General features: G+C 44.2%; 1 protein-coding gene across 13 annotated transcripts; it reads left to right on the top strand.

Moving 5' to 3' along the window:
- Positions 1-148,582: 148,582 nt before the first annotated feature.
- On the top strand, positions 148,583-533,546 carry UNC13A (unc-13 homolog A). Of its 13 annotated transcripts, XM_068233870.1 has the most exons (43): positions 148,583-148,781; positions 161,445-161,474; positions 200,284-200,383; positions 200,471-200,588; positions 219,097-219,220; positions 220,857-220,930; positions 228,007-228,061; positions 232,353-232,388; positions 244,168-244,212; positions 265,805-266,015; positions 328,442-328,912; positions 336,333-336,417; positions 339,824-339,876; positions 362,816-362,894; positions 370,037-370,108; positions 370,186-370,405; positions 370,966-371,193; positions 374,344-374,485; positions 376,344-376,513; positions 378,295-378,410; positions 378,540-378,703; positions 379,986-380,136; positions 381,201-381,269; positions 388,564-388,653; positions 393,099-393,233; positions 394,843-394,976; positions 396,467-396,552; positions 407,033-407,159; positions 409,391-409,487; positions 411,860-412,003; positions 413,250-413,339; positions 416,380-416,457; positions 418,137-418,225; positions 425,273-425,425; positions 440,674-440,797; positions 460,151-460,180; positions 476,418-476,474; positions 490,929-491,009; positions 492,910-493,057; positions 507,603-507,659; positions 509,597-509,689; positions 511,829-511,988; positions 532,095-533,546. In XM_068233870.1, the coding sequence occupies exons 1-43, from the start codon at positions 148,760-148,762 to the stop codon at positions 532,378-532,380; spliced, it is 5,094 nt and encodes a 1,697-aa protein (XP_068089971.1). In that variant the 5' UTR covers positions 148,583-148,759; the 3' UTR covers positions 532,381-533,546. The 13 variants fall into 13 exon arrangements, with proteins under 13 accessions (XP_068089971.1, XP_068089973.1, XP_068089972.1 ...); XM_068233872.1 differs by lacking the exon at positions 244,168-244,212; XM_068233871.1 differs by lacking the exon at positions 460,151-460,180.
- The last annotated feature ends 43,170 nt before the right edge of the window (positions 533,547-576,716 follow it).

The following is a 576,716-nucleotide window of genomic DNA, read 5'->3' as shown; positions in this document are numbered from 1 at the left end:
ATTTTGGATGTCAGATTTTGCCTGTGTCTTTATGCTGATGTTTATTAATAAACTTTGTTTGAATAATTTAAAAAAACCTGAAATAATTACCCCCCTCCCAAACTTAAAAGCCTGCTACTGATGTCTTGCTAAGATGGTCATTTCCCCCACCCCACAGGTACGCTGTCTTGGTGATTCCTAAGCGCCATCTCTAGGATCAGCCACTTCCACCTTTCACTTTTTTTTTAAATATGCCCCATCTCCAGAAACCACCAATTTTCAGATACAATGTCTCATTATCTCTTGACTACTGCAAGACCCTCATATCTGGTATTCCTCTAACTACTAGATTTTTGGCTCGAAAGGATTCCTCAGCCCTTATTCAATTCACTTTTTTTCATACGTTTTCTCCAAGGAGACACTTATTAATCTGTTTAAAACAACTTTTCAGCTCTTTGTAATTGAAAGAATACCTAAAAGTAAGTGAACAACTACTGTCAAAATTATTTAGCGTAATTTCTTGCTTGCTTTAGGCTTAAAAGGAATCCTGAACAGTATATAAAAATAAAATCGGTACTTACCTATGGCTTCCTCCAGCCCACCGTAGGCTGAGGGGCATCCTCCTGGCTCCTTTCCCGGTCCCGCTGTGCGTCTCCGGTCAGGCCCAACACTTCCTGACCGGTAACGCACCGCGTCATCTCGTCGGCCACTACGCGTCATCACAGAGGCTGGCGTGACAATCCTGCACATGTGTGGTTTTCTAGCTCTGAACCACACATGCACAGGACTGTCACGAGATAATGTGTAGCGGCTGGCGTGATGACGCGGAGCGTCACTGGTCAGGAAGTGTTGCCCCAGGTGTCACCGGTAATGAAGTCACCAGCGGGACCGGGAGAGGAGCTAGGAGGACCCTGGGGGACCTAGCAGCCTACGGTGGGCTGGAGGAAGCCCCAGGTAAGTACCGATTTCATTTTCATCTACTGCTCTGGGTCCCTTTAACCACTTAAGGACTGCAGTCATAAAACCCCTTAAGGACCAGAGCCTTTTTTTCCATTCAGACCACTGCAGCTTTAACGGTTTATTGCTCGGTCATACAGCCTACCACCTAAATGAATTTTACCTCCTTTTCTTGTCACTAATACAGCTTTCTTTTGGTGCTATTTGATTGCTGCTGTGATTTTTAGTCTTTATTATATTCATCAAAAAAAGACATGAATTTTGTCAAAAAAATGATTTTTTTAACTTTCTGTGATAAAATTTGTCAAATAAAGTAAAATTTCTGTATACATCTTTGTCCAAATTTATTGTGCTACATGTCTTTGATAAAAAAAAACAAACAAAAAAAACATTCAGTGTATATTTATTGGTTTGGGTAAAAGTTATAGCGTTTACAAACTATGGTGCAAAAAGTGAATTTTCCCATTTTGAAGCATCTCCGACTTTTCTGAGCACCTGTCATGTTTCATGATGTGCTAAAATTCCAGGATAGTATAAATACCCCCCAAATGACCCCATTTTGGAAAGAAGACATCCCAAAGTATTCACTGAGCGGCATGGTGAGTTCATAGATTTTATTTTCTGTCACAAGTTAGCGAAAAATGACACTTTGAGACAAAAAAAAAAGTTTCCATTTCTGCTAACTTGTGACAAGCAAAAATTAAATCTGCCACGGACTCACTATGCTCCTCTCTGAATACCTTGAAGTGTCTACTTTCCAAAATGGGGTCATTTGTGGGGTGTGTTTACTGTCTTGGCATTTTGGGGGGTGCTAAATTGTAAACACCCCTGTAAATCCTAAAGGTGCTCATTGGACTTTGGGCCCCTTAGCGCAGTTAGGCTGCAAAAAAGTGCTACACATGTGGTATTGCCGTACTCAGGAGAAGTAGTATAATGTGTTTTGGGGTGTATTTTTACACATACCCATGCTGGGTGGGAGAAAATGTAACTATGGAAAGTTGAATATCATTTTAAAGCTCTCTTTCTCCTCTTTCTGACGACCCCTAAATCGTCGCCCTACACATTTTAGTTTTCTCTATTTTCGCGATCGAAATCGCGGCCGCGGCAATTTCAATTGCGAAAATAGCGAAAACTAAAAGGCGTAGGGTGGCGGTTTATATATCATTGGAAAGAGGAGAAAGAGAGCTTTAAAATGATATGCATCTTTCCATAGTTTCTGCACTGCTCGGTGTCCCTGTAAAATGTCATATTGTAAAGTTAAATTGATACAGTAGATAAATAAACAAAAACCTGGGCTTGAGAAAATTAGGTTTCAAATAACAACCCCCCCCCCCCCCCCCCCCCAAAAAAAGGTCATACATTTAGACCAATGCAACTATATTTATGTCATTGTAAATACACACACAAACTCACTACTCCAGCATTAATTCCTGATAATGCCACGTCAGTGCCAGCCCAAAGGAGGGGGTGGCACTAGTCAGTTTCACCTTTGCTCTGTTCATGTCACTGAATAAAGAAAAGATGCTTTCCATTTGAACGTCCTCTTATTAGACTGCCTTTGGCTGGTTTTACGCTGAAGCTAGTCAGTCTGAGTCACTGGGCAGGAATGTTGGCAACGTTTATTAGGCTGCCTAGGACTAGGAGTTGAAAGTACTCTTAACATACTCAGCACAACAACACTGCTCATGCCAAGCTATGAAATGGCCTACATTGTACTGTATTGTACACACAAATTAACACTAAGTTTATGAACTTCAGGGTTCAGGTTCAAAATTAAATATGAATAAAGTTGCTGCAGCCTTGAAATTACTTTACATGAGCAGAACCTCAGTTCAGGTTTGCTTTAAAGGAAACCTGAAATGATTGAAGTACAAGTATTTATAGTTAACTGGGGCTTCCTAAAGCCCCCTGTAGGCCACGGGTTCCCTCGCAAGTCTCTCGAGCCGCTCTGTTCTTCTATAGTCAGTTTCAGTAGATGCTGACTACTGCGCATGTGTGGCCCGGGACTACTGCGCATGCGTGGCCCGGGACCACTGCACATGCGTGGCCCGCGTGAGCGTGACTGGGAAATTTATTGGAGAAAACTGCAACAACTGAAGAACAAAGCGTCCCGGAAGGACAGCGAGGGAGCTCATGGCCTACAAAGGGCTGGAGGAAGCCTCAGGTAAGTATAAATACCTATACTTCTATCATCTGGGGCACACTTTAAGGCTGGATTCACACTGTGCACGTTGCATAATGGGCTTAATATCATGTGTGTGTGTGCTGCAATGGACTCTACGTGTGTTATTTCAAAACATAAAACTTACTGCAAGTAACAAGTTAGAACAACCTGATCTGTTACAGCGCAGATATGTGAGCATGCCTTGTAGAATTGTATGGACTGTGAGTTCACGTACAGAATTATCCGCTATGCAACAGATACAGTGTGAATGCATGCTTACTGTATGCAGGGAGTTAGATTAAGCCATCCATTACAATCCAGAGACGTGAACATGCCCATAGAAGTTTATGGGCAGTGAGTTCATATGCAGAATTATTCTGCAGTACACCCGGTATAGCATTAATGCACCCTAAAGCAAATGAAATAAACAAGTGCCCAAGTTTACTAAACTTTTACCTGAGTTTTCTTTCAATTAAACATATTGGTTCATCTGGTTGAACTCGATGGCCGTAAGTCTTTTTTCAACCCAAATAACTATGTAACTATGTATATTTTCATCCCCCAGCATGCAAAAATGGCCTCAAAATAGATTTTCCAAAAGTTTGATACAGTATTACTTTCCTTACTTTCTTTTTTAAAACCTTTCCACTTGCTAAGTACTGAGACGTTATTTTGTACATGAGAAAATGCATACATGAAAAGTGGACACCCGGAATTTGGAAACTCAGAAAAGCCAATAGCAGCATATTGGTAAATTTAGCGATATTCTACTCTTAGGACTTGATTCACAAAAGCGTGATAACTCAGTTAACACGCCTAAAAACTCATTTATCACGCCTAAAAGCTTTGCACATGCAAACTAGGGTGCTAAGTAGTTTGCACACTAGTTTGCACCCTAGTTTGCACAAGAAAACTAGAGTGCAAACTACTTAGCACCGTAGTTTGCACGTGCAAAGCTTTTAGGTGTGATAACTTAGTTATCACCTTTTTGTGAATCAAGCCCTTAGAGTGCAAATGACATTAGTAAAATATTGGTAATAAATACCCATACTTTAAACAGCTAAACATAACCTTATTCTCTCAATGTGCCCTCCCACTAATGATGATGGCTAACCTTAATCACCGGCCCCTACACACGGCTAAACTTAATTCCCCCACAGCTAACCTTAATCCAGCCCCTTCCCCCCCCACACACACACGGCTAATCCTTAAAGTGGAATATAACCCAGTATTTCTTCTTTGCTCTAAAAGATTATTTACAGCATATAATATACTCATATAATATACTAACACAATGTGTTTTTTTTTAGTAAAACAGCATTTAAAGGGTTACATCACAGGACTGACTTTTTCTCCTGCAGGGGCTGCTGCATCCGAACTGGTGATTAGCTTATCTTCTGTATACATTCTTTACTTGATACAATTAAGTAAACATTCTCCGGCTGTGCAGAAACTTATGCTAATGAGCCTGGAGTGAAACACAGGTCAGAAAGCAATGATGGCTGCATTTAAAACAGAATTACAACAGTTATGAATAAAATGCACCAGCAGCGTTCAAAGTAAATAAACTGAACTTTGGGAAGTTATAATTTATAAATGAATTATAATACTTGTGCACAAAAGCAAATATGATAATTGTATGGGTTATAAAAAGTAGGAAAACACATTTTTGTTGAATATTTTGTCAGAGTTTTAAACCGCTTTAACCATCCGTCATCCCACTGCCAATCTGTGGATTATTTTTTTGTGCGCCGCCATAGGTGTCCATAGAAATAACAGCAATGAGGGGAAATTTGGGTATACTCCCCTAATGACCATTGAAATATCGGCAATGAGGGGAAATTTGCATCGCTGCATTTTGCTTTGCGGGCTGCCTAAATTTGCCCTCATTGCTAATATTTCAGTGGGCAATGGGGACAATCAACCTGCTATTTGTAGCTGTGTTTTGAATTGTGGGTGGAGACAGAATTTCCCCCCATTGCCGATATTTCAACGGGCGGCTGTGGCAGAGCCCAAACTTCCGCTGCCAACAGGTACACAAATTTACTGTTTCCTGAAAAAAATCTTCTGTGAGAAATCTCAAAGCTTATGGAATCAGAACCCTTACCAAAATCAATGATCCCTCACGGCTGTCACACCCACAGCCTGCCACACTGCTTCTTGTTTTCTGCTACCCCTGCATAAAGCTTGGCCAGTCAAAGGTTGCCAGCAGGGTCATTTGGGCTAAGATTAGACATGAACAAATTCTCAAAATAAGACATGGTAGTGCAAGGTATTGGTTGTCCCCCCAAGTGGTTAGATCTTTTACTTGTTTAAAGATTCCTTTAACCACTTCACAACTGAGGGGTTTTACTCCTTGAGCACCAGAGCAACTTTCACTTTTCAGCGCTCCTTCCATTCATTCGCCTATAACTTTATCACTACTTATCACAATGAAATGAACTATATCTTGTTTTTTTTCGCCACCAATTAGGTTTTCTTTGGGTGGTACATTATGACAATAATTATTTTATTTTTAAATGTTTAATAATGGGAAAATAAGAAAAAAAATTGAAAAAAATTATTATTTTTCAGTTTACGGCCATTATAGTTTTTAAATAATTCATGCTGCCGCAATTAAAATCCATGTAATTTATTTGCCCATTTGTCCCGGTTATTACACCTTTTACATTTTGTCCCTATCACAATGTATGACGCCAATATTTTATTCGGAAATAAAGGTGCATTTTTTTCTATTTTACAATTTTAAAAATAACAGTTATGTACCCTCTTGACATACATATTTAAAAAGTTTAGTCCCTAAGATAACTGTTTATGTATTTTTTTTTGTCAATTTTTTTTTAATTATAAAGACATTTTTTTTATTATCTTGGGGAGAGTGGGGGGGGGGGGGAGGCAATAGTTAATTTTAAATAAAAAAAATGCTTGTAATTAAAAAAAAAAAAAGTGTATTGGTGTAATTTTACTATTTGGCCACAAGATGGCGTAAGTCATTTTGGTTAAAGCATCTTTTAAGCGTCCATCAGTGGTCCTCAAACTAAGGCCCGCAGGCCGAATGCGGCCCCCTGAGGCTTTTTTACCTGCACCCCGCACACAGAATGTATTACTTATAGATGCGGTCCGCTGCATCTATAAGTGTTGGTGGCCCACATATAGAATAGCAGTTCTGGTACCACCCTTCCAAGTGGAAGCCAGAAAGCAGTCATTCGCTGGCTTCTGGGTTACTAGGTGGAGGAGATAACTTGTAGTAAGCATAATCACATATATTTTGGTTAGTGCTATGCAGGAATGTTATGGTTCCTTTGAGAAGGGGAAATTGAGGGCTGTACTGCTTATGTTTCTACAGAGATCCTGTGTGTGTATGGGTGAGATTGTGCTGCAGGCTTTTGCAGGACATTGGGTGACATCATGGCTCACATATGACTTGCTATGTTAGGGTCACGATATCTGCACTGTATTGGTGGCATAATAGCTGCACATGCTATGTTGGAGGGCATACTACCTGCACATGTTGTGTTGGGGGGCATACTATCTGCACATGCTGTGTTGGGGGGCATACTTTCTGCACTTGCTGTGTTGGGGGGCATACTATCTGCACTTGCTGAGTTGGGGGCATACTATCTGCACATGCTGAGTTGAGGGGCATACTATTTGCACTTGCTGAGTGGGGGGGGGGGGGGCATACTATCTGCACTTGCTGAGTTTGGGGGCATACTATCTGCACATGCTGAGTTGGGGGGCATACTTGGGGAACAGACAGCGGCGGTACGTGTATCTACACTCCGGGCGGGGAACTAAAGTTAAAAGGGGCGTAGATATACTGTACCTGGGCGGGGAACTGATTAAAGTCTCTCTCCATGCATTTACGTTGCTCCTTATTGCTTTATAGCCAAGGAACTTGAGGCTGGGTGCACACATAACAAGAGTGTGAAAGGTTGCATTTTCTTTCATGTGCGTTTTTTTTATCTGCGTTTTTAGTGCGTTTGCGGTTCGCATATATAAAACGCAAATAAGTTTTGTATGCGTTTTTCAATTACGTTTTATGCAAATCACTGGGAAGACAACAGGAAGCGGAAATACATCAGAAAACAATTCTTTAAAAAAAAAAAGCATATAAAAACACATGAAAAACGCATACCATTGACTTTCATTATGTGCGTTTTTGATGCGTTTTTGAAAATTATGCAACAAAACCAGCACTTTTAAAAATGCATGTTTCAAAACGCATAAAAACCGCATATGCGGTTTTTGATGTGGCTCATTGACTTGCGGCAAAAATGCAGCGTTTTCCGCAAGCGTTTCTGCTATGTGTGTTCCTAGCCTAAGTGTTATAGTTTTAAGAAAGGGACAATTACATTAAATTAAGTCTTTATTTGTTCAGTTACATGCCTCACACTGGAATGCAGGTCTGACCCCTTTCTCTGTTACAGGACCATTGTCGCGAAAATCTTAAAATTTAAAATATACAGGTCCTTCTCAAAAAATTAGCATATTGTGATAAAGTTCATTATTTTCTGTAATGTACTGATAAATATTAGACTTTCATATATTTTAGATTCATTACACACAACTGAAGTAGTTCAAGCCTTTTATTGTTTTAACCACTTAAGGACTGCAGTCATAAAACCCCTTAAGGACCAGAGCCTTTTTTTCCATTCAGACCACTGCAGCTTTAACGGTTTATTGCTCGGTCATACACCCTACCACCTAAATGAATTTTACCTCCTTTTCTTGTCACTAATACAGCTTTCTTTTGGTGCTATTTGATTGCTGCTGCGAGTTTTACTTTTTATTATATTCATCAAAAAAGACATGAATTTTGTCAAAAAAATGACTTTTTTTACTTTCTGTGCTGACATTTTTCAAATAAAGTAAAATTTCCTATACATTTGAGCGCAAACGTTATTCTGCTACATGTCTTTGATTAAAAAAAAAACATTCAGTGTATATTTATTGGTTTGGGTAAAAGTTATAGCGTTTACAAACTATGGTGCAAAAAGTGAATTTTCCCATTTTGAAGCATTTCCGACTTTTCTGAGCACCTGTCATGTTTCATGAGGTGCTAAAATTCCAGGATAGCATAAATACCCCCCAAATGACACCATTTTGGAAAGAAGACATCCCAAAGTATTCACTGAGAGGCATGGTGAGTTCATAGAAGATTTTATTTTTTGTCACAAGTTAACGGAAAATGACACTTTGTGACAAAAAAAAAGGAAAAAAAAAGTTTCCATTTCTTCTAACTTGCGACAAAAAAAAAAATGAAATCTGCCACGGACTCACTATGCTCCTCTCTGAATACCTTGAAGTGTCTACTTTCCAAAATGGGGTCATTTATGGGGTGTGTCTACTATCCTGGCATTTTGGGGGGTGCTAAATTGTAAGCACCCCTGTAAAGCCTAAAGGTGCTCATTGGACTTAGGGCCCCTTAGCGCAGTTAGGCTGCAAAAAAGTGCCACACATGTGGTATTGCCGTACTCAGGAGAAGTAGTATAATGTGTTTTGGGGTGTATTTTTACACATACCCATGCTGGGTGGGAGAAATATCTCTGTAAATGACAATTTTTTGATTTTTTTTACACACAATTGTCCATTTACAGAGATATTTCTCCCACTCAGCATGGGTATGTGTAAAAATACACCCCAAAACACATTATACTATTTCTCCTGAGTACGACGATACCACATGTGTGGCACTTTTTTGCACCCTAACTGCGCTAAGGGGCCCAAAGTCCAATGAGTACCTTTAGGATTTCAAAGGTCATTTTGCGACATTTGGTTTCAAGACTACTCCTCACGGTTTAGGGCCCCTAAAATGCCAGGGCAGGATAGGAACTCCACAAATGACCCCATTTTAGAAAGAAGACACCCCAAGGTATTCCGTTAGGAGTATGGTGAGTTCATAGAAGATTTTATTTTTTGTCACAAGTAAGCGCTAATTGATTTTAATAGTTTTTTTTCACAAAGTGTCATTTTCCGCTAACTTGTGACAAAAAATTAAATCTTCTATGAACTCACCATACTCCTAACGGAATACTTTGGGGTGCCTTATTTCTAAAATGGGGTCATTTGTGGGGTTCCTATACTGCCCTGGCATTTTAGGGGCCCTAAACCGTGAGGAGTAGTCTTGAAACCAAATGTCGCAAAATGACCTGTGAAATCCTAAAGGTACTCATTGGACTTTGGGCCCCTTAGCGCAGTTAGGGTGCAAAAAAGTGCCACACATGTGGTATCGCCGTACTCAGGAGAAGTAGTATAATGTGTTTTGGGGTGTATTTTTACACATACCCATGCTGAGTGGGAGAAATATCTCTGTAAATGGACAATTGTGTGTAAAAAAAATCAAAAAATTGTCATTTACAGAGATACTTCTCCCACCCAGCATGGGTATGTGTAAAAATACACCCCAAAACACATTATACTACTTCTCCTGAGTACGGCAATACCACATGTGTGGCACTTTTTTGCAACCTAGGTGCGCTAAGGGGCCTAACGTCCTATTCACAGGTCATTTTGAGGCATTTGGATTCTAGACTACTCCTCACGGTTTAGGGCCCCTAAAATGCCAGGGCAGTATAGGAACCCCACAAGTGACCCCATTTTAGAAAGAACACACCCCACGGTATTTTGTTAGGAGTATGGTGAGTTCATAGAAGATTTTTTTTTTGTCACAAGTTAGCGGAAATTGACACTTTGTGAAAAAAAAAAACAATACAAATCAATTTCCGCTAACTTGTGACAAAAAATAAAATCTTCTATGAACTCATCATACACCTAACAGAATACCTTGGGGTGTCTTCTTTCTAAAATGGGGTCACTTGTGGGGTTCCTATACTGCCCTGGCATTTTAGGGGCCCTAAACCATGAGGAGTAGTCTTGAACCCAAATGTCGCAAAATGACCTGTGAAATTCTAACGGTATTCATTGTACTTTGGGCCCTTTAGCGCAGTTAGGCTGCAAAAAAGTGCTACACATGTGGTACTGCCATGCTCAGAAGAAGTAGTATAATGTGTTTTGTGGTGTATTTTTACATATACCCATGCTGGGTGGGAGAAATATCTCTGTAAATGACATATATTAGATTTTTTTTACACACAATTGTCCATTTACAGAGACATTTCTCCCACCCAGCATGGGTATGTGTAACAATACACCCCAAAACACATTATACTACTTCTCCTGAGTACGGCGATATGACATGTGTGACACTTTTTTGCAGCCTAGGTGCGCTAAGGGGCCCAACGTCCTATTCACAGGTCATTTTGAGGCATTTGTTTTCTAGACTACTCCTCATGGTTTAGGGCCCCTAAAATGCCAGGGCAGTATAGGAACGCCACAAGTGACCCCATTTTAGAAAGAAGACACCCCAAGGTATTCCGTTAGGTGTATGGTGAGTTCATAGAAGATCTTATTTTTTGTCACAAGTTAGTGAAAAATGAAACTTTGTGAAAAAACAATAAAAATCAATTTCCGCTAACTTTTGACAAAAAATAAAATCTTCTATGAACGCTTCATACACCTAACAGGATACCTTGGGGTGTCTTTTTTCTAAAAAGGGGTCACTTGTGGAGTTCCTATACTGCCCTGGCATTTTACGGGCCCAAAACCGTGAGTAGTCTGGAAACCGAATATCTCAAAATGACTGTTCAGGGGTATAAGCATCTGCAAATTTTGATGGCAGGTGGTCTATGAGGGGGCGAATTTTGTGGAACCGGTCATAAGTAGGGTGGCCTCTTACATGACAGGTTGTATTGGGCCTGATCTGATGGATAGGAGTGCTAGGGGGGTGACAGGAGGTGATTGATGGGTGTCTCAGGGGGTGGTTAGAGGGGAAAATAGATGCAATCAATGCACTGGGGAGGTGATCGGAAGGGGGTCTGAGGGGGATCTGAGGGTTTGGCCGAGTGATCAGGAGCCCACACGGGGCAAATTAGGGCCTGATTTGATGGGTAGGTGTGTTAGGGGGTGACAGGTGGTGACAGGAGGTGATTGATGGGTGTCTCAAGGTGTGATTAGTGGGGGGAATAGATGCAAGCAATGCACTGGCGAGGTGATCAGGGCTGGGGTCTGAGGGCGTTCTGAGGGTGTGGGCGGGTGATTGGGTGCCCTAGGGGCAGATAGGGGTCTAATCTGATGGGTAGCAGTGACAGGTGGTGATAGGGGGTGATTGATGGGTAATTAGTGGGTGTTTAGAGGAGAGAAGAGATGTAAACACTGCACTTGGGAGGTGATCTGATGTCGGACCTGCGGGCGATCTATTGGTGTGGGTGGGTGATCAGATTGCCCGCACGGGGCAGGTTAGGGGCTGATTGATGGGTGGCAGTGACAGGGGGTGATTGATGGGTGGCAGTGACAGGGGGTGATTGATAGGTGATTGACAGGTGATCAGTGGGTTATTACAGGGAAAAACAGATGTAAATGATGCACTGGCGAATTGATAAGGGGGGTCTGAGGGCAATCTGAGCGTGTGGGCGTGTGATTGTGTGCCCTAGGGGCAGATAGGGGTCTAATCTGATGGGTAGCAGTGACAGGTGGTGACAGGGGGTGATTGATGGGTAATTAGTGGGTGTTTAGAGGAGAGAACAGATGAAAACACTGCACTTGGGAGGTGATCTGATGTCGGATCTGCGGGCGATCTATTGGTTTGGGTGGGTGATCAGATTGCCCGCAAGGGGCAGGTTAGGGGCTGATTGATGGGTGGCACTGACAGGGGGTGATTGATGGGTGGCAGTAACAGGGGGTGATTGATGGGTGATTGATAGGTGATTGACAGGTGATCAGTGGGTTATTACAGGGAAGAACAGATGTAAATAATGCACTGGCGAATTGATAAGGGGGGTCTGAGGGCAATCTGAGCGTGTGGGCAGGTGATTGGGTGCCCGCAAGGGGCAGATAGGGGTCTAATCTGATGCGTAGCAGTGACAGGGGGTGATTGATGGGTAACTAGTGGGTGTTTACAGGAGAGAACAGATGTAAACACTGCACTTGGGAGGTGATCTGACGTTGGATCTGCGGGCGATCTATTGGTGTGGGTGGGTGATCAGATTGCCCGCAAGGGGCAGGATAGGGGCTGATTGATGGGTGGCAGTGACAGGGGGTGATTGATGGGTGATTGACAGGTGATTGACAGGTGATCAGGGGGGATAGATGCATACAGTACACAGGAGGGGGTCTGGGGGGGGGGGGTCTGGGGAGAATCTGAGGGGTGGGGGGGTGATCAGGAGTACCCAGGGGGCAGTTTAGGGACTAAAAAAAAATACCGTTGACAGATAGTGACAGGGAGTGATTGATGGATGATTAGGGGGGTGATTGTGTGCAAACAGTGGTCTGGGGGGTGGGCAGGGGGGGTCTGAGGGGTGCTGTCGGCGATCAGGGGGCGGAGGGGCAGATCAGTGTGTTTGGGTGCAGACTAGGGTGGCTGCAGCCTGCCCTGGTGGTCCCTCGGACACTGGGACCACCAGGGCAGGAGGCAGCCTGTATAATACACTTTGTAAACATTACAAAGCTTATTATATGCTTCCTATCCGGCGATCGTCGGGTTAACAACCCACCGGCGCTTCCGACTGGCCGGCGGATTGACGTCGCGGGTGGGCGAAGCCTATTGCCGGTGGATGCGCGCGCATCCCAGCGCGCGATCCCCGGCAAAACAGTGCCCCAGGACCTGACGCCATTCTGCGTTACGTGGTCCTGGGGCTGCCACTTTCCCACCGCCAATATGAAGTAGGTGGTCGGCAAGTGGTTAATATTGATGATTTTGGCATACAGCTCATGAAAACCCAAATTTCCTATCTCAAAAAATTTGCATATCATGAAAAGGTTCTCTAAACGAGCTATTAACCTGATCATCTGAATCAACTAATTAACTCTAAACACCTGCAAAAGATTCCTGAGGCTTTTAAAAACTCCCAGCCTGGTTCATTACTCAAAACCGCAATCATGGGTAAGACTGCCGACCTGACTGCTGTCCAGAAGGCCATCATTGACACCCTCAAGCAAGAGGATAAGACACAAAAATAAATTTCTGAACGAATAGGCTGTTCCCAGAGTGCTATATCAAGGCACCTCAGTGGGACGTCTGTGGGAAGGAAAAAGTGTGGCAGAAAACGCTGCACAACGAGAAGAGGTGACCGGATCCTGAGGAAGATTGTGGAGAAGGACCGATTCCAGACCTTGGGGGACCTGTGGAAGCAGTGGACTGAGTCTGGAGTAGAAACATCCAGAGCCACCGTGTACAGGCGTGTGCAGAAAATGGGTTACAGGTGCCGCATTCCCTAGGTCAAGCCACTTTTTAACCAGAAACAGTGGCAGAAGCGCCTGACCTGGGCTACAGAGAAGCAGCACTGGACTGTTGCTCAGTGGTCGCAAGTACTTTTTTCTGATGAAAGCAACTTTTGCATGTCATTTGGAAATCAATGGGCCAGAGTCTGGAGGAAGACTGGGGAGAGGAAAATGCCCAAATGCCTGAAGTCCAGTGTCAAGTACCCACAGTCAGTGATGGTTTGGGGTGCCATGTCAGCTTCTGGTGTTGGTCCACTGTGTTTTATCAAGAGCAGGGTCAATGCAGCTAGCTATCAGGAGATTTTGGAGCACTGTATGCTTCCATCTGCTGAAAAGCTTTATGGAGATGAAGATTTCATTTTTCAGCACAACCTGGCACCTGCTCACAGTGCCAAAACCAGTGGTAAATGGTTTACTGACCATGGTATTACTGTGCTCAATTGGCCTGCCAACTCTCCTGACCTGAACCCCATAGAGAATCTGTGGGATATTGTGAAGAGAAAGTTGAGAGACGCAAGACCCAACACTCTGGATGAGCTTAAAGAGAATCTGTATTGTTAAAATCGCACAAAAGTAAACATACCAGTGCATTAGGGGACATCTCCTATTACCCTCTGTCACAATTTCGCCGCTCCTCGCCGCATTAAAAGTGGTTAAAAACAGTTTTAAAAAGTTTGTTTGTAAACAAACAAAATGGCCACCAAAACAGGAAGTAGGTTGATGTACAGTATGTCCACACATAGAAAAATACATCCATACACAAGCAGGCTGTATACAGCATTCCTTTTGAATCTCAAGAGATCATTTGTGTGTTTCTTTCCCCCATGCACTGAAGTTTCAGGCTGCTCTTTTCTTCCTGCAAACAGCTTTGCCCTTGTTTGTAATTCCTCAATACGTGAAAGCCCAGCCAGCTCAGAGGACGATTTATCCAGCTTGTAAAAGATAAGAGAGAAGAGAGAAGCTGTCCTAATCTAAATAATACACAGGCAGTGTGCAGAGAGGGGCCTGGAGGGGGAGATGCATCACAGAACCACAACACTGAAGAACTTGGCAGCCTTCCAGACACAGGCTGACAAGTCTGACAAGAGAGAGATAAGTTGATTTATTACAGAGATGGTGATAGTAGAACGTGCTGCAGTAAGGCAGAACACATTAGAATAGCTTTTAGAACTTGTAGGATGATAAAAAAACAGGATGTAATTTTTGTTACGGAGTCTCTTTAAGGCTGCTATCGAAGCATCCTGGGCCTCCATAACACCTGAGCAGTGCCACAGGCTGATTGCCTCCATGCCACGCCGCATTGAAGCAGTCATTTCTGCAAAAGGATTCTCGACCAAGTATTGAGTGCATAACTGAACATAATTATTTGAAGGTTGACTTTTTTTGTTTTAAAAACACTTTTCTTTTATTGGTCGGATGAAACATGCTAATTTTTTGAGATAGGAGTTTTGGGTTTTCATGAGCTGTTGTAATAGATAGCGGAGATGCCGCCGCAGCGGTGAGCGGCATGGCGGCTGTCTCCGCGTCTCAGCCGGCGGCCTCCACCGTGCAGTTACATGATGGAGTTTTGCCTGGTCCTTCAGTTGCACATAGACTAAGGGCTACGCACGCGCGCCAGGACCTTTATGCGAATAGAAGGGGAGTCAGCTGATCGGCCGGTCAGCTGACTCCAGCAGTGCTCCTGATTGGCTGAGTGACTGGGGCGGCGCTGTGGGCGTTCTCAGTATATATAGGACTTGCCTGACAGTAGCTCCTCGTCTGCTGTTGCAAATGCTACGTGTTAGCACTCAGACCTTAGTCAGATCCCAAAGTGTGCTAGAACCAGCAGGATTCTGTTGATAGCTAAAGTACTAATTGAATTGTATTATTTGTTATGACCTTCTGCTAGCCTTGACTACTCTTCTGCTTACTGATTCTGTGCTTCTGCCTATCTGATCCTGTTGCCGACTCAGCCTGAACACTACTCTGATTTAAGCCTTCTGTCTTTGTACCGAATCTGTCCGTTTGTTGCCGAATTTGCTTGTCTGACTCTCCTGCCCTCACCAGTGAGCCTAGTCCCTGGTGAGGGATTCTCTGTACAGCTTAATCACCTGCTCCTCAGGTGACCAGTAGCTGCAGTACAGTCTTAATCACCTGCTCTCAGGTGACCAGTAGCTGCAGTACAGTCTTAATCACCTGCTCCTCAGGTGACTAGTAAACTACGGTACTGTCCTCATCACCTGCTCCTCAGGTGATTAGGAGCTGCAGTACAGTCTTGATCTCCTGCCCCTCAGGTGATCACCTGCTGCAGTACAGTCTGAATCACCCGCTCCACGGGTGATCAGTATACGTTGTCTTACTGTGCACCACCCGCTCCTCGGGTGAACTGATTACTAGTTCATCTGCATCTCCAGCTTGCTGGAATGCTGATCCCTGTGTTCTATAGAGATATCTCCCTCTACCAGCTCCTCTGGGGGAGTTGGTATCTCTATCTGTATTACTGTTGCACCAAACACCTATCTTTACATCTGGTTGTCCTGTGTCTCGCTGTACTCGCATTATTGGTGATTCTGCAGATCACTACATAATCAGGTATAGTATCTGTATTATTGGTGATACTGCAGATCACCAATAATCAGAAAATCTGTTCTTGCTGACACCAATCGTTACAGTTGTATGCCAAAATCATCAATATTAAAACAATAAACGGCTTGAACTACTTCAGTTGTGTGTAATGAATCTAAAATATATGAAAGTCTAATGTTTATCAGTACATTATAGAAAATAATGAACTTTATCACAATATGCTAATTTTTTTAAGAAGGACCTGTATGTTTATCTAACTGTACACAGTGCCTAGACTACATATATGTATTGCCATTCAGACCTTTTTTTGGCTGGAGGTGGTCTTTAACCACTTGAGGACCGCAGTGTTAAACCCCCCTAAAGACCAAGCCATTTTTCATTAAATTGGCCACTGCAGCTTTAAAGCCAAGCTGCAGGACCACATGACACAGCACACAAGTGATTCCTCCCCCCCCCCTTTTCTTCCCACCAACTGAGCTCTCTGTTGGTGGGGTCTGATTGCCCCCCAGATGTTTGTTTGTTTGTTTATTTATTTTTGTTTGTGTGTGTTTTTTAAATAAAAAATGTGTTTTTTTAATAACTATTATACACCCCCCTCCCTCCCTCCCCCCCTCAGCCTATCCCTGTGATCAGCTGTAATAGGCTTCAGCCTATGACAGCCGATTACCTCTGTGCCTCCGGAGGGGACAGCCATGTCACACGGCTGTCCCCAGTACAGCGCTGCTGTAGATCGGAGCGCTGTACGGGTAATTAGACAGCGGTTTCGCCGTCTAACAGTCTCCCGAGCGTGTATGTATAATTTTATAAACACTTGCCCCCCACTGAATATAATTTATAGAAAACCACTAAATGTTGTTTATAGCAGGGCTGCCCGCTGTCTATTGGGTGCCTTTGGCGCTCACATTTCCTGTTATAAACATACAAATATCTGTATAGGCGCCCATGGCGTGGCTCTCCGGTGTCCAAATTTCCTGCTTCCGTGGTGGCGTACAGATTTCAGAATAGTTAATATTGTTTTAATGTTTTATACTTTAAATTACACTAACAGCCTGTTGTATACCAAAAATTAGTTGTTGCTGCCATTTTCTGCATATGACTGCAGTAGCACAAATAACTCACCAAACCTTCAATAATCAACACATATTTCCCATTATCAGGAGGGGGGGGGGGAGGCTACAATTATGCCATGTAGCAACAAACATTTTTTTTAATTCAGTTATGTATGTGTCTTGTAGTGTTTCTCACTGTTATTCAGCTCAGAATTGCCTAAGCAATTAATCCCCTACATACATATAAATATTGCATATATTTTTTCGAAACTCAAGTTCCTAATTTGAATTGGAATCCTCTAGTAACTCACAGGGATTACTAAATTCACACACAGCTTTAATCTTTTTCTTTTTATCTGATTAGGGAGTTTTTAGTATTGTTATTTATATAGTGCTAACATCTTCCACAGCACTTTGCAGAGTCCATAGTCACGTCTAAATGTTTTTGTTTTTTTTATTCAATTCGAGCATTCTGATTCGATTTTACAATCGAACTGAGGTTTCGATCAGAATCTTCGAGGAACCACACACATATTTTTGAGATTGCCGTAATTTCTGGAAAAAAAATTGTAAACTCCCCTAAAATTGTTTGGTTAGGAAAATCAAGAGAAAAAGTGAATTAAGTTTGGTGTGTACTGAATAGTTACATACATTTTTTTCTGGTTGAATACAATTTTACAATCCATCACACACCATACAATTGTTGATAAAATTGGTCTGAATTTCCCAACATGCCCAATCTCGAAAAATAAAAAAAAACAGGAAATTTGATCGGATTTCTTGATCGAAAACATAAAAGAGTTTGATTGGACAACCAATCGTATTTATTGAATTGGTGTAAAATTGGATCTTTTAATTGTATGGTGTGTGGCCACCTTAAGGCTTGGTTCACATTGAGCTGGATAACAAACGGTTTTTCACAGTGAACAGTGCAGTGTCCACTCCGATGGTGTTTTGTGGTGATTGGAGTCCGGAGCAGATGCATTGCCACCATGTTCTGTGGGAAACACATCCCTTGACCTAAAATATCATGCAGGTTGGATTTCTGCATTATGGACTGATAAATGGATCCTATTAATAAATAAGATGCATTAGACTGTCCATTTTTGCGTTACACTACATACACTACAGACCAATTCCCGGTCAATTTCATTCTAAAATCAACCAGGAATCGGCCTATTGATACCACATCCGTCTCCTTGCCAACACAGCGCTGTCCCTCCCAATGTTTAAAGTGCCTAGTGCACTAAAGATTACCTGTCCGCGGCCACCACTGGCTCTGGACTCCCTCCACCGTCCATACACGTGCCCCATGTGGTTGCTTAGTAATGGCTGGCCCATGTATGACGTCACTCACGCGCCCACGTCACTAGACAACCATGTGGGGCACGTGTATGAACGGTGGAGGGACCACAGAGCAAGCAGTGGTCGCAGAAAGGTAATGTATAGCGTTCAATGGGCAGTGGGGGGAACATTAAACATTAGGGGGGGGGCAGCGTTGGGGGTTTTGTTGATAGTTCCGATATTGTTCGCTATTACCGCCTTGCACCTGATTGAGTAAGTTGGTCTTACATCTTGCAGCATGTCTGACTGATGATACATCGGCTGCTAAGTTACCTGATGTATGGCCACCTTAAATGTCCCTCAGTAATCTCTACCGTACTCATAGTCTAGTGTCCCTACCATACTTTTATTGCTTCAGTAAATTCCCTGTGAACTATTGTAAAAACAGAAGAGTCTGCAACTTTATATGTCTGCTCGATAGATTTTTCATTTTCTTGAATATTTATTGAGTCTAAAGAGAGTCAGTTTATAAATCCCGAATGATGGCTGGGGAACTGCAAGGCCACAAAATATACAAACATTTGCACACACACAAAAAAAAAAAGAGTTCATGCTTGTTTAATTCACCAGGTTTACAGATTTGATTATTCCAGTAGATGTTGTGTTGTAAATGATGAAGGGACAGACCAAGAGAGTGAGCATGGAGAGAAAGCAAAACAGAACAAGAAACTCTTTACTGTTATTTTACTTCATTTTGACACAGCATTGTAGCCATTTTTGTTAGCCTGCTGCCACCTGATGGTGAAAGTAGTATATGCAGTGTTTCAATACGCTGTACTGTATATGTTAGAGCAAATTTGTTAAAATAAATATACTACACACTCACACAAGGCCTCTTGGCGTCCTCTGGGTCCCCTCCATGATCCCACTGGCGTCCCTGTTAGTCTGGCAACTTCGGGTGAAGTTGTGCTCAACCATGCATGCGCAACTTGTCCGCACACCCAGCTCGATCATGTGTCCGCCACCATAAGCGTCCTATGCATGCGCTGTTCTCGAAAGACTGAATCGCGCAGGACGCTTGTAGCGATGGCACATGATCGAGCTAGGTGCGTTGACAGGCTACCCATGCACAGTTGCGCATGACTTAGCCCGAAGTTGTCAGCTAACGGGGCCGCGAGCAGGACCAGGGAGAAGACCAAGAGGATCCAGAGGGAACTCGCAGGATGCGGTGGCTGTAGGAAGCCCAAGGTAAGTGCAGATTTTCATTTTATCGGTCTCCTCAGGGTACCTTTAGACTATATGTCGAAATCCAGAGTTGTCCATAAACATTTATCCACTTTTCCCTATGTATGTAACAGGACTCAACTTACATACAAATTCAACTTACAACCAGGTAGATTCGCTAAAGGTAGCGTGCACAAGCAGCACGTGATAAAATTAGTGTGCGTACACTATGCTCGGTCCTGGCAGCATATAGCATGCACTTTAAGTTACATGCGATCCTTGCAAGTGCCGTGCAATGTCCTGTAGTATGACCGCGATACTTCACTAGCACGGCTACTACTATGTTAATTAGCGTAGTAGCGACCGCGCTAGTGAAATATGGCGGTTACGCTACAGGACATCACGTGGTACTGGTAAGAATCCTGCATAACTTAAGAGCTCAGACTACGCTGTTAGGACCTTGCGTAGTGCGTGCGCACTAATTTTATCCCACGCTGCTTGTGTGCGCTACTTTTAGTGATTCTACCTGAAACTCCCGGAACAGAACCAGTTTGTAAGCAGGAAAATGACTGCACTAGCGATTTTGGATTGTTTGTATTTTAATATAACATTTTAACCATTTCAGCCTGCGGGGATTTTTCACCTTATGCATCAGAGCAATTTTCACCTCCTATTCATTTGCTAATAACTTTATCACTTTATCAATTTATTGATCAATATCTTGTTTTTTCCGCCACTAATTAGGCTTTCTTTGGGTGGTACATTTTGCTAAGAATTATTTTTTTATAAATGCATTTTAACAGGATTAATAAGAAAAAAATTGAAAAAATTAATTTTCTCAGTTTTCGGCCATAATAGCTTTAAAATAATACATGCTACCATAATTAAAACCTATGTATTTTATTTGCCCGTTTGTCTCAGTTATAACACCATTTACATTTTGTCCCTATCACAATGTATGGCGCCAATATTTTATTTGGAAATACAGGTGCATTTTTTCCGATTTGCGCCCATCACGATTTACAAGCTTATCATTTAAAAAATGTTCGTAGTATACCCCCTTCAAATGCATATTTAAAAAGTTCAGACCCTTAGGTAACTATTTGTCTTTTTTTTTTATTGTAGTTTTTTTTTCCATTAAAAAATGTATTTGGGTAATATTTTGGTGTGGGAAATAAATAGTTAATTTTTAATGTTATTATATGTGTAAATTGTAATGTAAAAATGTGTAGATGTAGTTTTACTATTTGGCCACAAGATGGCCACCTTGATTTTTTTTTTCTCCTTGTGCTTCTCACTGACCGATAGCACAAAGATGACGTGGAAAATTTTACGTGCAGAAAGACTGAAGCCTCTTGTATTCTCTGCTGGGGACACGGATCGGTGATCGGGAACCATGTTCCTGTTCACTGATCCCAGGGCTACCAGGGGACAGCACGGGAGCGCGCCCGCGAGAGCGGGCCAAAGCGCGGCACCGCAGCAGAGCAGCCGCCCGGACGTGAGCTTCAGGTCCGGGCGGCAGAAATGGTTAGCAGCAATATAATATTATTAGGCACAACAAACATTTAAGATGAGAAATACCCTGGCTCAACTCACACAAAGCTAGCTTATACAAATAACACCTCCAAGAACAGGGTAAGTTCTAATCACAACAGTATCCTGGCTGGACTTGATGGGTGGATGTCTTTTTTCAGTCAAATTAATGGGGCAGAATTAACTTGCCTCCCTTCGCTTAAGTGGTATTATGGGCTTCTTTGTCATTGCCTATCCCCCCCCCCCATGGCCCCCCAAAGCATATGTATTGTCCCATTATTGTTTGGTTGGATGCAGGGTGAGCAAAAAATAGCTCACCCTGCCCACACTGAAACTCTGGGGCCGCATAATAACCTACTCTCCTTCCAAGTTGTAGCAACATGGGGGAGACACATAATTCGGGGTCCGGCTATTACAGTGGGGAGAAATCTTTCTGCTCCTCTGCAGAGTCTTCATCAGTTAGCCATTCACTTGCCCTGGCCAGCTGCTTGAGACTGGGGCTCAATGCATTGCCAGCTTCATCCTCACGGAGCGTCTCTCCTCAGTGACCCAGTGGTTTATTATGTAATAACATGTACCGGGTCATAAAGGCGAGGCAGCCCTGTGCCACGGACCAATGTAGCAGTGCGCCAGCTGTGACCGGTGCATGGGCGTCCACACGTCAGGAAATCAGGGCACCTGACCCCCTTGGCCGCCAGCTGCCTGCCCCAGCCGCCCCCCGCTGCCTAGTGACAGCAGGAAGCCTAGTGTCAGACCTCCGATCAGCCGGCGACCAGTGGGTGCGGGAGCTAGGACCTCGCGGACACCACACTGATATGGGGAAATGACATCACTTACGCGTATGCAGCGTGTTGTTCACGGAGTACCGCGCGCCCGCTCTCACTGGCTGACTGGTCGCCGGCTGATTCTGAGGTCTGACACTGGGCTCTGGCTGCTGCTGTCACTAAGGTGAGGGGGGCACCTGTCACTACATAAACTGGGGAGCACCTGTCACTACCTAAACTAGGGGCACCTGTCACTACATACACTGTGGGGTCCCTGTCACTACCTGAACTTGGGGGCACCTGTCACTACATACACTGGGGGGCACCTGTCACTACCTAAACTGGGGGCTCCTGTCACTACATACACTGGGGGGTCCCTGTCACTACCTGAACTGGGGGGCACCTGTCACTACATACACTGGGGGGCCTCCTGTCACTACCTAAACTGGGGCCTCCTGTCACTACATACACTGGTGGGTCCCTGTCACTACCTGAACTGGGACCCCTGTCACTAACTAAACTGGGGGGCTCCTGTCACTACCTAAACTGGGGGTCCCTGTCACTACCTAAACTGGGGGGCTCCTGTCACTACCTAAACTGGGGGCTCCTGTCAGTACCTAAACTGGGGGCTCCTGTCACTACATACACTGAGGGGTCCATCACTACCTGAACTGGGGGGCACCTGTCACTATGTACACTGGAGGCTCCTGTCACTACCTAAACTGGGGGTTCCCTGTCACTACCTGAACTGGGAGGAACCTGTCACTACCTAAACTGGGGGTCCCTGTCACTACCTAAATTGGGGGGCTCCTGTCACTACCTAAACTGGGGGTCACTATCACTACCTAAACTGGGGGTCCCTGTCACTATCTGAACTGGGGGTCCCTGTCACTACCTGAACTGGGGGTCCCTGTCACTACCTAAACTGGGGGTCCCTGGCACTACCTGAACTGGGGGTTCCTGTCACTACCTGAACTGAAGAGCACCTGTCACACCTAAACTGGGAGGAACCTGTCACTACCTGAACTGGGGGGCACCTATGTCGGAGGCGCTCGGAATCTAATTCTTACTATAATCCTAGTCTAATGTCCCACCATTGCTAAGTTCATGTAAATTTGGCTCCACCCGTGTCCACACCCACATCTGGGTCTATGGCCACACCCATTTTTGGCGAGGCATGCTGCGCGCGCCACATACCTCCACCCCCCTTTTTTGCCCCCCCAGGAAAATTTTCTGCGGACATCCGACAGACACTACACTGCTTAAGACTCTATAGGAGCCCAGGGTTGAAAATTAAGTTGGGGGGATGATCTGGGGGCCCAGCAGCCAGCTTGGGGCCCTGGGGCAATTTCCATGTCAAAGAACAAAGACTGTTGATTGTACATATCCATACATGTGAAGGCATGACTCTGAGCCATGATAAGGCTCATCTTAAGCCTGGTACACAAATTCAATTTTGATTGGACAATAATTGGCCAATGTTACCACTTCCATGTAGTATGAGAGCTTTACGTACGCAATCTGTTCAAAGTATTAAAAATCTGCTGGCGCTCATGCTACATGGATGTGGTATAATTGGCCAGTGATTGGCCAATCAAAACTGGATGTGTGTACCAGGCTTTATTCTTGGGGAACCTAAGTTTGCAGTGGATAATAACACATTCTAAACAAACAATGAGTGACTTCACAATGGGGCACATATCTGGATGTAGCAAAACCAAAATTGGTTTAAAAGGATAGGTTTCACTTAGAATAGGCCTTGCCATGGTCGACCAAAGAAGTTGAGGGCACATGCTCAGCATCATATCCAGAGGTTTTCAAAAAAGTTGAGGGCATATGTTTAGCATCATATCCAGAGGTTGTCTTCTTCAAATAGAATATGAGTGATAGCAACGTTACTGCTGAGGTTGGGGGGGTCAGCCTGTCAGTGATCAGACCATATGCCATGCACTGCATCAAACTAATTTGATTTATATAGTGTCAAACATGTGTGATCTTCAACCAGGTGAAGAGTACAAAAACAAGTGTTTTGCCTACAGTCAAGCATGGTGTTGGGAGTGTTATGGTTTGGGGCCGCATGAGTGCTGCTGGCACTGGGAAGCTACAGTTCATTGAAGTATCCATGAATGCCAATATGTACTGTGACATACTGAAGGAGAGCATGGTCCACTCCCTTTGGCATCTGGGTCGCAGGGCAATATTCCAACATGATAATGACCTCAAACGCTTCCCTGCTAAACAAAAAAAAAACAAAAAAAACCAACCCTGAGGTTAAAGGTACTAAACTGGCCAAGGATGTCTATAGTCTAGACCTATACACTGTTGGGTATTTGTGGTGCATCCTCAAACAGAAGATGGAGGAGCATAAGGTCACCATACCGTATAGTATAAACATTTTTCCACAGTCTCTGTCTACCACTCTGTCTGAAATAACAAGAAAAACAAAAGTTTGCTTTCTTAAAACAGAAAGAATTTGTGATAATTCAGGTTGGAGTGAGCTTGAGATGTCTCCCAGTGCATCACTGCTGAAATATGCAAATTAACCATTGTTACCCTTGTAAACTAAACACACCTCCAGGAGGTGTATTTAGCTTCCAAGGGTAACAATGGTTGGTTAATTTGCATATATTCAGCAATGATGCACTGGGAGACATCTCAAGCTCACTCCAACCTGAATTATCGCAAATTCTTTCTGTTTTAAGAAAGCAAACTTTTTCTTAGCATTTTAGTAAGGGGGCTTTTTGGACCATTGAATCCGCTCACACACGCCAATGAGTTCTGGTTCCCCATGAGCTTGCTGGTTAGTCTGTACCACTGAAATAACAATAAATGTTAACAACACTCCCATAACTTCAGATCCCAAAGCACGGTGCTTGGGGGTAATATTTGACTCCTCTCTCTCTTTTATTCCTCATGTTCACTCCCTATCAAGCTCCTGTCAGCTCCAACTCAAAAACATATATCGCATCCGACCTTTTCTCACTCAAGACACAACTAAATTGTTAATGCATGCTCTTGTAATACAGTGGGTTGCAAAAGTATTCGGCCCCCTTGAAGTTTTCCACATTTTGTCACATTGCAGCCACAAACATGCATCAATTTTATTGATATTCCACGTGAAAGACCAATACAAAGTGTTGTATACACGTGAGAAGTGGATTGAAAATCATACATCATTCCAAACATTTTTTACAAATAAATAACTGCAAAGTGGGGTGTGCATAATTATTCGGCCCCCTGAGACAATACTTTGTAGAACCACCTTTTGCTGCAATTACAGCTGCCAGTCTTTTAGGGTATGTCTCTACCAGCTTTGCACATCTAGAGACTGAAATCCTTGGCCATTCTTCTTTGCAAAACAGCTCCAGCTCAGTCAGATTAGATGGACAGCATTTGTGAACAGCAGTTTTCAGATCTTGCCACAGATTCTCGATTGGATTTAGATCTGGACTTTGACTGGGCCATTCTAACACATAGATATGTTTTGTTTTAAACCATTCCATTGTTGCCCTGGCTTTATGTTTAGGGTCATTGTCCTGTTGGAAGGTGAACCTCCGCCCCAAGTCTTTTGCAGTCTCCAAGAGGTTTTCTTCCAAGTTTGCCCTGTATTTGGCTCCATCCATCTTCCCATAAACTCTGACCAGCTTCCCTGTCCCTGCTGAAGAGATGCACCCCCCGAGCATGATGCTGCCACCACCATATTTGACAGTGGGGATGGTGTGTTTAGAGTGATATGCAGTGTTAGTTTTCCGCCACACATAGCGTTTTGCATTTGACCAGAGCACCTTCTTCCACATGGTTGCTGTGTTCCCCACATGGCTTGTAGCAAACTGCAAACGGGACTTCTTATGCTTGATAAGTGCATAGATTAGCCTTGCTACCCCACCAAACTAAAAAACCCCACCCCTTAGTACTATGAATAAAGACAGGACTGCTTCTTAACGAATGGATTTTATTAAGGCCAAAGCAGCCCATCAATTCCTAATAACAATAAATCTGTATAACAATATAACTAATAACAGGAAACTGTAAACCTGCTAGGGGAAGAGCTCCGGGGTATTATAAAACAGAATCCACAACCTTCTTTGCAATGCAGCCTGCAATCTGCCGGCCCCCGCCGCATGGACCGGCTCAGGGACAGCTGCATGCACAATCCTTAAATTTCTCTAAGTAGACACCCTTCGCAAACCTTCAAACCCGAAGTGGGAGATTTTACTTTCCCCCGCCATCATTAATTGTGCCCAATTTCCGGAGCCCTACACCCTGCCAAACCACACAGGCGTGAAACCTTACGCCTGTGAGGCCCCCAAATAAAGCGCCCTCTGTATGCCATCTGACAAAGCTAAAGCCCATAGGTCCATCCCTATTTCCGTGAGGTGAACCCCATCTCTACCCAAAAAAGACTCTGTGTCGGTCTCCAGGTCTATATGTCGCACTGCCACCCCCCCGTTCCTAGTTACAAAACGGGACCCTCCCAATTTCTTTCTGGCCCTATTAACCCGATCCACCAATCTAGCCAACCTCCAGCTATTCCTAGCAATCACCTTTGACCATATAATAACCATGGCCGGAAATTCCAATCGGATCGCCATATAGTCTGTCTTTATGTCTTTTATGATTTGCCTCGTGGTCCGAGCGGCCAAATCATTTCCCCCCGCATGGAGGACTAAGACATCTGGGGCCCGATCCCAAACCACGAACCGACGGAACTCCGGCAGCACTCTAGACCACATCATTCCCGGCACACCAATCCATCTTATGTTAGCCTGGGACCGAGGAAATCCCAGCTGTCGACCTTCCGCTCTGACCCGTGCCCTCCTGGCACCCTGGGCCACGTATGAGTGCCCTAAGATCCACACCAGATGCGGAGATTCATCTATAAAACAAAGCAAAAAGAGAAAAGACACCCACACACAAACAACCACCAAAATAATAGACACAGTCAAGGATTGACCCACACTCAAACCAGGTGTGGTCGTACATATGAAAGGAATCTTGCCGATTCCCACCGCCCAATCCTCTTTATGGTTCTGTCATCCAAGCCCCAACGCGCCACCTCTGTAGCGGCCCCAATTCGGAAGGAATGGGAAGCGTATTCCAAAGGCGGGGCCCCCACCCGCCCGAGGCCTTTCTGGAGAATTGCCACGAATTGATATTTGGTCAACGGGGCCCCGTTCAAATGGCAAAGAAAAGACCCGCAGCCCATGGGGCGCGCCTTCGTAAACCTACTCAAGACCTCCACCGGACACAAAGGGGAACCCTGTATGCGCTGCAGCGCAATGACCCGACCCTTACCGTGCTGGTCCGTTTTGGATCGGCGCAGAAAAATCTCCACCGATTCACCTGACAACACAACCTCCCCTTCCCTAATACCTGACGCTGTCAGCTTGTTGGGGCTCACTAGCTCACTTACTCGAAACGTTCCGAAAAAGGCTAGGACGAAAGCCGCCGTGAACAGCAAAGCTTCAAAACCCGAACTGCAAATTTCCGGTAGCACCAATACGAGGGATGACAGAAGCTCGAACGTAATTGGGCGACTCCCATCCTTCTTCACTGGTTTTGATTTGAAACCTCGTAACGCTAATTTAACCCGAAAGTCCTTCGTAATGTCTACTTCGCCTCGTAATTTGAATAAAAAGGCCAAAGCCGACACCTTTTTGGACATAGCCGAGGGTGACACCCCCGCAGCGCCATTTAACACAAGAAAATGAAAAAACTGACACAACCTATCCAACGATGAGCTTCCCATTTCAGAGGACAGCGTATCCCATTGGTCCCAGACGGACGAATATGATGACCAAGTTCCGTCTGTCAAAGAATGAGCCATCCATCCTTCTATTTCCCGAACGGGACTTCCCACAAATCCTGGGGGCAAGGAATTCCGGATTGTGCTGCACCAGGGACGAGGCCTCTGAATCTTTGCCACTGAAATCGAGAAAGCGCATCCGCTACATCATTCTCGGTTCCAGGCAGATGCACCGCATATAAAAACATGTTAAGTCGCAGGCAGGTCAAAACCAAGTGTCGCAGTAGCCGAATGACCGGAGGGGAAGATGCGGAGACTTTGTTAATGGCCGTTACAACCCCCAAATTATCACAGTTGAATTTGATTCTTTTGTTAGATAACTGGGCACCCCAAATTTCCACTGACATCACTATAGAGAACAGCTCTAGGAGCAACAAATTTTTTGTGAAGCCGGCCCATCTCCATTCCTCCGGCCATTCCGCTGCGCTCCACTCTCCTGCGAAAAAGGCCCCATAACCATGGGCGCCCGACGCATCAGTGAAAAGCTCCAGATCAATGTTCTGAACGCTCTCCTCTAACCACACCGAGCGCCCATTGAATTCAGAGAGGAAAACCTGCCAAATTCTCAAATCTACTTTGTGTTCACTATTCAAACGCACATAATGGTTAGGCGAGGAGATTCCTGCGGTCGCCATCGCCAATTTTCTGCAGAGGATTCGCCCCATGGGGATAATCCTGCACGCAAAATTTAGTTTACCTAGTAATGACTGGAGCATGCGCAGAGTGACCTTCTTTTGCGTCAACGCCTCGCCTATAACCTTCTGTAAATCCACAATCTTATCCTCTGGTAAGCGGCATTCCATTGCCATTGAATCTATGGTGATACCAAGGAATTTGATCACAGTCTGGGGCCCTTCTGTTTTGTCCTCGGCTAGGGGGATCCCAAAGCTAGCACAAATCTGACGCATGGTCGCCAAAAGGTAAGCACACGTGGGAGAGTCGCTCTTGCCCATGAATAAAAAATCGTTCAGGTAGTGTATAACCGAACCTACCCCGGACTCCTCCTTAACCACCCACTCCACAAAGGAGCTAAATTTTTCGAAATATGAGCAAGATATAGAGCAACCCATTGGTAGGCAGCAATCGATGTAATAGCTGCCTTCCCAAAAGCAACCCAAAAGATGGAAACTTTCCCTGTGAGCAACCGAAAGGCCGATTCTACGTCAGTTTTGGCAAGCAAGGTGCAGCACCCCAAACGCCTGACCCACCGCACTGCCACATCGAAAGATGTGTAGGCTACCGTCACATCCCCTGGATCAATTCCATCATTAACGGATCTTCCCCTGGGATGTGACAGATGGTGGATAAGGCGAAAAGCGCCTGGTTCTTTTTTGGGGACGATTCCTAACGGGGAAACAATCAAATTATCCAAAGGAGGGGAAGCAAAAGGCCCCGCCATCCGACCCAGCCTGACCTCTTTTTGTAATTTAGCTGCCACTACTTCCAGAAAGCCCGCAACTGATTTTAGGTTTCGGAAAGGGGTAAAGGAGCTAGATGCTCCCGTACTGGGGATACGGAAACCTTCCGTAAAACCTTGGCGTAGGAATTCAGCCGCGTCGGTATCCGGGTACCTACTTAGGTGCCGTTCCATCTTTTTGAGAATCACTGGGGTCCTCCCTCTTACCGGAAGACTCGCCGCCCCTATTTTTACTCTGTTTGTAGCAACGGGAACCTGGATGGCCGCCCCCGCAATTTCCGCATTCATGCTTGAAGCGGCATGAACTCCCGAATTTGCATGCGTTGTCATTGTACTTCCAACACACCCCTGGACGTTTGTTGGCCAGCTGCCCTGAACTGCTGGAGCTGCTGGCCCCCCCTTGAAAGAACTGTGATCCTTTGCTTGTGGGGATCATAAGCTTCATCCAGAGAATGACATCTTTATGATCCCAGTGAATCTCGGGGCGCACCGCCTTACGTTGACGAAACTCTTCATCATAGCGAAGCCATGCATTGCCTCCGTATGACCTAAACGCTTCCCCAATGCTGTCCTGGTACCCGAACAGCGCTGCGCAACACTCGGGCTGTTTCTCCCCGATCACGCTAGCCAATATGGCGAAATCTTGTGACCAGTTTTGGTAGGTTCGCGGGATGAGCCTGTAACGCCTGCGCTCCTCCTCCTCCTTCTTGCTTTCGTCCGGCTTACCCTTATCCAGGTTAAATTTGGAAAGCTGCAGCAAAGAAAAAATTTCGATGTATTCCCCTCTCCAAATTTTTTCTTTTACTTCCTTTTTAAGATGCGTACCTAAGGGGGCCTCAAGACACAGACAAAACAGACACAGGTAAAGCTCGCTCTTCGCTGAATCTGACAACCTCACCGAATCGACCTCTTTGCCGGCCGCAGCAATGGGCTCAATATGTGACGGCGTGGCCGACGCCACCGGGGCTGCCACCACTGTTGCCGGAACCGAGGGAAGGATCGGTGTGGAAGGTGCCACTGGGGGTCCCACTAGCGGGGCCGGGGTAATCCAAGCGGACGTGGGAGGGGCTACGCTGGGCCCACCACCCACCTGCAAAGCCTCCCGAATCCCACACAATAACGTATTTACAAAGGGCAGGGCCAGAGACATGGTGCTATCCCTTGGCAACAGCGTCGCTACCATTCCGACTTGGTCGGTTGGTACCAGACCCCTTGTACTCCCCACATCCTGAGCAATAGGAAAAGCTTGAATTAAATTAATCTCACCTGGCTGCACCGGACGCCCGTCCCGACCAGCCGATTCCCTGGATCGATCCGTAGACTCCTCCTCCTCCGATTGCGAAGAAGCCTTTTCGTCTGGCGGTGTGTTTCCGGGCCCACTGGCAGGATTGGCGGTGACCGATCCCCTGTGGCCACTGGACGAGCTGCTGCCGGCTGGGGACTGTTGGCTCCGCGCTCCCGAGTTGCGCGAGCTGCTGCTCCCCATGCTGCTTGAACTACGGCCCGGCTGTTGGCCCGTGTTGCGCTTCTGGGGCGGCTTCCCTCTTTTGTTCGTCGCCTTGGTTTGCTGAGCAGGGCGTTTGGACTGAGCCTGAGATGGCCCAGCCGCGACCCCGAGGTCAGCCCTGCGCCTGGAAGAGTGATGGGGCCCCTGCTGCCCATCCTTCCTCCTGGACTGGGTTTCTCTTTTGGGGCCTGCTGGCGCGGGCTGTTGCGGATCCCCCAGCGCCCCGCCGTGGTGTTCACTGCCCCCCTGCTCGCTGGAAGTGCTTGGCTGCTCTGAGTCCCCTGCGCCTCCTGCCTCCGCTTCGCTGGGCCGTCCCTTGCTCTGCTTGGCTGGCCGTTTGGAGGATGGAGCTGGCAGCGTGGATATGGGGCTGCCTGTGCGCCTGCTCTGCCGCGGGGATGCAGCAGGGCTCAGCCTGTCCGGCGGGCGGGTGACCCGCGCACTAGAACGAGGCGCCGGGCCTGCTCCCATAGCAGACATATGAATGGCCACCCACTGAGGGGCCACGAGATTCTGCCTCGCTCCTTACCCTTTGAAGCAGCTCTTCGATGTCCGCCATGACGCACCTTCTTCTTCCGAGCAGAGGAGCGGAGAAACGCGTCTTACTGCCTCGGTGTCCCCTGCGCGTCTGCCTCCGCCGACGTCACTTCCTGCCTATACTTCCGCCGCTCCTTCCCCTCTAACACCACGCTCTTACGTGCGGCAACCCGGACAGCGCTAGCCCCGCCCCCTCCCCTCTTCTTCTATTAACCCCTTAGCCTGCAATCTAGCCCTATCATGGAGCCCAGCACTCCACTTGCTGCGCTGCTCGCTATGGGCCTTCTTTCTGTTAACAATGCCTTTCTTCTTGCCACTCTTCCATAAAGGCCAACTTTGTACAGTGCATGACTAATAGTTGTCCTATGGACAGAGTCTCCCACCTGAGCTGTAGATCTCTGCAGCTCGTCCAGAGTCACCATGGGCCTCTTGACTGCATTTCTGATCAGCACTCTCCTTGTTCGGCCTGTGAGCTTAGGTGGATGGTCTTGTCTTGGTAGGTTTACAGTTGTGCCATACTCCTTCCTTTTCTGAATGATCACTTGAACAGTGCTCCGTGAGATATTCAAGGCTTTGGAAATCCTTTTGTAGCCTAAGCCTGCTTTAAATTTCTCAATAACTTGATCCCTGACCTGTCTTGTGTGTTCTTTGGACTTCACGGTGTTGTTGCTCCCAATAATCTCTTAGACAACCTCTGAGGCCCTCACAGAGCAGCTGTATTTGTACTGACATAAGGGTACACACAGGTGCACTCTATTTAGTCATTAGCACTCATCAGGCAATGTGTATAGGCAACTGACTGCACTCAGATCAAAGGGGGCCGAATAATTATGCACACACCCCTTTGCAGTTATTTATTTGTAAAAAATGTTTGGAATGATGTATGATTTTCGATCCACTTCTCACATGTACACCACTTTGTGTTGGTCTTTCATGTGAAATTCCAATAAAATTGATTCATGTTTGTGGCAGTAATATGACAAAATGTGGAAAACTTCAAGGGGGCCAAATACTTTTGCAACCCACTGTATCTTGTCTGGACTACAGGATCTTCTCAAAAAATTAGCATATTGTGATAAAGTTCATTATTTTCTGTAATGTACTGATAAACATTAGACTTTCATATATTTTAGATTCAAATACACACAACTGAAGTAGTTCAAGCCTTTTATTGTTTTAATATTGATGATTATGGCATACAGCTCATGAAAACCCAAATTTCCTATCTCAAAAAATTAGCATATTTCATCCGACCAATAAAAGAAAAGTGTTTTTAAAACAAAAAAAGTCAACCTTCAAATAATTATGTTCAGTTATGCACTCAATACTTGGTCGGGAATACTTTTGCAGAAATGACTGCTTCAATGCGGCGTGGCATGGAGGCATTTAGCCTGTGGCACTGCTCAGGTGTTATGGAGGCTCCCTTAAGGAGAGTTGGCAGGCCAATTGAGCACAGTAATACCGTGGTCAGTAAACCATTTACCAGTGGTTTTGGCACTGTGAGCAGATGCCAGGTCGTGCTTAAAAATGAAATCTTCATCTCCATAAAGCTTTTCAGCAGATGGAAGCATGAAGTGCTCCAAAATCTCCTGATAGCTAGCTGCATTGACCCTACCCTAGATAAAACACCATGGACCAACACCAGCAGCTGACATGGCACCCCAGACTATCACTGACTGTGGGTACTTGACACTGGACTTCAGGCATTTTGGCATTTCCCTCTCCCCAGTCTTCCTCCAGACTCTGGCACCTTGATTTCCGAATGACATGTAAAAGTTGCTTTTATCCGAAAAAAGTACTTTGGACCACTGAGCAACAGTCCAGTGCTGCTTCTCTGTAGCCCAGGTCAGGCACTTCTGCCGCTGTTTCTGGTTCAAAAGTGGGTTCATGCTTCCATCTGCTGAAAAGCTTTATGGAGATTTCATTTTTCAGCACGACCTGGCACCTGCTCACAGTGCCAAAACCACTGGTAAATGGTTTACTGACCACGGTATTACTGTGCTCAATTGGCCTGCCAACTCTCCTGACCTGAACCCCATAGAGAATCTGTGGGATATTGTGAAGAGAAAGTTGAGAGACACAAGACCCAACACTCTGGATGAGCTTAAGGACGCTATCGAAGCATCCTGGGCCTCCATAACACCTGAGCAGTGCCACAGGCTGATTGGATCCATGCCACGCCGCATTGAAGCAGTCATTTCTGCAAAAGTATTCCCGACCAAGTATTGAGTGCATAACTAAACATAATTATTTGAAGGTTGACTTTTTTTGTTTTAAAAACACTTTTCTTTTATTGGTCGGATGAAATATGCTAATTTTTTGAGATAGGAAATTTGGGTTTTCATGAGCTGTATGCCAAAATTATCAATATTAAAACAATAAAAGGCTTGAACTACTTCAGTTGTGTGTATTTGAATCTAGAATATATGAAAGTCTAATGTTTATCAGTACATTACAGAAAATAATGAACTTTATAACAATATGCTAATTTTTTGAGAAGATCCTGTATTGTAACATACTATTTTGTGGAATACCAACTAACAGACTGGCCCTTCTCCAATCTGTACTGAATACAACTGCTCCTCTTATTCAGCTTTCTTCTTGTTCTTCCTCTGCTGCCCCTCTCTGTCAAGCTTTTCACAATCTCTATCCCTGTACATCTCCTCACTAGTTTCCAGATACCGACCCAATTGTAATCTCAGATTTGCACATGCCCTGCTGTTGTCATCCTCTAGAATTACCTACTCGCATTCACATATACAAGATTTTGATTGGGCTTTACCCCCCCCCCCCACACACACACACACACACATCTGGAATGCTTCCTTCGTTCTCCAACTTTTACCTTTAAACATTGTCTCAAAATTCACTTCCAGTTCCGACAACAATACGCTCAAGTTCTGGCTTGTAGCAGCGTAGTGTCTTTCAGGAGATTTGGTTTGGATGTCTGAATAGCTCTCAAACCACCTATTTTTATACTCACTGGTTCCAATATGGCTGCCTAATTTGGAATTTCCCTCAATCGCTGGTTCTGATTGGCTGAAATTTCTGTGCATCGATCTTTTTGCTTTTAAGATCTTTCTACGAAAATACACCAGAATTTTTGTGTTTTTGCCCAAATATCAATTTCTGAAAACAACTCATCTCTAAGGAAGATAGTGACATATTGCAACAGGATCTGGATAGGATGCCTATATGGGCACATAAATGGCAGATGAAATACAATGTTGAAAAATGTAAAGTCATGCATTTTGGTCGTACCAATGGTCTAGCACCATACAAAATAAATGGGATACTGTTGGGGACATCAAACTTGGAGAAGGACTTAGGAGTACTCATCGACAACAAGTTAAATAATTGTATTCAATGCCAAGCCGCTGCAGCTAAAGCTAATAAAATTTTGGGATGGATTAAAATAAAAATAAAAACTCGAGATGCTAGCATAATATCACCCCTGTTTAACTCTCTAGTAAGGCCACATCTGGAATATGGAATTCAGATCTGGGCATCACATTACAGGAAAGATATTGCAGTTTTAGAGCACGTGCAGAGACGAGCAACAAAATTGATACGAGGGATGGAAGGTCTCACTTACCAAGAAAGGTTAGATAAACTGTGTTTATTTAGTCTAGAGAAAAGACGCATTAGAGGGAATCTAATTAACATATTTAAATACATCAGAGGGCAATATAAAAGCTTGGCGAATGAGGTTTTTGTCCCTAGGTCTTCTCAAAGTACTAAAGGACATGATCTGCGCATGGAGGAAAAAACGTGTTAGCCATTTATTTAGGAAAGGGTTCTTTACAGTAAGAGTGATTAAAATGTGGAATGCATTGCCACAGGAAGTAGTTATGGCAAATTCTATACCTGCATTTAAAGGGGGCTTAGATGATTTCCTTGCGTTGAAAGACATCCATGGCTACAATTACTAGGTAATGCCCAGTGATGTTGATCCAGGGATTGTATCTGATTGCCATCTGGAGTCGGGAAGGAATTTTTTCCATTTTGGGGCTAAATGGACCATGCCTTGTAAGGGTTTTTCACCTTCCTCTGGATCAACAAGGATATGTGAGGGAGCAGGCTAGAGTTGTACTTTGTTCTCTGGTTGAACTCGATGGACGTATGTCTTTTTTCAACCCAAATAACTATGTAACTATGCACCTGCAATATTCGAAATGTGCTTTTAGCGAAAATTAATAGGTAATTTCTTCTCTCCCCATATTAGGCCTTCCATGATTCCATGCAGCACTATTGACCTAGAAAACAGCTAATTAACAACCAATCAGACAGCCCCCTAGGTACAAAACTAGCTCACTGACACAACCTCCTCTGTTGGGAACAGTTAAGGTAGCCATACACCTATCAATGATAGGCATATTCGACCAAGAGACAAATCTCTCTCTAATTGAATCTGATTAGAAATCTGTTGGCTGTCCGTAGACCACAGGCCAACTCTCGACCGATTTCAACATGAAAAGCTCTCCGGAATCGGTCAAGCCTCGCTGCTGTACCCCTAATATATAAATGTGCATTTATACATTACCTGTCCTGTGTAGCGGTGCCCATCTGTCTTCTGCCACTCTTCTATTAGCTGCATATATGATGCCAACGTGGCAGTGTGTGACACAACATGCGAGCAGCGTGTATGCGGCTAATAGAAGAGCGGCGGAAGACAGACGGACACCGCGACACAGGACAGGTGATATATAAATGCACACTTACAGCACATTTGTACATCCTGGGAACAGCGCTGGGGGTTTTGTCGTGTTCATCGCTCATCCCAATATCGTCAGCATCATGCAAGTTGGCCCTACATTTTGCAGCATGTCTGACCGATCAATGTGACCAATTTCGCCCTGAAATTGATTGCATGTCAATTGGGCAAGCACTTAGCTGCACCGATTTTCAACAGATTCCGACTACATTAATCAAATCGGATGGTCAATCAGCCGTCAAATCGTCTGATTATGGCCAACTTAAAGAGGAACTCCAGTGAAAATAATGTAATAAAAAAAAAGTGCTTAATTTTTACAATAAGTATGTATAAATGATTTAGTCAGTGTTTGTCCATTGTAAAATCTTTTAAATCCCTTATTTACATTCTGACATTTATTACATGGTGATATTTTTACTGTTGGCAGGGGATGTAGCTGCTGCATGCTTTTTTGGCAGTTGGAAACAGCTGTAAACAGCTATTTCCCACAATGCAGCAAGGTTCCAAGACAAGAAACTGCCAGGAGTACGTACTTGTGAGAGAACGCGGAAAAGCCGCCGCGTGTGCTGACAGCAAGGCGGCTAATTCCGCGTCCAGCGCGGCGGTTTGCACACAGAAGCATGCGTCTGGTACTGTGAGAGAACGCGGAAAGGCCGGCGCGTGTACTGATAGCAAGGCGGCTGGTTCCGCGTCCAGTGCGGTGGTTTGTGCGCAGCAGCATGCGTCTGGTGTGGCTGGGTCTGTTAGTTCACACAGATTCAGGAATACGCGCGCGCGCGCAGAGAGGCAGAACTTTTATGACGGCCAAGGGGGATCAGCTGACCAGGCTGGTCAGCTGACCTCAGAGCAAGTGGCTATTGGTCTATCACTTAGGGGTGGCGCCAGAGAGCGCTACTCTATATATAGTTACTGCTGGACAGTCGCAAGTTGTCTGCCGTTGCGAACACTACGTGGAAGCACTCAGACCTTAGTCAGATCCAACAGTGTGTTTGAACCAGGAGGACCTGGAAATTCACACTGAGCCAGATTACTACTGTGTTATTATTGTGTTATATTTCAGACTAGTTCCAGGGTGTAGAGACCACGGACCTCACACCCAAGATTAGGGAACTTGTGTATCATTCTGTTATACTTCAGACTAGTTCCAGGGTGTAGAGACCACGGACCTCACATCCAAGATTAGGGAACTTGTGTATCATTCTGTTATACTTCAGACTAGTTCCAGGGTGTAGAGACCACGGACCTCACACCCAAGATTAGGGAACTTGTGTATCATTCCGTTATACATCAGACTAGTTCCAGGGTGTCGAGACCACGGACCTCACACCTAAGACTAGGCATTGTTTGATATCTGTTATGACCTATTGCTTTCCTGACTACCTCTCCGCTCGCTGATTCGGTACCACGCATATCTGATCATCCGTTGCCAACCCTGCCTGCCTTGGATACCGAATCGGCCTTCTGTCTTTGTACTTTGTCTGCCTGTGTGTTGCCGACCTGGCTTGCCCGACCTCGAGAGCTATCTCTCTCCTTTAGGAGATAGTCTCCAGATCAGCTAGTGACATCCACCTTCAGGTGTCACTCACTCACTGGTCCTTCCTACCTTCAGCCTGAGACTCCACCCCTCGGAAGATCTCAGGCTGCTGGAAGGTTCTCGTGCTTCTCAAAAGAGCAGTGTTGCCCACACTGCCAAGGACCCCCTGCTCATCAGGTGGATTACTCAAAGTAAATACTGTTGCACCAAACACTCACGATATATACAGGTGTCCAGAGGTTAGTACTATATCTGTATTATTGGTGATTCTGCAGATCATCAATAATCAGGTATATATCTGTATTCTTGGTGAAACTGCAGATCACCAATAATCAGATTCTCTCTGTGTGCTGACACCAATCGTTACAGTACTCAAGAATTTCTTGTGGGAGGGGTTTCACCACAATATCAGTCATACAGCGCCCCCTGATGGTCTGTTTGTGAAAAGGAATAGATTTCTCATGTAAAAGGGGGTATCAGCTACCGATTGGGATAAAGTTTAATTCTTAGTCGGAGTTTCTCTTTAAGTTTCAGCTTCATGTGCTTTTATGTTATCGTCATTGTTTGGATCCAACCATGATCTGTTATGACCACGCCCATGCACATGGGGCCCACTTCATTTATTCTGCACAGGGGCCCATCCTTGGCTTTGTCCACCACTGGCTCTACCTTAGACCACTTCCACTTTGTCCTAAGGCCAAGTTGCACTTATACTAGATATCCTAAAGCACTGTTGTAAAATTATAAAATTGGGGAATTGCTATTGGTAATAATGGACAATACCAGCTGGCTTTAATTTCAACAGGTTGAGCTGAATTATCACATTTTGCAGTGCCGGGCTGTCTTTTGATACACCGTGTGTTCTGTGCCATCCTAATAGATTATATGTTTGAGTTTTTGCACTTTACAATAAATGCAGTGTTCATATTACACCATTTTTGCATTCTAATGTTTTGTATTCCTGTACATGTATGTGCAATTTCCAATAAAATAAAATTGTTTAAAAACAAACAAACGTATGGTCTAGCTTAGAGACAGCTAACATCCATATGTGATGAATGATACCGAAATCGAGAGGATTAGCGATTCTGTATCGTTCAGGCACAGCAGAACAGAATGACATTTTTGTGTTCGTTTTAAAACAGATGTATTTCCCTCCCTTCCCAATGAAAGCAAAAATCCCTCACCCACTTCCCCCAGTGTCCTGATAGTATACAGAGGAATGTCACACGTGGCTGACCCTCCTGCTGAGACCAGTTGCTGGCACAGCATTCCCAAAGAAACCAGATCCAACCAGTAGAGATAGAGCTTCCCTCCAAAATCGTAGAATCGAACAAAGAGAACTTTAATGTATTTGTAATTCAAAATCGGCTTGTCACAGAAAGACAAAATATAAATTTTCTGATACGCATAAACCAGTTCTATCATCCAACCGAATTACAATTTCCCATCTGTCAGGGGTCAGTCGGGAAACTGCTTTATTCAGCATGCACAGACCATACGTGATAGAATAGGCATGTGTAGCCTCATTTGATACAGGGTCACAGGCCGCTTATGAATATAGTCTCGCCAATCTGGGGCGGAGTCACACAGATGATTAATAAATGTTACATTTTCTGCTCTGAGTTCTGGGGGTGGCAACCTTGCTGATTAGGAGGTAACCCCGCCTGAAACACACCTACTTTCCAGGTAAAGACAGCCCAAAACTCAGTTCCGCTAAAAGTTGGGGCAGGAAGAAACCCCCCCAGTTCTCCAAATTCCATCGACCAGGACTGTCCATGCATGCGTTCAAGAAGCACCGAACGCATGCTGTGTTCCAAGGACTCTTAACATTAATGCCTACTTTAAACCGAACTCTGTTTCTTCATTCTCTGTTTCTCTGTTTCTGCTCAGCCGTAACTAAAGTAAGAACTTTCTGATTTTATCCCTTTTATTTTTAAGCTTTGTGTGTATATGTTAATTAGTGTATATAAATGTATGTAATGCATTTTTGCTATTAAACGTTTAAAAAATCATTTAGCGGTTATGACCTGTTGCTGAACATACACAATCGTACCTATTCTCCTGAAACCGCTACCCTGTGTTTAGTAGAAGTGTACATTTATAACCCGTATGCGCGAACCAGGCTCAGATATTCAGATCTGACCCAGATTCCTGCATACTGCAAAGAGTTAACAGAGCGTTCTCGAAGTATTAGCATAATTACAGTAGCGGGCTGTGTAACCCGCTTGGTGGCAGATCTTTGAATTGTATGTGTCTGGTGAATCCTTTGGTGTCCGAACGCCCCTCCGCTAGTCAGTTCATCAACTTGCGAAATCAGGTTATGCTTCGTGATGAGCAAAATGACAGTGTGAGAGGATTTCTGACGCCGATCGATTGACCCCGATCGCGGACCGGCCCGTGCGGTCTGTGACACCATAAGATGACCCTGAACTATAGACGCATCTAAGTTTAGGTTTTACCTCTAAACTTAGGTGTGTCTTATATGCTGGAGCGTCTAGTATTCCAAAAAATAATCACTATTGCATGCTGTCCTGTACTTACAGTGTAACAGTGAATGTGAGTAATTATGACATTTCTATACTGACCTTTCTGCTATACTGACCTTATTTGGAGGATCAGTTACTCTTTGTACTTTTAGGGTAAACAGTCTATTTCTTTATATTCATATAATTCTTTCACGTTAATACTATGATATTTAGTACCAGCACTGAATCACTTTATAGGCCCTCATAGTAGTTTGGTGTCCATGCCCTTTCATTATATTAATTGTTTCTGTCCTTTTTTCCAGAGTTATTCTAGTTAGTTGCAGTACAGTTCCCTAGCCATTTTGCTATGTTTTAAATAAACTAAAAAGGACACACAAAGCAATTAAAGTGGACCTGAACTCTTGCACAGGACAGAAGGAAAACAGAGTGAAATGCACCCTTTATGTATTTACAGAGTTTAGCCTGTCTGATTCCCCCTCATTTGTGTCTAATCACAAGTTGTAATTTGATCTCTACCCTGTGTCACATGACTGCCATGGCAGAGAAGACAGATAAGCTCATTTGAAAGCACAGGATAATAACAATATGTCTGCTTCCATGAATCAGGAAGTAGAAACCGTGCAGATTTATTTAAGGATTTGTGTCAGATTTAATAAAGAAATGTTTTTTGTTTGTTTGTTTAAAGGTTATTATGCTGGTGTGTATCTTTTAGAGCAGAGAGGATGTTCTGAGTTCAGACTGAACATGGCCTACAAATCGGTGCACAGGTCCTGTCTGACCGATATCTTTGATCTTGTCCACAGGCATATATCGGCCTGCCTTCTCCAATCCTCCAACGACCTGCGCCTGTTCGCGCCACGCACTTCTCATTCCCACTCGAGACTGCAGGACTTCAATTGGACTGGCCCCACCCTCTGTAACCCACGTGCCATTAGACCCCTCCCCCACATCAGTACCATGATATAACAGATGCACCTATTGTGTCTCTTCCCTGCCCCTCTTAGATTGTAGGCCTCTGGTAGGGCCCTCCACCCTAGTGATTCCAGTTCGATGATGCATCCTCACTGTCGGACACCCCTTTCACGAAGGGACTTGATCTATGTTTACCAAAGACATTGAATTACTGTTACAAAGACCTTAAACCCTGCATGATCCTGCTTGTAGTACTTGTTCTGTGCTCCTCGTATGTTATACTTTTTACGTTAACCCCGTCTATCTATTGTACAGTGCTACGTAATATGTTGCCACTTTATAAATACAATAATTAATAATCAATTATTCAATGTATTTAATGATACATATTTATAGTGTGTGTGCGTGTGTATATACACACACAGACAGACACACACACAGACACACACAGATATTATGGTTAACTACCTTCTTTTATTACACATGCATGAATATTACTCCTCACGAAAATATAAATTAGGCCAACCCTTGTATTTCTTCATGTAGCACTGATATATGCTATATCATTTTTTCAACAAAAGTTAACTTTCCTTTTAAAGCATAGACATTCAAATATAAAAAGAGAAATCCATTATTTAGGTCACAGTTAGAAGCTGAGGATTGTGGGAGGACTGTGGATACAGGCAGCTTCAATCAACTGACAAAGGAGATGAGGATCACATGTGTCCTTTCAGGGGGAGGCTCAGCATGTTCTTCATAAAAGCGGAAGGCTTGAAGTTAGATACAATTTATTACCCAACTCAGATTGAAAATGTAGGATTTGTATTCCTATTTGCACTGAGGGTGTATCATTTAACTGTACCATATGTTTAAAGCTGGGGTGCCCATTGCATCAATAACTTATACTGGGGGCACCTATGCCTGGCTACCTATACTGGGGTACCTATACCTGGATAGCTATACTGAGGGTAACTGTACCTGGCTAACCTATACTGGGACACCGATGCCTGGCTACCTATACTGGGAGCAACTATGCCTGGCTAAGCTATACTGGGAAAACCTATGCTTGGCTAACCTATACTGCCTGGCTACCTATACTGGGAGTACCTATTCCTGGCTACCTATACTGGGAGAACCTGGCCTGGCTACCTATACTGGGAGCAACTATGCCTGGCTAGGCTATACTGAGAAAACCTATGCTTAGCTAACCTATACTGCCTGACTACCTATACTGGGGGCACCTATGCCTGGCTATCTATATTGGGGGCACCTATACTTGGCTATTTTAAATGTTGGTAGATCTCTCGAGCTCTGAACTTTTCAAAGTAGCTCGCGAGTCAAAAAAGTGTGGGCAGCCCTGGTTTATAGTTAACTTGTGCCGATTTATTAGCAAGAAATGGGATACTTACCTTGGGAGAGGGAAGCCGCTGCATTCTCCAGAGGCTTCCCATGTCCTTCTTCCCCAGGCCATTCCAGCACTGAGACCCTGAAGCCCACGGCCGAACAGTGCCTGAGCAGTAGCACGGACCTGATCTTAGGTGAAAAAGTGCTATCAAAATTATGTTGAGTATTTGTCTTCCTGCTGATGATTTAAAAGGCATTTTATTGGTGAGTTTTAAAATATCACCTATGCATATGGGCCAAGGTATTAGCAATTAGTGCATCACTGCTGTATATGCAAATCATTCCTTTGCTCCTGTAAGCTAAACACATCTCCAGAACCATTGGAATGCAGTTAATTGTATAATCTTGTTAATTGTATTAACATACAGACTTGTTTCAGACTGGTGGGTCCTCATCGGTGGAAGGGCATGGATTAATGTGGCTCTATGAGCCAGGACTTGAAACAACATGAGTTACAGATTGTATTGCCCAAAACTGTATCTTAAAATTACTCTGAATTCCATACACTAGGTCATTAACCACTTTGCCCCTAGGCCTGGGGTTTTCCTCTAACAGACTAGAGCAGTTTGACATTTTAGCTATGTACCTATTTAAAGCGGTTTAAAACTCTGACAAAATATTCAACAAAAATGTGTTTTCCTACTTTTTATAACCCATACAATTATCATATTTGCTTTTGTGCACAAGTATTATAATTCATTTATAAATTATAACTTCCCAAAGTTCAGTTTATTTACTTTGAAAGCTGCTGGTGCATTTTATTCATAACTGTTGTAATTCTGTTTTAAATGCAGCCATCAGTGATTTATGACCTGTGTTTCACTCCAGGACTCATTAGCATAAGTTTCTGCACAGCCAGAGAATGTTTACTTAATTGTATCAAGTAAAGAATGTATACAGAAGATAAGCTAATCACCAGTTCCGATGAGGCAGCCCCTACAGAAGAAAAAGTCAGTCCTGTGATGTAACCCTTTAAATGCTGTTTTACTTAAAAAAAACATTCTGTTAACATATTATATGCTGTAAATAATCTTTTAGAGCAAAGAAGAAATACTGGGTTATATTCTACTTTAATCAGTAATAATGTTATCACTACTTATGTTTCCCTTGCTTTTTTTTTTTTAGGACAAACTAGACATTCTTTGGGTGCTTTTTTCCCTAGGAATTATTTTCTGTTTCAATATAATTTTATTGAAAAGTGTATTAGAAAAACAAGAACATCCTGTGTATTTGGCCACAAGACCTCTATTATACAATATATCCAGAACATATAACCTAGTTGTAGCTACAACATCACATTTTATCCTTCCACAAATCACAGGCATAGCTTCAAAAGTTATTTTCTACATTAAATCGCCCAACAGGAACAAGCAACCGTTAGCTTCAAATAGTACTAGCTTTCCACTATAATTAGTTACTCATGCATCCTTATCCTGCAGACCCAGCTGGTAAAGACCAGCTACCTTCTGAGATGGATCTCATATAAAAAAGAGAGAGAAAAAGGAAGGAAGGGGGTAGAAAGAAAAGTCCTCCAAAGTCTAAAAGGATAAAGGTTCCAGAAGAAATCAACACCGGTTCCATCTAATCACCCAGAAAAACAAATTATTTCATAACCTGAGAGTATTCATCAGTTGACTGGTACCACATTTGAATCATAGGAAGCTTTGTAGATTTCCACAAAGCTGCAATCAACGATCTTGCGGCGTTGATCATGTGCAGTAATATGCATTTTTTTGTAAGGTGTTGGAGACATTGCAGAATTGTGCAGCAGAAACACATCAGGCGAAAAAGCTAAGGGTAGTCCAGAGACCTGTTTTATGATTTTATGCAATGCAGTCCAGAGTAGCTGCAACAAGAGAGAACTCCAAGCTACTGTATATAAGGGGAGAGAGTGGGCACCCCTGCCTGGTACCGTTTGATATACTAAAGGGTGAGGAAAGGACACCATTAGCTCTGACACAAGCTGAAGGGTTCAAATATAACACGCCTATCCATATAACACGCCTATCCATGCTTGCAAGGAAGGCCCTAAACCCAAAACTGCCTGTAATGCTGGGGGGTCATACTTTCTGACCACCCAGCACAACAAGGCTAAGAGCTGGATAATGGAAGAGGTTACACAGGCTGCCCAGAGCAACTGCAGCTCTAGGCTTCCGATATCGCTACAAATAAAGCACAGTGGCAGCGCAGTGCGATGTTGCGCTGCCTTAGTTCGCACTGTGCTGCCTTAGCGATAGCAAGCATTCAGACAGGTACAAGACAGGACTAAAGATTAGAGCGTAACTAGTAGCAACCGCTGCTCACAGTCACGTCCATAGAAGCAGAGTAAGCAGGCTAACAACAGTCACCAGCAAGCATCTACCCAGGCAAGACTACAGGATAGAACGTAACTAATAGCAACTGCAGCCTATAGTTACGTTCCCAGAAACTAGAGTAGCAGGAATACTACCAGTCACTAATGTGTTGATGGCAGAATCCAAGCTATCTGGATAATGGACTTCACTGATCCACCGTGGATGCAGCGAACGTCCATCAGGCATGGAACTAGGCAATACACAATAATAAGAAAAATAACAAACGGCTCAACTAACGGATAAATATATATTAGCAAGTCTGCATATATATTTATCAAGAACTAGCTAAAGCACAAGTAATAAGGTCACATAGAACTACAATAACAGAACTATACAGAGTAACAAGGTGCCCACTAGATCAGCGTACTGACCACTATGACGGGCGGGGTATGAAATGGGAGGCAGACTTTTATGCTGGCATCAGCCAATGGATGCAGGTATGCAAATCTCCACACATCTGAATGGTATTCACTCAATCCTGAGCTGGCTTGATTACCATTTGCTAGCTGGCTGTGAATGCAAAGGACCTCCATAAGAAATGCATGCAGTATTATGTAACAACATGCATGCAGGAAATCCAGGGCTATCTGGCTTCAGCTCAGCTGCAACAAGCAATTGGTGGAATGATGACAGCATCCTGAGCTGCCCAGAAAAGCAGAGCGATTGCAAATGACAATGAGACCCATTGCAAATGCACAACCGTATGCAAGCAGATAAGCCAGTACTGTCCGTTTGCAGCTCCACTGCAATGGGCATAATACGCTACAGGACGGATCCTTTCACTGCCTCAATGTAGTCCCACGCCACCTAGTCAAATGCATTCTCTGCATTTCATGGAGAGGAAAAAACCCGCCACAGAACGCAGAGAAAGACAGTTATATACACCTATAGACTTCATGATGTTGTCCCTCCCCTCCCTCCCGTGAACAAAATCCTCCTGGTTCGGATGAACAATCTATGGAAGAAGCAGAGAAAGCATGTTCGCCAAGATTTTTGTGAAGATTTTTACATTATTATTCAGTAATGATATGGAGCAATAGCTCGTGCAGGCAGTGGGGTCTTTCCACTCCTTATAAATGATCATAATATACGCTTCTTAAAATTGCCTCGACAGGGAGGTCATAGAAGTGATGCCATTAAACGCTTTGACAAAGCAGGGTGCTAATTTCATAGCGCAAGATTTATAATACAGCGAGTCAGTCCATCTGGACCAGTTTTCAAATGTTTAACAGTGGATAGAAATTCTGAGTAGCGATAAGGAGCTCAAACTCCTGGACTACTGAAGGATCCAAAGGAGTCAGCCCATATTTAAGCAGAAGGCATTGGATCAGGTCCCCTCAACTCAGTGTACTTTGTGAGGTGTTGTTTTAAAAATAAATAAATTATAAAGCTCCGAATAATAGTTACGGAACGCCTCAGCTATTGCTTGATTAGTAGACTGTATCTGCCCTCTATGGTCCTTGATAGCATTAATTTGTTGCCTGGCCCTCCGTTTTTTAAGCCTTCTGGCTAGGTGTGTTCTGATTAATTTATTCCATTCATAAAACACTGCCTCCATTTGTAGCAGAATGCTCTGAGCTTTCCTGTTCAGCAAGACTTTTAACTCATCCCTTAGTTTCCTCAACTCTATTTGAGTCTCCTCTTTTAAGAAGAGTTTGTGTGAGGTTTCCAGATCCAAGATTTTCTGCAGAACTGTATCTGTCTGAAAAAATCTAGCTTTCGTCTTATGCGCTCCAATCCTTATCAGTTTCCCCCACATCACCGGCTTATAACTGGCCATACACTGGCCCGATTTACCGCCATTTCGACAGCAGATTCGATCACTGGGATCGAATCTGCTGCCAATCGTTCGCGCTACACGCCGAATTTCGATACATTTCGTCCGATCCCGTTGATCGCGCCGTGCGGAAAATTACCGTCGATCGCCCGCGGGTAAAGAGCGCATCGCTAGCGGCGTTCAAGTGCCCGACGACCGACACAATAGAGCCCGCATACATTACCTGCTCCGCCGGCGCAACTGCCCCCGCTCGTCTCCGCTCTTCTCCGCTCTGGTCTCCGGCATGCCTTCACTTATTCCTGCCCGTCAGGAAGTTTAAACAGTAGAGGGCGCTCTACTGTTTAAACTTCCTGCCGGGCAGGAAGAAGTGAAGCATGCTGGAGCCGGAGACCAGAGCGGAGAAGAAGAGCGGAGAGAGACCCAGGAGTCGCGCCGGCGGAGCAGGTAATGTATGCGGCGGGGGGGGGGAGCGGCGGCAGCAGAACCACCACCACAACAGATTGTGAACGGTTTCAGGCTGAAATCGTTTCACAATCTGTTTGCAGTAAAGGTAGCCATACGATCCCTCTCTGATCAGATTCGATCAGATAGGGATCTGTCTGTTGGTCGAATCTGATGGCAAATCGACCAGTGTATGGCCACCTTATGGGCTTCCCAAACAGTAAAAGGCTGGGCGTCTGAGGTAAAATTGTGTGAAATGTACTCAGTTAAGGTTTTCATCACCTGCTGCACTACCTTTGGGTCCTCCCCTAACTCAGGGTTAAGTCTCCAATTAAATTGACTAGGTCTGTGCTTAGGAAAGGACAATCTGAAATGCACTATAGCATGATCTGAAAAGCCTTTTGTGTCTACAGTATACCTGCTTCTATGACATGGTGCAGGTCAGAGTGTGTTATAAACTTGTGGTCAATGCGTGTATACTTTTTGTGCGGATTGAATTGAAAGGGAAATCTCTATATCGTGGATGGAGCACTCTCCAAACGTCTATCAAGCAGAGATCATTAAAGGGAACCTTAACTGAGGGGGATATGGATATCAGGGGCGCCTCTTGCCATTTTATCACTCCAGGCGAGAAAACCTGTTGCGCCCACGCCCTCCCTCCACCGTGACACGCCGTCCCCCCCCCCCATGAAAATAATCGTAATGCGACAGTGTTTCACCAAAAAACAATCATAATGCGGCAGTGTTTCACCAGAAAATACACGTATTGCGGAAGCGTTTCATCAGAAAATAATCGTATTGCAGCAGCGTTTCACCAGAAAATAATTGTAATGCGGCAGCGTTTCACCAGAAATTACACTTATTGTGGCAGCGTTTCACCAGAAAATACACAATTCGGGCAACATTTCATCAGATAATACACAATGCGGCAGTGTTTCACCAGAAAATACACAATGTGGGCAGCATTTCACCAGAAAATACACAATGTGGCAGGGTTTCACCAGAAAATACACAATGCGGCACCGGTTCACTAGAAAATACACATAGGCAGGGCTCCACTTTCATGAGGCACAAAGTGGGACAGAAGGAGGCACAGGAGGACTGAATAAGGCACACAGGGCAACATAGGGAGGTACAGGGTGACAGAAGGAGGCATGAGCGTCAGAAGAAGTCACAAAGGAGGACAGAAGGAGACACAAGGGAACAGAAGGAGGCACACAGGGGCACAAGGAGGCACATTGGGCAACAAAAGGAGGCACAATGGGGGACAGAATGGGGCACAAAGGAGGACACAAGGAGGCACAGGAGGACAGAAGGAGTCACACGGGGGGACAGAAGGAGTCACACGGGGGACAGAAGGAGGCATAATAGGGGACAGAATGAGACACAAAGGAGGACAGAAGGAGGTCCACAGAGGGGCAGCGGGCGGTACAGGGGGACAGAAGAAGGCATGAGGGCCAGAAGGAGGCACAAAAAAGGACAGTGGGATGCACAAGGGGACTGAAGGAGGCACAAAGTAGGGCAGAAGGAGGCACAAAGTAGGGCAGAAGGAGGCACAAAGGCGGACAGATTGAGGCGCAAAGGGGGACAAAATGAGGCACAGGAGGAAAGAATGAGGAACAGGGGGCTGAAGGAGGCACACAGGGGACAGGAGGAGGCACACAGGGGACAGAAGGAGGCACGATGGGGGACAAAAGGATGCACAAAGGGGAACAGAATGAGCCACAAAAGGGTAACAGAAGAAGGCAGAGGGGGATGTAAGGAGGCACAGGGAGACAGAAGGAGGCAGAGAGGGACATAAAGAGTCACAGGGAGACAGAAGAAGGCACAAAGGGGCACAGAAGGAGGCACAGAGGGACAGAGGAAGGCGCAAGGGACAGAGGTGTCACATGGGGACTGAAGAGGCACATGGAGACAGAAGGAGGCAGAGTGGGACTGAAGGAGGAATAGGGGGGCAGAGGTAGCACAGGGGAACCAAGAAAGGCACAAGGGGACATAAGGAGGCACAGGGAAACAGAAAGACGCAGAGGTGGCACAGGGGGACTGAAGGAGGCACATGGAGACAGAAGGCAGCACAAAGGGAGACAGGAGGCATAAAAGAAGACAGAAGGATAAACAGGGGGTCAGACATGGCACAGGGGACTGAAGGAGGCAAAAGGAGACAGAAGGAGGCCCAAAAGGGACAGAAAGAGGCACAAGGGGGAAGGATGTACAAGGCACAGAGGGACACAGTGGCAGCTGCCTGCAACTTACGCTAAGCAGATGCATAAAAAGCAAGTAATAGAACACCCGTGGAATTGGGGCTTAGTCAAAGGGTGTGGCATTGTCCAGGGAGCATGGCTTAATCCAGCAACATGGCGCCCCCGAGAACCAATGGCACTCCAGGCAATGGCCTGTACTGCCTATGCCTAGAGGCTCCCCTGATGGATATTGATGTTTCCTTTTAAAGAGAATCTGTACTAGGCCTGAACAATAAATCAAATTTAAACCAAAATCGCGATCACCAAGATCACAATTTCGGAATCATCAAAGTGACGAGTATCGCGATGACGTCATTTCTGCATAGCGGAAGTTTGAAGAAGCGGCTCCAAGCTGCCCCCCCCAAGTACTGTCGAGTGCGGCCCGCAGCATCTACAGTGTTGGACATACCTTCTGCACAAGCCCAGTGCTGTCCGGTCTCTATCGCCGTCTGCCGACTTTTGTGCATGGGATACTTCCTGGTTCCTGTATGTCACAAGACATGCAGGAAGTATGCCGTGCATTATATCCTGCAGAGAAGAAGTGGATAGACGGGCATCATTGGACTTGTGCTGGAAGGTATGTCCAGCACTGCCGCAGCTTGGGGGACAGAGGAGACAGAGAGAGAGACACAGAGCAGGTACAAAGAAAGACACAGAGCGGCCACAGAGAGAGACACAGAGCAGGCACACAGAGAGACACAGCGGGGACACAAAGGGGGCACAAAGAGAGACAGGGACAGAGAGACAGAGGGGGAATAAAGCTTGATTTAAAGGAAATTGTGAATCAAATCGAAATCGTGATTTTGGACAGCAATCACTCTATTAAATTTTTTCTCAAAATCGTTCAGGCCTAATCTGTACTGTCCGATTTGTACAATAAAAAACATACCAATTGAGTCACTGTGATCTCCTGGAACCCTCTTTGCCATTTCCGAAGCTCCCTGCCACGATCCTCGCTTTTAATCGCCAGTTTAAGGCAGTGTCTACAAGCAAAAAACATGGCAGCTAACTAGGAAGTGATGTTTGTATAATGTTACAGTAGGTTTTTATTACATAGTGAATTCTCTGCACTCCAGTCAGGGATTCTCACAGTTTCTCAGCATGGGCAGCTCCCTCCCCCCTTAGACAAGCTGAAATTGAGACCAGAGACGCTGTCTGTGACTAATACACAAACACACACACAGAGCCTGCAGGGGGCATGCATAACTTCTCCCTATCACAGCAGAGGCAGTGCATTCCTCTCTGGGTCGACAAAGCTTGACAAAGAAAAGAAGATCAGATATATTACAGAGACAGTGCAACTAGAAAGTGCTGCAGTAATCTAGAGCACATTAGAACAGGTATAGGAACTTCTAGGATAGAAGAAATAAGGCTGAAAATGTTGAGTCTCTTTAAACAATACTGGTTGCTTGCAGCTTAGCAAGAAGCTATTCCAATCTGACTTCAGTCAGATCACTGAATCTGCATGCTTGTTGAGGGCCTGTGGCTATAAAAGTATTAGTATTAGTATTAGCAGGATAGTCAGGCAATTATTTTAAAAGGAAAAATCCATATCCTTCTCAGTTTAGGTTTCCTTTAAGGTGGACCTTAATTGTGCGCTGCCACGGGGGAGTAGAAAAGACATACTGCGCATGCCCAGCACAATATATCCGGAATATAAGACAGGAGAGTCATCTGACTTGAGGGGAAGACCAGGGAGGATTAAAGGAGAACGGCGGCTGACTGAGTGGAAGTATTAGCTCTTACTCCCCTGCCCACTGCATATTAGGTTTTTAGGTTTTTAAAAAAGTTTTAGACATCTGGTATCCTTTAAATGGTAAAGATGCCTTTCCTTTGGATGTATCAAGCAAGGGATTTAAAGGAATACTTAAGTCAAAAATAAAAAATGATTTTTACTCACCCGGGGCATCCCTCAGCCCCCTGAAGCTGTATGGTGCCCTCGCAGCCTCGCTCCGATCCTCCTGTCTCCGCCGGCGGCTACTTCCGGGTCCGGCGACAGCCGCCGACAGGCTGGGAACGCGAGTGATTCTCCGCGTTCCCAGCCGCTATATCACCCTCTATGCTGCTATAGCGTATATGTTATACCCGGAAGTAGCCGCCGGCGGGGACAGGAGGATCGGAGAGAGGCTGCAAGGGCACCATACAGCTTCAGGGGGCTGAGGGATGCCCCAGGTGAGTAAAAATCATTTTTTATTTTTGACTTAAGTATCCCTTTAAGGGAACATTGCTGTCTCCCCCAAATAATCATCCCCTTAGCAAAATTCAAAATCAAAAATTAAAGCAAAATTACCATAGCCATATGCAAACACATGCAAAGTGCCACGTGCAAAGTGCCAAGTGCAAAGTGCCACGAGCAAACACGTGCAAAGTGCCACGTGCAAACACATGCAAAGTGCCACGTGCAAACACGTGCAAAGTGCTACGTCATGTGCAAAGTGCCACGTGCAAAGTGCCACGTGCAAAGTGCAAAGTGCCACGTTATGTGCAAAGTGCTACATGCAAAGTGCCATGTCACGTGCAAAGTGCAAAGTGCCACGTGCAAAGTCACGTGCAAAGTGCCACGGCACGTGCAAAGTGCCACGTGCAAAGTGCCATGTGCAAAGTCATGTGCAAAGTGCCACGTGCAAAGTGCCACGTCACGTGCAAAGTGCCATGTGCAAAGTGCCATGTGCCACTTTGCACTTTACACGTGACCTGGCACTTTGCACGTGACTTTGTACTTTGCACGTGGCACTTTGCACGTCACTTTGCACGTGACGTGGCACTTTGCACGTGGCACTTTTCACTTTGCATGTGACTTTGCACTTTGCATGTGACTTTACACTTTGCACGTGGCACTTTGCACGTGACATGGCACTTTGTACGTGACTTTGCACTTTGCACGTGGCACTTTGCACGTGGCATTTTGCACTTTGCACGTGGCATTTTGCACTTTGCACGTGGCATTTTGCACGTGGCATTTTGCACTTTGCACGTGGCATTTTGCACTTTGCACGTGGCATTTTGCACTTTGCACGTGGCACTTTGCACATGGCACTTTGCACGTGTCAGGTGGCACTTGCAAAGTGCCAAATGCAAAGTGCCACGTGCTAAGTGCCATGTGCCAAATGCCACGTGCCAAGTGCCACATGCCAAGTGCCACGTCCGGGCATGCTCCTGGCAGATGTTACACCTGCTGCTGCTGCTGCATTGCCCTGCTCCTGCTGCTTTTGCTGCTCCCACCGCCAGGGTGCCACAGGCCACTGCTGCTGTGCTGATACCACCTATATTTAACCCAAAACACAATTGCTGCGTAATTGTTTGGAGGTGTCTGGGCTGAAAATTGCCATGTCCCAGCTGTGCGGTTGGACTTTGGACACAATGTGGGCTGCACGACCGCTGTCTGGAACCTAGGCCTGATGTTAATTGACAGCCATTTTTTTTTGGGGGGGGGGGGGGGGATTTAAAGTCCCCACGTCATCAATTAGTGTTCCCCTTTACAAAATAATGATGCTACATGCTCATTTACCCTAAAAAACTTTTTAAAGCAATTTAAAGGCCACTTCCGGTTTTTCTATCCAGATATCCGAATCCGGCCGGATACCCCGGATACTAGGGTCGGATATCCAATTCGGATCCGGATTGGAAAATTTTGAACTCGGATATCCGACCTGAATAGGATATCTGGGTATCCGGATCCAATCCGGATTTTGAAAAGGGGTATCCGAGCAGCACTGCTCCTGACACCCAATGCATAAATAATTATTGTTTTTTAAAGAGAGTCTGAAGCTAATTAAATTACCTCTTTTTCTTGTACAGTTAACTGAAGCATTAAGGGCCCGTTTCCACTAACAAGTGATGCGAGTCTGGCTACCTAGCCGCATCGCATCACTTCCGCTGGTGACCCTGTCACTTCTGCATCTTCCGATGCGGAAGTGTATCGAGGGGACGGCGGGCGGATGCGTGCGGATGCAGCTGTGCGAAAATCTGCAGCATGCTGAAGATTCTTGGATCGCTCCGCACGCAATGAAAACTGTTCCATTGCCATGCATTGGATTTAGGACACTCGTGGTGTGATGCGGCTATGTAGGCATATCAAACTGCTTCTAGCGGAAACCCTAAGATCAAAGTTGATTCGACGCATTTCCATGGCAGAACAAGGTATTTATCCCCCCCGAAGTCACGGGGGGAAAATTCTGCTATTGCTTCCTGGAAGAGGCAGAGCTTTGCGCAGTAGCTCTGCCTCTGCTCCAGTCAATTTCCACCAATCTCTGCCTCTCCCCACCCCTCTCAGTCTTTTTTCACTGAGAGGAAAGGGGAGAGGTGGAGATCGGCAGAGATTGACTGGACTGGAGGCAGAGCTAGTGGGCAAAGCTCTTCCTCCCCTGGGCAGCAAAATCTATGACCTGAAAAGTAGTGGAATTTTGCCCCACAATTTTGGGGGGATAAATACCTTGTTCTGCCGCGGGGATGCGGCGAATCAACTTTGATTGTAACGCTTAAGTTAACTGTACAAGAAAGAGAGCTAATTTAGTTGGCTTCAGACTCTCTTTAAACAGCATCCACATTTCCACCATGTTCATCTTGCTCTTTTCCATGTTCTGCCTTACACCTGTAAGCAGCATAGCTACATGTATCCTCCCAGTGAAGCACAAGCCACACTCATTTCATCCTCCTTGCTCTCCCCACCTTTCAGAGTAAGGTGAAGAGGTCATAATTGGGGAAAAGCAGCTTGTTTTGCTGTGTGAGGGGTCTGACAGTGAGTGAGGAGGCAGGAGAGCAGCAGTGTTTCATTTGACTTGCACAGCAGAAGGGAGGAGGTAATACTGCTGTCCTGACCGAGGAGGAATGGAGTGGCTGAGGGTGAGCCGTTTGTTTGTCACAGACTCACAGCCAGCCAGTGTGCTATTGTGTTGAGCTGCAGCATGTCATGTGAGAACATTAAATGAAGCAGAGTAAATAGTTTGATGACATGCAATCATTCCAAATGGGGGGGGGGGGGGGGGGGTTAAATTCACAAGAGCAAAAAGTCTAGAACTGGCCCTGTGGAGGTGTAGGCATCATTCTTTCCCTGCACTGTTCATTTTGCCCCTACCTCCTGCCCTTGCCTTCCTTTTGCTTCTCATTTTCGAAGTCCACTCAATCCAAGTCTATTCCCCCTTTCACTTTTGCATTGCTGTAATCTATTCAGTTCCAGACAATGTTCTCTTAGACCATTTCTTTGCATGACTTGATCTCTTTCTATCCAATGACATTGCCTCAGTCATAATTGGTGACGTCAACATCCCCATGGACATGAACACCTCCTGTGTTCCTGTCACTTACCACCTCCCTTTGGCTCTATACTTCAACCCATGCTGACAGCCACAAAACTCAACCTAATCTTCACTAGATGCTGTACCCTATCCAACCTCATTGACTCTTCCCTCCCACTGTTTGAACATAACTTACTCAAATTCCAAATCCTTCCATCCAGTCCCTACAAATCCTCACGGCAGTCTTCTATACACAAATTCAGAAGCATTTGCAATCTCAACCTCCAAACACTATCAGCCTTGTCTGCATCCTCTACTTACTTTATCCTTCTTTACAGAACCTGAACTGGCAGTTGCTCACACTTTTACTTCAGCCTTTGAGGCCTCTTGCACACTACATGCGATCCAGATTTTTTTTTTATACCATCCGACTGCATGCTGCTACATTTTTTAATCTGAATCAAAAATCGGATCATATAAAAAATCAGAATCACGTACAGTGTGCAAGAGGCCTGACTCTGTGGCTCCCTTCTCCATGGGCTACTGTCGCCGGGCCCATCGACAACCTTGATTTAACAAAGATACCAAACTACTGAAACGCCGCTCCCGAATAGCTGATCAGCGCTGGTGAAGAAATGATTTGCCTGAGCTCTTCCGTAGTTACAAAGAGGCTCTTCACATACAGGCCCTCCCCTTATTCAAGAAGGGAAAAACAGAGCAAGGAAATAGACCTGTAAGCTAACATCAGTTGTGTGTAAATTGTTTAACCTGCTGGGCGGTCTGGACGAGCTCAGCTCGTCCAGTACCGCCGGAGCCTGCCGCTCAGGCCCTGCTGGGCCGATTTGGCTGAAATAAAAAGCAGCACACGCAGCCGGCACTTTGCCAGCCGCGTGTGCTGCCTGATCGCCGCCGCTCTGCGGCGATCCGCCGCGAGCAGCGGCGAAAGAGGGTCCCCCCAGCCGCCTGAGCCCAGCGTAGCCGGAACAAAAAGTTCCGGCCAGCGCTAAGGGCTGGATCGGAGGCGGCTGACGTCAGGACGTCGGCTGACGTCGATGACGTCACTCCGCTCGTCGCTATGGCGACGATGTAAGCAAAACAAGGAAGGCCGCTCATTGCGGCCTTCCTTGTTTATTCTGGGCGCCGGAGGCGATCGGAAGAACGCCTCCGGAGCGCCCTCTAGTGGGCTTTCATGCAGCCAACTTTCAGTTGGCTGCATGAAATAGTTTTTTTTTTATTAAAAAAAAACCCTCCCGCAGCCTGCCTGGGGATCTTAATAGAACGCCAGGCAGGTTAAAGGTATCCTAAGAGATGCTATACAAAATTATGTAGCACAGAATAATCTTATTTCAGTTCCACAGCATGGTTTTACTAAAGGCAGGTCCTGTGTCACCAGCATGCTCAGCTTGTATGATTTGATGAATAAAAATTTAGATCTTGGGGAAGCTAAAGATGAGATGTAGTGTACTTCGACTTTGCAAAGGCTTTTTACATTGTTCCCCACAATAGCCTGGTGCAGAAGCAGGTGGATACAGGGACTAGGAGACGATTTGAGTATGTGGATAGAGAACTGGTTAAGGGATAGAAGGCAAAGGTCGGTGGTAAAGGGAACATACTCAAAATGAAACTGGGGTACTGCTGGGGTCAGTATTTGGTCCAATTCTTTTCAATTTATTTATTAATGATTTAGTAGCCATCTTTGCAGATAATACAACATTATGCAGAACTATCAACTCTAAGGACTCGATTCACTAAAGGGTGCTAAGTGTTAGCACGTCAGCAGGGCCGGTTTAAGCAACAATGGGGCCCCAGGGCAAAATAAACCTGGGGGTCCCCCCCCCCCCCCCAACAGATACCCTGGAACAAAAATCGGCATTAAGGGACCTTTTTTGCAGCTGGTATAGTCAGGGTGTGAAGCCCCAATCGGTCGGAGCTCCACATTCTGGCTACCCCAGCCTGCGTGGGGGACAAGGGGTTAAAAAGTTTCAGGAGGGGGGACCCCACATAATTTTTTAAAACATTCCCACACTCTAAACATAAAAAAAATTGGGAAAATAGGAAAAAAAATGCCAGGGATCTTCATACAGCCATATTGCGGCTGTATAGCGATCCCTGGCCAAAGCGCTGCGGCTGCGTATGGACCCCCTGGAAACCCCGTCAGGAAATTTATTGCTTTTTCTTTTGATGCATGTAAAATTACACTACCGTTAGGTTTGCTACTAAAAATGACATTTACCGCATTTAGAAGTATACTTTTTTCCTTCAAAACTTTAAAATCGATTTTCTCAAAAACTATAAGGTCTTTTTGAAAAAAAAAAATGTTTCCTCTTGTTCCCAATGATCTCCTTAACATATCCTGCAACTTTGGGGTTTCTAGCGTTTAAGGTGGGTTTGCTATTAACCATTAAAGTCGGCGGGTTTTTAAATGTGTATTTTTTTTTTCCTTTGAAACTTTAAAATCGATTTTCTCAAAAACTATAAGGTCGATTTGATTTTTTTTCCTCTTGTAGCCACTGGGGGCCCCTACAAGCTCTGGGGCCCTGGGGCAATTGCCCCCTTTGCCTCTATGGTAGCGCCGGCCCTGCACGCCAGTGAAGAGGCACTTAGGACGCAAAGACAGCCGCTTCACGCGGTAATATGCGCACAAGCGTTCGCGCGCAAAGGTTAAGCTCTGCACGGTGTGCTGATAACGTCGCACCGGTGCGTGCAAAACATTGCACGTTTCACGTGCACTGGTGCAACGTTATCGGTGCACCGTGCAGAGCTAAACTTTGCAAGCGATCAGTAAGAGCTTTAGACGTGCAAACTACTTAGCACCCTAATTTGCACGTCCAAAGCTTTTAGACGTGCTAACTAGGTTAGCACCCTTTGTTAATCGAGGCCTAATTGGGATAGTGACATAATACAACAGGATCTTGACAACATGGCCATATGGCCAGGCACATGAAATTTAATGTTGATAAATGAAAATACTATTCACTTGTGAGGCCACATCTGGAATATGGGATACAGTTTTGGTTACCACACTATAGAAAGGATATTGACCTTCTAGTACGGGTACAAATACGTGCAGTCGGGGTCTTCTGGGGATGCGCGGACCACCCGCACATGCACAGAAGACCCAGACTGACGCAACTGAGCCAGTTACCGGGGTTGATTGAAGCTGAATGGAGGACGGTGAGGGTTAAGTAAAAAATATTTGTATAGCAACGTCTAACGACACTTTAACGAGACTCTGAAGTCTCTTAAAAATCCTTTTTTTATGATAAAATATTGTTTAACATATTAGCCCTAACTAAACCGCTGCATCCCGCCGCTTTACACTAACTAAATCCCCCCTAACTCCCCGGGGGGCAATCCGGGCAGCACTTTCATGAGAGGCAGAGCTATGAACCGCAGCTCTGCCTCTCAGCGCATCTGTCAGCCCGGATCACCGCCTCTCCTCCGTCCCTCTCAGTCTTCCTTCGCTGAGAGGGGCGGGGGAGAGGCGGAGATCCGCCGCTGACAGACGCGTGGGAGGCAGGGCTGCAGCTCATAGCTCTGCCTCACACGGAAGAGTAGAGGGCAGCAAAATCCACGATTAAGAAAGTCGTGGATTTTGCAGGGGAGAGGGAGGGCGAGATTGGGGGAATTGGGGCGGTTTAGTTAGGGCTAATATGGTAAACAATATTTTGTCATAAAAAAGGATTTTTAAGAGACTTCAGTGTCTCTTTAAGGGGTAAAAACTAGGGGTGGTAAGGCGAATCCGGCGAATCTACGAATCCCTTGAATATTGAGAAATATTCGAGATTCGTGGATTCGAATCCCGACGCCATTTCCCTCTTAACGAATCCGCCGAATCCCGACGCTGCATCCCCGCGCAACCGCCGATCCCCCGCTCGTCCTCATCCGACCTCTCCGCGCCTCCTCCGCTCACCCCTTGCATGGATAAAAGCATTGGCTCACCTAACAAGGGAATTCAGGGCAGAGCGCAGAGCCGCAGACCTCTCGTTTCCTCCTCTATTTCCTCTAGTAACCGCCCGGCGCTTCAGTGATGACGCGTTTGCAAAAGCCAATCACTAGGGGGAACAGAGGAGGAAGCAAGAGGTCTGCAGCTCTGCGCTCTGCGCTGGATTCCCTTGTTAGGTGAGCCGATGCTTTTTTTTTTCTATGTAGGGGGTGAGCAACAGAAGGAGGGGTACCCTGGCTAGCTATACTCAAGGCGCCTATACCTAACTAGCTATACTGAATGCCCTTATACCTAGCTAGCTATACTGAATGCCCCTATATCTAACTAGCTATACTGAGGGCCCCTATACCTAACTAGCTATACTGAGGGCCCCTATACCTAACTAGCTATACTGAGGGTCCCTATACCTAACTAGCTATACTGAATGCCCTTATACCTAGCTATACTGAGGGCCCCTATACCTAACTAGCTATACTGAGGGCCCCTATACCTAACTAGCTATACTGAATGCCCTTATACCTAGCTATACTGAATGCCCCTATACCTAACTAGCTATACTGAGGGCCCCTATACCTAACTAGCTATACGGAATGCCCTTATACCTAGCTATAATGAATGCCCCTATACCTAACTAGCTATACTGAGGGCCCCTATACCTAACTAGCTATACTGCATGCCCTTATACCTAGCTATACTGAATGCTAGTGATGCTCATCCGGAATCCGGATATCCGGGTTAACCCGGATATCCGACCATTTTTACACTATCCGGATCAGATTCCGGATCCCGGATAGCTATAGAAATCCGCATAGCTATCTGCGGATAGTTTGATGCATGACCCGGATATCCGCGGATATCCGAATCCGAAATACTGTAACTAAGGTGATGACGTCCTGGAGCCAATCAGAGGGCTCCCAGCAGAAGCCTAGCAACCAATCACAGAGAGGAACACTGGCCAGCCCCACTGTATAATAAGGAGGGCTGCCATGATGAGACAGATCGTTCTGGCTTGCTGAATGCTTCCTGAGAGACATGCTGCAGTGCTGGTGGCCTAGCGAGGGCTGCCTGTATACAGTTATAAACCTAAATCTGTTAATTGATTAACCCCCTCACTACTGTATAGTAATCGTTATTTAGCTTGATTGATTATCTCATAGTGTGACAGTTAGAGTGTGTGCTGCACAGCTGCAGTGCTGTTGCTGGGCCAAGGGCTTTACACAGTGATAAGCTCAGGGATTAACCCCTTCACTATCGCTACACTATTGTTAATTCATTAATGTGTTAGTGTGCACTAGTGTCTTCTCCTCTGCTGTCTGACTGTCACTTGGCACGTGTCTCTTCGCACGTGGCACGTGTCACTTGGCACGTGGCACGTGGCACTTGGCACATGGCACGTGGCACGTGACACGTGCCACTTGGAAAGTGCCACGTGACACGTGCCAAGTGACAAGTGCCACGTGACACTTGGCAAGTGACACGTGACAAGTGCCACGTGACAATTGGCAAGTGCCACGTGACACGTGCCAAGTGCCACGTGCCACGTCCGGCAGGCTCCTGGCATACGTTACACCTGCTGCTGCTGCATTGCCCTGCTCCTGCTGCCTGTGCAGCTCCCACCGCCAGGCCAGGGTGCCACAGGCCACTGATACCACCTATATTTAATCCAAAACACAATTGCTGCATAATTTTTCGGAGGTGTCTTGGCTGAAAACTGTCATGTCCCAGTTGTGCGGTTGGACTTTGGACACAATGTGGGCTGCACGACCGCTGACTGGAACCTAGGCCTGATGTTAATTGACAGCCATTTTTTTTTAAGTCCCCACATCATCAATTAGTGTTCCCCTTTGCAAAATAATGATGATACATGCCTCATTTACCCTAAAAACACCTTTCAAAGCTATTTAAAGGGCACTTCCGGTTTTTCTATCCAGATATCCGAATAGCCCGGATATCCGCGGATAATGCAACCGGATATCCGCGTTCACGCGGATATCTAAAAGGCTGGATTTGGATATCTGAACCGGATCCGGATATCTAGGTATCCGGATCCGGATCAATTCGGATTTTAAAAAGCACTATCCGAGCAACACTGCTCATTGAATGCCCCTATACCTAACTAGCTATACTGAGGGCCCCTATACCAACCTAACTAGCTATACTGAATGCCCTTATACCTAGCTATACTGAATGCCCCTGTACCTAACTAGCTATACTGAAGGCCCTAATACATGGCTATACTGAATGCCCTTATACCTAGCTATACTGAATGCCCCTATACCTAACTAGCTATACTGAGGGCCCCTATACCAACCTAACTAGCTATACTGAATGCCCTTATACCTAGCTATACTGAATGCCCCTATACCTAACTAGCTATACTGAGGGCCCCTATACCTTGCTAGCTATACTAAAGGCATCTATACCTAACTAGCTATACTGAAGGCACCTATACCTAACAAGCTATACTGAAGGCACCTATACCTAGCTGGCTATACTAAAGGCACCTACGCCTAGCTAGCTATACTGAAGGCACCTAAGCCTAGCTAGCTATACTGAAGGCACCTATGCCTAGCTAGCTATACTGAAGGCACCTATACCTAACTAGCTATACTGAAGGCACCTATACCTAACTAGCTATACTGAAGGCACCTATACCTAACTAGCTATACTGAAGGCACCTATGCCTAGCTAGCTATACTGAAGGCACCTATACCTAACTAGCTATACTGAAGGCACCTATGCCTAGCTAGCTATACTGAAGGCACCTATACCTAACTAGCTATACTGAAGGCACCTATACCTAACTAGCTATACTGAAGGCACCTATGCCTAGCTAGCTATACTGCAGGCACCTATACCTAGCTAGCTATACTGCAGGCACCTATACCTAGCTAGCTATACTGAAGGCACCTATGCCTAGCTAGCTATACTGCAGGCACCTATACCTACAGTGATGTGAAAAACTATTGCCCCCTTCCTGATTTCTTATTCTTTTGCATGTTTATCATACTTAAATGTTTCTGCTCATCAAAAACCGTTAACTGGGGCGTGGCCAGCCGGCAATGTGAGCGGACGTGCCTCACAGAGCTCCCGTACTGATCCGTCCAAACTGATCCTGTGAGAGGGATAGACCCCTCGTTTTGACCTCGGTAGTCGCCCGCTGAAGGGGAGAGAACTCTGGGAGCCCGCAGACGTGATTTCAGCTCCGTTTGAAGCTGCCATGGGGGTGAAAAAAGGCAAGGAGGAGAAAGGCCCTGCAGAGACACCACGCAGGCAAGATGGCGCTGACGCGCTGCTGACCCGCGCGCAGCGTCAGGAGATGAGAGCCAGTGAAGCGGCTGCCAAGTTGGAGAAGTTTGCCCACACGGGCAGCAGGAAGGAGCAGGATATCTTGGAGCCTGAGGTAACGAAAGCTGATCGGGGTTGCAATTGAACGGGCGCACAGGGTCCCGTCTCGCCCTCCTCCTCCAGGCGCGGCTCCTAGGCCCATACTTGCTAAATTACTGCACTATCGTGACTGTGAGACCATTTTGAAGATAGCGCAACTGAAAGGCAGTATCCAGTATGGCGAACACAAGATATCATTCCATCCGGACTTCTCGGCGGAAGTTCAAAAACAAAGAGCCAAGTTCATTGAAGTCAAGAAGCGGCTTCAGAAGCTTCAGCTACAGTATGCGATGTTATATCCTGCTAAACTTAAAATCATTGCTGATAATGAGGCTCAATTTTTTACCTCACCACGTGATGTTATGGTCTGGCTTGACCACAACGAGCAGCATCTAAAGACCAAATCTACCACAGCGGATACTGAGGATTGAAAAGGCCCTTGACGCCTTCAAGCACAACCTTATGCTTTAAGCGCTATAATGCTCCTCTTGACATTTGCAGGGGGAGGGGAGGATGTTTAAACCTCTTTGGCCCCTTTTCTCCGGTTACCTAGGTTAAAGGGGAACTGAAGAGAGAGGTATATGGAGGCTGTCATGTTTATTTTCTTTTAGACAATACCAGTTGCCTGGCAGCCCTGCTGATCCTCTGCCTCTAATACTATTAGCCATAGCCCCTGAACAAGCATGCAGCAGACCAGGTGTTTCAGTGGTTCAGACTTATAAGTCTGATCTGACAAGACTAGCTGCATGCTTGTTTCTGGTTTTAATCAGATACTACTGCAGAGAAATAGACCAGCAGGGCTGCCAGGCAACTGGTATTGATTAAAAGGAAATAAACATGACAGCCTCCATATACCTCTCTCTTCAGTTCCCATTTAAATAATGTTTGGGCAATTTCTTTCTTTTTCCCCTGTATTATAGGGGCTCTAAGGTTGATCAAAGCTTTTTGGGTTTTATACATGCTTATTATAGTAAGGGTTAATAGACTATTTTTGCTATTCTCTCTATTAACGAGGGGTCACCCCCCCAGAGCGGGGTCTTGGGTTCTACTTATATGCTTTTATCGCTGTGTGGGAGCAGAGGTGTTTTTTCCCCTTTCTGACAAATCTCCATCACTTCTCCCACATAGTACTTTGGGACTGTGCGGACTTCGGGCTATAGAGACTTGCTTAAGTAAGAACAGTCGGATAGTTCCTGGGGTTAAGTTATCAGTAAGCCAGCATCTATTTCAGTAAGGAGTTTCTTGGGCAAATCTCCTTAACACTGCTACTGCCTACTGAGTGCGCTCTAGTGGCTGCCTCGCAAGCGCTTTGAGTCCGACAGGAGAAAGGCGCTATACAAATACTGCAATTATTAAGATACAGACTAATATGTTCGGTGGGCGGTGGGTAAACTTGGGGTGTGATACTCTTTGTTCTTTCTGTGTTAAACTCGGTACAGCAGCAGCAATACTATGTTTCTTAAAAGGTGACCTGTCAATACTATGTTTTCACTTTAAACATTTGAAATGGAAGATATATCTATACTAAGCTGGAATGTGAGGGGGCTCTCTGATCCCACAAAGCGCCACTCAATCCTCTCTTTCCTGCAGAAAATGAAACCAGCCATTTATTGTTTGCAGGAAACTCATCTGACACCCTACTCTCTGAACTTTTTTAAAAAAAAGTGGATCTCCCATTCTTTTCACTGTACATACTCCTCGTACTCTAGAGGGGTGTCTGTATTGATCCATAATCAGGTGCAGTTCACGGTTGTTGCATCCACAGTGGACCCTGATGGTAGATTTGTAATAGTCCATGGTCGATTTAACAATCTGGAATGCATTTTGGTTGCTATATATCCCCCCCCCCCCCCCAGCCTCCTTATCCAATCTACAGCCTGTCATAGAAGTAATAAAAGATAAAATGCATATCCCTTTATTATGGATAGGAGACTTTAATATGTTTTTAGATTATAGACTGGATAGGTTCAGATCTCGCTCACAACCGAGCCAGCTAACTCCGCTGGGTAGGTTCCTTGGGGAATTGGGTCTCATGGATGTTTGGCGGTCTATGCACCCTCACGAATCCCAGTACTCATGCTTTAATAAGACCTATATGTCTTTATCCAGGATAGACCTAGCCATTTGTAATTCATCAATGAAGGTATTGATCGAGAGTGCTGAATACTTGGTCAGATCTCTCTCGGACCACACCCCATTGAAAGTGGTAATCTCTCACTCCAAAACACATAAGAGACCTAGGACACATTGGAAGCTTAATCCATTCTGGCTTACCCTAATTAATTCACATTCATACATCATTAATGAAATTAAGGTTTTCTTCTCTGTAAACAATGACCCTCATAATAAATTGTGGTCCTGGGAGGCACTCAAGGCTTTTCTAAGAGGAACCTTCTCTAGAGAAATTAACAAAATTTGCTCTAAAACTAAGGATCTAGAAGATACTCTGGCTAGGAATGTCAGAGCTACAGAAGCTCAGTTTATTGATGACCCCTCAGATTCTAACAGGTCGGCTTGGCTACTTGCTCAGGAAAACTTTAATGATCATTTGCTATCCAAGGCTAACCATAAGCGCTTCATTTTGAAGCAGGCATTCTTTGAGCAGGGCGACCAAACAGGCCATTTGCTTTCGGTGATCACTAAAGCTCAATCTGCCTCAAATATTATTGCCGCTCTGTCAACCTCGAGAGGGGAATTAGTCACTGACTCTAATAGCATACTTTCAGAACTACAAAAATTCTATACCAGCTTATACACGTCTAGAGTAGCATATAACTCTCAGGACCTTAATAACTATCTTTTATCTATTCCCTTGCTGGGTTTGAGTGATTCTGATGCAGCCTTGCTGGAGGTACCTATTATGTTAGACGAGTTAGAGATTGCAGTGGCTTCATCTCCTAATAATAAAGCCCCAGGTTGCGATGGCCTCCCATCAGAAATTTATAAAATATACCCTGAGCTATTACTCCCCAGCCGGTAGACCCGGCGAAACATGTCAGGGCTGCCGGCGTGGTGACAGCACCTTTCTGCCTTGCAGCCTGCCGCCCTTCCATTGCCTGCATCCATCCCCTGCTGACCTGTGATACCTCTGGGGCTACACTGCGAACTGTCATTTTAGTCCCCTGTCTGCTTGGGACTTTGCACTGATCTCCACAGCCTGCCTTACCAGGACACTGGACTGGATTTCCTTGCTCGACGGAAGGTCACTCCCCCAGCCTTGAGCTTCAGTACATGGGGTTGAGGGACCTGGCAGCCTTCAGGAGCTAACTGGACTCCGCACTACTTTATCAGGACTGGGTATAGTATGGCTCATGATCTGTGCTATATACTTGAACTGTGCTTGCTGCAACTTGCATTTGATCCATCTATGCTTGCTACACTGTCTCATTGAATTGCTTATCTGCTGATGCTACACCAGCTTCCTGGCTTTTTCTGGACCTACTGATCCATCATATTCCAGCTATCTCTGCCGGCTTGCTTATTGTGACAATCCCATTGTGTCCCTTATGGCAGGGGTCCCCAACCTTTTTAAGCCCGGGGCCCACTATCCCGACCAAACTTTTCTCTGGGGCCCCCCGGGGGGAGGGGGGGGCGTGGTTAGTGGCGGCGGCAGCCCCCCCTCTTTTCCCTGATTTTGAGTGTAGTATATAGGTAACTAGGTATCTAGGTATAGTTGCCCCCAGTATAGCTAGCTAACACAGTTGCCCCTGTATAAGGACTATAGTTGCCTCAGTATAGTTAGTTAGGTAGTATAGTTACCCCAATATAGTTAGTATAGTTACCCCAGTATAGTTAGTACAGTTACCCCAGTATAGCAAGTACAGTTACCACAGTATAGCAAGTACAGTTACCACAGTATAGCTAGTACAGTTACCACAGTATAGCTAGTACAGTTACCACAGTATAGCTAGTACAGTTACCACAGTATAGCAAGTACAGTTAGCCCAGTATAGCAAGTACAGTTAGCCCAGTATAGCAAGTACAGTTACCACAGTATAGCTAGTACAGTTACCACAGTATAGCTAGTACAGTTACCACAGTATAGCTAGTACAGTTACCACAGTATAGCAAGTACAGTTACCACAGTATAGCCAGTACAGTTACCACAGTATAGCAAGTACAGCTGCCACAGTATAGCAAGTACAGTTACCACAGTATAGCAAGTACAGTTACCACAGTATAGCAAGTACAGTTACCACAGTATAGCTAGTACAGTTACCACAGTATAGCTAGTACAGTTACCACAGTATAGCTAGTACAGTTACCACAGTATAGCTAGTACAGTTACCACAGTATAGCAAGTACAGTTAGCCCAGTATAGCAAGTACAGTTAGCCCAGTATAGCAAGTACAGTTACCACAGTATAGCTAGTACAGTTACCACAGTATAGCTAGTACAGTTACCACAGTATAGCTAGTACAGTTACCACAGTATAGCAAGTACAGTTACCACAGTATAGCAAGTACAGTTACCACAGTATAGCTAGTACAGTTACCACAGTATAGCTAGTACAGTTACCACAGTATAGCTAGTACAGTTACCACAGTATAGCAAGTACAGTTACCACAGTATAGCAAGTACAGTTACCACAGTATAGCAAGTACAGTTACCACAGTATAGCTAGTACAGTTACCACAGTATAGCTAGTACAGTTACCACAGTATAGCTAGTACAGTTACCACAGTATAGCAAGTACAGTTAGCCCAGTATAGCAAGTACAGTTAGCCCAGTATAGCAAGTACAGTTACCACAGTATAGCTAGTACAGTTACCACAGTATAGCTAGTACAGTTACCACAGTATAGCTAGTACAGTTACCACAGTATAGCAAGTACAGTTACCACAGTATAGCCAGTACAGTTACCACAGTATAGCAAGTACAGTTGCCACAGTATAGCAAGTACAGTTACCACAGTATAGCAAGTACAGTTACCACAGTATAGCAAGTACAGTTACCACAGTATAGCTAGTACAGTTACCACAGTATAGCTAGTACAGTTACCACAGTATAGCTAGTACAGTTACCACAGTATAGCTAGTACAGTTACCACAGTATAGCAAGTACAGTTAGCCCAGTATAGCAAGTACAGTTAGCCCAGTATAGCAAGTACAGTTACCACAGTATAGCTAGTACAGTTACCACAGTATAGCTAGTACAGTTACCACAGTATAGCTAGTACAGTTACCACAGTATAGCAAGTACAGTTACCACAGTATAGCAAGTACAGTTACCACAGTATAGCTAGTACAGTTACCACAGTATAGCTAGTACAGTTACCACAGTATAGCTAGTACAGTTACCACAGTATAGCAAGTACAGTTACCACAGTATAGCAAGTACAGTTACCACAGTATAGCAAGTACAGTTAGCCCAGTATAGCAAGTACAGTTAGCCCAGTATACCTAGTACAGTTAGTCCAGTGCAGCCAGTACAGTTAGCCCAGTAGTTACCCCAGTATAGCTGCCCCAGTGTAGCTAGCAGAGGTGCCCTCTCCCCCCCACGGGCCGCCGCTCCTGTTACCTTATGAGCGGGCGTCCGCTTCCTTCCTTATATTCCTCCAGCCTCGGCTCTCCTCTTCGCAGCATGTCGTATTACAGCAGCGCTTCCTGCACGGCTGCTGTAAGGAGGGAAGGAGGTGGGGTAGCGGCTTCCTGTAGCAGCGATACGCATCACCGTTACTATGGGAACCGCTGTCCCGGCTCCCTTGGCTCCTTACAGCAGCCGTGCAGGAAGCGCTGCTGTAATACGACATGCTGCGAAGAGGAGAGCCGCGGCTGAAGGAATATAAGGAAGGAAGCGGCCGCCCGCTCATAAGGTAACAGGAGCGGCGGCCGCGGGGGGAGAGGGAAAAGCCAGAAATCTGCCCAAGGACCCCCAGGGGGCCACGGCCCCCAGGTTGGGGACCCATGCCTTATGGTATACCATGTTTGCCTAGGCTCAATACATATTTGCACGATATAAAACATTTTTTGGGGGATTCCTGATCACATTAGGTAGTCTTAGGTAGCGGTGTGTTTGGATGTTTGGCTGGTGCTGAGTGAGGTCTCATGGCAGGTTACATTGGTGCTTTTTAATATGTCTAATTATAACATTAATAAATTTTGTACTTTTGCACTTTACTTTTTGATTTTTGTGATATGTGACATATGCCCCCCAGACCCCCTTTTTCCTTTACTTTTACGTCCTATTACTCCCCAAGCTATTAGAAGTGTTTAATGCATCATTCGAATTGGGCTCTTTACCTACTTCTATGACTGAGGCTGTAGTCATCCTTATCCCCAAGCCAGGCAAGGATACCCTTAAGGCAGAATCCTACAGGCCCATATCACTCTTAACATCAGATGTAAAAATCCTTGCAAAGGTCTTGGCAAATCGACTGGCTAAGGTGGTTGCCTCAGTGGTTAAATCCGATCAATCAGGGTTTATCCCATCTAAATCGACAGCGATCAACATTAGAAGAGCCTTTTTGAATATGCAACTTCCAGCCGATAACACTGGGGAGCGAGCCATCTTGTCCCTTGATATTGCCAAGGCCTTTGATAGTGTTGAGTGGCAATACCTATATAAGGTCCTTGAACGGATGAAGTTCGGACCCAATTTTTGTAAATGGGTAAAGATCCTCTATAACAACCCCGAGGCTTGCCTCAGAGTCAATAACTTAAATTCAACGTTTTTTAGTCTGGGTAGAGGCACCAAGCAAGGGTGTCCTCTATCCCCCCTTTTGTTTGCCTTGGCCATAGAACCTCTCGCTGAGATGGTTAGGTGTAACAACTCATGTAAGGGCTTTAAATTTGGGGATATAGAGGAAAAAATTGCATTATATGCTGACAATACTCTATTGTTTCTGCAGGATACCGATAATTCTTTAAAACATGTGATGTCAGCCCTCTCTGACTTTGGGAAGTTCTCAGGCCTTACCGTCAACTGGGACAAATCCTCTCTATTGGCATTAGACAGGTGTGACCCACCCCTTCCCCAGTGCTGCAGTCAGATACAAAAAGTAACCTCATTTAAATACCTTGGGATTGTTTTATCTCCAGATATCTCTCTATATGAATCCCTTAATTTGTCCCCATTGCTGTTTAAAATCCGACAGAAACTCAAGGATTGGTCAAAATTACCCCTATCTCCAGTAGCTCGGGTCAACCTATTGAAAATGGTCACGATGCCTCAGCTGCTCTATGTTTTGCATAACTCTCCGGTGTGGCTCCATCTGAAAGTCTTCAAAACAATTGACAAAATCTTTAGGGATTTTATCTGGGGTAGCGGAAGGGTTAAAATCAAACTGCAATATCTACAATACTCTAAGGAGGGAGGGGGCCTTGCAGTTCCAAATGCATGGGTTTACTTTCTTGCTTCCCAGGCCCAACACCTTGTGGGATAGGAATCAGAGGAGCTCGCTGATTCTCTTAGGCAGATACTTAATTTTAAATTGAGCTACTCTTCTATCTATGCAGCACTGGAGGCAGGGGCCTGTGGATCCTCCAGGGGTGGAAATTGTATACTATGACTCTGATGCAAAAAGTGTGGGACAGATTACGTTCCATGCAGAACATAGAGGGAATCACTTCATATACACCAACAATTCAAAATTCTCGCTTAGGTGAGCTACGAGATCTCCCATTTCTTCAACAATGGGTCAAAAAAGGTATCTCTTACATAGCGCAAACATTGAACGGTACGGAGGTCATTCCCCCTACAACCCTGGCACAGCTATTGAAAATCCCTCTTTCACCGCTAGTTAGCTTCCAGTACCTTCAATATGTTCATGCAATTCGTAAACAGCAAAAATCCTCCTCACTTCTAGTGCAACCTTCACCTATATTTAATTTGGTGGCCCAGGCTACCTTTAAAACTGGATTTATCTCACAATGTTATGCCATGCTTCTAGATCTTTATTTAAAGAGATTTCCCCTTAAGTGTTATGACAAATGGGTGGAGGAGCTGGGCGATCTTTCAGCAGAGGAGTGGGCTGAGATTTTACAAAGTATCCCGTCAGTTTCTACTAACGCCACTCATAAATTATCCCAGCTAAATATCCTTCATAGAACCTTATTAACACAAAAAAGATTACAGAGCGGATCCTATTTATGCCCGCTGTAGCAGGGATCATGGGGATCTTATCCACATGCTATGGCACTGCCCCAAGCTTCATCGATACTGGAAGGACATCTTAGATATAATTGATTCTCTCCTCAATATTCATGTGCCAAGAACTTTCCAGTTCTGTATATTAGGGTTATTTGCTGGGGCCAGTATCCCCGAACCAGCTCAAATTATGTTACATAGAATGTTGTTTCAGGCCAGGAAACTCATCCTCTCTGTCTGGATCAGCCCAGCCCCTCCATCTGTATCATTATGGATAGCGCAATTAAACTCATACTTGAAACTGGAAAAGTTGGTCTATCAGCACAGAGGAGCACCAAATAAATTTGAGAAAATTTGGGCTCCCTGGCTACACTCTCCTGGTCTTCCTGACTGCGCACTCATAATCGATAGATTATTCAGGGTAGTCAGCTGAGTGGCTGTTGGGTAACCTATTGATCTTAAGGGTATTCCTCATGGTTTCCCCTCGCATCTTAAAGATTTCTATGTAATATCTGAGTTAATGTGATTCTGCTCTGCTTCACATGCCTTATGTCAGGTCACCTCCACTACTCTTACTCTTATTAATGATTAACCGCTGCTGCTGTACACCCTTGTTACTCTGTATAAAAATGTTGTTTTATACATTTGCTGTTTAGTTTTAATAAAGGCTGATTTTAAAAAAAAAAACGTTAACTATTAGTCAAAGATAACATAATTGAACACAAAATGCAGTTTTAAATGATGTATTTTATTGTTTAGTGAGGAAAAAAACTCAAAACCTACATGGCCCTGTGTGAAAAAGAAATTGTCCCCTGAACCTAATAACTGGTTGGGCCACCCTTAGCAGCAATAACTGCAATCAAGCGTTTGCGATAACTTGCAATGAGTCTTTTACAGAGCTCTGGAGGAATTTTGGCCCACTCATCTTTGCAGAATTGTTGTAATTCAGCTTTATTTGAGGGTTTTCTAGCATGAACCGCCTTTTTAAGGTCATGCCACAACATCTCAATAGGATTCAGGTCAGGACTTTGACTAGGCCACTCCAAAGTCTTCATTTTGTTTTTCTTCAGCCATTCAGAGGTGGATTTGCTGGTGTGTTTTGGTTCATTGTCCTGCTGCAGCACCCAAGATCGCTTCAGCTTGAGTTGACGAACAGATGGCCGGACATTCTCCTTCAGGATTTTTTGGTAGACAGTAGAATTCATGGTTCCATCTATCACAGCAAGCCTTCCAGGTCCTGAAGCAGCAAAACAACCCCAGACCATCACACTACCACCACCATATCTTACTGTTGGTATGATGTTCTTTTGCTGAAATGCTGTGTTACTTCTACGCCAGATGTAACGGGACACGCACCTTCCAAAAGGTTAAACTTTTTTCTCGTTGGTCCACAAGGTATTTTCCCAAAAGTCTTGGCAAACATTGAGATGTTTTTTTTAGCAAAATTTAAATGAGCCTTAATGATCTTTTTGCTTAAAAGTGGTTTGCGCCTTGGATATCTACCATGCAGGCTGTTTTTGCCCAGTCTCTTTCTTATGGTGGAGTCGTGAACACTGACCTTAATTGAGGCAAGTGAGGCCTGCAGTTCTTTAGATGTTGTCCTGGGGTCTTTTGTGGCCTCTTTTCTATGCGTTCTTGGGGTAATTTTGGTCGGCCGGCTACTCCTGGGAAGGTTCATCACTGTTCCATGTTTTTGCCATTTGTGGATAATGGCTCTCACTGCGGTTCGCTGGAGTGTCAAAGCTTTAGAAATGGCTTTATAACCTTTACCAGACTGATAGATCTCAATTACTTTTGTTCTCATTTGTTCCTGAATTTCTTTGGATCTTGGCATGATGTCTAGCTTTTGAGGTGCTTTCGGTCTACTTCTCTGTGTCAGATAGCTCCTATTTAAGTGATTTCTTGTTTGAAACAGGTGTGGCAGTAATCATGCCTGGGAGTGACTACAGAAATTGAACTCAGGTGCAGTGGCGTAGCTAAGGAGCTGTGGGCCCCGGTGCAAGTTTTACAATGGGGCCCCCCAAGCACTCTATACATAACAATTTATGCGGCGCACCAAAACCTGCCAATGGCAGCTACAGTGTCAGAGGTGCAAGAAGGGGATGGGGAACAGTTTGTTAATGATTACCACTATTCAAAGTATCTGTAGAAGTGATTATTATGAGCACAGGACCAATAGAGAGCTAATACTGTGTTTGAGGGAGGACCCTTTGGGGCCCCTCTGGCCCAAGGGCCCCGATGCGGTCGCAACCTCTGCAACCCCTATTGCTACGCCCCTGCTCAGGTGTGATAAACCACAGTTAAGTTATTTTTTAACAAGTGGGGGGGGGGGGGCAATCACTTTTTCACATAGGGCCATGTAGATTTGGAGTTTTTTTTTCTCACTAAATAATAAAAACCATTATTTAAAACTGCATTTTGTGTTCAATTATGTTATTTTTGACTAATAGTTAACGGTTTTTGATGAGCAGAAACATTTAACATCGCAAAAGAATAAGAAATCAGGAAGGGGGCAAATAGTTTTTCACATCACTGTAGCTAGCTATACTGCAGGCACCTATACCTAGCTAGCTATACTGCAGGCACCTATACCTAGCTAGCTATACTGCAGGCACCTATACCTAGCTAGCTATACTGAAGGCACCTTTACCTAGCTACCTATACTGTGAGCACCTAGCCTGACTACCTATACTTTGGGCAACTATTCCACGGATTGCACAATTCTTATGTGCAGGATTCGTTAGATTCGGGAATCAAAAAGTTCGAGATATTCGAGAACCTTTTTAGATTCGGATTCAAAGAAATTGTGGATTCGTCCCATCCCTATTAAAAACCATGGAATGGGAACTAGTTAAAGAATACCAGAGCTGACACAAATTTTGAAAACGGCATGTATGTAAGGCAGTACACCCTGGTGAAGTTTGCAACGAGGCGGACATAACATGTAGGTGGGCAGAGTTTCTGTCCGCAAGGACTGCTGGCAATAGGTTGCTCTGGCTGTATAACAAATTGTCTAGTGGCCAAGTGTCTGCTCCCGGCGTGTTGGTGTGCTGTTAATGCACGGGTAGAGCGAGACATTATAATCCAGTGTACACTGAAGATATGGGCAACAACGGTGGATTTCCCGAGAAGGAGCGGGTGAGAGCCACATAGCCTGATTCCGTATCAAGGACTGGTGAGATAATTTGGGCTGCAAACCTTTGAAAAGCCCCATCTCCTTCATCTACCTGCTTGAATACATAGCCTCTCTCCTCCTCTAACAATAAGCTGGCCTATGGTACCGGTACTTGAATGGGGTATAAGTGAGAGCAATATGTATGGGTGATAAATGGGAGCACTCCAAAAAGCAGGCATTTTAAGTGATTTTAAACTGGTTGGTCTGTTTTTTTCTATATGAACTACAATAAAGGTGAACTTATACTTTGCTAATGCTTGTGACAGCCTTTCATTATTTATTCCTTCATGTATGTAAAGCAGTCCTCATGCCCATTCTCCTCCACCCCCCCTCCACTCTAACCTTAAAGAGACTCCGTAACAAAAATTGCATCCTGTTTTTCATCATCCTACAAGTTCAAAAAGCTATTCTAATGTGTTCTGGCTTACTGCAGCACGTTCTACTATCACCATCTCTGTAATAAATCAACTTATCTCTCTCTTGTCAGACTTGTCAGCCTGTGTCTGGAAGGCTGCCAAGTTCTTCAGTGTTGTGGTTCTGTGATGCATCTCCCCCCTCCAGGCCCCTCTCTGCACACTGCCTGTGTATTATTTAGATTAGGGCAGCTTCTCTCTTCTCTCTTATCTTTTACAAGCTGGATAAATCCTCCTCTGAGCTGGCAGGGCTTTCACATACTGAGGAATTACATACAGGCAGAGCTGTCTGCACTCTGCAGGAAGAAACAGCCTGACACTTCAGTGGAAGATAGCTGCAGGGGGAAAGAAACACACAAATGATCTCTTGAGATTCAAAAGGACGGGTGTATACAGCCTGCTTGTGTATGAATGTATTTTCTATGTGTGGACATACTGTACATCAACCTACTTCCTGTTTTGGTGGCCATTTTGTTTGTTTATAAACAAACTTTTTAAAACTGTTTTTAACCACTTTTAATGCGGCGAGGAGCGGCGAAATTGTGACAGAGGGTAATAAGAGATGTCCCCTAACACACTGGTATGTTTACTTTTGTGCGATTTTAACAATACAGATTCTCTTTAAAGCCCACCTTAGCATCTTCTGTGTGGGGCAGTAGTGTGCTACTCGCTGGCCTAGCGGCATGCATCCTTGATTGACGTTGTGCCCATACATGGGGCACTCCTGGCCGCGGGCATGCAATCAAGGACGCTCCCCTGTTTTTTAAATTTGTGTCAGCTCTGGTCTCCTTTAAGCATATATTTGAAAGTATCACAGACAGTACTCCAAAAAATTGCTGATCAGTCACTCTCTCTTCTAGTAGTGCTGCAGCCTTCTAACGACTGCATCGCTTTCTGTATTTGCTGAAACAACAATTAGGAAACTATAATTTTAGATTTACTTCACTGAATATTGACATAGGGCTTGATTCACAAAAGCGTGATAACCGATAGCACGGCTGTGCTATGCAGTTACCACGTAAAGGATTATGCCCGCGTGCTAAACGAAGGTTTGTGCAAATGTCTGTGTAATCGCACGCAAACCTTCGTTAACACGCGGGCATAAGCCTTTACGTGCGCAAACCTTCGTGCGCGTCCTTTTGTGAATCAAGCCCAAAGTGTGATATTTGGATATCAGCTTTGTGCATGAATCCAGTGCCCATATTTAAGAAGCATGCACCATTTAATAACCATTCCCATTACATCCTGCTGTTTTATCTGGTTTGTCAAGCATACACCAACGTGTGTCACAGACAGTACTCTCAAAATAATATTGATCAGTTACAATCCCTACTAGTGATGTGGCCTTCTAGTACTTTATCACTCTCTGTAGTTGTAAAAAAAAAAATGTTTTTGCTTTATTTCACTGAATTATCACTAAAGCACTGTATATTTGACCATTTAGTTAGCTTATCAGTAGTAGTTGTCCCTCCACCACCACTGGCCATCTGTTATAGTTTGCTTTGCTGTCCTCAGACAGGGCATGAACCTTTCTACTTCAAATAACAAAAGTGACAATAATCTGCAAAAAAATTAAAAAGAGTGAGCCCCAAGGTGAAATGTGGCGCAGGTCGAGCTGACCGGTTCCCAAAGCTGCAGGCAGCAGAGAACGGCGGCATGAGAGCAATCAGAGCGGATAGGGCTGGAGGAATCCTCAGGTATGTATAAAATCTTTTTAATGTTTCAGCTATAGTACACTTTAAGCACTAAATAAGCCTGTATTTTGCTCAGAACTTAAAGGGACACTTAAGTAAAAAAAAATAAATGAGTTTTACTCACCTGGGGCTTCCAATAGCCCCCTGCAGCTGTTCGGTGCCCTCGCCGTCTCCCTCCGATCCTCCTGGCCCTGCCGGCAGCCACTTCCTGTTTCGGTGACAGGAGCTGACAGGCTGGGGATGCGAGTGATTCTTCGCGTTCCTGGCCACAATAGCGCCATCTATGCTGCTATAGCATATATCATATACTATATAGCAGCATAGAGGGTGCTAATGTGACTGGGAACGCGAAGAATCACTCGCATCCCCAGCCTGTCAGCTCCTGTCACCGGAACAGGAAGTGGCTGCCGGCGGGGCCAGGAGGATCGGAGAGAGACGGCGCGGGCACCGGACAGCTGCAGGGGGCTATTGGAAGCCCTAGGTGAGTAAAACTCATTTTTTTTGGTTTGACTTAAGTGTCCCTTTAAAGCAGAACTGAAAGATGTTAAAAAAATAAGAGTTTCCCTTACCTGGGGTTTCTGCCTGCCCCTTCAGCCAACCTGTGCCTATGCCATGACATACCGATCCTCCGTTCCCCCGCCGTGGCTCACTTTTTTTCTCATAGTGGAAGCCAACTTCTAAGTCGACTTCCACTGCACCCTGGCCACGCGTATTCTAGTAAGCATTTCTGTAGCCAGGATCGTCCTGAGCAGTCGCAGTACCAGAAAATCTCTACTGAGCCTGCGAAGTACGCGCCCAGCACAGGTCGGCTGCAGGGGGCTGGCAGATCCCCAGTTAAATGAAACTTATTTTTTTAACAGCTTTGAGTTCCGCTTTAATCACCAAATAAGCATGCAGCAGTGGTTGCTTACAATGAGTTTAGCTGAAATGAAGATGAGGATAATGATGATGATGGCAGTACAACCTGGTAACCACAGTCTACTAGAAGCAGAGCTGGATTAAGGCCAAATGGGGCCCTAAACCAAATATCAGATATGGGCCCCTCTCCCTCAAGTCACCTCTTGTCTCCCTTTGTTCCCCCTGTACCACCCTGTTCCCCCTAAGCCACCTTGTGCCCCCTCTGTAGCCCCTGTGCCACCTTGCAGTCCTCCATGTCCCTCTATTCCCCCTGTGCCCCACCTCCATGGCCCTCTTCTGCCATAACTCACATGGCCCCATTCCAGGGCTGAATCTCGCTGATCTCCTGCAGGCCGCTTGGCTCTGATCACCGGGGGCCCCTTAGACTCTGATTGGGCCCCAATCAGGTGCTTGGAATGCTTAGTAGGATAATCTGGCCCTCCCTAGTAGGACCAGTAGTAGCAGCAGCAGAGACTGAGGGCCCTTTCACACTGATGCAGTGCGTGACAAACCGCAAGGCAATGAAAATCTATGGGTGCTTTCATATTACCTGTGGTATGGTGCAAGTGCTCAATCTGACGCGCTTCCAAAACTACATTAGCGAGCGTATCTGTGTCAACGTGGGGCGGACCAGAAGTCGTGTAAGTCTATGGCGACACAGGGATTTTAAATATGTTGATGGCGGCGATGTGACGCACATGCGTGGAAGCGTATTTTTACAATACTGTTCCATGCACTTCCTTATTTCCAAAACAGGAAGTGACCGCAAGCATCACTTCCTGTTTGGCCAGATTCCAGAAGCGGAATACCGCATAGTAACGCGGTATTTCCTGAAGACCTGGTTTTGGCTGTGCGGTGGGTGCGCCGCATCGCAATGCTAACGCCAATACACAGTGTGAAAGTGGATGCTAACCCAGTTCAAAGGTGCCAACCTAAAGGGACAGAGGTGGTTGTGTACAGGCAGGCAGGGTGCTTAACGCGACACTTGAAGACATGGAGGAGGAGGTTGCAGGACAACAGTAGAGATAAAAAGGAAGTGTGATTGTACAGAGCTCTCCAATATGGGTCTTCTTTATTTTACAAGAAAATTGGTGTGTGGTATTGTGCACCCTTTGCTGACGATCAGTTCAGAGAGCACAGCATAGACTCCATTTAGGAACAACCTCAATGGCATAATGAATAAGACGCTTTCTGAACTGATGCAAATTTTGTTTCAAATTGCATGCAGCTTGGAAATGAGCCAATTAAATCCAGTAGCTCCTAATGGCCCAACTGTAGGCTGCAGGCAGTTTGCAGCAAAACAATTGCATAAACTCAAACCAGGGCATTTTCTAGCCTAAATTGCTCCCAGGATGGTAGTTTAAACACCCACCCCTCCAAACTCTCTCAAGCCCACTGATGCATGCCAAGCAACCTCCTAAATGGACCCATGGACACGGTGGACGCAGCAAAAGGGATGGTATTTCATAGGATGTCAAAAACTTTGTTAGCCACATGCAGCCCCCCCCCCCCCAAATCTGCACCCGGATCCATCTGAAAATGGCGCCTGCGAATAATGGAGCACGGTGTTGCCGCTAATTCGTTTGCCGCTTATCGCTATTTAACGTTAAAGCCTTATTGTTATTTAACGTTAAAGCATTATTGGTATTTAGCGTTAAAGCCTTATTGTTATTTAGCGTTAACACACAGAACCCTCTCTGTACCTATCCCTAACCCTAAGACCCCCCTGGTGGTGCCTAACCCTAACCACCCCCCTGGCGGTGCCTAACCCTAAGACCCCCCTGATGGTGCCTAACCCTAAGACCCCCCTGATGGTGCCTAAACCTAACCTTGACAATGTTACATTAAATCCATTCACCGTTTTGCAGTTAAATAACGTCTGCAGTTTGGCTTATGTAGGGCGCTATTGATAAATAACGTTACTGTGGGCAATAACGTGTGCTGTTTGGCAAATGAACGGCACTATTGATAAATAACGTTAGTGGGTGCCACTATTGATAAATAACGTTAGTGTGTGCCGTTTTTCTTCTTTTTTCCCTATGCGCCATTATTATGCAGTACTAACGATAAATAGCGATAAGCGTATCTTTTTAATGCTGCGCCATTTATATGCATAGGCGCTGTGCGCCATTATTCACTGATCCGCTGCACCCAGTATAGGTGTATAATTCTCCCCCCCCCCCCCATGTTGGTGGCCAGATTTCTGCACAGTGTAGGTAGCCAAATGCCCCCTTAGAGTAGCCCCTCCTTTCCCCAGATTTTTCCCAGGAATAGCTGATTGGGAGGGGGGCCCAACTCCTCCGACCCTCTCCACGGGCCCCTCATCTATGCTCACCCCCCTTGCAGAACAGAACATCTGAGCACAGTACAGGATGAGGGAGCAGCGGATACACACAGCGGGAAAAAAGGGGAGGGGGCCCAAACTCCTCCTACCCTCTCTTTGAGCCTTTTGTACTCACCATAGCAGAAAAGAACTTCAGGGCAGAAGGCAGGAAACACACAGTTATTACTTACGTCCTCTGGTCTTCATGCAGTAGAGCTCAATGTCCCGCCAGGCTTCTCTGTCTGAAGCGCCGACTTCCTGTTTCTAGTGCAGGAGCAGCACTTCAACCACTTCTCACAATACTATCTCTAAAATAGTTAGTGAAAGAGCTGATAAACCCACACTCCTTGAAAGGTCTGCCACCCCAGCTTAGAATTTGACATCATGGCCCATATGCAATTATTTCTCCGGGTTTTCTCCTGGGTGTTATTTTTACACTTTGTCAATATATAATATTTTGAGACTACCTTTTCACCTACTTTTTGAATTACAAAGTTCTGAAAAATTATTTTAAACAGAAGATGAAAAATTATCTCCTAGGAGAAAACTTTAGGAGACTCCTAGGAGAAAAAGTTAATTGCATATGGACCCATGTTCCTAAAATACAACCCCTATGTGAAACCTGCCTATGACATCAATGCCTTACGCATCAGACATCTTACACACTATGGTTTGGTAGTTTCATAAAGGAATTGTTAGAAGAAGAATCATAGGCTTGATTGAAATTGGATCAAATCTCAGTCTGCAAAAGATAAACATGTAATAATTTTGGACCTTAAAAAACTGCCAAAAAGCGATTAAAAAAGTCCTTTCTAAAACAGGATATTGTAAATGCTGCCAACAAATCAGCCTAGTTATTCGGCTCAGTTGAAAATCTCTGCATCCTATTTTACTAAAGCTCTAATATTCCATCTCCAAGGGAACTATAGGGTTGATTATTGAACTCCACCACTCCAAGCATGCTGGTATCCATGGCTCCAGCTGGCATCTCTCAATTTGTGACTCGTCAGTAGGTGTCGATGAGAGACGCCTGCTGCAGCCATGAACTGATCTCTAGGGAAGCTGGAGTTGCCAGGAGCATGAAGAGGTGGTGGTGGTGGGGGGGGGGGGGGGGTGCTGACTACCTATACTTGAGGGATTCTGGATACCTATACTTCGGTGGGGGGGGGGGGGGCTCTGTCTACCTATACTTAGGGGGGACTCTGGCTACTTATTCTTGGGGAGAACTCTGGCTACCTATACTTGAGGGGACTCTGTCTACCTATAGTTGGGGGGTCTCTGGCTACCTATATTTGGGGGGGCTATGGCTACCAATACTTTTGGGGGCTTTTATGTAACCTATACTGTGGGCACTCTGGCTAGCTATATGGGGGGAGGCACTCTGGCTACTTATACTTTAACTAGGGCAGTGCTCGGGAGGGGCCTCCGGCTACCAATACTAGGGGCGGAATCTGGCTTAACCTATACTGGGGGTGCTCTGGCTACCTATACTAGGGGGCACTCTGGCTACCTATACTTAGGGTTGACTTAAAGAGTCTCAGAAATGAGTCATGTGGCCGTTTTTTTTACTTACCCAGGGCTTCCTCCAGCCCCATAAGCATGGATATGTCCCTCTCCGTCCTCCTTAGTGCCTTTATTAAGCTGCAATCTCCTCCGGTAAACGGTTTAGTGACGTCAGTGGGAGGCCTTCTGTGCATGCATGGACCTTCTGCGCAAGTGCAGAAGACTCCAGCTGACGTCACTCAGCCAGACTGAGCCTGAGTGAGCCGTGTAACGGGTATTGATTACAGCTGAACAGAGGATTCCGCGAGGACTGCTGAAGGACGGCGAGGGACACATCTATGCTTATGGGGCTGGAGGAAGCCCCAGGTAAGTAAAAAAATGGCCACATGACTCATCTCTTTAAACTACCTATACTTAGGGGCATTCTGGCTACCTATATGTGAGGAAAACTCTGGCTACCTATGCTTGGGGGGACTCTGGCTACCTATACATAGGTGGGACTATACTTTTTTTTTTTTTGTATAACATTTTATTGAGTTTTTCAAGTACATACAGAAAAATAAAACATTTGAACCCCCCACCCCCCCAGTTACCCCAGAGAGCCTGGATCCCTCCCCCCCCCCCCCCCAGAGGATGAAACAAGTCGCGAACTCACAGTGGTAACATTATTGAGAGTAGGCATTAACCACCCTGGCGTTCTATTAAGATCGCCAGGGCGGCTGCGGGAGGGTTTTTTTTAAATTTAAAAAAAACTATTTCATGCAGCCAACTGAAAGTTGGCTGCATGAAAGCCCACTAGAGGGCGCTCCGGAGGCGTTCTTCCGATCGCCTCCGGCGCCCAGAATAAACAAGGAAGGCCGCAATGAGCGGCCTTCCTTGTTTTGTTTAGATCGTCGCCATAGCGACGAGCGGAGTGACGTCATGGACGTCAGCCGACGTCCTGACGTCAGCCGCCTCCGATCCAGCCCTTAGCGCTGGCCGGAACTTTTTGTTCCGGCTACGCTGGGCTCAGGCGGCTGGGGGGACCCTCTTTCGCCGCTGCTCGCGGCGAATCGCCGCAGAGCGGCGGCGATCGGGCAGCACACGCGGCTGGCAAAGTGCCGGCTGCGTGTGCTGCTCTTTATTTGAACAAAATCGGCCCAGCAGGGCCTGAGCGGCAGCCATCGGCGGTGATGGACGAGCTGAGCTCGTCCATACCGCTAAGATGGTTAAATGTCAATTTTGAAAAATGACAGCCAGCATTTCCAAGTCTTGTAGAATTTTTTAGGTGAACCTCTGTTTTCATAGATGGACTTATAGATAGGCAAGTCAACGTTTACTCCAGACTTGAATTCAGAGATCGTTAGTGGAGCAGCCTTCTTCCACTGTAAGGAGATGGTTCTCCTGGCGTATACCAAAAGTAGGCGAGCCAAGAAGGCCCCTCTCTCTGAGAGGGAGGCATTCCCAAAGGTGCCCAAAAGCAGAGCTGTGGCCGTGTATGGAACTTTCCCCTCAAAGAGGGATGAAAGTAAGTCATGCACATCTTCCCAAAAGGGTTGAATATGGGTACATGACCAAAAGATGTGGAATGAGTCAGCATCGTTTGCATGGCAGCGCCAACATATCCCCTCCCCTTCCTACTCATTTTAGAGAGACGGTGTGGGGTGAGATATACCCGATATAGAAATTTAAGGGAGATTAACTTGTGTTTAGCTGCAATGGGAGTGGAGATGAAATGGGCCAGAGTTTCCGTCCACTCCTCCTCAGAAAGACTGGGTATGTCCTTTCGCCAAGTCTCAAGGAGTCTGACAGCCGTACCTGCCACGTGGTTTATCAAAAGTGTATAAATTTGTGATACCAGCCCCGTCAAACCAGAGTGGGATAGTAGATTTTCCAAGGGGTGGGATTGCACTCTCAGGTCAGCTGATCTGAACTGTACTGTAAAAGCATGTCTCAGTTGCAGGTATCGAAAGAGCATATGGTTAGGTAGTGAATATTGGGCTTTCAGGTCGCTGAATTGCCTAATTGTGTTGCCTTCTGTTATGTCCCGCAGCTTGACTATTCCCCTGTCTGCCCATATCACTGGGTCCGGAACGCTTAAAAATTCTTTTAATTTAGCATTGTTCCACAAGGGGGTGTGTGGAGACCACTGTCCCGGCTGAGACAGAAAGGAGCCTGCGGATTCCCATACCTTAACTGCTGTGACCATGGGCATAGTTAGGGAGGTAAGGGCTTTGGGTCCCCTGAAAGGCAGGCTGGAAAGGGCTAGGGGCGAACCCAGAATAGCTCCCTCCAGAACCGTAGCTGGGTTGTCTGGAGCCTGGGTGAACCACCAGTAGATTGAGACTAAAACAGCTGACCAGTAATAAAGTTTAAGGTTAGGAAGTGCAATCCCACCCCTATCGACAGGAAGCTGTAGACTCCCCAAGGCAACGCGTGGCGAAGAGGGAGACCAGAGAAAGGAGGTTATAAGTTTATCCATTTCCTGGAAGAAACGAGCCGGGAGGGCCATTGGTGTATTTCGGAATATATAAAAAAACGTAGGCAGGACACACATTTTGAACAGGTTGCTGCGACCCAGGAGGGATATCGGAAGGGATTTCCACGCACGCAATTTCTCCCTAACCAGGTCCACAGTGGGGACCACGTTGAGATCATAAAAATCCTGAGGGTTAGAAGAGATAATAATGCCAAGATACTTTAGTTTGGGTACCACTTTCAAGGGATGTGCGGGGGGGTCTATGGCAGGATAAGGATCTAGTGGCAATAGAAGGGATTTGCTCCAGTTGATAACCAGTCCAGAGTAAGTGCCAAACTCCGAGATCAATTGAAGAGCCATATCAAGTGATCTACGGGGGTTAGCCAGATATAAGAGTAGATTGTCCGCGTATAGGGAGACCTTTTCCTCAATGCTCCCCAGACGTAGGCCCTCAATTTCATTAGATGATCGGAGCAGCGCCGCCAGGGGCTCCATCGCCAGCGCAAAAAGCGCCGGGGAGAGAGGACATCCCTGGCGAGTGCCCCGTGCCAGGGGGAAGAAAGACGATACCCTGGCACCAGTCCTGACCTTTGCTTTAGGGGAGGAGTATAAAGCTTGCACATATGTTAGGAAATTGGGGCCAAAGTTGAATTTTTAAGTACTTCCCACAGATATATCCACTCGACACTATCAAAAGCTTTTTCAGCATCAAAGGATGCTATAACCGTTGATCCGCAATTGGAGATTCGAGTGGATAGGTTCGTCATGAGTCTGCGTAAATTTATGTCGCACCCCTTGCCAGGTATAAAACCTGATTGGTCAGGGTGTACCAGAGAAGTAATCACTTCATTGAGGCGCCTGGCCATAATTTTCGCCAGAATTTTGCTATCAACATTTAAGAGTGAGATTGGTCGGTACGAGGAGCATGACGTGGGATCCTTGTCTTTCTTAAAGGGACACTTAAGTCAAAAACAGAAAAAATTAGTTTTACTCGCCTAGGGCTTCCAATAGCCCCCTGCAGCTGTCCGGTGCCCTCACCGTCTCCCTCCGATCCTCCTGGCCCCGCCGGCAGCCACTTCCTGTTTCGGTGACAGGAGCTGACAGGCTGGGGACACGAGTGATTCTTCGCGTTCCCAGACACATTAGCACCCTCTATGCTGCTATATGGTATATGATATATGCTATAGCAGCATAGATGGCGCTATTGTGGCCAGGAACGCGAAGAATCACTCGTGTCCCCAGCCTGTCAGCTCCTGTCACCGAAACAGGAAGTGGCTGCCGGCGGGGCCAGGAGGATCGGAGTGAGAAGGCGAGGGCACCGGTCAGCTGCAGCGGGCTATTGGAAGCCCCAGGTGAGTAAAACTCAATTTTTTTGTTTGACTTAAGTGTCCCTTTAAGGATAAGCGTAATTAGTGCCTCTGACATACCGTATTTCGCGCCGTATAAGACGCTCCGGAATATAAGACGCACCCAGGTTTAGAGGGCAAAAACCAGGGGAAAAAAAATACTAAACCTGGTGCGTCCATATTCCAGGAGCGTCTTGTACATGTACTTCTGTGTGTCCTCGTGTGCTCCTGTGCCCCCCATATCCTCATGTGTCCTTCTGTGTGTCCTCCTGTGCCCCCCATGTGTCCTCCTGTGCCCCCATGTGTCCTCCTGTGCCTCCCATGTGTCCTCCTGTGTGTCCTAATAAGCCCCCCATGTGTTCTTCTGTGCCCCCCATGTGTCCTGTGTCCTCATGTGCCCCCCCCCACGTGTCCTTCTGTGCCCCCATGTGTCCTCCTGTGTGTTCTCATGTGCCCCCCGTGTCCTCATGTGCCCCCCATGTGTACTTCTGTGCCCCCCCATGTGTCCTCCTGTGTGCTCCTGTGCCCCTATATGTCCTCCTGTGCCCCCCATGTGTCCTGTGTGCCCCCATATGTGTGCTGTGCCGCCCATATGTCCTCCTGTGCCCCCATATGTCCTTCAGTGCCCCCCATATGTCCTCCAGTGCCCCCCATATGTCCTCTTCCCCCCCCCCCAGCCTTCCTCCCTCCCACCTGCCTGCGTCTCCTGCCCCCCCCCCCCCCCGGATAGAAGTGTCAATAGCGGCTGCAACTTACCTTTGGCAGGCTCCTGCGCTGATCCTAGATGATTGCACTTCCCCCCGCTAGCCTCCTCTGCCTCCCCGCTGCTTTTCTGGCCCCCCCGGGTGAAGGAATAAGTAGCGGTAGCTTACCTCCGCAGTGCGCCCGCGATGACTGCAGACGTCCGTCTTCCAGGCACTTCTCGCTCTAGTGGCCGGCTTGAACTGATGACGCGCAGTTCAAAGCCGGTGTAATGTCAGATATTGCAGCCCGAAAGCAGCCTTCCTCACTGAGTATTGCGCATGCTCAGTGGGAAGTTAGACATTATTTACCTGAAATATCTCCGCTTCCGCACCACGTACACTCCCGAAATTTTCAGGGGAGGGAGGGGACCCCCAGATCTAGCTCTGTGTCGAATTGCAGCCCCCTAGCCCCGCTAGTTCCCGAGATAGGTTTGCTGCAATCAGTCTCGGGAACCAGCGGGGCTCGGGGGCTGCAATTCGGCACAGAGCTAGATCTGGGGGTCCCCTCGCTCCCCTGAAAATTTCGGGGGTGTACGTGGTGCGGAAGCGGAGATATTTATAATGTTTTACGTGGCTGCACAATTTAATGGGACGCAGGCTCCAACTGCGCATGCAGGGCTGCAAAACGTGCAGGGCTGCAATTACTGACATTACACCGGTCACTAGAGCGAGAAGTGCCTGGAAGACGGACGTCTGCAGTCATCGCGGGCGCACTGCGGAGGTAAGCTACCGCTACTTATTCCTTCACCCGGGGGGGCCAGAAAAGCAGGGGGGAGGCAGAGGAGGCTAGCGGGGGGCAGCACAATCATCTAGGATCAGCGCAGGAGCCTGCCAAAGGTAAGTTGCCGCCGCTATTGACACTTCCATCCGGGAGGGGCCAGGAGACTCGGGCAGGCATGGGGAAGGCAGGCAGGGAATCCCCAACATGGCGGCGGGTCGGCGGTTCGGAACGGCGGGCGTTATTAAGTTGGGGATTCCCTGCCTTTGCCGTATAAGACGCAGGGACTTTTTCTCCCCATTTTTGGGGGAGAAAAAGTGCGTCTTATACGGCGACAAATACGGTAGTTTGAGAAACCATGCCCGTGGCACGTATTTCCTTAAAGACCTTAAGAAGTTGAGGGGCTAATTGTTTTTTGTATTTGGCATATAGTTCTGCTGGAAGTCCGTCAAGCCCAGGGGATTTCCTAGTTTTGAGTGAGGAGATTGCTTGGCAGACCTCCTGGAGGGTGATTTCGGCCTCTAATGCTTCAAGATTGTCATGTGAGAGTTGGGGCAGGGGAATATGTGCAAGGAAGGTCTGAATTTCAAGGGGGGATTTAGAAACTGTAGCGGAGTACAGTTTAACATAGTATTTTTTGAATTCAGCATTAATATCTCCCGGGTGTGTTAATTCCACAGAATTGTCTCCTATTAGCCTTGCTATCTGAGTGATGGCCTTCTTCTGATTCACTAATTGTGCCAAAAGCCTGCCAGTCTTGTCTCCGTGCTCAAAGATTTTAGTAGCTTTGGCTTGAATGCCTTGCTTAGTGTAATCCAGTTGCTTGGTGGAGAGAGCCAGGAGAGTAGACTGCCATAAGTCATATGAGGAGTCGGATTTGTCCGCTATGTAGTGCTGTTCTGCCTCCACTGCTCTCTGCTCTAAATTTGTCAGGATGATCTGTGACTGTCTCTTTTCTTCAGCTATACTAGATATATATGCCCCCCGTGTGACTGCTTTGTGGGCGTCCCATTGAATCAGGGGAGGTACAGGTTCGTGAGAGAGTTGCCAATACTCCTTCATTTTGTCCATGACAGAATAACGGACCCTAGGGATCTCTAACCAGTGAGGAGCAAGCCTCCAAACATAATCTGAACATGTCTGACCCAGGTCCAGCGTAAGTTCTATTGGGCAGTGGTCCGATATCCCTCTGGGCAGCATAGCAATATTGTGTACCAATGCCTGTCCTGCCGAAGTTGTGAACGCCAAATCAATCCTGGACAGGGTCCGGTATGAGGAGGAGTGGCACGTATACCCGGGGGTATCTGGATGCTTCCAGCGCCAGATATCGCATAGTAAAAAAGCTGAGGACCAGTCTCGTAGATGTGGAGGTTCGGAGGTTCTGGGTGTCAGCCTGTCATCAGAGGCAGACGGGACCATATTGAAATCGCCCATGTAGAATTTATATGGGGTAGGGAAGGTTAATGTTTTCTGAGCGATTTCGTGTAGGAGGTCGGGAGTGCCTGGAGGCGGGTTATAAATCCCGGCGATGACCAAAGTCACTTCATAGATTTTTGCATGAATAATTACATATCTGCCTGAAGCATCCAGATCCAGGTGTAACAGCTGGAAAGGTAACCCTTTTTTAACCAGTATACTGACACCCCTAGAGTAGGAAGAATATGATGAGTTATATGAACTACCTATCCAAGGTTTCTTGAGCGCCAGGAGCTTGCTACCGCTGAATTTAACCCCCTGACGTTCCATAAGGTGATTTTAAGTTGTTCAGTTCTCTTAGCCATAGTCATAGTAAGGGAGACATATGCATACAAGCAATACATAAAACATTGGAGCAGAGTGAGAGACCCAGACTCTAAGTTCCCCCCTCAATACTAAAGTGCCCCCCCTCCCTTCCCACCCCCACCCAGACCTAATACTCACGGTCCCACCCCGCAGCTTCAACCCAATCTCGAAGGTGCATGAACCCCAACCCGCGAAACTGTAGAGAGTAACCATACACAGGTGCCGGCCAAGGGGCCCCAGGTGCAAAAAGAAAACATATAAATGCAACAGTCCCGAATCCCCCCTCCTCCCCCCCCCCCCCCCGGTGTCTCAGTCGTATTAATTAGGGCTTGTGCAAGTAGCAGACATAAATCATTCCCCCCCACAAAATGCAATTTGAGAATAGTTATAACCCAGCCTATAACCTGTAGTGTAAAAATATAGATAGGCAAACATTTTGTATAAACATCAGATTTTACGATAGATAACAGGACCAATGTCTATTGGGCTAGATTGAGAGTCCGCCATAACAGGATTGAGGCCTGCATGGCAGCAGAGGAAGGTAGCGTTCTCCTGAGGTGGAGCCTTACTACTTGGTTTGCGTTAACGGTCACGTATTCCGTAAACATAACTGTCCTTGAAGTAGATAGCCTCAATCAAAAGTGGGGAAGTAGCAGAGCTGATGTTGGCTCTAAAATCAGATCTTGAGCAATCAGAGTCTATTCCCAATGGAGGCAGTACAGTCCATATGATCCCCTCCAGCGGTACCAGCCAGGCAGGAAAGGCAGAGGGATAGCATGCTGAGAGCCAGCAAAGGACTGCACAGAAATATAATGCTCAAAAAGAGAGGTAGAACTCAAAAAAGGGGAAAAAAAGCAAAAATAAAGCATGTTAACACAGATGTTAGTTGAGTCAGCATGGTCTTACCACCTCCTGTCAGTCTTTAAGCGTGTCTATCCAGTCCGAGGCCTCCTGAGCCGTGGTGAAGAAATGGGCCTTGTCTTGATGCTGCACACGCAACTTAGCAGGGAATAACATTGCGTATTTCAGCCCTTTCTTCCGGAGCCGAGAGCGGACATTGTCAAAGAGCTTCCTTTTGCGCTGTGTTTCGGTCGCCAGGTCAGGGAAAAACATCAAGATAGCATTCTCATGGCGGACTTCCTCCATCTTGCGGGCCTCTCTTAAAATGGCGTTGCGGTCCTGATAATTCATCAGCTTAAAGATGAAGGGTCTAGGGACCCCGCCCGGCAGCTTGGTGCGTGTTTGCAGGCGATGAGCTCTCTCTATCACAAAGCAAGTGGAGAAGTTTGCATCTGGAAACAAGCGGCGGAGCATCGTTGTGGTGAAGGCCACAGGATCTTCTCCCTCCACTCCCTCGGGGAGTCCCAGCAGGCGGAGGTTGTTGCGGCGGTTCCGGTTTTCGCTATCCTCCGCTCTCTCCTCAAGGCGCTGTATCCTAGATTGATAATCATCAGAGGACTTGCGGAGTGTGGTTATAGCGTCTTCAGCCTCCCCCAGTCGGCGCTCCGCCTCTCCGGTGCTATCTCGGATATTCACGAGGTCGTGTCTGAGTATAGTGACCTGTGACTCCACGTGATCAATTTTGGTAGCTAGAGAGTCTCTGGTGGAGGCTATGAGGTCTTTACAGCTGGTAATGGCTGCAAGAAGCATGGCCATGTCGGGCTGTTCCGCATCCTCCTTCGTTGGCATAGTCTGGGTTGCCTTTGGTTTCCTCCGTACAGCAGGTAAGATGGCGGCGGGGCCTACTTCCGTGAGGTTGGTGGAGCCTTTTGCAGTAGCCGATCCGCGCTTGCCCCTCTTGCTAAGCGACATCCAGGGGACACAGGGGAGTGTGGGTCATCCAACTACAGCCTTAGCGGCGGTTAGAACCCGGTGAAAAGCAGGATAAGGGCTGTTGATTAGAGCCGCACCCGAGCTCCAGGAGAACACGTCCGCTCAGCACTCGCGCATGGCCACGCCTCTCAGGTGGGACTATACTTAAGGGGGACTCTAGCTACTTATACTTAAGGTAGAACTCTACCTATTCTTCTTGAGGGGACTCAGGCTATTTATACTTTTGGGGGACTCCGGCTACCTATACTTGGGAAGGGGGCTCTGGCTACCTATACTGGGGAGGGAGGGGGGGGGGGCTCTGGCTACCTATACTTAGGGGGAACTCTGGATACCTATCCTTGGGGGAGGGGGCACTCTTGCTACTTATACTTAGGGGGAGACTCTAGCTTCCTATACTTTGGGGGGGGGGGGGACTCCGGCTACCTATAATTTGGGGAGGACTCTGTCTACCTATACTTTGAGGGGACTCTGACTACTTAAACTTGGGGGGGGGGCACTGGCTACCTATACTTGAGAGGGGGGCTCTGACTACCTATCCTGGGGCAGGGGGACGCTGGTTACTTATACTGGAGGGGGATCTGGCTACTTTTACTTGGGGGGAGGATGCTCTGATTACCTATACTCAAGGGGGACTCTGGATACCTACATTATGCTTCAAGGGAACTCTTGATACCTACACTTGATAGAGGGGCTCTGGCTACCTATACTTAGGGGGGACTCTGGCTACTTAAACTTGGGGGGCTCTGGCTACCTATACTTGTGAGAGGGCTCTGGCTACCTATACAGGGGAAGGGCTCTGGATACCTATACCTAGGTGTAGGGGGACTCTGGCTACTTATACTTAGGAGGTGGGCACTTGCTACCTATACTGGGGGTGGGGCTTAGTCCAGTTCACCCCTATACTTAGGGGTGTACTGTGTCTACTTATATTGGGGGGGGGGGGGCTCTGGCTACCCATACTGAGGGGGAACTCTGGATACCTACATTATGCCTAGAGGGAACTCTTGCTACCTATACTTGATGGAGGAGCTCTGGCTGCCTATACTGGGGGGAGGGGAACTCTGACTACCTATACTTTTTTGGAGAGAGGGGGATTTGGCTACCTATACTTAGGGTCAGAGCGGGGCCAAGGCAGAGGCTGGATCAGCTCCAGTCTCTGTGCGAATGGCTGTCAGGGCGCAGGGAAGGGGTGTCGACATCTCCTCCCTTCCTTTCCTCGTGCCCCCTCCTGTCACTGTACCTCCCCCCACCCTTCTCCCCCACAGAGTATGGAGCGCAGCAGGCAAGCGGCAAGGATTACAGCATCAACTTGACTCACCTCCTCCTCCAAGAGGAGAAGAGATACAGGTCAGGTTTACCATAATTTCTGCCTGCGCATAGATTCAACCTACATTCATCGGCAAGGAGCACCGGAGCCTATCTGTCTCCTATTAGAGATGGCCCGAACGGTTCGCTGGCGAATGGTTCCCGGCAAACTTCCGGGGGTTCGTGATCACGGAGAACCACGAACATTTCCGGAAGTTCGGTTCGCCCCCATAATGCACCATTAGGGTCAACTTTGACACTCTACATCACAGTCAGCAGGCACATTGTAGCCAATCAGGCTACACTCCCTCCTGGTGCCACTCCCCCCTTATAAAAGGCAGGCATCGACGGCCATTTTACTCACTCGTGTGCCTGCAGTAAATAAGACGGGACAGCTGCTGCTACAGCTGCAGACTCTCATAGGGAAAGATTAGTTAGGCTCTTGTAGGTTTGTTAGCTTGCTCCTTGCTGATTCTTATTGCTAAAATAGCACCCCACAACAGCTCTTTTGAGAGCTAATCTTGTTCTTGTAATCTATTTTTTTTTCTGTGTGTCCCACTGACACTTGTGTTGCATAGACAGCCTTAAAAATTCATACTGTGTGTGTGCCACTGCCAGGCCCAGCACATTCAGTGACTACCTGTGTGTGACAGGTGCACATTGTATTACCCAGTACTGCATATGCCTACCTACCTGTTGTTCACATTGCACCCACCTACCTACGTGAGCTGAACGTACACAGTGTCACTGTGCCTGTCCGCTACCTGTCTGTGTGTGACAGGTGCACATTGTAATACCCACTGCATATACTTACTATCTGTTGTTCACAGTGCACCCACCTACCTACGTGAGTTGAGCGCACGCAGTGTCACTGTGCCTGTCCGCTACCTGTCTGTGTGTGACAGGTGCACATTGTAATACCCATCACTGCATATACCTACCTGTTGTTCACTTCAGTGCACCCACCCACCTACGTGAGCGCACGCAGTGTCACTGTGCCTGTCCGCTACCTGTCTGTGTGTGACAGGTGCACATTGTAATACCCATCACTGCATATACCTACCTGTTGTGTTCAGTGCACCCACCTCATCACTGCATATACCTACCTGTTGTGTTCAGTGCACCCACCTACCTACGTGAGTGCACGCAGTGTGATATACCACTCCATGCATACCTGTTAACTGCACCTGTGTGACTGCACATTGTATTAGTCAAGTCAGTGCATACCTTTCACTTCATACCCCCCCATGGACACAACGGACAAAACAGGCAGAGAAAGAGGCAGACCCAGAGGAAGGCCACCCCGCAGGTCTGTGCGAGGTCGTGTTGATGTGATTTAGTGCTGCCCTGGCCGAAAGTACAGTGCTAAGAAAAAGGCACGTCCCATCAACTCCCAAGATTGTCAGGACGTGGTTGACTATTTAACACAGAACACCTCATCTTCCGCAGCCACCAGCGCTACTACAAGCACCACATCCGTTGCATTTGACACTTCGCAGGAGTTAAAATACAACAAATAAGGTTTGGCTCTTCTGGAGGGCCTCTTAACACTTCAATATGCGGTGCGCACTCAAACAACCTAATGATTCTAGATCAGTCCACACGACATTTATACCAATGAGCAGCGCTCAGAGCCTCTAATCAGAAAACAGTACTGTGTAACCTGGTGTAGATTGACAAGCAGTCCCAAGTCCACTTTTATCAATGGTGCAAATGTCCAGGTTCCTTTGTCAGTTGTTCACATTGGAAAGCGCGTTATTATACAGTTGGGTCTCGGGTGACCTCTGTACAGCTGCAGCTTTAAGATCCCTGCGTCCTCCTCGTGATAAGTTCCACACCAGCAGCGTCCGGCGTAGCTCCGCGCTTTCCCAAGTCTCCTTTTGTGAGTGGATCTGATGATTTTAAATTTTCTTTATTAAATGGTTTTATGCTATGAGGTGTTGTTTTAGTTATAGAGTGGTGCTGCTGATCTGACATGTAGTGGATTTGCTGTTCCCCCATACGATTAATCCTGCCTCCGAAGATTATTGGAGGATTGCGGGGTGAGTGCGGACATTGGCCTCAATTCACAGAGCTTTATCAAACACTTTATCAAACGTTTGATAATTTTCCTCATGGGTAAAATCTAATTTTGAATTCACTAAGGTGTTATAGATTTATCGAATGTTTTATCGATGAAATGATAAATTAATCTATAACACCTTAGTGAATTCAAAATTAGATTTTACCCATGAGGTAAATTATCAAACGTTTGATAAAGCTCCGTGAATTGAGGTCATTGTGTGGGAGTGCCAGGGTGCTCACCAGAGGTGCAATCGTAATTTTAATCCCACGGTCGATCGGCCATAAGTATATACCAAGGTGGTGGATTCTATAGATTGACGGAGTTACACTATTGGTCTTTTTATTTTTCTCTTTACATGTAATGCATTGGCCCTATGTGAACAACTGACAAAGGAACCTGGACATTTGCACCATTGATAAAAGTGGATTTGGGACTGCTTGTCAATCTACACCAGGTTACACAGTACTGTTTTCTGAGGCTCTGAGCGCTGCTCATTGGTATAAATGTACTTCGCAGGAGTTATTTGGTGGGGAATTAACTGATTCACAGTTATTGTTACAACCAGATGAAGGCGCTAAGCAAGTTACACCAACTCATATGGCTGAGTTAGGTGGCGACACTATGGACGTAACATGTGAGGAGGAGGATGATGAAGTACCTGCTGTTGGTGCAGTTTTGGAGGTGTCTGAGGCAAGCAAAGCTGGGAAGGATGATTATGATGATTATGATGATACGGATCCCACATTGCTTCCTAATAGACAAGATGACCAAGGGGACAGTTCAGAGGGGGAGTCAGAGAGGAGTAGGAGGAGATGAGTTCCTGAAAGAAGCAGGGGGAGCTCGTCGTCAAAAACAGCTGGTGGCAGTGTCCGGCTCCATGTATCGCCACCTATGTACAGCCAGTCAACATGCCCTTCAACGTCAGCTGCTGATGCCACCATAGTGCCATCACCCCAGGGGGGCTCAGTGGTTTGGAAATTTTTTAATGTGTCTGCCTCAGATCGGAGCAATGCCATCTGTTCTCTCTGCCTCAAAAAATTGAGCCGAGAAAAGGCCAACACTTACGTAGGGACAAGTGCCTTACGAAGGCACATGGAGAAAAGGCACAAACTGCAATGGGAAGAGCACCTGAGCAAAAGTAGCACACAAAAGAAAAGCCACCCTCCTTCTCCTCTTCCTCCTTCAGGTGCAGCATCTTCAGCCGCTTTCTCCCTTGCACCTTCACAGCCACCCTCCTCCACTCCGCCTCTGACCTTGAGCGGTCCCTGCTCCTCTGCCCACAAGCAGCCAGGTGTCAGTGAAGGAAATCTTTGAGTGGAAGAAGACATTGGGCTCGATTCACAAAGCGGTGATAACTCAGTTATCACGCCTAAAAGACTTTAGGCGTGATAACCTTTGCACCAGCGCGCGCAAAGTTCCATAGGGCTTAATGGGCACTTCGCGCGAAGCAAAACTTTGCGAATTCCTTCAGATCACGCCTAAACTAAGTTTAGGCGTGATAAAGGGCTTTTCACAGGCGTGCAAAGTGTTTGCACCGCTTTGTGAATCAGGCCCAATGTCTGCCAGTCACCCCCTTGCCCGGCGTCTGACAGCTGGCAGGGCGGAACTGTTAGCTCGCCAGCTGTTACCATACAAGCTGGTGGACTCTGAGGCCTTCCGTAAATTTGTGGCCATCGGGACACCGCAGTGGAAGATACCATGCGATACCAGGCTAAAAAGGCGATACCCAAACTGTACCGTGAAGTTGAGAGGCAAGTGGTGTCATCTCTGGCACACAGCGTTGGTTCAAGGGTCCACCTGACCATGGATGCCTGGTCTGCCAAGCACAGTCAGAGCAGGTACATAACTTACACAGCCCATTAAGTCAACCTGGTGACCGATGGCAAGCAGGGAGTACATGGCTGTGCAGCGGACCAACTTGTGACACGTCCACGGCTTGCAGGCAGGCCTCCTGCCACCTCCTCTCCGCCTGCTACATCCTCTTCACTGTCGTCGTCCTCCTCCTCCTTGGCTGAGTGGCAGTTCAACTCTACTGGTGCTGCAATCTCCTCTCCAGCTACACAGCCCCATCTCCCCAGGGCCTATGCTGCATGCCAGGTACGACGGTGTCGCGCCATATTAGACATGTCTTGCCTCAAAGCGGAGTGTCACATTGGACCACCTCTCCTGGCTGCTCTTAACAAACAGGTGGATCAGTGGCTGACCCTGCACCAGCTGGAGATCGGCAACGTGGTGTGTGACAACGGCAGCAATCTCATTTCCGCTTTAAATTTGGGAAAGCTGACACATGTACCCTGCATGGCACATGTGCTGAATCTAGTCATTTAAAGATTTGTGTCAAAGCACTCAGGCTTATAGGACGTCCTGAAGCAGGCCAGGAAGTTGTGTGGGCATTTCAGGCAGTCTTACACGGCCATGGCACGCTTTGCGGACATTCAGCGGAGAAACAACTTGCCGGTGAGACGCTTGATATGTGATAGCCCGACTCGCTGGAATTCGACCCTGGTCATGTTCTCTCGCCTGCTAGAACAGGAGAAAGCCGTCACCCTGTACCTGTTCAATTACAGTAAAAGGACACAATCTGGGGAGATGGGGATGTTCTGGCCCAACAACTGGACACTGATGCGAAATGCATGCAGGCTCATGCGGCCGTTTGAGGAGGTGACCAACCTGGTAAGTCGCAGTGAAGGCACCATAAGTGACTTGATCCTGTACGCTTACTTTCTGGAGCGTGCCGTGGGTAGAGTAGTGGATCAAGCTGTGGAGGAGAAGCTGTGAAGAGGAACAGTTATGGCAGGAACAGTTGTGGGAGCAATTTACATCAGAATCAGATGTTTCCTCAACACCTGCGGCAGCACAGAGGGGGGAGGAGGAGGAAGAGTCGTGTGGGGAAGAGGAGTCAGACTGGGTTGATGAGGAAGGTGTTTCTTTGGAGGAGGAGGCGGCAGAAGAACAACCACAGCAGGCGTCGCAGGGGAAGACGTCACTGAGGAAGAGCAAGAGGAAATGGATAGTACGTCTGCATCCAACTTTGTGCAGATGGCGTCTTTCATGCTGTCCAGCCTGTTGTGGGACCCCCGTATAAAAACACTCAAGGGGAATGAGCTGTACTGGGTGGCCACGCTACTAGACCCTCGGTATAGGCACAAAGTGGCAGACATGTTACCAACTCACCAGAAGGCAGAAAGGATGCAGCACATGCAGAACAAGCTGGCAACTATGCTTTGCAATGCGTTTAAGGGTGATGTCACAGCGCAACGCAATAAAGGTACCACTGCCAGTAATCCTTCTCCCATGTCCACGCAGGCAAAGACAGGACGCTCCAGCAATCTCATGGTGATGTCAGACATGCAGACATTCTTTAGTCCAACGCCTCGCCTTAGCGCTTCCGGATCCACCCTCCACTAATGCCTGGACCGGCAGGTAGCTGACTACCTGGCCTTAAGTGTGGATGTAGACACTGTGAGCAGCGATGAATCCTTGGACTACTGAGTGCGCAGGCTTGACCTGTGGCCAGAGCTGTCCCAATTTGTCATCCAAGTTCTGTCTTGCCCTGCCTCAAGCGTCCTGTCAGAAAGGACCTTTAGTGCAGCTGGAGGCATTGTCACTGAGAAGAGAAGTCGCCTAAGTCACAAAAGTGTTCCGTACTTCACCTTTATCAAAATGAATGAGGCATGGATCCCGGAGGGCTACTGCCCGCCCGAAAGACTAAGTCAGTCCCCACACACAGCATCTCTGCCTGCACGCTGTGTGACTGGCTGCCTGCCCTAAGACTAAGTCGCTCCCCACACAGCATCTCTGCCCGCAGGCCGCTTGACTGCCTTCTCCGCCACCACCAACATGGTCCAGGACTCCAGGCGGATTCCTGAATTTTTAAGGTCGCTGCTAGCAGCGGCCGCTATAATCATTTTTCTGGTGCGTGTACATGTCTGCCTAATTTTTCTGGCTGCAGTGCAGCTGCAACAACAAAACAAAAGGCATGTACATGTGCTCATTCCCCTTCGTGATCATTACCTTGCTGCGGTGAAGCGGCTTGCGTATCACAATGAAACAATGACGGCCGGCTATATGAGCGATAATAAGGTCGTTGCTTCATTGTGGACAGACCAAATTTGATCAGCTGGACAGTCACGGTTGTTCTATCATTGAGCTACCACAGCCCGGCGACCATATGGGATTGAAAAGCGCTATGGCCTGCACTCTGGCCATGGTGCGCACCAGTCCAGCATGGCCGTCACTATGCAAACAGCTGTTTGCAGTGCGTTACACAGTGAGTTTGGTGTGTCAGTGTTAATCAGTACTCTAATTCAGTGGTTCCCAACCTTTTCCGGCCCGTGGAAAACTGCGCAGCAGGCTATGGGGGGGGGGGGGGGGGCTGGTGGGGTGCGGCTGCATAGCTAGCATAGTTGCCCCAGTGTAGGGAGTTTAGTTGCCTCAGTATAGCTAGTATAGTGCCCCAGTATAGTGCCCCAGTATAGCCAGTATAGTGCCCCAGTATAGCCAGAATAGTGCCCCAGTATAGCTAGTATAGTGCCCCAGTATAGCCAGCATAGTGCCCCAGTATAGCCAGTATAGTGCCCCAGTATAGTGCCCCAGTATAGCCCCCCAGTATAGCTAGTATAGTGCCCCAGTATAGCCAGTATAGTGCCCCAGTATAGCCAGTATAGTGCCCCAGTATAGCCAGTATAGTGCCCCAGTATAGTGCCCCAGTATAGCCAGAATAGTGCCCCAGTATAGCCAGTATAGTGCCCCAGTATAGCCAGTATAGTGCCCCAGTATAGTGCCCCAGTATAGCCAGTATAGTGCCCCAGTATAGTGCCCCAGTATAGCCCCCAGTATAGCTAGTATAGTGCCCCAGTATAGCCAGTATAGTGCCCCAGTATAGTGCCCCAGTATAGCCCCCCAGTATAGCTAGTAAAGTGCCCCAGTATAGCCAGTATAGTGCCCCAGTATAGTGCCCCAGTATAGCCCCCCAGTATAGCTAGTATAGTGCCCCAGTATAGCCGGTATAGTGCCCCAGTATAGCCCCCCAGTATAGCTAGTATAGTGCCCCAGTATAGCCAGTATAGTGCCCCAGTATAGTGCCCCAGTAAAGCCCCCAGTATAGCTAGTATAGTGCCCCAGTATAGCCAGTATAGTGCCCCAGTATAGCCAGAATAGTGCCCCAGTATAGCTAGTATAGTGCCCCAGAATAGTGCCCCAGTATAGCCAGTATAGTGCCCCAGTATAGCCAGTTTAGTGCCCCAGTATAGCGCCCCAGGATAGCCAGTATAGTGCCCCGGTATAGTGCCCTCCCGCCCGTCCCCGCGGCCGCCGCTGTTATTACCTTAACAGCTGCCGCTCTCCCCTCTCCGGCGCGTGTATATTCAAGCAGCGTATCTCCGGCTGCTCTGTGTGATGTGGAAGGAAGCAGGGAAGCAGCTTCCTGTAACGGCGATATGTATCGCCGTTACTATGGTAACCGAGCCCTGCCTCCTGCGCATCACATACAGAGCAGCCGGGAGATACGCTGCTAGAATAAACACATGCGCTGGAGAGGGGAGAGCGGCCGCTGCTAAGGTAATAACAGCGGCGGCCGCGGGGACGGGCGGGAGGGGGAGAAGAGGCCGGCACACCAGGCAACGTTCCGCGGCACACTGGAACACTGGTTGAAAAACACTGCTCTAATTACACTCCCTGATTGATGTACACATGCAAGATGTTTTGAAGCACTTTAGGCCTGCAATTTAGCATTCAATGTGATTTCTGCCCTTAAAACACTGCTTTGCATCCAATTCAGATTTTTCCCGGAGACTTTTGGCGTGTATCCCACTCCGCCATGCCCCCCTCCAGGTTTTAGACCCCTTGAAACATCTTTTCCACCACTTTTGTGGCAAGCATACATTTTCTAGTTTTCAAAGTTCGCCTCCCCATTGAAGTCTATTGCAGTTCGCAAAAGTTCGCGCGAACCGATCTTTCGCTGTAGGTTCGCGAACCTGGTTTGCGAACCTAAAATCGGAGGGTCGGGCCATCTCTATCTCCTATGCCCTGTACTTCCTAAGTATAGTGGCAGAGGACACAGACAGGCTCCAGAATTCTATCACTGGGAAGTGAGTGAAATTGCTGCCGTAATCTGCAGGAGGGGCTTGTATACTGCAGTGAACCACAGTATACAAGCGATCAGAGGCAATACCAACAACAAAGTGCTTGTGCCATGCATTGCAGTGTTGTTTTTAGTGAGAAGTGCATATTTATGTCTACAACACGACTGCCTATGGATTGACACAGGATAACAGAAATTTTACTGTTCTAATCTACCATCTGCTCAGAGTTTACCTTAGAGAGGGGAAACTAATCTATAAGTCTTTATATATTATATATAATAATAATAATTTCAGTACATATGATAGCCAGATCTGATCTGCAGGTCCTGTGAGATTCTATTGTGGAGTGCTACCTTATTCTGGGGCAGGTCTGGCTATTACTGGGGTGGAGCGGGAAGGTCACCTTTCTCTGGAAGCATATCTGGCTTTCAATGGGGGAAGGGAGGCTATTTTATTTTGTCGGCATGTCTGGCTATGGGGGGGGGGGGGGGGCTATCTTATTGTGGGGCAAGCCTGGCTATTATAAGGAGGGGGGGGGGGCTACATTATTCTGGGAGCATATCTGGATATTACTTAGTTGGGGGGGGGGTCTTTATTCTGTAATCATGACTGGCTTTTACTGGTCGTGTGTGGGGGGTCTACCTTATTCTGGGGGCACATCTGGCTATTACTGGGGGGGAGGCTAGGGTTAGGGGCTCTTCCTAATACTGGGGGCAAATTTGCTATCTGTACTGGGGTGGGCACAAATCGGGGGGACAACTTGGAATCTCTGCCTCTAGTGCTGTAGAAACTTGTTGCAGCACTGCTTAGGGTGGGGGACTGCCTATACTTAGGGTGGGGGGCTCTAGCTACCTATAATTAGGGGGGCTCTCTAACTACCAAATCCAAATCAAGAGGACAAAATACATTTGGCATTGCCAAAGCAAAACATTAGCATTGGAATGGGAGGGTGTGATTGTGGGATTAAGGTGTGGAGGATACAAGGGACAGTATAGGGGGCTGGGATATATAGTCCATAGAGGTGAGGAGGGTAGGGGTCAGAATAAGGGGTATACAGTCAGTAGGGCATCATGTACCTCTCATTTTGGTTCCAGGTAACGACATATTGGGCTGCTATTTGCACACTTGTTTCCTCATCCCCCAGTGGATGTAGAGTTTCCTTTCCTAATCTGTGGGATGTGGGGGGAGATTCCTGGGAGTGGGCAGACCTCACTGGTACATATTTGCTGCAGTGTAGCAAGAAGTGGGTCTCATCATCCAGGCCCCCCTGGTCACACTGCCTGCATAGTCTCTCCTCCTGGGACTTCCATGTCAGTCTGGGCCACCCTGTCTTTATATCCATGCTGTGGGTGCACACACGGTACAGGCTGAGGGTCTGTCTGTCTTTGGAGTGGTGTAGCCTCTTCAGATACGGGCCATTTTGTACTCCCTCTGCAGTGACTGGTAGACGGTGAGTTTCTGGGAGTTATTTGTCAGTCCTCCATTCCTCTTGGTATTGTTCTATGGAGCTTTCTATAGTCCTTTTTATTTGGGTTTTAGTCAGGCTGTGTTGGTGGTCCTGGCTGGGCAGGCTGCTGACATTTTGCTTCAGAACACATGGTATGGCCTCTGTCCCTTGGCTTAGTGAGGCTTTATGGTGGTAAGTGCTGGGGCTGCTGCACTGTACGTGTGCCCAGTATGAGAGTAACCATTGCTGGATTGTCAGCCATAGTGGGAATCTGCCCTGCTCTGTCCAGCAGGCTGAGTTCGAAGTGCTGTGATGGACTTGGAGAAGATACTTACAGAACTCTAGATGAAAGACTTATTTTTGGCTGGAGACCCATTTTGATTGGTCAGGGTAGGTGATTGGGCCCCATACCTCACTGCCATAGAGAATTGGGGTGATGATGCTGTTGAATATTTTTACCCAGACTGTCACTGGTGGCTTTAGGTGGTATAGTTGCCTTTTTTTCAAACTCTTTTTATTGTTTTCAAACAAACAAAACATCAGTCAATAGACAGTGCAAAAAAAAAACCAAAACAGTATTAGAATAAGTAGAAGCATTGTCACAAAATAATATCTTCAGGGAGAGCAAATACCAATATACAGTATACAGGCTGACATCACAAAAAATCAATAAAATTTGGGGTCACGTCCAGATTAGCAATAACAGATTCAGTATTATTTAACCATATCCCCCACACCTTAGAAAATTTTGAACCAGACCCTATAGCCAACCAGGTTATTTGATACAGGGATAACGTTGAATTTATCAGTTGCTTCCAGAGAGAAAAGGTTCAGAAGATTTTTTTCCATTCTAATGAGATTTTAGATTTTTTTTAGTGTAAGAGAACAGTAGTCTAACCAACAACCTTTTATTACTACCTAGAGGCAAATTGTCCAGTAACCCCATCAGGCAATGTTTATATGAGGATACCACATGAAGACCTAATTCAGTGTCCATAAATTGTAAAATTTTATTTCAAAATGACTGTATCAATGGACAATACCAAGCCATATGCTTGAACGTACCTGGACTATGCCCCCATCTCCAACAAGCATCACTAACATCTTTAGAAAATGTAGAAATCCTTTGGGGCGTATAGTAAATCTGATGAAACCAGCGTAATTGTATGAGCTTGTCTCTGGAACTGATCACGGTCTTCATGTAGGACTCCTCCAACTCCAACCATTCAAAAGCAAAAATTCCCTCTCCCCAATTCTCCCAATCAGTTCTAGCTTTGACCAACCTTGACCCATATTTATACTCCAAGAGATTAGAATAAAATTTAGAGATAAGCTTGTCTGGATCTTTATTCAACAGCCATGCTTCAACAATGCCCCAGCGCAAGGCAACCACTAGGCTCTCAAACTGCAAATTACCTCATCGGAGCGGAAAATATCTAAAACAAGCATGAGCAGGGAGACGGTATTCCATAACCATTTGCAGCCAGGTTTTAATTACTTCCCGACCGCTCCACACCAATTGGCGTGAGCATGGCGGCAGCCCCAGGACCGCTCCACGCCGATTGGCGTGAACGGCCTTCTATGGGGCTAGCATGGGACCTTCTATGAGGCACTGCTCCACCTTCAGTCTCCCAGCAGTGATCGCCGCTCGGAGACTGTTAGACCGCCATCTAATTACCTTGTACAGCGTTGTGACCTGCAGCAGCGCCACGGGCGTAACAATAGGGGATGCAGCCCATGCTCTCGCGGGGGAGCCCGGGCCCCCGGTCATTGAGAAAAAGGTGATTAACATATTTCACTCCCCTCTGAACTCAGAATTCCACATCCTCTAAAGACAGAAATTCAGGTAGTTTCGGATTACTCTAGAGGGGAGCACTCGGCAAACAATTGGATCTATCCTCACCCACTAATTTCTGACAGTTATGGTAAATGTTAAGGTAGTATTTAAGAATTTCAATCCCTGCAGATGCAAACACTACCCCCCTATTAATAAGACTACATAAAGTTTTGTATGAGTAAGTCATGTCTGCCTCGACGTTCAGAGAAGCATCATCCCTAATGCGATGAAGCCATCGATACACATAAGTTAGTTGAGCTGCATAGTAATATAATTGAAAGTGAGGGAGTGCAAACCACCCTTAAGCCTTGTTTATACTTATACTTAATTATTTATACTCTTTACAAACTGTCACGGTCTGTGGAAAAATCCAAAGTTCTATACCATTCTAAATAGTCCAAGTTGTTCTAAAGTATCCTAATTACCCTAATTAATTGGGAACAGCTGTTTTAATCAACGCAACAGGTGAAAAACAGCAGCTTTCTGCAGTTGGTTTGTGGACGGACAAAGGAGCTAAGTGAAGAAGACCTGCGGCTGTGCATTGTGGCTGCTCATAAGTCAGGAAAGGTCTAAAAGACCATTTCTAATTGTTTTCAACTTCCAGTGGCTACAGTGCAAAGCATTATTAAAAAATACAAGATGTTTCGCACTGTGGAAATTCTCAGAGGACGTGGTCGGAAGCCAAAAGTGACACCTGTGCTGGCCAGGAGGATAGTGAGATAGGTGAAAAAAAAATCAAGGATCACCAAGGCCATCCTAGTGAATTTGGGCTCTGCTGATGGCAATATCTCAAATCAGACAATACAGCAGACACTGCACACAGCTGGGTTCCACGGATGCAGACCAAGAAGGATGTCACCTCTCCAGATAAGGCACATAAAAGCTTGCTTGGCTTTTGCAAATGCTCATCTGGACAAAGAAGAAGACTTCTGGTCTTCTGTGTTATGGTCAGATGAAACAAAAATTGAATTGTTTGATCACAAAATATTTTCTTTCATTTGGCATAAAAAAGGAGAAGCATTCAGCCCAAAGAACACCATCCCCACTGTGAAACATGGTGGTGGGAACCTAATGCTTTGGGGGTGTTTTTCAACCTATGGACCAGGGAACTTCTCTGAGCGACAAGCTTTTACTGCACTTGAGAGTAATAATGACATTGTTATACGCTCTGCAGACAAAAGGGGTTTGGTCGTTGTCCAGGATTGGACTATCGAGCGGAGGCCCTTAGACAGTTGGGCGATGTGGATGTGTATCGGCCCTTGCTCCGGGACCCCACACAGGCTTTTCTTCAGGATCTTTGGGTGTTGCTGGACCTCGGGCACAGCACGGGTGTTTTAACTAAACGGATGTCTGAGTACTTATGTCCACTGCACCCGGTTGTGCCCGTCTTCCATCATCTCCCGAAGATCCATAAACCTGACGTTCCCCCGCGGGGCCGGCCAATTGTGGCTGGGATTGGCTCCGTGGGTGAGCGTCTGGGAGAGTGGGTCGATGCACATCTACACCCACTTGTCACTAGACTTCCGGGTTACTTGCAGGATACCCGCCATGTTCTTTCAAGTTTCAATGGTTTTGTGGGTTTATGTGGATGACCATGGATGTCACATCACTTTATTCTTCCATTCCACACAATCTAGCTTTGGAAGCCATGGATTTTCACCTTCGCAAATATTCTTCTTTTGATGCGCCTTTACAGGCTTTCCTCGGGTGGGCTGTGGAGTACCTCCTCACACACAATTATTTTGTGTTTGATTCGGGGTTTTATCTCCAGAGATGCGGAGCTTCTATGGGGGCAAAATTTTCCCCCTCCCTCGCAAACCTCTATATGGGGTGGTGGGAGGAGCTCCACATCTTTGGGGATGATAACCCCTTTGCCTCCCATATAGTTTGGTATGGGAGGTTTATAGATGATTTACTTTTGGTGTGGGGGGGTCCTCCTGCTCTCCTGGGGGAATTTCTGGTCTATGTTGACAACAATGATTTAAATTTAAAATTTACTATGAGTTCAGACCCTTTTAAAATTGATTATTTATAGAGGACTCTTCATCACACTCAGTTTCCACACGTACCTTTCTGGAACCTACAGCGTGCAATTCGATTCTACTCACCAACTCGTGCCATCCCAGACACACCATAAATGCTATCCCTACAGGGGAATTCACTAGGGCCACACGTAACTGTTCGGATTAAGTTGATCTTGAACAGGAGTGCAATTTGGTGGAGACTAGACTCAGAGAAAGAGGCTATACTAAGAGACAGTTGTCTGTGGGACGCCGGAAGGGCACCAGGAGACCACGCTCAGATTTACTGAGAGGTAGGGTGTGGAGTGAGGCCAAAGATGAGCGGGTTACTTTTGTCACCGGCTACAGCCTCGAGTTTAAAAAGATTACAAACATTGTCAAAAAATATATTCCTGTGCTGTACCCGGATACAAAACTTAAAACTATTTTGGATAGAGGGTGTCGTTTTTCTGCTAGAAGGGCCCGCACTTTGGAGTCCATTCTTTCACCCAGTCTTTTTCGGTCTCCTTTTCCTTCCCGCACCCCCACTTGGTTGGCCACAGCGGGCTCCTACCCGTGTGGGTTCACAACATGTAAATATTGTCAGTGTCACAAAAAAAGCAATTCGAAATTTTCTTTTGCACAAAATAAAAGTTTTCCCATCAAGCAATATGTGAACTGCAACACTAAATGTACTATTTATGTCATTTCTTGTATGACATGTTTTGTACAGTATGTGGGGTGCACCACTCGCCACCTTAGAGCCCGCATAGCGGAACACTATTGTGGCACTAATTGGAACACGTTTCGTAAATCTGCTGTCTTGAAACACTTTGAAACTATGCAACGTTGCCTGGTGTGCCGTCCTCTTATCCCCCCTCCCGCACGTCCCCGCGGCCGCCGCTGCTTATTACCTTAGCAGCGGCCGCTCTCCCCTCTCCAGCGCATGTTTTTATTCTAGCAGCATATCTCCCGGCTGCTCTGTGTGTGATGCGCAGGAGGCAGGGCTCGGTTTCCATAGTAACGGCAATACATATCGCCGTTACAGGAAGCCGCTGCCCTGCCTCCTTCCGCATCACACAGAGCACTTGGAGATACGCTGCTTGAAATATACACGCGCCGGAGAGGGGAGGGGTGGCAGCTGTTAAGGTAATAACAGCGGCGGGGACGGGCGGGGGGAACTATCCTGGGGCACTATACTGACTATACTGGGGCACTATTCTGGCTATACTGGGGCACTATTCTGGCTATACTGGGGCACTATACTAGCTATACTGGGGGGCTATACTGGGGCACTATACTAGCTATACTGGGGCACTATACTGGGGCACTATACTGGCTATACTGGGGCACTATTCTGGGGCACTATACTAGCTATACTGGGGCACTATACTGGGGCACTATTCTGGCTATACTGGGGCACTATACTGGCTATACTGGGGCACTATTCTGGTGCACTATACTAGCTATACTGGGGCACTATACTGGGGCACTATTCTGGCTATACTGGGGCACTATACTGGCTATACTGGGGCACTATACTGGGGCACTATACTGGGGCGCTATACTGGGGCACTATACTGGCTATACTGGGGCACTATACTAGCTATACTGGGGGGCTATACTGGGGCACTATACTGGGGCACTATACTGGCTATACTGGGGCACTATACTAGCTATACTGGGGCACTATACTGGGGCACTATTCTGGCTACACTGGGGCACTATACTGGCTATACTGGGGCACTATACTAGCTATACTGGGGGGGCTATACTGGGGCACTATACCGGGGGACTATACTGGCTTTACTGGGGCGCTATACTGGGGCACTATACTGGCTATACTGGGGCACTATACTAGCTATACTGGGGGGCTATACTGGGGCACTATACTAGCTATACTGGGGGGCTATACTGGGGCACTATACTGTCTATACTGGGGCACTATACTAGCTATACTGGGGCACTATACTGGGGCACTATACTAGCTATACTGGGGCACTATACTGGCTATACTGGGGCACTATACTGGGGCACTATACTAGCTACACTGAGGCAACTAAACTCCCTACACTGGGCCAACTATGCTAGCTATGCAGCCGCACCCCAGGCCCCCCCCCCCCAGCACGGCACGGCACTGTCCACTAGGTCGCGCAAACAACCGGGGGCCGCACCCCCCCCCCCCCCCGCGCGCGCCGTTCCCCGGAGAAAAATTTTGTCAGACAGTGTTCCCTGGGCCGGAAAAGGTTGGGAACCACTGATCTAAGAGAATATTGGGAGCAACAACACCACGAAGTCCAAAGAACATACCAAATAGGTCAGGGATAAAGTTATTAAGAAATTTATAGCAGGCTTAGGCTACAAAAAGATTTCCAAAGCCTTGAACATCCCACGAAGCACTGTTCAAGTGATCATTCAGAAATGGAATGAGTATGACAAAACTGTAAACCTACCAAGATAAGGCAGTCCACCTGAACTCACAGGCCGAACAAGGAAAGCGCTGATCAGAAATGCAGTCAAGAGGCCCATGGTGACTCTGGACGAGCTGCAGAGATCTACAGCTCAGGTGGGGGAATCTGTCCATAGGACAACTATTAGTCATGCACTGCACAAAGTTGGCCTTTATGGAAGAGTGGCAAGAAGAAAGCCATTGTTAACAGAAAAGCATAAGAAGTCCCGTTTGCAGTTTGCCACAAGCCATGTGGGGGACACAGCAAACATGTGGAAGAATGTGCTCTGGTCATATCAGACCAAAATGTAACTTTTTGGCCAAAATGCATAATGCTATGTGTGCCAGAAAACTAACACTGCACATCACTCTGAACACACCATCCCCACTGTCAAATATGGTGGTGGCAGCATCATGCTCTGGGGGTGCTTCTCTTCAGCAGGGACAGGGAAGCTGGTCAGAGTTGATGGGAAGATGGATGGGGCCAAATACAGGGCAATCTTGGAAGAAAACCTCTTGGAGTCTGCAAAAGACTTGAGACCGGGGCGGAGGTTCACCTTCCAGCAGGACAATGACCCTAAACATAAAGCCAGGGTAACAATGGAATTGTTTAAAACAAAACATATCCATGTGTTAGAATGGCCCAGTCAAAGTCCAAATCTAAATCCAATGGAGAATCTGTGGCAAGATCTGAAAACTGCTGTTCACAAACGCTGTCCATCTAATCTGACTGAGCTGGAGCTGTTTTGCAAAGAAGAATGGGCATGGATTTCATTCTCTAGATGTGCAAAGCTGGTGGAGACATACCCTAAAAGACTGGCAGCTGTAATTGCAGCAAAAGGTGATTCTACAAAGTATTGACTCAGGGGGCTGAACAATTACACACACCCCACTTTACAGTTATTTATTTGTAAAAAATGTTTGGAATCATGTATGATTTTTGTTCCACTTCTCACATGTACACCACTTTGTATTGGTCTTTCACGTGGAATTCCAATAAAATTGATTCATGTTTGTGGCAGTAACGTGACAAAATGTGGAAAACTTTAAGGGGGCCGAATGCTTTTTGTATATCACCAAAAGGAGCACATAAAGCTGGGATCTAATGCAGATAAAAGTTTCATTATTTTTAGTAAATAAAAATCACAACAGCAACTCTTTCATCGAGGAGACTGGCGAGGTCGTGGACGATCAGACCCCATGTGCTCAAACAGGTCATAGCTTCACGTGGGGATGTAATGAAAAGTGTCTTATCTTCATGTATTACCTGCAGCTTAGCTGGAAACATTATGCTATATTGCAATTGCTTCTCTCGCAGCAATTTTTTAACATCAGAGAAAGCTTTGTTTTTGAATATCAACCGAAAAATCTTGTTAAATATGTATCTTTGAATCATTAAACTTCAACGGGCCCTGAAGTTGTCTGACAGATTTCTTAATATCAGTTTTATCCCTATAATTGAGGTATTTAGCAATCGGGACGCAAAGGTAGTCCAGGCATAGGAGGCCCTCTAGGGATCCTACTGTATGTGCACGTTCAATTGAAAACATCCTAGATGGCTGAAAGTCAGGCAATACAGACATAATCCACTTTTTAAGAAAATCTTCAGCAGATGACCCTTCAGTTTTTTTAGGGAAACAAACAAATCTTAACCACTTGAGGACCCACCCTTTACCCCCCTTAAGGACCAGTGCTGTTTTAGCTGATCTGTGCTGTGTGGGCTGTGCAGCCCCCAGCACAGATCAAACACCAGGCAGAGCGACCAGATCGCCCCCCTTTTTTCCCCACTAGGGGGATGATGTGCTGGGGGGTCTGATCGCTCCTGCCTGCCTGGGTGTTGCGGGGGGGGGGCACCTCAAAGCCCCCCTCCGCGGCGAAATTCCCCCCTCCCTCTCCTCCCTCCCTTCCCCGGAGATCCGAGGCTGCACAGGAACAAATCTGTCCTGTGCAGCCTCTAACAGGCTCCTGCCTGTCATGTGACAGCGATCCCCGGCCGCTGATCGGCCGGGGATCGCTGATCTGGTACAACGCTGCTACTGTTAGCAGCGTTGTACAAATGTAAACAAAGCGCATTATTTCCGCTTGTGTTTACATTTAGCCTGCGAGCCGCGATCGGCGCCCCGCAGGCTATTCACGGAGCCCCCCGCCGTGAACTGACAGGAAGCAACCGCTCGCGCGAGCGGCTGCTTCCTGATTAATTAGCCTGCAGCCGGCGACGCAGAACTGCGTCGCTGGTCCTGCAGCTGCCACTTTGCCGACGCACGTTATGAGTGCGCGGTCGGCAAGTGGTTAAATTGTTGTCCTAGATCTATTTTCCAAGTCAGTGAGCTTAGATGAATGTGCATCTGAAAGCTTGCTATGATAAGAAAGCTCAGTGTGCATAGGCCTCATTTCATCTTCTAAATCTCTAATCCTCTTCTCTGCCTCACTTGTACGCTCCCTCATTTTCTTTAGGTCCACTTTAACAAAGGACAGTCTTGTTTGCACAGTATCAAATTTGCCTGTAATAAAAATGTTGAGCTCAGAAATGGCTTACAGTAGTTGAAGCCGAGAAGGTTCTTTAACTGCGTCAGAGGAGGAATTAGTAATGGCTGCGAAGACTCCCACATTCCCCTCAGTCCACGAGTGGGACTTATACTCACTGCAATCCTCTTTAGGAGAGCTGGGGCATGGTGAGAGGCAGTTTTCCCCATCCAGAGGCAGGGTGTCATCCAGAGCATCCTGTCACTGTCCTGTGGCATCGGGAAAGGAGACGCCACCATCTTGCGCAGCTCCATGTGCGAACTGAGCCAGCCGCTCAGAGATTGCCCAGGGTTTGTGTGCAGAGGATTTCTGCATATTCACAAAGTACCTCTGTGCAGGGTATCAGAACTAGGTACCGGGAGGAAAAAGTGCCAGTAGCTGAGGCAGGATTTAGTCAGGATGCAGGGAGTTCTGAGGAGCTAGGAGCCGTGCATCCTCACAGTGCCATAGCCAGGCCACGCCCTGTAAAGTTGCCTCCTGAAGGCATAAAAAGGTTCTGAAGGCTCTTTCTTTCAGGGCCTCTAGCGCTGGCTTAAAGCTCCCTGATTGGTTGATCTCCAACTCCAGGTAGGTGTAACGGTTGGTGGTCACCAGTGTGGAGCTATTTAAAGTAAATGCGGAGGTGGAGGTTTTATTTAGATTCTTCCTCTGGAACATCATAACTTTTGTCTTCTTTGGGTTGATGGGCAGTGCCCATGTGGTGCAGAAACTCTCCAATACGGCCAGGCTATCCTGTAGGCCCCTCTCTGTTGGGGAGAGCAGCAGGAGGTCATCTGCATACAGCAGCAACTCCACCTTGCAGTCATGCAGGGTGAGGCCTGTTGCTGGGGAGGATTCAAGAGGTACATTCAGTTGGTTAATGTATATGTTAAATAGTGTTGGGCTTAGATAAATACAGGAAACAATTGGTGATTGAAGTTCTTTATAGAGCCTGTAAACAACTTACTAAAAACTATATATATTTTATATTTATATAATAGGAGCCATCCACTGTGGAGTGGAGAATGGACAAAAAATGTCCATTCCTCTGCTTAAAGAAAACCTGTACTGAAAAAAAGTTCCCCTGGGGGGTACTCACCTCAGTAGGGGGAAGCCTCTGGACCCTATCGAGGCTTCCCCGTCCTCCTGTGTCCCACGGCGGTCTCGCTGCAGCCCCCGGAATGCACAGATGACAAATCCAACAGCCTGTGCAATATTTACCTTTGCTGGCATTTGTGGCTCTTCTGATGGAGATAGGCGAAAATAGCCGATCTCCGTCGGGGCCGCTCTACTGCGCAGGCGACTTGCGCCTGAGCAGTAGAGCAGCCCGACGGAGATCGGCTATTTTCTCCTATCTTCGTGGGAAGAGCGGATACTGCGCTGGAGCCAAAAGGTAAATATTTACATCACCGCCGCTCCGGGAGTATTTTCTCTGCCGCAGTGGGACCGAGGAGGACGGGGGAAGCCTCAATAGGATCCGGAGGCTTCCCCCACCAGAGGTGAGTACCCCCAGAGGAGTTCTTTTCATTACAGATTTTCTTTAAGTGGGAACAAAGTCAAAGGCTGTGAATGCTGTTCTGCCCTTTAGAAAAGCTATTTATCAACATAGAGGAGCCCCTACCAAATTTAAAAAAAAATCTGGTCCTGCTGGACCACCTCCAGGTATACTCAAGCTAGATAAGTAATTCAGGTTTCAAGATACTGAGTGCTTTGAGCTGCCAGACCCTTCCCTCATTTGGTGGGAGAATCGTATTGGGGCATATCCCCCAGACTCGTTTTATCTGCAGTGTTGTTAGTATGTGTATGCTTATTACCATGTGCCCATTTTTTACTTTCTTATCCTGCATATATTCTGTACTGTTTAACATGCCAAGTATGCCTGCTATGTATTCTTTGTCCTCCTTATTCTCCATCATTGCTGAGCACCTATACAACGTATCCTTGTAAGTGAGCCATTGGCAATTACTGTATACTGTTATTCAGGGTGCTCACATCAGTCCCTTATCTATTGTGGCATGTTTGTACTGCTTCTTTTTATTCCAATAAACTTGGTGTGTATATATATATATATATATATATATATATATATATATATATAATGCTCATCATAAATGAGTACACCCCACTACATTTGTCAGAAAACCTTTAGTTTCCTTGCAGTATCAACATTTTTTTTGAGATACTGTACTACAAAATACTCCCACAAATATGGACCATTGATTGCAAACAAGATTTGTTAATTTGCACACACAAAAAAGTGATTTTCCTAACAAATTCATTCAAACCCATGATGCAAGAATGAGTACACCCCAATTATAGTCTTATAAGTCTAAATGCCACACGTAAGACTACAAAATTCTAATTAACAGGCATTCAACCACATGTGAGTCTAATGATTCATTTAAGAGGTATCCGGCAGACAGGTAACTATAAAAGGCCATTACTTAAAGGGAACCTAAACTGAAAAGGATATGGATTTTTTCTTTTAAACTAATACCAGTTGCCTGACTCTCCTGCTGATACCATGTTTCTAATACTTTAATAGCCACAGCCCTTCAACAAGCATGCAGATCAAGTGCTCTGACTGAAGTCAGACTGGATTAGCTGCATGCTTGTTTCAGGTGTGTGATTCAGCCACTATTGCAGCAAAAGAGATCAACAGGATTGCCAAGCAACTGGTATTGTTTTAAAGGAAACATCCATATCCATATATTAAGGTTCCCTTTAAAGAGGAATATAACCCAGCATTTCAACTTTGTGCTAAAACATTATTTACAGCATATTATATGCAACCAGCATTTTTTTTTTACTAGACCAGCATTGGAAGGGTTACACACAGAGCTTTAAAGTTCTGTAAAGAGAAGTGCAGACGCAACCGAAGTTTAGATAGATACATTTAAGTAAACACAATGTAACAAGTGAGGAATGTGACTCACTCTCTCTCTGTGTCCAGGAGCTCAGTCAGAGTGTGTGTCACATTCCACACTTGTTACATTGTGTTTACTTAAATGTATTTACCTAATCTTCGGATGCCTCTGCATTTCTCTCCACGAAACTTTAAAGCTCTGTGTTTAACCCTTCCAATGCTGATCTAGTAAAAAAAAATGCTGGTTGCATATAATGTGCTGTAAATAATGTTTTAGAGCAAAGTTGAAGTGCTGGGTTATATTCCGCTTTAACAAGGAAAAGCCCTTCCCATTTCATTCTGTAAGCAATGGCTCCACATGAAAGAGAAATGTTAAAACATCTGAGAAAGGAAATCATTACGTTACCCAAAAAAAGGTGAGGGCTACAAGAAGATCAGCAAAGCTTTGCATATCAATCAAAATACTGTAGCAAAAGTGATCCAAACATTTAAAAAAGATGGAAGTGCAACCATCTTACAGAGACGTCCAGGCCATCCACGGAAGTTAACATCTTGACAGGAGCATCTTCTTACATAGTTACATAGTTACATAGTTATTTTGGTTGAAAAAAGACATACGTCCATCGAGTTCAACCAGTACAAAGTACAACTCCAGCCCGTCCCCCACATACCCCTGTTGATCCAGAGGAAGGCGAAAAAAACCCCACATGGCATGGTCCAATTTGCCCCAAAAGGGAAAAATTCCTTCCTGATTCCAGATGGCAATCAGATAAAATCCCTGGATCAACATCATTAGGCATAACCTAGTAATTGTAGCCATGGATGTCTTTCAACGCAAGGAAAGCATCTAAGCCTCCTTTAAGTGCAGGTATAGAGTTTGCCATAACGACTTCTTGTGGCAATGCATTCCACATCTTAATCACTCTTACTGTAAAGAACCCTTTCCTAAATAAATGGCTAAAACGTTTTTCCTCCATGCGCAGATCATGTCCTTTGAGAAGGCCTGGGGACAAAAAGCTCATCCGCCAAGCTATTATATTGCCCTCTGATGTATTTATACATGTTAATTAGATCCCCTCTAAGGCGTCTTTTCTCTAGACTAAATAAACCCAGTTTATCTAACCTTTCTTGGTAAGCGAGACCTTCCATCCCACGTATCAATTTTGTAGCTCGTCTCTGCACCTGCTCTAAAACTGCAATGGCTTCAATTCATCAAAGGGTGTTCGATAACAAAACCCCAGTCCTTAAAATACCGCATTCGGTATTTTACACTTCACTGTGCTAATTCATCAATATTTTCCCATGTGTGGTAGAGGTTCGTTAAGTTACCGAAGTACTACTGCTTCAGTTCATCAAAGGCTGTTCGATAACAGCAGAGTGGTGCAGAGCAGCTTGGAATGTCCCTGTGTTGTTACAAGCTGATAACAATAGAAGGCATCCAGACATCCCTTTAGATGTAAAGGTGTTATAGTTACTGTTATTTATACTGCCTCTGCTGCTCTGAATCTGTCGATCAGTCTTTCTTAACATTTTATTTATTTGCCACAACGTAGATGAACTTCCTGGAGACATTACAAATGCCATGCTTGGTGATTTCACCACCAGCATCTTTGCATTATCAAACAGGGCCTGAAAGGGTTACACCACCGAAGGGAATCTGGGGATATCTTTTGTCCCGTTCTCTCTGCTCACTGCCTGGGGGGTCTGAAAGCTTGTGTGGAGAAGCCTGTGTGACCTATCAGCAGCACTTGCAGGAAAACAGGGGCTGTTTCTATTGGCTGCCTGCTCCTGCTAATCATGAAAACATTCACACAGAAGGCTTTCGAAGCCTGTAAGGACAGGGGAGAGCTTGAGATAAACACCGAATGTGTTAGCGAATGTGGGAACCTTGATGAATTAACATTTGTTGAGCACATGTCGGTAATTTATCTCATTGCTGTGTCATTTCAGCTTCTCATTCGGTAACAGCTTTGATGAATTAACATTTTCTAAAGTGCTCCGTTAAGTCAGCTGTTTTCAGCATTACCGAATGCGGTAATGCTTGATGAATTGAAGTCAATATGTTTTTTGTAATGTGGTGCCCAGAACTGAATTCCATATTCCAGATGTGGCCTTACTAGAGAGTTAAACAGGGGCAATATTATGCTAGCATCTCGAGATTTTATTTCCCTTTTAATGCATCCCAAAATTTTGTTCGCTTTAGCTGCAGCGGCTTGGCATTGAGTACGATTATTTAACTTGTTGTCGATGAGTACTCCTAAGTCCTTCTCCAAGTTTGATGTCCCCAACTGTATCCCATTTATTTTGTATGGTGCTGGACCATTGGTACGACCAAAATGCATGACTTTACATTTGTCAACATTGAACTTCATCTGCCATGTATGTGCCCATATAGCCATCCTATCCAGATCCTGTTGCAATATGACACTATCTTCCTGAGAGTTGATGATTCTGCACAATTTTGTATCATCTGCAAAAATAGCAACATTGCTCACTACTGCATCTACTAGGTCATTAATAAATAAATTGAAGAGCACTGGACCCAGTACAGACCCCTGTGGGACCCCACTGCTAACAGTCTCCCATTTTGAGTACGATCCATTGACCACAACTCTTTGTTTTCTGTCCATTAGCCAGTTCCCTATCCATGCACACAAACTCTTCCCCAGTCCTTGCATCCTCAACTTTTTCACCAGACTTCTGTGGGGAACAGTGTCGAAGGCCTTTGAAAAGTCCAAGTATATCACATCTACAGCATTCCCAATATCCATATTAGCATTCACTACCTCATAAAAGCTGAGCATGTTAGTCAAACAGGACCTGTCTTTAGTAAACCCATGTTAATGCTGAGAAATAAGATTATTTTCTACTATGAAGTCATGTATAGTATCTCTTAGTAACCCCTCAAATAGTTTGCATACAACTGATGTTAAGCTTACAGGTCTATAATTCCCTGGATCAGATTTTTTGCCCTTCTTAGGCCTTTTGCACACTGCATGCGATTCCGATTCAGATTCCGCTTTTTAATCAGTTTTTACATCAGATTCCGATTTGCAGTGTGCAGGGAGCAAACTGCAAATCTGAATCGGAGTCGGAAGTAAAAACAGATTAAAAAGCGGAATCTGAATCTGAATCTCTTGCCGTGTGCAAGAGGCCTTAAATAACGAGAAAATGTGGGCTGTACGCCAATCCACTGGGACTCTGCCAGTTGCAAGAGAGTCACAAAAGATAAGATAAAGGGGCTTAGCTATAACTGAACTTAATTTCCTTAGGACCCGAGGATGCATGCCATCCGGGCCAGGTGCCTTGTTTATTTTTAATTTAATTAGTCTTGCCTTTACTTCTTCCTGCGTTAAGTATTTAATATTACAGTTAGAAGATTGAGACTCTTCTGCCTCTGTAATTTGCAACAGTGCTGTTTCCTTTGTGAAGACAGAAGCAAAGAAAGCATTTAATAACTCTGCCTTACCTTGGTCATCCACCATTGAGTTCCCACCCTCATCCTTTAGGAGTCCTATACAGTCAACCTTTCTTTTTTTATGAGAAGGGTTGAAGAAAATCGCCATGCAAGTTCACTGCAGTTGGCTAAAGCAGTAGAAAGCCAAAATGGAGTGATTGTTTCCCGTGACACCAAATGGTGCACACTGCAGAGGAATGGCATGCATGGGTATCTGTGATAAAACGCGGAAAAGCCGACGCGTGTACTGGTGGCAAGGCGGCTGATTCCGCATCCAGCGTGGCGGTTTGTCCGCAGCAGCGTGCGTCTGGTGTGGCTGGGTCTGTTAGTTCACACAGGTTGAGGAAAACGCACGCGCTGAGAGGCAGAACCTTTATGACAAACGAGGAGGGATCAGCTGACCAGGTTGGTCAGCTGACCTCAAAGCAAGTGACTATTGGTTGATCACTGATGGGTGGCGCCAGAGAGCGCTGCGCTATATATAGTCACTGCTGGTCACTTTCAGGTTGTCTGCCGCTGCGAACACTTATGTGGAAGCACTCAGACCTTAGTCAGATCCAACCGTGCGTTTGAACCAGGAGGACCTAGGAATTCACACTGAGCCAGATTACCTCTGTTATTATTCTGTTATACTTCAGACTAGTTCCAGGGTGTCGAGATCACGGACCTCACACCCAAGACTAGGGAATCTGTGTTATCATTCTGTTATACTCCAGACTAGTTCCAGGGTGTCGAGACCACGGACCTCACACTCAAGTCTAGGAATACTTTGTACCATCATATTATACTCCAAACTAGTTCCAGGGTGTCGAGACCACAGACCTCACACCCAAGACTAGGCATTGTTGATATCTGTTATGACCTATTGCATTCCTGACTATCCCTCTGCTTTCTGCTTCGGTACCTACGTATGTCTGATTACCTGTTGCCAGACCCTGCTTGCCTTGGATACCGAATCAGTCTTCTGTCTTTGTACCTTGTCTGTCTGTGTGTTGCCGACCTGGCTTGCCCGACCCAGAGAGCTATCTCCCTCCTTCAGAGATAGTCTCCAGACCTGCTAGTGACGTCCACCTGTCAGGTATCACTCACTCTCAGGTCCTTCCTACCTTCACCCTGGGACTCCACCCCTTTGGAGGTCTCAGGCTGCTGGAAGGTTTCTGTTTTTCCCCAAAAGCAGTATCGCCCGTACTGCCAAAGACCACCTGCGCTTCGGGTGATCTTACTCAAAGTTATTACTGTTGCACCAAGCAATCACACTAAATAGGTGTCCAGAGGTTAGTTATACTTGGATTATCAGTGATTCTGCAGATCATCAATAATCAGGTATAATCTGTATTCTTGGTGATACAGCAGATCACCAATAATCAGATTCTTTCTGTGTGCTGACACCGATCGTTACAGAACGGCAGACCAAAACCAAATGGACGCACTTACCAGCCGTCTTGAGGCACTCACCACCTTGGTGGAAGATTTCATCCAAGTGCTGGACAGTCATCAGACCCAGATCAACGCTTTGTCTGGGCCTGCACAAGTCCTTCAGACGGCTGTGAACATAGTGCGATCTCCTCCAGGTACAGACTTACGTATGCCTGTGCCCGAAAAGTTTTCTGGTCACAGATCTGACTTTCAGAATTTTAGAAATCGAGTGTTATCATACTTTGAGTTGAGACCTAATTCGTCGGGAACCGTGGCACAGAGAATTACGTTCATTAAGACTCTGCTGTCAGGGGATTCCCAGACCTGGGCATATGGTCTTCAGACAGGGAATGAGGCCCTAGCAACGGTTGAGGAATTTTTTAAAGCTATGGCTATAATTTATGATGATCCGGACATCGCCTCTACCGCTGAGCGGAAGCTCAAGACTTTGCGACAGGGCAGGGATCCGGTTGAAGTTTACGCAGCTGAGTTCAGAAAATGGGCAGTGTCAGCTAGATGGGATTCATTTGCACTTCTGGACTGTTTCTTATCAGGGTTGTCCGACGCAGTAACTGATCTAATTCTGAGTCATCCTGAGCCAAAGTCTATTGATGAGGCCATTTCGTTAGCAATCAGGGTTGATCGTCGTCTACGTTACCGGAAACAGACTCGGGGTAGGAACAATGTGAGATATGTTTCCTACGCCTCTTCTCCACCCATTTCACCTCCACCGGAACCAATGCAGATTGGTCGGTCGAAATTGTCCCGGGTGGAGCAGAATCGCAGAAAAGCGGAACAGCTCTGTTTATACTGTGCAGAGGAGGGTCACCGAGTGCAGAATTGTCCCAAAAAGTCGGGAAACGCTGCCGCCTAGGTGTAGTCGGAGGTAATACCCTAGGCGCGCAGTCTTTACCTCTAGATGATAAACGTTTGCTCCTCCCTTGTACTATATCTTGGGGAGATCAAACAGTGGCCACTGAGGCCTTCCTGGATTCTGGCTCAGCAGCCAATTTTATGGATTACGAATTTGCTAAGAAATTGGGGATTCCTATTTCTCCTTTGAATCAACAGATTCTGGTCACTGCAGTGGATGACTCTCCTCTGCAGAGTGACTACCCTCTGTCTCAGACCCCAGAGTTAAGGGTTATGGTGGGGGTGTTACACAAAGAGAGTCTGCAATTTCTGGTTTTGCGAATGACAACTTCCACGATCATTCTTGGCATGCCATGGTTAAAACTTCACTCTCCTCAGATCGATTGGGCTTCAGGTCAGCTAACGAGCTGGTCTACCCATTGTCAGCATCATTGTTTAGCGAAGGTAACCTTGGGTAACACCAAGATTCAAGTGGAGGGTTTGCCAAGCCAGTATTCAGAATTTGCGAACGTGTTTAGCCCCAAATCAGCAGATAAACTCCCTCCTCACCGCCTTTTTGATTGTCCCATTGATCTCAGGTCTGGTTGTATGCCCCCTAGAGGTCATCTCTATAATCTGTCTGGGCCAGAGAAATTGGCCATGCAAGAATATATCCGAGAAAATTTAGCTAAAGGTTTTATTCGTCCCTTCCGGTCACCAGCAGGGGCAGGGTTCTTTTTCGTGAAAAAGAAGGATGGAGGCCTCCGTCCATGCATCGATTATCGGGGCTTGAATAAGATTACGGTAAAAAATCATTACCCTTTGCCTTTAATTGACTATTTGTTTACCCAGGTCACCAATGCTAAGATTTTCTCGAAGCTGGATTTGAGGGGTGCATACAACCTTGTACGTATCAGGGACGGTGATGAATGGAAGACGGCCTTTAACACACCCGACGGGCATTACGAGTACCTGGTGATGCCCTTCGGGTTGTGTAACGCTCCGGCCGTTTTCCAAGAGCTCATTAACGAGGTGTTCAGAGAGGTGTTGGGCAAATTCGTCTTGGTATACTTAGACGATATACTGATTTTTTCTTCCAACCTCTCAGAACACAGGAAACATGTTGGGTTTGTGCTACGGAAGTTAAGACAGAATATGCTGCATGCTAAACTGGAAAAATGCGTTTTCGAAGTGACTTCTGTCGCCTTTCTGGGATACATAATCTCGACCTCTGGCCTCTCTATGGACCCTGGAAAGGTTTCTGCTGTCTTGGAGTGGCCTCAGCCTGTGGGACTGAAGGCACTCCAGAGGTTCCTGGGGTTCGCCAACTACTACAGGAGGTTCATAAAGGGGTACTCTACGGTGATCTCGCCTCTCACCAGTCTCACCAAGAAAGGGGCAGACACTCACCACTGGTCCCCAGAGGCCCATGCTGCTTTCTCCACTCTGAAGAAATTGTTCTGTTCTGCACCCATATTGAGACATGTAGATGTCACCTTTTACCTTTATCGTGGAGGTTGATGCCTCAGAAGTAGGGGTAGGGGCTGTGCTGTCTCAGCGTTCTGGTTTGCAGGGGAAACTTCACCCCTGTGCCTATTTTTCATGTAGATTTTCACCCGCAGAGAAAAACTACGATATAGGCAACCGGGAACTTCTAGCCATCAAGTTGGCCTTCGAGGAATGGCGTCATTGGCTAGAAGGGGCAGAACATACCATTACAGTTTACACTGACCACAAAAATTTGGAGTACATTGAGGGCGCTAAGAGACTTAGCCCCCGATAGGCCCGGTGGTCGTTATTCTTTTCGAGATTCAGATTTGTAATCACTTATACCCCTGGTAGTAAGAACATCAAGGCTGATGCCTTATCCAGGTGTTTCGAGCCCGAGACAGCACAGCCCTAAGCCCCTGAGACCATTATATCGCAAAAAATGGTCCTGGCAGCCACTGAAACCTGGATGTTCCTGAAGGGAAGCCTGAAGCAGTTTTGTTTGTACCCTTGCCTTTTCGCCTACAAATGTTGCAGCTGTTCCATTCCCACAAGAATGATGGGCATCCTGGGGCCACCAGAACCCAGGATCTACTTGCTAGATGTGCTTGGTGGCCATCATTGGCAACAGACTGTAAGGAGTTTGTGAGAGAATGTGCAGTGTGTGCTAGAAGCAAACCTTCTCGTCAGGCACCTGTTGGAACATTGCAGCCTTTAGCAGTTCCGAGTGAACCTTGGACCCATTTGTCCATGGATTTTGTGGGCGAACTCCCCAGGTCTGAGGGCATGACGGTCATTTGGGTGGTAGTCGATCGATTCAGTAAGATGGCCCATTTTGTCCCTCTGAAAGGACTCCCCTCGGCCCAGGAATTGGCTGATCTCTTCGTTCAGCACATTTTCCGGCTGCATGGCATTCCGGAAAATGTAGTGTCAGATCGGGGAGTCCAATTTGTATCAAAATTTTGGAGGGCATTTTGCCATCAGCTAGACATTTTCATCAGGCTACCACCCACAGACCAATGGCCAGACCGAGAGAGTCAATCAATCCCTGGAACAGTTTCTAAGACGTTATGTTGCAGATGCACAAACCGACTGGGTCAAATGTTTGCCGTTTGCAGAATTTGCACACAACAAGCTGAAAAGCTCCTCTTCAGGATTTTCCCCATTTCAGGTGGTGACAGGAAGGTCACCTAAGTTTGCCCCATTGCCAGTGGCTTCTACTCCATTTCCAGCCCTGGAGAATTGGCGGAGGTCCTTGAAGTAAATTTGGGGAATAGTTAAGACAAATTTGGAGAGGGCTTTTCAGAATCAGAAGAAACAGGCTGACAAGAGACGTTCCATAGAGTGGGAATTCTCTCCAGGGGACTTGGTCTGGGTATCCACACGACATTTGGCTCCTAAACAACTGTCACCCAAACTAGGCCCTAGATTTGTGGGTCCTTTTCCAGTGACTAGAAAGATCAATAATGTCACTTATGCCATTGATCTCCCTACCAGCATGCGTGGTATGAGATCATTTCATGTGTCCTTGCTCAAGCCGGCGGTGCACGTGGATTACTCCCCCCCCCCCATGTTGATTGATGATCTACCTGAGTATGAGATTGAAAAGATTCTGGACTCACGGCTTGTGCAGAACTCCGTGCAGTATCTGGCTCACTGGAAGGGATATGGCATAGAGGAGAGAACTTGGGTGCCAGACTGTCGTATGCACGCAGAGGAATTAAAGAAGGAATTCCACGATCTGCATCCTGGAAAGCCTGGTGGGAAGTGTCCGGAGTCCACTCCTCAGGGTGGGGTACTGTGATAAAACGCGGAAAAGCCACCGCGTGTAAGGCGGCTGATTCCGCGTCCAGCGCGGCGATTTGTCCGCAGCAGCGTGCGTTTGGTGTGGCTGGGTCTGTTAGTTCACACAGGTTGAGGAATACGCGCGGATGCGCTGAGAGGCAGAACCTTTATGACAAACGAGGAGGGATCAGCTGACCAGGTTGGTCAGCTGACCTCAAGGCAAGTGACTATTGGTTGATTACTGATGGGTGGCGCCAGAGAGCGCTGCGCTATATATAGTCACTGCTGGTCACTTTCAGGTTGTCTGCCGTTGCGAACACTTACGTGGAAGCACTCAGACCTTAGTCAGATACAACAGTGTGTTAGAACCAGGAGGACCTGGGAATTCACACTGAGCCAGATTACCTCTGTTATTATTCTGTTATACTTCAGACTAGTTTCAGGGTGTCGAGATCACGGACCTCACACTCAAGACTAGGGAATCTGTGTTATCATTCTGTTATACGTCAGACTAGTTCCAGGGTGTCGAGACCACGGACCTCACACCCAAGACTAGGGAATCTGTGTTATCATTCTGTTATACTTCAGACTAGTTCTAGGGTGTCGCGACCACGGACCTCACACCCAAGACTAGGAACTCTGTGTTATCATTCTGTTATACTCCAGATTAGTTCCAGGGTGTCGAGACCACGGACCTCACACCCATGACAAGGCATTGTTGATATCTGTTATGACCTATTGCATTCCTGACTATCCCTCTTCTTTCTGATTCGGTACCTACGTATATCTGATTACCTGTTGCCAGACCCTGCTTGCCTTGGATACCGAATCAGTCTTCTGTCTTTATACCTTGTCTGTCTGTGTGTTGCCGACCTGGCTTGCCCGATCCAGAGAGCTATCTCCCTCCTTCAGAGATAGTCTCCAGACCTGCTAGTGACGTCCACCTGTCAGGTGTCACTCACTCTCAGGTCCTTCCTACCTTCACCCTGGGACTCCACCCCTTTGGAGGTCTCAGGCTGCTGGAAGGTTTCTGTGTTTCCCAAAAGGCAGTATCGCCCGTACCGCCAAAGACCACCTGCGCCTCGGGTGGTCTTACTCAAAGTTATTACTGTTGCACCAAGCACTCACACTATATAGGTGTCCAGAGGTTAGTTATACTTGGATTATCAGTGATTCTGCAGATCATCAATAATCAGGTATAATCTGTATTCTTGGTGATACTGCAGATCACCAATAATCAGATTCTCTCTGTGTGCTGACACCGTCACCGATCGTTACAGTATCGTCCACGAAGGAAGCCTCTCCTAAAGCCCATGCACAAAAAAGCACACCTAGAATTTTCTAGGGCCCATGCTGAAAAAGATGAAGATGAAGACTACTGGGATTCTATACTCTGGAGTGATGAGACAAAGATCACTGTTTTTGGAACAAATGGTTTCAAAACTGTATGGCGTCGTAAAGGTGAGGATTTCAAAGAAAAGTGCATGATGCCTACAGTGAAACAGGATGGTGGCAGTGTCCTTTTGTGAGGATGCATGAATGCTGCTGGTGTTGGGGAGCTGCATTTCATTGATGGTAGCATGAACTCAACAATGCACTGCTCTATACTGAAGGAGAAGATGCTGCCATCACTCCATACACTTGGCCATCATGCACTTTTCCAACACGACAATGACCAGAACACATATATTAACCTCCTTAGCGGTAACCCCGTGTGTGACACGGGGTAAGCCGCCGGAGGTTGCCGCTTAGGCCCTGCTGGGCCGATTTTAATAATTTTTTTTTTGCTGGCTGTGCCAGCACCCCGATCGCCGCCGCCGCGCGCCCGATCGCCGCTATCCGGTGCGGCGCGCGCCCCCCCCCAGACCCCTGCGCTGCCTGGCCAATCAGTGCCAGGCAGCGCCAAGGGGTGGATCGGGTCTCCCAATGACGTCCCGACGTCGCTGACGTCGGTGACGTCATCCCGCCGCGACGGGGGAAGCCCTCCAGGAAATCCCGTTCTTTGAACGGGATTTCCTCATCGGAGATCGCCGAAGGGGGTTAAGCCAAGGGGGTTAAGCTACTGTTGCATTTCTGAAGAAGAACAGGATGAAGGTGATTGAATGGATCTGAACCTAATCGAACACCTGTGGAGAATTCTGAAGTGACAAGTTGAATCTCACTCACCATCCAGCATCCAGGCTCTAAAAGAGGTTATTCTTGAAGAATGGAAAAGATAGATGTTGCAATATGTCGCCAACTTGTTCATTCCATGCCTAGAAGACTTGGTGCTGTTCTTAAAAATCACGGTGGTCATACAAAATGCTAGATGTAGTAGTTTTTGTTGTGTGGTGTATTCATCTTTGCTTCAACCAATGTGAGCAAAACTGAAGATTTTGTGATCTAAGTTATATTATTAACCTTAATTTCATGTTATGGAGCTAAACAAGTGTTCAATAAAACTGTTGAGCTACTGATTAAATTTTTACCTTTTAAAGGGGGTGTACTCATTTATGCTGAGCACTGTATATATATATATAAAACAAAAAAAGTCAACCTTTAAATAATTATGTTCAGTTATGCACTCAATACTTGGTCGGGAATCCTTTTGTAGAAATGACTGGTTCAATGCGGCGTGGCATGGAGGCAATCAGCCTGCGGCACTGCTCAGGTGTTATGGAGGCCCAGGATGCTTCAATAGCGGCCTTAAGCTCATCCAGAGTGTTGGGTCTTGCATCTCTTAACTTTCTCTTCACAATATCCCACAGATTCTCTATGGGGTTCAGGTCAGGAGAGTTGGCAGGCCAATTGAGCACAGTAATACTATGGTCAGTAAACCATTTACCATGTGGTTTTGGCACTGTGAACAGGTGCCAGGTCATGCTGAAAAATGAAATCTTCATCTCCATAAAGCTTTTCAGCAGATGGAAGCATGAAGTGCTCCAAAACCTCCTGATAGCTAGCTGCATTGACCCTGCCCTTTATAAAACACAGTGGACCAACACCAGCAGCTGACATGGCACCCCAGACCATCACTGACTGTGGGTACTTGACACTGGACTTCAGGCATTTTGGCATTTCCCTCTCCCCAGTCTTCCTCCAGACTCTGGCACCTTGATTTCCGAATGACATGCAAAAGTTGCTTTCATCCGAAAAAAGTACTTTGGACCACTGAGCAACAGTCCAGTGCTGCTTCTCTGTAGCCCAGGGCAGGCACTTCTGCCGCTGTTTCTGGTTGAAAAGTGGCTTGACCTGGGGAATGCGGCACCTGTAGCCCATTTCCTGCACACGCCTGTACACGGTGGCTCTGGATGTTTCTACTCCAGACTCAGTCCACTGCTTCCGCAGGTCCCCCAAGGTCTGGAATCTGTCCTTCTCCACAATCTTCCTCAGGGTCCGGTCACCTCTTCTCGTTGTGCAGCGTTTTCTGCCACACTTTTTCCTTCCCAAAGACTTCCCACTGAGGTGCCTTGATACAGCACTCTGGGAACAGCCTATTCGTTCAGAAATTTCTTTCTGTGTCTTACCTCTTGCTTGAGGGTGTCAATGATGGCCTTCTGGACAGCAGTCAGGTCGGCAGTCTTACCCATGATTGCGGTTTTGAGTAATGAACCAGGCTGGGAGTTTTAAAAAGCCTCAGGAATTAGTTGATTCAGATGATTAGGTTAATAGCTCATTTAGAGAACCTTTTCATGATATGCTAATTTTTTGAGATAGGAATTTTGGGTTTTCATGAGCTGTATGCCAAAATCATCAATATTAAAACAATAAAAGGCTTGAACTACTTCAGTTGTGTGTAATGAATCTAAAATATATGAAAGTCTAATGTTTATCAGTACATTACAGAAAATAATGAACTTTATCACAATATGCTGTTTTTTTAGAAGGACCTGTATATATATATATATATATATATATATATATATATATATATATATATATATATATATATATACAGTCCTGGCCAAAAGTTTTGAGCCTGTCAAAAATATTAATTTTCACAAAGTTTGCTGTTAAACTGCTTTTAGATATTCGTTTCAGTTGTTTATGTGATGTACTGAAATATAATTATAAGCACTTCATACATTTCAAAGGTTTTTATTGACAATTACATGAAATGTATGCAAAGAGTCAGTATTCGCAGTGTTGGCCCTTTTTTTTCAGGACCTCTGCAATTCGACTGGGCATGCTCTCAATCAACTTCTGGGCCAAATCCTGACTGATAGCAACCCATTCTTTCGTAATCACTTATTTGAGTTTCTCAGAATTAGTTCGTTTTTGTTTGTCCACCCGCCTCTTGAGGAATAACCACAAGTTCTCAATGGGATTAAGATCTGGGGAGTTTCCAGGCCATGGACCCAAAATTTCAAAGTTTTGGTCACGGAGCCAATTAGTTATCACTTTTGCCTTATGATACGGTGCTCCATTGTGCTTGAAAATGCATTGTTATTCACCAAACTGTTGTTGTATTGTTGGAAGAAGTTGCTGTTGCAGGATGTTCTGGTACCATTCTTTATTCATGGCTGTGTTTTTTGGAAAAATTGTGAGTGAGCCCACTCCCTTGGATGAGAAGCAACCCCACACATGAATGGTCTCAGGATGCTTTACTGTTGGCATGACACAGGACTGATGGTAACGCTCACCTTTTCTTCTCCTGACAAGCCTTTTTCCAGATGCCCCAAACAATCGGAAAGGGGCTTCATCGGAGAATATGACTTTGCCCCAGTTCTTAGCAGTCCATTCACCATATTTTCTGCAGAAGATCAATCTGTCCCTGATGTTTTTTGAGGAGTGAAGTGGCTTCTTTGCTGCCCTTCTTGACACCAGGCAGTCTTCCAAAAGTCTTCACCTCACTGTGCGTGCAGATGCACTCACACCTGCCTGCTGCCATTCCTGAGCAACCTCTGCACTGGTTGCACTCTGATCCTGCAGCTGAATCCTCTATAGGAGACGATCCTGGTGCTTGCTGGTCTTTCTTGGACGCCCTGAAGGCTTCTTAAGGGAATTATCAGGGAAAATGTTCAAAATGAGCTTTACTCACCAGGGGCTTTCTCCAGCATCTTGCAGCCGACTGTCCCACGCTGACCACTCTGCTCTGAGCCACCGTCCCGGTCTCTGTGCACGGTGCGGAGGCCGACCCCAAGGTCATCCTCACTGCTCCTGTGCTAACCGCCGCTGTCACTCAAGCCCACGTTGGACTACTGCGTAGTAAGCTGCGTACAACGTGGGCTGACAGCGGTGGTTAGCGCAGGCGCAGTAAGGATGACCTCGAGGTCGGCCTCTGCAACATGCACGGAGACCAAGAAGGCGGCGCAGAGCGGAGCGATCGGCGTAGGACAGTCAGCTGCAAGGAGCTGGAGAAAGCCCCAGGTGAGTAAAGCTCATTTTGAACATTTTCCCTGATAACTCCTTTAACAAGAATTGAACCTCTTTCCTTGAAGTTCTTGATGATCCTATAAATTGTTGATTTAAGTGCAATCTTAGTAGCCACAATATCCTTGCCTGTGAAGCCATTTTTATGCAACGCAGTGATGGCTGCATGCGTTTCTTTGCTGGTCACCATGGTTAACAATGGAAAATCAATGATTTCAAGCATCACCCTCCTTTTAACATGTCAAGTCTACCATTCTAACCCAATCAGCCTGACATAATGATCTCCAGCCTTGTGCTCATCAACATTCTCACCTGAGTTAACAAGACGATTACTGAAATAATCTCAGCAGGTTCTTTAATGACAGCAATGAAATGCAGGGGAAAGGTTTTTTGGGGGTTTCAGTTAATTTTCATGGCAAAGAAGGACTATTCAATTCATCTGAATGCTCTTCATAACATTCTGGAGTATATGCAAATTGCTATTATAAAAAGTTAAGCACCAACTTTTCTAATTTCCAATATTTTTGACAGTCTCAAAACTTTTGGCCAGGACTGTATATGCATTGGGCTTGCACTGCAGCCCTGCCTGACTCCTCGACCCTGCTTGAAGAATGGGCTTCTCTTCCCATCCACTTTCACACTGCATTGGTTCCCGGTATATGAACTCTCGATGACATCATAGGTTCTCCCTCCTAGTCCATTCTCTAGGAGTTTTAGGAAAAGGCCCGTTTGCCACACCGAGTCAAATACCTTTCTAAAATCCACAAAGCAAGCATATATTTTGCCGCTTAAGCTGTGGACATGGGCCTGGATGAGGTTGTGCAGTGTGTAGGTGTGGTCTGTGGTGTGGCGGTTTGGCATGAATGTGACTTGACTTTTGCCGAGTCCTGCTGTGTGAAGGAGAGGATGCTTTTATTGGTGATGCTGATATCGGTCCCCATTATTTTGAATGGGTGTCACTACAGGCCTGGGTGAAATGAGCCCACGCTCAGAATAAGGTTGAATAGTCTTGTGAGTGCCTCATGTTTGTTGGGGGGCTGTATTTGAAGGATGCCATCGGTGCCACTAGCCTTCTTACATTTTATCAGTTTTATTCTTTCTCTTATTTCCGGCACTGTGATTGGTGTATCCAGAGGGTTTTGGAAGCGCTTAATTTTCTCCTCCATGTCCTTTAGTTTTGTGGCTATTTGTATCTGTTCCAGGGTTTAGGCATTTTCTGGGATGTCTTTGTAGAGGTCTCTGAAGTAGTGGAGCCAGATATGTATATTTTGGATATGAAGAGGGCCTTTCTTATGGTTCCAGGTCTCCCAGAATGAGTTGTCCTGGAGGGAGTCCTCCAGCTGTTGGAATTTGTGGGAGATGTAGCCCTGTTTTTTCCATCTGAGGACGTCTTTGTATTGACTCTGTAGGTGGTCGAGGGTGTTGTGGGAGGTCGGCTCTGGTTACCTATACTTATGGGGGACTCTGGCTACCTATACTTTAAAAGAACTCTGGCTATCTATACTGGGGGGGGGGCTCTAGTTACCTATACTTATGGGGGGGACTCTGTCCACCTATACTTAGGGGAGACCCTTGCTAGCTATAATTGAGGGAGTGGGGTTCTCTGGCTGCCTAAACTGGGGGGGGGCTCTGGCTACTTATACTTTTATTTGGGGAGGGGGGAATTTGGCCTACCTATATTGAGGGACTCTGGCTATCTATACTTGGGGGGACTACAGATACCTATACTAAGGTTTGGAATCTGGATACCTATACTAAGTGGGGACTTTTGCTACTTATACTTCAGGGGGAGCTTTGGCTGCCTATACTGGGGGGGCTCTGGCTACTTATACTTGTTTGTAGGGGGGAAAATCTGGCTACCTATATTTAGGAGCAGACTTGCTTCCTATAGTTAGGGTGGACTCTGGCTACCTATACTAACGGTAGACCGTTACCTATACTTGAGTGGGGGGGGGGGCTCTGGCTACTTACACTTTTATTTGGGGGGGGGGGAATCTGTCTACTTATACTAAGAGGGAACTCTGAAAGCCTATACTAGGGTAGGACTCAGGCTACCTATACTTAGGGGGGGGGGGGGTCTATGGCTACATATACTTAAGGTGGACTCTTGTTACCTAAAATTGCCATGTGCAGTCTATGTAAAGTTTTATGAATACTTCTCTATGCAAGTAATTTGTACTCTTCTTCTCAGTCTCTTCTGTCTGGTCTTATATTCATTTCAAGCATCTAAATCCAAAGCAGTGCCAGATAGTGAATACAAGAACAACCAAACACCATGGTCTGACTTTAATGAAATTGGTGGAGAAGACTTTGTCTACACAGCAGAACCAGATCAAATACAAACTGTAATATGAAAGGGGTAGTTAATGTGATCTTATATACCAAAGCACACGCGCGCTGGCACCAGATGTGCCTTGCAGATTGAACAATACCAATATTAACCACTCTATATCCTTATTTGGCACAGCCTCCCCCTGTTCGCCTCCTCCTTTATCAAAATTTGTAATGCAAAGAGGTGGCGCCACTAAGGATCAGCTGTACACCTCAATGTCCTTCTCCCAGTTAGAACAGGTAATGTGGGCTTAACATCAGTCTCTCAGTATACTGATAGCTAATAACATATCCTATATCAGTCCCTTCAGGCTATAAATGGAAATAAAACAGTTTCTTAAAGTGACTTGATCGCCTATCTTCAAAAATCCTTCAATTTTGTCCTCGATGGTAATAGGTATCCTCCACCACACCCTTTGTGCCAAACTCACCGTCCACCTAGACCCTCAGACAGGTCTAGTTACGCCTTGGGACTATTACCAGGTTGTCCCCCACCTCTCTGGCACGGATAATGATGAATCACCATTGTCCCTCTCTTCACTGATCAGCGTCTTCTTAATATATTACTGGACTCCCAAAACCTCAATAAAAAGGACCTCTCATAGCGTAATACTGTATAGCATTTATTACTTTAAAACATAGATTGCACTCACGTTTTCCAAGTTAAAATCAAAGCACAGAGTTTTTCTTGAGGCGGGCTCTCCCCCGCTATTGTTGGCCGCAGGCAGGCTGGTTGCTGTAGTCCCTCCGTGTGCTACACCGTTGGTGTGCGCTCCCCTCCGGCTACACTCCACGTGAGACGCCTGCCGCTCGGTAATCGCTTCCTGCTTGCGTGGTTAGGCTCCGCCCGACATGTTTCGTCATCAAATGACTCATCAGGGACACGGGCCAACCACGCAGCAGGCTCTACAAATACGTACGTAATCTCCCTCCCCTTCCCATCCGTACCGCCCATCTTTCAGCCTCCAATGGGAGCTCTTACCACCCCACACACACTATTCCCACTCGTAGCATCCAGCCTACTGTGCACGGGGGAAATCCAAGGGCGGATTTCCCCCGTGCACAGTAGGCTGGATGCTACAAATCATATATACATATTTATACATTTATATCCAGATTCTTGCGACCCTAAAAAGAACCTTCCCTAACCTGATGGTGAATCTCTCCCTCCTCATCTAACCTATCCATCCAAATCTCTATTTATACTTGCCATAACCATATTTATAATAAAATTGAGCTATACTCCCTATTTTCACAATTAAAATGCTAAAATTACTGGTAAGAGTAAAAAATAAAAATAAATTCCCTAATACTAATCAATTGTCCCCTAATTTCCATACTGCCTAAAAACGAATATTTGCGCTATGTTCCTAATCCTTTGATCTCTATCATCCCCACCCCCCATATTCCGTTTTTCAATCACCCAAAAAACATTTTATATCCACATCTATATTCAACCCTCCTGGTCTCAGTGTACCCATAGTGTATATCCACCTGGTCTCCTCTTGGGAGACCATCCGGGTCATATCACATCCTCGCCAGGAGGGGATGATTTTTTTGATAGCACAAAAGGACAAAAGTTTGGGATCACAGTTATGATCTTCCCCAAAATGGGCTGATAGGCTATGACTAGGGAAGCCTTTACGTATATTTCTTACATGCTCCCCCATCCTTTCTTTCAGGGTTCGAGTAGTTCTGCCAATATATTGCCATCCACACACGCACCAAGCCATATAAACCACATATCTGTCGTTGCATGTCACAAATTGTTTAATCCTATATTCTTTTCCATTACTAAATGAGGTAATAGAAGTGGTTTTCACCCCCCTAGCCTCCCTGCAAGCCACACAGGCCCTGCATGGGAAGAAACCGGGTGTCTGCCACCCCTGCATTCTAGGTGGTTTAACCGGGTTCACACAACTGGGCGCAAGGATTTGCTTGAGGTTCTGTGCCTTCCTATATATAAATTTTGGTCTAGGTGGAATGATGGTCCCCAGCACCCGATCCGTTCCCAGTACATCCCAATGTTTATGAATAATTCGCTCTAGATCTCTGTACTGTGTACTGAAGCCTGTAATAAATGCCAGATCATACTTACCTTGATCCCCATCATTAGTCCGGTTTGTAAGGAGCTCCTCCCTTTTCCTTTGCCTAACTGTCTCAATTTCCATTTGCAACTGGTTCTCCTCATAACCCTTCTCAAGGAATCTATTTTTCAATAGTCCTGCCTGTTCATCATAATCATCCAGATCCGTACAATTTCTACGCATACGCAGAAACTGTCCCTTCGGAATCCCCTTTATCCAGGATGGGTGATGGGAACTTTCTACAGATATATACCCATTCCTGTCTGTTGTTTTGAAATAACTCTTGGTTCTAACCCTTCCTTCATGCCTCATGATCTCCAGATCCAAAAAATGGATTTTCTCCTCACTGGATTCAGCTGTTAGGGATATACCCACATTGTTGCTATTCAGTTCAGTGATGAATTCCCTCAGTCCCATTTCCCCCCCTCCCCATACAAAAAATAGGTCATCTATAAAACGCCCCCATGCCTTAACCTGTGTGGCCTCCCCCAATATCCCCTCCTCCCACTTACCCATAAATAAATTCGCCAGGCTGGGAGCATAACTAGCCCCCATCGCACATCCTTTGTGCTGCCTGTAAAAACTCCCATTGTGCCAAAAGTAATTACGTTCTAAAGCGAACCTTAGCAACTTGAGGATATATCCCTTCTGTTCCTCTCTCATGGAGTCATCCCTATCCATATAATATTTTACTGCCTCCAAACCTAGGTCATGACTAATGTTCGTATATAGGGAGGCGACATCAGCTGTCACCATAATGTCGCCCTCTCCTATTACCAAGGTATCAAGCTTCTGTAGCATGTGCGTAGTATCCCTAAGCACATTAGGCAATTGTCCCACCAGAGGTTGCAAGAATTCGTCGAGGTACTGTCCTAACCTATGAGTTACTGATCCTATGCCACTGACTATGGGCCTTCCTGGGGGATTTTCTCTGCTCTTATGAATTTTAGGCACTTGGTATATAATTGGAATTTTTGGGACATCAGGGATGAGGTACCTAAATTCCCCATCACTAATGTATCCCCTATCCAGGCCCTCCTTTAATATTGTCCTTAATTCCTGCATATACGTCCTTGTGGGATCACCCCTCAAAACTGTATAGGCTTCTCTATCCTGGACCAATCTGTCCAGTTCTGTACTATACTGCTGTTTGCTTAGGACCACCACTCCACCCCCCTTATCAGCGGGACGAATTACAAGATTTTTCCCCTCTAGCATCTCCCTGGCTATGTTTTTCTCCATACGACCTCCATTATCAGGCATTCGATTAATATCCTTGATAACCAAATCCTTAAACACCTCTATGGCATTGTAGCTACTATCCTGGGGAAAAAAAGTGGACTTATTTCTTAAGGTTGTATGTCTATATTCATTATGAGTATACTCGGGGAGGGGAGGGAGATTACGTACGTATTTGTAGAGCCTGCTGCGTGGTTGGCCCGTGTCCCTGATGAGTCATTTGATGACGAAACATGTCGGGCGGAGCCTAACCACGCAAGCAGGAAGCGATTACCGAGCGGCAGGCGTCTCACGTGGAGTGTAGCCGGGGGGGAGCGCGCACCAACGGTGTAGCACACGGAGGGACTACAGCAACCAGCCTGCCTGCGGCCAACAATAGCGGGGGAGAGCCCGCCTCCAGAAAAACTCTGTGCTTTGATTTTAACTTGGAAAACGTGAGTGCAATCTATGTTTTAAAGTAATAAATGCTATACAGTATTACGCTATGAGAGGTCCTTTTTATTGAGGTTTTGGGAGTCCAGTAATATATTAAGAAGACGCTGATCGGTGAAGAGAGGGACAAGGGTGATTCATCATTATCCGTGCCAGAGAGGTGGGGGACAACCTGGTAATAGTCCCAAGGCGTAACTAGACCTGTCTGAGGGTCTAGGTGGACGGTGAGTTTGGCACAAAGGGTGTGGTGGAGGATACCTATTACCATCGAGGAGAAAATTGAAGGATTTTTGAAGATAGGCGATCAAGTCACTTTAAGAAACTGTTTTATTTCCATTTATAGCCTGAAGGGACTGATATAGGATATGTTATTAGCTATCAGTATACTGAGAGACTGATGTTAAGCCCACATTACCTGTTCTAACTGGGAGAAGGACATTGAGGTGTACAGCTGATACTTAGTGGCGCCACCTCTTTGCATTACAAATGTGATCTTATGCACAACATACTCCAAGCAGTGTGTGGTTTCAGTTCCCTCCCCTCATAATTTGAATTGCAGAACAGTTTTGTGCTGCCCTGCATCACAAGGACAAAACCCCCTTAGCGTCTCAGAACACTTAAAAATTCAGACAGCGGAAGGGGTGAAATGGGGGTAGAAGGGGGAAATGGGTGGCTTTGCTTAACCTGCCTGGCGTTCTATTAAGATCGCCAGGCAGGCTGCGGGAGGGGTTTTTTTTAATAAAAAAAAAAACTATTTCATGCAGCCAACTGAAAGTTGGCTGCATGAAAGCCCACTAGAGGGCGCTCCGGAGGCGTTCTTCCGATCGCCTCCGGCGCCCAGAATAAACAAGGAAGGCCGCAATGAGCGGCCTTCCTTGTTTTGCTTACATCGTCGCCATAGCGACGAGCGGAGTGACGTCATCGACGTCAGCCGACGTCCTGACGTCAGCCGCCTCCGATCCAGCCCTTAGCGCTGGCCGGAACTTTTTGTTCCGGCTACGCTGGGCTCAGGCGGCTGGGGGGACCCTCTTTCGCCGCTGCTCGCGGCGGATCGCCGCAGAGCGGCGGCGATCGGGCAGCACACGCGGCTGGCAAAGTGCCGGCTGCGTGTGCTGCTTTTTATTTCAGCCAAATCGGCCCAGCAGGGCCTGAGCGGCAGGCTCCGGCGGTACTGGACGAGCTGAGCTCGTCCAGACCGCCCAGCAGGTTAAAGGACAACTGAAGAGAGAGGTATATGGAAGCTGCCATGTTTATTTCCTTTTAAGCAATACCAGGTGCCTGGCAGTCCTGCTGACCCTCTCTAATGCAGAGTTACATAGTTATTTGGTTTGAAAAAAGTTGTACGTCCATCAAGTTCAACCAGAAAATAAAGTACAACACCGGCCTGTTCCCTCACATACCGTATCCCTGTTGATCCAGAGGAAGGCGAAACATGCTTACAAGGTATGGTCCAATTAGCCCCAAAAGGGAAAAAAATCCTTCCTGATTACAGATGGCAATCAGATACAATCTCTGGATCAACACCACTGGGCATTACCTGATAACTATAGCCATGGATGTCTTTCAACGCAAGAAAAGCATCTAAGCCCCTTTAAATGCAGATATAGAATTTGCCATAACTACGTCCTGTGGCAATGCATTCCACATCTTAATTACTATTACTGTAAAGAACCCTTTCCTAAATAAGTAGTAGTGTAGCAGGTAGAAAGAGGGGGGATCTATTTATTTTTATTTTTATATTATTACCTGGTCAGCAGCTTTAAATAGAGGTGCTGCTGACACAGGTTTGTTAAGTAAGGGCATTTTTTCCCTTAGTTGTAATGTGTAATGTGTGGGTAGGCAGAGCTGATGGCTGAGGGAAGGTTGCTAAGCAACCAGACACACAAGCAGGGGAGCCGTTAGGGAAGATATAACAGCTCTCTGAGGGGTTGAGTTGGCAGTTGGAGCAGACAGGAGAAGGGGAAAGATGCAGCAGGCACAGCTGAGTAGAAGCAGGCCAGACGATGCGATAGCTGACATTTTGGGAGAAAATTACTGAGCCATGATGATTCTTCCATCCTCCACAGACAGCCATCAGTCCTGTAAAGCTGATAAGTAGTGGGAAAGCCAGGAGAGAGATTTCAGACAGAGGAAAGAGAGCCAGACAGATGATAGCCAGTGATTCTTGACACTGAAGTGCTGGAAAAGAAATCGTTCAAGATGACACGTATGAAATGTGATCAATGTGTTGATAAATCGGAGCTAGTCTACTTTAGGGGACCCACCGTAAATCCCCATAGAGAATTTGAGCTGGGCTGAAAACAGAACGAATCTCCGCTTTCAGCTCTTTTAAACCCCCACAAGCCATTTATCTATGGAAAGCTGAGAATCTGCTCTACCAAATGATGTTACTTTCGGTGAGCAATAAGTGAAACTCACCGTGTACGAGCCGCCGAACGGCCGCGATCGCGGCTCCGTCGGCCATCTTACATCTCTACTGCTCCTATTTTTCTCCCTCCTCATTGGAGGGATTGTTAGCTGGGGGGCGTGCCAGAAACTGCTGTCCCTTCTCCCCGGACAAGGCTCAAACCCACAAGTAGCTACTGACTGTACTTTCCCTCCCTGGAAATATCAGCAACTTCTGAATAAGACTGAATAAGTGCTAGGCATTGCTAGGATTAGAAGACTCACAAGTTACCACCTCTACCGGCCTTCAGGGCTGAGAAAATAATAGTTTGGCCGACTGAAATTAAACTGTACCGAACAGAAGAAGTTTACATTTCACGTTTTTTTTTCTCTGGCACGCCCCCAGCTAACAATCCCTCCAATGAGGAGGGAGAAAAATAGTAGCAGCAGAGATGTAAGATGGCCGACGGAGCCGCGATCGGCGGCTCGTACACGGTGAGTTTCACTTTTTACTCACCGAAAGTAACATCATTTGGTAGAGCAGATTCTCAGCTTTCCATAGATATATGGCTTGTGGGGGTTTAAAAGAGCTGAAAGCGGAGATTCGTTCCGTTTTCAGTACAGTTTAAATTCTCTATGGGGATTTACGGTGGGTCCCCTAAAGTAGACTAGCTCCGATAAATCAGCATGCCACAAGAAAGATTTTTAAACATTTTTAATTACAGTAAATTTGGCTCTGGTAATATCCCCCACTTCTGAAGTGTAGTGTTAGGAGGCTGAGAATTCAGAATTATCCTCCCTACTGTGATGAATATAATCTCACTTGTATTTTATTTTGATTTTTATAAGTAGCCTGAATGGTTGCTGTAATGGGAAAACAGTTGTGTTATGGAAGACAGAAACTGCATATTACCCATATACTAGGCCTGAGACTAAGAGATAGTGAGATTGAGAGGAAAGTGAATCTGCTTAAGGAAATGAACTACTGTCCTGTCCGCTAGAGGCCTATCTTAACCTCTTATAGCTTACTGACTTTACCAAAGTAATAAATGCAAGAAACCATTTTGTTTTGGTTATTTTATGTGTGGTGCACAAGATAGTGCGAAGTTATATTGGAAGAAATATTTACCTATGGGAAGAGTCGTTCGGCTGGATTCCTGTGAAAGAAAGGAGAAATGATTAATATGTCCATTTACCAGTAGTGTTGAAAGATTTAGAAGAAGTACCTGTTAATAGACTGTTTTTCTGGCAATAGACTGATCCTCCAAAAGAACAGAAGAGATTACATACAGGAGCGGCAGAAGGTGAGATTTATAAAGAAACTGTTGTGCTTTTATTTTTCTGCTGTTTTTTGGGCAAGCATATTGAGTAGTTTTGCTCATAGGAACAAGTGACGGAGTTATTTTCTTCTTCTTATTTAATTCTAGTAACCTTATTAATTTACTAAGAATTTAGTAATTCACTAACCAATTTTATTTCTTTTATTATTTATTATTGACTTATTAACCAACCAATTTATTAACTCCTAACCATCTAACTTATACATTGATTATTCTGGCTTTTCCTAAGAAACGGCTGAACTATTGAACAAGAAAAATAGCCAGAATAATTGATCAGACTGAGAACAAAAAAAAAAAACAAGAGTACTCTATTTAGTATTGAGTTAGGAAAGATTTTGCTGATCAGCAAACTTAGAGGTTAAAGTACTATATAATGGTTTTGTCAGGGAAGCATTAAACTGAAATTACTTTAGTACTCAGGGTTTAGGAAATCCAAATAAGGTCCATTTTTCATTAAAGTGGGTGGGAACGCTGAGAAAATACTTACCGGGTGGGAAGGTTATGTGTTATTGTTAACCAGTTGTTTTCCTCCTAGCTTCCGGAAGTGTTCTATAGAAAGAAGACCAGAAGATAATAAGAAGACTGTGATATTAGATTGTGTTGTTTGTAATTCTCATTGGTTACATGGAGTAGAAAGTGTATTTTTTTAATAAACTTTTTGGAATTTTACAACCTGCATTGGTGTTTGTGGAGTTCTCCTTCAGTTGGCGGTTTGAAACAGTTTACAGTAGCAGTAGGGTATCTACAGTCCTCCTATGGCTAAGGCCCAAATCAGGAAAGCCAGCATCATCCCCAGGACTGAACTCCTGAAATATAAGCAAAACCAGAAAGAGGACCGTGTCCCGTTGGTTGTCACATACAACAACCCACACCTGGAAATCTTAAGGAGGATTGCTAAGGAACTTCAACCCATTTTACACAAGGATCACAGACTGAGAAAGATATTCCCTAAACCTCCCCTCTTGTCATACCGGCAACCACACAATCTAAAACAGATGATTGTCAGGAGTTCTTTGAATAGGCCTCAACAAAACGGAACATCACCCTGCCGACAAAAAAGATGTGGGACCTGCAGACACATTTACTCCACTGACAGGGTAACGATACCAGGTTCACAACAGGAGTACAGAGTACAAGGCACATTTTCCTGCGGTTCCACCAATCTGGTATATCTGATCATGTGTGCTAAATGCCCCAATGTTATGTACGTGGGAGAAACTGGACAAACTCTGCGCAAACATATGAATGGACACCGGCACACTATTAACGATACCGATTCTGAACTTCCAGTTGCTACACAATTTCGTTCCAATGGACACAGCATGTATGATCTTTGTGTCACTGCCCTGAAGGGTGGCTTCAAAACGTTAAATGATCGATTAATAGCAAAAACAAAATTAATAAATTGGTTCAAAGCTGTGGACAAGGGCTTGAATAAGGACAAAAACTTTTTATATTGATATGAGGCTGACAATATTTAAACTCTTTCTCATCCTATATGTAACAAACGCTGGAGAGGCAGCCGCGGTGAACAGCGCTACCACCGCAGCTGCCTCCTGCTCCCTGTTTAGCAATGTATCCGTGCCTCAGGCGTCTAGCACGCCGAGGACGGGGCTGTCAGTTGCACATAGGGTTGCTTTGTCACGTGCGCGCGCGCACAGACAGGACCTTTATGCGGGGAGGAGGCGCGTAAGCTGACCAGCCGGTCGGCTGAGGTAGGAGGAGACGCTCGCCGCTCCTCATTGGTTGATAGGAGGGGGGCGTGCCTGAAGGGTCTCCTCTGCTTCAAAAGCCTAGCTGAATCACTTGCAACTTGTCTGCTGTTGCAAATACTCTGTGTTAGCGCTCAGACCCTTAGATAGTTTTGTTGTGCTTTGATCCGGGAGGAAACCGGGGATTTCACACAAGATAGGAATTATTTGATTACCTTAAAGATTTACATTACTGTGTTATTATTTGTGCATGACTCTGGCTCGTTCTGACTACTCTTCTGCTCAGTGACTTTGTACCTCTGCTCATCTGATCTTGCTGCCGACTCTGCTTGCCTAAACCTTTCTGTCTCTGCCTCCTGATTTTGTACTGCCTCTGTCTGTCTCTTGCCGAACCCGATCTGTCTGACCACTCTACTCTCACCAGAGGGCCCTTGACTCTGGTAAGGGGCACTGTACTGTTAGTACCCACCAGCTCCTCTGGTGAGGTGTCGCCAAAGCTATCAGTACTACTGTTGCAACAATCACTCATTGCTATTTGTTGTCACATAAGCTTCCTATATACAAGTATTATAGGTGATTCTGCAGATCACCATATAATCAGGTATATATCTGCATTATAGGTGATACTGCAGATCACCTAATAATCAGAATTCTGTTCTTTGCTGACACAAATCATTACACTATATAGCTGAACTTGTGAACTCAGAATTTACGATACCTCTGTGTCAGTTCAACTCCCAGGTCTGTGAGCATGGAGTAAACAAGGATCCTTATCTCAGCTCACAACCTCCAACCCCATTAAGATGTTCTGTTTTACATAAGGCATCTCAATGACATGTATTTATGCTTGAAAAAAATCTGTTTTCCCTTTTGATGTTGCATGTATAAAGCTGTCTGTACCATCAGCCTGCAAACTAACAGGATGTAAACCCGACGAAGGCTGCAAGGCCGAAAGCTTGTTTATTCTTATTCATTTGTAGTTAGCCAATAAATGGTATCATCCTGATTTAAAACTTCTTGCTTTTTCTAAATAAATGTCTAAAACATTTTTCCTCCATTCGCAGATCATGCCCTCTAGTCCTTTGTGAAAGCCTAGGGACAAAACGCTCATCCACCAAGCTTTTATATTGCACTCTGATGTATTTATACATGTTAATTAGATCCCCTCTAAGGCGTCTTTTCTCCAAACTAAATAAACCCAGTTTATCCAAACTTTTCTGGTGAGTGAGACCCTCCATCCCTCGTATCAGTTTTGTTGCTCGTCTCTGCACCTGCTATAAAACTGCAATATCTTTCCTGTAATGTGGTGCCCAGAACTGAATTCCATATTCCAGATGTGGCCTTACTAAAGAGTTAAGGGGCAATATTATGCTAGCATCTCGAGTTTTTATTTCCCTTTTAATGCATCCCAAAATGTTATTAGCTTTAGCTGCAGCGGCTTGGCATTAAATACGATTATTTAACTTGTTGTCGATGAGTACTCTTAAGTCCTTCTCCAAGTTTGCTGTCCCCATCTGTATCCCGTTTATTTTGTATGGTGCTAGACCAGTGTTTCTCAACTTTTTCGACTTAAGTACCCACTATCGCAATTCAGTTCCAGCCAAGTACCCCCCACGTGTATGTATGTGTATACTGTATATATATATATATATATATATATATATATATATATATATATATATATATATATATATATTCCCCACCGCAGGTTTAGGTGCCCCCAGTATAGATAGATAGCCAGGTATAGGCGCCTGCCCCCAGTATAGATGCCCTCAGTATAGCTAGGTATAGGTGCCCCCAATATAGCCGGGCATGGGTGCGCACAGTATATCTAGGTATAGGTGTCCTCAGTATAGCTAGAGATGAGTGCCCCCAGTATAGCCAGGCATGGGTGCCCCCAGTAAAGCAAGACATGAGTGCCCCCAGTATAGCTAGGTATAGGTGCCCCCAGTATAGCTAGGCATGGGTGCCCCCTAGTATAGCCAGGAATGGGTTCCCTCAGTATAGCCTGGCATGGGTGCTCCCAGTATAGCTAGATATAGGTGCCCCCAGTATAGCTATGTATAGGTGCCTGCCCCCAGTATAGGTGTCCTCAGTATAGCTAGGTATAGGTGCCCCTAGTATAGCCAGGCATGGGTGCCCACAGTATATCTAGGCATAGGTGTCCTCAGTATAGCTAGGCATGGGTACCCCCAGTATAGCCAGGCATGGGTGCCCCCAGTATAGCCAGGCATGGGTGCAACCAGTATAGCTAGGTATAGGTGCCCCCAGTATAGCTAGGTATAGGTGCCCCCAGTATAGCTAGGTATAGGTGCCCCCAGTATAGCCAGGACTGGGTGCCCACAGTTTAGTCATGCATGGGTGCCCTCAGTATAGCAGGGCATGGGTGCCCGCAGTAGAGCCAGGAGGGGGACGCAGTGCGAACCGGGGGAGCATGCTCAAACATATCGGCGGGGAGGAGGGTCTACTCCCCCCCCTCACCTTGGGCTCCCCCTGTCAGCGATTCCCCCACCGACATTCATTAATAGCAGCAGTGGCAGCGGCATGGTGAAAGGAATGTACACTTACTTCTGTGTTCCACGCCGGAGGTCCGATCTTCTCTGAGCCTGACGCTACATTTTGATAAACAGGAAGTAGCATCACCGCTGACAGAGAAGGACCTTTGGCGTGGAACGCTGACGTAAGTCTGCGTTCCTTTTACCATGCCGCCGCCGCAGCTGCTGCTATTAATGAGTGTCGGAGGGGGAAGCGCTGATGGGGGAGCGCAAGGTGAGAGGGGGGAGTGGACCCCCCTTCCCGCTGCTATGTGTGGGCATGCTCTCCCATTTTGCGCTGCGTCCCCTCCTGGCTGCGTACCTTGTTCTGTGGTCTTGCGTACCCCCTTGGGTACGCAAACCGCGAGTTAAGAAATACTGTGCTAGACCATTGGTTTGATCAAAATGCATAACTTTACATTCTGTCATTTATGTGCCCATATAGCCATCCTATCCAGATCCTGTTGCAATACGTATAATATAATATAATATGCAACAAGGAAGGAAAAAGTTCCGCACAAACTCCTGTGTGTAATCGAGTCCCAATGTATTAATGCAGGTAAAACGCCATACAGTCAAGGAGCTGACATGTTTCGGACTCGCAGGTCCTTAATCATAGCATGATTAAGGACCTGCGAGTCCGAAACATGTCAGCTCCTTGACTGTATGGCGTTTTACCTGCATTAATAAATTGGGACTCGATTACACACAGGAGTTTGTGCGGAACTTTTTCCTTCCTTGTTGCATATTTGGGTCAAGTCGCCTGGTTCCAGCACTGCCCTGGTGTCCGAGGTGTAGCGGAATTCACCTACCAGATAATAGTAACAGTAGGGTATTGTACCGTGTTAGCCATCAGTAAAAGCAAGATGTTTTAAATCAGGATGATACCATTTATTGGCTAACTACAAATGAATAAGAATAAACAAGCTTTCGGCCTTGCAGCCTTCGTCAGGTTTACATCCTGTTAGTTTGCAAGCTGGTGGTACAGACAGCTTATATACATGCAACATCAAAAGGGAAAACAGATATTTTTTTCAAGCATAATTAAGTCATTAAGATGCCTTAATACAAACAGACCATCTAAATGGGGTAAGATAAGGATCCTTGTTTACTCCATTGCTCACAGACCTGGTATTAGGATTGACCCAGAGGTATCGTAAATTCTTAGTTCACAAGTTCAGCTAGAGTGGCTGAGACAGTTCATATATCATCAATCTCATACCAATATAGAAAGTTGTTGTCCTTATTCAAACCCTTCTGCACAGCTTTGAACCAATTTATAAATTTTGTTTCTACTATTAATCGGTCATTTGATGTTTTGAAGCCGCCCTTCAGGGCAGTGACACGAAGATCATCCATGCTGTGTCCATTGGACCGAAAGTGTGTAGCAACTGGGAGTCCAGATTTGGTATCATTAATTTAAAACTTCTTGCTTCTACCAGATAATATAATATAATATCTTCCTGAGAGTTGATAATTCTGCACAATTTTATATCATCTGCAAAAATAACAATAAATACTTTTTAGACATAGACCCTGAACAAGCAAGCAGCAGATCAGGTGTTTCTGACATTATTGTCAGATCTAAATAAATAAATAATAAATTCCTGTTGTCTGAATGCTATGCATGTATGCATGGAGTGGGTATGAATGTGGGGGCATGCTGTACTACCTCTGAAGCTCTAGCAGTGTTTTAATGGTTTTATTATAGTGATTTTGTACATATCCATGGTTGGTTGTTCACAATAAAGTTTTTTGATACTGGCAAGTGAGGCCTGGTCTAACTTTTTGGTGGAGTATTTGCAGATTATTGTCAGATCTGACAGATTAGCTGCATGCTTGTTTCTGGTGTTATTCAGGCACTTCTGCAGCCAAACAGACCAGCAGGGCTGCCAGGCAACTGGTATTATTTAAAAGGAAATAAACATAGCAGCCTCCATAGTCTTCTCACTTCATTTGTCCTTTAACTGGGAGTTTAAAAAGTGTCTCACCAGTTAAAGTTTTGCACTAATTCTGATGGTTTTATTTAACTTTATCTTGAAATAAGTTGAACACTGTTGATAGTTTTTTTTTGTTTGGAATCTGCATATTACAAGTAAATTTAGTCAAAATGATGCAAGCAATGAAGAAATAGAGGGGAGCAAAAGGTGGGGTAGTATACAATATGTAAACCTAGAAGCAGTGTGTTTTTACGTTATCTAGTAAGTAGTACAACTTGGTCAAGTGTTAAGAGTACAACTTAAGAAGGGTTAAAGAGGAGCTGTCAGCCATACTATCTCAGGGAAAAAAAACCAAATATATAAGTAGATAAATACGTGCTCTGCCAATCAGAGAGGAACAGAGGTGTGGGAGGGGAAAACAGGAGGGAAAGAGGCTTCAGCCAATCAGGCTGCATTAGTTAAGTCTGAGGGGAAGTAGAGAAGCAAAAAAAGACAACCCAGCATGCCCTGCAACTTCTCTTCTGTGTACCAAATTTTCTGTGTACCAAGTAAGAGTCAGGTAAACTGGGGAATGATAATTTTTCAACAAGAAAAGTAATAGTGATTTTAACTTTTGGATTCCCGGATTAGCATCCTTACTACTTGTTTACCAGATAAAAATAAAGAATTGATTTTTGATTTTATGCCCGACAGTTACTCTTTAAGAGTGTATGCCTTTTGGAAAAAGTGTGTTTTGAGGGAGTGCTTAAAGAGAATCTGTATTGTTAAAATCGCACAAAAGTAAACATACCAGTGCGTTAGGGGACATCTCCTATTACCCTCTGACACAATTTCGCCGCTCCTCGCCGCATTAAAAGTGGTTAAAAACAGTTTTAAAAAGTTTGTTTCTAAGCAAACAAAATGGCCACCAAAACAGGAAGTAGGTTGATGTACAGTATGTCCACACATAGAAAATACATCCATACTCAAGCAGGCTGTATACAGCCTTCCTTTTGAATCTCAAGAGATCACTTGTGTGTTTCTTTCCCCCTGTTCTCATGCACTGAAGTTTCAGGCTGCTTGTTTCTTCCTGCAAACAGCTTTGCCCTTGTCTGTAATTCTTCAGTATGTGAAAGCCCAGCCAGCTCAGAGGACGATTTATCCAGCTTGTAAAATATAAGAGAGAAGCTGCTCTAATCCTAAATAACACACAGGCAGTGTGCAGAGAGGGGCCTGGAAGGGGGAGTTCATAGCAGAACCACAACACTGAAGAACTTGGCAGCCTTCCAGACACAGGCCGACAAGTCTGACAGGGGAAAGATACATTGATTTATTACAGAGACAGTGATAGTATAAAGTGCTGCAGTAAGCCAGAACACATTAGAATAGCTTTTTGAACTTGTAGGATGATAAAAAACAGGACGCAATTTTTGTTACGGAGTCTCTTTAAAGATTTTGAAGGTTAGAGAGTGACAGATGTGTATTTTGAGGTATTTCAGAGGAAGGGTGAGGCAGGTGAGAAATCTTATATACGTAAATGCAAAAAGGTAATTCTAGTGGAGGACAAAAGAACGTTGTGTACAGATCTCAGACTGCGGTTGGGTGTGCATCTGGAAAATAGTAAGGAGATGTACAGGCGAGAGAGATTATGGAGACCTTTGTAGATTAGGGTTTGAAATGGATCCTCTGGTAAATTGGCAGCAAAAAAAGAGCTTGATAGAGAGGAGCAGCAGAGGAAGAGGGAGAGGAAAGATGAATGTGTGTAGCAACCGAGTTTAGCACACATTGGAGCGGTGCAAGTCTGTTAGTTGGTAGTCCACAAAGTAGTTCATTACAATAGTACAAATGAGATATAACTAGGGATGGTTGGAAATACCCATTTCCCATTCCAACGGAAATTCCAATTTTCCCAAATGCCAATTTCCGTTTTTTTTTTTCAAGGAGTTTTCTATTTGTCATTTTTTTTCATCAGAGAAAGCAAAAAATGACAAAAAAAAAACGGAAATCTGAAAAACGGAATCTTGTGATTGGGCTAATAGTATTGCTGTAATCTGATTTTTGCGGAAAAATGTTGCATTCTCTGATTGGTCTAATGCTTCCAAGTTCTGTGATTGGGCTAAATTTACCAAGTTGCGGTAAATCGTTTTTCTGAGGAATTCCGATTGGAAATGCCAATTTCCAATCGGAAAATTTAAATTCTGCAGAATCTGAATGAGCATCCCTAATTATAACAGCATGTACTAACATTTTAGTAAAGTCCTTAGTGAGAAAAGATCGGATACGTGCTATGTTTTTGAGTTGGAGATGAAAGGAGCTGGTTAGGTAGTGAATGTGAGGAATGAGAGTGAGAAGAGTCAAATATTACCCCTAAGCATTGTGCTTTGGGAACAGAAGTTCTATGAGTATTAGTAAAGTGAACCTTAGGTGAGAGGAACATGGAGGCTAATTTATTTCCTTGTAAACAATGCCAGTTCACTAGCAGCCCTGTTGATCTTCTGGCATAAGTAGTGTCTGAGACAAAAACTTGGAACAAGCATATGGCTAATCCAGTAAAACCTGATTCAGAGTACTTGATCTGCTGCATGCTTGTTCAGGGTCAATGGCTAAAAGTATTAGAGACACAGGATCAGCAGGACAGCCAAGCAACTGGTATTGTTTAAAAGGAAATATATATCACAGCCTCCATATCCCTCTAACCTCGGGTTCCTTTTAACATTTAGGGCTTGATTCAGTAAGCAGTGCTAACTGTTAGCACGCTTCTGAAAAGGCCATTATCACGCCTAAACTCAGTTTGGCCGTGTTAAACTCAGATCACGCGCAAAGACAAGTTTTGCGTGCGCACAGCGCGGTGTGCGCGAAGTGCCCATTCACATATATGCGACGTTTCGCACGCACCGGACTTTGCGTGCAATCTGATTTTAGAAATGGTGCTAACCTACTTAGCACCCTGGTTAACACGCCTAAAGTCTTTAGGCGTGCTAAGTAGGTTAGCACCGTTTACTGAATCAAGCCCTTAGTGTTATATCAGGCAGAGAGGTGGACAGAGACTGTGGGAAAATGATTAGTTCTGTATTACTCATATTAATAAATTTTAGGAAGCAAGAGGTCATTAAAGTGAACCCGTGGTGAGAGTGATATGGAGGCTGTCATATATGTTTCCTTTTAAACAATACCAGGTGCCTGGCAGCCCTGCTGATCTATTTGGCTGCAGTAGTGTATAAAGTACACCAGAAACAAGCATGCAGCTATTCTTGGCATAATGTAAAAAAGGTAGCTGGAAAAAGGGCGCAGGGATTTGCCGCTACCGTTAGTAGAATCTAGCTAAACTTAGCGATATTCTACTGTTGAATTCTGATAATATTGACTGATATTTTACTATGGCTAAAACTCACACAGAACCCTTCCTCTATTGGTGCCTAACCCTAAGACCCATCCCTGGTGGTGCCTTACCCTAACTCCAAAGAAGGATACAGAAAAATAAAGGTATAACACACCACGACTATTTACGTCCAGGTCCAAGACACATATTTATTGCACAAATAACTGGACACATGCGTATTAGAAATATGCAAGAGTCAAACGGAATGCACACATTTAAAAACATTCTACGCTAGGGCTGGCTTTACGAGGGGCAAGAGGGGGAAGCGCCCCCTCAAATAAATGCCTTGCCCCCTCAAATAATGGCAGGAAAACTCTGCTCTTCACAGTGTCACATCGCTGCCCATTCAGCCGCCAGCTGCCGGTTTTCTGGTCCTGGAACGCAGACGAACAAGAGACGTCACTGAGCAGCAGTCATGTGTCCCACAGACGGATTCCTCCTTGTTGTATTGCCACGTGCCACGGTTTCCACTGCCGTGGGTAAAGCGCCACCCACTTACTCCCACTGTCATCGTCCTCTGGGACACCAACTTATGTGCCTAGCTACCTACTACTGGGGCATCAACCTACTTTGTCTAGCTACCTGTTACTGGGTCACCTATCTATGCCTAGCAACCAATTGGGGCACCTACCTATGCCTAGCTACCTATACTGGGGCACCTACCTATGTCTAGCTACCTACTGGGGCCGCTACCTATGCCTAGCTACCTATACTGGGACACCTACCTATATCTAGCTACCTACTGGGGCACCTGCCTATGCCTAGCTACCTATACTGGGACACCTACCTATGTCTAGCTACCTACTGAAGCACCTACCTATGCTATGCCTAGCTACCTATACTGGGACACTTACCTATTATCCATCCCCCCAACTAGTGTCTGTCAACCACCTCCCGACCCAGTCAGTGTTGCCCTCCTCCCCACCTAATGTCATCCTCCTCCCCTTCCAGTCAATGTCACCCTCCTTCAGCCCAGTGTCACCCTCACAGCCGCATCCAGTGTCACTCTCCCACCCTATTCAGCAGCTCCATCCCACCAGCACCCAGTGGGCCAAAACATTTCATTAAATTATGTCTGAGGTAACATTTGCTGCATTTTATATGTGTATGTGCATTTTTCATGTGTGGGGGGTAATGTTTACTGAAATTTAACATGCTTGGGAGGTAATATTTGCCTCATTTCCCATTTGCTGCATTTCATATGTCAAAAGTGATGATTGCCTCATTGCATGTGTTGTGGAAATCATTTGTTGCATTTCATTTGTTGGAAGTAGGGTTGTTGCATATCATATGTCGGAAGTAGGGGTTGTTGCATTTCATGTGTCAGAGGTAATGGTTCTTGCATTTCATGCATTGGAGGTAAAAATTCTTGAATTTCATGTATTGGAGGTAATGGTTCTTGCATTTTATGTGTTGGAGGTAATGGTTCTTGCACTTCATGTGTCGGAAGTATTGGTTCTTGCAATGCCGCCTCACTGTTACGCGCTACATTAGTTAGCCCCGCCCACATGACCACACCCATTTATTTGCCTTACTGAAAAAAAAAATGTGCTCAAACATGATGCCCCCTTCACATTTCTGACTGCCCCCTCATATGTGCCTTTCTGGAACCGGCCCTGTTCTGCGCAGACACATAATTAAAACTTTGAGGTTACCGTCCTCCACATTTTCACTTTTACCAGCCTATATAATTGCAGATTGATATAGGCCATGGCTGCCCAATACGTTTGATGTTAGATTGCGGCCGCATGGCCGCGTCCCGTCAAATTTTTCAGCCGGCAGCTATAGATCCCGTCCATTTGGCCGCATCCCATCAGATTCTGCTGCCGGTGTTGTTTGCAGCTATTCAGGGAAGGGATGGGGAGGGGAGATGTGCGGCTAAAGGGGAGGACGTCTCCCTTAAGCCATGCATCTCCCCTCCCCATCCCTTCTGATTGGCCGCGAGCGACGACGGCAGCAGAATGTGATGGGACGCAGACGCATTTGCCGCCCGCCAGAAGGAACGCCAGCTGTCTTGTCTGCCCTCCGTGAAGAAGGATCCACGGCTGAAAGAGGGGAGACAGGGATGCAGACACCAAAGCTGGAACTGGAGGGAGGTAAGTGATTACTGAACTTGGCTACCTATACTGGGCATGGGCACCTATAATTAGCTACTACCTATACTGAGCATGGTCACCTATAATTAGCTACCTATACTGGGCACCTATAATTAGCTATCTACACTAGGAACCTATAATTAGCAACCTATACTGGGTACCTATACTTAGCTACCTATACTGGTAGATCTCTTGGTTGCGACAAATTTCAAAGTAGCTCAGGAGCCGAAAAAGTGTGGGCACCCCTGATATAGGCTATTCAACTCTGCATACTAGTTGAACTCCCTCTAGTGATCTAAGCAAGCACTGACGACGCGCACACATCATGCATACAGCAGCTGCTTCCTACACCTGGGGATACGTTTGCAAGTCCATTTGCATGCAAATATATTCATATCTATATCTATATCTATATCTATATCTATATATATATATATATATATATATATATATATATATATATGTACTGTACAGCGCTGCGTAAGATGTCGGCGCTATAGAAATACTAAATAATAATAACTTATGCTGGTATGGTATCATATTTACTCTGAGTGTATAAAGCAATCTTCTTTTAATTACCCTTTGCAAAGTAAGTTCACTTTAATCGCCCTTTTTAGACGCTAGCAACTTTCATACTTTTGGATAAGAAAGTTTTCGCTTTGCAGCGGCTGCTGAGTGATTATATGATCCTCCACTGATGTTACAGGGTGACTCGCTGGCTTACTAGTGTACGCTGCGCATGTTTTCAGCGACTACATGTCTTTTACTCAGTTGTGCTACACAATTTACCTCTACCCGAAAAGCAATGCAGCAATATGTAATCTGGAATTGCAGCAATATGCCCCTCTCGAAGTCCATACTAGTGCTTTTTCACTTTTTCTTCCACGCAAATCAGGTGCGTTCACTCTTCGCCCCCTCCCTTCTCTACTAGTGTTGTCCGGATCATGAACGATTCGGATCTTTGATCCGAATCTATTTAATGAGTCGATCATCCGAATCATCAAAATGAACGATTCGGATCGCAAAAGGGGCGGGGCCAGGTGCGACACGCCCCCTCTCAGCGGGCAGCGGGGTCCTGGAAGCAGAGCAGAGATGGAGCGCTCTGTTGGAGGGGACTCAGGGGAGGCAGCCTTGCAGGGAGATGAGAGAGAGGGGACATCGGTGCCACTGCCAGATATGTGTAGAGCACACATATGCTGCTCATTATAGGCTGCCTGTTCCGTAGTTGTGCACAGTGATCACATTGGAAGCTTTGGCTCAGCACAGCTTAGTAACTTTGCAGGCACTGTGATTGCAGGGCAAAATGATCCTCCTCCACTCGGCACTAAACAGCTGCACTTATCTTCTGGGAATGCTTTCTTTCACTGTGCGACCTTTTCTTTCAAAGTGTACAGATGAACATATAGGTGAAATATATGTAAAGCATATGATTGCAGCATGTGGGTATTACGTGCAAACATTTCTGCTCTCTGCTCGTCCCTCCTCCCTTCTCTGTCCACTCCCTGCCCTCTGTCCATCTTCTCCCCTTCTCTCTGTGTGTCCACTCCCTCCCCTTCTCCTGTCCACAGCAGGGAACGACCTGTCCTGCTAGTCATCTCACCCCGAATGCTTCGGTAGTAAAATGATCCGAGATTCGGATCAAAGATCCGGATCTTTTCAATGATCCGATTCGAATCATCCGGATCATTGAAAAGATCCGAACTTCCCATCTCTATTCTCTACTCGCTTCTCTTCTCCCACCCTCTCCTCCTGACGTCAAACGGAGCTCTCCACAGTCTTTGGTGCTGATGCATAAAGATGGCAGACAGAGTCAGCGCCAGCGAAAGTCATTATGACCAGATGTAGCCGGAGGAGGGCACTTACCAGCTAACGCTGCCAGAAGAAGTGGAGGGCATCTTTGCCTACACGAAGCTTGGTACCAGAGCAAACACCATGTCCCTGCTGTGCGTGGGAGGTAAGACTCGTGATGGGGATTCCACACCGTTTGGGTGTTGGCTGCAAGATCATTTTTTCTGTTGACTTCTGGGTCGTGTATATGATGGAAAAGTAATGTCTACAGCAGTAAGGATGCTTATGTATCATGAGGATTGTATGTGTGCTTGTTTGCAAATGCGCCGGTACATCCCATGTAACATATCTACACACACATGCATACGCACACCCATATGTGCTCACACATGCCGCAGGGAAAGACGACAATGTTAAATTTTAACGATCCGTTACTAAGTCTGAGGATAATGTATGTTTGGTAATTTTGGAAAATGTTATATTCATTCATTTTGATATATTTCATTATTCATATATATATTTAACTAATTTAGTGTTAAGCCTTACACCACAGAAATGTGGCATTTACTTTGGTGCACTTTTATGTATATTATTATCTCTATCTATCTATCTATCTATCTATCTATCTATCTATCTATCTATCTATCTATCTATCTATCTATCTATCTATCTATCTATCTATCTATCTTCATCACATGCAGAATCTCTCAGTTCCCATTCTCTCCTACACATTGTCACTCTTCCCTTCATATTGTTAGTTGCCTACCCACAGTCAGTCTGTGCCTACATTCTGTGTCATATGGTTTCACCAGGGTAACTGATTTTTTTTTGTACATGGTAGGTGCCTCTGCTCAGCCTTCCTTTCCCAACCCCCATCCATACACATTCACTGTCCCTCTGTGGAGCTGATTCTGCTTTTTTTCACTGAGTGAGGAATTTATGAATAGAAAACAGCAGAGGTGACGTGAGCCGACTGCACACAGTGGGTGGGTGGTGGGGGATTCTATATGGCGCATAGGCTAGATCTGTCATGCCAACTATCTTTCTGTCCATCTTCATTTTCATTCTAAAACCAAATGAGATGTGGGCATGTATGTTTTGGCATACATTTATTTTGATACTGTTCTCTGTGCATGGTAGTAGTAGCAATACAGTATATACAGTGCATTGTAATTGTGGGTATTGGATGAAGTCATCATGCATCACAGTATTGAAATCAATTTAATGAATATTTTTATTTACCTTAATAACAGGTGGGCAGCAATTCATATCTCTCTAACAGTGTGTGTGTGTGTGTGTGTGCGTGTGCGTGTGTGTGTGTGTGTGTGTGTGTGTGTGTGTGTGTGTGTGTGTGTGTATATATATATATATATATTATGCTTGTCTGGAGTATCTTCATGTATGTGTACTCCAGAAACATGAAGCTATAAAAAGCACTGCAAGGAAGACAAGCATGATTTCCTACCTACATCATACTATGATAGCAACACAGCCTGGTGTGTTCAATCACAAGACGTGTGGATGGTACACTTGTGTCTGACTTTTACAATTTACATACATTACATGCCTACATTACTCATGCAACAAACTAAAAATGGAGCCTTATTTAGCTCATTAAACAGTACAAGCAGAATCTGACCATGAAAGCTATACATTTTATAATAAGAATATATATTTTCTCTGTTTTGAAAATTATGGGTTACACAGGGGGATTTATCATTTTCTAAGACATGAATATATGAATGATTTTTATGATTTTACATATTATAGTTACTGTCATTAATCAAATCTCTCTTAATTAGGCTAGAACATAGCTATTAAAATGGGCTCTTTTATTTAGAGCCTGCAGGAACTATGGCTATGGTATTTATATGTTCTGTCTTTTTTTTATCTAAAAGCTTGTATTTCCATAAATATCTAAGCGTATGGCTAAAACTGAGTAATATATCCTACATGGACTCATACACTGGTGTGAATTTGTCAGCTGCCGCCTTTGCTTCCTTCTTCCTGATTTCCCATTCATTTTTTCTTCCAGCTTTTTTCCTTCCGCTGGAAACATTGATTTCCTGTAGAGAGCTTGGTTTGGTTTAAATAATTAGAGGCAGACTGACTACCCACTTAAGCATAAGCACACACACTCTTCTTCCTTCCTTCCCTCCCTCATTCTCGCTGTCTCCCTAGGGTTCTAAAGCATCATCTGAGTCGTGAAATAAAACAATTGTTCACATAATTTCTTAAAAGAGATGAAATACCAGAGGACCAACCACAGACAGAACATGGACCAGTTGTGTACATAAAAGTAGTGTATAGATATAATGCAGAACAGCGTTGAGCATATTTCCTATGTTAAACACACGTCTGAAGAATTAACATGCAAGATGCAACTGCTGTTTTGTATATATTTCAAAATTAAAAACACTTTGTGAGAACTATGGGAAGTATGAGCTCACAAAGTGTTACATAAATGCAGACATCAAACCAACAAACGTTGATTCCGGTGATACCTTTAATGACTAAGGCCCTGTTTACACTTAATCAGTTGCTCCCAGTTATAACTGAAAGGACAACTAATTTTCAAAGTTATGCTGGGCATACATGGTTAGATCCGGCGGCTCGATTAGCCGTTGGATCGACTTTTGCCGCGTCCCTGCGCGTTCCCGGGGCCGCCCAGATCGATTCCCGCGGGCGCTTCCTTATCTTCCGTTAGATTTACGCTATTGTCTGCCCGCGGGTATCGAGCGGGGAATCGATCCGCGCGGTGATCGGACATGTCGGAAATTATCAATCGGGCCATCAGGGGCTCGATTGATAAGAGAAAATCTAACCATGTATGCCCAGCATAATGTCCATGTTTTTCTATGGCACAGTTCACACTTAACGTGTTTTAACTTAAATCTTTTTCACAATGCACTGCTATGGAGAAGAAAAAAAAAACGCGTACCAACTGTTTAAGTGTAAACGGGGCCTTACTGTACATGGTTTATTGCAAGCTTTTCGAAATGTAAAGGAGGAAGTGTCGGGAAAATCTTAAAATTTAAAACACATACAAATAAGAAGTACGTTTCTTCCAGAGTAAAATGAGCCATAAATGACTTCTCTCCTATGTTGCTGGCATTTACAGTAAGTAGTAGAAATCTGACATTACCAACAGGTTTTGGGCTAGACCATCTCTCCATGGGGATTCTCAGCATGACCTTTATTCTTTATAAAGACATTCCCTGAAAAAGATTTATGCAAAGATGCTGACCAGCCTCCCTGCTCACCTCACACTTTTTTGGCATTTGGACGGAGCAACTGCCATTCACTAAATCCATTTTGAAAATAAAGAAATCCCTGTGAACCCCGCATGAGGAGATGGGGTAGTCTATAACCTGTCGGTTCTGTCAGATTTCTACTACCTACTGTAAGTGACTGCAACATAGGAGAAAAGTAATTTATGGCTCATTTTACTCTGGAAGAAATGTACTTCTTAATTGTATTTGCTTACATATATTTTAAATTTTAAGATTTTCGCAACAGAGGTCCTTTAAGGTTCTTCTTCAGGCATTATACAGAACTGTATCAGAACCATACAATAAGTAGTAAGGTATCACCGGAATCAATGTTTGCTGATTTAATGTCTGCATTTTTGCTCCTTGATTAACACCAGACCACACTTCTCTTGATTCACCAAAGTGTTACATAAAAATATGAACAGAAACTAACATGAATAAAATCATTGGCATTGTGATGCAAAACTCATGCTTGGTTCCCATCTCCACTTGTTCACTAAGTCTCTGTTGTATCTGTTGCATTGGACATATCATACATAGCATGCTATGTGTGACATGTCCAGAGTTCTTGTACTGCACAATGGTGCATTCTGCTCACCACAACGGAGACAATGGATCCATTCACAAGGGACATGTATGAACGGATCCTGTACTTAACATGAGATTCAACATGTCCCTTGGTCTATCTTGCCATTTATGCAATGAGTGTGACATCACCAGAGCTGCATCCAGTAGTATGCAAAGAGGAATGTTGAGGCCTGAGCTTTGCTTAGGGTGGAAGGGGAAGGGATTCCAGCTGACAGAGACAGTGGTGCATGGGGTCAAGTTGAGGATAAACTTTTTGCCAGTTGGTCCCTCCAGATAATGAGTTTGTAAAACAAATGTGTGTACATAAAATAAAACAGACAGCAAATGTAAATCATTTATAAAACTACCACTTTATGTGTGCTTAAAATAATTCTAACTGAGGTTCTGTTTGATCATGTAGTACTCTCTTATTTGGGGCTTGGCCCTCTTTTCTCACACCATGGAAGACTTTCTCACACCATGGAAGACTTTCTCACACCATGGAAGCACATGGAAGTGCCCTGAAGAATCAGATTAGTCATCTGACCTGTGCTACAACCATTGCTTTTAAGTTTTCCATGCGTATTTGTGTTGTACAAGGTGGTGATGGAGTATGATGTGTCTAGATGTGTCTAACTTGTGAGTGTGTGGTGGTATTCTCTTTCTCTGCATTTATGTAGCTAGTGTCCCTGGCAAGAGTGCTAACTAGAGTTCATAATCTGAATCAGAATAGCTTTATTCACCAAGTACGAAGATTGTCATGCTTGGAATTATTTGTGGTTCACGTGGTATTGGCAGTAGTACATATGACAGACATTGCATTGACAAACATTGGAGATATACATTAAGACAAGCAAAAAATACATTGAGACAAACAAAAATAATGAGAGGCATATATTTAGAGCATGGTAGACTTGCATTGAGAAAAGGGTAAATGTGAAGTGCCGTACAGGGAAGAATGGAAAGTGAGTGAGCGGCTAGGGAATTTTGCTGTCTAAGGGAATACAGAACGACAGGAGGGCAGACCTGATTTGGGGGAATGGAGTTCAGTAGGAGGGCTGCTTGAGGGAAGAAGGTGCTCCTGTGCCTGGTGATTATGGAGGAGATGGTTCTGTAGCAGCGGCCTGATGGAAGAAGCTTGAAGCCTTGACTGCCGGCTGGTGGGGGGCCTGTGAAATCCTGGTGGCCCTCATCTTTATTCTAGAATTGTGGAGGAGTTTTAGTGGTGGGAGGGGCGATCTGATTATCTTTTCCACTGTGCTAATTACTCTTTGGAGTTTATACTTATCGCTAGCACCTTGCACCTGCGTACCAGATCATTACAGAGAGCAGAGGTTGTATTTAACCATTTCAGCCTGCGGGGATTTTTCACCTTATGCATCAGAGCAATTTTCACCTCCCATTCATTCGCTGATAACTTTATCACTACTTATCACAATTTATTAATCTTTATCTTGTTTTTTTCCGCCACTAATTAGGCTTTCTTTGGGTGGTACATTTTGCTAAGAATTATATTTTTATAAATGCATTTTAACAGGATTAATAAGAAAAAAATGGAAAAAATTCATTATTTCTCAGTTTTGAGCCATTATAGCTTTAAAATAATCCATGCTACCATAATTAAAACATATGTATGTTATTTGCCCGTTTGTCTCGGTTATGAAACCATTTAAATTTTGTCCCTATCACAAGGTATGGCGCCAATATTTATATAGTCCATTACTATTTACAAGCTTATAATTTAAAAAATGTTCGTTGTATACCCCCTTCAAATGCATATTTAAAAAGTTCAGACCCTTAGGCAACTATTTATGTCTTTTTTTTTTTTTATTGTAATTTTTTTTTCCATTAAAAATTTTATTTGGGTAATATTTTGGTGTGGGAAATAAACAGTTAATTTTTAATGTTATTATATGTGTAAATTGTAATGTAAAAAATATGTAGATGTAGTTTTACTATTTGACCACAAGATGGCCACCTTCAGTTTTTTTTTCTCCTTGTGCTTCTCGCTAACCGGAAGCACAAGGATGACGCGGAAAGTTTTACGTGCAGAAAAACTGAAGCCTCTTGAAAGAGCGCTTCGGTTTTCCTGCTGGGGACACGGATCGGGGATCGGGAACCATGTTCCCGTTCACTGATCCCAGGGCTACCGGGGGACAGCACGGGGGCATGCCTGCGATCGCACACGGGAGCGCACCGAAGCGTGGCACCGCAGCAGAGCAGCTGCCTGGAAGTGAGCTTCACGTCCGGGCGCCAGAAATGGTTAATGGTAGTGGTGTAAAAGCTGGTCAGCAGCTCACGTGGCATATCCAATTTTTTCAGTTGGCACAGGAAGAACAACCGCTGCTGTGCCTTCTTCTGAAGTTTGGGGGTATTTTGTCCCCATCTTAGGCCATTAGTTATGGTTGTGCCAAGGAACTGGATGCATGGTACCCTGGAGACTTCTGTCTTTCCAATGAGGACCAGGTAGAGTGTGGAGCGATGTTTCCTGAAGTCCACAATCAGTTCAACAGTTTTTGCTGCGCTGAGGATGAACTTATTGTCCTTGCACCAGTTGCATATTCTCTCAGCCTCCCTGCAGTAAGCATGCACTTTATTGCTGTCAATGAGGCAGATGATGTTTGTGTCATCTGCAAATTTGATGGCGTTGACAGAGTCAGTGGATGAGGTACAGTTGTCAGGGAGAAACGAAGCAGGGATAATACACAAACCTGTATGCTCCTACGTACACAACCTCATAGTGCTCCTGTATTGGTAGTTCTCTCACTGGAGGAATGGCTACCAAGCTTAACCAATTGCCTTCTGTTGGAGAGGAAGTCCTTGACCCATGCACATAGAGTGGAGTCAACTCTGAGTTGCCCAGTGTTGTCGACCAGGTCTAAAGTTATAATGCTCTGTGTTTCCCAGCTTCTTAAGAACTGGAATAATTGCGGACCTTTTAAGGCAGGAGAGAACTTTGCCTTCTGTAAGGGTCCTGTTGTATATGGAGGTGAGGATGGGAGCTAGCTGCTGCACACAGGTTCTCAGGCAGATCAATGACACACCATTCAGGCCTGAGGCTTTCCTGGGGTTGAGCTGTTGGAGGTGTCGTAGCATGTCCTCCTCTTAGACTGCAACCTTGTTCATCATCAAGGTTAACTTTACCAATCATATCAATCACTGTATCATATCAAGGTATTATCTTCCTACAGCTAGCAGTCATAACTGTGGATATCCTGCAAAGTAAAAAAAAGCATCCAACCCCAAACCTTGTTACTGTGGTAAGATATTCCACATTTTAACAACTCTTAGGCCTTGCTCACATCTAAAATAGAAAATCGCAAACGCAAGCTTTTTTGAGATTTTGTGCACCATTTTTTTAGCACCTCTAGGCGCTTGCCTGTGTGCTGCGGTTTTTTAGAGAGCTTTTCTAAAGCGCTTTTGCAGACCGATGTTTTAATTCACTCCCTGACGCAAGTCAGGAAGTGAACGCTTTGACCCGGAAAAGAATAAATACAAGGGGCTTGATTCACAAAAGGGTGATAACTCAGTTATCACGCCTAAAAGCTTTGCACGTGCAAACTAGGGTGCTAAGTAGTTTGCACTGCAAAGCTGTTACTGTTCTGTAACGATTGGTGTCAGCACGCAGAGAGAATCTGATTATTGGTGATCTGCAGTATCACCAAGAATGCAGATATATACCTGATTATTGATGATCTGCAGTATCACCGATAATCAGATATATTGCTAACCTCTGGACACCTAAGGATAAGTGAGTGTTTGGTGTAACAGTAATACTTTGAGTAATGTACCTGCTGAGCAGGTGGTATACAATATAGAGATACAGCTCTGGGAGAATAGGAACCTTCCAGCAGCCTGAGGCTCTCCGGGGGGAGGAGTCAGGCTGGAGACGGGAAGGACCTAGGAGTGAATGACACCTAAGATGGATGTCACTAACTGATCTGGAGACTATCTCTTTTAAGGGGAGAGATAGCTCTCGAGGTCGGGCATGCCGGGTCGGCAACACACTAGTCTGAAGTATAACACAGATGATAACACAGTTCCCTAAGCTGGGTGTGAGGTCCTTGGTATCTACACCCTGGAACTAGCTTAAGCATAAACAGAATACAATTCAAATAATCTGGCTAAGTGTGTATTCCCAGGTCCACCTGGTTCAAACACACTGAGGATCTGACTAGGTCTGAGTGCTTCCACGTAGTGATCGCAACGGCAGACAACTTGCAAGTGACCAGCAGGAACTATATATGGAGTAGTGCTCTCCAGCACCACCCCTAATTGCTCAACCAATAGTATCCCGCTCAGGAGTCAGCTGATCGGCGTGGTCAGCTGACTCTTCCTGCTTAGTATAAGAATTCTGCCTCTCAGCGCGCGCGTATTCCTAAGTCTATGTGCACTAACAGACTCAGCCACACCAGACACACGCTGCCACGTGCAAACCGCCGCGCTGGACGCGGAACCAGCCGCCTTACTGTTGTTGCATGCGGCGGATTTTCCGCGTTCTGCCCTGCTACCAAAGACACGCTTCCGCGTGCAAACCGCCGCACTGGACGCGGAATCAGCCGCCTGCTCAGTAGCACATGTGGTGGCTTTTCCGCGATCTCTCACATGTTCGCGTGCTATTTTAGCATGCGTAAAAGTTTACACGCGTAAAGTTTTGTGCGCACCGCTTCGCGTGCAAAATATGCTTATCACGTCACTTAGCACACGAAGTGGCTGATTTTGCACGTGAATCGGTGTGCGCACAACTTTTACGCGCATATTAGCGCATGCAAAGCATGTTAGCACGTGTAAAGTGGCTTTTCACTGGCGTGCTAACCCTAAAAAAAAAACCCTAAAAAACACTATCCCTCTGTCTCATCTTGACAGTTAATAGATATGGGTATGTACTAAAGTCTGTAATATGGACATTGGAGAGCCCCCCCCCCCCAGATAGATAGCCAGAGAGCCACTCCCCCCCCCTGTATAGGTAGCCAGAGAGCCTCCTCCTCTCTCATGGTATAGGTAGACAGGGTGCCCCCCTCCAACAGTATAGGTGGCCAAAGTACCTCCTCCCCACCCCCAGTATAAGTAGCCAGAGTGCAATCTCCCCTCGCACAGTATAGGTGGCCAGAGTGCCCCCTCCCACAGTATATAAGTAGCAAGGTGTGCCCCTTCCCACAATATGTAGGTAGCCAGGTTGCCCAATCCCACAGTGTATAAGTAGCCAGAGTGCCCCCTCCCCTACCACAGTATATAGGTAGCCAGAGAACTCCCACCCTCCCATGGGAAGTAACGCACCTCTCTGGGATCCACATGCTGCCTCTATTGTCTTCCTCCTAGGCGTTCTAATCATTAGTAACAGTGCCTCACTGATGACATAGGTGTCATGTCATGGTAGGGGGGCGCTGTTACCAATGTGACAGACGCCTAGGAGGAAGACGATAGAGACAGCATGTGGATCCCAGAGAGGTGAGTTACAGCTCCCTGCATGTGTCCTCGCTGAAAAGTAATTGGATAGCTAGTTTAAATCATGTTCAGCGCTTTATTGAGGTAGCAAAGGCTGTTTTTTTTTTCTAGTAGTGCTGGCATTCTAGCTGGGTTGCAGTGTTTTCATTATTCTGTCTGTGACTTCACCTTGTGCTGTATTTTCCTTATCTGCCTGTCTTATGGCTCTTTTATACAGGAGGCTGAAAGCAGTGAATTCATAGCCTGTCAGCTGCTCCTGTGCTCTGGCCAGGTGCTTGCTGGCTCTCTGTTCAAGTAGTGTAGAGGTGACCACATTCAGTCATATCTGAGCATGGCCATGGCTGCACCATGATGCTTTTTTGCTGCCTAGTAACCTTATCGCTTGTCAAAGGCTGATACGCATGGGGTTACAGAGTAACCAAGCAGCTTAGGGTGACCCAAACTACTAGAAATGGGGTTACAAATGCTTTCTTTTGGCTGCATTAAATTGGAGCTAAAAGGCGCTTTCAGTTTATGAGAACCCCGAAATCTAAATCTCAGTCTATTAGAATATTGTGAACATGTTCAATATTTTAGGCTCAAAGTGTCTGACTCTAATCAGCTAATTAATCCAAGATACCTGCTAAGGGTTCCTATTTCATATATAAATTTCACCTTTTAAGTTGAATTTCTGGAATAAATGGACACACAATATTCAAATTTTTCAAGTTTCACCTGTACAAGCTATACACTGCCTACATTATATCAAAGTGTCATATCTTCAGTGTTGTCTAGTTTCACCTGTATAATGGTGTACATCTTCTGTCCAAATATATCAAAATAACTCAACATACAGCCATTGATGTCTAAACCTCTGGCAACAAAAGTGAGTACACCTGTAAATGAAGAATCTAAAAATTGTGCAGAAAGTGTCAATATTTTGTGTGCCCACTGTTATTTCCCAGCACTGCTGTAAAGGATACCAGAGCTGAAGTAAATAGGAGAAAGAAACAGGGGGGCAGACATATATGAGCAGCCGTCCTGGTGCCCACCGCTCCCCCAGTTCTTCTTTCTGCCCCACCTATCCTCCTAATTGCCCTCCGGCGACCTGAAAGGAGGCGTCACTGAGTATTCGCTGGCCCTGCTGCCCGTGTCCTACAGCGCTCAACTGCGGTCGGGAGCCCTTTGCAAATGACGAAATTGTGAAGTCATGCGCTTGCACTGAGCGCTACCAGCCGCGGTTGTGTGCTGTAGGACAATTGCAGCCAGGCCAGTGCAAGCACAGTGAAGTCCAACTCCAGCGACCCGGTAAGGGGTGCAGGAGGGCAATTAGCAGGATCAGAGGGGCAGAAAGGGGGGATGCGGTGAGCATAAGGATGGCTTCCCATACATGCCTGCTCCCCTCATTTCTCCTATTTACTTTGGCTCTGGTATCCTTTAATTCCATTGGGTATGGAGTTCACTAGAACTTTACAGGTTGACTCTGGAATCCTCTTCCATGATGAAGCTGGTGGAGACCTCATCCTCCTGCAGCTTTCATTTGAGGATGCCCCACAGATGCCCAATAGGGATTAGGGCTAGAGATATGCTTGGCCAGTCCAGCAATTTTACCCTCAGTTTCGTTAGCAATACAGTGGCCGTCTTGGAGGTGTGTTTAAGGTCGTTATGATGTTGGAATATGTCCCTGTGGCCCAGATTTTAAAAAGGAGGGGATCATGCTCTGCTTCAATATGTCACAATACATTTCGGCATTCATGGTGGATACTTCAATGAACTGTAGCTTCCCAGTGCCATGCAGCCTCAAACCATGATATTCCTACAACCATGTTTGACTGTAGGAAAGACACACTTGTCTTTGTACTCCTCACCTTGTTGCCGCCACACATGCTTGACAACATCTCAACTAAATAAGTTTATCTTGGTTACATGAGACCACAGGACATGGTTCCAGTAATCCATTTCCTTAGTCTGCTTGTCTGCAAACTGTTAGCAGGCTTTCTTGTGCATCATCTTTGGAAAAGGCTTGCTTCTGGAACCACAGCTATGCAAACCAGTTTGATACAGTGTGCAGCATATGGTCTTAGCACTGACAGGCTGACCCCCACCCCTTTCAACCTTGGTTGCAATGCTTCTGGTAATCATGTATCTATTTTCAAATGACAACCTCCAGATATAACACCTAATCCTGCTGCCGCACTCCTCTCCCCCTCGCCCCAGCCGCTGTATTTGTGTTCCTCTTTTCCGCGATCCTCTTGTAGCTGCCGATCATTGCGGCCACTGCCATTGCTGTACACTTCCGGGTCCTCCATTCCTTGTAGCCTCTTCCACACCTCGGTGCCCTGGCACATGCACCGATCCTCATGCGAGACCCCAGCACGCAAGAGCCAAACTTGGTACCAGCTGATTTTTTTGATTTTTTTTAAAGAGTACCCTCTGGACACCCGAGTGGAGTCAGGTTTGTGAATCTCCACCTGCTTTAACCACTTCAGCCTACAGTGTCGAAAATCGTATGCATCCGAGCAATGTTCACCTCCAATTCATTCGCCAATAACTTTATCGCTACTTATCACAATTAATTGATCTATATCTTGTTTTTTTCCACCACTAATTAGGCTTTCTTTGGGTAGTACATTTTTCTAAGAATTGTTTCTAAATCCATTTTAACAGGAAGATTAAGAAAGAAATGGAAAAAAATCATTATTTCTCAGTTTTTGGCCATTATAGTTTAAAATCAATACATCCTACCATAATTAAAACTCATGTATTTTATTTGCCCATTTGTCCTGGTTATTACACCATTTAAATTATGGCGCCAATATTTTATTTCGAAATAAAGGTGCATTTTTTCAATTTGCGTCCATCACTATTTAATTTACAAGCTTAAAATCTTAAAAAATATAATAAGATACTCTCTTGACATGTATATTTAAAAAGTTCAGACCCTTAGGTAACTATTTATGTTTTTTTTTGAATTGTGATTTTTTTATTTATTTATTTTATTAAAAAATGTATTTGGGTAATTTTTGGTGTGGGAGGGAAACAGATAATTTTAAATGTAAAATAATGAAATACTTAAAAAAAAAAATTGTATGTGGGTGTAGTTTACTATTTAGCCGCAAGATGGCCACAGTCAAAAAAGTCCTGGAAGCATACGCTCACGCTTCCAGGAACTACAAAGAGGACGGGAAACTTTTTTTTTGCAGAAATACCGCGGTCTCTGATAAGACACCGTCGGCTTTTTGCAGGGGACTTAGATCAGTGAATGGGAATTATATTCCCATTCACTGATCGGGGGGTGGTAACGGCAGGCAGCGGGAGCGCGTGCGATCGCGCGCCTCAGGCAGCGGCAGCAGCACTGAAGTGGTTAAAGAGACACTGAAGCGAAAAAAAAATTATGATATAATAAATTGGTTGTGTAGTACAGATAATTACTAGAACATTAGTAGCAAATAAAATATTCTCATATTTTTATTTGCTGACCTTAATTTTTACATAACATATTCTTAATTTAAATCAACATATGTTCTTGTCTACATTAGTTCATTTTACTTTCGTTTTCTTTACAGTGAAAAAGGCTAAGTTTGATGGCCCTCAAGGTAAGAAGTACATATATCCTTTAACATGTTTTCTGTGTTGAATGCATGCTTCAGTTGTGTGAATACATTAGCTATGCTTTACTGTACAGGTAGTCCCCAGTTAAAGGGAACCTACACTGAGAAGGATATGGATTTTTCCTTTTAAAATAATACCAGTTGCCTGACTCTCCTGCTTCTCCTGTGTCTCTAATACTTTTAGCCACAGCCCCTCAACAAGCATGCAGATCAGGTGCTCTGACTAAAGTCAGACTGGATTAGCTGCATGCTTGTTTCAGGTGTTTGATTCAGCCACTGCTGGAGCCAAAGAGATCAGCAGGACTGCTGGGCAACTGGTATTGTTTAGGTTCCCTTTAACAAACAAGTTGGGGACTGTAGGTTCGTTCTTAACCTGAATCTGTTCTTAAAGAGGAACTTACCGTATATACTCGCAAGCAAGCCGACCCGCATGTAAGCCGACCCCCCAACTTTTATCTGGAAAACCAGGAAAAAATGATTGGCCCCCATATAAGCCGGGGGTAGGAAATGCTGGCCGCGTGATTCCCCCCCCCCCCCCCCCAGTGTGTCCCAGTATAGCTAGTATAGTGCCCAGTATAGCTAGTAAAGTGCCCAGTATGGGTAGGTAGTCCCCCAGTATAGCTAGTATAGTGCCCAGTTTAGCTAGTATAGTGTCCCAGTATAGCTAGTATATTGCCCAGTATGGCTAGTATAGTGCCCAGTATGGCTAGCATAGTGCCCCAGTATGGCTAGCATAGTGCCCCAGTATGGCTAGCATAGTGCCCCAGTATGGCTAGCATAGTGCCCCAGTATGGCTAGCATAGTGCCCCAGTATGGCTAGCATAGTGCCCCAGTATAGCTAGCATAGTGCCCCAGTATAGCTAGCATAGTGCCCCAGTATAGCTAGCATAGTGCCCCAGTATAGCTAGCATTGTGCCCAGTATAGTCCCAGTATGGGTAGGTGGGTGGGTAGGTTATTGGTGCCCCTCCCCGCTCCCCCGCGGCCGCCGCTGCTATTACCTTAGGCGGCGCCGCTTCCTCTATCCCCGTCATGCTCCGGTAACTGACTCACAGCAGCGCGCCCCTCGGCGGCTGCTGCTGAGATGACGGAGGAAACCATAGAGAGCGGCTTCCTGTAGCGGCGATGCCGTTACTATGGGAACCGCTCTCTATGGCTTCCTCCGTCATCACAGCAGCCGCCGAGGGGCGCGCTGTTGTGAGTCAGTTACCGGAGCATGACGGGGATAAAGGAAGCGGCGACGCCTAAGGTAATGGCGGCGGCGACGGCCGCGGGGGGAGCGGGGAGGGGTACTACCACGCCCACCCACCTACCCATGCTGGCCTGGCACATCACTCGCAAGCAAGCCGACCCCCCAACTTTTGGGCCACTTTTGGGGGGTGAAAAATTCGGCTTGCTTGCGAGTATATACGGTATTTGAAAATAATGTAATAAAAAAGTGCTTCATTTTTACAATAATTATGTATAAATGATTTAGTCAGTGTTTGCCCATTGCAAAATCTTTTAAATCCCTGATTTACATTCTGACATTTATTACATAGTGACATTTTTAATGTTGGCAGGTGATGTAGCTGCTGCATGCTTTTTTGGCAGTTGGAAACAGCTGTAAACAGCTATTTTCCACTAGGTTCACAGACAGGAAACTGCCAAGAGTACGTACTTTTCTTGTTTCTTGTGGGAGGGGTTTCACCACAATATCAGCCATACAGCGCCCCCTGATGGTCTGTTCGTGAAAAGGAATAGATTTGTCATGTAAAAGGGGGTAACAGCTACTGATTGGGATAAAGTTAAATTTTGGTTGGAATTTTTCTTTAAGTCAGAACATTGTGCCATCTCTGTCCCCTGTACCTCCTCTGTGCCCCCCTGTGCCTCCAGTGTCCCCCTCTGTGTCACCTCTGCCCTTTGTACCTGTTTATACAAGTTTAAAAGCCATTATTTCTTACATTTTTTTTAAAATCGATTTTCTCAAAAACTACAAGTCCAATTTGAAAACATTTTTTTACTTGTTCCCATGGAAACAGAGAATCCATGCCGTTTCTTATTGGCTGGTCGTTCGTTCGATTTTCAGTTCGTGAACCGGGTTTGCGAACTTCCGCAAAAGTTCGGTTCGCGCAAACTTTCGCGAACCGCAATAGACTTCAATGGGGAGGTGAACTTTGAAAACTAGAAACACTTATGCTGGCCACAAAAGTGATGGAAAAGTTGTTTCAAGGAGTCTAACATCAGCGTTTTTGCATGGAGGAGTGGGATAGACTGCAAAAGTCCCGGGGGAAAATCTGGATTTGATGCAAAGCAGCATTTTAAGGGCAGAAATCACATTGAATGCTAAATTGCAGGCTTAAAGTGCTTTAAAACATCTTGCATTAGAGTACTGCTTCACACTGACTCTCCAAACTCACTGTGTAATGCACTGTAAACAGCTAAATAGCGGTTTTCAAGCCCATATGATCGCCAGGCTAAGGTAGCTCAACGACAGAACAACAATGACTGTCCAGCTGATCAAATTTGGTCTGTCCACAATGAAGCAACAACCTTATTATCTTGGGTGTGCCCCCCCCCCCCTCCCCGAGACACTCATATAGCCGGTGGTCATTCGGGAATCCACCTGGAGTCCTGGACCCTGTTGGTGGTGGCGGAGAAGGCAGTCAAGCAGCCTGCGGGCAGAGGTGCTGTGTGGGGAGCGACTTAGTCTTGGGGCAGGCAGTCACATGGCGTGCTGCCAGAGATGTTGTGTGTGGGGACTGACTTAGTCTTGGGGCGGGCAGTAGCCCTCCGGGATCCATGCCTCATTCATTTTGATAAAGGTGAGGTACGGAACACTTTTGTGACTTAGGCGACTTCTCTTCTCAGTGAAAATGCCTCCAGCTGCGCTGAAGGTCCTTTCTGACAGAACGCTTGAGGCAGGGCAAGACAGAAGTTTGATGGCAAATTGGGACAGCTCTGGCCACAGGTCAAGCCTGCGCACCCAGTAGTCCAAGAGTTAATCGCTGCTCACAGTGTCCACATCCACACCTAAGGCCAGGTAGTCGGCTACCTGCCAGTCCAGGCGTTGGTGGAGGGTGGATCTGGAAGGGCTAAGGCGAGGTGTTTGACTAAAGAATGTCCGCATGTCCTACATCACCATGAGATCGCTGGAGCGTCCTGTCCTTGCCTGCATGGACATGGGAGAAGGATTACTGGCAGTGGCAGTGGTACCTTTATTGCATTGTGCTGTGACATCACCCTTAACCACTTGAGGACCCAGCCTTTAAGGACCAGCGCTGTTTTTTATGATCTGTGCTGGGTGGGCTCTGCAGCCCACAGCACAGATCAGGTGGCATGCTGAGCGATCAGATGTCCCCCCTTTTTTCCCCCCTATGGGGATAATGTGCAGGGGGGGTCTGATCGCTCCGGTCGGCAGGCATGTTGCGGGGGGGGGCACCTCAAAGCCCCCCTCCGCGGCGAAATTCCCCCCCTCCCTCTCCTACCTGTCCCCCCTGGTGATCGGGGCTGCACAGGACTAGAGATGTCGCGAACCTCCGATTTTCGGTTCGCGAACCGGGTTCGCGAACTTCCGCAGAAGGTTCGGTTCGCGGAAAAATTCGCGAACCGCAATAGACTTCAATGGGGAGGCGAACTTTGAAAAATAGAAAAAATTATGCTGGCCACAAAAGTGATGGAAAAGATGTTTCAAGGGGTCTAACACCTGGAGGGGGGCATGGCGGAGTGGGATACATGCCAAAAGTCCCGGTGAAAAATCTGGATGTGACTCAAAGCAGCGTTTTAAGGGCAGAAATCACATTGAATGCTAAATTGCAGGCCTAACGTGCTTTCAAACATCTTGCATGTGTATACATCAAACAGGGAGTGTAATTAGAGTACTGCTTCACACTGACACACCAAACTCACTGTGTAACGCACCGCAAACAGCTGTTTGTGTAGTGACGGCCATGCTGGACTACTGCGCAACATGGCGTGATTGCTCTTCCTCACTCAGTGATGTCAGGTAATGTGTGACTTCCTTCTCAACTTTCCATGGCATTGTTAAAAAGCTTACGTTTTGTTTTTAATTTACATTTTCTACTTGCTGTGTACTTGTTCAGTACCGCTACAATGAGAATCCTGTGGAGGCGGGCAAGTCTGCCATTGTGACCCCGGGTAATGGCCGGGGAATGAGAGGTTTGAATCCGGTGTGGAGCCTGAGCAACGGCTACCACTACACATCCAAGAAGGGCAGCGGGCAGGCATGCACGCCCGCCCGCCCCGAGGTAGTGACCAAAAATAACAATACAGGAGGAGGACTTTCGAGGCCCTGCTGTGTATTTGAAATGAATGTACTTTAAATCCTTTACATAGTTACATAGTGTTACATAGTTATTTTGGCTGAAAAAAGACATACGTCCATCGAGTTCAACCAGTACAAAGTACAACTCCAGCCCGTCCCCCACATACCCCTGTTGATCCAGAGGAAGGCGAAAAAAACCCCACCAGGCATGGTCCAATTAGCCCCAAATGGGAAAAATTCCTTCCTGACTCCAGATGGCAATCAGATAAAATCCCTGGATCAACATCATTAGGCATAACCTAGTAATTGTAGCCATGGATGTCTTTCAACGCAAGGAAAGCATCTAAGCCCCCTTTAAATGCAGGTATAGAGTTTGCCATAACGACTTCCTGTGGCAATGCATTCCACATCTTAACCACTCTTACTGTAAAGAACCCTTTCCTAAATAAATGGCTAAAACGTTTTTCCTCCATGCGCAGCTCATGTCCTCTAGTCCTTTGAGAAGGCCTAGGGACAAAAAGCTCATCCGCCAAGCTATTATATTGCCCTCTAATGTATTTATACATGTTAATTAGATCTCCTCTAAGGCGTCTTTTCTCTAGACTAAATAAACCCAGTTTATCTAACCTTTCTTGGTAAGCGAGACCTTCCATCCCACGTATCAATTTTGTAGCTCGTCTCTGCACCTGCTCTAAAACTGCAATATCTTTTTTGTAATGTGGTGCCCAGAACTGAATTCCATATTCCAGGTGTGGCCTTACTAGAGAGTTAAACAGGGGCAATATTATGCTAGCATCTCGAGTTTTTATTTCCCTTTTAATGCATCCCAAAATTTTGTTAGCTTTAGCTGCAGCGGCTTGGCATTGAGTACGATTATTTAACTTGTTGTCGATGAGTACTCCTAAGTCCTTCTCCAAGTTTGATGTTCCCAACTGTATCCCATTTATTTTGTATGGTGCTAGACCATTGGTACGACCAAAATGCATGACTTTACATTTGTCAACATTGAATTTCATCTGCCATGTATGTGCCCATATAGCCATCCTATCCAGATCCTGTTGCAATATGACACTATCTTCCTGAGAGTTGATGATTCTGCACAATTTTGTATCATCTGCAAAAATAGCAACATTGCTCACTACTGCATCTACTAGGTCATTAATAAATAAATTGAAGAGCACTGGACCCAGTACAGACCCCTGTGGGACCCCACTGCTAACAGTCTCCCATTTTGAGTACGATCCATTGACCACAACTCTTTGTTTTCTGTCCATTAGCCAGTTCCCTATCCATGCACACAAACTCTTCCCCAGTCCTTGCATCCTCAACTTTTGCACCAGACTTCTGTGGGGAACAGTGTCGAAGGCCTTTGCAAAGTCCAAGTATATCACATCTACAGCATTCCCAATATCCATATTAGCATTCACTACCTCATAAAAGCTGAGCATGTTAGTCAAACAGGACCTGTCTTTAGTAAACCCATGTTGATGCTGAGAAATAAGATTATTTTCTACTATGAAGTCATGTATAGTATCTCTTAGTAACCCCTCAAATAGTTTGCATACAACTGATGTTAAGCTTACAGGTCTATAATTTCCTGGATTAGATTTTTTGCCCTTCTTAAATAATGGGAAAACGTGGGCTGTACGCCAATCCACTGGGACTCTGCTAGTTGCAAGAGAGTCACAAAAGATAAGATAAAGGGGCTTAGCTATAACTGAACTTAATTCTCTTAGGACCCGAGGATGCATGCCATCCGGGCCAGGTGCCTTGTCTATTTTTAATTTATTTAGTCTTGCCTTTACTTCTTCCTGCGTTAAGTATTTAATATTACAGTTAGAAGATTGAGACTCTTCTGCCTCTGTAATTTGCAACAGTGCTGTTTCCTTTGTGAAGACAGAAGCAAAGAAAGCATTTAATAACTCTGCCTTACCTTGGTCGTCCACCATTGAGTTCCCACCCTCATCCTTTAGGATTCCTATACAGTCAACCTTTCTTTTTTTAGAGTTGATGTACTTGTAAAACTTTTTTGGGTTAGATTTGATATCCCTAGCGATTTGATTTTCAGCTTCGATCTTTGCCAGCCTAATTTCTTTTTTACAATTTTTATTGCACTCCTTATAATTGCTTAGTGCAGCCTCAGTCCCCTCCTGTTTTAGGACCTTATAGGCATTCTTTTTCCTCTTCATTTTATCCCTAACCTTTCTATTCATCCATAGAGGCCTTTTTTTATTCCTAGACATTTTGTTTCCATATGGGATATACATGCTACAATATTGATTGAGAATACGTTTAAAAGCTTGCCATTTCCCTTCAGTGTCGTCCCCTTGTAGTACATTATCCCAGTTCACCAAACTTAGTGCCTGCCTAATTTGATTGAACTTTGCTTTTCTAAAATTCATAGTTTTAGTGGTCCCGCTGCCCCGTGGCCTATCAGTCACCAGATCAAACGTTATCATGTTGTGATCACTATTTCCCAAATGTTCTTGAACCTGCACATTTGATACATTATCTGGTCTATTAGAAATGATCAGATCCAGTAACGCATTCCCCCTAGTTGGTTCCGTTACCATTTGAGTCAAGTAATTGTCCTGTAGTGCTGCAAGAAATCTGCTGCTTTTACCAGAATGGGTAGCCTCAATACCCCAGTCAATGTCTGGAAAGTTGAAGTCGCCCATAATTATGACCACGTTTTTACTTGCAGCTTTTTCAATCTGCTGTAGTAATCGCAGTTCTGCAGCTTCATTAATAAGAGGTGGTCTGTAGCATACCCCAATAAGCAATTGGCAACTTTTATTTCCACCATGAATATTTACCCAAACGGACTCCACATCTTCGCAATCTTCCTCCATCTCATCGTTGAGGACAGCTGTAAAAGAATTCTTAACAAAGAGACAAACCCCTCCACCTTTTTTCCCTGTTCTATCCCTCCTAAACACTATGGCTTCAATTCATCAAAGGGTGTTCGATAACAAAACCCCAGTCCTTAAAATACCGCATTCGGTATTTTACACTTCACTGTGCTAATTCATCAATATTTTCCCATGTGTGGTAGAGGTTCGTTAAGTTACCGAACTACTAGGCTTCAATTCATCAAAGGCTGTTCGATAACTGCAGAGTGGTGCAGAGCAGCTTGGAATGTCCGTGTGTTGTTACAAGCTGATAACAATAGAAGGCATCCAGACATCCCTTTGTGATGTAAAGGTGTTATAGTTACTGTTATTTATACTGCCTCTGCTGCTCTGAATCTGTCCATCAGTCTTTCTTAACATTTTATTTATTTGCCACAACGTAGATGAACTTCCTGGAGACATTACAAATGCCATGCTTGGTGATTTCACCACCAGCATCTTTGCATTATCAAACAGGGCCTGAAAGGGTTACACCACCGAAGGGAATCTGGGGATATATTTTGACCCGTTCTCTCTGCTCACTGCTTGGGGGGTCTGAAAGCTTGTGTGGAGAAGCCTGTGTGACCTATCAGCGGCACTTGCAGGAGAACAGGGGCTGTTTCTATTGGCTGCCTGCTCCTGCTAATCATGAAAACATTCACACAGAAGGCTTTCGAAGCCTGTAACGACAGGGGAGAGCTTGAGATAAACACTGAATGTGTTAGCGAATGTGGGAACCTTGATGAATTAACATTTGTTGAGCACATGTCGGTAATTTATCTCATTGCTGTGTCATTTCAGCTTCTCATTCGGTAACAGCTTTGATGAATTAACATTTTCTAAAGTGCTTCGTTAAGTCAGCTGTTTTCAGCATTACCGAATGCGGTAATGCTTGATGAATTGAAGCCATTGTATCCTTTTAAATTAGCTATCCAGTCATGGCTTTCATCCATCCATGTCTCGGTTATTCCCACAATGTCATAGCCTTTGTCATTCAGAATGAACTCTAGTTCGTCTATTTTATTTGCAAGGCTCCGAGCATTGGTTACCATCCACTTTATATTTTTACCAACACATTTGCTAATTTTGTTTACACGAAATGGGCTACTTGAAGTTTTACCAACCTCCTTAATCTTTACACTGTCTCCACCCCCCTCTCCACCCCCCATAATGTTAGGCTCCCACTGTCTTTTTACCTTATCTTGTCTACATATTGAGACTTTATCCTCCCGCCTCCCCCCAGATCCTAGTTTAAAATCTCCTCCAACCATTTAGCCATCTTCTCCCCCAATGCAGCTGCACCCTCCCCATTAAGGTGCAGCTTTAACGAGAACCAGTTATGGCGGGCAAAGATGACACCACATTCCTTTCACGAGAATCATATGGAGGCGGGCAAGTCTGTCATTTGTGACCCCGGGTAATGGCCGGGGAATGAGGGATGGAATCCGGTGTGGAGCCTGAGAAACGGCTACCACCACACATCCAAGGAGGGCAGCAGGTAGGCATGCACGCCCGCCCCGAGGAAGTGACCAAAAATAACAATACAGGAGGCGGACTTTCGAGGCCCTGCTGTGTATTTGAAATGAATGTACTTTAAATCCTTTAACGAGAACCAGTTATGGCGGGCAAAGATGACACCACATTCCTTTCACGAGAATGATATGGAGGCGGGCAAGTCTGTCATTTGTGACCCCGGGTAATGGCCGGGAAATGAGGGATGGAATCCGGTGTGGAGCCTGAGAAACGGCTACCACTACACATCCAAGGAGGGCAGCAGGTAGGCATGCACGCCCGCCCCGAGGTAGTGATCAAAAATAACAATACAGGAGGCGGACTTTCGAGGCCCTGCTGTGTATTTGAAATGAATTAACTTTAAATCCTTTAACGGGAATCCGTTATGGAGGGCAAGTCTGCCATTGTCACCGCGGGGAATGAAGGTTGGATTGCGGCCCGAAGTGGGAGCCTGCTGAGACCCATGCTGTAGCTGCCCTGACCGTGCTTTGCAGACCAGGCATCTGTGGTCAGATGGACCCTTGAGCCAGCGGAAGACAAGCATTTGCCAAGAATGTTTTACGGAGGGCAAGTTTTTTTGCCCTTTTTTTTTAATTTTTTGAAAATGATAGATGGTTGTATTTTTAAATTGTTTGAAAGTTTAGATGGTTGTATAATTGTTTGAAAGTTTAGATGGTTGTATTTTTAAATTGTTTAAAAAGTGTATCCATTCTTCCTCCCCCCCAGCCACGAACAATACCATGGGAACGTGGAGCAGCAGAAGCCCCCTGTGACGGCTGCCACGGTTGTTCTCCGCTGCTTGTCTTTTGAGGGGTGCTTCTTTTCCTCAGGTGTTCTTGCCATAGCTGTTTGTGCCTTCTCTCCAGGTGCCTTCGTAAAGCACTTGTCCCTACGTGACAGTTGGCCTTTCCATGGCTCAATTTTTGCTGGCAGAGACAACAGATGGCTTTGCTCCGATCTGAGACACACACGTGAAAAAATTTCCAAACCGCTGAGCAGTGGCGTAGCTAAGGAGCTGTGGGCCCCGATGCAAGTTTTACAATGGGGCCCCCCCTAGCACTCTATACATAACAATTGATACAGTGCACCAAAACCTGCCAATGGCAACTACAGTGTCAGAGGTGCAAGAAGGGGATGGGGAACAGTGTGTTAATGATTACCACTAATAAAAGTATCTATAGAAGTGATTATTATGAGCACAGGACTAATAGAGAGCTAATACTGTAATTGAGGGAGGGCCCTTCGGGGCCCCTCTGGCCCAAGGGCCCCGATGCGGCCGCTACCTCTGCACCCCCTATTGCTACGCCCCTGCCGCTGAGCCCCCCTGGGCTGATAGCGCTACGGTGGCATCAGCAGCTGACGTTGAAGGGCATGTTGGCTGTCTGGCCATAGCTGGCGATACATGGCGCCGGACACTAGGCCTGAACGATAAATCGTTTGGGGATCGAAATCGCGATCACGGAAACGGCGATTCCGTGATCGTCATAGTGGCGATTTCATCCCCCTCTGCAGGCAGTCACCTCTCGCGCTATGCACAGCTCGCAGCTCCGAGCAGCGGCGGCTCAGCGGTCATTTGCGGTGATGGAGGCGGCTCACACTCTCCCCAACTTGTACACTGACTGCAGTGGCGCAGCCTATCAAATGAGCGGCCAGCAGACTCCACCCACATGCTCTCACTCTTGCGGCGGCTCACTCCTCCCAGCGCTTCCATGGCATTGGCTAGCGGATGGCAGACTCCGCCCACGGGCTCTCAATCACCTCCTGAGTCCCCATCGCTAGCTGGGTGGGCAAAGTCTCCCCTGTCCATCAATAGTAGTATCACGGACTGCAGACTCCACCTGTTAGCCTGTCACTCAACTGTTTCTGCACAGCCTCCACCTCCTTTGCACACAATGCACAGCGTGTCAGCGTGATAATGCTGATGGCTGTGCTGTGACCGACTATTCTGCAAAGCTGCTGTCTGCAGTGGGGCACTGTGAATTTTTGCAAAGGCATAATTGTGTTTGCAGGACAGGCTAAGCTTGAAAACTGGCCAAAGCAAAGCACGATTGACAGGCCTGCAGAGACTCTCAGAAAGCGAAGGAAGGACTCTGCTCACACAAAAATGTGTGCCATGGCTTTTGCTCATAATTGCATTTTAGATTAATAGATACATTCACATAATGCAGTAACATTTACAAACATGACAGAAAATGACATCATACTATCAGTTTAATAGTATAATGTCATTTTCTGTCAGTGCATGTTTGCACATGTTACTGTGCACATTGTAAAATTAAGGGATAATTTGCATATTTAGTAGGTGTGCATTGTGGGTAACCACAAATGTTCATTTATAACTGAATTATTGCAAATTTCCTTCTGTTTTAAGAAGGCAATTACACCAAGTTTTGCTTTTTTAGTAGGAGGGCTTTTTGGTTCCTTTCATCCCCCTATACATTCCTAGTAGTTTGGGTCACCCTAAGCTGCTTGGTTACTCTGTTGTACTCGACCAAGCCCTACTTCATACAGCCTTATCAATCCCTGCCATGTACTGATGAGGACCATAAGTCCGAAACAGGCTGTCTACATGTGGGTTTAGTATGGCTGTGTAAAACTTAAAGCTATAGGCTTGCTATAAACCAGCGGTTCTGGATGCTTGCTTGGCTTAACAAGGGCGGAAAGGGATAATTTGCATATTTCATAGGTGTGCATTGTGGGTAACCACGAATGTTCATTTATAACTGAATTATTGCAAATTTCCTTCTGTTTTAAGAAGGCAATTACACCAAGCTTTGCTTTTTTAGTAGGAGGGCTTTTTGGTTCCTTTCATCCCCCTATACATTCCTAGTAGTTTGGGTCACCCTAAGCTGCTTGGTTACTCTATTGTAAAATTAGTGATGAAGCTTAATTTGAAGAAAATCGTGGATTGAATCGAAATCGCAATTTCTGACAGAAATCGTGTGATTCAATCTTTTCCTAAAATCGTTCAGGCCTACCGGACACTGCCCCCAGCTGATTCTGAGGACGAGCTCCCTCTTGTATTGCGTTCCGGAGTTGGAGCCTGATCAACGTCTACCACCACACATCCAGGCAAGGAGGGAAGCAGGCAGGCATGCACGCCCGCCCCGAGGTAGTGACCAAAAATAACAATACAGGACTCAGGAGGACCTTTTGCGGCCCTAATTGAAATGAACTAACTTTAAATCCTTTAACGGGAATCCGTTATGGAGGGCAAGTCTGCCATTGTCACTGCGGGGAATGAAGGTTGGATTCCGGCCAGAAGTGGGAGCCTGCTGAGACCCATGCTGTAGCTGCCCTGACCGTGCTTTGCCGACCAGGCATCTGTGGTCAGATGGACCCTTGAGCCAGCGGAAGACAAACCAAGTCGAAAGCATTTGCCAGGAATGTTTTACGGAGGGCAAGTTTTTTTGCCCTTTTTTTAAATTTTTTGAAAATGATAGATGGTTGTATTTTTAAATTGTTTGAAAGTTTAGATGGTTGTATTTTTAAATTGTTTGAAAGTTTAGATGGTTGTATTTTTAAATTGTTTGAAAGTGTATCCATTCAAGTGCAAGTTATGCACTGACTGCCAGGTATAATGTGCAGTCACAGATGCAGTGAAAGGTATGCAGTGACTGCAAACAGCCGTTTGTGTAGTGACGGCCGTGCTGGACTGGTGCGCACCGTGACGAGAGTGCAGGTGATGGTGGCTTTTCAGCCCATATGCTTGCCCGGCTGATGTAGCTGAATGACAGAACAGTGACTTTCCAGCTGATCAAATTTGGTCTGACCACAATGAAGCAACGACCTTAATATCTTTTGTGTGCCACCCCCACCCGAGACACTCAAATAGCCGGCGGTCATTGCTTCATTGTGATGCGCAAGCCCCTTCACCGCGGCAAGGTAATGATCACGAAGGGGGATGGGCACATGTACACGCACCAGAAAAATTAGTGTAGCGGCCGCTGCTAGCAGCGGCCTTAAAAATTCAGGAATCCGCCTAGAGTCCTGGACCCTGTTGGTAGTGGCGGAGAAGGCAGTCAAGCGGCCTGCAGGCAGAGATGCTGTGTGTGGGGAGTGGACTGACTTAGTCTTCGGTTGTGCAGTAGCCCTCCGTGATCCATTCCTCATTCATTTTGATAAAGGTCAGGTACTGAACACTGTCGTGACTTAGGCGACTTCTCTTCTCAGTAACTATGCCTCCAGCTGCACTGAAGGTCCTTTCTGACAGGACGCTTGCGGCAGGGCAAGAGAGGAGTTGTATGGCAAATTGGGACAGCTCTGGCCACAGGTCAAGCCTGCGCAACCAGTAGTCCAAGGGTTCATCGTCGCTTTTCGCAGAGTCTACATCCACACTCAAGGCCAGGTAGTCGGCTACCTGCCGGTCCAGGCGTTGGTGGAGGGTGGATCCGGAAGGACTATGGCGAGGAGTTGGACTAAAGAACGTCCGCATGTCCGACATCACCCTGAGATCGCTGGAGCGTCCTGTTCTTGCCTGCATGGACTTGGGAGGAGGAGGGTTACTGCCAGTGGTACCTTGATTGCGTTGTGCAGCCACATCACCCTTAAACGCATTGTAAAGCATCATCGACAGCTTGTTCTGCAAGTGCTGCATCCTTTCCGCCTTTTGTTGAGTTGGTAAGAGGTCCGCCACTTTGTGCCTGTACCGAGGGTCTAGTAGCGTGGCCACCCAGTACAGGTCATTCGTCTTGAGTTTTTTGATACGGGGGGTCCCTCAACAGGCTGGACAACATGAAAGAGGACATCTGCACAAAGCTGGATGCAGAGGTACTCTCCATCTCCTCATGCTCTTCCTCAGTGACGGGACGCAACTCCTCTTCCTCCCCCCAGCCACGAACAATACCACGGGAACGTGGAGCAGCAGAAGCCCCCTGTGATGGCTGCCGCGGTTGTTCTCCTTCCGCCGCCTCTTCCTCCTCCACAGAAACACCTTCCTCATCATCACCATCATTAGAGTCTGACTCCTCTCCTTCCCCACACGACTCCTCTTCTTCCTCCTCCTCCCCCCTCTGTGCTGCCGCCGGTGTTGTGGAAACATCGGGTTCGTGTGTAAATGGCTCCAATGAATCCTGCTGCCCTAACTCTTCTTGTTCACGCTCCTCCACAGCTGTATCTACCACTCTACGCACGGCACGCTCCAGGAAGTAGGCGTAGGGGATCAAGTCGCTGATGGTGCCCTCATCGCGACTCACCAGTTTGGTCACCTCCTCAAAGGGCTCCATGACCCTGCATGCATTTCGCATCAGTGTCCAGTTGTTGGGCCACAACATCCCCATCCTCCCAGATTGTGTCCTTGTACTGTAATGATACAGGTAGTGGGTGACGGCTTTCTCCTGGTCTAGCAGGCGAGAAAACATCAGCAGGGTGGAATTCCAGCGAGTCGGGCTATCGCAAATCAGGCGTCTCACCGGCAAGTTGTTTCTACGCTGAATCTCTGCAAAGCGTGCCATGGCCTTGTAAGAGCGCCTGAAATGCCCACACAACTTCCTGGCCTGCTTCAGGACGTCCTCTAAGCCTGGGTACTTGGACACAAATCTTTGCACGACCAGATTAAGCACATGTGCCATGCAGGGTATGTGTGTCAGCTTTCCCAAATTCAACGCAGCAATGAGATTGCTGCCGTTGTCACACACCACGTTGCCGATCTCAAGCTTGTGCGGGGTCAGCCATTGCTCCACCTGTTTGTTAAGAGCAGCCAGGAGAGCTGCTCCAGTGTGACTCTCCGCTTTCAGGCAAGACATGTCTAACACTGCATGACACCGTCGCACCTGGCATGCAGCATAGGCCCTGGGGTGCTGGGGCTGTGTAGCTGGGGAGGAGATGGCGGCACCAGCCAAGGAGGAGGAGGATGACGACAGCGAAGCCGTGATAGCAGGTGGAGAGGAGGTGGCTGGAGGCCTGCCTGCAAGCCGTGGAGGTGTGACAAGTCGGTCCTCTGCGCAGCCACGTACTCCCTGCTTGCTGCCATCGGTCACCAGGTTGACCCAATGGGCTGTGTATGTAATGTAGTGGCCCTGCCCGTGCTTGGCAGACCAGGCATCCGTGGTCAGGTGGACCCTTGACCCAACGCTGTGTGCCAGAGATGACACCACTTGCCTCTCAACTGCACGGTACAGTTTGGGTATGGCCTTTTGAGAAAAATAATTGCGGCCTGGTATCTTCCACTGCGGTGTACCAATGGCCACAAACTTACGGAAAGCCTCCGACTCCACCAGCTTGTATGGTAATAGCTGGCGAGCTAATAGTTCCGCCACGCCAGCTGTCAGACGCCGGGCAAGAGGGTGACTGGCAGACATTTGCTTCTTCCGCTCAAATACTTCCTTCACGGACAGCTGGGTACTGCTGTGGGCAGAGGAGAAGGAACCGCTCAAGGGAAGAGGCGGTGTGGAGGAGGGTGGCTGTGAAGGTGCAAGGGAGAAAGTGGATGAAGACGATGCACCTGAAGGAGGAAGAGGAGAAGGAGTTTGACTTGTCTTTTGAGGAGTGCTGCTTTTACTCAGGTGTTCTTGCCATAGCTGTTTGTGCCTTCTCTCCAGGTGCCTTCGTAAGGCACTTGTCCCTACGTGAGAGTTGGCCTTTCCACGGCTCAATTTTTGCTGGCAGAGACAACAGATGGCTTTGCTCCGATCTGAGACACACACGTGAAAAAATTTCCAAACCGCTGAGGCCCCCTGGGGTGATGGCGCTACGGTGGCATCAGCAGCAGCTGACGTTGAAGGGCATGTGTGCTCCCTGGCCATAGCTGGCGATACATGGCACCGGACACTGCCCCCAGCTGTTTCTGAGGACGAGCTCCCTCTGCTTCTATCATGGAGTCGTCTCCTCGTACTCCTCTCTGACTCCTCCTCTGAACTGTCCCCCTGGTCATCTCCTCTACCGGGAACATATGTGGTATCCGTATAATCGTCATCATAATCCTCCTGGCCAGCTGCGCTTTCCTCAGACACCTCCTCAAGTGCACCAACTTCAGGTGGTCCACCATCATCCCCATCCACACACGTTACGTCCATACTATCGCCACCTAACTCAGACGTATGAGGTGGTGTACCTGCGCCTTCTTGTTGTTGTTGCAGTAGTGGCTGGGAATCAGTGATTTCACCACCACCACCAAATAACTCCTGCGAAGTGTCAAATGCAGCAGATGTGGTGCTTGTTGTAGCGCTGGTGGCTGCGGGAGATGAGGTGTTCTGTGTTAAATACTCAATCACCTCCTCACGATTTTGGGAAGTGATGGCACGTGCCTTCTTCTGAGCACTGTATTTTGGGGCAGGTCCGCATGAAATCACAGCAACACCACCTCGCACAGCCACAGACCTGCCAGTGCCTGGTGGCCTTCCTCTGGGTCTGCCTCTACCTCTTCCTCTACCTGGTTTGTCCATTTTGTCCATCTCGGGGGTATGCTAGCTATATGCAGTGAGGTGGGTTCTCACTCAACACAACAGGTAGTTAGATGCAGTGAGCTGGGTTCACTCAACAGTAAAGGTACTTAAGATGCAGTGAGGTGGGTTCTCACTCAACACAACAGGTAGTTAGATGCAGTGAGGTGGCCAGGTGGGTTCACACTCAACACAACAGGTAATTAGATGCAGTGAGCTGGGTTCACTCAACACAAGGCTAGGTATATGCAGTGATGAGGTGGGTTAAGTAAACACAACAGGTACTGGGTAGTTAGATGCAGTGAGCTGGGTTCACTGAACAGTATACAGTAAAGGTACTTAAGATGCAGTGAGGTGGGTTCTCACTCAACACAACAGGTAGTTAGACTTAGATGCAGTGAGCTGGGTTCACTCAACACAACGCTAGGTATATGCAGTGATGAGGTGGGTTAAGTAAACACAACAGGTACTGGGTAGTTAGATGCAGTGAGCTAGGTTCACTCAACAGTAAAGGTACTTAAGATGCAGTGAGGTGGGTTCACTCAACACAAGGCTAGGTATATGCAGTGATGAGGTGGGTTAAGTAAACACAACAGGTACTGGGTAGTTAGATGCAGTGAGCTAGGTTCACTCAACAGTAAAGGTACTTAAGATGCAGTGAGGTGGGTTCTCACTCAACACAACAGGTAGTTAGATGCAGTGAGGTGGCCAGGTGGGTTCACACTCAACACAACAGGTAGTTAGATGCAGTGAGCTGGGTTCACTCAACAGTAAAGGTACTTAAGATGCAGTGAGGTGGGTTCTCACTCAACACAACAGGTAGTTAGATGCAGTGAGGTGGCCAGGTGGGTTCACACTCAACACAACAGGTAGTTAGATGCAGTGAGCTGGGTTCACTCAACACCACACTAGGTATATGCAGTGATGATGTGGGTTAAGTAAACACAACAGGTACTGGGTAGTTAGATGCAGTGAGCTGGGTTCACTGAACAGTATACAGTAAAGGTACTTAAGATGCAGTGAGGTGGGTTCTCACTCAACACAACAGGTAGTTAGACTTAGATGCAGTGAGCTGGGTTCACTCAACACAACGCTAGGTATATGCAGTGATGAGGTGGGTTAAGTAAACACAACAGGTACTGGGTAGTTAGATGCAGTGAGCTGGGTTCACTCAACAGTAAAGGTACTTAAGATGCAGTGAGGTGGGTTCACTCAACACAAGGCTAGGTATATGCAGTGATGAGGTGGGTTAAGTAAACACAACAGGTACTGGGTAGTTAGATGCAGTGAGCTGGGTTCACTCAACAGTTAAGGTACTTAAGATGCAGTGAGGTGGGTTCTCACTCAACACAACAGGTAGTTAGATGCAGTGAGGTGGCCAGGTGGGTTCACACTCAACACAACAGGTAGTTAGATGCAGTGAGCTGGGTTCACTCAACAGTAAAGGTACTTAAGATGCAGTGAGGTGGGTTCTCACTCAACACAACAGGTAGTTAGATGCAGTGAGGTGGCCAGGTGGGTTCACACTCAACACAACAGGTAGTTAGATGCAGTGAGCTGGGTTCACTCAACACCACGCTAGGTGTATGCAGTGATGATGTGGGTTAAGTAAACACAACAGGTACTGGGTAGTTAGATGCAGTGAGCTGGGTTCACTGAACAGTATACAGTAAAGGTACTTAAGATGCAGTGAGGTGGGTTCTCACTCAACACAACAGGTAGTTAGACTTAGATGCAGTGAGCTGGGTTCACTCAACACAACGCTAGGTATATGCAGTGATGAGGTGGGTTAAGTAAACACAACAGGTACTGGGTAGTTAGATGCAGTGAGCTGGGTTCACTCAACAGTAAAGGTACTTAAGATGCAGTGAGGTGGGTTCACTCAACACAAGGCTAGGTATATGCAGTGATGAGGTGGGTTAAGTAAACACAACAGGTACTGGGTAGTTAGATGCAGTGAGCTGGGTTCACTCAACAGTAAAGGTACTTAAGATGCAGTGAGGTGGGTTCTCACTCAACACAACAGGTAGTTAGATGCAGTGAGGTGGCCAGGTGGGTTCACACTCAACACAACAGGTAGTTAGATGCAGTGAGCTGGGTTCACTCAACACCACGCTAGGTATATGCAGTGATGATGTGGGTTAAGTAAACACAACAGGTACTGGGTAGTTAGATGCAGTGAGCTGGGTTCACTGAACAGTATACAGTAAAGGTACTTAAGATGCAGTGAGCTGGGTTCACTCAACACAAAGCTAGGTATATGCAGTGATGAGGTGGGTTAAGTAAACACAACAGGTACTGGGGTATATGCAGTACTGGGTAGTACAATGTGCAGCTCCCTGTCACACACACAGGCAGTCAGTCACTGAATGTGCTGGGCTGCTGGCAGTGGCACACACACTATCAATTAGCAAGGCTGTGCATGCAACAAAAGTGTCAGAAAAAAAAATGTACAGGTTGAGCTCTGAAAAGAGCTGTTGCTGGGTGCTTTAAAAGCAATATTAATCAGTCAGGAACAAGCAAAGCAGCCTAGAACCTAACTAATCTGTCCCTAAGAGAAAAAGTCTGCAGCAGCTGTCCCTTTCCTCTCTCTAGCAGGCACACGAGTGACTGTAATGGCCGCCGGAGGCTGCCTTATATAAGGGGGGGTGGGGCTCCAGGGCTTACTGTAGCCTGAATGGCTACAATGTGCCTGCTGACTGTGATGCAGAGGGTCAAAGTTGACCCTCATAGTGCATTATGGGGCGAATCGAACTTCCGGAAAAGTTCGCCTGGCGCAGGCGAACGCGAACCCCCAATGTTCGCCTGGAACCGTTCGCCGGCGAACCGTTCGGTACACCTCTACACAGGACGCTATCCGTCCTGTGCAGCCTGTGACAGGATGTCCTTTGTCACATGGCGGCTATCCCCGGCCACTGATTGGCCGGGGATCGCCGATCTGCCTTACGGCGCTGCTGCGCAGCAGCGCCGTTCAATGTAAACAAAGGAGACATACGTCTCCTGCGTTTACATTTAGATCGCGGCTCGCAGGCTATTCACGGAGACCTGCTCCGTGATCTAACAGGAAACGGCCGCTCGCGTGAGCGGCCTTTCCTGATTAATTAGGGAGGCACCTGGCGACGCAGATCTGCGTCGCTGGTCCTCCAGCTACCGCTTTGCCGCCGCACGATATGAGTGTGCGGTCGGCAAGTGGTTAAACGCATTGTAAAGCATAGTTGCCAGCTTGTTCTGCAAGTGCAGCATCCTTTCTGCCTTCAGGTGAGTTGGTAACATGTCTGCCACTTTGTGCCTATACCGAGGGTCTAGTAGCGTGGCCACCCAGTAATTGTCATTCCCCTTGAGTTTTTTTATACGGGGGTCCCTCAACAGGCTGGACAGCATGAAAGATGCCATCTGCACAAAGTTGGATCCAGACGTACTATCCATTTCTTCTTGCTCTTTCTCAGTGACATCAGGTAAGTCCTCCTCCTCCCCCCAGCCACAAACAATACCACGGGAACGTTGAGCAGCACAAACCCCGTGCGACGCCTGCTGCGGTTGTTCTTCTGCCGCCGCCGCCTCCTCCTCCTCTTCCAAAGAAACACCTTCCTCATCATCCAAGTCATACTCCTCCTCCCCACACGACTCTTCCTCCTCCTCCTCCCCCCTCTGTGCTGCCGCAGGTGTTGCGGACACATCTGGTTCTGATGAGAATTGATCCCACAATGCTTCCTCCAGTAACTGTTCCTGTTCACGCTCCTCCACAGCTTGATCCACCACTCTACGCATGGCACGCTCTAGGAAGTAAGCGTACGGGATCAAGTCACTGATGGTGCCTTCACTGCGACTCACCAGGTTGGTCACCTCCTCAAACGGCCGCATGAGCCTGCATGCATCTTGCAAGAGTGTCCACTTGGTGGGCCAGAACATCCCCATCTCCCCAGACTGTGTCCTTCTACTGTAGTTGTAGAGGTACTGGGTGACGGCTTTCTCCTGTTCTAGCAGGTGAGAGAACATAAACAGGATCGAATTCCAGCGAGTTGGGCTATCGCAAATCAGGCGTCTCACCGGCAAGTTTTTTCTCCGCTAAATATCGGCAAAGCGTGCCATGGCCGTGTAAGACCACCTGAAATGCCCACACAACTTCCTGGCCTGCTTCAGGATGTCCTCTAAGCCTGGGTACTTTGACACAAATCTTTGATTGACTAGATTCAGCACATGTGCCATGCAGGGTACATGTTTCAGCTTTCTCAAATTCAAAGCGGAAATGAGATTGCCTCCGTTGTCACACACCACGTTGCCAATCTCCAGCTGGTGCGGGGTCAGCCACTGATCCACCTGTCTGTTAAGAGCAGCCAGGAGAGCTGGTCCAGTGGTACTCTCCGCTTTGAGGCAAGACATGTCTAAGATGGCGTGACACTCTCGTACCTGGCATGTAGCATAGGCCCTGGGGAGATGGGGCTGTGTAGATGGAGAGGAGATCGCAGCACCAGTAAAGTTGAACTGCCACTCAGCCAAGGAGGAGGAGGATGATGACAGCGAAGAAGATGTAGCAGGAGGAGAGGAGGTGGCAGGAGGCCTGCCTGCATACCGTGGAGGTGTCTCAAGTTGGTCCGCTGCACAGCCACGTACTCCCTGCTTGCCATCGGTCACCAGGTTGACCCAATGTTCTGTGTAAGTAATGTACCTGCCCTGACCGTGCTTGGCAGACCAGGCATCCGTGGTCAGGTGGACCCTTGACCCAGCGCTGTGTGCCAGAGATGACACCACTTGCCTCTCAACTTCACGGTACAGTTTGGGTATCGCCTTTTTAGAAAAATAATTGCGGCCTGGTATCTTCCACTGCGGTGTCCCAATGGCCACAAATTTACGGAAGGCCTCACCAACTGGTATGGTAACAGCTGGCGAGCTAACAGTTCCATCAAGCCAGCTGTCAGATGCCGGGCAAGGGGGTGACTGGCAGAAATTGGCTTCTTTCACTCAAAGAATTCCTTCACAGACACCTGGCTGCTGTGGGCAGAGGAGCAGGAACCGCTCAAGGTCAGAGGCGGAGTGGAGGAGGGTGGCTGTGATTGTGGAGGTGCAAGGGAGAAAGAGGCTGAAGATGCTGCACCTGAAGGAGGAAGAGGAGAAGGAGGGTGGCTTTTCTTTTGTGTGCTGCATTTCCTCTGGTTCTCTTCCCATTGTAGATTGTGCCTTTTCTCCATGTGCCTTCGTAAGGCAGTTGTCCCTACATGGGTGTTGGCCTTTCCACGGATCAATTTTTGAAGGCAGAGAGAACAGATGGCATTGCTCTTATCTACGGCAGACACATTAAACAATTTCCAAACTGCTGAGCCCCCCTGGGGTGATGGCACTATGGTGGCATCAGCAGCTGACGTTGAAGGGTATGTTGGCTGACTGTCCATAGGGGGCAATACATGGTGCCGGACACTGCCACCAGCTGTTTCTGATGACGAGCTCCCCCTGCTTCTTTCAGGAACTCGTCTCCTCCTACTCCTCTCTGACTCACCCTCTGAACTGTCCCCCTGTTCATCTCCTCTATTGGGACCATACATGGCATCTGTATCATCGTCATCATCATAATCATCCTGCCCAGTTTCGCTTGCCTCAGACACCTCCAAAACTGCACCAACAGCAGGTACTTCATCATCCTCCTCCTCACACATTACATCCATAGTGTCGCCTAACTCAGACATATGAGGTGGTGTAACTTGCTTAGTGCCTTCATCTGGTTGTAACAATAATGGCTGTGCATCAGTGATTTCCCCACCAAATAACTCCTGCAAACTGTCAAATGCAGCGGATGTGGTGCTTGTAGTAGCGCTGGTGGCTGCGGAAGATGAGGTGTTCTGTGTTAAATAGTCAACCACGTCCTGACAATCTTGGGAGTTGATGGGACGTGCCTTCTTCTGAGCACTGTACTTTGGTCTAGGGTCACACGAAATCATGTCAGCACGACCTCGAACAGACCTGCCGGGTGGCCTGCCTCTGGGTCTGCCTCTGCCTGTTGTTTTGTCCATATCGGGGGGGATGAAGTGAAAGGTATGCACTGACTTGACTAACACAATGTGCAGTCACACAGGTGCAGTTAACAGGTATGCACAGAGTAGTATATTACATTGCGTGCACTCACGTAAGTAGGTGGGTGCACCGAAGTGAACAACAGGTAGGCATATGCAGTGATGGGTATTACAATGTGCACCTGTCACACACAGACAGGTACCGTTCAGGCACAGTGACACTGCATCCGCTCACATAGGTAGGTGGGTGCACTGAAGTGAACAACAGGTAGTAGGTATATGCAGTGATGGGTATTACAATGTGCACCTGTCACACACAGACAGGTACCGGATAGGCACAGTGACACTGCTTGCGCTCACGTGGGTAGGTGGGTGCACTGAAGTGAACAACAGGTAGTAGGTATATGCAGTGATGGGTATTACAATGTGCACCTGTCACACACAGACAGGTACCGGACAGGCACAGTGACACTGCGTCCGCTCACGTAGGTAGGTGGGTGCACTGAAGTGAACAACAGGTAGTAGGTATATGCAGTGATGGGTATTACAATGTGCACCTGTCATACACAGACAGGTACCGGACAGGCACAGTGACACTGAGTGCGCTCACATAGGTAGGTGGGTGCACTGTGAACAACAGGTAGGTATATGCAGTGATGGGTATTAGGGCTGCACGTTTTTTCGGTTTAAAACCGAAACCGCGGTTTGAGGCAAGACGATCTGCTGATCGTCAGTACCTTCAGTTTTTCGGTCCGCTGTCTGTAACATCTTGTTTCTGGCCCCGCTGTGCGCGGATTGGCCAGAAGCAGTGAATATGTATAAGTGTTAATGAGTGGGGGGCAGATCCACTAGAGCGAGCGGCCGGGCACATCATACAGCATTACCGATCACTGGCTAGCGATGGAATGACGGCAGTGGTAGGTGGAGATGTACAGAGCATACAGCTCCGCCTACCGCTGCCATCATTCCATCGCTAGCCAGTGATAGGTAATGCTGTATGATGTGCCCGGCCGCTCGCTCTAGTGGATCCGCCCCCGCTCATTAACACTTATACATATTCACTGCTTCTGGCCAATCTGCACACAGCGGGGCCAGAAGCAAGATATTACAGACAGCGGACCAGGCAGTGCAGACCGTGAGCCAAACCCAAGCGCCCCCCCGCCCAAAGTGCGAAAAGCAGGAATTTAAAAAAATCGGGGAAGAATCGAAATTGCAATTTCTGAGAGAAAAATTGCAATTTCGATTTTTCCCTAAAATCGTGCAGCCCTATTCCAGCCCCTTAAATTGTTCTTGTCACTTGTAGTCATTCCGCACTGCTTTTTTCCTCTCTGAACACTGCATGTGCAGCCACATGTTACTCGCCTCCCCTATCACATTCTCGTGACCAGTAGCATTTTGCACTTGCGCGGTAACTAATAATTGCTACTGTGCATGGGCAAAGCACTCCTGGCCACTGTAGCATGATCGAGGAGGTGCGGAGCTAAGGAACAGAGGAGAGTGGAATGGCGGTGAGGGAGCAGGAGGACTTTAGGGGGCTAGAAGAAGCCCCAGGTAAGTAACTAGCCTAATTTTTCCTTTAAGAGATTCCAGTACAAAAAAAATTGTGAAAAAATCGAAATCGCAATTTTTGAGAGAAAAATCGCAATTTCAATTTTTAACTAAAATCGTGCAGCCCTAGTATATAGTGCTTGGGGGGCCCATGTAAAACCTGAACCGGGGCCCATAGCTCCTTAGCTTCACCACTGGCTGTGTGTGTGTGTTGGGGGGTCAGGGCCTCTTCAGATGCACGGTAGATAGCTCCTGATTCTCTTCCATGGCTTAAAAGGGGCCGCCTCCCGGGAGCTATAATAAGAGCGTACCCTTTGCATGAATACCACTCCAAGCACAAGCCTGGAAGGCCTGTGCATTGAAACAGCTCTGATCTTCTCTACTGATAACTACTTTACATATTTAAAGTCAACATGCAATCTAACTTGCCAACGAGCATAAGAAATCTGGAATGTAATTTTTAAATTAGCCTGGTCTATAGCCCTTATACAGGAAGGGTGTTCTATGTATAGAATATGTAGTTATATTGTAAGCGTAACTCCACCTTTTGTTAAAGAGGATATTATATGTGTTTTATGAACCAACCTTTTAGTTCTTTAATGCTATTAAAATTACTTTTACATTTCAAACTTCTACGAACTAGGATTTCCTATATATTCTGACTGATGCTTTCTTGCAACCTTGGCAACAGTCTGTAGTCTGGTGGTTTTAGTCTGGCGCCCATATTTCCTCCTGTGTCATTCATGACGGTAGACCATTCACAGCTAGAGTTATATAAGGATCCTAAACGACTGCTTTAGCCCACATGCAACACACCCAATCATGGGCACCCACGCACCGTGGGGCACTGTTACCAGTGAGACAAGGTAAGAAGCAGAAAGAAGATGCGGGTGCCGCATGATGATCTCAGAATGGTACTTAATTGCTTCCACTATGTAATTTGCTAGCTCCCCCTTCACTCTGCTGCTCCGCCCACCCCTAGAAACATGCATGGATAGACCAAAATTCACATAAAAACTTGCATACAATAGCATGAAAATTTGCACACAGAAAAACTCATGTGAAATGTAATATTCTTGTGGAAACAGGGTCTAACAACACATAATACTGTTGTCCTAACAACGGCAGTTTGAATTTCAAGAAGCCAAAATTAGTTAACCTATAAGGCATATGTTATATCATATAATATGTTATATCAGATATATTAAATAATCTGCGATAAACATTCGGTAGGTTAAAAAAAATTGTATTGATTACATTTTGTTGCTTGTTTCCTACCTAATTTTGCAAAAAGGAGAAATGTTATTACTAGAGATGATCAATGAGATGTGAATAATTCCATATTAAATGCAAATATAGTAGAAATTGTATGCAGCTTCAAACTGAGTAAAATCCAACTCAAATCCATTTCCTGCCAGTTTTATTAGCTCAATTTCAAGCTGGATACAGTTTACATTAAATTTGAAGCAAGCTGTACCTATTAGCATCTCATTGGCTATCTCTGAGTATGACATAAAAGACTAATAATTCTAAGTTTGTGTTCTATCTGCTGTCTTTGGCAAATAATGACATTTATAAATTTACTTCAGATAATGTGTATTTCAGTAACGAAGTTGTTGCAGTTATGTGAGGACATCAGATGAAATTTAGATAGAGGTTGTCGGCTAAAGTATATTTGTACTTAACACACTTGGCACCACCTCTCACAGACACCAAGGTGTAAATTACAGCTTCACATCTGAACTATATCATTGAAACAAAAAAGTTACAAGAGATATACATATACCGGTCTCTGTATATATATATATATATTTATATATATATATATATATATATATATATATATATATATATATATATATACATATATATATATATATACATATATATATATATATATATATATATATATATATACACATATATATATATTACAGCTATACAGGTACCACTCCAGTAGCTTCCCCCAGCCAGAGCAGACCCCCTATATTGCTGGTGCTCAAGATATTACATATTAACCTATCTCGGGAACCAGCAGGCTTGAGGTCTGCAATTTGGCACAGAAGTGGCTCGGGGGTCCCTAGGAAGCATGGTCTTTGGATTCAAAGGAGTGGTACTAAGGGTAAGTCAGGGGGGGGGGGGGTGCCAGCAAGTGTGTGAGGAGAGAAGCAGATTAAATATCACTGCACCTGGTCAGGCTCCTTTTCAGTAGTGTGATGCGTCAGTGTCGACATTATTGACCAGGTGCAGGGGGAAAAGTATCTGTACTGGGGGTGCACAACCGCTGCGACCGCAGGCCCTATGCCACTGACAGCTGCTTTGTTCATTGTATCATACAGACATTATCTATTCCATGCAGCAGTAACTTTACAGAGCTAAAAGGGACTTCCAGTGTGTTTTCCCACTATGTATAGTGGTTGGTTGGCTGTTTATTGCAACAAATTCTGTTGCAGGGATATATCAAATGATCTTAAAAAATGATTTTATCGATTGGTACAAGATTGGACATTTTGGTAAGTTTTGATCAGTACTGCACATGTCACACCATGTGCATGTGCTAACAACCAACCACTGTTCACATGAACCCATAGGAAGACCAGTCCTAAGCGCAGTCGCATACATGTGTATAATAGTTTGATGCTTCTGCTGCTTGATCTGCCCAAGTTTATGGACATTAAAGTGTAAAGGTGGCCAAACACCATACAATTAAAAGATCCAATTTTACACCAATTCAATAAACACGAACACGATTAGTTGTACCGAACAATCTAACTTTTTCGATAAATCCGAATGAATTTTCCGTTTTCATTCGATAATAGAAGATCAGGAGTGTTGGATTTTTCTGATCAATTTATATGAAAATTGAATAGTGTGTGGTAGATTAACAATTTCTTGAGTTTTCAATCATGTTTATCATAATTGAGGAAAAATTAACATAGGTGTGTGGTACATTGGTCAGATTTTTGAAATGTCATAATCAGTCAGAAAAATGTATGCAATTATTGAATTGAATAGATATTTAAAAACGTTTATAGTGTGTGGCCACTTAAAGTCCATTTTAATTAAAAGGATTATTAGTGCTGTTTTGGATGTTATTAAAAATATATTTTAATTTCATTAAAGAGCCACGTATCGTTTGGCTAGATTCCTAAGAAGTGACATTTTTTTACTTTACAACCATAATGACATTGGTGAACAGAGTTTCTCCAAATCTCTTTCTCCAAACATGACTGATTTGCTCCATAGAGCAAAAAGTTAATCTAAAAAGTTTTTACAATCCTAAACACCATATTTAGATGCACCTGTCTTGCCACGATTGGCACTCTTCAGGGGTGCCAGCGGTGGAACAGGCTGACATGCGAGGATGGGAAAGTCTCTTTAGGATGCAGAGGCTTTTCCCTCCCGAGGTAAGTTTCTAAAATTGTGCCACGCAACCTCACGGTTTGCTTTAAAAATGCATACTCTTTTAGACTTTGCCCCTCATCTACAGAGTTGCTATCAGCGACATGCCTGGTTCTCAGTGTCACCTCTCACTCAGCTGCCCCCTGCATCGCATAGTATTATTATTATTATTATTTATTGTATTTATAAAGCGCCAACATATTACGCAGCGCTGGCTGGGCATTAATTTAGGTTACAGACAATATTTAGGGGTGACAAACAGCAATATGACAATACAGGAATTCAAGAAAACCAGATCACACAGCACAGTATGAGTACAAGGTAATGCTTAGTCAGTCACTGGAGAAGAGCATGGAGATTAGGCAAGTTAGGTTCACTCAAATGCATAGCATGGGTGCACAGTAATGGAGGTGCATGATCAGGTAGAACACAAAAGGAGGACGACCCTGCCCAAAGGCTTACAATCTAGAGGGAGAGGTAGGGACACGAGAGGTAGGGGACCAGAGTTTAGCTGTGGGTTTAGAGCAATTGTGAGGGGTGGTAGGCCAGAGTGAAAAGGTGAGTTTTGAGTGCCTTCTTGAAGGTGTTGAAGGAGGGGGCTGCCCTAATGCGTGGAGGTAGGGAGTTCCATAGTGTTGGAGCATCTCTTGAGAAGTCTTGGAGGCGTGCATGGGACTGGGTGATGCGGGGGACGGTCAGCCGAAGTTAATTGGAGGAGCGGAGTGAGCGGCTTGGTGTGTATCTCTGAGTAAGATCAGAAATGTAGGTTGGACAGGTTTTGTGGACGGATTTGTAGATCAGACACAATATCTTGAATCTGATTCTGGACTGGATAGGAAGCCAGTGGACAGATTCACGGAGGGGAGCCGCCCTTGTGGAGCGATGGGAGGAGTGGATAATTCTGGCTGCCACATTCATGATGGACTGCAGTGGGGCTATTCGGGTCATAGGGAGACCAGACAGAAGGGCATTGCAGTAGTCGAGGCGGGAAATTATGAGGGCATGGATGAGGAGTTTGGTGGTGGCAGAGGTCAGGAAAGGGCGAATCTTACAGATGTTACGAAGGTGGAAGTTGCAGGACTTTGTGAGGTTTTGGATGTGGGGAGTGAAGAAGAGTGCGGAGTCCAGGGTGACACCCAGACAGCGGGCTTGAGAGGTAGGGTGAATGGTAGTGTGGTTAATAGTGACCTGCACATCTGGGAGGTCCAGGGATGACCGGGGTGGGAAGATCATAAATTCCATTTTGTCTAGATTTAGTTTCAGGAACCTAGCGGACATCCAGGAGGAGATGGCATATAGGCAGGAGGAGACCTTGTCCATGGTAGTGGTGGATATGTCAGAGGTGTGGAGGTAGATTTGGGTGTCATCTGCATACAGATGATAGTTAAAACCCATGGAGGAGATAACCTTGCCAATGGAGGATGTGTCTAGGGAGAACAGTAGGGGGCCAAGGACTGAGCCTTGGGGGACTCCCACTGAGAGGTGGTTTGGGGTGGACGAGGACTCATTGAAGGAGGTCGTGAAGGAACGGTTGGAGAGGTAGGATGAAGGCCAGGTCAGGGCGAGATCGTGAATGCCCATGGATTGGAGGGACTGGAGGAGTAGGGGATGATCTACTGTATCAAAAGCTGCTGAAAGGTCAAGGAGGAGGAGAATGGAGTATTTACCTTCAGCTTTAGCTAAGGCAAGGTCATTGACCACTTTGGTGAGAGCCGTTTCGGTTGAGTGGGCAGGCCGAAATCCAGATTGCAGTGGGTCTAGTAGTGAGTTGGCATTGAGGTACTGGGTCAGGCGTTTGTGAACCAGACGCCCAAGGAGTTTTGAGGCGAAGGGGAGGAGGGAGATCGGGCGGTAGTTGGAGGGTAGCGAGGGGTCGAGGGAGGGTTTCTTGAGCAGGGGCAGTACTGTGGCCTGCTTGAAGTCTGAGGGGAAGGTGCCTGTGGAAAGGGAGAGGTTAAACAGGGTAGTGAGGACTAGGGCTAGATCCGTGAAGTGAGGCTGAAGTAGATCAGAAGGGATAGGGTCAAGGGGGGAGGTAGTGGTACGGGAAGTCTGCAGTAGGTGGTTGACTTCCTCAGTGGTTGTAGGAGTGAAGGAGGTGAGGGGAGGATAGGGTGGAGGAGGAGTTGGTTGTGAGCGGGTGGGAGGTGAAGATTGAAGATTGGATATTTCCTGACGGATGGAGACTATTTTGTTGGTGAAGTGGGTGGCTAAATCTGTGGCAGAGAGGGAGGAAACAGAAGGTGTGTGTGTGTGTGTGTGGGGGGGGGGGGGGGGGGTTAAGCAGGGAGTTGAAGGTGCCAAAAAGACGCTGGGGATTGGAAGCTTGTGCTCCAATGAGCTTGGTAAAGTATTCCTGCTTCGCATGAGCAAGGGCAGTGGGGAACTGCAGCAGGTTAGTCTTGTACTGTAAGAAATCCTGGTTTAGCCGAGTTTTCCTCCATTTTCGTTCAGTGGCACGTGTTTCCCTCTGGAGGTTGCGAGTATGGGTAGTGCTCCAGGGCTGGGGGTTAGGAGGTCGGTTACGGCGGAATATTGGTGGAGCAGCTTTCTCTAGGGCTGATGAGAGAGTTTGGTGATACTGAGCTGCAGCAAGATTAGGACAGGTTAGGGTGTGGAGAGTGGAGGAGAGGCCATGGAGGGAGTCAGCAAGGATGCCAGGGTTGAGCTTGCGTAGGTCTCGCTGCCATCGACCAGGTGGGTGGGCAGGTAGTTTGGAGGTGCCTTCCGTGAGGAGGTTGACGGTGAGAAGGTAATGGTCTGAGGGTGGAAATAGTGCGATGTCCAGGTCTGCAATGGTGGTGGATTTAGTGAATATAAGGTCGAGAGTGTGACGTGCAGTGTGAGTGGGGGCGTTGGTGTGTTGTACTAGGCCATGTGAGTTGGCTATGGCGAGTTCTTGGGTTCATTGATGGGAATATTGAAATCCCCGAGGATGATGGTGGGGAGGTCAGAGGAGAGGATGTGTGGGAGCCAGGAGGCAAGGTTATCGAGAAATTGTCATGTGGAGCCCGGAGGGCGGTATAAGACTGCAACAATGGCTGGGAGGGGATTGTAGAGGCGGATAGTGTGGGCCTCAAATTATGTAAATTGTAGGGAGGAAGGTGGAGGTAACCTATTCCCTTCTCCTATGTGATTATTCTCTTATCCTTGGACTGTACAGAATAGCCCAGTCATATTAGTGCAGCTCCTGTCTGTCAGTCTGATCCTTAATGGTCTCCTTGGGACTGCATAGCCACTTTTCTCCTACACCTTGTGTGAGACAAACCTCCAATGACATTCAGGAGAACAAATACGCTGCCCCCTGGGCCTCTGAAGTAATCAGCAAGTTGCAGAAGTTTCAGCAGGAAAAACAAGATGGCGCCGATCCTGCCTCTCTGCCCACCTCTGATGAATCCAATTCATCCTCTGAATGTAAGTCTGCACTCTCTCAGTTGCTTAAAACCATCACCGCCTGCCAATCAAGCTTAGTGACTGTCGCCACAACCCTCGATGGAGTCTACATGGATGTTTCATTCCTGCAAGACCTGGAATGCACTCAAAGACCGCATGGCCGAAACGGAGCAATCTGTAAAACACTGTGTGGCCTATTTCCGTGGAACTTAGGCAGACACAATAAGGCTTGAAAGTGATAACTGACAGACAAGAAGATCAGGAGTTAAGGCTGCATTGATTAAATGTACGTATTGTTGGCCTCCCCAGGAAAGAAGAGGGCAGTGCCCCTGAAAAATTTCTGGAAAAATTGCTGATATTACTCTTTGGAAGAGACACCTTTTTTCAGCAATCACAGTAGAAAGGACCCACCTTATAGCTCCGAAACCTCCTTCACCTTGAGCCCCATCTAGAACCTTGATTTTCAAGTTGCCAAACTGCTGTGACCACATCGCTGTTTTTCTTGCTGCTAGGGAGAAGGGCCCTACTCAAGATGGTAACCCTAACATCTCTGTTGCTTTGTTGTTGGCTTCATGCCAAGTTTAACTCTGTTAATAAGAGGCTTTGTGAAGCTCTGTTCTAATATGCAATGCTCTGTCCCACTAAACTGTGGGTGATTGACAGTGGCAAAACCATTTTCCTTATTGACCCTGAAGATGCCAATTGCGGGTTGGACAAGCTAACCCTCACTCTCCCCTCATACACTTTTCTTCTCACTGGGCCCTGACACCTGGCACGATCAGACTTATAACATTGTGATTTTTAAGTAACCCTGTTCCCAAACTCCCTGTTCTGAAGACATCGTTTGCTTTGAGACTCACTTCATGATTTACACTGTGCTGCAATTGTTCCCTGTTATATGACAAGATTGCTCAAATTCTTGCACTTTCTTTACTACGAGTTTTGTTTGAAGCTCTTCACAGGGTGCTTCTTTCCTCCCCTTTTCTTTTTTTGTTTCCCTTTTACTTTGTAGCTTGCTCTACAGCCTCCATAACTGCTTTATTACAGGTCCCTGGATGATTAGACAAACTGTTCTGGACGGGACACCTGTCCAAATTCCTGTCACCTCTTCACATATTGGGCTTGATTCTCTAAAGCGTGATAACAGCTATCACAGCAGTTATCACGCGATCTGCTGCACGCATGCTTATCACGTGAACATCATTAGTTCACGTGATAAGCAAATGTTATCATGCGATCATGTGCACCCTTCACGTGAAACATGCACGTGATCGCGCAATAACCTTCGCTTATCACGTGAACTAACGCTGCTCGCGTGATAAGCACTGCGCACAGCAGATCACTTGATAACTGCTGTGATAGCAGTTATTAGGCTTTAGACAATCAAGCCCATTCTGTTGTAAATATCTACTGTATATGCAGAAACATAACTCAATGGGTTAAACCAGGTTACAGCCTCTGCAATGAGAGAACCACCAATATGGGTGCCCCGCAGGGGTGTGTAATGTCACCACTCCTGTTCTCCCTGTACACCAATAACTGCACCTCATCCGCAGACTCTTTTAAGGTCATTAAATTTGCAGATTTACACAATCATCAGCGGAAACGAGCGAGAACACGCTTACCGTATCGAGATTGAGAGGATCTGCAACTGGTGCAAGGACAACAATCTTTTCCTCAATGCCGCAAAGACTGAAGAACTGATCGTGGATTTCTCCCTTCCACCCTTCCCCAATACTCATTGGTGAGACCGAGGTGTCCAGGGTGCATTCGGTTCCTTGGTGCAACATTAACTAATGACCTAAGACGGGATCAGAACACCACTAAAATCCAAAAGGCACAGCAGAGATTATTCTTTTCGCAGCAGCTGAAAAAATTTGGAATCCCACGTGAACTGCTTATCAACTTCTACACAGCAACAGTCAAATCCATCCTTTGCTCCTCCCTTATTGACTGGTATGCAGATGCGACCGCCAGCGACAAATACAAACTCCACAGAATAATTAGAGCTATGTAAAAGATATAGGATCGCCCCTGCCACCTCTAGATCTCCTCCACACTGCCAGAATGAGGACAGGGGCCACCAGAATATTGCACGACCCCTCCCATCCAGGCAGTCGCTTATTAAAACTCCTCCCATCAGGACAACATTTCAGAGCTATGCCCTCCAGGACCACCAGGCGTAGGTGCACGTTCTGCCCCCAGGTTGTCCAGTTACTAAACTCTGCCCCCCCCCCCCGCCAAATTGTGGCCCTCTAGCCCTTTGGGGAGCACCACTTCCACTTGACGCCCACTCTGAACTTCTAGCACTCCTGTGCTAAACTTTTGCTTGGTTGCTTTGCAAACTTGCTTTTGATGACTGTATTATGCACATTTCTCATGTCTTTAATGCCATGTCTGTCTTATGTACTGTCTTTTTTACTGTGTTTTTACTACTGTCACTGCCATGTGTACCACAATCAATTCCGGGTATGTCACACGTCGTACTTGGCTAATAAAGACAATTCTGATTTGATGTAATGCAGTTGTTTGTTTTGCATCTGCAGTGTATTGTATTGTACCGGTAATAAACCAGATCGCAGAAGCCCTTGGCTTTAATCTGTTTACTTGGGTAAAAGGTTCTGTCTGTTTATTAACCACTTTGGTACCAGCGGTCTCTGGTCACACACCGACAGCAGGACAAGTGCGCTGCAGCCACGAGAGAGTAGAGCGATCGGCGGTTGCAGCAGGAGTGTGAGTGTGGCTAACCGAAATCTACATCCTTGCAGGGATAACAGCTCCCAAACAGAGTCAATTTCAATTAGCCAGGTCTGGAAGCAGTTAAAATAGGACAGTGTGGGATGTTTTGGAGTTTTTTCTTTTGTTTGCATTTACCATTGGTTTTCTTCCCCTTGTCATTATGCCTACTTAGCTACATTACATTTTATTCCTGTAAATAGTTCCAAAAACTAAAGCCATCTCTATAATATGCTGGAATTATGTGAGAAGCCTCAATGACCCGTTTAAAAGGTCAGTTATCTTTAAAGTGAACCCGAGTCGAAGCTCCAGTTCAAAACAAGTTCTTACCCTGCAGAGAGGGAAGCCTCGGGATCCTATTGAGGCTTCCCTCTCTTGCCGGCAGCCCAACCATTGCAGAGCGTGGCTCCCCTCGGGTACACTTTAACTTTATTAGTAAACATAAACCTGATATCCTGGTTTCGGTAGAGATCCGTTTCACTATAAGCAAAACAAAATCACGAGAGAGAAGTTGGGTAGGTAAAGCTTTTCACTTTTCCTTTTTGCAATATTCTAGAGGAGTTTCTATTTTATTTAGGAAAACACTCCCTTTTCAATCCATTAAAACTAAACTTGACCCACAGGGAAAATATATATTTATCCATGGCTTACAGGACAACAAACGTATCAATATATTTTCATTTTATATCACCCCCCCTAGCTACTCTTCTTTATCTCTAAAGGATGGGTTGCTATTCATGTCTGGCCTCCTGCATTGCCTTATCTGTGGATCCCTCTGCTGCTAATAAGCCCACAGCTTTTGCCACTCTGATGTCGGAATTGAAACTCCACAATGTCTGGAGACAATTTTGTCCATCGTCCCAACAGTATACTTGTTTTTTTGCAAGTCACAATACCCTTTCCAGACTAGACCATTTTTTTTTTTGCTTCTTCAAATTTGCTTCCTTTGATATTATTAGATGGGTTCCTGCCAAGACTAGTTTCTGATCATACACCTATTTGCTTAGCCCTGGAGTGGTTTAAATCACCTTTTTTCTGTATCTGGAAGTTCAATCCTTTGTGGCACTCTCTCTTTAGCCTCATCTACACGCGTAGATAAGGCTCCGATCCGGGCGGCTCGATTAGCCGCCGGATCGCATCTTTCGCGTCCCCGCGTATACCCGCCGCGTCCCCGCTCGCCGCGCGTGCGTTGGATTCAAATTCCCGCTCGTCCCCGCCAGCGCCGCTTATCTTGCACTCGATTCCTTGCCATTGTCCCCTTGCGGGGAACGAGCAGGGAATCGGCGGTAGCAAGATCCGACCTGTCAGATCTTATCAATCGAGCCGCATAAGCGGCTCGATTGATAAGCCACATCGCCGCCTCATCTACGCGTGTAGATGAGGCTTTGAAATTGGATGGTTGTTGATAAATTAGAGTCCTTGTTTTTACCTATGCTTAACCCTTAACCCAAAAAGGTGGTGCCTAACACTTAATCACCCCAAGCTGCAATTTGCAGAAAAGAAGGGAAATTTGGGGGCCTGTAGGCACCCGATAAAATTGCGGGCGCTGAAAATTGCCAATTTGCAAACTGCGGCATAATATAGTGGGCATGCTATGTAACGACGCAGTTTGCATATTGGCAAACATCTGCACCTGCAATTTTGCCTCCATGCTCCCTACTTACCCCACCTTAGATGATTGGAAATCCAGAATAAAAGCCACACTGCCTCTTACAAGACTGGTATACCAACATAGGGGTTGTCTTAAAAAGTATCTTTAGCAAGGGACAGATGGATCACTTATTCACAGATATAATTCCTTAAAGGGGCACTATGGCGAAAAATTGTAAAATCTTAAATATGTGCAAACATATACAAATAAGAAGTATGTTTTTCCAGAGTAGAATAAATTACTAGTACGGTAATTTATGGCTCATTTTACTCTGGAAAAAACATACTTCTTATTGGTCTATGCACATATTTTAAATTTTACAAGTTTTCGCCATAGTGCCCCTTTAATCTGCATATTAACTGTCTGTACACATATTACTGTGTAAAATCCTTTTCATTTAGTGTTCTCTCCACTTGTATTGTGCTGGAAACTAATGTTGTAAACAGCAAAGTTACCTTGTCTTGTATATGCCCTGTCTTGTTTACCCTGTCTTGTATATGCAAATTTATAGCTCAATAAACACCATTTCAAAAAGATAGTGATTTATTATAATCAATAATCACAACAACAAGGGTTAAAAATGTAAAACTGTAACAATTCACTGGCAATCAATAAATAAAGCAGCAATGTATCAATATAGCATACACCAGGCTGGAGATCTTTTTCTTGATAAAGTGGCATGACTGCTGCGACACCAGCTGAGAGAAGTCTGCCGGGGTCCCCCTCCGTTACACCAGTATCCTTGCTCTCCATACGGATGATGTATGATCTTTTTCCATACTCTGTTCATGGTCTGTTTGGCATCATAGCACTATAGCACTTCTTAATTGGCACTTTCATTATTCAGGGGTTTTTCTACAGTTTTTACATTTTTTATTTATTACTTAGCCACATTGATTGTATTTGAATGCCCTATATTGCATTTTTGCACTGCACTTTATTCATAATTATTGCACTATAAATTTATTTGAGCAAACATACTGCACCTGAGTTGTAATCCCTGAGTGTGTTTATATTGTGATCGCATCAGGTAATTTATCAATTTCAGGTCATTTATGCCTCTATTTGCAAATATAGTTACATAGTTATTTTGGTTGAAAAAAGACATACGTCCATCGAGTTCAACCAGAGAACAAAGTACAACACCAGCCTGCTCCCTGAAATATCCCTGTTGATCCAGAGGAAGGCGAAAAAACCCTTACAAGGCATGGTCCAATTAGCCCCAAAATGGAAAAAAAATTCCTTCTCAACTCCAGATGGAAATCAGATAAAATCCCTGGATCAACATCATTAGGCATTACCTAGTAATTGTAGCCATAGATGTCTTTCAACGCAAGGAAAGCATCTAAGCCCCCTGTAAATGCAGGTATAGAGTTTGCCATAACGACTTCCTGTGGCAATGCATTCCACATCTTAATCACTCTTACTGTAAAGAACCCTTTCCTAAATAAATGGCTAAAACGTTTTTCCTCCATGCGCAGATCATGTCCTCTAGTCCTTAGAGAAGGCCTAGGGACAAAAAGCTCATCCGCCAAGCCATTATATTTCCCTCTGATGTATTTATACATGTTAATTACATCCCCTCTAAGGCGTCTTTTCTCTAGACTAAATAAACCCAGTTTATCTAACCTTTCTTGATAAGTGAGACCTTCCATCCCACGTATCAATTTTGTTGCTCGTCTCTGCACCTGCTCTAAAACTGTATTGGAGGAGAAAAAGAAAGCCCTCATAACAAGCACCACTTGAAAAAATACAAAATGCTTTATTTCACAATTTAGATAAGGGTAATTGAAGACATAATGAGATTCAACATGCCATTTAAAATCAATTAAAATATACGGCAAAGACCATTCCCTGTAGCAAAACAATCATGAATGCATATAATGATATATAAATAAATCTAGCATCTGAAGAGTAAATCACAATACATCTGATGATAAATAGAGTCAAAAACCAGCATGATGGGCATCTATCAAAGAGCCCACCAATACTTGAACCCGGGTTCAGTATAAATAGGTGAAGGAAGGGGGGGGGGGGGGGTATACCCCAAAGTGCAAAATTACCTGTGCAAACAATGCTATAACTTGTAATATATAATGTGACAAAAATCTGCAGAGTAAATAGACCTGTAGTGACTGCAGCAGCCTATGGAATGGGTGCATGCAAAGAGAAATGGTGAAAAGCTGTGAAAAGGAGAACAATACTTATCCCCAGGTAAGAACTGGATGGATCAGATGCTAGGAGCAGGGATGTTCCGCGGGCGTCACCCCGCTTTGAAGGAGAGAGGACACCGCAGGTTGTGCATGCCAAGACGGCGTTTAAATACTGAAGAGAGAGGGTGTATGCGCATAGACGCCCGCTGCGCGTCACCCGGAAGTGACGTCATCGCCGGCAGGAAATGTCGGAGACAAGACAGGAGGAAGCAGAAACCACGCTGGAGCGCAGCGGCGAACTAGGAAGCCGCAAGGTGAGTAGTGCGCAGGCCTGAGAGGCAAAGGGAATAGGATACCCCACAGAGGAAAGCCACAAAGGACCTGCTCTAAAACTGCAATACTACTGGTGTATGCTATGTTGATACATTGCTTATTTAATCTATTGCTCTACTACTACTACTACTACTGCTACTGCTACTACTACTACTACTATTACTACTACCTTTTTGATATACTGAAATACAAATAGGCGTTCTAGTCTCTTTTCCTCTAATGATATGTCTAAGCCTTAAAGAGGAACTCCAATGAAAATAATGTAATAAAAAAAGTGCTTCATTTTTACCATAATTATGTATAAATGATTTAGGCAGTGTTTGCTCATTGTAAAATCTTTCCTCTCCTAGATTCACATTCTGACATGTATTACATGGTGACATTTTTACTGTGGGCAGGTTATGTACCTGTTTCTAGCTGTTCTGGCCTTGCAGACAGTTGTAAACAGCCATTTCCTGTCTGTGAACATTGTTACATTGTGGCAGTTTGCCCAGAGTACCGTAGGGTACCAGAGCCTCTTGTGGGAGGGGTTTCAGCACAAAATCAGTCATACAGCGCCCCCTGATGGTCTGTTTGTGAAAATCATTATATTTCTCATGTAAAAGGGGGTATCAGCTACTGATTGGGATAAAGTTAAATTCTTGGTCGGAGTTTCTCTTTAAAGGACCTCCGAGGTCACAAAGGTAATGTATTTTTTACTCACAGCTGTCTCAGTCCCATGCCGCAGCTCCAGTGGCCCTTGCTGGCCACCTGCAATGATGGCGACCCGCCTGTGAGGTCGGCTCTTCTGTACCTGCATCGGCACTCATGCCCGCTCGTCCACGTGATCTGGCGCATACTGCATCTGCGCAGTAGCTGTGCACAGGCGCAGTATGCGCCAGATCACATGGATGCACGGTGGGTCGCCATCATTGTGGGCGGCCAGCAGAGATAGCGAGGACCACTGAAGCTGCGGCAAGAGACTGAGATGGCTGCAAGGGGCTGGAAGATGCCCCAGGGGAGTAAAAATGCATTACCTTTTTGGCCTCGGAAGTCCTTTAAGCACACCAAGCTGATAGTTGTGAGTTTCATTCTATCGAGTACTGCACATGTGCTGAACGTTAATGCCAATGGGTGCGTGATCGAGACAGGTGCACAGTCAGGCTGCGCATTTGCACATAACTCCCACCTGGGTCGCGCAACTAATGGTGCTACAGGGGGCTGAAGGAAGCCCCAGGTAAGTTCAATATTCCATGTTTGAGGTCTGTTCAAGGTCCCTTTAATGATCCAAGAATCTCCAAACCTGAAGAATGTTTTTGGTGCTCCTGTGTATGCTCAGTTGTTGAATGCTAAATAGTCACATGGTCACCCTTTTCTTACTTCTGTGTTTCCTGTAAGAATGCAGTGAAAAACTGGTAGAAAAGAAATTCTGAATTTTGCAATTTGCTGAAAACAGTTCCTTGGATGTGTTTTTTTTTTGGCTTGCTTATGTACATGAAGGCTACACTTTATAAAGAGACTAATATATCTTATGTTTTTTTTTTACTACACAGAAAAGTTTAATGCTTATGTAACCTTAAAAGTACAAAATGTGAAGAGCACAACTATTGCTGTGAGGGGCAACTTGCCCTGTTGGGAGCAAGACTTCATGTTGTAAGTGAAATTCTTATTTTCATAACCTCATCAGCAAGTATAATCCACTGCTTTCCTTGTTAATCTTACACCTTTTTTTATTTGCAGTGAGATTAATAGACTGGACCTAGGACTGACAGTGGAAGTGTGGAATAAAGGATTGATCTGGGACACAATGCTAGGGACTGTATGGATCCCATTAAGAACAATACGACAGTCCAATGAGGTAACTAACCATGTCAAAGCTTGAAGAAATAAAGGCAGTAAGCACAAACAAGTCTAAAAGTGGCCATGCATCAGGTGATTTGGCGGCTGATCGACCATCCGCTTTGATTATTATAATCGGAATTACATGAAAATCAGTGCTGCGAAGTGCATGCCTCATTGATGCAACCAATTTCAGGCCAAAATTGGTTGTATTAATCAGTCTGAAATGCTGCAAGATGTCGTGCTCAATCAGGTGAGCTGCAGTAGCGGCGAGCGATATTACGGCGAGCGAAGAACCCCACGGCGCTGTTCCCACAATGTGTGTGTATGTATGTAATGTACATGTGCTGTAATGTGCATTTATACGTTACCTGTCCTGTGACGCGGTATCCATCCATATTCCGCCTCTCTTCTGTTAGCTGCATACACTTTGACACACGCCACGCCGGCAGTGTGCATGCGGCTAATTAAATAGAGTCGAAAGACGGACACAGTGAAACAGGACAGGTGATATATAAATGCCCATTACAGCACATATACAGTACATTACATATATATATATACACACACAGCAGCAGGCTAGGCCGATTTTCGAGAGATTTCATGCTGATATTGATCAGGAATGGTCCTGCTGTGTATGGGCAGCTGACAGATCTCTCTCTAATCATATTCGGTTGAAGAGAGAGATTTGTCTCTTGGTCAAATCTGCCCATCATTGCTAGATGTATCACATTAACAATTCTACTAAGTGTTTTTTATTCTTTGTCTAACTGACAGAAGTGTTGAACATGTGAGCCTTATTTACAGAACTATGGGAAGAGTGAACATTTTTACACAGTAGCAACAAATTTAAAATGTATTCCTATTTTTCATTTTCCAGTGTAGCCTTGAATTAGATTGGCTGTGATGGACTGTCTGAGCCAGGTGTTCCTTAAGTTAATAATTTGTCTGCAACAATTATGTTAAAAAGACTGTACTCTGTTTACTACTCTCATTTTTAAACTACCCTAGGCAAAATGTTACTTGCTCGTTTACTCATATATATAGAATCAGTAAAATCAGCAAGCATATGGGAAAATTCACCTCATAATGTAATAATGTAATATTAAAAAGATGCATCATGATGGGTTAGGACAGTTTTTCCAACGGTCCCAGACCAGGTGGAATCTTTTTTTGGGCACCCCTATGAACCTATACCAATTTTTTGTATGGGATAGAGATATTCACACGTTTTATCCAAGTGTTAAGAGTAGGTGAAATGGGCGCTAGCCATCTGCACGCCACCTCCTGTTTTGACATGAATAAAGCATCTGTTAAAAATGTTTTAATGGGAGCCTTTGTCCTGTATAACCTCGAGGTATACACAAAATTGGGTCTGAGTTCATGGCCCAGCACATCTTATCATGCAGGAATTGAGTAACTTGTTTCGAGAACTCAAAAAAGTATAGGGCATAACCAAATGAGGTGATAGGATGTGGGTGAGGGGGCAGCACATTTAAGTCAGGAGTTATTGTGGGATTATATCTAGTCTGCCTGTTTGAAGTAAGATATGCCTGATGCAGTATATACAATTGAGTAATTATTTCCTTTACACAAGGTGATACCTTTTTAACTACAAGTAAAGAATCCTCCCGGTCTTCATCTGTGATCTCCATATACCAGTCTGTTCCCATTTTACACAAGAGGGAGTCGTATGCTCTAAAGCTTTATAATCTAAGATAGTTTTGTATATTTCCCCTGTCATATGTCTGGTGGGCCCGTCTTGAATCATCTTTAAAATGGGAGAGTGATAAAGTACAATGGGGGTTTGAGGAAATTGCTTAATGAAGGCATAAATGAATCTGCCTGTAGCGGAATTCTTGAGGGGTGGTCAGGGTGTACCTTGCGCTTCCAAGCCTTTCTCAAGGTACATCCTGTGAACACATTGCCATATTTTTACTGCCTGAAGCATTATAGCACTACCCTGTTTATTCCCTGGAATCCACCAGCATAGTACATCCAGGGCAGCACTATCAATGTGCGGTTCCTTTCTGTATCCTAGGGTTTCAATGTTTATTTAAGGGGGTACAGTGAATCAGGCTGTTAAATGCTGTAACTGGGCAGCCATATAATATTTATGGCAGTCAGTCAATGCTATATCTCCCATGCCATTTGGGTTGTGTAGAAGGTAACATCTTCATTTGGCCCTTCCACCACCCCACACAAACTTGTTCAGGTGCAACATGAGCAAAAAGTATGGTTAGCGTATGGCACAGTAACTGAGAACATGGTATATAGCATAGACAGCATGTTGCGAATTGCATGAAGCATAGTCTTAACCAAAACAGCAGAATAAACGATAAAGGAACAACCTCACCGTATCCTATTTGGAGTGAAGCAGTAAATCTGGCAAATCTACAAAGAACAAGTGTGGCAACAGAGGTTACTAGCTCATCGGGAGGGCCTAGGTGCCGCTGGTCTGGCATCAAGCCACCTGTTTGCTTCTTGCGAATCCGTGAAGAACTGGGTGCGGCCATCAGCAATAATACGTAGCTTGGCGGGAAACAGCATTGCATACATGATGGAGGCTTTGCGTATTCACCTTTTTACACCAGTGAACTGTGCTTGTTGCTTCTGGACTTCTAAGGAGAAGTCTGGATAGAGTGATGATTGTGCGTTTTGAAAAGAGACTGAGCCTTTCTCCCTGGCTGCCTCTAAAACAGCATCTCGGTCTCTGAAGTTCAGTAGCTTTAGAATAAAAGTGCGTGGGATGGAGGCATCTTAGGGGAGATTCTGTGCGCCCTTTCCACCACAAATACAACGGAAAAACAGTCACGGCCAAATAAATCAATCAGTATTGTAGCATATAGAAATCCTGGACGGCCCTTCACGTGTTTAGAAACCTTTATTAGTACAAAAATAATCAGATCACACAGCAGCTGGGTTCCCCTATTAAAATCATAAAAACAGTAGCAAAGACAGAACTGGAGGGAGCGCTCCTTCCTATTAACACCACCTCTCACTATCAGGTTATTACAGCCGAATGGTCGCCCAGCCTAAGCCTATGCCAACCCTGGCTGCCACCGATATAGTGAGTGTGTAGGTGGACCCACCACCGACGCACACCCTGAGGCCTCTAAGACACAGCAGCTGCCCTATTAACGTATACTTCAAACTGTCCTTGGATGGCTGTCTGTTGGTTGTCCAATCACTCAATATAACCGTCACTCAATTGCTTATTTCCTCTATTTCAGCATGATCCCTTTATATGCACTGTTTCTTTTCTTGCACAAGAGATGACAATGATTATCAGTTTGCCTGGGAACAGTCCTCCATAAATAAGTGTCATATGCAAACCCCGCAGGGCTGTGTGGTGTGACTCACGGCTCCCTGGGTGGAATGTTTCAGGGGAGGATCTCCTCGTTCCTTGGCCGCTGTCTTGGGTGGTTGATCACACTGCCGATCAGCAAGGCTCCAGCTCCTAAGAGCGAGCCTCTGTGGATGCTAGACCGGCCAACGCGTGCATAATCCTTTCCGTATGCGGCGTCTGGTCATGACGCGGAAACCATCCTCCAAACGTCCGGGGTCACGTGAGCGCTCACTGCAGTTCTGGCTCCTCCCGCTGACGCGTTTCGCCCCGCCCATGGGGCTTTGTCAAAGCTATGGAGGGTTGTACTGTGTGATTTAGGTAGTCCTTTTATTTAAAACCTCAGGGGGCTGGGCTTGTCGAAGAGGACATATATTTTCTGATACGTATCTTCAAGGGGAATCAATTCTATCCCACATTTTCAATAATGTCAGTATATGTGCCTCTACATAGTTATACAGCACTCATTTGTTGCACAACAAACTGAAACTCCCCATATTCATAATGCTCCAAGCAAAGGGACCACGCTATTCAGGCATATTTGCTAGAACTGGCTCCTCTATGTTTAAAGGGGAACACTACCGAATAATAAAGTAATATTTCTTCTTGCCTTTTCAGAGGTGTATCAGATTTCTGTAAGTTCCTATAAGAAATATGCTAAATTCAAGTCAGTGTTCAAACCCTGAGGAATTTGTGTCCCCAATCTGTAGATCCAAGTAGCTTCAATCTTGTAGAGATCATTCTCAATGTCTCCACCTCTATTTGAGACTTTCTGTTTAATTATTGCTTTAAATCGAAGGCCAGTGGGTCGCCCCCCGTGAAAGTCTTGGAAATGCTGACCTAGGGGGCTTTCCTTATCTGCCTCCTCAATATTGGTCAGATGTTCACCTATACGTTTTCCAAGTTTTCTTTTTGTTTTTCCGATATACATAAGACCACAGGGGCACTCAATACAATAAGCGGCAGGATGTGTACCCTATGTGCCTCTTCCAGGAGCATACGCGGCTCTGGTTGAGGTACATAGATGACGTGGTCCTGGTCTGGCGGGGAACGGTAAAAACTCTGGAGAAGTTTGTTGACCAATTGGGTCTGAATCAGAGGAATCTGAAGTTTACCTATGTCTGGAGTGAAGAGGTAATCACAAATAGAGGTGGAGACATTGAGAATGATCTCTACAAGATTGAAGCTACTTGGATCTACAGATTGGGGACACGAATTCCTCAGGGTTTGAACACTGACTTGAATTTAGCATATTTCTTATAGGAACTTACAGAAATCTGATACACCTCTGAAAAGGCAAGAAGAAATATTACTTTATTATTCGGTAGTGTTCCCCTTTAAACATAGAGGAGCCAGTTCTAGCAAATATGCCTGAATAGCGTGGTCCCTTTGCTTGGAGCATTATGAATATGGGGAGTTTCAGTTTGTTGTGCAACAAATGAGTGCTGTATAACTATGTAGAGGGACATATACTGACATTATTGAAAATGTGGGATAGAATTGATTCCCCTTGAAGATACGTATCAGAAAATATATGTCCTCTTCGACAAGCCCAGCCCCCTGAGGTTTTAAATAAAAGGACTACCTAAATCACACAGTACAACCCTCCATAGCTTTGACAAAGCCCCATGGGCGGGGCGAAACGCGTCAGCGGGAGGAGCCAGAACTGCAGTGAGCGCTCACGTGACCCCGGACGTTTGGAGGATGGTTTCCGCGTCATGACCAGACGCCGCATACGGAAAGGATTATGCACGCGTTGGCCGGTCTAGCATCCACAGAGGCTCGCTCTTAGGAGCTGGAGCCTTGCTGATCGGCAGCGTGATCAACCACCCAAGACAGCGGCCAAGGAACGAGGAGATCCTCCCCTGAAACATTCCACCCAGGGAGCCGTGAGTCACACCACACAGCCCTGCGGGGTTTGCATATGACACTTATTTATGGAGGACTGTTCCCAGGCAAACTGATAATCATTGTCATCTCTTGTGCAAGAAAAGAAACAGTGCATATAAAGGGATCATGCTGAAATAGAGGAAATAAGCAATTGAGTGACGGTTATATTGAGTGATTGGACAACCAACAGACAGCCATCCAAGGACAGTTTGAAGTATACGTTAATAGGGCAGCTGCTTTGTCTTAGAGGCCTCAGGGTGTGCGTCGGTGGTGGGTCCACCTACACACTCACTATATCGGTGGCAGCCAGGGTTGGCATAGGCTTAGGCTGGGCGACCATTCGGCTGTAATAACCTGATAGTGAGAGGTGGTGTTAATAGGAAGGAGCGCTCCCTCCAGTTCTGTCTTTGCTACTGTTTTTATGATTTTAATAGGGGAACCCAGCTGCTGTATGATCTGATTATTTTTGTACTAATAAAGGTTTCTAAACACGTGAAGAGCCGTCCAGGATTTCTATATGCTACAATACTGATTGGGCTGGTCGTGCCCTCCTCCCTAACCGGAGTGGTGTAGGAAAACTGGTCTGCTCGCAATTTTTTATATTTCCTAAATCAATCAGTAGTCGCTCAGTGAAAGACTCTGGGGTGGTCCCCTCTGCCCTCTCTGGAAGGCCAACTATGCGGATGTTTGACCGTCTATTATGGTTTTATAAATCATCCTGGCGGGCTTTCATGTCTTTGATGTCGGATCTCATATCTGTAATTGCTTGGTGTAAAGGCCTGACGTTCTCCTCAAGAGTGTTTATGCGGTCCTCAGCCTCAGTCACTTGCCCCCTTCAGGGTTTGCATATCATGTCGTAGGAGGGAGGCATCAGCTCTAACCTCCTCAAGCTTAGCTGTAATTGCAGTCAGGCTCGTTTGGCACGTGGTAATAGCTTCAAAGATCTGTTGCAGCGATGGGGTCTTGGCCTCTTTCATCTCATGGTCATGATGGAATTTTTGGAGTTTCGCTGCCGCTGCAAAATTTCTAGTGCTCTTGGACATTTTGGAATCTATATAATGAGCAGGACGAGTAGAACTTTCCCTTGTGAATGAATTGGGCAACAGAGGTAATTTCAGACAGTTAAACAGATAAAAGAAAGATGCTTGTGCGGGAGCTCACTAGGCTTGCTTCCTACCGCATGGACTTCCGGTCATGCCCCACTCATATATATTTTTTTTAGATTAAAGCACTTTTCCATAAACTAGTTAATCTACCCTTACATCCCTTTTACTAGGTCTAACAAAAACATGGACCTTCCACTCACCAAAACCCACTCACACTAACGTAAGAGGACCTGTCTCTATTGCTGCTCCATCTTCTGGTTCATATGTCCCTCTTATGGTCAAGAATAGGAGGGAGTGTGGTGGGCTGGCCCAGCACCCTCCCACAACCACCCACACTACCACCACCATACCTTAGATATGTACCCTATTGACAGAACTAGTGAAGGCAGTAAGTGGGTGCAACTGCAATGCTTCCTTCCATCGGGAGGTAATAGGGTAAGTGACTCATGTACCATCTGTGGGGCCTCACATGGCTACCCAAATAGTACTATCTGAGAGGCCTCATGTTGCTACCTAATACTACTATTTTTAAAGAGAACCTGTACTGAGTAAAAATATTTAAAATAAACACATGAGGTAACTTCAAACGCACATTACATAGTTACCTTGCCATCAGTTCCTCTCAGAAGCTCACCATTTTCTTCTGACAGTGATCCCTTCCAGTTCTGACAACATTTTGTCAGAACTGAAATATAGCAGTTGCTGTCAGTAAAATATCAGTTGCTGTCAGTTATAGCTGAGAGGAAAACTGATGTACCAGGTAATGTCCATGTTTCCCTATGGCTCAAGTGGGCGATGTTACAGTTTAACTGTGTGCTGACCAGAAAGCTGTTATGGGTAATGGCCATTTTCAAAATGGAGGACGGAAAATTCCCTTGATCACAGTGAACAAACAGTACGCGGGACAGGAGAAAGACACTGAGGAGTAGGCTACATGGAAGGTAAGTATGACTTGTGTATGGTTATTTTGACTTTTAATTTTCAGTTCAGGTTTTCTTTAAGGTCCTCACATGGATACCCTAATACTGCTAACTGGAGAGCAAACATGGCTACCTAATACTGATATCTGGGAGCACACATGACTGCCTACATCTGATATCAGTGAGAAAGATGGATACCTAATATTGATATCTGCGGGACACACATGGCTACCTAACACTGATGTCTAGGGACACAATGAGGGCCGAGCTAAAGCAGAAATTTTAAACGCTTACTTTGCTTCTGTCTTTACCAAGTGTGATGTATAGCGGAAAAGCCCCCGCATGTTCTGACAGTAAGGTGGCTGATTCCGCGTCTGATGCGGCGGATTGTCCGCATCAGCATGCGTCTGGGTTGTCTGGAACTGGTGGTGCACATGGGAGGAATGGCGTGGGGGCCCGTGTCCAGTGCGGCGGTTTCCCCGCAGCAACATGTGTCTGGGCTGTCTGGACCTAGTAGTGCACACAGATGGAGAGCTACGCGCGCGCCCTGCAAGACAATCTCTTTATACCAATAGGAGGAAGATCAGCTGATCAGGGCGGTCAGCTGATCCCTGATCAGTCAGTGATTGGTTGATGGGAGCTGGGCGGCGCTGTGGAGCGCTTTACTATATATATCTCCTGCTGTTCAGTTGCTGGTTGTCTGGCGTTGCGAATGCCTATGTGTTAGCACTCAGACCTTACTCAGATCTTTCAGTGTGGTGGAACCAGGAGGACCTGGGAATCCACACTTAGGGCTTGATTCACAAAAGAGTGCTGTTAGCACGGCCGGTTTCGCGCGAATTTTCGCATTGCGCGCGATCGTGAAACGATAACGGTTTCGCGCGCAAATGCGAATTTTCACGCGAAAACGATATCGATTTCGCGGTAAAATTCGCGTTTGCATGCGAAAACGTGATCGTTTCGCGCGAAAATTCGGGATCGCGCGCAATGCCAAAATTCGCGCGAAAACGGCCGTGCTAACAGTTAGCACTCTTTTGTGAATCAAGCCCATAGCCAATTACTGTATATCATCTGTGTTATTCTCTAGCATAGTTCCAGGGTGTTGAGATCACGGCCCTCACACCCCAGACTAGGAATACTGTATATCATCTGTGTTATTCTCTAGCATAGTTCCAGGGTGTTGAGATCACGGCCCTCACACCCCAGACTAGGAATACGGTATATCATCTGTGTTATTCTCTAGCATGGTTCCAGGGTGTTGAGATCACGGCCCTCACACCTCAGACTAGGAATACCGTATATCATCTGTGTTATTCTCTAGCATAGTTCCAGGGTGTTGAGATCACGGACCTCACACCTCAGACTAGGCCTTGTTCTGATATCTGTTATGACCTGTAGCGTTCCTGACTATTCTTCTGATCTCTGATTTGGTACTTTGCATATCTGATACTCTGTTGCCGACCCGGCCTGTCTGACCTTTTGGCTGTCACCCCCCGCAGGGTGTCCAGCCTTTCCGCAGGGGTCCCCTGCTCTACAGAGGGGACACTGCTCCTTATCAGTCAGGGACTCCCTCTCCAGGTGTCCTTGACTGCAGTAGAGTCTTCTCTACTTATTGGACCACCTGCTACCCCGGTGGTCCAAAGGTTACTGTTGCACCAAAACACTTACACACTCAGGTGTCTAGAGGTTAGACATATTTGATTATTGGCGATTCTGCAGATCCCCAATAATCAGGTATATCTGTATTCTTGGGGATAATGCAGATCGCCAAGAATCAGATTCTCTCTCTGGTTGCTGACACCTATCGTTACAGAACGCCAGACCAAAACAATATGGACGCACTTAGCACTCATCTGGGCACACTCACCACCTCGGTGGAAATTCTCATCAGAGTGATGGATGGTCAGCAGGCCCAGATCTCTGCTTTATCTGGGTCACTACAAGTCCTACAGACGACTATCAATTCAGTGCGATCCCCTCCAGTCACAGACTTGAGAATGTCTGTACCGGAAAAGTTTTCTGGCCATAGATCTGACTTTCAGAATTGTAAGAATCGTGTGATGTCATATTTTAAATTGAGGCCTAATCTGTCAGGGACAGAGGCACAGAGAATTACCTTTATCAAAACCTTACTCTCAGGGGATGCTCAAACCTGGGCGTATAATTTACCAACAGGGCATGAAGCACTTCGGTCAGTTGAATAATACTTCAAGTCCATGGCCATAATTGATGACAACCCAGACATTGCGTCTACCTCTGAGCGGAAGCTAAAAACCTTGCGTCAAGGCAAGGATCCAGTGGAGGTCTATGCGGCTGAGTTCAGGAAGTGGTCAGTGTCGGCTAGGTGGGGGGCTTTTGCACTACTAGATTGTTTTTTATCGGGGTTGTCAGACGCAGTTTCTGGACTGATGTTGGGATACCCTGAACCTAAGACACTTGAGGAAGCAATCTCTCTGGCAGTGCGTGTGGATCGTCGGTTACGATACCAAAAGCAAACCCGTGGTAAAGACAGGGTTAGATATGTCTCTTATGCCACGTCTCCACCTACCTCACCACCACCTGAGCCAATGCAAATTGGTCAGTCCAAATTAACTCGTTCAGAGAAGAATCGTAGGAAGACGGAGCAGCTTTGTCTGTACTGTGCAGAGGAGGGTCATATAGTGCGGAACTGTCCCAAGAAGTCGGGAAACGCTGCCGCCTAGGTGTAGTCAGAGGTAATACCCTGGGCGCGCAGTCTTTACCTCTACATAATGATCGTCTGTTACTCCCTTGTTCGGTCACATGGGAGGGTCAGACTGCTTCTACGGAAGCCTTTATTGATTCTGGTTCAGCAGCTAATTTTATCGATTACGAGTTTGTAAAAAGATTGGGTATACCCATGCTTCCCTTGAATCAACCAATCTTGGTCACTGCGGTAGATGACTCTCCTCTGCAGAGTAACCGCCCCTTGTCCCAGACTCCTAATGTGCATCTCAAGGTGGGGGTTTTACATGGGGAGAGTCTGCAATTTCTGGTCTTGCATATGGCAACCTCTACCGTCATTCTTGGCATGCCCTGGTTACAAATCCACTCACCTCAGATAGACTGGGTTACGGGTCAGCTAACGAGCTGGTTGTCCCACTGTGATCATCATTGTTTAGCGAAAGTAACCCTGGGTAATACCAACGTTCAGGTTAAAGGTGTACCAAGACAATACGCAGAATTTGCTAATGTCTTTTGCCCAAAGTCAGCAGACAAACTTCCCCCCCATCGTGCCTTTGATTGTCCTATCGATCAGAGATCTGGTTGTATGCCGCCCAGAGGTCATCTTTATAATCTATCTGGGCCAGAGAAACGAGCTATGCAGGAATACATCAGGGAAAACTTGGCGAAAAGGTTCATACGTCCCTCTCGGTCACCAGCAGGGGCAGAGTTTTTTTTCGTGAAGAAAAAAGACGGAGGTCTCCGCCCCTGTATTGATTACAGAGGACTGGATAAGATCACTGTGAAAAATCGCTACCCTTTACCATTGATTGACGATTTATTCACACAGGTGACCAACGCCAAGATTTTTTCTAAGCTAGATCTCAGGGGTGCATACAATCTGGTTCGCATCGGAGATGGGGACGAATGGAAGACGGCCTTTACCACACCCGATGGGCATTACGAATACCTGGTGATGCCCTTCGGGTTGTGCAATGCGCCAGCCGTCTTCCAGGAGTTAATCAATGAAGTTTTCAGGGAAGTGTTGGGGAAGTTTGTTCTGGTTTATTTGGACGATATACTAATCTTTTCGTCCAACCTCGCTGAACATCGCAAGCATGTCAGATGGGTATTAGAGAGGTTATGACAGAATCAGCTGTATGCCAAACTAGAGAAATGCCTCTTTGAGGTAGAGTCGGTAGCCTTCCTAGGTTACATCATCTCCACTTCTGGTCTCTCGATGGACCCAGGGAAGGTTTCTGCTGTCCTGGACTGGCCTCAGCCCGTGGGGCTGAAGGCACTCCAGAGGTTCCTGGGGTTTGCCAATTACTACAGAAGGTTTATTAAGGGGTACTCTACCATCATCTCTCCTCTCACCAGTCTCACCAAGAAAGGGGCTGATACTCATCATTGGTCACCTGAGGCTCATACGGCCTTCTCGACTTTAAAGAAGCTGTTCTGTTCTGCCCGAATACTGAGGCATGTTGATGTCGCCTTTCCCTTCATTGTGGAGGTTGATGCCTCAGAGGTGGGGGTAGGAGCGGTGTTGTCACAGAGGTCAGGATTGCATGGTAAGCTACATCCATGCGCTTACTTTTCTCGCAGATTTTCACCTCCCGAGAAAAATTATGACATCGGCAACCGGGAGCTCCTAGCCATTAAATTAGCTTTTGAGGAATGGCGACACTGGCTGGAGGGTGCAGAACATGTTATCACGGTTTACACAGACCATAAGAATTTGGAGTATACCCATCAGGCCCGGTGGTCCCTGTTTTTTGCTAGATTTAGATTTATAATCACGTATACTCCCGGAAGTAAGAATATCAAGGCTGATGCACTCTCTAGGTGTTTTGAGCCCGAGTCAGTGCAGTCTACTGATCCGGAGACTATCCTGCCTCCAAAGGTAGTCCTGGCAGCCACTGAGACTTGGAGAGATTGGTCAACCACTTTGAGTTCCTATCAACAGGATGTTCCAGAGGGGAAGCCAGAGGGGGTCATGTTTGTGCCACTGCCCTTTCGGTTACAAATTCTACAGTTTTTTCACTCTCACAAGAATGCCGGTCATCCTGGAGCCACCAGAACTCAGGATCTACTGGCTAGATGTGCCTGGTGGCCTAGTTTGGCGTCTGATTGTAAGGAATTTGTAAGGGAGTGCACGATCTGTGCGAGGAGCAAGCCCTCTCGTCAGGCCCCCGTGGGCACGTTACAGTCTTTGCCAGTCCCCAATGAACCTTGGACTCATATTTCCATAGATTTTGTGGGTGAACTCCCTCGGTCTGAAGGCAAGTCGGTCATTTGGGTGGTAGTAGATCGTTTCAGTAAGATGGCGCACTTTGTCCCTCTGAAAGGACTCCCCTCGGCCCAGGAACTGGCTGATCTCTTCATCCAGCACATCTTCCGGCTGCATGGCATTCCGGAAAATGTAGTGTCAGATCGGGGAGTCCAGTTTGTCCCAAAATTTTGTAAGGCCTTTTGCCATCAATTAGACATGGAACTCGCATTCTCATCAGGCTACCACCCTCAGACCAACGGCCAGACCGAGAGAGTTAACCAATCCCTGGAACAATTTCTCAGGTGCTATGTTGCTGATGCGCAAACGGATTGGGTAAAGTTTTTGCCGTTTGCAGAGTTTGCGCACAACAATCTGAAAAGCTCTTCTTCTGGGTATTCCCCTTTTCAAGTGGTGTCAGGTAGATCACCTAAGTTTGCTCCTTTGCCAGTCGCATCAACTCCTTTTCCAGCTTTGGAGGACTGGCAGAGTGCCTTGAAAGAGATTTGGGGAATGGTTAAGAGGAACCTAGGGAAAGCTTTCCAAACCCAGAAGAAGCAGGCAGATAAACATCGGTCGGTAGAGTGGAGATTCTCCCCTGGAGATCTGGTGTGGGTATCCACTCGTCATTTGGCCTTGAAACAATTGTCACCCAAGCTAGGTCCTAAATTTATAGGACCATTTCCAGTGGCCAAGAAGATTAATAATGTCACATATGCTGTTGATCTCCCACCCAGCATGAAAGGTGTGAGATCGTTCCATGTGTCTCTGTTGAAACCAGCTGTACAAGTGGACTCCTCCCCCCCCTCCCCCCCTGTGTTGGTGGATGACCAACCAGAGTATGAGATTGAACAGATTCTGGATTCTCGCCTGGTGCAGAATTCCGTGCAGTATCTGGCCCACTGGAAAGGATATGGCATAGAGGAGAGATCTTGGGTGCCAGATTGCTGCATGCATGCAGAGGATTTGAAGAAAGAGTTCCATGATTTACATCCTGGAAAGCCTGGTGTAAAGTGTCCGGAGTCCACTCCTCAGGGAGGGGGGGGGGGGTACTGTGATGAATAGCGGAAAAGCCGCCGCATGTTCTGACAGTAAGGCGGCTGATTCCGCATCTGATGCGGCGGTTTGTCCGCGTCAGCATGCGTCTGGGTTGTCTGGAACTGGTGGTGCACATGGGAGGAATGGCATGGGGGCCGCCGCGTGTTATGACGGTAAGGCGGCGTATTCCGCGTCCAGTGCGGCGGTTTCCCCGCAGCAACATGTGTCTGGGCTGTCTGGACCTAGTAGTGCACACAGATGGAGAGCTACGCGCGCGCGCTGCAAGACAAGCTCTTTATACCAGTAGGAGGAAGAACAGCTGATCAGGGCGGACAGCTGATCCCTGCTCAGTCAGTGATTGGTTGATGGGAGCTGGGCGGCGCTGTGGAGCGCTTTACTATATATATCTCCTGCTGTTCAGTTGCTGGTTGTCTGGCGTTGCGAATGCCTATGTGTTAGCACTCAGACCTTAGTCAGATCTTTCAGTGTGGTGGAACCAGGAGGACCTGGGAATCCACACTTAGCCAGTTACTGTATATCATCTGTGTTATTCTCTAGCATAGTTCCAGGGTGTTGAGATCACGGCCCTCACACCCCAGACTAGGAATACTGTATATCATCTGTGTTATTCTCTAGCATAGTTCCAGGGTGTTGAGATCACGGCCCTCACACCCCAGACTAGGAATACGGTATATCATCTGTGTTATTCTCTAGCATGGTTCCAGGGTGTTGAGATCACGGCCCTCACACCCCAGACTAGGAATACCGTATATCATCTGTGTTATTCTCTAGCATAGTTCCAGGGTGTTGAGATCACGGACCTCATACCTCAGACTAGGCCTTGTTCTGATATCTGTTATGACCTGTAGCGTTCCTGACTATTCTTCTGATCTCTGATTTGGTACTTTGCATATCTGATACTCTGTTGCCGACCCGGCCTGTCTGACCTTCTGGCTGTCACCCCCCGCAGGGTGTCCAGCCTTTCCGCAGGGGTCCCCTGCTCTACAGAGGGGACACTGCTCCTTATCAGTCAGGGACTCCCTCTCCAGGTGTCCTTGACTGCAGTAGAGTCTTCTCTACTTATTGGACCACCTGCTACCCCGGTGGTCCAAAGGTTACTGTTGCACCAAAACACTTACACACTCAGGTGTCTAGAGGTTAGACATATTTGATTATTGGCGATTCTGCAGATCCCCAATAATCAGGTATATCTGTATTCTTGGGGATACTGCAGATCACCAAGAATCAGATTCTCTCTCTGGTTGCTGACACCTATCGTTACACCAAGGTGATGCCTTTAGATCATAATATGGCTCTGGGTTGTTCCCAATCTACCTCGATCAGCATGAATTGCCTAACATGGGAATGTGTGTGGGCATGATTAAATAAGATTATGATAGACAGATGGCATCCACCCCTGGTTATTAATGGAGTTGAGTCCAGTTATCGATAAGCCACTTTATCTTATTTTCTGTGATTTTCTTTCAAGTGGGTCAGTTCCTTATGACTGGCGTACAACTAATGGTTTCCCCTTTTTCAAGAAGGGAAAAAAAATTAGAGCCAGTAAACTATAGACCAGTAAGCTTAACATCAGTTGTGTGTAAACCGTTTGAAGGTATCCTAAGAGATGCTATAAAAAATTATGTAGCACAGGATGATCTTATTTTAGTTCCACAGCATGGATTTTCTAATGACAGGTCCTGTCTCACCAACATGCTCAGCTTTTATGACGTGGTGAATTAAAATGTAGATCTTGGGGAAACTATAGATGTAGTATACTTGGACTTTGCAAATGCTTTTGACACTGTTCCCCACAATAGCCTGGTGCAGAAGCTTTGGATACAGGGACTAAGAGAAAATGTATGTATGTGGATAGAGAACTGGCTAAGGGACTGAAGGCAAATAGTGGTAGTTATGGCAAAGGAAGTAGTTATGGTAAACTCTATATCTGCATTTAAATAGGGCCTGGATGTTTTTTTTGCATTGAATGGCATCCATGGCTATAATTATTAGGTAATTCCCAGAGAGTTGATACAGGGATTTACCTGACTGCCATCTGGAGTTGGGAAGCAATTCTTCCCTTTTAAAGAAAACCTAAACTGAAAATTAAAAGTCAAAATAAGCATACACAAGTCATACTTACCTCCTGTGTAATCTACTCCTCAATTTCTTTGTCTTCTCCCACGTCCTGTTTTTCCACTGTGATCAAGGGAATTTTCCGTCCTCCATTTTGAAAATGGCCATTACCCATAACAGCTTTCTGGTCAGCACACAGTTAAACTGTAACATCGCCCACTTGAGCCATAGGGAAACATGGACATTACCTGGTACATCAGTTTTCCTCTCAGCTATAACTGACAGCAACTGATATTTTACTGACAGCAACTGCTAAATTTCAGTTCTGACAAAATGTTGTCAGAACTGGAAGGGATCACTGTCAGAAGAAAATGGTGAGCTTCTGAGAGGAACTGATGGCAAGGTAACTATGTAATGTGCATTTGAAGTTACCTCATGTGTTTATTTTAAATATTTTTACTCAGTACAGGTTCTCTTTAAGGCTAATTTGGCCCAGGCCTTGTAAGGTTTTTACCTTCCCCTGGATCAACTGGGATATGTGCAGGTTCAGGATGGTGGTTTTTATTTACATATTTATTTATTTTTTGGTTGGACTCGATGGATGGATGTCTTTTTTCAACCAAACTAACTGTATAACTATGTAATGGCAATCTAATACTTCTATACGAGTCCTTTATTCATCTATTGGGGAACACATAGCAAGTCAATTTTTGGAGGGAGGCTGGCTATTTAGTTATTTTATCTGGGGTAACCTTGTTATACATGTGTTGTATCTGCGGGGCAACTGCCTATTTAATTCCTTTATCTGGTTGCCTGTGGCTACTTAGTTCTCATATGTGAACACAATCTGTTCCTGGCAACTGCAAAAACTAGAGAAATCCTGAAAATTATAAATATACAAGTTTGTGATATTCTTGCTATGTTCTTAATGAGAATTTTAATTATTGATCCTGGTATCTTTTCCGTTAAGGATTGTGTTGTGGAGAGAGTGGAGGCTTATCAACTTACTGTTTATTGCGGAGACACACCATGCAACATTACAAAATAGGGCATGTGGTTAGGATTGAATAATTACGGGATAAATAAAATTTCAAAGATACTGTATGTCTTTCCAACACCTCCTTCTGCAGTCCCTGTATTAACCCTAGTACCTTACTGGTTTTAGGTCTGCCTCTGTACATGGCCCTACTATTAAATACATTCCTATGTTTAATGTTCAGCAGCCCATATCCACAGAGTTCTCTAATTTCCTCCTTTTACATCACTACAGTTGTTTTCACATAATGGGCCTGATGCAATTGTCAGACTCGCCAGCATTAAACGCTGGTGAGTCCGATAATCAGGCGACAATAAAGCCGCCTGATCCAATTGCATTTAGCCCTAGGCAGGGCGTTAAAAAAAACCTCGCTTGGGCAATATTATCGCCCAGCAAGTTCCTTACACCCTATCCTATTGCACTTTGCATGCCTCCGGGAAGCAATGCTTTCCGTCAGACATGAGCGTTAGCTTAGACCTGCAAAAAGCAGGTCTAAACATGCTAGTGCACGTCATCGCCGCTGCATCTGGGGGTCTCCTTTAATAAGGAAACCCCCAGAGCTCCCCACCGGCCGCCGCTAGTCTGTGCAACCCCCCACGTAGCTGAAAAGATACTTGAAAGCAATTTCCCTACTGCCACTTAACACCCGCCACATCTCGCCGCAAGTCCCCGCTGTGCAATTACAGTGTGTGAGTCATTGTAATTACTCTTGTTATAGCAGAGTCCCTGCAAAGCATCTTCGTATCAGCTGCCGGGGCTCCCCATTGGTTCACAGTCTGAGCCATTTACATTGGTCCAGACTGTGAACCAATGGGGAGCCCCTGCAGCTGATTCAAAGATGCTTTTCCGGGACTCTGCTATAGATAGAGTAATTACAGTGACTCATACACTGTAATTACACGGAGGGGACTTGCGGCAAGATGCGGCGGGGGTTAAGCGGCAGTAGGGAAATTGCTTTCAAGTATTTTTTCAGCTACGTGGGGGGTTGCACAGACTAGTGGCGGCCGGCGGGGAGCTCTGCGGGTCTCTTTATTAAAGGAGACCCCCAGATGCAGCGGCGGAAGATGGCGGCGGATGTTCGACGAGTGTGCGCATGTGTGGAGAGTGAGGCCGTGGTGCTGATGGACAGCCCCACAGGTTAAATCCTCGCTCCCCATCACCCGTGACAAGGGAGCATTGCTCAGGCTTTCGCCTGAGTAATGCTCCCTAACGATTGACCATCGCATGAGTGAAACTGGCAATAGGATTTGCCAGTAATCCTCGTGCAATGGCAAGGTGATAAGTAGCTCGCATCTGCACCTTGAATAGCATCAGGCCCAATGTTGGTTAACCTCTTTCCGACCGCGTCACGCCGATGGGCGTGGCCTCGGCGGCAGCCCCAGGACTGCCTAACGGCGATTGGCGTAAAGTCCTGGGGCCAGCTAATGCAGGAGATCGCGCGCAGGATGCGCACACATCCCCTGCTTGGGGGGCGGAGCTCCGCCCCGCCTTCAGTCTCCGAGCGGCTATTGCCGCTCGGGAGACTGTTAGACGGCGTGATCGCCATCTATTTCTATGTACAGCGCTGTGATCGGCAGCAGCGCTGTACTGGGGACAGCCGTGTCACACGGCTGTCCTCCTGGGGGACAAGACAGCGATCGGCTCTCATAGGCAGAAGTCTATGACAGCCGATCGCCGTAATTGGCTGGCTGTGGGGAGGGAGGGAGGGAGGGTATTTAAAGGAACAGTTTTTTTTTTTAAAGAAACGCCAACAATAATATTTATTAAAAAAAATAAATAAACATGGGGGAGCGATCAGACCCCACCAACAGAGAGCTCTGGTGGTGGGGAAAAGGGGGGGGGGGGGGAATCACTTGTGTGCTGTGTTGTGCGGCCCTGCAGCTTGGCCTTAAAGCTACAGTGGCAAATTTTACTAAAAATGGCCTGGTCACTAGGGGGGTTTAGCCCTGCAGTCCTCAAGAGGTTAATGTCAAGATTTCTTAATAGAAAAATACTGCTTAGTTGAAAAGGCTGATTTTTAAATTCTTTAATCAGAAATCGTATTCATTGGTATTTTAATGTGTGGTGCACTAATACAAATGTAACAGTAGCATTTTTTTTATATAGATGAACATTCCTCTTTCTTATGCATTCTTATGCTCTTATATAATTTCTTCTATCACAGGAAGGTCCTGGTGAATGGCTGACTCTTGACTCTCAAGTAATAATGACGGACAATGAGATCTGTGGAACCAAAGACCCAACCTTCCATCAAATCTTGCTTGATACTCGATTTGAACTTCCTTTAGGTAACAAACTACATCTTTTTTTTTTTATCTTATTACATAGATTTGAATATTTCTAATTTTCTTGAAAAACAAAGCAGATCGAGAGCCCCAATAGTGCAGAATGTCAAACCAATTGGTCATAAGAGTAAATATATATGAGAATATACTCACAAAGGTGGGTTACCTCTGGTAACCACTCAGTAGGCAAGTGGGGAGATTAGATCCGACCCCACTCGGGCTAAAAATGCCGCTTTCCATAGAAGTAGAAGAAAAGGGGGTAACAACCCTCCATCAAGGGTGGACACTCAGAATAAACAATTGCTCAAAATGGAGGTGCCAGATACGGATGGGGGGGGGGGCGGGGGGGGGGTAGCAGTGGACTTATCTTCCACAAGTAGACACACAATCAGTTATTCACTGAAACATATTTTTATTCAAATAGACTCCAGAGTAATAGCAAGAAGTTTCACAGGTTACATCCCACTTCATCAAGCAGTATATGGAGCTTGTAAAGATCCAGACCAGGTATGAGCATCTCTTTTTAAACGGTTTTTAACTATTTTATCCTTATCTGGCACCTCCGTTTTGAAGAATTGTTTATTTATAATTTTCCAGTCAATTAGTTTCTTTTTGCACCGTTTAGCTTTACTTTATTCTAAACCTGCCAAATGCTTTGTCAACTTATTGTTCTGTTTAAAGGAAAGTTATCATTATAGTATCCCTGAACTGAGCACCAGCAGATTAACCTCCTTGCCGGTTATCTCGAGCTGAGCTCTGGGTAACCTGCGCAGGAGGATTGCTCAGGCTCCGCTGTGCCGATTTTCACATTTTTTTTCTATTACATGCTAGCTGCGTGCATAAGTCGATCGCGGCCGATTCGCCGCTACCCGTCGCGTCGCCTGCAGGAAATCCCATTCTCAACGGGATTTTCTGCTTGCGCAGATCGCCGGCGGCGATCGAAGTAGATAGGGGGATGCTGCTTGGCAGCGGCTATCATGTAGCTAGCACTAGGCTAGCTACATGATTTAAAAAAAATAAAATAAAAAAAAAAGTGCTGAATTTAAAGAAAAATATGGAAAAGGAGGAGGTGGCAGTTTGCCTTATTTTTCCACACCCTGTCCTTTCTAGTTGACACCTTTTCCCAGTATCGGCCACCATCGCCCATTAGCTACTCATCCTCACTCCTCATCCTGTCATAGCTAGCCTTGCGCATGTGCTCATGAATGGAGCTTACATTCGGAGCACTGACGCGGAAGCTGTTCCCGGGGTTATCCTTATTTTAAAACTTACTTTTGTGTGAGAAAAAGAGGATAGAGAATGGATGCCAAGCTGAATCTGCATGAGGTAAGTAGTTGAAATTTACCTTTAGTTGCTTGTGTTTTTTTTGTTTTTTTTATGAATTCAGGGTACTTTGTGTCAGTTAGAAAATACATAAAATGAAACATTCATGCCAAGATAAGACAAACCTATAGGGCTACATACACACACTCAGCAATATTATCATAATTATCATTATAATCATAATATTTTGCCATCTGATGCATTTTGTTAATAATTGTTTTCCAAATAGAGTAATAAAAGTTGTGTGTAGATAATGTGATTGCCAGTTCTGTAAGTTGTCAGATAAATCTTTATCATATACATTTTTATCCTTTAGATATTCCAGAAGAGGAAGCTCGTTATTGGGCAAAGAAGTTAGAGCAACTGAATGCCATGAGGGACCAGGATGATGTAAGTAAGAATACAAATTATTGCCTTTCAAAAGATTTTAAACAGTATTATAGATCAATTTGTGTTTATGTAAAATGAAAAACCTTATTTGAGTACAACCAATAGGACATAATAAATATGTTTTTTTGCAGATAATACTTTAACCTCCCTGGCGGTACGCAGATGCAGTGGCTGCGTCCGCGAGAGGGTTTTCTTTTTAATAAAAAATGTTTTGTATTAGTTAGCTGGCACTAGGCTAGCTTACTATGTGCGGCATGTCCACCGGCACCTCCCCTCCCCCCCCCTCCCCGATCGCAGCCTGCAATACATACCCTTCCACGATCCCGCGAGAGCGGCAGCTTCCCAATTAGTTTCACTCGTCGCTATGGCGACGATCGGACATGACGTCATCAACGTCATGACATCATGCGCAGTCCCGATCATCCCCATAGCGAAGCCTGGAGCTGATTGGGAGGCTGCGCCATCGTAGGATCCCTGGGGGGTATGTATTGCGGCGGCGATCGGTGAGGACCGGAGGCACTTGGGGGGCATAGTTCGCTAGCCAAGTGCTAGCTGAAGATTATAAAACAAATTTTATTTTAAAAAATTCTCCCGGGGCCATGCGATCCCCTGCGGCGGCTAGCCCGACATTGTGTTGGGCTTACCATCAGAGAGGTTAAAGAACATTAGTTACAAAAATGTAAAAAAAAATAATATAGTGGTTTATATGGCTAGCAATAAAAAGTTATGAAGATAAGTGTAAATAAATAGTTTTTAAAAATGGTTTAATAAAATGTTCGTATAAAGTTAATATATGATAACATTGATATCTGACGGAGAATTATCTGTACCGTTTTAAAAGGGGAACATGAAACATTTTTTTTTCATAAGTGTAGTTCCTCACACCTTTCTTGCATTGGGCTCAGGACACACGCATCGCACCGCTTCTAATGGCAACGGGCCCTAACTCTAGTGGCATGCAGCTGATTGCCATTATCTCCTCACAGAGAGGACCCTGCAGATAGAAACAGGCACAGAACTAGACAACCATGCTAACAATGGATCCAAGTATGTAGTGTATCCTTGCCATAGCAGCAAAAATCCAGCATCTGTAGCTCTGTGTGTTCTCAGCAGTGTGTGGCATAAGTGTGGCTGTCCGGGTCTGTGCCTGTTTTTATCTGCAGGATCCTCTCTGTGAGGACCTCCTGTAGATCTCTGCTTCCTTTAACCTGCATAGATAAACGGCGATCAGCCGCATGTCATCTAAAGGATAAAGATTATTTCATGCTCCCTTTTTCAAATGGTACTGACAATTCTCCATCAGATATCAATGTTTTCATACATTGACGTTATGCAAAAGTTTTAATAAAATCATTTTTTTATATATATTATTGTTTTTATAAATTTTTCAAAGTGAGTATGAACTTACAGAATGATATAAGAACATGCACAAAAAATAACCAATAACATAAATTTCACAAGTGCATAAATCGCAGTATATACCATATTTGCCACCGTATAAGACGCTCCGGAATATAAAACGCACCTAGGTTTAGAGGGCAAAAACCAGGGGAAAAAAGTATATACTAAACCTGGTGTGCCTATATTCCAAGAGCCCATATTCCAACTGGTGTCATTCTGTATCCTCTTCTGTCCTCTCTTCTGTCTCTTGTGTTTCCTCAGATGTCCCCTTCTGTCCCATGTTTATCCCCAGGTGTCTTCTTCTGTTGCCAGGTGTCCCCGTTCTGTCCTCTGTCCGCTTTGCCCAGCCCCTTAGCTTGTGTCTCCTTTCCCTGTGTATTAAGTGTATGTCCCCTTCTAACCCCTGTGTGGCTGCTCTGTCCAGCCCCCTAGCCTTAGGGTAGCCACTTGCAGAACCCCAAAAAGGAGGACATCACACCCTGAAAAGGAGGACATCACACTGAGCGTGCCAAAAGTGGGCGTGGTGAAGCATAAAGTGAGCGTAGTTGTGGGTGGGGCCAAATATACATGACCTTAGCAGTGGTGTAAATGGTCTGCCGGAGATGTTTGAGCTCTGCCGTAGTGTATCCCCCAAAATACATGTAATCTGACAGCATTTCACCAAAAAGACACGCAATCTGGTAGAAGTTCCTCCAAAATACAGATACTATGGCAGTGGTTCCCCCAAAATAGACAATGTGGCAGCAGCAGTTCCCCCAACATACACATAATCTGGAACCAGTTCCCCAAAATACGCGAAACCTGGCAGCGGATCACCCAAAATACACATAACACCCAAAATACATGTAATCTGGCAGCAGTGGTCCCCCAAACATACACAATCTGGCAGCAGTTCCCCAAAATACGCGTAATCTGGCAGCAGCCGTGCCCCTAACATACATAATCTGACAGCGGTTCCCCAAAATACACTTAATCTGTTAACAGCGGTTCCCCATAAATACAGATAATCTGACAGCAGTTACCCCAAAATAGGTACCCCTAGCATAGGTAGCCAGGTCTATAGGTGTCCCCAGTATAAGTAGCAGTGCAGTTTCTAGATGAAATTGCTCCCAGGGCGAGTATAAAAAAATACGCCCCCCCCGGCCCAAAAAAAACCCCCAAACCCACTGCCAGCTACACTTGGTGCGCCTCTGTCCGCTTTTTATCAGCACATCAATGTTGCAGATTGTTACGTGTTGCTGAAAAGCGGACAGAAGTGTACTAGTATGTACAGGTGCTAAAGAGTTTGGGCCGCTGACACTGTTCCCACCTCTTCAGTGATGTGTTGTGGGCAAGCACAGCATTGCGTGAGGGTAGAAATCAACACACGTGGTGATTGGCTCCTGCTTGCAAGCGGAGGGGTGTTGGACCAGGGATGCTAGAAGCTGCAGCCATACCTCCCAACTTTTTGAGATGAGAAAGAGGGACACTTTAAAGGGAACATAAACTGAGAAGGATATGGATTTTTCCTTTTAAAATAATACCAGTTGCCAGACTCTCCTGCTGATCCTGTCTCTCTAGATTAATACTTTTAGCCACAGCCCCTCAACAAGCATGCAGATTAGGTGTTCTGACTGAAGTCAGACTGGGTTAACTGCATGCTTGTTTCAGGTGTGTGATTCAGACACTACTGCAGCCAAAGAGATCAGCATGACTGCCAGGCAACTGGTATTGCTTAAAAGGAAACATCCATGTCCCTCTCAGTTTAGTTTCCCTTTAAGACATGGGAGGGGGGCTTGCTGGGAGCAGTGGTACCTTTATAGAAAGGGGAGGGGGGCTTGCTGGGAGCAGTGGTACCTTTATAGAAAGGGGAGGGGGGCTTGCTGGGAGCAGTGGTACCTTTATAGAAAGGGGAGGGGGGCTTGCTGGGAGCAGTGGTACCTTTATAGAAAGGGGAGGGGGGCTTGCTGGGAGCAGTGGTACCTTTATAGAAAGGGGAGGGGGGCTTGCTGGGAGCAGTGGTACCTTTATAGAAAGGGGAGGGGGGCTTGCTGGGAGCAGTGGTACCTTTATAGAAAGGGGAGGGGGGCTTGCTGGGAGCAGTGGTACCTTTATAGAAAGGGGAGGGGGGGCTTGCTGGGAGCAGTGGTACCTTCATAGAAAGGGGAGGGGGGCTTGCTGGGAGCAGTGGTACCTTCATAGAAAGGGGAGGGGGGCTTGCTGGGAGCAGTGGTACCTTTATAGAAAGGGGAGGGGGCTTGCTGGGAGCAGTGGTACCTTTATAGAAAGGGGAGGGGGGCTTGCTGGGAGCAGTGGTACCTTTATAGAAAGGGGAGGGGGGCTTGCTGGGAGCAGTGATACCTTCATAGAAAGGGGAGGGGGGCTTGCTGGGAGCACTGGTACCTTTATAGAAAGGGGAGGGGGCTTGCTGGGAGCACTGGTACCTTTATAGAAAGGGGAGGGGGGCTTGCTGGGAGCACTGGTACCTTTATAGAAAGGGGAGGGGGCTTGCTGGGAGCACTGGTACCTTTATAGAAAGGGGAGGGGGGCTTGCTGGGAGCACTGGTACCTTTATAGAAAGGGGAGGAGGGCTTGCTGGGAGCACTGGTACCGTTATAAAAAGGGGAGGGGGCTTGCTGGGAGCAGTGGTACCTTTGTAGAAAGGGGAGGGGGGCTTGCTGGGAGCAGTGGTACCTTTGTAGAAAGGGGAGGGGGGCTTGCTGGGAGCAGTGGTACCTTTGTAGAAAGGGGAGGGGGGCTTGCTGGGAGCAGTGGTACCTTTGTAGAAAGGGGAGGGGGCTTGCTGGGAGCAGTGGTACCTTTATAGAAAGGGGAGGGGGGCTTGCTGGGAGCGCTGGTACCTTTATAGAAAGGGGAGGGGGGCTTGCTGGGAGCAGTGGTACTGTGATGGAGGACAAAGGGAATAAATGAGCCCCCTAATGCTGTGGGATGGAGGAGGGGTTGTCAGGATAGAAGAGCAGGGCAAGTACTCACAGCATGCAGGCCAGGGGGACACAGGCAGCAGAGACACAGATACAGCCTGCCCGTTCAGCTGAGCACTCTCCCCTTCCCCCGACACCATGCTTTGCAGTCTGGACTCGGACTCTCAGGGGGGAGGGGAGAAGCAGCCTGTGACCCTCTCTGCAGGAAGTTATCCCAGGCCAGGCTGTGTGAGCTGCAGGCAAGTGTCATGCCTGCAGCTGTGTTTGCTCTATTCACTGCTTGCCACCATGTGAGTTTTAACTGGCCACCTAGCTTTCCTGCACTTTGAAAGAGGTGCTACCCGACCACACTATCATTCATTCCTGCTGGAACCTGCGCCTCTCCCTTCCCACTGAGAGCAGCCATATCGGGGAAGAGCTGGACTAACTACTGACCAGGAGAGAAGAAGCAGCAGGAAACCACACGTACTCTGCAGCGAATCCTATCTTCCTCCTAGGGCACCCTGACAGCTGCAGTACCGCTGCTGTACGTCAGTGTCACCACACGCTGGTCATGTGGTGTTCACTTGACGTAGGACACGATCACAGCAGCCAAGGCAACAGGACGCCAGGGAGAAGTCTTACTTCTGCCTGCGCCCTCCTTCTCCTCACTGCCACACTGCGCCCCGTGCGATTGCACGCCCCGCACGTAGCTAAAAACGGCCATGATAAGTAGTCATGAGTATAGTTGTCCCCAGAATAGGTAGCCAGGTGTATAATGTCCCCAGAGTAGTTAGACAGGTATATAGATGTCTCTGGTACAGATGGCCAGGTTTTTAGGTGTCCCCAGAATAGTTAGGTAGGTCTATAGGTGTCCCCAGTATATGTAGCCAGGTCTTTAGGTGCCCCCAGAATAGTTAGTCATGTGTATAGTGTCTCCAGTACAGATAGCCAGGTGTATAGTGTCCCTAGTATATGTAGCCAGGTCTATAGGTGTCCCAAGAATAGTTAGTCAGGTGTCTCCTCCCCCCCCCAAACCAGCAGGAGGGGCGAGCTCAGTGAAGGGAGAGCGGTAGGTGAAAGCGGGGACATATTCCCCCCCCCCCTCCTCACCTTTGGGCTCCCCCTTCCTCGCTCTCCCCTCTAGAACTAAAGTTTTGGGGTGGCTGGCAGCGGGCGGGACTTACCTGCCTCCTTCCACAGCGAAGCAGCAGTGATGTCCGGCTCATGAGTCATTTGAGCCTGTTCTTTCCTGTGACCGACTCATCCACTGAACCAAATCAGTTCAGTGGATGAGACAGGAACTGCAGCTGCACACAGTGTGCGAGGCTAGGACAGGTGTTATGTCCAGGGCACACAGTGTGCAGCTGCAGTTCCTGTCTCATCCACTGAACTTATTCGGTTCAGTGGATGAGTCGGATCATTAAACTCACAGGAAAGAACAGGATCAAATGACTCATGAACCGGACTTCACTACGCAGTACGCAGCGCTTGGAGCGAGGCAGAGGTAAGTCCCGCTGCTGCCAGTCACCCCAAAACTTTAGTTCTAGAGGGGAGAGCGAGGAAGGGGGAGCCCAAAGGTGAGGAGAGGGGGGGGGATGTCCCCCCTTTCCCACTGTGCCCACCGATCCCTCTTCTCTGCGCTCTCTCCCTCCACACACACAGCCCAGCGTCCAAAAAAGGAGGACATCTGGTTGTCCTTCCTTGCCTTGCGCCGGACGGAGGACAAGCACTCCAAAATCCGGACTGTCCTGCCTAAATCAGGACGGATGGCCACCCTACCTAGCCTGTATCTCTGCTTCGGTGCATTAAGTGTCCCCCCTTGTGACCCCTGTGTGGCCGCTCTGTCTCACCCCCTTGTCTATGTCTCCAGTCCCCTGCATTAAGTGATTAAGTGTCCCCCCCTCCCCCTCCTTCTGACCACTGAGTGTCTGCTCTGTCCCGCTTGCTGGCCTGTGTCTCTGCTCCCCTGCATGTTAAATGTAGTGGCAGCCAGCGTCTTACCTAATCCATGCCGCCTGGGATAACCGATGTCCTGGCTTCCCCCTCTAGTAACCGGCGCTTGTGTAGATGGCCGCTCTGTCCCGCCCGCTTGTCCATGTCTCCGCTCCCCTGCCTGTTGAATGTAGTGGCAAGGATAATAGCCGTAAGCTTAAAACCAACTGCTGTTTTGACAGGCAGTTACACTTACCATAATACCTAGCGCTGACTGGTAGATGTTAATTGTGCAGTGACAATGCTCAAACCCAGAGTTTTTTGCCATTTTGTAGATCTGCTATCAATGACAACAGAAAGGACAAACCTCAACTGTCTCAAAATAGCAAATGCAGGTACACTGATAGTACACACTTAAATTTCAACTACACCTTTACACTACCTTGAAGTATAACATGAAATTTCTGTCATGTTTATGGCATACTGTCACTGCATTATGTACACACAGGTTCAGCTTGTACTGGTTACCAGTTAATGGTAAGCCTTCAAATCTTACATGAACTCTTAATATTGACATTTAGTTTGCATCCTGAAGGCAGATAGGTTAGAGGTAATCTGGCTGCCTTAACATAAACATACACACCTGATCATACTGTTGTCAACCACAAAAGCTGCTCTCTAAAGCACATTGAATGCAAGCCACTTTACACAAAAGATATTGTTTATTCGCTCATTAATGGAAGCTAGGAAACACCTGTAAATAGAAAAGGGAAGGGAAGTTGCACTGAAGTGATAAGAACATTTTTTGTATCAAAATGTATTTCCTTCTCTCATTTTCAGTATGTGTTCCAAGAAGAGCAAGAAAATCCACTTCCTGTACATGGTTCACAATGTTGTACGTATCATTCCTTGACGTGTTTTTTGTCCCTATAAACTGTGTTATAAACAATAGGAATGCACTGCATGAAAATGCACTCCAAATTGAACATGTAATTCTGCTGGGTCTCAGTGAAAGCAGCCAGCGACAGCTGCTCTTTGCAGCTTCATGTGTTATTCTCTTCATGAACCTGGATGAACAAGCATGGAAAACTGTCTGCATTGTAAGTTATGCTGCATGACAATTTTTTTTTAGAGTTGTGTGTAAACTGTAAAAAATCATTTGCACCACATTAAAGATGGCTTTCTAGGAAATTATAGGGAGAAGGTGGTCAGGGCCGGGCCGAGGCAGAGGCGAGAGAGGCTCCAGCCACAGGGCGCAGTGTAGGAGGGGCGCACAACTTACTCATCTATCATTCCTCTACTGTATTTGAAGCAGAGAGAAATAAGAAAAGGGGATACATGGCAGTGACTGCAAGCCAGATAACTAGAGATTTTGGTGTTCGGAGTGTTGGGGGCCTTGGGGCGCCTCTTAGTCTAATAGCAATCAGTGTATGACGGCTGGGGAGGGATGGAGGGGCGCACTATGGTGTCTCAGCCTTGGGTACTGGAGTACCTTGTCCCGACTCTGGGTGGTCTGGTCTGATGAACATAACTGCAGGAGTATAACTATAATTGGCTGTAATGGGATCTTAGCACAAGATGCTAGTGAGAGAGCCTCACCGTGTTAGCTCCTCAATGGCCATTTACTCAGATTATTTCTGACACAGTGGAAAAAAACAGATCACTACATACCTATCATGCAGAGCTGTGCAGGAAAAAATGGTTGTCATTATGCCATCAGCTGAGAATAGGGCACAATGGCCACCGATGTAAGTTACAACACAATGGGATGAGCAGGAGCCTGGTTATACATAAAATAATCAAAAATTGGACATTGTAGGGAGATGAATTCACCTACATATTAATGTGTTTATCACGTTGGCCCAGAGTGCCATAAGGCCATGATCAAAGCACATCCTGTTAAAGACACAGAGGACTTACCTACAGATAAGGAATTGAAATAAAGGCAAAACACTGTGAACGTTGTGTAGCGATGCCATTGCAACACAATAGTGAGAAAAGTAGCATCACATGTCAGACATGTGGTGCAACCATACGGTGAAGCGTGCAACACAATGAAAGTATGCTTCATAGCCACTGTGAACACATGCTGTAAATGCACAGCATGCTTTGCGTTACCCCAACAGGACATGCCACTCCGCACCCAATGTGAAAGTAGCATGGGAATATCATTGCACGTTGCATGGAGCGCAATTGATTCAGTGTGAAAGGACACAATACAACAGCTGCAGCAGAAACAGCTCTCACCTCTCCTGGTTCCTTCTGCGATCATGACTCCCCCCTGCTCTGCACAGTATCCTCCATCGCACTGCCTCTAGTGTCTCTAGTGTTGGGTCTCAGCATGATGATGTCATCAAGCAAGGACCCGGTACTTTGTGGCAGTATGAGGCTGGATGCTGATCAGAGAAGAGGTAGGGAGAGCAGCTCATCCCTGGACCTAGGGGAGGTGAGTCAAACCTGCCCACCATGCCTACACTAGACCACCAAGGGGTTAAAAGGGACCCACTGGATCACCAGGGGAGGTGAGTCAAACCTGCCCACTATGCCTCAACTAGACCACCAAGGGGTTAAAGGGGACCCACTGGATCACCAGGGAGTAAAAGTGGACTCACTGGACCACCAGGGAGTAAAAGGAGACCCACTGGACCACCAGGGAGTAAAAAGGGACTCAACACTGCATCACCCGGGAATTAAAGTGTATCGGAGACAAAGTATTTATACTCCTAGCCCCCACCCGGGATGCTCCAATGCTCCACTGCTCGGCCCATTCTCTCTCTCTCTAATCATCACAAGTTGTGCTGTGCTACCCATGTCCTTATGGGAAGCTAAGGAAGACCACTATCCACCACGAAAGCATATTGGGGGACACTAGACTACCAATGATGCATTTTGGGGTTCACTAGACTACTTTTTTTTTACCATTAAAAATACTTTTATTATTTTTTCATTTCAAGGAGAAAAGTACACACTGTAGCAAAAACCCACCTTTATTTAAAAATCAAATATCATCACCATAAATTGTGAAAGGAACATAATTTAAGTTTTGTGGTAAACAAGAGAATTAGTCCAATTAAATATGTGCCTTTGATCTACACTAGCACTTTTTATTTTAAAACTTTTATGGGTAAAAACTAAGAAATAATGTATTTTCTCAGTTTTTTTTTTCTTTGCTTTAAAAAGCATAAAAACGATCACAGTATTTGTAGAAAATACTTCCCAAAGAAATATTAGTTTGTTTGAAAAAACCCCAACCCCAATATATACAGTATATCACTTAGTAGTCTTAAGTAATGTTAAAGTTATTGCCGATTGAATTGAGACATAAAACGTCACAATTGCTCTGGTTTTAAAGAGAACCCGAGGTGGGTTTGAAGAATATTATCTGCATACAGAGGCTGGATCTGCCTATACAGCCTAGCCTCTGTTGCTATCCCAAACCCCACAAAGGTCCCCCTGCACTCTGCAATCCCTCATAAATCACAGCCACGCTGCTGACTAACATCTTGTCAGAGCTGGCTGTGTTTATCTCTATAGTGCCAGTCTGCTGCTCTCCCCGCCTCCTGCAGAACTCCAGTCCCCGCCTGCATCCCTTCCCTCCCTGCTGATTGGAGGGAAAGAACGGGGGCAGGGACCGGAGCTATGCAGGAGGCGGGGGAGCAGCTGAGACTGACACTACAGATGTAAACACAGTCTCACAGCACGGCTGTGATTTATGAGGGATTGCAGAGTGCAGGGGGACCTTAGGGGGGTTTGGGATAGCAACAGAGGCTGGGCTGTATAGGCAGATCCAGCCTCTGTATGCAGATAATATTCTTCAAACCCACCTCGGGTTCTCTTTAAAACCAGAGCAATTGTGACGTTTTATGTCTCAATTCAATCGGCAATAACTTTAACATTACTTAAGACTACTAAGTGATATAACATTCTTCAAACCCACTTCGGGTTCTCTTTAAGGGGTTTTTATATGTGGGTACTGAAGTGGTTAATGTGTGATATGTTTTGCTGAGTCATAGCTTGATTCATTGTGTATGAAGGCTAAAAATGTTACTGTGGTTAAACTTAAAGGACAGCTGAAGTGAGAGGGATAAGGAGGCTGCCATATCTACTTCCTTTTAAGCAATACCAATTGCCTGGTTATCCTGCTGTTCCTCTCCCTCTAACACATTTAGCCATAGACCCTGAACAAGCATATGCAGATCAGTTGTCTGACATTATTGTCAGATCTGACAAGATTAGCTGCATGCTTCTTTCTGGTGTGATTAAGATACTACTGCAGCCAAATAGATCAGCAGAGCTGCCTGCAACTGATAGTGTTTAGAAGGAAACTAATATGGCAATATTCTTCTCACTTCAGTTGTCCTAAAGCGACAAGTTAAAAAAATTCTTGTACTATGTTCCCTGCACATACCCTCTTTATACCATAAATAAAAAAATACCCTTCCAAGTAATTTTAAGAGTCCCAAAATGTGAATTGAGAATAAAAAATGTGACATTAAAAAATTGCACAAACTGAGTCATTAACAATAGGTAACATATTTCTTTTTTTAGAAAATTTGAATTCCAGTCCCCTCCATTCCAAATCCCTCTACCAATCTATAATCTATTAGAGTATGCAAGGTCCAGAGTTTGGAAAATAAATGTTCCCAAAAGCACTAAAATGCTGAATAAATTGAATAGCTTTAAATGGGAGCTACAGAAAGAGCCTCACATTGTAATGTATACATTTTTTTTAGAATAAATACCTAAACATCTGTTTGGCACTGATACTAAGGGAAGAGGTGGGGTGTACAGTATACAAGAATATGCATCAGCAATACATCTTTTCATTTTGGCTCTCCCCATTTTACACTTATCACCAATTCCCAATTCCTTGGAACTATGGGGGGCTATAGTTCCCCCCCTCCCTCTCACACAGACAGACACACACACACGCACACACACACAAACAGACCATACACACATTTTTAAAAAGCCGCTACTATTTAGCTTTAAATAGTGATTTGGATTTTTAGACTAGAAGATGTTGGGAAATGTTGTTGGGTAGCTTTCCATCCAAGAGTTAATGACCCTCTAGGTCAGGATATGCTCATTGGTTAGGTGTCAATTAATATCTATATTTTAGTTTTTAACGGAAGAGTTAGCACAGACTTTCTTTGCAACCTTCATGGACTTTCTCTCTTATTTAGGTAACTGGAATTATTTTGGCTGGGGGGAGCAACAAAGTAAGTATAGAAGATTCCCTTCACATTATATTTTGATATCCAAGTGTCATGCACCATGTGTTTTTATAGAACACGTTCCAAGCACTCTCTCTCACTGCAACTGCAAATATTGTAGGAAACTAAACATTATTTGATTCCCCTGCTAAATTTCTTTGTAATTTTTATGGTAGTTATTGTAAAGTTAAATAAGTATTTAATCTCCAAGCAAAAAAATGATTTAGTACTTGGAGAAATCAATGCTGACAAGCAGAGCAGTAAGACATTTCCTGTTACTGCCCATTAGGTTTGCACACATCTCAGGAGATATTTTGTCCCACTTCTCTTTCCAGAAAATCTGTAAATACTTACATAGTTAGTTTGGTTGAAAAAAGACATGCATCCAAGTTCAACCAGAAAAAAAAGATCATTGTCTTCTGTGTGTCTTCTGCACATATCCAGAAGATGCCAAAAGACTTTTCCAGGTTTCGACCAATTAGTCTTAAAAAGGAAAACATTTCTTTCCATCACCACATGGCAGTTAGATAAATCCCTTTATCGACTATGCTGGGTGACCTTCGATGAAAGCAAAGCATCCAAGCCCTCTTTAAATGCAGCTATGGAATTTTCCCTAACTACTTCCTGTGGTAAGATATTCTAGATTTTAAACAGTCTTACTGTAAGGAATCACTTGTTCTTAGAGCAGGCCTAGGGATAAAAAGCTAATCTACCTAGCTTTTGTTTTGCCCTCTGATCACCTCTCGGTTGTCTTTTTTTCCAAGCTTAATAAACCCAGTTTGTCCAACCTTTTTTGGCAAGAGAGACCTTCCATCTCCCTGATTAATTTAGTTGCCAATCTGTACCTGTTCTAGAAGGTCAATGTCCTTTCTATAGTGCGGTGCCCATAACTGTATTCCAGATCTTGCCTTGCAAGTGATTTATACAGAGAGAGTAGTATACTAGCATTTCAAGCTTTCCCGTTTTATGTATGCCAGAATTGTACTTGCTTTAGCTACTGCTGCTTGGCATACTATTTGGTTACTTAACTTGTTATCAACTAGTACCAAGTCCTTCTCCAAGTCTGATGTTTCCAGCTGTATGCCAAGTATTCTAAATTGTGTTCTACCGTTGATACATCTAATTTGCATGACTTTACATTTATCAACATTAACTTTCATCTGCCATATGCCTTTCCATACGGCTGTGCATGACTCATTTTCCCCCCAAATCCCCCCGAATTTGTAGCAACATGCTCAGCGCCCCAACGCATTAACCCTCCCATCAAAAAAATTGGTTGTTTTGGGGGGTGTATGTAAATAATCAGCACCGGGTGTCAAATTCCCTAGGTATGCCACAAGGTAAAGATGCAAACACGTACTGCTCCCGGGCACACCAGTCCTGGAAGTTCACCAGACTGCCATCCACCTTTGGATGCATGGTCCTTGCTGGAACCCGGGATCAGTAAGTGTGATACTTCTACAGATTTTCTATAGGACTGATGTCTTGAGACTGGTTAGGTCACTCTATGACCTTAATGTGTTTCTTCTTTAACCAATCCTTTGTTGCCTTGGAAATGTGTTTTGAGTCATTGTTCATGCTGGAAGACCCATCCATGACCCAGTGTTCTGGATGAGGGAAATAGGTTCTCATCCCAAATTTTACAGAGTGTGCTCCGGTCCTTTGGCCCCTCAATGCTGCAAAGTCATCCTGTACCCTAAACAGAAAAACTGTGAAAAGGAAAATGTTTAAATCTCTGTGCTTGGCTATGAAGATATTGTTCTTTGTGTCAGGCACAGTATTTGTCTTCCTCCAAATACAGCAGTTCAAGTTGATTTAAAAAAAAACTTTGTTCTCATCTGAGCACAACACATTCTTCCAAGCCTTGTCTGAATCTTTTAGATGTTCACTGGCATGCTTAAAGGAACACTATCACAAATAATTGTAAAATACATGTAAACACACATAGTGACATTTCTCCCAGAGCAAAATGCACTGTAAATGACCTTTTTCCTGGGTTGCTGTTATTTAGAGTAAGTACCGTAGTAAAACATTTACAGATCTGACAGGATCATTTCCTCATTTCATGTCAGTATTTTATTTATTCTTTACAAAAGCACTGTCTGGAAAGCATCTATATACAAAGATGCCAGCCAGCCTTCCTATTCATTAAAGAGACACTGAAGCGAAAAAAAAAAAAATTATGATATTATGATTTGTATGTGTAGCACAGCTAAGAAATGAAACATTAAGATCAGATACATCAGTGTAATTGTTTCCAGTACAGGAAGAGTTGAGAAACTCCAGTTGTTATCTCTATACAAACAAGCCATTAAGCTCTCCGACTAAGTTAGTCTTGGAGAGGGCTGTTATCTGACTTTTATTATCTCACCTGTTCCTGGACTATTTACTTTTCCTCTGCTAGAGGAGAGGTCATTACTTCACAGACTGCTCTGAAAGACTCATTTTGAATGCTGAGTGTTGTGTAATCTGCACATATTATAGAATAATGCAATGTTAGAAAAAACACTATATACCTGAAAATAAAAGTATGAGAATATTTTCTTTGCTGCTAATCTTCTAGTAATTATTCATAGTACACAACCAATTCACTATATCATATATTTTTTTTCGCTTCAGTGTCTCTTTAACTCACTATTTTGACTAAGCAACCACATGTATTTGAATTTTTTTAATTTTTTAACCACTTACTGACAAGCTGGCTTAAAAAACATCCTTCTAGAGCCACTTAACGGCTCCAGGATGTTTGTATAAGTAAAACAGTGCTGCTGACAAGTGCACGTGAAAATAGTGAGAAAAAAAACACCATAGAAAAAATACACCTTTATTTCCAAATAATATATTGTCACCATACTTTGTACTAGGGAAATAATTAAAATCTTGTGACAACCAGGACAAATAGGCAGATAAAATGTGTGAGTTTTATGCACAGTAGCGATGTTTATATTAAAACTATAGGGGATGAAATTGGAGAAATAGTGTATTTTTCATTTTTTCCTTGTTTTTCCCTTTAAAATGCATAGAAAATAAAGTAATTACTGAAACAAATATCAATCCCAAATAGCCCAATTGGTGGTGAAAAAAACAAGATATAGATCATTTAATTGTGATTAGTAATGATTAAGCTATTGGCAAATGAAAGGGATGAGCACTGAAAGGTGAAAATCGCTCTTGTCCATTAGGGTAAAAACCCCTTTGGGGTGAAGTGGTTAAATAGTTGTCATTTAAGATGGGCCTTTACATGTGCCTGCTGAAGGAAGGGAGACCTTGCAGGGTGCTGCAAGATTAAATTCCATTACAGCGTAATGTTTTACCAGTGGTGTTCTTGGTGACTGTAGTCCCAACTGCCTTCACACCATTAGCAAGTTCCTCTAGTGTAGTGGTGGACTGATCACTCACCATTCTCATGATCATCCTCACCACATAAGGCAAAATCTTCCATGGAATCCAAGGGCGATTGAAGGTCATTTCTTCCATTTCCAAATAATTGCACCAACACTTGTCACATTCTCACCACACTTTTGTAGCCCATTCCAGCATTGTGCAGGTCTACAATCTTGTTCGGGATGTTCTTTGACAGCTCTTTGGTCTAGCCCATGGTAAAGGAGAGGTTGTAATAGAAGAAATTGATTATGTGTAAAGAGTTGAGATCAGTAGAATCAGAATAGTTGATTTTTTATTGTACTCTGTGTGCTACATGGGCTACATGAACTGCCTGGGTTATAGGGGATCAAATACGTATTTCACTCAATGACATGCAAACCAGTTTATAACTTTTATGTATCGTTTTGTTTCTGGATTAACTACCATACAAATTACAAACTGTTCATTTCTTTGTAAGTGGTCAAACTTACAAATTTAGCAAGCTTTCAAATAATTATTTCGCTTACTGTATGTTTCTTGGAATTAAATTGCATTATTTTTATTTCACTTTCCTTGTTATCAGAATGGCATCATTATACAGTAGTTTATATTACTACAACAATGACTCTTTAGACTGTGGTTGTGAATTGGGTTCTTAAGGGGACCATCTGCTTGTTGGTATCTTGTCAACATTTCCAGCAAATTCAAATACTTTCATCATAACTGCTGGTGGGGGTCTGTTGACTACCACAAACTGATGAATAAACTTCACGTGTTTTTCTTTATGATTATTTAAATTGTGAATTGACATGGCAAATTTAATTGAGGACAGCAGAGGACACATGCTATTGGATAGGATTGTATGACTTCAGTTGCTGCAAAGCTAGTGGGGGCAGCAGTTCAATTTATTTTTACTAAAATAGCTGTTAGATATTGAATGGTACAAGATGGTAGAACAGTTTCCACTTCCTGACTGATTTTTGATCAGGTACAATCAGCTGCCTCTTCTGGTCAGTATTAAACAGCGGATGACTGCTTTTGAATTTTTCAAAAAATAATTTATAGACATTCACAATAGAAGTTTAAAGAGGCTGAATCTAAAGATATCCTTTCACATAAAAGGGTAATCCAGCTAGTCAATCCAGCTAGTCTAAAGGCTGGTACACATTATGCAATTTTCCCATTAGATTGGCAGTTTCCCATTAGATTAAATTAAATTTCCTATTAGATTCTGCAAATCCATAATTTCCAGAATGCCCAATCTACTCCTGATCGAGAACAGGATTAATTTTGTGCAGTACCGATCTGAAAATTGATCCCGTTCTCAATCTGGAGCAGTATTTTTTCTCAATCTGGAGCACAATTCATTCAGCAGTCATTCCTAATTGTGTATGAAGCAGAAAGAAATAAGAAAAGGGGATACATAGCAGTGACTGCAAGCCAGATAACTAGAGATTAAGGTGTTAAGGAGGTTGTGGGCCCTGTGGCCCTCTTAGTCTAATAGCAATCAGTGTGTGACAGCTGGGGTGGAGGGATGGAGGGGCGCACTTTGGTGTCTCAGCCTTGGGTACTGGAGGACCTTGTCTCTGCTCTGGCCTTCATCATAGAGACCACTACAGAGGCCACAATGACCATATTAAGCCCATCTATGTAGTGCCCTGCAAGCAATCTTCTGAGTCAGATCACTTATAGTGCAGCTCATAGCTGCAGTTTGTACTGAGAAATTAATACATTTTCAGGTTTTATTTTATATTAACTAGAGGGGTCCTGATGCTTCTTAGGGCTGGTTCAGACGGACGGTTGCGGTAAACGCTCCCATTCAAGTGAATGGGAGCGTTTACACCGAGCTTTTGCGCGCGTTTGCACGAACGCGGCGTTCGGGTCCCGATTTTCGCGAGCGTTCGAGCTGCCCCTGGAAGCGACATGTAGCTTCCAGGGGGCGGCCAACCGCGACGGCTAATGGGGGGTATTAAAACCGCGACCGCAACACAACGCAACGCGAAGGCTACTAAAAGCCTGACCGCGCAGCCGCCGCAAGGCCCCCGAACGTGACGCCGCCGCAACGGCCGTCTGAACCAGCCATTAGTAATGTATGTCTATGGCTTCATTATCAGGGTGCTGTGATCAAAATGGCAAGTAGCACTACTTTGTACCAATCACTTTATGTACTTCTTTGGCTGGCCTTCAGAGTTGCATAAAACTTTGACTGGTCGCCCAATTTCTAGCAAAGCCACTAGGAGCCAGGGCCATTCAGTTAGGTAAAAACTGGTGTTGGGAAAATTTCTTGTGGTGCGGTTCGTCGGCTCAACCTGATGGGTGAACGTATTGCATTGCGGTTTTCTGGTCCACTGGAGAACCTGCAAGCTAGTTTTTCTGTGGTTCACAAACCAGCAAATCCCAACAATAATGTGTGTTTGCCCACCAAACAAGTGTGCCCATCGCTGCCTCCTCAGCTGCCTCGCTTCCCTGGCTGCCCATCACCTTTGTGTTCCTTCCCCTGCCTGCCCGTTCTCCACTCTTCAGTGCATGAAGCTGGGATGACATCAACCCGAGGGAGCGTAGAACGCTGGATGGGTGGTGTAACTTAGGCAGCCAGAGTGCTGCTGTCCTACACACCTTTCATCCAGCTCTTTATGCTTCCTTGGACCTGGTGTAACTAACTAAATATTTAAGTTTATTGCAAGCACTTGAGACTCTTCAGGGCTTGCAATACATTTCTGGCTTGATGTGTTACAAGAAACCGAAAGAAAGCTTTACACACAGTAAAAGAGGTTAAAAAGCACTATCATAAAACACTGTAAAATTTAAAATCCATGTACACACATATATAAGATGCACATTTGACCCCAGACTAAATTGCATTACAAAAAAAAACACTCCCTGGAAAGGACCAATCAGTGGCGTATCTAGGTAAGACAGCGCCCATTGCAAATACTAAAATTACCCTCCCCCCCTCCAGACACAGGCACACACCTACAATCAACAGCATCATGTCTAACCTTTCTAGGCAGGGTAACCCCTTCACACAATCAGAACATACACGCACACACAAATACCAGAATGTAACAGTCACTGTGAAATAAATTAGGCTATCCTGCTGATCCTCTGCCTCTACTGCTAGGTAACTCACGATACAATTTTCTGACAAATTTACTGTGGGATCAATTATTTCCAACAGGTCCGATCTGATTTCCGATCGATTTACTGTTCATGTCTACGAAAAATCGATCAGTAATCAAACGATCTTCCATAGACGTGAACAGAAAATCGTTCGGAAATCAGATCGGACCTGTTGGAAATAATTGATCTGACAGTAAATCTGTCAGAAAATTGTATCGTGTGTACCTAGCATAATGCGTTAAGGCGGGGAGCACACTGGACTGTTTTAGGCCTTGTTCACATTGCGTTGCACTCGCGTTATCGCCCGTGCTGAACGATTTATTTTTTCTCATCGCTCTGCGTGTTATAAGCACTTTTGTAATCACTGTAGCAGAGCAATTATTTAAATCACTTCATGACGATATCCAGGAAGTGATTACTTTGCCCCCCGGAAATGATTAAATACAATTTATTTATTCATTAACCACTTGCCGACCGCGCACTCATAACGCGCGTCGGCAAAGTGGCAGCTGCAGGACCAGCGACGCAGTACTGCGTCGCCAGCTGCAGGCTGATTAATCAGGAAGCAGCCGCTCGTGCGAGCGGCTGCTTCCTGTCAATTCACGGCGGGGGGCTCCGTGAATAGCCTACGGGCCGCCGATGGCGGCTCGCAGGCTAAATGTAAACACAAGCGGAAATAATCCGCTTTGTTTACATTTGTACGGCGCTGCTGCGCAGCAGCGCCGTAAGGCAGATCGGCGATCCCCGGCCAATCAGCGGCCGGGGATCGCCGCCATGTGACAGGGGACGTCCCGTCACTGGCTGCACAGGACGGATAGCGTCCTGTGCAGCCCGGATCTCCAGGGGAAGCCGGGTAGGAGAGGGAGGGGGAGGATTTCGCCGCGGAGGGGGGCTTTGAGGTGCCCCCCCCGCAACACCCGGCAGGCAGGAGCGATCAGACCCCCCCAGCACATCATCCCCCTAGTGGGGAAAAAAGGGGGGCGATCTGGTCGCTCTGCCTGCACGCTGATCTGTGCTGGGGGCTGCAGAGACCACCCAGCACAGATCAGCTACAACAGCGCTGGTCCTTAAGGGGGGGTAAAGGGTGGGTCCTCAAGTGGTTAAAGCACTGGGGAAATCGCTATACAAAGCACTTTTTCAAGAGCTTTGCGATTTCCCTATACTTTACATTCAGGGAAAATCGCCCTGAAAATGGTACATGTATAGCTTTTGTCAGCGGCAAGCAAACGAAATGCCCCAATGAGAACTATCTCATTGGAAAGCATAGTGTAAGCGCTTTTAGGTAAAAGTTCCAAAAAACGCCTCTAGTGTGAACGAGCCCTTAGTGTGCGTTTTCTGCACAGAAAAGTGAGAACTCATGTTAATCAATGGGCTAGTTCACATTTAGGGCTTGATTCACTAAAACGCAAATCACGGCCGTCTTCGCGTGCTTTTTTTTTTTTGCACACGATCGCATATTTGAGCACACATAGCAAATTTTCACGTGAAACCGCGATTGCACGCAAACGTGAAAAAGCGCGCGAAAACGGTCGTGATATGAGTTATCACAGTTTAGTGAATCAAGCCCTAATGTATTTTTCGCATGCAGAGTGCAGACATTTTGCATGATAATTCTGCACATTTTGTCATTTTTCTGTATCAATTACATTAGCTGTTGTGAAAAAATGCAGCTTTGCTCTGCATAGAAACACATTGGTTTGCAGAAAATGTGTGCAGAAAAACTTGCGCTGAGGCCGGGTGCACACATAACATAACGTAATTTTATGTCTTGTTTTATGCATTTGCGGTTTGCATATATAAAACGCATATGCGTGTTGTATGTGTTTTTATATAAACATTTCTGCAAATCACTAGGAAGACAACAGTAAGTGGAAATACATCAGAAATCTTTTTTTTTTTTTTTTTTTTAACGCATCAAAAACGCATACAAAATGCAATACATTGCGTTTCCATTGACTTTCATTATGTGTGTTTTTGATGTGTTCATGCATAATATGCAACAAAACTAGTAGTACAAACACATACCCATGCATTTTTTTATGTGGACCATTGAATAACATTGGTGCATAAAACGAATCGTTTTACGCTATGTGTGCACCTAGCCTCAAAGCTGAAAGACAAGTGTATTCCCTGCCTTAGCCATTGACCCTGAACAAGCATGCAGATCAAATGTCTACAAAATATCTGACAAGATTAGCTGCATGCTTGTTTCAGGTGTGTGATTTAGACCCTACTGACCAGAGAGATCAGCAGGACTTCAATGCAACTGGTATTGTTTAAAAGGAAATAAATATGGCAGCCACCACTCTCATGAATGAAAACAATGAAAAATTTGCAGTGACGATTATAACTTAATGGGGTTCTGTGGCCTTTTTAAAAACAAAGTGTCACTTACCTGCCAGTTATTCCTCTTACTAGACAATTAGCACTGAGGACGCGCGCCACAGTGCTATTCGTCTAGTTAGAATAATAATTGGCAGGTGACCCGCAGCGAGAAATGGAGGGGGCTTCAGTGGCAGCGTGGGACTCGATAACTGCAGTGGACTGGTAGAAGCCCCAGGTAAGTGACACTTTTTTGTTTTTAAAAAGGCCACAGAACCCCTTTAATAAAAGCCTGCCAACCTATTACATATCAGTAGGTAGTTACCGAGCTAGAAATAAATTGCATTTGACAATTGAGGTAGACTGTGTACAAGAGAGAAGTTGTTAAAGTGGATCCGAGATGAACTTTTACTCATTGCATAGTTGTGTTCCTTTCCTATGGTTTATAGGGCATTCCCCAAGCCAAATACTTTTTTGTTCTTGATTTAATGCTCTAATTCCCTATAAACTACACAAGCCACGCCCACAGGTTTTCAGAGAGCCAAGGCACTTTCAGACAGTAGCAAGGGCTCATGGGAGCTCAGTCTGGGCAGGAGGAGGGGGAGGTATTACTAGCCAGAGATTTCAGAGGCAGAGGGGAGGAGGGAGGAGGAGGGGGGATTAGGTTTTTTTGCTCAAGATGCAGATAAGCCTGCCTCTGTGTAATGTTTACAAACGACATGGCTGCTGTCATTGTATCACAGGAATAATCAATCATATTCTGTTAAAGCTGTTTGCAGTTAGATTTGCTGTGTAAACTATCTAAACTTTAGGTAACATATATACAGTAGACAAGTTACTTGTTATAGTTAGTTTTTCATCTCGGATCCGCTTAAAAACTGGCCACAGAGATGCCAGCAGGATAATGGTTAAAGTGCAGAGTGTCTTAAGTAAAAGTGAGTAAACACAGCACACTGAGATAAGTCTGAGGAATGTGTAAATGACAGAGAAGGGAATGAATGGGAGATCCTTAAGCAGCATCTGCTGCTATCTCAGGAGTCTCTGACATGATATGTGGTAGAGGGATCACAGTGGGGAGGGGGTACAAGGATAGGGAGAGAGGGAAAATTTTGAAACTCACCTCTCCATAGCATCTAATGTAGATATATGACAAAGATTGAGACGGCCAGGCTACTGAGTGATTGTTACTCCCTTAGACTCAGGAATGCTGCCAGCTCCCCCTGTTGTTTGAAGAGGTAAGGCGCCTAGGGCATATGCCATATGTGTACCCTTAAAGATACCGCCTCGGAAATATAGAAAGATGCCAGCCTGCCTGCCTACTCATGTGTCACTATTCTGGCAGTTGGACGGTGCCACTGCCATCCAGAGAGTGCTTTTTAACATCCCTCGTGAGTAGATAGACTAGACCAAAGCCTGTTGGTAGGATGATTAGAGCTATCAGATAAATGATACCTGCAGTGGCAGCTGCGTAAAAAAAATAAAAAATTACAATGCATTATACTCAAATGTGTATGTGACAAATGTACACCTTATGTGCAACGTAACATTTTTTATGATGGTGTTCTTCTAAAGGTGGTCACATACATACATTTCAATTCAAGGATTTCAATCAATTTTTCTCATTGATTGCAACATTTCAAAAATCTGAACAATGTACCACACGTGTTTAATTTGTCCCCAGTTATGAAAAAAATGATTGAAAACACTCATAAAATTGCTTGGGTATGTACTGTATATTAACCACTCTACGACCACCTAACGCCGATTGGCTGCCGCAGAGTGGCTCCCTAAGGACAGCCTAAACGCCGAAAGGCGTCAAGTCCTGGGGGAGGAGATTAGCGGGGATTGTGCGTGCGGATGTGCGCGCATCCCTGCGTGAGTCTGGCGATTGTTGCTGGCAGACTAAAAAAACAAACGGCATTTGTTTGATTGTATAGCACTGCTATCTACCGCAGCGCTGCCCTGTCACTTGGCTGTCTCCTAGATCGCCTCACTACCTGATCCCCTCTCATAGGGTGATGCCTATGAGAGAGGATAGCCCTGATTGGTTCTTGGGGGGGCACATATTTATTTAATATATATATATATATATATATATATATATATATATATATATATATATATATATATATATATATATATATATATATATATAAAACAGCCCGTAGCAGCGATCAGATGCCACCAACAAAAAGCTCTGTTGATGGCAACAAAAGGAGGAATAAAATCATTTGTGTGCTAAGTTGTATGGCTCTGCAGCAAGCTGGTAAAGCAGAGCACTGAATTGTAAAAAATTGCCTGGTCCCTAGGGGGATGTAAGCCTGTGGTCCTTAAATGGTTAAGAAAATGACAATCTACCCTGCACAGTTCAATTTTCATAAAAATTGATCAGAAAAATCCGCCACTCCCAATCAACTTATAGCGAATAAGAAAGGGAAATGCGATTGGATTTCTTACTTGAATAAAATAACTTTTGATCTTTCAGGAAACCCGATCGTTTTTATCAAATTGCTGTAAAATTGGATCATTTTGTTGTATTGTGTGTGGCCACCTTGATAAACATTATAATTTTTTTTATCCATGTGATAAATAACATATTTTCTTTATAATCTTTTCAACCTTCAAATACCATATTTATATGCTGCATTTGGTCTGGGCTTGTGTCTCTTATCACCTGTCAAGTGCCCCAATGTTTCCATTCACTATACTTCTATGTAGACATTTCAGTGATATACAGTAAAATACGCAATATACGCAAAACAACCAGTTTTTGAAGTCTATATGTTTTCAAGCTTTGGCAATGCTGGCTACCCAATGAGTAAGTTCACAGAGGCTGATAAGTGGGCTGGTTGCTTAGCACTGGTCTTCAGTACAGCCTTTGAACAATAGTGGTAGGTGACAGAGCAGGATATTATAATGTTCATTCACCTGGGCTATGTTAGACAGTGTATATGACTCATTTCTCCTTCTTTTGACCTAGCTGACCCGTCTCATATTGTCACTCTACTCCCCCTCTCAGCACCAGGTAGTATATATTTTATTGGTAGTCCTTTATAAAGAACAAAATAATAAATGAGAACTGAAATAATAAATGCAATTAGCCTTTGTTGTGCATTATGCAAGTCTTGTATTGCATTGCTTGTTTTTATGTTTTCTTTCTTGGAAAACCTGAAAGTAGAACTCCATGTAACTGAGGGGGTGAATTCATTTGATGGAATATGCGGGGTCAAATAAATTAAAAGTAATTAAGCATAAAGAAGCATTGTGTTGCCAACCTCTACCTGAGAATTCTAAATTATAACATATGTTTCTGTGTTTGTGGGTGGGGGAGGATATACCTAATTTTAGAATGTTCATTATCTTTGTGTAATCTAAGGTCAGAGGTCACACCAGTGGCGTAGCAATAGGGGATACAGAGGTTGCGACTGCACCATGGCCCTTGGACCAGAGGGGCCCTAAGAAGCCCTCCCTTAACTGCAGTATTAGCTTCCTATTTGTCCTGTGCTGGTAACAATCACTTTTATAGATCGTTGAATAGTAATAATTAATAACAAACTGCTCCCCATCCCCTTCTTGCACCTCAGACACTGTGGTTGTCCCTGGCAGGTTTTTTGCACCATATGAATTGTTATGTATAAGTGCTTGGAGTGGGGGGCAATGTAAAACTTGCACTGGGGCCCATAGCTTTTTAGCTACGCCACTAAGGGCACACCTCCACAACCCTGTAGTAACTAAATATACTTATTGCAATTTTGTTTTACCATAATTCTACTATAATAAGACATTGCATTCAATGCATAGATCTGTATGTCATATGTACTCCAGTGTGTTTGTGGCTCTGGCATAATTAACCCCAAGTTTTTAAAGGGAGCTGGAGCAGAGGACTAAAATGAAAATTGGCTCTTACCTGGGGGCTCCTCCATCCCCCGCGTCCCGCGAAGTCCCTTGGCATCCTCTGGATCCTTTCCTTGGTTCTGCTAGCAGCCTTGGTGGTGCGGCAACTTTGGTTGGAGTTGTGCGCAACTGCACATGCATACGCGCTTGTCGCTGTAACCCTCCTGTGCATGTGCGGTTCTTCAAAGACTGAACTGCGCATGCGCAGGAGGCTTATGGTGATGCATGCATGATCGAGACGGAAGCATGCATGCACAGTTGCATACGACTCCGGATGAAGTCAATGCACTAACGGGGCGGCCAGAAGGACCATGGAGGGGACCCGGAGGACGCCAAGGGACCTCGCAGGCTATGGTGGACTGAAGGAAGCCCCCATAAATGATGATTTTCATTTTAGTCCTCTGCTCAGGGTCCTTTTTAACAGTACCTATTTTCTTCTCCTCTTAGCACAGTCATGGCCATAAGTTTTGAGAATGGCACAAGTACTGGTTTTCATAAAGTTTGCTTCTTCAGTTTTTATGATTGCAATTTGCATATACTCCAGAATGTTATGAAGAGTGATTAGATGAATTGTAAAGTCTTTCTTTGCCAGTTTGAATAGCAGACTGCATGTTTTAAGAGGAGGGTGATGCTGTTCCTCCTCTGTTACCGATGGTTACCTGCAGGGATACACTTGCAGTCATCATTGCGCTGCATAAAAAGGGCTTCACAGGCTTGCTGCTACTAAGATTGAGCCTAAATCAACAATTTATTGGAAAATCTAGAACTTCTAGGAGAGAATTTCAGATATTGTGAAGAAGGCTTCAGGGCGCCCAAGTAAAGTCTAGCAAGCGCCAGGACTATCTCCTAAAGATGATTCAGCTGTGGGATCGGGGTGTCACCAGTGCAGAGTTTGCTCAGGAATGGCAGCATGTAGGTGTGAGTGCATCTGCATGCACACCTTCATGCAAAGTCTTTTGGTTTTAAGAAGGGGAGCAAAGAAGCCACTTCCCTCCAAGAAAAACATCAGGGACAGGCTGATATTCTGCAAAAAGTACAGTGATTTGACTGCTGAGGACTGGGGTAAAGTCATTTTCTCTGATGAAGCTCATTTCTGAATATTTGGGGCATCCGGCAAAATGATTGCGCAGAGAAGAAAAAATGAGCGCTACAATCAGTCATATCTCATGCCAACAGTAAAGCATCCCGAGACCATACTTGTGTTGGGCTGCTTTTCATCCAAGATAGTGGGCTTACTCACAATTTTGCCTAAAAACACAAACATAAATAAAGAATGGTACCAAAACATACTGTGACAGCAACCTTTTCCACCCATCCAAGAACAGTTTGGTGAAAAACAATGTCTTTTCTAGTATGATAGAGTGTTGTGCCATAATGCCAAAGTGATAACTAGGTGGCTCAACAAAACATTGAAATTGTGGGTCCATGGCCAGGAAACTCCCAAGACATTAATCCAATTGATACTTGTGGTTAGTCCTCAAGTCCCCCAAAATTCTGATGAACTCCAAGCATTAATTATGAAAAAATGGGTCGCCTCAGTCATTTTGCCCAGAAGGTGATTGACAGTATGCCAGGGTGAATTACACAGACTTTTCTACAATGATTTCAGAATTCCATTGCATCAGATTTGAGTAATGGCATAATTCATTGTTCAGCCTTACTAACAATAAAAAGGGAGTTACATAGTTATCTAGATCAAAAAAGAGGTGTCCATCAAGCTTAACCTCACAAATCATCTCTGAGACTGGATCAGAGGGGTCATCTTACTACATCATAGCTGTATGTGTATTCTCAGGAAAGCATTCAAAACCCATTTAAATTCAAGAATAACATTTGCCATAACTATTGCCTGTGGTAAGATATTCCACATTTTAACTACACTTTGTACACAGGTGGTATAACCGTCTTCCCCCATGCATAGATCATATCCTCTTATTCTTTGTATAAGAGGATATGAACCATGGTCCTGACATCACACTGTGGGAGGGGTTTCACCACAATATCAACCATACAGAGCCCCCTGATGATCAGTTTGTGAAAAGGAAAATATTTATTATGGGAAAGGGGGTATCAGCTACTGATTGGGATGAAGTTCAATTCTTGGTTACGGTTTCTCTTGAATGAGTCTTGGTAGGGGGTACAAATATTTTTTCTTTCATTTATTATAAATAAAAATTCTATGCCTCACTTTTGACAAACAAAAGTCATCAGAGTCTCAGAAAGTAACACTAAACTTGCTTATGATGCATAAAGTGCCCACAAATAATTATCATAAAAGCAACACTGCTACAGCAGATATATATTCACAGGTTGTATACTTACATGTTTTTATTAATCCCTAGAGATAATGCTGATTCATTTCAGTACAGGAAGAGATGTAGCTGATGTAGAAAAGGGGGCATGTCTAAGGGGTCCATAAAATACCTAGTAGCAGATGCATACATTTTACGATCAACTTGCAAACATTCTCTACATTTATTGCCATCTACCATCTTGTTTAAAAACAACAACCATGTCAATGACCATGTCCAGTCACGTACCAAAGCAAAGGAGGAGGTGTACAGTCTATAACGCAGAGGGACCAAGCCAAAAGATTGGTCAATTTCTCCCCTTTGCACTGGTATTTTAGCAAATCCTCTACATTTGGTATTTGCTTTGAGAAAGATGTCCAGGTGAAATAAAAAAAAAATAGGCTGATTTGGCAAGTTAAAGGAATTCAGCTCTGGAAACAATACGTCTTTGGTGAACTGAAAAGATTGTTGTTCAATTCTGTTGCTGTGTTTCATGACAAATGTCAGGTTTGGATCCAGTAGATAGCGTTTTAACATTCATGCTACCATTAGTTGCCTATGGCAAGTTTTTTGTTTTAGTTTTGTTACCTGTTTTTCCTGTATAGTGTAAATAGTCTGTACAAATAAAGTGTTGTGGAAAAAAAAATAACACAAATACTGTCTCTGGACTTGCTGTGCACTGTGCCTGCCCCAAAAGACAAAGGCGCCCACTTCCAGTAGGTCTTAAAAGTGGTGGAGGCATGCTGCTCCCAGTGAATTTTGCATAAGCAGTCATGTGCTGAAGTCCAACAACTGATGCAGGATGAATTGCTGAAATAGCTAGTTTTGACCAGTGCAGCTCAGCAGCAGGCTAATCCTGAGCAGAGAAAAGCAAATGTTTACATGCAGACGATGTTACAGAAACTTGCTAAAGATGCAGAATATGAATCTGCAACAGCTAGTAGAAAAACCTTAATTGAGTTAGATTAGCAAATGGAAGAAAAGTGGACAGACTGTTGCCTATAGCGACACTTCACAGTCCTGGTGAGCCAATTTCTGCAGTGGATGTTTCCACTGAATAATTTAAAGGCAAGCCTTACTACATATTCATGCACAGCTCAAAGGGAAGGCTGGCCTAGACTTGACTGGTTGCTTTAACGAATGGTCTAAGAAGACCTATTTTGACCTACATACTGTTTCAGCACATATTATGATTCATAAAAAAAAAAAGATTACGGCTTGAGTGCTTGGGCGAACCACACTAACAAAATGTAAAGCTGAAAAATGTATGACCCAATTCATTTTGTCAAAAAGTGTTTGCAGACCGAGATTCTGACTTTTCCCCAAATCAGTAAGAAGGTAAACCCACTACCTGGGATCGCTGCCAGTGGCCCTGAAGAAGAATGGCTGACCCACAGTGACTGGTGGAATTTGGTGACAGGTTCCAGGCTGCTGAGGGTTTCAGTGCCATTGACTTACACCAAGCAAAACTTACTGCCGGAGGCTACAATCTCCCCTGGAAGTGGGTACGCTTAGTTCTGGAGTTATGTTGCTCAGCCTAGGAAAAACCTAGGAGAGACTTTAAGTGAAAGAGATTGGCAGTCCCAGCCAGGAAGGTCTGCTCCTCTTAGCAGGGTTAACCAGACAAATAATTCATGTTTTCTTTGACCACATTCATTTATTGGGGGTTATCTACGAATTGAAAAGGCAACTGAAAGGGTGTTAAATAAAAAGGTTTTCCCTAAGATAATGCAATTTGCCTCCACTGCCCTTATTCAATTCACTTTTTCTTTTAAGTTTTCTCCTAGGTGATATTTTCACACCTTATAAATAAAATGCTTTTAAGCCAGCCGCAGGCAAGAAAATACTTTTAAAAATTGTAACAGTCAATTGCAGAGTGATGAAAAGTTGTTTTAAACAGAAGATAAAAAATTATCTTCTAGGAGAAAACTTTGAAGAAAAGGTGAATTGAATAAGGGCCCATATATTCTAGATATCCATCTCTTACAAACATAAGTTCAGATATATAATGTACAGTTGGTGCAAACGTTTGTAGCAAGGTAGCATGTCACTTGCTACTTTTTTAATACTTGACTTAATTAAAGATGGGCCAGTCAGACACTTCATAGGTTTAGCCTACAAAGAACCGATGTTAAGTAAAGCTGTGAAACAAACAAAAGTATCCAACTTAAAGTGGGAACAAGCAAGTGTCTCAATGCTTGTGAGGCCTGGGGCAAGGCATTGTCAGCTGTTAAGAAAGGATACCCCTGTGTACAACACTATGCTACACAGTTATAAATCCTGCACCAGTCCCATTTAATGTTGGCAAAAATAGTGAAGCAATACTAGGTTTGTGTACAGCAGCATATAAAAACTATTTTAGTCACTGTCCAGTGTGATATATCTCAGACCCAGTACCACATTACTGGAGTCCATTGGTACCACCTCCCTTTATTGAAGGGCCCTTTAAAAGGATTACCATGAACTTTGTTCTTTTTTTTTTTCTTTTCAATATATTTTTATTATTTTCAAGGCATAAGAACATCATTCACATTAAAGTAGGCATAAAAGTATACTCAGACCAAGCACAGAATACTGACACAGCACACAATAACAGATGCCATTGGCTCAGTGCTCTTACTAACAGTCTGCTTGCCTACACCTCAGAATGCACATCTCAAGAGAAAAATTGCCTTGAATCCCTCCCTCCTTGGAATCGAAAAAAGTAAAGAAAATAAATTTGTCAACCCCAACCCGCAATCCCTAAAAACACCTAAACCCCCAGAAACCCATCCCAGTATGTGCACCACATCCACATACAAAGGAACCCGGGAGCCCCAGCAAGCGCCCACAAAGAACTACGGCACTTCCAATGGCCCCAAGGCAACTATACCATTTGGTATACTTGAAATTCCCCAACAGAGCTATCCTTTCCATCTCCGATAGCTGAGTAGTCACATATTTCCTCCAAACTTTAAAGAAGGATTTTGGTCTCTTGTCTTTTGCTTGCAAGGTGTTAATTTTGTCAAGCAAAAAGAGACAATGCAGTTCTTGTTTTATTACCATGCATAACGTGGGCGGAGTGCTCTCTCACCACCTCAGAAACAACATTCTCCACGCCACTATTATTAGTAAATGAAATAGAGCTGATGGCCACATGTTTGCATCCTCCACCTCATTTGGAGCATAGTTGAATAAACATAAATATTGATCCTTGTTGGCAATGAGTAGCACCCTGTCCCAGAAGTGAGCTATGCAGACACACAACCACATGTAGTGTACAAAGTTGGCCTTCTCTTAAAGTCTGCCAGGAATAATCAGTTTATTCTGGTTATAATGGATTATGCTATACAGTATCCCAGGCGGAGCCTGAGCACGCCTGACCGGCCAGCTTTGCATACATGCTGAGGATCCCAGACTACTGTGCAGCCAGCGTGTCCTATGCTTGATCACTGAACCTGCTTAGTCAGCCGTGCTGGGACGCCAGCCAGCTGCAAGCAGAGACCCCATAGCACGGACACTGTTTATGGACCTGCTGACAGACGGGCCCCTATGCTGATTTACAACCAGACGACACCCAGATGGTGAATACTTACACAGGAAGTGGGTGAGATCGATGCGTCATTACGCTGTATACCTTGGCATTCCCCCTCTGTATTCCTTGATCCTGTGCAAGTGATTTCAACCTACAACTTTACAGGATTGTGGACTGTGTTGACTGCCTATCTGAACCAACTGCTTATTATATCTTGCTGGATTGAGACTGTGCAAGTCCTGTTTTTTGATCAGAAGCCAATACTAATCTTTGCTGCTGCTTCACCCTGCTTTATTATGCTTGACAGATATTAATTCAGGACTGGGTGCAGAGTGCACTGCGTGTTATACAAAATGCTGCAGCTATCTTGATCTATATATGTGGATCAGGACTATTTGCAAGCGATCCTGCAAAACTAAAGCTGGCCACTAACGGTCCAATTTCTAGCGAAAAATCAGTTGAGCGATCAGAAATTCTGATCGGATTGGTTGTAAATAATCTCCATTGGTGGACACAATCGATTATGAACGAGTGAAAAAAATGTCGCCCGAATGAATTTTCGTCGAACGAAAATTTGGATTTTCTTGGTGGTCGTGATAGATAGGAAGCAATGATTGGTTAGTTGATGGCGTAGTGAACGATTTTTCGTCCGATCAGAATTTCTGATCGCTCGAACGATTTTTCGCTAGAAATTGGACCGTTAGTGGCCAGCTTAATGCTAGCTATAGCAGACTGGCAGCTTATATGATTAATGAATAGGCAGTTAGGGAGTATGCATGAGTGATTGTTATATGTGGATGCATGATTTTGTGGCCGGCCAGGAATGTGTTTTTTGACAGGCTCTGCAACACATTCTATGTATTTTTAATTGTTTGTCTTTATCGTTTTTATCCATTTTTGATATAATAAACTATATGAATTTTTCACATTACACGTGATACCTATCAATTTGTTAATTCAGTTTAGATAACTGGTTGTGTATACAGCAGCAGCGTCTATCTACTAGATATCAGTGTATGGCCGGGAGAGCCTTTGGATCCCCAGTCCTACACCTAAAAGTTTAAAACTGCTGCAATCTCTTATTAATTCAAGGCTATTATATTGCCTGATAAATCAAACAAAAGAATTACCAAAGAGCTTATTTGTGTTTTCAGCAGAGTTTGGGTTTCCAAGACCAGGGAATTCCATTTGTGTCTGTATCCCACAAATGGATGGGTTAGCAGATAGGTTCAATAAAATCCTAAAAATACAGATAGGTAGCTGGGGCTTTACAACAGTTTATCTGCATTTTTGAGGTTCGTGTGGCTCACCCATACTTTTAAAGTCACTATATACATGATTTAGGGCTCTGTCAGAACCTCTGGCTGAAACCATTTTATAGCAAGATGAATTAAATAATACATTTGTGATGGTGATTTCTTTGTCAGTATGAAATGTCTGTTTAGTCACTGAGCTTGGACTGCAATGGCCACACCCAGGATTTCTTTTTTGAAAGCTTCAGTATTAAGCCATAACAAGATTCATGTTAAAATATGCCTTTGGTGACTATCATGCCAATACGGGATTGACCAGACCACTGCTCTCTTTTAGTGGTACACATAAATATAGTAAACTATGACTCTGAATCATCCTCTACAGTTATCCACTGTAAAAACTGACTCAACTGTATTGTGCTAAGGTAGATCACCACTGCACTGTTTAGCCATTTCCTGGACCAACTCAGCCATTATATTCTTCTGCAGCTTTATGATCTTATGCTTAATAAGCTTTTCCAATATTGTCTGTTGGACTGCATTTGTACCTTTTTGTTCAATACAATGGCCTCAATTCACTAACCTTAAAGAAAACCTGAACTGAAATTAAAAGTCAAAATACTTATACACAAGTCATACTTGCCTTCCATGTAGTCTACTCCTCAGTGTCTTTCTCCTTCCCCGCGTCCTGTTTGTTCACTGTGATCAAGGGAATTTTCCGTCCTCCATTTTGAAAATGGCCGTTACCCCATAACAGCTTTCTGGTCAGCACACAGTTAAACTGTAACATCGCCCATTTGAGCCATAGGGAAACATGGACATTTACCTGGTACATCAGTTTTCCTCTCAACTATAACTGACAGCAACTAATATTTAACTGACAGCAACAGATATATTTCAGATCTGACAAAATGTTGTCAGAACTGGAAGGGATTATTGTCAGAAGAAAATGGTAAGCTTCTGAGAGGAACTGATGGCAAGGTAACGATGTAATGTTCATTTGAAGTTACCTCATGTGTTTATTTTAAATATTTTTACTCAGGACAGGTTCTCTTTAACTCCTGTCTTTAATAACTCTTCTGAGCTGTTTTACAGTTATCACCATGGTGATATAATTGTGATAACTGTAAAACAGCTCAGAAGAGTTATTAAAGACAGGAGTTAAGGTTAGTGAATTGAGGCCAATATGTGTATTTCTTAGTTGCATGTTGGTCTGCTACTGATTTGCATTAGCCAGAACTAATTGTCTCAGCCTTCATCTTAGACTTACTGCGTATGCCCCCTTTTACAGCCTTCACCACTTTTAACAAAAGGAGAAATGTAGCGGGTGCTTTTTGGCACAGGAACAATTTAAAGCAAGTCGGGGGACAGTTTTTATGATTCAACAACACCAGTGTTTATTTGTGTAATATTATTAACTCGATGTACAAAAAACAGGTAACAACATATAAATAAAACCCTTGCTACAGGATGGGCTAATAGCTAATGTTAAAGTTGAGAAATCCTCTCTAAAAGGTACAAACCTGCTGATTGTCCCAAACGTAATGCCTTGCGTTGAGTGGTTTCGAGTTGCATCCCATTTGCCAAACTCAAAGCAAACGCAACGCATCTAAGTGTGAATCCAGCCTCAAATGATCAACAGGCTTAACCAGCATGAATTTGAAAATTACCTTGTCAGCCCAGCACATGCATTATATGCTTTTACAGAAGAGTACTGGGGGGTGGAGGCACCCAAAAATAGGTAATTTAATGAAACAAAAAATAATAAGGTGGAGGGAGGTGCCATTACCACTCCCGAGGGAAGAACCCATACCACAGGGTAAATGTAAAAAGATTAAATTATTTATTCAGCACGACTAAAAGGACAATGCATTTTACAGTAATACAAGTGCCTTTTAAATATGGTCAAAAGCATGGATGCCTGTATTCATTTATTTATTGTTAATTGGTGAAAGGGGTAATTAGTTAGCCAAGGTTATGTGTTGTGCAGGATTGCTTTCAACTGACCTAAGTTAAGCTTGCAATATGACATACACCATTCAAAGAGGAGCTGTCAGCCATACTGTCTCAGAAAAAAACACACATATATAAGTAGATAAATACTTGCTCTACTTAAATAACATATGCATTGTCCTGTCCATGCTTTGATTTTAGTGATTTTTCTACTGTAAAAAGAGAAAATCCTTCCTAGCATTTCCCATTTTATCAGTGACTATTTTGAAGCCAATCCTGATGTCATTTCCTCCCTTACTCTTCTCTGCCTGATTTGCCCGCCCTTCACTATAAAAAGTGTAAATTGTCTCGCATGATAAATATTGGCGAATCAGAGAGGAACAGAGATGTGGGAAGGGAAAACAGGAGGAAAAGAGGCTTCAGCCAACTGCATTTGTTAAGTCTGAGGGGAAGTAGAGAAGCAAAAAAGGACAACCCAGCATGCCCTGCAACTTCCTTTTTGTGTATCAAATTGTGTGTGTACCAAATAAGAGTCAGGAGAACTGGAGAATGATCATTTATCAATAAGAAAAGTAATAGTGATTTTATCTTTTGGATTGCCTGGTTAGCATTCTTATTACCTGTTTACCAGATAAAAATAAAGAATTGATTTTTGATTTTATGCCCGACAGTTACACTTTCAACCAAAATGTTTGATACTCCACTTTTGTTGATAAGAACAATGATGATGTCTACATAGCAAAGTATAAACCAATTTATCAGCATCTTCATGGGTTAAATAATGACAGCTTTTATGAGGTGGTGAATGCCAATGTGAATGCTAATGTTGATATTAGGAAAGCTGTAGATGTAACATTCTGTGACAGTCAATGGAACATATTCAAAATGGGTGAATGTTAGCAGCAGGGTCCTACAGGGGTTATGTGAAGGTTGGCAGAGTTACAGCCGCCGCTAGCAGTAGCAGGGCGGCGGTTTCTGCGTCTCAGCCGGTGGTTTCCACCGCACAGTCAGTTTGTGACATCCTGCCTCAGGGCAGCAGGGACACCGCCGCCACGGCCGGCGGCATGGCAGCGGTTCCCGCTACTCAGCCGGCATCTACTAATCTTCTTGCCAACACGGATACTGCACACAGCCTCTCTGTCACTCAGAGGCTGAGGCTTACACGCGCGCGCCGGCCAAGCGACAGGACCTTTATGCTTGTAGAAGGGCTGTCAGCTGACCAAGCCGGTCAGCTGACTCCTTCCGCTCTTCTGATTGGATGAATGACTGGGGCGGAGCTGTGGAGCTCTTCCAGTACATATAGGACCTGTATGCCAGTCATTCCCTGTCTGCTATTGCGAATACTATATGTGCTAGCTCTCAGAGCTTAACTAGATCCTACAGTGTGCCAGAAACGGCAGGAGCTGGGAATCCACACTGAGTCAGTTTCTTGATAGCTTAAAGTACTAATTGCATTGTTTATCTGTTATGACCTCTTGCTTGCCTGACTACGCTCTAGTCTTCTGATTCTGTACCTTGCCTTTCTGATCTCGTTGCCGAACTATTGCCGATTTAACTACGCACTGATCCTGTCTCTCAATTCTGTACTGTCTCTGTCCGTGAGTTGCTGAACCTGCCTGTCTGACTACGCTACCCTCAGTTCTAGGTATCTAGCCTGAGGGGTTCCAGTATTTCCGCTCCTCAGAAATACTGCGCTGCATTAAGGTCTGAATCACCCATTCCCATCTTGGTGTGTTCAGCCTTAAACCGAGGTCTCTTAGCCTTGGGAACTCTCTGTAGCAGCATTGTTGATCACCACATTCCACCTGGTGATCTCACTACTTTGCAGATTAGGATCTTATTGTCTGTTGATCCTTGCCTGCAGTAGTGTCTGTGGCTCATTTGTGTTCCTGGGATTCCTGCTCCTCAGGAATTCCTAATTTGTTCTACGTGTATTCATCATTACTGTTGCACCAAGCACTCACACTTTAGGTGTCCAGAGGTTAGTTCACAGTGGCGTAGCTAGGGCATTTGACACCCGGTGCTAGGTATTGAAAGACACCACCCACCCATGGTACACCACCTGCGGCGCGCTTTGCGCGCCGCGGCGAAAAAATGAGCATGGCTATGACCGGATGGGGCGGAGCTAATTTAAATGTGCACCCAAGTTTTAGTCAACCTTTCTCCAGAAAATTCACATCATTGCGCAGCTTTTCTCCAGAAAATACACAAAATGTCAGAAGCTTTCAACATAAAATACACGTAATGCGAGAAAATTTCACCAGACATTACACGTTATGTGAGCAGATTTCACAAGAAAATACATTCAATCATGTCGGCAGATTTGACCAGAAAAAAATCATTCAATCTTGCGGCACGTTTGACCAGAACATACACAATGTCAGCACCAGATTTCACCACAAAATACACAATATCGGTAGTTAAACTGACCACAAAATACACGACGGTAGTTAAACTGACCACAAAATACACGTCGGCAGTTAATCTGACCACAAAATACACAATGTCGGTAGCAGATCTGACCACAAAATACACAATATCGGTAGTTATTCTGACCACAAAATACACAATGGGCTTGATTCACAAAGCGGTGCTAACTGTTAGCACGCCTGTGAAAACCCCCTTAGCACGTCTAAACAAGCTTTTCGTGCATAAAACTTTACGCGCGCAAAACTTTATGCGCGTAAAACTTTACACGCGTACTGCGCAGGGCGCTCCGCGCGAAGTGCCCATTAAAGCCTATGGGACTTAGCGCGCTTAAAACTTTGCGCGCACAAAGTTAGCGCGCGATCTGATTGAGAAATCCGATGCTAACCTACTTAGCACCCTGGTTAGCGCGTCTAAAGACTTTAGACGTACTAAGTAGGTTAGCACCGCTTTGTGAATCAAGCCCAATGTCGGTAGCAGATTTGAGTGTTGTCAAGCTGATAGCCTGGTGGGTAGGTGGTGAAGAGTGAGCAGCCTGATTGCCTAGTGGGTAGGTGGGCAGCCTGCTGGGTAGCAGTGGTGGGTAGGGGGGCAGCAGTGGTGGGTAGGTGGGCGGCCTGCTGGGTAGCCTGGTGGATAGGTGGGCAGCCTGGTGGGTAGGTGGGCAGCAGTGGTGGGTAGGTGGGTAGCATGGTGGGTAGGTGGGTAGCCTGCTGGGTAGCCTGGTGGGTAGGGGGGCAGCAGTGGTGGGTAGGTGGCCAGCCTGCTGGGTAGCCTGGTAGGTAGGTGGGCAGCCTGCTGGGTAGCAGTGGTGGGTAGGTGGGCAGCAGTGGTGGGTAGGTGGGCAGTCTGCTGGGTAGCCTGGTGGGTAGGTGGGTAGCCTGGTGGGTAGGTGGGCAGCCTGGTGGGTAGGTGGGCAGCAGTGGTGGGTAGGTGGGCAGCAGTGGTGGGTAGGTGGCAGCAGTGGTGGGTAGGTGGGCAGCAGCGGTGGGTGACCGGGCCGGTGCACCTGTAAAAGAAAAAAAAACCATTTACTTACCTGCAGATGAAACCTCTCTTCCGAATCCCAGGCAGCCTCTCTCTCTGCAGCTCCTCTTGAATGTCCCGCGCCGTCTCCCGCTGCGTCATCAGTTCAGGGCTACGGGAAGATGGCCGCCGAAGCCCGCACTGGAGACAAAAATAGACGGCATGATGGCGTCGGCGGCCATCTTGCCATCTATTTTTGTCTCCAGTGCGGGCATCGGCGGTCATCTTCCCGTAGCCCTGCTCGGGTAAACTGAGGGCGGCTATCAGCCGCCCTGTCAGTGCCCGTTGCCGGCACCCGTGGAGGGGAAGCACCGAAGGAGGGGACCCAGGTGAGGGAGATGTGGGGGGGTATTTCCCCCCTCCCCGCCAATGCTGCCACCCCTCCTTCAGCGCTGCTTCCCCTCCTGTGTCATCAAGGCTTCTGGGGAGGCCTTGATGACACCCCCCTGGAGCTGACACCCGGAGTGGAGCGCTCCTGGCCGCCCCATGGTAGCGACGCCACTGTTAGTTCATATTTGCATTATTGATGATTCTGCAGATCATCCATAATCGGGTATATCTGCATTCTTGGCGATTCTGCAGATCGCCAACAATCAGATTCTCTCTGTGGGCTGACACCAATCGTTACAGAACAGCAGACCAAATAAAATGGAATTACTGCACAGCCAATTGGAGGTCCTGACCACTGCTGTCAACACTCTTACTGGAGTGGTCAATACACAGCAGACTCAGATCGCTCAAATGTCTGAATCAGTTGTGGTACTCCAGAATGCTGCAAAAGCAGTACAATCCTCTTCTGTCTCTGACCTTAAGATGGATGTGCCTGCTAAGTTCTCAGGACATCTGTCCGATTTCCAGAATTTTAAGAGTCACGTTCTTGCGTACTTTGAAATGAGGCCCAATCTGTCAGAGTCCGAACACCAGAGAGTCACTTTAATTAAGACATTACTCTCTGGCGATTCCCAGACCTGGGCATATGGGTTGCCACCCGAGCATGAGGCTTTAAAGTCTGTGCATGACTTCTTTGAAGCTATTGCCGTCTTGTACGACGACCCTGATAGGGCCAGTACAGCTGAAAGAAACATTAGGAAGCTCACCCAGGGGCGTAACACGGCTGAAGTCTATGCCGCTGAATTCAGGAAGTGGGCGGGGTCCACAAGATGGGGATCTTTTGCCCTTCTAGACCGATTTCTTTCTGGTCTTTCTGATCCTATTGCTGATTTAATATTAGGACATCCAGATCCTAAAACTCTTGATGCAGGGGAGTAGGAATAGGCCCTGCAGCCCCTGCGCCCGCGGGGGGGCCCGGCCCCCCCCTGGGGCCCGCTCGGGGCCGTTTTGTGGGTGCTGGAGGGGTGGCAGCATGAGGGGAAAGCCTTGCCCACAGTCGGCGGGAAGAGGGGTAGTTCCCCCCTCTCCCTCACCTCGGGGCTCTCCCCTCTGCGCTCCCCTCCAGCTCGTAAGTGTCTGTGGGGCTGTGGTGGGCAGCGAGCGGCGGGCAGATACATACCTGCTTCCGTGCGTTCCATCGGAGACTTCTCCCTCTAGCGGCTGACGTCACTTCCGGAAGTGACGTCAGCCGCTAGAGGGAGAAGTCTCCGATGGAACGCACGGAAGCAGGTATGTATCTGCCCGCCGCTCGCTGCCCACCACAGCCCCACAGACACTTACGAGCTGGAGGGGAGCGCAGAGGGGAGAGCCCCGAGGTGAGGGAGAGGGGGGAACTACCCCTCTCCCCGCCGACTGTGGGCAAGGCTTTCCCCTCATGCTGCCACCCCTCCAGCACCCACAAAACGGCCGCGAGCGGGCCCGGGGGGGGGGGGGGGGCCCGCTCAGAAAATCTGCAGGGGGGCCCGGTGGGGCCTAGTTACGCCCCTGTCTTGATGAAGCAATTTCCTTGGCTGTTAGAATGGATCGACGTTTACGCTTCCATAAACAGTCCCGGGGAAATAGGGGCATAAAACCAGTTTCTTGTATTTCCTCTCCGTCTCAGTCCCCTTCGGACGAGCCAATGCAGACTGGTCGTTCCAGATTGATGCAGATTGAGAAAATGCGCAGGAGATCTGAGGGGTTATGTTTTTATTGTGCTGAGGAAGGCCATGTGGTACAGATTTGTCCAAAGAAGTCGGGAAAACGCTGCCGCCTAGGTGTAGTTAGAGGTAATACCTTGGGCAAGCCACTTTCACCTCTAAATAAGAATCGAGTCAATCTCCAGTGTTCCATTACTTGGAACAATCAGGTGTTCACATCTGAAGCTTTTGTGGACTCTGGCTCAGAGGCCAATTTTATTGATTATGATTTTGTAAAGAGATTGGGTATTCCTGTACATTCTTTGGACCTACAATTCATGATCACGGCCATTGATGATTCTCCTCTGCAGAATAAACATCCGTTGTCTCAGACACCACCTCTTGTATGCACTGTGGGAGTTTTACATAAGGAAAGATTACAATTCTTTGTGTTACAAATGGCGACCTCTACTATCGTCTTGGGAATGCCATGTTTGCAGCAGCATTCCCCACAGATTGATTGGGCCTCCGGCCAGTTACTCAGCTGGTCGGAATATTGTCACGCCCACTGTTTAGAGAGGGTCGCAATCTGCTCTACTAAGGTTCTAGTGGAGGGTGTACCAGTACAATACTCTGAGTTTACGTATTAGGGACGGTGACGAGTGGAAAACGGCCTTAAACACACCGGACGGCCATTACGAGTATTTGGTCATGCCCTTTGGGTTGTGTAACGCTCCAGACGTTTTCCAAGACTTGATTAACGAGGTTTTTAGAGAGGTCTTGGGAAAATTCGAATTAGTTTATCTTGATGATATACTGATCTTTTCTCCTAACCTTTCTGAGCACAGGAAGCATGTACGTTATGTGTTGGAAAAACTGAGACAGAATTCTCTGTATGCTAAACTCGAGAAGTGCCTGTTTGAGGTTACGGAGGTCTCGTTTTTGGGTTACGTGATCTCGACCACTGGGCTCTCTATGGATCCTCAGAAAGTGACTGCTGTGCTGGATTGGCCTCAACCAGTTGGGTTGAAGGCATTCCAGAGATTTATTGGCTTCGCCAATTATTATAGAAGGTTTATAAAGGGCTTTTCTGCGGTGATATCACCACTTACCCGCATGACCAAGAAAGGTGCAGATTCTTACCACTGGTCTTCCGAGGCCCAAGAAGCCTTCATTCAGTTAAAAAAGTTGTTTTGCTCAGCACCCATCTTGAGACATGTGGACGTTACCCTCCCCTTCATAGTCGAAGTAGATGCTTCAGAAATTGGGGTAGGGGCTGTCTTGTCTCAACGCTCGGGGTCTTTAGGCAAGGTTCACCCTTGTGCCTATTACTCACGCAGGTTTTCCCCTGCTGAGAGAAACTACGATGTGGGCAATAGGGAATTGCTGGCCATCAAACTTGCCTTTAAGGAGTGGCGACATTGGTTAGAGGGTGCAGAGCATACCATTACTGTGTACACTGATCACAAAAATTTGGAGTACATTGAAGGAGCCAAGAGGCTTAGTCCATGACAAGCCCGTTGGTCCTTATTTTTCTCGAGGTTTAGGTTTGTCATCACTTACACCCCTGGTAGTAAGAATGTTAAGGCTGACGCTCTCTCCAGATGCTTTGAACCGGAGACAGCTCAACCTACTCTTCCCGAGAGCATCTTGCCGCACAAGATTGTGCTTGCGGCCACAGAAACTTGGGAAGATTGGGCTGCCACATTAACGGCCTATCAGCTTGATACCCCGGAAGGGAAGCCGGAAGGAGTTCTCTTTGTGCCCATGCACTTTCGGTTACAGATCCTGCAACTTTTCCACACCCATAAGAACGCAGGTCATCCTGGGGTCACTCGCACTCTGGATCTCCTCACCAGATGTGTTTGGTGGCCTTCCTTAGCATCTGATTGCAAGGAGTGTCAGGGAGTGTGTTGTATGTGCCAGAAGCAAACCATCTCGCCAGGCCCCTGCGGGTACTTTGCAGCCTCTCCCAGTTCCGGGTGAACCCTGGACTCATTTGTCCATGGACTTTATTGGGGAGCTTCCCAAGTCCGAGGGCATGTCTGTCATATGGGTGGTGGTCGACAGATTTAGCAAGATGGCCCACTTTGTCCCTCTTAAAGGGTTCCTCTCTACTCAGGAGTTGGCTGGTCTCTTTGTGCAACATATCTTCCGGCTGCATGGAATTCCGGATGACGTGGTTTCGGATAGAGTGGTCCAGTTTGTGTCGAAGTTCTGGAGGGCCTTTTGCCATGGTATGGGTATGAAGCTGTCATTTTCATCTGGGTACCACCCACAGACCAACGGTCAGACAGAAAGGGTTAATCAGGCTCTGGAACAGTTTCTCAGGTGCTATGTGGCCGATTCTCAGACTGATTAGGTTAAGTTTCTACCCTTTGCGGAGTTTGCGCACAATATTTTGAGGAATTCTTCCACTGGACTCTCTCCGTTTCAGGTGGTCTCTGGAAGGTCTCCCAAATTTTCCCCGTTGCCAGTTTGTTCTTCTCCCTTCCCTGCCCTAGAGGACTGGCAAAGAACACTGGAAGATCTTTGGGGACAAGTAAGGAAGAGTTTGGGAACAGCCTTCCAGACTCAGAAAAGACAGGCCGATAAGAGACGTTTTGCTGAGTGGCATTTTGCTCCAGGTGACAAGGTTTGGGTGTCTACCAAACACTTAGCACTCAGACAACCATCTGCCAAAATAGGTCCTAGGTTCATAGGGCCTTACTCAGTAGCCAAAAAGATCAATGACGTCTCCTATGTGATTGACCTCCCGGCCAGTATGAGATGTGGTAGGTCTTTTCACGTCTCATTGCTGAAACCAGCAGTGTATGTGGATTCCTCCCCGCCTCCCCCTGTGATAGTGGAGGGCCAAACAGAATACGAGGTGGAGAAAATTTTGGATTCTCGCCTCGTACAAAATTTCTGTACAGTATCTGGTCCATTGCAAGGGGTATGGTGTAGAGGATAGGTCTTGGGTCTCAAAGGACCGCATGCATGCTGAGAAATTGAGAAAGAGATTTCATCAGTTACACCCTGAGAAGCCGGGTAAGAAGTGTCCGGAGGCCACTCCTCAAGGGGGGGGGGTACTGTGAAGGTTAGCAGAGTTACAGCCGCCGCTAGCGGTAGCAGGGCGGCGGTTTCTGCGTCTCAGCCGGCGGTTTCCACCGCACAGTCAGTTTGTGACATCTTGCCTCAGGGCAGCAGGGACACCGCCGCCGCGGCCGGCGGCATGGCAGCGGTGCCCGCTACTCAGCCAGCATCTACTAATCTTCTTGCCAACACGGATAGTGCACACAGCCTCTCTGTCACTCAGAGGCTGAGGCTTACACGCGCGCGGACCAAGCGACAGGACCTTTATGCTTGTAGAAGGGCTGTCAGCTGACCAAGCCGGTCAGCTGACTCCTTCCGCTCTTCTGATTGGATGAATGACTGGGGCGGAGCTGTGGAGCTCTTCCAGTACATATAGGACCTGTATGCCAGTCATTCCCTGTCTGCTGTTGCGAATACTATATGTGCTAGCTCTCAGAGCTTAGCTAGATCCTACAGTGTGCCAGAACCGGCAGGAGCTGGGAATCCACACTGAGCCAGTTTCTTGATAGCTTAAAGTACTAATTGCATTGTTTATCTGTTATGACCTCTTGCTTGCCTGACTACGCTCTAGTCTTCTGATTCTGTACCTTGCCTTTCTGATCTCGTTGCCGGACTATTGCCGATTTCACTATGCACTGATCCTGTCTCTCGATTCTGTACTGTCTATGTCCGTGAGTTGCTGAACCTGCCTGTCTGACTACGCTACCCTCAGTTCTAGGTATCTAGCCTGAGGGGTTCCAGTATTTCCGCTCCTCAGAAATACTGCGCTGCATTAAGGTCTGAATCACCCATTCCCATCTTGGTGTGTTCAGCCTTAAACCGAGGTCTCTTAGCCTTGGGAACTCTCTGTAGCAGCATTGTTGATCACCTCATTCCACCTGGTGATCTCACTACTTTGCAGATTAGGATCTTATTGTCTGTTGATCCTTGCCTGCAGTAGTGTCTGTGGCTCATTTGTGTTCCTGGGATTCCTGCTCCTCAGGAATTCCTAATTTGTTCTACGTGTATTCATCATTACTGTTGCACCAAGCACTTACACTTTAGGTGTCCAGAGGTTAGTTCATACTCGCATTATTGATGATTCTGCAGATCATCCATAATCGGGTATATCTGCATTCTTGGCGATTCTGCAGATCGCCAACAATCAGATTCTCTCAGTGGGCTGATACCAATCGTTACAGGTTAGTACTGGGTCCAGTATTTTTCAGAAAATGCTGTGTAAATAGCTGAGCAGCAAGTGTGTACTGCTATCATAGTCGCCCTTAATGAACCTAGTAATTATTGGGTGGAATCGCTGTTATATAATGTTGCTCCTTAACCTCCCTGGCGGTTCATTTCTGTCTGGATTTATGGGTCTAAAAGTGGTATATATAAGTGGAACTATATACAGTAAGTTATCTGTGGTCACAGAATAGCCCTTCTTTAGCAAAGGCTCAACCAAAGACAGCACAGATGATGTCGCTACTCCATAGTTGCTGAAACCTAGGTTCAATTTAGTCCCTTTGCATAGTATACAGTATAGTATAGTAAACATATAGGATTTCACACCAAAGCGGGCCCTCTTAGATGCGATATATTGAATCCAGGTCAGACTCCCCTTGTAGGCCTGATGTCCCTCTGGGGTACATACGTGTTTCATAAGATTTCCACTACCAGCTGATAAACCTCCCAAATTTTTTTGAGCTTCGACTCAGGGTGGGTGGACTCATCAAAGGTGTCACTGTCTGAAAAATGCTAAAATATCATTATGAGTTTGAAACGGTATTCAGACATTACCATGCCAAAGAAAGGGGTAACAATTATTTTATTTGTAGACCAATACAATTTCTGCAGGGGCTTCCCCACCAGCCCCTGCAGAATAATTAGTCCGAAGAAAATCCAAAAGTCCTCCTTAGTGACCGGCTCCCATGTCCTGCTCCTTGAAAAGTGCCTTGAGGAGCAGTCAGTTGTTGGGCGGCATAGCAGTTAGTCTCCACCACTATTTTTTCAATCGCTGCATCAGTGAAAAAGAGCTGCAGGTAGGCCAGAGGGTTATACTCTCAGTCTACCTTCAGGCCAGCCTCCCCAGTGTAAGGGCGGTGGCGGAGCCTGATTAGTGTCAGTGGGGCACCAAATGCATACATCACTAACCTCAGTGGTGATGCAGTCACGCCTTGAGGGCTGACGCCATAGCAGGTGACAGGCAGGCAGAGGTCGGGGCAGGCGGTAGGCGAGAGTAGTCAAATCCAGGCAGAGGTAGGGACAGGTGGCAGGCAAAAAGAGTAGTCGATATACAGGCAGAGGTCGGTACAGGTGGCAAGCAAAGAGAATAGTCGAAATCCAGGCAGAGGTTGGTACAGGCAGCAGGCAGAGAGTAGTCAAAATTCAGGCAAAAATCGGTAACAGGCAACACAAGAATAAGGCAGATCAACAGATCACACAAGCAATTGCTTAGATACAGCTGGGAACCAAATGGCTACAATGCATTGGATACAAATGTATTTGACACATTTGTATCTAGTACATGCATGCAGAAATTGGGCCAATCACCTTTAAAATTTTTACATTTCTCGCACCTCCCCTATGACGTCACGCCGTGCAGCCCCCACTGCCGCTCCACTGATCTGATTAGCCGCCGGAAGAAGATCGATGACATGGGGATCCCCACGGCCCAAGAGAAAAGCTGACAGCCTGGGAGAGAGGCTGGAGTCCCACTGCGCAGCGCCGATCACGCACGGGACTTCAGACACCATCAGAACGAAGCTATTTACCTACCCCGAGCTGAGCTTGGGATTACCACTCTGGGCTATTTTTTCCTACCCCGAGCTCAGCTCGGGGATACCCCCAGGGAGGTTAAATGAAAGAAGGAATAATTTTGAATTTTTTTACCTGTTTACTTTATTTAGGCTACATTTGTCAAATATAAAATTTTGTTTATAGATCAGAGACAGTTTAGTCTACAAATATGTAATTATAAAGGAAATTATAAAGGAAAATCAGCATAGGGCAAATTCAAAGGACCAGATGGGTATTTTTTTTTAATTCTTGCATTAGCTGCCAACATATGTTGCTGGCATCTGTTTGTGTGGTAAAAAATGACTACATATGGAAAAAATGGTATGACATTAGCAGTTCTCATGTGCAACATCTTTAGAAATAATTTTAATAGCTACAAAATCACTGTTTTGCTTTACAGACAATGAAGATCCTGACAGTGCTGTTGATGATCGTGACAGTGATTACCGAAGTGAGACTAGCAATAGTATCCCTCCAGCTTACTATTCTACTTGCCAGCCAAATGCCTCTGTACACCAGTATCCTGTGAGACACCAGTACAGTTCCCATGGGTCTTATACTGACTCTGCACACAGCTATGATATGGATTTCTCAGATCAACGTCCAATCAGGTACAGACAGTCAGTTATTCACTGTCAATTGATGTTTAAGTTTTTGAGAGCTGAGTATTAATGGTAAAGCTTCCTTGTTGTATGATTGTGATGAACATCTTAATGCATTAATATGTTAGGGATAGCAGGATGGAGGGGTGTGTTTGATCCCCTCTGACCTGTCTCCTCTTTCCCTGGATGGCAGGCGTTACGATAGCGCAGACTCTGCCACTAACGGGCGCAGTGATGTGGAGTCGGTCTCCGGTTCAAGCCGCCTCACCAGTCGGCAGCACTCTCTGGAGAGCCGGCAGTCACTAGACCTGTCTGATAGGTGGGTCAGTCCCAAGATGTTGCAGTGTGGGTGCTGCAGAGTGACGTGCTCGTCCTTTGCACAAGCCAAGACAGGCCGTAATATATTTAATAATGCCATAAAATGAGACATGGCTCTTTGAGAAGGACTGGGAGTGCTGTATCATGTCCCGTGGAGGACCAATCTACTTCATTCCTCCATTGTATAGTATTAAACCATATAAAAAAGATTGTAAAAAAAATTGCTATTTTCACAAGAAGAGTAAGAATTATGTTAGGTAGAAACTACTGTTTTCAGTCTAGGCTACATTTAGCAGGAGAAAGATAAATGAATAACTAATGGCACTGTGCCTATCTTTATATGAATTTCAGATCACTGACCATTTTTAACATGAAACTTCAACCAAATTATTTTATTTTGCCAGTGGAACAGGCAGGATTAGAAACTGTTAAATTTGTCTTCTTCTCCTTCTCATTAAGAGATTCCATTTACTTCTTGTTTTTGGGTCACATGACAGGAAGTTAAGAAATAACACCTTATGTAACCCAAAATAAATTTTTCTTAGTGTGAGGAAATAATAATAGCCATTATCAGGGTTTTATTGTTGCTTTTCTTATTGTTGAAGAAAATATTTAATTCCTGCTACTGGTGGAAAATCTCCTCAGCAAGGATGAAACCGGTGTGCTATAATATATAGGTTCCTCAGGTTTAAATATTTTACTTATAAACAACAGTGAGACAACTATACCATAAAAGTTTACAATGCTTCAAGGACCAAAGTACAATTCTGTAAACAAACATTTCTCAAGAAAATGCCACAGTATCTAGGTGCCTGTTTATCGTACTCAAGCCATGTATATATATGTTGTCTGAAATGATTTGTCATGATCACTTTGGGTAACATTATTTGTAATCTGAGCTCTCCCCATCAACCTGTTCTGTCCTATGGAGAGAAAGGGGGAGAACAAACAGGAAGCATTGCACTGCAGTTAACAGCAGAAGCTATAATGGCAGTCAGCCAAGTAGTATTTAACTCTGAAATTGGGGTCACCTTTGCTATGCTAGATCTTCACTGAAAACAATAACAAATAATCATTATGACTGATGAAAAGCTACCATGTGAGTGCAGCTTAACAAGAGTTAGTGGTTCGGGTGATGTCTATAGCAACTTGATAAGTATTGGTAAGATTCAGGATGTGTGGGAAAGGTATCCACCCTCCTTTCTACTGCACAGAGGGCACATGAGCAGATATGACCATTTCACTCAAATAAAAAAACAAACCTGAATTCCCTTTGTTTTTCACTTATGAAAAAGTGTATGACAGATTGGGATTGCTCTTGGACGTTAGGGCTGGTGCACACCAGGAGCGCTTCTGAGCGTTTTAAAAAACGCTATCGCTTTAAAAGGCGCTTGGCTAATGTACTGTATTAGAATAGGATGGATCACACCAGAGCGATTTGATTTTTTTCCCCAAATGCAAACACGGGTCCTGCAGCATTTCTGCTGATTTCTGAGGCGATTCAGCCTCAATGTTAAGTATAGGAAAGTGTAAAATCGCTCTGAAAAGTTCTAGATCAGAGTGATTTTCCAAGCGTTTTTGTTACCAAACCAGTACACTTGCAGCTGTACTGTACATAACAAAAATGCTTCACAAAAATGCACCAAAAATCGCTAGGTATAAATAGAGAATCATTAGGCACATACCTAGAATCGCCTTGAAAAATCACTTCAAAAAGCGCTAAGTGTTTGCGTTTACGCTAACATTTTTAGGTGTGCACTGGCCCTTAATCAGTTTAGTTAAAGTGTGATCCTGGGAGTGTCGTGAGAAAGAACTACTGTCTTAAAGAGAGTCTGAAGCGAGAATAAATCTTGCTTCAGACCTCATAGTCAGCAGGGGAATGTGTGCCCCTGCTAAAACGCCACTATCCCGCGGCTTAACGGGGGTCCCTGATCCCCCAAATCCCCTCCGTGCAGCGGGGGAGCGCTTCCGCATTGGGGCAGGGCTAACCGCCGCAGCCCTGCCTCCCGTGCGTCTATCAGACGCGTACCTCCGCCTCTCCCCCGCCCCTCTCAGTCTTTCTTCACTGAGAGGGGCGGGGAGAGGCGGCGATGCGCGTCTGATAGACGTGCTGTGAGGCAGGGCTGCAGCCGTTAGCCCTGCCTCCAGGAAGAGCAAAATTTACGACCAAGTTGGTCGTTGATTTTGCAGGGGGGGGTTTGGGGGTGAAGGGACCCCCGTTTAGCCGCGGGATAGCGGCGTTTTAGCAGGGGCACACATGCCCCTGCTAACTATGAGCTCTGAAGCGAGATTTATTCTCGCTTCAGAGTCTCTTTAAAGGACTACTATTGCAAAAAAAAAATTAAACTTAGAATAAATGTGTATACATACTTATAAGAAGTATGTTTTTGCCAGAATAAAAGGCTCTATGAATCACTTTTCTCCTATGTCCCTGTCACTTACAGTAGGCAGTAAAAATCTGAAATATCTGACCTATTTTGGACTAGTCAATTTCTTCAAGGAGGATACTATCTCTTTATTCTTTACAAAAGCACTCCCTGGAAAGGATCTATATAAAGAAGTCATAATATTTTGGAAGTTAACTGCACAACTGCCGTTAAGTAAGTGCTTTTGAAAATAAAAACCTATCAAATCTGTCAGATGTTTACTGCTACTGTAAGTGACGGCAACATAGAAGAAAGTAATTTATAGTGCATTTCAATCTGGGAGAAGTTTACTTTTACCACACATGTATTTTAAATTTTACAATTATTCATGATTTTTAAATTTTTCAGTCTGTAAGTACTGGTCTTCTTGAAAAGAATACAGTGTAACCCTACAAATAATTTAGTTCACAAACGTATAACAAAATATGGTAAGCAAGAATTAATGGTATAGAACAGAATGGATGATACCTTGGATTCTTTTCTGTCATTACTTAATTTTCTATCATTAATCTATATGCATTATTTTCATTACATGAGAGTATAATAGAATTACTCCACTCCTTTCCAAAGATATCAAAATATTGTAACTTATTCTTGGCCTGTCATGGGGTGTGTACTTGTAAATCTGTCTGCATGCGCGCTTTAAGATGTGGGTTCCTGTTGCAAGTTGGGGTCCTTGTATCTGTGTGATCCATATGTTTTTCTCTTCTTTTTTTGCTGCTGATTCCAGTAAATGTCATGGCATATGGGCTTGATTGTTCACTGGTTAATAACCTTGTTCTCGGCTGTTTGTAAGTAGGATGACTAGTGTAGAGCTATAGTTCTACCAGTAAAGTGGTATAGCAAATATATTTTTATCTGTAATATTAGAAAGAATAGAGCAGAGCCTCTGTAACCCCACCAAAGTTGTTTTGTATATTTTCATTAACTAATTTGCTAAGTGCCTAAATGTTCCCTTCTATCATAGACTGCAAAGTTTGTTTATAACAATTTACTACATTTGTATGGTGAGACTATACAGGATGAGAACAAAATTATAGAAAAAGTTAATCTGCTAAAAACAAGTGAATAGGTAAGATTACAGATATTGCATGTAAAAGATAGCTAACTGCTGATATTCTACCATTGCAAGTTGGAAACATCTACCTGGTTGCTATGGGTGACACATATTTCTCTTGCTAGTACTAATTCTAATGTCTTAAAGTACACACAGACGTCTGATAAAGTTGGTATTGCTTTTAAAGAAGATAGCTGTTGCTTGTATTTCTGAGTGACAGAACAGAGATTTAACTTCTGATTGCAATGAAAAACTATTATCCATCCGTTTTCTTTGTTTACAAGTATAACATAGTAAAGTAGTTCAACCCCCCCCCCCCCCCCCCCCCACACACACACACACACACACACACACACACACACTTTAACCCTCCCACTTTCTCCCCACTTTCAGTTTCTCTCTTTGCCTACAGGTCACTTTACCTCTCCTACCCCTGGAGCACTGCAGTGCTGCATTGTCTGTCTGCTGCACTGCAGATATGGAAGACTCTCAAAATAAGAATTTGCTGCACTGTAGTACTAGCCACAAAAGTTAAATGTTTAGCAGCAGAGGGGGGAGATTAACAGTGAGGTTCTCTCTACCTGAGAATGCAACTCTGCTGCCAGCTTCATGCTTGCTGAAGGGACCCCTTGGTCCTCCTGTGTGAGTAACGGCATAGTTCCCAATGTACCTATACTACTAATAAAAAAATCCGTGAAAATGTACTAGGGCTTTAACTAGTTCACCACTGAGGAGTTTTTTCCCCTTATGGGGAATTTAACTTCTGATTGCAATGAAAAACTATTATCCATCCGTTTTCTTTGTTTACAAGTATAACATAGTAAAGTAGTTCAACCCCCCCCCCCCCCCCCACACACACACACATACACACACACACTTTAACCCTCCCACTTTCTCCCCACTTTCAGTTTCTCTCTTTGCCTACAGGTCACTTTACCTCTCCTACCCCTGGAGCACTGCAGTGCTGCATTGTCTGTCTGCTGCACTGCAGATATGGAAGACTCTCAAAATAAGAATTTGCTGCACTGTAGTACTAGCCACAAAAGTTAAATGTTTAGCAGCAGAGGGGGGAGATTAACAGTGAGGTTCTCTCTACCTGAGAATGCAACTCTGCTGCCAGCTTCATGCTTGCTGAAGGGACCCCTTGGTCCTCCTGTGTGAGTAACGGCATAGTTCCCAATGTACCTATACTACTAATAAAAAAATCCGTGAAAATGTACTAGGGCTTTAACTAGTTCACCACTGAGGAGTTTTTTCCCCTTATGGACCAGAGCAATTTTCACACACACAAAAAAAAATTATTTCTCGGTTTTCAGCCATTATAGTTTTAAAATAAAACATGCGACTGTGGATAAAAGCTGCACATTTTATTTGCCCATTTGTTACAACATTTAAATTATGTCCCTAGTACAGGGGTCTCAAACTCAATTTACCTGGGAGCCGCAGGAGGCAAAGTCAGGATGAGGCTGGGCCGCATAAGGGATTTCAGAAAAAAAGTCAATCAGCAGCTCCCACCCACCACCCCCAATGCCGGCATTTCCACCGGCATTTCCTGGAAGGGGCAGAGCTTTCAGCTTCAGCTCTGCCCCTCCTGACGTCAATCGCGGCGCATCGCCGCTTCTCCCCGCCCCTCTCTGTGAAGGAAGAGTGAGAGGGGCAGGCAGAGGCGGCGATGCACCGCGATTGACGTCAAGAGAGGCAGAGCTGAAGCTGAAAGCTCTGCCCCTTCCAGGAAATGCCGGCAGATTGCCCCCCGGGCGATTTGGGGGCTCTGCAGCCCTCGTTTAGTGGCGGGGATGCGGCAGATTACTTGGGAGCACTGAAGCGAACTATAAGGAAGCTTTTGCCGGCGCGGGCCACAAAATATTGTATCGAGGGCCGCAAATGGCCCGAGGGCTGCGAGTTTGAGACCCCTGCCCTAGTACATTGTATGGCAACAATATTTTATTTGGAAATAAAGGTTTAACTTTTTAGTTTTGCGTCTGTCACTAATTACAAGCCCTTACTTGCACAAATAACAGTAATATACCCTCAGGACATACATTTAAAAAAAAAAGTTGAATCCCTAAGGTAACTACCGTAATTTTTGGACTATAAGGTGCACTTTTTCTCCCCCAAAAGTGGGGGAAAAATGAGGTGTGTGTTATACTCTGAATGCTACTCTGTGGTCCATGCTAGTGATGTCCGCCCGCCCTATCAATGCTAGCAATCTATACCCTTAAGCATACAAAAACAAGCACTGAAAATATTGTGCATCTATGTGTACCCAAGTTGTGCCCTTTGGCAATCAAAAGCATGATTATATAATCAACTAAGAAAAAAGGAAAGCCATCCTGGGCCAATATGTATCTCTATAAATCAAAACCGAGTCAGATCTCTCGTGAAAAAACTGACTTTTGTTTAAGCAAGCTAAGTTCATTAAAAACAATTAAAAACATCAAAGAGTCACCCAGAAACCACCAATTGTAATTGGCGTTAACCCCTACCGATTGTAATAATGATATTAGTTTCAATATTTCATAATAGATTCACTGGTTGATGCAGGCGCTATATGTGACCACATAAGAGAAATAAAGTGCTCCAAAGTGCTATCACAAAGTGTCCAGTGCCTATGTTACTATCAAAAAGAAATGTGTGCATGCCCACGCTCCCCCATCAAAAAACTGCGTGCGTGCGCATACAGACACATACACAGACCGATCACATGTGTCATCCACAAATTGTCAAATACAAACAACAAAAACCAATCCTGTGCAAAATCGGGTGTACCCCCACATAAAACAGTGAGCGTGCGCATGCACACAGGCCCCCATATAAATACAATATTCAATAAACCAAGAGTGCAAATACAGCTACACGTAGAGGAACAAGTACTGGTAATTGAAGCAATCTACTCTTGTGCATATAAATCCCCCAGCATAGGAAGCCAAGGAGTCCTTTGAAGTGTCTCAGTGCTAATCATAGAACGTGCAAATATACTAGAAGCGCCTGCTTACCAGGAAAGAGGTCCGGCGGAGGAGTAGCGCGGGGGGGGGGGGGGGGTTGATGCCCGAGAGAGTGCCTTACGCGGTCGCAGCTGGCGGCTGCTTCTGAGGAGGCTTATTGTAAAATATTGAAACTATTATCATTATTACAATCGGTAGGGATTAATGACAGTTACAGTTTGTGGTTTTTGGGTGACTCTTTGATGTTTTTAATTGTTTTTAATAAACTTAGATTGCTTAAATAAAGACAGTTTTTTCACGAGAGATCTGACTCGGTTTTGATTTATAGAGACACATATTGGCCCAGGATGGCTTTCCTTTTTTCAGAGCGCCCTGGATGAACAGGTGACGGCTCACGCTGCGGTTTTAACTGCAGTTGCTTAGCGGGGATGGGAGCATAGATTTCCAGCACGGATGAGGGGCGGGCAGCAGGAACATAAATGGGTGTTTATATATTTCTATTGCTGGTACAGATAGGAGGGGGCAGGCAACATTAGCATGAATAGGGGTATAGATTACTAGCATGGATGGAAGGCAGGCATCAGTAACATGAATGGTGACATATATTGCTAGCATGGATGGGAAGCATGGGGGGGGGGGGGGGGTGTAAGGTAAGATTTAAGCCATGGGTGGGAGGTAGGCAATAGTAACGTGAATGGTGGCATAGATTGCTAGCATGGATGGGAAGCAGGCATCAGAAACATGGATGGTGGCATAGATTGCTAGCATGGATGGGAAGCAGGCATCAGTAGCATGAATGGTGACATAGATTGCTAGCATGGATGGGAAGCAGGCATCAGAAACATGGATGGTGGCATAGATTGCTAGCATGGATGGAAGGCAGGCATCAGAAACATGGATGGTGGCATAGATTGCTAGCATGGATGGGAAGCAGGCATCAGAAACATGGATGGTGGCATAGATTGCTAGCATGGATGGGAAGCAGGCATCAGAAACATGGATGGTGACATAGATTGTTAGCATGGATGGGAAGCAGGCATCAGTAACATGGATGGTGACATTGATTGCTAGCATGGATGGGAGGCAGGCATCAGTAACATGGATGGTGACATCGATTGCTAGCATGGATCTCCCATCCATGCTAGCAATCGATGTCACCATCCATGTTACTGATGCCTGCCTGAATGGTGACATGGATTGTTAGCATGGATGGGAGGCAGGCATCAGTAACATGAATGGTGAAATATAAAATAGATTGCTAGCATGGATGGGAGGCAGGCATCATAAACATAAATGGCGACATAGATTGTTAGCATGGATGAAGGGGCATGCATCATTAGCATGAATGGGGGCGTAGATTGCTAGCATGGAGGGGAAGCAGGCATCAGTAACATGGATGGTGACATAGATTGCTAGCATGGATGGGAGGCAGGCATCAGTAACATGGATGGTGACAGAGATTGCTAGCATGGATGGAGGGGCATGCATCATTAGCATGCATGGGGGCATAGATTGCTAGCATGGATGGGAAGCAGGCATCAGTAACATGGATGGTGACATAGATTGCTAGCATGGATGGGAGGCAGGCATTAGTAACATGAATGGTGACATTGATTGTTAGCATGGATGGGAGGCAGGCATCAGTAACATGAATGGTGACATAGATTGCTAGCATGGATAGGAAGCAGGCATCAGAAGCTTAAATGGTGACATAGATTGTTAGCATGGATGGGAGGCAGGCATCAGTAGCATGAATGGTGACATAGATTGCTAGCATGGATGGGAGGCAGGCATCAGTAACATGAATGGTGACATACATTGCTAGCATGGATGGGAAGCAGGCATCAGAAACATAAATGGTGACATAGATTGTTAGCATGGATGGGAGGCAGGCATCAGTAGCATGAATGGTGACATAGATTGCTAGCATGGATGGGAGGCAGGCACCAGTAACATGAATAGTGACATAGATTGCTAACATGGATAGGAGGCAGGCATTAGTAACATGAATGGTGACATAGATTGCTAGCATGGATAGGAGGCAGGCATTAGTAACATGAATGGTGACATAGATTGATAGCATGGATGGGAGGCAGGCATCAGTAGCATGAATGGTGACATAGATTGCTAACATGGTTGGGAGGCAGGCATTAGTAACATGAATGGTGACATAGATTGCTAGCATGGATGGGAGGCAGGCATTAGTAACATGAATGGTGACATAGATTGCTAGCATGGATGGGAGGCAGGCATCAGTAGCATGAATGGTGACATAGATTGCTAGCATGGATGGGAGGCAGACATCAGTAACATGAAAGGTGACATAGATTGCTAGCATGGATGGGAAGCAGGCATCAGAAACATAAATGGTGACATAGATTGTTAGCATGGATGGGAGGCAGGCATCAGTAGCATGAATGGTGACATAGATTGCTAGCATGGATGGGAGGCAGGCATTTGTAACATGAATGGTGACATAGATTGCTAGCATGGATGGGAGGCAGGCATTAGTAACATGAATGGTGACATAGATTGCTAGCATGGATGGGAGGCAGGCATCAGTAGCATGAATGGTGACATAGATTGCTAGCATGGATGGGAGGCAGACATCAGTAACATGAAAGGTGACATAGATTGCTAGCATGGATGGGAAGCAGGCATCAGAAACATAAATGGTGACATAGATTGTTAGCATGGATGGGAGGCAGGCATCAGTAGCATGAATGGTGACATAGATTGCTAGCATGGATGGGAGGCAGGCACCATGCTAGCATGGAGGGGGGGAGAGGGATCATTAGCATGGGTAAAGGGGGTAAGGTAAGATTTAAGCCATGGATGGGAGGCAGATATCAGAGTGAGCATCTCCATGTTTTCATGTGTGGTTAAGCATTCCTTAGGGAGGCACCACAAGATGCCCCTGCACAATGGTCGCACCTGGTTTATTTTTTTCCCCCTAGTTTTTTTCCTCTAAAGCTAGGTGCGTCTTATAGTCAGGAGCATCTTATAGTCTGAAAAATATGGTATTTATGTATTTTCTTTATGATATATATATTTATTTTATTTCGGTAAGTATGGGAGAGTGGGGGAGGTAAGGGGTAAATTTTAATGGGGCCTTAAGTATTTTTATTTAATTTAATGTATTATGGTGTAAATTACTATTTTGCCACTAGCCCCCTTCCCCCCCCCCCCCCTTTATGCCTCCTGTGTACTGTGTAACAGGAAGTAATGCGTGTATATTTTACCTTCACTTTTGTCAATGACCACCGCCATCTCATTGATAGGCACTTAGATCAGTGCAGATCTTCAGAAGTTCTTGAAAGTACATACATAGCAAACCTAGCCATTAAGATAAGAGTGCTATAATTAAAAAATCTTTTTAAATGCCTTATTTTTGCCAAAGGTGCAGCAAGTACGCAACCATTACTCCCTCCTGCCACCAGCTCCAGACTGCCAGGCAATCTTTAGCACATATCGGTACTCTGGGATTCCTCCGAGACCAAGTCTTTCAAATAAAACAGTACAAGGAGGTGATGTGTGCACATTACTAGCTTGTAATGCTTTGCCCAACCTCTAGTTCAAGAATGAAACCATAGGCAGGACTGAATAGCAATAAAATTACCAATGCTATTGTACCAAAATGATTCATGGGTATCAAAATTAATACTTGGAGATCCACTTGAAGGCCTTAAATAGTCTGACATGCCCATAAACCCATAGAGTATTAAGGATGAGTGAACATATTTTCACAAGAAGCGAAATTGTAGCCACTCATGTCTGAGAGGACCACCACAGAGAGGGATAAATTACGTGGATGACGTCCTCTCTCTACTGTGCTCCACAGTGCACTTTGTCCTGCCAACACTTACTGCTTCTGAAACTTCCGCTGTGAAGGAGGAATTATGAGGAGGATGGAGTGCTGGAGGACGTCACGTCACCCAGGCAAATTAACCCTCTCTACCAACCCCAATCGCGAACACCAGCAGGAGCAATTTTATATCTCATGACACTGTGCTCATTCAACCTTATAAAACATTTTGTTGAATTGAATGGATTTTGAATTGAATGGATGAAACTGGGCATCAGAAGCAAAAAGATTACAGTATTGAATATTGTTTGTTTTTACTTTTTTGTTCATGGCATATCAGTGATGTAGAATTTGAGTACAAAATGTCAGCTTTAAAAATAACTTCAGTATTCTCTTCACACACAATCTGACCATCCTGGTCCTAAGCCCCTAACCCAACAAACCTTCTTTTCTCCCTCCCCTATGGCCATAGGGCTAGAAAAAAACACATGCCAGTAACTATCCAATTAAAATAATCAAATCAGCAGTTGATCAAAAGTGAAGTCTTCTACAAAAAAAGAAAAAAAAATTGCATGTAACACAACATAGTTACGTAGTGATTTAGTTACATAGTTATTTAGGTTGAAAAAAGACATATGTCCATCGAGTTCAACCAGAGAACAAAGTACAACACCAGCTTGCTCCCTCACATATCCTTGTTGATCCAGAGGAAGGCAAAAAACCCTTACAAGGCATGGTCCAATTAGCCCCAAAAGGGAAAAAAATTCCTTACCAACTCCAGATATCAATCAGATAATATCCCTGGATCAACATCACTGGGCATTACCTAGTAATTGTAGCCATGGATGTCTTTCAACGCAAGGAAAGCATTTAAGCCCCCTTTAAATGCAGGTATAGAATTTACCATAACTATTCCTGTGGCAATGCATTCCACATCTTAATCACTCTTACTGCAAAGAACCCTTTCCTAAATAAATGGCTAAAACATTTTTTCTCCATGCGCAGATCATGTCCTCAAGTCCTTTGAGAAGGCCTAGGGACAAAAAGCTCATCCGCCAGCTTTTACATTGCCCTCAGATGTATTTATACATGTTAATTAGATCCCCTCTAAGGCGTCTTTTCTCTAGACTAAATAAACCCAGTTTATCTAACCTTTCTTGGTAAGGGAGACCTTCCGTCCCACGGTTCAATTTTGTTGCTCGTCTCTGCACCTGCTCTAAAACTGCAATATCTTTCCTGTAATGTGGTGCCCAGAACTGAATTCCATATTCCAGATGTGGCCTTACTAGAGAGTTAAACAGGGGCAATAATATGCTAGCATCTCGAGTTTTTATTAACATGTCTTTGTGCAAACGACTGATATTGGTAAAAATTTCACAGAACTTGCTAGGCACAAGATATTGGACGGGAGACACTGGCGCACGGAAGGGGGTGTTCCGGGTGTCTGGAACACCCCCCTGCACAGAGACCGGAAGTGGGGATGCCAAGTATTCAGCCTTCATAACGGGCATCGCCTCCTCAGAATCTGAGCAGCGGCAGCCACGGATGTTGTGTCGCATCTCAGCTGCCGCCTGCTCATGTGTGCGGAGAGGGTCTCAGACCCTGACTTGCGGTATGAGAGCGGGCGGGGGCGGCGCAGACAGGGTCATACTGACCCGCTGGGGTACCGGTAATTTTCCCGGGAGGCCCCCGCCTCCACATCTCTGGTGGGCCCTGCCCTGACTGGCTAGTGTGGAAGTGGAAAGATCTACCCCCGGCCACCTCTCCTGTAATGATCAGCTGGTGCAGTGCTGTAATCAGTTGTAGTAATGTAGTTTTGCACTGCCGCGGCTGTTCATTCCATGCCCCGCCCCCAGTTTTCTGGCTTGCAGTCAGAATTAAAACACCAGCCATGCTCTAGCTGCAGCCACTGCGGTGCACTGCCTGAGCATAAACTCTGCCCCCGTCAAGAAGCATTCCGATTGGTGCAGGCAGGCACCAGCACACAGTGTGAGCTTGCAAGCTGCACCTGCATGCAGAGTACTCACTGTGCTGTCAGGGAACTTGAGGAGCTTCCGGGATAGTTGCTGGCTGCCTGCACCAGACACAGGAGAAGTCTATGCTGTCCCGCGGACACAGTAGGCCCCGCCCCCTACTTGATGAGATCTCCACTCAACCTGGGAAACATTGAAGGAGAGTGCATCTTACCTGTTCAGCCCATCCCCTGCCCAAAGGAAGCCCCGCCCACCCCACCTAAGAAACTGAAGTGGAAGAGGTGGATAGCCAGAAGTAAGCCAGCCACCTGCCTAGAGGAAGCACTGCTCCCATACGGGACTGTGAAAACTGAAGAGGAAGTAGCAGCTCTCACTGGGATCCTGGAGCTTGGCTGCAGGAAGCTGTGTCCCTGCCTGGAAAACAGTAAGATCATTTTTGTATGGTGTCAACAGCACCCACAGCCAGTTACCTCTCCCCCTCTAACCACCCCACAGTGACCTCTGCCCCCTCGCCACCCCCCAGTTAGCTCTCCTCCCTAGCCGCCCTCCATGACCTCTCGGCCAGGCACATCTTACCTGCTAGCCACAGTCTAGTGCCCTCCTATCCCCATAGCCACCTCCTAGTGACTTCAGCCCTAACCACTCCTCAGTGACCTCTCTCCTCCCTAGCCACCTCTCAATGAGATCTCCCCCCCCCCCCAGTCATCTCTCACAGTGACTTCTCGCTCTCCCCCAGTCACCCCCCAGTGATCTGTCCCACCCAAGCAAGCCCCTGTGACCTCTCCTCACTCTAGCCAGCACCCAATGACCTTTCCTCCCCAGCCAACCTCCGATGACTCCTCTACCCATAGCCACCCCCTAGTGACTTCTCCTACCCGAGCCACTCCCATGACCTCTCCCCCCAACCACCTCTTCCTTTCTAGCCACCCCTAGTGACCTCTCCACCACCATACATCCCCTAGTGACCTCCCCCCCCAGTGACCTCTCCACATCCAGCCAGCCTACTTGACCCCCTATCCCCATAGCCACATCCTAGTAACTTTTTCTGCTCTAACCACCCCCAGTGACCTCTCTTCCTCCCCCTTACCACCTCCCAGAGAGCTTCCCCTGCCATCTCTGACTGTGACCTCCTGCTCCCCGCAGCCACCTCTCCCCCACCAGCAACCCCCCCATGACCTCTACCCCAAGCCAGCCCATGGGAACTCTCCCCACGCTAGCCACCCCAGTGACCTCTACTTCCCCAGCCAACCCCCAGTTACCAGTTATCTCTCTCCCCGTAGCCACCTCCTAGTGACCTCTCGCATGCTAGCCAGCCCCTATGATCTCTCCCTCAGCCACCCGCCAGTGATTACTCACTCCCAACCAACCCACAGTGACTTCTCTCCACATAGCCAACTCTCAGCCATTCCTCCCAGCAACCTCTCACAGTGACCCCTCCCCACTCTAGCCACCTCCTGATGACCTGAGAAAACAGACCAACCCGGCTCTGGATCTCCAAAGTCAGCAGCAGGAGAGGCGAGGGGAGAGGCCCACAAAGGTAAAAGCAAGAGAGAAACGCAGGCCAGAAACCCACTAGGAGTGATTTTTTTTGAGCGCTTTTCCAACATAGCCGATCAGGATTAGATTCAATTTGCGTTGATAACGAACGCATATCGAATCGAACCCTGATCGAACATGTTGCATTTTATTGATTCGATCAGCGATCGCATATCGATCACATGATGAATCGTATGTGTGAGGGGGGGTTGTTTGCCCACAGCACAGCAATGTAAAGCCCTATCTACACCATACGATTTGTCATGCGATCGCTGATCAAATTGATAAAATCCAACATGTCCGATCAGGATTCGATTCGATTTGCATTGATAACAAACGCATATCGAATTGAACCCTGATCGAACATGTTGCATTTTATTGATTCGATCAGTGATCGTATAGCGATCGCATGATACATCGTATGAGAGAGGGGGGGGGGGGATTGTGTTGGTAAACCTTTCAGGAATCCCCCCCTTGAAAATCCTAGATTTGCCCCTGGGAGAGACATTGTGAATGTATTTTTAAATGTTTTTATATTAGATTGGAGTAATTAAGGATTTTGATAACACAACAATAAAGGCATTTGCACTTTTTGAATTGATTTCCAGTGTGGTTAGCGCACAATTATTCTTCTCTTCATTGCATTGTGAATGTATGTAAGTTAGTTCGGCCTTCTCTACTATCAGTTGAGAAGTTGATCAACCATCTGAAGAATAACCAAAAGATATTGCGGTAAAAGATAAGAAGAATCTGTTCAATTTCTGCTGAAACAGCATTTAAAGTAGACTGGAAATTGTATTAATTTCCTTTATTGAAAAAAAAGATGACTGAGAGGTGACCTGATTAATATGTATAAATAATTCAGAATGCAAAACAAAAGCTTAGCAGATTAGCTTTTTGTCCCTAGGCTTGTACAAAGGACAAGGGGACATGATCTGTGTTTGGAGGAAAAAGTTTTTGTAATCTATTTAGAAAGGTGTTCTTTACAGTAAGACTGGTAAAATCTGGAATATCTTGCCACAGAAAGTAGTTATGGCAAACTGCGTGCTTCCTTTGCATTGAAATACATCCACAGCTATAATAACTAGGTAATTCCCAGGATTTATCTGAATGCCATCTGAAGTTAGGAAGGAAATTTTCCCTTTTTACGGTTAATTGACCCGAGCCTTGTACTGTTATGCTAGGTACACACGATACAAATTTTTTTTTTCAGATTTAAAGAATTTTTATTTTTGAAAAAGATATTTTAACAATGACAAAAAAGACAGACAGCGCTACATATCGCGCTCTTTATATAAAGACAGTATATACCTATTGGGTGACTAGCCAGTGTCACCCTTTATCTATAATCAAAACACAATATGAATTAAATGCAGACTTATTGCCGACAGGACTTTCTATAGATTATTTAAAGACTACTAAGACCATTGAAGTGGCTTTACTGATTCACATGGCTGCCCCCATGTGAATGGTTCAAGAAACTAGAGATGGGGTGCTTCTATATAAGCTTCTGGTGTGGCGGAGGCCCATAGGGATCATACACTCCGTCAACACCTCTACTTGGTAAGTCTACTAGTTTCTGGTCAAAAAAGAACATGAGTTTTCCTGTTAGAGCTAAAACATAGAATTAACATGAGACAAAACAACATACAGAGACATTAACCCTCCTGGCGGTATAAAAAAATACGCCAGGAGGCAGCGCGGCAGTTTTTTTTTAATTTTTTTTTTCTATATCATGTAGCGAGCCCAGGGCTCGCTACATGATAGCCGCTGCTCAGCGGCATCCCCCCGCTCTCTTCGATCGCCTTCGGCGATCTCCGATCAGGAAATCCCGTTCAAAGAACGGGATTTCCTGGAGGGCTTCCCCCGTCGCCATGGCGACGGGCGGGATGACGTCACCGACGTCACTGACGTCGGGTCGTCATTGGGAGTCCCGGGCCACCCCTCGGCGCTGCCTGGCACTGATTGGCCAGGCAGCGCACGGGGTCTGGGGGGGGGGGGCCGCGCGCCGCACCGTATAGCGGCGATCGGGGTGCTGGCGCAGCTAGCAAAGTGCTAGCTGCGTCCAGCAAAAAAAAAAATTAAACAAATCGGCCCAGCAGGGCCTGAGCGGCACCCTCCGGCGGCTTACCCCGAACTACGTTCGGGGTTACCGCCAAGAAGGTTAAGGAATATAAAGAGAAACATAAAGAAAAGACAGAGAGAGAGATAGAAGAGAGAGAGAACTGGCCAGCTCTGTGGAGGTGCGAAACCATGAATATGTTATGAAGAAGAAGCCTAAATCCCCAAGTGCCCCTATCCGTGCTCAATCATGACAGGACGCTCCAATGGCAGGGTGTCAAAGAATGTGTGAGCAATTAGATCTCCATCATGCGTTTGTATTCCTCAGATTCAGAGAATTCAAACCAAGGCCTCCATGTCTTGAGAAATTGCTCATTTTTCAAATGGATGGACTGCGTTAAGTCCTCCATGCGTTCAAATGATTTAATCTCAAGCAGCCATTCTGAAACCGTGGGGGCCTGGGTTGACTTCCAGTGCCTTGCTATAATTATGCGAGCCGCATTTATAAAATGTTTGGAAAGAGACCTTTTATACCTTCCGAGGCTTCTTGGGGTGTTATGTAAAAGGTAATAAGCGGGGTCAGCAGATGCCTCTACATCTGTAACCTGTGTAATGATGGTCTTTACAGAATCCCAAAATGGGGCGATGGCAGGGCAACTCCAAAATATGTGTACAAGGGTGCCTGTATGTGCTGTGCATCTCCAGCACAAAGGGCTAGAGTTTGGGTATATCCGATGTAACCTTTCTGGCGTGTAGTACCACTGCGTTAGAAGCTTATAGCCTGATTCTTGAATCCGAGCTGACGTGGAGCTTTTATGTGCCAAAATGAGGATCTTCCACCACTGAGTATCCGTGAAAGTCTGGTTTAGGGAAGCCTCCCATTTGGATCTCAACCAATTGGGAATTGCATAATTTGCAATAAGCATGGCGTAAATTTGTGAGATCCCCTTAGTAGCATATCCTTCTTCGTTACACAGCTTCTCAAATGGCGTGAGATCCCGAGTTAGGTTTTGTCTATTACCCATACTGAGTAAATAGTGTTGGAATTGTAACAAGGACCATGGATCTAAGGCAGGTTGGTTTAGTTTGGCCTTCAACGCAGTGATACTCAACCAGGAGCTCCCTTCGAATAAATGGTGAGCTCTTAGTGGCCGAGTGCCCCTCCAATGTGTGTATGCAAGGCGGTTCGTTCCCAAAGGGAACATTGAGTTGTCTAGGAGAGGAGTCATTGGAGAGGGCCAAGGTGAGATCTGTGAGGGCTTGTTGGCTTTGAGGAATGATTTCACAGTGTCCGCCACAAGGGGGTAAGACACACCAGGCACCACAGTATTTCTAGCTGTCCAAGGGAGGCTAGGTAGGAAAGGGCAGACCAGGTCCCGTTCCATCCCAACCCACTGTTTCAATTGGTCATGGCGGTGCCAGTCTACTATACGAATCAGCAGGGCGGCAGTGTGGTACATCTGCAGGTTTGGCAGCGCCATACCTCCTTGTTCTTTGGGGAGTATGGTTAGGGTGAATTTTGTTCTAGGAGGCTTGCTCCTCCAGACAAATCTCTGAAGATATTTGCGAATTTCGCGGAAAAAAGAAATTGGAACAGAGATTGGGAGGGCCTGAAAAATATATAAAAATCTGGGCAGGACATTCATTTTAATTATGTTGACTCGGCCAAACCAAGAGAATTTCGCCAAGTCCCATCTCAATAGATCTGCGCGGATTGTGGCAAGGAGAGGTATATAGTTAAGCTTAAAAATCTCAGACAGAGAGCTCGGAATTTTGGTTCCCAAATAGGAGATTGCTTTGGGTGCCCACTTAAATGCAAAATTGGCCTGTAGAGTCGACTTTACATTCGAGCTCAGACCTACATCTAGCGCCTCGCACTTATCATAATTGATTTTTAGATTAGCTAGTTGGCCATATAGCTGGAACTCCTTTAGGAGATTAGGGACAGAGATATGGGGATTGGATATATAGAAGAGCATGTCATCTGCGTAAGCAGCTATTTTGTGCTCTGACGATGGGAACATTATCCCTGTGATATAGTAACCTATGGTGGGTTTTAGAGTTGTTGTCCTGGATGGTGGGTATATAATTTGAGGTCTGTTGGATTTTAAGAGCGCGGGCTAACAGTCGGCTGCATTTATTCCCAAACTCATAGTAATGGCGCTTGCAGCGTGTAGCTGCAAAGCGTGCTTTATAAAATAAGAGAGATTTCAGTTTTTCTCGCTCCACTGTAAGGGATTCCAAGTCAGATCTGGATAGAGAGCCCTTATGTTTGAGTTCCAATCTATGAATCTCAAGGAGAGATCTATCGATTGCTTCGTTCCTTTCTCTTTTAATTCTACTGCCCTCTTGCATGAACACACCTCTAATAACGCATTTATGTGCTGCCCAGGCAGACATAGGGGACACCTCCTCGGTAGTGTTGGTGTCAAAATATGATCCCAGGGCCCTTTCGATCTTAGAGACTACGGCATGGTCCTTCAAGAGGGAAATATTTAGGCGCCAGGCGGATGGACCTCGTCTACCCTCCAAAATCTGGAAAGTGGCCTCTACCGGGGAGTGATCTGATATAGGGCACGTCCCTATACGAGCATCTGAAGCTACAGTTAAAAGATTATGGGAGACCAATATAAAGTCAATGCGAGAGTATACTCCATGTGTGTTAGAAAAGAAAGTATAGTCTCGCTCTGCAGGGTTGCAGATCCTCCATAGGTCCACCAGCTGTCTCGTCCGAAGGGCTAATCTACACTTGTTAGCTATTCTGTATGGTAGTGCAGCTCTGCCGGAAGAGGTGTCCAGGGCAGGATCCAAGGCTACATTGAGGTCCCCTCCCATGATCAAGTCCCCCTCAGCAAATGAGTCCAGTTCCTGTAGAAATCGTTCTAAGAATGTCTGCTGGCCAGAGTTAGGGGCATAAAAAGAACCAAAAGTAATCATGCGGTTATTTAGAAGGCCTTTTACAAGAATATATCTACCCTCAGTATCTAAGCACTGCTGTACCCGGGTTAGGCAGATTTTGCTCGAGAATAAGATGGATACGCCCTTGGTTTTAGAATTCTTGGATGTGCAATGGAATGCTTGAGGAAAGCGTCTATCACCTAGCCGGGGATGATCAAGCCCACGGAAATGTGTCTCTTGCAGGAGAGCCACTTGAACCTTGTTGCGGTGCAACTCTGAGAGAAGAGCGGAACGCTTCTCTGGAATATTCAGACCCCTGACATTGAGCGTCTGTACTTTAAGTGTAGCCATAGCGGCGCTCGGGGAAATTGTGCCAATGTGACTTCATGGATCTCGACCCACGAGCCGGCCTTAGTAACAGGGATAGAAAAGAAATATACAGAGAAAAAGAAGAAACAAAGAACATAAACAAAGACAACATTTGGAGCAACTGCTCCAAAGTATGGTACACAGGGAAGAAAACCTCCATGAGAACCATCGCCCACATTGGGTCAATTCCTCTCTCGACGATAGGAGAGAAGGAACTAGAGTAGCCCAAGGAGGGGAAGGGAGGGAAACGAACCTCCTTGGAGAGCAGATCCCGCCCCTCCCGGCCACATTAACAATATGTACGGTTTAAACCATATAACAGTAACTAGGAGTGAACATCCCTTAATAAACACCCCCATAGAAAGATCTATATTTGATAAGGATCCTTATACCGGGCCCCTCCACGATAACAGCTCCCAACCCCCCTCAACAAGGGTAACCCTCCGAGTTTTTGTGTCAAAGGACATTCTGCCATCTGCCATCGTGTTCATAGCCGACCGCCCCTTAAAGCGTGCGGCCAGGAACAGCCAAGAAGCCTCCTTCAAATACACTTGCCAGGCTCCCCCTCAGGCCCTCCGCGCCCCCCCCCCCTCCCAGCAGGTCCGGGGTTTATAAACTAAGATCCATATCCAGCAAACCCCTAGGCCCATTCCCAATGTGGGAAAGACTATAAATGCATTTATACAATAAATATAAATAGCAGACTACCTTGTAGTTAATTACTTAAGCAGGCACATATAGACTGGTCATATGATGGTGATGCCATTTACTCCCTGCATACCTAGATGGGTGGAACTGCATAGCTTATAAGAATCTTTATACCTATCTATATATATATACAGTAATCAGGTATAAGGCGAGTGTCCGAACATATAACATGCTATAAATGAGTGCCTTATGAGTAATGATCATCACAGCTCTATTTGCGGGATACTTATCGTTGAAGGAAGAGGGTATGCTGAGGTGGTGGCAGACACAAGTCTGGTCGAACGCGTGTCTTTTATGGAGCATGTATAGATGGGCTTGGGGTATTACTTTCATGAAGCATAGTTCCAAGTCTGTGAGATGGTAAAGTCCGAGAACCGGTCCGGGGAATAAGCGGGAGGCACCTCCGAAATTTGTCCGTCAGGGGGGCCATGTACGATAGGAGCTGGGGGTGGCAAGGGAGTGGTCCATCATAGCTGGGCGGAAAAGCGTTATACGGAATGGGTTAGAGCACGTTAGAATGCCATGTGCTCATAGTTCGTCATGGGGAAGCCTGAGAAGACAAAGGGAACAGTACTTACTCAATTGCGTTTTGAGCGGGTTGTATGTTCCGTGGTCTTCGTGCTCTCTGAGGAAGGGCAAAGTCACGATCATCAGGTCTCCATTCGGGCACTGCGACAGACTGAATTCCTAGTGTATTGAAGAATTCTGTTAGGTCCCTGGGGTGTCTGAGAACTGCCGCTTTATCCCCCAGGCGGGCATGAAGTTGAAAGGGGAACCCCCAGTTATAGGAAGCTCCAGTGTGCTGTAAAGCCGTCAAGACTCTGCCTCTGTGCTAATGTGAAAGGAGCAAGGTCTTGATACAAAGAAATGGTGGCGCCATCAAAATCCACTGACCCTGTAGAGCGAGCCGCAGTCATTATGCGCTCCTTCACTGCGTAGTCATGGATCCTGCAGATCACATCTCGTGGTGGCTCCGAGTTCTTTGGCAGTGGACGCAGCGCTCGATGGGCTCTGTCCATCTTGATGAGGGTGCCTACTGGTCTGTTGAGGAGGTTATTAAAGATGGCCTGCAGAGAGGGCTGAAGATCCTCCAGTCTAGTAGCCTCCGGAAGACCCCGGACCCGTATATTGTTACGGCGATTTCGGTTCTGGAGGTCTTCTGTCTGCGCCCTCATGTCGCTCTGGATGAGCGCCTGGCGATCACTAGCCTCGCGGAGACTTGCCAGCTCGGATTTCAGAGTAGCCACTTCGGTCTCTAGGCTCGAGACTCTCTGGACGGCTGAAGCTATGTCCGAGCGCAGGGCAGCTATCTCTGTTTTCGTAGAGCATACTATGCGCTCCGTCTGCTGCTGCATATCTTCTTTAGTGGGCATCCCCTTCAGGTACGTCCATAGATCCTCCAATGCCCGATTACTCACTGAGGAGCCTGGAGAACTAGTAGGAGAAGGGCCTGACGCAGGAGTGTCGGCCATCTTGATAGTTGTGCTTCTAGTAGTTCTCGGGGTGAAGAAGTCTTCTAAGAGAGTCTTGGTCGCCTTAGGAGTTTTGGAATGATCTTTTTTAGATGATATGTGTCCTCTTCTGCTTGCCATACCACGCAGGGGTATTGAAAGGGTGAGAGAGAGGCTTAAAAGTTGAGTTTTGCTAGTATGTGGCCGGGAGCACAGGAGAAACACAACCTCACGCGGCCATGTTGCGCTCCGCCCCCGATACAATTTTTTTGTTATATTTACCTGCCAGATTGATTTGTTCCAACATGACCGATCTTAATTTAGATCGATTTTCCTATAGATTTTTCTGATCGAGTTCCATTCACTTCTATGGAGATTAAGATCATGATTAAGACATGTTGGAAAAAATCGATCTGGCAGGTAAATCTAACAGAAAATTGTATCGTGTGTACCTAGCATAATAGTTTTTCGCCTTCCTCTGTATCAACTGGGATATGATTGAAATCAGGATAGTGATCTTTTTTTTCCTGGTTGAATTTGATTGACTGACTTTTTTCAACCAAAATAACTACTGTATGGAATTTTGATCCCATCTCTGCTAAGTTATATACAGTATACTTACAAACACTGTGTTAGTAATGCACAGCATCAATTGCTGAGCAGAGCTGTAGAATCTTCTGTCTTTTTTCAATGTGGCTGCCAACCTTCCAATACCAAACTGAACTGCGCCAGCACAGCTTCAAGATGTGCAAGATTGAAAGCAGCAGGGAGGGCTGGTGCACACCAAGGGCTTTATTCACTAAACTGTGATAATTCATATCACTGCCGTTTTACGAGAAACCACCCGTGATTTTCACACAAAAATTTGTGATTGCGCACAATAATTCGCAATCGGCCATTATATGAGTTATCACGGTTTAGTGAATCAAGCCCCAAGAGCGGTTCTGAGCGTTTTAAAAAACGTTTGCGCTTTGAAAAGCACTTGGCTAATGTATTTCAATGGGATGGTGCACACCAGAGTGATTCGTTTTTTCCCCAAACGCAAACTCGGGTCCTGCAGCATTTTTGCTGATTCCGGAGGTGATTCAGCCTCAATGTTAAAGGACTTCCGAGGCCAAAATCTGCCCCCTAAACGTAAAAAAGTTAACTACCTGCATGACTTTGTAAGGCACAGAGGACGCCGTCCGCGCCCTCCGTGCCGTTCCGCCTGGTCCCCTCTGCTCACTAGCCCCCCGAAAGGCTGCGACCCCACGGTCCGGGTCGGTATCTGCAGCCTGCATAAAGATGGCCGCCGGAGCTGGCCACGGCTGTGCAGTCCGCATAGCCGCTACTGCGGCTGCGCAGCTCTAGGGTCAACACCCGATCCACGTAACAGGCAGCATGGATCGGAGGGATGGCCCTAGAGCTGCGCAGCCGCAGTAGCGGCTATGCGGACTGCGCAGCCGTGGCCAGCTCCGGCGGCCATCTTTATGCAGGCTGCAGATACCGACCCTGACCGTGGGGTCGCAGCCTTACGGGGGGCTAGTGAGCAGAGGGGAGCAGGCGGAACGGCACGGAGGGTGCGGACGGCGTCCTCCGTGCTTTACAAAGTCATGCAGGTAGTTAATTTTTTTTACGTTTTGGGGGCAGATTTTGGCCTCGGAAGTCCTTTAAGTATAGGAAAGTGGAAAATCGCTCTGAGAAGCGCTAGATCAGAGCGATTTTCCAAGCGTTTTTGTTACAGAAGCTGTTCATTTACATCTCTACTGTAACAAAATACTACACCAAAACGCTCCAGAAAACACTAGGCATGTGTAGATAATCGCTCTGCACATGCCTAGAATTGCTCTAAAAAAATCATTTAACCACTTGCCGACCGCACACTCATAACGTGCGTCGGCAAAGTGGCAGCTGCAGGACCAGCGACGCAGTACTGCGTCGCCAGCTGCAGCTTAATTAATCAAGAAGCAGCCGCTCGCGCGAGCGGCTGCTTCTTGTCAAATCACGGCGGGGGGCTCCGTGAATAGCCTGCGGGCCGCCGATGGCGGCTCGCAGGCTAGATGTAAACACAAGCGGAAATAATCCGCTTTGTTTACATTTGTACGGCGCTGCTGCGCAGCAGCGCCGTAAGGCAGATCGGCGATCCCCGGCCAATCAGTGGCCGGGGATCGCCGCCATGTGACAGGGGACGTCCTGTCACAGGCTGCACAGGACGGATAGCGTCCTGTGCAGCCCAGATCTCCCGGGGGCAGCAGGTAGGAGAGGGAGGGGGGGAATTTCGCCACGGAGGGGGGCTTTGAGGTGCCCCCCCCCCGCCACCCACAGCAGGCAGGAGAGATCAGACCCCCCCATAGGGGGGAAAAAAGGGGGGCAATCTGATCTCTCTGCCTGCACGCTGATCTGTGCTGGGGGCTGCAGAGCCCACCCAGCACAGATCAGCTAAAACAGCGCTGGTCCTTAAGGGGGGGTAAAGGGTGGGTCCTCAAGTGGTTAAAAAAGCGCTGAGCATTTGCGATTGCGCTAACACTTTTTAGTGTGCACTGGGCCTAGGTTAGACTAATGCTGAAACAGTACTGCAGAGCTAATTGGTGACTTGGGGCTACTATGTGATATCATTATTTCATAATATTTTAAAAGATAGATATCAATGTATAAAATGCTGAGGACTACTGAGCTACTACTTGGTAAAATGCCAGTTTAATACACAAGCAATATTTAATTTATTCTCTGTGTTTGGTGTAAGATCAGAGAAAACACAATATGATCCTTTCAGAAGTATATATTACTAAAACCTAACTTTTAATTACATTTCTATAAAAACTATGCAAGAAATTAGTTTCCAAGATACATATCAAGGTAGGATTACACTCTTTAGTAGAACATATAAATCTGTCTACAGACCGGATATATGTATGGTCAAAATCCCAGACATTGACTAGATTGCTGTTTACTTTCTTACATAAGATTAAATACCCCCCACCAATCCAACATGTTCCAACTCCCTAATTGGAGCCATCGTCAGGGAAAAAGTGTTAAGTGCTAGGGTGCCAGTGCATTAGAAAGACAAACCACATCACATATAGAAAATAATAAATGAGAGTGATCTGCTCTCCTGCTCAGTCAGCGAGGTAGTGTAGCTCATACATGTCCATATGACGGGGATGCATATAACAGGCAGCACACTGCCCAAATCACAGTTGAATGCTTCAATTTTCTCTTAACGTCTAACACATTTGCAGTCTTTAATAAATGCTCTAATAGCCTTTCTAAGCTTCGCTGTAGCAAAATGTATGCATGAGAAAGTGCTTTAAAAGCAGATCTTTGGATTTAGTCCTATTCTGGTAATATAATGGTTAAAGGTATGTGAATTATAATCTAGATCTATAATCTTATTGGCATTTAGAAAGAGTTTGCAGCATAGCATATTGGGCCCGTTATAATTAATTTTTTCTCCTACGTTTTCTTCTAGGAGTTAATTTTTCATCTCTGTTCAAAATAACTTTGTAGCATTCTGCAATTCAAAAAGTACTAAAAAGTAGATGAAAAAGTATTTCCTTGCTTGCTGGTGGCTTAAAGCAGACCTGACCTCAGAACTTCCTCTCTGCTCTAAAAGATACAAAGCAGCATAATAACCTTTAAAGAAAAACATTTATTTGTTACAAAAGTTGAAGAGAAATCGAGAGCCCAATATGGTGTAGTATGTCAAAATTGATTGGATAAATGAAACAGTGAGATGGTAATACTCACAAACACGGGTTACCACCTGGGTAACCACTCATTAGGCAGGTGAGGAGATTAGACCTGTCCTCACTCAGGATTAAGAAGTCGCTCTCTGTAGATAGGAAGAAAGGGGGTAGATCACCCCTCCACCGGGGGTGGACTCAAATATATTGGTAGGTGAACTGAGGCGCCAGAAGGATAAAAGTACATAAATATTTTAAAAAATTGCTGGGAGGAAGTGGTGGACTCGCCTCCGTTAAAGCAGACACCAAGGACTGTAAATGTATAGATATACACATTTATTGAAAATACAATAAAGATGCAACGCGTTTCGCGGGCACAGCCCACTTCTTCAGGCAATAAGCAGGGGATAAACAACAGCAATTCAGTTATAGCTAGCAGACGTGCTCTTGCTTGCTATAACTGAATTGCTGTTGTTTATCCCCTGCTTATTGCCTGAAGAAGTGGGCTGTGCCCGCGAAACGCGTTGCATCTTTGGGGTATTTTCAATAAATGTGTATATCTATATATTTACAGTCCTTGGTGTCTGCTTTAACGGAGGCGAGTCCACCACTTCCTCCCAGCAATTTTTTAAAAATTTGATGTACTTTTATCCTTCTGGCACCTCTGTTCACCTACCAAAATAGTTGTAAATGTATCTGTAAATTTACCAATATTCTTTAGCTTAAAAAATATAGTAAAATGTATTTCACTATGCTACTATGTGACCTCTCCCTACTCTCACACAGAACCCCACTTGTGGTGCCTAACGCTTATCCCCCCCTCCCCCCTTTCCAGGTAGTGTCTAGCCTTAACCCCTCCTGGTGGGTGCTTAACCTTAACCCCCACTGGTGGGTAACTAACCTAAACCCCATGGTTACCTAACCGCCTGCTATATGAACTGTGGCTTCTAATAGCAGGCACTATTAGTAGCTGCAGGTTGCTGCTATTTACCAAGTGCCCAAAATTGCCCGTGCTCCATTTATCCACTTCCTGTTAGCTAGGGTTTTGAGGGTTCACGTGATGTGAATGTACAGGGTGGGCCATTTATACGGATACACCTTATCTATGGATACACCCCATATACCACACCATACCATTTTTTTTGTTCCAACAGTCTTGGAGGGATCTATCCAATGTGGGTTAGTGGCAGACCAATAGCGGTGGTTTTGTTTGTTAACTTCACCATTCACATAAAATGGTGTATCTATATAAATGGCAATATAGGCTGTAGGTGGCTCATCTCCTCGAGACACCTATTTAGCCCCGCTGGTTCCAGTGTTCCCAATTTAAGAATCCAAAAAGTCTTGCGTCTACACAAGACGCGGTATCTTTCATATTTGTTTGGATGTTGGACCTGTTCGATAATGATGGTTTTGAGGGCATCAAAATTTCTATTATGTACATGGTGGAAATGGTTGATACCCCATGCTTTAATTCCCCATTATTAATATTAGATCTATGTTTATTCAATCTACTCTGACATTTTTGGGTAGTACGGCCAACATATGCAAGATTGCAAGGACAACTTAGCAAGTAAATAACGTATCAACTCTGGCACGTTACATAGTGTTTAATGGGGTATTCTACTGAGAGACTAGTTTTAAAAGTGAGGGTCCCATTGGCAATAGACCTACAACAAAGGCAGCGTTTGGATTTACATGAATAATAGCCCATCTTATTCCCGGTACTATTTAACAATACACTACTAGCCCCAAGATTTTTCGCCCCTAATTTACTGGGTGCTATATAGCCTCTAATTGTTTTACCACGTCTAAATATATATTTAGGTTTGGGGGGCAGTGTTTGTTTTAAAATCGGGTCACTCAAAAGTATGGGCCAATATTTATCAATGATTGCTCTACAATCAGCTACCTGTCCTGAAAAATTCATGATTATGGGTAGTTTGTTATTCGTAATAGAGCTCCTAGCCTCCTGGTTCCCACCTTTGTTATTATTATTTGAGAAGCAGTTTTGTGTTAACATAGCTGCCCTTTCACAGGCCGCCTCCACAAGTGTCGATGGATAATGTTTGTCCACAAATCTTGATTTGAGAATCAAGGATTGTTTATAATAGTCGTCTGTGTTAGTACAATTACGACTTAACCTTTTGAATTGGCCAAAAGGAATGTTTTTGAGCCAGGGCTTGTGGTGAGCACTTTTGTAATCTAGGTACCCATTTTGATCTGTCGGTTTTAAATAATTTACCATACTAATAGTTGCAGTTTCAATATCCACAATATCTAACTCTACAAAATGTATATTGAGAGAATGTGTTTCCAAGGTAAAAGTTAAGCCCAGTTTGTTGGCATTCAGGTATTCCAAATAGCCCTCTAGTTCCAATGTGGGACCTCTCCACACACATACTATGTTGTCTATAAAACGGCGGTGGAGGACAAGGCTCGCACGATACGGGTTGGTATCCGACCAGATAAGCTAGTCTTCTAGCCAACCCATATACAAATTGGCAAAGGCCGGTGCGAACCTCGTTCCCATCGCTGTAAATAAAACTCATCTAAGAAAGTAAAATAATTCATTTTCAGAATAAGATCAATAGAGTCAAGAATAAATTGTTCCTGCATAAGGAGCATCAGAGGATCACCCTTTAAGTAACCTACAGCCTTTATACCCAAATCATGAGGGATATTAGTATAAAGGGCACTCACATCAAGTGTCACCTATCTATATAATTCAGGAATCCAATGTAGATCTTTTAGAACTTGTATGGTATGTGTGGTATCCTTCAAATATGAAAGGAGCTGACAAACAAACTCCTGGAGATGTAAATCTATATAATGGGATAATGAACTAGTAATTGATTCGATCCCAGATATAATGGGTCTCCCTGGTGGGTTTACTGTACATTTGTGCACCTTTGGCAGGTGGTAGAAAAAAGGGACTCTGGGGGCTTCAATATTAAGATAACTATATCCATCTTTGCTTAACACGTTGTTGCGATATGCCTGACTTATGTGGTCACTGTATGATTTCAAAAAACCCTCAGTGGGGTCATAAGTGAGCTTCCTATAGTATTGGGAATTCTCCAACAAACGTAAGGCCTCTTTCACTTAAGTATCACGATCTTGTACCACAATGCCCCCTCCCCCCCCCCCTTTCTGCAAAGTAATTCACAATAGTCTGAGTAGCATCCACAGGTACAACCGTACCAACTACCTCTCTGAGTGGGCATTGCTGGGTGAGCTTGGATTTGAGCTTCAATAACTATCTGTATTACATTCACCAAAGGACTACATGGGGCAGTGGCTGGTAGGGAGTTGTAGGAATTGTCCAAAGTAGTTTCCATACTGTTATTTAAGGAAAGTGGTGAATCTGGATTCTTTTGTATCACATGGTCCAAATGTAATATTGGTTTGACAATTCTTGGCATTATTTGGTTACTTAGAGATGACTTTTCAACTTTAGACTCAATGGTGGGGTCCTGTATTTTTGTAGGTAGAAAACGGGATTTATTGGAATTATAGAAGGTCCTGTACCCAACTCCCTGGTTTCCTTTTTGGTCCCTAGAACTACTCACTAAATTCGTTCTTTCTCTATAATTTAGCATTAACTTGACGCTGTTTTTGAGGAGTATAGGATCTTTTTGGTAACTGAAGGGACAATAGGGAAGGCAATTTAGGTTGGACCTGTGGATTCTCGACTGGACAAGTTAAGGAACAACATGTTCTTTTTCTTCTAGCATGCAACAGATCCTTTACTTTGTAAACCACCAGGGGCCATATGCAATTCACTTTTTCACCAGAGTTTTCTCCTAGGTGATAATTTTTTATCTTCAATTTAAAATAACTTTTTAGCCCTTTGCAATTGAAAAAGTACCAAAAAGTAGGCAAGAAAGTACTGTCAAAATTATTTTGAGCATTTGTTTGCTTCCTGGTGGAGTAAAATGTACTTAATTTACAAGTTATGAAAATATCTCCTAGGAGAAAACTCAGGTGAAAAAGTGAATTGCATATGGCCCCAGGTGTTTCTTGAGGTAACCGCACAGCTGGCAGATAGGAGCTGGAGAATCCCTAGTAAGGAATGATTGGTTTTGGTGAACTAGATAGCAGAAGTCAAGGTAAATGGCAAACAATGATTGGTTGAACAGATTTACTTAAAGGCAGCTGGCACACAAGGATTTCTAGGTTAACAGGATGAGATTGAAGCAAGTGGCACACAAGTATTGATGACAGGTGGAGATGAAGGCAGGAGGCAAAGAAGCATTGGTTGTTTGACTTGTTAGGGTCAAGGTAAGCAGCACAAAAAAATAGTCCACTAAAAGACTGAGATTAGCAAAAGAAAAGTATTGCAAATTCCCAGATGCTGGGAGAATGTAAACTGCACCAATGCTACTGCAAACACATGTAAGTCTTTCCACATGATCCCAATGTATGCAGGTGTATTTCCGCATGGCCATGAAGCCATACACAGCCATGTGCATTGGGAACCATATGTGCACAGAACCACCAAGACCAATTATAGCACACTTAGAGGGGCTGGGAGGCGCCCTTACACATATACCTGTTCTTCTTGTGGTGTAATGCAAGAGGTATGGTAAATAGTAGGCAATTCCTACCATAAAGGAGTCAAATTTACACGTATGGTAGTGGTAAAACTTTTAAACTTTATTTAAGGCACAATTTACTACGTATTTCGCGGCTACAGCCACTTCCTAAGGTCTATAGGTGTGCCTGGGGTGTAAAGAGTCAGTTCCTGGGCGCCAAAAACTGACTCCTTTAAGGAATTTGACTCCTTTAAGGTAGGAATTGCCTACTATTTACCATACCTCTTGCACCACAAGAAGAACAGGTATATGTCTAAGGGCGCCTCCCACCCCCTCTAAGTGACTTCCACTCCTATCCAGGGGTCCACACGCATTGAAGACCTCCAGGCGTGAAAACTTTTCCCTTTTTTGTTGGAGCAGCGACCTTCCCTGAAGCAAGGCCGAGTGAGGACTGTACTTCCTCACATGCTGGCAGAGTGGTTGCTTTTTACCCAATATTGTGAGTATATCTCTTATTTCATATTACAACCCGTTGTCCCTTTGATAATGCACCAGTTCGGGCTCCCGGTCTCTCTGTGCCTTTCTATCTCTTACAAGAATCTACCTACAATTACAGGACAGTAACAACTGCAAATGCTAAATTTCTATATGTATTGATTTCAATTATTTTAGCCTACTACAAAACAGATACATAAATAGTAAATAAAGTAGAAATAAATTACATCAGCACCATGTGAAGGAGGGACTTTACTTAAGTCTCACGTATATTTAAGAAAGATATTTCAGAATTAAGAGACAGAAAAGGCATCTAAATAGAACATATAGCACATTATTTAAAATAGATTTCTTATGTTAGTGAAAAATCACCAGGCATCATTATCCTTATTCCCCTTCATAATGTTTCCATTTAACATGGTCTACTATAATGCTATAACATGGTCTACTGCCTCATTCCAGCAATGAGAACTGACTGTGCTCTTGTATGGACTGATGTAACTTCCCAGGGGAGGAGTCTACATTGGAAGTAGAGTGGTACATCATTACATTATACCCTTAGATGCTGGATCTAAGTACAGATGGCCGTGTGTTTAGATCAGAATCCTAGAAGGAGCACCCTAAAGGTGGTCACTAACGGTCCAATCATTTTCATCCAATTTTACCAAATCTTTGTAGTATAAGAGTAAATTGAGTGACTATATTGAATGTTTAATTTAGGCAGTTCCCTTATATTTCATAGAAATGGTAAGATTGGATGAAAAAGATTGGATCATTAGTGGTCACCATAAAGGTGGCCAGACACTATACAATAAAATGATCCGATTTAAGGGCAATTCGATAAAAACGATAGAATTTCCCGAAAAAAGCGCTTTTCTTTCATTCGACTGAAAAATCCGGTCGGATTTCCCGTTTTTTTCTATTTTTATCTATCCAGAATGCCAGATATTTCTCTTCAATTTCTCTAAAGATTGTATGGTGTGTGTTAGATTGTCAATTTATTAATATACACACCCTAGCAATTTTCTCAGAGTTTCCAATCATTTTTATCATAATTGGGGAAACATTGAACATAGGTGTGTGGTACATTGGTCATATTTTTGAAATGTTACAATCCGTCAGAAAAATTGTATACAATTCTTAAATTGAACAGATATTTAAAAAATTGTATGGCGTGTGACCACCTTAACCACTTGAGGACCGCCCCCAGCCGATGGGCGGCGGCAAAGACCGGGCCCAAACGACCGCAATACGCCCATCGGCGGGGGCGGCTGCGGGAGTGTCTGTGCGGCGATCGCGTCATTCGTGACGCGATCAGCCGCCGGGGACTGGCTCCGCCCACCGTTCGTTGTAACCCGCCGGCCGTTCGGAAGCGCCGACGGGTTACTAGCACCCGGATCGCCGCATGTAACAAGTATAATAGGCTTTGTAATGTATACAAAGCCTATTATACTGGCTGCCTCCTGCCCTGGTGGTCCCAGTGTCCGAGGGACCACCAGGGCAGGCTGCAGCCACCCTAGTCTGCACCCAAGCACACTGATTTCCCCCTCCCCTGCCCCCTGATCGCCCACAGCACCCCTCAGACCCCCCCCTGCCCACCCCCCAGACCACTGTTTGCACCCAGTCACCCCCCTAATCACCCATCAATCACTCCCTGTCACTATCTGTCAACGCTATTTTATTTTTAAGTCCCTAATCTGCCCCCTACTCCCTCCTGATCACCCCCCACCCCTCAGATTCTCCCCAGACCCCCCCCCCAGACCCCCCCCCCCCCCCCCCGTGTACTGTATGCATCTATCCCCCCTGATCACCTGTCAATCACCTGTCAATCACCTGTCAATCACCCGTCAATCACCCGTCAATCACCCCCTGTCACTGCCACCCATCAATCAGCCCCTAACCTGCCCCTTGCGGGCAATCTGATCACCCACCCACACCAATAGATCGCCCGCAGATCCGACATCAGATCACTTCCCAAATCCATTGTTTACATCTCTTATCTCCTCTAAACACCCACTAATTACCCATCAATCACCCCCTATCACCACCTGTCACTGTTACCCATCAGATTAGACCCTAATCTGCCCCTTGCGGGCACCCAATCACCCGCCCACACGCTCAGATTGCCCTCAGACCCCCCCTTATCAATTCGCCCGTGCAATATTTACATCTGTTATTCCCTGTAATAACCCACTGATCACCTGTCAATCACCCATCAATCACCCCCTGTCACTGCCACCCATCAATCACCCCCTGTCACTGCCACCCATCAATCAGCCCCTAACCTGCCCCTTGCGGGCAATCTGATCACCCACCCACACCAATAGATCGCCCGCAGATCCGACATCAGATCACCTCCCAAATCCATTGTTTACATCTCTTATCTCCTCTAAACACCCACTAATTACCCATCAATCACCCCCTATCACCACCTGTCACTGTTACCCATCAGATTAGACCCTAATCTGCCCCTTGCGGGCACCCAATCACCCGCCCACACGCTCAGATTGCCCTCAGACCCCCCCTTATCAATTCGCCCGTGCAATATTTACATCTGTTATTCCCTGTAATAACCCACTGATCACCTGTCAATCACCCATCAATCACCCCCTGTCACTGCCACCCATCAATCACCCCCTGTCACTGCCACCCATCAAACAGCCCCTAACCTGCCCCTTGCGGGCAATCTGATCACCCACCCACACCAATAGATCGCCCGCAGATCTTCTCTCCTCTAAACACCCACTAATTACCCATCAATCACCCCCTATCACCACCTGTCACTGTTACCCATCAGATTAGACCCTAATCTGCCCCTTGTGGGCACCCAATCACCCGCCCACACCTCAGAACGCCCTCAGACCCCAGCCCTGATCACCTCGCCAGTGCATTGCTTGCATCTATTTCCCCCCTCTAATCACACCTTGAGACACCCATCAATCACCTCCTGTCACCCCCTAGCACACCTACCCATCAGATCAGGCCCTAATTTGCCCCGTGTGGGCTCCTGATCACTCGGCCAAACCCTCAGATCCCCCTCAGACCCCCTTCCGATCACGTCCCCAGTGCATTTATTGCATCTATTTTCCCCTCTAACCGCCCCCTGAGACACCCATCAATCACCTCCTGTCACCCCCCTAGCACTCCTATCCATCAGATCAGGCCCAATACATCCTGTCATCTAAGAGGCCACCCTGCTTATGACCGCTTCCACAAAATTTGCCCCCTCATAGACCACCTGTCATCAAAATTTGCAGATGCTTATACCCCTGAACAGTCATTTTGAGAAATTTGGTTTCCAGACTACTCACAGTTTTGGGCCCGTAAAATGCCAGGGCAGTATAGGAACCCCACAAGTGACCCCATTTTAGAAAGAAGACACCCCAAGGTATTCTGTTAGGTGTATGATGAGTTCATAGAATATTTTATTTTTTGTCAAAAGTTAGAGGAAATTGGATTTTTATTGTTTTTTTCACAAAGTGTCATTTTTCACTAACTTGTGACAAAAAATAAAATCTTCTATGAACTCACCATACCCCTAACGGAATACCTTGGGGTGTCTTCTTTCTAAAATGGGGTCACTTGTGGGGTTCCTATACTGCCCTGGCATTTTAGGGGCCCTAAACCGTGAGGAGTAGTCTAGAATCCAAATGCCTCAAAATGACCTGTGAATAGGACGTTAGGCCCCTTAGCGCACCTAGGTTGCAAAAAAGTGTCACACATGTGGTATCGCCGTACTCAGAAGAAGTAGTATAATGTGTTTTGCGGTGTATTTTTATACATACCCATGCTGGGTGGGAGAAATCTCTCTGTAAATGGACAATTGTGTGTAAAAAAAATCAAATAATTGTCATTTACAGAGATATTTCTCCCACCCAGCATCTGTATGTGTAAAAATACACCCCAAAACACATTATACTACTTCTCCTGAGTACGGCGGTACCACATGTGTGGCACTTTTTTGCACCCTAAGTGCGCTAAGGGGCCCAAAGTCCAATGAGTACCTTTAGGATTTCACAGGTCATTTTGCGACATTTGGTTTCAAGACTACTCCTCACGGTTTAGGGCCCCTAAAATGCCAGGGCAGTATAGGAACCCCACAAATGACCCCATTTTAGAAAGAAGACACCCCAAGGTATTCCGTTAGGAGTATGGTGAGTTCATAGAAGATTTTATTTTTTGTCACAAGTTAGCGGAAAATGACACTTTGTGAAAAAAAACAATTAACATCAATTTCCGCTAACTTGTGACAAAAAAAAAAAATCTTCTATGAACTCACCATACTCCTAATGGAATACCTTGGGGTGTCTTCTTTCTAAAATGGGGTAATTTGTGGGGTTCCTATACTGTCCTGGCATTTTAGGGGCCCTAAACCGTGAGGAGTAGTCTTGAAACGAAATTTCTCAAAATGACCTGTGAAATCCTAAAGGTACTCATTGGACTTTGGGCCCCTTAGCGCAGTTAGGGTGCAAAAAAGTGCCACACATGTGGTATTGCCGTACTCAGGAGAAGTAGTATAATGTGTTTTGGGGTGTATTTTTCCACATACCCATGCTGAGTGGGAGAAATATCTCTATAAATAGACAATTGTGTGTAAAAAAAATAAAAAAATTGTCATTTACGGAGATATTTCTCCCACCCAGCATGGGTATGTGTAAAAATACACCCCAAAACACATTATACTACTTTTCCTGAGTACGGCAATACCACATGTGTGGCACTTTTTTGCAGCCTAACTGCGCTAAGGGGCCCAAAGTCCAATGAGCATCTTTAGGCTTTACAGGGGTGCTTACAATTAGGCACCCCCCAAAATGCCAGGACAGTGAACACACCCCACAAATGACCCCATTTTGGAAAGTAGACACTTCAAGGTATTCAGAGAGGAGCATAGTGAGTCCGTGGCAGATTTCATTTTTTTTTTGTCGCAAGTTAGAAGAAATGGAAACTTTTTTTTTTTTGTTGTTGTCACAAAGTGTCATTTTCCGCTAACTTGTGACAAAAAATAAAATCTTCTATGAACTCACCATGCCTCTCACTGAATACTTTGGGATGTCTTCTTTCCAAAATGGGGTCATTTGGGGGGTATTTGGACTATCCTGGAATTTTAGCCCCTCATGAAACCTGACAGGTGCGCAGAAAAGTCAGAGATGCTTGAAAATGGGAAAATTCACTTTTGGCACCATAGTTTGTAAACGCTATAACTTTTACCCAATCCAATAAATATACACTGAATGGTTTTTTTTTTATCAAAGACATGTAGCAGAATAACTTTCGCGCTCAAATGTATAGGAAATTTTACTTTATTTGAAAAATGTCAGCACAGAAAGTTAAAAAAGTCATTTTTTTGACAAAATTCATGTCTTTTTTGATGAATATAATAAAAAGTAAAACTCGCAGCAGCAATCAAATAGCATCAAAAGAAAGCTGTATTAGTGACAAGAAAAGGAGGTAAAATTCATTTAGGTGGTAGGTTGTATGACCGAGCATTAAACCGTGAAAGCTGCAGTGGTCTGAATGGAGAAAAAGGCTCTGGTCCTTAAGGGGCGAAAAGACTGTGGTCCTGAAGTGGTTAAAGATGATAACCTTCTTCAAACATGAAGCGAGTAACAACATGCATCCAAAGAGGTGCAGGGCACCATATATTGCTAGTGGGTGAGGGGACAGTATCTTAGACTATATATGGAAACTACAGTGATGTGAAAAATGATTTGCCCCCTTCCTGATTTCTTATTCTTTTGCATGTTTGTCACACTTAAATGTTTCTGCTCATCAAAAACCATTAACTATTAGTCAAAGATAACATAATTGAACACAAAATGCAGTTTTAAATGATGTTTTTTATTATTTAGTGAGAAAAAAAAACTCAAAACCTACATGGCCCTGTGTAAAAAAGAAATTGCCCCTCTGAACCTAATAACTGGTTGGGCCACCCTTAGCAGCAATAACTGCAATCAAGCGTTTGCGATTACTTGCAACGAGTCTTTTACAGCGCTCTGTAGGAATTTTGGCCCACTCATCTTTGCAGAATTGTTGTAATTCAGCTTTATTTGAGGGTTTTCTAGCATGAACCGCCTTTTTAAGGTCATGCCACAACATCTCAATAGGATTCAGGTCAGGATTTTGACTAGGCCACTCCAAAGTCTTCATTTTGTTTTTCTTCAGCCATTCAGAGGTGGATTTGCTGGTGTATTTTGGGTCATTGTCTTGCTGCGGCACCCAAGATCGCTTCAGCTTGAGTTGACGAACAGATGGCCGGACATTCTCCTTCAGGATTTTTTGGTAGACAGTAGAATTCATGGTTCCATCTATCACAGCAAGCCTTCCAGGTCCTGAAGCAGCAAATCAACCCCAAACCATCACACTACCACCACCATATTTTACTGTTGGTATGATGTTCTTTTGCTGAAATGCTGTGTTACTTCTACGCCAGATGTAACGGGACACGCACCTTCCAAAAAGTTCAACTTTTGTCTCGTCGGTCCACAAGGTATTTTCCCAAAAGTCTTGGCAATCATTGAGATGTTTTTTTTAGCAAAATTGAGACGAGCCTTAATGTTCTTTTTGCTTAAAAGTGGTTTGCGCCTTGGATTTCTGCCATGCAGGCCATTTTTGCCCAGTCTCTTATGGTGGAGTCGTGAACACTGACCTTAATTGAGGCAAGTGAGGCCTGCAGTTCTTTAGATGTTGTCCTGGGGTCTTTTGTGGCCTCCCGGATGAGTTTTCTCTGCGCTCTTGGGGTAATTTTGGTTGGCCGGCCACTCCTGGGAAGGTTCATCAATGTTCCATGTTTTTGCCATTTGTGGATAATGGCTCTCACTGTGGTTCGCTAGAGTCCCAAAGCTTTAGAAATGGCTTATAACCTTTACCAGACTGATAGATCTCAATTACTTTTGTTCTCATTTGTTCCTGAATTTCTTTGGATCTTGGCATGATGTCTAGCTTTTGAGGTGCTTTTGGTCTACTTCTCTGTGTCAGATAGCTCCTATTTAAGTGATTTCTTGTTTGAAACAGGTGTGGCAGTAATCAGGCCTGGGAGTGACTACAGAAATTGAACTCAGGTGTGATAAACCACAGTTAAGTTATTTTTTAACAAGGGGGGGGGGGGGGCAATCACTTTTTTCACACAGGGCCATGTAGATTTGGAGTTTTTTTTCTCGCTAAATAATAAAAACCATCATTTAAAACTGCATTTTGTGTTTAATTAGGTTATCTTTGACTAATAGTTAACGGTTTTGATGAGCAGAAACATTTAAGTGTGACAAACATGCAAAAGAATAAGAAATCAGAAAGGGGGCAAATAGTTTTTCACATCACTGTATATGGAAACATTATGAGGGTGGCTTGTGCCAAGTAGGTTTCCACTGAACAGATAAGTCATATATCCATGTAAGAAAAAATACTGTAAATGTCACCTGTTAGAAAACTACAAAGAACCCTTATTTCAGTAAAATGTGTTTACACAATATTAATGGAAAAAATGAACTATAATACATAACATATATTTTCTGCTTAAAAGAAATTCGTAGCAACTTCAATTTATTTAGTATATTTTTAAGGGTAATAGCCTTCACAAATAAAATCAACAATACATTAAAAACAACTAAAATATACAGTACTATATTTGTCTATCTTTGCCATGCATCCCATATGAAAGCTGCAAAGGACAATCCTTCATTAGATCCTTGTTTGCAGCTACATATGGTTTGTTTTTGGGGATATGATACTAGCATGTAAACTTAAAAAAGGCTTCCGCATTACAAACCCTGATTATTTTTATTAACTTTTAAATCAAATTTAAACAAGGCAAAATCTGTAAGCAATCAATCAAGATGATAGAAGCACCCTGGTAGACAAAATTGTTATTTAATATGCCTAATGTGCTTCTCAGGACCACTTGCTTCCTCTACTCTCTGGTCTGAGTGGATAGGTTGATCCAGTGTGACCATTTGACATTAAAAGTAGGAAGGAAATAGATTTTAGAGTACATTACATGTGCATTAAAAAACATGTTCCTACATAAGGAGGTGGGACTTGTAGTCACAAGAAGTACATGTTGAGCAGTTCTGAAATCCCAGTTTTTTAACAAGAAGACAAATCCACAAAAGTCTGAAGTCTGTATGGATAGGTGCACAGCTGAAGGCAATCAAGGGCGCACAATGGCTTTTTTTCATTTGGAAATGTTTAGATCCAAATGTGGTACTTATAATGACTGGTTTAAAAATTTGCCTAGGGTTTAGCTGCACTTTACATTTTGGTTTTTGATCAAATAAGTAGGAATACATTGAAAAATGCATCAGCTGCTCCTAAAACTTTCCCATGCATAAAAATATCTAACAGAATGTTCAGGTAATGAAACCAAGCCTTAATTTACCTTGTTAGTTTTGAGAAGGTGACGTACTTTGAAAATGTTAAAGTACACCTGAGCTGACCCCCAATTGTTAAACTAAATATGTCAATGCATATCCTTTAAGCTGCTGATTTATGCATGAGTAGCGTGAGTATGGTTTGTCTCTCTCTCCCTCCTCATCTAATATCCCATTTTACACTATTGATACATTCATTAGAAATCCTGAAACAGATTGTCTAGCACAGATCCTGCTCTGTTATCTCTGTAGATCTCACAAGCTTTCTGACAGAAGCAGGAGACAAGGACTCAACTTCCAGAAGGGCAATTAAGCCTTGTCTACAGTATATGCAGACGACTGCATGTTTCCGCATATACTAACCACTTGAGAATGCAGTACAGAATGCAGTAACCAATGGGCTATTTTACATAATATGTGTATTTCAGTTTACAGGGTGAAAAGAAAGACTTGAAGCTTGATAATTTTTTTCTGGAGTTAGTGCTTATTTCATACATTCACTTATTATGATGGCTGTGTTGAGAGGCATTGGCAAAAAAACAGATGCAGTAGAGCAGGGGTCCTCAAACTTCTTCAGTCAAGCTCCGGGTCAAGATACTTCAGACTGCTGGGGGGCTGAAACATACATAAAATAATGTATGTTTTCATGGCCGTAGGTGAACTCCCAGCAGCAACCATTCAGTCATGTGGTGTCCGAAGAACGTCTTTGTGCACCAGACAGTGAAGCATACCCGATTGACAACCTGCCGTCCAATTGGACAGCAATGTCACCTGATGCAGTATTGGATTGGAAGCCAGTGAATCATGGCTTGCTGGCTTCTACAGTATGTGGATTGATAGTGCCAGCACTGTTATTCTATTTGCGGGGCACTGATGTTTGAAGGTGCAGTGGGCCACCTTCATAAGTTATACATTTTGTGTTTAGGGGGCCAGTGAAAAAGCCTCGGCGTTCCACATTAGGCCCGCAGGCCGTAGTTTAAGGATCACTGCAGTAGAGTGTTGTACCACATTAGCTATGGAGCCTTCATCAGACTGATTCCTGTATACAGAAAGCTTACTGCTTTTATTCTAAGTTAGCCAATAAATGGTATCATCCTGATTCAATACTTGAGATGAAAACACTGTGAAAATGTAAATATGTGTTTGATTTACATTGTATAAGTCTGAATATAGCCTTACACAGTAGTAATATAATGTACCCTGTTAGCCAACAGCTATCTGGAAGATACCATGTATTGGCTAAAGTTAAAATATTTGAAGCATAAGCTTTTGATATAGCTATATATTACTTAGGCTCATATCCTGTGTACTGAACATAATTTTAAAATAGCACAACTTACTGTATACAGTAGCAAGAAAACGTATGTGAACCCTTTGGAATTATATAGATTTCTGCACAAATTGGTCATAAAATGTGATCTGATCTTCATCTAAGTCACAACAATAGATAACCACAGTCTGCTTAAACTAATAGCACACAATTAAATGTTTCCATGTTTTTATTGAACACACAATGTAAACATTTACAGTGCAATTATGTGAACCCCTAGACTAATAACATCTCTGAGAGCTAATTGGAGTGAGGTGTCAGCCAGCTGGAGTCCAATCAATGAGATGAGATTGATAGTGTAGGTTACAGCTGCCCTGCCCTATAAAAAACACACACAAGTTTTGGGTTTGCTTTTCTCAAGAAGCATTGCCTTATGTGAATGATGCCTCACACAAAAGAGCTCTCAGAAGACTTACAATTAAGAATTGTTGACTTGCATAAAGCTGGAAGGGGTTATAAAAGTATCTCCAAAAGCCCTGCAGTTCATCAGTCCACCATAAGACAAATTGTATATAGGTGGAGAAAGTTCGGCACTGCTGCTACTCTACCTAGAAGTCGCCACCCTGTAAAGATGACTGCAAGTGCACAGAATCCTAGAGTGTCAGCTAAAGACTTACAAAAGTCTCTGTCATATGCTAACATCCACGTTAGCAAATCTACGATACGTAAAACACTAAACAAGAGTGGAGTTCATGGGAGGATACCACAGAGGAAGCCACTGCTGTCTCAAAAAAAACATTGCTGCACGTTTAAAGTTTGCAAAAGAGCACCTGGATGTTCCATAGCAGTACTGTTAACATATTCTGTGGAGAGATGAAACCAAAGTTGAGTTCTTTGGAAGAAACACACAACGCTATGTGTGCCGAAAAATAGGCACAGCACACCAACATCAAAACTTCATCCCAACTGTGAAGTATGGTGGTGGGGACATCATGGTTTGGGGCTGCTTTGCTGCATAAGGGCCTGGACGGATTGCTATCATCAAAGGAAAAATGAATTCCAAAGTTTATCAAGACATTTTGCAGGAGAACGTAAAGCCATCTGAAGCTCAGAAGAAGATGGGTGTTGCAACAGGACAACAACCCAAAGCATAGAAGTAAATCAATAACAGAATGGCGTAAACAGAAGAAAATATGCCTTCTGTAGTGGCCCAGTCAGAGTCCTGACCTCAACCCGACTGAGATGCTGTGGCATGACCTCAAGAAAGCGATTTACACCAGACATTCCGAGAATATTGCTGAACTGAACTGAAACAGTTCTGTAAAGAGGAATTGTCAAAAATTACTCCTGACTATTGTGCACGTCTGATCTGCAACTACAGGAAAGGTTCAATCAGTTAATAAATCTAAGGGTTCGCATACTTTTTCCACCTGCACTTTGAATGTTCACATGGTGTGTTCAATAAAAACATGAAAACATTTTAGTTTAAGCAGACTGTGATTGCCTATTGTTGTGACTTAGATGAAGATCAGATCACATTTTATGACCAATTTGTGCAGATATCCGTATAATTCCAAAGGGTTCGTTTGAAGGAGGTAAAACGTTTTTTTAACGCAATATAAGTTAATTTCATGAACATATTCTAAATGTAAATTTCCATCAGAAAAGTGAATGGAGCATTTCTGAAAATCACTAAAATGTTGTAAAGTTATTTAGATAGATAAAACTTCCTGAGGATTTGTCACATACCTCACATTTCCTAAAAAGTTGAAAACTGAAGCTTGAATGCTGAGCAGAGGTCACTTTTTTGTGCTTGTGTGCCATATGCAATTCCGAGCCTGAATGATGTGAAAAGGGAAAAACATCCAGTATGAAGCAGTCCTGTGGGTGAAAATGCCTTGTTGATGCTAGAGGTCAGAGGAGAATCGCCGACTGATTCAAGCTGATAGAAGAGGTATGCAACAAAGCATTTGTGAAGCCACAACATGCACAACCTTGAGGCGGATGGGCTACAACAGCAGAAGACCCCACCGGGTACCACTCATCTCCACTACAAATAGGAAAAAGAGGCTACAATTTGCACGAGCTCACCAAAACTGGACAGTTGAATACTGTTGCCTGGTCTGATGAGTCTCGATAGAGTCAGAATTTGGCATAAACAGAATGAGAACATGGATCCATCATGCCTTGTTTCCACTGTGCAGGCTGGTGGTGGTGGTGTAATGGTGTGGGGGATGTTTTCTTGGCACACTTTTGGCCCCTTAGTGGCAATTGGGCATCGTTTAAATGCCAAGGCCTACCTGAGCATTGTTTCTGACCATGTCCATCCCTTCATGACCACCATGTACCCATCCTCTGATGGCTACTTCCAGCAGAATAATGTACCATGTCACAAAGCTCAAATCATTTCAAATTGATTTCTTGAACATGACAATGAGTTCACTGTGCTAAAATGGCCCCCACAGTCACCAGATCTCAACCCCATAGAGCATCTTTGGGATGTGATGGAACGTGAGCTTCATGCCCTGGATGTGCATCCCACAAATCTCCATCAACTGCAATATGCTATCCTATCAATATGGGCCAACATTTCTAAAGAATGCTTTCAGTACCTTGTTGAATCAATGCCACATAGAATTAAGGCAGTTCTGAAGGTTAAAGGGGATCAAGCACCGTATTAGTATTGGTGTTCCTAATAATCCTTTAGGTGAGTGTATATGCCAGGAGCAGCTGATTGATCCAGTACCATGTACTGACTCATTCTCTTCTGATTGCAAATCTTCCACGTTCCAGTCTAAAGCAGCAAATGCATCACCCTCATTTGCTACTTCACAACCTGCATGGGTTGTGCATCCAACAAGATGTTAGTGAGAAAAGGGATAGAAGCCTGTTAATGCCATGGTCCAAGTTGTGCCAGTACTAATCTTCTTGAGGGAACTGTAGCATTACCCTATAAGTACTGTTCCCTTTGTCACAGTTTGCCATTCAGTCCTCAGAGAATGAGGACCTCTCGGCAACCAACAAGATGGTGCCGAGAAGCTGCCACGGCTCACAGGGCTCCTGTGACTTTCTCTCTTAGTTCACTTTTTCACAGTTTTATCTAGTTTTTATGTTTAGTTTTTTTTCTATTTTTAGTTTAAATTTTAGCTACTGTAGCTTTTATTTTTAGTTATATTTTAGCTAGGTTTAGCTCCACAGCCACCTCAGCTACCTGTGCCGAGCCCTCAGTCACTTTCAGTTAGCGTAGGTAGGTCAGCAGTCATACCCCCATGCCACCCCGACCACCCGCGTGGAAAGATCACCTTCATCGGCTATTTCAGCTCACCGTGGCCCTCACCACTGCCAACACAGAAGCACAGGATCTTCCTACAGCCTCTGCCTCAGCCAGTTTGAGGAACACTTCTGCCCTCAACTCAGGCTGCTGGTTTCACCACACAGAACACCCTTGCACATGGTCAAGTGGAGCAGACCAGCCAGCATCCTCACTTCACTCCGCTCACAGCCAGCTCCTGCAACACCACTGCGGCCAATATGCTCCTCCAGCTGTGGCCTCCCGACGTGCTCCACCATCGGCCTGCTCCAGCTGCTCCTCCGCGGTCTGACAAAGTCCTCTGGCCCTCCAACAGTGGCAGGTGGGGGATCACACACCATCGTATTCTGAACTGTAACCCTGGAAATTGCTAACTAAATGTAATTTGTCAGCAGTTGTGCTTCAGTTGTTGGGGCTTAAAATAATTGCCTAGCTCTCCTCTGTTTGCTAAACTGCTGTATGATACAAATGTGGATCTCTAATTCTGGGGCTCAGAGAATCTGCCTTGCTGCATCACTGTCTCTGCTCTGCTAACTGCTGTACTCCTGGCTTGCTAGAACTGTGCCGCATTGTCTTTATTAAAGTGCAATGATCTACTCACCCCATGTGCTTGATTCTTTAATACCGAGGGTACCTTTAACTGTATACGTTTTTGCCATATTCCAGGTTGATGAACTGTGCTGTACTGTTTTTGCACTGAAGGGTGATCATATGATGGTCTGTGTGGAGCTCTAACTGTAGTTTGGCCACACCAGTGACGCGATACGATCGGAAGTCAGCATTTACAACCATGTCTTCCATTCCACGCACCACCTACACCAGAGCACAGCTCCTTGAATGGGAACCAAGCGCAGCCCAGTCCCCTGAGAACAGGCTCCTGTTCAACTCCGTTTGGAGCCATATTCAGAAAATCACTACCCTCAGGCCAGCGAAAGAAGTGCTGTCGAGATGGTGCCAGAGTGAGGCTGAGAAGGAGGGCCTGCAGTCAGCCATCCCTGCGATCCTCTTTGCAAACATCCGCTCACTCTTCAACAAGCTAGACAAACTGAAGCTCCTTAACAACAAGAGGGAACTTGGCAGCAATACCCCTGTGTTCTGCTTCACCGAAACTTGGCTGAATGATGACATCCCAGTGTACAGCCTTATCCGGGCAGACTGCGACAGCACACTCTCTGGCAAAAGGAAAGGGGGCGGCATCTTTTTCTACATCAGTTCTGCCTGGTGCTCCAGTACCTCCATACTTGCCAAGAAATGTTCACCAGTTGTTGAACTCCTCCCTCTAAACTTCAGGCCGGCATACTCACCCAAAGAATTCTCCTCCTACATCCTTGTTGAAGTGTACATTCCACCTGATGCTGAGGTCAAAACTGCTCCACGCGATCTCAGCGACACCGTCACACAGTGGGAGAAAGCCCTCCGGACTCGCTATTCATCATCATCGGGGACTTCAACAGGGTCAACCTCTGCCAGGAGCTGCCATGCTTTCACCAGCACATCACCTGCCCCCCTAGGAACACTAACACTCTGGACCACTGTCATACAGTCCTGAATGATTCATACAAGGTCACCCCATGGGCAGCACTAGGTTAATGTGACCACTGCCTCATCCACCTGATCCCCACCTACAGGAGATGCCTGGAAACTGCAAAACCGGTCTTGAGGTCCACTAAAGTATGGTCACGCGAGGCTAGGCTACAACTGTAAGGCTGCTTATTTTATTTATTTATTGTATTTATAAAGCGCCAACATATTACGCAGCGCTGCTTCGACTGTACGGACTGGAAGGGCCAAACTTAGACGAGTGGGCAGACAACGTATCCTTGTATATCAGTTTTTGTGAAGACTATTGCATATCAATGAAATACATCAAACACTACCCAAATGACAAACCATGGTTCTCTAATAAACTGTGACAACTGCGGAGGAGCAAGGAAACGGCAAACAGGTCTGGTATCCAGGAGGACTATAGAAGAGCAAAGAACATCCTAAACAGGGAATTGAGGGCCACCAAAAAGAGCTATGCAAAAAATCTGGAAATTAACCTCTTCTCAAAAGACTCACGAGCTGTTTGGAATAGACTTAAGGCCGCCACTAACTACAAGCCCCCCCCCCAGCAAGCAACACCCAGCATTGAACTCGCTGAAAGCCTCAGTGACTTTTATTGCAGATTCGAGAACCAGGTGGCACCCACAAGGCCCTGGAGCCACCTGTCCCCTCTTTTGCCTTAGGTACCCCGCATCCAAGCCTATGCTGGCTGTGAACAAGGACGATGTCCTGCAACACTTATTTGGGGTTAAATGCTAGGAAGGCCTCAGGCCCAGACGGAGTGTCTCCAGCCTACCTAAAAACTTGTGCATGGCAGCTCGCTCTTATTCTCTCCTCCATCTTTACTAAATCCATCCAGGAAGGCAAAGTCCCACTTGCTTCAAGAGGCCCACCATCATCCCTGTTCCCAAAAAACAGGGTGTCTCCGGCCTTAACAACTTCAGGCCGGTAGCTCTCACATCTGTTATCATGAAAACTTTTGAAAGCATGGTTCTGCCTTTCCTGAAATTCTCCACAGAGGCCCTGCTGAATCCATTCCAGTTTACGTATAGAGCAAACAGGTCCACTGATGATGCCATAAACATCTGCCTGGAGCTTGTCAATGAACACTTGGACAGCCCAGACTCATATGCAAGGATCCTCCTACTTGACTTTAGCTCAGCATTTGACACCATCAGCCTCCAAATACTCCAGGACAACCTTGCTGCCCTTAAGGTTCACCGCACCCTAAACCTTTGTATCATGGACTTCCTAAGAAACAGATCCCAGGCTGTCAAGCTAGGTACTATCTCACAACCTAGGACCACCAACACAGGAGCCCCTCAAGGATGTGTACTGTCGCCGTTCCTGTTCTCCCTATATACAAACAACTGCAGGTCAACAGCGAACTCTGTCAAAGTAATCAAGTTCGCCAACGACACCACCATAGTGAGCCTCATCACCAATAATGATGAGCAGGAGTACCGCCAGCAGGTTGATAGAATCTGCCTCTGGAGCAGTGAGAACAGAGTTGATTGTTGGTGTAACGATCCGCTCGGCTGCCTGCGCAGGCAGGCAGCCTTTTGATCATTATTCAGGTCTGCATGCTGCAGGACTCTGGAAAGAAGACCTTCTGTCAGTTTTGCAGCTTGTGCTTGCTGAGGAATTTGCATACGTTGTCATGCAAATTGCCTGCCCACATTCATTGGAGGCGTGTACTATAAGTACTATGTGTGTCCCACAATGCTTCGCTGCTCATAGAGGTTTGTTCCTGCTGGACTCACCTGGAGTGTCAGCCACTGCTATCTTAGTATAGTTAATTCTTGGGGAGTGCTCCTTGCATTCCTAGTTAGTGCAGTCAGTTTGTGTATAATTTGTACTGCCTATTCTGTCCTGTCTTGTCTGTCGCGATTGCGCTGTCACCAGCGGCGGTTGATAGCGAATCGCTCTGTCTTGTTTGGATCGCACTAGCCTCTAGCGGTAGCGGCTGTGGATCCTTCTGATCTAGTTCCTGGAGTGTAAGCTGGAGCAGCGGTTGCTACCAGCTACCTCATCTGATCTGTCTTGTTTAGATCGCACTAGCCGCTAGCGTTAGCGGCTGTGGATCTTTCTGATCTGTGTTCCTGCTTGGATCACACTTGCTCTGGCGGAAGAGCGGTGGATCCTTTCTGCCTAGTTCCTGTTTCTCGTTTGTCTGTCTTGTCTGATACGGGCGCTTGCTGTAGGCTCGATGAGGTAACCGTTAAGCAAGCGTTCACGTTCTTTGTTTCGTGTTTGTCTGTTGATGGTTAGTTAGGCGTGCTTGTCTCTATTGTGCTTATCACGTGGAGACCGCGCATAACCGCGTGCACTGTTGCGAATGAGTGCGGTGTTTGCGGTTAGCTAGCGTTTATTATTTTCCGTATCTTCTCATTGTATGATTTGCTGTGCCTTTGCTATCCTCGTATTCTGTTCTGATCTGCCTTGTGTCACTTCTGGCAATCGCCGTTCTTGGCGGTTGCGTTTCTGTTTCGCACCTGCTGTTGTGTGTGCGCGGTCGCGGGGTGGCGACTAGATTGGCGCACACACATACAACCTGTCCCTTTGCTCGTTCTAATTCGCAATCGCTTCTCTTGCGATTGCGTTCTGCGCTTCGTGCAATTCCTGTCTGGAATTTGTGGAGGTACAGGGGATTAGTTCCTCTGCGCTCCCCAGCGCCCTCTGCCGACAGGAATTTCCCTCTACTGGTGCTTGCACCAAAAGCTGGGTTCTAGTATCTTGACACGCTTGTGGAGGACCTCTGCAGTGTCAGCGCACATCTTTGTGCGCTGAACACGGAGATATCCCACAATCGTTACAGTTGGCTTTAGGAGACAGGCTCCCAATCCACCTCCAATCATCATCTGTGTACGCCTCCTGGGCACTACAATCTCCAAAGACCTGACCTGGAAGGTCAACACCGCCTCCACCCAGAAGAAAGCCCAACAGAGACTTTTTTTCCTCTGCCAACTGAAGAAGTTTGGTAAGTCCCAAAAGCTTCTGATGAACTTCTACTCCGAATCTGTCCTCTGCTCCTCCATCCTGGTCTGGTACGCTGGCTCCTCCACCAGTGACAGACACAAATTTCAGAGGGTAATTCAGGCTGTGCTCCAGAGCTTTCAAGATCGCCTATAGCCCCTCCCACCTGGGATTCCGCTTCTTCAGTCAGCTCCCCTTGGAGGTTCCGATCCATTTCCACCAAGACTACAAGGCACAAGAACAGCTTTTTCCCTGCTGCCGTCTTTCTTAACTGTATTAACTCTCATCCACCATAAGCTGTAAATCAATCGATAGAACAATTTTGCACTTTGCACATAACTTGTGGTTGAACTCTGTTTAATGTTATGTGTAAACTGCTGATTTATGTATTGTATGTCCTATTCCACACTAGCCCTGTACATGCCAAGACCAATTCCGGGCACAACCCAGTCTTGCTTGGCGAAATAAAGTTGATTCTGACTCTGAAGGCATTCAGCACTGTAGTGTAAGTTATGCAGGGGAAAAGAGTAGACTGCTGCACTCACGTGTGTACACAGATGGGAGCAGGAAATTCAACGCCAAAAGTCCATACGTTTCCAAGGAAGTCCCGCTACACCAGGAGGTAGGGTAAAGTAGAAAATCTTTATTATAAATCCATCTTAATCCATCATCATCATCAGTGTACAGATAAAAAAGCTCAAGCGTATCGGAGCAATGTGTGGCTCCTTAAGCATAGCTTGCTAAGACAGGTGTTCTTACAGATTATATAGGATACAGGACCACACCCCTAGAGGTGTGTATCTTAGCCTTAAAGGTGCATACATCATGAACTAAAAGTGGGATATACCACAACAGTATGTATATAAAAAACAAAATGCATTAAAAACACACAAGAATACTGCATCAGAGTATAGCAACCTGTCATACAAAAATATATAACAATGACGTATAGTATCTAGACGAAATGTATAGCTATTTGTAGTGAGGGAAGCAGGAGAGGAAAGCAGGGATGGAAGGAGGAGAAGGAATGTGTAGGGAAGAGCGAGCCCAGGTAAGATATACATATGTATACAACACATAGATATAGTTCCTATTTATCATAAAATGTATGGAGGTTTAGTCTGGAGTTAAATCCCAAGGGGAAACGTGTCCCCAAATTCCAGATCCAAAAGGCCTCCCGTTTTAATAATTTGTTATATAAATCTCCTCCCCTTAACGAAGGTGTTATTCTTTCTATGCCTTGAAATCTAAACCCTGACATATTACCTAGATGGACATAAAGAAAGTGTTTGGAAACACTAGACACATGCGTGATGAAGGCATTATTCTTAAGACATCTACCGGCACCGTTGTAGTGCTCCGAGATTCTTTGTCGGAGGGGGCGTGTGGTACATCCTACATATTGTATCTCACAGTCCTTGCAAGTAACCAAATATATGACGTTATAGGTCTGACAGTTAATATATTGTCTCATATCAAAATTGTTATGCCTGGAAAGTGAGATAACTTCACGTGTCTGATCATGAACTCTACAGTACCTGCAGGTGCTGTAGCCACACCTGTAGGAGCCTATGTGTGTGAGCCATGTAGGTTTAGGCCTGTTTGTACTCTGAAACAAGCTAGGAGACAAGGTGGTTCCCAAAGTGGGAGCAAGCCTCGAAGAAAAGCCACAACCCTCCTTCAGAACAGTATAGAGTTTGGGATCCGAATGGAGAACAGGCAAATATTTTTTAATTATATTTACAATTTGGTTGTATTCCAGACTATACGAGGTGACAAAACTTACACCTTTATTATATTGCCCTTTTCTACAACCGGATCTAGGAGTGAGTAAATCTGTCCTTGTCTTATGTAAGACCTGATCCCTTGCTCTCAGGATTTGATCCCGACAGTACCCTCGATCATGAAGTCTCAATTGTACCGAATCTAACTCCTGTTGTAGTTTGGCCGGATCAGAGCAATTCCTTGCTGCTCTGATCATTTCCCCATATGGAATTGATTTCAGCGTGTGTCTGGGATGACAACTCGTGGCCAAAAGTAACGAGTTGCCAGCACATTCTTTTCTGAATGTCCTAGTCTGTATCCTTTCGCGACGTGACACAGCCACTCAAATGAAGGTCCAAATAGTTAATTTCTGTGGCATTGTGGGACATCGTGAAGGACAAATTTAGATCATTATCATTACAGTAAGACAGAAACTCGGGCAAATCTTCTTCAGGGCCCTTCCACACTAGCAGCAGATCATCTATATACCTAGCATACCAAAATAAAGAATCAGAAAAGTGTAAGTTACCTTTTGGATTGGTTGGTGAGCCCACACACAATACAATTTTGATTGTACGTACAATCGATTCAATCTGCGATCTTGAGAGATCGGGTAAGTTGCCACCACTTCTCAGCGTGAGAAGATGCAATTCTAACTCTAGCTAGAGCCCTGTAAGAAAATAAATGGTTATTTCAACAACCTAATTAGGCATAACAATATATATACTGTATATACGGTAAATAGCTGAAGACTCAGCTTTGCCCAGGTATGTATTTGGTTGTTGTTGGGTCCAACTACTTTTTCTAACCTTGACACACAGTAACTAAATGACCAAGTTTGTGACTTTTGGGGTCCTTGGCATCAATAATGTGAGAATGGAAGCAGTTTACATTTTTTGATTGAGATCAAGCAAACAAATCGCTTGACTGTTTGCAGCTCTACTCCCTTATCTAAATTTGAACTGCACTCACCCAATGACCAATTGTAGCAGGGTTGAGGCCTCAGCCATTAACAATATAAGAATGGCAGAAAATTAAATATTCCACCCATTTTCCTGAATATTAATCCCAGTCATCCAGTGAGCAACTGTGCCAAGTTTGAGAAACCTGCGATTAACAGTGTAAGAATTCCCTTATTCCTCACTACTCCTAAAAGAAGGTCTGGCCTTCACAGCACTACCCCTATGTCCCACCATTTGGGTGGGCGATTTTAACATGGTTTGTAATCCTGCTATGGACAGATTTCCTGCTGCACTGAACAAACCAACTGCCTTTGCCCACCTAATGTCTGAGATGTCCTTGGTTGATGTCTGGCGACATTTACACCCCACATCTAAATAATATTCATGCTTTTCAGCCTCCCACAATACTTTATCCAGACTGGACTATTTTTTATCTCCAAGAATTTACTGCCAGTAATACTGTCCTCGGAGTCTCTTCCCCGTATAGTCTCTGATCACTCTCCAATCTGTATGACAATATCTTGGGATAATTCACCCATGCAATTTATCTGGAAATTTAACCCTTTGTGATTATCTCTGTTCACCTCGGATGATTGGTTGATTGATAAACTGACATCATTTTTTTACATACACAGGGAGGAAGGTGACAAAGCACTTGTCTGGAATACCTTTAAACCCTACCTGCAAGGTCTCCTTATTAGTGCGGTGCCACACTTTAAAAAAGAAACTAACCAATCTATCTCTGAACTCCAGGCCAATATCCCCATACTAGAACAAACCTATATTTCAGATCCCTCTGAGGTGAACTAGCCCAACTTTCCCGTATATTAAAGGGAAAAGCACAGGCTAAAGCCTTTTTCTACAAACAAACATTCTATGAACAGGGTGAAAAAACCGGTACAATACTTGCCAGGATGGCTAGAGGCAGAAACTCCACAGGCTGCATCAGTGACAATAAAGACACAATGTCCTCAATAATTACGGGTCCAGTACCAATTAACAAATGCTTTGCCGCTTGTTTTCAAGACTTATACACTGCCAAATCCGACTTTACACGCGAGGAGGCCGAGATCTTCTTATCCGAAATTTCCCTTCCCCGTCTCACCCCAGATCAAGTGGAACTACTTGATGCCCCCATCTCCTTAGAGGAATTAGAAATTGCTGTCCACTCGCTCCCTAACAAAAAAGCCCCTGGAATAGACGGTATTCCTGGTGAAGTCCTTAAGAGATTTTCTGAAATTATCTCCACCCCTCTCCTCCAAACCTTCCAATCTGCATTTGAACAGGGAGCTCTCCCAGCCTCCATGTGCACCGCTCTTATTATACTGATTCCCAAGCCTGGAAAGGACTTATTATTATGTGACTCCTACCGACCTATCTCCTTACTTCCAACTGACGTCAAAATTTTTGCCAAAATACTTGCTGCAAGACTGAGCAAAGTCATTCTATCCCTTATCCATAACGACCAAACTGGCTTTATGCCCGGCAAAAAAACCTCTATTAATATTAGGAGACTATACGCAAATCTCCAAGCCAACCACATCAACAAAGGCAACAGAGTAGTGGTTTCTCTGGATGCCGCTAAGGCATTTGATGCAGTAGAATGGCCGTTCTTACTAGCCACACTTTCCAGGTTTGGGTTCGGTGATAATTTTATTAAATGGGTGCAAATCCTTTATACAAACCCTATTGGCCAGATCTGCACCAACTCTAATATTTCAGACCCCTTCCCTATAGGTAGGGGTACTAGACAAGGCTGTCCCCATTCCCCCTTACTATATGCTCTTTCCGCCGAACAACTAGCATGTAAGATCCGAGCAGATCCACGAATTGTAGGCTTTAAAATTGGCAACATCGAGGAGAAAATCAGCCAATACGCTAATGACACTATCTTATACCTAGCAGACCCCCATAACTCTCTTAACACTGGCTTTGAATTGATCACTGAGATAAATAAATCCCGGGACAAACTCAGGCATGCGATACTACAATGCCCCACCTCTTTAGGTGGAATAGCTTTACCATCCCCCTTTTTGTACTATTTTGCCTCCCAGTTAAAACAACTAGCCCACTGGTTTGTAACAAACTCTCTGCAATCCCCCGATTTACTGGGATTTTCCTCCACAGATAGCTCCAATAACCTACCTTTTGCTCTACTAAAGGGCACCCTAATTTCTCAAACTCCACCAAATACGATCCTACTCCAAGCCTCAAAAATCTGGCGCACTGCAGGTAGATTAATGTCCTTTCCAGTTTGGGAATTTTACACACCCCTTTGGCAAAACCCTAAACTCCCCGAACTACTCAAACTTAACAATACCAGCTGTTGGGCAGACAAGGGTATCCACTACTTGGGTCAAATAATTAAGTATTTAACCCTTCTCCCTTACGCGGACCTTCAAAGTCGTTATTCATTGCCCCTGCAATTCCACTATATGTACCTACAGCTGAAGTACGCCCTGGGTTTCCAATTTCCCAACGGATTCCCACTCACTGAAAACTCAGCCCTTATGGATTTCCTTAAAGACGGCCCACTCCCTCACCATATTGGTACCTTATACAATGTACTCAATGAACAGATCTCAGGCCCAATAGTGGAAAAATCCAAAGAAAAATGGCTGCAATCAGATATTCAATTAGATGAGGAAGAATGGGAAGACTGTCTGACCGCCACTCGATATGTATCCCCCTGTATTAGAGACCGCCTGTCCCAACTCTGCATAATTCATCAAAGCTACCTCACCCCCAGCCGCATTTCAAAATACTCTCACTCTCATGTCCTAAATGTGCACAGCCCAACCCTTCCTTTCTACATCTAATATGGCTTTGTCCCCCAATAGCCAACCTATGGAAACAAGCTGTGAACTTCCTACACGATACTATGGGATCCCCGGTCTCCTTAGACATTAAAAGCTGCATCCTTAATATATACAACCAAGACATAAACAAGTTTGACAAATATTTCTTACTGGAAACTTTATTCACGCTCAAATTGTGTATAGCTTTTAGATGGCTATCCCCCATTATCCCTACGTTTCTCGACTGGAAAATTAAGGTTAAAAATTCTCTTCCTCTTAAAAAATTAGTATATCCACATAGGGGTTGCCCATCTAAATTTAATAAAATTTGGGATAGATGGATGAATAACGTCAACTGATATGCTCGTTAATTTATCTACATGAACCTTACAAGCTAATGCCTAATGCCTCCTGCTCTTCTGTCTGGCTACCTCACTTCTCTCTTGAGAACTCCTTTCATTAAACAAGTGGTGACGCACCCTTTTCTTACTCTCCAGCTCTATCACCTTTTATCGTCCTCTATCATACACCTTAGATTTTATAAGATATGGCCTCTGCGTATGTTTCACATAGTATACTCTGTGTTAAGTCTTCTCCATATATTCTATACTGTGTTCACCTTGTTATAAGATTCTACGAGATTCTGTAAATTAACTATGTACCCTACAGCTATTACTACTGCTTGTATATGTTTGTATATTTTTTCCCGTCTGGTACATTTTCCCGTCTGGTTGTTTTTGCTCCACCCACCTTTCATAATCATGATGCATAGTCACTCAGTGACCAAGTTTGTTAGCTTTGGAGTCTTTGGCATCTATAATATGAGAATGGAAGCAGTTTATCACTCAAATGATTAGTTTTTGTGGCTCCGCCCATTTTCTGAATTTGAACCCCCAGTCACCCAATGACTGATTGTACCAGGTTTGAGGCCACTAACAGTGTAAGAATGGTAGGAATTTAAATATTTCACTTTAAATCAATTAGGTGGATTTTGATTGGCTGTTGTAGGCTTCATCCACTTTACAGAATATTAATCCCAGTCACCCAGTGAGCAAGTGTGCCAAGTTTGAGAACCCTTCCATTAATAGTGTAAGAATGGTTACAGAGTTAAGGAAAGGTGGGGAGAATGGGTGCGCATCCCTAAACACATGTTGCAATTGAATGGTTAATCGCACAGGCATACACCGCCTCTGCCAGACTGAAAAATGCATGCCCTGCATTCAAGACAAGTGCTAACATTTATTATGCTAGGAGGAACTTTAGCTTCCAATATAGTTTGCATGCAAAGTATATTATACTAGACACTTGCGCCACGGTGAGGCAAACCTCCGGGCAAGTGACCTAGCCCAAAGTTAAAACCTTGGGAGCAGCTAAGCAAAAAAAATGTGTAACTTACATTTGGTTGAACAGTGAGGAGAACGCCAGCGCATACCACTAAGGCTGCATCTGAAATGACCACCAGCTCAGTGTGAAGCACCTAAATAGATTTTCTGCACACTTCGCATTCAATTCAGATGCAAATCATATGCAAATCTGCTACTACTTATCATGCAAACAGGAAACTTAGGAGGAGGGGCTGGTAGCAGCTAACCTGACAGTTACATAGTGTAGGGGTCATCGGGGCTGGGTATTAGATGGCAGGTACATTTCCCCGGTATTTGGACTGGGGTCCCTTTAAAACCCTGTGTGGTCCTAGGAAAGGAGTCCGGATTTTGGTGGCAGCAAGCAGTTGCTGCTTGTGGTTTTTTTTCTTTTCAGGGCCAGACTCCTGGGATGGGAGGGAAGGAAGGGCGGGCCTTCCCATCCCACCTAGGTACACACCTGGTTGTCAGTGGGGCTGAGAGCCTCACTAATGTGGTGTTGATTAGTTGCTAATTTATGCATAAGAAGCAGCCTCACAGGCAGTCTAGAGAGAGGTGTTGGAGCAGTAGCATACTGATGCTACGGAATCTCCTGACAAGGAGTATTGGAGATCACTTGATGGAAGCCAAACCATACGCTGGTCTGTTGTTAGTATGGCATTGGCCTGATGGAAAAATGAACTTTGTTTGAACATGCTGGACTTTATACTACAAAGCTGAAGTAAGCTGACTGTTTATTTTCCACTTTTTACTGCTGAACTAAAGCTGTTTATCTTCTGCTGCACAATAAACAGACTTTATTTTATACATCTGTGTACTGCGTGCTGGCTGCGACCCCTCTAAACTTTACAATAGTTACAAAGTTACGGAAAGGTGGGGAGAAAGGCTGCGCATCCCTTAACACATGTTGCAATTGAATGGTTAATCGCACAGGCATACACCACCTCTGCCAGACTGAAAAATGCATGCCCTGCATCCAAGACAAGTGCTAACATTTATTATGCTAGGAGGAACTTTAGCTTCCAATATGGTTTGCATGCAAAGTATATTATACTAGACACTTGTGCCACGGTGAGGCAAACCTCCGATCACCGTGGCGCAAGTGTCTAGTATAATATACTTTGCATGCAAACCATATTGGAAGCTAAAGTTCCTCCTAGCTTAATAAATTTTAGCACTTGTCTTGGATGCAGGGCATGCATTTTTCAGTCTGGCAGAGGCGGTGTATGCCTGTGCGATTAACCATTCAATTGCAACATGTGTTTAGGGATGCGCAGCCTTTCTCCCCACCTTTCCTTAACTTTGTAACTATGTAACTGTCAGGTTAGCTGCTCCCAGCCACTCCTCCTAAGTTTCCTGTTTGCATGATAAGTAGTAGCAGATTTGCATATGATTTGCATCTGAATTTAATGCGAAGTGTGCTGAAAATCTATTTAGGTGCTTCACACTGAGCTGGTGGTCATTTCAGATGCAGCCTTAGTGGTATGCGCTGGCGTTCTCCTCGCTAAGAATGGCTACAGTTTACATTTTCCCATGTAAAATGAATGACTGTAATTTGATCGGCTGATTTATGCTCTGCCCACTTTCCCTGAGTTTTTAACCTGGGTCACCAAGTTAGAAACTGTGTCCAGTTTGGGGGCTCCCGTTTTATTACTGTGAGAATTGCAGTCTTTTTTTTTTTTTTTTTAAATCCCATTAAGGAGAATGGGTGAAATCTTATTGGCTGTTTGTGGTTCCGCCCAGGTGTGCAGGGGGGGGGGGGGGGCATGAGACCCCCAGAACATATAATCCTAGGTAGTAAGGGATCTCTATACCGAGTTTAATTGAAATCGGCCAAGGGGTTTTCGAGTGATTGCGGCACATACACACACACATACATATACACATACCGTATTTTCCGCCGTATAAGACGCACTTTTTCTCCCCAAAAAATGGGGAGAAAAAGTCCCCGTGTCTTATACGATAAAGGCAGGAAATCCCTGACTTCCGAACGCCCGCCGATACGAACCACCGCCACGTCGGGGATTCCCTGCCTGTGTGTGTCCTCCTGTCTCCTCCTTCTGTCTAACCACCTGTCACTTCTGTCCTCGCCATGGTCCTCCTCTCCCCCCGCATGTGTCCGTGGCTTCCGGCATTCCTCCGCCCCCTCCCCTTGTGTTGTGTGCCCCCCCTGGCGTTTATTGGCAGCTGCTTACCTTATCCATCATGCCCGCGTGGACTGAGGACCTCCGACTTCTGTGTGCGGCTTCCTCTAGTGCCGGCTTCTAATCACGCATCATCAATGACGCATCATTAGAAGCCGGCACTAGAGGAGGCCGCACACAGAAGACAGATGCCTGTAGTCCACGCGGGCATGATGGATGAGGTAAGCAGCTGCCGATAAACACCCTGGGGGGGGGCACACAACACAAGGGGAGAGGGCGGGTGGAGCCACTGACCCATGCAGGGGACAGGAGGACTATGGGGGAGAGAAAGGAGAATACATAGTGAGGTGACAAGTGGACATGAGGGGCGACATGGAAGTGACAGGAGGAGCGTGGGGGAGACAGAAGGGACAGGAGGAGACATGAGGACCATGGGAGAGACAGCAGGAGACATGGTTGGGGAGACAGGAGGACACATGGGCTGACAGGAGGACAATGGGGGGAGACAGAAGGGGCAGGAGGAGACATGAGGACTATGGGGGAGACAGCAGGAGACATGGTGGGGGTGACGGGAGGACACGAGGGCTGACAGGAGGACCATGGGGGAGACAGGAGGAGACATGGAGGAGGAGACAGGAGTAAGCATGGGGGTGACAGGAGGACCATGGGGTGGTGGCAGAAGGATGCATGGGGGACACATAAGAGACAGTAGGAGAAATGGTGGGGGAGACAGTAGGACACTGGGGGAGACAGGAGGGCACATGGGGCAGACATGTAGACACATGGGGGAGACATGGAGGATACAGAAGGACATATGGGAGAGACATGGGGACACAGGAGGACACATGGGGAGACATGAGGACACATGGGGGACACAGGAGGATACCATTTGATGGATATGTACAAGGTGCTTATAAAATATGGACACACCAGGTTTAGTATTTTTTTTCTAGTTTTTGCCCTCTAAACCTAGGTGCGTCTTATATTCCGGAGCGTCTTATACGGCGCGAAATACAGTAAATACATACATTTACACACACACACACACCTGATTTTATATATAAAGTTAAAACAATTACAGCAATGTTCTCTCCGAAAGGCAGGATTTTTTTGCAGAGGATATTCAGAACAAGTCCTATCTGATCCAGTTCTGCCCCTCTCATTAGAGGAAGAAATCAGTCTGCAATATGAGAAAATACAATTCCCTGACAGTACGCCTGACACTGAATACGATAACAGTCTCGGATTCAGCGGGTGCTCTCAAATTCAAACATACCAAACACTGTTTTGTCTTTTTTTTTAACAGAGAAATCCATATCTCTGTTGGAGAAGGTGTCATAATAAGGATTGACGTCTTGGGACGTTCATATTTTACCCAACAACAATCCAACTCAATTTCATAAGACTGGGGTGAACAAAAATGTGGAACTATGGTAGAAACCTAAATTATTTAGAGGTGAATTCAAGTTGACATCCAATACCATCTCCCCCTTGTCAGGACATGAAATATGTCCCTTGACATCAGTTACAGTTACCATAGGTGTTTTATGATAGGAATTTTGTGTTCTGGCCTAATCTCAGTTTTCTCTCATATATATGTCTAGGAATGTACTTTGCTGAAAAACCAGATTATTGCCTCCGTACTGGGGAAAGGTAATCCAGCTTTCTGAGTTTCCTATGAAATACCTGGAAGTTTCAAAGTCCCTTTGCTCTTTACAAACCATTTTTTTAAAGGGACCCTGAGCTCAGGTTAAAACCGCAATTTGGATTTAACTGGGGCTTCCTCCAGCCCCACGTAGCCCACGAGGTCCCCCGCCATCCTCCTGGCTCCTCTCCTAGTCCCGCTGGCGGCTCCATTAATTGGCGACTTCGGCCTGAAGTCGCCCAGGCGTGTCTCCGCTGCGCGTCATCACGCTGGCATGAGAGTCCTGTGCATGCGTGGTTCAGTCTCACACCGGCCGGTGTTATGATGTGTAGGGTGCCCAGCAGGGGCATGCTGTGCGACTTTATGCCAAAATCGCCAATTAACGTAGCCGCCAACAGGATCGGGAGAGGAGCCAGGTAGATGCCGGGGTACCTCACGGGCTACGAGGGTCTGTAGGAAGCCCCAGGTGAATCCAAATTGTGGTTTTAGCCTGAGCTAATGGTCCCTTTAAGGAGAACTCTGTGAAAGTCTCCGAATGATGACTTTTGCGCGAATGACAGATTCATCACAGGAACCAACTGCTAGGCGTAGGTTATTTTGTAAGGCACTAGAGAGGGGAGATTAGTGTTAGGCATTGGAGAGGGGTAGGTTAGTATTAGGCATTAAAGAGGGGGAGACAAGACGCCACTAAGGCGCGCTCATTAGGCAGTAGCGGTGTACTGGCCCATTCTCACTGGTGATCCCAAATACCTAGCGTTATGAGACAGGGATTTTTTGATTTCTTTGCATATTTTTAATGGACAATTTTGCAATTTTTGAGCAATCGCGATTTGCATTTTTTTTTTCATTTCAATTGCTATAGCTCCATTTGCAAAAAGCACTGTATGCACCACATTTTCGTTTTCCGCAAATTGCCATTGATTGCTGCAGTGAGATCACTGCTATATACTTTTAATTACCCTAGCAATTTTCCAAGCACTAGCAATCACCGGCAATTCCGAAATCTGCAGAAAAATCACCCCAGTGTGAATGGGCCCTTAGGTAGTCTTGCTGAAGATCTCCTTACTAAACAGGTATTGGTTTACTGAACAGGAAAAGCCAACATTCAAACCTTGGCCTCCTGTGTCAGAGGCAGAGCCCTTAACAAGAACACATACCAGCCACTCTAGTTAGTGTTAGGCAGTTTCTGGGAAGTTAGTGTTAGGCATTTGGGGAGTGGATGATAGTGCTAGGCTTTGGAAAGGAGGAAAGTTACTGTGAGGCAGAGGTCAGGGGTATGGTTAGTGTTAGACAGAGGAAAAGCAGAGGTCTGAAATTCTGAGTTGATTTTTCATCACACACCAGGAAGACACTGCCTCATCATCATTTATGCTTGGCAATGACTCCGAACTCTGCCTCACACTAACCTTACTCCACTCCAATGCTTAACACTAACCTCCCAGCACGTTCTCTACACCCTATTCTATTACATCTTTTATGCTGCCAGGAAGCGATGATTCCCGTCAGACATGAGAGTTAGATTAGACTTGCAAAAAGCAGGTCTAAACACACTAACGCATGTTTTCCACTGCTGCATCTGGGGGTCTCCCTCTGCCCCCTGAGCAATCCTCCTTGCAGCGCTGCTGAACATCCACTGCGCCTCACCGCAACTCCTTTCGATGTTAAGTCTCTGATCCCCAGCAAAGCATTCTATTACATCGACGGGAGTTGCAGCGAGGGGTGGTGGATGTTTGGTGAGTGCAGGCTCTCGCAACAGATGCATGCGCATCTCCTGGGGGAGCGAGGAAGCAGTGCCATGGTGCTGGAGGACAGCACACCTCATTGTGTTTGCTAAAATGTAGCAGTGGTTTTTATGTATGTTTTCCTCCCAAATGCAACCCTAAAGTGACAGATAACAGAATAATATTCTCCTCAGCACCAAGATAGCTTACAGCATTTACCTGCAGGTTATTGTTGGCCCTCGTACACAAGACCTGTAATGTGGAGAATCTACAAAGAAGCTAATAAAGAAGCTAATAAAAATAGGAAAATATCCAAACACTTTGCTGCAATAATGGGCAATTTTGTCTATCAAACATAAATGGATAAAAGACAGAAAACATGTTGGGAGAAACTTTAATAAGGCCTATAACCACCTACAAAAAGTAGTTTTCTGCCCGCAGTAACAATGCTCTGGACTGGAGAATAACACCCTCTAAATAACTCATCAGGAACAAGTAAGCAAATATGAAAAGTCATGTGCAAACAGTACAGTATGAAAAGTCATCTGGCATATAAGACTACTTTTCAACCCTTGAAAATCTTCTAAAAAGTCAGGGGTCGTCTTATACGCCGGGTGTCATTGATTCCGGGTGATACGCCCTATCCTGTTACTTCTGTCTCAGATCTCTCTGCTCACGACTGTAGTGAAGTGGTGCAGGTGCACATGTGTGAGATCTGAGAGGCAGAGAAGGAGGTAAATAGGATACAAGGGTGGGCCAGAAGGGTGAAAGAGGTGTGTTGTATGGGCACAGCGCAATCTATTCTTCCATACTGCTCTGATAAACAGATAGACAAGGAGAGCTGACCAATCCACTTAGGGAGAGAGAGAGTTGACCAATCCAACCAGTCAATCGCCTATATACTGTTATATACTGGATACCACATAAAGTACAGCACCAGTATCTGTTCATACATAGCATCAGTATATGATTTTTTTATTTTTTTTTCAATTTGGTGTGCGTTGGAAGAGGGGTAGTCTTATACTGCGAGTATATCTCAAACTCTATATTTTAACTTGAAAAGTTGAGGAATACGCCGGAATATATGGTAAGGACACATGATCTGCCTACTTGTTCCAGGTTAGGTAGTACAGGAGGTTTAATTGTCAGAGGATCAACTAGCTTTTTAATAAGGAGGCAAGGAATGCCCTTTCCATGGTGTAAGCATTGTGTGGATCATCTTTGGAATGACATCTTTCTTATCATAGATGTAAAACATGGACCCTGATCAAATATAGTATTCTTGGATAAATGATTTCAGCCCCATTTCAGGATTCTGGCATGCCACCTCTAACATGTACAGTATAAGATGTTATTCTGTGCCTATACAGATAGTAAACTAGCTACAGTGTGTACATATCCCTTTTTGAAATTTGAGCTTCTAAAATGTCCCCCACTGCTTTTAGATTTCAGTCCCCTTCACTCTAATTAAGTCCACTAACATTTTAGGTATAATCAGGTTAACTGTTATGATGGATGGGATACAAAATGCCCTGAGCAGGGACACTTGGGGGATGCGTATAAGAACGGCATGGCAAGATCACTGGAGGCATCCTTGCTTAATGACCTGCATTCCCAAATGAGAACTGAGTTTTTCAAACAAAGTTATAAACACTAATATACTAATTGTAACTGTTTCCTAAGTTTGCATATGCCATAGTAAGTGTTTCCAGAGCAGTTGTAAAGATGTTTCCAAACTACCGTATACAAACATCTATTTTATCCAAACTTACCAGCCATCTGCTGTTGCTTCCTGTCAGAATCATTGATGGCCCCATCATAGTTGCATGGTGTGCTGTGGCTATAGTTACTTCCTTGATCATAGCAGTTCATTCTACTTCAGTTCATTTGTCTGTCATAATGCAATCATTTCTGTATAGGCAAGGAAACTGCTGGTTAATAATCGCTAAGAAAATATATAATTGTTTACATCTCATTGGTATATTTTTTATATCTGGCCCTTTAAAAGTTGGGATAGGATACAAATAAATGGTGTTCTGCTACATCTACTTATATGTAACACTTGGGGTATATGAACATGTCAGAGTGTGTGCGTGCGTGCGTGCGTGCGTGCGTGTGTGATAAAAGTGCTGTCTTCGGTAACAGACAGGATTTTACCCACCAGTATAATTTTGTGTTCCAAAGAAATTATTTAAAAAAAAAAGCAAATGTGTACATTTTGTTCGGTTAAATGTTGCTGTGTGTGTAACATACAAAAGTAACAAATATGAGATTTACTGTAATTATTTCACCCTTCTGCTTTCGTTCTTCTGCCTCATGTTTTGATTTCTTCAGCCCTACTGGAAGCAGCCGATATGCCTCCTCTGGGGAACTTAGTCGGGACTCCACACAACTCAGTGATGATTTTGACCCTGAAAATGACAGTCTACAGGGTTCAGAAATAGAGGAGGAAAGGGACAGAGACTCATACCATTCTTGTCATAGTTCTGTCAGTTACCAAAAAGATTCTCCAAACTGGGATGGAGAAGAGGGCCCAGAAGGTTACAGTGAAGAAGATTACGATGAAGGTGGCTACCCTGACAGTAGGGGTCAACTTTCAGATAAAGAACTTTATGATGATGAGCTTCCAGAAGAAGAGGATGATGACGATGAAAAAATGAGACATGAGCTAGAAGATACACTGTACCTATCTGGTGAGAGTAAGGAGAAGACACCCCCTGAGATTCCAAAAGAAAAAGAGCGGACCCCAGAGGCTGCACCAGAGCCTGAGGCAGTACCTGCAGTCCAGGAACCAGTAATAGACAGGTGAGATGGAAGATACTGTTTTAGAAATGCATAACATTTACTGTATGCTTGAATCTGTATTATTATTATTTTTTATATAAGAAATCTCCCTTTTCCTATCTCCCATCCACTTCATCAAGGAACATAGGGCAGTGGATCAAGGGTTCATAGAATCTACCACAATTTCAATGACAAATGTGAAGAGTGGAATTTTCTCCCTTGGAAAATATCTCCTTTCACTTCTTGCAATGTGTCTAAAACAGGAAGTGTGAGAGATCACTCCTACTGTGATCACAGCGTGAGCATTAACAGTCATCCAAGGGATGTTCATTTTTTACACAATTGCTGACTGAAATACTTGCACCAAAACTGAAAATTAACTTTTGGGACAAACAATTGTTTCTATAGTCCTACTCCAAAACACGGGTGTCACTAGAGGTAAAGGTTCGGAGCTGGAGCACCAAATCTATGCTGGGGTGCCACTTATGTTGAGTACCTTACCTCCTCAGCACTCCATGGTCCTCTAGTGGTCTGGGGTGCACAGAGGGGGACCACTAGAGGACCATGGAATACTATGGGGGGAGATCAATAGGGGAACAGGAATGATATAGGAAAGAAAGAAGAAGAACCGAGAGCCCAATATGGTGTAGTATGTTCAGGCAGGAGGATAATTAGAACGAGTATAAATAAAATACTCACAAACCAGGGTTACCTCCAGGCAACCACTGTATAGGCAGGTGAGGAGATTAACCTGTCCCCACTCAGGATTAAGAAGTCGCTCTCTGTAGATATGAAGAAAGATGGGGTATCCCCCTCCACCAAGGGTGGATGTTAGACGTATTATATACGAGAACAGAGGCGCCAAAAGGATAAAGACAATATTTAAAAGTTTTAACATTGCTTAGGAGACAGTGGTGGACTTACCTCCTACAAGCAGGCACAATGAACTGTGTATTCAAAAAAGGGTAAGTTTATTGGTATACTCCAAGGGTAGATTGCAACGCATTTCGCAGGTCAAGCCCGCTTCATCAGGCAAATACAGGAAGGAGTACACAGCAGTATGTCCGGGTAGAACCTGGTGCCTCAGCCAATCTAATAACAATTAAAATCTCTCCCTGCTTGTGGGGAGCGCTCCCATACATACATCTTCGTTTCAGGCTCATTACGGCTATACAATTTCAATGTCCGCATTGCGATCCACTGCTCAGGACTCAATTATTATTAATTTCTCTGCTTACTACTCATACATAGTAGACATAGCCAAATATTTGCCCTCGCTCCCACTCATATTCAGTGCATATATAAATAAATGGGCTCAACCATTCATCTCAAGCATAGTTTCATTTGTTACAATCTCTATAAGAACAGGACATAATCAAGTTCACTATTTAACCCCTCGGGGGTCATTGTGTCCAACATATACTGTAGATCCATCTACTCTCCTGCCGTTTTAACAGCTTCAGTCTGTCACCTCCTCTTCTATTTTTTGCAACTTTAATAATCCCCATGAATTTCAATTTCTCAGTTTCTCTGTCATGAAATTCACAGAAATGTTCAGCAATCAAACTTTTGTATTCCTCTTCCTTTTTACCAGATCTTATATTGGATAGATGTTCAGAGATGTGTTTCTTCAACTTCGGTTGTCAGTCCCACATACATCTTAGGACAGGGGCACTATAATCTGTATATGACCCAATCAATGTCATAATTGATAAAACTCCTGATTTTCCACACTTTTTTATTGTGAGAATCACTGAATATTTTTGAGGGGACTACCAAATCACACACATTGCACCATCCACAGCTAAACATTACAATGGGGACATTATTTCCTAGCCAGGTAGTACGGTTATCTGGAATAAGTATGTGAACAAACTAATGCATCTCTTAAATTAGGAGCTCTGTGTGCTGTCATTAGGGGCCTATTTCCAACTATCGGTCCCAAAGCATTGTCCGCTTGTAAGATCGGCCAGTACTTAGACAAGGTTTCCCGCATTTTACCCCAATTAGAATTAAAAGGTGTCACAAATGGATGACAGATTCTGGTTTTGAGTGGTTGTATGAGTGGCTGTGTGTAGATGGGTGTATGGGAGTGCTCCACAAGCAGGAAGAGATTTTTTAGCTTAGATTGGATGTTATGCCAACAATTTGATACTTTTGGTGCAATTTTTTGTATTTTTTCTGTGCCATGAGTGGTGACATTTTGTATTATATTGATAATTGTGGACTTCAAGAAGACACCAAAGATTGTTGGTTTATAGTAAACAACAATGTATTCACAATACTCCAAACGTGCAACGCACTTTGCAGGTTTAATCCCGATTCATCAGGCAATAAGTACAGAGTAATAACATATAGGGTCAGTAGAAGAACCATGCTCCTCTGTCAGTAGAAGAACCAAGCACCTCTGTGACAGACAGAGGCGCTTGGTTCTTCTACTGACTGACCCTATATGCTATTACTCCATTGTTATTGCCTGATGAAGTGAGATTAAACTTGTGAAACGCATTTATGTAAGAAACACGAGAATAACAGAGGTGCCAATCAAGGATAAAAATGATTAAAAAACATCTAAAAGGAAGGAAGTGGGTGGACTCACCTCCCTCAGGTAAATAATGATCAGGCCAAATGAGCCGTTATAAATATAACAGTAATATGTTATATTTATAACGGCTCATTTGGCCTGATCATTATTTACCTGAGGGAGGTGAGTCCACCCACTTCCTTCCTTTTAGACGGTTTTTAATCGTTTTTATCCTTGATTGGCGCCTCTGTTATCCTCGTGTTTCTTACATATCTAGTCCACCCTTTGGTGGAGGGGTGTTTTCCCTATCTTTTTCCTATCTACAGAGAGCGACATTTTAAACCTGAGTGGGGTCAGGTTCTAATTCTCCCCACCTGCCCAATCAGTGGTTGCCTGTGAGGTGACCCATACTTTTGAGTATATTTCATTCATACAATTTCGTCATTTCTCATCAAAAATACTACGTTAGATTGGGCTCTCGGTTTCTACTTTTTTGTCGTTCAAGCCCTGCGAAACGCATTGCACTTTTGGAGTATTGAGTGAATAAATTGTTGTTTACTATAAACCAACAATCTTTGGTGTCTTCTTGGAGGAGGTAAGTCCACCACTACCTTCTCTTTTTAAACTGTTTTTAAACCATTTTATACTACGTTGGCACCTCTGTTATACATCCTAGTATACTAGACAACCAGGGAAAGGAGTTGGGAACCTTTAGATGACTAGACAATGTTAAGGGTGGGGGAACCACAAAATGACCAAGGAATACTACTGGGGGTTGGGGAGACTACTAAACGACCAGAGAATATGGTGTGGGGATGGGGGAGCTAGGCTACCAGGGAATAATGTAGAGGGATGGGGGACTGCCAGTCAACCTGGCATCAGGCAAGCCAGCCCTGGATCAAGCCAACCAGTAGCAAGCCAGGCCAGCCAGCACAGCACAGCACAGAAGCCAGGCCAGCCAGTAGAGCTGGTAATTCTGCCTAGTTATGTTTAGGAGACACTACCTATTAAAATTATATACTGCATAGCTATGCATTTATTTGTGGGCATTATTTTTGTATTAAATGAGGGGATTTCATCCAAAGTTTTACTAAGCAGGCCTTCTTACATTACTGCTACGTTATGTACATTTGGCTCCACCCATGACCATGCTCACATTCTGTTACATGACCACACTCACTTTGTAGCACTGCAGGTGTGCCCTGGATATCTCAGGATCCTAGCAATGCCCCTGCTTCTAAATAAGACTTTCTTAGAATCCCACAGTCTTGTTTAATGTTTTACAGCTCTCACCTTGGACTACCAGCCTTGTTTTATCTACACTCTACACTTAGCAGTATTTCTCTGCCATGCAAGAGTTTCATGGCTTTTAATTACTATAGGCCACTCAAGTCCAACTGAAAAGAATGTATAATTTACATACCTGAATTCCTAGCCTTGCTGGGGGAAAAACAATAAAAAGGAACAAAACCTAGGTATATGTAGGCTTGGGATTGTACATACACATGTTTATCTCATAATCCCATGTTAGTTCAGGTGCTTAACACTGCTGAGTGTGTAAGACAGCATTTAGCCCTTCCCACACCACCCCCAGTGTGCTTATAAAAGCCACATGTACCATTAATCAACACGCTCTGCATTAAAAAAAAAAAAAAACATTTTTCAATGATCTTTTATGTAACCCTTTTGTATACTCACTGGACAGGATATGGTTAAATGCATTATTACAAACTGAGCAGGGAGTAACACAATAGAAAGATAAGACTGTGTTGAGCTCTACTGCTGGACACACATAGTTACTCCATGTGCAGCAGCATAGTGAGGTTAAGCAGAGTCTGTTCCAAGGAAAGATTACAAGGTTCCCCCTCACACCCATTCCTACCTCACATGGGTGATCGTGGGATGGACAGAAGCAGACATGCAGTATGCTCAGGTAACCATGCAGCATTTGACATTGTCACAGGAAGACAGCTTTGCAAGACAGGTAATTAAAATAAAATGTAATGCAAAAATTGGTCAAGAATGTAGATCAGATGTTTGACTAAAAGTTTGACTTCATTTGCCGCATCCTTGTTTTAGGTGTGTGATTTAGACACTATTCGTGCATGAAAGATCAGCAGGATCTCGGGCAACTGGTATTGTTTTAAAAAAAATAAACAAATATGGCAGCCTCTATTGCTCTCACTTCAGGTGTCCTTTAAATCACTAAGATAATGTTAATACTCTGGAAATATCTTCATAAATGACAAAAGAGAAAAACTTATTAGAAAGAAAGAAATATGAGACCATGTAAAATATCATATTCACAATTCCAAATCTGCGATGTTAAAGCAAATCTGAAGCTAAAATGTTATACTTACCTCTGCAGTGGATTGACTGTGGATACCATAGAGCCTTCCCGGTCCTCATTCACGTGCTGTGTCCAGTGGAAGCTACTTTGTTCTACTAGGTCTTTGGTACTGCTTGTGCAGCATTGGGAACTACTCACATCCCCAAGTACTTCCAAAGATGAGCGGAACAATACTGCACATGGGCGTGCCCAGACTCCTGCATGTAGAGTACAGATACACTGGACTATGAAAGTACTTGGGGACACAAGTACTCCTGAAGGCTGCATGAGCAATGGCAAAGAGCTATTCGACCTAGCAGGTTGAATACCTTCCTCTGCAACACCCCAGGAAGAACCGGAAACAGCAAGGACTGGGAAGGCTCTATAGTATTCAAACCCTTCTCTCTACATAGGTACAGGGGAGTAAACAATTATTTTACTCCCTGCTAAATTTTTGCCCTCTTACAAAGAAATGAACAGTTTGTAATTTTTATGGTTGTTTTGTTTTTAATGGAGAGAGACAGAATTTCAACCAAAAATCCTGGAGGGGGCTGGAGGAAGCCCCAGGTAGGTATATATATGAATATATATATATTTCTTCCATCTCAGGTATATTTTAAGGTTCATTGGCCGCTCAATGTGGTTCACCTTTACTCTTAAGGTGGCCACTAACTGTCCAATTTCTAGCGAAAAATTGTTCGATCGATCAGAAATTCTGATCGGATTGGTTGTAAATAACCTCCATTGATGGACACAATCGATTATGAACGAGTGAAAAAAATGTCATCCAAATGAATTTTCGTCGAACCAAAATTTGGATTTTCTTGTTGGTTGTGATAGATAGGAAGCAAAGATTGGTTCGGTGATGGTGTAGTGAACGATGTATTACAATATTTCACTTCTGATCAGAATTTCTGATCGCTCGAACGATTTTTCGCTAGAAATTGGACAGTTAGTGGCCACCTTTTGAAGTAAAACAACTGCAAAGAAAAATGTTTCCACTTCCAGGCTTGACTGTGGGGATGGTGTTTTCTGCGTAATAATATTTTTCTTCCTTCAAACACATTTAATTTAATTGATGCCGAGGAGCTCTATTTTGGTATCATCTGACCACAGCAATTTCTCTCAAGCCTTCTCTAAATTACTTTACTATTTGCCTTCTTGAACAGGGTACTTTCTGGGTGCAGCAAGATTGCAATCCATTACGGCGTAGCGTGTTACCAATGGTGTTCTTGGTGACTGTGGTCCCAACTGCCTTCAGATCATTAACCACTTCCCTACTACCTAAATGTAGTGTAAAGTGGCCATTATAACTTTGATTGTATTTGATTGTATTTTGGAGGGGATTTTGGTAGATGTAGTCTCTTTTCATTAAAATGAAACTACCATAAAAATTACAAGCTGTTTATTTCTTTGTATGTGGGCAAATTTAGCAGGGGATCAAATAATTATTTTTCCCACTGTATTTATTAAAGAAAATATTTATTTTTCTCCAGATGTCCTTTCAGTTATGTAGCCAGAGTGATTGTTTTTCAATCACAATACAAAATAGGTACACTGCCAGATTTTAATGGTCACGTTACCTCTGAATGCCTTTTGCCCCCGGCCCTCAACTTTTATGCAGATATCATTCTGAAGAAGCTAACAGGATACTGTGTTGTGTCATTTGTCTACAATGTAGTGGTCCCCTTTTCAGAGAAACTAACCTGTAGTTAGAAGAAAATAAAGGCTTCTATGTGTATTTATTTATGTTTATGCAATTTCCCCTGCTGCCTTATGCTACTCTGTCAGTTACAGTAGTTTTTAGCTTTTCTGAAAATAGTTTGCAGTTAGTGGAGTCAACATAAATCAATAAACCTGATTACTCGACCTAGGTCGGTGATTTCAAATACATTAAAGGAAAATAGATTTTAAGTAATGGAATAAAGAAATCAGCCTCCATACTGCCCCCACTGCAAGTTGCCTTTAACCTTTTCTGTAAATCTACCTGTTACACCTGTAGGGTGTGGATTTCACTCTCCTGTCGCCCCTAAGCTCAGCTGTCTAATGTCAGTTTCATTGGCTCCTGAAACCAAGATCACTGTGAGACAATTACAGTGACCATAATCGAAAAGTGAAGGGAAAAAAAGGCCCTGGTACTTAAAATAAATAAATAAAAACTGTCATGCTATTTTTTTTTTTAAATCATATACAAGTGGTATAAGTGGTGAGGGTTAACGGTCTATCTTCAAAACAATGCCTGCAGCTTGGTTAGTTAACTCTAAAGAGCTGAATGACTTGAGGGCTGTGTCATCCAATATCATCTTTTATCGTAGGGTCTTAAGTTGTTAGGTTCCAAGCCCTATTTCTGCCCTCTGCAAATGTTTACATTTTCCTGATAATCTTTTTGTTTTTCCGTCCTTTTTTCTGCATTTTACATGGTATATAAGAATATAAAATACTGGCCAGGGATAGTGGAAACCTATCACAATTGCTGCTGGGAGAATACAGGTCTATTAATTCAACTCCACTCAATCACCTGAGAAAGGGCCAAAACCCGCTCTACCTGTCTACCTATCTGTCTATGACTTCTATCATATGTTCTCCAGTTACAGAGATGAGACCACTGGTATGTCAAGGGCAAAGTCAAACTGGCTGAGAGCATTCAACAAGGTGCAGATGCAGCTACAAGAGGTATGTGTAAAACCAAATTATGTTATAACACTACAGTTCTGCAGTATAAAGTTTTTGGGGGTTTTTTGTAGTGAAATATCAATTTGCATGGTGACCGGACAAACTTCAGTCTTCCATGTAATTCTGCTCACATTTTTCTTACCCTGTCTGATTTGCCTTCTCTGTCTTTCTTTTATTTGTATATACATATTTTTTGTTGTGTCATTTTGTGATTTTTTCCATTCAGAATGGCTCCCACTCTCCGCCCCCTCCCTGCTCACACTCTCTTCCCAAACAACATTTTGTTCCATGCAAAGATGCCCGAGATACCCATTTCAGGTAGGTGAATAGTGAGTGAATGCTGTGTCAAGAGTTTAGGCTTATAAAATTCAAGTTTTTAGTTCAGTTCAAAGACACATAAATATTCAACACATACTAATACCGGCATTGTCGTCTATATTTAAAGATGATATATGCAAATGATATAAATATAAAACAGCCACTTCTCCTCGATGACCCCCTACTTCCCGTTATCACCATCCTCTTCAAAATAAACAAACCAGCCATAAATAACACTTACCAGACTGATATCCAAATTAGAATATAAAACATGTTAGTTATGTAGCTATATTTCCCTTAGCGCTATTGAATATAATCCATTACAGGAATTTAGGAACATTTTATTTGATTATAAGAAAGCTACATGCATAAATGTCCATTTCTTTCTATCTTTACTATATCCTAGCCCAGCCACATCTCTAAGAGGTTCATAGTCATACTGTATACCCAGGACTTCCTTATTACACTCAACTAGAGTTATCCAGCTCCAGTCCTTGAGGGCTATAATTAGGTTACTCCCATTCATTAATTAAAGTTATATTAAAATTGTGTGAGGATCCGCACCCACAAGGACTGGAGTTGGACAACCTTGCTCCAAAACCTTCTAACTGAAATTAAATCTCAGAACCTGGAATTAATATATATATACACCCATACCCAATACCAGAGATTCTCTGTATAGCACAAAACTTCAGCAACTGTTTGCATACAAAATAATGTTGTGGATAGTCACGAGACATCCTTTACACCTTGTGGAGAGTTGCTTCTCTCAACACTCCAACATCCTCAATTCACCTATTCATGTGGCTATTAGTGCCGTACCGTGACCCTCAATGAAAAATAGTGGATGACGTGATAAAACTTGTGATAAAATTGTGTGAACCTTGACGACTGCAAGAAATAGTTAAACAAGCGCAAGTGGAGGCCAAATTTTGTTTTGTATCATTGAAATGAGAAGAATATCGGCACTTGCTGAGGTCCTACGAATACTGGTTGTGCCCAAGCATGCAACTAATTAAACTCCACTTTCTTAACCTGTGACATGCAATGATTGATGCCAATAAACCTACCATTGTGAGTGAGACAAGCAGCGGGTACTAAGCTTTTTACACTGGGGCAACTACAACAACCATTTCTAGTGTCTTGGATTGTAATTGAGCAGCCATTATTCCCCAAACCTTGCGCCGGAAATCCGCAGCACAGAGCGGTAACTCCGAGCTGGATCCATGGGAGGTGAGTAATGTGCATTGCTGCCACAGATCTATTTTGTGGTAGGATTTTTAGGGTTTAAAAACTTGTAAAAAAATTGCACCGCTTTTAGACAATAAAATGAAAAACATCATACCGCCAGGTAGGTTAAGCATTTGCGTAACTAAGCAGAACATGTCCCAAACAACATGATTAGGCACCATATTACCCCAAACATCATAATTATGCAATATATTCACCTAAACAACAGAATTTGTCCTCAAACATCATAATTATGCACAATGTCCCTATTCAAAATTAGGCAGCATATCCCCCAAACAACATAGTTAGACAACATACAGTATATATCCACAAACACCATAATTAAGCAGTGTCCTCCATACAAATTAGGCAACATGTACGCCAAACACAGAGACATTGTGTCCTCAATTATAATAAGGCACAATGTCCCCCAAAATGTAATTGGGTAGTGAGCCCCAAAATCATGAATGCTCAGTTGTGCTTGAGGTAAAAAAAAAATTTTTTACCATCCCCAACTTCCAGCTCATTAATGTCTTGCAGCCTTCCCATCTTCTACAGGAATCCTCCTGCATGTCTGGATGGCCAGTGTTGGATGGTGTGATTTTTATGTTTTCCATAGTTTCATTTTATTCCGCACTGTTTTTACTATTTATTTTATGTCATATTTATTTTTATTGACAACCCCTATTATTTTTCCTTTTGTGGCAATTTTAATATTGTATGGCAGGGTAACGAAATTCTATGTAAAAATTGTTACCACTGTTCTTTTGCTTCTACAGACTAAATGCTATGGATTTAGGAAACATTATATATAGAAGTGAAATGAAAACAGAAACGTGTTAAAGATGGAGTAAAGTGGGCCCATCACTGAAATTATGTTTCACTTTAATCTGTAGGATACTTATCAGTATTACAGAATCCCATTCCAATTCTCAGGTTTTAGGCTTATAGCCCTAATTCAATTTTCTTCTCATTTCTCTTTAGCATTTTCAGAGATGTTTTCATGCGTTATTCATGCCTTTTCAGTTACACTAGACTAAATCAAAAATATTATACTGCTTTTAGACCTTGTAAATACTATCCAAAACTAAAAAACAATTATGTTTTGGCCGGAGTTGAACCTTAAAGCCCCACTATAGGCACAGATGCCCTCCTAGGTAGGTGTAGGTACTTAATAAAGCTATGTATTATTTCCTACAGAAAAGCATTTGTCGTAACAAGTGCCAGTGATCTGTAGCAGTGATTTTGGGATGACTTTAACATTAATTCTCATTGGTTTGTAAAAGCATCTTGTGAGTAATCCCACAGTGGTGTAGTGGTTAACACTCTCACCTTGCAGCGCTGGCTCCCCGGCCAGAGCACTATCTGCAAAGAGTTTGTATGTTGTCTATGTGGGTTTCCTCCAGTCATTCCAGTTTCCTCCTACATGAATTGGCTTCCCTCTACATTAACCCTAGAATACAATACATACACTACATGATACATACATAGACATATGTCTATGATAGGAATTAGATTGTGAGCCACTCTGAGGGACAGTTAAGAGACTAGACAATATACTCTCTACAGTGCGGGGGAAGATGTTGGCGCTATGTAAATACTAAATAATAATAATAATCAAGGTGGATGAGTAATTTTTTGGCTCTCTGGGCATGCAAGATATAGTCTGGAGTACTTTCACCTCTTTGTAGTACTTGTAAATACAGTAGTGGACGGGTTATTTTTACGATTAACGGATTTCAGAAACACAAATCAGAATTTTGCAAAAAATAAAAAATAATATGTTTAATGAAAGTGGCTTACATTTAATTTAAAGTTGCCCTCATGTTGAGTTAAAGTTCATTGTTATCTCTTTCAGGCTAGAGGTGAAGGAAGTGGAGATACGTCAAAATCTCTTTGGTTTAAAGATGGGTATGTAAAAAAAGTCTCTTTTTCAAAACTAAACTAAACGATTTTCCAAATTGTTTGGGTACATGGATTTTGCAAATATTTATACATGGATACTGTCATGATCTCTCCTGTAGCATGTCCTGTTGGCTGCAGTTGAACTGCAACCAGGCAGTTCTGATTTTTTTGCATGCATTCAGTTGCATAGTTTTGATTGCATTCGCTATACATGTCATTGCCATCTGCAATCACTCTGCAGTTCAGAGCAGCTCAGGATGCTGTCATTAATCCACCTTTGGCTTGTTGCAGCTGAGCTGCAGCAAGACAGTGCTGAATTCCCTACATGCATATTGCTGCAAAATGTTGCATGCATTTGTAATGAGAGTCCTATCCATCTGCAATCAGCCTGCAGCCTCCAATCAGAGTAACACAGGATTAAGTAATTATCATTCAGCTGTGTTGGAATTTGTATGCCTGCTCTCATTGGATGATGTACATATAAAAGCCTCATCCTCCCTTGTCATCATAGCTTTCAGCTCTGCCATAGCTGGTTGCTGGGTCTCGTGTCGCAATGGTGATTTGCCTTGTGCTTCCTTGTGGACAGTTGCTGTTCCTGCGTGGGTTAACAGCAAAGTCCTTCCAGTTTTACGTGCCTGGACTCTGGCCGATCACTTTGGTAGTGATTGGCTGGCGCTCCTGCTAGTTCTGATTCTGTGGACGTTACTATAGCAGCGGTTGCTATTAGTTACGCTCCTTCTTGTTCTGTTTTGTTTGTGCCTGTGTGGATGTTCGCCATCGCTGCAGTAGAGATTAGATTGGCAAACATTCCTTCCTGTCTGTCTGTTTGTCTGTCCTTGTCCTATTCAGTGTGGTGGACAACAGAAGCTCAGAGCTGTGGTCGCTCTGAGCGATCATTGTGTCTCATTTATTGTGGTGGTTATCAGAAGCCCAGAGCTGAGTCTACTACTCCTGCTGTGATCTGTGTAGTCTCCTCCATAAGTGCATCCTGCACTATTTTCTGATATTATCCAGCCACATGTTTTCTTGCTTAGTTGACTTTGGTAGTACTCCTGTCTTCATGTCCTCAGTCTCTATACCTTGCACGCTGAAGTCCTGTGGGGTAACCGTAGTCAGGTAGGCACACTGTTCTCCATTCACTTGGGGGCTTGTCGTATAGGGGAAGAGCATGGTATTAGATTTGGGTATAGAGGCTGAAGGAAGGTGAGAGAACTACTTGACCTTACAGATACACACATACAGTACATATTTACAGGGTAGCATAAAGCCATATTATTATTTTTTGCGATTTTAAGAAAGAATAGTATGCATGCTAAAACCATAACCAGCAAGCAGGTTTTGACCCAGGCAAGGGTCACACATCAGAAAATCCACAGTGTTTTGCTGCATACCAAAAACGCATGAGGAAATGCATGTACAGTAATGCATTTTTTGGAGGGATATGTGATTCTGCATAGCATTTTTTAAAAAAAAGATACAACCTGCACTACTTTAAGAGGAACTGTCACGAAAATCTTAAAATTGAAAACACATACAAATAAGAATGGCAGGTACTTATCCGTTAGCCGGGCGCATCCTGCAGGTGGCGCTGTTGTTGCTAATTTCATTCATACTTACTTCACGTAGTAGTGTGTCAATGGAACCGCCGCAGGTGGCGCTAATTACATTTCTACGGAACGTAACAATACAGTGTTAATGTCAACTAATAGATTGTGTTTGAAGTGGCCGGAACTGTCACTTAATGGAATTAAAATGAAGGCAGCGGCAATGTAACAGATGAAGCCGCTGCCTTCGTCTGTTGTTCTTCTCCCCCTTTTCTGCCCTCTCTCAACTATAGAACACTGCCAGCTGGGGGGGGGGGGGGACACACACGGAAATGTAATTAGCGCCACCTGCGGCGGTTACATTCACACACTACTACGTGAAGTAAGTATGAATGAAATAAACAACAGCGCCACCTGCCAGATGCACCCGGCTAACGGATAAATACCGAATGACATTTCTTCCAGAGTAAAATGAGCAATAAATTACTTTTCTGTATTTTTAAAATGCACTTGGTGAATGGCAGTTGCTCCGTCCAACTGCCAAAATAGTGTGCAGCGAGCAGAGAGGCTGTGCAGCATCTTTGTTTAACCAGTTGAGGACTCAGCCTTTACCCCTCCTTAAGGACCAGCACTGTTTTTTACGATCTGTGCTGGGTGGGCTCTGCAGCCTCCAGCACAGATCAGGTTGCAGGCACCCCCCTTTTTTCTCCCCTATGCGGATGATATGCAGGGGGGGTCTGATCGCTCCTGCCTGCCTGGATGTTGCGGGGGGGGGGGCCTCAAAGCCCCCCTCCGCGGCGAAATTCCCCCCTCCCTCTCCTCCCTCTCACCCCTGGTGATCGGGGCTGCACAGGACGCTATCCGACCTGTACAGCCTGTGACAGGCTGTCATCTGTCACATGGCGGCGATCCCCAGCCGCTGATTGGCCGGGGATTGCCGATCTGCCTTACGGCGCTGCTGTAGCAGCAGCGCCGTTCAATGTAAACAAAGGAGACGAACGTCTCCTGCGTTTACATTTAGTCTGCGAGCCGCGATCAGCGGCTCGCAGGCTATTCACGGAGACCCGCTCCGTGATCTAACAGGAAACGGCCGCTCGCGAGCGGCCTTTCCTGACTAATTAGGGAGGCACCTGGCGACGCAGATGTGCGTCGCTGGTCCTCCAGCTACCACTTTGCCGCCGCACGGTATGAGTGTGCGGTCGGCAAGTGGTTAAATCTTTTTCAGGTAATGTCTTTATAAAGAATAAAGGCTATACTGAGAATCCCCCATGAAGAGATGGACTAACCCAAAACCTCTCGGTAATGTCAGATTTCTACTACCTACTGTAAGTGACAGCAACATAGAAGAAAAGTAATTTATGGGTCATCTTACTCTGGGAGAAAGTTACTTCTTATTTGTATGTGTTTTAAATTTTAATTTTTTCGCGAGAGTTCCTCTTTACTGCACAACGCATGTGTTTTTTCATTGAAATCAACAGCTAATGTAAGAAAACCTGTTAACCACTTGAGGACTCAGCCTTTACCCCCCCTTAAGGACCAGCGCTGTTTTTTCCATTCAGACCACTGCAGCTTTAACGGTTTATTGCTCGCTCATACAACCTACCACCTAAATGAATTTTGGCTCCTTTTCTTCTCACTAATACAGCTTTCTTTTGATGCTATTTGATTGCTGCTGAGAGTTTTAGTTTTTATTATATTCATCAAAAAAGACATGAATTTTGGCAAAAAAATGATTTTTTTAACTTTCTGTGCTGACATTTTTCAAATAAAGTAACATTTCTGTATACATGCAGCGCGAAACATGTGGACAAACATGTTTTTGATAAAAAAAAAAACATTCAGTGTATATTGATTGGTTTGGGTAAAAGTTATAGCGTTTACAAACTATGGTGCCAAAAGTGAATTTTCCCATGTTTAAGCATCTCTGACTTTCCTGACTACCTGTCATGTTTCATGAGGTGCTAAAATTCCAGGATAGTATAAATACCCCACAAATAACCCCATTTTGGAAAGAAGACATCCCAAAGTACTCACTAAGAGGCATGGTGAGTTTATAGAAGATTTTATTTTTTGTCACAAGTTAGTGGAAAATGACAGTTTGTCACAAAAAAAAAAAAAAAGTTTTCCATTTCTGCTAACTTGTAACAAAAAAAAATGAAATCTGCCATGGACTCAACATGCCCCTCAATGAATACCTTGAAGTGTCTATTTTTCAAAATGGGGTCATTTATGGGGTGTGTTTACTGTCCTGGCATTTTGGGGGGTGCGGAATTGTAAGCACCCCTGTAAAGCCTAAAGGTAGTCATTGCACTGTGGGCCCCTTAGCGCAGTTTGGCTGCAAAAAAGTGTCACCCATATGGTATCGCCATACTCGAGAGAAGTAGTACAATGTGTTTTGGGGTGTATTTGTACACATACCCATGCTGGGTGGGAGAAATATCTCTGTAAATGACAATTTTTTGATTTTTTTTTACACACAATTGTACATTTACAGAGTTATATCTCCCACTCAGCATGGGTATGTATAAAAATACACCCCAAAACACATTGTACTACTTCTCCTGAGTACGACGATACCACATGTGTGGCACTTTTTTGCACCCTAACTGTGCTAAGGGGCCCAAAGTCCAATGAGTACCTTTAGGATTTCACAGGTCATTTTGAGAAATTTGGTTTCAAGACTACTCCTCACGGTTTAGGGCCCCTAAAATGCCAGGGCAGTATAGGAACCCCACAAATGACCCCATTTTACAAAGAGGACACCCCAAGGTACTCAATTAGGAGTATGGTGAGTTCATAGAAGATTTTACTTTTTGTCACAAGTTAGCGGAAAATGATTTTTATTGGGTTTTTTTTACCAAGTGTCATTTTCCGCTAACTTGTGACAAAAACTAAAATCTTCTATGAACTCACCATACTCCTAACGGAATACCTTGGGGTGTCTTCTTTCTAGAATGGGGTCATTTGTGGGGTTCCTATACTGTCCTGGCATTTTAGGGGCCCTAAACCGTGAGGAGTAGTCTGGAAACGAAATTTCGCAAAATGACCTGTGAAATCCTAAAGGTACTCATTGGACTTTGGGCCCTTTAGCGCAGTTAGGGTGCAAAAAAGTGCCACACATGGGGTATCGTCGTACTCTGGAGAAGTAGTACAATGTGTTTTGGGGTGTATTTTTACACATACCCATGCTGGGTGGGAGAAATAACTCTGTAAATGGACAATTGTGTGTAAAAAAATCAAAAGATTGTCATTTACAGAGGTATTTCTCCCACCCAGCATGGGTATGTGTAAAAATACACCCCAAAACACATTATACTACTTCTCCCGAGTACGGCAATACCACATGTGTGGCACTTTTTTGCACCCTAACTGCTCTAAGGGGCCCAGAGTCCACTGAGTACCTTTATGATTTCACAGGTCATTTTGAGAAATTTGGTTTCAAGACTACTCCTCACGGTTTAGGGCCCCTAAAATGCCAGAACAGTATAGGAACCCGACAAATGACCCCATTTTAGAAAGAAGACACCCCAAGGTATTCCGTTAGGAGTATGGTGAGTTCATAGAAGATTTTATTTTTTGTCACAAGTTAGCGGAAAATGACACTTGGTAAAAAAAACCAATAAAAATCATTTTCCGCTAACTTGTGACAAAAAGTAAAATCTTCTATGAACTCACCATACTCCTAACTGAGTACCTTGGGGTGTCTTCTTTCTAAAATGGGGTCATTTGTGGGGTTCCTATACTGGTCTGGCATTTTAGGGGCCCTAAACCGTGAGGAGTAGTCTTGAAACCAAATGTTTCAAAATGACCTGTGAAATGCTAAAGGTACTCATTGGACTCTGGGCCCCTTAGCGCAGTTAGACTGCAAAAAAGGGCCACACATGTGGTATTGCCGTACTCGGGAGAAGTAGTACAATGTGTTTTGGGGTGTATTTTTACACATACCCATATTGGGTGGGAGAAATATCTCTGTAAATGACAATTTTTTGATTTCTTTACACACAATTGTCAATTTACAGAGATATTTCTCCCACCCAATATGGGTATGTGTAAAAATACACCCCAAAACACATTATACTACTTCTCCTGAGTACGGCGATACCACATGTGTGGCACTTTTTTGCACCCTAACTGCGCTAAGGGGCCCAGAGTCCACTGAGTACCTTTTAGCATTTCACAGGTCATTTTGAAACATTTGGTTTCAAGACTACTCCTCACGGTTTAGGGCCCCTAAAATGCCAGAGCAGTATAGGAACCCCACAAATGACCCCATTTTAGAAAGAAGACACCCCAAGGTACTCAATTAGGAGTATGGTGAGTTCATAGAAGATTTTACTTTTTGTCACAAGTTAGCGGAAAATGATTTTTATTGGGTTTTTTTACCAAGTGTCATTTTCCGCTAACTTGTGACAAAAAATAAAATCTTCTATGAACTCACCATACTCCTAATTGAGTACCTTGGGGTGTCCTCTTTGTAAAATGGGGTCATTTGTGGGGTTCCTATACTGCTCTGGCATTTTAGGGGCCCTAAACCGTGAGGAGTAGTCTTGAAACCAAATTTCTCAAAATGACCTGTGAAATCATAAAGGTACTCAGTGGACTCTGGGCCCCTTAGCGCAGTTAGGGTGCAAAAAAGTGCCACACATGTGGTATCGCCGTACTCAGGAGAAGTAGTACAATGTGTTTTGGGGTGTATTTTTACACATACCCATATTGGGTGGGAGAAATATCTCTGTAAATGGACAATTGTGTGTAAAGAAATCAAAAAATTGTCATTTACAGAGATATTTCTCCCACCCAGCATGGGTATGTGTAAAAATACACCCCAAAACACATTGTACTACTTCTCCCGAATACGGCGATACCACATGTGTGGCACTTTTTTGCACCCTAACTGCGCTAAGGGGCCCAGAGTCCAATGAGTACCGTTACCATTTCACAGGTCATTTTGAGAAATTTGGTTTCAAGACTACTCCTCACGGTTTAGGGCCCCTAAAATGCCAGAGCAGTATAGGAACCCGACAAATGACCCCATTTTAGAAAGAAGATACCCCAAGGTATTCCGTTAGGAGTATGGTGAGTTCATAGAAGTTTTTATTTTTTGTCACAAGTTAGCGGAAAATGACACTTGGTAAAAAAAACCAATAAAAATCATTTTCCGCTAACTTGTGACAAAAAGTAAAATCTTCTATGAACTCACCATACTCCTAATTGAGTACCTTGGGGTGTCTTCTTTCTAAAATGGGGTCATTTGTGGGGTTCCTATACTGCTCTGGCATTTTAGGGGCCCTAAACCGTGAGGAGTAGTCTTGAAACCAAATTTCTCAAAATGACCTGTGAAATGCTAACGGTACTCATTGGACTCTGGGCCCCTTAGTGCAGTTAGGGTGCAAAAAAGTGCCACACATGTGGTATTGCCGTACTCGGGAGAAGTAGTACAATGTGTTTTGGGGTGTATTTTTACACATACCCATATTGGGTGGGAGAAATATCTCTGTAAATGGACAATTGTGTGTAAAAAAAATCAAAAAATTGCCATTTACAGAGTGATTTCTTCTACCCATCATGGGTATGTGTAAAAATACACCCTAAAACACATTGGTCTACTTCTCCCGGGTACGGCGATAGCACGTGTGGCACTTTTTTTGCAGCCTAACTGCGCTAAGGGGCCCCAACGTGCAAAGACTACCTTTGGGCTTTACAGGGGTGCTCACAATTTAGCCCCCCCCCCCACATGACAGGACAGTTAACAAACCCCACAAATGACCCCATTTTAAAAATAAGACACCACAAATTATTCCATGAGGGGCATGGTGAGTTTATAAAAAAAATATTTTTTGTCACAAGTTAGCAAAAAAGGATACTTTGTGAAAAAAAACAAAAAAAAAAACAATTTATGCTAACTTGTGACAAAAAACAAAATCTTCTATGAACTCACCATGCACCTCATGGAATACTTTGGGGTGTCCTCTTTCCAAAATGGGGTCATTTGTGGGGTCTGTCCTGGCATTTTAGGGCCTCTGCAATCATTACATATATGGCCAGTATTTCTGCTATACTCCTTATATTGGGCATACAGGTAGTGCATTCTGGGCTGAAAGGAAAAATGAACGGCAAACATCCCTTCATTCACATCGATCAATGTGGATGAACAAATATCTGCCAAAAAATGTGAAACAAAAAGAAAAGAAAGAGGGACATAGGAGCTGCCACCCCAAAAATCCAAACCCACCAGCTCGTATGCCCAGGCAAACCTGATTTATTCATCCACATCGATCGATGTGAATGGAGAAATCATTGCTTGAGTTCTTTTTTGATACAAAGTGCTTGCCAAAGCATATGAATCCCCAACACCGCTCCTCGGCCCATATGCCTCAGCAAACGTATCTTTTTTACTGTGGAGGAGAAATCTCGTCCTACAGCGCTGCATGCACCGATTTTGTGTAACCTGACAGACGCGCAATGCTTCTGTCAGGATGCACCATCAGTGCTGCAGCTGATTGGTCGGTCGGTCGGTCTGGATAGAAAAAAGAGAGAAGAAAAACGAAAAAAACAAAACAAAAAGGAGGGGAAGGCGTCCGCCTGGACATAGGAGCTGCCACCCCAAAAATCCAAACCCACCAGCTCGTATGCCCAGGCAATCCTGATTTATTCATCCACATTGATCGATGTGAATGGAGAAATCATTGCTTGAGTTCTTTTTTGATACAAAGTGCTTGCCAAAGCATATGAATCCCCAACACCACACCTTGGCCCATATGCCTCGGCAAACGTATCTTTTTTACTGTGGAGGAGAAATCTCGTCCTACAGCGCTGCATGCACCGATTTTGTGTAACCTGACAGAAGCGCAATGCTTCTGTCAGGATGCATCATCAGTGCTGCAGCTGATTGGTCGGTTGGAAAAAAAGAGAGAAGAAAAAAAAAAAAAAAAAAAAAAAAAGCAAGCAAGCAGCAAAGCACTTCAATAACATTAACTTTTTAAACTTTATTAAATATGTTCAAACCAAACAATAACATTGGTAACCAAATATGAACTTTTTTGCTTACCTGTTTTTTTTTTTTTTGTTTTTTTTACCTGCGAGCTGAGGATAAACTTCTCCTCCCCCATGGGTCAATGTGCAAAGTGCAAATCGCACAGATATGTGGCGAAGTACATTATGCATTCTGTCCCAAGTGAAAGGAGAGGTTTCTGGCAGGCCAGTGTATTTGGATCTCTCAAAACCTGATGTTTGGGTTCACACTGCATACTGGCCTATCCAGTCGGTCGAGCCCGCCGCACCGTCTCGCCCAAAATAGATCTTCAGGGAATACCACAAGAGTAGCATTCGGCCAAGTAATTAACTGCGTCGCCGTAGACTAACATGACTTCCGGGCCGACCCAAATTGCCGCAGAAGCCACGCAGTAACGTAGGCATGCACTAGCGTTAAGTCAAGCACTTCCGGCGTAGGGGGGGACCGCAAAGTGTGACTTTTGCTAGGCAATTTGCCCTAACGCATCGCGCCAGTGTGAAATAGCACTGAGAGACCCTTGTGTGCCTACTGCTGTGTCTGTAGTTCCCTAGGTTCTAAAAGTGTGCCTTCTCGTGGTACCTCTCATAACACTCCCCTAGGCATAGGCCAGGCTGGTCAGGACAGCGGGGACAGTAAACGGGGGAGTCACGCCTTATTCTAGCCTTGCTGCAGATACGACATCTTTTTCTGGGGTTGCGTTGAGTTGGGGTACTGGGAATCGGGTAGGCGTAATGCCTTCCATGCAGCCGGCTAGTTGCATTTGGGGGTTGGGCTCTGGCACCTTCTGGATAGAGGAGTGCCGAAACAATGTCTTCCTGGAATTGAAGGAAAGATCCAGTTCTCCCAGCCTTACTGTAGAGAACAAAGCTGTTGTACATCGCCAATTGAATTAAATACACAGACACTTTCTTATACCAGCGTCTGGTTTTCCGGGAAATTAAATAGGGCCCTAACATCTGGTCATTGAAGTCCACCCCTCCCATGTTGGCATTATAGCTGTGGACGGCGAGGGGCTTTTCAATGACCTCTGTTGCCCGTGTAATTTGTACTGTCGTGTCTGTGTGAATGGTAGACAGAAGGTAAACGTCCCTCTTGTCCTTCCATTTCACCGAGAGCAAGTCATCGGTACACAAGGCGGCCCTCTCCCCCCGTTGAAGTCTGGTGTTAACGAGCCGTTGGGGGAAGCCCCGGCGACTAGGCCGCACGGTGCCACAGCATCGGATTCCTTCTAACTTTAAGTGCTGAAAGAGGGCAACACTTGTGTAAAAGTTGTCCACATAAAGATGGTACCCCTTCTGGAACAAGGGTGACACCAAGTCCCACACAATCTTTCCACTGCTCCCCAGGTAGTCAGGACATCCGACCGGCTCCAATTTTGAGTCTTTTCCCTCATAGACCCTAAAACGAGATGTATAGCCTGTGGCCCTATCACAGAGCTTATACAGTTTCACCCCATACTGGGCGCGCTTGCTTGGGATGTACTGTTTGATGCCAAGGCGCCCGGTAAAATGTACGAGGGACTTATCTACACAGATGTTCTGTTCAGGGGTATAAGCATCTGCAAATGTGGATGACAGGTGGTCTATGAGGGGCCGAATTTTGTGGAGCCGGTCATAAGCTGGGTGGTCTCTTTCATGACAGGTGTCGTTGTCATTGAAATGCAGGAAGCGCAGGATGATCTCAAATCGCGTCCTGGACATGGCAGCAGAGAACACGGGCATGTTATGTATTTGGCGTGTAGACCAATAAGAGCGCAATACATTTTTTTTGGTAATACCCATGTTGAGGAGAAGGCCCAAAAAAATTTTCAGTTCGGAAACTTGGAGTGGTTTCCACTGAAAAGGCTGGGCGTGGCAGCTTGTCGGATTGGCAGTTATAAATTGTGTGGCATAACGGTTGGTCTCAGCCACAATTAAGTCAAGGAGATCCTGGGTGAGGAACAGTTCAAAAAAGTCTAGGGCCGATCCTAGTTCAACTGTCTCCACCTGGACTCCAGACTGGGCGGTGAAAGGGGGCAGTACGGGTGCGGCGGGATCAGGGGAATGCCAATCAGGGTTTGCCAGCACCTCTGGAAAACCAATGGGAGTACGGGCCCGTCTACTTGGTGGCTGTGAATCGGGTCTTAATTCACGTACCACCGAACCAGTTTCTACTTCCGGGCTGGTGTTCGCCACTTCACCAGGGTCTTCTACGGAAGTACTGGTGTTGAGAGGTCCAGGAGATGCTGCGCTGCTGGTGCATGCCTCACCAAGAAAAATCAGATCAACGCCAGCATCACTCTGCTGCCCATGAGACTGATCTTCCGCCACCTGCAGTCCAGTGACATGGGGTGTGGTACGCCTGGCTCTAGCCGGGACCTCAACTTCGTCATCGGAACTATCGGTCAGAGAGCCACTGCTGTCTACAGGATCGTACTCTGAACCAGAAGATTCGTCGAATAAGTCGACCCAATCATCCTCATCCGACTGGTCCATGTACCTGTAGATGTCTTCATTGGAAAACCTCTTTTTTGCCATGGTGGCCTGCTAAATTTAGGAGGTATTCCTCTGAGACTACCCAGGAAAAAGAGCACCTACCTAGCGAAATGGAGTACTTGAGAGGTAGAAAGCTGTGGTCACTGAGTTTTGATTAAAAAAAAAATCAAAACTGCTGTTTACAGTGCCACAGCTAGTGTACAGTGTTTTTTGCAGTGATCAGAAAAAATAAATTTCTGTCACTGCGGTGGGGCGGGCTGAACGCAGTGCAGGCGAACGATCAGGTCTGATCGGGCAAACACTGCGTTTTTTTGTGGATCCTAGTGACCCTAATATAGATCTGACTGTGATCACTAATGATCACTTACAGATACTATATAGTACCAATGCTGATTAGCGACAGTGATGACGCTAATTAGTGACTGTGGTGCAGTGGGCTGAGCACTAACTGACACTAACAACCCTTTTGCCTAGCTAACTGGCCTAACTGTTACCACTAGTGATACTAAAAAAGTGACAGTTTTCACTGATCACTGTTTTTAGATCACTAGGATAGTGACGGTGAGGGGGGGGTTGGGGTTGGGGGATCAGAGAGCAATCACAAATAATCAAAAACAATCACGAGGCAATTACAACACAATTACAGCAATCTGCGCAATCAAAGCCAATCAAGGAGCAATTGAATCCAATAACACGACAATCAAAAACCAATTACGTGACAATCGAAGCCAATCACACGACAATCGATGCTAATCACAGGGCAATCGAGACACAGGGCAAAACAGCCAATCAGAGGGCAATTGGCACAATCAAAACCAATCAGGGCAATTGAAGCCAATCACATGACAATCGAAAACCAATTACGTGACAATCGAAGCCAATCACACGACAATCGATGCTAATCACAGGGCAATTGAGACAATCGAGACACAGGGCAAAACAGCCAATCAGAGGGCAATTGGCACAATCAAAACCAATCAGGGCAATTGAAGCCAATCACACGACAATTGAAAACCAATTACGTGACAATCGAAGCCAATCACACGACAATCGATGCCAATCACAGTACAATTGAGACAATTGTAGCCAAACAAAGCACAATCAAGCCTTACAGACAGGAGATAAGATACACAATGGCAGGGGGGAGAATATACGCAAGCAATGCACTAGTAAGGTGTGGGGAGGATCTGAGGGGGTGGGTGATCAGAAGCCCCTAAGGGGTAATTGGGGGTCTGATCTGATGGATAGGAGTGACAGGTGGTGACAAGGGGTGATAGATGGGTTATTGACGGGTGATAAGTGGGTGTTTACAGCAGGGAAAAACAGATGCAAACAATGGACTGCTGATGTGATCAGGGGGGGGGGGGGGTCTCGGGGGGATCTGAAAGGGTGGGTGGGTGATCAGAAGCCCCGGGGCAGTTGGAGGTCTGATCTGATGTGGGGCAGTGACAGGTGGTGACAAGGGATGATTGACAGGTGACTGATAGGTGATTGACAGCTGATCAGTGGGCGATTACAGGGAGATAGATAGTATAAAGGGGGGGGGGTCAGGGGTGGGGGAGATCTGAAGGGGTGGGTGGGTGATCAGATACCCCTAAGGGGTAGTTGGGGGTCTAATCTGATGGATGGGAGTGACAGGTGTTGACAGGGGGTGATAGATGGGTTATTGATGGGTGATAAGTGGGTTTTTACAGGGAAAAAAAGATGTAAACAATGGACTGCTGATGTGATCAGGGGGGGGTCTCGGGGGGATCTGAAAGGGTGGGTGGGTGATCAGAAGTCCCTAAGGGGCAGTGGGGGGTCTGATCTGATGTGGGGCAGTGGCAGGTGGTGACAAGAGATGATTGACAGGTGACTGATAGGTGATTGACAGTTGATCAGTGGGCTATTAGAGGGAGATAGAGATATGCAGTATACAGGGGGGGAGGGAGATCTGAAGGGGTGGGGGGTGATCAGATAACCCTAAGGGGTAGTTGGGGGTCTGATCTGATTGATTAGAGTGACAGGTGGTGTCAGGGATTGATTGATGGGTGATATGGAGGGTGGTTGGGTCTAAGCTGCGTGCTGCAGGGGTGTACAGGGGGGGGTCTGATGGGTGCTGCGGGTGATCGGGGGGTCTGTGGGGCTCCTAAAGAGTGTGGTGCGTTCACTCACTGTGCCTGCTCTCCTCGCCGGTGGTCGATCGCTAAGTGTGACCACCAGCGGGGAGGCAGGCAGTATAATACAGTTTGTTAGGTAAACAAACTGTATTATACGATTTCAAGTGGCTAATTTGAAAAGTTACAACCCGCCGGCGCTGCGGATTGGCCGGCGGGTTGTAGTCACAAGGGGGCGGCACCACGTGACACAGCGATCGCGCGGCTCCCGCCGCGCGATCGCTGATTAATCACCGAGAACCTGGCGACGCACATGTGCGTGGCTGGTCCTCCAGGAGCCACTTTGACGACGCGCGTTATGAGTGCGCGGACGGCAAGTGGTTAATACACACCCCTGGACACAAAATGGTGTGGCAAAATGCTTGCATCTGAGATTGCTACAGAAACCAGTGGGATCCCTCCCTTAGAGCCTTTTTTTTTTTTTTTTTATAGAGCCTTTTTTCACTGCACAGCTGTATCGCAAAATCGCAAATTGCTAGTGATTTTTAATTCGCTAGGGTTGCTACTTTATCATAGAAATCATGAGAAGTATTTTCCACTATAGTGATTCGATTTGAAAATCTCAATTGCTTTCTGGAGTGATTTTAAGAGGGATAATGCAAAGCAAATAAAAAATCGCAATCATATACAAAATTAATGAAAAATCGCAATTGCTGGCGTTTGAGATTTGTGATTGCGATTGCTAGTGGAAAAGGGCCCTTACAGTATTTATTAAAAAATGCCAACAAAAAGCCTCACTCGACCCTTGCTTGCCATATTTTCCATAGACCAATATAGAGATATGCATATTTATTGGTTTGTATTACATTTTTAAAGTACATAGATAGATAAATACATAGATAGATAGATAGATAGATAGATAGATAGATAGATAGATAGATAGATAGATAGATAGATAGATAGATAGATAGATAGATAGATAGACACTGCTTAAAAAAAATAAAGGGAACACAACAAAAGGACATCCTAGATCTGAATTAATGAAATATTCTTATTAAATACTTCATTCTTTACACAGTTGAATGTGCTGCCAACAAAATCACATAAAAATTATCAATGTGTAATGGATTGCGGAGACACCGCCGCGCGGTCTGACAGCGAGGCGGCTGGAGCCACGTTCAGACCGGCGATTTCTCCGCAGCAGCAGCGTGCCTGTTTTGTCTGAGCCTAGTAGTGCACACAGATGGAGAGCTACGCGCGTGCGCGCTAACAGTCAAGCCCTTTATGCCAATAGGAAAGGGATCAGCTGATCTGGACGCTGAATGGGACTGGGCGGCGCTGAGGAGCGCTCTACTATATATACTTCTTCCCTGTCAGTTGCCGGTTGTCTGACGTTGCAAATGCTTACGTGTTAGCACTCAGACCATAGTCAGATCTTTCAGTGTGGTTGAACCAGGTGGACCTGGGAATCCACACTTAGCCAGATTACTGTGTTATTATTGTGTTATACTCCAGACTAGTTCCAGGGTGTTGAGACCACGGACCTCACACCCAAGACTAGGGATACTGTGTTATTATTGTGTTATACTCCAGACTAGTTCCAGGGTGTTGAGACCATGGACCTCACACCCAAGACTAGGGATACTGTGTTATTATTGTGTTATACTCAAGACTAGTTCCAGGGTGTTGAGACCACGGACCTCACACCCAAGACTAGGGATACTGTGTTATTATTGTGTTATACTCCAGACTAGTTCCAGGGTGTTGAGACCACGGACCTCACACCCAAGACTAGGGATACTGTGTTATTATTGTGTTATACTCCAGACTAGTTCCAGGGTGTTGAGACCATGGACCTCACACCCAAGACTAGGGATACTGTGTTATTATTGTGTTATACTCAAGACTAGTTCCAGGGTGTTGAGACCACGGACCTCACACCCAAGACTAGGGATACTGTGTTATTATTGTGTTATACTCCAGACTAGTTCCAGGGTGTTGAGACCACGGACCTCACACCCAAGACTAGGGATACTGTGTTATTATTGTGTTATACTCAAGACTAGTTCCAGGGTGTTGAGACCACGGACCTCACACCCAAGACTAGGGATACTGTGTTATTATTGTGTTATACTCCAGACTAGTTCCAGGGTGTTGAGACCACGGACCTCACACCCAAGACTAGGGACACTGTGTTATTATTGTGTTATACTCAAGACTAGTTCCAGGGTGTTGAGACCACGGACCTCACACCCAAGACTAGGGATACTGTGTTATTATTGTGTTATACTCCAGACTAGTTCCAGGGTGTTGAGACCACGGACCTCACACCCAAGACTAGGGATACTGTGTTATTATTGTGTTATACTCAAGACTAGTTCCAGGGTGTTGAGACCACGGACCTCACACCCAAGACTAGGGATACTGTGTTATTATTGTGTTATACTCCAGACTAGTTCCAGGGTGTTGAGACCACGGACCTCACACCCAAGACTAGGGATACTGTGTCATTGCTGTGTTATTCTTAGACCAGTTCCTGGGTGTTGAGAACACGGACCTCACACTCTAGACTAGGCCTATGCTTGATATCTGTTATGACCTATTGCTTTCCTGACCCTCCTTCTGCTCTCTAATTCGGTACCTACGCATATCTGATTACTTGTTGCCAACCCTGCCTGTCCCTGGTTACTGTATCAGTCTTCTGTCTTTGTACCTTATCTGCTCGTGTGTTACCGACCTGGCCTGGCCGACCTCTCTTACTGTCTGCAGAGACTCCCTGTCTCTTAAAGGGACCTCTCCGCAATCCAGTCAGGGACTCCATCTCTTAGGTGTCCTTTGACTGCAGTAGAGTCTGATTCCCAGCAGTCAGGGGATCACTGGCTCATATACTGTCACATCAAACACTTACACTTTGTCAGGTGTCCAGAGGTTAGTTATACTTGTATTATCGGTGATTCTGCAGATCATCAATAATCAGGTATATATCTGTATTCTTGGTAATACTGCAGATCACCAATAATCAGATTCTCTCTGTGTGCCGACACCGATCATTACAGAACGGCAGACCTGAAAAACAAAATGGACGCACTTAACAGCCGTCTTGATACACTCACCACCTCGGTGGAAAATTTCATCAGAGTGCTAGACGGTCAGCAGGCCCAGATCTCTGCTCTATCTGCGTCTTTACAGGTCCTTCAGACGGCTGTAAATTCAGTGCGATCTCCTCCAGTTACAGACTTACGTATGTCTGTACCCGAAAGGTTTTCTGGTCATAGATCTGATTTTCAGAATTTTAAGACTCGTATAATGTCGTATTTTGAACTAAGACCTAATTTGTCAGGAACAGAGGCACAGAGAATTACATTTATTAAGACCCTGTTGTCAGGAGATGTTCAAACTTGGGCATATAGCCTTCAGACAGGGCACGAGGCGCTGACGTCAGTAGAGGATTTTTTTAAGTCCATGGCCATAATTTATGACGATCCGGACATTGCCTCTACTGCTGAGCGGAAGCTAAAAACCTTGCGTCAAGGCAAGGATCCAGTAGAAGTCTATGCAGCTGAATTCAGAAAGTGGTCTATGTCAGCTAGGTGGGGGGCTTTTGAACTGTTAGATTGTTTTTTATCAGGGTTGTCAGACGCAGTCTCAGAGTTGATGTTGGGACACCCTGAACCAAAAACTATTGATGAGGCAATCTCTTTAGCAGTACGGGTTGATCGCCGTTTACGGTATCAGAAGCAAACCCGTGGTAAGAACATGGTCAGATATGTCTCTTACGCCTCTCCTCTACCCGTCTCACCTCCGCCAGAACCAATGCAAATTGGTCAGTTCAGGTTGACACGGATGGAGAGGAATCGCAGAAAAACAGAACAACTCTGTTTATACTGTGCAGAGGAGGGTCATAGAGTGCAGAATTGCCCCAAGAAGTCGGGAAACGCTGCCGCCTAGGTGTAGTCAGAGGTAATACCCTAGGCACGCAGTCTTTACCTCTAAACAACAATCGTTTGCTCCTTCCTTGTTCCGTCACATGGAAGGGTCAGACTGTTACCACTGAAGCTTTCATTGACTCTGGTTCAGCGGCTAACTTTATAGATTACGAGTTTGCAAAAAAATTGGGAATTCCTATACTCCCATTGGACCAACCGATTTTGGTCACTGCTGTAGATGACTCTCCTCTGCAGAGTAGACATCCTTTGTCCCGTACTCCAAATTTAAGATTCAGTGTTGGGGTACTGCATGAGGAGGATCTGCAATTTCTGGTCTTGCGGATGGCAACCTCCACCATCATTCTTGGCATGCCCTGTTTACAACTTCACTCCCCTCAGATAGACTGGGTTTCAGGTCAGCTAACGAGCTGGTCGTCCCATTGTTATCATCATTGTTTAGCGAAAGTAACCATGGGTAATACCAACATTCAGGTTGAAGGTGTGCCAAAACAATACGCAGAATTTGCTGTCGTTTTCTGTCCCAAGTCAGCAGACAAACTTCCTCCCCACCGTACCTTTGATTGTCCCATTGATTTGAGATCTGGTTGTATGCCTCCCAGGGGTCACCTCTATAATTTGTCCGGGCTTGAGAAACTAGCTATGCAGGAATACATCAGAGAAAACTTGGCTAAAGGGTTCATCCGCCCCTCCCGTTCACCAGCAGGGGCAGGATTCTTTTTTGTAAAGAAGAAAGATGGAGGCCTTCGTCCTTGCATTGACTATAGAGGCCTAAACAAGATCACGGTGAAAAATCGTTACCCTTTACCTTTAATTGACGATCTGTTCACCCAGGTGACCAACAACGCCAAGAGCTTCTCAAAGCTAGATCTGAGAGGGGCATACAATCTGGTGCATATCAGAGATGGTGACGAATGGAAGACAGCCTTTAACACACCCAATGGGCATTACGAGTACCTAGTGATGCCCTTCGGGTTGTGTAATGCCCCGGCTGTCTTCCAGGAGTTAATTAACGAAGTATTCAGGGAAGTGCTGGGGAAGTTTGTTCTAGTCTATCTGGACGATATACTGATCTTTTCGTCCAATCTTTCTGAACATCGCAGACATGTTAGATTTGTGCTAGAAAAGTTAAGACAGAATCAGCTTTACGCCAAACTGGAGAAATGCCTCTTCGAAGTAACCTCGGTTGCCTTCTTGGGGTACATTATCTCCACCTCTGGTCTCTCAATGGATCCAGGAAGGTTTCCGCTGTCCTGGAGTGGCCTCAGCCTGTTGGACTGAAGGCACTCCAGAGATTTCTGGGCTTTGCCAACTACTACAGAAGGTTCATAAAGGGGTACTCTACCATCATCTCGCCCCTCACCAGTCTCACCAACAAAGGGGCTGATACTCATCACTGGTCAACTGAAGCTCATACGGCTTTTTCCACACTAAAAAACTGTTCTGTTCAGCACCTATACTGAGACATGTTGATGTCACCTTTCCCTTTATTGTGGAGGTTGATGCTTCAGAGGTGGGGGTAGGAGCTGTATTGTCTCAGAGGTCGGGTTTGCAGGGCAAACTCCACCCATGTGCCTAGTTTACCCGTAGATTTTCACCCACAGAGAAAAACTACGACATAGGCAATCGGGAGCTTTTGGCCATCAAGTTAGCCTTTGAGGAATGGCGACACTGGTTAGAAGGTGCAGAACACACTATCACAGTTTATACAGATCATAAGAATCTGGAGTACATAGAGGGTGCTAAGAGACTTAGTCCCTGCCAGGCCAGGTGGTCCCTCTTCTTTGCAAGATTCAGATTTGTAATTACGTATACCCCTGGTAGTAAGAACATCAAAGCCGATGCCTTATCCAGGTGTTTTGAACCTGAGACAGTACAGCCCTCAGCCCCTGAGACCATCCTACCTCAGAAGGTAGTTCTGGCAGCCACTGAGACCGGGAGGGATTGGACGGTCACTCTGAGTCCTTTCCAACAGGATGTTCCAGAGGGAAAGCCTGATGGTGTCATGTTTGTGCCACTGCCTTTCCGGTTACAACTCTTGCAACTGTTCCATTCTCACAAGAATGCTGGTCATCCCGGGGCCACCCGAACTCAGGATTTGTTGGCCAGATGTGCATGGTGGCCTACACTAGCAACAGATTGTAAGGAATTTGTAAGAGAGTGTGCAGTGTGTGCAAGGAGTAAACCCTCTCGTCAGGCCCCTGTTGGCACCTTACAGCCTTTGCCAGTCCCGAGTGAACCATGGACCCATGTCTCCATGGATTTTGTGGGTGAGCTCCCTCGGTCTGAGGGCAAGACGGTCATTTGGGTGGTAGTGGACAGATTCAGTAAGATGGCTCATTTTGTCCCTTTGAAAGGACTCCCCTCGGCCCAGGAATTGGCTGATCTCTTCATCCAGCACATTTTCCGGCTGCATGGCATTCCGGAGAATGTAGTGTCAGATCGGGGAGTCCATTTTGTTTCAAAGTTTTGGAAGGCCTTCTGCCATCATTTAGACATGGATCTTGCATTTTCATTAGGCTACCACCCACAGACCAATGGCCAGACCGAGAGAGTTAACCAGTCTCTGGAACAATTCCTCAGGTGTTATGTTGCAGATGCGCAATCTGATTGGGTAACATTTTTGCCATTTGCGGAATTTGCGCACAACAACCTGAAAAGCGCCTCTTCTGGATTTTCCCCATTTCAGGTAGTGTCAGGAAGATCACCTAAGTTTACTCCTTTGCCAGTCGCATCTACACCGTTTCCAGCTCTGGAAGATTGTCAGAGGGCTCTAAAGGAGATTTGGGGAATGGTTAAGAGGAACCTGGGGAAAGCTTTTCAAGCCCAGAAAAGACAGGCAGATAAAAGACGGTATGTGGAATGGAGGTTCTCTCCAGGAGATTTGGTCTGGGTGTCCACTCGACATTTGGCCTTGAAACAACTGTCACCCAAACTGGGCCCTAGATTTATAGGACCATTTCCAGTGGCCAAGAAAATCAATAATGTCACTTACGCGATTGATCTCCCAGCCGGTATGAGAGGTGTGAGATCATTCCATGTGTCTCTTTTGAAGCCAGCAGTGCACGTGGATTCCTCCCCCCCCCCGTGTTAGTGGATGATCAAACAGAGTATGAAATTGAAAAGATCCTGGACTCTCGCTTAGTGCAGAACTCGGTGCAGTATCTGGTCCACTGGAAGGGATATGGCATAGAGGAAAGATCTTGGGTGCCATATTCCCGCATGCATGCGGAGGAATTAAAAAAGGAGTTTCATGACTTACATCCCATCCTGGGAAGCCTGGTGGGAAGTGTGCGGAGTCCACTCCTTGGGGGGGGGGGGGGGTACTGTAATGGATTGCGGAGACACTGCCGCGCGGTCTGACAGCGAGGCGGCTGGAGCCGCGTTCAAACCGGCGGTTTCTCCGCAGCAGCGTGCGCCTGTTTTGTCTGAGCCTAGTAGTGCACACAGATGGAGAGCTACGCGCGCGCGCGCGCTAACAGGCACGTGTTAGCACTCAGACCATAGTCAGATCCTTCAGTGTGTTTGAACCAGGTGGACCTGGGAATCCACACTTAGCCAGATTACTGTGTTATTATTGTGTTATACTCCAGACTAGTTCCAGGGTGTTGAGACCACGGACCTCACACCCAAGACTAGGGATACTGTGTTATTATTGTGTTATACTCAAGACTAGTTCCAGGGTGTTGAGACCACGGACCTCACACCCAAGACTAGGCATACTGTGTTATTATTGTGTTATACTCCAGACTAGTTCCAGGGTGTTGAGACCACGGACCTTACACCCAAGACTAGGGATACTGTGTCATTGCTGTGTTATTCTTAGACCAGTTCCTGAGTGTTGATAACACGGACCTCACACTCTAGACTAGGCCTATGCTTGATATCTGTTATGACCTATTGCTTTCCTGACCCTCCTTCTGCTCTCTGATTCGGTACCTACGCATATCTGATTACTTGTTGCCAACCCTGCCTGTCCCTGGTTACTGTATCAGTCTTCTGTCTTTGTACCTTATCTGCTCGTGTGTGCCGACCTCTCTTACTGTCTGCAGAGACTCCCTGTCTCTTAAAGGGACCTCTCCGCAATCCAGACAGGGACTCCATCTCTTAGGTGTCCTTTGACTGCAGTAGAGTCTGATTCCCAGCAGTCAGGGAATCACTGGCTCGTATACTGTCACATCAAACACTTACACTTTGTCAGGTGTCCAGAGGTTAGTTATACTTGTATTATCGGTGATTCTGCAGATCATCAATAATCAGGTATATATCTGTATTCTTGGTGAAACTGCAGATCACCAATAATCAGATTCTCTCTGTGTGCCAACACCGATCATTACACAATGGAAATCAAATTTATCAACCCTTGGATGTTTGGATTTGGAGCCGCACTCAAAATTAAATTGGCAAAAACACTGCAGGCTGATCCAACTTTGAAGTAATGTCCATAAAAAAGACAAACTGAGGCCCAGTAGTGTATGTGGCCTACACGTGCCTGTATGACCTCCCTACAACGCCTGGGCATTTTCCTGATGAGATTTTGGATGGTCTCCTGAGGGATCTCCTCCCAGACCTGGACTAAAGCATCCACTAACTCCTGGACAGTCTGTGGTGCTATGTAACATTGGTGGATGGAGTGAGACATGATATCCCAGATGTCCTCAATTGAATTCAAGTCTGGGGAACGGGCGGGCCAAGTGATAGCATCAATGCCTTCATCTTGCAGGAACTGCTGAAGCACTACAGCCATATTAGGTCTAGCATTGTCTTGCATTAGGAGGAACCCAGGGCCAACCGCACCAGCATTTGGTCTCACAAGGGGTCTGAGGATCTTATCTCGGTGCCTAATGTCAGTCAAGCTACCTCTGGTGAGCACATGGAGGGCTGTGCGCCCCCCCCCCCCCCCCCAAAGACATGCTACTCCAAACCATTACGGACCCACTGCCAAACCAGCCATGCCGCAGGATGTTGCAGGCAGCAGAACATTCTCCATGGAGGCTCCAGTCACTGTCACGTCTCTAATATGTGCTTAGTGTGAACCTGCTTTCATCGGTGTAGAGCACAGGACGCCAGTGGTGAATTTGCCAATCTTGGTGTTCTCTAGCAAATGCCAAACATCCTGCACGGTGTTGGGCTGTGAGCACAATCCCCACCTGTGGACGTTGGGCCCTCATACCACCCTCATGGAGTCTGTTTTTGACAGTTTGAGCAAACACATGGCACATTTGTGACCCACTGGAGGTCATTTTGCAGGGCTCTGGCAGTGCTCCTCCTGTTCCTCCTTGCACAAAGAAGGAGGTAGCGGTCCTGCTGCTGGGTTGTTGCCCTCCTACAGACTCCTCCACGTCTCCTGTTGTACAGGCCTGCCTCCTGGTAGCACCTCCATGCTCTGGACACTGTGCTGACAGACAAAGCAAACCTTCTTGCCGCAGCTCACATTGAGGTTCCATCCTGGATGAGCCACTTGTGTGGGTTGTAGACTCTGTCTGACGCTACCACTAGAGTGAAAGCATTGCCAGCATTCAAAAATAACTAAAACATCAGCCAGAAGTCATAGGAACTCAGAAGTGGTCTGTGGTCATCACCTGCAAAACCTCTCCTTTATTGGGGATTTCTTGCTAATTGCCAATCATTTCCACCTGCTGTCTATTCCATTTGCACAACAAAAGTGAAATTGATTGTCAATCAGTGTTGCTACCTAAATGGACATTTTTATTTCACAGAAGTGTGATTGACTTGGAGTTACATTGTGTTGTTTAAGTGTTCCCTTTATTTTGTTGCACAGTATATATATACAGTATAATCAGTGTACATAATAGTGTTTCAACATAATTTAGTGTTCTGTGTGTTATTGCCTTCTACCCTTTCTTACTGTCAGGCCTGCTGGAGGTCTCATAATTATTGATAGTATGCCGGACATACGAAAGAGAAAACCTATACCTCTGGTCAGCGACTTGGTGAGTTTCAGCTACACCTGCTTCAAAACATTATACTTGCCTTTAAAAATTCACTAACATTTTTTTACTATTTATTTCATGCTGCATTAAAAAGGCAATGGTAATTAACATTAATTACTTTGTTATCATTTGTTTGTTATATTTTGTTTGTTATTTATATACCTTATCTATACATTTCATTTGGTAATTTGTTTGTTATTTACAGCGCTGCCCATAATTATTCATACCCCTGGCAAATTGTGACTTAGAGTTACTTTTATACAACCAGCAAGTAATTTTATGACGGAAAATGACATAATTGTCTCCCAAAAGATAATAAGACAATGTACAAGAGGCATTATTGTGGAAAAAAAAAACATTTCTCAGCCTTTATTTACATTTGAGCAAAAAGTGTCCAGTCCAAAATTATTTATACCCTTCACAAACTGTCACAGCCTCTGGGAAAATCCAAAGTTCTATACCATTCCAAATAGTCCAAGCTGTTCTAAAGCATCCTAATTACCCTGATTAATTGGGAACAGTTGTTTTAATCAACTCAACAGGTGAAAAACAGCAGCTCTCTGCAGTTGGTTTGTGGACAGTCATGGCTAAGACAAGGCCCCGAGGCTGCAATGCCACAATGTGTGGCTGCTCACAAGTCAGTAAAGGGCTACAAGGCGATTTCTAAATGTTTTCACGTTCCAGTGGTTACAGTGCAAAGTATTATTAAAAAATACAAGATGTTCCGCACTGTAGAAAATCTCAGAGGACGTGGTCGGAAGCCAAAAGTGACACCTGTGCTGGTCAGGAGGATAGTGAGAGAGGTGAAAAAGAATCCAAGGATCACCACCAAGGCCAACCTGGTGAATCTGGGCTCTGCTGGTGGCAATGTCTCAAGGCAGACAATCCAACAGACACTGCACACTGCTGGGTTCCACGGATGTAGACAAAGGAGAATGCCACTTCGCCAGATAAAGCACACAAAAGCTCGCTTGGCCTTTGCAAATGCTCATCTGGACAAAGGAGAAGACTTCTGATCTTCTGTGTTACGGTAAGATGAAATAAAAATTCAATTGTTTGGTCACATTGTTTCCTTCATTTGGCATACAAAAGGAGAATCTTTCAACCCAAAGAACACCATCACCACTGTCAAACATGGTGGTGGGAACCTACTGCTTTGGTGTTATTTTTGCAGCCATTGGAGCAGGGAACCTAATCACAGTAAACAGCACCATGAAAAAAGAGCAACACATGAGGATTCTCAGCCACAACATCAGGCAGTCTGCAGAGAAATGTGGCTTTGGGCACCAGTGAACATTTCAGCATGACAATGATCTAAAACAGCAAAAGTGGTGAAGTAATGGTTAGCAGACAACAACATTAACGTTTTGGAGTGGCCCAGCCAGAGTCCTGACTTGAATCCAATTCAGAATCTGTGGAGGGAGCTAAAGATCAGGGTGATGGCAAGATCTAGACTTCCAAACTAAAAGATTTGGAGCTCATTGCTAAAGATAAATGGGCAAAATTACCAGTGGAGACATGTAAAAAGCTGATCTGCAATTATAGGAGGCATTTGATTGCTGTATAAAGGCTTTTCTATTGATTATTGAGAAAGGTATGAATAATTTTGGACTGGACACTTTTTGCTCAAATGTAAATTAAAGCTGAGAAATGTTTTCTTTCCACAATAGTGCCTCTTGTACATCGTCTTATTATCTTTCGGGAGATACCTGTGTCATTTCCCGTCATAAAATTACATACTGGTTGAATAAAAGTAACTTTAAGTCAACATTTACCAGGGGTATGAATAATTATGGGCAGCACTGTATATAACTTACAGTATGTATTCAAACTAAAAAGCTGAATTTACAAAAAACAATTGGATTCTGTACATTGTCACTGGATTTTTTCTTGTCTGCATTGGTAGCAGCCATCAGACATTGGGGTAACTGCAAATCATGCCCCCCCCCCCCCCGCAATCCTTTTGTGGGGCCCCACAATCCTTTCTCTTTTAGTCCTCACAGCCTGGGGGCCTATATTGCAAGGGCCATAAAGCAAGTGTGGACATTCTTCACAGCCACAACTAGTGTAGCCCATAATCTGTACACCCATAATGATCTGAAGAATGGACCCATTTATCGGAGGTAGTGAAATAGTAGTTTGGTCCCCCTTATAGCCCTGGGCCTCACTGCGGGCGCAGGGGCTGTACCCCTCTAGTTATGCCCCTGCCATCAAATAATTTTCTTCAGTTTTGAGAATCTTCTAAATACTTTTTGGTTTTATATTTTGTAATTTGGTATAAATACTGGTTTTTGCTCCGTTTGTTTTACGACAACTGTGTCAGATTCAGACGTACACATACTTATGTATTGAAGTCTAGTTTATTTACCTTTTAATGCAAATAATAACATGCCGGGATTTGGGAGGATTTCCTACCAGAATTCCTTGTAACTTTACCACTATTGTAGGAAAACACAATACTGTATATGCAGTAGCAATAAAATAGTGTATTGTGTGGGCATACATTGAATTTTGGTTTTGGCAACAATGTAGAAGAACCAGCACTATATGTATTTAGAGTATAATATATATAATTCTTTTATAAAATATATAATTCTTTTGAAATAATTTATTATGATTACAACATGTTATGTTTCAGTGTGCCCCTTCTTGATCTACCTGAATGGCATATAACTGAGTGGTATTTTCACACTATTCCCTGAGATATCATCATTTATTATGTTAAAGCTTTCAGAAGCTTGGTGAGCAAAGAAGTATTTATCTTTGTGGTTTTCTGAGAGAAAAATATATATATTTTTTTAGTTTAAAGAGGAACTATGACCAAGGATTGAACTTCATCCCAATCAATAGCTGATACCCCCTTTCCTGTGAGAAATCATTACCTTTTCTCAAACGGATGATCAGGGAGCTCTGTATGTCTGATATTGTGGTGAAACCCCGCCCACAGTGTGATGTCAGTGCCTAGGTACTGACATCACACTGCCTTGCTGCATTGTGGGAAATAACAGCTGTTTCCAACTGCCCAAAAAGCAGCATCTCCTTCCACAGACATCATCTGCCAGCAGTAAAGATGTCTCCTGTGATACATCTCAGAATGTAAATCAGAAAGAGAAAAGATTTTACAATGGGCAAACACTGACTAATTCATTTATAAATAATCATAAATATTAAGTGTAACGATCAGCAAGAATAGATTTTCTGATTATTGGTGATCTGCAGTATCACCAATAATACAGATGCTATACCTGATTATGTAGTGATCTGCAGAATCACCAATAATATATAGCGAGACACAGGACAACCAGATGTAAAGATAGGTGTTTGGTGCAACAGTAATACAGATAGAGATACCAACTCTCCAGAGGAGCTAGTAGAGGGAGATATCTCTATAGAACACAGGGATCAGCATTCCAGCAAGCCGGAGATGCAGATGAACTAGTAATCAGTTCACCTGAAGAGCGGGTGGTGCACAGTAAGACAACGTATACTGATCACCCGTGGAGCGGGTGATTCAGACTGCACTGCAGCCGGTGGTCACCAGAGGGGCAGGAGATCAAGACTGTACTGCAGCTCCTAATCACCTGAGGAGCAGGTGACTAAGACTGTACTGCAGCTACTGGTCACCTGAGGAGCGGGTGATTAAGACTGTACTGCAGCTACTGGTCACCTGAGGAGCAGGTGATTCAGACTGTACTGCAGCTACTGGTCACCAGAGAAGCAGGTGATTAAGCTGTACAGAGAATCCCTCACCAGGGACTAGGCCCACTGGTGAGGGCAGGAGAGTCAGACAAGCAGATTCGGCAACAAACTGACAGATACGGTACAAAGACAGAAGGCTAAATCAGAGTAGTGTTCAGGCTGAGTCGGCAACAGGATTAGATAGGCAGAAGCACAGAATCAGTAAGCAGAAGAGTAGTTGAGGCTAGCAGAAGGTCATAACAAATAATACAATTCAATTAGTACTTTAGCTATCAACAGAATCTGACTAAGTGTGGATCCCCAGCTCCTGCTGGTTCTAGCACACTTTGGGATCTGACTAAGGTCTGAGTGCTAACACGTAGCATTTGCAACAGCAGACGAGGAGCTACTGACAGGCAGGTCCAATATATACTGAGAGCGCCCCACAGCGCCGCCCCAGTCACTCAGCCACAGGTCTGTGGAGTCGGTCCAAAAATCCACCGACTCCGACTCCTCAGTTTAGGATTCCACCGACTCCTCGACTCCGACTCCTCTAATTTGCATATTACAATTTTGTTGATTAAAAGTATGTAACGTGAAATTCGTCTCTTAACTGCCAACGCTTAGGAATTTTACAAGACAACTGAAGTGAGAAGGATATGTAGACTACTATATTTATTCCCTTTAGACTAAAACTAGTCCTTGGTAAGAGTACTTGTAAAAGGTACAAACCGGAACAAAGAACATCTATCAGGCCCTAGGCAATGTAAGTGTGGGAACATGTAAGAATGATGTGCAGGTACTCTGCAGGGGAATAAGGAGATTGTAAACAGACAACACCTCTGTGTTCAATGTGCACAGCATTCTCAGTGGATTCCCTGCAGCTCTGTGGGGAGTGCATATGTAGAGTATAGTACTACTGTGTAACAAAGTAAACCTGAGACTGATGAAATTAAAGTTTTATACATACCTGGGGCTTTCTCCAGCCGCCTTCAGGATAATCCGTCCCTCGTTGTCCTCCTCCACCACCTGGATCTTCTGCTATGAGTCCAGGTACTTGAGCCAGTCGGGCGTAGTGCGCAGGCACACACTCCACCGCCAGGAGCATACTACACCTGTGCAGCACTATTGCGCAGGTGCAGAATGTTCCTGGCTGTGGGAGCGGCATGCGGCCGGACAGCGCTGACTGGCTGAATTACCAGGACTCATAGCAGAAGATCCGGGTGGTGGAGGACAGCGAGGGACTGATTAGCCTGAAGGGGGCTGGAGGAAGCCCCAGGTATGTATAAAACTTTACTTTTCATCCGTCTCAGGTACCCTTTAATTTGCAGTCACTAAACCAAATTTAACAACATATCAAATTATTTCATTTCATCAGCAAAGGGAGTGCATACATTTGCATAAATCCGCATCAATGCAGAATTATTTCCATCTCATTGACCATCTCTATTAGTGACACAGCTACACATCAGGCTTAAGTCTTACAGCATAGATGTTATTTAGTATATATAAGAGATTCCTGTGTACACATCATATATACAGTCACAATCAGATATGTATATCTGACCTTAAAAATACGGGGACTGCTTTATTGAAGCAGCACAACTAATTTTGATTGGTTTATTTCATTTTTGTGGACTAAGCACAGCTATTACTGTATATATACATTATTTTTAATGACTATTATCTGAGAAATAGAACATTTTATCATATTTTCTATTTTAATTACAGTTACAAATTCATTAGGAGTCGGAGTCGGTGCATTTTTTCCCGACTCCGACTCCAGGCACCCAAAATTGCCCGACTCCACGACTCCGACTCCACGACTCCGACTCCGACTCCACAGCCCTGCTCAGCCAATCAGGAGCACTGCTGGAGTCAGCTGACCGGCCGATCAGCTGACACCCCTTCTACTCGCATAAAGGTCCTGTCTCCTGGCGCGCGCGTAGCCCTCAGTCTATGTGCAACTGAAGGACCAGGCAAAACTCCACCATGTAATTGCGCGGCGGAGTCCGCCGGCTGAGACGCGGAGACAGCCGTCATGCCGCTCACCGCTGCGGCGGCATCTCCGCTATCTATTACATTAAGCACTTTTTTTTCATTGAGTTAATTTTACTATAGTTCCTCTTTAAATTACTACGACGTATTTCAAATGTAAAATACATGTAAGCACATACAAGTAAAAAGTATGTTTCTTCTAGAGTTAATGAGCTATAAATTATATTTATGTTTTCAGGTATTTTACATTTTACAATTTTTTGCGATAGTGGTCCTTTAACCATTTCAGCCCGTGGGTGTTTTTCACCTTATGGACGAGAGGACTTTTCACATTTCAGCGCTCCTTCCTTTCATTTCTCAATAACTTTATCACTACTTATCAAAACAAAATGATCTATACCTTGTTTTTTCTGCCACCAATTAGGCTTTCTTTGGGTGGTATATTATGCTAAGAATTATTTTATTCTAAATGCATTTTAATGGGAATAATAAGAAAAAAATAAAAAAAAAACATTATTTCTATGTTTTCAGCCATTATAGTTTTAAAATACATGCTACCATAATTAAAATCCACACATTTTATTTGCCCATTCGTCCCGGTTATTGCAATGTTAAAATTCTATCCCTAGTATAATGTATGGTGGCAATATTTTATTTGGAAATAAAGGTGCATTTTTTCAGTTTTACATCCATCATTAATTTTTAGCCCATAATTTAATAATAATATGCCCTCTTGACATACATTAAAAAAAATGTTATTCCCTAAAGTCAGAAGGTGTCATTTTACGCCCACAAGATGTCCTTACCCAGTACTTCCTATTCGCGTACAATAAGTATGCTATAGGAAGTAATGTGTTACTACATTGTAACTAGGGAAGTGAAGCATCATGGTGGCCTAGAGGGGAGATTAGTGAATGGGAACTTTGTTCCCATTGGTGGCAGTAAGCGGCAGAATTTGGCGCGGGAGGATGCGCGGCGGCTCTATTTAAGAATAAACACTGTTTTTGAATGAGAACGGATTGGCTCAGGGGACTTTTGTCCCCTGCAGCCAATCCCCCCTGTTGCCAACAACATCGCGATCATGGGCTTCTGCCTGCACAATCGCACGCACAGCCCGCCAAGCTGCAGGGACAGGACTATCGCGTCCCGGCGGCTGTAGCAGCTGCTGCTGTGGACGCGGCAGTAATGGTTAATAATGTACATTGTAAGCACTATTGTTCTAGACCTCTTAATATTTCTATAAAAACAATACGTAGTCATTCCAAATGTCTTGGTGTTCAGACATTTAATATATTTTTAATAATTAGGATTACATTATTTATGGATCTGTGATATAAAGTAACATGTTTTTGATAATATCTGTTAGTAAATGCTTTCTGTTCAACCACAAATTATTGATTGAAAAACTTTAAGTTTTTTATTTATAACAGAATTTAATTAAATAACTATGTATGATTATCTTCTAGTCTTTGGTCCAATCCCGCAAAGCAGGCATAACATCTGCACTTGCAACAAGCACTTTAAACAACGAAGAGCTAGTAAGTACTATAAAAAGAATAAAATCAATAATTGTTGAAGTATTATTTGTGCTAACTGTGGAGATTTTTTGTTTTAGAAAAATCATGTTTACAAGAAGGCCCTGCAAGCTTTAATCTACCCAATCTCCAGCACAACTCCCCACAACTTTGAGGTGTGGACTGCCACAACCCCAACATATTGTTATGAGTGTGAAGGGCTTTTGTGGGGAATTGCCCGACAGGGTATGCGCTGTACAGAATGTGGAGTGAAGTGCCATGAAAAATGCCAGGACCTCTTGAATGCTGACTGTTTACAGAGTAAGTATTCTACATGATAAATGAACTTAAGAAAGAAACTGAATGGTCCCTAAAGTTGTTAGAAGTAAAGGGTTATATGTTGATGGATTTATCCACTGACATAATGCCTTATGGACACCTTGTTTAGAATTACAAATATAGAATCACACACATTATTTCTGTTCATCTACTCATAATAATTTCATACTTTTTACATCCTTTGAAAGATTGAGCAGCTTTTAGTGAGAGGGGGAGGGGGGAACGGTCAAGCTGTAGTGAAGACACCTGGAGTTCTTGATTATCAGAATGAAAATACATAGGTAAATTTAATTTTGTGAGCATACATTTTGTATATATATATATATATATATATATATATATATATATATAAATAAATATATATATATATATATATATATATATATATATATATATATATATATATATATATATATATATATACAGTATATCATCAATATATATATATATATATATATATATATATATATATATATTGATGATTGCCAGCACGTTTTTACATTAAAGTCTAGACCAAAATGTCTTTTTGTATTTTTTAATAGGGGCAGCAGAGAAGAGCTCGAAGCATGGTGCAGAAGATCGTACTCATAATATTATCATGGTTTTGAAAGACCGTATGAAAATCCGTGAAAGGAACAAGCCAGAGATCTTTGAATTGATCCAAGAAGTTTTTGGGGTTGCCAAAGCTACTCATGCCCATCAGATCAAAGCTGTAAAACAAAGTGTACTTGATGGTACCTCTAAGTGGTCAGCAAAGATCAGTATCACTGGTAGGTGGAGGGGAGATATTAATTGCTAAGAATACACTAGCAAATTAGTGCCCTTTGGGCATGGTGTATACAGTACATGGGTATACAGTGCCTGGGTGTGTAAAGTGCATGTGTATAGAGTGTGTGGGTAAGTGTACAGCGCATGTGTATAACACATGGATACGTTTACAGCATGTGTACATAGGAAATGAAATAATGCTAAAGCACAGACAGAGTATAGTATGGGTGTGGTGATGTCTGAGGTACTTGTGGGTATTGGTGCAGGGGAGGCAATGACAAGGGTGGGCAGGTAAGTGATGTGACATTGACCATGGGCTTGCACATTGTAACATTGTATTGTAATATTTATTGTAAGTTTGTTGAGGGATCCCCCATGCTTTTTTGTGTGGAAGGACTGAGGGAGTAGGAGATGAGCGATGTCTCCTCCTGAATTAGTGCTCCTTCCCTCTTCACCATATTGGAACCATATAATGAAAAAATATATAGTATATTTTTTTTATTTACTAAGCTACTGTGTTATCGTCACTTAAGGTAGGCATAATATAACATGATATTTTAATAGAACATGCATTAGATTCTATATAAACATGAGGTCTAATGACAATCTATCAAATATATGACATTTATGGCTTGTTTGATCAGACTTTCCTGTTCTTTGCCAAACAGGAAAGTCTTTGCAGGAGCCATGAGCAGAAGCGGTACATGGGCAACTTTGCATAATTTTGTACTACATCAAACAGTACATCAAACATCAAAGCAAGCAGCTGCAGTGGTGCAATCAATATTGGACTAGATGTATGCTAAAATAAGACAGTAGATTATTGGTGTACAGTACAAGACGCATATTGTTTATTTGATCTACCAGAAATTGTTTGGTATATGCCTAGTATAACTTGTGTAAAAGTGAATAGGTGGTGGTCTTGGTCAAGAACTTTGAAAAAGACTAGGTGGTAAGTGCTTACTTCTGACTGGATTGAGGATTGATGTTCTACTGCTGGGTGCACTGTTATGCAAATCCATGTGCTGGTATGTACAGCTTATAGTGGTACCGTGTTCTGCATTTGTATGTACTGCTTGTACTAACTTTATTGGTATTTATATGATTGTACAGATAACTGCACTCCTGTGCAATAATATGGTCTTGATATTACACAAACATGGTCTACTGTATGAATGAGCTTTAACTAATGTAGTCTAGATAGATAGTACTAGATGCAGCAAAGGAATGACAAAATAGTATCTATATATTAATTTTATTAGGAAAAAAAAAGTGTGTGCAACTGGGAAGTGGTTATTATTATTATTTAGTATTTATATAGCGTGGACATCTTTCCCAGCACTGTACAGAATATATTGATTTGTCACTTAATTGTCCCTCAGAGGGGCACACAATCTAATCCCTACCATAGTCATATGTTTATGTATGTATCATACTCTAGGGCTAATTTAGAAGGAAGCCAATTAACTTATCTGTATGTTTTTGGAATGCGGGGAAAAAACTGGAGTGCCTGGAGGAAACCCACGCAGACACGGGGAGAACATATAAACTTTTTGCAGATGTTGACCTGGCTGGGATTCGAACCGGGAACCCAGTGTTCCACTATGCCACTGTGCTTTCCTGGTTTACTGTGTAATATAAGCGACAGGTTGAATATTTAACTTAATGTTTCAAAAACACTTTCCTGATCTAATGATACAAAACAGAGACATTGGTTGGCCCAATCAATCCTGAACAATCCCATTATCGATTGTTTTCTTTAAAGAACTAGTTAACCGGCATAAGTGATTTAAAAAATATGACTTCAACTGGTTTCAATATCGGGAATAGTTTGGCTCCTTTAATACTTTAATAGTTTTAAATAATTAAAAAAACTATATTTTCTTTCAGGTCGCATTCACAGTGCCACATTACAGAGCTGCGTTATAAAGTCTTATAATGCAGCTTACCGCACTGCAATGCTAATCCTATGGGCCGTTCATAGTGAGATGTTAGTCGCATTGAAAAATGTTGCGTTATGGTAACTCACTGCTTGCAGTGCATTACCTCTAAACACAGACACGATGCGACTTTGACGTCGCATTAAACCACAATGACCCACTGTGAATGCAACCTGAGTCTGAATGATCTGATCAAAAAACAACGGAAAAAAAATTGCACCATTAATGTGCACCTCAGTTGCGCAGGGCAACACTAGCATCAACTGCTGTTCCTTTTATAAACGGTACAATTTTCACCACACATGATAATTGTAAGAAGTTTTGAATCAGGGTGATACCAATTATTGGCTAACTTAAAAGAATAAGAGTAAGCAAGCTTTCGGCTGTATAGCCTTCGCCGGGCTTCAACCCTGTTTTGAAGGCGGACGAAGGCTACACAGCCGAAAGCTTGCTTACTCTTATTCTTTTAAGTTAGCCAATAAATGGTATCATCCTGATTCAAAACTTCTTTACTGATGGCTAACACAGTTCAATACTCTACTGCTGCATGATAATTGGAGAAGAACTTGCATACATAATTTGACAACAAAAGTTCAGTACTCTGCAGTGTGTTTAGTACTGTTACCTGTGGGGTATGTTAATGTGAGCTACACCTTACTCCTCACCGCTGTCTGAGAAATTCTCAGTATAAATAAGTCGTGAAAAGAACTTTGTAAACAGTGGTGGTGATTTGGAGAGATGCTCACCGTTATAACCCAAGGACATCAGTTGCCAACTCAAGTAATAAATAGATACAGTGATATTGCTCAATGAGGAATACTCGTACCCAAAACTGCATAATGCTAATTTTTGTGTATTTACAAATGTAATCAATTATATTTTATGTATAATATAATTATTATGGCTCTTACTTACATTTAGAGATAAGGTACTCTTTCTGACATTATGTAGCATTTGTCCTTGAGCATTAATCCTCAGTGTCTCTATAGTATCCATGAATGGTCAGTGTCTTTGGAGTGGTATACAGCATTGGATATTTAAGTTTCAGCAGATTCACTAGTCATTTTAAGTAGGCTTGTCATAAGAAAAGAAAAAAACATTAATATAACATGATCAAATATGAATTTCAAACCATCCATGATATGTAACCAGAGGTACCAAAATGTCATTTAAAAAGCATTTTTTTTTTTCATTTTGCTTTGTGTATTGCAGTTGTGTGTGCACAAGGTCTGCAAGCCAAGGACAAGACTGGTTCCAGTGACCCTTATGTTACTGTACAGGTTGGGAAAACAAAGAAGAGAACTAAAACCATCTATGGAAACCTTAATCCAGTCTGGGAAGAGAATTTTCATTTGTGAGTTATCAACTTGGCAAAAGCAAACTATTATTTCCATGTTTAATTACCAATGTCAATAGTTCTATTCATAGGCAGATACTGTATATAGTATTCCTTTGGGTTATGTAAGGCTTGGTTCCCACTACACCAGGGTAGTGCCCTGGACAGTCACAGTGGATCCTATGTATGATCTAGTTGTTCTCTATGTACTTCTAGTTGTTCTCATCACTTCCATTGTGTTCATTGCAAAGGGCATGTCAGAGATAGTTTGCTATCCATAACATACCTGAGCTCTGTCTGGTGTCTGGAAATGTGCAGAACGCATTGGTCATGTCAGAATGGATCCTATACTTAACTTAGGATCCATCAACATGTCATTTGGTTCATTGTATTCCATTCTGGTACGTTTCCTTTTAGTGTGTACCTAAGCCTCAAAAATTATTTTTTGTGCAAAGACCAGTCAAAGTGTGCAAACAAAGCAATTTATACCAAGTAATCAGAATCAATTGTATTGATTTTAGAGCATTTATAACAACATACACTGTGTATTACCTTGTTTACCAAAGTTTGCATGCCATTACAAGACCAAAAAAAAGCTTATACCTCAAAGAGGTCTATACACAGAAAGGGGATACAGAAGTATATAAAAAGCTGATTGCTGACTCGTTTCCCGACATTGTTAAAAAACTGAATGAATGCCTGGACCTAGCAGTGCAGGAAGGAGCAATTAACCATGATAAATGGATGTAAATGAAAGTAGCAAATTATCGGATACCTGTGTTGTACCTTGGTGGCTACTTTTCTGGGCACTAGTTTAAAACAATTGGTGAAAGGATTACCCTCATATGCAATGGACACCCCACATGTTTTATATTTACTGAAGGATCTGCAGGTGAACTCAGCAGACCTATTATAAGAGTGAACAGAGGCGCCAGCAGGATAAAAGGTAGTAAAAAGTTTAAAATTCCTCAGGAGGTGGTGGTGGACTCGCCTCCTTGAAGTAGACAAGATACTGTCAGTTTTTTAACAACAACAGGTTTATTCATATACTCCAGACAACCATGCAACACGTTTCGCAGGTATATTCCCGCTTCCTCAGGCAATAACAAATAGGAGTACACGCAGTACAGTCTCAAGGTCACTCAAGGTCTGTCTGGACACTCGCTTTAGATACACTAACTTGAAGGTGGTATCCTATATTCTAATCCCCTGTGTCGATGGGTACACTCCTGTCCCTGTGTCCTGTGTTTGCGCTACTGCGCATGTGTCGCAGGGACAGCCATTGGGACAGGAGCAAGACGGGCCAGGGTGCCAGCCGGTTGGGTGGGCATGTGCACGCGTGGTGGCGGGCGAACATGCGCACCAATATGTGGCAGCGGTGACAAACCTAGAGCATACAGGGATACCAAGGACGGTGTATTTTGGCTGTGGTGTGAGAAGACAGCCCCCTGAGTAACATATGAACTGGTATAAAGTGCGGACACAGCGGGCATCATACTAAAGCCTTAACATACATTTGGAGGACATTCCAATTTAAGTGGATTACAATTGCAATAGCAGAACTGGCATTCAGTTGTTAAACTCACGAGAGTATAATTGGACTCCAGAATGCATGTGGTGTGGGTGCCTTGGTGTGTAACAAAGCTGGCTGTGAATATTATAAGCCGGGAGATGAAATCACATTGTTGCCCTTTTAATGGGGGGTTAGGGGTGTTTATATCTAGCAGTTCATTCGATAAATTTTAATACGTGTTTGAAGGAGACTTACGTGGATTTTGGTCTGTAGCATTTGTGATGTATCAACTGTAGATAATTCCTGTATTTTCATATGTGTATATTGTTGGATTGGCCATATCAGAGTTTCTTTACTTTTTAGTGAGTGTCATAACTCTTCAGATCGGATCAAGGTTCGTGTATGGGATGAGGATGATGACATAAAATCACGGGTAAAGCAGAGGTTCAAACGGGAATCTGATGATTTCTTGGGGCAAACCATCATTGAAGTCCGGACCTTGAGTGGAGAAATGGATGTATGGTACAATCTAGGTAAGCAAAAACAATTAAAATGTTCAATATTAGGTGAACCACAATAGTAAATAGGCCTTTGCATTTGCCTGTCAGAATGTTTGTGCATGCACTGCTTGGAAGTAAATGTCTTCTACAAAATAATTTTCTGTGGACTAGAGTTTGCATTAGCTCATATGCTCAAGATCAATTGTATCCTGCAGATGACCTGCTGTTGTTTCTCACAAATTAAAGGATCATTCCAGCCAAAAATTATATTTTATTTTTGCAGTCATATTCAGCCAGATCTACCAAGTTTCTCCACAGCTGGAGAATATTAGAGCACTTAAATCTGAAAGGAAAATAAATTATTGAGCTAGACAATTTTATCTATGGTCTCACCCCTAAAAAGTTATTATTCTTAAAGGTTGGAAGTGCCCTGGAAGGGGTTAAAATAATTAAACCATTAAAGAGTGCTAGTAACTACTTACCTCCTGGAATGAGCAGCCAATATAGTAGATTTGCAGGTACACAATCATAGCCCAACATGTTCTGGAGCTTTGTCAGGGGTACAACAAAACACTCAGTATAACAACACATTCACAGCAAAAATAATATGATTAAATGCTGTATATAAATGTGTAAACCAGCAGTCCAAAACTTTTTTTTTAACAAACAACTGTTGAACATACTGTATGCTGAAACAATACATTAATACATTTTTCTGACTGTATTGTCCAGTAGTAATTTATTACTACATACACAGGCTTACAATTAGGTGAACCTTGCTGAAAATTAGATATGGTGCCACAACTACAACTTTCATTTATGCATGGTTAATACTGGTTGTGATGGGATGAGAGTACATACACCACGAGCAGGCCAAATATTGGATGCCTACTCATTTTTTCCATCTCAAGTAGAAAAAACCCTATCAAAGAAAAAATACAGCAGATCTGCACACCAAGTTTAGCAAAATTCCCTTTACACAGCTTACCGTGTTCTTAAAGTCATTACAGAGAAGCTTCCAAAGAAGACTTGCTCATAATGGTCAGTCTCGCTTACCAAGAAAGGTTAGATAAACTGGCTTTATTTAGTCTGGAGAAAAGAGGCCTTAGAGGGGATCTAATTAACATGTGTAATACACCAAAAGGCAATATAAAAGCTTGGTGCATGAGCTTTTTGCCCCCAGGCCTTCTCAAAGGACTAGAGGACGTGATCTGCACACGGAGGAAAAATGTTTTAGCCATTTATTTAGGAAAGGGTTTGTCACAGTAAGAGTGATTAAGATGTGGAATGCATTGCCACAGGAAGTACCGTAGTTATGGCAAATTCTATACCTGCATTTAAAGGGGGCTTAGATGCTTTCCTTGCGTTGAAAGACATCCATGGCTACAATTACTAGGTAATGCCCAGTGGTGTTGATCCAGGGATTTTATCTGATTGCCATCTGGAGTCGGGAAGGAATTTTTTCCCTTTTGGGGCTAATTGGACCATGCCTTGTAAGGGTTTTTTGCCTTCCTCTGGATCAACAGGGATATGTGAGGGAGCAGGCTGGTGTTGTCCTTTATTTTCTGGTTGAACTCGATGGACGTATGTCTTTTTTTCAACCCAAATAACTATGTAACTATGTAAGAGACTAGACACGGAACATTTATATCACGTTTTTCTCCTGGCGGACTTGAAGGGCCGGAACCGTAGGAACCCTAGTCTCCTGTGTCAGAGGCAGAGCCCTTAACTAGTACACTATCCAGTCACTGCAATAATAATATTACAGGTCGTTGGTGTTTGGAAATTTTCTGAGATAGTACTTTTTTCCACAGATAAACGTACAGACAAATCTGCAGTTTCTGGTGCAATTCGACTACATATTAGTGTTGAAATCAAAGGAGAGGAGAAGGTGGCGCCATATCATGTTCAATACACTTGCCTGCATGAGGTTTGTGAGGAGTTGATACTCCATTTCTTTTCCTCCTGACAATCCCAGAACCCAGGATTAATATTATATATTGACAGTATAATACTTAGCTTTTTGTGTGACATTTACCCTTATTGTTTCCACCTCTAGAACCTGTTTCACTACCTAACAGATGTCCAGAATAATGGAGTAGTAAAAATTCCAGATGCGAAAGGGGATGATGCATGGAAAGTTTACTTTGATGAGACCGCCCAGGAAATAGTGGATGAGTTTGCAATGCGATATGGAGTGGAGTCAATATATCAGGCTATGACGTGAGAAACTAAATATGGGAATTAAATATGGGTTGCAAGAGATTCACTAAGTTACATGTATTGATAGGCCCCAAATATAAAAAGGATAAGAAACCCAAATATAAAGAATAATGCATGCATTGTTGAAGATTATAAGGAGAGATCATGTGATGAACATGCAAAGGTTGAAAAATTGCTCAGCATACATCAGGATGTGCAATGTTGCCTGTAATCCCCAGCCACGATAATACTAGGCTAAACTCTGGTGTGCTTCTTACCCTGGTGTGCTTCTTAATATTAACCATGCATCTCTTTCTTTTACTCTTTTTATTATTTAAAGTTTAAAGAAAAATGTGATCTTAAGGTATTGAATACCGATATACCTGTGGCTTCCAAACGATGCACATCAGACTAAGCACTAGCAGAGCTGATGTTTATTTTGCTGATGTCTGATGGCTAATAACACTAGTTATAGAAGAAGGTGATAGAAGAACTTCAGCTAAGCAGCCTATTTCCTTCCCACATCTCCCTCTCCCCTGCCACCCATGTGTGGATACATTTTTGTAGCTAATCATAGGAACTGAACTGCCCTCCTTGATCTTGATTCACCATTTGCATTGAACAATGAATAGCTAGGGAGGCAGTTTTATCCCAAAGTGATGGGTAGCTTCTAATTTGTAATAGTAAACTTTCTGAGAAAACTAAGGAGCGCTAACCTCCCACAGAAGCTGCTGGTTAATTTCTACAGATGCACTATAGAAAGCGTTCTGACCAATTGCATGACGGCCTGGTACAACAGCTGCACCAAGGCTACTCGAGAAGCCCTGCAGCGAGTTGTTAAAACAGCAGAAGCCATTATTGGCACTGAACTACCATCACTGGAACTTTTGTATAATACTCGCAGCGTGAGAAGGGCCAAAAACATTATCAAGGACAACACTCACCCTGGAAATGCCTTGTTTGAGCTCCTTCCATCAGGTAAACGTTTTAGATCAATCCGCACACACACAAACAGACTGAAAGACAGCTTTTTCCCATCTGCCATAAACTTGATGAACTCTGAATCCTCTCTGAAATAATTAACACTGTGTACAAATTGTTTAAACATCTGTAATACCTGGCATACTTGTATAATTTCTTCTCTTCCTTGTTACTATCACTATGTTCCCTATATACACCGTGGGGGTTGTCATGAAAAGTAATTTCGTTGTGTTACACAATGACAATAAAGTGAATTGAATTGAATTGCATGACCTGTATTCTTTGACAGTCATTACCAGCTCTTTGTGTCCCAATTTTACAGTCACTTTGCCTGCCTGTCCTCTAAGTACATGTGCCCAGGAGTGCCAGCTGTTATGAGCACGCTTCTTGCCAATATCAATGCATATTATGCTCACACTACAGCATCAACCAATGTGTCTGCCTCTGATCGCTTCTCTGCCTCAAACTTCGGGGTAAGATTTTTCAATTCGCTTTCATGAAGAAAAAAAATAGTTCATGTTATTTTTGTTAAAAGACCACTATAGTGATAAAAGTAAGCAGAAATCTGACAGAACCAACAGGTTTTGGACTAGTCCATATCCTTATGGGGAATTCTCAGTGTTTTCAGAAGCATTTCTTGAAAACACTGAGAATCCCCCATGAGGAGATGGACTAATCCAAAACCATTTGGTTCTGTTCGATTTTAACTGCTTTTTTTCTGTAATGGGCCTTAATGTAGTCATGTGATATCACAAAAATGAGAAAACCAGCATGTCCTCTAGCTAACAGTAGTTATGTATGTCCTTGAGTATAGAATAACCTTTATATTCTCTCCATTCTCACTAGATGTCAGTGTTTCTGTTGTACAGTGATCAGTTATGTAGAGGTAGCTTTTAAAGAGACACTGAACCTCATAAAAATCATCTTTTTATTTCAAAAATGTCTTTAACATGATAGCCCTAACTAAAACGCCACATCCCGCGGCTGTAATCTAACTAAATCCCCCCTAACTCCCCCCTCTCTCTCCCCCGCAAAATCCACAACTTTCTTGGTCGTGGACTTTGCTGCTGTAGGAGGCAGAGCTTTCAGTTGCAGCTCTGCCCCCATGCGCGTCTATCAGCGCCGGATCTCCGCCCCGCCCCTCTCAGTGAAGGAAGACTGAGAGGGGTGGGCGGAGGCGGCGATCCGGCGCTGATAGACGCGTGGAGAGGCAGAGCTGCAGCTGAAAGCTCTGCCTCTCACGGAAGCGCTGCCTGGATTGCCCCTGGAGTTTGGGGGGATTTAGTTAGATTACAGCCGCGGGGATGCAACGTTTTAGTTAGGGCTATCATGTTAAAGACATTTTTGAAATAAAAAAAAATGATTTTTATGAGAGTCTCTTTAAAGACAATTAACCTATGTACTCTATGTGAAATAATCTGTATATGTGTAGGGATTACTTGAAATTGTGAACTTTTATGTAGTGCTTTTTCTATGAATGTTATTTCTACAACCAAATGCACAGCTTTTTTCAAACCATTTTATTTGTCTATTTTAGAAGGAACGATTTGTAAAGCTGCTGGATCAACTGCACAACTCCTTGCGTATAGATCTTTCAATGTACAGGGTAAGAAGGCATTTATTTCCTGTATTTCCTTTCTTTATAGTAGTGCAGATTTGGTATAGGATATCCCTACAGGCTTTCAGATGCCATGTCTAATTCTCATACTAAGTCTACCTCCTGCTCGTCACACAAGGCAGGCCACAGCTTTATCTGTTTGCCGAAGGGTGTAAGCCTTATAGTGTTACTCCTTACGCGCATGCATGTTTTCTCCCTGCACACAGTGCCTATTTTTCTTTCAGCTTTAGGTTAGGTTAGCCTATCAGTACTTGTACTTGCTCCTCTTGATCATGATTGCCTTACCATTATTGACCTTGGCTTTTTATCTCATCTATGACTCTTTTCTGTCTGCCAAGAACTGTGGCCTATTACCTGCTAGAGCAAGAACTCCACTTTCCCCTGATCTTGGCCTTGTGACACAACTCTTCCTGTCTCCACCCTGTTCTTGGTCTCAGCTTATATTACTACAAACTTCACAACGCAGTGTCACTTGTTCTCTCTTGTCACTGGTTGGGTCATCCAAGTGGTTCTGACCTGGTGGCTACCAGACAGCAAAGTAGTCCATTAGAGTAGCAGCCCATCCTTTGCAGGGTGCTCAGGTGGGGACTCATAGGCCCATATGCAATTCACTTTTTTTGGGATTGCTTGACCGCACACAAGGTTTAATTTTGTATTCTGTTCTTATGTTATTGTTTGTTCAATATACTCTGAAATTTCTATTTGATGTGCTGATTATATATGACCTTATCCTGTGGCAGGTCATGTACTCTGTTTCTTGGTATTCTCGCCATCAGTCTGTACTTGCCAGTCATTTATCAATGTTACGCTTGTAATTCTTTTGTCATGCACTTCAATATACTTCATCTATATAAAAAAATAATAATTTGTGCACAGAACTGAAGATGTGTGAACACTTTGTGCAGCAGATTATTGCTGTAATGATTAAGTGTCAGACATTTGTTGGCTTGGGCAGACAATTTTTAATATAGATAAGCTTAGTTTGCTGGATTGCTTTAGTTTTTCAGCCTTGCAGATCCTGAATATATCAAGTCCACAGTGATCACTGCAGACATATGTAGAGAATTACCTGTATTCTTAGTCATGTTTACCAAACAAACAGGTAAACTGTGATGATTATAATGTAACACATTTCTTCTTTGATAATACTTAAATTGAATGTAAGGTTATTTTTTAATGGTTTTCATTTGTTTCACTTTAAAATATGTACTGTATTTTTGGGGAATATAAGCTGCACCCCAAAAATGCATCTTACACTCCAAATACAGGGAGCATTTGATTTACTAATGCCTGCCAATCAGAGCCGGATTAAGGCTAAATGGGGCCCTAAGCAAAGTAACTGATTTTGGCCCCCCATCATGTCGTAATAGAATCAGAAGATGCAGCTGCACAGCAACATGCTGCACACACCGGGGCAACAGCCCGCTTTCCTCTGTGGGTGCACAATGCAGGGAATAGCAGCGGTAAAATGCAGAGTGAGAGATGAATGGCTGGGACATTTGCACTCAGGGACTGGGGCACCCCTGTGAAGAGGGCGCCAGATATCACAGCAGCTGCACTTTCCCCCTGCATCTCCAGCCTGGCAATAGCAGAAAGCTCTGGACACCGCCAAACCGGAAGCCGTTCCCCAGACAGAATTACATAACCACCTCCACCACCGAACAACCGATTTCCTCCCAAACTAGACAGCCACCATGCAGCCTCCATCCCAGTGAATACAATAGTCCAGCAGAGAAGGCAGCCGCAGCGGGGGAGAAGGACAGCACCAGATGACTCACATTCACCTATTGCGATCCAAGCAATAGAGGTCCCATCTGTCTCCTCTAGAGTGCTGCCGCTCTGTTACTACTACTATTACTACTTCCTGTCTGATCTGAGAATCAGGAAGTTCAGAGCGAGCGGCTGCACTGTAGAAGAGACAGATGGGTTTCAGATGACGGGATCTCTATCGCTTGGATCATGGATAGGTGAGTGAGCATTTGCCATCTGTTGCTATCATTCTTGCTGCAGCTGTGGTTCTCTGTGGGAAGGGAGGGAGGAGTGGGCAGCGGCAGAGCGCACAGTAGCAGGAGGGGGACCTAGGAGGAGAGCCTGGCTCTGAAGACAATCAGCAGCGCACGGCATCATTTGACAAGACAAGACAAATAACATTTATATCGCGCTTTTCTCCTGGCGGACTCAAAGCGCCAGAGCTGCAGCCACTAGGACGCGCCCTATAGGCAGTAGCAGTGTTAGAGAGACTTGCCTAAGGTCTCCTACTGAATAGGTGCTGGCTTACTGAACAGGCAGAGCCGAGATTCGAACCCTGGTCTCCTGTGTCAGAGGCAGAGCCCTTAAAGGGACGACGAGCAGTGCCTGTGGGTATGCCTTTAAGCATACCCACAACTAATTAATTACATCCTCACACCTACCAGCATGATGTTTGTAATTATATCCCCCTGGGTTCCTTATATTTCATTGCATTGTGCTGAATCGAGCTGCCGACTTTGGAGAAAAGTCGTCCTGTGGCAGCGATTTCAGAAAATAGCGAAAACTAAAAGGCATAGGGCGACCGTTTATATATCATTGGAAAGAGGAGAAAGAGAGCTTTAAAATGATATGCATCTTTCCATAGTTACTGCACTGCTCAGAGTCCCTTTAACCATTATACCATCCAGCCACCGCTGACAGGATGGCGAGGGCTGGTTTAGGTGCTGATGGGGCCCCTTTGACTCTGAATGGGGCCCCAAGCGACTGCTTTTGTTGCCTGGTTGGTAATCCGGCCCTGCTGCCAATACAACGATGCCAACCTGCCACGTTGTCAGGGACCCCTGTATTGTCCCCGTGTTCCCCTCTGCACCCCCCCCCCCCTTCCCGAGTAGATGAGAGCAGCAGCGCGTCTCTCACCAAATCCATTGGAGCCCACACTGATCGGAGATCTCTCCCTCACTGCTCCCCATGTGTTGCCTTCCGCTGATGATGCGATCAGCAGAACCTGGCCCAGGAAAAGAAGTGATTTTATTTTCCTGGTGGTTTTTCAGTAATTTTGACGTTCATACTCCTATTGGTAATTTTACCAAGGCATTTGAGGAAAAGTTTTAGGGTAAGAATTAACCACATTTCTAAAAGAGGAAGCGATGGATATATATATTGCCCATTTTTTTTTACTTTTTGCTTTATTTAGTAGAATTAATAAGCATTAACCACATTTGTGACCTTTTGTAATCCTTTTTTTCAATCATCCACATCCCTCATCTCTTATTTTATCATGTCATGTGCAGGGGGAGTTTTGCATGATGAGACAGGGCTGGTGGAGTCACCATCTCCTCGCTCTAGTACAGGGGTGTCAAACTCAAATACAAAGTGGACTGAAATTGTACACTGGGACCTTGTCGTGTGCCAACCTCAATGTCTATTGGCCACTTTTCTCCCTTATAAAGTTCTCAGGTGTCTAATGGCCCCCCTCCAACCCCTATACAGGTCCCTGGTGTCTAATATTGTTCTCTCCCCTATACAGGTTCCTGGTGTCTAGTATTGCTCTCTCCCCTATACAGTTCCCTGGTGTCTAGAGCTCCCCCCCATACAGTTCCATGGTGTCCAGTGCTTTCCCCCTATCTCCCCCATATGGCTTCCCTGGTGTTCTAGAGCTTCGCCTCCAATATAGCTTCCCTGGTGGTCTAAAGTCAGCCCAACATAATGCAAAGTGTGGAAACCACTTAGGGCCAAATTTAATGGCTCAGAGGGCCAGATTTGGCCCATGTGCTGGAGTTTGACATATATGCTCTAGTATGAGGATGAAGTGCCCATCAGTTGGAGGGAGCAGGGCTATTGCCATCCTGCAATGCACATGCGCCCACATTAAACATACCCGTATTTTTCGGACTATAAAATGCTCCTGACCATAGGATGCACCTAGGTTTAGAGGACAAAAAACGGGAAAAAATATATACTAAACCTGGTGCATCCATGGTGCAGGAGCATCTTGTGGACTATGCCCCCTTTGTACTTCATGCCCCCTTGTACATCTTCTGTCCCCCATGTGTCCGCCTCTGTCCTCTTTGTGTTCCCCTGTGTCCTGTGTTTGTCCCCCTGTGTCCTCCTATGCATGGGCACAGTACAGGGAGTCCCCGATGTTGCGGCGGGTTGGAGGTTCATATTGGCAAGCATTCACAAGTCAGGAACTCCCTGCATCTGGACTATAAGGCGCAGTAACTTTTTCCCCCCACTTTTGAGATAGAAAAGTCTTATAGTCCAAAAAATACAGTACATGGCGCTGGAAGAGTTCCAAGTTTAAGAGAAGCCTGACTAGATCCGGTGGGGGCACAAGCAGCAGGGAGCCCAGCTGCACATAATATTTATATTACCTGGCCTAGTGGCACAGTCTGGTTCCCGGAAGGATCTGATACTTTGGTCTGATACTTTGATCAGAAGGGCCAGCAGTGTGGCCAGGTCTGACAGTTGATTCGAATGGTTTAAGATTCATTTTTTATTTTAATGAGGAAATTGTTAAAAGAAAAGGAAATATAAATGTATTGATTATTCAGAGCTTCTTCTACCAGTGTGACTGGAAAACTGTGAAAAAAGACCTGGTTTTGCTGCAGTGTAGTAAAGAAATATAGTTCCATAAAGACCTGAATGGTTTAGTTATCATCACAAAGTCTGGAGTCTTCTGTTTGCAAAACTTAAACCCTCAAGCAGGCAGGAGAGTTCCAAAAATGAAGTAATTATTTATGAAATGTTACATTTTGTTAATGAAAAATTGCATTCAAATGTTTATTTTATTGCTAAATGCATAAATAAAAAAAAATAAAACTTGGATACATTGGAATCAATAAATACATTGGAATCATGTATGAATAGACTACATTCCTTGTAAGCAATGTGGAGACACATTGAGTAGAGTAAACCTTAAACCTTATTCTTACAAAATGTACTGTCTTCACTGGTGAATAAACCGAGTATAGTGACTCTACTCTTCTCCTACACAGTATTGGGCTATTATGTCATGAAGTACTGGAGCTGCCAGGCCATCACATTAAGAACACTCCTATGCACAAAATCAAAACAATTATAAATACTGGTAGTTTTTTCAGCCACTGCATACTTTTTAAATGTATTTATCCTATTCTCATCCATCCAGGAGAAGCAGCCACAACTGAAATAATAAAAAATAACAATGCTAATATTTGTAGCGCTTTTCTCCTGTTGTATTGCTTGAGAGCTGCAGCCACTAAGGGCATGCTCAATACGCCTCCCTGCAGTGTTAGGGCTGGAACCCACAGGAGCGCTTTTGGCAGCGCTGCGATACGCTAGCACTTTGCCAAAACGCTGGGCTAATGTTAATGGATGGGGCAACTTCCACAGGAGCATTTGCGTTTCCCAGAAGCGCAAACGCAGGACCTGCAGCATTTTGGGAGCGTTAGCGCTTCAATGTAAAGTATTGAAACGCTAGCGGAAACGCTCAGCAAAACCTAAACTGAACGGTTTTGTTAGCGTTTTGCGGTTCAGCACACTGTAACAAAATGAAAAATAATTCACAGGACCAATCAGGATAAAAACGCAAAACGCTACGCAACCGCTGAGCAAAAAAATACAATGCTGCAAAACGCGACCGAAAACGCGCATGAATCCGCTTGCAAACCGCTCAGACAAAACGCTAGCGGTAGCGTTTCACGTTTGCTGATTTCAGTGGGTTCCAGGCCTTAGGGTGTCTTGCTCAAATATTCTTTACTAAATAGGTATTGACTTCAGCCAGGAATCCCACCAGCACTCTGCATTGTATGCATTCACCCATCTATGATGTTGGGACAGTTGTCTGCTGATTTAGACCACACAGGAAGGTTGCATTGTTATGCTAGATATACATGATACAGTTTTCTGGCTGATTTACCTGCCAGGTCGATTTTTTCCAACATGTCCGATCTGATTTTCGATCGTTTTTCTGATGGATTTTATGTTCACTTTTATGGAAATCGATTGGAAGATCGGTCGATTTAAATTCAGATGAGACCTGTTGGAAAAAAATCGATCTGGCAGTTAAATCTGCCATAAAATTGTATCATGTGTACCTAACATTAGCCTCTTAGATGGCTGGGAATGCAGTGTAAAGTGTACATGTGCCTGCCAGCACCTTTGGGTGTAAAATACAACAGGGGTATGTGGGGGACGGGCTGGAGTTGTACTTTGTACTGGTTGAACTCGATGGACGTATGTCTTTTTTCAACCAAAATAACTATGTAACTATATAACTATGTAATAGAGAAGAAAGCAGAAAGAGACTTTACTCAGCTTTTAAACAGCACATTAAGGTAGCATAGACGTTTACAGCGCAATACCAGTTTTGCTGCAAACTACTGGTCAGTTTATGCATCAGCAGGTGCACTGTAAGTAACAGTTGACATTATAATACCATTACACCGGCAGGGCCGGATTTGTACTTCTTACCGCCCAAGGCCGACTATTACCAGCCGCCCCAACCGAAACCGTATCCTACCACCTCTCTCCACACACACCAATCCAAAAATGTTTGGGCCGATGGTGTACACTATTGTGGCTAGTGCCGAGGTCTCCATGGCAACGTGAAGTGAATCATTCATGTCACACGGGGAACTGGTCAATCCAGGCATCTACAGGTGATGGGCGTGGTGGGAGCCTTCCACCACACACACAGTCAAAAGTGGCGCACAATTGGACATTGGGTGGGGTCAGCAACACGTAAAAGTGAGTCCTGTACCCACTGCTGTTTTCAGGGTAACAGTGCTGGCCAATCAATAATTAAGAAATGGGTACTGTGAGAGGCTGCCTTCTGTATTCTGTACTATTTGCTGGTGCTGACCCTGGTCCTTTCATCCCCCACACCAAGTGCGTGAAACCCGGCCTTCTGTAACTGCCTGCAGCTGCTGCTATGTCATTGGATAAGGTCTGGCTTTTTGCTAGTCACACACTGTTCACAAACGTTTGGTTAACGAACTGCAGCTGCCTGTAGCACAGCACAGGCAGATGCCAGCTGGTACTAATAGTGCAGTTATCCTGACCACTTTCATGTGTTTGGACACTTGCAAATAATGTCCTGCAAATAATGCCCACTGTCTGCAGGCCGCCCCTTGTTTATCTGGTGCCCTAGGCCATGGCCTATGTGGCCTTGCCAGAAATCCGGCCATGTACACCGGTATATTAGCTCTCATCATCCAAAGTATCTAGGTACCCTTGCAATAAATGCTGAGAAATACATATTAAGTTTTAAAAGAAAGTGGTTTTTTTTTACCAGAAATTATAGGATTTCTTTCTTTTTTTTCTTCTGTAGAACAATTTCCCCGCAAGCAGCCCGGAGAGACTTCAAGACCTCAAGTCCACTGTTGATCTGCTAACTAGTATTACATTCTTCAGAATGAAGGTACAAAAAAAATCATCAAAACATTTTAAAGAAGCTTGATTACCACTTCTTTAAGGAACATGAAAGATGACATGTGACATAATGAGATAGACCTGTGTATGTACAGTGCCAAGCACACAACAAACTATGCTGTGTTCCTTTTTTTCTTTCTTTGCCTGAAAAAGTTGAAAATCAGGTATGCAAGTGACAATTTCTGTCCGGGTCGGGACCGGGTTGGAATATAACGTAACCCTCGCTGATAAGGAATTTCAGCCATATAACACTTTCCTCACAGTGAATGTCTTCTGAGAGTAGGAGAGAGTTAAAAAGGTTCAATAGTTCACAGATTTTAGCTCTGGCGTACTTCAATGAATGGGTCATTGAGAAGAGGCCATGAAACATTTAAAACTTAAAAAGTAGATTTAAATATAAAATAAAACTGTGGGATACCTTAAAATGTCAATTTTATAAGAAGGATAGGTGCAATTGTTTATCTCATTAGTTAATTTTCACCTCGGGATGTCCTTTAAGAAATTTACAAAAAATGTCCCAAGCTCTTTATGAACTAAGCCTAAGGAATATTTATTTTATGTTGCCTAAATAGCCAGCAAGGATATACAGAAATGCATTAAAGAGACGCAGAGACGAGATGATACTAAATTTATACATACCTGGGGCTTCCTCCAGCCCCATAAGCCTGGATAGATCCCACGCTGCCGTCCTCCGCTGCCTCTGTCCGCCAGTACCAGGTCCCGTAATTTCGGCCAGTCGAGCCAGTCAACACAAGCGCAGTGCGCCTTCTCCGTACTGCGCAGGCGCATGCGTACAAAGCCGGAGGGAGCCCCTGTGCATGCGTACAACTGGTCGCGTCCGGCGGAAGTGACGGGACCCGGTACTGGCGATAGAGGCAGCAGAGGATGGCGGCGTGGGAGCTATCCATGCTTATGGGGCTGGAGGAAGCCCCAGGTATCTTTTTCAATTTTGCAGGTTGTCTTCGTCTCTGGTTCCCTTTAAGTGGAAAGAAAGGTAACAAGAAGTACTGAAGATACAGCGTATTTAACAAAAAATACTTACATATCATCATCATGAGCACAAACTAATACAGCAAAGGGTTTTCCAAATGTGCCGAGATATTAAAATTTTGTTGAGAAAAAGTGTAATATTCTCCAGGTCTGAAGCAAGGATTTTAGCAAACATGATGATCCCGAATCTTTACTTATATTCCTGTGGCCAAGTATGCAAAAAAAAAAAAAAAAAAAAAAAACTGCTACTGATACAAATGCAGCTTTCCATTTGTAGACTTATGGATTGCAGTTTGGAAAAAACTGTTTCAGACTGTTTGACCATCATCAGTGCAAGTTATAGAAAGCTAGGGCTATTTAAAATGGTGCTTGGTGTAGAAGTGAGACAAGGTCAGGCAGGCTATGGATCACCAGGTGTGTGTTGTTGAGATGAGTAAAAGATGCTAAAAAGTCCTTGATCTTTAACAGGGTATGTTTGGGTCACTTTGGTAATTTACCATAACTTCCATACATAATCCTATACAATAAAACCTAACTGTCCCTGCGTCATCCACTTTCCCTGTCTGTCCATCCGTGGTGTTTTTTTGTACTGCGCATGTGCGCAGTACAGACAGCCGTTGGGACGGGAGGTCGGGCCAGGGAGCAGGGCAGCCGTGTGCGTGCGTGGCGGCGTGGTAATTTCACTACCTAGAGTCCGTTTTTAAACGGGCTTAGGTAGACTAGTTTTAAATAAAAAAGGAAATAGGGCAATATGGAGGAAACCATTGCTGAATCCTCTCTGCCTCTAATACCTTCTGAATTCCTGACTCCAGATCAGTATTGTACCTTATGCTAGGAGTACACCAATGCGTTTTTCGGTCGATTTTCCTTTCTATTGATTTCCGGTTCGTTTTTCTACTTGATTTCCCGCTCCATTCTCAAACCTTTTCTTATCAATTTCCATTCACTTCTATGAGAAATCGAGCGGGAAAACGATACGAACATAAGACCGGACATGTTGGAAATAATCTATCGAACTATCTGTCTGCTGAAAAAATGCATTGTGTATTCCCAGCATTAGAAACTAATTAAGATACAATCACTACACAACTACAACAGGACAGGTTATCTTATAAATAAGCATTTACACCTGAAGGAAATACATTGTAGTGTGCAGCATGTAACTATCACTACGAAGCAGCATGTTTTTATGATGAATTTTGAGAAAAGGAGCCTGGGAATTCGCCAAGACCCTCTGGGAACAGAAAAAAAAACACAGAGACACTAGGAACCTAATATGGTGTAGAACTTCATATCTTGAAGAGCTATATGGTAATAAATAAAAAATAAGTCCTCATAAAACCAGGTTTACCGTTAAAGCAAACAATGAAAGCACATGCAGGGGACCACCTACTCATCCACACTCGGGTTTGTTTGGGATCCTCTATGGTGAATGTGGTCGTTCTCCAAAAAAAACACCAATATTTTATGAAAACATAAAACGATCTACCTCCCTAAATAGGTGAGTGACGACAACAGGTAACTGGGCAGGGTCATTTTTAAAGGGAACCTGAACTTTTGCACAGGACAGAAGGGAAACAGAGAGAAATGCACCCTGTATGTATTTAGAGAGTTTAGCCTAATTCCCCCTAATTTGTGTCTAATTACAAATTGTAATCTGATCTCTCCACTGTATCACGTGATGGAAAATAAGCCCATTTGAAAGCGCTGGATGTTAACAATATGTCTGCTTCCATAAATCAGGAAGTAGAAACTGTGCAGATTTATTTTAGAATTTGTATCAGCTGTAACAAAGAAATGTTTTTTTTGTTTAAAGGATATTTTGCTGTTGTGTATGTTTTAGAGCAGAGAGGACTTCTGAGTTCAGGCCTGCTTTAACCATGGGGGTACCATGTCCCTAGATTAAGCCCTGCCCCTTAATTTGTGCCTCTTTCTGTCCCCCTTTTGCCTCCTTCTGTCCACCTTTGTGTTTCCCTTTGTCCCCCGTTGTGCCTCCTACTGTCATTTGTGTCTCCTTCAGTTCCCCTGTGCCCCTTCTTTCCCCCTTTATGACTCCTACTGGCCCCTGTGCCTCCTTCTGTCCCCCTTTGTGCTTCCTTCTGTCCCCTATGCCTCCTTTTCTACCCCCTTGTGCTACTTCTGTCCCCCTGTGCATCCCTTTGTCTCACTGTGCCTCCCTCTGTACCCTTGTGTCACTATCTGTCCCTGCCCCCCTCCTGCACTTCCCCAGCCCAGTGTGTAAATGCAGAGTATATAAAGCACCGCAGATGCTGTGCTCTCAGCTCCCTGTTGCAGTCCAGCGCTGTGCCTGTGCGACCATCCTGTCTGTGTCCTGCTACTTCTAGGGCTGGCACCTCACTTTCCTAATGTTGCATGTTATCATGCTACATGTGGTAGAAGATGTCGGGTACTAGGCTGAGCGGTGAGCGGACAGGCGAAAGCACAGCACTGGACTCCGGCGGAGAGGGGAGAGCACAGCTTCTGCTATACTCTGCATTTACATACTGGGTTGAGGAATTGTAGAAAGGGGGTGTGCAAGGAAATGCGACAGGATTGACGGGTTGTTTATATCTTGGGGACTGCCTGTATCATACCTCCCAACATTTTGAGATAAGAAAGAGGGGCACTTTAGGACGTCCCTGCTACACTTCTAACCATGCCCGCATCACATCCCACATCTTGCATATCATAAAGAATTGAGAAGCAAAAGATGTAGTTTTATCATTCAAAGGTCCTCTCTATCATCAGTAGTTTTCGTTCATTTTATCAATAAAAAAAAATATATATATCAATTTAAATGCTGGGAATAAAGATTAGTCAGTTAAACATATTTTTCAGTACACAAATATATATATATATATATATATATATATATATCTGTACATCAGTCCTGAAATAAGGACAAATGAGGAAGAAAGAGGGACAGAGGGACTGTCCCTTCGAAAAAGGGACGGTTGGGAGCTATACCTGTATTATGCATCCACCTTGTAGTTGGGAAATGTTCCAAATAAATATAAGATATTAAAACAGTTTAAAAAGGAGGCAAGTGTTGGCTTACCTCACAAAGATGACAAGAACCGATATTTGGGCAATTCTTATTGAAGTTCCACATTAAGACAACGTGTTTCACAAGCAATATCCCACTTCCTCAAGTCAATTATTGTGCATGTGCATCCATTCAAAATAGGAGCTATGAGCGCCTCTATCGCATAGCTCCCATTCTGGGTAAACCACAGGGACAATAACTGATCTGAGGAAGCAAAATGCTGCCTCTGAAACAGCTATCTTGTATAGGGATTCATTGCCTGAAACAGTTATGAGCAATTGATTTCAGATGAGTAAGTATACTTTAAAGGTACTATAATTCATTGGCTTTGAGATTAATTTAATAATATTTCATGTCTTACATGTTTTCTTACAAAACCCCTTTTTTAAACTTCACAGGTGCAAGAGTTGCAGAGTCCCCCCAGGGCAAGCCAAGTAGTGAAAGACTGTGTGAAGGCTTGTCTTAACTCCACCTATGAATACATCTTTAACAACTGTCATGAACTCTATAGCCGAGAATATCAAAGTGACCCGGTAATATCTTCTCTACAGTTCCAACTGCACTTTACAAATGTATCAGTATTTAAACATAGATCAATTAATACAAGACTCCAGACTGTAGTCCAGAAACACATGTTTATCCCATATTTTCGTAAATGATTTGTGGTCTTTGCAAAGATGCCTGTCCTCCTTTCATTACTGAGCTAACTGATGGTATTATTATTTCCGGATTTTAGGGTCTAAAAAGGGCGCAATTCTTTCCACACTTTCAGACCCTAAAACCAGGGAAAAATCATGCTGCTTGAGAGATCTGCAGCAGCCCAGCACTTACCTCCCTTGGATCCAGTGCTGCAGTTCTCCATCCATCCTCCGGGGGTGCTGTAACCCTGTAGTGAGATTGCCGTTTGTCGTCATGACAACAAATGGCAATCTCACCAGAGGGATGCAGAGCCTCTGAGGACAGGATTGAGAATGGTGGCCAGCGCCTTCATCTTGGAGGAGGTGAGTTGAAATGCCCGCTGCACATAGCACTCTGCACAGACCTCTCAGGGGCTGCCACAAGTCAGGCTCAGGGTTACCGGTCTGAGCTGTGGTTTTCCACCCCGAGCCTGACTTGGGGTTTCCACCAGGGAGGTTAATGGACCATTTTGTCAGCAAGAATATCATCAATGTGCTACGTGAAAAGCTGTCTTTGTGGTTCACGTACAGTTGTTCAAAACCTGACCTGAGTTGGAAAAGTTTCAAAGCATATCTGGGAGAATTTACATCAAGCTTACACCCATATGTGTGCCATAAAAATTCAAGATTATGTTTCAACCCTGTCTGATGCTCAATGTCCCTTACATCAGTTTTTATATGGCCAGTGTCCCCACTGCAGCGCATACAGAAACAGATATCTACAATAAATTATTTACCAGCGAATTAGCAAATACCTTTCCAGAAGTATCTTCTTGTGGAAAAAAAGATATTGCATAGATAATTTCATTCTCTTTTTCTTATCTCAGAAAAACTCCATGCAGGCTGTGGTAGTAAAATTTGCACACTGCTGTAGGTTTAGGGCCCGTTTCCACTATAGCGTTGCGGAATTGCCGGCGAATCACCGCAGGCAAATCACATGCGGGTGCGATTCCGCATGCGTTCTTTTCCGCGATTTCGCATGCGATTTTGCATAGGTTAGGGTGATGCGATTTTAACCATGTCACTGCCTGTGTGAATTAACATGGGTACCTATGCGAAATCGCATGCGAATTCGCGGGAAAAACCGCATGGGGAAAACGCATGCAATTTCCCTATTAAATACATTGCGTGCGATTCGCCTGCATTCCACACGCAGGCGAATTCTGAGGACCCTACCATGCAGATTTTTTCTGCACAGAAAAACGTTCAGGAAAACGCACAAGTGGAAACAGTCCCATCCACTTGTACTCGCTATGCGAATTCGCATGCGGGCAACGCATGCGAATTCGTGATAGTGGAAACGGGCCCTTACTCTCTTTCTGAACAAATTAGCACCTCATTTTATTTTCAATATTGATTGCTTTAAAACAACAAAGGCAACATAAAATAAATCTGTAATGTATTTTGTGTATTGAACAGAGGTTCAAGGTGTGCTGTATGTTGACATTCTGTTTTTCTGTTACAGACTAAAAAGGGTGAGGTGCCCCCAGAAGAGCAGGGGCCCAGTATCAAGAACTTGGATTTTTGGTCCAAACTGATAACACTGATAGTGTCTATTATAGAAGAGGATAAGAACTCATATACGCCATGCTTAAACCAGTAAGTCACACTCTTCAGTGTTATAAAGCACAGTTCCCCAACCCTGTCCTCAAGGCCCACCAACAGTACATGTTTTGCAGAAAACCACAAACATTCACAGGTGAGGTAATTAGTGTCTCAGCAGAGCTGATTAACTACCTGTGAGGATTTCCACAAAACATGCACTGTTGGTGGGCCTTGAGGACAGGGTTGGGGAACAATGTAAATATAAAGGTCTGTACTAATTGTATTTTGTGAATTCCATTACTGAATTTATTATATATTTTTTTGTGCCCATTATTTTACAAGAGATTTAACTAGACCATGGGCTCTTATGGACATATATAGTAACCTACAATTGTCAGTAGTCGCCTATAGACTATATTGAATACGTAGAGCTCTTAGTCATTCTGTGCGCTCAGTGTCTGTCCAATTTATAGAACACGATAGCCTTCTATGCACAATGTATTACTATATTGCTTTGATAAACATTTCTATGTATATGAATGTGGCATGAATTGCTCAAAGTATGCTGTGATGCAATGCAGAAAGTTGACAACTCTACATAAATGCATAATAATCATCGCCATCATAATTATTGTAGATTACATATTCTTTATGTGTATTTAATGTCAGTTTTTAAAGCTGCAGACTCAGTTTGTGTTACAAGTACTCTAGCAATTCACCAATAAGATGGAGTTTGAAAAAAAAATGTATTTGCAGCAGTACTGTTCATTAAGTGGGCTACAGTTTGCTGCTTACTATGGGACATTTGCATCTTTTGCATGAGCGGAAACAGAAGCAGGAACAACTGAAATAAGCTTTTCTCAGTCCAGTTATGGTACGGTTTTTGGGGAGCTGGAACAGCTGTGGCTACGTGGCTTTTTTTCTGTCCATTTCACCATTTGTAATTATCCGCAATTAGAATTCTGACAATTTTGTTATCTCAGTACAAGCTCATGCAAACTTTTTCTCCCCACTGAAATGTATTGCAGCACAGAAAAAAAGCAAAAAAAGGGAATATCATTTGGTATACTACATAATAGGGTTAACATTATTGTAGGATTAAGGTTAATATTTTAGGATTAGCATTTATTGTATTTTAGGGTTAGGATTAGCACTAGGTTATATTACATTTTTTCGTAGAATTAGTCACATGGCAATGATATTGTCAATATGCAATGAAAATTTGATGCCATGGTAGCAAAAGGAAAAAAAAAAGAGTATGTGTTCACAGAAATTAAGTGGATCATTTTGCCATACACATAGTCCAGAGCTCTCTGGCATACGTTTATTCCTAAACTAGTCCTTAAGCCTGTTAAATAATGGACACTGACCCACAGTGCAGCGGCACACATGGAGGCAGGTGGATGCAGATGTCTGTAGCTTTATTAGGTAGGATGTAAGTATGATCTAATAGTGACTTCCCAGAGGACAACATATGGTGGAGTTCACCAGTTTGTAGTCTTTATTATAAATTGTAGTCAATGCTGACTTTTCTATCATCTTAGGTTTCCACAGGAACTAAACGTTGGCAAAATCAGTGCCGAAGTTATGTGGAGTCTCTTTGCTCAGGATATGAAGTATGCCATGGAAGGTGAGTTGCAATTAATGTAAGATGAACTTGTTAAAACTGCAGTGCCTTTTGTATTTCTTCTTGAAATAATGGTTAATTTTGGGTGTTTTCATTAAAAAATAGTTTTATAAAGTCATTGTTGAATAGCAGGCTCTATATATATATATATATATATATCTATATATATATATATATATATATATATATACACACTTTTTTTCTATAAACGCGTCCAAACATAATGATTTTTCTTTCATTTATCTAGGTTTTCTACATTTACATTTAGTCCACAAACTTTCAAGCACCACTGTTGTTGAGCATGGCTGTATTTGAATGTACTGAACATCCCCTATAGTTAAAAAAAATGCTAATGTACAGTAGATAAAATCCACATATTGTATCTGCCTATTTGTCCTGTCCTGGTTATCACAAAATATAAATGATGTCCCTAGTTTAAAGTATGGGGACAATATATGGAGATAAAGATGTACTTAATTTTCTCATTGTACTCATTGTACTCTATAAATGATTACAGTCCCTAATTTGCTAAAATAACAGTAGTATACCCTCATGGCATGCATATTTAAAAAGCTGTGTCTCTAAGGTAACGATGTATGTACAGTATTTTCTTTTCAATTCTGTCACTTTTGGGTTTTTTTCAAGTGTTTTATTTTGGTACAGCGTATAGGACAATAACATTTTTATTGCTTTTGATTCAGTTTGTCAGTGAAAAGAATTCACATGACATAGGCCTCAACTCTAAAACATGCCAAATTTATTATCTTGCTTGTCATGGTTAAAATGATACCATACATACATCATTAGATTTTGTCAGGTTTTTGGGCACACAGGAGACCACTAGTAGCACCAATGGCTATTTCAAGGACTTTTTTTATCATACCCCTGGAGTGTCAGAACATTCAATACAAGTCATAAATGTAACCATTGTGAAAACTAGAGAACCACGCCTAGTCAGATATTGATAGCATTGATAGAATTTGTAACATTTGAACTTATGCAGCTTTGCTGAAATTTGACCATGACTTTGAAAATGGCATTTTTTGTAAGTTTTTTTTAGTTTGCCACTAAAAAGAATTCACATGACATAGGCCTCAGCCCTAAAACATCCTATATTATTGTCTTGGTTGTCACGGTTAAACTGATACAACATATACTTAATCAGACTTTTAGTACACAGCAGACTGTTAACCACAAATAGCACAATGGCTCTTTCAAGGCTACTTTTTCACCAAATGTAATAGTGTCATTCTTTCTTATTAAATCCCTAAAGTACAGAACATTCAATACAAGCCATACTGTAAATGTCACCATTCTGATAACTAGAGACCCAGGCCTACTCAGATATTGGTATTTTGTATAATTTGTACCTATGCGGTTTTGCTGAAATTTGACCATTACTTTGAAAACTACATTTTTTTATGTTGGCTTGAGTTTGTCCCTACGTATGTTTATGTGACACGAGCCCAAGCTTTAGGACACACCAAAATGTATTCTACAGTTTATCAGGGTTAAAATGATACAACATAAGCCTCACTTAGTAACAAACTGTTAATACAAAAATCCATGAAGGAGCACTATTTTTTTGCACTAATTGTTACATCGCCATTGTTTATTTGCATAGCCCAGAAGATATTGGACATCAGAAAAAGGCCAGAAATGTCACCATTATGGAAAGCTGACAACCAGGGCTATTCAAAAGTGTGTGTCTTTCCCAAGTGTACTTATAATTTGAAAAAATTATATTTTTTATGTTGGATTGAGTTTGTCCCTACCTATTTTTAATGTGACGTGAGTCTAAGCTTTAAAACACTCAAAAATGTATTCTACAACTTGCCACAGGTAAAATGATACCAAATATGGCTAATTTAGATATAATAGATAATTAAATAGATAATTTAATAGAATAATTAAAGTGAGGCCTATATCACTACTTTTAACACTAATGATAAATACATTGAAATTCCCCATTGAAGGTCTAGCAGGATGGAGAAAAGTCAGAAGCCAAGGCAAGCGAATGGTCAGAAGATTGGGATGGTCTGCAGAATAAAGTCTTAGCATGAGTCTTGTGGCTAACACTCTTGCCTTGCAGCAGGGTCCAAAGTTCAATTCCTGTCAAAAAACTATTAGCTTGAAGGTTGTATGTGTCTTGGGTTTTCTCCCACACTGCAAAAACATAGTGGTAGGTTAACTGAGCTCCTTTGAGGGACAGTAAGTGGCAAATATATGCAGTAGAGAAATTAAAGGCTAGTAAAAAGCCGGTGTTATAAAAAATAAATAAATAAATAAAACAAAAAACATATGATGCTTAACCTCTTGCCCATTGCTCCACGCCGATTGTCATGAGCAGTGCGGCAGCCCCAGGACCACTCCATGCCGATTAGCGTGAACGGCTGGGAATGGGCTTTCTAGGAGAGCACACCTGCTAATGCGCGCGCATCAGTCTCCCAGCGATCGCCGTCTATTTAATTCTAAGGCAGCGCTGTCCGATCTAAGGCAGCACTGTACTGGGGACAACCGTGTGACACGGCTGTCCCCCTGGGGGACACAGGAACGATCGGCTGTGATCACTGGCGTAACAATAGGCCCTGCAGCCCCTGTTCCCGCAGGGCCCACTCGGGGCCATTTTGTGGGGGCTGGAGGGGTGGCAGCATGAGGGGAAAGCCTTGGCCACAGTCGGTGGGGAGAGGGGAAGTTCCCCCCCTCTCCCTCACCTCGGGGCTCTCCCCTCTGCGCTCCCCTCCAGCTAGTTACAGTGTGGTCAGCGGGCAGCGGCGGGCAGATACATACCTTCTTCCATGCGTTCCAACGCATACTCCTCGCTCTAGCGGCTGACGTCACTCCCCCCCCCCCCCCTCCGCTCTGAAATTCTGCAGGGGGGCCCAGTGGGGCCTAGTTACGCCCCTGGCTGTGATAGGCTGGAGCCTATCACAGCTGATCGCTGTCATAGGCTGCCTGCTGGGAGGGAGGGTGGTTAAAATATAAAAAAAATAGCAAAATGTAATAAAAAAATAAAAATATAAATATTTATTAAAATGAATAAACATTCCTGGGGGCGATCTGACCCCACCAACAGAAAGCTCTGTTGGTGGGGAAAAATGGGGGGGGGGGGGAATCACTTGTGTGCTGAGTTGTGCGGCCCTGCTGCGAGGCCTTAAAGCTGCAGTGGCCCAATTTGTCAAAAAAGGCCTGATCACTAGGGGGGTTTAACACTGCGGTCCTTAAGTGGTTAATGCTGGGTGATATGCCTCAAAGCAGTGGACAACACAGAGTCCTGGCTGTGAGGGGCACTTTGGGCAGTGGTATCTACTGTCCATACCCCTCTTATTTTTGCACACACTTGGCATCTTTTCTGTGGAATCTGTTTAATGTCATTTGGGGGGGAACATGACAGTAAAATGTTTTCCACTAAGTTTGAAAGTATTTCATTGGCCCAAATGCATCAGTAATTGGAGCAGTTTGGTTTATCAGTGACTTTATCACTTCCTCCTGAAAATGTAAATAGGTTTCTGTGTGGCCTGTCTTTTTTAAATAGCACAAAGGCATTGTGCATTGCCATCTGGAACAGGTAAAAGGAAACTTTTTTTGTATATGGCCCTCCTTCAGTAAATAAAGAGCCAACATCTGATTTGCAAGATCCACAACACTCATCTACTTATACTTGAAAATTGCCCCTAGCTTTTCGGTCTGCTCTCTTGAGGTTGTGACAGGAACTGTGACCTCATTTTCAAAGGATGTTAGAATCAAGATGTCCCTCTTGTCTCTGTATGCCATACAACTTGCCTTTGCCTGGTTTCCCTCTTGCTCTTTGCAGCTGTGTTGCCCACTGTGCCCCCTGCTATGGCACCTGATGGGTCCTGGTCAGTGGATTGATCAGCCCTCCTCATGCGGAGAGATAGCAGCCCAGCAGACACTGAGCTGTCAGAAACTGACTCAGAGTCTGTTGAAGGGAGCCATTCCCTCCAAGAATCGTCCTCACTGCTGCTCTGGTGGAGGATGCCGCCGCTGCAGAATAGTGTCTCCCCACCATATCCAACAAATAGATAGTCTGCGGCCCTGCAGACTCTGAGCTGTCAGAAACGGACTCAGAGTCAGTCGCAGGGAGCGTATTACCAGTTCACGTTCCTGCATCAATACTTAAACAGCTTCTATCTTATATTTTTTTCCTTTATAGATATATATAGATAAGATTAAGCCAAGGGTCATGAGTACCACATTGTCCCGGCTGAAGAGTGACGGTGGCCTAAGTGTTCCCAATCTGACAGCCTATTATAGAGCCGACCAGAGCCGGGACAAGGTCCTCCAGCACCCAAGGCTGAGACACCAAAGTGCGCCCCTCTATCCCTCCCATCCCAGCCGTCACACACTGATTGCTATTAGACTAAGAGGCCCCTCCATCCCTCCCACCCCAGCCGTCACACACTGATTGCTATTACACTAAGAGGCACCACAGGGCCCACAACCTCCCCACCTTAATATCTAGTTATCTGGCTTGCAGTCACTGCTATGTATCCCCTTTTCTTATTTCTTTCTGCTTCAAACACAATTAGGAATGACAGCTGAATGAATTCTGCGCCCTCTCCTACACTGCGCCCTGAGGCTGGAGCCTCTCCAGCCTCTGCCTCGGCCCGGCCCTGGAGCCGACCAAATATCCCAATCAACAATGTGGCATGTGGACACACAACCTCCCTTATGGCTTTCCATAGAACAATCTTTATGTTTGCCTATAGCCCTTAATAATCTTCTTTGGCTTACTCCTTCTTGACGTAAAATTATTAAAGACCCAATTATCATCCACTCGTTAAAAATCTAAGATCAAACTAAACTTAAAGGGGGCCTTGTGTCTCCTCATGTGCCTCTAACTTCTTTGGGCCAATACGAACTTTACTCATGGGCTTACTGATCCAGCAGCTTTTGGTTGGTGGAGACAAAAGAGACTTACTGTACATATTTGAGTATAAGCCAAGTTTTTGGGACCAAAAAATTGTCCCAAAAGTGGGGGTCTCGGCTTAAACTAGAGTCACCAACTCCACTAGTGCTGGCTGTGCCCCCCGGAGCTGTGTGCAGTGTGTTACCCTGTGCGCTGTGTTAACTTTTTCTGCCCCCCCCCCCCCCCCCCCGCCCTCTGGAACTGTGCTGTCTTAGGCTGTGCTGACAAACAAGGAGGACTCTGCAAATGCTGGGTAATACAACTTCACATTGCTCCGGCGTGGAGGGGTACATGCTAGCAGCAGCCCACAGATGAATACAGTGCTCCAGCGGAGTACAGGTGAACACGTGGCTTGGGTGGGGGGGTAAATGCTGGCACAGACAGCTTTACACAGGTCCACTTATATGAACTATAATTTAATGCTTAAAAACAGCACAAAAAATAAAACCATCAATGCTGAATGTTAGCACATTTCTGCCAAAATCCTGACCTGCGGGCCTCTGTACACTCACACCTGAGACAGAACTTAAACGCTGAATCCTGTTCCCAGTCCCCAGTGTCACTCCTGGATATGCAGTATCCTTTTGCCAACTGCTGCAAAGGATGACAAGAGGTCTGAGTGGCACTAATATTATTATTATTTAGTATTTATATAGCACTGACATCTTCCGCAGCGCTGTACAGAGTATACTGTCTTGTCACGTAACTGTCCCTCAGGGGGGCTCACAATCTTATCCCTACCATAGTAATATGTCTATGTATTAACTTATCTGTATGCTTTTAGGGGATGTGGGAGGAAATCAGAGTACTCAGAGGCAATCCACACAGACACAGGGAAAAAATACAAACTTCAAGCAGAAAGTGCCCTGGCTGGGATTTGAACCAGGGACCCAGTGCCGCTAGGCAAGAGCGATAACCTCTATGCCATTGTGCTGTCCACCCACAAACACATGCAAGCTCTTCACCACATGCTGCTAACTGTGGGAGATATGCAAGATACTGCTATTATATAAGTCTGAACTTTGGCTATTATCTATTGTCAACACGTGACACTGGGTATACAGTGAGCACATCCCTGTTAATATTGCTGGCCCTTTATAGACTGCTAGGACTTTCTTGTGCACTTTAATTCATTCATCTGGATTGCAGACAGGGAACAGGATTCAGCATTCCATTTCTGCCCTGAGATTTAAGCATTAAAATATTGTTTATATGAGCGCAGAGGTTCTTTATAGGTTTTGTAAAAGAGAAACAATGACCAAGAATTGAACTTCATCCTAATCAGTAGCTGATATCCCCTTTTACATTATTATTATTATTATTATTTATTGTATTTATAAAGCGCCAACATATTACGCAGCGCTGAGAAATCTATTCCTTTTCACAAGCTAATCATCAGGGGGCTCTGTATGGCTGATATTGTGGTGAAACCCCTCCCACAGGAAACTGTGAGGACCAGGGTCCTGGCTGTTTCCTGTCTGTGAACCTTTTTGCATTGTGGGAAATAGCTGTTTCCAGCTGTTTCGAACTGCCAAAACAAGCAGCAGCTACTTCCAGTGACATCACCTGCCAGCAGTAAAAATGTCACTATGTGATAAATGTCAGAATGTAAATCAGGGAGAGGAAAGATTTGACAATAGGCAATCATTGACTAAATCATTTATACATAATTATTGTAAAAATGAAGCACTTTTTTATTACATTATTTTTACTGGAGTTCCTCTTTAAAGCTCCTACAAGTTTTTATCGATCCTGTTATCTCTCCCAGTGGACTTTTAATGCAACTCTTCCTTTACAAAGAATTGGATGTACAGTATTTACCCTTGTAAATACATCAGTTTGCTCAGAAACAGCAGCTGTCATGTTACTGCTCCTTGTAGTTCCTCTGTGTGCTACCATTGACCTTCCACTGCCAGAATGTGGGTGATGGGTGTACTCACACTGAAACTAGAACGCTGCCCATAATCTCGGCAGGGGCTTATGGAAGCAGAAAATGTGGATGCCAGAGAGCTGCGGAAGTTTAGGTGCCTAACTTTAACCATTTAGTCTACTCCTCAATCTCTTTCTCCTCTCCTGTGTCTCATTTGTCCACTGTGACAATGGAATTCTCTGTCCTCCATTTTAAAAATGGCCATTACCCCATAGCAGCTTCCTGGACAGCACACTGTTAGGCTGCTTTCACAGTTAGACGTTACAGGCGCACATTAGACGTTACAGGCGCACAGCAATGAAAAATGAATGGGCTGTTCACAGTGCCCACGTTGCGTTACTATGTAACGCAGCAGGTAAAAACAAAGTACTGCATGCTGTGCGTTATAATCGGCTAAGCCGCGTTAGACTGTTTGCACATGCTCCGTGATGTTGGAGGAGGAGGTCTCCCCTCCTCCTCCTCGGCCAGCCACATGGCTAATTAATATTCACTGCACGGTGTGACGTGCAGTGTTTACTTTATGGAGCGCCGCTCTGTGTGGCGATTGGCTGGCAGGAACACGTGATGCCACATGCGTCCAAGAGTATGCATCACGGCATCACAGGACGCATGAAGAGCCGCTTAACGCAGCTCAATGTAACATCCAGCTTCAACCCCACTATGCGTTGCGTTAGGGGCACGTTATGCGACCTTAACGTGGCATCTAACACAACTTCTTAGTGGGAAAGAAGCCTTAAACTGTAATATCACCCATTTGAGCCATAAGGAAACATGGACATTACCTTGCACATTCAGTTGTAACTGACAGCTGCTGATATATAACTCACAGCAACTGGTCTATTTCAGTTCTGACAAAATATTGTTAGAACTGGAAGGGATCACTGTAAGAAGAAAATGGTGAGCTTCTGAGAGGACCTGATGGTGAGGTTAGTATGTAATAATCATTTGCAACCACGTCATGTGTTTATTTTAAATAATTTTACTCGCTTCAGGTTCCCTTTAATCCCCCCTCATGCCTAACTCCCCCTCCCCACCCACCCACCCAAAAAAGGTTAATATCGAGTGCTTCCATATGTGTCCATACAAATATTTATAGCAGGGAGTTTGAGCATCTGCTATAAACAATATCTGTATGGGTACCTAGCGGCACCCAATATTTATAGTTTATTGCGGTGCCCTATATATACAATTTTGTGACTCCCAATATTTAGCTTTTTTTGCGACAGGGTGGTTCAGGTTAGGCATTTCTGTGTGTGGGAGAAGGGGGGTGTTTAAGGTTAGGCATCAACAGGGCAGGTGGTTAGGGTTAGGCATAGTTAGAAGAAGGGTTCTGTATGAGAATAGGTTTAGCTGTGGTTGGGGGCTGAGGCAGGGCAATAAAATGCCTTATAGATTTTTTAGGGAGGGGCCTCACCAAAAACTTTGCTATGGGGCCCCATGATTTCTAGCTATGCCACGGCTCCTATGGTTCAGATGTTCAATATATATATTTATTTTGTATTATGTTAAAAATTTCAATACAATTTTTTTGAAACATAAAAGTTAATTAAAAAAAAAGAAACACAAGCCTGCTACAGTACAGTCTCAGGCTCTCTCCCAGCTCCTTTCACCTCACATTGCTGTCATAGATGAGCTGGGAGAGAGAAAAACAGATTTATTACAATTATTTCTGAAAATGATTACTGTTACTGGTTTGCAACAATGATCATTCCTTACACTAACCCTGGATTTGCTCAGTGAACACATGTTCCTGTTCACCAATCACAGTTGAGTTAGTCTGAGCAGGTGCGCATGACAGGAGTACGTGTGTGCACAGCGGTGGTAGCAGTAAACTATGCATTCTAAAGAGAAAGGAACAATATTTACTGAAATATTTAAGTAAGAGTGTGATGTGATGCCACCAAAATGCCCCATTTCAAAGGACATCAGTGAACCTTGTATACTTTGGGCCGCTCACTGCATTTTTATACTTATATAATGCATACTTAATTACTTACACTTAATGCAGGCTTGAAGTAAGTTTATTTTGTCATTAACTTTTAATTGCATTTTTTTATATATTTTTCACTTAAAAGAGTATGCGAGCAGTATTTTGCAGGAGATATGTATTTAACCAAAGTTTATTTTGCTGTGTCCACATTTCAGCTCCAAATAATACATTATAAATGTTTAAGGCTACGTTTCCATTTGTGCGGCGGCATGCGTCTTGCGAGACGCGATGCCGACACAACTGCTGCCTCTCGCAGCCGAATCCCTCTAGCCGCGCTATGCACGGCTATAGGATTCGGACAGCTACGGACGAAATTATGCTGCAGGGCCTCAGATTTTTCCTCGGCCACGAATTCGGATGGCTCTCATAGACTTCTGTAGGCTGCTGTAATCCATCCGAATTCGTGGGCGGGGAATCGGCCGGGATTCGCAGCAGTGGAAACCCGGCCTAAAACATATTAACTTTTTATCACAACAACATCTCACTAATATTATAAATGCAAAAGTTTGGATATTTCTTACTCAATCACGCAACAATGGCTGAACGGATTTGAATGAAATTTTGCTCAGAACATTACCTGGAATAACATATAGGATACTTTGTATCTCCACAATCAGAAAGTGAGCAGAGACAAATACAAATTTAATTGGGAAAATGTAAACTGCAGCCATTCTTACACTGTCAATGGTAGGGTTCTCAAACGTAGCACAGTTGGTGACTGGGATTAATATTCAGAAAAGTTGGTGGAGCCTACAAAAGCCAATCAAGATTCACCTATTGATTTTCAAGGTGAATATTTAATTGCTGCCATTCTTGCGCTGTTAATGGCACAAGCCTCAAACCTGGTACAGTTGGTCATTGAGTGACTGGGATTTAAATTCAGAAAAGGAGATGGAGCCGCCAACAGCCAATCAGATTTGTTTCATTTCAATGCAAATTATTGCTGTGAAAGAAACAAACTTGGTCATTGAGTAATTGTGCGTTAGGATTAGAAAAAAGTGGGCACAGCCAACACCAGCCAAATGCATACATGGGCGATGTGGGGTCATCAGTGGGTGAAGACAAATACAAATTTCACTGGAAAAATGTAAACTGCAGCCATTCTTGCACTGTTAAGGGTAGGCTTCTCAAACTTAGCACAGTTGGTCACTGGGTGACTGGGATTCATATTCACAAAAGTGGGTGGAGCCTACAAAAGCCAATCAAAATTCACCTATTAATTTTCAAGGGGAATATTTAATTGCTACCATTCTTGCACTGTTAATGGCACAAGCCTCAAACCTGGTACAGTTGGTCATTGGGTGACTGGGGTTCGAACTCAGAAAAGGGGGTGGAGTCACAGCCAATCAGATTTGTTTCATTTCAATGTAAATTTTCAATACTAAAGACCGCAAAGTTCACAAACTAGGGCATTGAGTGATTGTGTGTTAGGGATAGGAAAAGTGGGCGGAGCCAAATAGAACCCTGGGTAATGCCAGGCAATCAGCTAGTATAACATAAAGCAATACAAATGAGAAAATATTCAAATAACAGATTGTGGACTACTTTTATAGACCTGTGCCTGAAAGACTTTATAAATGTTTAGTAATCTCTGGTTGTGATTGAAATGTACTCATGTTTTTTCATTTCATAGAACATGACAAGCACCGACTATGTAAGAGTGCCGACTACATGAACTTACACTTTAAGGTCAAGTGGCTGTACAATGAATATGTAACAGAGCTTCCATCATTTAAGAGCAAAGTCCCTGAATATCCAGCGTAAGTAGCATTGTGGCATTAATTGTATTTGTGAATTGATAACAATGTACAAGTAGCCAAACATATATATATATATATATATATATATATATATATATATAAACCATCAAATGGCTGTTAAAGGTAAAAGAGACTTTTTTTCGCTATACTTTTATCATGTTTTCTCCATACCATATCACACTACTACGAAGCTATAGGTTTTTGGTGTAAGTATGAAGGTAGTCTGAAAAGTAGCAGCCGTTTTCAATTAATCAGTCAAGGAAAACATTTTATTTATTAATGTTTTCACCTGAGTTTTCTCCTGGGAGATATTGTTTCATCTTCTCCTTAAAAAGGGCACTATAGCAAAAATTATGCTGTTCCATTATCCCCACATCAATTATTTAATATGGACAGCATAAATGTCACCACAGAGTTTGTGTTATATGTGATAACACTAATTCTGCCCTCCTACAGGGCTGAGCTGCCATCATTTTCATGCTGTAAGCGTCCGACTGCACTGCTAAACAGATGATTTATAACTAATACTCTCAACAGCTGATTTGAGGGAGGCTGACACACACTAGCTAGATAAATAAACAAACTGCTAAGTAAGTAGCTATTTAGCAGCCTGTTTATTTATTTAATTAGCTAGTTAAAATATGAAAAGCAACAGCGTGAGGCTCTGTATGGGCTGGTGCACACCAAGAGCACTTCTGAGCGCTTTTAGAAATGCTTGCGCTTTAAAAAGCACTTGGCTAATGTATTTGAAAGGGATGAAGCACAAAAGGAGCAATGTGCTTTATTGTAAATGCGGGTCCTGCAGCATTTTTTGCTGATTTCTGAGGCAATTTAGCCTCAATGTTAAGTATAGGAAAGTGGAAAATCGCTCTGAAAAGCAATAAATCAGAGCAATTTTCCAAGTGTTTTGGTTACAGAAGCTGTTCAGTTACAGCTCTACTGTAGCAAAAAATAAAAAACGCTACACCAAAATGCTCCGAAAATCGTTAGGCATGCTTAGAAAATCACTAGGCACATTCTAGAATCGCCTTAACAAATCACTTCAAAAAGCAATGAGCGTTTGCTTTTGCGCTAGCAATTTTTGGTGTGCACTGGCCCTCAATCAGCTTTATAGTGTTTGTTAGCAGTCCAACACTTTCTTATCAGGGATATCTGATCTAATTATGCAGCTCAGCTGTGTAGAGGAGTAGAGGGGTGTTAGATATTTTTTAATACAAACTCTATGATGAAATGTATGCTGTCTATATGTGGGGATAATGGAACAGCATACTTTTCACCATAGTGCCCCTTTAGAATACGTTTTCATCACTCTGCAATTGAAAAAGTATTAAAAAGCAGGCTAGTCTGTGAAAATATCACTTAGGAGAAACATTATTTCCATATGGGCTACTGCATCTGCAGATTATTTCTCCACATAATTACTTCCTTAATTTAATCAGGTGTCTTATATTTTTACAAAGTTCCCAGTCCCTTTTATTGTAGTAGAATGACACTCCTCACCTATAGTTTGGCGCGGGAGGGGGGGGGGGGGCTTTCATGTTATTGCTGCTGAACAAACTGTTACTAGTGTTCTGCAATCATATGATATGTGATGCAGGGAGAGAAACTGCACTAAGGCCCAGTGCACACCAAAACCGCTAGCAGATCCGCAATACGCTAGCGGTTTTGGGAGCTGATTTCAGAGCGATTCTAGGTATGTTTAGAGAGGTTTTCTAAACATACCTAGAGGTTTTGGGTGCGTTTTTGTGTAGCAGATTTCATATATTGTTACAGTAAAAGCTGTTACTGAACAGCTACTGTAACAAAAATGCCTGGCAAACCGCTCTGAACTAGCGTTTTTCAGAGCGGTTTGCGTTTTTCCTATACTTTACATTGAGGACGAAACGCTTCAGAAAACCGCAAACACGCAGCAGGAGGCGCGTTTGCGGCTTGGCAAAAACCGCAAACCGCCGGTGTGCACCATCCCATTGCAATACATTAGACAAGCGTTTTTAGAGGCGGATGCGGCCGGCGGATCGCTCCAAAAACCGCTCGGTGTGCACTGGGCCTTAGATTTACCTGACAGATGCAATTATAAAGAAAGCTCCTTGCATGGCAGATAAAATCAAACGGCTGTTACTTTCTGGACTACACTTGTATGGGGCACGTTGTATATGTGGTTTCAGAAAAAGTGATACAAAAATATGGGTGATGTCAAGTGCAGCATTGAGAACTTCTGTTTATCTTCACAGCTGGTTTGAGCCTTTTGTTATTCAATGGTTGGATGAGAATGAAGAAGTCTCTCGAGATTTTCTCCATGGAGCCCTAGAGAGGGACAAAAAAGATGGGGTTAGTTTCTTACTGTTACTTACCTAAGGGGGTTGGTTTCTTACAGTCTGACATTATCAGTAATATAATATTGTAAAACATGTAAACAGAAAAAACAGTAAACTGTTTGTCGTTTTTTGGTGTGGGTTAGTGGAGAGCAATGTCAGGAGCCTGAGCATCTCCATATAAACATAGTGATGCCCTGGTCACAAAACTTGTAGGCAAGTTAACAAAATGGGGATATCAGCTCAGAAGAAAATACATACACACCATCAATAGTAACAGACTTAAAATTACAATAGATATAGGGCCCCAGTGAAAAGCCACTTAGTGCACGCATCGCGCATAAAACGTCGTCGCAAATAAAACATCGCACCTCGCACGTTGAAAACGTCGCACTAGTGCGCACGAAACATCGGATGCGGTGCACCGAAAACATTGCACATGGTGCCCCTGAAACATCGCACCAGTGCGCCCGAAAGGTCGCACCGTCGGGCGAACTGGTGCGACGTTTCAGGGGCAGGATATGCGATGTTTTCAGCACACCGCATGCAACGTTTCACGTGCACCAGTGCAGCGTTTTTGGCGCAACAAGTTAATGCGTGAAGTGCGAAGTTTTATGCACGATAAGTACTTAGCGCCGTAGTTTGGACGTCTTAACCCTCAAGACGTCCAAACTCACTTAGCGCCGGTTAGTGAATCGAGGCCATAATTCGTACTCTGCAATTTAGGTACCAACAGCCATTTGTGTCTAAGCGTACATCCACATGAACACCTCCATTGCATTGTAACTAACACCGTTTTTGGTAACATGGTGTGATTCAAAGTCTGAGGGCTGGTTCGCACTTTTTTCAGCGATTTGTCAGCGCTTTGCTGATCGCTGGCGATTAGCAAAGCGCGGCTGCTAATGTATCCCTATGGATACATTCACACTGCAGCATTTGTGTTTTCGATCAATCGCAAATGTGATGCATGCAACGTTTCAGGGGCGATTGGGCTGTGATTCTCGTTCTGTTGAATGGGAATCACAAGTGCAAATCACGCAAAATTGCTGAGCCAAACGCGATCACGGGCAAGCGGGAACTAGCCCTGATCAGTTCACACCTCATCAGTTGTGCAGCGATGCAAGGGGTTCTGTTGTTACAAGGCAGAACATGAAGTGCTTTGTCAAATTGCTCACAGTGATGTGCACAATGTTAATAAATGAAGGAGAACATTGATCAGTTTCTTCTTTGTGTGCATTTCATCACATGCCACTACTAATGTTTTTGGTTGCATCATGTGTACACTATAATGCAGTGCAATGCAATGACAAGTGTAAAACTAGCCTAAGGGTCCTTTTACACATAATGCGTTGGTATGCTTTATTGTACGTTAGTATGCGTTAGTACATGTTGGTATGCAGTTTGTGAAAAAGCTTTCAGTTAAAACGTGTATAGTGGGAACTGTGCCATAGGAAAACATGGACAACATTAATTTGAAAATCAGTTTTCTTTCAGTTATAACTGAGTGCAACTGATTAAGGGCCCATTTCCATTACATGCGGTGCGATGCGGCTACATAGACGCATCGCATCGCGGCTGCACTGTAACCAATGCACGGCAGTGGAACAATTTTCCATTGCGTGCTGGTTATGCGGAGCAGTGCGGAACGATCAGAGAATCTGGAGCATGCTGCAAATTCTCGCACGGCCGCATCTGCCTGCTGTCTCCTCCTATACACTTCCACATCTCCCGCGGAAGTGACGCGAATGGGAACGGTAGTGATGCGTAGCCGCATCGCATCCCTTCAGGCTGCCATTCGCTAGTTGAAACGGGCCCTAAAGGTGGCCATACACGATACAATAAAATGATCTGAGTTTACAGCAATTCGATAAAAAAGATTGGATGTCCCGAAAAATCAAAAGCTTTTTTTTATTTGAGCAAGAATTCCAATTGGATTTCCTGTTTTTATTCAATAAAAGTCGATTGGGAATGGTGGATTTTTCTGATCAATTTTTATGAACATTGCATGGTATGCGGTAGATTGTCAGATTATTAATGTATATACTCCCAAGCAATTTTTTCAGAGTTTCCAATCATTTTTATCACAATTGTGGAAAAATTTAACATATGTGTGTGGTACATTGGTCAGATTTTTGAAATGTTACAATCAGTCAGAAAAATTGATTGCTATTCTTGAATTGAACAGATATTTTTTAAAAACTGTATGGGCGTGTTGCTACCTTTAGTGTAAAAGTGCCCTTACTCTTTAAGTCTCCCATTTCACCCTTTACATGCTTACACTGTCCTGAGTCTATTGGTTTAAACATAATAAGGGCACGACAGGGAAAATCTCTTATATATTCTGCCTATGGATACTATTCTTTATTCATGTTTTTGTACCTTTTGCAGTTCCAGCAAACATCAGAACATGCACTGTTTTCCTGCTCAGTAGTGGATGTTTTCTCACAGCTTAACCAGAGCTTTGAAATCATTAAGAAGCTGGAATGTCCAGATCCACAAATAGTGGGACATTATATGCGCAGATTTGCTAAGGTATACATATGCCATTTTTGCTTTTAAGTATGATCAGATAGCACTTTACAGTAGATAAGGGAAGCCACTATTAGAAATCTGGTGTATAGGGCTTTGCCATTTTAATGTTTGGAACTTACTGCATGTGTATCTCAACATAATTTTCTTAAAGCTATAGCTATGATTCCATTATATAGTTTTTCTAGGTAAGCACAGACTGTAGGTTCAAGAAAGATGTGGTTCATGAACAATGTTTCACCATGTAGAGCAGTTTCTGACCTCAACTTTCATCTGCATATAAATGTTCTCTTTCCCAAAATTAAAGTGGGAGACATTAGTAGTAAGGATGAAATGTTACTGGGGTTCTATTTTCTATCACTTAAAGAGAAACTCCGACCAAGAATTGAACTTAATCCCAATCAGTAGCTGATACCCCCTTTTACATGAGAAATGTATTCCTTTTCACAAACAGACCATCAGGGGGCGCTGTATGACTGATATTGTGGTGAAACCCCTCCCACAAGAAGCTCTGAATACGGAGGTACTTTGGGCAGTTTCCTGTCTGTGAACCTTGTTGCCTTGTGGGAAATAGCTGTTTACAGCTGTTTCCAACAGCCAAAACAGCAAGCAGCAGCTACATCACCTGCCCACAGTAAAAATGTCACCATGTAATAAATGTCAGAATATAAATCAAAGATTTAAAAGATTTTACAATGAGCAAACATTGACTAAATCATTTATACATAATTATTGTAAAAATGAAGCACTTTTTTAGTACATTATTTTCACTGGAGTTCCTCTTTAAGTTCTCTGTGCCACACAGTCTGCATGAAAACATCACTAAGTGCAGGCTGTACCTATGGCAATGTGTCTCATTACCTTGCTTCTGCATGGATGGCACATATTATTAGTAATAATAGGAAGTGCTATATTGTTAAGAAACATATTCGGAGACATGAATTACTATTGCCCCTCTCAGGTGATCTACAGTGGGGTAAGATGTAATTTGGCTTCCAGGTATTGTTGGCAGCCGAATTGTGCTGTTTTTATTGGAATTTGGGCCACGTCATTTGCCCACATTACTTACTGAAAGCCGCTGTAGTCGTAATTCACGTTACGGCCTATGGTCCAAATGTTCTCAGCCGCATGATGCCCTTTTTACCTCACTCAGTACATTCCTTGTGAATTTGTAGTGTGATTTTCATGTTTCTTCATTAATTTTACAGCTTTTCCTGCCTCACCATTCCTTTCCCCTTCCTCTTTTCAGACAATCAGTAATGTCCTCCTCCAATATGCAGAGATCATCTCCAAAGACTTTGCTTCACATTGTTCCAAAGAGAAGAAAGAAGAGAAAGTGGTAATGTTACACAAATATGCAGTGTATTTCCTAGTCACATAGTTAATTAGTTACATGGTTATTACATAATTAGTTACATAGTTATTTGGGTTTAAAAAAGACATCCATTCAAGTTCAACCAGAAAAATAAGGTACAACACTAGCCTGCACCTTCACATATCTTAGTTGATCCAGAGGAAGGTGAAAAACTCATACAAGACATAGTCCAATTAGCCCTTAACCTCTTCGGATAGCAATAGATAAAATCCCTGGATCAACACTGCTGGGAATTACTTAGTAATCATAGCCATGGATGTCTTTCGATGCAACAAAAGTATTTGAGCTTCCTTAGACACAGATATAAAATTTCTCGGGATCAGAGACAGGATGCAAAATTACACCAGGCAGTTTTTTTTCTCTACAATAATCTTTGCACAGGAGTAGGGATGCGCAATGAGATGTTAATAATCCTGAGTTAATTTTATGCAACTTCATGCAGCTTAACCATTTCAGTCTATCTGCACGGATATATCCGTCCAGATATATTGTGCAGCTGCTGCTGCCCTAGGCGCGCGATCGTGCGCTCTCCCGCGCGTGCTCCCGCTGCCTGCCGTTACCGCACTGCTCAGTGAATGGGAATATAATTCCCATTCACCGATCTAAGTCCCCCGCAGAAAAACCGACGCTCTCTAATCAGAGACCGCGATATTTCTGCAAAAAAAAAAACATTCATAGCCATCTTGTAGTTCCTGGTAGCGCAATCGTACGCTCCAGGACTTTTTTGACTGTGGCCATCTTGTGGCCAAATAGTAACCTACACCCACATACATTTTTTTACATTACATACATTATTTTACATTTAAAATTATCTGTTTCCCTCCCATACCAAAAATTACCCAAATACATTTTTTAATAAAAAAATAAATTAAAAAAATTACAATTAAAAAAACAAACAACATAAATAGTTACCTAAGGGTCTGAACTTTTTAAATATACATGTCAAGAGAGTATCTTATTATATTTTTTAAAATTGTAAGCTTGAAAATAGTGATGGACGCAAATTGAAAAAATGCACCTTTATTTCTAAATAAAATATCGGCGCCATAAATATACATGTCAAGAGAGTATCTTATTATATTTTTTAAAATTATAAGCTTGTAAATAGTGATGGATGCAAATTGAAAAAATGCACCTTTATTTTTAAATAAAATATCGGCGCCATAAATTGTGATAGGGACATCATTTAAATGGTGTAATAACCGGGACAAATGGGCAAATAAAATACATGAGTTTTAATTACGGTAGTATGTATTAATTTTAAACTATAATGGCCAAAAACTGAGAAATAATGATTTTTTTCCATTTCTTTCTCAATCTTCCTGTTAAAATGGATTTAGAAAATAATAATAATTCTTAGCAAAATGTACTACCCAAAGAAAGAGTAATTAGTGGTGGAAAAAACAAGATATAGATCAATTAATTGTGATAAGTAGTGATAAAGTTATTGGCGAATGAATGGGAGGTGAACATAGTTCGGATGCATATGATTTTGGACACTGTAGGCTGAAGTGGTTAAAATGTAACCACTTGCCGACTGCTCCACGTCAATTGGCGTGAGCAGTGCGGCAGCCCCAGGACCACTCCACAGCCATTGGCGTAAACTGTCCTTTATGGGGCTAGCAGGAGATCGCGCGCACGCTGCGCGTGCATCTCCTGCTCGGGGGCGGAGCTCCGCCCTGCCCTCAGTCTCCGTGCGGCGATCGCCGCTCGGGAGACTAACTGCTTTGTACAGCGCTGCGATCAGCAGCAGCGCTGTACTGGGGACAGCCGTGTGACACGGCTGTCCCCCTGGAGGGCTCCCAGAAGCCTATGACAGCGGATCGCGTGATTGGCCGGCAGGGGAGAGGGAGGGAGGGAGGGAAAGTAAAACAAAAAATAGTAACGTTTATTTAAAAATAAAACACATAAATATTTATTAAAAAAAAAATAAACAATGTGGGGCCGATCAGACCCCACCAACAGAGAGCTCTGTTGGTGGGGAGAAAAGGAGGGGGGAATCACTTGTGAGCTGAGTTGTACAGGCCTGCAGCTTTGCCTTGAAGCTGCAGTGACCCAATTAAGTAAAAATGGCCTGGTCACTAGGGGGGTCAACACCGCAGTCCTCAAGTGATTAACAAATCAAATGCAGTAGCTTGTTGCAGCTGATTTGTCCACTTCCAAGCTGCATACATTTTCATAAAACTAGCATAAAATTCGCATGAACTCATGAACTAATTGACTATACCTACACAAAACTAATCTATTTTGGATGGTTAATGATTGCTACCTGTCAGTTTGATTAAATAATCAGCTGTCAGGTAATTAATTACCAGCCTTCCAAATCGGATTACTGGAAGCTCCATGGAATACTATGGTTTAGAATATTATGGTTCAGGGTACTTATGGTTCAGGAGTCTGCTTACTGTGGGGAAAGAATGTCCCTAAGGGCCCTTTTCCACCTGCAATCGCTAGCGTTCACGCTGAACGCTAGCGATTGCTGAATCGCAAAACCGGCGATTCCCCCGACGTTTGCGGCCGCGATTTTGCTATGCTATGAACTGCATAGCAAAATCGCGGCAATTATCGCTCCGCCGCGCGTTCGCGTTCCCGACAAAAGCGAATCGCGGTAGTGGAAATGACCTACCGCGATTCCTATGTTAAAAAGCAAACCGTAGCGGTTTGCGGTTTTGCGATTCAGCCAGCGCAAACGCGCAAGTCAGATTTTTTTACTCAGTATACTGCATTATATTATCAGCCATTTGTACCTTAGACAGTAAGCAGGGGCAGGCAAAACCAGTCAGTGGATTGCTGGTTCAGTATCTCAAGTATAATCCACACATCAAATGTATTTAGAAATGTTTGTGAATTATATTTTATGATAAGTTTCTAAGACCACAGGTTAAACTGTGTTTGAATGTCCTACATTTACTTTAGTGAATTTACTTTAGTGAATACTGACTGATCCATACACCATTTCATGTAGCTTAGATTACTTTTTCCCATTTGTTTCTTATCCCCACAGCCATGTATCTTAATGAATAACATCCAGCAGCTCCGGGTCCAGCTGGAGAAAATGTTTGAAGCAATGGGTGGGAAAGAAGTAAGTACTTTAGAAGTTCTGTGCTATCAGTTGCTTAGCTACAGACATGTGCATTTAAGTATTTACATGCTAGTCACATGAGGAGCAACACTGGCAAAGGTATGTTTTGTTTGATGTACTATACAAAAAAGAAATAACTTGCTTCGGAGAAGAAGAAACTACACCGCTGACATCAGAGTAGTGCTAGTTTCCCACTGCATTTTTGCATTTTGTTGCGTTATAAAGTGCACATTATGCAATCAAAATAAACATCTGCAGTGCCGTGTTATGTTACACAGGCAAAGAAACCCGTGTTACAGCTTAAGTGCAGCTTGATTGACAAACATTATGTGTGTCAATGTGTGCAGTTCCTGCAATGCACTCCGTGTCCTTCATTGTAAAAACAGAATTGATTGCATAACAGCTGATGAAGTCTGAACTGTCCATAGAAAAACGCCACGGAGCAATATTCAACATTAATGTTGAATATTGAAAAAAAGGGTCCCAGCGCAGGAAGGATGGGGTTCCTTCTACTGAGGTATCTTTTTTTTCCTGACTTCAGGTACCCTTTAAGCTTCTGTCTGTTCCAGTCTTTTCATGGCCATGTTCACTTCTCTGCATTGTAACAGACCAAGTTATCCTAACATTCATACTATGAAAATACAGAGTGTGTGTTATAATGCATGCATAACACAACACACATAGCACATCCTCCGGAGTTAGCCTTGGGATTCTCATATACGTGGTAATTGAAATTATCCAGTCTTTAACCTATGAGGCACCTTATATGCGGCTAGCAGCATCTATCGGCACTTTATTTGGCCTGAGGGAGTGGGCGAGTTCCCACGAAACACGTTGCCTGTACTTTATAATAAAAATTAAATTCTTACATGAATTGGTCTTCATTGAGGTAAGCCACCTCACATTTTTTTTATTTGAATTTGTTTTTAATGTATTTTATCTTCATTCAGCACCTTTTCCCCTTCATCCTGTGCTTCACCTCCCTTCTGAGAGGGGTGTCATCTACACCTGACCCTTAGTGGTTCCAACCAATCTATAGGTTTTCAGAGTGTGTGTGCCAGAGAGCATCTCTACCTGCCTATTGTGGTTGGTTGCCCTTTTGCAACCCACCTTTGTGAGTATTATGCTATTACTACCTATTCATCTTCAATCTGTTGTGACTTACTGCACTATTTGGTTTCCCATTGTCTCTGTGCTTCTTTCTTTTGGGTGTCAGTCTTCACCCCCAACTACCGCTCTTTTTAACTTTGAGGTGTAGCAATTGATGTAGTAAGCTAAATCAAGCTAAAGTTGTATGTAAACAACTATTTAAATTGCAAAACAATCAAAGCCCGGGTCTTAGTGCTCTTGCACACTGGAGAACACTTGCACAAACGCAATTTCATACTCACGTTCCCAGCACATGGCATGCATGACAGTGAACTATGGTGGCTCCAACACAATGATCCCAGTGGGAATTAAGACACAGGGATAGCAGCCGACACTGGACAATACATCATAGATCAATACATGCGACCATGCTCTTGGCTTTTTTTTACATACTCTGCTCTTAGGTATTGTATTACATTGCTTTTAAGCATTTGAGCGTACATTTAAACACATTATTGATTCCTCATTGCAGTTGGGGCTTTCATCTTTACTTAATTTAATGTTTCTGTATTTTCTGTTTGAATTTATAGTTGGATCCAGAAACAAGTGACATCCTCAAAGAACTACAAGTAAAATTAAACAATGTTTTGGATGAACTTAGCAGAATTTTTGCCACAAGGTAAGAATGAATACAGCACATACAGCACCATTATTTTGCTCTTATTTTTATCTTGTAGGCAAATGTAAAAACTTAAGACACAGGAGCCCATATGCAATTCACTTTTTCTCCAGAGTTATCTCCTAGGAGATAATTTTCATATTCTCTTTAAAATAACTTTAAACATTTTACAATTGAAAAAGTGTCCAAAAGTTGGTGAAAAAGTACTATCAAAATTATAGTATTTAGTATTTTCTTAGTATTTTCTTGCTTGCTGGTGGTTTAAAGGGCCTTTTTTTAACAAGGTGTGAAATTATCACCTAGCAGAGAATTCAGGGGGAAAAGTGAATTACAAATGGACCCGCAGCTAGGTGATATTTTCACATCTTAATAAAATGCCTTTTTCTTGTAATAAAGATTTTAATTGAAAACATAACATAAATACATGCAAACAACTGATAGTCAGTTAGACATCATATACAACTTGAAATGTCTTAAGTAGTGTTGATCGAACCGTGCTCGACAATATTCGTTATTCCCCGTTCGGGTTCGAGTCGAACACAGCCGAACACTGCATGGTGGTCGTGACGATGCTCGAACTCCTCCCCCCTACTGTGATTGGCCGAGCGTGCACCGAACTTGGCCGAGCGTGCACCAAACTTGGCCGAGCGGTCACCCGAACGCGCGTCTCGCGCTGTGATTGGCCGAGCGGGTCACGTGGTTCGGGACAATAAATACCCGAACGCGCATTATCAACGCCATTTGCTTTGGGGTTTAGCTTTGGGTAGGTAGGAGGAAGCGGCTGCGTAGCGCACTTCCAGCCAGGCCAGCCACAGGTCCCTGGCCCCCAGCCTCACCGCTGACAGTAGCACCCACATGGCCTCTGCCTCACACAGCACTGCTGCAGCCACAGAGGACAGAGCCTCTGCCTCACCGCTGACAGCAGCACCCAGCCACCCACAAAGCCCCTGCCTCACCACTGCCAGCCAAGCCAGCCACAGGGCCCTATCCTCAACGCTGACAGCACCCACAGGGCCTCTGACTCACCACTGCGGCAGGCACTGCCAGCAGCAGTGTTTCACCAAAAGACAGTACTTTCAGTGGTAGGTGGGATCAGTTGTCTCCGAAAAAACACACTGTATTGCAAATAATTTTGTCTTAGTGTTGCACCAAAAGACAGTACTGTCAGTGGCAGGTGGGATCAGTTGTCTCCAAAAAACACACTGTATTTCAAATAATTTTATCTTAGTGTTTCACCAAAAGACAGTACTTTCAGTGGCAGGTGGGATCAGTTGTCTCCAAAAAACATGAGATGACTCAAAAATCAATCAATCAATCAATCAATCAATCAATCTCTCTCTCTCTCTCTCTCATCCATTTGTATCATCCTGTAGGGAATTGCAGTTTTTAAAGAGAACCCGAGGTGGGAATTACTTTTACTATTGGGGCACAGAGGCTGGTTGTGCGCACTAAGACCAGCCTCTGTTGCCCCATCGTGTGCCTCCATGTCCCCCCTGCTCGCCGCTATACCCCCCGCATTGCTGGCGACATGCAGCGTGTCGCCAGCTCAATGTTTACCTTGCGCTGTCTGTCAGCGCCGCTCCCCCGCCTCCTCCGCATCGGCGCCACCCGCCGCGTCACTTCCCTCCTATCAGCGGGAGGGAAGGGACACGGGCGGGTGCGCCGATGCGGAGGAGGCAGGGGAGCAGCGCTGACTGACAGCGCAAGGTAAACATTGAGCTGGCGACACGCTGCGTGTCGCCAGCAATGCGGGGGGTATAGCGGCGAGCAGGGGGGACATGGAGACACACGATGGGGCAACAGAGGCTGGTCTTAGTGCGCACAACCAGCCTCTGTGCCCCAATAGTAAAAGTAATTCCCACCTCGGGTTCTCTTTAAAAGCCAGCTTACATACCTTAGCCAGGATTTGAACCCAGGTCTCAGTGTGTAGTAGGTATCTGTCTTACCCCCTAGACCACCAACCACACTACATGCTAAAGCTGGCCTAGCATGTACCATTATGATCAATTCAATAGAAAAAGTAGCATGATTAAGGATTTGTACTTTTGTAAAAGCCAGCTTACATACCTTAGCCAGGATTTGAACCCAGGTCTCAGTGTGTAGTAGGTATCTGACTTACCCCATAGACCATAAACCACACTACATGCAAAAGCCGGCCTAGCATGTACCATTATGACCAATCCAATAGAAAAAGTAGCATGAATGGACACTTTGCTAAGAGGTCGGTAAAGTCAGCTGTTTTGAGCATTACTGCATGCGGGAATGCTTTATGAATAGAGGCCAATGGGCTTGATTCACAGCTAACTTAGTTAGCACGCCTAAAAGCTTTGGGCATGCTAACTACAGTGCTAAGTAGTTAGCACAGCCAAAGGTTTTAGTTAGCGTGCACAATGTTTAGCGGTGCACGGTGCACCAATAAGGTCGCACCAGGGGCAACATTATAGGCACACCCAATGTGACGTTTTAGACACATCCGGTGCAACATTATCTTACTTAGCAGTCAGCACGCGAAGTTTAGCGCACCATAAGTTACTATGGGCTTTTAGGGCGTGCTAACTAAGTTAGCACTGCTTTGTGAATTGAGCCCATTGCATGTTTTGCGGGCTTGCGGCAAACAGCAAAACACAGTTATACAGGCTATTAAAGTAAATACCCTTGCAGGGGAAACGTGTGCTTTGCATTCATGTTTTTTTTGCAATTTACAAACGCACAGTTTTCTGCTTTTTCCCACACACTCACATACAGTACATGTCGCCACAAATGCATAAATGGAGAAATGTATATAGAAAAATTTACACGTTTAACGCAAACGCAAAATCCAAACAGAAACGGGGAAAATGGCCCTGCCTAAGCCTGCACCTATTCAGTGCAGAGACCTTGGCCAAGACTCGATAACACTGCTACTACCTACTACCTACTATGATTAAGGATTTGTACTTTTTCAAAAGCCAGCTTACATACCTTGGCTGGGATTTGCTACTTTTTCTATTGGATTGATCATAATGGTACATGCTAGGCCAGCTTTAGCATGTAGTGTGGTTGGTGGTCTAGGGGGTAAGACAAATACCTACTACACACTGAGACCTGGGTTCATATCCTGGCTAAGGTATGTAAGCTGACTTTTAAAAAAGTAAAAAATCTTTAATCATGCTACTTTTTCTATTGAATTGATCATAATGGTACATGCTAGGCCAGCTTTAGCATGTAGTGTGAGAGAGAGAGATAGAGAGAGAGAGAGAGAGAGAGATTTTTAAAAAAATTCTGACGGCATTCGGAATTCCGCAGAACTTCATTAAATCCGGCAGAATTTTATAGCAACGGAATTTATCAGTGACAGAATCCGTGAATTCCGGCGGAACGGAATTTGTTGGTTCCGATCATCCCTGACAGGGATTTGTTAAAATCTAAGATTGCTCTCCAGAAGGTTTTTATACACACACATTGCCACCAGGTATGAAGATAGGACCCTACATGCAACTGGCATCTCCAAAATGTGTCGGTTTCACTTGGTTTGTACTTGGCAGTCTGAGTGGGGCACCCATACCATCTTGCCATGATCCTATAATTACGTTCCTGAAAGGCCGCAGATATGGTGGACTTGTACGTTAAACTAAATATTTTTCCCACTGCTCTCCTTCCAGCTCGTACCTGAAGTCCAAGTTCCACTTAGATGTTGTATGAAGTAACCGAGTAGTGCTAATTGGGCAAATAGTTCAGGACTGAGATCATTAAGTCTATGGACAGTGATAGAGAGTATAAAATGACATTTCTGTGAATATCTGACCTGGGGGTCATAGATCTGTAAAATCTCCTGATCTGTCTTCACAGAAGCCAGTTGATCTCAGATCTATTGTCCGGGTCAATTAATGAAAGTGCCATTCAAGTTTTTATGTAAACCTGATTCGAGACCCCCTTTGATTTACCCTCTGGGTTAGTACTGTAATACCATCTATTAGACCAATTTGATTGAAAGCATGGAACTGCGTTTGATCTAAAATGTGTTTTGTGCAATGCTAAGATTGAGGTCTTTTGATTATGAAAATGGAACAGAACCTGTGAGTGTTTCTGGGGTGTATTTGTGTTATATGAAACAACTGAGCACTCAGCCATCAGGTCTAAGAGTAAGATTTAGAACCAGTATTGTCTGCCTTAAAGTGAACCAGAGATGAAGCACCGTCATGTATTTTACCATATATATCAGTGGGAACATTAGAGAAAACACCTACCCTGCTCTCTGTTTCATCCTTCACTGCTCAGCCTACTTGTTATCAGCCCTGATAAAATCCCCAACTGAGCATTCAGTCTGGCTTTGCTATGATGACTCAGCTATAATGATTCCTGAGCAGAGCCAGAAGGGGGCAGGCTTGGGCTTGAAAAGACATCACAGAAGAAAGACTCAGCTATAATGATTCCTGAGCAAAGCCAGACTGAATGTTCAGTGCAGGATTTTATTAGGGCTGATAAGAAGCAGGCTGAACAGTGAAGAATGAAACAGAGAGCAGGGTAGGTGTATTCTCTAATGTTCCCACTGATATATATGGTAAATTACATGAGGGTGCTTCGTCTCTGGTTCACTTTAAGTGAGAATACTGGGATGACATTTAATATCCAGGTGGGAGAGTGTAGCATAGCAAAAGAGCAGAAGATAGAAATGGAAGAAAACAATACAGAAACAAGACAGGTATATAAATACCAAATCTCCAGTTTCCATGTCGATAATCAGACTTCATCTTTGCCACAGCAAGAATGCTATCAGTAGGGACCCTAACAGTAGCTCTGATTAGTTAGAGGTGGAGACGCATGCCAAGTGAACAGAGTTCTCCTGCAGAACCATCAGAAAACAAGCAGTTGCCACATTTAAATCTACAGTTTTACAGGCAGCCTTGTTAAACGTTATGATTTTCCTGTATAAATTGTTGGCTGTTACGATAAAAAATGTCAGTTAAATATATCATATAAGAGAGAGACACAGTGATATTTGAGAAGTGAAATGAAGTTTATTGGATTTACAGAAAGTGTGCAATAATTGTTTAGACGAAATTAGGTAGGTGCATAAATTTGGGCACCACAAAAAAGAAATGAAATCAATATTTAGTAGATCCTCCTTTTGCAGAAATTACAGCCTTTAAACGCTTCTTGTAGGTTCCAATGAGGGTCTGGATTCTGGTTGAAGGTATTTTGGACCATTCCTCTTAACAAAACATCTCTAGTTCATCAGGTTTAATGGCTTCCGAGCATGGACAGCTCTCTTTAATTCACACCACAGATTTTCAATTCTATTCAGGTCTGCGGACTGAGATGGCCATTCCAGAACGCTGTACCTGTTCCTCTGCATGAATGCCTTAGTGGATTTTGAGCAGTGTTTAGGGTCGTTGTCTTGTTGAAAGATCCAGCCCCGGCGCAGCTCTAGCTTTGTCACTGATTCGTGGACATTGGTCTCCAGAATCTGCTAATACTGAGTGGAATCCATGCGTCCCTCAACTTTGACAAGATTCCCAGTCCCTGCATTAGCCACACAGCCCCACAGCATGATGGAGCCACCACCATATTTTACTGTAGGTAGCAGGTGTTTTTCTTGGAATGCTGTGCTGTGTCACCTCCAGTGACGGGGCGGACACAGTGTGGTCTGAGAAATACATGACAGGAGCGAGAGAAGGGGAGAGAAGCTCTCGGCTCCTGTTACATCCTATTGGCGGGCATAGTACTAGCAGATACACAGGACAGGAGTGAGACGCTCTCGGCTCCTCTTATCTACATAGCATCACCAATTACAGGCATTATCAATTACTAAGGCTGCGCGAGTGAGTTACAGATCGTGGGGGCAGGAGAGGCTTCAGTACATTTTTATTCTCAGCGAGGTCACCGACAAAAATATATACAGAGTCTTTCATTTATATTACTTTTACACCCATTGCAATGTTGCCACAAAACTATGTATATTTCAATAGTATTCCTTTAATGTTACTTAAGAGCTTTGTATCGCCACTACATTATGGAGTCTAACATATAAGATTGTTGCAGGGTATTTACTAAGCAGTCCCACTCAACCAGGAATAATCCACCGTTGTGGTGAAAATGTAAATGACAGTACCTGCATCCAGTCTACAAAGAGCAGAATGTCACCTCTTAAGTGATGGTCCAGTCCGGCTCTGACTGTGTGGCAAGGATCTCTAGTGTCAGCGGCCACACAGTCAGAGCGGGACTGGACCATCACTTAGGAGGTGACATTCTAACTTTGTAGACTGGATGCAGGTACTGTCATTTACATTTTCACCACAACGGTGGATTATTCCTGGTTGAGTCGGACTTATGGAATTGAATATTTTAAAGCACTGGGTTCTCCAGTTTGTTACTACAACTGTGCCAAGTTTGGGGATACTGGCTTTATTATTGTGAGAATGGTAGCCTTTTACATTTTGTCCATGGATGTGAATGGGTGAAATCTGATTGGCTGTTCTTGGTTCCTGAAATTGAATATTTTAAAGTGCCGGGTTCTCCAGTTTGTTACTATTGACTTCCACGATAGGACTTGAGAACTGACCCTGAGTTTTAACCCAGGCTGCTTCTTTGTTCATTGGTGCACCACTGCTCTGTTTTTTTAATCAAACTTGGCACAGTTGGTCACTTGGTGAGTATTTGGCTGCATTAGACTGTTTGCACATGCTCAGTAATGTTGTTGTTGTTTTTTTTTCTTTTAAATGTGCCGCATGTGCCGTTTTCGCTCGAGCCGTATGCGTCAAAAAGTACGCATCACGTACGCATCAAGAGACGCATAACGCAGTTGAATGTAACGTCCAACTTCAAAGCTAACATGCGTTGCGTTAGGGGCACGTTATGCAACCTTAACGTCGCATCAAATGCAACGTCTTAGTGTGAAAGAGCCCTTAAACTTTATTTTGTGTTCCATTTACCTTAATTTTCCAGCACTATAGACATTCCAAATGCTTTCAGATACATTGGATAAAATGATGACTGCTTAGTAAATACCCAAGCTATGTTATGTGATTTCATTCAGCATTTTAACATGTCCTTTTGTATGTATTCCAGCTTCCAGCCTCACATTGAGGAATGTGTTAAACAGATGGGAGACATTCTGAGCCAGGTTAAAGGGACCGGAAATGTTCCTGCCAGTAATTGCAGCAGTGTGGCTCAGGATGCTGACAATGTATTACAGCCCATACTGGACCCACTAGACAGCAAGTAAGAAGGAAATCATATTGAACCGCATAAGATATACTATAAACGATTATAATGAGTAATAGAAAACGTTATATAACTTCAAGCTTGAGCGATAATAAGGCCAGGTGTATCAGGGGAAATAGTCAGAACATAGCAACAAATTAGGCTTTTAAATTTGTCTTCAGGCAAGTATGTATATATATATATATATATATATATATATATATATATATATATATATATATATATATATATACATACACCCTCTTTCAAACTTTGCTATTAATTTTTGCATTGCTGCCTTACTTATATTAGAGCATGGGGCACTAGCGAAACATTGTAAAATGTAAAAGCCATATGTACACATACATACACATGTCCCAGAGTAAATGCGCTGTAATATTTTTTTTATTTCCTGTGAAGCCATTACTTACAATAGATATTATAGTCTGACAGATGGGAATCTCTTACCATAAGGATTTGGATTAGTCAATCTCCTCATGGGAGATTCTCAAAGTTTCTTTTAACTGTTTTCAAAGCACTCCCTGAAAGCATCTATACAAATATGCGAGGCTGGCTGCCTACTCACGTTCACACTGTTCTGGCAGTTGAACTTTACCCCTGCCATTAAAGGTGTGCTTTAAAAAATAAAAGAGATCCTTAAAGTGTGCTTGAAGGGAAAAGTGCCCATAGGGGGTACTCTCCTCAGGAGTGGGAAGCCTCTGGATAATAAAGGGGTTTCCTTTGTCCTCCTCACCTGAGGGCATCCAGTGCTCAGACCCCCCAAAATCTACTTGTTGTGAGCATCATGCAGGCGCAATATCAGCTTCCCGCTCTAGCTCCGGTTGAAGTAGCCGAGCCCGATCGGGTCCGCTCTACTGTGCAGGACCAGCTGACTATGCAGTAGAGTGGACCTGATCGTACTTAGCTATTTCCACCTGAGCCCAAGTGGGAAGCTGATACTGCACCTGTGCAGGCAGGTAGGTGTAAATATTATGGTGACTGTTTCTCAGGGGCAGTCAGCGCTGGATCGGGGCTGCATATGAGGACAGGGGAAGCCTCATTAGGATCCATAGGCTTCCCCCTTTTGGGGTATCGTATCTGATTTTTTTTTTTAATTAAAGTCACAGGTGTCCTTTAAAATTCCCCCTGATGAAATTAACTAGTCCAAAACCTATGTCAGGCTTGTCTGGTTACTTACTATCAGTCAGGCTGTATGCCCATATGTCTGACCTATAACCCAGCCCTAACGCCTGCGGAAACTCAATTATACAACAATAAATTGAGCAACATTGACATCTGATAAATTTATAAATACGGTAACATACGCATATTTTAACATTCAAACTCCCGTGAAATATGCACAATAGAAATAACATGTTAGGGTAAACTAACACAATATGAAAATACAACAGTATAACATAAAAGCAAAAACAATGAAAGTATGTTCTAGTCCCTCAATCTTATTTACTAGTGGGTCAGAATAAAGCTTTTAAATTTATTATAACAAGAAGCATTATATTTTGGATTAGCATAGATACCTCTCTTAACCACTTCAGGATCACAGGTTTTTCCCCTTAAAAACCAAAACAACTTTCACATTTCAGCGCTCCTCCCATTCATTCAGCGATAACTTTATTGTTACTTATCACACTGAAATGATCTATATATTGTTTTTTTCGCCACAAATTATGCTTTCTTTGGGTGGTAGTTTTTGCTCTGAATTATTTTATTTTATATGCATTGTAAAGGGAATAATAAGAAAAAACGGTTTTCAGCCATTATAGTTTTAAAATAAAATGTGCTTTGGTACATAAAACCCACACATCTTATTTGCCCGTTTGTCCGGTTTATTACAACGTTTAAATTGTGTCCCTAGTACAATGTATGGTGATAATATTTTAACTGGAAATGAAGGAGCATTTTTCCATTTAGGGATTTTTAATACTTTTTTACTTATTACAAGTACTTTTTTTGAAAAAATATACTCATGACATCCGTATTACAAAAGTCCCTAAGGTAACTATTTATGTAAAAAGAATTAAATGATGTAATTTTTTTTATTTTTGTTAAGTGTTTTATTTCTGTAACTGTGGGGCAGGGATGGAAGGGGTTAAAAGTAATAAAATAAAAAAAATAAAATAAACTTGCTATGGAAAACAGTATAGTGGCATAAATAGGTGTATTTTACTTTTTGGCCACAAGATGGTGCTATTGATACCGTGTTTCTATTAATAGAACACAGCCGAACACGGACGTGTCGGGTCTGAGAGCTTATGCGACGTTAACAAGCTCTCCGAAGACACGGAACAGTGATCGGGATTGAGAATCAAAAGATTCTCACATCCTGATCACAGATGGAGGGGGCTGCGACGGTGGATCGGCGGAAAACAGCGTGGGGATCGTGAAGACGATGGTAAGGCAGCAGTACGCATACCTACGCCCCTGATCCACACGTGAAGTTTAAAGGGGCGTGGATATGCGTACCAAGGATCCTAAAGTGGTTAAAATTATGGCATATATGAAAATTATTTATTATGCATTATTTCTTAATCTATTCTCCATATTTAAGTTGTATAAGGAAATAACTTGGGAAAGGGATGGGGATTCACTTGATTTCCACTCACACACTATTCGATGTCTGGTGGCACAGATCACCTGAGAAATTTCAAGCCTGTAATTCAGTGGAATTTCATCTATACCTATATGTAACAGCCAACTGAGGAGTTAGTTGGAAATCTTCCCAAATGTTTTCTAAAATAAAATATACTATTTCTTGCCATAATGTACTAATAAAAGGGCATTGTCACAAAATATGATAAATAGTACCTATCCTCCCACAATTCCTCCAACAATTAGGCAAATTATTTGGTGCAAATTTGGATATAATTAAAGGAGTAACATACCATCTTAATAACATTTTATGAAATGTTTCCCAATGTGTTATACACTTAGAAAAACAAGAAACATGTAAAGAGGCTTGCTTAAAATAAAGGATTTTTATTTTAGTTTGCATTTCTATTGACCACTGGTTAATGTAACATTGGAGTTGATGTTCATTCCCCTTAATAAGTTCCTCATAACAAAGTGAGATGCCTTTTTTTAAGGGAAGAGTAGTACAAATATATTGTATATTTTGGGAACCGTGGGTAACTTGTATTTTATCTTAGACCAGCAGTGCTTTAATTGAATAAATGTATAGAATTCAGTGATTGATAAAGAATACTTCTTAACAATCTCTGAAAACAATAAAAATTACCATTTTGGACTAATAAATTAATACTAGTTATGCCAGATTTAATCCATCTATTTAGGTTAATAGTGTTAATTAAATAAGAAAATGTTGTTAAAGGGATAAAAGATATCATGACTTCTTCACTTTTGATGGATTTAATCAGGTATCTCCAAGCTGAAATAGTGGATTGAATTGTGGGAAAAGAAGGAATTTTGATAGTTTTCTGTATCATATTAGCTAAAAGATAACTCTTTAGTTCACCTTTTATGAGGGATTGTTCTATTTGTACCCACAATGGAAGAACAGTACGTCGATGCCACCAAGCTTTCAATATTTCTATGTTGCATGCATAATACATAGCCCTAATGCAAGGCGCTTCACGGCGGGGGGTCACGTGGTGCAGGGACGTCAGAACTACTGCACCTGCGCATTAGAGTCCAGATGACGTCACGTACTCCACGTGACCCGCGCCGTGAAGCGCACATGAAGCCGACCCGGAAGCCGACCTGGCGAGTTTGGCTTCTTCACCGCTGGACGCCGGGAGGGAGAGGAGCTGCGGCGAGGGCACCAATCGACTGCCAGGAGCTGGAAGAAGCCCCAGGTAAGTGCCGTTTGTTTTTTATAACATGCGCGGATCTTACCTTTAAGTAGAGAGCCAAAGAGGACCTAATATTATGATCTCTCCATATATAACACATGCAAATGGCAACCAAAGTCACAAATACTAAAAGATGTCACCTAACCACCATATGAAACTTTACTTTTTAGTATGCCAGTCAAAGGGATTAACACTTCCTTGATAAGGTGTCTTGCTTGTCATAATAGTTGCGGAGGTGTCTGGTTTAATTTTCCAGGTTTTAAAAAGGCAGAGCCCTTCTTTAACATCACTTATGACATGCGTTTATCCTGCTTTGGAGAATAACAGTTTAAGGGGAAACCCCCATTTGTATTTAATCTGATGATTGTTTAAAGTGGATGTGACGACTCACATCTCTCTTCTAAATTTCAATGTAGCTTGTGACAGATCAGGATGTATTTGTATATGCTTGTACTGCTCCGGTAGTGCGCGGGATTTGTACATGGCTTGGAGTATATTATCCTTGACATGGTAGAACGCTAATCTGAGTACTACATCTCTTGGAATATTATCAGGTAAATGCTTGGGTTTTGGAACCCTGTGTGCTCTATCAATTATGATTTCTTTCTCAGGTGTTTCTGGACTCACAATCTTGAACATTTTTATCAGGTATGGCTTTACATAGTTACATAGTTATTTGGGTTGAAAAAAGACATACGTCCATCAAGTTCAACCAGAGAACAAAGTACAACTCCAGCCTGCTCCCTCACATATCCTTGTTGATCCAGAGGAAGGCGAAAAACCCTTACAAGGCATGGTCCAATTAGCCCCAAAAAGGAGAAAAATTCCTTCCCGACTCCAGATGGCAATCAGATAAAATCCCTGGATCAACATCATTAGGCATTACCTAGTAATTGTAGCCATGGATGTCTTTCAACGCAAGGAAAGCATCTAAGCCCCTTTTAAATGCAGGTATAGAGTTTGCCATAACTACTTCCTGTGGCAATGCATTCCACATCTTAATCACTCTTGTTGTAAAGAACCCTTTCCTAAATAAATGGCTAAAACATTTTTCCTCCATGCGCAGATCATGTCCTCTAGTCCTTTGAGAAGGCCTAGGGACAAAAAGCTCATCCGCCAAGTTTTTATATTGCCCTCTGATGTATTTATACATGTTAATTAAATCCCCTCTAAGGCGTCTTTCCTCTAGACTAAATAAACCCAGTTTATCTAACCTTTCTTGGTAAGTGAGATCTTCCATCCCATGTATCAATTTTGTTGCTCGTCTCTGCACCTGCTCTAAAACTGCAATATCTTTTTTGTAATGTGGTGCCCAGAACTGATAAATATTCTGTGATAATGTTGACCATCTAGTTCTTCCATATGACCAAACAAACAAAATTTGGGGTCCGGGCTCATGGAAAAACCCGATATTGTAGATAAGGTTTGAATCACCTGGGACCAAACATTTTTCACAACTGGGCACAGCCAAATAAGATGTATAAAATCTGCATCTGCAGTTCCACATTTAGGACAATTTGCATCACCTCGCAACTGTTTAAGAAACATGGACCTAGGTGTCCAGTATGCTTGGTGAATAATATATAGTTGAATGAGGCAATTGTGGGCTGCTGTAGAGGAAAGCTTAACTGACATTAAAAAGTCCTCATACTCATCTGTGGTGATGTTGATATTGCTGAGTTCCCATTTAGCAAAGGTCCTCAAAGTTTGATTATTCGTTTTGGCATTTAGGAGATGTGTGTATAAATAGGAAATGAGTCCTTGTGCACCTTGTATTTTAAGAATACCTATCAGTGGGTATTGGGAGATTGGCAGTCTGTTGGCACCAAACTGAGCCCGCAGAGAGTGTCTAAGTTGAAGGGCTCTAAAATAAGCTGAGGCGGGGATTTGAAATTTACAAATAAGTGCTTCCATAGGAAGTATATGGAGATCTTCTGAGGAAACTTGGGCTAAGTTTACTACCCCTTTAGTTTTCCAGAATATTGTATCTGGGATGGTGAGAAGCTCTGGTAAACCATGGTTATGTCAAAGGGGAGTTTCTGGGGGGGAAGTCTGTATATTTATATACTGTTTTGGAGAATTTCCAGATTTGTATTGTTAATTTATGTATAGGAGTCAAAGGCTGCAGCCCCCCTAGCACCAGATTCCAGTATAATAAACAAATTGCCTTTAGGGGCGAATGTAGCCAAAAGGTTCTCCGGTGGCAGAGGGGACTGGTCAGGCATCCAAGTCTGTAAGAAGCGGAGTTGGCCAGCTAGATAATATAGAAAAAAGTCTGGTAGGGCGAGTCCTCCCTCTGTGATGGGTCTGTAAAGCGTTTGCAACTTAATTCTTGCTCTCCCCCCCCCCCATATGAAGGATGATATAATGCTATTTACTTATGTGAAAAAGGATTTGCGAATAAGTATCGCAGAGTGCTGAATTACATAAAGGATTTTAGGTAGTGATATCATTTTAAGCAGATTAACTCTGCCAATAACAACTAGGGGAAGTTTACTCCAGGTGTTACACTTATCTGTAAGTTCTTGGAGTAGAGGAGCAATATTTGCTGAAAAGAAGGCACTGGGAGACTTTGTGATAACTATCCCTAGATATCTGAACTGGGTGACAACCAAAAGAGGGCATTCCTCCTGTTTTAAGCTGATAGTGTCACAGTCCAGGGGTAGTACACAGGACTTGTCCCAATTGGTCCTCAAGCCAGAATAGTTACCATATTCATTTATTATTTTGATAGCTTCTCGGAGAGATGCACACGTGTCTTCTAGATATAGAATTATATCATCGGCATATAGCCCAATAAGATCGGTGTTTGAGTCTATAGTTAAACCTCGTATAGTTTGTGATAGTCTAAATCGAAGGGCCAGGGCTTCAATGGAGATGGCAAAAAGGAATGGTGACAGTGGACACCCTTGTCGGGTGCCCCTATGTAATTCAAAATAATCTGAGACCTGGCCATTTATGCTGATTCGAGCTCGTGGGTTTTTGTATAGTGCCTGGATCCTGTTTATAAATTTAGGACCAAAGCCAAACATCCTAAGACAAACCAGAAGAAACGTCCACTCTATAGAGTCGAATGCCTTCATAGTGTCTAAAGACACTAGGGCCATATCACCTGTAACATTATGTGTGATTTGTGAGTGAATTATTGTTCGTGTAATATTAATAGAAGTACTCTTACCTGGCATAAAGCCAGTCTGATCTGGGTGTATTATATCAAGGATGTGCTTCGATAATCTATTAGTAAGCAGTTTGGCGAATATTTTGTAATATGCATTTAGCAGAGAAATGGGTCTATACGAACCACATTGCAGAAAATCTTTACCGGGTTTAAGTAGTACTATAATGGTTGCATCGTACCAACTAGAGGGTATTTGCTGGGAGGAATCTATATTCTGAAAGACTTTTAAAAGCTCATGTGCCAATTTATTGCTGTATTGTTTATAATAATCCGCCGGGAGGCCATCTGGCCCAGGGGCCTTGTTATTCTGAAGGGAGGATATTGCAATCTCTACTTCATCTAAAGTGAAGGGACTATCTAGGTCCATTACCTGTTCCTCAGAGAGTGATGGGAATGGGAGATCTGATAGATATGTATGTGTATATTCATCTGATTTATCTGAATGGGAGGTATATAGGTCTGAATAGAAGTGGACAAATTCCTCTAGCATGTCGGAGGTTGATCTAACAATGTGGCTATCAGCTCTAGTGATACCTGTAATAATATTAGTGCCTCTATGACCGTGTGCCATCTGTGCAAGGAGCTTTCCGTGTAATTACCGTTTTTAAAGAATGATTGACGAGAGAAAAATAATTTCTGTTTAGATTTATGATTAACGAATAGGTTCAGCTCACGTTGTGTTAAAAGCCAATTCCTTCTAGACTGATCGGATGGGTTGTTGACACATTCCTGCTCCAACTCAGAACAAGCCGACATAAGTTCTTCTTCTTTATTGCTAGAAAGTCTCTTAACGTATGACACAGTTGCATGAAGGCAACCGCGCATATAGGACTTGGATGCATCCCATATTAACGAGATAGAGGAGGAACCTCTGTTATCTATAAAAAAATTAACTATCTGGTCAGTGGTTTTGTCTGGTGTAGGGAAAAGAGAAAGCCAAAATGGGTTAAAACGCCACACTGGTTTAATCCGTTCACCACCCAGCACAAACACCAGGAGAAGGGGTGAATGGTCTGAAATTCCACGATTCAAATATTTAGCAGAGTTCAATCGACTAAGGGCCCAGGAATTCAGTAGTGCAAGGTCTATACGAGAAAAGGATTTTTGCGCATTAGTGTAGCAGGAGTATGCCAACATGTCTGGATTCAGAGAGCGCCATCCATCCGACCAGCCCAAGGAGGCCGCCCATAGAGCCAGCGAAGTCTCTCTTTTGGGTCTGTGAGTCACATTTGGGGATAGCCTATCCATGTCTTCATGCATGACTAAATTGAAATCCCCAACACACAATACTGAAGAGTGGCCATCGTCTAGTAGTTGTGGTATGAGTGGGCGAAGCACTTCCAGCGAAGCTGGAGGGGGCAGATAAACCGCCAGCAATTTAAATGGGAGTTGGTTAATACGTGCATGAATTAGTATATTACTGCCATTGGCATCATTTTTAATGGAAGTGGTCTCCCATTGCAGTCTTTTATTAACCAGTATCGAGACCCCCCCTAGAGTTAGTAGTGTGGTAGGAATGGTAAGCCCATCCTACCCAGGGTCTTTGTAATCTTATGGAAGTCACACACACCAAATGGGTCTCTTGGAGTACAATAATATCAGGGTCATATTTTTTAAGAAATGTAAAGACCAAGTTCCGCTTCAGTGGAGTGCCCAGGCCACGAGTGTTCCATGATATAACTTTAAGTGGACTACCCATCATATAATAAATTAGTCATTCTATTAAAGATGTTCCCCAAAATAGAAGTTAATCTTGCCTCATTATGTGCCCAAAAGAGGGCCCCCAGACCGTCTCCCCCCCTCCACCCCCACCCATTTTTCTCATACTTGACTAGCTCAGTATTCCCAGAGTACAATTGTAAAATATTCTGATAACAGTGATATCCCAAAGAACACATCAACCATAACGGTAAACAAAAACATGAACATTCAGATAAAATATGATGCAAACGGTTGCAGTGAATATATAAGGCATTTGTGGATTACTCCACTCAGGGGTTATGCAGCTGGGAACTCCCAGCAGCAGATTCCACAGCGTTACAAGCCGCCATTATCATACAGAAAATGCGTATCATATATGCCGTATCTCCAAACCGAGAATAATAAAAGTTCTTCCACGCAATATGTGTATCATTTGCTTCCCAGTGATGGAGAGAAGGATATGGGAGTATATTGATGGTAAATAGCACCGTAAAAAGAGCCCTCCCCTGCTCAACAGGAGAAGTAGAAGGCATCATCTAAATCCAGTTCCTTTACATGGAGACATTGTCCCATCATGTAGGCCAGATATAAAGAAAGAAGGGGGGCCCAGTATGTTCCAGCAGCAGGCAAGACCCATGTGGCCCTGTGTTACACACAGGGGAGTAAGTCCCATCAGGTGAAGTGTAAGCGAGCAGACATGGTGTGTTCAAATAAGATGATGCCGGGTAGCAAAGTCATGTGCTGCAGATGGCGTATCAAAAAAATGAATCTTACCCTCGTGCACCAAACGAAGCCTTGCCGGATAGGCCATTGAGTATGGGGTATTTTTATCTCGCAGCTTTTTCTTGACGTTTAGGTGGCTCTGCGCTTTTGCAGTGCCAGCGAAAAATCTGGAAATAGCTGAATCTTCGCATTTTCATAGGTGATATCTCCCCTGTCTCTGGCCATACGGAGTATAGTGTCTCTATCTCTGAAGTTAAGGAGACAAGTAATGAAGGGTCTCGACGTTGCTCCTGGTGCGGGTGCATTACCGGGGATTCTGTGAGCTCTCTCAACTACGAAGGCACCGGATAAATCGTCTGCTCCAAAGTTCTCTTTTATCCACCTCTCCAGGAAGGCTTCGGGGTTTGCGCCCTCGGACCGCTCCGGTAGGCCAATCAGGCGTATATTGTTTCGCCGTAGACGATTCTCTAGATCGTCTAATTTTTTTTAGTTGCATTGTCAGCGGTAGTAAGCTCTTTGATTTGTTGAGGCATCGGGTTAGTGCGGTCTTCCAGCTCCGAGATGCGCTGCTCGGCCTCTGTGGTACGCTGACGCAGCTTAGTCATGTCGTGGCGCACAAGGCCTGCCTCTACTTTCATCTCCTCAATCTTGGAGGTAAGGCATGTCTTGGATTCCGTGATGGCTGCAAGGAGATTTTCATATATTTGAGCTAGCGAGAGCTCCGATTCCGTCTCTGGAATGGGTACTAGTGTTGGAGGGTCCGTGTCGCTACCAGAGTCGTTGTCTTTCTCTTCTATGGTATTGCTAGGCCCGGCGCCATCTTAACTAGACTCTGACCATTGATATTGAGCTAACTTCTCGGCGGTAGATTGCCGGTTCTTGCGTGTGGTGGTCATCGTTGTGCTCCTGGATGCTTCAGACAGGAGATAGGGCAGTAATGAAATAGTTTCGTGTGGTTTGTCGCCGGATAATATCCACGGATTAGGCTGCTGCTCGGGAGCTCAGTAAGCGTGCATCCTACTGCATCGAGCGCCGGCTCCGCCCCCCAATAAGATTTTTTTCTACTATGAAGTCATGTATAGTATCTCTTAGTAACCCTTCAAATAGTTTGCATACAACTGATGTTAAGCTTACAGGTCTATAATTTTCTGGATCTGATTTCTGATTTCTTAAATAATGGGAAAACGTGGGCTGTACGCCAATCCACTGGGACTCTGCCAGTTGAAAAAGAGTCACAATAGATAAGATAAAGGGGTTTATCTATAACTGAACTTAATTCCCTTAGGACCCGAGGATGCATGCCATCCGGGCCAGGTGCTTTGTCTATTTTTAATTTATTTAGTCTTTCCTTCACTTCTTCCTGCGTTAAGTATTTAATATTACAATTGGAAAATTGAGACTCTTGTGCATCTGTAATTTGCAACAGTGCTGTTTCCTTTGTGAAGACAGAAGCAAAGAAAGCATTTAATAACTCTGCCTTACCTTGGGCATCCACCATTGAGTTCCCACCCTCATCCTTTAAGAGTCCTATACAGTCAACCTTTCTTTTTTTAGAGTTGATGTACTTGTAAAACTTTTTTGGGTTAGATTTGATATCCCTAGCGATTTAATTTTCAGCTTCGATCTTTGCCAGCCTAATTTCTTTTTTACAATTTTTATAATTGCTTAGTGCAGCCTCGGTCCCCTCCTGTTTTAGGACCTTATAGGCATTATTTTTCTTCTTCATTTTATCCCTAAACTTTCTATTCATCCATAGAGGCCTTTTTTTATTCCTAGACATTTTGTTTCCATATGGGATATACATACTACAATATTGATTGAGAATAAGTTTAAAAGCTTGCCATTTCCCTTCAGTGTCCTCCCCTTGTAGTACATTATCCCAGTTCACCAAACTTAATGCCTGCCTAATTTGATTGAACTTTGCTTTTCTAAAATTCATAGTTTTAGTAGTCCCGCTGCCCCGTGGCCTATCAGTCACCAGATCAAACGTTATCATGTTGTGATCACTATTTCCCAAATGTTCTTGAACCTGCACATTTGATACATTATCTGGTCTATTAGAAATGATCAGATCCAGTAACGCATTCCCCCTAGTTGGTTCCGTTACCATTTGAGTCAAGCAATTGTCCCGTAGTGCTGCCAGAAATCTGCTGCTTTTACCAGAATGGGTAGCCTCAATACCCCAGTCAATGTCTGGAAAGTTGAAGTCGCCCATAACTATGGTCTCATTTTTACTTGCAGCTTTTTCAATTTGCTGTAGTAATCACAGTTCTGCAGCTTCATTAAAATGAGGTGGCCTGTAGCATACCCCAATTAGCAATTGGCAACTTTTATTTCCAACATGAATATTTACCCAAACAGACTCCACATCTTCACAATCTTCCTCCATCTCATCGTTTAGGACATGTGAGGATCCGCGTGGCTGCCTGCGCAGGCAGGCAGGCAGCCTTTTGACCACTGTTCAGGTCTGCATTCTGCAGGTCTCTGGAAGAGATACCTTTTGTCAGTTGTGCAGCTTGCTGCTGAGGAATTTGCATATGTTTGTCATTCAGATTGCCTAGCCACATCCTTTGTGGGCTTGCTCTATAAAGAGCTGTGTTTCCCACAGTAAGTTGCTGGTCACAAGGATTCTTCCTGTGAAACACTCTGGAGAGTGTCAGCCTTGCTCATTGTTTGAAAGATTAGCTTAAGAGTAATTCTTGGGACTGCACTCGGCAGGTTCTCTTGTGCAGTTAGGATTGCATATCTGTTTTGTTTGTCTGTTGCGATTGTCCTGTCCCTGCGGTGGTTGACAGGAGGCCGTTCTGATCTTTGTTCTTGGAGTATAGCTGGAACAGCGGTTGCTACCAGCTATCTCCTCTATCTGTCTTGCCTGGATCGCACTCGCCTAGCGCTAGTGCTGTGGATCCATCTAATCTCCATCTCTCTGTCTCCCTGGATCGCACTGGCCTCTTTTCGCTAGTGCTGTGGATCCTATCTCTCGCTTGTCCCTGTTTTCGTGTGTCTGTCTTGTCTGCTACGAACGCTTGCTGGAGGCTCGGTGAGGTAACCGTTAAGCAAGCGCTCGCGCCTTCTGTTTCATGTTTGTCTGTCGGTGGTTAGTTAGGCGTGCTTGTCTCTATTGTGCTTATCATGTGGAGACCGCGCATGAACGCGTGCACTGTTGTGAATGAGTGCGGTGTTCGCGTTCAGTTAGCGTTTGTTATTTTCCTTATCTCCTCATTGTATGATTTGCTGTGCCTTTGCTACTCTCGTGCTCTGCCTTGCTGTAGCCTTGTGTCACGTCTGGCGATCGCACCTCTCGCAATCGCGTTCCTACTTCGTATCTGCTGTGGTATGTGCACCGTCGCGGGTTGGCGACTAGTTTGGTACACACACATACAATCTGTCTCTGTGTCTACAATCTGTCTCTGTGTCATTCTCAATCGCCTCTCTTGCGATTGCGTTTCTTCCCTTCATACAATTCCTGTCTGGCGTGTGTGGTAGGGCAGAGAAGCTGTTCCTCTGCACTCCACAGCTCCACTTGCCGACAGGAATTTCCCTCTACAGGTGCATTACACCTTCTGCTGGGTTCCCGCAAATGATACGCTTGTGGAGGATTTCCGCAGTGTCAGCTCACATCCTGTGCGCTCATCACGGAGAGAATTCCACAATCATTACAGGACAGCTGTAAAAGAATTCTTAACAAAGAGACAAACCCCTCCACCTTTTTTCCCTGTTCTATCCCTCCTAAACACATTGTACCCTTTTAAATTAGCTATCCAGTCATGGCTTTCATCCTTCCATGTCTCGGTTATTCCCACAATGTCATAGCCTTTGTCATTCAGAATGAACTCTAGTTCGTCTATTTTATTTGCAAGGCTCCGAGCATTGGTTACCATGCACTTTATATTTTTACCACCACATTTACCAATTTTGTTTACATGAAATGGGCTACTTGAAGTTTTACCAACCTCCTTAATCTTTACACTGTCCCCACCCCCCTCTCCACCCCCCATAATGTTAGGCTCCCACTGTCTTTTTATCTTATCTTGTCTACATATTGAGACTTTATCCTCCCGCCTCCCCCCAGATCCTAGTTTAAAATCTCCTCCAACCGTTTAGCCATCTTCTCCCCCAATGCAGCTGCACCCTCCCCATTAAGGTGCAGCCCATCCCTGCTGTAGAACCTGTAACCGACTGCAAAGTCTGTCCAGTTCTCCAGGAACCCAAACCCCTCCTTCCTACACCAATTTCTCAGCCACTTATTTAACTCCCTAAGCTCCCTCTGTCTCTCAGATGTAGCATGTGGCACTGGCATATTTCAGAAAACACAACCTTGCAGGTCCTTGCTTTAAGTTTATCTACAAGTACCTGAAAGTCATTTTTGAGGACCTTCCATCTCCCGCTAACTGTGTCATTGGTGCCAATGTGTACCATGACAGCTGGGTCTTTCCCAGCCCCACACAATAATCTGTCAATTCTTTCCGCTACATGCCGAACCCGAGCACCCGGGAGACAACAGACTGTACGGCATTCACGGTTTCTTCGACAGATTACCCTATCTGTGCGCCTAATAATTGAATCCCCTACCACCAGTACCTGTCTAGCCTTAGCTGCACTCCTATTCCCTTTCTCGTTGCAGCAGTCTGCCCCTTGGTTGCTAAGGAGCACATTCTGCTGCAGCATTGCTACTCCAGAATCATCCTCCCCAATATTACGCAAACAAGCAAACTTATTAGTGAGGGACAACTTGGGACTAGCCTCCCTGCCACTTTTTCCCCTACCCCTTCTAACTGTGACCCAACTATTGGCTACCTCTGCTTCTTGCTCCGGCTTTACTCCACCCACCTCATCTTCACCGGTTCCATCCAGTGTCTGGATCGTGAGATCCAAGCTCATCTCCATGTTGTGTATGCGTCTCAGTGTTGCGAGATGTTTATTTAGCTCTGCGACTTCCGCCTCTAACTGAGCAACACGCACACACCCAGGGCAACAGTAAACACCCTCAATCCGCTGATCAAGGTATGCATACATGTTGCAGGATGTACACTGTACAGCATAGTCCAACATGATGACTATTGTGTGGGGAAAAATTATTTAAAGTGAACTGTGGCGGTAAAAGATGAAACGGGAGAGTGAGTGAGGTTCGGGAGTGAGTGCAGCTGGGATGGAAGAGGGGGAAGGGTGGAGGAGGGGAGGAGGGGGAGTGAGTGAAGTTGCAACGGCGTTTACAACGGCGGAGCGCGTACTGAGAGCGCGTCCGCCGCCATGAGCAGCCATCGGATTTTACAACCTATTGGTAAGAAGTTCACAATTGGTTAATTATAGTGCCTACTGTGATAGCTACTTGGGAAGTAAAAAATGAATATTGTATTTACTCTGGGACAAATGTACGTCTTATAAAGAGATGGAAATATGAATTTGAAAATGTACGGTTTTTCACCATAATGCCCTTTTAAGAACTGAGCTATCAATGTAACTTTATATTTTTGATAAAGTATCCTCAGCACACAGCTGATGTCCCCTTGTCTTATGTACTATCCATAGATAAAACATTGCTTACCAAATATTTGTTTCGCTCTAGGTATACAGCTATTTATGTGAAATAATGTTAATTATTAATTTAAGTATTATATTTCGATATTGAAGTTTTCTTTTTTTTTCTACTTTTTTATTGTAGGTGAAATTATTGTATAAATACTGAGACAGAATTAGAAACTTATGTGTACTTAAGACCATTTTGGGTTTGCATCTAGTTTTTGGCATCACAGTGGAACTCTGATAAAGTGTTGATCTTGTTAGAATTCAAAGTAATATTTTGCATTGTCATCATTCTCCACGTTTCTCAACAGCCTCACCCTCTTCGCTAAAATCTGTGAAAAGACTGTTTTGAAACGTGTTTTGAAGGAGTTATGGAAACTAGTAATGAACACTATGGAGAAAACAATTGTTCTGCCACCCTTAACAGATCAGACGGTGAGTCTTTAAGATTGAGTCATTTTCCAAAATATGAAATCTTTCACACAACATCTTTACTGTGTATATGTTTCCTGCTTAATAAATGTCTTTTAATAACTGCCATTAACGATGCCTCTGATATTAAATTCTACTACTTGCATAACAGAATTGCATGCATTAATCTTTATTTTGTTGGCAGTTTAGTGTGATAGATTTTCAGTGATGCTACAGACAGAATCAGTTACAGGTAGGTCCTGGAAGAACTTTCTCACTATGTGATGTTTAGGAAGCAAAAAAAAGTTACATGGTATGTCCACATGTTTTACAGTTTGACAACTGGAAGCCATTAACATTCTTAGAGAGTGCTTTTCAGATATGGGCCAGAGCAATACCCCTGTAATTCACAGTGTATTTGTTTCAGCTGTACATATTGATTACTAACATTATTGGGGCTGTGCTTCTCTACATTAAGTCTATGATTACCTTTTTTTTTTTTTGTACCTCTGATAGCTGTAGTTGATAGTTTCATCATGCTCTTACCAAAAAAAATTCTGACAGTGTCTTTTTAGTTTTTCCAGAGATCAACTTAAATATGTAGTCGTACTATGTCATCCCTACAGATCAGGCTTCTGGCATCTTTGCAGATTACAAACTTACTTATGTCATATTGGTCTCAATCCAATTTCCTTTTTTCTCCTAAGTTTTTTTCCTAGGTAATACTTACACATTACAGTGTAAATAAACTGCCTTTTAAGCCACCAGGAAGCAAGAAAATACTTAGTATTTTTTGGCACTTTTTCAGTTGCAGAATTCAAAAGTTATTTTAAACAGAAGATGAACAACTATCTCCTAGGAGAAAACATGGAAAAGGTGAATTGGATTCGGCCCATTAGCATATTTAGATAGCCTAGCTACTCCATTCTCATTAGCAAGACACGTATCACAAGCAGTTCACTTTAAACATTCCTTAGCTTCTTTATAGATCATTTAAAGGAGTTGAGAGGTGAAAATAACATATGAAGATTTACTTACAGTTACATCCAGTTTCGTCCTCCACCAGTCCCCTGTAGTCCGGCTCCCAATCTTTCTGCACTTGTGAGTTTACGCTGAGCGGTGCATTCTGTGTATATGCAGGACTACTGTACTACGCCCGCACCTGTGTAGAAGACACAGACCCTATGGGTCACCAAGAACTACGAGCCTGACAGCGGGAGACTTGAAGAGGATGGAACTGCTGCGAGGGATGAAAGAGTCTTTTAGGGGCTGGAAGGAGCCCCAGGTAAGTAAATCTGCATATGTTGTCACTTCGCAACTCCTTTAATAAGGTTCTCCTAGAATAAGAATCATTGGAGAACACAAATAATCCTGTAAAGCTAGACACACACACTCACAAACACTCTCTATCTTGCCTATATGATGATGAACTAATTGCAAATAATGTATGCACAGAACCTGTTTACTAGAGTGTGATGTGAAATGAAGTGAAATAAACCCGCGTTCACTTAAAATTGTCTAATTTTCAAAGCCTAAACTTTTGAAATAACTTTGGATTATTTCATTCCTCTTATTTCACTGTAGTAAATTAGGTCCATGTAATGTGTGAATGAACAAATTACAGCAGGAATGAATTATACTGTATTACATTATTCCAGTATAAGCTCATTCCATCATTCAATATGTTATTTATTGCAATGAGATAATGCAAGTGATATCACTCCTATACAAGTTTCAAGACACCTGTGTTTTGCTTTATTTACTCTATGACTTAGTATGCTGAAAGGCTTTCACCATAAAGGCAACATGAATTATTTACTTAGAACTAACCACATTGAACTAATAGCTCCAATACGGTTTAATATGTGCCCATATTGTGTGTAAACTGATAACATTTAGAAATGAAAGAATGAATGTCCACCTGCAGTTCTGATTTAAAGTGACACTAAAGCGAGAAAAAAAATGATGATATATTGAATTGTATGTGTAGTACAGATAATTAATAGAACATTAGTAGCAAAGAAAGGAGTCTCATATTTTTATTTTCAGTTATAGAGCTTTTTTTTCTATAACATTGCATCATTTTCTAATATTTGCAGTTTACAACAAATTACACTCTGTAAATGTTGAAACGGAGCAGAGCTAATGACCCTTTGAACTTTCTGGCAGGGCAACCTTAAACAAGAAACAGTGAGAGACAGGTTGTGATAAGTGCTTCAGAAGACAGCACTGTAGATGACCCAAGTCAGGTCATCAAGTTGGAGAGCTCAGAGAAGCGCTTTTTGCATAGATAACAACTGGAGTTTCTTAACTCTTCCCTTACTGGAAAGAATATGAGACTCACGTGTGCTACTAATGTTCTATTTCTTTGCTGTACTATACATACAAATTATTATATCATAAGTTTATTTTCACTTCAGATTCCCTTTAATTCCAGTAACTACTGCCTGATAGTGATTGTGGTGGAATACATGTATAGATGCATTAACTGTTCAAAGCACTATGGCTGTGACACAAGTGAACAGTGTTGCATAAATATGCTGCTCTTCATATCTCCGTGACAAATCCCTGCAACAGTCTCAGTTCAGTTTAAAGTGGTCTCTCAGGTCTGGTAACTTCATGTGGAGTTGCTGAATAACGAGAATGGTGAACAAGATGCTTATGCAGCTGTTCCATTATATTATTCCATTTCCAAGCTGTATATGTTTTCATAAATTGTCATGCAATCAGCTGTAAATGATAAGTAAAAATAGTTTTCTATCTAACGGTATGTTGCTTGATTGAAATTGCTTTACAGCTTTATATTAATTTACATTAAAAGGCAGAGCTTACACATATTCCTGATGTTTTATAACACTTCCCCAGGTGCTAGTCAATGTTACTTCCACAATGTAGTCCATGTACAGTCCTACAGCACCGTTTGACTTCATAACTATCTCGCCTTTTCTGCCATAAGAGCATTTCACAGTAGATGAAATGCAGCATTTTGCATGTAGAACTAAATTAAAAAAGGTCTAATAATTATTGAAAACCAATGCATGGTCACGTGTAATAATGCTCTCAGAACTCCATGTTCCTTGCATGTGCAGGTAGCTACAGAGCACACTCTACTACGTGACTATGGTGACCATTAGCTGGTCTTAAGAATGAAATATCCACTACTCACCCTGCGGGAAGAAAGGCTGGGTTATGCATGTCGCTGTCTCTGCAGTTGCTTAGCTCTGAACTGAGGGGTTTGCTTTTTATCAACAAGAGAGGATTAACACTTTGAGAGTGTTACACCAGGAATGGTTATTTGTTGTCTTTAATTGATTTATTTACTTTGTTCACAGCTTTACTTTTATACGGAGATGCTAATACCAATAACTAGCCTGTGATTGTATAACTTACTTTGTTCACTTTCTGTCTGCCTTGCTATACAATTGTTTCTACCTTCCCTCAGTTTAACATTTTATTAGAGATAATAATCCAAAAATGAATCTGAAATGGCTGTTTTAAAAACTAGACGTTTTGAATCAGGATGATACCATTTATTGGCTAACTTAGAGATGGATCAACAGTGCCGGGGGTCGCGTATCTAGACCCCCGGCACTGTTTATCCATCTCTAAGTTAGCCAATAAATGGTATCATCCTGATTCAAAACTTCTTGCTTTTACTCATGGCTAACACGGTACAACACTTTACTGCTTAAAAACTAGATGTAAGCAATTAATGTCTACTGAGAGGGTGTGTAGAAAGGGAAAAGGAGTCATCACATGTTGCTTGTTTTCAACAAAATTATATAATTGTAATTGTGTGCATTGAACACTGGTGATAACATGTTACCATTTTACAGATTACTTTCATTTCATAATAGTCATGCAGCAGTTCATTTTATGTACTGTAATGAGCAAATAAAGTTTGCCACCAGATGCTGGCATGGTTCTGATCAATAGTAGTTTTGCTTACTAGAGTCATGCACTGCTCAGATTCGTGCATCAACTGTGGAAGAAGAGGAGAATAAACATCTGTTTATTGATTCAAACAGAGCATCACATACAGCGGTATTCAGTGGGGGTTAGGTGGCTGGCCTGACAGCCGTTTCGCGTACTAACACATATAACAACAAGTAAAAGAACAAAGCAGTGGTTGCGTATCACATTGACGCTGAGTTGGAAGGCGGGGAGATTTGCGACATGCCTATTGGCTAGAGTCATTCACGCGTCTGCTTCTGGAGGAGAAGCTCTATGCCAGGGCAAGTGGGCGGGCTGTTGATTCCAGACATGGCTCTGGTAAGTGTGACGGCCTATATAAATGCTACTTTGTTCTTTTACTTGTTGTTAGTGCCTCTGATAATGCGTTAGTACTCGAAATGGCTGTCAGGCCAGCCACCTAACCCACACTGAATACCCAGGTCCGATTCTCTCATGAAGCAAGGTAAAACGTTTGCATCAGGCGCAGAGATTACATGGGCAGCATGTTTGTACTGTGTTTACTTTAACTGCATGCAGTCAGAGTGGGGGGCGAGAGGAGAGCGAGGTGAAGAGGTCATCATTGGGGAAAAGCAACTTCTTGTGCTGTGTGAGGAGTCTGACAGTCAGTGAGGAGAGGGGGGAGGCAGGAGAGTAGCAGTGTTTCATTTGACTTGCACAGCAGAAGGGAGGAGGTGGCACTGCTGTTCTGAATGAGGAGGAATGGAGTGGCTGAGGTTGTGCAGTTTGTTTGTCACAGACTCACAGCCAGCCAGTGTGATACTGTGCTGAGCTGCAGCTTGTCACGTGAGAACATTAAATGAAGCAGAGTAAATTCAAAATCGGGTGTTCTAGACCTGGCCCTGTGAATACCGCTGTATGGGATGACCTGTTTGAATCAGTAAACAGGTGTTTAAGAGCACAGTGCCTCTTCTCCTCTTCTTCCACAGTTCATATTATGTAAGATTAACTGCATGTCTAAACTCAGTTACCCCACTGAAAAGCAGAGTTTACATTGATGTCTACTGTAGAGATCCCTCTAGTCTGGCTTATTGGTCTCTTTTTTTCTCCCGTCTTCCTCATTGACCAAAATAATGGTGGGAAATAGAGATGACCTTCATTTTTTTATGCCACATTTATTTCACAGTAAAAAGTGCAAATTCTCTTACTCCATTTAATAAATATACATTTACAGTAAGTTATGTGTTTGAGCATTATTGCCTTCCCCATAACATGCCCTTAAGACTCTTTTAGCCACTCTTTTGGGGGTGAATTTACTTTTATCATTGGCTTTATTGTATTTTACATTCTGTAGAAAGTAAATGAGCATTTTCTGAGTAATTTTTAGTTTTTATAAAAATAACTTTGAAAATAAATCTATGGATTCCACTCATCACTAGAAAAGACGGTTTATCTGTCTTCTCTGCTCGCTGGAAGGTCAGTTACTGTATTTGATCACTGATGTTGACAGCAGAGGGAGGCTTGACCACACAGAGTAGCATGATCATTGCTGAAGCAGGGCTAATTATTCAAAGAGTCAGAGGAATCCAGTAGTATAACTGCAGCCTAGTATGTAGTCTTAGCTCCTACAGTATTCTATCAGTGCTTGACCAAACATCAGAACGGTAGATAGTAAAAACTTAATTGAGCCTACCAGCATTTTTAATGGATCCCCAGAATTATAAAAGGGTATGCACATATCATTTGGGAGCTGAGTTACTGGGTGTTCGAAACAGTTGTCTTTACAGACGATAGCCATCAAAATACAAGTCACGCAGCTTTTTCATGCTGTGCAACATGCCCGCCTTAAAATGTTAAAGAAACTGTCATAATCAGGTTAAAAGAGTTGTGATGGAGAAAACTTATAGAACTTTTTACAAAATATAGCAAAACAAGAGAAGAAAGACCATTTCAGAAGAGATATTTCTATTAAGCAGTGTGGTTTTGTTAACTGAATATATCTGACTGCTGTTTATCCTTCTCTGCTCACCGTTCATGCAGATGATAGTAAGTAGATGTCCTGTGTCTCTGTCTGCCCTCAGCTGGTCTATGTCACAGCTGCTACCGCATCCTTTTTTTTCCTTCTGCACTGGTCCCATGTCTATCAGCTGTATTTGTTGCTGTCCTTTCTACCTAGGTCACCTCTTGCTTCCACTTTCCATTACCTGATGTATGCAAGCCTCTTCTTAACAGATGATCAATGGTACACATACTCAGTGATGTAGACTGATAGCCCAATTGAATGATACCATGGTTCACATTAAGAGACAGAAGTATCAGGCAGGACAGATACGCAGAACCTTTGCTATATTAAGCTTTATCTATATTTTTTTTTATGTAGGATTTAGCAAATAGGATGCAGTAGGTGTTTGTAATCTGTCAAATTGCATTTCATAATTTAGGGCTGAAAGGTTTTTGGCTCTACTAAAGTTTCATTGCCATATACTGTATATTTTCAGATGTCTTTTGTGTATAGAATCCTTTACAATATTATTATTATTATTATTTAGTATTTATATAGCATATACAAACTGATTGGCAGGTTGAAACATATTTAGGTAGATGTGAAGTAGATAATATTCATGCCAAACCCACATACAATGGTTTATAGTGGTAGTGGCAAGTTAAAACCATCATGGGCCTTGACTGTTTCTAAAACCATAGGCCACATTCAAATCATTACCTGTGTCCAGTTGCTCAAAATTCTTAAACTTACTTTATACTGAGAGCAATAAGGAGGCTGACATATTTTTTTCCTTTTAAACAATGCCACTTGCCTGACTGCCCTGGTCTTTTTGGCTTTAGTAGTATCTGAAACAAGCATGGAATTGCTGTAATCAGATTTTAGTCAGAGCACATGATTCAAATAATGGTTTGGGGTCAGTTGCTGAAAGTATTTGAGGCAGAGCATCAACAGGACAGCGAGGGGGTCTGCATTGTTTAAAAGGACATAGCAGCCTCAGTTTCCCTTTATTACATCAAAACTTCAAAAACTCATCAAAAATTCAATATTATATGCTGGTGTGCATGTGTCTTGTAACACATGTATGTTCAATTTTGACAGAACACAACAAAAATGATTGAATAAAAGATGTAAATTAGATCTAATATATACATTTTCATTTTTAAATGTGTCTGGGGTGCACGCAATGCTAACACTGCTATGTATAAAGGCACACAACACTGACAACCTTAGAAAATATACCTAGCATTAACAAATCTGTTCCTCATTTATTTTAATCAACAACACTACATTTATTACAGTGAAGAAATACATTCTATTTAATGTGTCACTTTGACAAATAAAGTTTCTTTATTCTTGAATGGAAACTTAAAATTAGGTTTAATTTCATGTATTCAACTACACACACCATTCAATGTCTGCCAAAGTGATCTGATTTTTCTAACCTTTCCGATTGATTTTAATAGGAAAAATGACAATTAAAAAATATATTTTCTCTTGATTGTTTCATACAATTGATCATTTTAATTGAATTGGGGTAAAATCGAACTGAATTTTTTAAATATTTGTGGCCACCATAATGGAACATGTGACCAATTGCTGTGGGAAGCATAATAATGTCCTCTACGCTACCATATGAAAATTATTGACACAATGTTATAGAGAAACTAAACAAAGTTTTGAGAGTGACAAGTTTTGAAAGTTAATACTACCTTTATCTATACCAATCCATCCATCTGACCTTAAAGAGGAACATTAATGGAGGAAAGAAATACAAACAGTGGAATCTAGATCCTAAAAGTGTCTGTATTTATAAAACAGGGACAGTTGGGAGCTTTGTACATGGGCAGAACAGCTACCATGACTTTGACACCACCTAATCTTCAGTGTAATGGCTTGCTTTTTGGAGCCCCCAGCAGTTTTTTTTTCCTGCACAATATGGCAAGTTCCTGAATACTCTACACATTGTAATGCAAAGTTAATGTTTGGACTTCCCTGCTGTATTTAGCCTAAACTAGATATTTTGGTTTCAGTGTCTTCTGATATTCCTCAGTCCTTAACTAACATAGGTGAATGAGCTTAGTTGAAAATATTTACAAGCTCTGCCTAGACCACCAAGTCAAAACTTGAGAACTGTTTGGGTAAACAGTATCTGCTGAGACATAATGGCCTATATGCAATTCACTTTTTCACCAGAGTTTACTCCAAGGAGATTCTTTTTATATTGTCTTTAAAAAAACTTTTGAACATTGGAAAAAGTACCTACAAAGTGGTGAAAAGGTACTATCAATATTAGTATATTTTCTTGCTTGCTTGTGAAAATATCACCTAGGAGAAAACTAAGGAGAAAAAGTGAATTGCATATGGGTCAATGGGCCCAATCCAACGCACTTTTTCTGCTAGGTGATATTTTTCACATTATAAATAAAATGCCTTTTAACCTCCTTAGCGGTAACCCCGTGTGTGACACGGGGTAAGCCACCGGAGGGTGCCGCTCAGGCCCTGCTGGGCCGATTTAAATAATTTTTTTTTTGCTAGCTGCGCCAGCACCCCGATCGCCGCCGCCGCGCGCCCGATCGCCGCTATCCGGTGCGGCGCGCGGCCCCCCCCCCCCAGACCCCTGCGCTGCCTGGCCAATCAGTGCCAGGCAGCGCCAAGGGGTGGATCGGGTCTCCCAATGACGTCCCGACGTCGCTGACGTCGGTGACGTCATCCCGCCCCGTCGCCATGGCGACGGGGGAAGCCCTCCAGGAAATCCCGTTCTTTGAACGGGATTTCCTGATCGCCTATCGCCGGAGGCGATCGCCGGGGCTGGGGGGATGCCGCTGAGCAGCGGCTATCATGTAGCGAGCCCTGGGCTCGCTACATGATTTAAAAAAAAAAATTTAAAAAAACCTGCTGCGCTGCCCCCTGGCGGTATTTTTCATACCGCCAAGGGGGTTAAGCCACCTGAAAAGAAGGAAACGCTCAAAATAATTTTGACAGTACTTTTTCATCTAGTTTTTGGTACTTTTTCAATTGTAGAGTGCAAAACAAATCATTTTAAACAGAAGGTAAAACATTTTCTCCTAAAAGAAAACTTGGTAGAAAAAGTGACTTGGATCAGACCCAATTGGCCCTTATCCAATTACGTTTTTCTTCTGAGTTTTCTCCTTGGAAATAATTTTTCATCTTCTCTTTAAAATAACTTTTCAGTACTTTGTAGATGAAAAAGTATGAAGTATCTTGCTTGCTGCTGGTTTAAAAGGCATTTTATTGACAAGGTGTGAAAGTATCAACTAAGAGAAAACTCAGGAGAAAACGTTAATGGCATATGGGCACATTTGTCAACAGCAATTGAGCAATGAGTCATAGGAGTAAATAAAAAAGTGCTTCTACCCACATGAATATGTTAAAACCCGGTTTCCTCAAGGTGCCCCTGCAACTGACCATGGGAAACTGGGCTGATTGGCATCTTAAAACTATTGTGTAGATCTTTTTTAATCTTATGTACATACATTTTACAGTTATAGGTAAATTACAGCTGGTATTTTTCCTGTTTGTTAAAGGACAACTGAAGCGAGAGGGTTATGGAGGCTGTCATATGTATTTCCTTTTAAACAATACTAGTTGCCTGGCAGCCTTGCTGATGCTCAACCTCTAATACTTTTAGCCACAGACCCTGAACAAGCATGCAGTAGATCAGGTGTTTCTGACATTTTTGTCAGATCTGGCAAGATTAGCTGCATGCTTGTTTCTGGTGTGATTCAGACACTACTGTAGCCAAATAGATCAGCAGAGCTGGCAGGCAATTGGTATTGCTTAAAAGGAAATAAATGTGGCAGCCTCCATATACCTCTCACTTTAGTTGTCCTTTATTATTACATATGTGCAATAGGAAGATTATTGTAGAGACAAACGTTTGTTCCAGGCACTGCTGCATAGTCTTTAATAACATCTAGATAGATAATGAAGTAATATGCAACATACTAATCATAGAAGAGACAGTGGGTGCTGGGCACCCCTTTGTGCTCAGACTCTCTGGCCCATATGCAATTCACTTTTTCACTTCAGTTTTCTCCTAGGTGATATTTGTCAATAAAATGTATTTTAAGCCACCAGAAAGCAAGAGAATGCTCAAAATACATTTGATAGTACTTTACTAACTACTTTTTGGTACTTTTTTTGTTGGAAAGTGCTGGAAAGATATTATAAATTGAAGATGAAAAATTATCTCCTTGGAGAAAACTCAGGAGAAAAAGTGAATTGCATATGGCCCCTTGTCATAAAATGACTTTTTAAACCACCAGCAATACAACAAAAAATTGAATAATCTTCATAATACTTTTTTAACAACTTTTGGGTACTTTTTAAATTGTAAAATGCTGAAAAGTTATTTTAAGGAGAACATGAAAGTTATCTCCTAGGAGATAACTGAGGAGAAAAAGTTAATTTCATATGGGCCACTTTCTCTCACTGATATGTTACACTGATATAATACAGTACTTCATTATCTGTCTAGATATGACTAAAGAAACATTTAATAAAACTGAAAGTGAACCTGTAGCAGTGCCTGGAACGAACATTGGCCTTTACAATATAACATTTTGACTTCCTTTGTCCTAAGAGCATGCTACTACACATTATACAGCAGAGTCCCAGTTATCCAGAATTCAACTAGCCAGAAGTCTCAACCAGCCAGAACAAATCTTCGGCAGTACTCACAGCAGTGAAGGCCAACATTTTATGCTTTTTGTAGGCTCTGCTGTGCTTAAAGACTGGGTTCCATGGCCCTCACAAGGTTAATATGCTTTCAGTTACTGTACAGGGAGTGCAGAATTATTAGGCAAGTGGTATTTTTGAGGAATAATTTTATTATTGAACAACAACCATGTTCTCAATGAACCCAAAAAACTCATTAATATCAAAGCTGAATATTTTTGAAAGTAGTTTTTAGTTTGTTTTTAGTTTTAGCTATTTTAGGGGGATATCTGTGTGTGCAGGTGACTATTACTGTGCATAATTATTAGGCAACTTAACAAAAAACAAATATATACCCATTTCAATTATTTATTTTTACCAGTGAAACCAATATAACATCTCAACATTCACAAATATACATTTCTGACATTCAAAAACAAAAAAAAAACAAATCAGTGACCAATATAGCCACCTTTCTTTGCAAGGACACTCAAAAGCCTGCCATCCATGGATTCTGTCAGTGTTTTGATCTGTTCACCATCAACATTGCGTGCAGCAGCAACCACAGCCTCCCAGACACTGTTCAGAGAGGTGTACTGTTTTCCCTCCTTGTAAATCTCACATTTTATGATCGACCACAGGTTCTCAATGGGGTTCAGATCAGGTGAACAAGGAGGCTATGTCATTCGTTTTTCTTTTTCCATACCCTTTCTTGCCAGCCACGCTGTGGAGTACTTGGACGCGTGTGATGGAGCATTGTACTGCATGAAAATCGTGTTTTTCTTGAAGGATGCAGACTTCTTCCTGTACCACTGCTTGAAGAAGGTGTCTTCCAGAAACTGGCAGTAGGACTGGGAGTTGAGCTTGACTCCATCCTCAACCCGAAAAGGCCCCACAAGCTCATCTTTGATGATATCAGCCCAAACCAGTACTCCACCTCCACCTTGCTGGCGTCTGAGTCGGACTGGAGCTCTCTGCCCTTTACCAATCTAGCCATGGGCCCATCCATCTGGCTCATCAAGACTCACTCTCATTTCATCAGTCCATAAAACCTTAGAAAAATCAGTCTTGAGATATTTCTTGGCCCAGTCTTGACGTTTCAGCTTGTGTGTCTTGTTCAGTGGTGGTCGTCTTTCAGCCTTTCTTACCTTGGCCATGTCTCTGAGTATTGCACACCTTGTGCTTCTGGACACTCCAGTGATGTTGCAACTCTGAAATATGGCCAAACTGGTGGCAAGTGGCATCTTGGCAGCTGCACGCTTGACTTTTCTCAGTTCATGGGCAGTTATTTGCGCCTTGGTTTTTCCACACGCTTCTTGCGACCCTGTTGACTATTTTGAATGAAACGCTTGATTGTTCGATGATCACGCTTCAGAAGCTTTGCAATTTTAAGAGTGCTGCATCCCTTTGCAAGATATCTCACTATTTTTGACTTTTCTGAGCCTGTCAAGTCCTTCTTTTGACCCATTTTGCCAAAGGAAAGGAAGTTGCCTAATAATTATGCACACCTGATATAGGGTGTTGATGTCATTAGACCACACCCCTTCTCATTACAGAGATGCACATCACCTAATATGCTTAATTGGTAGTAGGCCTTCGAGCCTATACAGCTTGGAGTAAGACAACATGCATAAAGAGGATGATGTGGTCAAAATACTCATTTGCCTAATAATTCTGCACTCCCTGTATTTTAACATTTAATACAGAAATCATGGTATGTTTATAGAGAGGGGAACAGTACTGTATTAACTAGACCTATTTTTCACATTCATTCTCAAGCAACCAGAAAGCACACTTATCCAGCATCAGCTAATCCCAGTAGGTGCTGGATTAATAGGGACTTTGCTGTACATAGTGGTTTGATAACAGCTTGTAAACAAGTCAATTCAAAACTTGCAGTGCTAGCTATCTTCTGCCTTTACGCAGTAAGAAGATGGGCCTTTAATTTACTAGAAAACAATTATATGTGACGTTTAACCATGGTAGTTTAAGGATAAATTCACACATAGAAATAAAAGTACCATTTTTCCGGACAGGAGGCTAGTAGGCACATAGACATGTGAATGGATTCATTGTTCTTAATAGGATGCATTTACACTTGTTGTTTGTTGAAATGTATCCATTGGTGCTGTACTGAAAAATGAATCGCAAAGCCCCAACTTGCACCACTTTTACAGACACTGGACAGAAGATAGACAAGTCATAATAGCATTGCTATTGTTACATGCCTGGTACAATGGACGTGTCTGAATGGTTATTCCATGCCTTGGAGGGTGACAGAGTATGCGCTGTCACTATCCATGGCACTGCACAAGTTGAATATGAAACAAACCTAGCCTAAGTTTACAACTTTTACAAAGGGCTTGACTACTTTATGAAAGCACATTTTTTGACCAAAACAAAGAATCTTGTATCTGCTGAGAGCGCTGTGTAATATGTTGGCGCTTTATAAATAAAATAAATCTACCAGTTTAGAATTTGAACATTAGTTATTTTGCTAAATAGGACAAATACAATGATTGGCATGCTTCCAATGGGTTCCGCAGAGAAAGGAGTTATACTGTATAAACTATTACTTTCATACAACCCCTTTGATATCCCTTTCATCTTAAAGGGAAGGTCGGAGCAACAATAAAATAAAAAATCCACCTACCTCGGGCTTCCTCCAGCCCCTGGCAGCCATCCTTTGCCCTCGTCGCAGCTCCGGTGGCTTCCGGTCACCTCCAGTGGAGATGCCAACCTCGCCAGGTCGGCTTCCGCGTCGGCTTCTTATGCACTCCAGGATGCGTCTCACTGGTCGCGCTGATGTAATCTGGACTGGACTGCGCAGGTGCAGAACTACTGCACCTGTGCAGTACAGTCCAGATGATGTCAGTGCGACTTTGAGAGCCACTCGCGCATGAGCAGTAAGGATCTTTCGCCGGAGGGGACCCCAGACCACCAGCGTGGAGTGGAGCTGCGGCAAGGGCACAGGACGGCTGGGCAGGGTCTAGAGGAAGCCCCACGTAAGTGGATTTTTTATTTTATTAGCGATTGGATGTGTCCTTTAAGGCTAATTTCGCACATTGTACAGTGCGATGGTCCTGTGGCAGGAGAGCCTGCTACAGGACAATCACGCCACATCATTACCTATTTCACACACCCTGTGGCAGACAGCACTGACAGGGTGATTTGTGCAGCTCCGCCCCCTGCTCAGTGATTTGCTCCTTGCTAGACAGGAAGCATGTCACTGAAATTTGAATGATCGGCACTTGCGTGCCGCACCACTACCATGACAATCTAAATAAATTGTTGTTGTGCCATTAACTCCAGTGTGGTCAGACTCAGAGAGACTAATGGTTACTGCAACAGGGCAACGTACTGCGTCGCCAAGCAGCCCAACAAGTTTTAAAGGCACCTAAATAGGTGCTGCATATTGTATATAGTAGACCAGCATGTAGCTCCTGAATTACAAGGGCAATGTAACCCATTCATGTTGAAAGGTATGAAGACACAGAACATTTAGACACAGAACATTTATATCATGCTTCTCTCCTGGCGGACTATAAGCAGCCACTAGGTCGCGCTCTATAGGCAGTAGCAGTGTTAGGGAGTCTTGCCTAAGGTCTCCTACTGAATAGGTGCTGGTTTACTCAACAGGCGGAGCTGGGGTTTGAACCCAGGTCTCCTACAGAGCTCTTTACCATTACTCTATCCAGCCACCTATTTACACTATCCAGCCACCTATGAAGAGAAGAGAAGGGTTCAGCCCTGCAGTATCACTTGTGTAAGATTTATACTTGCCCCTTCCCTTAGGTTTGCTTATTTTGTGTAAGGATGGTTGAGAAGCCATGTCAGTTTAGACATGATCAGCTGTAGCCCTTGTAGCATTTCTTTTTTTCTGAAGATGCACTGAGGCTCAAGAGATTTAAATTGAGGGAATATAAAAGGACAAAGGAAAGATTGGCTCTTGGGTGAAACAAATTATATTTTATTGATTCAAAATACTAGAAAAGTAGCTAAAATATGAAACCACAACAGAAAAAAAAACAAAAACACCAAGCATACATAAGGAGCAATGACACTAAGCACTCGTATTATACAAGTCACTGCTAGCTAGCTCTGCTCAAAAGCCCAATAGGAGGCTGCAGTTCTCCTCTGTACTGGCTACTGTTTGTCCAGAAAAGGCCATAAAGTTTATGTCTAATGTGCACATGAAATGATCCCAATAATTGATAAAAGTATGCTCTGTAAGAAGAAAACTGGTCAACTGTCTAGAATCACACTTGAAAAACAGATGCTAATGATGATTAAGCATACATATGTTTTATGGACATCCAGGTACGGTTATATGGTGAATAAAGAATTCTCAGCAAATATCAGACCTCCAGAAATATGTTATTTGTGGACCCAGTCACAGACCACACCTACTTCATAGCATAAGATCCCTTAGTTGATTCCATAACAACAAAAGATGGCAAGATCTGAAATTAAGCAGCACATGCAAACAGATGTGCCATGCAGTCAGCAAATCACAGCAAAGCCAATATCTGGATCAGCATCAAACTGTTGCCCATGAAGCCATTTATGTAAGTGTGTATGCCAAGCTTTAGTAAGTACGCAGATACCTTTAAATTCAAGCGTCACATACAGAGGTATCACAGTGTAAGTTGCAAGCTATTGCATGTGGAGCAGTTCACATCAGCATATATATATGCAGCAGTATGGAAGCTCAATACTGGTGGAATGCAGTCTGTGTATAGTTACCACACCAGCATGGGATTGATGTAATGACCTCCAGCAGTCCACAGAGCGAGCTTAGCATAGATGCTATTGAGACGTTAATGAGACGTTAATCTCTGAAGAGGTCGTCAGGGGAACGACGAAACATGTAAGATAGAGCCATCATCCTGTCACATCACTATGCTAAGCTCACTCTACGGACTGCTGGAGGCCATTACATCATTCCCAACAGTAGCCAGTACAGAGGAGGACTGCAGCCTCTTTTTGTGCTTTTGAGCAGAGCTAGCTAGCAGCGACTTTTATAATACGAGTGCTTAGTGTCATTGCTTATGTACATTTGGGTTTTGTTTTATCTGTTGTGGTTTCATATTTTAGCTACTTTTCTAGTATTTTAAATCAATAAAATATAATTGTTTGTATGCAACCAAGAGCCAATATTTCCTTTGCCCTTTTATATGTTATTTGTTGGCATGGTGCATACAAATTTACTGCTATAATAAAGGGTATTGAATGTGGTTCTAATTACTTTTAGGTCCTTCCCGGTTTTGGCATCCTAATTTTGTGTTCTTAAATTGAAGGAAGCATTTTTCAAACTAGATAGCTGTGTCACTATGAGACAGCAGCTACCCTGTTAGCTGCTCAGTCCAATCGAATATCACCATAGGTAAGGTGAATGTTAACAACTAGGGTGCTCTGATACATTTAGGCACCCTTGGGGACATATTTCATCAGTGTGAGGTTAGATAATTGACAGGTCAGCAGCACCCCTAGGTGTCAGGGTCAACAGCTTGCTCACTGATTGAGCACATCCCAAATTACAAAAATATTTCCTATAATAATTCCTTGCACAGAATGCCTAGATAGCTCGCATGTTAAAATGACAACGCTGTGGAACAACATTATACTTCTAAGGATATGAAACCTGAGGTAAACTGTAATATTTGGGCTGTATGGATATATTAAATGAGTTTGTGGTATAATAGCACTCTTCTCTTCCCATGTATAGTTTGTAGTTCCTGTATACATGTACTGTATGTGGAAGAGATCATCAACTATTCAGGACTTCTTGCAAGGTTGTTCTTTAAAGTGACATGGCTTTTCCTATGTATCCTCTACAGGATCTTCTCAAAAAATTAGCATATTGTGATAAAGTTCATTATTTTCTGTAATGTACTGATAAACATTAGACTTTCATATATTTTAGATTCAAATACACACAACTGAAGTAGTTCAAGCCTTTTATTGTTTTAATATTGAAGATTTTGGCATACAGCTCATGAAAACCCAAAATTCCTATCTCAAAAAATTAGCATTTATGGAGATGAAGATTTCATTTTTCAGCATGACCTGGCACCTGCTCACAGCGCCAAAACCACTGGTAAATGGTTTACTGACCATGGTATTACTGTGCTCAATTGGCCTGCCAACTCTCCTGACCTGAACCCCATAGAGAATCTGTGGGATATTGTGAAGAGAAAGTTGAGAGACGCAAGACCCGACACGCTGGATGAGCTTAAGGCCGCTATCGAAGCATCCTGGGCCTCCATAACACCTGAGTAGTGCCACAGGCTGATTGCCTCCATGCCACGCTGCATTGAAGCAGTCATTTCTGCAAAAGAATTCCCGACCAAGTATCTAGTGCATAACTGAACATAATTATTTGAAGGTTGATTTTTTATGTTTTAAAAACACTTTTCTTTTATTGGTCGGATGAAATATGCTAATTTTTTGAGATAGGAAATTTGGGTTTTCATGAGCTGTATGCCAAAATCATCAATATTAAAACAATAAAAGGCTTGAACTACTTCAGTTGTGTGTATTTGAATCTAAAATATATGAAAGTCTAATGTTTATCAGTACATTACAGAAAATAGTGAACTTTATAACAATATGCTATTTTTTTGAGAAGATCCTGTATTTTATAAGTTGTTTGATAGGCCTACTGACTGCTGCATTTTGTACTAAAGGGAAACTACCAATCTTTATGAAATGCATAAAATATAGCGAACATTTTAGCAGTGTGCTACTGTTCAGAAACAGAGTTCCAGCTGACAAGCGGTAGGCTAACACCGGTATGACATAAACTCCACTTCATTTATGTAATGCCACTGTCAGGATGCAGCAGGTTTCTTTTATAGCAGGGGTCAGGACCCTTTTTGGCTGAGAGAGCCATAAACGCCACATATTTTAAAATGTATTTCCCTAAGAGTTGTACAATATGTCTCAGACTGGGACAGTGTGCATGCGCAGCAGAGGGCTCACATCCCTATTGCCATGGTGATGTGTATACAGTTGATACACCGGGCAGCGGAAGTGTCAGACACATCTTCAGCTTCTCTTGGGTTTCAGCAACATCAGCAATTTCCCCAAGAACCAAACGGGAAATACAGACTAACAGCTTGTACAATTAGCTAGCTGACTAGGGGGTTGATTCACTTTGTAGGACAAGATCCCCGCACTCTGCCTGTTAAGTGACAGGCAGCCTATTGGGCCAATCAAGTGCGAGGATCTTGTCCTACAAAGTCACTGGACCTGACAAGGTCCAGAGTGGGACAATTGTAGCAGCTATTAGTTTTTGGAGGAGTGCGAGTAAGTTAGTAGTGCATGCTACAACAGTGAAAATGTTACTTGCGCTGCTTGAGTAGTGTAGCTTAGTGAATCAACCCACACTGATTTGTCTGTGAGCCAGATATAGCCATCAAAAGAGCCACATCTGGCTCCCGAACCATAGGTTCCCTACCCTATTTTATAGAATGCTCATTACCCAATTCAGCAATTTCATCTTTCTGGGTCTGGTGAGACTCACATGATGACTAATTAAACATGCAGCAAACACCAGAGATTAAACTTGTTACCCCCCCCCCCCCCCCCCCCGGTCATATTGTATGTCTGCTTTCTAGTAATATGGGCACAGCAAATCAGAACTGGACAGGCAAGGCTCCAGGCAACCAACAACATAATTCCTAATACATTTTGAAAGCTTACATTTGAAATTAATGATATCAGCAAAAATACAACTTTTTCACTGCCCACAAAGGATAGATGATTGCAGATCAAGTTCTTACATAAGAAAATTACAGGAGATGACATCCCTTTTACTCTTCCTTTTATAGTGGCTCTTACCCTCTTGGCATCATTTTGTGTTATTTCTCCTGTTGCTTGAATGTCTTCTTCTTTCTTCCTTCCTTGCAAATATTGCCTTATGTTGCGTGCTGCCTTGTCTTGTCACATATATATCGTTGACGTCTTTTTATTGTTTAGTGTAACCAAATATTCTATAAATTTAACTTTATATGTGTAAATAACAGAATATCACAATCACTTATAATCTTGCTTATAAGAAATAATTCTTCCTGCCCATAGTATATTGCATTACTCATCATACCTCTAGCCATTATTACTAAAAAGTGCTAACATATCCACTCTCTCAACATGCCGCAACCCATCATACGCTCTCTCTAAGCTTGGCCACAGCATATTTATTTGTTCACACTTACCTATACTGTAATCACATCTTAGCGCCATCACTAGCGATCTGACCAAACACTTGCCTCTGATAACAAAAGAAAATGAAAAGTGACCGACTGTGAAATGTTTCTGCAGGGGACGCTACTGAGAAAACATGGCAAAGGGCTAGAGAAGGTAAACTTGTATGCAGATGCATTACTTTTGTGTACTGCAACATTGCATAGCTGATGAAGCACTGTACCAGTGGAGTATGACTCTTGTCCTAATACTGCAAATCATTGTGCAGTAGCATTGTTGAATTTTTTTAAATATGTTTCTGTGAAAAGATGTGAAGGAAGCTGTAAAGGTTTATGTGGCCATTTGTTCACTGTATATGTATACTGTAGCTAGCAATGTATGTTTAGAGGTAGAGGTTAACTGATTATATACTCTATCTGAGCGATGCATAATTGATATAGATCTGTGCTCTGTGTGTGTAGCTATGTTGTATATACATGCACAATCTGTTTAGACATGTAATGATTGATATTGTACACCTGTATTTCAGCCCCTGACTTTACAGTCACGTGTTAATCTCACACTTCTCTCTCCAGAGCAGGGTGAAGCTGCCGTACCATGCAGATGTAAGGACACTGTGTGTGTGTCTGTTTGTCTGCACTCCTTCCCTTTTCTATTTTTATAAATCTTTGTGTTTCTGTACAATCTGCCTTTGTGAGATGTGCTTTGAATTTGTTAACTCTATGTGTTTTTATTTCAGTTAGATTTAATTAGCAAGCATTGAAAGGGAAGATCAGCACTTGTTTGTTTTTTGTTTGTTTTTTTATGTTGGAATAAATGTGGCATTCATTGTTTAGATTGCAGCTGCCAATGCATGCCTGATGATTTAAATTGCATTGGGTGAGTGTTGAAAGACTGAATGAATTGTGGCCCAAGATCACACGTAGATGAATCCAAATTTTAGATTAAATTATACCAGGCTAAAGGGAATATATTAGCGATAACCAACATTTCTAGTGGTGAAAAAACAAGGGATACCACATCTTATAAATGTCAGTAACTAACATTGGTTCTCCAGCATAACTCGGCCTGTTTATCACTATAGTTACTATGGTTTCCTGTTCAAGTAATCTGCAGATAGCAAAATGATGTGGCTCCTAGTATGTAACTAGTAGGTATCCTGGGCAAATAGGTATGCTGGAGGGTAATGGCTATTAGCACGAGCATTTTAGGGGAATGGGAAACAGGCCCTCAAACAGCGATTGAGTTGGCGGAATAACAAGATGGTCAGAGTGGTGCAACCAAAATCTTACATCGGGTTCAGCAGGGATCCTTCTAATTTAGTTATTGTGATAGCTGCCATTGCTTCAATACAGATCATAAAATGAATATTACATTACCGTTATTCACTGTGGGAAATGCCTTTTCTTTAGAAGGACCCAGATGTATTCACAGTTCAACTTAAATTGTGTTAATTAACTATACTTTATTAGAAAAAAAATGATTTACTGTCAAGCTGTAAGTACAGTCTAGTCACATAACTTAAAAAGTGATGTAATAAGCTATGCTACATTTATCATCATCATATACAATAAAACCTAACTGTCCCTGCGTCATCCACTTTCCCTGTCTCTCCGTCTGTGGTTTTTTTGTACTGCGTATGTGCGCAAGACAGCCAGCCGTTGGGACGGTAGGTCGGGCCAGGGATCAGGGCGGCCATGTGCATGCGCTTGACAGGCGGGTGCGCTCGCGCACTGACTGGCAGCGGTGGCGCGGTAATTTCACTACCTAGAGCCTATTTTTAAACAGCCTTAGGTAGACTAGTTCATCATAATAAATTAAAACTGTAATGCTGTGTAAAAACATCAAATCATTGTCTCTCAGACAGCTCTAGAAATTCAGCATATGAGAAAAATGACTGGCAATGTTGTATTTTTCCAGCTGATTGGAATTTCTTTCCCCTCTGTTGTCAACTGGCTCTTCCCCCTGCCATCTCCATAAGCATGACCATTTAGGGCCAGGCAGTGTAAGTGTCATAGTCACAAAGATCTCGAAGCATCTCCTCTGGGGATATTATAAGTAATCCAGCAAACCTGTAGTGAATTTTGTAAATTCTATACTATGTACATAAAGTAGGATACTGAAAAGATAGTGAATTAGCAGTCATGTGGTTCCTGTTGCCACAGTAAGGACTTTTATTTTTGCTTTAAAGGGAACCTCAGGTGAGAGACACATGGAAGCTGACATGTTCATTTCCTTTTAAGTCTGGCTATCCTGCTCATCCACTGCCTTCAATAGTGTTGGCCATAGACACTGAACAAGCATGCAGATCAGATGTTTCTGACAAGATTAGCTGCATACTTTAGGGTGTGTGATTCAGACACTACTGACCAGAAAGATCAGCAGGTCTACCAGGCAACTGATATTGTTTAAAAGGATATAAACATGGCAGCCTCCATATGTCTCTTACCTTGGGTTCCTTTTAATAAACCCAGGCTAGTATGGGTTTATACTTTGTTCGGTAACCCTGAAACCTTTTCATATAACCTAGGTGAGGATAGTAGATTTAAACTAATGAAAGGTAGCCATTAATGATACAATCCCGATTAATAGTTTCCGATCACAGCAGTAATTGATCGCAAATTATTGGTTGTGCCCACTAACAGACAAAAACTTGCTCACTAATCCAATCAGAGTAATGGTTTATTTTCTTAATACTTTGAAGAAAAGAAAAGGAAAATTAGGTGAAATCCTGATATTCTCAGGATGGTCAAATCATCTTACAGAAACTGCAGAGCTTCAAAATGATTTTTTTTTACTATTACACACCAGGCATATGGGATGTTATTTCCATGGCTGAGACCAGCAAGCATGTAGGCCTCCCATTATGCTGATGCATATCAGATAGCTTGAGTTAAGTGATTCAGGGTGGAACTTTACAAATATTAGGTTTTTATGTCAAAACACCATCCTGGATGAAAGTGGGTTTTTCCACAACACAGTTGTCTCAGAAACAGCATATTACAATTCTTGGGAATTAAATGCCCTAATCCTGCCTTCTTTAAACCCTAAAAAATTAACACCCACGACAATTAAAAAAAATTTAATATAATAATTATTTACAAATATTAATAAAGAACAATTCCTTTTTATGAACATAGAAACAATCTGTAAGGTGAATGTTCTTGCTTCATCATTCCATACTGTGTCTCATTTTCTAATAATACAAGTTAGATTTAGCAAAATGAACTATTCTCACTTCTGAGTGCTGGAACTTTTAAGTTCAGAATGACTGGCTTTAACGGGAAGGTGCAAGCAAAATAAAAAAATTAGTTTCACTTACCTGGGGCTTCTACCAGCCCCATGCAGCCATCCTGTGCCCTCGTAGTCACTCACTGCTGGTAGTCACTCACTGCTGCTCCAGTCCCCTGCTGGCAGCTTGCCGACCTCGGAGGTCAGCGGGACGCATTGCGTACATTTTTACGCATTCCCGCTAGTGGAGGAACATTAACACATACATTTTTACGCATTACTGGTTCAATGCGTAAAAATGTACGCATTGAACCAGTAACGCGTAAAAATGTATGTGTTGATTTTTCTGCACTAGCGGGAATGCGTAAAAATGTACGCAATGCACCCTGCCGACCTCCGAGGTCGGCAAGCTGCCAGCGGGGGACTGGAGCAGCAGTGAGTAACTAGGAGGGCACAGGATGACTGCATGGGGCTGGTAGAAGCCCCAGGTAAGTGAAACTCATTTTTTTATTTTGCTTGCACCTTCCCTTTAAAAAGACCTAACGTGAACCCAGGGCTGGATTTGTACTCTTTACCGCCCAAGGCCACTGTCACCAGCCGCCCCCCTTCAGTATAGGTAGAGGGATGACCTCTCCCCCCTTTCCTCCAGTATTGGTAGCCTGATGACCTCCCCCCCCCCCCCCCCCAGTATAGGTAGCCAGATGACTCCCTTAACCCCTCCTTTTCCCACCCCCCTTTCAGTATAGGTAGCCAGCTTGCCTTCACACCGCAGCAGCCATCTGTGTCACTCATTTCTCCATTCGTCTCCAGTGCAGAAGCTTCCTCTTCCTTTCCGTCTCCAATGCTGCCTAAGTCCGCCGGCCATGATGCAAACGTGCACAGAGAGCAAGGTGGCCGCTGCACAGGCGGCTAGGAACAGAGTACCGCAGTCAGGCGCTCGCCTGATCTACCTGCATTGCAGCATTTGCAAGCTTGCAAATGCTGCACCATTGTATCCTGCTGCTTTGGTGCCCTTGCTCCTGTGGTGCCCTAGGCCATGGCCTAAGCAGCCTTGGCCTAAATCTGGCCCTGCGTGAACCCGAGGTGAAAATAAACTGAGATAAACAATTGTATTTATCCTCCCACTGCTAAATTTTTTTATTTTTTTTAATATCCTATGGTTCTATTTTATATTTAAACATTTACAAAGTAGATTGAATGTTGTATTGGCTCTGATCAATGGCAGTATATTAAGTGTCCCAGAGTTAAAATACATGAACTATTGACCTTTTTTCTATCTCTCCCCTGCCCTCAGAAGTTGTATTCTTGATTCACAAAAGAAAACAGATACCTCACACACAATATGTTACTGCTGAGAAACCAAAAAGCTGCTGGTTGTGCTGCTTCTCACTACTGTGCCTCCACGGTTAAAGACCATTCAAGAAATTGCACATTAGAAGAATAACTTCTGTGGGCACCAGTATAAGGAAACTTCAATTTATTCCAGAAGCATTACATTAGATGTTACAGATGTGAGTTTGAAAATACATCACCCTTTCCGGGGCTGCATGCAGTCACAGAAATGTTAGATCGTCGACAATTGTTTCGCGCAGGATTGCGCTTTATAGCCTGGACTCCATGGTGGGGAGAAGCTTGCCACCATTAGTGTTGCTCGGCGTTTTGAAGAGACGCCAGGGCATCCTCCGTTTGTGTGGACCGCCCCTTCCTCCCACGTCCATGAGAGGAAGTGTGTGTGCTCCAGGATGGGACGCACACCTCCAGTTCCGCCTTCATCCAAAGCTCAGAGTTGCCAGGCACACACACTGCATCACAGTATGCGTGTGGTGCATTACCATGGCGACTCTCCGTATATATGAAAGTTCCCCCTGTAGGTAAAAAAGCAAAAATTAACCCGCAGCGCTGGGAAAAAGGTTGAGCTGAGGCATGGTCGTGGGCTGTAAAGGCACAGGCCACACCAATTAGTCAGGCTACCAAACAATTATATTTTCGATTGCTACGCAAACATTAAAGGGAATAAACCTTATATAAACGGTGAGATAATAGATACCCAAAAAGAGTGACAAAGAAGAAACAGTGTGACCTCTCCAAGCCAGATAGTGAGCCAGAGGGAAGCAGAGATCAAGATTGTTCAAAATTTACTTAATATTTTTCCAAAAATACACTAAGCTCATTGCGGTCATTAAAACCTGAGGGGCCTACAGCATCAGTCCTAGAGATTAACGCTGACTCTCTTTGTGAGAGCAATCTATCCCCTTCACCCCCACGGCGTGGGATTTTAACCATTTCTAAGCCCACCATTTTTAGTACATCGGCGTTAGCATTGTGAACCTTTCTAACATGGTTAATTATCCTCAAAGCACACACTCCTTTTTTTATTGATCGGCGGTGTTCCACCAATCTCTCTCGTACTGGGCGGGTGGTTTTACCGATATAGAAAAAAGAACAAGGACAGAAGATCCCATAGACAACAAATGATGTCCTGCACGTTATACAATCCTTAATTTGGTGAAAATATCCACCCATTCGCACATGATCAGTTCCGATCATATGTTTACAGGTTGGACAATTACCACAAGGTACCTGCAAGACACAAGCTGTCACTTGCATGCCTGAAAAATAACTCTTCAGGCAGCAACATAAGAAAACATAAAAAACCTGGTTATTAATGTGTTTAGCACTGTACATACACATGTTTATCTTATCATTTCACATGTCACCTTGGAGACATTTTAAAGCAAACCTGTGATTTTGAAAACAAAAAAGATACCTTAGCAGAAGGAAGCCTCTGGATCCTTCAGCCATGCTACCATCTGTGAATGAGTGTGGATGCAATGCACAGGCGCACTGATGACCGGCGACTGCGCAGCAGCACAGAGCCACTCATACATTGAGGAGAAAGCCAAAGGCTTTGGGACCATCACCTGACAAAAAAATGTCAGGTGTCTATGCCCTGCGGTGGCAGTCCCATCAGTTTACATGAAGTTGGCTCGGAAACAATCTACCCCTTTTAATTTAAATTATTAAATGAGTAAAAGAGAATGGAAACCAATTATGCTATGGCAGTGAAGTTTTAACTGAAAAACAAAACTAAAATAGGTCTAAAGGTTAGATTTAAGCTATGTACACACTTCAAACTTTTGTCTCTCTAAATAATCTTTTGAAATTGTTTTGGCCAGCAGTTCTAGAGCAAGATTGGCACCCACATGGTCTTCTCTATGATAAGGGGAATGTAGAGGATGTGTAAAGGCCCGGCGGATCGCTTAAAATCAGTCTTATCACTCGAACGACACTCTGTGCACACGCCCGATTTGGCGTGCGGATGACTGAACGACGGGACGTTCAAACGACCCGTCGCTCGGAAAAATCCGACGTGTGTATGGGCTTTTAGTCAAATCTAGCTGCAGAAACTTCTCATGAAGTTCTTCCAGGAACAAAGGATAAAAGGATGACTGTGATCTGTCCTACTAGATCGCTAGAGGGGCATCCAGCAACATTGGGGAACACCTGTACACATTTTAGATTTCCTGCAAAGATGATCAGTACCAATTGTTTGAGCCAACAAAAATCTCAAGACATGTTAACATATAGACTTTTTAGGGCTCAGCAACTTCAGATGGTAAGATTTGAGGGAGCTATAAACACAGTAAGGTCTCACTTTTTTTGTACTCAGCTACAGTCAATACAAAGTTGGAGTTGGTTTGCTGTAACGTAGACAAGCTGACTTATGGACTGGCAACCAATATCTGAGATGTAGTCCAAAGCCCATTTGGAACAAATAGATGAATGTAACGCTCTTACCTGCTAATGGTTCCAGCGAGGGCTCAGGCAGCATTGCGCTTCTGCGGGAAGGTTCCTTTTCCAATTTCTTCAGCAGCATCCCCAGAACCCCTGCAGCTGTGACTCAGCATGTACGTTCCTCCAGCCTCCCCAGGGGGACGCGCCCGTCCCAGAGCAGTTCTTATAGGTTGAGGAGGCGGGTCTAGTGGGTGTCAGCTGACACACTGGTCAGCTGACACTCTTCTGCTGGAACCTTTGCTGATTGGCCAGTTCCTTTTCTGGGCTGGTCTGTGATTTTTTTCCACCTGTATATAAGCTCTCTTCATTCAGTTGCTCACTGCCCGTGATAGCAATCAGTACGCTGGTTTTGCTGGGCACTTTATCACTCCGTGATAATCATATTGTATTTCAATGCGACTTTCATTATTGTATTTCAGTGCGACTGCCAGACTGACATAGATACGACCTTAGCTTTACTGACCACTCTCTCGCCTAGTCCTCTGTACTGCAGCCATCTGATTTAACGTGTATGACCTTAGCCTGTTACCGACTCTGATTCTGCCTAGCCCTTTGTACTGCAGCCATCTGATTTAATGTGTATGACCTTAGCTTGTTACCGACTCCGATTCTGCCTAGCCCTTTGTACTGCATCCATCTGATCTAACGTGTATGACCCTAGCCTGTTATCGACTCCAATTCTGCATAGCTCACCGTACTGCAGCCAGCTGATATTGTGTATTGGTCCACAGAGCACCTAGCGTGATATTATCACGGGCCCAAAAAATAATAGATTATTATGGAGGAGTTACAACAACAGGTCCTGTTTCTCACAGGAGCGGTTAATCAGCTCACTGAACAAATGGCTGCTCAACGGGCCCAGTTGCCCCATCTGATTAACACACAGCCCCGTGCTGAACAACCAGTAGCTCCTAACGTTCAGTCTGTACCTCCTCCAACTTCTCCTGTACTGACTTCTTTGGAGCCTAAAATCCCGCTTCCAGAGACATTTTCTGGTTCTAGGTCAGATTTCAGTAACTTTATGAACAGTTGTCTTACTTACTTTGATGTTTGCCCTAGGTCTACAGGGTCCAAGTCTCAGAAAGTATCCTTGATCAAATCCCTTTTGCAGGGGGATTCACTGACTTGGGCTTATGGCTTACCATCTAATCATGAAGCTCTTACTTCTGTGGATCATTTCTGAAAACACCACCGCCTAGGTGAAGCTGGGGAACTTCAGTTGGGAGATCGAATCCTTCCCCTTAAAATAAAGAGAATTTTGTTACCGGTAACTATACATTGGGGTAATAAGCCCTATCATTCCCATGTGTTTATTGATTCTGAGGCGGCAGGCAACTTCATTGATGCCACTTTCACCTCTAAATTGGGTATTCCGGCCTTGACCTTGCAAAACAAGCTCTATTTTACTGTTATCGATGACTCGCCGATGCAGGGTGATCAACCTATTTCCATTACTCCTGTGATTTCCCTGCAGGTTGTGAGAGACTACAGTTTTATTTACTCAAAATGCCATCCAGCACTCTGGTTTTGGGTCTCCCATGGTTGCAGTTACATAGTCCCCACATTGACTGGTGCTTAGGTCAGCTCACCAGTTGGTCTCCCCATTGTCTGAAAAATTGTTTAAAGAGTGTTTCAGTACATAGCATTGATGACAAAACCGATAAATTACCCTTGCCCTACAAGGAATTCTCTGATGTATTCTCACCTCAATCTGCTGATAAATTGTCCCCACACAGGCCTTATGATTGCCCCATTGATTTGCTGCCTGGTATCATGTCCCCTCGTGGACATCTGTATAACCTTTCTGGCCCAGAAAAACAAGCCATGAAGGACTATATCAGAGAAAACTTAGATAAGGGGTTTGTCCTTCCATCTACTTCTCCAGCAGGGGCAGGCTTTTTCTTTGTGGAGAAAAAGGATGAAGGATTACGTCCATGCATCGATTATAGGAGCCTGAACAAGATCACAGTAAAAAAACAGGTATCCTTTACCCCTTATCGATGATCTGTTTGCTCAGGTATCTGGGGCAAAGGTCTTTTCTAAGTTAGATCTGAGAGGGGCATACAATTTGATCAGAATTCATCGGGGATGAATGGAAGACAGCCTTTAACACACAAGATGGGCATTACGATTACCTGGTGATGCCTTTTGTTCTTTGTAATGCCTCAGCTGTCTTCCAAGATTTCGTTAATGATGTTTTTAGAGACTTCTTGGGTAAATTTATGGTGGTATATCTAGATGATATCTTGATTTATTTCGTCTCTCTCTCTCGGAACATCGGAACCACGTGGGATTGGTCCTTCAGAAACTAAGAGGGAAATCCTTGTTTGCCAAATTGGAGAAGTGTCTATTTGAGGTCACCAGGTGCTTTTTCTCAGCTATGTAATTTCTGACACCAGTTTGTCTATGGATCAGAAAATGTTATCTGCAGATTTGGACACAGCCCAGGAGTCTCAAAGCTATAGAGCGATTCTTGGGTTTTGCTAACTATTACCGTAAATTTATTAAAAATTTCTCTACTCTGGTCGCCCTCTTGACGGACTTGACCAAGAAAGGGGGCAGATAGTACTGATTGGTCACCTCAGTCCTGTAAAGCTTTTTTTGCTCTCAAATCTGCTTTCTGCTCTGCCCCTATCCTCACTCACCCTGACATCATGTTGCCCTTTTGTATAGAGGTGGATGCTTCTGAGATTGGGGTGGGAGTGGTCCTCTCTCAGTATTCGGGCCAACCAGAGGCCCTGTGCCTTTTTTTCGAGGAAATTTTCCTCTGCAGAACGCAATTATGACATCGTAATAGGGAACTTCTGGCCGTGAAAATGTTTTTTGAGGAGTGGAGACACTAGTTGGAGGGAGCTGAACACCCGGTCACTGTTTACATTGACCATAAAAATTGGAGTACATTGAAGGAGCTAAGAGACTCAACCCCAGACAGGCACGTTGGGAGTTGTTCTTCTCTCGCTTTAATTTTACCATTACGTACAAGCCAGGTACTAAGTATTATTATTATTATTATTATTAAGTATTTATATAACATCTTACGCAGCGATGTACAGAGAATATAGTCTTGTCACTAACTGTCCCTCAGAGGAGCTCACAATCTAATCCCTACCATAGTCCTATGTCTATGTAGTGTAGTGTATGTATTGCTGTCTAGGGCCAATTTTAAGGGGAAGCCAATTAACTTATCTGTATGTTTTGGGGATGTGGGAGGAAACTGGAGTGCCTGGAGGAAACCCACGCAGACACGGGGAGAACATACAAACTCCTTGCAGATGTTGACCTGGCTGGGATTCGTACCAGGGACCCATCGCTGCAAGGCGAGAGCGCTAACCTCTACGCCACCGTGCTGCCCATGTGAAAGCTGATGCTCTGTCGAGGTGTTTTGAACCAGAGATCTCTCAACCAGTATCTCCTGAACCCATTTTGCCTAAACGTTGTGTGATGGCTAAAACAGACACTCTGGCATTCCCTGATTTGTCGGAGGCTCTGCGGCCCTTCCAGGAGGAGAGACCTCCAGGAAAGCCTCCCGATGTTGCATATGTTCCACTTCACCTTCGGATGCAGATCCTCCAACAGTTCCACGATTCTAAATTGGCAGGTCATCCGGGTGAAACCAAGACTTGGAAACTACTGTCATGTCATGTCTGGGGGCCCACACTTAGGAGAGATTGTAAAGCTTTCGTAGGGGCCTGTAGTGTGTGTGCTAGAAATAAAGTTTCTAGAGTTGCTCCCCGGGTAGGGCCGGGCCGAGGCAGAGGCTGGAGAGGCTCCAGCCTCAGGGCGCAGTGTAGGAGGGGGCGGACAATTCATTAAGTTGTCATTCCCAATTGTGTCTGAAGCAGAAAGAAATAGGAAAAGGGGATACATGGCAGTGACTGCAAGTCAGATAACTAGAGATTAAGGTATTAGGGAGGTTGGGGGCCCTGGGGCGCCTCTTAGTCTAGTAGCAATCAGTGTGTGACGGCTGGGGGGGGGGAGGGATGGAGGGGCGCACTTTGGTGTCTCAGCCTTGGGTGCTGAAGGACCTTGTCCCCGGGGTAACCTAATGCTGGATACACACCATGCGTTTTCGCGTTCGATGCGGCCGTCGATTCGCGTCGATTCGATTATTTCCGACATGTCCGATTCAAGCTTCGATGGATCGTTAGGTCGATTTGCCATACTTTACACGGCATTCGACCTAAAAATCATCGAAATTCGTTCGGAAATGTTCGGAAATAATCGAATCGACGCGAATCGACGGCCGCATCGAACGCGAAAACGCATGGTGTGTATCCAGCATACCTCTACCCATCCCGCAGAAACCATGGACACTTTTGTCTATGGATTTCATAGTCTATTTGCCTCTCTTTGAGGGCAAAAGTGTGATACGGGTAGTTGTTGACAGATTCAGCAAGATGGCACATTTCGTTCCATTACACAAATTACCCTCAGCTAAGGAGTTGGCCAATTTGTTTGTGGAGCATATTTTTCGCCTGCATGGCATTCTAGAAAATATTGTTTCAGATAGGAGTTCAATTTAATTCACAATTCTGGCGTGAATTTTGCTCTCATTTGGGGATATCGTTGTCCTTCTCCTCAGGGTTTCACCCTGAGACCAACGGTCAGACTGAAAGAACCAATCAGTCTCTGGAGCAGTATCTCCAGTGCTTTGTCTCCAATAATCAAGAGACTTGTCTTGAATTTTTGCCATTTGCAGAGTTTGCATTTAACAATCTTCGTAACTCATCCACCAAGTTGTCTCCTTTTCAAATAGTCACTGGTCAGAGTACTAAATTTTCCTTGATTTCTACCTCGCCCTCTACTTTTCCTGCATTGGAAGACTGGATTTCTCATATGAATTCAGTCTGGTCTGGAGCAGCTGCTGCCAGATTGCTAACAAACCAGCCCCGCCACTGTCACATTACACCTAACCTTCGCTCACTGCACTGGCTACCAGTAGAATGGAGAATACTCTTCAAGATTGGAATGCTGACATTCAAATCCCTGGGCCCTGGATACATGAAGGACCTGCTGAAGCTGCACCACACCTCTCACAATCTCAGATCAGCAAGTTCTATAAACTTGGTCACTCCCAGAGTGCACCTCAAAAAATCTGGAGATAGAGCCTTCTGTCATGCTGCCCCTACTCTTTGGAACTCCCTGCCACACCCAATAAAGACAGCACCATCCATGGAGTTATTCAAATCCAGACTGAAAAGCCACCTGTTTAGCCTGGCATTTCCAGATTTATAAAATTCTTCCTCTGTACCACGATGGTCGGAGCCATGCTTATGCACTTTGAGTCCCACGGGAGAAAAGCGCTTTACAAATGTTAGTTGTTGTTGTTGTTGTTGTTGGTCTCAGGTGCAACAAAATTTACAAAAGGCTGTCGCACAACAAAAGATTGATGCTGATCATCACCGGTCTCCTAAATTTGAATTTTCACCTGGGGATCTCATTTGGGTTTCTACTCGAAAGATCCCCCTGTGCCAGCCTTCCGCTAAATTAGGGCCTAGGTACATCGGCCCTTAACCTATTTTGGAGAAAATCAATAATGTTATTTATAGAGTAACTTTGCCTCAGTCCATAAGGGGAGTCAGTTCATTTCATGTATCTTTACTGAAACCTGCGGCCAATGTTGTACAATCTTCTGCTCCTCCACCTCCGGTAGAAGTGGATGGTGAGCCTGAGTATGAGGTGGAAAGAATTCTCGATTCTCAAAGGGTCCGTAAGTCACTACAGTATTTGGAGGATTGGAAGGGTTATGGGCCTGAGGAAAGATGTTGGGTTCCGGCACGTCAGGTTCATGCAGATGTGTTGGTTTGTGAGTTTCATTGTAAACATCTTGATAGGCCAGGTAAAGAGAGTCCGGAGGCCACTCCTCGAGGGGGGGGGGGGGGGTAATGCAACGCTCTTATCTGCTGATGGTTCCAGTGAGGGCTCAGGCAGCACTGGGCTGCTGCAGGAAGCTTCCTCTTCCGTTTTCTGCAGCAGCATCCCCTGCGGCTGTGGCTGAGCATGTACGTTCCTCCAGCCTCCCCAGGGGGACGCGCTCGTCCCAGAGCAGTTCTTATAGGTTGAGGAGGCAGGTCTAGTGGGTATCAGCGAACACACTGGTCAGCTGACACTCTTCTGCTGGAACCTTTGCTGATTGGTCAGTTCCTTTTCTGGGCTGGTCTGGGATCTTTTCCACCTGTATATAAGCTCTCTTCATTCAGTTGCTCACTGCCCGTGATAGCAATCAATACGCTAGTTTTGCTGGGCACTTTATCACTCCATGATAATCATATTGTATTTCAATGCGACTTTCATTATTGTATTTCAATGCCAGACCGACTTAGATACGACCTTAGCTTTACTGACCACTCTCTCGCCTAGTCCTCTGTACTGCAGCCATCTGATTTAACGTGTATGACCTTAGCCTGTTACCAACTCCGATTCTGCCTAGCCCTTTGTACTGCAGCCATCTGATTTAACGTGTATGACTTTAGCCTGTTACCGACTCCGAATCTGCCTAGCCCTTTTTACTGCATCCATCTGATCTAACGTGTATGACCCTAGCCTGTTATCGACTTTGATTCTGCCTAGCTCTCCGTACTGCAGCCAGCTGATATTGTGTATTGGTCCACATACAATACAATACAATAACATTTCTATATCGCTTTTCTCCCTTAGGACTCAAAGCGCTTAGGCTCTCTCAGATTCAGTAATTGGTAGAGGGATGAAGTATTCACACAACAAAAAATTATATTTCTGCAAATGCCAAACTGAAGCACATAGCACCTAGCATGATAATGAAATGGTACAATGCTTAAATGTTATGTATTCATTGAAATAACTGACAATCCACTAAAGGTGACCTTTGATGAGAACAACTCCAAAGTTCTGGTTGTTATGTAAGATTTAAATGCAAAAGTCGATGAAATTGGAAATTAACTTATATCCAGCATTCTACAAAGAAGAAAGAACAGATGTGTATATAAACATGGAAATTGATACACTTAAGAATATCTGTTAAGCCCAAGAAGAATGATTGTAAAATGAGATGACAAAACTGATCACAAGGTCAAAAGAAGTAGCAGAAGAAACTGACGGGGACTCATACAGGAAGTGCTTTGGAAGAACCCGTTTTATAAAATCTTTAATTTATACCAGCATTTATTTTGCTGGTGTGAGATCATGAAATGAGTGGTTGTTGAAAGATTTGGACTTTGGCACAACAAAGAAGTGCTTTTTGTAGCGAGTTTAGTAGCATTTTCCAGAACAATTTCTGATGATTCCAAATAGATTTTGAATTTAATGCTAGCAATTTCTACAGCGATTGCAATTTCCATTTTTTTGTGGTTGTTCTGGGTGGTAAAATAGTTTTGTACAGTGATTGAAAAGCACTCTTTCAGCGATCCTATACTTTGTATTGATGTGCAGTTGCACCAATGATGCAGAAACCGCAACTGTGATATGGGGGGGGGGGGGGGATTACAGTTTCTCCTGTGGGATAACCTCTATTGACTTTCATCAGCCTAGCACTTTTATAATCACCGTCAATTCTAAAGCACTACTGAAACAGCTCCTGTTGGTCCCAGCCCTTAGAAAAACTGTTAAAATTAGAGAGTAATGAATATGTTGTGGAATAAAAGATGAATGACATAAAGACAATGGAGTAATTACATAACTGTTACATGTACTAGTATCAAGTATATGAACGCCTCCTATATGGGTATTAAGGTAGCCAAAACTGGAAAAACTGAAGATCTTCAAACTATAATAAATAAAATGGTGCTCTTGTTCAACTTTACCCACTATGAAAACACCTAAATGTGACTTTAAAACACAAAATAAAGTCTGTCCACTATGCAGGGGCAGCAAGGAAGGTAACCAAGGATAGTAACCTGTAATTATAGACATTTGTGAACCAAAGTTTTTGTACAATTCTAAATGTAAGATGGCCCAATATTATAACAAATCAGACTATAGAAACAAATATTTAAAAGAGGAAGTGAAACTGGATAGGACATATTCTACACAAACAAGTTAGAGCACTAGAAAAACACAGCTTTGGATTGATACCCCCATGGTTCTCGAAAACAAGGCCGGCCCAAGATGACATGCCCCTGGATTAACTGGGATATGTGACGGCGCAGGACAGAAATGAACCTAATTTTTACTTCTTTATTTGTTTTTTTATTTCTACTGGTTGGACAGATGTCTTTTTTCAACCAAACTAACTATGACATGGGAAGACCTGAATGGAATGGAAGGTTCTAGTGAAAGGCAAACAAATCTGGAAGACATTTCTTTTCTACCCTGCTTGCTTTTTTTATTTTATGATATCTATGCAGAAGTGAATTAAATTGGATAAGTAGCATACAAGTCCACACCATTTCACAGGGTAATAGTGAAATAAAAGAGCCTGAGTCCTTCACATCTTGAGATTTGATAGGGAATTCAACTAATAAGAGACATGGGGTAGTAATTAAATTCAATGGGAACCAAATGGTTGAGGGGTGCTTTCAGATCTCATTTTGATATTTCTCCCTTTCCCGGAGTCCCTCCCCCCCCCCCCATACTCAGAGCAACTCAGAGCTGGGTCAGACAGGAGGAGTCTGTGCACTGCATTGTGCATTGAGGAGGTTAGTCTGTCAGTATGTGTAACATGGTCAAGTACTTAGCTGGTAAAACATTACAATTTGGTCACTCAGTCTGTTTAACATGGCTCAGTGGTCAGTCAATGTCTGTAACACGGCCTTGTGATCAATTGGTCCCTGTAATGGGGCATGGCGATTACTAAAATAGCAAGAGTTTAGGGTTGGGGGTTCTGGCTCCCACTGTTTTGTTGATTACTATGATTTATAGTTAAAGAGACACTGTAACATGAAAAAGTTCCCCTGGGGGGGTACTCACCTCGGGAGGGGGAAGCCTCAGGGTCCCAATGAGGCTTCCCACGCCGTCCTCCGTCCCACGGGGGTCTCGCTGCAGCCCTCCGAACAGCGGCCTGACAGATCGGACAGCTTGTTCAAGATTTACCTTTCCAGGCTCCATCAGGGGCGCTGTTACAGCTTTCAGCTCCGAAGTAGACGGAAATACCTGATCTCAGTTGGGTCCACTCTACTGCGCAGGCGCCGGAGATTTGCACCTGCATAGTAGAGCAGACCGGACGGCGATCGGGTATTTCCGCCTATTTCGGAGCCGAGAGCCACCACAGCGCAGGAGCCGGGAAGGTAAATATTTACATCGCCGCTGTTCGGAGGGCTGCAGCGAGACCCCCGAGGGATGGAGGACGGAGTGGGAAGCCTCACTGGGATCCTGAGGCTTCCCCCTCCCGAGGTGAGTACCCCCCAAGGGGAACTTTTTGATGTTACAGGTTTTCTTTAAACTCTTGCTGTGGGACTTCCCTTGAAACACCTGTGATAATAAACATCAGTTTTTTTCCAGTGCATAGTAAAATATACAATTATTGACCATGCAGCCATGGGGATGACCTCTCAGATGTCTAGTCTGCAAAATTATTATTTTTTAAAGAAAAAAAAAACACATTTAAAGGGTGCTGGACAGCTCTACAAATGCCACGGCTTTTTGTTCATTTTCAGTGTCTCAGATGCGTTTTAAGTCCCACTTGTAATTATCATCATCAGTATTGCATGCTAATTTTCCTTTACTAATTCTTAATCAATCTGCAGCTAATTATTATTATTTGACATTATTTGGGGCACAATTCCACACTGTTTACCAGTATTTGGTGTATAAGGCTTGATATATGTAACTATGTAACAATATATTTGCAATTATACACAGCATTAATTGTAACTATCCTGTTGATATTTTTTTTTCTAACAGGGGACACATCTCATCATTAATGCTGCTAAAGAGCTTGGACAGCTATCTAAACTCAAGGTATGTTATTATACCAGATCGAAAAACTAATGGCAAAACATAGTTTTGAGATATGATAGGGGGATTTTGAGCTATGATTTTAGTCATAAGCTGTGTGCCCAGTTGACCACAGTGCAAGGTTGGTAATAGCTGTATGGGAATTTCAGCCATCAGCAATGGAGCTGCCCTTGCCTGCCCTGTAGCTAGTAATACTACTGTGCTGATACAGTTACAGTGTGTGGGGATATGTTTTTTATTTTTTTAATCAAATGATTAAAAAAAATCAGGGCTTTCTTTTCCCAAGCCCCTTTATTCTGTGTCTGCTATACAGATTAATATAATTTAGGTATTGTAGAGCCTAACAACATGTTGCTTTGCTCCTTGATCTCACGTGGTCCATAAGAATGAGGACAACCTTAAAGCGGACCTGAACTCAGAACGTCCTCTCTGCTCTAAAAGATTCACAACAGCATACTAACCTTTAAGCAAAAAAAAACACAAACATAAATCTGCACTACTTTCTGATTCATGGCAGAAGACATATTGTTAACCTCCTGTGCTTTCAAATGAGCTTATCTTCCATCTCTGCCATGGCAGTCAGGTGACACAGGGGAGAGAACAAATTATAACTTGTGATTAGACACAAATGAGGGGGAATTAAACAGACTAAACTCTCCAAATACATACAGTGTGCATTTCTATGTTTTCCTTTTGTACTGTGCAAGAGTTCAGGTCCACTTTAAAGGAAACTAAGCACCCTTTCTTTCCCTGGAATGTCTCCTGGTTTGTAATAGCTAGAGGAGCTGCCAAGTTTCCCCTTCCCCTCGCAGTCCTTATTTACAGAAGTCACAGATGCTATCTTTACACATTCCCTCTGTATAAGCTCTTTGAAGAAGTTGTCTTAATTTCCCACCCCATTCTGTTGATAAAAATGTATTGTTTACTTCTTGCTAATGAGGGCAATAAAACAATTACTTAAGTCCTTAGCTGCCTGAAACTTCTGTGGACGGGCCGCACGGCTGAAGTAGGCTAAAAAACCTGTGCTAAACTTTAAATGTAAAAATACAAAGGTAAAATGGAAGTGTTTTTAATAATGACACACATTATTGGCATGCAGTTTTAATGTGCTATTGTGATGCCCTGGCTGGTAAAAATGGTGATCAGTCCACTTTAGAAGGAGGGCAGCAAAGCCTCCCCTATGCAAATTGCTATTGGCCCGATGTTATTCTGATAAGGTGGGAGTAACTATCCTATGTACATGGAGTTATGTCCTGGGGTCTTATAGTGGAACCTGGGAGCCTCCTTTAATAGTAAAGACCAATAAGAATGTTCAGCTGCTAATGTTAATATTACATTTCCAGCTGGGGGGCTTATTTGACTCATACCAATGATTTTCATATGAATAGATCAGTAGGCATGCTCGACAGCAAATTTAAATATTGACCTTCTCTCCGAGGGCCTTATTTGATTTTACCAGCCAATTTCCTGTTGGTCTACATTATGCACCAGTAGCAAGCCTCACCAGGAGCTTAAAACATGGTGCACATGGATCTACCGTCAAGCTAATATAAGAACACAAAGATAGAAGAGAAAATACCTAGAATATGGAAATGCTGAAAAGTGCAAAGAAGAAATACGTTTACAGATACAATGTTGGATGAAGAAAGAGTAAGGATACAGACAGAATATAGTTGGAAATAAGAAGAAAACATTTTATTTTATTATTCATATACAAAATATGTTTTATTCATTTTTAATGAAAAAAATGTAACATTTTACAATTTACTATAAATAGAGAGAGGGTCGAAATTACCCTCTTTACTTGCATAGCTGTGCAGCCTCCATGTTCCCCCATTACATGTGCAACCTCCAGGTGGCCCTGCACTCATAACTGTGTAGCCTCCATTTCACCCAGCCCAAATAACTGTGAGGCTTCCATGTTACTGTGATTCCCTTAATAACTACTTGGCTTCCACTGGGGAAGAATCTGTGTGCATGGATAGGGAACTGGCTGATGCATAGAATGCAAAGAGTTGTGGTCAATGGATGATATTCAAAATGGGTAACTGTTAGCAGTGGGGTCCCACAGGGGTCAGTACTGAGTCCAGTACTTTTCTATGTATTTATTAATGACCTAGTAGATGAAGTAGAAATTAATGTTGCTATTTTTGCAGATGATACAAAATTGTGCAGAATTAGCAACCTTCAGGAAGATAGTGACATATTGCAGGAATCTGTGTAGGATGGCTATATGGGCACAAAAATGGCAGATGAAATTCAATGTTTAAAAATGTAAGGTCATGCATTTTGGTCATACCAATGGTCTAGCACCATACAAAATAAACAGGATACAGATAGGGACATCCAACTTGAAAAAGGACTTAAGGTGGCCACACACGATACAATAAAATGATCCGATTTTACAGTAAATCGAAAGCTTTTTTTTCATTAGACTGAAAAATCTGATCGGATTTCCCATTTTTTTCGATTTAAATCGATCCGGAATGCCAGATATTTCTCTTCAATCTCTACTAAAGATTGTATGGTGTGTGTTGGATTGTTAATTTATTAATATACACACCCTAGCAATTTTCTCTGAGTTTCCAATCATTTTTATCATAATTGAGGGAAAAAATTGAACATAGGTGTGTGGTACATTGATCATATTTTTTAAATGTTACAATCAGTCAGAAAAATTGATTGCAATTCTTAAATTGAACAGATATTTAAAAAATTGTATGGTGTGTGGCCACCTTTAGGAGTACTTGTCAACAAAAAGTTAAGCAATTGTATTCAATGGCAAGCTGCTGCAGCTAAAGAAAATAGAATTTTGGGATGCATTAAAAGGAAATAACTCGAGATGCTAGCATAATACTGCCTGTTTAACTCTCTAGTAAGGCCGCATCTGGAATATGGAATTCAGTTCTGGGCACTGCATTACAGGAAGAATATTGCAGTTTTAAAGCAGGTGCAGAGACGAGCAACAAAATTGATTAGAGGTATGGAAGGTCTCGCTTACCAGGAAAGGAAAGGTTAGATAAACTGGGCTTATTTAGTCTACAGGAGATCTAATTAACATGTATAAATACATCAAAAGGCAATATACAAGCTTGACAAATGAGCTTTTGTCCCTAGGCTTGTGCAAAGGACTAGTGACATGATCTGCGTATGGATGAAGAAAATTTTAGTTATTTATTTAGGAAAGGGTTCTTTAACCACTTGAGGACCTAGGGCTTTCTACCCCTTAAGGACCGGCCACTTTTTTTCCATTCAGACCACTGCAGCTTTCACGGTTTATTGCTCGCTCATACAACCTACCACCTAAATGAATTTTGGCTCCTTTTCTTGTCACTAATAAAGCTTTCTTTTAGTGCTATTTGATTGCTCCTGCGATTTTTACTTTTTATTATATTCAGCAAAAAAGACATGAATTTTGGCAAAAAAATGATTTTTTTAACTTTCTGTGCTGACAGTTTTCAAATAAAGTAAAATTTCTGTATACATGCAGCGCGAAAAATGTGGACAAACATGTTTTTGATTAAAAAAAACCCATTCAGTGTATATTTATTGGTTTGGGTAAAAGTTATAGCGTTTACAAACTATGGTGCAAAAAGTGAATTTTCCCATTTTCAAGCATCTCTGACTTTTCTGACCCTCTGTCATGTTTCATGAGGGGCTAGAATTCCAGGATAGTATAAATACCCCCCAAATGACCCCATTTTGGAAAGAAGACATCCCAAAGTATTCACTGAGAGGCATAGTGAGTTCATAGAAGATATTATTTTTTGTCACAAGTAAGCGGAAAATGACACTTTGTGAAAAAAAAAAAAAAAAAAAAAAAGTTTCCATTTCTTCTAACTTGCGACAAAAAAAAATGAAATCTGCCACGGACTCACCATGCTCCTCTCTGAATACCTTGAAGTGTCTACTTTCCAAAATGGGGTCATTTGTGGGGTGTGTTTACTGTCCTGACATTTTGGGGGGTGCTAAATTGTAAGCACCCCTGTAAAGCCTGAAGGTGCTCATTGGACTTTGGACCCCTTAGCGCAGTTAGGGTGCAAAAAAGTGCCACACATGTGGTATTGCCGTACTCAGGAGAAGTAGTATAATGTGTTTTGGGGTGTATTTTTACACATACCCATGCTGGGTGGGAGAAATATCTCTGTAAATGACAATTTGTTAATTTTTTTTACACACAATTGTCCATTTACAGAGATCTTTCTCCCACTCAGCATGGGTATGTGTAAAAATACACCACAAAACACATTATACTACTTCTCCTGAGTACGGCGATACCACATGTGTGGCACTTTTTTGCACCCTAACTGCGCTAAAGGGCCCAAAGTCCAATGAGTACCTTTAGAATTTCACAGGTCATTTTGAGAAATTTCGTTTCAAGACTACTCCTCACGGTTTAGGGCCCCTAAAATGCCAGGGCAGTATAGGAACCCCACTAATGACCCCATTTTAGAAAGAAGACACCCCAAGGTATTCCGTTAGGAGTATGGTGAGTTCATAGAAGTTTTTATTTTTTTGTCACAAGTTAGCGGAAATTGATTTTAATAGTTTTTTTTCACAAAGTGTCATTTTCCGCTAACTTGTGACAAAAAATAAAATCTTCTATGAACTCACCATACTCCGTACGGAATACCTTTGGGTGTCTTCTTTCTAGAATGGGGTCATTTGTGGGGTTCCTATACTGCCCTGGCATTTTAGGGGCCCTAAACCGTGAGGAGTAGTCTTGAAACCAAATGTCGCAAAATGACCTGTGAAATCCTAAAGGTACTCATTGGACTTTGGGCCCCTTAGCGTACTTAGGGTGTAAAAAAGTGTCACACATGTGGTACCGCCGTACTCAGGAGAAGTAGTATAATGCGTTTTGGGGTGTATTTTTACACATACCCATGCTAAGTGGGAGAAATATCTCTGTAAATGACAATTGTTTGATTTTTTTACACACAATTGTCCATTTACATAGAAATTTCTCCCATCCAGCATGGGTATGTGTAAAAATACACCCCAAAACACATTATACTACTTTTCCTGAGTACAGCGGTACCACATGTGTGACAATTTTTTGCAGCCTAGGTGCGCTAAGGGGCCCAACGTCCTATTCACAGGTCATTTTGAAGCATTTGTTTTCTAGACTACTCCTCGCGGTTTAGGGCCCCTAAAATGCCAGGGCAGTATAGGAACCCCACAAGTGACCCCATTTTAGAAAGAAGACACCCCAAGGTATTCCGTTAGGTGTATGGCGAGTTCATAGAAGATTTTATTTTTTGTCACAAGTTAGTGAAAAATGACACTTTGTGAAAAAAAAACAATAAAAATTAATTTCCGCTAACTTTTGACAAAAATAAAATCTTCTATGAACTCGTCATACACCTAACAGAATACCTTGGGGTGTCTTTTTTTCTAAAATAGGGTCACTTGTGGGGTTCCTATACCGCCCTGGCATTTTACAGGCCCAAAACCGTGAGTAGTCTGGAAACCAAATGTCTCAAAATGACTGTTCAGGGGTATAAGCATCTGCAAATTTTGATGACAGGTGGTCTATGAGGGGGCGAATTTTGTGGAACCGGTCATAAGCAGGGTGGCCTTTTAGATGACAGGTTGTATTGGGCCTGATCTGATGGATAGGAGTGCTAGGGGGGTGACAGGAGGTGATTGATGGGTGTCTCAGGCGGTGGTTAGAGGGGAAAATAGATGCAATCAATGCACTGGGGAGGTGATCGGAAGGGGGTCTGAGGGGGATCTGAGGGATTGGCCGAGTGATCAGGAGCCCACACGGGGCAAATTGGGGCCTGATCTGATGGGTAGGTGTGCTAGGGGGTGACAGGAGGTGATTGATGGGTGTCTCAAGGTGTGATTAGAGGGGGGAATAGATGCAAGCAATGCACTGGCGAGGTGATCAGGGCTGGGGTCTGAGGGCATTCTGAGGGTGTGGGCGGGTGATTGAGTGCCCTAGGGGCAGATAGGGGTCTAATCTGATAGGTAGCAGTGACAGGGGGTGATTGATGGGTAATTAGTGGGTGTTTAGGGTAGAGAATAGATGGAAACACTGCGCTTGGGTGGTGATCTGATGTCGGATCTGCGGGCGATCTATTGGTGTGGGTGGGTGATCAGTTTGCCCGCAAGGGGCAGGTTAGGGGCTGATTGATGGGTGGCAGTGACAGCGGGTGATTGATGGGTGGAAGTGACAGGGGGTGATTGATGGGTGGCAGTGACAGGGGGTGATTGATGGGTGATTGATAGGTGATTGACAGGTAATCAGTGGGTTATTACAGGGGAGAACAGATGTAAATATTGCACTGGCGAATTGATAAGGGGGGGTCTGAGGGCAATCTGAGCGTGTAGGCGGGCGATTGGGTGCCCGCAAGGGGCAGATTAGGGTCTGATCTGATGGGTAACAGTGACAGGTGGTGATAGGGGGTGATTGATGGGTAATTAGTGGGTGTTTAGAGGAGAGAATAGATGTAAACGCTGCGCTTGGGTGGTGATCTGATGTCGGATCTGCGGGCGATCTATTGGTGTGGGTGGGTGATCAGATTGCCCGCAAGGGGCAGGTTAGGGGCTGATTGTTGGGTGGCAGTGACGGGGTGATTGATGGGTGATAGGTGATTGGCAGGTGATTGACAGGTGGTCAGTGGGTTATTGCAGGGAAGGACAGATGTAATTAATGCACTGGCGAATTGATAAGGGGGGAGTCTGAGGGCAATCTGAGCGTGTGGGCGGGTGATTGGGTGCCCGCAAGGGGCAGATTAGGGTCTGATCTGATAGGTAACAGTGACAGGTGGTGATAGGGGGTGATTGATGGGTGATTGATGGGTAATTAGTGGGTGTTTAGAGAAGATAACAGATGTAAACAATACATTTGGGAGGTAATCTGACGGCGGGTTTGCGGGCGATCTAATGGTGTGGGTGGGTGATCAGATTGCCCGCAAGGGGCAGGTTAGGGGCTGATTGATGGGTGGCAGTGACAGGGGGTGATTGATGGGTGATAGGTGATTGGCAGGTGATTGACAGGTGATCAGTGGGTTATTACAGGGAAGAACAGATGTAATTAATGCACTGGTGAATTGATAAGGGGGGGTCAGAGGGCAATCTGAGCGTGTGGGCGGGTGATTGGGTGCCCGCAAGGGGCAGATTAGGGTCTGATCTGATAGGTAAAAGTGACAGGTGGTGATAGGGGGTGATTGATGGGTAATTAGTGTGTGTTTAGAGGAGAGAATAGATGTAAACAATGGATTTGGGAGGTGATCTGATGTCGGATCTGCGGGCGATCTATTGGTGTGGGGGGGTGATCAGATTGCCCGCAAGGGGCAGGTTAGGGGCTGGCTGATGGGTGGCAGTGACAGGGGGTGATTGACGGGTGATTGATGGGTGATTGACAGGTGATTGACAGGTGATTGACAGGTGATTGACAGGTGATCAGGGGGATAGATGCATACAGTAAACAGGGGGGGTGGTCTGGGGGGGGGGGGGGTCTGGGGAGAATCTGAGGGGTGGGGGGTGATCAGGAGGGGGCAGGGAGCAGGGTGGGGGATAAAAAAAAAAATAGCGTTGACAGATAGTGACAGGGAGTGATTGATGGGTGATTAGGGGGGTGATTGGGTGCAAACAGGGGTCTGGGGGGTGGGCAGGGGGGGGTCTGATGGGTGCTGTGGGCGATCTGGGGCAGGGGGGGGGGAAAATCAGTGTGCTTGGTGCAGACTAGGGTGGCTGCAGCCTGCCCTGGTGGTCCCTCGGACACTGGGACCACCAGGGCAGGAGGCAGCCTGTATAATACACTTTGTAAACATTACAAAGTGTATTATACACTTTGTATGCGGCGATCGCGGGGTTAACATCCCGCCGGCGCTTCCGTATGGCCGGCGGGATGTTGCGGCGGGTGAGCGGCGCCAGGCGGAGGCGGAGGATCGCGTCACTGATGACGCGATCGCTCCGCCCATGCCCCTACAAGGACCGCCGCCAATTGTCAATACGGCGGTCCTTGCGGGGTGCACTTCCCGGCCGCCAATTGTACATACGGCGGTCGGGAAGTGGTTAAGGTAAAAGGGTAATCCAATGTATTTGTTTTTGGTCAGCTGCTCCCACTTAACAGCCATGCTTTTGGTGTATATGCAGAGCTTCTGTTTGGGTTCAAGGTGCGTTTGTAGTTCCTGGGGGGGCTCAGCGCATCTCTGATGGAGGCCATTCGGAGGCGGCCTGGTGTTGCGCTGATCCACCTTTTGCGCAATCCAATGTATTGCCACAGGAAGTAGTTATGGAAAATTCTATATCTGCGTTTATGGGGGGCTTAGAAGTTTTCTTTGCATTGAAAGACATCCATGGCTATAATTACTAGCTAATTCCCAGTGATTTTGATCCAGGGATTGTATCAGATTGCCATCTGGAGTCGGTAAAGATCTTTATTCCCGTTTGGGGCTAATTGGACCATGACTTGTAAGGATTTTTCGCCTTCCTCTGAATGAACTGTGATATGTGAGGGTGCAGGCTAGTGTTGTACCTTGTTCATTGGTTGAACTTGATGGACGTATGCCCTTTTTCAACCCAAATAAAATAACTATCATTCTGCACCTCATCCCTGGGGCAGGGGAGGACTGGGACCATTTGGCCTGGGGGAAAAACACAACCTAGAGGCCCGGTCACGGAATCCCCAGCCCAAATACATTTGCACGCAATAAAGATATGTTTCAATGGTAGTTTAAAGCAACAATACATTTTGCATTTACGTTAAGAAAGCATGTATCCATCTTGCCTCCTGTCAGCATTTCAGGCTGGGGGTGTAATTGTGTGGGGGACATTTTCTTGTTGCACTTTGGGCCTTTGAGGGTACTATCTGCATTAGGTTTGTATGTTTTCCCTTTGTCTATGTGGGTTTCCTCTGGGCACTTTAGTTTCCTCCCACATTAAAAAAATACAGATTAGTTAAAAGGCTTACCCCTAAATTGGCTCTAGACTACAATAGACATATGACTATGGTAGGGATTAGCTTGTGAGCTCCTTTGAGGACAGTCAGTGACATGACTATGTACTCTGTAATGTGCTGCAGGAGATGTCAGTGCTATATAATATATACTATTAATATGGTTGGACATAAGACTATGGTAGGATTAGAGTGTGAGCTCCTCTGAGGACAGTCAGTGACATGACTATGCACTCTGTAATGTACTGCAGAATATGTCAGTTCTATATAAATACATAATAATCTGGTAGGACATTAGACTATGACTATGGTAGGATTAGATTGTGAGCTCCTCTGCGGACAGTCAGTAACATGACTATGTACTCTGTAGAACGCTGCAAAAGACATTTTATAAATACTAAAAAATCTCCCTCAAGGTATTCCCTGGTGGTCTTATGGTCCCTTGATCTCCATATAACTTTCCCTAATGATCTTGTGGACCCCTCTCCCCTTTACAGTAAGCCCTGGTTTGATTGTTTAGTGGTCCCCTATCCTCATTTAGCTCCCCTAGTGGTCACCCTCCCACTCTTCTCCTGTATAAACAGAGTAGTGGTGCAGCAGTGGTGCTTGACAGTCTTACCTTCTCCAGCAATGTGTCCGTCCTCCACAGCTAGTGGCCGTCTGCTCTCTGTCTATCTCTATCTCCTGCACATTGTGTGTAATCAGGCGATGTTTAGGATAACCAAGTCGTAGTTAGCAGGTGGCCGCTACAGAGGACAGACATCTAGCTGGATAAGCTGAGACTGCTGTGCTGCTACTCTGCATACAGGGGAGCACAGTAGTATAGCAGTGAGTTTCTCCTCCTCTGCTCAGTGCAGTGTTGGGTGCAGCCAGAGTCCCCTCAGTCATGGGCCTAATGCAGCCACCACCAGCCGCACCCCTTAAGTCATTGGTGCCCAGTGTCCCTAAATGAAGCAGGTGCCCCCAGCTTCATAATGCCTAGTACACACAATGCTATTTTCCGTCAGATTGATGGGTCAAATCAATAATTTCCGGCATGTCTGATCTGTTCCTGATCAAGAATGGGATCGATTTTCAGATTAGTACTACAAAAGAAAAAAAAACAAAAAACGATCCCGTTCTCGATAGGGAGCAGATCATACATGCCGGACATTATCAATTCGACCCGTGGATCTGATGGAATATAGCATTGTGTGTACCAGCCTTAAAGCTACACTGCCTGTCCCCTCCCTTCAGTATTTCACAATACCCCATCTAAAGGCAGTGACAGTACAGGGAAATGGTCACATAGGTTTTTTCAGTGCTGAAGCTTGACCGTGGGAAAGCATGTCCATACTGGGCATGTGCAAACGAGGCCCACACATGCCCAGGAGAAATAAGGCACTTGTGCATGGCTCTTTTCATTCATGTAAAAGCACTCCATTTGACTGGGCATGTGTGGATGTTACTTGCGCATGCGGAGTACAGATACAGCTCCCAGCATACCTCTCCCACTCCATAGAGGCACTACAGCTCCCATCATGCTCCTCCGCTTCCAAAGCGGCACCACAGCTCCCAGCATGCCTCTCCTCCTCCATATAGAATTAGATAGCCCCCAGGGCTCCCCAGGCTTTTTTCAATGTGAATAATGTTCCCCTGGTGCCCCTGTATTTACAGTGGCGCACACTCACCTGTCCAGCCAGCGGGCTCCCTCCATCTGTGTGCTTCATCCTCACAGGCACCTCATCTCCATGACCTGGTGACATGTACACACCGATGTGCTGCTGGGTCACTGAGATAAGGTGCCTGTGAGGATGGAGACGTTAGCACACAACTGAGCGCGTGCCGCTGTGAATACTCTGCAGAGGCTCCGGGGGTCCACTATTCAATTTTGGGAGACCAAGGGGGGCCCAGCAACCAGCTGTGGGGCCCTGGGGAACAACCCAACAATATATGGAGTAGGGGTATGCTGGGACCTGTGGTGCCTCTAGGGAAGGCAAGGAGCATGACAGGAGCCGTGGTGCTTATAGGTAGGAGCTTGCTGGGGGCTGTGGTAACTTTTGAGGGAAAGAGACCTGCTAGGAACAGTAGTGCCTCTATAGGGGGAAGACTTGATGGGGCTATGGTGCCTCCATGGGGGGGGGGGGGGGGGGCATGCTGGTAGCTTTAGTGCCTCTATAAGGGAGGGGGAGACTTCCTGGGAGATTTGGTGCCTCTTTTGAGGGAAAGGGACATGCTGGGACTTGTGGTGCCTTTATGGAGGGGAGGGACATGCTGGGAACAGTAGTGCCTCTATGGGGGGAACCTGCTGGGAGATATGGTACCTCTCTAGAGTGGAAGGGGGAAAACGGGCTACCTAATGCTGTGGAGTGGGGGAGGGGTGTCAGAAACTTACAGGCATGCAGAGTCACAGCAGCAGAAATTCCCAGCCATGCACAGCAGCAGAAGAAATTCCCAGCCATGCATCTGATTCTCTCCCAGTGCAGTGTGGTGTCTCTCTTCTCTGGGGCCCTGGCTGCTTCTCCCCATGAATGCACACCACACAGAGCAGCCTGGCAAGTGTGTCTCAGCGTGGTCTCCACAGGCCGGGGGGCGGAGCCTACACACATACACACAGTGCACCACGCAGTCTGTTGGTGCACAATGAGAGAGGATGCCGGGAGAAGCAGGAGCTTTCAGCCAATGCCCTGCTCCCTGGCCCTACTGAGTAAGCCTATCAGAACAGCAGTGGGCTGCTGGGGGCGGGGCTGAATCGGGTGGCTGCAGAGCTGCTCTAAACTATTTTACCACCGCACCGGCCCTGATCGATTGAGGTGGCGGCGGCCCGGGGGGAGAATGCCACCCGTCCCCCCGGGCCAGTCCGCCTATGCTGTGGGGCCTCTAAGGCACCCTCCCATTCTCTCCCACAAAACCTTTCAACCACATGATTCTTCTACCTGTAACATTGCAGATTAAAGCAGCAATGTAGCAGTATCAGGTCCAAATTGTATTATTGCCTTTACCACTTTCACTTACCTCTGATCTGGTCTTCTCACACACCAGATAAAGTCACTAGACATGCAAGAAGACTGAAAAGCAGTGGTATGCAAGAGCAACAGCTGCAGGGAAGATGAAGATCTATACGTGTTGCTGGATAAATTAAAACACTGTGTCACGATTTCATCTCCACCTAGCTCCAGCGATGGATTGGGAGGCCTCCGAGGTGCGGTGTGGGGGTGTGCAATCCTCCAAGTGTGTTTGGTGTCTTTGCAGGTCCTGCGGGCTCGAGGAGGCTTGGTGTATGCTCTCCAGTGCCACCTCTGAACCAGGAAGTGGTTGACTGTTCGTCAGTCAATCTCTAGCACTAGGCTCAGCGTTCATTGGCTGGCCACTGTGGGAAGATCTCCTGATTGGTGCAGTGCAGTATAAAAGACAAGTTGGCACAGTTTTTAGTTGCCTGAGATAGCATTTAGTTGCTAGAGCTAGCTGCTGGACATTCCTTGCTATAGCACACTCTTTGTCTGAATCTTTGCCTAAATCTCTACCTGTTTATTTATTGCCTGCTGACTTAATTGACTTTTGCCTGTTTGACCACTCTTCTGTGTCATCCTTGTTCCTTTCTCATCCTATGTGTATGACCCATGTCTTACTGACTACGAGATTATTCATGATAAGGATTGATTGTCATCTGATACACGAGTATGACCCCTGGCTTTCTGGTTACGAGATTGTATACAATTGTGATCTGACATTTGTAATTTGCCTGTATCATAGCTTTGTGGGAACTGGTATTGCCATTGCCTTAAAGGCCTTCAGTCCCTAGACCTTGAGCATTAAAGAGATCCTGAAGTGAAAATAAAAAGTCCAAATAATACACAGGTCATACTTACCTCCTGTGTAGTCTACTCCTCAATCTCTTTTTCCTCTCCTGCGTCCCATTTCTCCACTGTGATCAATTAATTCTCCGTCCTCCATTTTGAAAATTAGCATTACCCCATAACAGCTTTTTGGTCAGCACACTGTTATACTGTAATATCACCCACTTGAGCCATAGGGAAACATGGATATCACCTTGCACATTCAGTTGTAACTGACAGCTGCTGAGTCATAACTGGTATATTTCAGTTCTGACAAAATATTGTCAGAACTGGAAGGGATCACTGTAAGAAGAAAATAGAGACTTTTTGAGAGGAACTGACAGTGAGGTAAGTATGTAATATTCATTTGCAGCTACGTGATGTGTTTATTTTAAATAATTTTACTCACTTCAGGTTCCCTCTAAGAATCAGACAAGACAAATAACATTTATATTGTGCTTTTCTCCTGGCGGACTGAAAGCGCTAATCAAGAGAGTTACCCAGTCAATAAAGATTGTGCTATACTTTTACTAGGACATAAACCAAAACCAATGAAGCATGCTATCCACAAACTGACACAGCATATTGCATCCTCAACCAAAGTTTGCATTGCCTCGCAATGGAAACAACGGCACATCCGGTATAAAGATGTCCTGGACAGGATTTCAAAAACAAAATGATCTTTGAACATATAAATGCCAGGGTTACTGATAACATGCAAATTTTGAAAGGGTCTGGCAACCTTGGGTCAATCATAGGAGCACTCCTAAGATGGACAACATTATTAATGGGTAAACGGCCTCTACTTTCAATTAATATACCATTACTACAGACTGGTCTAAAACTTGCACAATTTTGTACTTGCATGTAACCCTGTCTCTACCCTTTGTATGCACAGCAACTTTTTACCTCTATGTTATGTGTTATAACCAGGCAAATGTTATTGCCTTATGTTACAACATTTGTTTACTTATTTTTTATGTACCTTGACTTTTAATAAAAGCAACCATTGAACACTAAAAAAAAAAAATCTAGTACGGACAAATATATGAAATTCGATACATTACGATAGTATCATTGAGCGCAATGAGACTACTGTGAGATACTTATGCACAATGGAAATCCTCATTTTTTTTCTTGCTCGTGCTTCTGTAATATTCAGTGTTTGTATAGCGGGAACATGTACTGATAAATTCTAGGCTGTTGTTTGTAATATATATATATATATATATATATATATATATATATATATATATATATATATATATATATATATATATATATATATATATATATAAAATTGGTACACAGAAGTCATGTCTGGCATCACTGTCACCTAAGCAATTCATGATTTATTTATTGAACAGTGATGCAGATGGAGAATTTTTAGTTCTAATAGGCCAGTTGTTCTGGGAAACTGTGATAGCAACTTCTAATACATTACTAGTATAAATAGCAATGATTCATGGGCAGTTAGGGATCACTGATCTTGGCATGTGAGTGTACCCTAAGACCTTGGCATGTGACTCTACCCTATCCTCTTTCCAACTTTTTTTTAGTTCAAGTTTGTTTTTAATACAACTATATAATGTAGGTCCACTATACGTGAATATGTGAATTGTATGTTTTTGAAAACATTAAAAGAGTATCCGTTCTGACCATGATATAATAGTGCTTTATCAGTACTTATAGTGGATGCCATAATATTGAATCTGTCTTTCTTCTATCCAGGATCACATGGTAAGGGAGGAAGCTAAGAGTCTCACCCCCAAGCAGTGTGCTGTGGTGGAGCTTGCACTGGACACTATTAAGGTAAAAACTTTAACCCTAACCTTATTGATAAAATTAAACCAGAGCTTTCCCTGTCAGTAATTAGACTGTAAGCTCATTTGGGCAGGACTCTCTTTCCCCTTATAGGTTGTTAATGCTGTGCAAAGTGGTTACATATTTTCCACCTTCATGGGGGAGGGATTGCTGACCTGTTCAATTGTTCATTTATCTGTAACCCATTTCCTTCTGTTTGTGTTGTATTCTCTATTGTACAGTGACACAAAAGATGCTGGCACTTTATACATCCAAAATCATTATAATTAAATTGAAAACCACAACGTGAACATTTGTGCCTGTATCATATCATTGTGGATTTAAAGTGCACTTGAAGTAACATATAGCACCTGAAATGCTTGAAGTAACATATAGCATGATGAGATATATGTGTACCAGTTGTAGTTAAAAACTTTTTTTTAAAAACACAGATTAGCATTGAAAGGAAAAAAAAAATTAAACTTATCTTTTAAAAGATGAAAGATAAAAACATAGTAGCACTGCTAACACATACTTGTTTGGTGATAAAACAGTGGAAGATGATACTAATGAATAGCAATATCCTCAGCTTACATTGCAAGGGATAACTTCACTCCTCTCACTGCACTGATATATACAAAAATACACTCCCTACATAAACAACCCTGCATGTTTCAGCTCCTCTATAAATTAGTATCATCTTTCAAAGTTTTGTCACCAAACTAGTATGTGTCAGCAGAGCTACTACATTTTTATCTTTCATCTTTAACTAAAAGTTACATTTTGTTTTTCCTCTTTCAAGGCTAATCTGTGTATAAATATTTAAATCAGGTGTTTGTTCTGTAGTTAAAAACTTGCCTGTACCGTTTTAATTCTCCTTGTAAGGTTTAGTAGTAAAGGGCTATAGACGTAGGCATAATACTCTAGAAACACTTTGCAAGCAGTGCAGCCCTAGGCATAGTACTCTAGAAACACTTTGCAAGCAGTGTACGTAGCCTTACCTCAAAAAGGAGAACATGCACCCAAAGACACAGGAGCACCACTGTGACATCCATGTAGAACAGGTGGCGGTATGTGATTGCTGATGTTTTATAAAGGCGGGGGGGGGGGGGGGGCAATTGAAAAAAAATTGGGGGGGGGGGGGTTCACATAATTCCAAGGTCAGATTAATACAATAAAGTTGTCTGTGCCTGTCTCATTGCAGCAATTTGACCTAAGGAGAAGCTTAGATTTTAGGAAACACCTTGTTTCAAGTCCTGAATGGATTACTTTAGTCAATTAGTTTTACCTGGAGCTCAGTTAATTACACTGGTTCCAATTCTGTTGGAAGGTTGTTGTTTATATTTTTATAATATGCTTCTTTGTAAATAGTTAGGGCCCTTTTCCACTAGCAATCGCAATCACAAACGCCAGCGATTGCGATTGCGATTAGCGATTTCCAAATCGAATCACTGTAGTGGAAAATACTTCTTGTGATTTCTATGATAAAGTAACAACTCTAGCAATTTAAAAATCACTAGCGATTTTGCGATTCAGCAATCACAATCGCTCTAGTGGAAAAGGGCCCTTAGTGTCCGACACACCATCCAGTTATACCAGTAGTTGCTGTAGAGGCAAACTATCTTTGTGCAAATATCTGCACGCTTCCTATAACTGAACTTATTACTCTGTACTGTATTGTTTTTTTTCCTTCCATGTTTTTGTTCTGAGATTAATTTGCAACATATTCATATATTGTTTATATTGAAACTTGTTTCTTCTTGACAATTTGGAAGTAAGAGTTAGCAGCAAAATAATAAATCTATAGTTTTTTTTCTCTTTGTTGACTCGTTAACACTATGCCTCATAGAAGATATTCAGTGTTATTGCAACTATAACTTATGTCACTTGTTTTCCTTTTGTGTTGCAGCAATATTTCCACGCTGGAGGTGTTGGTCTCAAAAAGACTTTCTTGGAGAAAAGTCCTGACCTGCAGTCTCTGCGCTATGCACTCTCTTTATATACACAGGCTACGGACACACTTATCAAAACCTTCGTTCAAACGCAAACTGCTCAGGGTGAGAATGCATCTTACACCACACATCACAGATTCCTTCATACATGGTGATGTAATACATTGATGGAAATTATGTATATAAGTTGAATAGTCAATATTTAATTGATCTCCTATTTACTTTTAACATGTTGAAAGCAAGAGAGAAAGATTATTGGGAATTTCTTTTCTCTACTTTCGTGAGATGAGCTGGCAATTTTAATGAAAATCATTTCAAATGTATTATTCTTGGAAAGATCCATTCAAAGTTAAATTTGCCCAATTTCTTGCCTCCACAGGCATCCTTTAAAAACATCATGTAGAATTCTTCTTACAGCCACTTTTATTGGGACTGTAAGCCAGCACTCTCCTTTCTACAAGGAATGCTAATACTCTGATAGCAACTAGGTGATAGTGAATGCTTGAATGATGGGCAGGTGTGATGTGTTATGAATGCTGTGTTTAGCTGGCAAATGTTTAAGCTGATAATGGGAGCTCCTCTTCATTTTTAATCTAATTATTTAGATGTGTATGTTAAATGTATGTAAATCCAGGTTTTTACTAATAGTGTTTGTGAGTTGATTTTGTCTTGAGTCACTATACATGTTCATCCATTCAGGTCCAAACCATACTATCTTGATGATAGGAAGTTTGATAAGGATGTGCTCTGAACTGACATGTGTAACTCCACACTAGCATACTTCTTTTTAAAGGGTCTGTAATATTTTGTATTTGTACTACTACATTGGAGGACATTCTCATGCTTCTTATGACTTTTTAGAAGAAGTTAAAGAGGAGCTGTTAGGTATAAGGTCTCAGAGAAAATAAACCCATATATCAGTAGCTAAAGATTGGCTGTACTTACATTACATATGCATTTCACTGTCCACGTTTGTACTTCACATAATTTTTATATAGTATTTGCAGAGAATGATGCTCCTGACAGCTCATGGCAGGTTCCATGTTTGTCTGTCTCCTATGAAGCCAAATGTGTCGTCATGTCCTGCCTGCTTCCTGATGATTCCACTCTCACAAACGCTGGCAATGAATAACACTACTGTGCAGTGAATATTAATTAGCCATGTGGCTAGGAACAATAGCGAACTCCTGCAGTGTACTCTGCCCAAGATTTATTAGTGCTGTGAGCTAGACTGTTACATGCTGTTGAAACTTGAGCCTCACTAGCAGCCAGGGGAGGGCCCCAGAATGCTTTGCAGTATCTGTTATTCGGCTTGCGTCCTCCTTAGGAGCCTGGGAATACAGAGCCTTGCTGTCAGCAAACATCTAAAGTAAGAAAGATTTTTAACTGCAGTATTGCCTTTTTGGCTTCCTTCTAAACTGTTTAACACAGGAGAATAGAGGTTTAAATTAGCTTTTGCAGCCTGACAGTTACTTTTTAAAGACATTTTTATAGATGGTTTAGAGTTTCTTATTGTGTTTAGGGCTTCCACATTATAACCAGTTTTACAGAAATTAGTTTTGTAGGGTAGAATTTTATTATGAATGCTGATATCCAGATTTGACGCAAACTCCTCTGACAACAGATATTTTGTTTCTTTACCAAAATCTTGTTAGATCTGTGGTACAAAGGTTATAAAAGACCCTACTGTATTGGAGTTCATTCACACTGGGAGTATGTGATGGTTGTGCGTTATACCGCAGTGTATAACTATTGCTTTGCTTTTAGATGCAGCACTGACCCTGTTCAATTACACTAAAAGAGGTAGCACTGTGCTGCATAATTACTTCCTGTGGCAATGCATTCCACATCTTAATCACTCTTACTGTAAAGAACCCTTTCCTAATAAATGGCTAAAACGTTTTTCCTCCAAGCGAAGATCATGTCCTCTAGTCCTTTGAGAAGCCTAGGGACAGAAAGATCATCTGCCAAGCTTTTATATTGCCATCTGATTTATACATGTTAATTAGATCCCCTCTAAGGTGTCTTTTCTCTAGACTAAATAAACCCAGTTTATCTAACCTTTCTTGGTAAGTGAGACCTTCCATCCCTCGTATCAATTTTGTTGCTAGTCTCTGCACTTGCTCTAAAACTGCAATATCTTTCCTGTAATGTGGTGCCCAGAACTGAATTCCATATTCCAGATGTGGCCTTACTAGAGAGTTAAACAGGGGCAACATTATGCTAGCATCTCAAGTTTTTTATTAGCATTAGCTGCAGTGGCTTGGCATTGAATACGATTATTTAACTTGTTGTCGATGAGCACTCCTATGTCCTTCTCCAAGTTTGATGTCTCCAACTGTATTCCATTTATTTTGTATGGTGCTAGACCATTGGTACGGCCAAAATGCATGACTTTACATTTTTCAACATTGAATTTCATCTGGCATTTATATGCCCATATAGCCATCCTATCCAGATCCTGTTGCAATACGTCACTATCTTCCTGAGAGTTGATGATTCTGCACAATTTTGTATCATCTGCAAAAATAGCAACATTGCTTTCGACTGCATCTACTACTGTAGGTCATTAATAAATAAATTGAAGAGCACTGGACTCAGTACAGACCCCTGTGGGACCCAACTGGTAACAGTCACCTATTTTGAGTATGATCCATTGACCACAACTCTTTGTTTTCTGTCCATTAGCCAGTTCCCTATCCATGCACACATACTCTTCCCCAGTCTTTGCAAAGGCCTTTCAACACTGTTCCCCACAAAAGTCTGGTGCAAAAGTTGAGGATGCAAAGTCCAAGTATATCACATCTACAGCATTCCCAATATCCACATTAGCGTTCACTACCTCAAAAAAGCTGAGCATGTTAGTCAAACAGGACCTGTCTTTAGTAAACCCATGCTGATGCTGAGAAATAAGATTATTTTCTACTATGAAGTCATGTATAGTATCTCTTAGTAACCCCCTCAAATAGTTTGCATACAACTGATATTAAGCTTACTGGTCTATAATTTTCTGGATCTGATTTTTTGCCCTTCTTAAATAATGAGAAAACCTGGGCTGTATGCCAATCTACTGGGACTCTGCCAGTTGAAAGAGAGTCACAAAATATAAGATAAAGGGGTTTATCTATGACTGAACTTAATTCCCTTAGGACCCGAGGATGCATGCCATCCGGGCCAGGTGCTTTGTCTATTTTTAATTTATTTAGTCTTGCCTTCACTTCTTCCTGCGTTAAGTATTTAATATTACAATTGGAAGATTGAGACTCTTCTGCATCTGTAATTTGCAACAGTGATGTTTCCTTTGTGAAGACAGAGGCAAGAAAGCATTTAATAACTCTGCCTTACCTTGGTCATCCACCATTGAGTTCCCACCCTCATCCTTTAGGAGTTTAATACAGTAAACTTTTCTTTTTTTTACAGTTGATGTACTTGTAAAACTTCTTTGGGTTAGATTTGATATCCCTAGCGATTTGATTGTCAGATTCAGTCTTTGCCAGCCTAATTTCTTTTTTACAACTTTTATTGCACTCCTTATAATTGCTTAATGCAGCCTCGGTCCCCTCCTGTTTTAGGACCTTATAGGCATTCTTTTTCAACTTCATTTTATCTCTAACCTTTCTATTCATCCATAGAGGCCTTTTTTATTCCTAGATGTTTTGTTTCCATATGGGATATATGTACTACAATATTGATTGAGAATAAGTTTAAAAGCTTGCCATTTACCTTCAGTGTCCTTCCCTTGTAGTACATTATCCCAGTTCACCAAACGTAGTGCCTGCCTAAGTTGATTGAATTTTGCTTTTCTAAATTTCATAGTTTCAGTGGTCCCGCTGCCCTGTGGCCTATCAGTCACCAGATCAAACGTTATCATGTTGTGATCACTATTTCCCAAATGTTCTTGAACCTTCACATTTGATACATTATCTGGTCTATTTGAAATTATCAAATCCAGTAACGCAGTTGGTTCCGTTACCATTTGTGTTGCCAGAAATCTGCTGCTTTTACCAGAATGGGTAGCCTCAATACTCCAGTCAATGTCTGGAAAGTCACCAATACCTATGACCTCATTTTTACTTGCAGCTTTTTCAATCTGCTGTAGTAATCGCAGTTCTGGAGGATAGATACAATTGTTTATCTCATTAGTTAATTTTCACCTTGGATGTCCTTTAACAAAGAGACAAACTCCTCCACCTTTTTTCCCTGTTCTATCCCTCCTAAACACATTGTATCCCTCTAAATTCGCTACCCAGTCATGGATTTCATCCAGCCATGTCTCTGTTATTCCCATAATGTAATAGCCTTTGTCAATCAGAATGAACTCTAGTTCGTCCATTTTATTTGCAAGGCTCCTAGCATTGGTTACCATGCGCTTTATATTTTTACCACCACGTTTTCCAATTTTGGTTAAATGAAATGTGCTACTTGAAGTTTTACGAACCTCCTTACTCTTTACACCGCCCCCACCCCCCTCCACCCCCCATAATGTTAGGCTCCCACTGTCTTTTTACCTTATCTTGTCTACATATTGAGACTTTACCCTCCCGCCTCCCCCATATCCTAGTTTAAAATCTCCTCCAACCGTTTTGTCATCTTCCCACCCAATGCAGCTGCACCCTCCCCATTAAGGTGCAGCCCATCCCTGCTGTAGAACCTGTAGCCGACTGCAAAGTCTGCTCAGTTCTCCAGGAACCCAAACCCCTCCTTCCTATACCAATTTCTTAGCCACTTATTTAACTCCCTAAGCTCCCTCTGTCTCTCAGATGTAGCGCGTGGCACTGGCAGTATTTCAGAAAACACCACCTTGGAGGTCCTTGTTTTAAGTTTATCTCCAAGTACCTGAAAATCATTTTGAGGACCTTCCATCTCCCACTAACTTTGTCATTGGTGCCAATGTGTACCATGACAGCTGGGTCTTCCCCAGCCCCACCCAATAATCTGTTAATTCGTTCCGCTACATGCCGAACCCGAGCACCCGGGAGACAACAGACTGTATGGCATTCACGGTTTCTTCAACAGATTACCCTATCGGTGTGCCTAATAATTGAATCCCCTACCACCAGTATCTGTCTAGCATTAGCTGCACTCCTATTCCCTTTCTCGTTGCAGCGGTCTTCCCCTTGGTTGCTAAGGGACACATCCTGCTGCAGCGTTGCTACGCCAGAATCATCATCCCCAATATTACGCAAACAGGCATACTTATTATGGAGTGTAAAATCGGGACTAGCCTCCCTGCCATTTTTTCCCTACCCCTTCTAACTGTGACCCAACTAGCGGCTACCTCTGCTTCTCTCATCTTCACCTCATCTTCAACTGTAAGAGTAAAATAAGCTACTCGCCTTTTCTCTGCCCCTTGCCTAGTCTCAAGCATTGGGATCTGCCACAATCGGCTGGGTGGAATGCTGTGGAACAATATGAAAACCCAAAAGAACAGAGATCTCTGAAACGCAAATGTTCCTTATCCCTACGATAGTTGCCATCACAAACCTTTCAGCAGGTGACCCAAGAAGGCTTTGTTGGTGTCCAGGGGGCGTCTTATTTTCTATTTGACATAACATCAATGCAGAACCTTCTGAAACTGTAAGCACTAGAAATGGTTTTTCCCATTTGTGCCTGTTGCTAATTTCACTAGCCTTTAAAGCCTTATAAACAACATTTCCCACCACTTCTCATACCCACTATCCTGGAAAACTGTAATGTACCTCATGGAAATAAATACAAAACAGAAACACCATAATGGCATAGTTTTTTTGCTCTAGTCTGATAGAGCTTGGATTGTGACTTGCCATCCTTGGAGGCTAGTATCTGCTAAGTCACCTATTTTCTACTTAGTTTATTATTTATTTTATAAAGCACCAACGTATTACGCAGCACTGGACATTAGTTAAAGTTACAGAAAATATTTAGGGGTGACATACAGCAATAAGACAATACAGGAATACATGCAAACCAGATCACGCAACATAGCATGAGTACAAGGCAATGCTTAGTCAGTCACTGGATGGGAGCATGGAGATTAGACCAGTCGTGTTCACTCAAGAGTTCACTCAGATCTATAGGATGGGTGTACAGTAATGGAGGTGCGTGAACAGGTAAGAGACACAAGGAGGAGGGCCCTGCTGAAGGCTTACAATCTACAGGGAGAGGTAGGGACATGAAAGGTAGGGTATCAGAGTACAGCTGCGGGTTTAGCGCACTAGTGAGGGCGGGTAGGCCAGAGTGAAAATGTGCATTTTAAGGGCTTTTTTGAAGATGTCGAAGGAGGGTGCAGCCCTAATGGGGGATGGTAGGGAGTTCTATAGTGTTGGAGCAGCTCTTGAGAAGTCCTGGAGTCATGCATGGGACTGGGTCATGCAGGGAGAGGTCAGGCGAAGTTCATTGGAGGAATGGAGTGAGTGGCTAGGTGTGTACTGAGTAAGATCGGAAATGTAGCTCATGCAGGTTTTGTGGGCAGATTTGTAGGCTAGACACAGTATCTTTAATCTGATTCTGGACTGCATAGGAAGCCAGTGGAGGGATTCACGGAGAGGAGCCGCCATGGTGGAGCGATGGCAGGAGTGGATAATTCTGGCTGCTGCATTCATGACGGACTGCAGCGAGGCAATTCGGGTCATAGGGAGACCAGATAGAAGGGCACTGCAGTAATCAAGGCGGGAAATTATGAGGGCATGGATGAGGAGTTTGGTGGTGACAGAGGTCAGAAAAGAGCGGATCTTGCAGATGTTGCGGAGGTGGAAGTTGCAGGACTTTATGAGGTTTTGGATGTTGAATGATCTCAAGCATGAACATTATTGAGTAAAAAAGAATAAATATGTTTTCATGTTGTATTTCTCTAAACGTTATAAGACACTTGGTGCGTAGCCCACACCTTAAACAGTCAAACCAGCATTTTGTTTTATGCTGTTTTCTATTCCTCCTATAAGCTCTTTCACAATGACATGCATTCACCTATGCTGGGAAATATCTATGGAGGTTTTCTTAACTGGGACAGCCACTGGTGCTAAATACGAGTTAGTATGCTCAGCTTTCAGAATGTTATGTCTGGAAGAACCATCTCAAAGAAAAACGGCTTCAGAATGAATCATACTAAATGGCAGGCATGGACATTATTCCTTTCTGTGCAAGGTTCAAATACTGAACTTAATTTTTCTTTCACAGCACAATTGCCAATCTTTGAACATTTGATGTACAAGTGTTAAATGATTCATGGTTACACTGCCCTATGGTTTGGTTCTTCCACTCAGGAAATGTTCTTCTCATTTACAAACTTTGATATAAAGTTACCCGGTTTCCCCACACAGGTTACTTAAAACCCTTTTATGTTTGATAATGATGACGCTATAGACGTGCCTTATAAATATACGAATAATAACTCTCTATGATATACCGGTACTGCATATACGCTAAAAAAAAGTATACAGTATTCCATATAACTAATGATGGTGTAAACAACCGTCTATTCTGTTAGCCAGGCTTCAGGAAGAACCTGGCTTCTCGTATGTCTAATTGGTCAGAATCACAGGGAGCCTTTTTTTTCTTAAAATCTTCACTTACAGTACATTCTATACAGTTATCTTATGGTTGCCACTAGAGGTCACCAATGTCTCATTTTTGGAATTGAATAGCTGAAGGCTTCAATATTTCACAGCTGCATACTGTATACAGTATGATGCTTCTCAAAAGGTTGGAAAACATACACGGCTTTCCTTGCTGGTTTCATAGATTGCTTTTATGTATGATGATGATCAAGTTTCATGTACCGATAAGCATACTATTATCTAAACCCTACTGCTAGATATGCCAATCTATTCAAAACTTAAAGAGGAACTGTCGCAAAAATCTTAACATTTAAAACACATACAAATAAGAAGTTGATTTCTTCCAGAGTAAAGTAGGTAGTGGAAATCTGACATTGCCAACAGATTTTGGGCTAGTCCATCTCTCCATAGGGGATTCTCAGCATGGCCTTTATTCTTTATAAAGACACTCCCTCAAAAACATTTATACAAAGATGCTGGCCAGCCTCCCTGCTCAACGTACACTTTTTTTGGCAGTGGGCAAACTAAGTGCTTTTAAAAATAAAGAAAACCCTGAGAACCCCCTATGAGAAGATGGGCTAGTCCAAAATCTGTCGGTAATGTCAGATTTCTACTACTTACTGTAAGTGACCGCAACATAGGAGAAAATTAATTTATGGCTCATTTTATTCAGGAAGAAACGTACTTCTTATTTAAATATGTTTACATGTATTTTACTGTAAATTTTAAGATTTTCACGTCAGAGGTCCTTTAAAGGACACCCGAGGTGAAAATAAACTAATGAAATAAACAATTGTATCTATCCTCCTTCTCCTAAAAATGACTTTTTAAGATATTCCACAGTTTTATTTCATATTTAAATCCACTTTTTATGTTTTTACTGTTTTATTGTTTTTGCTCAATTACACACTCATTGAAGTATGCCAAAGCTAACATCTATGAACTATTGACCCTTTTTATCGATTTCCTGCTCTCAGAAGCCATTTTCTGCTAGGAAAGTGTTTTATTGTTGTATTTTCCTATCAGTAAGGGTCACACTAGTCTGACCCAGTCCTGACAGGAACTGCCACTTTCATACCTGATGTCTAACTCTTTCAGACAGAGAAAGAGAAAAAGGAACACAGCATAGCTTTGTGTGCTTGGCACTGTACATACACATGTGTATCTCATCATGTCACATGTCACCTCGGGTATCCTTTAAACCTGAGCATCCTGGATATCATTAGCAACAAATGGTTTGCAATTGAATATGGTGTTTTATAAGCCCCAAAATCAGGTTCAGAATGTGAAGAAGGAGATGCATGGCCGGGCCTGCGCAGGCGCAGTGAGCCTGTCAGCTGAAACAGGACAGAAGGATCTGCGAGTGACTGCGAGGGCATGGGACGGCTGCAGGGGGCTGGTAGAAGCTTTAGGTGAGTAAAACTGTTTTTTTCAGCTAGGCTTAAGTAACCCTTTAATCACAAAACTCCCGAAGGGACTTTTACTTTATTTTTATTTTTTTTATATATATAACATTTGCAAAGGCTCTATAAATACCATTATAGGTTATCACAGCCTTACTTTTATGTATGGACAGTTGAAAGCTTACAAATTCAATAGCTACATTTGTGATACCAAAAATAAGGCACTTTTGAATTGATCATTAAAGTATTATTGGTTTTGTTAGACTGATATTAGTCTCTGTTATAAGAGAACTTAATTAAAAGGTGGCTAGAACGTTGTTCATTAGAACTCACAGTGCCCACTTTCTCTATGCACTACAAAGATGCCCTGGCGGAAGGCATTCACCTTTCTCAAATGTGTATATTTAAAAAGGGCACCATGGCAATTTGGGCTCTGGACAAGGCCTCTAATGGAATATCAGTAAAATTACTAATATTCCACTGCTTAATTTGGATATAAAAATATTGGTAATCTTTATCAGTAGTTTACTATAGCCCAACCTAACCTTTCTCTCACACAAGCCCTCCCTCTTGATGCCTAACCCTAACCTGGTACTTGGTCAAATTCTTTCCAATTGTTTTATTAATGATATAGTAGACAGAACACAGAGTAATGTAGCCATCTTTGCAGATGATACAAAAAGCGTTATCAACACTAAGACGGATAGTGACATATAACAACAGGATCTTGACAACATGGTCATATGGGCAGGCATATGGTAGATGAACTGTAATATGGATAAATGTAAAGTCATGCAACTAGAAAGTAACAATGATAGAGCACAATATAAAACAAGTGGCATACAGCTGGGAACATCAGACTGGAAAAAGGACTTGGGAATATTGGTTGATAACAAGTTAAGTAACCATATACAATGTCAAAGGACTGTAGGAGGCACCCTAAAATTGACTATGATCTAATATACGAATACAAAGATAGGAGTAATAGGTCTTACCTAACTCAAGGAACAAACCACATGAGATAGGAATAATGTTTGTTGATGCACAAAAGACGTATGTCTTTTGTGCATAAATAATCATATATCAACCTGCATATCAATAAAATATATCAACATTCAAGACAAGCTAATACCCTCAAATAGACCACTATATTCCGGAGGTTCTAACTAAAATTAAGTCACTCCTCAATAGAACAACATATATGAACCGCTGTGTTAAAGACCCGTTTTCCATTGGAGTAATCACACTGGTATATGCTGAGCTTACTTCAGACCACTCAGAATCAAAGTAATTTATTTTGCCACAAAATGCGGGAGGGGTGGGGAGTACAAGGGATGGGGCGGGGGGGGGGGGGGGGGGGTTGTACCCGTAATTGGTTTTGGCTCATACAGGTTCTAGAAGGATGGTTGGATGGTGAGAGTAAGTCACTCGAGCTGTTATTCTAGCTTTATTACCAAATGGAGAGAGAACTGGGAGTCACCTTAGAGCAGCAAGACCTACAGCACATATGGATGCAGAGTGCCATAGGTTTAATCTCCTCAAGCCTAATGGAAGAAAATTAAAGATTGTTATTTAGATGGTATCTTACCCCTGCTATGGACACAACATTTAAAGGGATGTACTGGTAGATGCTTTAGAGCATGCAATGCAGAAGGCACTTACTGCCATATTGGGTGGGAGTGTCCTAAGGCAAAAAGATTGCGGCTCAAGGTAAGAAAAAAAAACACGAGATGCTAGTATACTACTCCCTCTTTATAAATCCCTTGTGAGGCCACATCTGGAGTATGGAATACAGTTTTGGGCACTACACTATAGAAAGGATATTAACATACTAGAACAGGTACGAAGATGGGCAACTAAATTATCAGGGGGTGGTAGGTCTCACCTGCCAAGAAAGGTTAGACAAACTGGTTTTATCTAGCTTGGAAAAAGATGGCTAAGGGATGGCCTGATGAACATTTATAAATACATCAGAGACAGTACAAAGGCTTGGCAGATAAACTTTTTATCGCTAGGCTTTTACAAAGGACAAGGGACGTAATCTGCGTATGGAGGAAAAAAGGTTTTGCAATCTATTTATGACAGGGTTCTTTAAAGTAAAGTTGGTATTAATAGAGTTTTTAAAATGTGAAATATTTTACCACAGGAAGTAGTTATGACTAATTCTATATCTGCATTTAATAGAGGTTTTGATGCTTTCCTTGCATCCGTGGCTATAATTACTAGTTGGTAAGCCTCTTTCCTTTTTTGGGTATCCATGATTGCAGAGCTGTGCCGTAAACCCAATATTTATTGTGGTGGAGATTTACCTGCTTTTATCCTTTGTTGAAGACTTGTCTTTTGTTTTTGGACTCTGCGCTGAGCATATATAATTTACCTGTTTGTGAACTCTGGACATTGTTCTTCTCTCAGCAGCAGCCACTTTTGTTTCCTTGGCGCTAATACACATATGCAAACGTATAATTACTAGTTAATTTGTAGCAAAGTTGATCCAGGGAATTTATCTGACCCGGAGTCAGGAAATACTTTTTTTCCCCTTAAAGGTTAATTGGTCCAAGCCTTGTAGGTGTAAGGACCCCTCCTGTAGCGTGTTCTGTCCGTTGCAGTGGAGCTGCAAACGGACAGTTCTGGCTTATCTGCTTGCATTCGGTTGTGCATTCGCAATAAGTCTCATTGTCATTTGCAATCGCTCTGCAGTTCTGGGCAGCTCAGGAAGCTGTCATCATTCCACCAATTGCTTGTTGCAGCCGAGCTGCGGCCAGATAGCCCTGGATTTCCTGCATGCATGTTGTTACATAATACTGCATGTATTTCTTATGGGAGTCCTTTGCATTCACAGCCAGCTAGCAAATGGTGAGAAGCCAGCTCAGGATTGAATGATTACCATTCAGCTGTGTGGGAATTTGCATACCTGTATCCATTGACTGATTCCAGCATAAAAGTCTGCCTCCCATTTCATACCCCGATCGACAGAGCGTTCAGCTCTCTGAGTTGTCGTTGGGTCTATGCTGTGAAAGTTGTTATTGTAAGTGTATAATGCCTTCCTCTGTATTGTCATGTCTGCTGGACGTTTGCTGACCTGCGGGGGTCAGTGAAGTCCTTCTGATCCTGATAGTTAGATCCTGCCAGCACCACGTTGGTGACTGGTAATATTCCTTCTAGCCTTGTTCTTGAGGACGAACTATAGCAGCGGTTGCCATTAGTTCGCTCCTACCTGTTAGTCTTGTCTATCTCAGTGTGAATGTTGAAACAACGAATAGATTGGCTGAGCATTCCGTCTGTCTGTCTGTTGTCTGTCTTGTTATATGTCATTACTTGTGCTTTAGCTAGTGAGTTATTTGAGAGCTACATTTCATATATTGCGCATCAGCACGATATATATGTACTCTAGTCAGTCAGTTTTGTATTATTGTAATATTGTATTGTGTACCGACCTTTGCCTGCCTCTCGACTACGAATCTGCCTAATCCTTCCAATACGACTGACATCTGAATTAACGTGTATGACCCAAACCTGTTACCGACTGCGTCTGTTGTGTATTGTATCACATAGCATCTAGGCTGATAGGCGGCCCAGAGCTGCAGTTGCTCTGGGCAATCTTGCTCCCTTGTTCCTTACTCCTGTGTCCATCTGTAGAGCCTCTTCCATTATCCAGCTACTTAGCCTTTTTGCGCTGGGTGGTCAGAAAGTATGACCCCCCCCCCAGCATTACAGTAGGGTTTTTTTTTTTGTTTCTTTTTGCCTTTCCCTGGATCACCCTCATGCAGGAGAGAATGGTACCTAATACTTACTTATTTTTTATTTGTCTTTTTTCTTGTTGACTTAATGGAGGAATGTCTTTTTTCAACCAAACTATGTAACTATATGTAATGTACATATCCTTAAAACTCATATGAAAACTCTAGTTTTCTGTCATTCCTCAATTCCTAGTTCAAAATTCAAACTGAGAACCTTCATTTGACCTCTTTTGTATCAAATATGATTTTGCCTTTGTTGTGTAGAAGACAGACAAAGGGGCACAGAGTGATGGGGTAAGTGAGAAGAGCAATGCCCTCAGCAATCCTATTGGTAGTTCACTCTCCGTAATGCTGGGAGGAGGGTGAATGGGAAGGGGGACAGGTTGGGGTGCTGTACACATGCTATATTGTCACCCAAGGCAGGTTTTATTAGTCAATTTGGCCTAGTTTCATCTTGCGTGCGTACAAATGTTCAGTTCCTGCTCATATGAAGCTAAACATTTGCATTACCTTCTGTTCTGGGAAGGCAAAAATGCTTTACATAGCTTTCAGCAGGGGTCTGTTTGGTTCTGTTCGCCTGCCTAAAAAATCCTAGTGGTTCTTTCCATGACTTAATCAATTATTTTGTTACATAGATCATTTTATATTTTGATATTGTGGGTAATGAAAAGATCTTCTTTCCATATAAGAGGATAATGTATATAGTAATGAAATAGCTCCAGGCATTATATTCTCCTTTCATATCCAGGTATTCTGCTCTGTGAAACTTTGGATTTTTAAATTTCTTTAAATATCAAGCAAAAGTACCTTTAGCAATAAATAGAAGGTGCAATATAAATATGTTATACAGTTTTATAGTTTGATATACGGTGAGTTCAACTCTTCAGTAAAAATGAAATATTAACCATGTAAAGAAGTAGAGAAGTATGCAATTTTAGTATGTTGTTATTATTTATTTTATTTCAAATCTGGGCAGTGTTTCATGTCTTTTATGAATATCAATGTTTTTTTTCTATGTAATATTTTCTTTGGTGTCTGCGTGGGACAAAGTAACTGCAGTCATTGCCTATTACATCTAAATTTTCACTTGAACTTGAAATAGTCGTCATACTGTAGGTTCTTCATCTTCTCACGCACAGTGGTTTCAAGGTGACCAAGTATGCACTGTAGTGCACTGCACTGCACTTTCGCCATTCATTGTGCCAGCAACATAACTTGTGATGAATGGCAAAATTGCTGAATAACATGGGCAGTTTTTATCCACAGTGGCACTTTTTATTTTTAAACTATAAACGGTGCATCTTTTCAGGTTTCTTCCACCCAAATAAATCTAGTTGCTCTCCCCTCCTTTAGTTGTCAGAAGTAGCAATAAAGTTAATTCTTATTAAATAGTTCAAATGTCAAAACTGCCTATTCTAAAAGGTGAAAACAAGGTCTAGATTTGAAGTGCTTAATAAATGTAGGCTATCCTGGATTTATTTAACAATAATCTTGCTTCTGGGGAATAACGTAAGTGAAACAACACAAATCACGCTAATTCACTATCCTTCCAGTAAGTCTTACACTAGTCCAATTTGAATAAATTCATGCCAGGTTTCCAGTATAACTCGTGTTCCCCTGATGCTCAGAAAACATTTAAAGGACACCCGAGGCGAAAATAAAAGTGAAAAATACTACACCTTAAGTGCAGTCAAACTCTTCATACGTATGCTGTTAAAAATTTCCCAACATTTGGAGTAGCAATCTTTATTAGAACAATTTAAATAGTTAAATAAATATTATAACATTCATATTAACATTTTAAACAGCATTACAATTTTGAACTTGGTTGTTAGACTGGTGACTTATCTACTGTACTTATAGTTAAGTGAACTGTATTATACAAGGTTAGCAATTACTCTTCTTTTCACAATGCCCCCACCTTCATCCTCACACCTCTTCCATCTGTTCTTTCTTCCTTTCCTTTATCCCTCAGTCCATGGTGGAAAAGGTATTAGATTTACTCTTAGTGAAGAGACTTATCCAGAAAAGGGTATGTCTTTGAAGCAAAGGTTCTTTGAAGCATGTCTTGTCAGGCAATCTATATTTCCAATTTAACTAGATCTAATTTTATGATTTATTAGGATAAGTAAAAGGTGGTGGGTGAGCATGTAGAAACTCCAGTCCCACTTGTCAGCCGTCACCATATTTCTTTGTTGTATTTCTGTTCTGTTGGATGTAAAAAAAATATTTCTGTGTTCCATTTGTTGTGTGTGTCTGAACACTTTATTGGATACTTGACTTGTTTTACTGAATTATATAACTATATTACATTAAATCATAAAACCGACTGATAGGGAACTACTCATTGGTCAGCATATTTCAGTAAACAGCAAACTTGCAAAAACTCTGAATATATGTTCTGACCGCACATATTTCAGATTTGCGTAAATAATGTAATTCTGTGTACCTGTATAAGTGGGACTGAAGTGTTATCTTGTTTACAGTCAGCAACCTTATATGGCACGTCACTGCGATCCTTATTTCAGAAACTGAATGTAAAGCTTGTCTTGCAAGCCACTGCAAGAAGACTGTTTGCCTGTAGAAAGCATGCAATGCATCACTTCAAGCAATACATTTCAAGATCAACCTTGCAAGATGAAGCAATCCTGTAATGGATCACTGAAACCTAGGTTGCTGGTAAAGCTACCTACTATGCAAAATTACTACCATTAAAGCACTGCCATTTTTTGTGAAGGCGCTCTAATGATCATCAGTTGGTCCACAAAGTTGGTTGGACTATCTGGCACGGAAGTAATGTCATACCACTTCTTATCCTCCATCTGCTCTATACATTGACTTCAGCACTAATGTAAAGGCCAAAGAGAGGTAAAGTGGAGCAGGAGCAGACTCCCTTGGGAGCCAGGAAAGTATTATTAGCAGAATGTGCAGTGCAAGTATGGTGGTAACTTTCTACACTACAAACTACTTTAGATTTCATTGATTCACTACAAGATCTCATTAACCTATACAGTGTATAATAATAGTGTTTAAAAATAAATGATAACAAGATAAGAGAAAAAGGAATCCACGATGGAACTTTGAAAGTGTGTCAGAGTAAGAGATTATGGTAGAGATGTTGATGGGAGATTGGGGAGGATTGGTAACATATGCTTTTAACCCTTAACAAGAAAACAGTAAGTTGCATGCTGCATTAAGAAAGCATGGAAAGACTGCAGTGAATCCATAGAGTATCACAAGCATAAACTGGTGAGCTTGAGTTACAAATACGGTTGTAACCCAACTACTCAGTGTTGAGAAGCTTAACTGAACTGACTGCTGGCAGGTGCAAGAGTATTATTATCCTAATGTTTTTTTACGTACACCATACAAAGTTGTCGAATGGTTGAAAGGACCACTATTGCGAACATTTGTAAAATGTAAATTCTATATTTGTTCCTGAATAAAATGCACTATGAATTTATTTTTTCCTATTTCGCTGTCACTTACAGTAGGTAGTGAAAAATCTGATGGGTCTTGTCCATCTCTTCATGGATGATTCTCAGAGTTTTCTTTATTTTCAAAACACTATTTAATGGCAGTTACTCAGTCCACCTATCAAAATAGTGTAAATGAATCTGGCTGTCATATTTGTATAGATCCTTTTCAGGGAGTGCTTTTGTAAAGAATAAACGAAATACTGAGAATACTGAGAAAATGAAGAGATGGACTATTCCAAAGGCAGTCAGATTTTTATTGCATGCTGCATATGACAGTGACATAGGAAAAAAGTAACTTACAGTGCATTTTAATCTGAAAGAAATATACAACTTATAAGTATGTGAACAGATGTATTCTAAATTTTAAAAAAAGTTTGCAATAATGGTCCTTTAAACACTCCTCAAACCCTGCCAGTAGTTAAACTCAGAGCAATTTGATGTATTTAAGCTTTTGACAATATAATAAGTATTTCATATTTCCATTTACCAGGATCTGGAATGGAAGACTCAGTTGGAGAAGTTTCCATTCATGTTGAACTCTTCACTCATCCAGGAACCGGGGAGCACAAGATCAATGTAAAAGGTAAATGGAACGTACATGTGAAACATATTCACAAAGTAAACTGTGAAAGTGAAGAAACAAACAAGGTATTATGTAGCATAGCCAACATGGGTTAACTCAACTGCAAGTTTTAGTAGCATTAGGAAGGGAGAGGAGTGTTACAACTTCTACTAACTGGTAATACTGGCTCATCCAGGGCACATAGTCTAAAGGTACCCATACATCTAGTGATGATGGGCGGATTTGACCAAGAAACAAATCTCTCTCTGATCAAATCTGATTAGAGAGAGATCTGCCAGCTGCCCATACTCTGCAGGTCGATCACCGATCAATTTCATGCTGACATCTCTCAGGAATCGGCCAAGTCCATCGCCACCCGATGTATAAATGTACACCCTGTGTGTGCTTTTATATATTACCTGTCCTGTGTCAGCCACTGCGTGGTGTGCAACCGTCTTTGGAATCTCCCTCTCTTCTATACATGCCACCGGTGTGGCACATGTGACATCACACATGCACCACTTGCTAGAGGCTGGCTGCGTGATTACCACTAATGGAAAAGCAGGGGATTCCGAAGATGCGATCGCGCTGACATGGCCTGGAGCGTCCTTAGAATTACTGCGCCTGCGTAGAACGCTCCCAGCCACTGGAGCGCAAGCAGCGAGGTCGGCATCTACAACGGAGGGGATCCCGGGTCACCAGAGCTGCGGTGAGGGACATATTGGCTGCCAGAGGCTGGATGAGGTAAGTAGATTTTATTTTTTAATGTCCTCATTTAATGATATAGCCACTTTACGATACTTATTGAAGAAACACCTAAAGCCTAAACTACTTCCTCAAAGGAACCTGAAATGAGAGTAATATGAAGGCTTCTTTTTACTAATTATAAACAATGCCAGTTGCCTGACTTCTGTGCTGATGCTCTGCCTCAAATACTTTTAAGTCATTGGCCCAGAATGAACATGCAGATCAGATGCTTTGACTCCAATCCAACTCCACTTGCTTTTTAAAGGTGGCAGCATCTCTATTCCTCTCACTTCAGGTTCACGGTAAGGCTAATCCCTTCCTTGTAATTTCCCTAGTACCCTAAACCCACTGTTTTGTTTAGCTTTTTTTTGCACTAGAGCTTATTTATTGAAAATGAGTAAATGCAACAGAAAATGTAATTTGTGTTACAAGCAAAGAAGCAAATGATTCTTGTTGTCAGCAGAAATGGGCCTTGTGTACATATATATATATATATATATATAACAGATCAGAAAAACACAGTGGGCATATGCTTATCTAGTGTTTCCAGTTCAAATCCTTGTTAATACCCAACGCTAAACTTCCTTCCAAAAAGTGTAGCCACCTAATCTTAACCTCCCTCTATTCTACCCTCTATTCTACCCACTAACACTAACCCTACAATGTTATACTTACATTTAACATATAACATTAACTGATATCTTCTATCATCTATTTTGGCTTCCTTACATGGGGCGCAATTCTTCAAATGAGCAGTAGGTTTTCAGCAGATGCTGACCCTGATCCACAATGGCACTGATCATTTTGGCAAACATTACTATGGTTGGCATCTGCTTGCCAGTAATACATCACTTAATGATAACATTGGGCATCAGACACTATACATGCTTAATCAGCCTGTATTATCAAACAAGTCCCCCATACACACCACCATCACCATCTTCTCCTAAGCACCTTGCAAGGTTTTCACTTATGGGTACGGAACTCTTTTTTTGGTGCTGAGCAGTGCTGAAACAAGGTTCTCCAGCACCAGAGGCAAAAATGCCAAAGTGCTCCCCCAAATTGTGCCTGCCCCAGTAGAGGCAGCAGATGTGCATCCAGTTTCAAGTAGGTTCTCCTCCCTCCGTATAGGTAGCCTAATGCCACCCAGTATAGGAAGCCTTATGTTACCAGTATAGGTAGCCAGATACCCTCCCTAGGTACATGGCCAAATATGATAATTTTTGTTTCAATTTTTTTATTGTAACTTGGTTTTGTTCATCTATTTTTAGGACTTGTTTGAAAATCAGATGACGTTTAGGTCGCATTCATGTGCAAATATAAAACATTTTTAAGAATAAAAAAGCAACACTTTATGTGATCCATTTTATCAGAATTTAACAACTGTCTGTGTGTTGTGCTTTGCTTCCAAAGTTGTTGCCGCAAATGATCTGAAATGGCAGACGTCTGGGATTTTCCGACCCTTCATTGAAGTAAACATGATTGGTCCAAATTTGAGTGACAAAAAGAGAAAATTCACTACAAAATCTAAGAATAACAGTTGGGCCCCAAAATACAACGAGAGCTTCCAATTGTAAGCATAAAGATAAGCAAAACAATTTGTCTAAAACTGCAGTGTCACTTGCATGTTATTCATAAATATTCTTAAAAATGCACAATCCTTTAAGAAACATTTTATGAGTAATACTAGAGGATGTAGTCTATACATGTCTGCCAAGTAAACAGTAGTTTTGGCAGATTCATATATAAACATTCATGTTGACCCTTAGCACGTTGAAACTTATACAATGGCTTCCACACAGACATCAATGGAAGGGCTTCCACTATTGGAGAGCTTTCACATAGGGAGAGACTACAAAAGTTTCCCAACTAGTCCAATGACTAATGATCCATGTTCAAAACCATACACCACTGTGGGTGACTTTGTAAAACTAAATTATTCAGTCATACTCGTGGAAGGGCCTCTTATGAGCACACCCCCTATCACCTGAATAAATTTACCAAACCTGTAGGCTTCAAATATCACCTACAAAGGAAGTCATCCCAATGAATGGAACTTCCTATGAATCCAGACATCCCAGAGGGAACTAATCAATAACCATTTATATGAAGAATGGAATGTCCACAATAAAGTCCCAACTGTATTCCCTAAACTAAAATTTCAGTAACTACCCTTAGTTACACACAAAAACATTTGAAAGCATTTCCAAGCATTTCATCTGTGTAAAATCGTTTCTGTTCTCTGCAGAGAGCAGTAGAAACTTGCTTATCTCTGGTTATCAGCAAATATAATCATTGCCAGCTATAGAATCAAGAAAATGTATTCTTGATTCTACAATGATATTCCCAAAACTAAAATTACTCTTATATACACACAAGAACATTTGAAAGCATTCCCAGGCATTCCCTGTGTGTAAAATCATTTATGTTCTCAGGTCATCAGCAAATGTAATCTTTGCTGTGGCTCTCTGCATGTGTCTTCACTCTGCCTTCACCCTGGCAACAGCTGAGTCACTTCAGCAAAAAAAAGGAGGGGGTCAGAGTGAAGACACAGGCACAGAGAGATTCCTTCCTTTCCCAATGACCAGATACCGTATTTTTCGCCGTATAAGACGCACTTTTTCTTCCCCAAAATGTTGGGGGAAGAGTGGGTGCGTCTTATGCGGCGAAGGTACGGATTTCGGGATGCAGAGGTGCGCAGGGAAGCACTATATACATTACCTGCTCCTGCCGCCGCGCTCCTGGCTCCAATCCTGGCTCCCTGATCCTCTTTTTCCATCTACCGCTGCCCGCTGCTGCCCCCGCCGAACATCGCTGGCCGGTCTTAATTAGCCGCAGGGATACGCTATCAGCACACCACGTGTCGGGGTCACGCATGCCGCCGAACGCTGGCTGGTCCTAACTAGCCGCGCAGGGATACACTATCAGCACACCACGTGCGCCGGGGTCACGCATACGTATGTGTGACCCGGCGCACGCTGATAGCGTATCCCTGCGCGGATAATTAGGACCGGCCAGCGTTGTTCGGCGGCATGCGTGACCCTGGCACGTGGTGTGCTGATAGCGTATCCATGCGGCTAAGACCGGCCAGCGATGTTCGGCGGGGGCAGCAGCGGGCAGTGGTAGATGGAAGAAGAGGATCGGGGAGCCAGGAGCGCGGCGGCAGGAGCAGGTAATGTATGTGTACTCACACTGCCTGCACAGGGGGACACCGGCACTGGAGGACACACGGACAACGGGGCCACAGGCACAGGGGACGCTACCACAGGGGACACTGCTACAACAGGGGGACACTGCCACAACAGCGGGACACTGGCACAACAGAGGGACACTGGCACAACAGGGGGACACTGCCACAACAGGGGGACACTGCCACAGGGGACACTGGCACAATAGGGGACACTGCCACAGGGGACACTGGCACAATAGGGGACACTGCCACAACAGGAGACACTGCCACAACAGGGGGACACTGCCACAACAGGGGGACACTGCCACAACAGGGGGACGGGGGACACTGGCACAGGGGGCTGCAGGCAGAACAGGGGGACACGGCAGGCAGAACAGGGGGACACAGCAGGCACAGGGGGACACAGGGGGGACACAGCAGGCACAGGGGGACACAGCAGGCACAGGGGGACACAGCACATAACACTGTCCCCATATGTGGTGTAATAGTATGTAATGTAACTGGAAAGGGGGGGGGGTAAAAAGTCCTTAAGACACCCCTGCATCATAGACACACCTAGGTTTAGTTTTTTCTTTTTTTCCTGATTTTTGCCCTCTAAATCTGGGTGCGTCTTATATGCCAGAGCGTCTTATACGGCGAAAAATACGGGTACCTATATTCCCTAGTGGTAATGTTCAACTTTTGTGAATATGAAAGGAAAAAATGAAATATGTTGGACAAATCGCTGTTGCAATCGCTCAGCATTTTTTTTTAGTTTTCTGTACAGCAATTTCCAACACATTCAGAAGCAATTTTGTATTGCTTCCATTTGCAGAGCAATTGCGATTTGCAGATATATATGTTTTTTGTTTAGGTAGTGAAATCGCTGCAATACCGCTTTTGCACAGCTATTGCAAAGCGATTTTGCAGTGCTTGTATATTTTTTATTGGAGTGCAATTGCTCCAAAAAATGCTTCAGGTATCCATGATTGCGATTTCTCTAATCACAATCACTCCTGTGGGCTTGCAGCCATTGACTTTCATTTGCTTAGTGCTTTTAGAGCTGGTGGCGATCATCCCGTGATTCCAAAGTACATCTAAAAGTGGTCTAGTGGGCCATAGCCCTTAGACACTGTGACAAATTCAATCGATGTGACGGACAAAGATGTGATTTGTACCTTGGTCCCACTGCCACTCACCCTAGGTCACATTTCCATTTTCAGATTACAAATGCTTTGATTACTTAACAGTATATGACAATAATTTACTAAACAAGTGCAGTGCAGAGCACTGACGTGAAAGCTCTTCAAACATCTAGTCATGTGCATTTGATTGGATGTTTGATTTGACCAAAGTATAACTCAATGGGCCACCATCAGAAGGATACAGAAACCACTGTAAGGGCTAAAACCCACTAGCAGCCTTTTCTAAGCGCTAGTGATTTGAAAAAGCACTTGCTAATGCAATGTTATTGGGGATTTTTATAAAATCACATCACTCAAGTGGGATCACACCCATAGCATTACATTAGCAAGAGCTTTTTTAAATCATAAAGCACTCCTAGTGGGTTCCAGGCCTAATGGGTCCAACAGGCACATACTACAAAAGCTCTAAAAAGTGTGTACCAAATAGAGATGGTCAATGACATGCTAAAATTTCAAGTTGATACAATTTTTATGCAGCTTGGAATGAGACCAATGGAAAACATAAGCTACTGCTATTTGATTGGTCCAATTCCATGCTGCATACATTTACATTTACATCTTTAGACATAAACATGAAAACTACATCATTGTGAAATGATTTGCATCTTTTTTCTACCTGGGACTTATATTAGAAGGCACTAAAAAGCTGGACCATAATAAGAGGGCACTGGGAACCTGAGATAAAATACAGGAGGACAAGCTGGAATACTTTGGGAAACACTGAAAAGCAAGGAGATAATACAAGCACATGGGAAAGTTTGAAAAGATTTTTCTGAGCATTGGAAAAATGGCACACAATGGCTATCATTCATAAAGCATTTCCGCATGCAAAAATGCTTAACACAGCTGACTTTTGCCAAACACTCGGCAAAGTCAGCATTCATAAAGGCTCCGCATGAAAAATGACACTACCGAGCAGAGTGATAAATCGCCGCCTTGTGCGGTGATTATCGGAACAAATGTAGCAAAATGTTAATTCATGAAGATCACCGCAAGCGGTGTGAGGTCGGGAAGTACACTTTGGGTCGCAGTTGTAAGCAGAAACACACACACACACGCACACACACCTGCTCATAATTATTCATACCCCTGGTAAATAGTAAATTTTGACTTATTGGTAGTTGCTTTTATTCAACCAAGTATTTTTTTTTTTTACGGGAAATGACATAGGTGTCTCCCAAAAGACAATGATGTGGCTGTGTAAAATTTAAAGCTATTGGCTTGCTATACACCAGCGTTTCTGGATGCTTGCTTGGCTTAACAAGGGCGAAAAGGGATCAGTTGCATATTCACTAGTAGTGCACTGTAGGTAACCACAAATGTTCACTGATAGCTGAATTATTGCAAATTACCTTCTGTTTTAAGAAGGCTAATTACATCAAGCTTTGCTTTTTTTTTTTTTTTTTAGTAGGAGGGCTTTTTGGTCCCTTTTATCCCCCTATACATTCCTAGTAGTTTGGGTCACCCTGAGCTGCTTGGTTACTGTGTTGTACTGGTCCAAGCCCTATCTCATACAGCCTTATCAATACCTACCATGTACTGATGAGGACCAAAAGTCCAAAACAGACTGTCTACATGTGGCTTTGATGTGGCTGTGTAAAATTTAAAGCTATAGGCTTGCTATACACCTGCGGTTCTGGATGCTTGGTCACCCTGAGCTGCTTGGTTACTGTGTTGTCCCAAAAGATAATAAAAAGATGTACAAGAGGCATTATTGTGGGGAAAAAACATTTCTCAGCTTCTATTTACATTTAACCTCTTGCCGACAGCGTCACACCAATGGGCGGCAGCCCCAGGACCGCCTAACGCCGATTGGCGTAAAGTCCTGGGGCTCTGTTTTGCAAGAGATCGCGCGCAGGCTGCGCGCGCATCTCCTGCTTGGGGGGCGGAGCTCCGCCCCGCCTTCAGTCTGCCGCTTGGGAGACTGTTAGACGGCGTGATCGCCGTCTATCTACATGGTGCAGCGCTGCGATCAGCAGCAGCGCTGCACTGGGGACAGCCGTGTGACACGGCTGTCCCCCTGGGGGACAAGAGAGCGATCGGCTCTCATAGGGTGAAGCCCATGAGAGCTGATCGCCATGATTGGCTGGCTGGGGGGATGGAGGGAGGGAAGGGGTTTAAAGAAACAGCTTTTTTTTAAAGACACAAACAAAAATATTTATTAAAAAAAAGAACAAAAAAAACATGGGGGAGCGATCAGACCCCACCAACTGAGAGCTCTGTTGGTGGGGAGAAAAGGGGCTGGGATCACTTGTGTGCTATGTTGTGCGGCCCTGCAGCTTGGCCTTAAAGCTGCAGTGGCCTTTTTTTACTAAAAATGGCCTGGTCACTAGGGGGGTTTAGCCCTGCAGTCCTCAAGAGGTTAAGCAAAAAGTGTCCAGTCCAAGATTATTCATACCCTTCTCAATAATCAATAGAAAATCCTTTATTGGCTATTACGACAATTAAACGCTTCCTATAACTGCAAACCAGCTTTTTGCATGTCTCCACAGGTATTTTTTCCCATTCATCTTTAGAAATTAGCTCAAAATCTTTCAAGTTGGAGGGTTTTCTTGCCATCACCCTGATCTTTAGCGCCCTCCACAGATTCTCAATTGGATTCAAGTCAAGACTCTGGCAGGGCCACACAGCATGACAATGACCCAAAACACACAGCAAATGTCAAAGGCCAATTTTCTCTGCAGACTGCCTGATGTTGTCGCTGAGAATCCTCATGAATTGATCTTTTTTCATGGTACCGGTTACTGTGATTAGATTCCCTGGTCCAGTGGCTGAAAAACACCACTATTAGGTTCCCACCACCATGTTTGACAGTGGGGATGGTGTTCTTTGGGTTGAATGCTTCTCCTTTTTTACGCCAAATAAAGGAAACATCATTGTGACCAAACAATTCAATTTTTGTTTCATCTGACCATAACACAGAAGACCAGAAGTCTTCTTCTTTGTCCATATGAGCATTTGCAAAAGCCAATTGAACTTTTGTGTGCCTTATCTGGAGAAGTAGCATCCTTCTTGTTCTGCATCTGTGGAACCCAGCTGTGCTGTCACAACAGCCTCCTTTAATGTTATTTAACATTATTTATATTCTTTGTATTAGTATATTCCAGTCCCCCTGCAAGATTTAGTTATTTAGCATTTCCCAACTGTAACTCCCTGCTCAACAGCCTTGTCTAGATGTTTCTGCAACAGTTGAGTTCAGTTAGTGAGGAGATCCTGCTGTGCTTGTAGTCGCATCATATTTTTACCTATGAATATGCTCTAAAAAACATCTTTGTATGCTTTCAACGCAAGTAAAGATACTACAGATTATACTTGGAGTCATTATTTCATCGAGTAAACTGCCTGTGGAGGTTTCTAAAATCAGTGTGGAGTCATACTGCTATACAGACTGGGTCTTCTGGAGTATGCCTCACACATAAAGCGGGAATTCGAAACAGAACACCAGCAGTGTGCAGTGTCCGCTGGATTGTCTGCCTTAAGACATTACCACCAGCAGAGCCCAGATTCACCAGGATGGCCTTGGTGGTGATCCTTGGATTCTTTTTCACCTCTCTCACTATCCTCCTGGCCAGCACAAGTGTCACTTTTGGCTTCCGACCACATCCTCTGAGATTTTCCATAGTGCGGAACATCTTGTATTTTTTAATAAAACTTTGCACTGCAGCCACTGAAACTTGAAAACATTTAGAAATGGCCTTGTAGCTCTTTTCTGACTGGTGAGTAGGCACAAAGCGCAGCCACAGGTCCTCACTGAGCCATGATTGTCCACAAACCAACTGCTGTTTTTCACCTGTTTAGTTGATTAAAACAGCTGTTCCCAATTAATCAGGATAATTAGGATACTTTAGAACAGCTTGGACTATTTGGAATGGTACAGAACTTTGGATTTTCCCACAGACTGTGACAATTTGTGAAGGGTATGAATAATTTTGGACTGGACACTTTTTACTCAAATGTAAATAAAAGCTGAGAAATGTTTTTTTTCTCCACAATAATACCTCTTATTATCTTTTGGGAGACACCTATGTCACTTCCTGTCAGAAAAATACTTGCTGGTTGTGAATACACTGAGAATGTTGTGCACGTTGAACACAGAGGTGTTGTCTATCACCCCTAAATCTGGTTTAGATCGTGCAAGAAGAATGTGTAATAGAAGAAGAATCCCCTCATTCTCCAGCAGTGTACCTGCACATGACTCTTACATGTACCCACAGTTAGATTGCCTAGGGCCTGATAGATGTTCTTTGTTTTTGTCTGTACTTGTCTGTACCCTCTCCAAGTACTCTTACCAAGGACTAGTTTTGATTTCTGTTTAACAGCTACTCTACAGGTATATCCTAGGTTTATCCCCATCTCTTGTGTACATTAAAAAAACACAGAGGTATGATAATGCTTAAAAGTTACAATGGCCTCAATTCACTAAGATCATGCTGGAGATAATAAGACAAGAGAAAACTTGTCACCACACAGTGAGAGAGTTATCTTATCTCTTCATTCCTTAAGTTGCCGCCTCTGTAGTTAAGTTACCGCCTCTGTAGTTAAGTTACCGCCTCTGTAGTTATTTTCACACGCAGTTAATTAACAGCCTGTCTAACTTTAGAATTCTGGAGTTATTTTAAGGATTGAAGAGTTAACTTTAGGTTTACCTGAGGTAAAATGTTTCCTGAATACTACATACCATGGTGATAACTCTAGAAACATTATTAAAGACAGGAGATAAGCTTAGTGCATTAAGGCCAATGTCTCAACATAATATAGAAAAATATGAGGAGCGCTGGATATTTTCATTAAAAAAAAAATTCTCCTTTTATTTATCAGTTATGTACCGTATATACTCGCATACAAGCTGAATTTTTGACCCCCAAAAAGGGGGCCAAAAGTTGGGGGGTCGGCTTGTATGCGAGTCGTGGGTGGTGGTCCGCGCCCCCGCCCGCCCGCTCCCTCCCTCCGCCCGCTCCCTCTGCGACCGCCGCTGCTATTACCTGCTTTAGGCAGCGGCCGCTTCCTAATCCGGGTTCCCCTCTCCATCATGCATATACCGTAAGTGTATCACAGCAGCGCGCCCGGCGCTGCTGCTGTGACGATGCAGGGAGCAGGAAAGAGCGGTTCCCCTGGTAACAGCGATACAGATCGCCGTTACAGGAAGCCGCGCTCTTTCCAGCCCCCTGCATCGTCACAGCAGCAGCACCGGGCGCGCTGCTGTGATACACTTGCGGTATACGCATGATGGAGAGGGGAACCTGGATTAGGAAGCGGCCGCTGGCTGAACAGGTAATAGCAGCGGGGCCGTGGGGGGAGGAGAGGGGGGGTCGCTATACTGGGCACTATACTGGGCACTTTACTAGCTATACTGGGCACTTTACTAGCTATACTCGGCACTTTACTGGCTATACTGGGCACTATACTGGCTATCCTGGGCACTATACTGGCTATACTGGGCACAATACTGGCTATACTGGGCACTTTACTGGCTATACTGGGCACTTTACTGGCTATACTGGGCACTATACTGGCTATACTGGGCACTATACTGGCTATACTGGGCACTTTACTAGCTATACTGGGCACTATACTGGCTATACTGGGCACTATACTGGCTATACTGAGCACTATACTAGCTATACTGGGCACTATACTAGCTATACTGGGCACTTTACGAGCTATACTGAGGCACTACCTACCCATACTGGGCACTATACTAGCTATACTGGGACACACTGGGGGGAATCACGCGCCTGCACCAATCCAGCATTTCCTACCCCTGGCTTATATGGGGGTCAATCATTTTTCCCTGGTTTTTCAGGTAAAAGTTGGGGGGTCGGCTTATATGCGGGTCGGCTTATATGCGAGTATATACGGTATATCAGTAAAATATGAACAATCCATATGGATCTTACATACACTCCACATCCATTCACTTTCGCAAACACACTGGGAGTATGCTGATGAACCTTTCAAAAAATTATAAAAAATAATCAATTCTAAAAAGTTTTAAAAAAGCAAAAAATGTCTACATTGGATTCAAGAGCATCCAAAGAAAATGCTCCTGAAACCAAAGTAGACATTTTTTGCTTTTTTATGAAAATATCCAGCGCTCATCACATTTTTCTATATAAGGTTATCTAAGTTAAGTTGGAGATAGGGGTACTCCAACAGAGTGAGGTAGCAGCAGGAAAAGGAGTAAATCTCTATTTTTATCCATTTTTTACCGTCAGCGCCCCTTAACTTTTGATAATGTCTCAACATATTGGCCTCAATTCACTGCAGGGAACACACTTGACTGTTTTCGTACGCGTCTTCTGCACAGAAAAACTGAGAACTCATGTTAATCAATGGGCTAGTACACACTTAATATTTTGTTCGCGCGCAGAAAAAAAACTGACATTCTGCATCATGACTCTGCGCATTTTGTCAGTTTTTTGTATCAATTACATCAGCTGCTATGAAAAACGAGCGCGTTTTCCTGCATAGAGACACACTTGGTGTGCAGAAAAAGTATGCAGGAAAACGCACGCGGGAACCTGAAAGACAAGTGTGTTCCCTGCCTAAGATCATGCTGGAGATAATAAGGCAAGAGTGAACTTGCCACTGTACAGTGAGAGAGTTATCTTATCTCTTCATTCCTTAAGTTACCTCCTCTGTAGTTAAGTTACCTCCTTTGTAGTTATTTTCACACGCAGTTAATTAACAGCCTGTCTTTAATATTAGAATTCTGGAGTTATTTTAAGGATTGAAGAGTTAATTTAAAGACAGAAGAGCTAACTTTAGGTTTGCCTGAGGTAAAATGTTTCCTGAATACTACATGCCTCATCACCATGGTGATAACTCTGGAAACGGTATTAAAGACAGGAGATAAGCTTAGTGAATTGAGGCCATTGTCTGTTTAATAAGATTTACTGGAGCCCCGTATCAGCTGGGTTCTGCTGCATTCATCTGCCACCTTGCAGAAAATGGCCCTTGGCTTTTCTATAAAATTACAAAAGGTCCACACACCTATACATTTCAGTATGCATAATAAGAGGGTAGCATAAATGGGTGCTAGGTCGGTAACACAGACTTATCAGTCTTAACCACTTCCCGACCGCCGTATATACAATTGGCGGCCGGGAAGTGGGCGCCGCAAGGACCGCCGTATTGACAATTGGCGGCGGTCCTTGTATGGGCATGGGCGGAGCGATCGCGTCATCCGTGACGCGATCCTCCGCCTCCGCCTGGCGCCGCTCACCCGCCGCAACATCCCGCCGGCCATACGGAAGCGCCGGCGGGATGTTAACCCGACGATCGCCGCATACAAAGTGTATAATACACTTTGTAATGTTTACAAAGTGTATTATACAGGCTTCCTCCTGCCCTGGTGGTCCCAATGTCCGAGGGACCACCAGGGCAGGCTGCAGCCACCCTAGTCTGCACCAAGCACACTGATTTCCCCTGACCCCCTGCCCCAGATCGCCCACAGCACCCATCAGACCCCCCCCCTGCCCACCCCCCAGACCCCTGTTTGCACCCAATCACCCCCCTAATCACCCATCAATCACTCCCTGTCACTATCTGTCAACGCTATTTTTTTTTATCCCCCCCCCTGCCCCCCGCTCCCTCCTGATCACCCCCCCCACCCCTCAGATTCTCCCCAGACCCCCCCCCAGACCCCCCCCCATGTACTGTATGCATCTATCCCCCCTGATCACCTGTCAATCACCTGTCCATCACCCGTCAATCACCCGTTAATCACCCCCTGTCACTGCCACCCATCAATCAGCCCCTAACCTGCCCCTTGCGGGCAATCTGATCACCCCCCCACACCAATAGATCGCCCGCAGATCCGACATCAGATCACCTCCAAAATCCATTGTTTACATCTATTCTCTCCTCTAAACACCCACTAATTACCCATCAATCACCCATCAATCACCCCCTATCACCACCTGTCACTTTTACCTATCAGATCAGACCCTAATCTGCCCCTTGCGGGCACCCAATCACCCGCCCACACGCTCAGATTGCCCTCTGACCCCCCCTTATCAATTCACCAGTGCATTAATTACATCTGTTCTTCCCTGTAATAACCCACTGATCACCTGTCAATCACCTGCCAATCACCTATCACCCATCAATCACCCCCTGTCACCCCCTGTCACTGCCATCCATCAATCAGCCCCTAACCTGCCCCTTGCGGGCAATCTGATCACCCACCCACACCATTAGATCGCCCGCAAACCCGCCGTCAGATTACCTCCCAAATGTATTGTTTACATCTGTTATCTTCTCTAAACACCCACTAATTACCCATCAATCACCCCCTATCACCAACCGTCACTGTTACCTATCAGATCAGACCCTAATCTGCCCCTTGCGGGCACCCAATCACCCGCCCACACGCTCAGATTGCCCTCAGACCCCCCCCCCCCCCTTATAAATTCGCCAGTGCATTAATTACATCTGGCCTTCCCTGTAATAACCCACTGATCACCTGTCAATCACCTGCCAATCACCTATCACCCATCAATCACCCCCTGTCACTGCCACCCAACAATCAGCCCCTAACCTGCCCCTTGCGGGCAAACTGATCACCCACCCACACCAATAGATCGCCCGCAGATCCGACATCAGATCACCACCCAAGCGCAGTGTTTCCATCTATTCTCTCCTCTAAACACCCACTAATTACCCATCAATCACCCATCAATCACCCCCTATCACCACCTGTCACTGTTACCCATCAGATCAGACCCTAATCTGCCCCTTGCGGGCACCCAATCGCCCGCCTACACGCTCAGATTGCCCTCAGACCCCCCCTTATCAATTCGCCAGTGCAATATTTACATCTGTTCTCCGCTGTAATAACCCACTGATTACCTGTCAATCACCTATCAATCACCCATCAATCACCCCCTGTCACTGCCACCCATCAATCACCCCCTGTCACTGCCGCCCATCAATCACCCGCTGTCACTGCCACCCATCAATAAGACCCTAACCTGCCCCTTGCGGGCAATCTGATCACCCACCCACACCAATAGATCGCCCGCAGATCCGACGTCCGATCACCTCCCAAGTGCAGTGTTTACATCTGTTCTCTACCCTAAACACCCACTAATTACCCATCAATCACCCCCTGTCACTGCTACCTATCAGATTAGACCCCTATCTGCCCCTAGGGCACTCAATCACCCGCCCACACCCTCAGAATGCCCTCAGACCCCAGCCCTGATCACCTCGCCAGTGCATTGCTTGCATCTATTCCCCCCTCTAATCACACCTTGAGACACCCATCAATCACCTCCTGTCACCCCCTAGCACACCTACCCATCAGATCAGGCCCCAATTTGCCCCGTGTGGGCTCCTGATCACTCGGCCAAACCCTCAGATCCCCCTCAGACCCCCTTCCGATCACCTCCCCAGTGCATTGATTGCATCTATTTTTCCCTCTAACCACCCCCTGAGACACCCACCAATCACCTCCTGTCACCCCCCTAGCACTCCTATCCATCAGATCAGGCCCAATACAACCTGTCATCTAAAAGGCCACCCTGCTTATGACCGGTTCCACAAAATTCGCCCCCTCATAGACCACCTGTCATCAAAATTTGCAGATGCTTATACCCCTGAACAGTCATTTTGAGACATTTGGTTTCCAGACTACTCACGGTTTTGGGCCTGTAAAATGCCAGGGCGGTATAGGAACCCCACAAGTGACCCCATTTTAGAAAAAAAGACACCCCAAGGTATTCTGTTAGGTGTATGACGAGTTCATAGAAGATTTTATTTTTTGTCAAAAGTTAGCGGAAATTGATTTTTATTGGTTTTTTTTCACAAAGTGTCATTTTTCACTAACTTGTGACAAAAAATAAAATCTTCTATGAACTCGCCATACACCTAACGGAATACCTTGGGGTGTCTTCTTTCTAAAATGGGGTCACTTGTGCGGTTCCTATACTGCCCTTGCATTTTAGGGGCCCTAAACCGCGAGGAGTAGTCTAGAAAACAAATGCCTCTAAATGACCTGTGAATAGGACGTTGGGCCCCTTAGCGCACCTAGGCTGCAAAAAAGTGTCACACATGTGGTACCGCCGTACTCAGGAAAAGTAGTATAATGTGTTTTGGGGTGTATTTTTACACATACCCATGCTGGGTGGGAGAAATTTCTATGTAAATGGACAATTGTGTGTAAAAAAATCAAACAATTGTCATTTGCAGAGATATTTCTCCCACTTAGCATGGGTATGTGTAAAAATACACCCCAAAACGCATTATACTACTTCTCCTGAGTACGGCGGTACGACATGTGTGGCACTTTTCACCCTAAGTACGCTAAGGGGCCCAAAGTCCAATGAGTACCTTTAGGATTTCGCAGGTCATTTTGCGACATTTGGTTTCAAGACTACTCCTCACGGTTTAGGGCCCCTAAAATGCCAGGGCAATATAGGAACCCCACAAATGACCCCATTCTAGAAAGAAGACACCCAAAGGTATTCCGTACGGAGTATGGTGAGTTCATAGAAGATTTTATTTTTTGTCACAAGTTAGCGGAAAATGACACTTTGTGAAAAAAAAACAATTAAAATCAATTTCCGCTAACTTGTGACAAAAAAATAAAAACTTCTATGAACTCACCATACTCCTAACGGAATACCTTGGGGTGTCTTATTTCTAAAATGGGGTCATTAGTGGGGTTCCTATACTGCCCTGGCATTTTAGGGGCCCTAAACCGTGAGGAGTAGTCTTGAAACAAAAATGACCTGTGAAATCCTAAAGGTACTCATTGGACTTTGGGCCCCTTAGTGCAGTTAGGGTGCAAAAAAGTGCCACACATGTGGTATCGCCGTACTCGGGAGAAGTAGTATAATGTGTTTTGGGGTGTATTTTTACACATACCCATGCTGGGTGGGAGAAATACTTCTGTAAATGACAATCTTTTGATTTTTTTACACACAATTGTCCATTTACAGAGGTATTTCTCCCCCCCAGCATGGGTATGTGTAAAAATACACCCCAAAACACATTGTACTACTTCTCCCGAGTATGGCGATACCACATGTGTGGCACTTTTTTGCACCCTAACTGCGCTAAAGGGCCCAAAGTCCAATGAGTACCTTTAGGATTTCACAGGTCATTTTGAGAAATTTCGTTTCAAGACTACTCCTCACGGTTTAGGGCCCCTAAAATGCCAGGGCAGTATAGGAACCCCACAAATGACCCCATTTTAGAAAGAAGACACCCCAAGGTATTCCGTTAGTAGTATGGCGAGTTCATAGAAGATTTTATTTTTTGTCACAAGTTAGCGGAAATTGATTTTAATTGTGTTTTTTCACAAAGTGTCATTTTCCGATAACTTTTGACAAAAAATAAAATCTTCTATGAACTCACCATACTCCTAACGGAATACCTTGGGGTGTCTTCTTTCTAAAATGGGGTCATTTGTGGGGTTCCTATACTGCCCTGGCATTTTAGGGGCCCTAAACCGTGAGGAGTAGTCTTGAAACGAAATTTCTCAAAATGACCTGTGAAATCCTAAAGGTACTCATTGGACTTTGGGCCCTTTAGCGCAGTTAGGGTGCAAAAAAGTGCCACACATGTGGTATTGCCGTACTCAGGAGAAGTAGTATAATGTGTTTTGTGGTGTATTTTTACACATACCCATGCTGAGTGGGAGAAAGATCTCTGTAAATGGACAATTGTGTGTAAAAAAAATTAACAAATTGTCATTTACAGAGATATTTCTCCCACCCAGCATGGGTATGTGTGAAAATACACCCCAAAACACATTATACTACTTCTCCTGAGTACGGCAATACCACATGTGTGGCACTTTTTTGCAGCCTAACTGCGCTAAGGGGTCCAAAGTCCAATGAGCACCTTTAGGCTTTACAGGGGTGCTTACAATTTAGCACCCCCCAAAATGTCAGGACAGGAAACACACCCCACAAATGACCCCATTTTGGAAAGTAGACCCTTCAAGGTATTCAGAGAGGGGCATGGTGATTCCGTGGCAGATTTCATTTTTTTTTTTTGTCGCAAGTTAGAAGAAATGGAAACTTTTTTTTTTTCTCACAAAGTGTCATTTTCCGCTTACTTGTGACAAAAAATAATATCTTCTATGAACTCACTATGCCTCTCAGTGAATACTTTGGGATGTCTTCTTTCCAAAATGGGGTAATTTGGGGGGTATTTATACTATCCTGGAATTCTAGCCCCTCATGAAACATGACAGGGGGTCAGAAAAGTCATAGATGCTTGAAAATGAGAAAATTCACTTTTTGCACCATAGTTTGTATACGCTATAACTTTTACCCAAACCAATAAATATACACTGAATGGGTTTTTTTTAATCAAAAACATGTTTGTCCACATTTTTCGCGCTGCATGTATACAGAAATTTTACTTTATTTAAAAAATGTCAGCACAGAAAGTTAAAAAAATCATTTTTTTGCCAAAATTCATGTCTTTTTTGATGAATATAATAAAAAGTAAAAATCGCAGGAGCAATCAAATAGCACCAAAAGAAAGCTTTATTAGTGACAAGAAAAGGAGCCAAAATTCATTTAGGTGGTAGGTTGTATGAGCGAGCAATAAACCGTGAAAGCTGCAGTGGTCTGAATGGAAAAAAAGTGGCCGGTCCTTAAGGGGTAGAAAGCCCTAGGTCCTCAAGTGGTTAATGAAACTATACCAGGAAATGACCACCACACCTAATGAAGTTGCAAACAAATGGAATATATTGTAACAAATATTTCAGCACAATTCAAATACACATATACTGTAGTGGTGGTGTCGACAGAAGAACAGAGCTATACAATCAATTTACATCATTAATAGTATAGATGAACACAAAAAAATATACAGCAATTTGCAATACAAGATCATCAAGATCACTCCAATGTAGCTGTATCTATTGCAGTACAATAACGCTGTAGCAATCAAAGTGATTGGCCTACAAATACCAACCAGAGCAGAGCAGACAAGCAATAGAAACGAAGTCCTTAGGTTAGGTTTATTTGGCATGGTAAACATCCTAGAATAAAATATTAATATTTAGCAAGGTCCAGTGAGCAGGGAGGCGTATGATTGCCCAACCTTATGTTTTATTATAAAGCTGCTAGATTAGCACAGAATATGGCTTGGGGAATGAGATCATCGTCACCTAGATGGGTAAATCTAGAAGCACAGATTATTAAACCATATAACATTAAAGACTTATTGTAGCTCCCTTTCCATGAAACATTATCTGTTAAAACATCTGTTTCACCCATTATAGATTTTGCAATCACAGAATGGAGAAAGTGGAATAAAAAAAAAAAATATTGTTACCCGCATGCATTACTGGACCCTATTTTTGCGAACCCTGCTTTGGGTATCATTCATAAAATTGTTGTCGGTAATGAGAATCAGTGCAGGAAAACACAGCTGTCGGTATTTTAGACTTCTGGGTGGTCATTCATAAAAATGTTGCCTGTTGCAATACAAGTGCAGAGATTTTCTGAAAAAGGCTGTCGGTAGGCTTGCGGAAACAGAGAAGCTGCCTGAATCCCTCCGTGCGCTGCTCTCTCTGCTGCTGCTTGGGAGGTCTGTCCCATTCACTTACATGTATTCCGCATGCTTATCGTTACTGCCGAGGGCGCGGTAATCCCCGTCCGCATACCGCTTACTCTAATGTTTATGAATGGACATTTTGTTACTTTTTCTAGATAAATCTAGATAATCACCACACAAGGCGGAAATTTATCGCTCTGCATGGGAATGTCAGCTTTTCATGCGGAAAGAGCCTTTATGAATGGAGATTTTGCCAAGTGGTCGGTAAAGTCAGCTGTTTTCAGCATTTCCGCATGCGGAAATGCTTTATGAATGATACCCATTGCCTTTTGCCACCAATGGGGGAGGATGGGAAATATGGAGAGAACGGAATGTTCTAACCTTTAGACAATTGATGGTCAATAATAAAATAATTACATGGGACCAACTCAAATCTTTATACAATGTGCCAGATAGCGTCTTTTTTGCTATCTACAATTAAACAGCTATATAAACTCTATTATAAAGGGTACGTCGAGATGGGAGATATCAGATATTGAAAAAGAATTCCTGAAAGGACTAGATGGCTCTGGCCTCATATGTCGATTGTATAGAATTATGTGGCATGATACATTGCCATGCGTTATTCCTCCTATGGAGAAGTGGGCAGCATATTATTATTCTGACGGTAACAAAATTGAACTAGATTGGAGTCGGATGTTCCACAATATGGCAAAGGCCTTGTGAGGAAACGCGGAAAATCCGCAGCATGTGCCAAGAGCTAGGCGGCTGACTCCGCGTCCTACGCAGCGGTTGCACGCGTCTGGCGGTGTGGTGGAACACAGAAAAGCCGCCGCATGTCTTGACAGCAAAGCGGCTGTTTGCATGCAGCAGCATGTGCTTGGTGTGGCTGGGTCTGTTAGTGCACCTAGACAGATGGAGAGCTATGCTCGCGCGGGCCTGAATGCAGGACCTTTATACCAGCAGGGGAGGTGTCAGCTGATCAGGAAGATCAGCTGACTCTTGCAGGACTCATGATTGGCTGAATGGTTCGGGCGGGGCAGCAGAGTCCAGCAACTATATATTCTGCTGCTTGTCAGTTGCTGGTTGTCTGCCATTGCTAACACTTGCGTGAAGGCACTCAGACCATAGTCAGATCCCAAAGTGTGCTAGAACCGGCCGGAGCCGGGGATCCACACTTAGCTAGATTCTGTTGATAGTTTAAAGTACTAGTTTGATTGTGATTATTGTCATGACCTGTTTTCCTGTCTGACCATTCTTCTGAAACTCTGATCTTGTACTTCGATATTTCTGATACTCTGTTGCCGAACCCTGCCTGTACTTTAGACTCCGCCTCTGCCTTTTGAATCTGTACTTTGTCTGTCCGTGTGTTTTCGACCTGGCTTGCCCGACCGCGAGAACTGACCTTACTGTTAGAGGCAGTTCCCAGATCCGTTAGTGACACTACCTTTGGTGTCACTCACGCTTTGTCCTTCCTGCGCTCAGCCTGACTCCTCCCTCGGGGAAGTCTAGGCCTTCGGAAGGAATCTGTACTTGCGCAGTACTCCTTGCTGCCCTGTACCTGCTCTTGAGGTGCAGCCCTCAAAACATTACTGTTGCACCAAACACTTACACTCTCCCTGGTGTCTAGAGGTTAGACATATCTGATTATTGACGATTCCGCAGATCCTCAATAATCGGGTATATCTGTATTCTTGGGGATACTGCGGATCGCCAAGGATCGGATTCCCTCTGGTTGCTGACTCCGATCGTTACAGAACGCCAGACCTGTTAGTGACACCCTCTATCTGGTGTCACTCACGTTCGGTCCTTCCCTCTCCCTGTCTGACTCCTTCCCGTGGAGAGTCCAGACTACGGAAGGAACTTGTTGCTGAGACTGCAGTAAGGTCTGAATCACCTGCTCCACAGATGACCATTAGAGCCGTGTCATTTGTATCTCTGAGACTGCAGTAAGGTCTGAATCACCTGCTCCACAGATGACCATTAGAGCCGTGTCATTTGTATCTCTGAGACTGCAGTAAGGTCTGAATCACCTGCTCCACAGATGACCATTAGAGCCGTGTCATTTGTATCGCTGAGACTGCAGTAAGGTCTGAATCACCTGCTCCACAGATGACCGTTAGAGCCGCGTCATTTGTATCTCTGAGACTGCAGTAAGGTCTGAATCACCTGCTCCACAGATGACCGTTAGAGCCGCGTCATTTGTATCTCTGAGACTGCAGTAAGGTCTGAATCACCTGCTCCACAGGTGACCGTTAGAACCGTATTTATCTGTCTGTACCTTCCAGCCCCACTAAGGGGCCTTGTGTCTAGTCTGTTCTGTTGGTGTCCTGAGTGTTCCTTACCAACTCCTGTGGTAAGGTCCTGTAAAACCATTATTCCGCAGATCACCAACATTCAGTCATCTGAGTAGTGGCATAATCGTTACAGGCCTCCTCAAATATAGTTATTATAGAAAAATCTTATAAAAATGTTTTTGATTGGTATCTTACCCCGAAAAAATTAGCTAAGTTTGGAGCGGTAGATTCCCCGACTTGTTTTAATTGTAACGCCCCTATGGCCGATACATATCACTGTTGGTGGCAATGCCTGACAGTACAAAGGACATGGGACGAATGTTTTGGTCTAATCTCAGAAATTTTAGACATCCCGATACGCAAAGACATGACATGTCGGTGGCATTATTTTGTAAATCTTATTCTGGGTTGAATAAACATCAAAACAAACTTTTGACTATCTTCTGTGCAGCAAATAGGTACATGATAGCTAAATTTTGGAAGAGTTTGGTGCCATCTTCTCAGTGGTTGATAAATAATATCTTTTTCTATGATGTTCTTTTCTAAAAATTTAGTAAAAAAGAAAGTAAAAAAAAGAAACGAAGTCCTTATGTCACAGAGTGACCTCAAGTCCAAAAGTCCAAAGACAGTGTTATTGTGCTGCAATAGATACAGCTACATTGGAGTGATCTTGATGATCTTGTATTGCACATTGCTGTATATGTTTTCGTGTTCATCTATACTATTAATGATGTAAATTGATTGTATAGCTCTGTTCTTCTGTCGATACCACCACTATATGTGTATTGATTCATGCTGAAACATTTGTTACAATATATTTCATTTGATTGCAACTTCATTTGGTGTGTTGGTCATTTTCTGGGCTTTTCTATATCAGATATAGAAAAGGTAGAGGTCTTTTTCTGTAAGGCGCAGGGCTACACACTGGAATCTGGCTGATATGGGGCTCTGGTGAATCTTATGCAGACGGCATGCTGGGGCATCCACATTGGCAATGACAGTCTGAGATGGCTGACAGGGTAAAGTGTCAGCTTCCTGGCCAACATCGGTGCTGAACTGGAAAGTGCTTATGTCGGACATAGTCAAATAATAGGATTGGAAAGGTTTAAAGTGAACCTTAACTGAGACTTTAAAAAAAAAGTTTTGCTTACCTGGGGCTTTTCCCAGCCCCCTGCATACGTCCTGTGCCCGCACCGTCACTCACGTGGCCAGGGCCATGCAGGCACACTGGCTCGCCAGTCACTGAAAATGAAATTGAGCCACAGCAGGGGACCGGATGATCGGTGAGTGACGGCAGGGGCACAGGACATCTGCAGGGGGCTGGAGGGAAGCCCCAGATAAACATTTTCAAGTTTGAAACTTTTTTTCAAGTCTCAGTTAAGGTTCACTTTAAGAAGGCAAAATATAAACAATACGGCATAATTATACAACTATTTTTTACCACTTTTGTGTCTCACTCTGCCTTTTCTTTTTGTGTCCCATAGCACTCTGGGTAGTGAAAATGGGCCAGAGTGCTATGAATTGCAGGTGTGCGTGAAGGATTACTGTTTTGCACGTGAAGACCGAACAGTGGGTACAGCAGTTATGCAGCTGCGAGATATAGCACAAAGAGGTAGCTGTGCCTGCTGGCTGCCACTCGGACGACGTATCCATATGGATGAGACGGGACTGACTATACTAAGGATTTTATCACAGCGCAACAATGATGAGGTGGCCAAAGAATTTGTCAAGCTCAAATCTGACACACGCTCTCCTGAAGAGGGCAGCTAGGGAGTTGGGAGTCTGTTATTGATTCCAACCCTTCAATAACAAAATTACCCTTTTCACTGCCTTGCACCCCAGGCCCAGACTGTAGATAGTTTAAATATACAACAGAGTACATTTTGAAACACATTTAACCAAGTCACTGCCAGCAGTGCTCACCACGCTCTGCCTAATGCTCATCTGCCTTCCTGGCAGTGACATGGGTAAGGTGTACACAGATACACATACCAAGGGCTGCGTTCATATGTGCCATTGTGTTAATGTTCTCCCTGTTGGACCACATAAGCACAGTTATTAGGGGGCCTTAACTTATGTCTTGCATCAAACTGCTTGGCAGTTAACTGCGCCCTGACAATGGGAGGATTAGCAGTTTGAGAGACCACGTGTCCCTGGAAGGGGGGGCACAGTAGTCACTATCCCTCCTCTGACTTGTCTGTTACAGTTGCCTGCACCCCACCTGCTGTGTATATAGGATCTTCCTGTACCAGTGTCTTATTCTGTGCAATGGTGCTGCATGGATATTAGTTTTCTATGAAATAACCACCTTAAACCCTTCTCCCCCAAAGCTCTTGGTAAAGCCCATTCACCTCATGCCTGTTTTAATGCCTTGGATTTAATTATCACCATTTTGCACGGTGAAGCAAAAAGGACACTGCCAGCTGCTCAGCACCTATGTCCTTCCCTTATACTGCCCAAATAATCCAGCACTGAAAGGGTTACACACCAGATATCCTGACCAGGGCAGGAAGGGCAAAACATCCCAACCTCCCTCCATGTGGTGCACAAGGGGTTAAAAAAAACCATATGCTTAGAAAAATTGTGGCATGTTGTTTGGGAGGAGAGATGCCGCTGATATCTGTTTTCTTAATAATCTGCCATTGTGTATAGAAAATTCCTCTTTCTTTTCCTTCTTCCTGGGTGCATGTGAAAAAGTTTTGCACTAACTTGGACATTTTTGGTCTCTGTAAAAATATTTTATTATGACAGCCATTAAATATAAATAAAGAAAGGAATGTTTATTTGGTGCTTTAAGTTATCATCACAATTGTACATCAAGTACAGACAGTCATGACTTTGCTCTAAGCATAAAAAGGAAACGCTGGTTGTTTATACCTCTGTGTATGCTCTCTTTTTGTACTTAAATGAATGGCATTATGAAAACATCTCTAGTAAAGAACTTTTAGACAAAAAAAAATCTGTCACATTTGTGAAAATCAGATACATGTTTGAAACTGTTGCCCATAACAACAAAAGACTATCCAAACAACATTAATAATATTAATAAATTCTAATACAAAGTTGGTATTGTATACACATACATGAGCTGCTTTACTTGCCAAAGAATTGTACGAACTCTTCACCCATAGCCAAGGCAGTGATCTCAAGGTGCTCCACTACATCACCTAGGAAATATATAGGGATTAATATGTATTTTTATTTTGTGCAGCGCCATGGAATATGTTGACACTATGTAATCCATAACAATATTTTTTGAATGTATTATTAGATTTGGTAGTTTTTTTAATTACTGGTATTTAAAAAAAACAACTTTTTTTATATAAGAAAATTATTAAATAATACATTCGGGTGTGTTATTTGCGCCATTTACTAACTAGATTGGCAATCTTAGTGAGAAAGGGAGAAAGACCTGGCTTTATTGCAGGGTAGTAGACTGCTTATCATTCATTAAAGGTACACTGTGGTTAGAAGGAAATGAGGGTTGCCATATACTGTATATTTCATTTTAAAGAATGCCAATTCACTGGCAATGGTCGTGGTGATCCTTTTGGTTGCAGCAGTGTCTGAATCACACACCTGAAACAAGCATGCAGCTAGTATGGCTAGGCTTTAATTACAACACCTCATGTCCATACTCATTCGGGGCCAGTGACTGAAAGTATTAGAGACAATTGGTCAGCCTGGCAACTGGCATAGTTTAAAATGAAATAAGTATAGCAGTCTTCATATGCCTCTCACTACATGATTACTTTAAAGCCATGATTTACAAGTGCTATGTATGGGCGACAGTGGTGAATGTGATCGTCTGGAATCAAGCTAAAGAGCCCATTCCCAAATTCCCAAATGGAAAGAAATGGCAGCACCTGGGCTAATACATGAATACAAAAATAAAACATCAGCAGCTTGAGAACATACAGGCCCCTCCCTCAAAACACTTATAAAAATCTAACACAATAAAAGCACTCACGTAATCATTAATTTATGAGCATTTTAAAACCTTGTGCACCTTATGTGAAATCACCTTACTGAAAAACACATATGATAATGTATTTTCAGTGATGGTTGTAAGGTGATTTCACTTGTGCACAAGGTTTTAATTAGTGTTAGCAGTATTCTAATAAATGTATTGTTACATGATTGAGAGCTACAACATTGCATTGTGTTCCATTTCCAAATTTTCCAGAGTTCAACAGCAAGCATATGCATGATCCGTAGGCTTCAGCCCAAGCTATGCAAGCACCGATAATCATGATAATGATGTTTAGTTATACGATTAGTTAATTTATTTAAAAAAACTGTGTAAGCACACTAGGGGCTGATTCACACTACAAGAGCTTTTTAAGTGATAGATATTTTAAAAGCTCTTGCTAATGCAATGCTATGGGGGATTTTTACAAAACCACATCGCTCCAGTGTGAACACACACGTTAGCAAGAGCTTTTAAAATCACAAAGCACTTAGAAAAGCTCTTGTAGTGTGAACGAGCCCTTAGCCTTATTAGCCACCCTAGAAAAAAAGTCTTGCGTCACCCCCCCCCCCCCCCCCACAAAAAAAAAAAAACGTACACACCAGAGAATATAAACCATGTGCCTTATAAGATGGATGCATAATACAGGGAGTCCCCTGAGAAACAAAGAACCCAACAATTCTGACAGCTTATTTCACAACCACTTTCTGCACCACAACAGCCCAGGGTGTGACTGCAGCAGAAGCTGTACTCTTACCTCTCCACTGGAGTCCAGTGCTGTGCTTCTGCCTGTCCGCTCACTGCTCTGCCTAGTGCCCAGCATCACCTGCAGCATGTAGCGTGATTACAGTCAACAAGAAGAGAGCGAGTGATTAGCACTATAAGGAGCAGGAGACAGGATGGTCGCACAGGCACATCCCTTGACTACAGCGGGTTGGTGAAAGCACAGCTTCTGCTGCGCTCAGCACCAGTGATGGGCAGATATTTTCCGTGATCACGGATTAGCCGTGATTCACAAGCATTTTTTCACTATTCAGGTTTGGTATTCAACGCCGTGATCGATTCTGGATCACGGAAATCGGCAACGGAAATTCCGTGATTACAAATATTCGGAATGCAATCACGGTCGTGATCACGGGCATCACAGTAAAAATTAATTTGAGATTATCTCAGAATCAGAATCGCTTTTATTTCGCCAAGCACGACTGGGTCGTGCCCGGAATTGGGCTTGGCACATGAATACAGGGCATATACATAGAGACATAGACAATCGCTTCAACACATAAACATATACATAAACATATACATAATCATATACATAAACATAAACTACAATTTTCCATAACTAAGTGGGTTTCAGGCAGAGAGTCTAAGGGGGGAGAGCATGAGCAGAGTTTATAGAGTTCAGCGAATTTACCGCTGAGGGGAAGAAGCTGTTTTTGTGTCTGGTGGTCTTTGCAGAGATGGACCGGTACCTCAGATACCTCCACCCCAAGGGGAGCTGATTGAAAAACTGGTGGCCAGGGTGAGAGGGATCCTTGGCAATCTTCAATGCTCTGGAGCGTAGTCTGGCATTGTAGAGGAAGTCTAGGGCAGAGAGTGAATTCCCGATGATCCTTTCCGCTGACCAGATGACCCTCTGTAGTTTGCGTCTGTCACTTCCGATGGAGCCAGCATACCAGACAAGGATGGAAGAACAGAGGACGGATTCGATGGTTGCGGTATAGAAGCTTGTCAGGAGTTTTTGGGACATGCCGAACTTCTTCAGTTGGCGGAGGAAGTAAAGCCTCTGCTGGGCTTTACTCTGAGTGGAGACAGTGTTTGCCTTCCACTTCAGGGTGTTGGAGATGGTGGTGCCCAGGAGGTGTACACAGGGCACTTTTTCCACCAACATCCCCCCAATGTGCAGTAGAGGTGGGGTGGAGGCATGCTTCCTAAAGTCGATGATAATCTCAACGGTTTTTGCATTGTTGAGGACCAGCTTGTTTTCCCTGCACCAGTGGCAAATCCTGTCCACCTGATGGCGGTATTCCTGTTCGTCGTTGTTGGAGATCAGGCCGACTATGGTGGTGTCGTCTGCTGTGCGCACGTTTTCAGGCAGGCTGGCGACACTCCGTCGGGGCCCGAGGCTTTCCTGGCATTTAGTCTGGACAGGTGGCACCCCACGTCTGACTCATTTACGGCCGGAGGAGGCGAGTTTTGGCATGGTGGGACTGAGGCCTGGGGTGACGTGAAGATAGCCCGTAGCTTCGGAAACCCCTCGGGAGCCTCCTTTTCCTCGAACCTGCAGTAAAAGCCGCTGAGGTTTTCCGCTAGCTCAGTGCTATGAGGTTAGTTTTGGGGGGGGAGCTTGTAGTTTGTGGCAGCTTTAAGCCCTCGCCAAACAGCTTGTGAGTCATTCAAGGAGAGGTCCTCCTTCAGCTTATCTGCGTAGCCCTTTTTTGCAGCTTTCAATTCCCTGTCCAGATTGTTCCTTGCCCTCCTGTATTCCTCCTGGTTCCCAGACTTGTTTGCGGCTTCCTTGTTCCTGCCCAGTTGCTGAAGTTTCTTGGAGAACCATGGTTTATCGTTGGGGTAGAGTTTGTGGGTTTTTGTCGGAATACAGGAGTCCTCACAGAATCTGATGTACGAGCTTACGTTGTCTGCCCACTCATCCAGGTCTGGTGCTTCTATGGCTTTCCAGTCTGTGCAGTCGAAGCAGGCTTGGAGTTGCTGCTTGGCCTCACTTGACCACACTTTGGTTGATTTAAGGACTGGTTTTGCAGTTTCCAGGCGCCTCCTGTAGGTGGAAATAAGGTGGATGAGGCAGTGGTCGGATGAGCCTAGTGCTGCCCATGAGGTCGCTTTGTATTCGTCCCTCAAGACCGTGTAGCAGTGGTCCAGAGTGTTTGCATTTCTAGTGGGGCAGGTGATGTGCTGATGGAAGCGTGGGAGCTCTTGGCGGAGGTTGGCCCTGTTAAAGTCTCCTAGGATGATGAACAAGGAGTCCGGCAAGGACGACTCCCATTTGGCGACCATGTCGCTGAGATCACGCAGGGCGGTCTTGACATCGGCGTCGGGTGGGATGTACACACCGACAAGGACGTAGGAAGAGAACTCTCTGGGAGAGTAAAATGGCCTGCAGTTAATCAGAAGGAGCTCAAGCTCTGGTGAGCATTTTTTGGCAAGAACAGAGGTGTTGGAGCACCAAGTGGGGCTGATGTAGAAACAGATGCCGCTCCCTTTCTTTTTCCCGGAGAGGGTGCTGTCGCGATCTGCTCGGATGAGGATGTAGCCTGGAAGGTGTAGGGCACTGTCTGGGATGTTGTCGTGGAGCCACGTTTCTGTGAAACAGAAGACTGGAGTGTTGCTGTCGAGATCTCTCTTCTCCCCGAGGAGCCGCAGTTCATCCAGCCTGTTGGGGAGGGAGCAGACGTTCGCCAGGAGGACTGCCGGTATAGCTGATCTCAGGCCTTTCCTCTGCAGCCTCACGCGGGCTCCTGCCCGGCAGCCCCTCCTGCGCCTGCGTGTGTGTGGCACTGTCGGAGAGGCCATCATTTCCTGAACATGGCTCCAAACAGAATCAGCCAGGAGCCTGTCTTCCGGGTGCAGGGCTGCAGCATGCTCCCATCTGAGTAGCTGTGACCTGGTGTAAGTGGTACGTGTGGATAGGGGTGGTGCGGGTGACGTTTCGGCAGTGTAGAGCTGAGCTTATGGCCAACGCAGCACCAGCTCTCGCCGACTTTAGCAAATTTGCCAGATATGGTAAGAACAGTGGGAACAAGAGGGAATTTTTTTTCAAAATGACCTTATAGTTTTTGAGAAAATCGATTTTAAAATTTCAAAGGAAAAAGCATACAATTAAATGCTGCAAATGACAGTTCTTAGTGAAACAATTCCCGCCGACTTTAGCAGTTAATAGCAAAGGCCCCTTACATCCTAGCAACACTAAATTTGCAGGATATGTTAAAAGGATAGTGGGAAACAATATTTTAACCAAAATAATATTTTTTTTTTTGCGTGTTGATAGTGGGAAATTTCCCCCCCCAAAAAATTATGTGCGGACTCCCCGTCCCGAGCCTCTGTAGCCCCTTGTGCCCCATGCAGGCTGGGATAGCCAGAATGCAGAGCCCTGGCCGACTGGGGTTTCGCACCCTGAGCTATACCAGCCCGCATGGTCCATGGTATGGGGGGGTTCCGGGGGAAAGGGGCAGCCAAGCCTTCCCCTCTCCACCGGAGCCCTTGTCCAATCCATGGACAAGGGGCTCTTCCCCACCTCCAGTGCCCCAGGAGGAGGTGAGGGTGACGATTCCGTGGGGGGGATTCATGGTAGCATCTGGGAGTCCCCTTTAAGAAGGGGATCCCCAGATGCCCACCCCCCCCTCCCAGGAGGGGGTCAGAAGGATCTCCATTGGTCTGTTAAACAACCAATGGGGAGCCTTGGAGCCAAAATTTTAAGATGCTTTTCAGCTATACACTTTAGTATAGCTGAGAAGCTCTTCCTATGAGGACGTATAGCCGCCGGCTCCGGCTGTCCTCCCCACCTGCCTTCACCTTTCACCCTCACCTAGCCTGGCACCTGGTGCATCCATGGGTGCACCAGGTGCCAGGTTAGGTGAGGGTGACAGGTGAGGAGGCGGGGAGGACAGCAGGAGGCAGCGGCTACGCATTCTCAGCTATACTAACTAGTATAGCTGTGCGGGGTGTGTGGCGTTGGGGCGGCGGACATCTTCAATCAAGTTAATGAAGATCGCAAGATTAGAGGATATTGGCTTGGGACATTTCCGAGGATATTGGCATGGGAACTTTTTTTTTAAAGGTACAGGTAAGTATTTATGGTTAATTTAGAATAATAAAATACTTTTTTTGTGATTGTGTTTTCATTTTATTTAACCCTTTGCGGAAATGGGTAAGGGGTACTTTGTACCCCTATACTCATTTCTCCTGGGTGGGGGGCCAGGCATCTGGGGATCCTCTTCTTAAAGAGGACTCCCAGATGCCACCTTCTGGCGCACCGTAGGTGAGGAAGAGCCCCTTGTCCATGGATGGGACAAGGGCTCCGGGGAAGAGGGGAAGGCTTGGCCGCCCCTATACCATGGACCAATTGGGGATGGTATAGCTCAGGGTGCAAAGCCCCAGTCGGCCGGGGCTCCGCATTCTGGCTATCCCAGCCTGCATGGGGGACAAGGCGTTACAGAGGCTCGGGAGGGGGACCCACGTCATTTTTTTTTTTAATTTCCCACACTCTGAAGAAAAAAAAATAAATATTGTTTCCCACTATCATTTTAAAGAACAAGCAACACCCATGCTAACCTACAAATAAAAAACACATATATAAGTAGATAAATACTACTTCTACTTACATAACAGATGTATTGTGCTATCAACGTAATGATTCCTGTGAATTTTATAAAGGAAAAGCAGAAAATTCTATTCTAGGCAGTGGCCATCTTGCCAAGCTAATGCTGACATCATATCCTCCCTGATTCTTGTTTTCCCCCTCCCTTCTCTTGCTCATTGTGTATTCATTAGCTGCCCTCCTCCCAGAGTCTTCAGACACTCCCACTGAGGTGTATACTAGGAACTGCACTGTCTATTTTTTTTTATTTACACATCCAATCACTGAGTCACCTCAGCCTTGCTTGTAAACACAAGTAATAAGAGGGTGTTTCTGATAAGCAGCTAGGCAGGGAAATAAATGGAAGGAGGAATAATATAATATAGATAAAAATAACTCCCAGCATTCAACTCTTTGGCACTGTTTGGCACTAGGGCCAGTGCTCCTAAAGTATGTGATAACTACAAATCATAACAGCAGAAAAAGTTTTGCAAGTATTCAGGCCCGTTTTTAGCGCCGTGCGGCCCGTGCCGCCGCCCGGGGCGCTGTTGGGAGGTGGGCGCTGAAATGGAGGGGGGAGCCGGAGCCGCTGGGAGGGCAGCCCGACCTCTCCCTCCCTCCGTGCTCCCCCCTCAGATGCAGAGCGCAGCAGCAGCCAGGGAGGAAGCGCTGTAAACAACATACCTCCCTGCGTTCCAAGCGCTGCTCTCTCGCCGCCGGTCTCTTCCTCTCTGCCGCCTATACGATGATGCACACACTAGTTCCGGCTAACAGGAACCAGCGTGTGCATCATCGTATAGGCAGAGAGGAAGAGACCGGCGGCGAGAGAGCAGCGCTTGGAACGCAGGGAGGTATGTTGTTTACAGCGCTTCCTCCCTGGCCGCTGCTGCTGCTGCGCTCTACATCTGAGGGGGGAGCACGGAGGGCGGCCCAGGAGAGGGAGGGAGAGGTCGGGTTGCCCTCCCCGCGGCTCCGGCTCCCCCCTCCATTATGGGGGACAGCTACCTTTCTAACCTACACTGGGGGACAGCTACCTATCTATCCTATACTGGGGGGCACCTACCTAATCTAACCTACCCTGGGGGGCAGCTACCTATCTAACCTATACTGGGGGGCACCTGTCTAATCTAGCCTATACTGGAAGGGGGGGGGCAGCTACCTAATCTAACCTACGCTGGTGGGCACCTACCTATCTATCCTATACTGGGGGGCACCTACCTAATGTAACCTACCCTGGGGGCACCTACCTAATGTAACCTACCCTGGGGGGCACCAACCTAATCTAACCTATACTGGGGGGCAGCTGCCTAATCTAACCTACGCTGGGGGGCACCTACCTATCTAACCTACACTGGGGGGCACCTACCTAATCTAACCTACACTGGGGGGCACCTACCTAATCTAACCTACACTGGGGGGCACCTACTTAATCTAACCTACGCTGGGGGGCAGCTACCTAATCTAACCTACACTGGGGGGCACCTACCTAATCTAACCTACACTGGGGGGCACCTACCTAATCTAACCTACACTGGGGGGCACCTACTTAATCTAACCTACGCTGGGGGGCAGCTACCTAATCTAACCTATACTGGGGGGCAGCTACCTAATCTAACCTACACTGGGGGGCACCTACCTAATCTAACCTACACTGGGGGGCACCTACTTAATCTAACCTACGCTGGGGGGCAGCTACCTAATCTAACCTATACTGGGGGGCAGCTACCTAATCTAACCTACTGGGGGCACCTACCTAATCTAACCTACCCTGGGGGGCAGCTACCTATCTAACCTATACTGGGGGGCACCTGTCTAATCTAGCCTATACTGGAAGGGGGGGGGGGGCAGCTACCTAATCTAACCTACGCTAGGGGGCACCTACCTATCTATCCTATACTGGGGGGCACCTACCTAATGTAACCTACCCTTGGGGGCACCTACCTAATGTAACCTACCCTGGGGGGCACCAACCTAATCTAACCTATACTGGGGGGCAGCTACCTAATCTAACCTACGCTGGGGGGCACCTACCTATGTAACCTACACTGGGGGGCACCTACCTAATCTAACCTACACTGGGGGGCACCTACCTAATCTAACCTACACTGGGGGGCACCTACTTAATCTAACCTACGCTGGGGGGCAGCTACCTAATCTAACCTATACTGGGGGGCACCTACCTAATCTAACCTACACTGGGGGGCACCTACCTAATCTAACCTACACTGGGGGGCACCTACCTAATCTAACCTACGCTGGGGGGCACCTACCTATCTAACCTACACTGGGGGGCACCTACCTAATCTAACCTACACTGGGGGGCACCTACCTAATCTAACCTACACTGGGGGGCACCTACTTAATCTAACCTACGCTGGGGGGCACCTACCTAATCTAACCTACACTGGGGGGCAGCTACCTAATCTAACCTATACTGGGGGGCAGCTACCTAATCTAACGTATGCTGGGGGGCAGCTACCTAATCTAACCTATACTGGGGGGCAGCTACCTAATCTCACCTACGCTGGGGGGCACCTACCTATCTAACCTATACTGGGGGGAACCTACCTAATCTAACCTACACTGGGGGGCACCTACTTAATCTAACCTACGCTGGGGGGCAGCTACCTAATCTAACCTATACTGGGGAGCAGCTACCTAATCTAACCTATACTGGGGGGCACCTACCTAATCTAACCTATACTGGGGGGCAGCTACCCATCTAACCTATACTGGGGGGAACCTACCTATCTAACCTATGCTGGGGGCAACTATTCTGGCTACCTATATTAGAGGCACCCACCTAGCTAACCTGTACTGGGGCACCTACGTAACTAACTTATACCGGGGGCGCCTGCCTATCTAACCTATAGTGGGGGCAACTATACTGGCTCACCTATGCCTGGCTACCTATACTGGGATACCTATTCTTGGCTACCTATACTGGGGGGACCTATACTATGTGCAACTAGACCTGGCTAACCTATACTGCGGGCACCCATACCTTGCTTGGGGGGGGGGACGCAATTTTTACACACTCGCCCTGGGTGCATTTTAGCCTAGAAACTGCACTGCAAGTATTGAATGCAGTATTAGCATCTTTATCACTTAATACACTCAGATCAGCTGCTGTTGAAATTTTGATTTTTATGGTGACAATACCGTTTTAAAGAGATTCTGTAACAAATTTTTTAGCCTTATTCCTCCTATCCTACACGTTCATATTGCTGTTCTAATGTGGTCTGGATTACTGCAGCCTTTTCAAGTTTCACCGTCTCTGTAATATCTTTAAATCTATCTAATCTAAATTCCTTTGTCGAGCCAGGGGAGGAAGGGGCTGCCTCTGTTGTAATGGGGACAAATTATGCACGCCCCCTCCACACCCGCTCCATGTGCTCTGTTTATCACAGACAGCCTCTGTGCTCTCAGATTTAGCTGCTCTGTGAGGCTGTGTGGGCTGACAGGGGAGGGAGGTGTGTGTCACATTTAGCCATTGTAAAGTAAATATATAATAATGAAATGATCAGTAATATGCCTCTCACTAAGTCCGGCTGCAGTACTTGTGCCGCGCACAGAATGAATGCTCTGTGTATTGCAGCTGGCTCTGAGGCGCTGATAGGCTGATAAGCTTCAGCCAGCACGAGAGGACCTACAGCGCATGCCCAGACTTGCGCTCCTCTCATGCACATTAACTGGAAGCGGGCACGCGCTCTGCCCAACGTAATTCCGGTTTTGGTGGCCATTTTCTTTGTTTACAAAACACTTTATAAAAGTGTTTTTTTAATGGGCAGAATAGCGGCGGGGAGCAGCGAAAATAGCACAGAGGGGACAAGGAGATGTCCCCCAACAAGGTGATATGTTTATTTTTATGATTTTTTTTGGATACAGATAAACACATCCTGCAAATTTGGTGTTGCTAGGATGTAAGGGGCCTTTGCTATTAACTGCTAAAGTCGGCGGGGGGTGATAATCAACCAGAGTTATGGGGGTGCAAAAGTGCTGAATTTTGCCATTGGCTTTCATTGGGCTTCCTATTTCATTGTCAAAGATCTCAAACTTCTTCAAAGGACGATGGCTCAGCTGTCGCAAATTTTCTGGTATTGTAGGTACTCTTAGGGGGCTCAGGACTGGTGAGTGCAGGGCCCCTAGGTCATATCCTAGGATCACAAAAGCTTGTTTTTTGGCAATGGTACCGGTGATGAACGTAAATCGACGCCATTGCCGTTAGCAAAGTCTGAGGCTCACAACATTTGGCATGAAGGTAGAAGGCATATTGAAGTACTTGCACTCCAAATTTGGGTTCCCTACAACTCTGCAAAACAGAGTTATGGGGGTGCAAAAATGCTGAGTTTTGCCTGTGGCTTTTATTGGGCTTCTTATTTCACTGTCAAAAATCTCAAATTTCTTCAAAGGACGATGGCTCAGCAGTGGCAAATTTTCTGGCATTGTAGGTACTCTTAGGGGGCTCAGGACTGGTGAATGCGGGGCCCCTAGGCCAAAGAGGTCATAGACTAGGGTCACAAAACCTTGTTTTTTTGGCAATGGTACCAGTGACGAACGTAAATCACTGCCATGGCCGTTAGCAAAGTCTAAGGCTCACAACATTTGGCATGCAGGTAGAAGGCCTCTTGACCTACGTATCATGCAAATTTGGGGTTCCTACCACCCTGAAAACCAGAGTTATGGGGGTGCAAATGTGCTAAAATCCCCCATAGGCTTTCATTGGGGCCCAAGTTTTGAGGGTACAAAAGCGCAGGTTTCTGCCGAACGGTAAGGTAAGGGCCAGAAGCTCACCAGCCCTGAGACCCCTTAAACTTCCTACAAAGCCTGAAAATTTGGGGCCGCTCAGCCTTACTGTTTGGCAGAAATCTACGCTTTTGTACCCTTAAAACCTAGGCCCCACTGAAAGCCTATGGGTGATTTTAGCACTTTTGCATCCCCATAACTCTGTTTTGCTGGGTGGTAGGGACCCCAAATTTGGAGTGCATATAGGACAATATGCTTTCTACCTGCATTCCAAAACTTGTGAGCCGCAGCCTTTGGTAACAGCCATGGATGCGATTTATGTTCGTCACCAGTACCATTGCAAAAATAAACAGGTTTTTGTGACCCTAGGATATATATTTTTTTTTTATTTAAATCAAAATGTAATGCATACCAGACAATAAATAAAATTAAAAAGCATGCACTGCATATAACAGAATAACATACTTCGTATGACAAAATAGCATACATTACTCCTATAAAGGCAGATACATATCCAAAAAGAAACACTTCAGTAAACCAATTATATACACTTGAGTATACTCACTAATGGACTGTAAAGAACAGGAGAGCACCTATTCATATACAAACAAACCAACAGGACCTCACTGAAAATAAATAAAAACATATACAAACAGACACCGCAACCAAAAGAACAAAGACAACACCTACAGTACAACACACATCCAAAAAATAAACACTGACACTTACATACATGCCACATACATACTGGGACTTTTACGCCCAAGAACACAAGACTATAGACAAGACAGATACACATAGACAAAAATAATATAAAAGAACAGGACAGTGAGAAAAGAACAAAATAAAATAAGAAAATCCTACACCACGAGAAACACATAACAGAAAGACAAAGGGAACTCCTTTGTGCTTGCGGCCAATCTTCAAAAATGAGTTTGAAAAAACATAAAAAAACTACAGTGAAAGAAGATAAACAGGAAGCTCACCCGGGATCAACTCAAAACAGTTCAAGGAGGCCTGATATTCTGCCAGACCAGAATCCAGGCCCCTCTCCCCATCTTTTGTCACTCCAAGAACCAGATATGCCTCACCTCACCCAGAATACTGTTCACCACCACCTGGACAGGCAAGATTTTTGTCTAAATGTTATATCACACGGTGCTCTCCAAATGTGCGACCTAACCACTAGGCTAACTGTATAAAGTGCATAAATCATATCCCTGGCGTTGATTGAAAGCCCCATATGCCCACTTAGCATAACTAAGATGCTCCAGGAATGGGATATTCAGGAACCCACCCACCTGTTTATACACTTCTATATTGAAGGGACACTGCATCAGAAAGTGTTCTATGCTCTCCTCGACATCACACTCTGGTCGAGGACAGACACGGTCCTCCACATTCCGATGCTTCATGTTTCCTCCAACATAGAGTTTGCCCTGGAAGGTAAGCCAGGCGATGTCCCACAATTTATTCGTAATGCGCGGCGAGTTAAATATTCACAAACCCTCCTGCAAAACTGTGCCTGGGCAATCCTTCAAGGCCAGTAGCTCATGAAAGTAGGAATCTATCACCCGTATTGAAAGGAACTTCCTCTCAACCGATTAGATATCATCCACCATCAATCCCCACCGCAACAGTTCATGCAAGGAATGACATAGGCCGGAAGATAGCCACGACAAACCCTCAGATTTTTCACTGAGCCACCGCTCTGCCATTCAGTGAGATAAGGCTCACACCAACACTGAAAGATACCTACCCAATCAGGCGGGTTCTCTGATAGCATACAACCAATGGTATGTTTTATGAAGATCAGAGAAATGAAAACAATCGGGTTGGCCATACCTAGCCCACTCTCCTGTCTGCTTTTTTAGGTAATATTCCTGCGTACCTGGTTTAACTTATTTCCCCAGAGCATACGTGGTTTAACTTATTTCCCCAGAGCATCTGGAAAAACAAGCTATTGATCCTTGCATACAGAGATGCTGGCAAGATTGCAATGTAGCTAAAACACAACATTGCTGGAATCAGATAAGTTTTGATCAAGTCAACTCTTTCTCTTAGAGTTAAATGCCAACTCTTCCAGCGGACTACCTTTGCGCTGACATCCTTCAGTTTGTATTCCCAATTTTGCAGCCCATAATCGCCTGAGCCAAATTTGTTGCCAAGAACTTTGATCTCAGGCTGGGGCACCAGAAAAGAACCGGGAAGTGTGCACTCTCCATCTTTCCCCATCCAGAAAGTTTCACATTTATCTGGATTGATATTTGAACCAGATGCCGACGAATACCGAGCAATCTCCTCAGCAACTACCTCCGCCTTCTCTGCTTTAGAGACCACTATCGTAACATCGTCTGCATAGGCCAACACTTTCAATGATGAGATGCCAGGGAAGTTCGCAGAAACCCCCCTGAGTGCGCTGCCATCTAACCTTCTCACGAAGGGGTCGATGACAAACACGTACAGTAAGGAGCTCAAGGGGCAACCCTGATGGACCCCAGAGCTCACCTCAAAAGGTTGGCCGACCCATCCAATGATAAGCATAAAAGTCTCAGCCCCTTTATATAAGGTCTTCAGCCAATTCACAAAATCCTCTTGCAAACCATATACACTGAGTAGACGCCATAGATATGACTCGATCAAACGCTTTTGACTGATCCAGCGTTAGCAAATACTTTCCCCAGCCTCCAGCCCTGCACCGCTGCAGGACTTCCCGGACAGCTAACAGTGCTGAGAGTGTTCCTCTACCCGGAACAGTACAGTGTTGGTGGCGAGAAAGTACACACGTTATCTGGGTCAGACGCCAGAACAAGATCTTTGCCAGGAACTTCCTGTCAATGTTGAGAAGGCTGATGGGACGCCATTTCTAAATTATCTCTGGATCATGACCTTTTGACAGAAGAATAACTGCCGATTGTCTTGCCGAGGGTCAGTTACCACCCTCCATGAGACAGTCTTTAAACACTCCTGCCAAATGGAGCGCCAGGATGGAACTGAAAACCTTGTAAAACTCGGCTGTCAGATCATCCTGTCCCGGAATCTTTTTGGGCGCAAGACTACCAATAGCCTCTGCGACAGCAGAAATATCCTTTGTCAAATTGATAGCAGAAATATCAACATCATTCAGACCCGGTATAGAAGCCAAGAAGTCTTCCATCCTTGTCTGGTCAAGGGGCGTCTCCCCAAGCAGATCAGCATAAAACTTTCTAGCGATGGCCAAGATCCCTGACCTGGACTCTGTCAGGGACCCCATCTCATCTCTGAAACTTCCGACCGCTTTAAGTGCTGAGCTTTGTTTGTAACTCTGGTAAGGGTAGGGTGAGTGGTATTTCCCATGATCCCTCTCCAGAACCAAAGAAGCCAGCCGATCATATTGCTGCTGCTTAAGGGGAAGTTTGACCTCAGAGATCTCACCCGGATCTCTGCCCTCGGAGACAAGTTTGTACAACTTCCCTCTCAGTTCTTGGTAAGCAATGTTCCTATCAATGCTTCTTTTTATTGCTAGACTCTTGAAAAATCTGATGATTCGTTTTTTGACCTCCTCCCACCATTCAGACCTGTTGTCAAAACAGTCCAGGGTGGTTACCTTTGCAAGAAAAAACTCCTCAAAAGATTGTCTAACTCTTTCTTCCAGCAGCAGAGTTGAATTAAGCCTCCAAATACCCCTACCCCTGGGAGGAGCATCTGAAGCATTCAATCCCACCGACAGAATAGGGTGATCTGAGAATTCCATTGCCCTCAAGCTAGGAGTTGAGGTGATGAGACTCTCTGAGCGCGCTCAAGATGGCAGCCTCTCTTTTTACCTGCTCCACACCTTGTCTCGGCTCTGGGAAGCATTAATCACATATATGCACAGAAGGAACAAAAATACTTAGAGATTCCGCACCATGAAATCTCTGGCTACAACTGGAACCTTCTGGGAAATGTGGAAGATTATGGATGGCTAAGTTACAAGCTGGATTGTACTCACCATCAAAGTCCTGTGTAGCTGACCTTGGCTTTGGAGTCCTGCATGGGATTGGGAAACTGATAATCCACACAAACAAACAAAAGCCTTCTCTACTCCTACAAGGGCACACAATGGAATAGGATTTCTCCACCAGGATACTCATGAGGTCCACAGCTTCAAACAAACCAACACATCAAAAAAGCATGTCCAGGCAACACAGCAAGCAGATCTCCTACCTTCCCAAGTCCTCTTCCCAAGGTAAGGGAATTCATCCTCCTTCCCCAAACACCAGTAATATCTTACAGCTGGCAATCCGTTTTTTGCAGACTGTATAAATACTTAAATGCACTCAGAGGCTGAAATTATATTGACTCCATTGCCTTTCTAAGTGAACCTAAAGGCCCATACACACGTCGGATTTCCGCGAACGACGGGTCGTTTGAACGTCCCGTCGTTCTGTCGTTCGCCCGCTAAATCGGGCGTGTGTACAGACTATCGTTCGCTTGATAAGAGTGAGTTTGAGCGATCCACCGGGCATATCAATGGAATTTTCACACCTCTCCTAGCAGATTCACAAAGCCAGCAGTTTGCTTTTGTCTACCCCCCACTGATAAACAACAACAATCAAAGGAAGAGCTTACTTAACCCATTCCTTCCCAAAGAGCAATGTTAATCTATACAGCCAGCTTCTTACTATCTCTCAGGCCATCAAGAGCTGCATCTCACATTGGGAAAAAACAAGCTAATTTGCTGCAATCTCTAGGGATTTTAAATAAAACGCACAGTGGAAAAAAAGGTGGCCAGGCCCATAAAAAATGCCACACTCAGACTCAGTCCAACTTCAGGGACCCAGACCCATTCAAGGGAAAGAACTTTCCAGCGATCTCCAGTGATGTGTACTGGAAATCAGAGGCTGAAAGTAGCAGAAGTTACCATGTCCCTAGTCAGAGATGCAGTAACACCCCGGCAGTGAACCCAGTCGCCCATGCTAAGCCCCATGCAGTCACTGCATTGCTATGCAATGCCCGCTCTATAAACAATAAGACAGCCATTATTGCGGACATTATTCAGACTTGCGATTTTTTTATGCATCACTGAAACCTGGATTGATGCCAATGCGAAGCAACCATTCCATACAATTACTCAGTCCTAAGTGAGGAAAGATGAGACCGCAGAGGAGGGGGTGTAGCAATTTGTGGCAAAACAACTCTGCAGCTCAGAGCCCTGAATGTTGGCTCAACAAAGTCCTTTGAATGTATAGGTGCCCAGATCTCAGCTGGTAAAGGCTTCAAAATTTTAGTGGTTTATCGTCCCCCCGGAGATGCTGACCCATTCCTACAGGAATTCTCAGAACTTCTGGCAATGCTAACTCTGTCTTATTCGAGACTTCAACGTCTGGGCTGATAACACTCAATCACAAAATGCAAATGAACTAATAAATCTCATCGGTGGACTAGGCTTCACACAAGTTGTAAAATCTGCTACCCACAGAGGAGGGCATACGCTAGACTTACTGTTCCACCTTGGAATGGACATTAGTAACATAACAGTAACCCCAGTGGTGTGGTCAGACCATCACATAATACAGTTTACTATTGAACATCACCCTATCAAGCAGCTCCCTAAAGAAACAATTAAAATCCGTCCCCTGAATATATTAACACCGGAGAGGATAACTGCCAACCTGGATTTTACAAATCTGCTCCACAGTCAAATGGACCCAAACACTCTAGTAACCCAGTACAACAACACGATATATGAAACACTTGACAGTATTGCCCCATGGCGCACCAAATCAGCAACCAAAAAGCAGAAAGCTAATTAGTTTGACAAAACCATCATGGATCTAAAAAAGAAAGGGCGCAGACTTGAAAGACAGTGGCGTAAATCAGGGTTTGAGGAGCACAAATCTAGCCTAATTCAACACCTCAGACAATACCAACAAGCAATAACCAAGAAAAAATCAGACTTTATCTCGCACAAAATATCTACAGCTAAAAACAGAGCTGGTCAACTCTTCCACACAGTGGAATCACTCTGCAATCCTTCCTGCCTAAAAGCTCCAACCACATTCTCCAGGGAAAGGTGTGAAAAATTCTCTGCCTTCTTCACAAACAAGGTGTCTACCATCCGTGCCAGCATTACACCAACATCAATTGACCACTGGACTTTGCATCTGCCTACTACCGTACCACCATGGCAAGTCTTTGACACTCTGAGTGAAGAAGATTTTGGAATTCTCATTCAAAGTCTCCGCCCCACTACCTGCGACCTGGATCCTGGCCCAACTGGATCCTTAATGCAGAGAGCTGATCAGGCCAGCACTTCACAAAATCACTCAGTGCTCCTTGCAAAGTGGACTTTTCCCAGAAGAACTAAAGAAAGCAATCATAAAACCCCTCTTGAAGAAACCATCACTAGATCCTGATCCTGTAACCAACTACAGACCTGTGGCGAACTTACCATTCCTATCAAAAGTTATCGAGAAAGTAGTCGCCAACCAGCTGGAAGCCAGGCTTACAGATAACAACATCTTTGATACTTTTCAGTCAGGATTCAGGAAAAGGCACAGCACTGAAACGGCATTAGTCCGAGTAATGAATGATCTACTTACTGCAAGGGACAAGGGTGATTGCTCAATTTTGATTCTTCTTGACTTGTCTGCAGCATTTGATACTGTGGATCATGAAATACTAATCCAGCGACTGAAGAATTACTGTGGCTTAAGGGGTACTGTTCTTAGCTGGTTTCAGACCTTCCTATCTGGCAGGACACAGCAAGTATGTCTGGGCACACACTACTCTATTCCAGTACCACTTCCCTATGGAGTTCCACAGGGTTCTGTACTATCACCATTACTCTTTGCAGTCTACATGCTCCCACTGGGCAAAATAATCCAAAACTATGGCCTAGGATACCATTGTTAGGCAGATGACACACAACTGTATCTGTCCTTCAAGCCTGGCACCCAAGACCCATCAGCATCCATAAATGCGTGTCTAGTGGATTCACAAAATTGGATGAACACCAGCTGGCTGAGGCTGAACTCTGACAAAACAGAGTTGTTGGTGGTAGGTGGTCCACACATGATGGATAAAGTTCAAAATGCTCACCACCTCAAACTAGCAATTGGGGGAGATACTGTACAGTATAAAGACTCTGTGCGAAACCTTGGGGTGATCCTGGATGGAAATATAAAACTCAAACAGCAGATATCAGCTGTCGTCAAGTCTTCCTTCTTCCATCTAAGAAATATAGCGAAAATCAAACACCTTATCCCAGCTGAAGACCTACCTGCCCTGGTTCATGCATTTGTATCCTCCCGCCAGGGGCGTAACTAGAAATCACTGGGCCCCCCTGCGAATATTTGGATGGGGCCCCCCCATAGGTGCCAAATAATCGTAATGGGGCAGCGTTTCACTGTAAATTAATTGTAAAGTGGGCAGCATTTTACCAGACAATCGTAATGTGGGCCAGAAAATCGTAATGTGGGCAGAGTTCACCAGAAAATCGTAATGTGGGCACCAGTCACCAGAAAATAGTAACGTGAGCAGCAGTCACCAGAAAATTGTAATGTGGGCAGCATTCACCAGACAATCGTAATGTGGGCAGCGTTCACCAGAATATCGTAATGTGGGACAGAAAATCGTAATGTGGGCAGAGTTCACCAGAAAATCGTAACGTGGACAGCATTCACCAGACAATCGTAACGTGGGCAGTGTTCACCAGAAAACCGTAATGTGGGCCAGAAAATCGCAATGTGGGCAGCAGTCACCAGAAAATCGCCATGTGGGCAGCAGTCACCAGAAAATTGCAATGTGGGCATCAGTCACCAGAAAATCCTAATGTGGGCAGCAGTCACCAGAATATCGTAATGTGGGCAGCAGTCACCAGAAAATCCTAATGTGGGCAGCAGTCACCAGAAAATCCTAATGTGGGCAGCAGTCACCAGAAAATCCTAATGTGGGCAGCAGTCAGTCACCAGAATGTCGTAATGTGGGCAGCAGACACCAGAAAGTCGTAATGTGGGCATCAGTCACCAGAAAATCCTAATGTGGGCAGCAGTCACCAGAAAATCGCAATGTGGGCAGCAGTCACCAGAAAATCGCAATGTGGGCAGCAGTCACCAGAAAATCGCAATGTGGGCAGCAGTCACCAGAAAATCCTAATGTGGGCAGCATACACCAGAAAATCGTAATGTGGGCAGCAGACACCAGAAAATCGTAATGTGGGCAGCAGACACCTGAAAATCGTAATGTGGGCAGCAGACACCTGAAAATCGTAATGAGGGCAGCAGACACCTGAAAATCGCAATGTGGGCAGCAGTGACCAGAAAATCGCAATGTGGGCAGCAGTGACCAGAAAATCGTAATGTGGACAGCAGACATCTGAAAATCGCAATGTGGGCAGCAGACACCTGAAAATCGCAATGTGGGCAGCAGACACCTGAAAATCGTAATGTGGGCAGCAGACACCAGAAAATCGCAATGTGGGCAGCAGACACCAGAAAATCATAATGTGGGCAGCAGACACCTGAAAATCGTAATGTGGGCAGCAGACACCAGAAAATCACAATGTGGGCAGCAGACACCAGAAAATCATAATGTGGGCAGCAGACACCTGAAAATCGTAATGTGGGCAGCAGACACCTGAAAATCGTAATGTGGGCAGCAGACACCTGAAAATCGTAATGTGGGCAGCAGACACCTGAAAATCATAATGTGGGCAGCAGACACCAGAAAATCGCAATGTGGGCAGCAGTGACCAGAAAATCGCAATGTGGGCAGCAGTGACCAGAAAATCGTAATGTGGGCAGCAGACACCAGAAAATCGCAATGTGGGCAGCAGTGACCAGAAAATCGTAATGTGGGCAGCAGACACCAGAAAATCATAATGTGGGCAGCAGACACCTGAAAATCACAATGTGGGCAGCAGTGACCAGAAAATCATAATGTGGGCAGCAGACACCAGAAAATCACAATGTAGGCAGCAGACACTAGAAAAAAAATGCACCTGTGAAAAAAAAACAATTCACTTACCTGACAGAAGTCTTCTCCTCTCACGGCATCTGGCTCACAGCTCCCCGAGTCCTCCTGCAGCACATCTCCCGCGCTGACAGGCAGAGTGCAGGGCTACAGCAAGATGGCTGCCGAAGCCCTGTACTAGAGACACAAATAGTCTCCAGTGCAGGGCTTCTTCGGCGGCCATCTTGCCGTAGCCCTGCTCTGCCTGCCGGAGACTATGCAGGCTGCTGAAGCGGGGCTGCGGGGAATGAACTGGCGCAGCGTCTATTAGACGCTGCGGCCAGTTGAGCACCTTGCTGGGGGGTCCAGAGCAGCGCTCCCCCCACGGACAGTGAGCGGGCCCCAGAGCAGCCCCGGGCGGCCGGGCCCCCCTGCGGCTGAGAGAGTCGCATCCCCGGTAGGTACGCCGGTGGTGACAGCCTTTCCTCCTCCGGGCCCCTGACTTGCTAGGGGCCCCCCTGCAACTGCAGGGGCTGCAGGGTCTATTCCTACGCCTCTGCCTCCCGCCTAGACTACTGCAATGCCCTGTTCATCGGATCTACAGAAAAGGTTCTGCGCCCCTTACAGCTAATACAGAATGCTGCAGCCAGACTCCTAGCCAATGCCCCCCGCAGCTCACACATCACCCCAGTACTGCAAACTCTTCACTGGTTGCCAGTAAAATGGGGAATCAATTTTAAGATCTGCCTGCTGACATTCAAGGCTCTACACCACATGGGACCCAAATACATAGCGGATCTATTGGAACTTTATGCCCCTTCACGCACCCTCCGCTCTGCCAACAAGATGAAGCTGATTAGTTCCAGGATACACTTAACATTTGGTGCTCGGGCCTTTTCCTACGCAGCCCCTACTCTATGGAACTCACTTCCACAATCAGTACGAGAGGCTCCCTCTCTGGACAGCTTTAAAAAAAGGCTAAAAACTCACCTCTTTTCCCTAGCCTTTGAGACTGCATAATGCAGGGTCACAGCGCTTTGAGTCCCCAGGGAGAAAAGCGCTATATAAATATTATTGTTATTGTTCTACTGCTACCTCTGTAATAACTGAACCCAGCGAGGTTTGGTGAATGTTGAATGTGCACATCCACCAAACCTGTCTCCCTAGCTAACTGAACTAAATACTTACTATCTCTGCCTACCCAATCCCTGGTACTTGACCTGTCCATAACCCTAGTGATGGTGTTAAAATCACCACCTAGGACCACTGGGTAGGCAGTAAAAAGGAAAGGCCTGACCAATGTAAAGAGGCTCTTCCTCTCCCCACAAGAACGTGGGCTGGCATAGATGTTAATAAGCCTGAGGTCCTGCCCCTTCACGTTGATGTCAAGGAGCAAACACCTCCCCATCTCAACCACTCGCGGCATGTTACCATGTCAGTCCTAAAGAGGACTGCCACTCCACTACCAGGCTCGCCCGCAAGAGACCAAAAAGAGGGACCCGACCCATCACTCATTCCTGGCCAGATGGATGTCAGCCAGGGAGGCGATTCTGGTCTCCTGCAAAAAGAGAATGTCAGCATCAAAACTGGCCAGAATTCAGAAAGCCAATCTACGAGCTCTGTGATTTTGAATGCTGGCAATGTTGAGTGTTGCCAACATTAGCGGAGGGGGAGCAGCCATCAGAGTGTTTGAAGCTTCCCTTTCTGTTTCTTAGACTCTTAGAAAAAATACAACATTTACAAAAAGAAAAACATAAATACAAATACACAGCACTCCCCTGTCCAGGGGTAGCTGTCCACATTTCCATATCCTCTTCTGCAGAGGAAAACACACTTTCTGATACGGCATCAAAACGATTGCCCAATCCGATATTTTGTCATTTTTGTTTAAGTTCTTCACGATTTTCAACTCTCTTTTCATCAGGTTTTTTTCCTTTTTTTTTTTTTTACATTTTGTAGTCTGAATTCCAGGTACTCCTTGTCACCCCGTGAGAAAGATGCTTCCCCACGAGGCTTAGCAGGAGCACCCTGAACAGGAGTAGGAGTCTCCTGAGCAATGTCAGGAGAGGGAGTAGATGGAGGGAGAGAAACAAGGGAGGAAGAGGAAAGTTGGAAGGAATGTTGGGTAGTAGGAGTGAAAGGAAAGGAGGGACCAGGTAATGAGGAAGTGGAAGAAGCAGAAGGATTGACAGGAGCCAAGGGAGAAGACCTCTTTTTAGAAGCCCCTCTATTAGCCCCGTGTCTTGCCTGGGAAGACCCAGGTCTTGGCCTGCTACGAGGACAGTCCGTTGCTCCCCTTGCAGCATCCCCAGGTCCAGTCCTGTAGGTAATCCTGCTGGCAGACGGTTTGGGACGAGAAGGCGCAGATGAGGAAGGCTGATTCCATTCAGACAAAATCCCCTCCGACTCTGAAACTGGCACAACAGGCAAGACTGCCTGACCAGAATCAGCAGATTGAGTCTGGGCTGCTACCCGCGCCTCCTCCTCCATCCGCTCCAGCAGGGCTATCTTCAATTTCCTAGGCATAGTGTTCCAAGAGTTCAGACACTTTGTGTATGGGTGCCCAAACTCAAAACAAAAATTCCACTTGATCCGTTTGCAATCCCTTGCAGAGTGCCTGAACTCCTGACACAGGCTACACCTCGAGTAAGGTCAATTACTAGCAAGATGTCCCCTCTTGCCGCACTTGTTACAGGTCCTCGTCTGACCTGGGTAAAAAACTGTGATTTTATCCCTGCCAATAAGAGCAGAACGAGGAGTATGGGCGACAACACCCTCCTTAACACAGAGTTTGATGTTTACCATATATTCCCCCCACCAAATACCCAAGTCATCGAGGACTGTGCGGCGGGGACATGATGTCCTCAAAATGTTGGACCCAGGCTATGACATCACGCACCGGGATACTTTCATTGGTTACTACGACGTGAGCTTTTTTCTCCAACGACTGTCTCGATAAGCAATTTACAAAAAAAAACATGCCATCTGTTGTTAGACATATATTTGAGTCTTTCTTCCATAAACAATTCCAGCCCTTGTTGGGACAAAAAGCTCACGTCATAGTAAGCCGGGGGTCCCCCGCAGCCAGGATAGCAAAAAGGTCCTGGGCTTTAACCCCCATACCCAGAAGGAGAGAGACAAAATTCTTCTTTAAAGGCACAGCTGAAGGGCCCTTCCACTTCAACCGAACTACATTCCTCCCTCCGGGTACCAGGGTCTCCAGGTCTGACTCCTGGGGAGCCAAAACTCTCCTCCCAGCAGGCGAAGACCTCGCAGCCCGTGCATATGACATAGGCTGTGCTGTCGGGCCCCCGATACCAGGGGTAGCAATTGCTCCTGGATTAGCAGCCAGGGCCAAAAGGGGAAAATCCCCCCCCCCGACAACTGACTCCAAATCCGGGACCACTGGATCAGCAGATGCCTCAGTAGCTGGAGGACCGTCAATAATGCTGGACACAGTGGTGGAATTTTCAGCCTCTGGATGGGCTTTCTGGGCGTTCCTGACTCTGGAGCATTGCCACCTAGCCCCAAAATAGACTCCCTAAATTTGCATTTGCCTGAAAAATCATGCCTGATTATTTGTTCTCCCTTAATCAGGAACCTCTTCCCACCTGCCCTGTAATCCGCCTGTACTCCACAATTGACATCACCTGCACCAACAGTTTCAAGTCTATCAAAATTGCCCCCAGATTCAATAGGTAAAGCTGAAAAGTCACCCATGTGTCCATCAATTATTAACAGTCTCTCCTTCTCCACCTTATAGGTGGTATTAAATGAACTAAATTCTGTCACCAAATTTTCTGGGACAACTTCTGGTACATCAATACCAGTGCATTTAACCAAGTTGTCAAAAACTAAATTATTATACTTACGTCTCACAACAGAATTGTCAGAATCAACATTACTTTCTGCACTATCATTGTCAGAATTGGTCTCACCATCTGAAGAAATGTCCTCAGCGTTGTTGTCCACATCACTAGTGTCCTGGAAAAGGGCAGGATTTACTGCAGCTGATTTTTTGTTATTACCCTTCAGCATTCTGGCTTTATCATTTGTAGGTGGATTAGCAAGGTTTTCTTCTTTTTTCTCCTTTTCCATTACTTCATGGGAAGGAGAACTGTCCATTTTGTCGTCTGAGCTATCTTCCAGCTCAACGTCAATAAAACTTGCATTCTGCAAGTCAGAATTCATTTTTACACTTGTAGTATTATCTTGCTCCTAAGGGTGGAGCTCTCCTTCACCTTTAATGGTACTTTCACTTGTATTAATACTCCCCACCTGAAGGTGGAGGTCTTCACTTTTAGAAACACTTGCATTTTTTTTATGACATTAATATTTTCCACCTGAAGGTGGAGCTCTTCTTCGCCTCTATGGGCACTTGCGATGTTTTTTCCGTGTTCCAGCGTGGAACGCGGAAGTTCTTTCGCTTTGGTTTCAGCCGAAGGCATCACTTTCGGTTGGCGGTGGCGCACTTCCGGTAACCGCGGCTCGTTGTAGACAGCTGGATCTTCGGCATCCTCGTGGTAGACTCCATCTTGCCGTGCCGAAGGTCCAGTAGACCCCGCAGGAACCAGGCCAGGTATGTTCTTTACTGTGGGCACTTCGTTAGCAGTAAATCTCACCTCACCCGCCACATCATCTATCCCAATACCAGGGGCAGCCATGGAGCCTTCACTCAGACTCAGCAGCACCCACCCCAGCATCGGAAACAGGTGCATTAGCACGGGGGGCACTTTTCACTTCACTCTTCCTCCCACCACCTACACCATCTACCCTAGCACCAGGGGCAGCCATAGGACCCTCAATCTTGGGCTCCGCAGCACCCACCCCAGTACTAGAGACAGGTGCCCGTGAGTGGAGGATGCCAGGCTCCACAGCCGCCATCTTGGACTTCAAAGATCCAGCAGCTTTCTTCAAAGGACCCTCACAGGTAGGCAGGGAGGATTCACTGTTCCCAGGGGAGGGGTTCACTACACATCCTCACTTAAAGCAGACACTTTCTTACCCCGTATTCTACTACTGGCTCGTCTACGACCCTGTGGTTGTGCAGAGCCAACACCCTCCACTACTTCACCAGGTTCCAATTTGGGGACCCTCAGAGGTGTGCTAGACTCCTCCAACAACTCACAGTCAGAGTTTCCATCCTCAGACGCTTCAAGGTCGCTTTCAGAAGCCTCCATCCTCACCCATCTTCACTCATTCCTTAATTTTTCCGCAAAGGGACCACCAGTGATTTCCAGGTTCTGCAATATGGATTTATGTATTTCATATTCCTTCCAAATCCTTAGCAATTCCGAGTTAGTATCAATAAAGTCTGGCTTCCAGTTTGCACCATACCGTTTGGATTTGATGGAAACAAACTCCTTCCTTAACTTGTTCAGTTTTTTTCCAGCCTCCTTTACCGCCTTATGCCAGGCCACCACGTCTCATACTACGTTCCGCTGTGAATATGAGCCCCCTTCCCCCAGGTAAGACAAGTCAGGGGGATATGAGCCGACTGCTCCATCTCTGGAGAACTCGGTTAGAGTAGGCCAGGCCCCTGCTAGGCCAAGGCCTAAAGCAGGGGGCCTCCAGTCCACAACAGCCCAGAAAAGTCCACCAGATCCTGGCTTGAAGAAACAAAGAAGAGGCCCAACTCGGGAGCTCAAGAAACCACGGCCACACAACCCCAGGATATGATCTCTTTGGGTTAGGGGCCCGAAACTCACCAGTCCTGAGCACCCTTAAACTCCCTACAAAGCCTGAAAATTTGGGGCCGCTCAGCCTTACCGTTCATCAGAAACCTGCGCTTTTGTACCTTCCAGAGCTAGGCCCCAATGAAAGCCTATGGGGGATTTTAGCACATTTGCACCCCAATAACTCTGGTTTACAGGGTGGTAGGATCCCCAAATTTGGAGTACACGTAGGTCAATATGCCTTCTACCTTCATGCCAAATGTTGTGAGCCTCAGGCTTTGCTAACAGCCATGGCGGCGGTTTATGTTCGTCACTGGTACCATTGCCAAAAAAACAAGCTTTTGTGACCCTAGGCTATGACCTCTTTGGCCTAGGGGCCCCGCACTCACCAGTCCTGGGCCCCCTAAGAGTACCTACAATGCCAGAAAATTTGCAACTGCTGAGCCATCCTCCTTTGAAGAAATGTGAAATTTTTGACAGTGAAAAAGGAAGCCTAATCAAAGCCAATGGCAAAATTCAGCATATTTGCACCCCCATAACCAGGGGTCGAGTGGGGCGTGGACGCGGGGGGACGGCGTCCACTTACTATTTACCGAGGGGGGACGCCGTCCCCCCCTGGCATTTGTGGAGGGGAGCAGCGCAGTGGAAGGAGAGCTGTGAGCAGCGGTGGGGAAGGGCGGACATCTCCCCCTCCCCTCCCTCACCTTGGGGCTCTCCTTCCCTCGCTCTCCCCTCCTGAAGTAATGTGCGGGCAGCCGGCCGCGGCGGGACTTACCTCTCCTCGTTGTCGGAACACCGGATCTGCGTGCCGCAAGTCTGGTCTGGACCAGACCAGACTTGCGGCACGCAGATCCGGGTCCAGACCAGACTTGCGGCACGCAGATCCGGTGTTCCGTTGAGGAGGAGAGGTAAGTCCCGCCCGCTGCCGGCTGCCCGCACATTACTTCAGGAGGGGAGAGCGAGGGAAGGAGAGCCCCAAGGTCCGTGGGCAGCACGGTGGCGTAGTGGTTAGCTCTCTCGCCTTGCAGCGCTGGGTCCCTGGTTCGAATCCCGGCCAGGGCACTATCTGCAAAGAGTTTGTATGTTCTCTCCGTGTCTGCGTGGGTTTCCTCCGGGCACTCCGGTTTCCTCCCACATTCCCAAAACATACAGATAAGTTAATTGGCTCACCCTAAAAAATTGGCCCTAGACTACAGTACTTACACTACATAATATAGACATATGGCAATGGTAGGGATTAGATTGTGAGCTCCTTTGAGGGACAGTTAGTGACAATATATATATACACTGTACACCGCTGCGTAATATGTCGGCGCTATATAAATACTAAATAATAATAATAATTAAAAAAAAAAAGGTGAGGGGGGAGGGAGATGTCCGCCCTTCCTCACCACTGCTCACAGCTCTCCTTCCACTGCGCTGCTCCCCGCCTGCTGGGGGACATCTGACTACCTATTCTGGGGACATATACCCCTGACTACATATACTGGGCACATATACCCCCTGACTACATATACTGGGCACATATACCCCCTGGCTACATATACTGGGCACATATACCTCTGGCTACATATACTGGGCACATATACCCCCTGACTACATATACTGGGCACATATACCCCCTGACTACATATACTGGGCACATATACCCCCTGGCTACATATACTGGGCACATATACCTCTGGCTACATATACTGGGCACATATACCCCCTGGCTACATATACTGGGCACATATACCCCCTGACTACATATACAGGGCACATATACCCCCTGGCTAAATATACTGGCCACATATATCCCCTGGCTACATATACTGGGGACACATACCCCCTGGCTACATATACTGGGGACATATACCCCCTGGCTACATGTACTGGGCACATATACCCCCTGGCTACATATACCGGGCACATATACCCCCTGGCTACATATACTGGGCACATGTACCCCCTGACTACATATACTGGGCACATATACCCCCTGACTACATATACTGGGCACATATACCCCTGGCTACATATACTGGGCACATATACCCCTGACTACATATACTGGCCACATATACCCCTGCCTACATATACTGGGGACATATACACCTGCCCCGCCTACATATACTGGGCACATATACCCCTGACTACATATACTGGGCACATATACCCCTGACTACATATACTGGGCACATATACCCCCTGACTACATATACTGGGCACATATACACCTGCCTACATATACTGGGGCACATATACCCCTGGCTACATATACTGGGGCACATATACCCCTGGCTACATATACTGGGGACACATACCCCCTGGCTACATATACTGGGGACACATACCCCTGGCTACATATACTGGGCACATATACCCCTGACTACACATATTGGGCACATATACCCCTGACTACATATACTGGGCACATATACCCCCTGACTACATATACTGGGCACAAATACACCTGCCTACATATACTGGGGCACATATACCCCTGGCTACATATACTGGGGCACATATACCCCTGGCTACATATACTGGGGACACATACCCTCTGGCTACATATACTGGGGACACATACCCCTGGCTACATATACTGGGCACATATACCCCTGACTACATATACTGGGCACATATACCCCTGCCTACATATACTGGGGACATATACACCTTCCCTGCCTACATATACTGGGCACATATACCCCTGCCTACATATACTGGGGCACATATACCCCTGGCTGCATATACTGGGACATATACCCCTGACTACATATACTGGCACATATACCCCTGGCAACATATACTGGGCACGTATACCCCTGGCTACATATACTGGGGACATATACCTCTGGCTACATATACTAGGCACATATACCTCTGGCTACATATACTGGGACTACTATACTTATGGCTACTTATACTGGGGACACCTATAGACCTGGCTACCTATGCTGGGGGTACCTATTTTGGGGGAACTGCTGTCAGATTATCTGCATTTTTGTGCAACCGCTGTTATGTATTTTGGGGAACAGCTGCCAGATTATGTGTATGTTAGGGGAACGTCTGCTGCCAGATTACACATATTTTGGGGAACTGCTGCCAGATTGTGTATGTTTGGGGGACCACTGCTGCTAGATTCTATGTATGTTGGGTGTTACGTGTATTTTGGGTGATTCGCTGCCAGGTTTTGCGTATTTTGGGGAACTGCTTTCAAATTATGTATATGTTGGGGGAACTGTTGCTGCCACATTATCTATTTTGGGGGAACCACTGCCATATTATCTGTATTTTGGAGGAACGTCTGCCAGATTATGTGTCTTTTGGTGAAATGCTGTCAGATCAGATTGCATCTACGGCAGAGCTCAAACTTCCCCGGCAGACCTTTTATGTCACTGCTAAGGTCATGTATATTTGGCCCCACCCATGACCACGCCCACATTATGCTTTACCACGCCCATTTTTGGTGCGCCGCGCTACAGGGTTTTTCGAAGTGGGTCCACTTACTTCTTTTCCTAGGACTAGACCCCTGCCCATATTGATTATCACCCACGGCCTTTAGCAGTTAATAGCAAAGGCCCCTTACATCCTAGCAACACCAAATTTGCAGGATAAGTAAAAAAAAAAAAAGTGGGAAACAATATTTAAAACAAAAAAATATATATATTTTTTTTTAGTGTTCAGGATGCGGGAGTCGGCGGCTATACATCCTCATAGGACGAGCTTCTCAGTTATACTAAAGTGTATAGCTGAAAAGCATCTTTGCAAATTTTGGCTCCAAGGCTCCCCATCTTTAACAGACCAATGGGGATCAGGAGGATAGTATAGCTGAGAAGCTTGTCCTATGTGGACGTATAGCCGCCAGGTCCCGCTGTCCTCCCCATCTGCCTTCACCTGTTGGCCCTCACCTAGCCTAGCACCTGGTGCTAGGTGAGGGTGACAGGTGAGGAGGCGGGAGGCAGCGGCTACGCATCCTAAAGGACGCATTCTCAACTAATTAGTATAGCTGCGCAGTGGGCGTTGTGTGTGGCGTCAGGACGGCGGAGATCTTCAATCAAGTTAATGAAGATCGCAAAATTAGAGGATATTGGCGTGGGACATTTCCAAGGATATTGGCTTGCTATGTCTCTTGTGAAGCACTCCTCTTTGCTGTGCAGATGACGTGCCAGGCCACGGTCCAGCAGCACTCGGGACCAATCAATGTGAGTAGCAATAGTAGATGAGGCCGGCACCGTCCATAAATCTCAATGCTCTTTTATGAGGATGACATAACAGTATAAAGCAGCAACGTTTCAAGGCTTACGCCTCTTTCTCAAGCTGAAGCTGTATGTCAAATATCAGTTACAACGTCACAACATTTAGTTCTCTTATATAGTATACATGGTTATGAACAGCCAATAGTACTCTCTAATTCAAACTCACCAATCATAATAGCCCTATGTCTAGCGGACCTGATGGGGAACTACTAGGCTGCTCTAAAGATTGGACCTTTCAAATGTATTCCCTCCCAACCCTCCACACACCCACCTTGGCTGCGAGCTAACCGCTCCGTAGGCGTCCACCTCCACTACCGCTCTGTCAGTACCGCCCAGAGCGGACCTGACAGGGGACAATGTGGGATGGCGTGCGTCTGGTCGCGCGCATGCGCGTCCTCGGCACGTACAGTGACGCCCATTGTGACGTACGCGTTGTAAACATCCGCGTACGTCACATGCTAGAAGAGCAGAAGCTCGCAGCCAATAGGGTGCCACCTGCGCAGTGCGGCTCAGTAGTCACATACTACTGCGCACAAGCGTCTAACTGGACATTTACTCCACATTCACATGGCTAATTAGCATATATAAATAAGTATCAAATATAGAGCAACGCATATAATGACAATAGCAGGAACGGACACATAGGGAAACAGGATAAGTTAAGAGACAATAGCCGAGACACATTCTTTACAAAGCTATAAGAGTATTATTTCTAATCTGATTGTTATATGTTAGGATTACGCCAATCTATATATTGAGGCTGTACATAATGGAGAAAGGGGAGCCAAAAGCCTATATAAACTTTATAAAAAAGGTAATAAATCAAATTCTCTGTTGAGTTCCCTTGGCTCCATTGTGTCCAGCCTCTTAATCCAAAATGCCTCCCTCAGTAACAGTCTCCTGTTACGGTCCCCTCCCCTTCTTAAAGGGGCCACTTGTTCAATTATCATGTATCTAAGTTGGCTGACATGGTGTCCAGCTTCTGCAAAATGGTACGCCACTGCCTGGTCCACTAGTTTCTCTCTTATAGCATGTTTGTGAGAGGATAATCGCTTTTTAATTTTTTGTGTGGTTTGCCCAATATATAGCAAGCCACACGGGCATTTCAGGGCATATACCACATAATCTGAATCACAAGTATACCATCCTCTAATCCTAAATTTAATACCACGATGTGGATGTAGCAATGTGTCTCCCTTAATTACAGAACTGCAGTGGACACAGTTGAGACAGGGGTATGTCCCCCGCCTCTTGGTTATCTGTTGTCGTTGACCTGTAATGTTCATGTCAGCATGTACTAGTCAGTCACGTAACGTAGGGGGTCTCTTATACGATATAAGTGGAGGATTCCTGAAGTATTTAACCTCAGGAAAGCTCTCTTTATATATGCTAATTAGCCATGTAAATGTTGTGACGTTGTAACTGATATTTGACATACAGCTTCAGCTTGAGAAAGAGGCGTAAGCCTTGAAACGTTGCTGCTTTATACTGTTATGTCATCCTAATAAAAGAGCATTGAGATTTATGGACGGTGCCGGCCTCATCTACTATTGCTACTCACATTGATTGGTCCCGAGTGCTGCTGGACCGTGGCCTGGCACGTCATCTGCACAGCAAAGAGGAGTGCTTCACAAGAGACATAGCAACTGATCTACAGCACACAGTGTGAGCACCCTAGCTACAACATGGACGACCCAGATGTGGAGTCCCTTATATTCTCATACACCCCAGAGGAGACCACCAGGATCATGGCGCAAGTCTCTAAGGAGGTATCTTTTCTCAACATGGCGGATGAAAAGGTGATCAAGAAACAGATTTTAAAGGCTGCTAAAACACACATCACTTTTGAACTTCATGCTAGGACCCTTGCGGAATATCATAGGGTCAAGCGCATACCCAGGGGAATGCGATCCAATGTGGCGCCAATTATGTTTCCTACTGACAAAGATTTCTGCCACAAGTGGGCACGAATTTGGAATAAAGCTTCCTTTGACTCAATGGTATTAACCATTGAGAAGATACATGAAGAACTACCAAAGTTGACAAAAGTACGAGTGGATTTGAAACAAAAACTTAAGGAACTAATTCCGGAAGAAGAATACAAAGGTTTCTTGATAGAGTTGACTAATAACTTGGAGGCTCATGAAAGACAAATCCAGACTATTAAAAGAGACAAATATCAGCGGGAGGAGCATGATTATAACTTGGGTTTTGTTTACAATTGGCAACGACCTATGATACGATCAAGACCCACACGACCCCCACGTAAACCTAGACAGGGGGATCAACCGAGTGGACGACCAATTGGTAGCCAACCAGATACATCAGATAACCCTACAAGCTCCTCACAGGAAGCCTTGATGGATTTCCCCTCAAGTCAAGAAGGAAACGCCGGGGCGGACGCAGGAGATACCGGAATAAGAGGGAGACTCCGGCCCCGACGCTACCAACCGTATCGCAGGACTTGATAGTAGTAAATATCTCCTCACGCCAATTGTCCCCGGCACAGCTCTCTGCCCTCAACTTTGGCTTATCTTTTGCCCCTATATATGTGCCAGATCCACTTGAGGTGGATATTGAACTGCAGCGATTTTTTCGAACCATCAAGTTAAAATATTTTTTCTCTTTACCTCGTCCCTTTGAGGTGGGGACCTCTACTAACACGGAATTGGAACAATTACAGCTACGGGACACGTCTCTACGACTGAAAAGTCGGTTCCAGCCTCCATCATGTCAAATAATAGACATTTTCATTAAGAAAGTACAGAGTGAAGTGGATACACTATTGAGGAGCCCTAGTCTATTGGGCCTCTCTATCCGTAAAAACATAACCCGAGAACAGCAAGCTGCATTAAAAGAACTATCAGAGGATCCATCTTTAACCATCAAACCAGCGGATAAGGGCGGGGCAGTGGTGGTCATGGATACGTCCATGTATCGGGGAGAGGTCTTACGACAGCTCTCTGATACATCGACGTATCGACATCTGGAAACGGACCCATTGAAAGATATACAGGGACGTATTTTGGAGGTGGTAACTAAAGATGATAAACTCTCACAATTTCTTTTACAGGAATATCCAATTACGCCTGTCCTGTATATTTGTCCGAAAATACACAAGAAACTAGATAACCCCCCGGGCCGCCCTATAGTTGCTGGAGTGGACTCGATATTTGCTCCAGTAGCAAAATATCTAGATCAGATCCTGAGACCATTTGTGATAGGGTTGAAGTCATATTTACGTGACACACAAATGTTTCTGAATATTTTGCGCAACATGGACCCAATACGGGAACAGTGCTTGCTGGTGACTTTGGACGTGGAGAGCCTCTATACCTCCATCCCTCATGATGGGGGTATAGAGGCGGTCCAATACTTGTTGGAGACAGCTTCAGACTACACTGTGGATCAGATTAAGTTTATTTGTGACCTTCTGAAGATAGTGTTACACTATAACTATTTTAGATTTGAGGATCGCTTCTATATGCAGGTGAGGGGCACAGCTATGGGGTCGAATGTGGCCCCATCCTACGCAAACATCTTCATGGGCGTCTATGAGGAAATGTACGTATATACTAATGAGTTATTTAAAAAATATGCCATTCAATGGTTTAGATATATTGATGATGTATTTTGCGTGTGGGTGGGGCCACATTCGACCCTAATGACCTTTGTTGATGAGTTGATGCAGAGATGTAGTGACATCAGACTGACGGTACACTGTTCGACTGAACAAGTCAGTTTTTTGGATACGATGGTGACCAAGGTGACAGACTGACAACCGACCTCTACGTTAAGCCAACGGATGTGAACTCCCTTCTCCATTACGGGAGTTTCCATCCGGGGGCTATAAGGAGGTCGGTACCAATTAGCCAATTTCAGAGGATTAGACACATAGTTGAGGACGAGAGTGTGCGTAGGGAAAGGATGGAGGAGATGCAAAATAAATTTTTATCAAAAGGCTATCCAACAGATGTTATATCCAGCGCTAGGGCTAGAGCAGAGACACATGATGATGGACAGAGAAGTAAACGACATAATCGCGACCGTATCCCCTTTGTTACTAAATATAACACACAAAGCCATAACATCTCTAAAATTATTAAACGCCATTGGTACTTACTCAAAGAGAGCTTTCCTGAGGTTGAATACTTCAGGAATCCTCCACTTATATCGTATAAGAGACCCCCTACGTTACGTGACCGACTAGTACATGCTGACATGAACATTACAGGTCAACGACAACAGATAACCAAGAGGCGGGGGACATACCCCTGTCTCAACTGTGTCCACTGCAGTTCTGTAATTAAGGGAGACACATTGCTACATCCACATCGTGGTATTAAATTTAGGATTAGAGGATGGTATACTTGTGATTCAGATTATGTGGTATATGCCCTGAAATGCCCGTGTGGCTTGCTATATATTGGGCAAACCACACAAAAAATTAAAAAGAGATTATCCTCTCACAAACATGCTATAAGAGAGAAACTAGTGGACCAGGCAGTGGCGTACCATTTTGCAGAAGCTGGACACCATGTCAGCCAACTTAGATACATGATAATTGAACAAGTGGCCCCTTTAAGAAGGGGAGGGGACCGTAACAGGAGACTGTTACTGAGGGAGGCATTTTGGATTAAGAGGCTGGACACAATGGAGCCAAGGGGACTCAACAGAGAATTTGATTTATTACCTTTTTTATAAAGTTTATATAGGCTTTTGGCTCCCCTTTCTCCATTATGTACAGCCTCAATATATAGATTGGCGTAATCCTAACATATAACAATCAGATTAGAAATAATACTCTTATAGCTTTGTAAAGAATGTGTCTCGGCTATTGTCTCTTAACTTATCCTGTTTCCCTATGTGTCCGTTCCTGCTATTGTCATTATATGCGTTGCTCTATATTTGATACTTATTTATATATGCTAATTAGCCATGTGAATGTGGAGTAAATGTCCGGTTAGACGCTTGTGCGCAGTAGTATGTGACTACTGAGCCGCACTGCGCAGGTGGCACCCTATTGGCTGCGAGCTTCTGCTCTTCCAGCATGTGACGTACACGGATGTTTACAACGCGTACGTCACAATGGGCGTCACTGTACGTGCCGAGGACGCGCATGCGCGCGACCAGACGCACGCCATCCCACATTGTCCCCTGTCAGGTCCGCTCTGGGCGGTACTGACAGAGCGGTAGTGGAGGTGGACGCCTACGGAGCGGTTAGCTCGCAGCCAAGGTGGGTGTGTGGAGGGTTGGGAGGGAATACATTTGAAAGGTCCAATCTTTAGAGCAGCCTAGTAGTTCCCCATCAGGTCCGCTAGACATAGGGCTATTATGATTGCTGAGTTTGAATTAGAGAGTACTATTGGCTGTTCATAACCATGTATACTATATAAGAGAACTAAATGTTGTGACGTTGTAACTGATATTTGACATACAGCTTCAGCTTGAGAAAGAGGCGTAAGCCTTGAAACGTTGCTGCTTTATACTGTTATGTCATCCTAATAAAAGAGCATTGAGATTTATGGACGGTGCCGGCCTCATCTACTATTGCTACTCAAGGATATTGGCTTGGGAACTTTTTCTTAAAGGTACAGGTAAGTATTTATGTTAATTAAGATTAATAAAGGAAATTTCTTGTTGTTGTGTTTTATTTCACTTAACCCTTTATGGAAATGGATAAGGGGTACTTTATTCCCCTATACTCCTTTCTCCTGGGAGGGGAGGGGGGGGGGCGGGCATATGGGGGTTCCCTTCTTAAAGGGGACGCCCAGATGCCACCATGAAACCCCCCCAGGGAGTCCTCGCCCCACCTCCTCCTGAGGCACCGGAGGTGGGGAAGAGCCCCTTGTCCATGGACCATGGATTGGACAAGGGCTCCGGGGAGAGGGGAAGGCTTGGCTGCTCATCTCCCCCGGAGCTCTCCCATACCATGGACCATGCAGGCCCCAGTCGGCTGGGGCTCCACATTCTGGCTATCCCAGCCTGCATGGGGGACAAGGGGCCACAGAGGCTCAGGAAGGAGGGACCCCACGTCATTTTTTGGGGGAAATTTCCCACTATCAGCACAATTTTTTTTTTTTAATATTGTTTCCCACTATCTTTTTAACATACCCTGCAAATTTGGTGTTACTAGGATGTAAGGGGCATTTGCTATTACCTGCTAAAGTCGGCGGGAATTGTTTCACTAAGAACTGTCATTTGCCGCATTTAAATGTATACTTTTTTCCTTTGAAATTTTAAAATCGATTTTCTCAAAAACTTTAAGGTCTTTTTGAAAAAATGTTTTTCCTCTTGTTCCCACTGTTCTTCTTAACATATCTGGCAAATTTGGTGTTCCTACCATGTAAGGGGCAACTGCTAAAGTTGGCGGGTTTTGGCAGCTTTTTAATCACGAATACTTTTTTGTTTGAAATTTTAAAATCAATTTTTTTAAGTTGTAGACACATCTCACCTTTATAATCCATGCAATTTTGGTGATTGTAGCATGTATGGGAGCTTTGCAATTAGCTAAAATGCTTTTCCATGATTACGGCCGTGAATTTCCATGATTGCCTAATTCACGGGAAAAATCCAGGTCGAATTTGTCAGTCCTCTTTCAAATCCCGAAATTAATCACGCCATTTCCGGATTTTTTTCAACCACGGCCGAGTAGTCGAATTGGGGGGTATCCAAGCATCACTGCCCCGTACTGCATATACACATTAAGCGGGGGTGGGGGAGGGTGTGCAGGGGAGGGATGGGGACAGATAGTGGCACAAGAGGACAAAGGGAGGAACAGAGAGGGACAGAATGTGGCACGAAGGGGGACAGACAGAGGCACAGTGGGGCAGAGGGATGCACAGGGGACAGAGGGAGTCACAAAGGGGACACCGAACTTCCGGCTGCTGCACACACGCAGCAAGAGCAGGTGATTGAACACCCGTGGGGGGTAGGGCTTCATTTGGGGTGGAGCTTGATCTGGGGGCAGGACTTAATCTAGGAACATGGCAACCCCCAGGACCAAAGGTACTCCAGGCAATGGCCCGGAATGCCTTTGGCTAAAAATAGCCCTGATACAAACCCATAAGGTGTTTAATCTTCGAAAATGAGTGGCGAAATCTACACCAACCTTGCTATGCATCCTTGTCACATGCACACACCTGTAGCTAACATTCCTCTCCATGAGGTGTATTGAACTAAGAATAGGCAGAATAATGGGAAATAAGGATTATTGATGAGATGCAAATAATTGATTAGTCTATTTTTAAGCCGCATATATTTGTATCCTGATTTTATGTGAATTCTTATGTATGGTGATGTGGCAGCACGGTGGCATAGTGTTTAGCGCTCTTGCCTTGCAGCACTGGGTCCCAGGTTCGAATCCCAGCCAGGTTAACATCTGCAAGGAGTTTGTATGTTCTCTCCGTGTCTGCGTGGGTTTCCTCCGGGAACTCCGTTTTCCTCCCACATACCAAAAACATATAGATAAGTTAATTGGCTCCCCCCAAAAAAATTGGCCCTAGACCATACACGATACATACATATGACTATGGTAGGGACTAAATTGTGAGCCCCTCCGAGGGACAGTTAGTGACAAGACAATATACTCTGTACAGTGCTGTGTAATATGTCAGCGCTATATAAATACTTAAATAAATAAATAAATGTGCCTCGGCCGATCCAGCAACACTCCAGATCCAAACGTAGTAGAAAAGCAATGGCTGCCACCATCCAAGTAATTTTATAGCACTTTTATTGCTCTTTTTGTGAAAGCAGTCAAGCAGCATATAAAGCGACGTTTAGAGGCTATGTGCCTCTTTTTCAAGCTATGTCTTGCTTGTTACAATTACAAATGACTCAATTTTCCTTTTTATACTCAGTGTGGTACACTGTAAACCAATCAGCTTACAGTCTAGCTTGCAATTAACTAATCACAGCAGTACGTGCCTAGCCGGACCTGATGGAAGACTCTTTGGTTCACCTCTAATTGGACCGTTCAAGAACCGAGATCCCGCCCACTCCCCTTCTGCCCGGCAAGATGCGACATAAACGTTGCACTGATGCGACGTAAATGGGGCACCAATGCGGCCAATAAGATGGAATAGGAGGGGAAGGCGAGCCCCGCAGACAGCCAATCAGTGACAGGTTGCATATAAACACAAACACAGTGGCACATATGATGTATTGTATGCAATCACGTGGTCTACACTCAATATATATAGGCTGGACTGAAGGGAAAGAGGAAGAGGAAAGAGGGGAGAAAAGGAGAGAAAGAACAAAGTACTTATTATGCATATAGTGTACATTAACAGGAAAAGAGAAATGTGGGAGGGGAGGGGAGGAGACAGAGATGTCAGAGGCATAGCTGTCTAGCACATCATACTGATTGCCCACTTCTGTCAAAACACAAGAGTGGACTGGGCTGAACTTTTATTGGTCACCATGGAGACAAGGGGACAAAAAATAAAATAGAATTAAAGTCAAATAAATGGTAGCAGATCCAACTCTCTATTCAAGCCCCTTGGCTCCATGGTGTCCAATTTTTTAATCCAATATGCTTCTCTCCACTAATCAATTTATGCATAAGCAGTGTCATCAAATACTTGGGACTTATTACTCACTCAAATACGGCGATGAGACCAACCTTAACTGTAAACATATACTAAGCAAATTGAAAATTGGTCACACAGCCTCATAAAGTATACCAAGTCACGTTTATTATATCAAAATATTAAAAGACACCAATCCTCAGACATTTTTGCCATAGGTCAGTAGATTCCCCAATTAATCCCTATAAAAACAGTTACTGCGGATAGCATATATGACGCTGACTGCGTTCTAAATTGCAACAATACAATACATTAAGCATGAAGACAAAACCGTATCTGTCCAGAAACATCAATTTTGCTGCACTTAAACTTGCGTCCGCGCATTCATTCATCACACATACATGTGCCTGAATATTTGATATGGGGGGCCCCCTTCACTTTAACTTTGATTCCTCCAAACGGTTCAGTTCACCATGGTATCACCAAAACTTGAATACATAGCCGCTTGATCAAAGCAAATAAGGGTAGATCTCACCCATATCAAGTAGAGGTATCTCATCCCGGAAACTTCCGCTGGTACGTGTGGCAGAGTCCTATTGATAGGCCTGGGAGCGTAGTACTGTTAGCTCAACCATGCCGCAGCTCTCTTTCACGGAGAACGCCAGCCCGGAATTCCGTGCCTCACGTGTGTGGATGATGCTGCGGTACACGCAGCCGCGTCAGCTCCGCCCACCGACTCGTTTCACGTCCCAATTGGACGTTTCATCAGGGTGTATGATGAAACGTCCAATTGGGATGTGAAGCGCGTCGGTGGGCGGAGCTGACGCGGCTGCGTGTACCGCAGCATCATCCACACACGTGAGGCACGGAATTCCGGGCTGGCGTTCTCCGTGAAAGAGAGCTGCGGCATGGTTGAGCTAACAGTACTACGCTCCCAGGCCTATCAATAGGACTCTGCCACACGTACCAGCGGAAGTTTCCGGGATGAGATACCTCTACTTGATATGGGTGAGATCTACCCTTATTTGCTTTGATCAAGCGGCTATGTATTCAAGTTTTGGCGATACCATGGTGAACTGAACCGTTTGGAGGAATCAAAGTTAAAGTGAAGGGGGCCCCCCATATCAAATATTCAGGCACATGTATGTGTGATGAATGAATGCGCGGACGCAAGTTTAAGTGCAGCAAAATTGATGTTTCTGGCCAGATACGGTTTTGTCTTCATGCTTAATGTATTGTATTGTTGCAATTTAGAACGCAGTCAGCGTCATATATGCTATCCGCAGTAACTGTTTTTATAGGGATTAATTGGGGAATCTACTGACCTATGGCAAAAATGTCTGAGGATTGGTGTCTTTTAATATTTTGATATAATAAACGTGACTTGGTATACTTTATGAGGCTGTGTGACCAATTTTCAATTTGCTTAGTATATGCTTCTCTCCACAACAGCCTCCTCACTCTATCTCCTCCCCTCCTCAATGGCAATACCTGTTCTATTTTCATAAACCTGAGCTGACTAACATGGTGTTGGGCCTGTACAAAATGGAAGAAGACGGCCTGGTCGGTCAAAGCTCCACGAATCGCGTGTTTGTGGGAGGATAGGCGTTTTTTTCATTTTTTGAGTGGTCTGTCCTATATAAAGTAGTCCACATGTATACTTCAAGGCATAGACCACATACATCGAGTCACACGTGTAATATCCATTGAGTTTAAATTTAGTACGTGACAGATTTGGGGGTGACAGATTTCACTGCCCCAATCACAGAGTTGCAGTGTACACAATTTAAGCAGGGGAATGTACCTCTCCGTATCGATTTTGGCCGCTTCCATTCCTCCCCTCCCATATCTGCACCGACCAATTGGTCTCTTAAGTTAGGCGCTATCTTGTAAGAGATAAGTGGGGGGTTCTGAAACTGCGGTACCTCAGGTAAACTATCTCTCAATTGGTACCAGTGTTTTTTCACTGTCTTAGCGTTAGCAATGCTGTCACTATAGGTACTATATTTCGTAATAAACGGAATATGGTCAGACATATTCTTGTTCTTGTTAGTCCTTCCTCTACCAGATGGTTCTCACACCCTTCTGTTTGCCCTCTCTATCAAATCAGAGGGATATCCTCAGGATAGAAGTGTATCACTAATCTGCTTTAGCCTCCGCTCCCTGGCCGCCTGATCCTCAACTATGTTGTATACCCGTTGTAGCTGACTAATTGGGATGGATCTCCTAGTAGCCCCATGATGAAAACTCCCATAATGTAAAAGAGAGTTTACATCCGTGGACTTAGTATAGAGATCAGTAACCAACCTGTTATCCACCCTAGTGACTACCGTGTCTAAAAAACTGACCTGTTCCTCTGAACAACGAATGGATAATCTAATGTCTGGACATCTGTCCATGAGATCTGTGACAAAGGCCACTAGGGTCGAATATGCTCCCGCCCACACGCAGAACACATTGTCAATATAACAATGCCATTGTAGTGCATATTGCTGGAAAAGATGGTTAGTATCTACATACATTTCTTCGTAGATGCCCATAAAAATGTTCACGTAGGGAGGGGTCACATTCAACCCCATTGCCGTGCCCTTCTTCAGTAGGTAGTACCTGTCTTTAAAATGAAAATAGTTACATGTTAGTACTAGAACAAGCAATTTGCAGACAAAATCAATCTGACTGCTAGTAAAGTCAGATGCAGTCTCCAATAGATATTGTACTGCCTCCACACCTCCATCATGTGGTATGGAGGTGTAGAGGTTCTCCACATCCATCGTGATGAGGAGACAAGGACCTGACAGAGTGAGCATATTACGTATGATGTTAAGAAACATTTGTGTGTCACGTAAGTATGATTTTAAGGCCACCACAAACGGGCTAAGTAACTTCTCCAAATACTTGGCAATTGGTGACAGTAGAGTCAATGCCAGCCACTATAGGTCGGCCAGGAGGGTTATCCAGTCTTTTGTGTATCTTTGGACACACATAAAGTACTGGAGTTATCGGGTAATCTTGGATAAGAAATTTTGCCATTTTTGTCATCTATGAGGCCCTCCGACGCAGCTGCGGATACGACACAGTTGATTTTAATCTGTATTTCTTGTAGTGGGTTGGCATCCAGGGGTTGGTATGTCTGATCATCTGCTAGTTGTCTCAAGACTTCCTGTCGGTACATTTCTGTGTCCATATTTACTATTGCCCCGCCTTTGTCGGCGGGCTTTATTGCAATTGTATGATCTTCTGTGAGTTGTTTGATAGCCATCCTTTCTTCCTTTGAGATGTTGGTTCGTACATTGACACCAATTAGGTTATTTTTTCGAAATATAGAGTCTATCTCTTCTTGTACTTTTTTAATATACACATCAATGACCTGGCATTAGGATGGTTGAAATATGCTCTTTAGACACAGGTTAGTATCCTGTAACCTCAATTGATCTTCATTATTGGCAGTAGTGGTTGTGCCGAAAGGGCGTGGGATCAAGAAAAAAATATTTCAATTTGATTGATCTGAAGAATCTTTGAAGATCCACGTTAACCTCAAGGGGATTTGGCATATGTGTAGGTGCAAATGACAGACCTCGGTTGAGGATTGACAGCTAGTGGACGGTCAGCTCAGCAGATGAGATGTTGACTATTGTCTCCTGTTGACCGAGCGAGGTTGGCGCAGCCGAAGCCGCTCGCTTATGCCTCCTTCTGCGTCCACCCCTGCGCCTTCGTCCAGGCTTGATATCTGATCTGAGAGGCCCTCTTGTGATGAACTCGTTGGAGGCTCCAACGAGTCCAGCTGTGTTCCACATGGTCTTGGTCGAGACCCTTTTGGGCCTCCTTGTTTTAGTTTTTGTGGTTCACGGGGTCCACGTATTGGTCTTTGCCATGAGTAGACATATCCAGACTTATAGCTGTGTTCGTCTCTATGGAACTTTTCCCGCTTGATAGCCTACATTTGTTTTTGATGATTCTCAAGGCATGTGAAGAGTTCTGTGGCTGACTTTACTAGCTGTCAGATTGATTTTGTCTGCAAATTGCCTATTCTAGTACTAACATGTAACTATTTTCGTTCTGAAGACAGGTAGTACCTACGGAAGAAGGGCACGGCAATGGGGTTGAATGTGACCCCTCCCTACGTGAACATTTTTATGGGTGTCTACGAAGAAATGTATGTATACTAACCATCTTTTCCAGCAATATGCACTACAATGGCATCGTTATATAGACGATGTGTTCTGCGTGTGGGCGGGACCACATTTGACCCTAGTGGCCTTTGTCACAGAACTCATGGACAGATGTCCAGACATTAGATTATCCATTCATTGTTCAGAGGAACAGGTCAGTTTTTTAGACACGGTAGTCACTAGGGTGGGTAACGGGTTGGTTACTGATCTCTATACTAAGCCCACGGATGTAAACTCCCTTTTACATTATGGGAGTTTCCATCCGTGGGCTACTAGGAGGTCCGTCCCAATTAGTCAGCTACAATGGGTATACAACATAGTTGAGGATCAGACGCCAGGGAGCGGAGGCTAAAGCAGATGAGTGATAAATTAATACCGGATACCGAAGGGAAGGGGGAAGCATGTAGCTAGAGCTAGGCTGCCTACATGCTAAAAAAAAAAATAGCAAGAAAAAATACCCTCCCGCGGCTGTGCGCCACATAGAACCCGAATGGCAGGGAGGTTAAACACCCACTAGGGACATTCCTGTATGCCTTCCATA

Source organism: Hyperolius riggenbachi, chromosome 1, assembly GCF_040937935.1.
Source record: "Hyperolius riggenbachi isolate aHypRig1 chromosome 1, aHypRig1.pri, whole genome shotgun sequence".
Lineage (NCBI taxonomy): Eukaryota > Metazoa > Chordata > Amphibia > Anura > Hyperoliidae > Hyperolius > Hyperolius riggenbachi.
Note: the sequence above shows the minus strand (reverse complement) of the source record. Positions and strands in the feature narration are given on the sequence as shown.

Bases quoted from the DNA above. Each gene is read 5' to 3' on its own strand.
- UNC13A (XM_068233870.1), top strand. From the start codon at position 148,760: ATGTCCCTGCTGTGCGTGGGAG. The intron at 328,913-336,332 runs GTGAGATGGAAG...TATGTTCTCCAG, and splicing joins CAGGAACCAGTAATAGACAG to TTACAGAGATGAGACCACTG. The intron at 370,406-370,965 runs GTAAGTATTCTA...ATTTTTTAATAG, and splicing joins GAATGCTGACTGTTTACAGA to GGGCAGCAGAGAAGAGCTCG.